This window comes from Berkeleyomyces rouxiae (assembly GCF_048999995.1).
Source record: "Berkeleyomyces rouxiae strain 22BRR77 chromosome Unknown BrBRR77_ptg000009l, whole genome shotgun sequence".
Classification (NCBI taxonomy): domain Eukaryota; kingdom Fungi; phylum Ascomycota; class Sordariomycetes; order Microascales; family Ceratocystidaceae; genus Berkeleyomyces; species Berkeleyomyces rouxiae.
Genome location: NW_027396499.1, coordinates 378,906 through 895,884, shown reverse-complemented (window position 1 = coordinate 895,884; position 516,979 = coordinate 378,906). Strand labels below are relative to the sequence as shown.

The 516,979-nt window shown below is 52.7% G+C and overlaps 144 protein-coding genes across 144 annotated transcripts; 70 read left to right on the top strand and 74 right to left on the bottom strand.

The window, feature by feature from the left end:
- Positions 1-1,505: 1,505 nt before the first annotated feature.
- BROUX77_006832 (uncharacterized protein) lies at positions 1,506-2,552 on the bottom strand (the record flags this gene model as incomplete). Its single annotated transcript, XM_073751860.1, has 1 exon — positions 1,506-2,552. One exon carries the CDS (start codon positions 2,550-2,552, stop codon positions 1,506-1,508), a length of 1,047 nt encoding a protein of 348 aa, XP_073602979.1.
- A 1,191-nt stretch (positions 2,553-3,743) lies between these two features.
- On the bottom strand, positions 3,744-5,654 carry BROUX77_006831 (uncharacterized protein; the record flags this gene model as incomplete). Its single annotated transcript, XM_073751859.1, has 3 exons — positions 3,744-5,219; positions 5,274-5,524; positions 5,588-5,654. 3 exons carry the CDS (start codon positions 5,652-5,654, stop codon positions 3,744-3,746), a joined length of 1,794 nt encoding a protein of 597 aa, XP_073602978.1.
- Positions 5,655-9,879: 4,225 nt separating this feature from the next.
- Positions 9,880-13,301, top strand: BROUX77_006830 (uncharacterized protein; the record flags this gene model as incomplete). Its single annotated transcript, XM_073751858.1, has 3 exons — positions 9,880-10,078; positions 10,173-11,047; positions 11,106-13,301. 3 exons carry the CDS (start codon positions 9,880-9,882, stop codon positions 13,299-13,301), a joined length of 3,270 nt encoding a protein of 1,089 aa, XP_073602977.1.
- Positions 13,302-13,677: 376 nt separating this feature from the next.
- Positions 13,678-14,826, top strand: BROUX77_006829 (uncharacterized protein; the record flags this gene model as incomplete). Its single annotated transcript, XM_073751857.1, has 1 exon — positions 13,678-14,826. One exon carries the CDS (start codon positions 13,678-13,680, stop codon positions 14,824-14,826), a length of 1,149 nt encoding a protein of 382 aa, XP_073602976.1.
- Positions 14,827-20,428: 5,602 nt separating this feature from the next.
- BROUX77_006828 (uncharacterized protein) lies at positions 20,429-23,405 on the top strand (the record flags this gene model as incomplete). Its single annotated transcript, XM_073751856.1, has 2 exons — positions 20,429-21,173; positions 21,238-23,405. 2 exons carry the CDS (start codon positions 20,429-20,431, stop codon positions 23,403-23,405), a joined length of 2,913 nt encoding a protein of 970 aa, XP_073602975.1.
- Positions 23,406-31,949: 8,544 nt separating this feature from the next.
- Positions 31,950-33,818, top strand: BROUX77_006827 (uncharacterized protein; the record flags this gene model as incomplete). The annotated part of the gene is made up of 1 exon (XM_073751855.1): positions 31,950-33,818. One exon carries the CDS (start codon positions 31,950-31,952, stop codon positions 33,816-33,818), a length of 1,869 nt encoding a protein of 622 aa, XP_073602974.1.
- Positions 33,819-35,760: 1,942 nt separating this feature from the next.
- BROUX77_006826 (uncharacterized protein) lies at positions 35,761-37,976 on the bottom strand (the record flags this gene model as incomplete). Its single annotated transcript, XM_073751854.1, has 5 exons — positions 35,761-36,440; positions 36,500-36,951; positions 37,014-37,504; positions 37,568-37,833; positions 37,928-37,976. The coding sequence occupies 5 exons, from the start codon at positions 37,974-37,976 to the stop codon at positions 35,761-35,763; spliced, it is 1,938 nt and encodes a 645-aa protein (XP_073602973.1).
- A 2,538-nt stretch (positions 37,977-40,514) lies between these two features.
- BROUX77_006825 (uncharacterized protein) lies at positions 40,515-40,964 on the top strand (the record flags this gene model as incomplete). The annotated part of the gene is made up of 2 exons (XM_073751852.1): positions 40,515-40,583; positions 40,674-40,964. 2 exons carry the CDS (start codon positions 40,515-40,517, stop codon positions 40,962-40,964), a joined length of 360 nt encoding a protein of 119 aa, XP_073602972.1.
- A 463-nt stretch (positions 40,965-41,427) lies between these two features.
- BROUX77_006824 (uncharacterized protein) lies at positions 41,428-43,830 on the bottom strand (the record flags this gene model as incomplete). Its single annotated transcript, XM_073751851.1, has 1 exon — positions 41,428-43,830. One exon carries the CDS (start codon positions 43,828-43,830, stop codon positions 41,428-41,430), a length of 2,403 nt encoding a protein of 800 aa, XP_073602971.1.
- A 478-nt stretch (positions 43,831-44,308) lies between these two features.
- BROUX77_006823 (uncharacterized protein) lies at positions 44,309-45,643 on the bottom strand (the record flags this gene model as incomplete). The annotated part of the gene is made up of 2 exons (XM_073751850.1): positions 44,309-44,374; positions 44,459-45,643. 2 exons carry the CDS (start codon positions 45,641-45,643, stop codon positions 44,309-44,311), a joined length of 1,251 nt encoding a protein of 416 aa, XP_073602970.1.
- A 1,207-nt stretch (positions 45,644-46,850) lies between these two features.
- BROUX77_006822 (uncharacterized protein) lies at positions 46,851-49,403 on the top strand (the record flags this gene model as incomplete). Its single annotated transcript, XM_073751849.1, has 1 exon — positions 46,851-49,403. One exon carries the CDS (start codon positions 46,851-46,853, stop codon positions 49,401-49,403), a length of 2,553 nt encoding a protein of 850 aa, XP_073602969.1.
- A 220-nt stretch (positions 49,404-49,623) lies between these two features.
- Positions 49,624-53,081, bottom strand: BROUX77_006821 (uncharacterized protein; the record flags this gene model as incomplete). The annotated part of the gene is made up of 4 exons (XM_073751848.1): positions 49,624-51,692; positions 51,766-52,745; positions 52,811-52,949; positions 53,012-53,081. The coding sequence occupies 4 exons, from the start codon at positions 53,079-53,081 to the stop codon at positions 49,624-49,626; spliced, it is 3,258 nt and encodes a 1,085-aa protein (XP_073602968.1).
- A 1,620-nt stretch (positions 53,082-54,701) lies between these two features.
- BROUX77_006820 (uncharacterized protein) lies at positions 54,702-55,273 on the top strand (the record flags this gene model as incomplete). The annotated part of the gene is made up of 3 exons (XM_073751847.1): positions 54,702-54,941; positions 55,002-55,101; positions 55,170-55,273. 3 exons carry the CDS (start codon positions 54,702-54,704, stop codon positions 55,271-55,273), a joined length of 444 nt encoding a protein of 147 aa, XP_073602967.1.
- Positions 55,274-55,555: 282 nt separating this feature from the next.
- BROUX77_006819 (uncharacterized protein) lies at positions 55,556-57,465 on the bottom strand (the record flags this gene model as incomplete). The annotated part of the gene is made up of 2 exons (XM_073751846.1): positions 55,556-56,007; positions 56,073-57,465. 2 exons carry the CDS (start codon positions 57,463-57,465, stop codon positions 55,556-55,558), a joined length of 1,845 nt encoding a protein of 614 aa, XP_073602966.1.
- A 3,764-nt stretch (positions 57,466-61,229) lies between these two features.
- On the top strand, positions 61,230-62,453 carry BROUX77_006818 (uncharacterized protein; the record flags this gene model as incomplete). The annotated part of the gene is made up of 2 exons (XM_073751845.1): positions 61,230-61,739; positions 61,809-62,453. The coding sequence occupies 2 exons, from the start codon at positions 61,230-61,232 to the stop codon at positions 62,451-62,453; spliced, it is 1,155 nt and encodes a 384-aa protein (XP_073602965.1).
- A 3,957-nt stretch (positions 62,454-66,410) lies between these two features.
- Positions 66,411-67,074, bottom strand: BROUX77_006817 (uncharacterized protein; the record flags this gene model as incomplete). The annotated part of the gene is made up of 2 exons (XM_073751844.1): positions 66,411-66,752; positions 67,000-67,074. The coding sequence occupies 2 exons, from the start codon at positions 67,072-67,074 to the stop codon at positions 66,411-66,413; spliced, it is 417 nt and encodes a 138-aa protein (XP_073602964.1).
- Positions 67,075-67,452: 378 nt separating this feature from the next.
- BROUX77_006816 (uncharacterized protein) lies at positions 67,453-68,252 on the top strand (the record flags this gene model as incomplete). Its single annotated transcript, XM_073751843.1, has 3 exons — positions 67,453-67,651; positions 67,705-68,076; positions 68,137-68,252. The coding sequence occupies 3 exons, from the start codon at positions 67,453-67,455 to the stop codon at positions 68,250-68,252; spliced, it is 687 nt and encodes a 228-aa protein (XP_073602963.1).
- An 817-nt stretch (positions 68,253-69,069) lies between these two features.
- BROUX77_006815 (uncharacterized protein) lies at positions 69,070-70,871 on the bottom strand (the record flags this gene model as incomplete). The annotated part of the gene is made up of 2 exons (XM_073751841.1): positions 69,070-70,286; positions 70,799-70,871. 2 exons carry the CDS (start codon positions 70,869-70,871, stop codon positions 69,070-69,072), a joined length of 1,290 nt encoding a protein of 429 aa, XP_073602962.1.
- Positions 70,872-72,199: 1,328 nt separating this feature from the next.
- BROUX77_006814 (uncharacterized protein) lies at positions 72,200-73,412 on the top strand (the record flags this gene model as incomplete). The annotated part of the gene is made up of 3 exons (XM_073751840.1): positions 72,200-72,554; positions 72,825-72,970; positions 73,092-73,412. 3 exons carry the CDS (start codon positions 72,200-72,202, stop codon positions 73,410-73,412), a joined length of 822 nt encoding a protein of 273 aa, XP_073602961.1.
- Positions 73,413-74,411: 999 nt separating this feature from the next.
- BROUX77_006813 (uncharacterized protein) lies at positions 74,412-75,049 on the bottom strand (the record flags this gene model as incomplete). Its single annotated transcript, XM_073751839.1, has 2 exons — positions 74,412-74,877; positions 74,943-75,049. 2 exons carry the CDS (start codon positions 75,047-75,049, stop codon positions 74,412-74,414), a joined length of 573 nt encoding a protein of 190 aa, XP_073602960.1.
- Positions 75,050-76,315: 1,266 nt separating this feature from the next.
- Positions 76,316-78,462, bottom strand: BROUX77_006812 (uncharacterized protein; the record flags this gene model as incomplete). Its single annotated transcript, XM_073751838.1, has 5 exons — positions 76,316-76,568; positions 76,653-77,890; positions 77,954-78,062; positions 78,121-78,173; positions 78,232-78,462. 5 exons carry the CDS (start codon positions 78,460-78,462, stop codon positions 76,316-76,318), a joined length of 1,884 nt encoding a protein of 627 aa, XP_073602959.1.
- A 1,051-nt stretch (positions 78,463-79,513) lies between these two features.
- Positions 79,514-80,998, top strand: BROUX77_006811 (uncharacterized protein; the record flags this gene model as incomplete). The annotated part of the gene is made up of 5 exons (XM_073751837.1): positions 79,514-79,566; positions 79,633-79,711; positions 79,861-79,963; positions 80,029-80,341; positions 80,410-80,998. 5 exons carry the CDS (start codon positions 79,514-79,516, stop codon positions 80,996-80,998), a joined length of 1,137 nt encoding a protein of 378 aa, XP_073602958.1.
- Positions 80,999-81,407: 409 nt separating this feature from the next.
- Positions 81,408-82,575, bottom strand: BROUX77_006810 (uncharacterized protein; the record flags this gene model as incomplete). Its single annotated transcript, XM_073751836.1, has 3 exons — positions 81,408-82,261; positions 82,342-82,467; positions 82,524-82,575. The coding sequence occupies 3 exons, from the start codon at positions 82,573-82,575 to the stop codon at positions 81,408-81,410; spliced, it is 1,032 nt and encodes a 343-aa protein (XP_073602957.1).
- Positions 82,576-83,459: 884 nt separating this feature from the next.
- On the top strand, positions 83,460-84,874 carry BROUX77_006809 (uncharacterized protein; the record flags this gene model as incomplete). Its single annotated transcript, XM_073751835.1, has 3 exons — positions 83,460-83,652; positions 83,717-84,636; positions 84,701-84,874. 3 exons carry the CDS (start codon positions 83,460-83,462, stop codon positions 84,872-84,874), a joined length of 1,287 nt encoding a protein of 428 aa, XP_073602956.1.
- Positions 84,875-90,599: 5,725 nt separating this feature from the next.
- On the top strand, positions 90,600-92,726 carry BROUX77_006808 (uncharacterized protein; the record flags this gene model as incomplete). The annotated part of the gene is made up of 2 exons (XM_073751834.1): positions 90,600-92,418; positions 92,491-92,726. The coding sequence occupies 2 exons, from the start codon at positions 90,600-90,602 to the stop codon at positions 92,724-92,726; spliced, it is 2,055 nt and encodes a 684-aa protein (XP_073602955.1).
- A 1,001-nt stretch (positions 92,727-93,727) lies between these two features.
- Positions 93,728-94,736, bottom strand: BROUX77_006807 (uncharacterized protein; the record flags this gene model as incomplete). The annotated part of the gene is made up of 2 exons (XM_073751833.1): positions 93,728-94,438; positions 94,611-94,736. 2 exons carry the CDS (start codon positions 94,734-94,736, stop codon positions 93,728-93,730), a joined length of 837 nt encoding a protein of 278 aa, XP_073602954.1.
- An 867-nt stretch (positions 94,737-95,603) lies between these two features.
- BROUX77_006806 (uncharacterized protein) lies at positions 95,604-101,019 on the top strand (the record flags this gene model as incomplete). The annotated part of the gene is made up of 3 exons (XM_073751832.1): positions 95,604-95,657; positions 95,727-96,381; positions 96,461-101,019. 3 exons carry the CDS (start codon positions 95,604-95,606, stop codon positions 101,017-101,019), a joined length of 5,268 nt encoding a protein of 1,755 aa, XP_073602953.1.
- A 354-nt stretch (positions 101,020-101,373) lies between these two features.
- BROUX77_006805 (uncharacterized protein) lies at positions 101,374-103,512 on the bottom strand (the record flags this gene model as incomplete). Its single annotated transcript, XM_073751830.1, has 2 exons — positions 101,374-103,267; positions 103,337-103,512. The coding sequence occupies 2 exons, from the start codon at positions 103,510-103,512 to the stop codon at positions 101,374-101,376; spliced, it is 2,070 nt and encodes a 689-aa protein (XP_073602952.1).
- A 787-nt stretch (positions 103,513-104,299) lies between these two features.
- BROUX77_006804 (uncharacterized protein) lies at positions 104,300-105,781 on the bottom strand (the record flags this gene model as incomplete). The annotated part of the gene is made up of 3 exons (XM_073751829.1): positions 104,300-105,119; positions 105,226-105,484; positions 105,601-105,781. 3 exons carry the CDS (start codon positions 105,779-105,781, stop codon positions 104,300-104,302), a joined length of 1,260 nt encoding a protein of 419 aa, XP_073602951.1.
- A 638-nt stretch (positions 105,782-106,419) lies between these two features.
- BROUX77_006803 (uncharacterized protein) lies at positions 106,420-107,497 on the bottom strand (the record flags this gene model as incomplete). Its single annotated transcript, XM_073751828.1, has 4 exons — positions 106,420-106,825; positions 106,984-107,003; positions 107,138-107,210; positions 107,448-107,497. 4 exons carry the CDS (start codon positions 107,495-107,497, stop codon positions 106,420-106,422), a joined length of 549 nt encoding a protein of 182 aa, XP_073602950.1.
- A 1,976-nt stretch (positions 107,498-109,473) lies between these two features.
- Positions 109,474-113,255, top strand: BROUX77_006802 (uncharacterized protein; the record flags this gene model as incomplete). The annotated part of the gene is made up of 2 exons (XM_073751827.1): positions 109,474-109,950; positions 110,034-113,255. 2 exons carry the CDS (start codon positions 109,474-109,476, stop codon positions 113,253-113,255), a joined length of 3,699 nt encoding a protein of 1,232 aa, XP_073602949.1.
- A 2,195-nt stretch (positions 113,256-115,450) lies between these two features.
- Positions 115,451-117,603, top strand: BROUX77_006801 (uncharacterized protein; the record flags this gene model as incomplete). The annotated part of the gene is made up of 4 exons (XM_073751826.1): positions 115,451-115,769; positions 115,832-115,965; positions 116,031-116,297; positions 116,368-117,603. 4 exons carry the CDS (start codon positions 115,451-115,453, stop codon positions 117,601-117,603), a joined length of 1,956 nt encoding a protein of 651 aa, XP_073602948.1.
- Positions 117,604-118,204: 601 nt separating this feature from the next.
- Positions 118,205-118,803, top strand: BROUX77_006800 (uncharacterized protein; the record flags this gene model as incomplete). The annotated part of the gene is made up of 3 exons (XM_073751825.1): positions 118,205-118,218; positions 118,356-118,405; positions 118,496-118,803. The coding sequence occupies 3 exons, from the start codon at positions 118,205-118,207 to the stop codon at positions 118,801-118,803; spliced, it is 372 nt and encodes a 123-aa protein (XP_073602947.1).
- A 647-nt stretch (positions 118,804-119,450) lies between these two features.
- BROUX77_006799 (uncharacterized protein) lies at positions 119,451-120,206 on the bottom strand (the record flags this gene model as incomplete). Its single annotated transcript, XM_073751824.1, has 1 exon — positions 119,451-120,206. The coding sequence occupies one exon, from the start codon at positions 120,204-120,206 to the stop codon at positions 119,451-119,453; it is 756 nt and encodes a 251-aa protein (XP_073602946.1).
- Positions 120,207-121,732: 1,526 nt separating this feature from the next.
- BROUX77_006798 (uncharacterized protein) lies at positions 121,733-123,211 on the top strand (the record flags this gene model as incomplete). Its single annotated transcript, XM_073751823.1, has 4 exons — positions 121,733-121,928; positions 122,052-122,083; positions 122,170-122,448; positions 122,516-123,211. The coding sequence occupies 4 exons, from the start codon at positions 121,733-121,735 to the stop codon at positions 123,209-123,211; spliced, it is 1,203 nt and encodes a 400-aa protein (XP_073602945.1).
- Positions 123,212-123,997: 786 nt separating this feature from the next.
- On the top strand, positions 123,998-125,270 carry BROUX77_006797 (uncharacterized protein; the record flags this gene model as incomplete). Its single annotated transcript, XM_073751822.1, has 2 exons — positions 123,998-124,349; positions 124,426-125,270. 2 exons carry the CDS (start codon positions 123,998-124,000, stop codon positions 125,268-125,270), a joined length of 1,197 nt encoding a protein of 398 aa, XP_073602944.1.
- A 564-nt stretch (positions 125,271-125,834) lies between these two features.
- On the top strand, positions 125,835-127,253 carry BROUX77_006796 (uncharacterized protein; the record flags this gene model as incomplete). Its single annotated transcript, XM_073751821.1, has 2 exons — positions 125,835-126,135; positions 126,220-127,253. 2 exons carry the CDS (start codon positions 125,835-125,837, stop codon positions 127,251-127,253), a joined length of 1,335 nt encoding a protein of 444 aa, XP_073602943.1.
- Positions 127,254-127,709: 456 nt separating this feature from the next.
- On the bottom strand, positions 127,710-130,082 carry BROUX77_006795 (uncharacterized protein; the record flags this gene model as incomplete). The annotated part of the gene is made up of 1 exon (XM_073751818.1): positions 127,710-130,082. One exon carries the CDS (start codon positions 130,080-130,082, stop codon positions 127,710-127,712), a length of 2,373 nt encoding a protein of 790 aa, XP_073602942.1.
- A 5,870-nt stretch (positions 130,083-135,952) lies between these two features.
- Positions 135,953-138,018, top strand: BROUX77_006794 (uncharacterized protein; the record flags this gene model as incomplete). Its single annotated transcript, XM_073751817.1, has 2 exons — positions 135,953-136,489; positions 136,543-138,018. 2 exons carry the CDS (start codon positions 135,953-135,955, stop codon positions 138,016-138,018), a joined length of 2,013 nt encoding a protein of 670 aa, XP_073602941.1.
- Positions 138,019-139,732: 1,714 nt separating this feature from the next.
- BROUX77_006793 (uncharacterized protein) lies at positions 139,733-141,874 on the bottom strand (the record flags this gene model as incomplete). The annotated part of the gene is made up of 2 exons (XM_073751816.1): positions 139,733-140,999; positions 141,075-141,874. The coding sequence occupies 2 exons, from the start codon at positions 141,872-141,874 to the stop codon at positions 139,733-139,735; spliced, it is 2,067 nt and encodes a 688-aa protein (XP_073602940.1).
- Positions 141,875-161,614: 19,740 nt separating this feature from the next.
- Positions 161,615-162,551, bottom strand: BROUX77_006792 (uncharacterized protein; the record flags this gene model as incomplete). Its single annotated transcript, XM_073751815.1, has 2 exons — positions 161,615-161,729; positions 161,785-162,551. The coding sequence occupies 2 exons, from the start codon at positions 162,549-162,551 to the stop codon at positions 161,615-161,617; spliced, it is 882 nt and encodes a 293-aa protein (XP_073602939.1).
- A 1,424-nt stretch (positions 162,552-163,975) lies between these two features.
- On the bottom strand, positions 163,976-164,486 carry BROUX77_006791 (uncharacterized protein; the record flags this gene model as incomplete). The annotated part of the gene is made up of 2 exons (XM_073751814.1): positions 163,976-164,183; positions 164,245-164,486. 2 exons carry the CDS (start codon positions 164,484-164,486, stop codon positions 163,976-163,978), a joined length of 450 nt encoding a protein of 149 aa, XP_073602938.1.
- A 6,947-nt stretch (positions 164,487-171,433) lies between these two features.
- On the bottom strand, positions 171,434-172,662 carry BROUX77_006790 (uncharacterized protein; the record flags this gene model as incomplete). The annotated part of the gene is made up of 4 exons (XM_073751813.1): positions 171,434-171,528; positions 171,593-172,286; positions 172,387-172,436; positions 172,521-172,662. 4 exons carry the CDS (start codon positions 172,660-172,662, stop codon positions 171,434-171,436), a joined length of 981 nt encoding a protein of 326 aa, XP_073602937.1.
- A 414-nt stretch (positions 172,663-173,076) lies between these two features.
- BROUX77_006789 (uncharacterized protein) lies at positions 173,077-173,616 on the bottom strand (the record flags this gene model as incomplete). The annotated part of the gene is made up of 2 exons (XM_073751812.1): positions 173,077-173,193; positions 173,296-173,616. The coding sequence occupies 2 exons, from the start codon at positions 173,614-173,616 to the stop codon at positions 173,077-173,079; spliced, it is 438 nt and encodes a 145-aa protein (XP_073602936.1).
- Positions 173,617-173,655: 39 nt separating this feature from the next.
- BROUX77_006788 (uncharacterized protein) lies at positions 173,656-174,407 on the bottom strand (the record flags this gene model as incomplete). The annotated part of the gene is made up of 2 exons (XM_073751811.1): positions 173,656-174,324; positions 174,390-174,407. 2 exons carry the CDS (start codon positions 174,405-174,407, stop codon positions 173,656-173,658), a joined length of 687 nt encoding a protein of 228 aa, XP_073602935.1.
- A 757-nt stretch (positions 174,408-175,164) lies between these two features.
- Positions 175,165-177,283, top strand: BROUX77_006787 (uncharacterized protein; the record flags this gene model as incomplete). Its single annotated transcript, XM_073751810.1, has 4 exons — positions 175,165-175,202; positions 175,293-175,550; positions 175,615-177,072; positions 177,193-177,283. 4 exons carry the CDS (start codon positions 175,165-175,167, stop codon positions 177,281-177,283), a joined length of 1,845 nt encoding a protein of 614 aa, XP_073602934.1.
- Positions 177,284-177,637: 354 nt separating this feature from the next.
- On the bottom strand, positions 177,638-179,322 carry BROUX77_006786 (uncharacterized protein; the record flags this gene model as incomplete). The annotated part of the gene is made up of 3 exons (XM_073751809.1): positions 177,638-178,732; positions 178,811-179,011; positions 179,101-179,322. The coding sequence occupies 3 exons, from the start codon at positions 179,320-179,322 to the stop codon at positions 177,638-177,640; spliced, it is 1,518 nt and encodes a 505-aa protein (XP_073602933.1).
- A 1,420-nt stretch (positions 179,323-180,742) lies between these two features.
- On the bottom strand, positions 180,743-182,941 carry BROUX77_006785 (uncharacterized protein; the record flags this gene model as incomplete). The annotated part of the gene is made up of 2 exons (XM_073751807.1): positions 180,743-181,540; positions 181,712-182,941. 2 exons carry the CDS (start codon positions 182,939-182,941, stop codon positions 180,743-180,745), a joined length of 2,028 nt encoding a protein of 675 aa, XP_073602932.1.
- Positions 182,942-186,017: 3,076 nt separating this feature from the next.
- Positions 186,018-193,295, bottom strand: BROUX77_006784 (uncharacterized protein; the record flags this gene model as incomplete). The annotated part of the gene is made up of 3 exons (XM_073751806.1): positions 186,018-188,653; positions 188,717-192,662; positions 192,729-193,295. 3 exons carry the CDS (start codon positions 193,293-193,295, stop codon positions 186,018-186,020), a joined length of 7,149 nt encoding a protein of 2,382 aa, XP_073602931.1.
- A 518-nt stretch (positions 193,296-193,813) lies between these two features.
- Positions 193,814-195,784, top strand: BROUX77_006783 (uncharacterized protein; the record flags this gene model as incomplete). The annotated part of the gene is made up of 1 exon (XM_073751805.1): positions 193,814-195,784. One exon carries the CDS (start codon positions 193,814-193,816, stop codon positions 195,782-195,784), a length of 1,971 nt encoding a protein of 656 aa, XP_073602930.1.
- Positions 195,785-197,830: 2,046 nt separating this feature from the next.
- On the top strand, positions 197,831-198,321 carry BROUX77_006782 (uncharacterized protein; the record flags this gene model as incomplete). The annotated part of the gene is made up of 2 exons (XM_073751804.1): positions 197,831-197,951; positions 198,032-198,321. 2 exons carry the CDS (start codon positions 197,831-197,833, stop codon positions 198,319-198,321), a joined length of 411 nt encoding a protein of 136 aa, XP_073602929.1.
- Positions 198,322-198,630: 309 nt separating this feature from the next.
- On the bottom strand, positions 198,631-199,939 carry BROUX77_006781 (uncharacterized protein; the record flags this gene model as incomplete). Its single annotated transcript, XM_073751803.1, has 2 exons — positions 198,631-199,271; positions 199,327-199,939. The coding sequence occupies 2 exons, from the start codon at positions 199,937-199,939 to the stop codon at positions 198,631-198,633; spliced, it is 1,254 nt and encodes a 417-aa protein (XP_073602928.1).
- A 1,865-nt stretch (positions 199,940-201,804) lies between these two features.
- On the bottom strand, positions 201,805-202,386 carry BROUX77_006780 (uncharacterized protein; the record flags this gene model as incomplete). The annotated part of the gene is made up of 1 exon (XM_073751802.1): positions 201,805-202,386. The coding sequence occupies one exon, from the start codon at positions 202,384-202,386 to the stop codon at positions 201,805-201,807; it is 582 nt and encodes a 193-aa protein (XP_073602927.1).
- Positions 202,387-204,643: 2,257 nt separating this feature from the next.
- Positions 204,644-205,354, top strand: BROUX77_006779 (uncharacterized protein; the record flags this gene model as incomplete). Its single annotated transcript, XM_073751801.1, has 2 exons — positions 204,644-204,802; positions 205,043-205,354. The coding sequence occupies 2 exons, from the start codon at positions 204,644-204,646 to the stop codon at positions 205,352-205,354; spliced, it is 471 nt and encodes a 156-aa protein (XP_073602926.1).
- Positions 205,355-206,149: 795 nt separating this feature from the next.
- On the bottom strand, positions 206,150-207,628 carry BROUX77_006778 (uncharacterized protein; the record flags this gene model as incomplete). Its single annotated transcript, XM_073751800.1, has 1 exon — positions 206,150-207,628. The coding sequence occupies one exon, from the start codon at positions 207,626-207,628 to the stop codon at positions 206,150-206,152; it is 1,479 nt and encodes a 492-aa protein (XP_073602925.1).
- A 1,497-nt stretch (positions 207,629-209,125) lies between these two features.
- On the bottom strand, positions 209,126-209,353 carry BROUX77_006777 (uncharacterized protein; the record flags this gene model as incomplete). The annotated part of the gene is made up of 1 exon (XM_073751799.1): positions 209,126-209,353. The coding sequence occupies one exon, from the start codon at positions 209,351-209,353 to the stop codon at positions 209,126-209,128; it is 228 nt and encodes a 75-aa protein (XP_073602924.1).
- A 5,530-nt stretch (positions 209,354-214,883) lies between these two features.
- Positions 214,884-216,011, bottom strand: BROUX77_006776 (uncharacterized protein; the record flags this gene model as incomplete). The annotated part of the gene is made up of 2 exons (XM_073751798.1): positions 214,884-215,771; positions 215,910-216,011. The coding sequence occupies 2 exons, from the start codon at positions 216,009-216,011 to the stop codon at positions 214,884-214,886; spliced, it is 990 nt and encodes a 329-aa protein (XP_073602923.1).
- A 4,777-nt stretch (positions 216,012-220,788) lies between these two features.
- Positions 220,789-222,537, top strand: BROUX77_006775 (uncharacterized protein; the record flags this gene model as incomplete). The annotated part of the gene is made up of 3 exons (XM_073751796.1): positions 220,789-220,807; positions 220,918-222,127; positions 222,189-222,537. The coding sequence occupies 3 exons, from the start codon at positions 220,789-220,791 to the stop codon at positions 222,535-222,537; spliced, it is 1,578 nt and encodes a 525-aa protein (XP_073602922.1).
- A 1,389-nt stretch (positions 222,538-223,926) lies between these two features.
- On the top strand, positions 223,927-225,729 carry BROUX77_006774 (uncharacterized protein; the record flags this gene model as incomplete). The annotated part of the gene is made up of 4 exons (XM_073751795.1): positions 223,927-224,014; positions 224,158-225,000; positions 225,070-225,235; positions 225,297-225,729. The coding sequence occupies 4 exons, from the start codon at positions 223,927-223,929 to the stop codon at positions 225,727-225,729; spliced, it is 1,530 nt and encodes a 509-aa protein (XP_073602921.1).
- A 692-nt stretch (positions 225,730-226,421) lies between these two features.
- BROUX77_006773 (uncharacterized protein) lies at positions 226,422-227,200 on the bottom strand (the record flags this gene model as incomplete). The annotated part of the gene is made up of 2 exons (XM_073751794.1): positions 226,422-226,843; positions 226,975-227,200. The coding sequence occupies 2 exons, from the start codon at positions 227,198-227,200 to the stop codon at positions 226,422-226,424; spliced, it is 648 nt and encodes a 215-aa protein (XP_073602920.1).
- A 583-nt stretch (positions 227,201-227,783) lies between these two features.
- Positions 227,784-228,701, bottom strand: BROUX77_006772 (uncharacterized protein; the record flags this gene model as incomplete). Its single annotated transcript, XM_073751793.1, has 4 exons — positions 227,784-227,802; positions 227,865-228,168; positions 228,257-228,377; positions 228,492-228,701. 4 exons carry the CDS (start codon positions 228,699-228,701, stop codon positions 227,784-227,786), a joined length of 654 nt encoding a protein of 217 aa, XP_073602919.1.
- Positions 228,702-230,455: 1,754 nt separating this feature from the next.
- Positions 230,456-233,053, top strand: BROUX77_006771 (uncharacterized protein; the record flags this gene model as incomplete). The annotated part of the gene is made up of 2 exons (XM_073751792.1): positions 230,456-232,583; positions 232,650-233,053. The coding sequence occupies 2 exons, from the start codon at positions 230,456-230,458 to the stop codon at positions 233,051-233,053; spliced, it is 2,532 nt and encodes an 843-aa protein (XP_073602918.1).
- Positions 233,054-236,064: 3,011 nt separating this feature from the next.
- BROUX77_006770 (uncharacterized protein) lies at positions 236,065-249,240 on the top strand (the record flags this gene model as incomplete). Its single annotated transcript, XM_073751791.1, has 3 exons — positions 236,065-236,353; positions 236,422-248,735; positions 248,812-249,240. The coding sequence occupies 3 exons, from the start codon at positions 236,065-236,067 to the stop codon at positions 249,238-249,240; spliced, it is 13,032 nt and encodes a 4,343-aa protein (XP_073602917.1).
- Positions 249,241-250,024: 784 nt separating this feature from the next.
- Positions 250,025-251,027, top strand: BROUX77_006769 (uncharacterized protein; the record flags this gene model as incomplete). Its single annotated transcript, XM_073751790.1, has 2 exons — positions 250,025-250,263; positions 250,379-251,027. The coding sequence occupies 2 exons, from the start codon at positions 250,025-250,027 to the stop codon at positions 251,025-251,027; spliced, it is 888 nt and encodes a 295-aa protein (XP_073602916.1).
- Positions 251,028-251,648: 621 nt separating this feature from the next.
- On the top strand, positions 251,649-252,408 carry BROUX77_006768 (uncharacterized protein; the record flags this gene model as incomplete). Its single annotated transcript, XM_073751789.1, has 2 exons — positions 251,649-251,974; positions 252,108-252,408. The coding sequence occupies 2 exons, from the start codon at positions 251,649-251,651 to the stop codon at positions 252,406-252,408; spliced, it is 627 nt and encodes a 208-aa protein (XP_073602915.1).
- A 922-nt stretch (positions 252,409-253,330) lies between these two features.
- Positions 253,331-256,496, bottom strand: BROUX77_006767 (uncharacterized protein; the record flags this gene model as incomplete). The annotated part of the gene is made up of 3 exons (XM_073751788.1): positions 253,331-253,568; positions 253,649-256,077; positions 256,377-256,496. The coding sequence occupies 3 exons, from the start codon at positions 256,494-256,496 to the stop codon at positions 253,331-253,333; spliced, it is 2,787 nt and encodes a 928-aa protein (XP_073602914.1).
- Positions 256,497-257,834: 1,338 nt separating this feature from the next.
- BROUX77_006766 (uncharacterized protein) lies at positions 257,835-258,215 on the top strand (the record flags this gene model as incomplete). Its single annotated transcript, XM_073751787.1, has 1 exon — positions 257,835-258,215. One exon carries the CDS (start codon positions 257,835-257,837, stop codon positions 258,213-258,215), a length of 381 nt encoding a protein of 126 aa, XP_073602913.1.
- A 736-nt stretch (positions 258,216-258,951) lies between these two features.
- On the bottom strand, positions 258,952-259,734 carry BROUX77_006765 (uncharacterized protein; the record flags this gene model as incomplete). Its single annotated transcript, XM_073751785.1, has 4 exons — positions 258,952-259,075; positions 259,161-259,385; positions 259,513-259,577; positions 259,693-259,734. 4 exons carry the CDS (start codon positions 259,732-259,734, stop codon positions 258,952-258,954), a joined length of 456 nt encoding a protein of 151 aa, XP_073602912.1.
- A 1,102-nt stretch (positions 259,735-260,836) lies between these two features.
- On the top strand, positions 260,837-262,268 carry BROUX77_006764 (uncharacterized protein; the record flags this gene model as incomplete). The annotated part of the gene is made up of 3 exons (XM_073751784.1): positions 260,837-260,965; positions 261,054-261,998; positions 262,071-262,268. The coding sequence occupies 3 exons, from the start codon at positions 260,837-260,839 to the stop codon at positions 262,266-262,268; spliced, it is 1,272 nt and encodes a 423-aa protein (XP_073602911.1).
- A 1,040-nt stretch (positions 262,269-263,308) lies between these two features.
- On the top strand, positions 263,309-264,829 carry BROUX77_006763 (uncharacterized protein; the record flags this gene model as incomplete). The annotated part of the gene is made up of 1 exon (XM_073751783.1): positions 263,309-264,829. The coding sequence occupies one exon, from the start codon at positions 263,309-263,311 to the stop codon at positions 264,827-264,829; it is 1,521 nt and encodes a 506-aa protein (XP_073602910.1).
- Positions 264,830-265,703: 874 nt separating this feature from the next.
- Positions 265,704-267,064, top strand: BROUX77_006762 (uncharacterized protein; the record flags this gene model as incomplete). The annotated part of the gene is made up of 2 exons (XM_073751782.1): positions 265,704-266,534; positions 266,657-267,064. The coding sequence occupies 2 exons, from the start codon at positions 265,704-265,706 to the stop codon at positions 267,062-267,064; spliced, it is 1,239 nt and encodes a 412-aa protein (XP_073602909.1).
- Positions 267,065-267,994: 930 nt separating this feature from the next.
- BROUX77_006761 (uncharacterized protein) lies at positions 267,995-270,861 on the bottom strand (the record flags this gene model as incomplete). The annotated part of the gene is made up of 2 exons (XM_073751781.1): positions 267,995-270,673; positions 270,745-270,861. 2 exons carry the CDS (start codon positions 270,859-270,861, stop codon positions 267,995-267,997), a joined length of 2,796 nt encoding a protein of 931 aa, XP_073602908.1.
- Positions 270,862-275,174: 4,313 nt separating this feature from the next.
- Positions 275,175-276,363, bottom strand: BROUX77_006760 (uncharacterized protein; the record flags this gene model as incomplete). Its single annotated transcript, XM_073751780.1, has 2 exons — positions 275,175-275,565; positions 275,630-276,363. The coding sequence occupies 2 exons, from the start codon at positions 276,361-276,363 to the stop codon at positions 275,175-275,177; spliced, it is 1,125 nt and encodes a 374-aa protein (XP_073602907.1).
- A 1,102-nt stretch (positions 276,364-277,465) lies between these two features.
- Positions 277,466-279,559, bottom strand: BROUX77_006759 (uncharacterized protein; the record flags this gene model as incomplete). Its single annotated transcript, XM_073751779.1, has 2 exons — positions 277,466-278,403; positions 278,473-279,559. The coding sequence occupies 2 exons, from the start codon at positions 279,557-279,559 to the stop codon at positions 277,466-277,468; spliced, it is 2,025 nt and encodes a 674-aa protein (XP_073602906.1).
- A 4,092-nt stretch (positions 279,560-283,651) lies between these two features.
- BROUX77_006758 (uncharacterized protein) lies at positions 283,652-284,831 on the bottom strand (the record flags this gene model as incomplete). Its single annotated transcript, XM_073751778.1, has 3 exons — positions 283,652-283,800; positions 283,861-284,323; positions 284,400-284,831. 3 exons carry the CDS (start codon positions 284,829-284,831, stop codon positions 283,652-283,654), a joined length of 1,044 nt encoding a protein of 347 aa, XP_073602905.1.
- Positions 284,832-287,838: 3,007 nt separating this feature from the next.
- On the top strand, positions 287,839-289,853 carry BROUX77_006757 (uncharacterized protein; the record flags this gene model as incomplete). Its single annotated transcript, XM_073751777.1, has 4 exons — positions 287,839-288,184; positions 288,250-288,457; positions 288,525-288,734; positions 288,788-289,853. 4 exons carry the CDS (start codon positions 287,839-287,841, stop codon positions 289,851-289,853), a joined length of 1,830 nt encoding a protein of 609 aa, XP_073602904.1.
- A 621-nt stretch (positions 289,854-290,474) lies between these two features.
- On the top strand, positions 290,475-291,329 carry BROUX77_006756 (uncharacterized protein; the record flags this gene model as incomplete). Its single annotated transcript, XM_073751776.1, has 1 exon — positions 290,475-291,329. One exon carries the CDS (start codon positions 290,475-290,477, stop codon positions 291,327-291,329), a length of 855 nt encoding a protein of 284 aa, XP_073602903.1.
- An 897-nt stretch (positions 291,330-292,226) lies between these two features.
- BROUX77_006755 (uncharacterized protein) lies at positions 292,227-292,981 on the top strand (the record flags this gene model as incomplete). The annotated part of the gene is made up of 2 exons (XM_073751774.1): positions 292,227-292,293; positions 292,353-292,981. 2 exons carry the CDS (start codon positions 292,227-292,229, stop codon positions 292,979-292,981), a joined length of 696 nt encoding a protein of 231 aa, XP_073602902.1.
- A 261-nt stretch (positions 292,982-293,242) lies between these two features.
- On the bottom strand, positions 293,243-294,403 carry BROUX77_006754 (uncharacterized protein; the record flags this gene model as incomplete). The annotated part of the gene is made up of 1 exon (XM_073751773.1): positions 293,243-294,403. One exon carries the CDS (start codon positions 294,401-294,403, stop codon positions 293,243-293,245), a length of 1,161 nt encoding a protein of 386 aa, XP_073602901.1.
- Positions 294,404-295,046: 643 nt separating this feature from the next.
- BROUX77_006753 (uncharacterized protein) lies at positions 295,047-295,757 on the top strand (the record flags this gene model as incomplete). The annotated part of the gene is made up of 2 exons (XM_073751772.1): positions 295,047-295,077; positions 295,159-295,757. 2 exons carry the CDS (start codon positions 295,047-295,049, stop codon positions 295,755-295,757), a joined length of 630 nt encoding a protein of 209 aa, XP_073602900.1.
- A 133-nt stretch (positions 295,758-295,890) lies between these two features.
- On the bottom strand, positions 295,891-297,735 carry BROUX77_006752 (uncharacterized protein; the record flags this gene model as incomplete). The annotated part of the gene is made up of 1 exon (XM_073751771.1): positions 295,891-297,735. One exon carries the CDS (start codon positions 297,733-297,735, stop codon positions 295,891-295,893), a length of 1,845 nt encoding a protein of 614 aa, XP_073602899.1.
- Positions 297,736-298,684: 949 nt separating this feature from the next.
- On the top strand, positions 298,685-300,388 carry BROUX77_006751 (uncharacterized protein; the record flags this gene model as incomplete). Its single annotated transcript, XM_073751770.1, has 2 exons — positions 298,685-299,464; positions 299,528-300,388. 2 exons carry the CDS (start codon positions 298,685-298,687, stop codon positions 300,386-300,388), a joined length of 1,641 nt encoding a protein of 546 aa, XP_073602898.1.
- A 646-nt stretch (positions 300,389-301,034) lies between these two features.
- On the bottom strand, positions 301,035-302,365 carry BROUX77_006750 (uncharacterized protein; the record flags this gene model as incomplete). Its single annotated transcript, XM_073751769.1, has 5 exons — positions 301,035-301,513; positions 301,578-301,909; positions 301,991-302,100; positions 302,185-302,218; positions 302,289-302,365. 5 exons carry the CDS (start codon positions 302,363-302,365, stop codon positions 301,035-301,037), a joined length of 1,032 nt encoding a protein of 343 aa, XP_073602897.1.
- Positions 302,366-303,630: 1,265 nt separating this feature from the next.
- BROUX77_006749 (uncharacterized protein) lies at positions 303,631-305,602 on the bottom strand (the record flags this gene model as incomplete). The annotated part of the gene is made up of 2 exons (XM_073751768.1): positions 303,631-305,127; positions 305,189-305,602. The coding sequence occupies 2 exons, from the start codon at positions 305,600-305,602 to the stop codon at positions 303,631-303,633; spliced, it is 1,911 nt and encodes a 636-aa protein (XP_073602896.1).
- A 6,968-nt stretch (positions 305,603-312,570) lies between these two features.
- On the bottom strand, positions 312,571-318,519 carry BROUX77_006748 (uncharacterized protein; the record flags this gene model as incomplete). The annotated part of the gene is made up of 2 exons (XM_073751767.1): positions 312,571-317,868; positions 317,935-318,519. The coding sequence occupies 2 exons, from the start codon at positions 318,517-318,519 to the stop codon at positions 312,571-312,573; spliced, it is 5,883 nt and encodes a 1,960-aa protein (XP_073602895.1).
- A 4,591-nt stretch (positions 318,520-323,110) lies between these two features.
- BROUX77_006747 (uncharacterized protein) lies at positions 323,111-324,137 on the bottom strand (the record flags this gene model as incomplete). Its single annotated transcript, XM_073751766.1, has 3 exons — positions 323,111-323,161; positions 323,235-323,521; positions 323,735-324,137. The coding sequence occupies 3 exons, from the start codon at positions 324,135-324,137 to the stop codon at positions 323,111-323,113; spliced, it is 741 nt and encodes a 246-aa protein (XP_073602894.1).
- Positions 324,138-325,212: 1,075 nt separating this feature from the next.
- BROUX77_006746 (uncharacterized protein) lies at positions 325,213-327,519 on the top strand (the record flags this gene model as incomplete). Its single annotated transcript, XM_073751765.1, has 2 exons — positions 325,213-325,557; positions 325,636-327,519. The coding sequence occupies 2 exons, from the start codon at positions 325,213-325,215 to the stop codon at positions 327,517-327,519; spliced, it is 2,229 nt and encodes a 742-aa protein (XP_073602893.1).
- A 269-nt stretch (positions 327,520-327,788) lies between these two features.
- On the bottom strand, positions 327,789-329,514 carry BROUX77_006745 (uncharacterized protein; the record flags this gene model as incomplete). Its single annotated transcript, XM_073751763.1, has 2 exons — positions 327,789-329,129; positions 329,194-329,514. 2 exons carry the CDS (start codon positions 329,512-329,514, stop codon positions 327,789-327,791), a joined length of 1,662 nt encoding a protein of 553 aa, XP_073602892.1.
- A 1,497-nt stretch (positions 329,515-331,011) lies between these two features.
- BROUX77_006744 (uncharacterized protein) lies at positions 331,012-331,356 on the bottom strand (the record flags this gene model as incomplete). Its single annotated transcript, XM_073751762.1, has 1 exon — positions 331,012-331,356. One exon carries the CDS (start codon positions 331,354-331,356, stop codon positions 331,012-331,014), a length of 345 nt encoding a protein of 114 aa, XP_073602891.1.
- Positions 331,357-331,795: 439 nt separating this feature from the next.
- Positions 331,796-332,397, top strand: BROUX77_006743 (uncharacterized protein; the record flags this gene model as incomplete). The annotated part of the gene is made up of 3 exons (XM_073751761.1): positions 331,796-332,188; positions 332,241-332,300; positions 332,365-332,397. The coding sequence occupies 3 exons, from the start codon at positions 331,796-331,798 to the stop codon at positions 332,395-332,397; spliced, it is 486 nt and encodes a 161-aa protein (XP_073602890.1).
- Positions 332,398-332,500: 103 nt separating this feature from the next.
- On the bottom strand, positions 332,501-334,025 carry BROUX77_006742 (uncharacterized protein; the record flags this gene model as incomplete). The annotated part of the gene is made up of 3 exons (XM_073751760.1): positions 332,501-333,583; positions 333,646-333,777; positions 333,849-334,025. The coding sequence occupies 3 exons, from the start codon at positions 334,023-334,025 to the stop codon at positions 332,501-332,503; spliced, it is 1,392 nt and encodes a 463-aa protein (XP_073602889.1).
- A 2,071-nt stretch (positions 334,026-336,096) lies between these two features.
- On the top strand, positions 336,097-338,245 carry BROUX77_006741 (uncharacterized protein; the record flags this gene model as incomplete). The annotated part of the gene is made up of 4 exons (XM_073751759.1): positions 336,097-336,130; positions 336,280-336,348; positions 336,411-336,648; positions 336,718-338,245. The coding sequence occupies 4 exons, from the start codon at positions 336,097-336,099 to the stop codon at positions 338,243-338,245; spliced, it is 1,869 nt and encodes a 622-aa protein (XP_073602888.1).
- A 2,932-nt stretch (positions 338,246-341,177) lies between these two features.
- BROUX77_006740 (uncharacterized protein) lies at positions 341,178-343,142 on the top strand (the record flags this gene model as incomplete). The annotated part of the gene is made up of 3 exons (XM_073751758.1): positions 341,178-341,293; positions 341,353-341,625; positions 341,699-343,142. The coding sequence occupies 3 exons, from the start codon at positions 341,178-341,180 to the stop codon at positions 343,140-343,142; spliced, it is 1,833 nt and encodes a 610-aa protein (XP_073602887.1).
- A 1,375-nt stretch (positions 343,143-344,517) lies between these two features.
- Positions 344,518-348,488, bottom strand: BROUX77_006739 (uncharacterized protein; the record flags this gene model as incomplete). The annotated part of the gene is made up of 2 exons (XM_073751757.1): positions 344,518-346,827; positions 346,914-348,488. 2 exons carry the CDS (start codon positions 348,486-348,488, stop codon positions 344,518-344,520), a joined length of 3,885 nt encoding a protein of 1,294 aa, XP_073602886.1.
- An 11,217-nt stretch (positions 348,489-359,705) lies between these two features.
- Positions 359,706-362,562, top strand: BROUX77_006738 (uncharacterized protein; the record flags this gene model as incomplete). Its single annotated transcript, XM_073751756.1, has 5 exons — positions 359,706-360,200; positions 360,614-360,728; positions 361,295-361,572; positions 361,649-362,150; positions 362,321-362,562. The coding sequence occupies 5 exons, from the start codon at positions 359,706-359,708 to the stop codon at positions 362,560-362,562; spliced, it is 1,632 nt and encodes a 543-aa protein (XP_073602885.1).
- Positions 362,563-362,868: 306 nt separating this feature from the next.
- Positions 362,869-364,772, bottom strand: BROUX77_006737 (uncharacterized protein; the record flags this gene model as incomplete). The annotated part of the gene is made up of 3 exons (XM_073751755.1): positions 362,869-363,052; positions 363,114-364,592; positions 364,669-364,772. The coding sequence occupies 3 exons, from the start codon at positions 364,770-364,772 to the stop codon at positions 362,869-362,871; spliced, it is 1,767 nt and encodes a 588-aa protein (XP_073602884.1).
- Positions 364,773-369,431: 4,659 nt separating this feature from the next.
- Positions 369,432-371,381, top strand: BROUX77_006736 (uncharacterized protein; the record flags this gene model as incomplete). The annotated part of the gene is made up of 1 exon (XM_073751754.1): positions 369,432-371,381. The coding sequence occupies one exon, from the start codon at positions 369,432-369,434 to the stop codon at positions 371,379-371,381; it is 1,950 nt and encodes a 649-aa protein (XP_073602883.1).
- Positions 371,382-372,932: 1,551 nt separating this feature from the next.
- BROUX77_006735 (uncharacterized protein) lies at positions 372,933-375,948 on the bottom strand (the record flags this gene model as incomplete). The annotated part of the gene is made up of 2 exons (XM_073751752.1): positions 372,933-375,801; positions 375,914-375,948. 2 exons carry the CDS (start codon positions 375,946-375,948, stop codon positions 372,933-372,935), a joined length of 2,904 nt encoding a protein of 967 aa, XP_073602882.1.
- Positions 375,949-380,895: 4,947 nt separating this feature from the next.
- BROUX77_006734 (uncharacterized protein) lies at positions 380,896-382,292 on the top strand (the record flags this gene model as incomplete). The annotated part of the gene is made up of 3 exons (XM_073751751.1): positions 380,896-381,082; positions 381,143-381,586; positions 381,667-382,292. 3 exons carry the CDS (start codon positions 380,896-380,898, stop codon positions 382,290-382,292), a joined length of 1,257 nt encoding a protein of 418 aa, XP_073602881.1.
- Positions 382,293-382,481: 189 nt separating this feature from the next.
- Positions 382,482-382,729, bottom strand: BROUX77_006733 (uncharacterized protein; the record flags this gene model as incomplete). The annotated part of the gene is made up of 2 exons (XM_073751750.1): positions 382,482-382,621; positions 382,699-382,729. The coding sequence occupies 2 exons, from the start codon at positions 382,727-382,729 to the stop codon at positions 382,482-382,484; spliced, it is 171 nt and encodes a 56-aa protein (XP_073602880.1).
- A 431-nt stretch (positions 382,730-383,160) lies between these two features.
- Positions 383,161-384,197, bottom strand: BROUX77_006732 (uncharacterized protein; the record flags this gene model as incomplete). The annotated part of the gene is made up of 3 exons (XM_073751749.1): positions 383,161-383,442; positions 383,539-383,982; positions 384,132-384,197. 3 exons carry the CDS (start codon positions 384,195-384,197, stop codon positions 383,161-383,163), a joined length of 792 nt encoding a protein of 263 aa, XP_073602879.1.
- Positions 384,198-384,872: 675 nt separating this feature from the next.
- Positions 384,873-385,734, top strand: BROUX77_006731 (uncharacterized protein; the record flags this gene model as incomplete). The annotated part of the gene is made up of 4 exons (XM_073751748.1): positions 384,873-384,933; positions 385,026-385,045; positions 385,148-385,235; positions 385,325-385,734. The coding sequence occupies 4 exons, from the start codon at positions 384,873-384,875 to the stop codon at positions 385,732-385,734; spliced, it is 579 nt and encodes a 192-aa protein (XP_073602878.1).
- A 423-nt stretch (positions 385,735-386,157) lies between these two features.
- BROUX77_006730 (uncharacterized protein) lies at positions 386,158-387,366 on the bottom strand (the record flags this gene model as incomplete). The annotated part of the gene is made up of 2 exons (XM_073751747.1): positions 386,158-387,071; positions 387,150-387,366. The coding sequence occupies 2 exons, from the start codon at positions 387,364-387,366 to the stop codon at positions 386,158-386,160; spliced, it is 1,131 nt and encodes a 376-aa protein (XP_073602877.1).
- Positions 387,367-387,980: 614 nt separating this feature from the next.
- BROUX77_006729 (uncharacterized protein) lies at positions 387,981-388,903 on the top strand (the record flags this gene model as incomplete). Its single annotated transcript, XM_073751746.1, has 2 exons — positions 387,981-388,271; positions 388,340-388,903. The coding sequence occupies 2 exons, from the start codon at positions 387,981-387,983 to the stop codon at positions 388,901-388,903; spliced, it is 855 nt and encodes a 284-aa protein (XP_073602876.1).
- Positions 388,904-389,168: 265 nt separating this feature from the next.
- On the bottom strand, positions 389,169-389,934 carry BROUX77_006728 (uncharacterized protein; the record flags this gene model as incomplete). The annotated part of the gene is made up of 3 exons (XM_073751745.1): positions 389,169-389,505; positions 389,573-389,698; positions 389,915-389,934. The coding sequence occupies 3 exons, from the start codon at positions 389,932-389,934 to the stop codon at positions 389,169-389,171; spliced, it is 483 nt and encodes a 160-aa protein (XP_073602875.1).
- Positions 389,935-390,417: 483 nt separating this feature from the next.
- BROUX77_006727 (uncharacterized protein) lies at positions 390,418-391,010 on the top strand (the record flags this gene model as incomplete). Its single annotated transcript, XM_073751744.1, has 3 exons — positions 390,418-390,608; positions 390,682-390,809; positions 390,886-391,010. The coding sequence occupies 3 exons, from the start codon at positions 390,418-390,420 to the stop codon at positions 391,008-391,010; spliced, it is 444 nt and encodes a 147-aa protein (XP_073602874.1).
- Positions 391,011-391,591: 581 nt separating this feature from the next.
- Positions 391,592-393,825, bottom strand: BROUX77_006726 (uncharacterized protein; the record flags this gene model as incomplete). The annotated part of the gene is made up of 2 exons (XM_073751743.1): positions 391,592-393,414; positions 393,516-393,825. The coding sequence occupies 2 exons, from the start codon at positions 393,823-393,825 to the stop codon at positions 391,592-391,594; spliced, it is 2,133 nt and encodes a 710-aa protein (XP_073602873.1).
- Positions 393,826-394,799: 974 nt separating this feature from the next.
- Positions 394,800-395,849, bottom strand: BROUX77_006725 (uncharacterized protein; the record flags this gene model as incomplete). The annotated part of the gene is made up of 1 exon (XM_073751741.1): positions 394,800-395,849. One exon carries the CDS (start codon positions 395,847-395,849, stop codon positions 394,800-394,802), a length of 1,050 nt encoding a protein of 349 aa, XP_073602872.1.
- Positions 395,850-395,923: 74 nt separating this feature from the next.
- BROUX77_006724 (uncharacterized protein) lies at positions 395,924-398,113 on the bottom strand (the record flags this gene model as incomplete). The annotated part of the gene is made up of 5 exons (XM_073751740.1): positions 395,924-396,276; positions 396,618-397,114; positions 397,363-397,858; positions 397,937-398,009; positions 398,063-398,113. 5 exons carry the CDS (start codon positions 398,111-398,113, stop codon positions 395,924-395,926), a joined length of 1,470 nt encoding a protein of 489 aa, XP_073602871.1.
- A 602-nt stretch (positions 398,114-398,715) lies between these two features.
- On the top strand, positions 398,716-399,876 carry BROUX77_006723 (uncharacterized protein; the record flags this gene model as incomplete). Its single annotated transcript, XM_073751739.1, has 4 exons — positions 398,716-398,755; positions 398,861-398,900; positions 399,229-399,587; positions 399,647-399,876. 4 exons carry the CDS (start codon positions 398,716-398,718, stop codon positions 399,874-399,876), a joined length of 669 nt encoding a protein of 222 aa, XP_073602870.1.
- An 8,342-nt stretch (positions 399,877-408,218) lies between these two features.
- On the top strand, positions 408,219-410,130 carry BROUX77_006722 (uncharacterized protein; the record flags this gene model as incomplete). Its single annotated transcript, XM_073751738.1, has 3 exons — positions 408,219-408,300; positions 408,376-408,623; positions 408,685-410,130. The coding sequence occupies 3 exons, from the start codon at positions 408,219-408,221 to the stop codon at positions 410,128-410,130; spliced, it is 1,776 nt and encodes a 591-aa protein (XP_073602869.1).
- Positions 410,131-410,714: 584 nt separating this feature from the next.
- Positions 410,715-412,424, top strand: BROUX77_006721 (uncharacterized protein; the record flags this gene model as incomplete). The annotated part of the gene is made up of 1 exon (XM_073751737.1): positions 410,715-412,424. One exon carries the CDS (start codon positions 410,715-410,717, stop codon positions 412,422-412,424), a length of 1,710 nt encoding a protein of 569 aa, XP_073602868.1.
- A 106-nt stretch (positions 412,425-412,530) lies between these two features.
- BROUX77_006720 (uncharacterized protein) lies at positions 412,531-413,950 on the bottom strand (the record flags this gene model as incomplete). Its single annotated transcript, XM_073751736.1, has 3 exons — positions 412,531-412,697; positions 412,764-413,623; positions 413,718-413,950. The coding sequence occupies 3 exons, from the start codon at positions 413,948-413,950 to the stop codon at positions 412,531-412,533; spliced, it is 1,260 nt and encodes a 419-aa protein (XP_073602867.1).
- A 595-nt stretch (positions 413,951-414,545) lies between these two features.
- Positions 414,546-416,751, bottom strand: BROUX77_006719 (uncharacterized protein; the record flags this gene model as incomplete). Its single annotated transcript, XM_073751735.1, has 2 exons — positions 414,546-414,877; positions 414,933-416,751. 2 exons carry the CDS (start codon positions 416,749-416,751, stop codon positions 414,546-414,548), a joined length of 2,151 nt encoding a protein of 716 aa, XP_073602866.1.
- A 4,768-nt stretch (positions 416,752-421,519) lies between these two features.
- BROUX77_006718 (uncharacterized protein) lies at positions 421,520-424,302 on the top strand (the record flags this gene model as incomplete). The annotated part of the gene is made up of 2 exons (XM_073751734.1): positions 421,520-422,817; positions 422,889-424,302. 2 exons carry the CDS (start codon positions 421,520-421,522, stop codon positions 424,300-424,302), a joined length of 2,712 nt encoding a protein of 903 aa, XP_073602865.1.
- Positions 424,303-425,363: 1,061 nt separating this feature from the next.
- On the bottom strand, positions 425,364-426,377 carry BROUX77_006717 (uncharacterized protein; the record flags this gene model as incomplete). Its single annotated transcript, XM_073751733.1, has 1 exon — positions 425,364-426,377. One exon carries the CDS (start codon positions 426,375-426,377, stop codon positions 425,364-425,366), a length of 1,014 nt encoding a protein of 337 aa, XP_073602864.1.
- A 640-nt stretch (positions 426,378-427,017) lies between these two features.
- On the top strand, positions 427,018-428,915 carry BROUX77_006716 (uncharacterized protein; the record flags this gene model as incomplete). Its single annotated transcript, XM_073751732.1, has 3 exons — positions 427,018-427,680; positions 427,743-428,768; positions 428,844-428,915. The coding sequence occupies 3 exons, from the start codon at positions 427,018-427,020 to the stop codon at positions 428,913-428,915; spliced, it is 1,761 nt and encodes a 586-aa protein (XP_073602863.1).
- A 1,597-nt stretch (positions 428,916-430,512) lies between these two features.
- On the top strand, positions 430,513-431,349 carry BROUX77_006715 (uncharacterized protein; the record flags this gene model as incomplete). Its single annotated transcript, XM_073751730.1, has 3 exons — positions 430,513-430,778; positions 430,853-431,101; positions 431,163-431,349. The coding sequence occupies 3 exons, from the start codon at positions 430,513-430,515 to the stop codon at positions 431,347-431,349; spliced, it is 702 nt and encodes a 233-aa protein (XP_073602862.1).
- A 656-nt stretch (positions 431,350-432,005) lies between these two features.
- BROUX77_006714 (uncharacterized protein) lies at positions 432,006-433,698 on the top strand (the record flags this gene model as incomplete). The annotated part of the gene is made up of 2 exons (XM_073751729.1): positions 432,006-432,929; positions 433,015-433,698. The coding sequence occupies 2 exons, from the start codon at positions 432,006-432,008 to the stop codon at positions 433,696-433,698; spliced, it is 1,608 nt and encodes a 535-aa protein (XP_073602861.1).
- A 350-nt stretch (positions 433,699-434,048) lies between these two features.
- Positions 434,049-435,888, bottom strand: BROUX77_006713 (uncharacterized protein; the record flags this gene model as incomplete). Its single annotated transcript, XM_073751728.1, has 3 exons — positions 434,049-434,192; positions 434,272-435,596; positions 435,717-435,888. 3 exons carry the CDS (start codon positions 435,886-435,888, stop codon positions 434,049-434,051), a joined length of 1,641 nt encoding a protein of 546 aa, XP_073602860.1.
- A 736-nt stretch (positions 435,889-436,624) lies between these two features.
- On the bottom strand, positions 436,625-439,148 carry BROUX77_006712 (uncharacterized protein; the record flags this gene model as incomplete). Its single annotated transcript, XM_073751727.1, has 2 exons — positions 436,625-436,876; positions 436,956-439,148. The coding sequence occupies 2 exons, from the start codon at positions 439,146-439,148 to the stop codon at positions 436,625-436,627; spliced, it is 2,445 nt and encodes an 814-aa protein (XP_073602859.1).
- A 4,010-nt stretch (positions 439,149-443,158) lies between these two features.
- On the top strand, positions 443,159-444,313 carry BROUX77_006711 (uncharacterized protein; the record flags this gene model as incomplete). The annotated part of the gene is made up of 1 exon (XM_073751726.1): positions 443,159-444,313. The coding sequence occupies one exon, from the start codon at positions 443,159-443,161 to the stop codon at positions 444,311-444,313; it is 1,155 nt and encodes a 384-aa protein (XP_073602858.1).
- Positions 444,314-445,827: 1,514 nt separating this feature from the next.
- On the top strand, positions 445,828-446,708 carry BROUX77_006710 (uncharacterized protein; the record flags this gene model as incomplete). The annotated part of the gene is made up of 2 exons (XM_073751725.1): positions 445,828-445,892; positions 445,955-446,708. 2 exons carry the CDS (start codon positions 445,828-445,830, stop codon positions 446,706-446,708), a joined length of 819 nt encoding a protein of 272 aa, XP_073602857.1.
- Positions 446,709-447,347: 639 nt separating this feature from the next.
- BROUX77_006709 (uncharacterized protein) lies at positions 447,348-448,973 on the top strand (the record flags this gene model as incomplete). Its single annotated transcript, XM_073751724.1, has 2 exons — positions 447,348-447,489; positions 447,547-448,973. The coding sequence occupies 2 exons, from the start codon at positions 447,348-447,350 to the stop codon at positions 448,971-448,973; spliced, it is 1,569 nt and encodes a 522-aa protein (XP_073602856.1).
- Positions 448,974-451,908: 2,935 nt separating this feature from the next.
- On the bottom strand, positions 451,909-452,826 carry BROUX77_006708 (uncharacterized protein; the record flags this gene model as incomplete). The annotated part of the gene is made up of 1 exon (XM_073751723.1): positions 451,909-452,826. The coding sequence occupies one exon, from the start codon at positions 452,824-452,826 to the stop codon at positions 451,909-451,911; it is 918 nt and encodes a 305-aa protein (XP_073602855.1).
- Positions 452,827-455,509: 2,683 nt separating this feature from the next.
- Positions 455,510-456,295, bottom strand: BROUX77_006707 (uncharacterized protein; the record flags this gene model as incomplete). Its single annotated transcript, XM_073751722.1, has 1 exon — positions 455,510-456,295. One exon carries the CDS (start codon positions 456,293-456,295, stop codon positions 455,510-455,512), a length of 786 nt encoding a protein of 261 aa, XP_073602854.1.
- A 63-nt stretch (positions 456,296-456,358) lies between these two features.
- BROUX77_006706 (uncharacterized protein) lies at positions 456,359-456,634 on the bottom strand (the record flags this gene model as incomplete). The annotated part of the gene is made up of 1 exon (XM_073751721.1): positions 456,359-456,634. The coding sequence occupies one exon, from the start codon at positions 456,632-456,634 to the stop codon at positions 456,359-456,361; it is 276 nt and encodes a 91-aa protein (XP_073602853.1).
- Positions 456,635-461,443: 4,809 nt separating this feature from the next.
- BROUX77_006705 (uncharacterized protein) lies at positions 461,444-464,611 on the top strand (the record flags this gene model as incomplete). The annotated part of the gene is made up of 1 exon (XM_073751719.1): positions 461,444-464,611. The coding sequence occupies one exon, from the start codon at positions 461,444-461,446 to the stop codon at positions 464,609-464,611; it is 3,168 nt and encodes a 1,055-aa protein (XP_073602852.1).
- Positions 464,612-466,474: 1,863 nt separating this feature from the next.
- Positions 466,475-466,993, top strand: BROUX77_006704 (uncharacterized protein; the record flags this gene model as incomplete). The annotated part of the gene is made up of 1 exon (XM_073751718.1): positions 466,475-466,993. The coding sequence occupies one exon, from the start codon at positions 466,475-466,477 to the stop codon at positions 466,991-466,993; it is 519 nt and encodes a 172-aa protein (XP_073602851.1).
- Positions 466,994-468,827: 1,834 nt separating this feature from the next.
- BROUX77_006703 (uncharacterized protein) lies at positions 468,828-470,335 on the top strand (the record flags this gene model as incomplete). Its single annotated transcript, XM_073751717.1, has 2 exons — positions 468,828-468,910; positions 468,976-470,335. 2 exons carry the CDS (start codon positions 468,828-468,830, stop codon positions 470,333-470,335), a joined length of 1,443 nt encoding a protein of 480 aa, XP_073602850.1.
- Positions 470,336-472,164: 1,829 nt separating this feature from the next.
- On the bottom strand, positions 472,165-475,668 carry BROUX77_006702 (uncharacterized protein; the record flags this gene model as incomplete). Its single annotated transcript, XM_073751716.1, has 1 exon — positions 472,165-475,668. The coding sequence occupies one exon, from the start codon at positions 475,666-475,668 to the stop codon at positions 472,165-472,167; it is 3,504 nt and encodes a 1,167-aa protein (XP_073602849.1).
- Positions 475,669-476,079: 411 nt separating this feature from the next.
- On the bottom strand, positions 476,080-477,762 carry BROUX77_006701 (uncharacterized protein; the record flags this gene model as incomplete). The annotated part of the gene is made up of 1 exon (XM_073751715.1): positions 476,080-477,762. The coding sequence occupies one exon, from the start codon at positions 477,760-477,762 to the stop codon at positions 476,080-476,082; it is 1,683 nt and encodes a 560-aa protein (XP_073602848.1).
- A 3,670-nt stretch (positions 477,763-481,432) lies between these two features.
- On the bottom strand, positions 481,433-484,693 carry BROUX77_006700 (uncharacterized protein; the record flags this gene model as incomplete). Its single annotated transcript, XM_073751714.1, has 2 exons — positions 481,433-484,558; positions 484,613-484,693. 2 exons carry the CDS (start codon positions 484,691-484,693, stop codon positions 481,433-481,435), a joined length of 3,207 nt encoding a protein of 1,068 aa, XP_073602847.1.
- Positions 484,694-485,326: 633 nt separating this feature from the next.
- On the top strand, positions 485,327-486,589 carry BROUX77_006699 (uncharacterized protein; the record flags this gene model as incomplete). Its single annotated transcript, XM_073751713.1, has 1 exon — positions 485,327-486,589. The coding sequence occupies one exon, from the start codon at positions 485,327-485,329 to the stop codon at positions 486,587-486,589; it is 1,263 nt and encodes a 420-aa protein (XP_073602846.1).
- A 560-nt stretch (positions 486,590-487,149) lies between these two features.
- Positions 487,150-490,291, bottom strand: BROUX77_006698 (uncharacterized protein; the record flags this gene model as incomplete). The annotated part of the gene is made up of 2 exons (XM_073751712.1): positions 487,150-489,856; positions 490,002-490,291. 2 exons carry the CDS (start codon positions 490,289-490,291, stop codon positions 487,150-487,152), a joined length of 2,997 nt encoding a protein of 998 aa, XP_073602845.1.
- Positions 490,292-491,826: 1,535 nt separating this feature from the next.
- On the bottom strand, positions 491,827-493,277 carry BROUX77_006697 (uncharacterized protein; the record flags this gene model as incomplete). Its single annotated transcript, XM_073751711.1, has 3 exons — positions 491,827-492,764; positions 492,841-493,000; positions 493,176-493,277. The coding sequence occupies 3 exons, from the start codon at positions 493,275-493,277 to the stop codon at positions 491,827-491,829; spliced, it is 1,200 nt and encodes a 399-aa protein (XP_073602844.1).
- A 2,361-nt stretch (positions 493,278-495,638) lies between these two features.
- BROUX77_006696 (uncharacterized protein) lies at positions 495,639-497,331 on the top strand (the record flags this gene model as incomplete). Its single annotated transcript, XM_073751710.1, has 3 exons — positions 495,639-495,725; positions 495,910-496,274; positions 496,344-497,331. The coding sequence occupies 3 exons, from the start codon at positions 495,639-495,641 to the stop codon at positions 497,329-497,331; spliced, it is 1,440 nt and encodes a 479-aa protein (XP_073602843.1).
- Positions 497,332-498,709: 1,378 nt separating this feature from the next.
- Positions 498,710-502,265, bottom strand: BROUX77_006695 (uncharacterized protein; the record flags this gene model as incomplete). Its single annotated transcript, XM_073751707.1, has 2 exons — positions 498,710-501,003; positions 501,071-502,265. The coding sequence occupies 2 exons, from the start codon at positions 502,263-502,265 to the stop codon at positions 498,710-498,712; spliced, it is 3,489 nt and encodes a 1,162-aa protein (XP_073602842.1).
- Positions 502,266-503,834: 1,569 nt separating this feature from the next.
- BROUX77_006694 (uncharacterized protein) lies at positions 503,835-504,526 on the top strand (the record flags this gene model as incomplete). The annotated part of the gene is made up of 2 exons (XM_073751706.1): positions 503,835-503,859; positions 503,937-504,526. 2 exons carry the CDS (start codon positions 503,835-503,837, stop codon positions 504,524-504,526), a joined length of 615 nt encoding a protein of 204 aa, XP_073602841.1.
- Positions 504,527-504,649: 123 nt separating this feature from the next.
- Positions 504,650-506,845, bottom strand: BROUX77_006693 (uncharacterized protein; the record flags this gene model as incomplete). Its single annotated transcript, XM_073751705.1, has 2 exons — positions 504,650-506,016; positions 506,074-506,845. The coding sequence occupies 2 exons, from the start codon at positions 506,843-506,845 to the stop codon at positions 504,650-504,652; spliced, it is 2,139 nt and encodes a 712-aa protein (XP_073602840.1).
- Positions 506,846-507,475: 630 nt separating this feature from the next.
- Positions 507,476-509,914, top strand: BROUX77_006692 (uncharacterized protein; the record flags this gene model as incomplete). Its single annotated transcript, XM_073751704.1, has 4 exons — positions 507,476-507,690; positions 507,763-508,023; positions 508,703-508,832; positions 508,901-509,914. The coding sequence occupies 4 exons, from the start codon at positions 507,476-507,478 to the stop codon at positions 509,912-509,914; spliced, it is 1,620 nt and encodes a 539-aa protein (XP_073602839.1).
- A 699-nt stretch (positions 509,915-510,613) lies between these two features.
- Positions 510,614-511,479, top strand: BROUX77_006691 (uncharacterized protein; the record flags this gene model as incomplete). The annotated part of the gene is made up of 2 exons (XM_073751703.1): positions 510,614-510,663; positions 510,780-511,479. The coding sequence occupies 2 exons, from the start codon at positions 510,614-510,616 to the stop codon at positions 511,477-511,479; spliced, it is 750 nt and encodes a 249-aa protein (XP_073602838.1).
- Positions 511,480-512,038: 559 nt separating this feature from the next.
- On the top strand, positions 512,039-512,683 carry BROUX77_006690 (uncharacterized protein; the record flags this gene model as incomplete). Its single annotated transcript, XM_073751702.1, has 1 exon — positions 512,039-512,683. The coding sequence occupies one exon, from the start codon at positions 512,039-512,041 to the stop codon at positions 512,681-512,683; it is 645 nt and encodes a 214-aa protein (XP_073602837.1).
- Positions 512,684-513,802: 1,119 nt separating this feature from the next.
- Positions 513,803-515,930, top strand: BROUX77_006689 (uncharacterized protein; the record flags this gene model as incomplete). Its single annotated transcript, XM_073751701.1, has 2 exons — positions 513,803-514,366; positions 514,479-515,930. 2 exons carry the CDS (start codon positions 513,803-513,805, stop codon positions 515,928-515,930), a joined length of 2,016 nt encoding a protein of 671 aa, XP_073602836.1.
- Positions 515,931-516,979: the final 1,049 nt, after the last annotated feature.

Genomic DNA, 516,979 nt, shown 5'->3' with positions numbered 1-516,979 from the left:
TCAACGTTTTATCTAAGTTTTGAGTCATGTGCTCCTGCAGAGTCTTTCCTCGAATACCGGCTCAGCGGTCTTCGATTATCTGACAAAAGGCCAAGAGTTTCGGCCATGCACAGAGCCTGACAACCTCGAACTATTTTGCTCCTCGAGTTCACGAGCACGATAGGGTACCCAGCCATGATACTAGTCCCTTAGTGCATCATGTCAACTCGCACTCTTATATTCACCCTCTCCGTGAAAGCGCCGACTCTGGTTTGGCCGTCCTGAGCGGGGTGAACGTATTGTCTTCCGGGTCGTTCGTGATCCTGGCCCCGAAACTAGGCCTTGCCCCTCAGTTCTAGTCCTTTGCTCGGCTTTACGCCTTCGCCATCCCCTTCTAGAGAGAATGGTATCATTACTCTGTTGGTCTTCCCGCACGTGGTCTAAACACCCACGGCTTGACTGAGTAGTCTTTTCCATTTGGCATGTATTCTCCACTGCTTGTATTCCTTGAGCAATGATGGCGATTCTGCGAGTTTGGCTTCTAGTTTCCAGGTGTTGTAACTACTCAATTGGCCATTCTTACCACTTGATCTTGTACCACAGCTGGTTGCCATCTTTCTTGTGGTGAGTGATCTGTTCGACTTCCCATACTTCGAGGCCATCGGCTATCTCTGGAAGGTTTCCCTTGATTTTCGGATCTCCTTTCCACGGTTCAGGTAGATTCACTCCAACCACATTGTGCATCTTCTTGTACTTTTTAGCTAGGCCAACCTAGTACGCGATGTCACCGATGCGCTTCAAGACTTTCACTGGAATAAATATCGGTGCAGGTTTTGGTTCGCTCTTCTTAAAGTTAGAACTCCGCGTGCTCAGTCCTACCTAATCCATGACGTTGAATTCCCAATCCAATCGGTTCTTGTGGTAGTTTTTCGCCTGGTTTGCCGTTGCGTGTTTCCAAGCTCTCATGATGCTAGCCTTCAGCCCAGCAATCTTACTGATCCTTTCCGCCACATCCCTTGCACGGTGAGCTCCCTGAGGGTTCAGTGTACTCGATGAATTTGGGGCAGTAGCCGTACAACGCTTTGTGTAGGCTGACAGCAATCGCGGCATTGGTGTGCATGTTTCTTGCAAACTCTGCTGCTCTTAAAACATTTGCCCATTGCGCCGGCTCCCCTGAGCAGAAGATCCATAGATACTGCCCGAGCTCCTGGTTCATTCTTTCAGTTTGGTCGTCAGTTTGAAGGTGATAGGCCGTCGACAGTTTCCTTTGTGTCTCTCTGTATTCACAGAATTATTTCTAGAACCTGGAGGCGAACAACATATCTATATCTGATACGATCACTTCTAGGATCCGGATCTGCACTCTACGTAGAATAAAAGCCCCGCAAACTTCGATAGGTTCAGCATCTTCTTGGTGGGGACCAGAATGCACGTCTTGGTCAGACGGTCCACCATCACTAACACTGCATCACAGACTTCGCCCAACTTCTGGCTGAAGCTTCGTGGTAGGCTTATTACAAAGTCGACTAAGATCTCCTGGTATGGGTCCCCTTAGGACTCAGACGCTTCTTCACCACGTCCTGAAAAGGACAGCTGCGCTCCATATGGCCAAACTTGCGGCAGCCGTAGCACTGGGGGGCTACTGCTGACTTTGCTGCCTTTCTCCGTGCCTTCTTAAGCTTGCGTCGCTCTTTTGCTTGTTCTGCTTGTTGCTGCTCTTTGTCCGTCGGCTTGGCATTCTTTGCCTCGGTCACCCTGAAGCTAGCGAGCCACAGTCTGTTGAGCGTATAGCACACCTCTTCAACCGATTCGAACTCTACGACGCTCTGCATCATAAACTCGCGCTGCAGCCAGTCAGGGAAACAACCTACTATGCGGACCGCCTCAAACTTGTCATTGGGCCTAGACCTGGCTTCGAGCAGGAACAGGCGTCTCTGATACTCCGTCAAGAAAACTAGGGGGTCTTCGTTTTTCTTCGCGGTTAGACTGAGCAACAATTTAACCGCGTCCATCCTGCGCTGCAGCGGATTGACGTGCTCCTTAGGCACAAGCGCCGTCTTCCGGATCTTCACATGGAGAGACATCTCGTGGCGCTTAACAACAGCCTTTATCATCTCGTACAGCTTCATTTCCCGCCTTTCGGCCGCAAGACGCTGCTGTTCAATCGCAAGGCACAAAAGTTCAGCCATACGGCACTGCTGTTCAGCCGCACGGCACTGCTGTTTGCTTATCTGGGTGAAAAGTATTTGCAGGAAGGCGTTAACGTCCCCCATAGGGACCATGCTCGGAGCCGCCATGGTCTCCGGCGCCACAGAGTCGCCCTGTCGCAGCGGCGCGCCCTGCTCCGGTTTCTCTGAGCCATGACCAGCGGACTCAGGGGGCGGAGGAAGACTGTCCGACGCTGCGGCGGGATTCTCCGATCTTCCGGTCTTTTGCGGCACAGCACCTAGGACACTAGTGCCAGAGTCCTCCCCAGAGCCAGCAGGCCGAGCCTGTGTGACATCCATCTTGGGAGCGACCGTCTCATAGTTCAACTTGGTGGCGGCGCTGCGAAGAACCCTCGTGGAAGCCATTGTAAAAATAAGAGATATTCAAAAAAAAAAAAAAAAAACAGTTAGTGGAGAGTAAACGATCGTTTCAAAGATAGGTGTCTGTAAAATCGCAAATCTCAACTTGGCTTTGAAAGGAAAGACAAGTGTCAAATGGTTGCTACTCGACGTTTCATATAAAGCTTTGTGCATGGCCTTTCCCTGAATGCTGACTCAGCGGTCATTGGGGGACTGTGACCTCGTCCACTTTCGCTCCGTGAGTTACCGCACACGTTTGTCAGGGGGACACAGCCATGATCCTGGTCCCTGATCACGGAATGCTGCGTACTCTTGCATATTTCGACACAAAAGCCTCTACATTCTATCTGAACAACAGCCCCGACGGTTCTTCTTTTGGAAATGTAGAATATGTGGAATTATCATAGGTTGGTCCGCCGGAAGTCTCTGATGTTACTCAGTGCTAGTAATTACACGAGGCTTTGGTGTTGATGGCTGAAGGACAAGGAAAGACGAACCCTTGCCTACGCCTTCATGACGGCCTTGCTACTTAAATGCTCGGAGCAGTTAATTTAAGTGCGGGGACGTGGCTAGCAGACACTGCGATATGGTCTTATGTTGACGACCCAGGTGCTTGGAATGCAGCTGCCAGAGTACCAGATGGAACGGAAGAATTAGCCCGCAGCATAGAGGCAAGGCGGGACTATATGGCCAACGGCCGCAACAGTATAGGCTTCTGTAGCCTATTCCCAATTACCAGAATAGACATACTTTAGTCTGTTGATTCGATCTGAGTAGGTAATTCATAGGGGCTAGGAAGACTTGTGGAGAGTTATTGTTGGAAACTATCATGGTTGTGGTGGAAGAAATTGAGAAATGTACCCAAGCAAGTGATGAACTACGTTGCGCTTTTTGAGGAAATATCGCTCTTCAGTTACAACAGACAATATATTGTCAGAAAAAGAGTGCCTCCTTACATATATGGGTGTCCCTCACATAGACGAGGGCCTCACATAGATGAGTGCGCCACAGTCTCGTATAGATAAGTGCGCACACGACTGAACATACGAGGAGTATACAAGGGACGCCAGGAGGACGCCCAGAACCTAGAACAGAGAGAGTTAATAGATCATCGATTCACACATATATAGGTATACACATAATGATACTCATGTTACCCTCTCTTCCTTGGTTCTCATCCAGGTTTTTATCGGTGGCTTAGGAGCGGTCGGCAGCATGACGGCTAGGGTGCTCCGTGTGGATAGTTCCATCATCGGTGCGGGCAGCACCAAGAGCCAAGCACTCTGCAATCTTGTAGAAAATCTCAATGTTGTTGTAAACACCGCCAAATTCATTCTGGCATGGACCCAAAGCAAAGAGAGGCACATCTGTCAGAGAATGGACACCACCATACTCAACAGTGGGAATTGTTCCATTGATGATGAAACCGTCGGTGGCATCCATGTCGTTGACAAAGTAATCTTTGCTGCCATCGCACGTCTTAACGGGACGGCGAGGGCCCTCAGAGTGTACACGGTAGTTCTCGCGGCGATCAAGAGCAGCAGCGGCGCCAGCTACGATGGCATACCGGGGCTCCCAGTTCATGGGGAAGTTTGGTCCAGTACCATAGTTGATGCCGGGAATAGACTTGGTGTACTGCGACTCGCCGGACTGGCCGTAGGTACCAATGGCCTTGCGCTTGTCGCGCATGTTTTCAGTCTCAGCAATGTACTTGGTGTCAGCAGAGCCAAAGACATCGAAGCCGTGGCCATGGTCAGCAGTGACAACGATTTGAGTATCTTCAAAAATGCCAAGTTTCTTGAGCTGGTCAATGGTTCTGCTGACGACATCGTCAAGTTCCAAAAGATCGCCTAGAGCACGGTCACAGTCCAGTGTATGTATCTGCTTGTCAATTGAGGCAGCCTCAGCCATTAGAAAGAAGCCTTTGTCCTTGCTCCGAGCGGTCATGATCTCAATAGCCTTGCTAGTTATATCCTTCAAGCCAGGAACATCTAGGGCAAATCCACCCTTGCCAGAGGGGTGATTTTCGACAATTGCAAGGTCGTCGGTGTAGATGTTACGGTCCAGCCAGACGGGCATGGTAGCAGTAGAAAAAACTCCCAAAGCACGAGAATCGGCAGTCAGAGTGCCTAGAGTCATGTTATCGTTAGCGATAGAGTAACCCTTGTCGGAGAAAGCAGCATAGTAGTCTTTGCCCTTGTAGGACTTCTTGTTGGGAAAGAAAAACTCGGCACCACCACCAAAGTAGACCTCAGAGCCATTGTGGTCAATCCAGGTATAGTTAGTCAGACCGTTCAGCGCCCGGTCAAGAAGGGGAGAGTAATGCACACAAGTACGGGTGTGGGCAGTTAGAGCAGTAGGCGTAGCATCAGTGAGAGATGCAGTAGAAACCGCACCCCAGCGCTTACCCAGCAGACGAGTGACAAGCTCGACAATGGTTTCCACCTCGGGGTCATCGTATAGATCGGGAGAGGAGTCGGAATAGACACCCATGGAATCGACGGTCGACTTGTGGCCGCTGAAAAGGGAGGCAGCGGAGTTGGCAGAGTCGGTCATGTATGAGTCGATTGAGTGGGTCATCTGGTGGCCGATCACGGGAAAGGTATCCATGGTCATGTGGGACTGGTATTTTCCATTAACGAACTTGTGTCCCAGCAGGCGAGCAGCAGTGATCTAAGGTATGGTTGGTGAGCCTCTGGATGACAAGCTGGTGTTGGAAAGTCTTACCATATTGGTCGTCATACCATCTCCAATAAGGAGGACGACGTTCTTAGCTTTGCGTTTAGTTGATATCGGGCGGACAAACCAGTTGGCAACGGTAGTTTCGCCGTCGTAGTAGGTCAACTCAGTGATGGACTTGGGCTCACTGCCAACTTTGCCGATGGTGACAGTGAAGCCCTCATCAGGAGCGCCGTTATTGAAGGCCTCGGAGCCGTTCAGAGGGGCATGAACTTCGAGACGGAGATCAAAGTACTTACCTAGTAGAAAGTCGGTCTAGTCAGGAGGGAGAACGCAACCAAGCTTGGGACAAGTTCCCAAACGTTGAAAGGTCTGGGCAGTTGCCAGAGAGGCTGACGTGAGGAGAGCAAGGAAGTTGAGTCTCGCCATGATGGAGGGAAAGGGAAGGTAAGTGTATAGACCTTGGCGACAAGAGCAAGACACTCGCTAAGCAAATAGACCTGAGCAGGTAGGATATAAGAACACTAGGGATCTCAATGAAAGCGAGTGGAATCATGAAAGAAACAACGGCAGACAGGAAGACTAGATTTTAAGTATCGCGGACAACGGACATAAAGACTTCAACCACCATTCTATTCTTTCAAATGTACCACACTTAAAGCTTCTCCGATTGACAACGGGGCCCTATATGAGTCTGTGTCACTTGTCTGAAGAATTCTCTATCATTCACACATCTAGATCTTTTGTTCTGTATCTCATTCAAGTACACACTCACTTCTGCGCCTGTTCACTGGCCCCCAATGCCGCGATTCATTGTTGACTCCAGTTCCCCATGAGCCTATAGCATGTCTGAGTCGCACCAAGCCTCATCTTTTCCGTTTTAGGTAGACGTACATGCGCAAAGCGGCCATCTGCACAACATCTTGAGCCACGAGGCCACTTGGATTGGCACTTGGTTGTTATAAAGAAGACGTGGTATAACGTCGTTCCGGATGTCTATCTCCGTCTTGGCAAAATCCGGCTCCATTGTGTGACGCTATTGGTGCGCGGCTAACTTCTTCCTCACACATGCGCACGCCTCTCAGGTCCGCCAACCCTCCGAACGGCTTCTAGCCTTCAAGCCACCATCACTGCGTCAAGCTCGGACGTCGTCGGCAGCACAGACAAATAAAATGGCCCCCATGCTTAATTCGCGCTATCATGCAATTGCCAGAATATCCGCTGCTAGTAATTCCGAGTCCAGTCGCGTACCGGCCATATGTAGCACTTACACCACCCGGTTCCTTCCTTGTGCTGTTCAACTCCGCGTTAAAGCTAGGAATCTCCCTTAAACGCGACAAATCCGTTGCAAAAAACAAGACACGGTCTTGGTGTCGTGGGTTAGCATCTAGCTGAAGGAAGGAGATTCTAGAGTCTCCTCTGTGTCTTGTAACCGGGCGCGAATAAACAATTCCCAAGGACTCTCGGTTTTCAAGCGATGTCAAGGAACGCCATTGTGGGAAGCCCATCATCAAGAATATCTCAAGCGGCAAATAACCCTGCATTTGGTTGCAAGAAAACAAGACATGAATCCCCAAGAAAATACATCGGGAGATGGAGAAGTCACTTGCTCAATTATTATCTATAACTCTCGTCTATCTAACTACTACTTTGGCATCGCCACGACCAAGCATGTAAAGTCCGATCTTTTCCCATCAAGTACTTGATCATTCAAAGCCTCCGGTACCTTGAGTCCGTTGCTTGGAGAAACTAGACACCCACACAATTAGCTAACTGTAGATATGGCATACTAACCGACCAATTGTGGTTGTATCTGGTAGGGAAATCAGAAAAGGCTTCATGTATGTCTGTGTAGCTGAGGGTAAAACAGTTGAGTTACTATCACAGGTTAGTACATTCGCCTTTATGTTTAGTTGAGTTTTTGTTTTGTAGTTTCACTTTATACGTATCCTGGGACTCGGTATCATTTTCATTAGGAATTCCATGGACTGGTCGTCCTACTCGGTAGCTTCGGCCCCCTGGCGGGGCTAGATAGACATCGAAAGCGAGGGGCCGCCTTATCGTGGCCTATGCAGTGCGGTTAATGTCTTGGCTTAATTCGGTTACTCGAGTCGAATAGTCTGCTTTAATTCGGTGTTCCTGTATGCACGATCATGTATGTTCTAGAACGAGAGCCCTTGTGAAGACGTCATGCATGCAAGTACTGGCCACATCTGAATCTGTTCTCGTGCTTGAAATTGCGTAAGAAAAATGAGCACAATCACAAAGTGGGCGGCAAAGACGGACACGAACAGAAGCAAACGCACAAACGACAAGGAACTCAAGCCCACAAATGTCAGAGTGACACGAAAAAGCAAGGGCCAAGGTTCCTCTGGAACCTTTTTTCTGGTGCCTTTTTTCGTGCTCCATCGCCGGTGTGCCAGCTGAATTAGGGAAAAGAAAAGTCGAGCAGAGCAGATAGCACCTACAATCAGGCCGAACTCCAAGGAGAGGAGAATTTCTGGTTCAGCAAAACGAAGCAGATTGCAGAACATGAAATGGGCAAGACAGCACAAACATCTAGTTGCATTATCTGTGCGCACGGAAGCCAGACCGAGTGTCTCGGGCTTTGGCCGAAGGGCCGCCATCTGGGTATTTGGCGGCCAGCACATGGAAGGAATAATCGGCGTGGGGGAATGAGGCTGGGCTCTGAAGGAGCTCAGCGGGCGGTACAGCGGTACAGAGTGGTAGGGACGATAGACAAAGCCAGTACTACTTGTACAGGTGTACATACAGGTACAAGCAGAAGTTTAGAGGTCACTTACCTAGGTATCCTCACCGAAGGGTAGCCGACAGGGAAGATGCGGAGGGTAAAAAGGGCCGGATATAAATATTTGGATGCATGGCGAGCTTGACTGGCGAGAGTCTGCATTTCACGATGTGGTTGTAGGCACATGCATACAACAAACTCGATACAAGCACACACTGAGGAGTGGAATAGCTGCTGTATGGCTACATCGCATTGTAGCACTACAGGAAGACGCATGGCCGGATGTGATACCGTAGGATTTGTAGACCTGTAGTTATGTGCTTATGATACATGCATTCACATGCATGGTCTTCTGCAGAGGCGGCTTCAGAAGAGAGGGCAGAGTGGTTAATATGTAGACAGTTGCGACACCAGCGCCATATTTGCCATCCAAGGCGGGATATGAGGGCATTACACCGTCAGAAAGGAGAGAAGCAGAAGGAAACACAAGGGTTATCATGGGCTTGCTCATATGGGACGACATTCCACATGTCCACCCCCTTGCACATGGGCCCTGAGCAACGCCATCGTTTGGTGATTCTTCCTCTTCGCTGTCGTCCCTAGCTCCATAGAGATTCCTCTCATGTATGGTATGCCTATTCTAGGCAGTCCCTAGACATTTTTTGTATTTTCCGAGCCACATTCCAGTGCGCAGCGTAGCGGAACTGCAGCAGCTACGTAGACATAACCAACTACAACAATGGCTGGCAAGTTGGCAAAACCCTTCAGCGTGTGGCCAAAGACCCCCAAACACGGTCCATGTCGGCCGCGAGAGGCAACTTGGGAGCAAGCTATCGCGTGGGCGGACTTCAGCGACTAGCGTCTCGCCAGCCAATGAACAGCGGCCAGCACCTTGAGCTAAAGCAGAACCGAGCAGAACCTCGCCGCGGAGCTTAGCTGGCCATGGAGCCCGTGAATCCAAGCTGTCAAGATTTTTCCACTGTTCCTTCATTCTTTGCTTGCCGCCCTTGAAGAGGACCACTGCAAAGCGAGTGAGGGAGGTCCGGGCCACTGTCCTGTTTCTCTCCTTTTGTCCGTAGAACCAGCTCTCCTGGCCGCCCTACCACTAGTATATATAACCTGACGGGCACAGCTGCCAGCCAGAGCTCCTGGAAATCTCATGATCTGGGGTTGTTTGTATCGGAGAAGCTGTCTCTTTCGATTGCGACAATACTGGGATTCGGGCTGTTCGAGGCTTACTTACTGACGCCAACACTAGAAGCAGCTCGCAGGGACTTTTTTCCTCGAGTCTTCTCTTCGCTGGCTATTCGCTCTTTCACTATTGGCTTTCTTTCGCGTTCTCTCTGGCCTGATTTTGCTTTCATTTTCTTTTTTGCCTCTTCCACTCTCTCACCGCACAAATCTGCTTCACTACATCAAAAAAAGAAACGTTAAAACCCGATAAAACGCTAAAGAGGACCTGCCCCACTTCCGCACTCAGAATCGCAACTACCTTGAACCGCGACGGCTCGATTTTTCAATTCTTTTCGTCGCACTTGTATTCTTTTCTTTTTTTTCTATAACTACAGGCGCTATCTCTCATTTTCATCTTCTGCCAACTCTTCATCTACAACTTCAATATTTTCCAGCTTTGCCATTCTCTCGTTTCCATCTCTGTTGCAACCTTGTGCATCTATTTGGCCGCCTATTATTTACCCCAGCAATTTCTCTTATCAAAGTCTTGATAACTATACTTAGCATTGTTTCTTGGTTTTGCGCTCCAAGGGTGTGTCCGCCACTGGCTTCTTCAACTCCTACACACATCGTCGATAATTTCTCCCAGCGGCTCCGCGTCTCCCACTTGTCGCTACAGGCGGCCGTCTCGAGCGCTTTCCGGTCCACCCAAGACCGTTCAACCCGCGCAAAATGGCCTCCTTCTCGTCGTGGCGCCAGCGAGCGTCCTCAGTCAACGCCCAGGACCGATCTGGTGCGCACAATGTCTCAATTCCCGGCTCCGTCAGCGCTCCACGCATCAGGAGACAACGCTCCAACTCTTTTACGGTGGCCACGGCCGGAAACCAGCCCATGCGATCGTTTGTCACTGGCACAGGCCAGGGTAGAGTTGGTATGTGAAGCCACCTGGATGGGAGCCTTGCGGCCCGGGCTTGCCCAGGCTAGATCCCGAATACTGTAGCATTGGTGCTAACTCTTGCTTCTAGGCCAGCAGATAGACAGCTCGGAAAACGCACGCAGTGTGCGGCAAGACACCGCCGACCTAGCCTCGTACTTCCTTGCCAATCGCAAAGAGCCGCTCTCCAGCAGCTTCCTCACTCGCCAACGCTCCGCTCACAACACCCCGAGAACCTCGATGGACGATGACCGCTTTACAACTCATGTGCCTTCGCCGAGATTGCGCCACTCAAATAACCAAAACAGCCAATGGGAAACAGACTCAGAAGCTGACCCCGAGCTCGACGCACTCATTGAAGATGGTGATGAGGGACCGTCTGTCCTAGCAAATATGCTACGTCGATCCCCACCCGATGCGTTTAATGGTGCAGCATCTTCAACTCATGCCATCGACGACAACTTGGTAGAGCATGGCCGCAGAAGGGCGCACTCCGGAGCCCAAAGCGAAGCTGTTGGTGGCGATGTTGAGACGACTCCCCTGTTAGGCGTCATTCGCAGAGGTAGCATGTCGGGGCAGCGTTCACTCTACGGCAGCAGTCTTGAAGACCATATCGACGACATCGAGGCACAAAAGCTTCATCCTGATCCGCAACCGAACTGGTTCACGAGCGAGGGCTCCAGCATGCCCCGAAACATGGTCTGGAATCCTATAAAATGGAACTATTCCTCTATTTACCACGAAGCGGTTGTCCGACCGGCGCATTGTCTTCCAGCTGTCATTGTCGGTCTACTTCTCAACATTCTCGATGCGCTCTCCTATGGCATGATTCTCTTCCCCCTAGCCTCGCCCATCTTTAGCCAACTGGGGTCTGCTGGAATATCCATCTTCTACGTCAGCACCATCATCTCACAGCTTACATTTTCTACGGGAAGTATCTTCCGCGGCGGCGTTGGCTCAGAACTGGTAAGTTGTGATCAAACGTAGTCAGCATGCTGATTGAATACTGACTCACACCACTTAGATCGAGGTTGTTCCATTCTTCCATAACATGGCCGGCAAAATCACTCGCATCATTGGCGAAGACAGGCCCGAAGAGGTCATTGCGACTACCATCGTTGCCTTCTCTGCCAGCTCTATCGTAACTGGTCTGGTTTTCTGGCTCATGGGAAAGTTCAAGTTTGGGTACATGGTGGGTTTCATCCCCCGCCACATCCTCATTGGCTGCATCGGCGGCGTCGGCTTCTTTCTTATTCTCACTGGCTTCGAAGTCTCGGCTCGCTTGGACGGTGGTGTCCAGTATGACTTGGAGACCCTTCGCCAGCTGATGGACCCCGAAACTCTGTGGCAATGGGTCATCCCCTTTGTCCTGGCCATCGCCCTGTTTTGGGGCCACTCCAAAGTTCAGTCCAAGTACTTCCTGCCGCTCTACATTCTCGGTATCCCGTTCATCTTCTACTTCTTTGTCCTCACCATCGACCAGCTGGATGTGGACTCTTTGCGCGACTCTGGTTGGATTTTTGTAGGGCCTCCCTCTGGTGAACCCTGGTGGTACTTCTATACCTTGTATCAGTTCAAACTGGTCCACTGGGATGCTGTCGCCAGTTGCTTCCCCGCCATGTTGGCTTTGACCTTTTTCGGCGTGCTCCATGTCCCCATTAATGTACCGGCCCTGGCCCTCAACATCGGTGAAGATAATGCCGACCTCGATGTCGAACTGAAACTCCATGGATACTCCAATCTCATTTCAGGTATGATGGGTAGTATTCAGAATTACCTGGTGTATGCCAACTCGGTCTTCTTCATGCGCTCTGGTGGTGACAGCAGACTTGCTGGTTTCATGCTTGCTGGCATGACCTTTGGTGTCATGATCATTGGCCCTTCGCTTATTGGCTTCATTCCTGTCATGATGGTCGGCTGCCTGATCTTTGACCTCGGCTTCGAGCTTCTGCTGGACGCTGTCTGGATCCCCCGCAAAAAGCTCAAGGTTGCCGAATATCTTACTGTCATTGCCATCGTGCTGATCATGGGAATTTATGACTTTGTAGTTGGTATCGGTGTTGGCGTGATGCTAGCGTTTGTCTCGCTTATTTTCCAGACTGCCAGCGTTCCGGCCATCCGTGCCACTTATTCAGGCGATATCGTGACGTCAACTGTGCGCCGCAACCCGTCGCAGCACCACTACCTCCAACAAGCTGGCCAGCAAATTTCCATTGTCAATCTTTCCGGGTACCTCTTCTTTGGCACAATTGTTAGCGTTGAGGAGAAGATTCGGGAACTTTTAGACGACAAGGCGTTTTCTGCCCGCCCCATCCGGTATTTGATTGTCGATATGCGCCAGGTCACAGGCCTTGACTACTCTGCTGTTGAGGCCTTCAACACCATTGGCCGCTTGATTAAAACCAAAAACATTGAACTGATTGTCAGTGGAGTTGATCCTGAAAGTCAGCTCGGCCGCAACCTACGCTCAGTCGGCCTTGTGGGCCCAGAGGGCATGGGTGCCGCGCTTCTCCCCGACCTCAACTCTGCTCTCGAAAGCTGCGAAAACGAGCTCCTCAAGATCTTCTACACCAGCCACGAGGCCATGTCCCTCCTCCACGAACAAGAGCGGGAGGCATCACCTCGCTTGGTTCCGCCGCGCTCCGGCCCCTCGAACAACAACCTGCTCGACATGCCGCAAAACTCGCCCAGAAGAACCCTCTTGCAGCAGGCGGCACAGGTGTCTCTAGCGAAAACTCAAGACCATGTGCAGCCCAAGAAATGGACGGCCTTTAAGGAGCCTCTCCGCCTGATGCTACGCATCTTCAACGGAATCAGTGACAAAAACGAAGACTTTTGGTTCAGGGCGCTACCCTACTTTGTGAAGCGCGAGCACAGCAGAGGAACACATCTGTATGAACGCGGCGAGGAGGCCGATGGCTTCTACCTCGTGGAGAATGGCATCATCCGTGTTGAATATGACCTGCCGCAGGGCTTCTTGTCCGAGTGCATCGTCGCTGGCACGACCTGCGGTGAGTTGCCGTTCTTCTCCGAGACCCCGCGCACGGCCACGGCGATAGTCGATCGGGACTGCACGATCTGGGTGCTTGACAAGGCCGGCTGGGACAAGATGCAGAAGAAGGACCCCGAGGTGGCGCGTGAACTTTTGCGTATATCGTTGAAGTTAACGAGTGAGCGCATGAGCTCGATTACGGCCTACATTCTCACGACTGCGAACTAGGGCCTGTTTCTTGGTATTTTCTGTTCTTGGTTCTAAGGTATCGGCTTTTATCTTGTTCTTGTTTTGGCTAGTTACATGCTTGTGTGAAGCGACTTTTTTTGGTTAGTACGATCCATGATGTTTGGCTAATTGAATTCACGTTGTCATTTCATTCTTTCTTTTTTGAGGTCATTTCTTGGTCTTGGTGGAAGCAGATGATAACTAGGGCTGTAAATGTGGAGTTTCAGTGGAAACACGCCTATAATTTTGGCGCAACGCTATGTGGGAGCGGTGGCAAAATAATCAGATTACAAACCGCTTCAGCTGGAGATGGAAACCTTTTTTATTCTGACTTTTATACTTACTGGCGGCCTCTACATCAATCGTTGTGTTCAAAATGGCTCCCAAAACTCTGCATGCCATTATAGGTGGCACACACCGAGTCCAGAAATCCCGCGCAATCTCGTGCCCCTCACCGGCCCCCGGCAGCCCGGCCCCGCCGCCGCGCAAACGCACTCTCTCTTCCTGCACCCCGCCCAGCCGCCTCCCGGACCTCGGGTACGCCTCTGCTCCCCGATCCGCCACCTCCGAGGCACCTCCCACCACCGTCCTTGACGCCATCCAGGCCGTCCGTAGCCAGATGTTCACTGCGCTCGATCTCTCCTCGGCCTGCGCGCACTCCATGTCCAGCACGCAAATTGCGCGCGTGCTCAACTTCCAGCGCTCAGCGCCGCCACTCGTCAGCACCGCACATGTGCGCACCGCACTTGCGGCAGGTTCTGCCCGGGCCACGGCGCGCCAGATTGCCGAGCTCCTAGCCACCCGCACGCTGCGTCGCGTTGTAGTAGACCGCCCGCGCCGCCGCCGCTGGGAGGGCCTGGTGAGCGTCGACGACCTTGAACGCATGGTGCGCGGTGGGCCGCTAGATGTCCCTAGGCCGGCGGCTGCCGCGGCTGGTGAGGCTCGAGCGTTTCTGCCACCGCCTTCGCCTTCTCCGTCAAGAGCGCCCACATCACCGGTCACGCGCGACACGGCGGATGCATTTGTCGGCTGGCTGCGTGGCACGGCGGTTGGAGGTCTGGCAAGTGCGCAGGAGGACGAGCTAGTGCGTGCGGGCTTTTTGACGGCGCCGACGGCGCAGGACTGGGCACGGCGCGGCACCTCTGCTTCTAGGTCTTTGGGAAATGCCATGGTAGAGTCTGAGGCGCTGGCGCTGGCTGTCCCGGGGCAGGGCGCGCTGCTGCGCGTGGTAGATGCAGCGGTCAGGGCACTGGTGGACATGGTGGCACGCAGACCGTGGCGCGAGGTGGTAGTGGCAGATGTACGGAGCTGGTGGGACGGGGCGACGCCGGGAGCAGAGAATAAGCGACGGAGGGGCGAACGTGTGGACAAGGAGGCGGCGGCGAGGAAGTGGAGAGACTTTTATGGGCTGCGCTTTGAGTGGGTTCTGAAGGAGGCAGTGGGCGAGGGCGCGCTAGAAGTGTTTGAGACGGGCAGCGTGGGCAAGGCCATTAGGGCGCTGGAGTGGGATACGGGGAGAGGATAGCATGCAGTGGCGCTGCTCTCTGTTGAGGAGAAGCCAGACTAGTAGAGGCTGAGATGTCACAGGGTCTTAGTGTCTTTACTTTGCGCGCACAGTCTCGCCACTGCTCCAGTCACTGGCACATGCAACATACATAAAGCCACTCGTTCTTTGGTTCGCGGTATGGTATCCAATCCAAGCGAGCGAGCGTAGGCGAGCTGTTTTCCGGACCAGCAGCCCCTTCAAGGCCCCCTTTGCAGATCTTCTTGAGACGCGGTATCCCTCTCACGCAGGCGTGGAAAAGCGAAAGGCGGTTCCACATATGCTGGTGTCGACTCCCTGGCCACAAGAGGGCACAAGTGCGTCCAATATAGGTCCACAAGGCATGCTATGACAATACACTATAGAGTCGCAGCCAGGAGCTCCAGGCTCAAAGCTTCCAGTTTTGCGGACCCAGTGCAGAGGCCACGCGCGATGGGCACGCGACGAGGAAGGGTACCAGGGAAACGCAACCAAAGAAAACATCACTTTGGTGGAGGTTCAATAAAGCCCAAGCTCGCGCCCATGGCCAGGCACATATCAGCACTCGTTCATAACATGACGACACTCCCTCGAGCAGGGTCGCCAGTTGCCCAGGCATCTTCTGATCCACTCTATGGCCTGTGTCTGGGCAAATGACACCAAGTCGCGTGCATGCTCTTGCATATGCTCTAATGACTTTGTATGCAGGAGAATCACAGGAACAGCAAGAAGCATACTCGGCCGGCATCGTCTGATAACTCTGCATTAGGCGATGTTGTCCCCTGGTGCAGGCCAATGCCTGTACAAGGCACCACATCCAGATGACTTACACGCCACAGCCAGACCAGACAGCACTAAATCGGCCAAACAGGCCAAAGCGCAGCGACGGAGGCGACGGGAGGGCTTCTCCTTGTCATAAAAAAAAAATAAAAATAAAAAAAGACAGGAAACCCCCCAAGATCTGTACAAGTTGGCAGACTCACAAGATGATTGCACAAAAAGCCAATAAAGGTCAACGAGGACAAACGAGACAGGACACAGACAATGCTTCATTCTCAAAGGGGTATAGCACCCAATTTCCCGCTTGTTCGGTTAAGGAAGAGATCGTATGCCCAGCGCAGGGGACCAAGGAACTAGGGCCAGGGAAGGAGGAGAGACGAAGGACCGGCCTACGCCCAGAGCGAACATCCGGCTACATCCCCGCTGCTTTCTTTTTTTGTCTTCGTTGTGCTCTTGCTCATTACGCTCGAGCTGTCTGTCTCTTGTTGAAACAGCGGACGGCCGACCAAGACCTGCCTGTGCCGTGATAACAAGCAGCGAGAACCAAGTCGAGTCCAGTCCAGTCCTGTCCTGTCCTGTCTTTCTTGGCCGGTTCTCAGCACAAGCATCAACGCCAGCGCCAGCGCCAGTGCCAGCGCCAGCGCGGCCACGCTGCCTATTCCTCTCGGCAGATGTTTCACTCGCTGCCAAAGGGTCCCTTGGCTGAGACCCCGCCACGGCTAAAGCCTTGGTGGTGCTGCTGTCGGTATAGTGCGCTGTGCTAGCTGATAATGTGCTACCATGGGACTCGACATGGCGCTGTAGGAAGCTAAAGTTTGGCCTTGTAGACATCTATGACGCCATAACTCTCTGGGTATAGTGAATGACAGCCCTGTAACTTAGTTCTTAGAGAAGCATATAAGATTCAATTTGGCTCCTATGCTGTACATAATTGCAACGTTTCTTTTGCTCCAGCTGCTACTTTTTCTACGCCAACATCGCCAAGTTCTCGAATGTGTCTAAGGGTTGCCTCGCATTTGGTCGCATATTAGGGTTCTGCTGATAACACCACAGTCCATCGTCGCCACCACGGGAGTGAAGATGCTACCCCTGTTTGACACATACCCTGCCCTGACACACAATTGGCCTCTACATTTGACACATTGCTACACCATGGGCGAGACACAAACACAGTGATAGCTACCCGAAGAATCAGTCCTGTTTGGGTTGAGTACGTAACCCTTACTCAATCACCTAGATATCTCGTAGACGCAGCACAACGCAAACTTATCAGGACATGGAAGACCTTGCCTGTGATGCTGTCTTTCCCTGTTCCTGTTTGGCTACAGCGCAGATATGACCGATAATATCAGTGCAACGTATATACAGGGATCACTTGGCAGAACCTATAGCTTGGGACACTCGCTGGTTGATCGCAAAGGGAAGAGAACAGGGGGATATTTTACAGGAGTCAAAAGAAAGGGGAAGACCGGGGTCGGGGCATTAGAAGAGGAGAAGAGAGAAAGAAAGCGCGCTGGAGATGGACAGGTAGTACTTGACAACTAACGTATACTTGTGTAATGCAAGCAGGATGGAAACCCCTCTTCATTGTACTCGTCGAGCATGTATCGGGATATTCTGCCCGCAAAGAGTCCTTGGGAGACCAGCCCTTGGGCAATAAAAGGGTCAGCCTAAAAGGTAATACATGGCGAACTACGAGTATGCTGAGAACTTGGTGACAAGGAGGCGTCGCAAAAGAGGCTTCCTGTGGCTTGCAGGAAGGCAGAGATCTACGCTGACAACTCGCACAGAGGCAGTGTCTCTTGGGGGATTGCCCGCGTGAAGGCAAATCTGACAGTGCTGTGCATGATGTGCAAGCACTATGTATGTCTGTACATACAGGCGTAGTCAAATACGTCTGTTTCTACTTTACTTTCACTTGTCACAAGCTAAAGCTATGCAATGCACACCCCTGAATCCATCGGCAGGTACAGTGACGTCCGTGTGCAGTGCTGAGTGCACAGTCAAGGTGAGGGGAGGAGGTCAAGGGCCTCTTTTTGAGAGCGAGAGTTGAGCATATATGTGCAAGCAACTATGTGCAGGTACAGAACAGACAAAGAGACTTTCTTTCTTGTGTAGCATGCACATGTGCATATCGCGTTGATGTACTACATGCGGATATATGTATGTATGTAGGGACATGGATCTCGTCACCTCGTCCCCATTGGCTAGCTGCCGCGGAAAAAGGAAGGCAGCCCTCCATCTGCAGCGTTCTCCCTGTCCCATTCCCGACATCGTATTCACAGGGCTCGCATCAAGACGACGGTTGTGGTCCTGTGATTCGGAGTGGTCTGGTCCAGTGGCTTGACCTATCCAGCAAAGCGGGACGCCGAGACGAGACAGAGAAGAACAAGAAGCCCAAAAGACCTATAGTCGCATTGCTAATCAGCCTGTGAAACACCGGGCCAGGGAGCTTAAGAGCTTGAGAATCAGGGCATGAGGACCAGGAAACAAAGTTGGCGTCGTAGTGAAGGAAGGAAGACTCGGGGGAGTTGTGATGGTATTATTCTTGGTGGTGTTTGAGAAAACAAGGCAGGACAAGCGGCGACCAAGCTTCAAGTTTAAACGGTCTGGGCTGCGGCCACCATCACAAGTTTGCATGTGTTAATGGTGGTTATATCGCGGCCAAAGTAGGAGAGGGTCCTGGAGGCCAGGGCCAAGGTCGGGGCACTAAGACGAAAAGGGAAAGAGCATGGAGAGAAAGACGCCAGCCCCACTTGGGCCTCGAGCTTAAATCAAGGGCGTTTTATAGACGGAAAGCGAGGTTTTTAGTCTCCACTTGTGGCACTCACCACCTTGATCTCTTAGCCGATGGTTATCGAGAGCCTGTGCAAGTGGAAAGAAGCGCAGTTAGCACAAGAACTTGGATTGGTTGTTGCCGCAAGAGGTCTGGTAGTTGCCAAAAACCACGCCTTCCTTTCTTGAGAACAGCATGACTCTTATCTTGCTTCCTGAGATCTGCCGCCAAATATAACAGCGCCAGAGTTTCCTCTCCTCTTCATCCCCTCTTCTTTCTCTATTTTTTCTGTCTAATTTACCAGCTGCGATCCTTCACTGTGCTCCATCAACGCTGCAAGCATCATCATCTCCGAGTCCCAGCACTAATCCCCATGGGCCTTGATGTGTGTATTTTCCGCCGTATTTATCGCTGTTTTTTTTTTTTTTTTTTTTCATTTTTTTTCATTCCTTTTGCGGCCCTTCTCTCGTCTCGACGTCTCCTTTGTCTTTGTTGCTACTGTGGCTACCGGAAAATATACCGTCGCAATCCACGCCCATTGACTATCCATTACAGAGAAGAACAGGAACGTGTTTATCAACGCATCGAAGCCTGTCCCGGACGACTTCTTTGTATTTTCTTCTGATTTGCGTTTCTTTTTTTCTTGCTGCGCCGACCTCCACCGGTTCGACTTGTCTTGCTAGCTCCCTGTATTGCGATTTGTTTCTCTCTTCGTGCCTTGCTGAAAATCATCGATATCTCACCCTCTCTTGGGCTCCGCTGTCGTCCCTTTTTCACTTGCTTCTGCTGCCAGCTGCCCTTTTAGAGCTCCAAAGGGTCCTTTTGACAAACCTTTTGCCAGGGAACTTGTCCGTTCCTCCTTATCGTCAACGTTGAAGAATATCTTATCCCCCACGTGCAAACGCTGCACCCGCCGGTCGTTCGTCTTTCGCGCCTCTGCCTCCTCGTTTGCTCCATGGACCACGATCCGTAACGACAACCACGAATCACCCTTTACAACAAACATCACCACGGTTTTGAATTCAATTTTAAAAGGTAAAGAAATGCTCGTTGCATTCCCGACGTCTGCACTCAGCAAACCTCGCCTCATCCTCGTCAAAGCCACCCTCAATTCTTAAAGCAGTGTCTTGCTTGGCTGTCACTCAGCGCAGTTTGGTGCATTGGCGACATACGCCACCGAATACCAAGCGTTCTGTCACCTGCTCCCGACTTTCCGCCCGGGCCAGTGCAGCCAGATATATCTCGGTCGCTCAAACCGGACGACGACTTCAATAGATGAGTGTACTAACACAACTCTCGAATCTACAGTACGGCGGCTTTTCTCCTGTGTAATTCAGTTTACACCATCAAAGTCTAATGTAAGTCTCTTTCCTCCATCAGCATCAGCACCTTCATTTTGCTACACGCATTTCCCTCACACCACCATGCGCTGCAAAAGGGGCACTCATCAGCCCTGGTCCTATGTTATTTTTGAAGATCTGCTTAAGGATTTGCTATTTTTATTGGCAGTTTGCGATATCGTACAGATGCGACCAGAAAAGCAGATGTGGGCAGACAGACAGTTCCAGTTATGCCTGTGCGCAATACAGCGTTCATTTCCACTGTCGGAATAGACTTTGAAACCCCAAAGCATACCCTCCCATCACAAGCGTTTCATCATTAATCACCTCCTCTCCTTTCACTTGCCATTGCTGCAACTAAGATCTTTTCCTCTGCTCCTGGATTTTGGTCTTTTCTTCCGGCCTCACTCCAGGGCTGTGTTGCTGCTTTGCCTAACGCATGTCGTGAACCTTGGGTCAGTTGTTGGGAATGCCTGTTAACTGACACAAATTTGCATTGACCTATAGTGCCGACGCCTAAAAAGGAATCGATAGCGACGATTAATATTAACGCCAACGCTTGTCTGCGAGGAGAAAAAAAAAGCGAACCTAACCAAGGAATTTGTATATCTCTTGATTGGGCACTGCGAGATTTTTTGCATCTTGTTTGCCATCTCTTTTGCACTTTCTCACGGCTTTCCCCCCATCATTTTTCTACCCACCACACAACATGACGACTCTTCCACGACCAACGCGGCCTACCCTGGGCCCCCCAACAGGAGCCCTCCCAGCAATCCCCATGCCAAAAACGCGCAAAAGCACCATTGGACTGTCCTCTGCCGCTGCCGCAGCAGCATCCGGCCCTACCACACCTCGCAGTGGCCTTCGTGCCCCCTCCAGCTCGATGCAATCGCCTACTCGATCAAGCATAAATGCAAATGCGACCGCGAAGACGCTCAGAAAAACTGTCAGCATAAATTCGTTTCCTCAGCCCCCTCGAGGCGACAACCGCTCCAACAGCCTGCCCCCCAGCCCTCTTTTTGCCAGTGACCTCAGCAAAAGAAACTCGACCCGCAAATCCAAGACCTCCATGGGTTCCCCATTAAGTAGCACTCCTGGTTTCTCGAGCTATGCAAACGACGCAAAGTCTGCCTCTACCACCGGCAATAGAACATCAGACGGATTTATCAGTGTTTCTTCTCCTCCCCATAGCCGCACATCATCAGCACAAGATTCCTATTCAACCTCGGCCACAACCTACGACGATCCTACCGACATTTCACAGAACACACAAGACACGATGGCTTCCGCTTCAACAGGTGGCAAAAAGTCCGACGGCAAAGGAAACGTGATTGTAAGCGTTCGTGTGCGCCCAACCAACACCAGTGCCGACAAAAACGATGGGGAATGGGTTGTAGATGGCCGCAGTTCCACCATTTCCTACAACGGAAAGGAGGCGGGCGATTACACGTATGGTAAGTTAATATTCGCGCTCGATACGTGCAGAATGTCTGCCAGGCTAGGCACTAATTGAACTAGACAACGTTTTCAGCACACATGACAACAACTCCCGCGTTTACGACCACTGCGCAAAGCGCCTCGTCCGTCGTGTGATGGAGGGATACCACGGCACCGTTTTCGCCTACGGTATGACAGGAACCGGAAAGACCTTCTCGATGCAGGGTACCGCGTCTTCTCCCGGTGTCATCCCCCTTGCAATCACCGACATATTCTCGTACATCCGCGAAACACCCTCCCGCGAATTTTTGCTTCGTGTGAGCTACCTCGAAATCTACAACGAGAGAATACAAGACCTTCTCAGTATGTCCACTGCGACAGGACCCGGCGCTGCTGCTCAGCAGGAGGAGATCAAACTTCGTGAGGATGCTAAGAGAGGAGTTTACGCTACGCCCCTGAAGGAAGAGATTGTACAAAGCCCTACTCAACTCCTCCGCGTAATTGCGCGTGGTGATCAGGCCAGACGAACGGCCAGTACACAGTTCAACTCACGCAGTTCAAGAAGTCACGCTGTTGTCCAGATCGTGGTTGAGAGCAGAGAACGTGTTCCAGGCGCGGACTCCGGAAGTAAGAGATCCGGTCTTCTGCCCGGAGGCGTCAGAGTGTCCACCCTTAGCTTGATTGACTTGGCAGGCTCAGAGAAAGCTGCCGAGTCCAAGGAGCGTCGCCAAGAAGGTTCACACATCAACAAGTCTCTGCTTACTTTGGGTACCGTCATTTCCAAGTTGTCTGAGCAAAAGGAAGGAAAGGGTAGCGACAAAGAGGGAAAGCACCTACCATACCGAGACTCCAAGCTTACCCGTCTACTACAGGGTGCACTCTCTGGTAATTCGCTAGTCAGCATATTGTGTACTATCCAGACAGGAGTTGCAAACGCCACTGCACATGCCACCCACATCACCGAAACTCTCAACACACTTAAGTTTGCTTCCCGTGCGCGGAACAGCATTGTGAGTCATGCCAAAAGAGCCGAGGAGGCACTTGGCGCTGGTGGAGAGGGAGGAGCTCGTGTGCTTTTGGAACGCTATCGCATGGAAATTCAAGATTTGCGTTCTCAACTTGACCTCCAGCAGAAGAACGGCGGAAAGAGGGGGTCTAACTCTGCGAAGTCGGAGTCAGATATGCAAAGGGACGCCGAGGAGGAGCGTCTTCGGGAAATTCAGGCCGAAACCAGACACGAGGAACAAATGCTCGAAATGCAACTTGCCCGCACTGCACTCAAGGAGCGTATTGATCATCTCAACAAGCTGATCCTTAGCTCCAAGTCGATTGGTGTTAATACCAGCGGGTCTTATAGCTCACTGGGCATGCGCTTCTCTACCATGTCCCAAGTTTCCATCCGGTCTTCAGTTGCTCCGTCTATTGCCGGTCGGTCTATGAATGACCGTACATCTTCGATGACCTCAACTTCTACTATTGGTCGGAGGTCTAGTGCCGGCAATAACCGACTTTCTGGCGATGTTCCTCCGCCAACAACGGAGGATGACGAGAGCTTTGGCGAGTTGGGTGACGGTAACGCGTCAATGGCGGCTCAGAACAGAGCTCTCCAATCCGATCTTGCCGACAAGAACCGATACATTGCTACTCTAGAAAAGCGCCTAATTCAGGCACGACGGGCTTCATCCTCTAGGACTTCTGTCGGAATATCAACCCCTAACAAAGGCATCATGGTTGGCGAAGATCATAGTGTCGCTGCTATCCTCAAGGAGAAGGATAACGAGATTGCTGAGCTACGTGCTCGCCTTGATGACAAAGACCGGATGCTCAGTGCACTCCGCAGCGCTACTCGCTCTCGCGAAGCCGCCGAGATGAGTTTCGAGTCACGATCTCCACAGTCAGAACGCATGTCTGGCTCGTCCAATTTTTTCTCAACACAGGCTCCGTCGCCAGCCCCTACAATGATGATTGCTGCACCGAAGCGGCCAAGCAAGACTGCCGAAGACATCCGGATTCTTGACGAGATGATCTCAGATAGAATCGACAGCGGCCATCTTGTCCGAAACGCTCGCGGTAGTGTCCGTATCCCCAACGAACGTCCCATGCGGAGCAGAAGCACCCGGAGCCAACGGAGCCGTGAACGTCACAATGTAGTTCCCTCGTCAAAAGAACCTTCTCCCACGCGCATCATTGTTCCCGAAACCCTTGGTGAGCTCCAGGAACCCACCAATCCTGTCGCTATAGAGACCTAAGGCCCACGCCTGCTGCTCTATGTTAGATTATCTTGACACATATTTTTCTTGCTCTGGTTCTGTCTTTAATGGAATCTAAAACTTCTTTCTTGTATATCCCCGTCTCAACTCGCCATCTTCCGCGGAATCACGTCCGTTCCATTCCATGCATTCGTTTCTTTTCTTTTTCTCATGAGCCTCGACTTGATTATCTATACGAGCTTGTTTACGATTCTCTTCTACCTTTGTCCACGCGGATAGAGTTTTTTTTTTAATATGTTACGAACCAGTATGAGGTGATGGCCTTGCTCCGAGGCACTCCCTTTGCTGCAGTGCACTTATCAGGGTGGAAAACATCACTATTTACTCTTGTCATTCTTTACCAAGGACGACTCATTTTCTTGACGACCTCATACTCATAGGTCCTACTTCTTCCTTTATTTTGTTCTCGAGTCTTTTTTTTCTATTCTCGATTCCACAGTTTTTGTTTTGTTTTCTCTGCCGCTTGGTCGACTCTTGTCTTCCATCAAACATCGCTGGGACTCGAGGCATCCCTTCCACTCTCTTAAAAAAAGTTTCCTTATTCGTCTTCTTCGTTTCTTCCCGCGATGCTTGTGGCCTCGTTGACGCATACTGGCGATCAAAGCCAGGAACTCACGAGGCCCTTTACAGAAGCTTCAGTAGAAACACTCTTCGTTCTACTCTAGTCTTCTATATATCTTTGGTTGGTGGTGTATCGAGTGTATGTTGTTGGTATTGGCTTTGCTTTTTCACTTTTCCTGTTTTGATGTGTCTTATACCCGACATGGTCTGTTTGTATTTTTGTGTTATCCTTACTGGTTGTGGTTGTTGGACTATTTGTATTCTCTTTGGCGTTTTATCTGCTTGTTTGTCTAGCGGGGTTCTTTCTTGCTGTCTGCCTCTTGGTTACTGGGACTATGAAAAAGACTTTTTTTAACTCTCTTCAACTACTTTGATATGATTTATACATGTGACTGGATGTTATGTCGGAAGTCTAGGTGGATGAGGAGATGCGATGCGGATGTCGGGCTAGATACGGGAGGGACACTTGGAAACAGACCGATCTGACCGCGGGATTGTGACACGGTAGTAACGAGTAGGTTGGTTATTCGATCGAGGGATATACCTGACTTGACAGTAGAGACGGGCGGCTGTAGACCTGTCGGAGAACGGCGGGGAGAGCCCCTATCCTGTATACGCATCTCAGTCCTCGTCCGGCGATGGGCGAGCGGTTCAGCCGGGGAGAGGGGGGCTATGGCTTTGCGAGCCAACTGGATGAGGCGTTGCGTGGTTCTCCGACGCCTACCAGGCACGGAAGTCGCTGCATCTCCAAGAGAGTGACTTGCTTATCCGCGAGGTGCCCATGTCGGTGCCTTTCTTGGCCTGTGGGTCTGCGAGTTCGTTGCCCACGGCGTGCGAGTGGCCAGCGACCCGGATCGATTCTACCTCGGGTGGGAGCCCATCGAACCAAGGTCTAGGCCAGGCTGCGGTCGGACTGGATTTGGGCGTAGCCAGCCCGCGCAAACGGGTCGGGCCCTCCGGCGGTGGTCCTCGGCGGTTCCGGATTTGACGTCCGAGACATGAGCCGGCTCGCCGCGGCGCCATCGCGTCACGGAAATTAAAGTCTTTGTTTTTGCATGGTATTTTCACTGGCTCGTCTACCTCGCAAAAAGGAATTCCAAAAAAAAAAAAAAAAAAAAAAAAAGAAACTCCCAAAGCCTTATTGCGGGATATGTTGATGGTGAACATATCACCAGATATGAAAAAAGCAGAATCACAACCGGCGATGCAAGCTCCGATACGGGGAATCGAACCCCGGCCTTCTCGGTGAGAGCGAGATATCCTAGCCCCTAGACCATATCGGATATGGAGATGCCGGTTGTTGAAAAGTCCGGCTGCTATCGGGTCTTATAACTCTTTGTGGTTCAGCGGGGGCCGCTTCTTTCCGGCAAGCGCCGGTTTTTCATTATTGTTATACGCGCGATTCGCCGCGAACCAAAACTCTCGGGCAACCACCTTGGAGCCCTCATCTCTACGCTTGAGCAGCGTGGTTTGAAAGCTCTTCTGGTCCCAAAGCAGGAGCCTAGAAGATCGTGAGGGACGTTGAAGCCTTTGCGCATCTGCAATTGCTGAGCGGCAGTGAGATGTTCCCTTCCGGAATATGCCGTCGTCGTATTGCTACATAATAAAAAAAAGTCAGTACTAGATGTTCAATAGCATAAACAAGCTGAAGAAAAAGCGACCTTCTTGTTCTCCTGGGCTTCTTCTTGTGCTGTTGATATTGGAGACTCGCTCCTGGTGAGATTAACTATAGATCTGACTGACACAAGAGCTTGAGACATTCACTTGATAAGTGGTCCGACGTCGTTGTTGATTCGTGTGGACACAAGAAGAGAGGCAAATCAAGATACTAGCTATGTGTGTGTTTTCGGTAGGACACAAGCCCCAGATGACATTCGTGTATGCACGTATATGATAGTGCTTTACTATTGGTGCGTTAACATGAGCGTTCTTTTGGCTTGTTTGTGAGGCTGAGGTCGCGGGGTACGATGTGAATTTACAGTTATAGCTGCATGAGTACAGATGTGTTAGTTTTCTCTGTAGGCGAAGAGCTGAAGGCGGGCGGTGGTTGCGGTATACAGAGAGTTACAAGGGCATGGATGACATGGAGAGTCAGTGGCACCTTGATATTGTTTGCTGTCCAAGTAATGTGCACAACTAGTTCTTCATGGAGGGTAGTACTTGCAAGGAAAGCACAAGCTTGACATGGTTGGGAGCAACTAACATGATGATTAGTCAATCTGAGGAAACGGGCGTTTCTGTCGTGTTGGCCTCAAGGAGCAACACATTTTCTTTTTCGTGTCCGTGGGCGTGTCTCGCGGCACAGCAGATTGATTCATAAAGCTTGCGGTCTGTGTGAGGAGGAAAGGCCACTCTGGGGAAAAAGATGCACGGAGATGAGGGTGTGTGTGTAATCAGGACGGATGCATGTGCCTCCACATTCATGAACACAGGTTTGTATTGCACAGTGGCATTTGTATTGTATTTTTTGGTCTCTTCACGCTAGAGCTGTGTGCTATGTTATTAAAAAAAGAAGAAACAAGCAGGCCAGGTGGAGAGGCCCAAAGGGAAAAGAAAATACATGTAAAAGCGCCGAGTGACTTTATGGTGGCCAAATATCTGCTGACAATTTCCCGGCGATCACAACTTGGCTCCGCCCCATCGTGGGGACAGGTAAATTTGTTCTGGTGAGAATCCTGGGGTTGAATACATTTCTAACTATATAACTAGTTACTCTTCAAGTAGTGTGATGTTTCTTTGTGCTGGAGCTCAACTCGATTAGGCTTCAATATGCCTCACTGCCCCCAAGATCAGATGGAAAAGAAAAGACCTTTGTATTCAGGTTGCAAGATGACAGCCGTTTTGGGGGAAGGGTTCAAGTTGTGGTAAATAGCACCCTTGCTTGTTATGTTTCACGTTAAGAGCAAGTGACCAGGAGTCCTGAGAAGCATCAGTGATCTACAAGTTCTCCTTGTACAAGCCCTGATAGGAATGCTACATCTGCTTGCTCACCGAGAGGAAGAGCCGAGTGGGAGCCTCAGGCTTACTGGGAGAGACAATCCCAAGTGAGCCCTTTGGACCTGCCACCCATCGGCCTTCAAAGTCGAACATGGCGGTTTGATCATGATACCACTCAGCTATCGTTGGTCTCTGAGCACGTTTGGTGTGTTACGTATGGTGCATGCCATTCCCTGAGTGCCAAACAACTAAGGACTCAAGATAAAACAATCAATCACTAGTAGTCCTGTCCCTTGTCTACGGGAGTCTTCATTCCCGGAAGCCAAGAGTAGCTGCATGTGGACGCACAATATAGACAGGCGTCTATATGTGCATATGCATGTTTCTACTTATACATGCTTTTCGGTATGGAATAGCTGCTCAGCCAAAACTTCCACTAGCCTGCTAAATATATATGCTGGTCCTCAATGAAGCAACCCACCACATCTCAGTCTATGCAGACTGTTGTACATTTAGGCATTCTCGCACATAACAGGCAACTCCTGGACAATGGAATGAATGCATAACCTTGGATCCTGCAGGGCTCTTCCCCTCGAGACTAAGAACCATGCGTTTTTTTTCTCGCAAACTGAATTCTTTTGGCGGGTTTGGTTCAAGGATCTTCGCATTGATTGGCTTGGCGACTATGAAACACGCTAACATGGAGCTCCCAGGATATTGAGGGTGAGGGGCCGGGGGGCAAGAGAATAAACGAGACCTTGAGTGCTCATGATCAAAATACCCCTGCTCTGCGAGCTTCTTGTGCACCGAGGTCTATCACGCCTGGACAGAACAGAAGAGGGCACAGTGTGCTTGTGTGCGTGTTCTGCCCATGGGCAACTGCAGCTTGTGCCGATCGTTGTTGCTTGTGGCCACGGCTCAAACTTGCACGTCGGCAACGTGCAAACTCGGATCTTCATCCAGGGCGACAGTCCCACTTCCTGTGGTCCTGGTTTGAGTTCCTGGCAGAGGGAAAGTTCCGGTGCGTGCTTCCATCATCTCGGACACAATGCCATAAGCACACGAGGAAATCAGCCAGTCAGAGTCAGAGCCAGAGTCAGAGTCACGGTCACAGTCGCCTGGCAAAAACACACTTGTCTCATCTCGGGGACTTGGACTCGTTTAGCTGCAAACAAAGAAAGCGGATACTTGCCGCTGGAGAATATCAAACCGGCGGTTGGAAACATGCTGAAGTTTGGCGTTTGATGTTTGGTGTTTTGGCCCTACAAGGCCGGCCGGCGGGCCCAGGTCTCTCGGTCTCGGGTCTGTGGCTGGAGCTGTGGCGTCATCTGTGGCTCAACTTTCAACTCTAACTAACTAGTTACTGTTGCATCAGTCAGTGACTTTGACATGATACGTGTGAAACAAGCTTCTCTTGTAGCTTTGATACAGCTGGCTTCACATGGCCAGGCGCCTTGTTTGCACAGCTTTGATGCTGGGTTTCCCGACTCACATTTGTACTTTCACCCAAAGATTGCCGTGGTTAAGCCAAAGTTGAGGTGCCAAGTTGAAACATCGTTGTTGATGTGTTTTATTAGGGTTTGGGTCTGTGCCATCTAGCCCGTCCTCCTAGGGCTGAGAAACGAGCAAAGCTTGGGCCCAGGGTTGAGCCTGACGTGTCTTAGGGTCTTGAACTTGACTTACAGTGAGCTTTTGGGCTTGGACCTCCAGATTGTCTGGAGCCCTGAACCTAGAACAAGGGGAAAAGGACCATCTTTCTTGTCTCTTTTTCTTTTGCGATTTCATCTAGTCTTTTGGTGTCTGTGTGGCATTTATCTGATCTTGTCTTATTTTCTTCTCGCTTTCACTCGACTTCAAACGTTGCCGAACGGGTTGACCGTGTTCCTCATGACGGCTAAGTAGAAAAGATGCTGTATATAGTATACGGTGGGCGGTCGGACTCAAAATACGGGTATAGTATACCACTGGCGTCTTGTGATCTCTTCCTTTTCCTCCCCCTCCAACCCCCACACGCGCACATAGCCTACAGCCGACATTTTCTTGGTCTTCGTGTGGTTTGCGCTGCCGAAGAGGTGGACTGTTTCATGTTGAGATGAGAATTCCTAGGCTGGACGAAAAAAAAACAGGCAGACTTGTTTGCATTGACCAGAGGAAGGAGAATATCCTCGCTTGAACAAAAAGAACAGCCATAGAAACATAGAAGGCCGCTAACAAGCATAGCATGGCATGGCAGTGTTGTCACATTGTGTGGTCTAAATATGCGTTGCGAGATTCTGTGCCTGGCTCCTGTTTTCTCCTGTTGTCTCTATGGCTATTTTCTAACCATACACAACATGTCTGTTTGTCTGCGCCAGTCTGCTGCGGATTCACTTTTGCCATTTCTTCCCGAAAACCTGGAAATCTGGGTGGGACTTGACGATTGCCCATCGCCTTTGGAGGGTTGCTTCCCGATGTTGTCGTCGTCTCGTTAAAGCTTTGGTCTCGTCTCTAGCTGTGTTCAAATTTCGGCCTTTTTCTTCTGTCAGCTAACTATTTCGAGCTTGCGTGTGGAAGACAACGTCGCAGCTAGTATCTAAAGCATAATCCCTGCTGGAAAGCCCCCATCCCGGTTTCCGATTTAATTAGGAGTGCTTGATCCTGAAGCAGATCCTTGACAAGTTTGTCTATAGCCATCGAAGAAAATAGAAGCTGGTGCCAGAAAAGGACCCTTTTGTGCTGTGGGCTTGTGTCTTTTTTGAAACACCAAAAACGTCACCGACTAGCCCTTTTGTATGGGAACAGTTTGAAGGCTTCCTTCTTCGCTGCATCCGAGGGTCAGCCTGGCGTCCATTGTTGCTTTTTGGCTGTCAGTTGTCTCCACCTAATGTCTCCGTTGTTTGGTGCGTCATGATGGGCTCCGGTGCGGTTGGGATTAAAATAAATGCTTCATCATCAATGTCAATGTCAGTGTGGGTTGGGCTGTAGGGCTGGCAAGGCGGGCAGGTACCAGAAGCCGTGTACAAATACCAAGAGAGTAGTTGCGGCAAGGCGCCAGGCACAAACCACCACACCGCGCCCGAACGAGAAACTGCCACAGCTGCCCGGCTGCCACCCAGTCGAAATAAAGCCCCGAGTCGCTTGGCTTCCTCTTCTCTCCCATCGTTCGCCGCGTAGAAAGGTGCTGTCCCCAGAGAGAAAGTCCCTCTTCCCCTCCTCCTCAGGGTCAACAAGGCCAGAGAGAAGAGGCCAGAGCCAAAACAAGCAGAGTAAGAACTGGGACAAAAAGTTCCCCACAAGAGAGGAGGAACAAAAGGAAGGGGCCCAAACAGCAAGAACATCGTGCGGCTTCCTTTTTTTTCTTTTGTTGCCTGGAGTCCCTTCTCTTTTTGCTCTATGCTCTTTCTTCTTTTCTTTCTGCTTCATCCCAGCTTTTTTGCTGCCTTCCTCGTGAGCTTTCGCCGCTGTTGCGCTCTTTCCTTTTCGACGTCTTCTGACTTACACGTTCATTCTCATTTTTCTTCTCTTCACTGCGTTGATCGTCGCCTCTTTTTTTGGGCTATCCTTCCTTTCATTTTCCCTTATATTTTTCGGACTTCTTTTTTTCCCGGGGAATAAACACCCTCCAGCATTTTCATACATCTTGTGATCAGCATTTGACCAACAGGATTGTTCTCATTACTATTCGGACTCTCTTTCTTTCCATCACACAACCTCGATAGACTTGTCCCTACGGCAGCGCCCACTACCAGCGCCACGCTCGTACCTCATTTTCCTTTCTTGGGCCTCGTCGTATCACACCTACACCGCATCGGCGTGTGTTGGCTGGCTTTGCTTCCTGCACTTCCTTGGTGCCCTGCGCTTTCATTCAAGTCACACTCTCTCTGCCTGCCTTGGAGGTCCTTTTGCTGCTCATTCTTATGCTCAGCCAAACATCTACCCGCCACTGTATAACCTGATTTGGCCCCAGGTCCATTTGATCTGCCCTGTGCTACTCTTCATTCTTGTCCGGCTCTTTGTACCTTGTCTTGCAGCGCTACAGAGTGATCTTCGCCCCTGTTGCTCTTCCTCCTTCTCCTGCATTTCCACCTCTCATCCGCCACATCCCTTTCTCGTCCTTTGCCGGCTCCTCCAGCCCGCCTGATTACCTGGTGCTATTCTGTACTGTACTGTACCGTACCGTACCGTAAGCCGTCTGCACTGTCTCGGCTGTGCCGTTCCGGGTTTTCCCACAATTACCTTGTACCGTATTGTGCCGTGGCTTTGCCAAGCGGTACCCTCTCCTCTCACATCGCCCCTCGACCCTCCATCTTGATTTGTTTGTCTTCTGGCTGGTCGTCTGCTTGCTGATTCGATCCTTGTTGTGTTGTGGTTGTGTTTGATTCAGCTTGTTTGTTACAGACTGAGTACTCTTTTGCATTTTGCTACATCTCGCCCACATACTCCAACAGAATCTTACGCGGTCGGCTCTTCATTGCTGTCACGTTACCATCTATTGGGCCTTCATAAGGAACTGAATTCCTCAGTTCTCTGCCAGGGTGTTTGGTGTGTATCGATGCTATAGTTGACAGCTTCCTGTTCATTCATCATCTCTACTAGTATTTTTTTTCTCTTTTCTCGGACTGAGAGATCCTCTCTCATTGCAAATAAAGACGCCTGCCACGACTCTACAAAGTCCGTATGACGTTGATATCACCTTAGCCACCCAATCCACACAGCGACCGACCTCTTGAGCCGAAAGGTTTGAGCTTAAAGAACTACTGCCAAAAGCAAAACAAGGTATTCTAACCACACCTTTTATTTCTTGCACATCTTTCTACACTATCCCTTAGGCCCACCAATCCTTCCTCAACTCCCTTTGTTGATCTGCTTTGGTTTTAACTCCTTGTGATTTTCTTGTTTTCTTTTTTTTACAGCTCTTTGGCCTGCCACTACCCCCTCGCACACCCTCACTTCCATAGAGAACTTGCTGTTCTCCTCTTCCCCCAATCTCACACCCCTACATTCCACTCCCTCCCGGTCCCGCCAACAAGCAACGAACTCATCAAAATGCCAGTCCATCTTGATATCCCGGCTACCTCGCACCCCAAGATAATGGTGTCGCCTCCAAAAATCAACCTCCGGAGAGCCGCTGCATATAAAGAAAGAGGACCCTTGTCTGCAACCTCTTCTCGTTTCAACTTCAACCATCTTTTGTTTTCTCCTCCACAATCACCCGGACTTCCTGCTCTAGTGCCTCGCCCTCGCAAAGTCTCCAGAACTCCTCGTCCTAGCCAAATACTCAGAATGTTGGGCTGGATATCCTGTGGCATAGCCATGTGCTACCTGACCATCATGTTGATGGCAGAACGGTCAGAGTCATTCCCAGTCCTGACCATGCCGTCATGGGTGCGTCAAGAGTTTGAGATGGTTGGACTGGACGATGTTCCCGACTTCTCTACGCCGATAGTGGTCACCGACCAACACGGACGCACCCGCTGGACTGTTTCCATCCCGCCCACCGCTGAATTCCCCTTGTCTTTTGGCGAGTACAAGTCTATGGCTGAGACCTGCCGGGAAGTCGCCACTCGCGCGCGCGATCTCCACTCCACTGACGAAGCCATCAGTGCTATGGTTCAGAACCAGAACCTCCTGGACTTTGCCAAGAAGGACTCGTACTTTATCGATGTCCAAGATGCCGAGAGCACTGGTCTTCTTCCTACCCCAGAAACCCGCGACCAGAAAATCAGCAGCCAGGCCAAGGGAAACCTCGTGGGCGTCACCGATGATGCCGACACTGCCGAGCTGCCCGTCTGCGAGCGCTCAATGACGATCGCTCTCGAGTCGGCCGATGCCGGTCTTGGCCACTCGCTCATGCTGCTGTGGACATTCTACGGCCTTGCCCAGAAGCAGGGCCGCAGCTTCTTCATTGATGATTCTCGCTGGGCCTATGGTAAGTACACCGAGATGTTCGAAGCTCCGCCTGCGCCAAACTGCCGACCCCCGCCGCGCCACCACATGCTTCCTTGCCCGCTGCAGGCTCGCCACCTCGTCATCTCGCCCGCCACTGCACACGAGAGCCTCATGGGCATGCTGTCCATCAGTTCGTTGTCGTTCAAGTCTAAGGACGGCAGCAAGGTCATCTACTCGCTAGCACGAGCCGGCCACGACGCCCTGTTCAAGCCCATCGCCCAGGACAGAGCGTACATTGCCTCCCGCGCCGAGACTGTGCGCCGCGACGCCAAGAAGCAGACCGGCGCACACACACCCATTGTCGCAATGCACATCCGTCACGGCGACCGCCACCCGCTCGAGTTCCAGTACCACGAGTCGTACATCCCGCTGAACGCCTTCAGCGACCGCGCCTACGACCTGGCCGATAAGCACCACAACGCCACGCAGCACCCCAGCACTGACGGATCCGCCGCACCCGCGCCCGCCCCCCTGATGGTCGTTGCGACCGACGACCCGGTGGTCTTTGACACGGACGAGTTCAAGAGCGCCATGCGCGCGCAGGACCACATCCGCCTCGCCAGCAAGACTGCGCCCCAGCAGGTCAGCCAGAACCGCATGGCGCTGCACCGCTTCGTTGACGAGACGATTGGTTGGGAGGGCGGCTTCTACGCGCCCATGTTCTGGAGCCTGGGCCAGCCGCCCAGCGCGACCGGAAAGGTCAGCAACCTCGTCAACAGAGACCCCACGACGCTCACGCCGTCGGCTGAGACGCTGCGGTTGCGCAACTATCTCGGTCGTGCGTACCTCATGGACCTGTCCGTGCTGGTCGAGACGGGCGATTATGTCATGTGCACTGTCAGCGCCATGGGCTGCCGAATGCTAGCCGTCATGATGGGCTGGGAAAAGGCCTTCGAGCGTGAGCGCTGGGTTAACCTTGACGGCGACTTTACCTGGTCTGGTCTCAACCGCGACTTGGATTTGTAGACATTTCACCGTCTATGCGCGTCTCGCACTATTTCCTTTTGTTGTCCTTGATTCCATGAACTCCTTCATCATTTCCTTTCAGCGTCTAAACCTGTGGTTTTCTGGTTGTTTCTAATCGCGCATCTTACATAACGGCGTCTTTTCTTTTCTGAGGGAAGGCCCTCCTTTTTTCTTTGGATACTATATGCATCGTTGGCCCGCTACATCGGCCTGACCTTTATTTTCTTTACTCTTTTCTTGTCTCATTACCGATTTATCTAGACCATGAACTGTTCTCAACTCCTGGACATTGGTTGATGGCCATACATTGCCTGACTCTTCCAATCCTGGACGCCCACTCGCTCTTTTTCCCTTACCACATCCTCCCTTTGCATAAAATTGTATTGTTTTTTCGTTACGCATCTTACGGTTCGGCATTTATACCACACATACTCTCGCTTTACTTGTACTTTTCTTTCTTAATGGGTTCTATGTCCTTCGTTCACTTCTAGAATCTTTTTCAATCTTCCAATACAAAACACTTGATTGATACACAATTTTCGTGACCGGTATGCTTCGATGTGACCAACCTACCTGTATGTAGTATTCACATGTCAATTCTTGTTGGTATATGGCACTTGGTGCACCGTGCTTGTCCTGATAAAAATAAGGTTAACTAGACGCATCGAAGCAAGGACTCGCCTTGAATAGAAACACCTGACAAGTAAACAGAAAAGACGTGTCTACATACTGGCCCAAGCACGCAAGCCCATCTTGATTTCGCCTTTTCAGCTCAGAAAAATAGACTGTGCAATAACAAGACATGGAGCTCGCTGATGTCTGATATCGACACATGTAGTTACCGACAAGAGTGTTTTTTCGTCATCTCTCTGACTTCACACAAGGAGAAGGGAAACCGTCGTGTGTGACACGAAACGTTACATTCGCATTCACACAAAAAAGACACTGGGAGAACAACGAGGTCAGGTCAAGCGTATTTATTCTATGGATTCAAAAAGTTTGATGACCGGCGAGGTTCGTACGACCCGGAATGGAGAAAGGGGGGGGAGGAATATTGAGTGTAGTTAGATTACGTGGACACAAAAGCCTGCGCGTTCGAGAAACACTTCAACTACTGTGCGGCTGAATGAGTACATAACTGGGAGCGATGTGCACATGTTTACACCAATTTTGGAGTTTTTGTATATGGTTGTACGTTTTGTATATATAACGGAGCAAGCAGGTGAAGATTAAGAATTATCTTCTGATGCCTCAACAAGAATTGGGTGTGGTTTTTACGTATAAAGGCATGAACCGAAGTAAGGAGCAAGACGACAATCAGAAGCTCAAAACCAACGAGAACCAGAAATAGAGAAAGACAGACCGGAAGACAGAGGAGATACAAAGGAAAATAAAGGAAAAAAGAGCAGATGAGAAAAGGCAAGCCCCAAGACGTCCGTTGCTTTGGACAGACTTGGGTACTGGGAAAAGGCGATCTAGCTAAGCTGTTTGTATATGTAAGACAAAGAAAGAGGAACAAAAAGAGTCTGTGAGACCACGTTGACCCGAAGCTCGTTACGTTCTGCGAAACAGCTTCAAATGCCAGCGAGGAATGTGTCATGGAAAAACGTGTTCTTCGTTAAAAAAATATGAGGTGCGTTCAGGAGAAGCTTGACAGGACTGGGAAGGCCGATTGGTGTTGAGCCAAGCTGAAGAAACAAAGAAAAGAAGGGGAAAAGAACAAGCGTCGCAGGGAAACAAGATAAACCATCTGGGAAGCATGACTCTGCTGAAAGTAGTCTGCAATGATATAGACCACTGTAGTCCAGTGGTGAGTTGGGTGATGGGCGTAAAAGCCATCGAAAAGATGTGTAACCAATATAGATGTCAAAAACAATAAGGAAAGACGAGAGAAATGAGCAACGTCGCTGGAGCAAATATAACAAAAGGCAAGAGGCCGAGCCTACATGGGTGAAATCGGCCCAGACGTGGCCGGTGCACTAACTCGGTTGCGAGGACGGAGATTGATCACCATCTCAAGCTCACGCAGCATTCCTTTGTTTGCATCTGAGCGTTCTCGTATGCTTTGGCGTCGTTCTCGCTCCTCCTTCATCTTGGCAATTCGCTCTTCGCGTGTAAACATGCTTCTCGGGCGGGTTGGCGGCATTGCCACAGCCTCGAAGACTTGTTCTAGGTCCACTGATGAGAGAGGAGCCGGACTCTCACCAGTAAGAGCACGCAAAGCATCAAGGCGGCTGCCGCCGCTGGTTGACGAATCGTCATACGCGGTAGGGCCACTGAGAGAGCTCGTCGGTGAAAGCATCATGAGCCCACTGACTGAAGACAATCGTTTCTCATTGCGATCAATGCACTGGGCTAGAGCCGACTTGCCCTCCTCCCAAGTAGAAATCAACTCTTTCAAGTCGTCACCAATGGAATCGTATTGAGACATGAGATGTGGTCCAAGTTCAGAAATATCGCTAGATTCGTTGAGAGAATGGTCCGACTCCTCACGAAGCAGAGCCAACTTGGCTTGAAGACCACGAATGCCCGTTGAGAGGGAATTGAGTTTCCGCAACTGTGAGCGCCAACGCTCGCGCCCCGGTGTCGTTGGGATTTTGGGAGTAACAGGCATAGGTAGAACTGGGCTGAGTTAGTATTTCATGAACTTGATAAAGGTCGGAATTGAGAGTTGTGCTTACATTCATCGTCGCTGAGAATGTTACTCAGGCGATCAAACGCCGTCTGAGTTGACTCGTTCAAGGTACGCAGAGCCTCCACAACAGTTGTCCACCGAAGCAGATCATCGGACTCGCTCTTGGCATCCAAAGCAAGCAACGAGCACAAAAACATCTTGCGAATGGTCTGGAAGCGTGCAGCAAGTATCTTGAGCATTCTAAGAGATTCACCATCTTCCAGTTCGATGCTTGAAAAGCCTTGGAGCGCATCCGACATGTCAAGATCACTGACATCGTAGATATCGTAATACTTTTCTAGGTCGAGCTGTTCACAGAATCCCTTAACAACTGCAGACGCCTGGATGAACTCCTCCATAACTGTCATGAATGAGGCGTTCATCGCCTTCCGAAGGCGGTTGCACTTGCGCGTTTGGGACTTATCCTCAATGCGACTGATGGGGGGTAACGGCGTGCTCCTATCACGTGACTTGTTAGCACTTGGAGTTGAATGGAAATGCGGAGTCACGATAGTACATACAAACGATAACCCCTGGACACCAACTCCACTTCCTGGATGAGTGCTATGGCAGCACCGCTGGCGCTGTCGAAACTCTGAGCATGAGCGACAAAGTTGGTCACTTCAGTAAGAGCCTGATCTCGCCGTAGGCGTAGGTACTGTTGTTTAAAGTATACTGGCGAGACTAAGACTACGGCTGTGACTACCAAGGCAAGTAGGAACATGCGTCTTTTTGAGAGGGCTCCCACACCACCCGACGCAAGCCAAGGTATTAAAAAAGCCACGGCAATCGCGCCGACAACAGGGAGTATAGAGGCATGTAGTAGAGCATCGTCGCCAGCGGGCATAGAGCTAGAGTTGGAGTCATTTGCCGAAGATGATTTGGGAACGTATGGGATACTTTGCCCAAGTATCGAATGACCACTTAGTAGTTGAGAGGCGACAATTGTGTATCGGAATTTCTCGAGGAAGTTTGCGTTATCAACGCGACTGATGTGTGCACTCACAGCCTCCTGAACAAAGGGTTAGCTACAGTATTCGGCTACAGTCGGAGGACGCGAGAGTATGTCACATACAGAGTAAGTAGCTTTGAAGCGGCCCAGCGATGAACGTTTGTCGGTTGGAATTTCAAGTGAAAGCTGCTGGCCAGTATTCTTGCGACGAAATTGCGGTCGTACTTGCGGTCGGCCCGTCGGCGCGAATCGAGGGCTTGATGGTGTTGAAGATGGCGCCGCAGGCTCTTTGGAAAGATCGCTGAACTTGAGGTTGCTGTCATGGCTGCTTTGGGAGCTCTTATCAGAGCTGGAGGAAGCCCATTCAAAATTGTCGGTCTCGCCTTCATCTACGCTCAAGTCAGTACATGAATCTTCCATAGCTTCCTTTACATTGCTCGCGCTTTTCTAACAATCAGGCAAAGGGAGAATCAAAGAGCCTACCTCGTAGGTAATTCGCGAGTGGGGTCTCTTCGTAGACTACTCTCTCCATAATGGCGGTTCGTTGGAATTCAAGTCTCCGGCTATTGTTCCATTGACTTGAGAAATGTGAAAAGCGCAAAGTGTTGCCGATAGCCTTTTTTTCTGCGTATGGGCGGCGGCGCTGGAACGTCAAACCCGCCAATGACTTATCAGTCAAGATTGCGCGAAGCTGTTGGCGCCCTGGTTGTGGATTCGGTGCTGAGTGGGTAATATTGTGGCGGGTTGTCGAATTAAAATCTGGGGGAGACCCTTTCAAAAAGTTCAAGCAGAGGAGCGGATCCTGATCGGGGCTGTTGTATGATTTTATCGTGGGCAGAATTGTGTGCGTCCAGTCAGTCGCCAGAGCGTGGCGTAGCTAGAGGAAGCGCAAAGGAAAAGAAAGAGAAGAAAAGGCACAACAACAAGAGCTGCTAAACTAAAACTGAAGTTTAACGCTTTACGCAATGCCCAAAGCCAGCACAGGGGAACTCGTGCAAGACAAAAAAAAAAAGGAAAAGGCGCAAAAAAAGGACCTGAGGGATTGGACAGATTCTCGGGCTTGCCCAAAGGAATATTTCCCGAGACTGGTTGTGTTGACCTAAGGCGTTGTCCGACCTGCCGCTTAAGAGACGATCTCGCTTGGATGAACAGGGAATGTCAACATGGGTATGTGCAAGCAGGAGCAAGAAGCCAGTCAGGAGCCAAGCAACGAACCGGGCTCGTGGTCTCTCAGAAGTGTGCCGTTCTGTTACAGCGGAAATATTGGTGATGGAGAATGATGATGACCTGGGAGCCTTGTTTGTTGTTGTAATTGCTACTTAGGGTAACAATAAATAATATAGCTGATTAACTAAGCATAGTTGATCAGACTTGATGAATTGAGGCGGAGCAAAGACTGCTTGCGGTTGGACTGAGAGTCGAAGGGGCGATAGAAGATAATATGTCTGCCTGCCGAGCCTGTTTTCGTCGCCAGAAAGAAGGCGGAGTCTGCGGAGAGGATGGAGGTAGATGGTGTGTTGCGCCGGGATGAATGGTATTCGTCGATTTGGGCGTGGCGTTCAGAGGCAAGCAAAATAGCTGGCGAGAGTTGACGTGGAAGATAAGACCGGTTAAATTGCGAGTCAACCGTGCCTGCCGGTCGTGACGATGATGATGACGGCGAGATGTGGTAAAAGCAAGATTTTTGTGGCGGAAGATGAGCCTGTCCGTTGTGTTGGAAATAGATGATGAAATGTGAAGAGGAGAAGATTAGTGCGGTGGTCTTGTGGGCAGAATTTTCACATAATATTAGAGACTAGGTGATTTTTGTGGTTGTGCTATGGAAGAGAGTAGCTGCCTTGACTTGGCTAGCTCTTGCTGTTCAGCTGGTGCCTTCCTTATATGATCTTAAAGATAACGGACCGGGTTTCATGAATTTACCGGCTAACGACGACCTCAAATGTCTTACAGTCCGCCGGCCTTGTTGGCTAGAACATCTCCCGATGCACTATTTCTGGCTCTATAACTTTACGATATTTGCGAATTTCGAGGGGCAAGTCCGATGTTGCACTGGCAATCCCGACATCTTGTCCTTGTTTCCTGCTCATCTGAGTTACCCTGGGCGTCAAAACCCGAGTGCATTTCGCCTTTCCATACTCGTGATGTTTCGTTCTGCGTGTCAGGATCCTCTCTCAGAGGCCACCAGCAACCCTGGTGATGCTGACAGACTGATTGTTTGTCTATTGTGGCGTGGCTATCGGAGAGTATAGGCCTGCGTCCCGTGTTCCATTTCCCATTGTTGGTCCATTTCGCCTTTACATGCGGATAGCCCACGTGTGGGGACGAATGTGTACAAGCACGAGAGGCTCGTTAGCGGTATTCCTTGCTTTGGGTTAGAGAGCTGTTCTGTTCCTGACAGGACTGACTGTTGTCTTGCTTCTCCATGACCATTTCTGTCCTCTCCCTTGCAGCTTCTACAGTCATTCTTGTCGGTTGCGAACACTTCTTCGCGTACATAGATAGCTTTTAAGAGTCTGGTTATGTATGTACATATGATAACTAAGAGTTGCACTAGCTAGTAGTTAGTCCTTCCATACATCGTCTCTGGTATCTAGTACCGTCCCGCCAACATATTCGGTACGTGTACATTTTAATCCGGCATTCTCATGCACTCGATGAGGAACACGCACGACACAGAAACACAATAAACATGAGTGTGAGCAGGGATTATTTTTGGTTCATAGATAGTTACAACATCAAAAGGAGGATTTCTTCTAGACTCTAGGGCCTTCATGTGGACATGTCGGAAGCCGCTGGACTCCGAAATTGATGCGTGACTACCCGATGATTACCCGAAAATACAGCCACACTTTTAGTTAGTCTGCCGCTTCAGCCACATGTCGTTACAACAGCTGGCAGTCCTGACTCGACAACTGGCAGAATTTGTTGCTTGTTGAACAGCTCTGATACTGGCCAGGTTGAAGCTATCGCCATTTACATTTCAATTCCTCAACACGGTTTCTCGGCGGTGCAAGCTACGGTCATCAACCCAATCACCAACGTTTCCATCACTCGAAAAATCTCAGCCGTAATGTCAACTACAGAGAAGGAGCTCCAATTGAGCCCCATTGTGCCTGAGGCTGTCATGCACAACGCCAAGGTCCGTCCTATCCCCCACCACCAGCTCGCCAAAGCTACCATCGTGATGAAATCTATTGCAACACGGCATCGTGCTGACTTCTCGCAATAGGCCCTGTCTAATATGCAGAGCTTGACTGCATCGCTGTTCGGTGTCTCGGCCGGAATCCTCGGCCTTGAGTCCTACCCTGGTTTCCTGTTTTATATCGCGCTGACGATAGCGACGTCGCTGCTGTTCTACTTTTTACGAGTGGCACCGTCATCTGTTGCTGCCGGCCATAAACCATTCGATACGAGCAGATACTTTCGGGGTGCGGCGGACTTCTGGGCAGGTGGTCTAATCAACGGCTTCCCAGGCTTCATCTTGACGTGGACGCTATTCTACGGCATGGTGAGAGCGTAGATCATGTCACATGTTGTGACTGTTTTGCAACATGGCCTGTGAATCTTTCGTCAATCCTGTGGGTACAGCCATAGCATGAGACTTGGGGTTAATTTTTCTTTTGATTTCGCGTTCAGTAGGCGTTGGCTGGCGTTTTGGGTCATATTGTATTGGTATCTGCTTCTTTTGCTCCTGTATGAATGAATAGTTTCGGCTTTACTACAGAACGCACTCTTCCTGAGCTTCAGATTTGCTCGTTCTCATTGCTTCCAGTTGTCTGTCAGCTCATAACGTTTCGGGACGAAACAATGCAAAACAAACATCATCCAAGAAACATGTTCGTAACAAGCGTCTTAGAACCGATCTCAACATAACGGCATACATGGTCCCAACACGTCTGATTATGGTCTTTTTCTGAAGGGTATCACAACTCGGAATCATATCTTTTCTGAACACAAGTAAATGTACATACATGATTCAACGCTCACACGCCATTCTTCCATTCCTCCATGAGCCAGTCTGCGCGCACTGCGCTCACCTTCTTAGCGTAGTTCTTTTGCGTAAAGACATTCTCCAGGAACATGATGGCCTCGACCTTGCGCCCGTGTAGGACACTGGCTGGGTGAATAGCGACATTCTGCTTACCGACTACAGTCTGGTAGCTAGCGTCTGGGTGGAGCATCGCCGTCCGGGATACAAAGCCTTTGAGGAAGCATCTAAGGATGTTGTCTGCGTTCTCGGGGGAGGGCGGAACAAAGGGTTGGGGGTCTGCGGGCGGCGCTTCATTTATCAGCTTCATCTTGAGCGCAAGACCGCGCAATTGCTTGCGGATCTTCATGGCTTGGCGCATGTTACGCATGTTGATACGGCGCTGTTGGCACCACATGGTGCGATCGGCGTTCTCTGAAGCGTACAGCTGCATGGTTGTCAGAATAGTTATGAGGTCGCCTTCTCTGCGGAAGAGCTGCTTGCGCATCTCCTCAATCTCCTCACGCACTTCCTCCGTCTGAATATGTTGGAAAATATCCTCACCCGAGGTGATGCATGATATGATTTCAATGACTTCGAGCAGGCAATCAAACTCTGGCTTGGCAGCATTCAGCAAAACAACACCAAATGTCGGCGTCACAGGGAGTTTGGAGATTTTGCGGCCCTCTTCGGTGATACAGCCAGTCTTATCAAGGGCTCCAATTAGGCAAAGCTGAACGAGGGCGTGTTCAAGTGCCTCAACATCAGGCATGTCAATTAGAGGAAATGCTTGGATATCGTCGATTCCATAAGCCTTCATAGTAAGGATCGCCGTCATCAAATCCGTTCTCAAGATTTCAGGAAGATCGCGCTCTTCAAGAGAGTCAAACGTATCTTGAGTGTACAGTCTGAAGCATTTTCCGGGCCCCTCACGACCAGCACGGCCAGCTCTCTGGATGGCGGAGGACATGGAAATGGGCTTAGAAAGTAGAGACTCCATTCCCAGGCGTGTGCGGAACTGCTTCACCTTGGCTTTTCCGCAATCAATGACATAGCGCACGCCAGGAACAGTAACTGAAGTTTCGGCAATGTTAGTGGCCAACACAACCTTTCTTGTGTACTTTTCCTTCAGGGGCTGGAAAGCAGCATGTTGAGCCTCCATGGACATTTGGCCGAAAAGAGGAAAAGCTCTAATACGGGGCATATTAGACGCCAGCGTTGCGCCATACTCCTCAATCAGCTTGACAGCAGCCTCGATGTCTTCCTGGCCCGTCATGAAAGCCAGGATGTCGCCAGGGAGAGGTTCTTCAGTATGAACCTTGAATACGGTCTTCAGTAACTGGTCTTGTAGGTCGTTCACTGGGCCAGGCGTATGCACCAGATCTACAGGGAATTGGCGACCCTTGACATGCAGAACCTCAACCTTTTTGTGCTCCTGGCTCTCTTCGGTTGTCGTCTTTGTTTCTGCATCTTCCTCCTGCTTTTTGCCTTCGCCTTGCGAATATTTTGCAGAGTCTTCAGAAAAAAAGCCCTTCATTTCCTCAACATCTGCAGTGGCACTCATAATAATGACCTTGAGAGGTACACCACCACGATTCTCCACGCCTTCAGTGCGGATCTTCTTGAGAAAACCCGACAGCAGATCCACATCGACACTCCTCTCGTGAATCTCATCAACAATCACAGCGCTATATTGTCTCAGATACGGATCCTGCAAGAGCTCCTGCAAAAGCATACCCTCTGTCAAGAACTTGATCTTTGTTCCCTTGGGCACATTATGGTCAAAACGGACCGAGTAACCGACCAGCCCCTCTGGGCGTCCAAGAGGCGAACCAGCTTCCTGAGCTACACGATGAGCTAAAGTCGTAGCAGCAACACGTCTGGGCTGCGTCACGGCAATCATACCACCGATGTTAACGGGCTCCGGCAGATTCGGCACCCGTGCTTTGCGCCGCTGGCACCATGACTCTTGGTACAGGAACTGCGGAATTTGTGTGGACTTTCCCGAACCAGTCTCGCCGACAACAACAAGCGTATCGCTGCGCTGTAGGGCTTCGCAGATGGTATTTCTGTACCCCCACATGGGCAGCTTCTGTCGGATCTTGAGTAACACTGGGTTCTCTTTCCACCGGCTGTCGCGCCGCGTACCTTTGTCATGAGTCCCTCGGCTCGATCGTTTCTGGAACGATTCTTTCCCGCTTTTGCAATGTGAAAGTTCGGGGGAGTTCGAGACGGGAATTCCATCGGCAGGGACGGAAGTAGCGGCTGGCTTAGGCTTAGGCTTAGGCTCGGTCTCAGGTATTTTGCGTTTCGGTGGTTCTTCCAGAAGCGCTGCCAGAGAGATAGGCTTCCCTCCCAACATGATCACGTTGGGATCATGGGACTTCTTCTTCCTCTTGCGTGGCGGCTCGGGACTCATGATGGCGTGAAGTGGAGGTCGTGATGGTTGGTCGTTAAGGGCTTGATTAGGATGAAGTTCGATATGGGGTTGTGGATGTATATAACTCTGAGTAGAATGTATGCGTATATATGCTACAAAAGAAGGAGCTTTACGCAGAATAAAGCTGTTAGATTTTGCAACGAAGCGTTCTGCCCACCAGAAAAAAAAAGTTGCCCAGTCAAATTCTGCCGGGCCGCAGCTCTTGTTGCGCCCTACACCGCCTTCTAATGTACATATGTACATAAATAGCAACCCTACCTCTTTATCCGAGTAGGGTTAGACATAACCCCACGACTCCAACCTAGGCATCCCACAAGAACTAACAACATGTACAATGCAAAGAACAATCAATTACTTGTAGTTATGAATAATAAACAACGAAAGAAATATCCAGGATGGTGGACTTGCCAAACCAATGAAAGGAAAACAGGGCGTATTATACCTGTGCCGGCAAGAATCACTGGCCCATCTTCTGCCGTAGACGGTGGTTTGTGTCCTGCAACGTTCCGATGGCGCTGTCGGTCTAGAGGGAGCCCGAAGGCCGTGTTAGCATGGTGATTAATGTGCGGGCAGTAGAAAGGGGAAGCTGTGGGTGAAGGAGACGTACCTTTTCCGTAAGGCCGGGCAAGCGCTGGTTGGACTGTTCAATCTGAAAGCCGATGGCCTTGGCACGCATGTTGATCACGCCAACAGAGCGCTCAACCAGGTCCATCTTGTCGTCAAACTCGTTGTCGAGAGCGTCGTTCTCGGCCTGGAAGCCATCGTCATCAAAGTCAAAGGCAAGCTTGTTCTTGCCGGTGTTGCGCGCAAAGGATGTCGGCTTGTTATTATCCATGGTATTCTGGAAGGCGCGCTGTCTCTCCTGTCTAGCGCCGCGGGTTTCGTCCTCAACCTGTCTCGCGATGAGATCGCGCTCGGTCTTTTCGGCGACCTCACGCTCCCGCTTGCCGCGAGTGCGGAAGTTGAACATGTGATCGGCTGTAGACAGATCCTTGACAGCAGCCTTAGCCTGCCGGGTCTTGGCGTTGGCGATGTCCATGTTTCTCTCGTAGTTGTCCAGTCTAGACTCCTGCTGTTCTATGCGCTGGGAAATGTCGTTGGAGTGCATGTCCATGCCAGCAGTCAGCTGGATGATGCGGTCGAGAGTGTCGTTTGTCTGTGCCTTTTCCTCGAGGAACTTGTTGGCGGCGTCCTTGTACTCGCGGTCGTCAGGATCTTCCTCCTGAGTGAGGTCAAAGTATCTCCCGCGGGGCTGCTGCTGTTGCTGCTGCATGTCGTTGGGGTTGCCAGAGTTGGCGTAGGGGTTCTGGGGGTTGGGGGGCGCGGCATTAGTAGAGTATGGGTTGCTCTGAAAGCCGCCGTAGTTGCTACCAACGGGCTTGGCACCCTCCATCAGACGGGCGTGGTTGACGTCTTGTGTCTGGTCAGAAGTGCGGGAGTTGCCGCCCTGGTTGCGGGAAGCGTTGTTACCGTAGCCGCCGGCGGCAGTTCCGTACTGGTTTGAGCCGTATCCGGAGGAAGCTCCGTACGTGGTGGAAGTGTACTGCTGCTGCGGCTGGCGCTGTTGCTGCGACGGGGCCATGTTGCCATAGCCGTTGTTTCTCGGAGCCGGCTGGCCGCCCATGGGACGAGGCGGGTTCGGGTTCGGGTCCTGGGTTCTGTACGAGGGCGCAGCCGAGGCCGTGCTGGTTACCGAGGGGGCATAGTTGCTCTGCGGCGTGGCGGCATAGGGGTTTTCGGCGGGCGAGGCAGAGCCCTTGTCCTTATCGCCCTTCTTGAACAGCTTGCGCATGGTGGGAGAAGTGTGGTAAGGGAGAGGTTTGTGTGTTGAGATGTAGAACAGGTGATGATGGTCCTGGAGGAGAAGCAAGCGTTAGAATGTACCTGTAAGTCAGAAAAAAAAGGAGGCAGAATACGTTGTAGAAGAAGGAGAGACAAGGAGCAGAAAAGGGAGCAAAATGGTGGGCGGGCAAATGTGTGTGTACCAACCAGAGAGCAGAGAGAAGCGGCTTTAGCCTCTTTGACCTTAGGCGAGAGTTGTTTGAGAGCTGCGGTTCTGAGAGAACCAAGGGGAGTTTATGAAGAAAGAATAACAGGAGAAACAAAATGATCTCCAACAGCGGCTGCTCTCAACTTAAACAACAAATAGCAATGCAGGGTGGATATGGGTACTTGTACTCGGACTCGTTGACTTTTGATACAGTTAATGGCGGGCAAGCCCAAGGAGTTCGCTAGGAGGAAGCCAATGTCAGAAGTTCGTTTCGAGGAGACGTGCCGCCGCCTGGGCGTGGTTTGGGCTGGTGTTAGGGTTAGGGCTGCGGCCGTTGGAGAGGCGACACGAGGGCAAGATCGTGGGCGTCCTTCTTGCAGAGTGATCTTTACATTTTGCCGTCGCCATCTATCCAGCCACATCATCAGAACCCCTCGATAACTACACACTCTTCCATCTCACTTCGTCTGGTGCTCTGCGTGTGTGTATGTGTGTGCTACTGCGCAGGCTCTCTGTTCTCTGATTGGCCAACAAGGGTCACCCCAGCCAGCCCGACAACACAGCGCACCGGTCGAATAAGCCGCTGCTCGACTCACACCGTTGCGTCACTGCTTGAAGTATGACTCGGTCTACCGGCGTGGATTCAGTGTGTGTTGTCTTATTCAATTCAGAGTGTGATTCCGCCAGCGCTCTTTCTCGGTGGTTGTTGAATATATACTCATCGGCTTCGCGAGCCCCATGTTTCCCGGCCTCTTCTCCTTTACGGGTTAACCTTCATACCCACATCACGTCTTATCACAATACACTGTTTCATTGTGTGTAAAGACTCACTGTTCGCCCGCCCTTTGACCCAAAGAAACAATGATAACACACACATCTGTTGATCACTTAAAGTATCTCTTTCACTTTCTATAACTACCTAGTCACCCTTCTTCACTCAACTCCCATCCCTCTGCGCTTTCCTAGGCCGTCTTCACGCCTTTACTCTATCTTTGTTTCGCGTGTCGCTATGGCCTCCGTATTCAATTGCGAGACCGAACAGACTCGTGTATCATCGCCATGGCTGATATCGTCAGGCTCATCGCCTTCTCGAAGCCAGAGCCAAACACCGGCCACTCCTCCTGTGCACTCTGTGGGAGGCTACAGCCCCGATGGCGTACAGCCCGCCCTGTTGTCCGACTACAGCATTACCAAGCTTGAAGCTGAGCCCCAAGTGGGCTCTACTGAGTATAAACTACATTTACTTCTTCGGCCCCGTCGCCAGTTCAGGTCCATGACAACGTCCCAGAACAGATCCAAGTATAGCAGACCGAAGGATGGGACTTGCACTCCAGCTCTGGCGGCTTCTAATCAGAGCCGCCAGGATAGGCTACTGCACTTGACCACGCAGCTGCTTTGGAGAATGCAGCAGTCTTCTCCCCAACATACTGGCACCTCGCTAGATACAGTCGTGCCTCAGCTACCCAGCGATGATACAGATCCTAATGCCGTTGTAGCACCTGCTAAGCTGCCTCCCGGGCTTGAGGAATCACGAGGTGCTCTATATGAGATTGGCGTGTCCGATGATGGGACACTGATTGGCCTAACAAAGGACGAGATGGATGAGAGCATCAAAACTCTACGAGTCATGGCAGCTAGTCTGGGATGCAAAGTTGAAATTTTGCGCATGATCATCGTGGGAGAGGGCGAGTGGGACGACCCTACCCAGCCAAATACGATTGCCAATGGGAGTCTCTGGGTTGCCGAAGCTTTTGTTACGCCAGGGCTGAACAACAGCGCGAAACCCTGCCTATCATGGGGTGTTGACTCTAACGCCGATGAGCTGTCATCTACAGACCAGCTTCGCGTTACTCTTACAGGCCCGACCGGTTCAGGGAAATCAACCTTGCTTGGTACCCTAACTACCGGTACTTTGGATAATGGGCGTGGTATGAGCAGACAAAGCCTCTTGAAACATCGCCATGAGATTGAATCTGGAATGACCAGCTCAGTCGCACAAGAGTTGATTGGGTACAACAAGGGCGAAATCATCAACTATCAAAGCCACTACAACGACATGTCCTGGGGTGAAATTCACGTACTTGCCAAAGGTGAGCGTCTGGTATTTGTGTCTGATTCTGCCGGCCATCCCCGGTACAGACGGACCACCCTCCGCGGCATTGTTGGATGGGCGCCGCATTGGTCTATACTTTGTGTGGCAGCCAATGATGGTGAATCGACAACTTCCTCTTCACCCATGGCCGGTCCAGCAATTCCTGATCTTGCGCTAGCTCATCTTGTTCTTTGCCTTGAGCTTGGAACTCCTCTAGCGGTTGTCGTGACAAAGTTAGACAAGGCCAGCAAGGCCAGTCTTCAACATACGCTGGGGAAGCTCCTCACTGCCATCAAAGCTACGGGGCGAATACCCAAGATTGTCCAGCCTGATCGGTCCTGTCACATAACTCTTACACATATACCAGGCTCGGATGATGCAAAGGTCAAGAACATCACTGATTCAATTACCGCATCCAACGACTTTACCCAGATCATACCCATTTTGTTGACCAGCGCGGTTAAAGGCCAAGGAATCGGCATGATGCATTCACTTTTGCGAAATCTGCCGATCCCCATCCTACCAACAACTACCGACTATATTGGTGAAGCGCTAAACCCCGAGCAGCCTGCTAGTATTTTCCATATTGATGATGTTTTCAACGTTCCTGTCGTCCATGCTACCAGACCGGATGACCTTGCCGATCAGAACGTTGATACTGGCACCGTAGTGTCTGGGTATCTGCGATTTGGCACTTTAAAGGTCAACGACGAGATTGTTATCGGCCCGTTTCCTATCGAGGATGATGCCAAAAAGGCCCAAAGACCCTGTGATCAGCCATCTGGCGGCGACATTGGCCTTTCTATTTCCCACTGGTCGTCATCTGAGCTTGCAAAACTAGCACTAGGGAATACAGTTCTAGCCTCCCAAGTTGAAAGCAAGTGGTACACGGCTCAAATTGTCAGTATCCGTAACCTGCGCCTTTCTGTTTCAAAACTCCAAGCAGGCCAGGTAGGAACAATTGGAGTGAGATTATCCCCGGCGACGGAGCCCCCATCCACAGCCGACGATTTGGATTATCCGAAAAGTAAGGGATCAAATATTCGTCGTGGAATGGTCATTGCTGTATTGTCGCGATATATGGTAGAGTCTGGGTCATCGTTGCAGGCTGCCAGCTCAATCACTGTGCAAGTAGCACACCGCAACATGGAGCGGCTCCAAGCCGGGACGCTAGTCAACATATACGTTGCCTGTGTTCGCTCAGCAGCACGAATCCGGACAGTGTCGATAGTCCACATAGGTCAAGATGGCCTTGCTGATGATTCTCCCAGTGATGATGAAGGGGTGTTTGGAATGGAGGCTGGCAATACAGGATACGATGGCCAAGAGGCGGTTCATGTGACGCTTGACTTGATTTCATCTCGGGAGTGGATTGAGAGGGGTTCACAGGTAGTTATTCTCGAAGGAGGCTCAAAGGATAAGACAGGACTTGAAGGGCATGTTGGAAAGGTTGTACAGATCTCGGAGTGAGGAGATAGTCTATGACGACAAAGACTGGTGTTTTTGTTTTGTTTTTTTTCCTTTACTGGTGCAGCCCATGTTTTACAACACAAATAGTCGAGTGAGTGCTTCGTCTGGAAGCATGTGTTTTAGATGGGATCATAATTACTAACTTATATAGATGCTGATAGCGACCATCTCTATTCACTTCCCCTCGGCTTTATGCGTTCTTGGGATATGCCGATAAGGGTCAGAAATGCTGCTCAACAGCTTCCGCCATATCGAAGTTCTTGATGTCTTTGCTAATTGTTTCTATGGCCTCCTCCACTATACCCATATCAATGATTCTCGAATGATACGATTGCCCAAGAGGAACTGATTTGCCTACTAGTCGAGCATCGAGCTCCGTCCAGCACCGATACTCATGTTCCAATCTCTCTAAGCATGCTCTATTGGACGCCACACCTGCTCGTTCAGCCAGCTGACTCTGGGCAAGGCGTGCATCCTCTATCTCGATGACGAGCTCCCGTATCCTCAGGGTTATCATGACGTCGAGCTCTTCAACGGGGCTTTCTGCCGTGCACGAGTCCCAGAAGCGGCGGAGCAGTTTCAGCTCTCCGGATAAATCTCCGTTCGCATGGTGCGCGTCACAGAGAAGTCGCAGGGCTTTCCGCGCCAAGGGACTGCGAGGCCCAAAGCGGCGCCGACACACTTCATAGGTCGTGGTGAGCTCGACGACTACATCAGAAGCGGTAGTGTCTCGGTGGGCATCATTGCTGTGGTGACTGTCTTTCTCGGACTCAATCTTCAGTAGTGCCAGTTCTGCCAATGTGATCCGCACGCGCAGGACTTCCGCATCACCCTCAGCAGCCACACTCTTGGTGAGGTGCACGGCTCTTTGTAATCTCTCCATGCTCGACGTAAAGCCGGATCCGCTCTGTGCCTCAATGAGCCCGACACAACGGTAAACGGCGAGCGTCAGCCCGCTGAGTGGCACTGTGCAATGCTCGACAGCACAAAGGGCTATGTGACCGACTTCTTCTGCGGCTTCAAAGTTTCGTAACAGTGTGTATGCGTGGGCGATATCAAGAAGCAACGCTACATCGTCTTCGGTGGCGGATGGCCCATTCTCACTATCGAATACCGCAGCTGCGTGAATTCGAGATATCTCTAGGTCGGGATCGGCAGAAATAGAGTTCTTCTCGCCGGCCAATAATCTGGCACATATCTCCTTTGCCCGAAAAGCGAGGACTAGCTTCTGCGCAGGCACCGGGTCGTCGCCAATCACCGCCGCTTGGTGCCTCGCTTCGCGGCATGTACGAGCAGCCTCGACAGGGCGATTTGCCTGTAATAATACATCGACATACAGCAGCGATGCCTTGAGCGCAATATCAAGACACGCCAACTTACCGCTACGCTCAAAGTCCATATTGAGCACATCCAGCGCATTCGGCATATCGGAAGCAGCAAAAGATGCAAACCCGCAAGCCGCAAAGAGACGCGCGCGCACGGTAGCCTGCACGGCCAAATCGGTGTACGAGTCGTCGGTATGTTCGCCGCGCTTGAGAAGCTCAGCCGAGTGGCGCTGGATCGAGTGGCAGTGTGACAGCCAGCGCTGGGCCACGAAAAAGGGGTACTGCGCTGGAGCGGCCAGTGCAAAGTGCAGGATGGTCCTGGCCGCCCAGAGGCTTTCCTGGAATTGTGAGCTGCCCATGTAGAAACGCACATGGCGCTGCATATCAGGAGAAATAAAGAACCAGTTGAGGGACTGTGGCCAGTCTGGAACTGAAGGCTGTTGTGGAGTAACCAACCCGAGGTCTGCGAGGGCGTTGAAGGCTGCGTTGCACGTGTCCAGGGGCGTGCTAGACGCCGCGTCGTTTAAATCGGAGTTATGGTCATGCTGCAGGCCAAATAACGCAAACGGAAACCCCGTATCGGCAAGACTGACCTGGCCTGGCGTTTCGCCGCGGCGCACAGCCTCAGATGAACCGGCCAGCGCAATGACATCGGACGCAATATTATGCGGGTCCAGGAACGCAATGAGATGTAGCAGCCGCAGTGCTGCGTGTGCCTCGCGGCCGGCGGGACTGTTTTCGCGCGCGGCGTTGAGGAGTGAGGAGTGGGCGATTTCCGCGGCGCGGCCGATAGACGACGGTTCGATGCATGAAGAAGCAAAGGTGGACGATGATGGTGCCGATGCTGGGAGCACTGGGTCGGGCAGCGACGACGGTGGCGTGTCTTGATACGACAGGATGGAATCTTTGCGGGACTCGGATGTCGCCAACTTCCGTTTGGGTTGGGCCGGTATGTCGGTGCGTACTGGTAGAAACTCAGGTCAGCAAATTCCGGCCTGGGACTATGGTTGTTTGGGCGTCTGTCAACAAAAGCTTACCGACTTCGACAAGCGCCGGGCCCTCTCCTATAGTCTCTGCGTCTAGAGTCTGTATTATCGCCTGCGCAAGCTCCTCGATTACACTGTGATTGTCCTCGATCCACGCTTCTGCTGTGCCCAAAACCTCCAAGATGGCTGAGTGTGTAATGAGCTCTACTGGGGCTTGCGGTAGCACAAGTCCGCCACTGAGCCGAAAATAGCATCGCCATTGCGGCCGTGACTCCGACTCACTAGCCCCCAAGTCATTTTCTATTCGGCCATGTACAACGCCGGCGTCATCTTCCCACCCCAAATCTGGATTTGGCTCTGCCCCCAACGAGACAAGCACACCAAGACGGTCATCAGGCCCGTATAAGTCTCTAGCCTCTTTCAAGACCAGCTCAGATGGATTGCACCATAACGGGCTGGCATCTATAATTTCAGGTGTGTGCATCGCACGGTTTGGTCGGTGGGGGAACTGGAAGGCAGTATCTACGGCACACTTGGCAGCCTGAGCAAAGTAGTCCTCGGGAAACGATGAGCCGCTGTGTGAAAGGCCGTCCATGTTCAGGTCGTCAAAATCGACCATGTGCGCCACGGTAGTGTGAACAGGCGCCGACAGCGGCGCCTCGTATGAGCGGAAGAGGACGGGCGTTTTGGTATCAATCACACAGCTCTGGGCCACGGCAAAGCAGCGCGCGTCATGGACAAAGCCGCCATCATGCTCGGGTGTCTCCGGCACCGGATCCAAGCCGTGCATTTCATGGTTGTAAGGACTTGAACCTCGCAGCGATGTCCTCAGCACACGTGCGTTGGTGAGCGGTGGGCGGATACGGTGCAGTGCCGAGGGCCGGCGGTCGTTGACCCGGGCCTGGCAGCATCTGAACAGGTGGGTGAAGAACTTGCCCTCGCGATAGATGGGCAGGGACCAGTTGTCATGGCACACGTCTAGCAGGTCCTGGGTGGAGAGCTGCAGATGGCCAAAGATGAGAGCAAGAACTCTACGTCGGGCCAGAGATTAGCATGTGCACAATGCGGCAGTCAAGAACAATTCGCAACAACTCACCCTCCGACCCCCGTCCCACCAATGAGGTGAAAGTATTGACACGGCGACGGTAGCACCTCAAGGCTCTGGATGTCCTGGATCTGGAGCATGAGCTCGTGGAGGAAGACCACAGACGCAAAGCCGGAGAGTCCACCGCCGTCTTGCTCATCGTGTCAGTATGCGGCCGTGCGCGGGATATCTGGATGCGCTAATAGAACTCACCAAGCGATAGCAGGCTCCGAGATACTGCAGCGGCTCTAGCTGCAGTGGGCGCTGGTCTGCTGTCGGTCATGATGTCTCGGTAGATGGAGATGTCACTCGTGGGGCGAATTGTGGTGGTGTGGCCTTCAGGGCCCAATCACGGCAATATCAGAGAGAATAAACGAAGAGAAACGGGGACGGGAACGGCTGTCTCAGCGAGACTCTCTTATGAGACATGCATTGGGCCTTTGCGCTACAGAGAGGACAGAGGCACGGAACGCGGAGGTGGGAGACAAGATCTGCACTGGGTGAGTGTTTGGTTGTGCCGAGAGGAAGCTCCGTGCTCGATCTGAATGCCTGGAACTCGCAGTGATGTGATAAACAGGGAGACGCGAGACAGGAGAAGAGGAGGGGGGGCATTCAAGTATAAAGAAGGGGCAGCTGAGAGACTCCAGGATACAAGTGCGTGCTGACAAAGGTGGTGCATGTGCTTTGCTTGTGTCTGCGTCTACATCGGTGCCAATGCGTAGTGCTTGCTCACCGACAAAAAGAACAAGGAGACAGCCTAAATTTGAATTAAAAAGTCTCTTTATTTTACATCCGAGCCGCCTCCCCCAGCCCGGGTCTCTTTTATTCCCTCCCTCCTCGTTTCTATGGTCTCCACCCCCCCCCCCCCCCCCTTCCCCTTCTCACTACAACTTCTGGCGGTAGAGGGTACCAGAGAGCGGAGAGTAGAGAGAAGGAAAGCCCGCAGACAGAGACAACAGGAAGGGACGCATGTGCACTGCGTAAGGAAAACAAGAAAAGAAAGAAGCAGCAGAGCGCACCAGCCAGGGTTCCCGCTGCCGGTTATGACGTCATGGGCCCAATGCCCAGGCTAAAAGCCGCCGCCCTTGAATGTTGCAACTAACTACACAATGTGTATAAAGATATAAAGACAAAGCAGCCAACTGGGCATCACCACCATCACCAACAGCCACCTCTTGACCTAAACCGGCCAAGGCCATAACCCCAAGCCCAGCCGCACTCGGCCTTGCGGCGCTTTGCGGGAGGCCCTCCACTCCATCTCTTTATAGAGACATGTGTCTCCGTCGCCCTATAGCGCTGCGCCGCCCGCAAGGCCATGTCAAACAATGCCGTAGAACTTTTCTGCAGATAGAACAATACAACGCCAGAACAATCGGACACCTGGTAGGGCTGATACAGGAATACCCGAAACCCTGAAGCATACACTTACAAGCCTGGGTACAAGATACTATCTTGTACACACTTGGACAAGTCCTTGCAACACACGGACGTCCAAGAAAGCCCAAAGGAGCGCAAAGACCGCTTGCTTCAAAGCGCCTCAACGAAGGGAAATGGCTGGGAAAGGGGAGGCCCAATCATGTTTCAGAGACCCTGGGTCTCTGATGCCGGCCGCTAGTAGCCGATACCCTAACCCTATAATGACGCCATCGAGTTCCTAGACCCGCTTTTCCAGCCAATCGGGACATGGGCAAATTACTCGACGATCTCGATCTTTTTCAAAATGTTGGAACCCGCAATGCAAGACTAACACAGCGATATAAAAACAGCGGCGTGTTTCTAGAGCATTGACAGCTCACAACCCTCGGGGTTCTTTCTCAAAGCCAACCGCGAAGAAGCAAACATAAGAAAAGGAGTGAAAAAGCTGCACACAAAGCATCAAGCAACGCACAAAGCCCCGACAACCATGTCTGTCGCTCTCTCCGCGCTGCGCTCCGCCGCGCGCCGATCCTACGCCTCCATCTCGCCGGCCGCTGCCGCCGCCCGGAACGCGGCGCGTGTGCCGCTGCTGCTTCCGCTGCCGCTTTATCGCCGGCTGCTGCGCGCGCACCGGCTGTATCTGCCACCTGAGATGCGGCTGCTCGGCGACGAGTATGTCAAGGCCGAATTTCGGGCGCACCAGAAGCTGGATAACCCGGCCCAGGTGGTGAGTTGGCTGGCTCCCTTTGTTTTAGTTTTGTGTGGGCGTGGGCTAATGCCGGTGTAGATTGGCTTCTTGACCGAGTGGCAGATGTACCTACAGCAGGTTGAAGGCGAGAAGTGGAAGGGCGAGAAAATGGACTTTACCAAGATTGAGCGGTTGAGCGGTACGTCGCACCTCCAATCCCGAGATGGGCCTCGCTATCATACTAACTTCAGCTTTCCTTCCTCACAGAGGACCAGATGGTGCAGCTCTACGAGCTCATGCAGTCCATCAAGAACCCGAGCACAGAGCCTCTATCAGACGAGGCTCCCGGCAAGCAATGGACCAAGAAATAATGTGCATTTACATAATACCCACATAGACAGACACACAAGACACATGCACCCAATAACCTGTTTCAAGAACAAAAACAAGAACGACGGAAACATCAAGGAAAGCCAACCGCTTTGACAACACGCACATAAGTAACCAGCCTTCATAACCATGCATAAAAACAACACCAGCAAAACCTCCCTGCTCCCACCATCCCCATCACGCCAGGTCACGCCACTCGCCGCGTCACAAGACCAGGCGCCATATCCATGTGCCAACACTTGTTCCCCTCTTTGCCTGCCGGCCTATTCTTCGGCCTTGGACTCCTGAGCGGCACTGGCGGCTGCCATGGCCTTCAGGCTCTTGACCTCAGCAATTGTGAAGCCGTTACCCAGATACTCAAAACGGTTGGCCTTTGCCGCCCCTGCAGGCCGGTAATCCATGTCCCAGTCCTCGCCGCGGAAATCTTCCAGCATCTTAATAAAATGCAGCCGGCTTCCCGGATGCAGGCTTATCAGCGAGGACGCTCCCGTACTGCCGTTCTTGTACCAGGAGCGACAACCGCCCGCCCAGGTGGTGCGTGGCATGAATTTTGTCACGTGCTCGTGATAATCCTGTACTGCCTCGGCGGATGGCGCCATGGACCGTATGTTTTGTGTCTGAGCTTTGGCGATTGCACGCGAAATGTATCTCGCAATATGCTCAGTCAAGGCAAACACACTGCCATGGGCGATGGGGGCATTGGGGCCGAGGAACTCTAGAATCGCAAAATGATTAGCAATCAAGCATTCATCTCCTCGCTAACATTTGGATCAAACTCACTAAAGAAGTTTGGCATATCTGCAACGCCCAAAGACATGTACGATTTGGGCTCCTCTTTGGCCCAAATATCTTGCAGATTTCCCTTCCGGCCAACAATAGGGAAGGCCGGTCGAAATGAAGATTCGAATCCAGTCGCGCACACAATCACATCAACCTCGATCAGGTCACCGTTGGCCATTCTCAGACCCTTTTCCTCAAATGCTGTAATCGCATCGGTAACCAACTTGACACTAGGCTTATGGAAGGTCTCGAGATACCCGGGCGCAGGTGTTATTCTCTTGCATCCAAAGGAGAAGTCGGGGATCAGCTTTTTGCACAATGCCTCGTCTCCTCCCAGCATTGCTGTCATGAACTCGCGGCACTTTTGCGACGCCCATTTCTCTTGTGGTGAATCCTCAATCAGCGATATGGCGAACTTGACCTGCATGTCATCTTCTAGGGCCTGTGCTAGACGGTCGTACAAGTCGGGGTCCTCTTTAAAGCGAGCAATCTGGGCTTCACTGAAATTGTCTTCGCTGTCCATCTCAATGCCCCGTATGATTTCCATCATGGAACCCATCTTCATCATAGCCACCCGGGGAGGCAAGATCCATGTTGGGGTCCTAATTACATGATGTAGCAACTCTGCATTTTGGGTAAGCCACGGCATCACTTGTACGCCCGATGCGCCGTTTCCAATGAGAGCCACGCGTTTTCCGGCTACAGAAAAGTCATCAGAGGGCCAATTGGCTGTGTGGATCAGCTGGCCCTTGAAATCATCCAAGCCCGGAACCTTGGGGTACTGCCACTTGTTGAGGATTCCGCTGGCGTCAATCAAAAAGTTGGCTTTGTCGACAAAGCGAGAGCCATCGGGCGTTTCGATAGTGACTTCCCACATGCCTGTGCTCTCGTTCCAGACGGCGTTGATGATGGTGTGGCTCAGCTTGATCGATGGGTGCATATTCTCTTCGTCGCAAATGGCGCAAAGATAGTTTTCGATCTCGACAGCAGAGGCGCACAGGTTCTTCCATTCTTTATTCTTCCTCCACGAAAACTGGTAGTTCAAGCTGGGCACATCGCAACGGCAGCCGGGATACCGGTTCTCATACCACGTACCGCCGACCTGGGGGTTCTTGTCATAAACCACATGCTCAAAGGGACCCTCCAGTTGGTCACGCAACGTGCGGATCAAGTTGATGCCGCTGGCTCCGGCCCCAATGGTGATTATCCGTATAGGACGAGGGAAGCTGATGGGGACATTCTGCACGGCGTACGACACCGAGGCTTCTGAGGAGGAGGCTCGGCTAGGTGCCTCGTCGTGCGGTGAGCGCGAGGGGTTCGAGTGGCGAGACATGATGCGGCTGATGCGAGCCTTTGTTTTTCGGATATGTGAATACGCGATCGACAGGGCCATGGAAGCAACAGGGGCGGTGGTGATGGCGACTATAAAGGATATAAAACGAGGACAAGAAATTGGAGGGCGGGAAAGCAATACAAAAGCCACCGGAAACCAACCCTAATGAATGTGACGTCTGCCTAGCAACCGGGCAGAGCAAGACGGCAACTGGAGAAAGAACCTCCGGTAAAACTGGAACCTCTTCAAACAACCCGCTGGATCTGAAATGGCAAGATCCATCAACAGATCAGGCAAGACCGTTGAGCCGAAATCGCCGTGGCAGGGTTACACGAAACGTAACCAGAATCGCGACCACGACAAGGACAAGAGACAAAGACGGGAACAAAAAAGCCCAGCGGAAAAGAACCCCGATAAACAGAAACCCTGCCAGCAAGCTGAAAAGGGAAAAGAGGGAGGAGGGACAGAGACACTGCCTTATATATTGGACCGCAAAAGACACGTCGAGGCTGGTAGGACTACATTTGGGGACCCGAGCAGGTGGACAAGCACCAACTTTATATGGCATGACATGGCTTCAGGCGGAGCGGAAAGAAAGGAAATCGGAAGGAAACAGTGCCAAGGGGATCTTGCCATGTCTCTACTCCCTTGTGCCTCCCGTTTCTCGAGCCGGCTTGGCCTTGTCTTGTCGTCTCATTTCTTTCCTCGCTCCCCTGTGCAAAAGCTCTTAGCTCCACGTCGCAGGTCGCAAGTTTGCCCAGCCAGCTCGCAACGTACGCAAGCACTTGCTGCAACCAAAATGCGCGTATGAGCACGAATCAGTATATGTAATCGGCGTGCGGCGTGAGTGGTTGAGTAGCACCAGCCAAGCCAGCTCTGCTTTCACAAGTGGAACGGGGGGTTGCGCAAGCAAATATGATCTATATCGAAGGCCAAAAAAACAAGAGTGGCAGAAAAGGAAGACGTCCCCCCGTCCCCCTGTCCTTTTTTATACGTCGGTAACGCCTCTCATTCGTCCGCTATGCGAGCTCTTTCTTTTCTAGCTCTGCTTCTCAGACCTCTCTCAAACAACAATCAACCATCTCTTGCTACAACAAGGTCGTATTCCAAGAACCAAAAAGCCCCAACGTTGCCCGTTCTATCCCCCCCCCCCGCACGATACATGCAGTGTTTGCGTACAAGAAGTCGATGACCTAAAGTGCATGTGGGTTGAGTCTCCCTGTAAGGTCTAGAATTGAGAAATGCGTGCTGTGGTGCTCCCAGCCTTTACCTCACCGCATATGCAGAAGATGATTGTCTGCGAGATGCATATCTTGGCTCTACACTTTCCAAGAAACGACCCCAGGCAGCGATCAATCCAGAAGAACATAAGTGCATGTCATCTAGCAGTCCTCATAATCAAGTCTGCAGCCAGCTTAGGCTTCCGGCCCAGGTCGTTCCCTAATTCGGCAAAAGCTGGATGTCTCGTCCCGTATGTGCAGCCAATCAGCGACAAGGCGGGATAGCATCACTGCTTTGAAGCTGGTGATTCTCTCGCCCAATATCTGCACTCTCTTTCTCTTTTGTTTTCTTCTTTATCTCAGCATTCATATGTAGAGCTTGTCCGTCCAGCCGCCATGTCTGCTTGCAAATACATTATGCCTGCCCCCGACCCCATCAGCGGTTATCTACGTAGATTTGCATGACAACGCACGTCACTTTGATCTGTCCCACTATCTTCCCAAGCCAACAGCAGAAACAGCAGCTTCGTACCCGTAGCCAAGCTGTCCTCGGTACATATTCAAAAGATTGCACATGTGCTTTCAGCACCCGACGGCATATAATAAGCTCTTACTTTTTTGCCTTGGTGTAGCATGTCTTGCTTGGCCTTCTCTCTCTCCAGCTTCTATCTCGGTGTATTTATGTACGTATGTATGTATACACCGACGTCCGCCATCCCGCGGAATGCGCATGTTGAGCACCGAAACCTCGATCATTTGATAATCAAGTAGCACACGCCTACCTACATAAATACATATGTACTTGGTCTGCTCCATGAGTTGCCTCTAATCCAAATGCACTCGGCCGAGCCGCCGTGCTCATGTTTGCCTGGTGCACTATGCCACGTTCGGGTGGTGGTTATCATGCATAGAGACCTGTGTCTAAATATGTAGCCTTGAAAATAAGGTTCTCTTGAGCGAAGATAAACGGCCACTCTGTGTCTTTTGTGGCTTCATTGTGTCTCTTCTGTCTCCGGCTGGCCTTTGATATTATTTGCATCCTCTTGTGTAAGTCATCTTTAGCGCCAATCTGTACTACTACGTGGTGTGAGGAGCACTGGTGGGCTTTGGTCTCTTTTGGGACGCAAAAAAGCTGTAAATGATTCGATGCAATGCTAACCCAGGGGATATTCAAGAATATTTAAGGCTATGGTCCACTAAAGACTGTCCCGAGCCCACTGAAAGTACATAAGCAAGCAGCCTGCACCATCCAATATGCACATCATCAAGTAACATTCTATCATCTCTCAGCCTTTGAAGAACCCGAAACTCGATACGGCGTAGCGTCATGGCTTGTGATGGCGGCAGAACATCACGAAATGTATGTTGATGGCACAAAACAAACATCTACGTCATACACCACACCACACAAGCCCACACACCGAAGTCCACACACATAAGGTGACCACCGCCCACGCTCTCAAGTAACGCACTCTTGTTTCCCGGATTTGCCTTTGCCCTTGGAACCTCTTCGTAAAACCAGCCAACCAGAAAGCACAGAAAGCCTGCCAGTGACATACGTGTGTAAGTGTTTCTTCGGCCCAACACCCCTTTCCCGACCTGGAATGACTGGTTGTTCCTTTCGGAAAACCTCCCATGTTTAGGAGGGGGATCATGATTTTATGTTGATTTTTTTCAGACTTTCCTGATGGTCGAGGTCATGAATCGCGATTGGATGTTTGTCGCTTCATTAGGTTATCCTATGTATGCATCTACACACCTGTCTCTATATCCAGGTCTCGTTGTCTCGCAATACAAGGTGCCGTCATAAATCACAATTTCCGCAGTAATTGGTCATGTTTCCAAGCGTTCTTCAGGCACATACCAGTACAATGCTCCACGTTGTTACTGGTGTGGTCACATTTCCCTGTATCCCGCCCTCCGGAGGTATCGCCTTGCTATCCTTCCCCCACGCATCTTTCTCTCATGTCTTCCATTGCAATCTCCGCCACTGTCCTCTTTTAAGGCTACGGCCGGTTCCCCTCCTCGGTTTGTGAGGAACTTCTTCCCTTTTTTCACCCACCATCGTTGCAACTAATACTAGCAACTACATGCTATACTGTCAGGCCAGCCTACATAAAACAGACCGAACCAAACCGTGATGTGTCTTTGTACACTACATCCCGCATAGACAGATATCAGAACGATGACCCATCTACATTGCCCTTTCCTGTGTAAAAGTAGTTTTCTTCTATCTCGACATCACTTGCGTGGCTGGTGTTGACAAAGATAAAAAAACCTCCAGTTAAAAGGCATTTAGGGTTACCTATGTCGATAATGGCCTTCCTTAGGGTCTTCCCCGCTGGATTTTCACCTTCCCCACTATAACAAACGCTCGTGTCCCGCGATCACAACATCGCGGACGGGCATTAGCAGCTTTTGACGGGCCGTACATGATCCCCACGCGCATGTCTTGTTTTCTGTGATACTTTTATTGTTTGCGTCTTTTGTTCCTCTCATCAGCTGTGACAACCAGACTTCGTCAAACTTCACGGTCTGATTGATCTTCATTGTGTGCTCCCTGAGTCGACCGCAAAGTTACACAACGCATCACCATATCTCATAATGCCATTCTCCTTTTCATTTTCCGGCGATGATATAGAGGAAGATGTGTCGATTGACACGCCCTCTGTCAGCGTTTCTGCTTCGGCGACCACCACCGAAACCCGGGCTGCCGGTGAGAAGAACGACAATGAAAAGCCCCAGGCCGGCGCATTTCCCGTTGAGGGCAAGCCACAACTGCCAGCTATCGGCCACAGCTTGGATGAGATGATAGCTACACTACCGTCAAAAATTGCCTACAACACGCTTCAGATCGCGCTGGACGACAACACCAACATCATCGAGCTGCCGAGACGAGAGCTCTGGGATGTCAGGGTACAGTTGATGGCGGAAGATGATGGGGAGAGCAGCACAAACCCAACAGAGGGCTTGGGCACACATGACGTCAAGACGGGCGTGTATGAGGGCGGTTTCAAAAGCTGGGAGAGCAGTGTCGATCTAATCAAGGTTCTGGCCGGCGACAGGTATGGCATCGTTGGGCCAGGGAAGGGCAAAGCGCACCGTGTGATAGAGGTGGGTATCCCTTCCACATCATTGTGATAACACCGCTTTTATTCGACTTCCACTGACGAAAATTTCCAGCTGGGCTGCGGTACCGCCCTTCCCTCTCTCGCCATATTTCAACAAGCTCTACAGCGCTTCACCGCCGCCACTCCTGATGTGCCACCAAAGCCTCTCACGCTGATCGTGGCCGACTACAACCCGTCAGTCATGCAACTCGTCACACTGCCCAACTTCATTCTCACCTGGGCACTTGCACGGCGCGAGGCCGAGCCGGCGCTTGAAGAAGCCTTTAGCATCGAAGACGAAGTTGAGCTGTTGGATGAGGTCAAGACTGCCTTCAAAAAGACTCTTGCTGATGCCAAAATCTCGTTGGTCTTCCTGTCGGGCGGCTGGTCACCAGCCTTTGTCGATCTTTTGTATAACCAGGCGCCCCTAAACTCAACGGCGCCTGCATGTGGCCTACCTACCCTGCTTTTGGGAGCAGAGACCATCTACTCCCCTTTTGCTCTGCGTGCCTTTGCTGCGACGCAGTTTAGTATCCTGAAGAAGGAAAGCCAGAGCGCGCTGGCACTGGTTGCCGCAAAAAGGCACTACTTTGGCGTCGGCGGCTCCCTGGATGATTTCATTGAGAAAGCTACTGATGATGGTGCTGTGGTCGAGTGGCTCAGAGAAGAGAAAGAAGGTGTGAGACGAGGCGTAGTAGAGTGTAAAATCCTGGCATAGAGAACTTGTTCCTCTTGATAGAATGAGAGACGACGTTGATACCACCAACCCTTGTGATTATACAACCCTAATACACCGACGTGAATGCTGACCTGAAACTCGATTCAAAGTAACAGGAAACAGAGTTTTGATAGTGACGATCGTTGCCTAGGTAGGAATGCGTCTTTTGTACATTTCAACGTCGGGTTGTAACTAGTTGGTCAAAGTAATCATTTTTTCTTCAAACAATGACAGCACCTAAGACATTGACGAAATTTCGACGTTTCATGCGTGCGGCAGTGAGCATTGGCAGAGAAAACAGCCAAGAATCAAACTTGACTTTATTTTACGTGACTAAGCTACATGAAAAGCATTACACGGCCCGCCGTGAGGCGGACACAGATCCTAGCAGATCTGCTAGTCATGAGGAAACCCTAGAAATCGGGGCTTTTCAACCCCCGCGTGAGCGTAAGCCATTTTGATTTGATTTGATTGTCTTTATTTTACCTGTCTACTCGCGAGGTATTCTCGACATACGACAGGGGACTAAAACTAGTACCAAGAAATACATACAGAAGCTAAAGAACCAAAAACCCAGAATCATGCATACAGAAAATCCCCACAGCACGAAGTATAATGACGGAGGGTCCCCCGACCGCCCAGCGCAATGGCTGTCCTTCGCTTGTAAGGCCCCAAACAAGACCCCAAGCCTCGGCCTTTACCCTGTAGAAGACCAAACCCAAAAGAAAGATAGAACATGACAAAAGAAAAGTAACAAAGGAAAGACAGGAAGTAGAGAGAGAAAGGGAGAACGAGCAAACAGACGAGAGTGGCAGCGCGCGCTAAGCCGAGAGGCCCGGGGAAGCCCCCGCACTGGGAGGTGGAGGGGCGGGCGGTGGTAGGCTCGACGGGGAGCGAGCGGGAGGGTCGGCGGCCTGTGGGTGCACCTCAGTCCTCGCACGGCGGTGGGCGAGCAGCACAGTGGGTGCTTTAGCTGCCTTGGCGGCCAGCCAGGTGGCCCCGCGCTTGGTGCCTATCAACTTCTGGAAGAAGCTGCGGGACACCCGCTGTGGGTTCCGGGGGCAGACCCAAACATGTTCTGGGGCGGTCTCCGATCCGCAAAGGGGGCAGGAGAGCACGGCGTCCACATGTTCGAAGCGGCGATGGTAGGCCGCAAAGTCGCCATGGCCGGACAGAGCAGTCAGCACTGCGCGGGCGAGCTTGCGATCGGTCTCGTCAAGGAGACTTGACCAAGCCTTCTTGGGGGGGGGGAGCGTAAGCCAAGAATCAAAAGAAATTACGGCAAAATTTTCTCTGTCTCCTCACAAAAAAAGCAAAAAAAAATAACGTCGAGAAAAGGAAGCCTCATCCAAGATTTTGATGTCGTTTGTAAAGATCATGATAATTTTATTTTTAAGTATGAAAACAAAATCAAAAAGTGATTCCAAGAGTCACAACTCTTGGTGACGTTTGAACGGCATTCGAATCTCCCCATCTGGGAATCGAACCCAGGTCACCTGCGTGACAAGCAGGTATGATCACCACTACACTAATGAGGACTCTGTGATGCTGAATCGTGAGAAAAATAAGGCTATATCGAAAATCTCGTAGCGCGGCGAGAAAAAGGCGTAAAAATAAACAACAATGGGGGGGGGGGGAAAACAGGTCAAGTTAACTGATCGATAGAAGCATAGTTACTACTGGAGATTTTCTGGTTTCCATGATGTATCTATCAATAGACGCCGTGTATGCTTTGGTCCGTATTCAGGCGGTCTTTTTCTTCATGGGCCGAGATCTAACCGGCACACGGAGCGACTGTGCTGCTGCTGACTCTGGAACTCCGAGATAAACGAAGGTGGCGCTACAAACAAAAGAAAAATAGAACGGGATTATAGTTTAGCTAGTCCCAGCTTGCATGATGAACACGGCTAGTGTTTCCTAGGTTATGCCGATACGTTCTTCTTTTGCATAAAGGAAACAAGAATGTCAACCAAGCGAGAAGCCAAAATGGGCAGGACAATGCAACGAGAAAGCAAAAGCGTGGTCGTGCGAGCATTGATCTGTGGTTATGGGCGCGTGTGTAGGTACTGAAGATAGCAAATACCTAAAGGTTTAAGAGATATTACAAGCAGCAAGTCCAAGAGTGAGGTGCACAAGACTCGGGTTGTTCACGGCGCCGACGCTTGGAGACAGAGACAGAATTTCGGCACACGTGTGGTTCCTTGAGCCAAAACAACTACGTGCCAGGGGAGCAGCAAGACCCCGAAGCTCGAGTGCGGCTATCTATTTGTTGCGTACTGCACTCTCATGCGCCTTCAGGTCTCGGGAAGCGGGAGGCCTAGAAGAGCGAACCGAGTCATACCCAGCCAGAATCATCTGAATGTAGAGATTTGCGTGTAGTAAGAGAGAGAGAGACCCACGCGATCCAGAAATAAACACAAGCAGAATCATGTGCGAGAAAATTTCCTTCGTGGTGGATGTGTTTATGTGGAGATTCGGCGGCGAATTGGCCGCAATACCGCCCGTGAGCCACATCGTAGGCTTAACAGTCGACCAAGCCCTGCTTTTCTTTCTTGGCTAGCACATAGCCTCACGCCTCCCTCTGCGGAAGAGAGGGGAATAAAGTCCTCGTGACGTTGTTGATGGCACTGAGTGTAATGATGTTGTCAGTGGCGGTGGTGATGACAGAATACACAACATCGCCACTGATGCCCACAATGACAGCACAGGTGTAGGTAGGGCTTGACGACCCTTGACAACCCTACGAATGTCAGATCATCCTCAACGTGCATGTCTCGCCTTGTACAAGAATGAAGTTTGACAAGCAGAGGGTGACATGATGCCGAAACATGAAATGTAAAGCTCAGTAGGTATGGGAACAATGCGCCTTGTTGAAGATGGAAGGTAATGGGCTTCCCCTGATTTGTCATTGGAGCACTGATCAAGACTTTGCGCAGGCAGAACATGCAAGCATGGCTTCTTTGGCGTGTGGACAAGTGCCAGTGGGCGCTAACAGGAGTTAATCGAGATTAATAATGAGTAGATCAAAGCAGCAGTTCATCGAAAAACAAATTCTGTGGCTGTGTGGCTCGCCCATTTGGCGGAGGGATAGAAGGAGAGACGACATGCCTCTTTTGCTAAAGAGCCGGTTGCCGTCATGGCGACAGAGGCCAAACAGAGCGCCATGCATTCATGGATCAGTGATTTTTGGGCTCATATGTTTCCTTGCACCCAGAACTACTCTTGCTTGCCGAAGTGCGCCTTTTGATGGCGGTGATCACGGCGCTGGAATCAGGTGGTCGAGCGGAATCTGGAGATAGTCACTTAATTTCCCGCCCACAGACCCAGGGTCCAGGTTTTATTGGGGTTGATTGTTGGCGGCGTGAACATGTAAGCTACGAGAAAGGGAGTCCATGACCGGTTAAACAAAGAGGAAATACAGAGACAATATGGAGCACCCCTTGTTCTGGAATGCATGTAGCGGCAAGGTAGCCCACAGACGAAATTATGTACAGCAAGTACATGCAAGTGACATGAAGTTCGCAGCATTGGACATGCGTACACGCTTGGAGGACTGCATGCCTGACTCTCCGGTGTCTCTGGTCCTCATTCTTCGGATGGCCTGAGAATTATTTTTCCCATCTTTCTCTTACATAGCTTCATGGCTAAGCAGCCCGCCGCATCTGCTTGAGACCGATACTGCCTTGGGGCCATTGGGGGCCAGGCAGACTCAGAGTATACGAGCAGCAAGATAGCGGTAGAGACCTTTGAGAAGGGCGATTCTCCATGGGGGCGACGAAGACTACTCGGTGGAAATAGGCGCCAAGCCCAGCATTGAAGTTGGGAATAGGAGAAATCACAGCAGCGCCGGTGTCAATGGGTTCTAGGCGGTAGGGAAATGGAGATATGCATAGAAAAGGAAGGACTTCCAGACCATGACGGCAAATTAGCCCCTGGCTAACATTGACAGTGGCTTTGTTAGTCACTGGCCTGTACGCTTGAGCTAGGCCAGAAGGGGGAGGCGCCCTGGAAAATGTGACTAGGCCAGCGAAGAAGAGTGAGCGCCCAAGGAAGAATCAGGTTGTCCAGGAGAATAAGCTTGTCCTTGTTCTGGTGCTTGTTCCAGTAAACACCAGACCCTGGATTCATGGTGGGAGTTAGAACGGGCGTAGTGAGGCGGTGGGAGCGAGAGAGACGCACCATGGGCAGCAGAACCACAACTTTGCGGGACAACTCGGCATCGACTTCAAGAACACGCGCCACAATAACAACGTCAGAATCGAGGCCAAGATGGCAGTCAACGAGCAGGCGGAGAAGGCCCTATTGCACAATTCTGGGCGGTGTCGTCGGAAGACGAAGGAGGGGGCGACGGAGAGAAAAATGGGGGCAAGGGGGTGCTGAGGCGTGTGCCTTGGCTGCGCAGGTCCAGGACGGAGGGGTCCGGGCTAGGAGAGCGAGGAGAACGAAAAAAAAAAGCGCGCCTGGCTCTTGCTGAGGAGTGGTGGTGCTAAGGGCCCGGTCTTGATGTCAATAGAAGCACGCCCCTGGCGCGCTCACACCCACTCACTTTCCCCATTTCGCGACCCACATTCAGGAACAGAGCGCAGAAGGCAAGTTCCTTCCCCTGGGGTTGCAGTAGCATTGGCCTGGGTCTTAGCACCAGCACTTGCTGTGGCAGTTGCTGTTGCAGTATTGTTGTTAGTCGTCTGCCAGCAACATCAGGAAAGAGCAGCACCAAACGGCAGGAAATCAGCAAATTTGCGGGCCTCCTGTGCTCTAAGTCCGCGCGCTCCTTCCCAGATTCAAAGACTCTTGGCAACTGGATATATGAGCGGCCGCCCTCCTCGTCTTCGGCATCTGTTTCTCGTCTTCTTGATCTCTCCATCAGCTCTCTTCATTCGTTCCATTGTTACGGTTTAATCTTTAATTCTTCTTACTCTTTCTAATCCTCGATCAAGTCTCTCTTGCATCTTTTTCATTCATCTGCAACATCCAAACCTAACATCTACAATCCATCACAATGAAGTCCTCCACTGTTCTGTCCTACATCGCCACTCTGGCCTCCTCTGTTGCTGCCGTGCAGTTCACCAACAGCGCTGTCCAGCCTGCCACCGGCGAGTCCTTCACTCTGACCTGGACTGATGCCTCTGGCCCCGTCGACATCTCCGTCGTCACCGGCCCCAACGAGAACGCCCTTACTGACGTTTACACCGTCGGCAGTATGTTAATCTAGATTCTAACGACACCTGACATGATGACTAACATTTTATAGCCGGTCTGACTGGTGGCAGCACCACCTTCACTCTGCCCGCCTCCAACTTCGCCTCCGGCGTCTACGCCTTCAAGATCGTTGACGGTGATGATGACAACTTCTCTGCCCGCTTCTCCCTGATTGGCACTGGCTCTGCCTCCACTTCTGGTGCTTCCACCACTGCCGCCAGCACCTCTGCTGCTTCGACTACCGGCTCTACCACCACTGAGGCTACCACTGACGCCACCACCACCACCACCACAACTGACGCCGAGACAACCGAGACCTCCACCACTCTGGCCACCTCTACCACTGCCTCTGGAAACAGCACCACCACATCTGCTCGCTCCTCCGCCACCTCGGGCTCCTCGAGATCCTCGGGCTCTGCTTCTGGTGAGTCGCAAATACAAGTATCCTTCGAACCAAGAACATTCACTGACATGCGTTTAATAGGCACCACTACCGGATCGTCTGTCTCCACCAACGTGCCCGGTGCTGCTGCGGGTCTGGCCGCCTCTCCCGTTGGTCTGATCCTCATGTCTGCCGCCGCCATGTTCTTCCTGAACTAAATTCATACTTGACTTGATTTAATGAGGGGAGGACCAGGTACTGGTTGACGAGCGTGATACCAATTAGATCACTCTAGGGTGGTTGTCTTTTTTTTATACTTTCTTTATCCTGCGGGATCTCCATTTTTGATTTTCATGTAAATAGTGGTTTTTACAAGGCGTAATTGATTTCATTATTCGCTCCTAGATTCTCTAGTCTGATCCCTTTTGTGTCTGTAAATTGGTTGATGTTGAAGCAAGTCCGTTGATGTGTTGTAATCAAGGATCTTGTGCCATAATGTCTTTGTCTTACTTTCCCTGCATGCACCTAGAGCTTAAATATACCGTCCCGTTGCTGTAGTCGTGTTTCACAGGAAAAGCAAACAAACATTGAACCGATTAGTGTCACAGTCCCACGGACACTGGCAGGTAGAAAATGCATGGAAAAAGGTGAAGAAGCATTGACGACGGTGACGCTGAGTTGAAACAGACCGATACAAAAAAAGGCACAACGAACATGTCGGGCAAGATTAATAAATCTAACAAGTGTAGAAAGGGACCAAGAAGAGAACCGCCGGAGTTCCGGCACTGCCGTCGTCGCCACAGAAGCAGCCGCCCTAGTAAAAGCAAAAAACACAAGGAAAATTGGGAATACAGAACAAGCTCAATAATACGTTAACATCCTATCGGTTTTGGTCCTGACGGTAGTTTTAAACAAGTTACGCTACACGTATATGTACATACACACGTCGGAAGGACAGACATAGAGGCCTAGTTTCTGCAGCGAGTACACAGCACACATATGTGCGTGGAACACCACCTTGTTCAATACGTCCGTTTACAGCCGGGGCCGGACAGGCACCAACGAGCCGTCCTCGGTAGCAATGAGAGCCACGACCATGATGTCGTCGACCTTGCCGCCCGACCAGCGCTCCCGGCGGTTCACGCGCTTCATGGCCTTGGCAAAAGGCCCATCACGGCGGGTTTCGTGGCTGTTGGCTTTGGCTGTTAACGCGATGCGCGATGCGACCAGGCTTTGCAGCGTAGCCTGTGAGTTGAGCGTCTGTGGGGTTTCGCCCGAGGGCGTGGGCAGCTTGGTCATCTCTCCAATGGTGGGCGAGACCTGCACTGCGCCGTCCTCGGTAACGGTCCAGGCGCCTGACGCCAGCATCATTTTGCTGACAACCTTGAGGATGTCCTCATTAAACATGTTGTCCCATACGCCGTCTGATGCGAGCACAAGGACATCGCCGCTGCGCATGTTGTGCTGGGTGATGTCGGCCTTGTAGGGCATGTCACTCAGATGTGCGCCACCAAATGTTGCTATGCGCGCCGCCATACTTGGTGGGATGACTGACATTTGGTAGGGAGTGTTGAAGGAGTGCTGCTGGGCCTTGGAGTAGGCATGTACTGCGCCGAGACGCAGGTGGATGAAGCCCGAGTCGCCTAAGTTGGCGATTTCGACGGCGCCGTTGGACGCAGCGACGGCAACGACAGCCGTGCTGCTCCCGGCTACAACACTGCGATCGTTGCACACGGCTTCGTACCCCTTTTGCATGATGGACTTGGGGCTGACAGGGTCGCGGCCGGGATACGCAAAGGAAACCATGGCCATGTATTCGCAGAGGCCATGGGAAAAGTCAGCAGGGTCAACGCCCGAGTCTACCCAGCCGCCGACACCATCAGCGACGCCAAACGCCACGGAGTCTGTCTCGCCGAGATGGGATATGAAAAAGGCATCGTGACCGCTTGGGGGCCGCTTTCCCGGTGCCGTTCTTACGGGCTGCACGCGACTCTGTGGGTTGTAGTGGTGGATGTTTCGGGTGGCATGCCATGTCTGGTCTTTTCCAATAAAGGCAGCGGCAACACCGTAGCTAAGCGGAGAGGAGCCGAGCGAGGGATGGGAGGCGTCGGGAGTGGGAGCGGAATATTTCATTGTTGTCGAGAATGAGCGTGATTTAGCGGAGGACAAGGGCGCAGAGACTGTGTTGAGATTCGCGAGGCGCAACGAGTTGCGGGCAGCAGCAAGACGGGATACTTGCATGTGTATTGGGTCTATAGGACGGAGAAAGGGCGCAAAGGACAATAAGCCACTGGCCGATCATATATCATGGGGGTGAGGGAGAGACGTGAAATGGCTAGGAGGGAGGGACAGGCAAAAGGGTCAAAGCAGGAGGAGCGGAAGAAAGAGAAGGGCTCTAGCCAGGGATTCAAGGGCCTGAAGCAGCGACTCAAAACTAGACGGGCAGGGGTAGTTGGGCAGAAGACGAGGGCTTGAGAGCCTTGCGGGCTTGTGTTGGTCTTCAGGCTGCGCTGTGCTGTGCCAGGGGACTGACAGATGTACGATGTACGAGTATGCACACATGTATGTGTATGTATGTACAACGGGTGCGGCTGCGACTGCGGCTACGGCTGCGGGATGAGTTGTGAGCTTGAAGACAGAACAACACAGCGCGCCTGAGTTGCGTGTGGCTGTATGTGTTGTATTCATATGTGTGTGTGTGAATGGAGGTGGTGAATATGTGCGAAAGTGTGTGGATGGGACATGGACGTGGATGGGTGCTCACTGCGGATTGAGTACAGGGCTGAAGCTGTGGATGCGGCCGAAGCGGCGCGGCGTGGGCACAGAAAAGTCGCCATGACGTTGCTTTTACCTACGTACTTGGAGTAGTACTTTGTATGTATGTAATATAGGTCAAGATTGTTGCGAGGTCGCCCTGTTGCTGGCAGTCAGCGGAAGTGTTGTCTGCCCAAAATTTGGTGGCAGATATGAATTTAAACGATATGCAACAATGCGTAAAGGAGACAGTTGAGCGCACGCCTGCGACTGCGGCTGCGACTGCGGCTGCTGGATCAATCATGCAGACCAAGCGAAAGCGCCGGATTTGTATGTGTACCACTTCTACCGGAAGCATGTAGTTAAAGCTCCTGTACTCGTGGATGGCGTGCCCTTCAGGAATTATGTAACTATATAAGGCGGATTCCCCCTCAGGTGGTCAAACCTCAGACGGAAAGAGACTGGCTCGGAAGCCTGGCCGCGATGTACGACGAGGAACAATCATGACTGCGGCGTTTGGCAGTGCAGGGCCGCAAGAAGCAATCTAAATGGCAAGTAAGGACAAGGGGACAATGGTGTCTTTTTTAAGAGCCGCTCTGGTTGAACTTGGACTGGTAGGCTGACGGCTAACATGTGATGAGGTCCTCTAGATGCCGAGTCTTGATGAGTGAGACTGCCTTGCATCCATAACTATCTAAATTGCACTCGACCTGTACTAAATCCCAACTGTCTTGGATCCGAGGCTTGCCAATGCCTCCCCCAACATCGGAAAAGAATGTTTTCGTTGGCATGTTGAGCCGCAGAATAGCCGCAATTCGCCGTCACGTGCAGCATCTTTATTCCCCACTTTTTGCCACCAAGAGAGCCTAAAGCGGAAGCTTCCCAGCAAACTTTCACTGGAGCCCGCGACTTTTCCCTAGCGACCAGGCTTGTGATCGCTGACTGATATTGAAAATGACTGGCTTATGATTGGCCAGAATTACCGTAGCTCAGCTCCACCACGCTGCTCCATAGCCGAGGTGGCTCTTTTTTTCCCTTTTTCTTACTGGCCGTAGCTTCGGCCGTGCTGTTGTGGCTTATTTTTCCCTTTGTCTTTCAGTGAAGAAATCTCAGAAGAGAGAAGAGACGACAAACCGGCTAGTGAAATTGCCAGTGTTTTTTTCTCATCCCCGGGCTCATCCTCATCCTCACCCTCAGAATCATTCTCATTCTCACTGCTTACCCACTGCCTCCACCGACCATCTGCCGTCGCCTTTTGTCTATCCACCCTCGACTCTTGATTCGGCATCTCACACCCGATCACCACCACACAAGCCCAGCTACTTGTTAACTGCAAGTTGCCGCTGCTTTGGATTTGCTCAACTTTGCCCTTTCGTCTATAATTTACACCACCCCACACACAACAGCCACAATGGCAGCTCTCCGCTCTACCTCCCGCGTCATCGCGACCTCCTCGGCCAAGTTCGCCGCCCCCGTCTTCCGGCCCGTGGCTGCTTCGCGCAGCCTTGCCACCGTTGCCGACACTCCTGCCCCCCGCATGAAGAAGTTCACCATCTACCGCTGGAACCCCGACACTCCCACCGAGAAGCCTCACATGCAGACCTACGAGCTCGACCTCAACAAGACTGGCCCCATGATGCTGGATGCTCTGTTGCGCATCAAGAACGAGCAGGATGCCACCCTCACCTTCCGCAGATCTTGCCGTGAGGGTATCTGCGGCTCTTGCGCCATGAACATTAACGGCCAAAACACTCTTGCCTGCCTTTGTACGTCACCTTTTTTTACCTGGCCCCTTTTGCCCTTGATTTGACTGCATCTCAAGATTTCGGTTATTCCCGACTCGGCCCGGCTCGGACCAGCTTGGCAGCATGTGAAGAGATATGCATGTTAAAACCTAGCTTTGAGACTCTGTCTCGGCATCGGGTGGATAGACATACCAGCCACTCGCGTGAAACTCGGGACCCCAACTGCTTGTAGCTATGAAAATCCCGTTGAGCTCTGACCTTACTAACATACCCGCCTTCTCCCGCTCATAGGCCGAATCCCCGACGGCCCCGAGGCCAAGGTCTACCCCCTGCCTCACATGTACGTCGTCAAGGATCTCGTTCCCGACCTGACGCACTTCTACAAACAATACAAGTCTATCAAGCCGTATCTGCAGCGTGATACCCCCGCGCCCGGTGTACGTTTTATCCCCACGGCCAAGACTACCTACCTTGGGCAGCTATTCCACCTCATGGCCGGCCCAGCTCCGCCTGTCTTTGTAGGGTTCATAACACTAACATCTTTTCTTTCGTCAACAGGGTAAGGAATACCTCCAGAGCAAGGAAGACCGCAAGAAGCTTGACGGTCTCTACGAGTGCATCCTGTGCGCCTGCTGCTCAACGTCGTGTCCCTCATACTGGTGGAACCAGCAGGAGTACCTCGGCCCCGCCATTCTGCTGCAGTCTTACCGCTGGCTTGCCGACTCGCGTGACGAGCGCAGTGCCGAGCGCAAGCAGGCTCTTGACAACTCCATGTCTCTGTACCGTTGCCACACTATTCTCAACTGCACCCGGGCGTGTCCTAAGGGTCTGAACCCTGGTCTGGCTGTTGCTTCGCTGAAGAAGGAGCTTGCTGTGTAAAATGCCGGCCTGGCTTGACTTTTCTTTGGTGATAAAAGTAAAGAGGTCCTTGCTCTATTCAGATATATTCTAGTCTGTCCCGCTCGACCGAGCTCACAGGCAAGCATCCATCTTTTTCTCACTTGAGCCACTGAAAACACTGATGTCACAGTGTATTTCTTGTGGTCGTGTCTTGTCACTATAGACTCAACTTTTTCCCTCTTCTTTTTTTTCCCAACAGCCATTTTCCTCCTTTAGACATTTGCGCTTCTTTTCTCTCTATATGTGCCTCCCAAATCTTGCTGCACGGCAAAAGCAAAAGCATTCGGCAGCGATTTTTGTGCCTGTGTAATTCTCCAACGACAGATTATTTGACTAGTGCCTGGAAAAAAAAAACAAAACACGGCAACATGCCGGGCTATTCCCGGACGCCAGTTTTGTCTACCATGGCTAACGGAGCTCTTTGCGGCCTCCCGAAAAGGAGAGCCGTCATCTGGCACGGCTTCCTTTTTGTGTACAACCATTCTTCCTTTGTTCAATTTCCATCTTCTCTTTCTTTTTTTCTTCTTCTTCTTCGCCTTTTGTTGTTGTATCTGTACTCGCGTCCAGTCTCTCTGTCTTTATTCGCCATTGTTTCATCAGTTCATAGGAAGATCCAGGTCTGGGAGACCCACCCTGGCCTGTTGTGGTGGCTATTAGTTGTTGAGCGTGTGCTGTTGGCTACATGCCATATACAAAAAACTTGAAAAAAAATATGATGATAACAAACTTGCAGCAAGATTATTAGAGTGTGATTGATGTCCTTCTACTGCAAAATCAAGTGATTGTGTTTTATTTGGCCCTGTAAGTAGAGTCCTATTCCCGTGAATATATAAGTGAAAAGGTAGAGAAAAAACAACAAAATGAGAAAGACATAGATCCAAACAAGTCCTGCTCTGCCTTGGGCCGCTATAGAAAAATTAAACTCGGGATATACAACACCACATTACGATCGCAAGCTAACCATGCTTCCAGCACAGCTTACGACTGGGTCACAAGCTTGGCGATGATTTCAACCGGCATGTAGATCTGAGCGACAACGCCGTCCGTGTTGGGGCGCATCATAATCTCCCAGCCGCCGGGGGAACCAGACTCGGCGTTCTCGCGGACAGGGCCAGCAAGCCAGCTGCGGGCATCGGCCCAGCTAACGCTGTAGGTCTGGGCGTCGCCCGTCTCGCTCAGCGGAGTCAGCTTGAAGCCGTCGGCAGAGAAGGAGGCGGGCGCGCTGTCCTGGGCGGTAGCGATGAGCGGCTGCAGGTACGTTTTGGAGCCGTCGTTGCGTGTGGTGGCGTTGACGCCCAGCGCGGTCGAGGCGTCGGTGCCTGTCGATAGTGTGGTGGCGGTGGGCCCGCTGTTGGACACGGACAGCGCGTCGGCGCTGCCGGACCAGATGCCGACGCGGCCGGAGACGACCGACAGGGGCTTGTCGTTGACTTCGGCAAAGTTGCTAGGAGTGGAGTTAGTGGGGAGTGCTTATGTGCGGTTGGGGATATCTGTTTGTTTACAACGTACGATTTGGTGTAGAGCTGGTAGACGTTCGGGCTTGCGCCCACCTGGCGAACCGTGATGGGAGAGGCCATAACGGCGGCAGCGAAAGTGAGGACGGCAGAGAATCTCATGGTGTGTTGTGTGAGGGGGTTCGAAGGGGAAAACAATGAGAATCAAAGAAAGAGAACCAGAAAGCTGATAATGGTAATAGTGGCTATTACGTCACTGGGCTAAGCAGAAGGAATAAGAGAAGGAAATGCAGCGGCGGCTGGAGCGTCGGGGTGAATGAATGCAAATGAAAAAAAAGATAAAAGAACGAAAGTAAGAAGTTTCCGAATACTTGGATAAGGGAACAGGGTAAAGGAGAAAAGAAAAGTAGAGAAGGCAAGAAACGCGAGCGACGTCCACGTTTATATCAAAGAACGAGAACAGGGCGTTGATAGGTTGCATCTGCGTATATGCACAAGTGCGCCGAGACAGGGACGTCCAAACAAGAGCAAAATAAAAGGAACATGAGACGAGACGCAAGAGCCCTGTGACCTCCCGGCAATTACAGCCCGAGGAAGTGGAAAAAAATCCATAAAATATACGTGACGGGGGGGGAGGGGGCAGGGAAAAAAGAACCACATAAAGACTTCGGCTGTACGCCAAGAGCGGCGCAGATCTTTTTTGGTCCATAGCTAGGGGACTGCCGATTTTCTTGCAGTCGATCGCTCTCTAAACGGGTGTTCTAAAACATTCAAAGTTACAGAAGCACCCATACCAACATGGGACCATGGTAGAGTGTGGAATGGGGGGGAGGCCTTCTTTCTTGTCGCCTATGTTTCTGGTGGTCTTCAAGAAAGTCTGTTCGGCGACTACGGCAGACAGACAGCAGAAACCGCACAGCCCTGTCTGGCAGACGGTAGGGCGACCAGGGGAGATACAAGCCGTAGTTATCTCTCTCTTTCTCGCTCACGCTGCGCCGGGACTGGCCGGCCAGGCCAAGACGATCAGGACGCAGACCTTCAGTCTGATACAAGGACAGTGCCCAAATGCATCCTCTACCGTGCCAGAAGTGCAAAGCTATGTACATACTCGGTCTACAGTGTGCGTCCTGGGCACGCACTTGCGCTACCTGCAGTGCCCTTTGTGCAACTAGAAATTTCATGGTCAAATATCAAGGATCCCTTTGCGTTGTTAGAGCACTAGATGCCGTGATGGGCCTGTACCGCATCTTGGGGGCGGGCAAGACAATGCGTTGTCCTTAACGGCTTGCATGCCTCCATTCCAGCAGACTTGCATACTTGTATACACAACTACATAATCCCCCACCACCGAGTCACGTACATACACATTGGTCTCCCCGCGCCTCTTTGCATCTAGGCCCCTGCTCCCTCCCTCCCCACCACTAATCGCTACCGCCATGTAGTTGCGACCGAAGCTGTTGTCACACCGCAGGTGGCCGGCACTGTGTAAGATCTGTTTGGATCCGACTCCCACGTCACCGCGCCACTGCTGCTCACCTTGATGAACTTGTAGCTAATAACGCTGCCCGCGGGCAGGCTGATGGTTCCCGTCCAGATAGGGTTGCTGGTCGTGTATGAGGCCGCACTCAAGGTAATCGCTTGGTCTACATTCCAGTTTCCAAGAGCCGAAATGTTGCCGGTTCTACAGACGAAACAAGAACATAACGCAAGATGATCAGCAAGTGATTAAAGGAATGTTGTGTTACACAGACGCGCGGAAACTTACATCTTGATAGTATCACCAAATGCCGTAGTCACCGTCTCTGTAAAACTCACAGCGACAGCAGTTGGGGTTGTACATGCACCGGAAGAGCTAAAGGTGCTGCTTGCTGTAGCGGTAGCTGAAGATTCGTCGCGGCTTATTTCCGGGCACAGGTTAGTCAGTAACAGCTGGCTCTTTGGGTAAAACATCTTTGGCAGTCCGCCCGATAACGCTGTTGTAATCGACGCATCCAACGCCACTGTAATCTCAGTGCACGACACCAACTCCACCAGCGCCTGGTTCGCCGTGTATCCTGTACTGCTTCCGCTCAGCGTGACAGAGTTACTGCTCCCCGAGCCACCGCTCGTAAAGACGCTGATGGCCTGTTTACCGCTCTGGCCCTTACGCAGCGCAATGCTGGTCGTGCTCGGCTGGAACGGTACGGCCTGGTACACGGTGTACTGGTCGTCGTTGGCAATCAGCGCCTGGCGGATCTTGTTGAGCGTGGCGATCCAGGCATACCGCTCGTTGCCCGTGTTGAGACTCGTCCACACGGGCGCGCGGTTAGCAGGGATGCCGGAGCCCGTGAAGCCCTGCTCCTGGCCCTGATAGATTATAGGGATCCCATCCATGAGCATGGTAAAGGCAATTGTAGTCTTGACCAGGCCGATGTCGCTGGACTGAGAAGTCCACGACGGCATGCGGTCAACGTCGTGGTTTTCCGTGAAGGAGCCGAGCTGGTTGGTGTTTCCAGTGCTGCTCTTCATGGTGTTAACGCCTGAAACCAGCTCAGATGTCGTTGCGCCAAGGCTCTGGAATGCGCGCTGAATCCAATAGTACACAGGGTAGTTCAACACGCCCGGCATGTATTTCAGATAGGGTGCAACATATGCCGGGTCTCCGCTGTACACCTCGCCCAGCAGAAACACGCCCGCAGCCTCCTCAAACGCTGCCCAAAATGAGGTTTCTTGATGCTTTGCACTGTCAATCCGCAGGCCATCAATACTGTAGTTGCCCACAATCTCCGATATCCACGTGTTGAAATAAGCACGCACGTCTGCATCCTCCGTTCTCAAGTCCGGCAGCGATACAGTGTTGCTCCCCTGCCAGCACTGTTCGATGGAGGTCTGAGAGTTGTAGTCAATGGTACACGGTGTGTGAAAGTACGAGGACTGGGAGAACGGAGTTAAGCTTGAGTAGTCGACACACGTCTGGCAACCTCTGTAGGCCATGTGGTTTGTAACGACATCAACCATGAGGTACTACAAGAGTCGTGTTAGTCACTAAGGGATATATTTTTTTCAGGGTTGACTCCTGAAACCTACCATGCCTCGAGAGTGCAGGGCATCGGCCAAACTCTTAAGATCGGCTTGGGAACCAAAGTGCGAGTTGACGGTGTTAAAGTCTTGGGCCCAGAAGCCATGATACGAGTCTCTGTTTTCTGTGTTAGTTTTGAGGGTCTGGTCTCATGATAATCAACACATCTACATACCCATCCGAGCTCCCCGATGCTTCAATGTTGGTGACAACGGGAGAGATCCAAACCTAGGCCAAGCATTAGCATAGCTCTATTATGGTGTTGAGAAAATATTGTATCACTTGCAGCAGTGAATCCCATGTTTTGGATGTAATCCAGATTGTTAACCAGGCCTTTCCATGTGCCGCCGCAGTACTCAGACAACGACGAACACGCGGTGGTTGAGCCATCAGTTCGGCCGAAGCGGTCAGTTAAAACCTGGTAAATAGACTGCTTGGCCCATTCGCTTGAGTTAAGGGCAAGTGCATGGCGAGTAAAGATTGAGCATAATGCAAGAAGTGCCAGTAGATGAAACATGGCGGGGAGATGACGATAAACAGGGACAATAAGAATCAGGACGGGTAGAGAGCAGATGTGAGACAGATGCGACAGAGCCAAGAGTAAAAGATCGCCGTGCGGCGATATATATACCAGTGGAATAAGTATTCCACGAGTGATCTGTACGAGCGGGTGCGGCCAAGATCACGCCCAGAACGTCTCTCTCTGTATTTTTGTTATTATCCGTGAAGCTATCCCCAAAATAAAGATCGCCCGGCTCCATTCCCAAGTTGCAGAGTAGCAGTCCAAGGGCGTATGTCGGTGCTTCTTTCTCCAGCTCGACTTTTCGATGGTACTAGAGGGTCGTTTTGGAGAACCGGCTGCCACCCTTGAAAGCAAAGAGGCCGGCTACCGAGTCGCCAAAAGTTAGACTTCGGGGGCTTGATCGACGAGGAAGAACGAGAGAAGAAGCCTCTTTTCAAGAGTGTCACTTGTCAGCAGATGGGCAGCAAGACAGACATCAATAAACGCCATCGGTCCGACTAAGCATGGGTCCGGGAGAATAAAGTCTGTGAAGAATGGAAAAGAGGAAGGCACACGGAATTTAATGTTGCAGCAACTGCAACTGTAGCCTCGAACAACATCAAGTCTCGTCCTAAGCCAAAAACCCAGGCAGTTGCCATGTTGCGGTGCAGCAAGTGCTGTTGCCTCCAAGACAGGGATACTCGAGTTCCTGTTTTGCTGCTATTGCCTTGTGTGTGCTTTTTTGTGGGGTAAAGGTTGCGCGGTTGCCCTCTTTATACAGTTTGGGCAGACGGGAGAGAATTAGAGAATTAGCACAGGTCGGCCTGAAATTGCCACTACGAGACACCAAAGTTTGCACCCACTTGCTCGAAATTTGCGATCTTATCTTGAACTATCCTGGTGTACATGTATAACCAACTGACTGACTACCTGTTGCATAACGTCTTGTTTCATAGTGTGCTGCAACAGCACCCACCCACCTACAACCAGGGCTACTTCTCACACCAAATCCAGAGTAAACAAAGCACATTTGCTTCCCCGCTTGCAAGCACTGCCGGCCCTGGCCATGACCCTGCAATATGAAGACCCTCAGCCGGAATGGCGGCCAGACATTGTCCAGTGAGTCGAATTTGCTACCACTGTCGCAAGACATGACTCCATGTTCTGATACGTTCCCACGACCAGCCCGCTCAAGCTGTTTGACTTGGCCCAGGCCCAAGACCGGTTCTTGACCGTCTGCGCGCCCATGGTGCGCTACAGCAAGGTGCGTACTGTCTCATAGGAATGGCTGTTTATACTACTTGCATGTGTATAGACCACTGCTTATTGTATGCTCCGTGGACAAGGGCTTGTTCTCAAGGTCCCGACTCGGCCGGTACGGGGGCTGATTATGTCATATTTTCGCTGCTCCAGCTTGCGTTCCGGCAAACAGTTCACCACTTTGGGACGGATCTCTGCTATACGCCCATGATTCTGGCCAAAGAATTCAACCGTAATCGGATTGCTCGAGACAGCGGTATGTAGCTGCATCTCCCCGTCGCTCGGTATATTTTCCACTGTCCTATTCTAACGCGTCTGTAGATCTGACTCTTTCCTCCACTGGTACCCAGCCACCCACCATCGTACAGTTCGGCGCCAATGACCCGCAAGAACTAGGCCGCGCCTCGTCACTTGTTGCGCCATTCGTGGGTGGCGTAGACCTGAATTGTGGCTGTCCACAGGGCTGGGCGTGTGCCGAGACACTTGGCGCGGCGCTGATGGAGCGACGTGAGCTGGTCAGAGATATGGTCGTCGAGACGCGGAGGCGGCTCACGGCTGATGGCTGGACGCGAGACCGCGAAAGCGACAAGGGCCGTAGTGTTAGCGTGAAGATCAGAGTGCACAAGGACCTAAGGTGAGCTGGCCTCCGGATGCAGTTGGGTATTTACACCATGACGCGACTAATGCTTCTTTGGGGTGTAGAAAAACGATGGACTTTATCGACACGGTCCTCGGCTCAGACTCGGAGCCGCTGCCAGATTGGATCACGATCCATCCCCGCACACGCTACACACCTTCAAGTACCCCCATTTTCACAGACTCCCTCAACATCCTTCTTGACAGGTATAGCTCCCGCGTGCCAATCTTGCTCTCAGGCGACGTCTTCTCCATGGCCAGCCTCCCTCTCACACCCAACACCTTTACTGCCTCCTCTGACGCAGAAACCGTCGAGTCCTTTGTGCCGCGGCCCAGCAATACAGGGCTGCGCGGCTTCATGTCGGCCCGCGGTCTCCTGGCGAACCCCGCCATATTTGCCGGCTACGAGGCGTGCCCGTGGGAGGCTGTACAGATCTTTCTAAACAACGCCGTCAAGGCTCCGCTGCCGCTAACCGTGACACTGCACCATCTGAGCGAGATGTGCAGCCCCGGCATGGGCCCGGATAAATCTGCGTTGCTGACCAAGGCGGAGAAGACGCGGATGATGCTGATGACAAACTTGCTGGATGTTATTGACTTCCTAGACGATATCATGGAAAAAAAGGGCAGTGAAGGGGGACTGAAAAGATACTAAAATTGGCATTACTGCGAGAGAAAAGACGAGATTAGATTTCCGAGAGAGATGGATACAATGGGCAAGATTAACACTAGAAGAAGACGATGCCATACGCGCACATGTAAAAAGTCACGTCTCGCCATGGAGACTCCAAATCTAGTATAATTCCCCAAAAGCCAAAAGCCCGTTCTCACCTAAACAGCATGCATCGTCTTGTCTACAAGGACCATAAGAGCAAAAGCATTATGCGAAAAGACGCCGAACCAGAAAACTCCAGTAAAACTCCACGAACAAAACGACAAGAGAAGCCCATGCACAAAAAGAACAAGCACCCATAAAAATGAACCACAAAAGCAAATACAGTGAGTGACAGCCTCCTCCCTATTTCCACCACGGCTATCCTTTCTCTTTTGGTGTAGACCGTTGCTCACCGGCTCTGCGCCTGATAGCTAGCTCTTAGCGCTAAAATCTGCATGCGCTCAGTCTCTGGCAGCGCGTCGATCGTCTCCTGCGGCAGATCCATAACTGCGCGCATGAGTGCGTCTGAGTCTTGGCCGTCAGCTGCAGCAGGCGCGGGCGGAGGCGGCGGAGGCACGGCAGCCGAGTACGTTTGCTGCTGCTGTCTGTTGTAAGCAGCGGGGCCCGTAGGGATGGGCATTTGCTGCGGTGCGGGCGGTGCGGGTGCGCCGTATCCGGTATTCGAATAGCCGAGACCCGCGGGCGGGGCAGTCGCCTGCGGCTGTTGGGCCTGCGGGAGCGGGACGCTCATCTGGGCGGGAGAGGTAGTTGCGGCAGCGGCAAGGGAGTTCATATCGACAACGCTGTATATGCTTTCGGGCGAGACCAGGTTCATGAGTAGCAGGGCCTGGAAGATGGAGTAGGCCAGCTGCGGCGCAGCTTCAAATAGCTCGACGGCGCGGTTTGGTTCATTGGTGGCCAGCTGCTTGACCTGCGAGAGAATGTCCAGCAGCTGCGAAGGCGGCAGCGTCGAGAGCGTGCGTGAGATCTGATCGGCGCATGACACGCCGGGCGGCAGTTCTTTTCCGGCGGGCAGCGGGGGCAGTGTGCTGGATGTCGGAGGGGCTGCGGCAGGGCCGGTCGGGGGTCCGTTGGGCGTGCCACCGGTAGTGGTGGCAGGGCCGAGCCCGGAGTTCATACTACCAAAAGCCATTGATTCGCCGTCTTCGTCTTCGGTCCCGCCTTCGTTAGAGAAATCGACGCGTAGACGACGGCCCTTGATCTCGTAGTTGTGGAGGTTGCGCACGGCAGAGGATGCAGAATCTTGAGGGAGAGGGAAAGTCAGCAAGGCGGTCCGGTCCGTACGCAGCGGCACGTCTAATATTTATCACATTGTCACATACCACTGTCGGGATACTCTGCAAAACCAAAGCCCTTGGGTCGGCCCGTCTCGCGATCGTAGACGAGGCGAAAGTTGATGACTTTTCCGGCGCTGTTGAAAATCTCGATGATTTGCTCTTCGGAGAGATCTGTCGGCGCTGAGTTAGCAAACAGGCAGAAGGCCAGGTCCAGAAAAGCCGCATACCGTAGGGGATGTTTCCAACAAAGACAACCCGCGATGGGATTTTGAACGACATGGTGTGAAGAAGTTGCAGCTGAAGCTTGGCTCAAACTGCGCTTTGATCAAGGCAGAATGAGAAAAACGCGGCAGGCTTCACGCGAGCGCGAGACAGAAGTAAACGGCCGAGATCGAGTCGCTGAGAGCAGCTGGGCAATGTAGAGCTGGACACACTCTGGACAAATCGTGGAGCAGCCTCTGCATGAAGCTCTGGGTTGGCCGCTGTCAAGAAATTCCATCGCAGCTCTTGGTGCTGCTGCTCTTCAGCCTTGCCGCCGCGCCAGCCAATCAGACAAAGCGCCAGCAAGGCTGCGCTGGGCCCCTCGCCCTCAACCAATCAGCGTCGCCGAGACCCTTGCCGGGTCTAGCGTGGGTCTAGCGACAGGGGCCAGCAGGGAGGTATCCACAATTCTCCCGGAGCCAGCGCCCTTTGTGATTCTGCATCGCTGGCCAGTTTGAAGATATCCGCGTTGCGCTGATTTGGCTTACTACGCACATCTTGGTCTTGGAGCTGCTGCCGTGTCTGCACCCTGACGATCTTCCCTTTGGCCTTTGCTTTTCTCTCTGTTCTCGGCTCAATCTGTCTGCTAATTGCTTGACATCGAAGTCTCTGCAATACTGGGCTTTTGGTCTGCGGTCTTGCGCCTTTGTGCTTCCTTCTTTGTCTTCCACTCCCATCGTTCATTTCATCTGCATAAGAGAGAAGGTCTGCGGGTTACAGGCTTCCCTTCCCATACCAACTTCGTCCTGAAATAGGCTTCCGAGCACACAACGCCTCCGAAGCACACTCCCTTATTGGCCCGCCCCGGCTCCGAGTCTTGAACATCCCCGGCGCAGATCTCCTACGCATCGGCCAGTCTCCGTTTCTCTTCTGCGCCAATCGCTCCCACTCGCTCCCGCACAATGGCCGGCAAGTCGAGGTTCACGAGGCTTGACGCCTTTGCGAAAACTGTCGATGAGGCCCGCATTCGCACAACTTCGGGAGGCATTGTCACAATCGTTTCTCTGATTGTGGTACTCTACCTCTCACTAGGCGAATGGCTGGACTACCGCCGAGTCATCGTCCACCCTGAACTGATTGTAGACAAGGGCAGAGGTGCGCTCAAATTCCCGTATGCATTCCGACTCACTATACCACCAACTAACACCAACTTCTACAGGCGAGCGCATGGAGATCTTCCTCAACATCACCTTCCCGCATGTTCCCTGCGAGCTGCTGACTCTCGATCTCATGGATGTCTCTGGTGAACAGCAGCACAGTGTCGCCCACGGCATCAACAAAGTCCGCCTCGCCGCCGAGGCCGAAGGTGGCCGCGTGCTTGACGTCAATGTCCTATCTCTCCAAGGCAAGGACCAGGACGCCAAGCACCTGGATCCCAACTACTGCGGTGGATGCTACGGTGCCAACCCCCCGCCCCACGCCATCAAGGCCGGCTGCTGCAACACGTGCGACGAAGTGCGCGAGGCCTACGCCGAAGCCAGCTGGGCCTTTGGCGACGGTGACGGCGTCGAGCAGTGCACTCGTGAACACTACAAAGAGCGCCTGGCCGAGCAGCGGCATGAGGGCTGCCGTGTCGAGGGTGATCTCCATGTCAACAAGGTCATTGGAAACTTCCACCTGGCCCCTGGTCGGTCCTTCAGCAACGGCAACATGCACGTTCACGATCTCAAGCAGTACATGGACTCGGGCGCACAGGGTGTCGAGCACGACTTTACACACACCATCCATGCTCTGCGCTTCGGTCCGCCTCTTCCCAAGTCCATTACCAACGAGAGACTCAACAACGTCAACCCTCTCGACAACTCCAAGCAGCTTGTCAAGGGCCCCAACTGGAACTTTATGTACTTTGTCAAGATAGTGCCGACGTCGTATGTTCCCCTAGGCTGGGAGTCCAAGGGTCAAATGATCAACTCAGACCAGGACGGCTTTGCTTCGGGCAGCCAGGGCGGTGTCATTGAGACCCACCAGTACTCGGTCACCAGCCACAAGCGTAGCTTGGAGGGTGGAAACGATGCTGCTGACGGTCACGAGGAGCGCCAGCACTCGCGCGGCGGTATCCCCGGTGTCTTCTTCTCCTACGTAAGTGCTACATACTTGGAATCACACATCCTGTCATGAAAACCATGCTAACAACAGCCCATAGGACATTTCTCCCATGAAGGTCATCAACCGCGAAGAACGCGCCAAGACCTTTACTGGTTTTCTGGCCGGTCTCTGCTCCATTATCGGCGGTACACTTACGGTGGCCGCTGCCGTTGATCGTGGTCTATTTGAGGGTGTCTCCCGTATCAAGAAGCTGCGGTCAAAGGATCTGTAAAAACACAGAAGGCGTTGTCCTCTTTTTTATTTCTTTCGTTTTTTGGGCGTTGCTTTTCGAGTCTTCCGGCTGTTTCATACAGTGAAAGTGAAGGGAGGAATGGCAAATAACTATACATACTCATTTTGTTGAATTCAGATTACACACATTTGCTTGGGTAATAGCATAGACACCATGACTTGCTTCCTTGTGCTGTGTCATTTATCTCATGGGTAGCAAGTTTATAGTTAGTTCCATCGCCCGTGAGCCTACCAGTACGAGTACGCACGCAATACGATAGATGTCGTTTTAGGCAACTTGAGAGGCAACATTACATACGCCGAATTGCCACGTGAGAAAAACAGTGCAAAAGGAATATGTGTACAGTCAAAGAGAGGAGGAACAAGACGCTGGCTTATTCTGCATAGAAGAGCCAAGGGACGCAAAGTATTCCGATAGATGTGCCGTTTTCTTTTTTCCGCATCAAGCCTCCCCCTCCCCTTTGAAGGGTTTTTTTGGCTTGTCTATAGACGCCCCTTTATCAAACATTCTCCCTTTACTTTTCCAACAAAAAAATGAACAAAATTCTTGCTCCTTACGTACACTCCGGCTGCCTTTGAGGCCGTGGTCGCTCAGCCCTGCTCGGCACTAGCAGCCCAAGAAGCTGCCGCATGGGTCGAGCTTAGCATGGGATGTTGAGACGACAGACACTTGTGCAGATGGATTTATGTCTACGTATGTATGTGTGTACCGACAGTCACCTGGACAAAGCTGCAAGCTGGGATACAAACCCGGATGTGGCAAAGACATGTCTGGGAGGGAATGGGCCTGGATCATCTTTGGGCATCTTCACGGCAACAAGTCTAGAACTATGTGCGTTGGCTTGCCATTGCGTCCAGTAGGACGTTGAAGCTAGACGAAGCACAAGCGCGGTCTTTTTTTTTCTTTTCTTCTCTTCTCTTCTCTTCCAGGCGCAAAAGCGCCCTTTGCTTTTGTATGTGTGGTTGAGTCGATTTCATCCTTTAATTCCGTCTTTCCTTTTAATGTGGTACGTGCCACATCGAGGAGGGGCTTGGGTAGTTACGCCTGCAAGTAGTTGCAAAGCATCTTGCGCCGATTGTAGTCATAGGTGGTTCTTACTTTTTCCGGAATTTTCTTAGTGCCTGTTTTCTAAAAATAGATTGTTTCCTGCTTGGCTCGTGCATGTGAACTTTTCTTTTTCCTGTAGCGTTCTTTTTTACTTCTTTTATTCTTCCCTCTTCTCTGAGCTCGAGATTTTGTGTAGTTTGGAAGAAGAAAAAAATCGAAAGTTTGCTGTGCATTGGCCCCATGCACCATGACATCAAAATGTAGGGTGATGTGTCTGCTGTTGGGTAGCCCGACATATGTACATGCGTACGCACTTTAGTTTTTTTGCCAGCTGCTCCTTACATGCCCTCACAATGTGCGTTTTTTTGGATTCATCCGAGTTTCAGCATATAAGAAAAGAAAAAGAAATTTTGAAAAGTGTTTCAGTCACAAGAAGAGAAATTCCTGTTGATATGACTAGTTACTGCTTTCCTGGTGAAGTTGTTTGACAGATTCTTTGGCTGGAAACAAACAGTGCCGATTCTGATGTTATGTCATGTAGGGATCGACCAAAATATGTAAGGGTTATCTGGAAAAGGGCTCAGTTGTAACCCAGAATACCCAAGAAACTGGGCTGGGGTTATTTGTTTTGAAAGACAAAGTGGCATAAGCACCTGCAGAGACAACATAACATGGCGGATGGGATGACAACAACAGAGATGCGAGATTTTGTCACCTTCACGTGGTTCTTGGCTACCGGCAGGGAGAAAGAGATTGGCCCCTCGGATGGATCTGGCGAGAAGGAGAAAACAGAACAAAGCTTAATGCAGGGTGGCAGCGGTAAACAAAGAGCACAAGCACAGGAAAACAGACTTCTTGTCAAGCGTGGGTGAGTTTTTACATGTACAGGGAGGGCCAGCCACACAAGTTAAGATTGAGATTGGTAAACACAGACAGCACAACACAGACGGCTGTGTTTTATGTCCAGTGTTGGTGTTGGCGTGGGTGTTGGAGACAGGGCAAGGTGATGTGCGGGATTGGTAGAGAAGTAGCTAGCTAGTTCAGTTAGCCGGGCTCGCGAGATAGGTTCTTTGCTTCTTTTCTTTGTGCTCCCTTTTCGGGACTTGACTATAGTATAATAATGCCGAAAACGGCTTGTCCCAGGCGGAGACAGGAGGCCGACATGTTGGGTCGAGAATCTAGATTCTAGGGTAGAACTCGGGTCCAGGCTGTTGCTATGACTACAAGGACAGATACGTATATAGATGCTAAAGTCAGCGTTTGGACGGGGTAGAAGCTTTTGCCAGATGAGAGGGTAGGGTATGAGTGCTGTTTATCAGTGTCTGTTTGTGTGTGCGTGCACTGGCGGTTGGCCGAGGACCAATTCCCACCGTAGGAAAGCTTCTCTCCGGGAACTTCACTTTCTGGATGCTTGGTTACCCCACCTTTTCCCATCGTAACAGGCTACAGGGCCACGATGCGCGCTAAGAAGACAGGCGAGAGGAGAGGCCTGAGCTTTGGCTGAAATTTATGTGAGAGTGGTGTTTGCTGCTGCGCCCGAGATCCATGGGAGTGGTAGTGTCAAATTTTTCTTTTGGTGTGGCCCAGTAGACATTGACATGGCGTGCAATTCCGGATAGTATGGCAGTGTATATGTGTGCATCATCCCAGCTTGAAGCGTGTTTATCTGCCTGCACACAAATCCAAGTATGAACAACTATTTAGCTAGCCTAAGTGCAGTTCTACATATTTGACCTCGTATGTGCCACTCTTCACTGCTTACTCATGTTTTGGAGTCTTGGTCTTACATTGGAGCCGCCTCTCACGCATCTAGTAGACGGTGCCTGTAACTGGTTGTAGAATCCGGCTAGACTTGTTCTCAGCTAACTTCCAACTCCAAAGTTAGAAAACGAAATTCTACAGAAGCCCACGCTAGGTTCGGGCACAAGAGACAAGTTTTCTCTTCTACTGGGTCGGTTCATGGTGTATTTTATTTATCGTATTCTCCCAGCAATTTATACACCCAAAAGGGGCCACTCCACTAGCAAGTAGTATTCTGCTGCCGGATATGCAACTAGACAGCACTAGCCTGTTTCCCCCTTGCACAACGTTGGGAAAAACGGGGCCTAGACCAGAGTTGTGGGGCCTCCTGTGATGCTATTGGACCAAAGCTTTCCTGGCCCCTGGATTGGCATCGTGGACTTGGGCTGGTACCTGACGAAGCCGTCTTTACTATGGGCAATGGGTGTAGGCATAGGTACACATTGATCATGGGACTTCATGTTCTTCTTCCTCCTTTAGTCTAGAGCTGCTATAAACTGATAGACTAGACTGCTTCTTCCAGCCTTAGTAAAATGCGTAGGGCGCTACTTGGTGGTCCTGATCCGGACCCAGAGAGATGGACAATGGGAGAGGGGGGGGGTTGTACAAGCAGAGTAGTCCCTGGGGATTTTTGGCTGCTTTACGAGGGCGTTGTGGATGAGGTCCTCTCTCCTTCTCTACCAAATTTCCATACGAGACACTGTCTTGTTCTTGATCTGAGAAAAGCTGCAGGGCTCCTACATGATGGCTGCATGGGGCCTAGGCCCATGTACCCATCCTGCCAAATCTCCGTGTAAAGGTACATTTGTCGACAGCAGCCATGGAGCAGGACGGCCAATAAGCCGCACAAGGCCCCTGGAAATCACTTCAACCCCTGACAGACAGCGTGACCCGGCCTGATTTTGTGGTGCAGCAAATTGACTGGGCCGCTGCGTCTGGCGTATGACATTTTCCACTTCCACCACGTCCATGACTCTGGCAACCTTGTCTGGAGCAGTGTTCCGAGGGCGAGCGGTCCTGGAGCGGTGATTGGCCCGAGCTCCTCCGCTCACGATGGTACAGGGAAGCCTGCAGCTTAGTTTTCTCTTTTTTGATGTTCTTCTGTGCTTCTTTTGTGGGTGATGCAGGAAGAAGAAGAGCAGTAGAAGGGGACGAGACGAAGACACGGCCAATCTCGCGTCTCCAACTGCAGTCATGGGTTGTGTGGCTGCTGCTGCGACTGTTACTGTTACCTTGATTGCGCCTTTAGGAAGCATCTACACTAGCCCGACTCTGGACTGCGTGTGTAAGAAGTGCAGGCACGGGCACAGAAAAGGCAATTGCACAACTATATGCATGCATGAATTGTACAGGAACACATACATACACACACGCACGCAGCTGCTTTCTCGTGCTTGTGCAGCTACCCTCCCAGATGAAGCGTTGGATTGTATTGTTTGCCTCCTTCCTATTCTTTTCTCCTTCTTTCGCTCCCCCTCCCGTCTCGTATCACTCACTGTCACCAAGATGTCGCTACTACTTTGTTTGCGGCCTAAGTAGCTTCCTTTTTTTTCTTTTCCTTTCCCTGGCCTCTTGCCGTCTTTATGTGTACTAATCAAGCCAATAGCCTACTCCTTCCTTCATTGCTACCACAAACAAAACTTTGAACCGTCATTAACGTGCTTGCCTGCCTTAGCCTACGCTGCAGCCAAATTTGGACTACGCCGCCTGCCCTGCCTTGGGTCTGGGCTTCAGTCCTCGTCTCTTTTCTTTTTTCTCTGTCATTTTATTGCCTGTATTTTATCCTTTTTTATACCCATCACCACACCTTATTTCATTTTCTCTATAGTCTTTGTTTTTTTCTCTCTCCTCTCGTGAAAAAAGCTTTAATTTCTTTCTTGCCTCTCCAAAGACCGTCTTAAGTCGACGACAGCCACACGTCACCACCGAGAGCAGTTGCTCTGTTGCGTCTTGCACTTTTTCTTCTTTTCCTTTTCTTTTTTTGCTCTAGCTCTTGCCGCAGTTGTCACTCGCTCTTTCCACTGTCCCTCCTACCTGCCCATCCCATCAGGTCACCTGATGCAGTCCCTTGGCGCCTGACCTCCCCCCCCTCCCTCTTTCTCTTCTCTTTTGTTCTCTCGCCGCGCTGTCTTTTATGTTCTGTTATACCTGAACACAGCATAGCCCACCCACACACTCTAAATCTCAACACTTTAAGAGTCCCCAGGAACCCATCGAATCGAGCTAGTGTCCACGTTTTGCGCCGCACTTCTCGCTCTGTCTGTCGTCTGCTAGCAAGACAAAAATAATACCACCTCTAAACCACCCATAATCACAGCGGCTGCCACCACTAATATCCAGCCCGTTGCTGCTGCCTGACCAGCCCGAAACCGCTTCTTCTCGCTGTCCTCCCGATATAATATATAGCCACAACAGCCATCACCACTCAACACTCCACTGCCCGCTATCTGCTCCTAAAACAAGCTCAGCTGTTCTTCTTTGTTCCGCCTCTGCCGGGCTCGCCTATCCGTGCCCGCCGATTCAAGTCTTCTCCTGGCTGCTCGACGTCTAACGGCCGCTTTTGCTGTTGGGCTGCATCTCTGCTCTCGACCATCGATTCCTTCCATTCCACCACTCCAGAGTGCACGCACAGTCTCCACTACAGTTTCACCTGTTGATCTTGTGTTTCTGCTTGACTGTCTCTCTCGCGTCCCTTTGTCTCTCTCCCCATTTAATCATACCTCCCTTTACTTGTTTGCTGCTTTCCCTCCCTGCAGCTGCACCTTTGCCTAAATAGAATCAACCACTCCACACCACATCACCCAACTCGTCCCATTCAACCTCATCTCATCTCATAATACTACCCAACCCATACAACATGGATCCGCCACGACCGCCGTTCCTCGAATTGAGGTCCATATCCTCTAGCTCTCAGCGATCTATCAAGCCCTCCATGCGCTCCCCTCGACTTCACGTGGCTGGAGAAGCCCCTCCAGAGCTCTCTCCTCTCGACGCCTTTGCCCTCCAAAGTCGCTTGCTGGCCAAAAAGCTGGAAGCGTCCAACAAAGAGGGCAGACGAATGAGCCGACTACCACCTTTGACAGACGAAAGCCCACTCGTCATCCAGAGCCGCTCAGAGTACTTCCGTGCCATGTCTCAGGACTCTCTTTCCGACGGTGGCGAATCCCCCACTCTCAACGAACCTGCAACAGGCCTGGGCCTGAGAACTGAGATTGAGGAGCCTCTTCCCGAGATGCGCCCTAGATCGATGCACCCACGAATGAGCCATATGCCAACCGCCGACCAAGAATCGCCTATACCTGTTCCGCAGTTCTCTGAAATGATGCGGGGACGGGCATCGGTCCTGAGCAACAACGGCTCCGTCAACTTTGGCGCACGCAGAGAGGCGTCCCCCGAGATGATCGGGCCCAGAGACGACAAGCTTCTCTCCCCTTCAGTCAACCGCTCGTCGTCACATGATGGTGCTAATGGCGCGGCCTCGTCCCAATCCCCTTCACTATCCCATTCCCTTCCTAAAAGTGAGGGCTCCGTTGATGCTGCCAATCTAGCGCCACCAAAGGCTATCTTCCCTCGCAGGTCCTCAAGCATTCTCTCTGGCCCTCCTCCTGATGACGACCAGCCTACGAGTCTCCACAGCCTCTCCCCAGGTCCGCGAAAAATGTCCAGCAGCAGCAGTATTCACGGGGGCTATGGGCCAGCCCTTGCGCCACGCTCCCCTTCAGTAACCCCTTCCACTACCTCCGAACTACGACGCCCTTCCTTCAACTTTTCGCGTCCCATCAGTCGCTCTGGTACGCCCTCCCTGGATCTTCCCTTGCCAACAAGACAGACCTCCTCCGACAGCCAACCCGCATTTATGAACCCCGATGAAATTGCCCACACGCCCGTGAGCATGAACAGTGAGGCATTCGAAAGTTTCGAGGAAAACCGCTCCCCTGGTCCTACCTACATATATTCTACGTATACTCTACCTCGCGGCAAAACTATTCAACGGTCTGTCCCTCTTGATGCCGCATCAGTATCAGAGTTTGGTGGCTCCCCCAAGTCGGTTAAGTCGGCCGTCAGTGGGGCACCTCCCTCACCTCCCACTCGACCTTCTAGCTCGGCTAGCCGGGTGACACAGTCGAATCTTTCGCTTCCTCGCTCTGAAGATGGTAGTGCACGCAAAAACTTGGCTTCACCCATGAATGAGAGCGCAAAGCTTCGGGTTGCCATGTCGGCAGCCACAAGCGATAGCGCCAGCACCGTCCGTCCCCGGAATTCTTCTCTTCCTACTGCATCTGAAATGACAACAGAGGAACATCTTGATAAAGGTATTGAGTGTCATGAGAATGGCTCTCTTAACGAGTCGACTTACCACTTGCGCATCGCAGCGAAGCAGAACAACCCCACTGCCATGCTTCTCTACGCCCTGGCATGCCGTCATGGCTGGGGCATGCGTCCCAACCAGAAGGAGGGCGTTGAATGGCTCCGCCGGGCAGCTGAGTTGGCGCAGGAGGAGATTGCCGAGGATGAAGAGCAAGCAAAGGAAGGTAAGCGCGTCAACACTCTTGAGAGCAAGACACGCAAAGCCCAATTTGCACTTAGTATCTACGAGCTGGGCGTCAGTCACATGAATGGTTGGGGCATCGAACAAGACAAGAAACTTGCTCTCAAGTGTTTCGAGATCGCCGGCAGTAAGTCTAATTTTATATTTCCCCTTCCCCCGACTGCTTGATATTGAAGACGCTAACATGATATTCTCTTAGCTTGGGGTGACGTCGATGCTCTGGCCGAAGCGGGCTTCTGCTACGCGCAAGGTATGGGCTGCAAGAAAGATCTAAAGAAGAGCGCCAAGTACTACCGCATGGCAGAGGCCAAGGGAATGAACATGGTGGGAAACAGTTGGATTCACAAGTCCAAGTACGACTCAGATGATGAGTCGAAAAAGAAGAAGGGCAAGCCGCGTGGTCGCCACCTCTTTGGCCACAAGAGCTCGTCTTAGACATTCAGTCTGGTCTTTTCTGCCCGACGCTTGTCATTTTCATGTATTCTGGGCTCTCTGATATCGCCCCTACTTCTTCCCCTTTGTTTCCTCCTGCCTGCATCTTCTGCTAGATTCTTCTGTTTCGTTGGCCTTGCCTGTTGTTTTGTACGATACCCCCATTCGACATATTTCATTCTTGTATTTTTTTGCCCGTTTGGGTCTTTTCCTGATGCCTCTAGGCTTCTCGTTTCCTTTGTTGTAACGCTGATGAGGCTTTATTTTTACCCTATTTCCAGCAACGGAGATATCGAGGATATCCCATTCAGTTCGGAGGCGTGTGCATTCTTGGGCTGTATTGTTTATATCAATACTCACACTGCTTAACGGGGAACATGAAAAGACTTTTTCCGTGTTACTCTTTTCCCCCAAGCTATCATTGCTAGCTCATGGATTTGTTTTATCGTTCTTTGGCATATCTTGCATTTGCTGCCTCTGTCCTTTTTTATCCAGGTGGTCATATTCTTGCATCGAGCGTAATGACGGGGTCTTTTTTTTTTGCAGCTCCGTTCTGGTTATCTTTTCTTCTATTCTTCATCTTTACTTCATGTTTCTACATCTTCTTTTTTTTCTTGGTTATCACTCCCTCATTGGGGGCATTCACCCAACTTTTGTTAGGTCTTTTACCATTTACACTCCTTTTCACATTCCTGTGTCGTATCTCATTTGTTGTTCTTCTGTAAAAGAAAAGGAATCATGGGATATCCTAGCATCGAAGCAAAGAGTTGTCTTTGGCTTGTGATATCTTTGTCTTTTGTTGTCAAATATTTTCGTTAGATAGATTAAACTAGTCGTGGAGGGCAGATATTGACTGTCCCTTTGAACCCTTCAAGCCTTGATACTCTTGTGAAAGAGGTTATGTGTAACTATGTGAACTGTCCTTGGCTTGCTTTAACTAGTGATGCAGAATTGTATGTTATTTCAATTGAGAATAAAAAAGCGCCAGACTCTAGCTTTGCTGTCTAACCATCAACCTCCATCTTCTCAGTCTCCTCGGGTTTGGACTTTCCAATCTCCGAAACGTCGGTAATGTCAATGAATTTGCTGAGATCTCTCTTTTTGATGATCTTTTCGTTGAGCACAGCAGTGGTGCCACGGGGGAACTTGTAGTTGTTGAGCTTCGCCGTGCGCTCGTTGGGCTTGATGTAGCCGCGCTTAAGGGTTGTCTTGTCCTTTGTGATGATGGCGACGTCGACATTAGAGCCCGAGCCCAGATCGTTGAAGATACCAGCCAGAATGGCTTTTGAGACGAGGTCGACGGCCTCTTCCTGGTTCAAATCGGGCTTCCACTGGCTCTCAAACACGGACATGGCGGCCAACGAACCAGAGCCCATGGTCACGTAGGGCAGCTTGTCGGTGCTGCCGTGGGCGTGGACGGTGAACAGGTGGGTGCCGGTGGGGTCGACGCCGGCAATGACGAGGTATGCACCAATGTGGCCCTGGTAGCGGAACAGATGCTGCTTGAGCATGGTCATGCACGTGACGACGCGCGGCTTGCGGCCGGTCGACTGGGCGTGCAGCTCAAGGTTTGACGAGACAATGGCCGTTGTGAACTCGGTATCAGCGGCGGTTCCGGCGCCGGCACACCAGATCTGCGGCGTGATGTAGTGCAGCTTTTCGCAGTTCTTGTCTGCTACTATGGGGCCGCTAGTGGCTCTGGTATCCGCGGCGATCTACAGGTTGGCGGAGCGGGAGGAGAGGACAGTCTGTTAGCTTGTGGTTCATGAAGGAGGGAGGGAGAGGCGGCTTCTGCTGCGGTAAAGCTGGTCCTGGCCGAGAGACATGGCCGGATGCCAGGCCGGCTCTGCTTGGTCCGCCGTGAGCGTGGGCGTGGGCGGGACTTACAACAACACCGCCATCGTAGATGCAGCCGACAATGGTGGTACCGGTGCTGGTGGCCTTGGGAAGAGGCACGCCACGCGCATGCAAGGCGACGTTGCGGTTGTAGTTAGAGAAATCGAATCCGGGCATTGTGGATGGTGAAGCTCAAGCTGTTTGTTCTCGGGGCGTGGGAGGTGTTATCTGAGAGGAGCGACAGCCGGCAGCATGGAATTAAGACGGGGTCGACAGAGACAAGAAAGCAGCACGCGGGAAAGGGAAGAAAAAAAACAGCGAACAGAGAGCAGTTGTCGTGGTGTCGTCAAGGAAATTGGTTGTGGGTGTGTGAGGCTTCAATGGCGACAGTCTCTGGGCATGATACTCGAGCTTCCTTTGCTGATGACGAGGCTAGACGCTGCCTCCCACCACAGGCAGAAGGTGAGAGCTTCTGTGCTCGCTTACTGGCTAGAGCTTGGGCGACGGGGGAGTAACAACCCTAGTCAGCGGCAACAGTAGGGTTCTTACTTTTTGAGCAAGGCTGAAAACACAAACAAAGGCGACAGCAGCCACATGAAAGTTTTGGGGCGGCCCTAATCAGCTTTTCAACACGCATCGCCGCCATCGCTGCCACAATTCTTGCAGTGTGGTGATTTATATTTTGCTTGATTTTTCTTTCTTTTTTTCTTTTTATTGCTTCCCATTGTCAACTTTGATCTCGCGCATTTTCAGGCCTTGGTTGCCCCCCAAAACGCGTCAACGCGCCCAGAATCCACCGACTTTTTTTTTCAGCTGCATTTTCCACTCTGGGGAGCTTGTTTTCTTGCTACGTCAAGTTCTCAGCCCAAAAAAATAGACTGACGGCGCCTACACCGGGATATTGTCAATTGCGGCGATTCCTTCTTGCTCCTTTATTCCGTCATCTAGATTGACCACCGCCATCAATATTGCGAGCTTGGGAATCGTGGACTGCTGTTCTGTTCCCTCGAGCTACACACCTCTTCACACAATCCGGAGCCGATGATGGCGACAAGTACAGTTGCTATGGGCGATGAGCTCGAAGTTATCCAGACCGAGGTGAGCATCCTGCCGAGGCTCTTATGCGACGCCTACGAACCCATCCGCTAACCCAAATCTCCCCTGCAGCTCCTTGGCTTCAAGTCGCTTGCCGGCGATGCCAAAGTCCAGCTGACCAGCGCCTGGTTCGATCCGCCCTCAACGACAGCATCGCTGCTGACCATCGCTCCCCGGAAGCGCCTGGTGGCCGGTGCTGGCCCCGATGCGATTGCCATCGTCCATACCGACGCCGCCCGCAAGGCCTTTGAGTCTCCCCGCGACGACGACAGCGAGGCGCGCCCGGTTGATCCTCTCGTCAAGCTGACCGTTTCTACGCCGACCTCACACCTCGCATTCACCACCGACGAACAATATCTCCTCGTGGCCTCACAGCTCGGCGGCGGAATTGCCGTGTACGAAACAGCAAGCCTTCTCAGTGGGAGCCAGAGCCCGGCCTTTGGACTGAGCACTGATGGAGTCGTGGTGAGAGCGCTGTGCCCTAATGTCGCGATAGAAAAGGCCGAGCTTTGCGCCGTCGTAACTGAGAACGGCGCTCTTCACATGGTGAATCTCAAATCGCGCACCATGAACAACATCATTGCCTCAGATGTCAGCTGTATGGGCTGGAGCACAAAAGGAAAGCAGCTGGTGGCCGGCAAGGCAAATGGAACCATCCAACAAATGACTCCCGAGGGCGACATCAAGGCCGAGATTCCCTGCCCCGATGGCTTTCACGGCGTACATGGTAAGTCAGAATAAAACGAGCAGAAGCGCAACCTCCCGCGCAACCAAAACTCGCGGCAAACTAACCTTTCTCGTCTCAGTGTCTTCGATCCAATGGCTCGAAAACCATTTATTTGTCGCCATCTACATTACTCCCAACGAAAACCCGCCGAGCTCGTCATATTTTGCCATTACCAGACAACCGCCGTCAAGTTACAACTTTAGAAAGATTCCAGATCCCGTCGACCCCTTTGGCTCCGAAAAGGTGCCCCACCACGGCATTCTCAGACTCAAGGACTTCCCGCCGAATCTTCAAGATGTGCTGGTGGTTTCATCGACCGAGTCCCCGGATATTGGTCTCCTGACGCGTTCCAAAACGCCACTCTCTAGCGACTTCCAAAGCGAGGACATCACTGGTGTTTTCACTATGACAGAAATGCTGGACGACACTCGGCGCGCTGGCCTCCCTATGGATACTAACTGCAACAATAGTGTGCCTGTTGGCATGGCTCTGGATCTTTCGGCTAGAGACACTGTCTACAAACCTATTCCTGCCGAGGAACTCGACGAGTCACCTGGCCCTGTTCCGGCAGTTTGGGTGCTGACGAACGAAGGTGTGTTGGTGGCCTGGTGGCTTATTTACAACGAGTCCATCACCGGCGGCACTACCTATCCTAACATGGCTGCACTTCTTCCCGACCTGGAAGAATCTGTTCCTGTGCAACCAATTACACCTGCTACTCCCGCAAAACCCGTCGCTCCTCCTTCAGCACTAGTACCGTCTACCGCAGCTCCGTCAACACCTGCAGCTCCTGCTCCGTCTGCATTTGGGAATGCTTCCACCGTCTCAGCATTCGGTAGTGCATCGAGACCTGGTCCCAAGTTTGGCGCTAGCGGATTTGGGGCCTCAACTGCAGCTTCTGCATCCCCTGCTTTTGGTCAGCCTAGTGCGATTGGTGCCGGGAAGGCGACTTTTGGTTCCAAGGCGTCGGCGTGGGCACCAAGCGATACCACTGCTTCTTCCGCTCCCGCTTTTGGCCAGTCTGGCTTTGCTTCATACGGCGCGACACAGTCTCCCTTTGGTGCCGCTGCTGGCGAGTCCTCACCTAGCGCATTTGCCGGGCCTGCTAAGACTGGAGGCTTCTCTAGTTTCGCCAGCTCTGGCGGAGGTTTCTCATCCTTTGGCGGCTCTGGTGACTCGTCGGGTGGCAGCATCTTTGGCCAAACTTCTGGAGCAACTGCTTCGCCCTTTGCTTCAGCGTCCACCACTGACACTGCCTTCAAGTCTACTGGCTCTTCTACGTTTGGAAATGGCCAGCCCTTCAAGCTACAGAGCTCCTTCACACCCCAGAAGATTGAGGAGGATGAAGAACTGTCTGATACCAAGCCCTCAACAAATGAGTCTCCCTTTAGTACTGGGTTTGGAGCCGCACTAGACTCTTCAAACACTCATTCAAAGGACGAAGATATGGAACCCGTTAAGGCTACGCCTGCAAAGACGCCGCTAAGAAGCATCTTTGGCGCCGAGACCAAGATCGGTACTCCAGAAACAAAGACCCCCCTCGCAAAATCTAATAACTCGTCTGATGACTCCTCGACACCCCCAAAGCCAGTATTCGAAGAAGGTAACTCTAGTGCTCAACTTACTCCTGAAGTAGCTACGCCTGTAGCTTCTAAGACCCTTTTTGGCAGCTCCTCGACCCCCAGCGCTACTCCCAAAAGCACGTTTGGTCAGCCGTCTACTGGCTTCAACCAGGCCACCACGCCGGCACAGACCAAGCCCATCTTCGCAACCCCCAAACCCGCGGAGGAGTCGACGACGCCAGCCACTGCAAATAAGTCTGTCTTTGGCCAACCGTCGCGTGGCTTCGGCGGCACATCGTCAACGACGCCTAGCCAGGCTAAGAGTTTGTTCGCCACATCCAAGCCTGTGCCAGAAACCACGACTCCTGCTAAACCCGTGCCGATCTTCGATCCACCTTCCAAAATTCCTGTTCCTGGTGCAAGTAGAACTAGCATTTTCGGCACTCCCTCGTCCAGCACACCTCCTTCCAAGCAGCCTGTCTCCAATGTTTTTGCTAAGAGTCTAGGCCAGAGCAAGACGCTGTTTGGCAGTACTACCGCTCTGGATGATGAAGATGACCAGGAAGATAGCCAGCTTGAGCACGATGAGTCCGAGCTGAGCGAACAGGTCGAGGAGGAGCTATCTCAAGGAGAGGACGAAGCCGAGGCGCAGGAGTCTGAAGAAGATGAAAATGAAGCTGAACAGGAAGAGGATGAGTTTGAAGAAGAGGTCCAGCAAGAAGATGAAGTCAAAGAAGAGGAATCGGAAGAGGAGTTCAATGGATTGGACTCTGACAGCGAAGAGTCTACCACGCCTGCTCCGAAGGAAAAGAGCTCCAGATCCTTGATTGAGTCTTTCACATCTTCGGACTCTGTGCAGGAGGGTGCTGATAGCATCTTCGACTCGACAACTCCAGCCAAGACGACCACGCTCTTTGGCAAGGCCTATAATCCGCCCGCAAAGGGCAAGATCTTTGGCTCGACAGAGGAGAGCAGTCCAGCCGACCGACCGACTCCAGAAGCCAAGAATCCCTTTGCTGCTTCAACCACGCCTACGACTACCCCGGCTCCTTCTCGCTTCAGCTTCATATCTTCTACTTCTGTACCTCTGCCGCCCAATAGCACTAGCAAAAGCTCATACACTGCTGGTGATATTTCGTCTAGTTCCACATCTAAGAAGGGTGTTTCTGACGATGACTCGACCTTCCTCAAACCTTCCCTCCCCAAAGCCTCGAACAAATCTGCCTGGACAATGGACGGGGCTTCGCAAATGGAGTCTAGTCTGCTTACCAAGAAGCCTAGCGGTAAGGCTGGTAGTTCAATTGGCCAAAAGTTCAAGACTCGCAAGCCTGTGCTGCCAGAAAGTGAGGAAGAGTTTGGGGAGGAAAGCCAGGACGAAGCTTCTGGTCTTCATGATAGCAACAAACATGAGTCTGATCTTGAGTTTGACGAAGGTGTGGTTCATGTGTCTAAGGAAATTAGTCCATCATCCTCCAGTCGGACACAAAGTTCATTCACTGGCCTTAACGGGCCCTTCACGATAGTGCCGAAGCCGACGGCTTTGGACAAGACATCTCTATTCAGCGAAAGTCTGAGCAAGCCGTCGGCCATCTTTACGCCTCCGACGCAGACTAGTCCTAGATCTCCTAGTCCTATGCGTACTGCTGTCCCTAACCGTGTCATGAGAGCCGAAGGCATTCGGTCAGTCAGTGCTCCTGGTTTGCCTTCAAGTATCCTGGGTCAAGGCCCTGGAAAGCCGTTTGGAATCCCCATCCTTGGTAGTAACGATAGCCAAGTTGAGGAGAACCCATTCATCGCACACCAACGCAAGGCTAAGGCTAAGCAAGAAGCCGAGGAGGCTAAGCCGTTGATTGATGATGAAGACGACGAGGTCCAGAAGCTTCTGTCTTGTGAGCTCCAGCCTACTCTCGAAATTGACCAGTTGATGGCGCACACCGATGTGGCTCCGCCTGCACATGATAGCATTCCTGCACAGGTTGAGGCCGTCTACCGCGATATCAATTCCATGGTCGACACGATTGGTCTTAATGCCCGCTCCGTAATGCAATTTGTGCTGGGCCACAGCAAAACCGACGGCACTGAGCGCCAGAAGGATGACTTGGAGTCTTCTGATGACTGGGTCCTGTGTAACCTAGCCGACCTGACCGACATTATCGAGATCGACTTGGCCAACGATCTTGACAGGGCCCGCGTCTCGCATCCGGAAGAGAAGAAGGCGGATTGCGAGGACATTATGCGCAACATGACCCGCCTGCGCTCAAAGCAACAGGACTTGCAAGTCATTCTGGCTCGCCTTGACCCGAACCAAGCCGAAGTCTTCCAGAACCTACCGCTTAGCCCCGAGCAGGCCGCTCAGCAAAACGAGCTGCGCCGCGAATACGCCCAGTTCACGCAAAAGCTCGTTGAGGTCGAAGAGGCCCTGACCATGCTCAAGACTCGCATCGCCACCGCCAGCCAGGCCGTCGGCAAAGGCAAGGCCGGCGCCGCACAGGTTCCCACCGTCGAAGCCGTCATGCGCACCATCACAAAGATGACCAGCATGGCCGAGAAGCGCAGCGGCGACGTTGACGTGCTCGAGACCCAGATGCGCAAGCTGCGCCTCGCCTCTGCCACGCCCACGCGCGACCTGGTCCTACGCGCCCGCACCAGCACCAGCACCAGCGCCGCCCCAGGCACCCCGCGCACACCCCAGCGCCACCTGAACAAGCGCGCATCGCTCTTCTCGCCCGAGCGCAGCACCGACGGCGCTGCGCTGTTTTCGCCCGCGACACCCCGCGCCAGCAGCAGCCAGGCACTCTCGTCGTCGCTGCTCGGCGACGCCAGCGGGCCGTTCCGCGCGTCGGTCTCCATGACGCCTGTGCGCGACCACCACCTGGCCCCGGCCGGCTCTCTTACTCCAACCGCCGGCGCCGGCGTTGGCGCGTCGCCGGTTCGCAGGAAGATGAGCGGGTTCAGCAGCGAGGAAAAAGCGCAGCTGATGGGCAAGAAGGCGCGTAAGCGTGCGGTGCTGGATAAGTTGAAGGCGCAGGTGGAGCAAAAGCGCGTGACGGTGTGGGAGATGGAGACGATGGAGTGAAGCGAGATGGGCGAAGAAAGGTTGTAGTTGGGTGGAAGCGGGGAGTGAGCGGGTATTTTACTTTTGTTTGTCCTTTTATATTTGTTTTTTTGTTCAGTTACTAGTGTCTTGATATTGTCATTTGTACTTGTTTCTTGGCCTGCCGCACATTCACGAGGGAAGATAACTAGTGAATAACGGAAGAGAGTATATTTGGTCTGTCTACTTGGTGCAAATAGTTACACCCAGTTTTCATCACTGTGCCATGTCTACTATTACATGTCCACCACAGGTCCATCTCTGTCGCCCCATTTCCAGCCAAAGCAACACATTGCCCTGCTAAATCTCGATTTCCCCTGTCACTATTCAAACAGTTTATTTCGAATTGCCTGACCCTCTGAGCTTCGAGAGAGCCCATTTCAACAGAAAGGGTCTACCTTCTTGCCCCGGTGTCTCGTTGGACATGTCCAGCTCGCTGGCGGTGTCCAAGTCGCTGGAGGTATCCGAGTCGCTGGACGAGTCTGACTCACCGCTGACGCACTGGGGGCGAACAAGGTCGCTGGCGAACTCGTGCATGATGCTGATGAACGCGCCGTTGGTCCAGCCGAAGCCCTCGACCACATCGTACTCGCCGCCACCGCCCGCGCTGTTGATGCTTTCCGAAGTGTACTTTTCAAACATGATGCCGTTGGAGCCTTCGGGTAGACCCGAAATCTTAGGCGTCCTTGAGGTGCTTCCGCCGGTTGCATACCAGGTGCAGAACACGCTGTCGACGTAGCGCTGAGCCAAACGCAGAGACAGGTCACCTAGCCCGTTGACGTCTTTCCTGTTACGCAGATTGCGTGGCCAGCTGTCTATACTTGTGGCGAGCATGTGCATGTGCGGAGGCCACACGTTTGGAGAGTCCCACTGTTGGCCTGTACGAACATTGGTGGCCGGAATACCACCCGGAGCAGAGTTGAGCTGAGCAACAATGGGCTCGACTATCCGGCGTCTATTTTTTAAGTTCAAACCAAAATGAACAGGAAGGGCGTCAGTCCACAGAGGGTAGTAAGACGAAACGGACCGAATAACCTTCATGCCCTCAGGGGTGTTTGGGTTGGGATCCGTGTACTCATTGGCAATATCTTGTTCATCGAGAGGGACGTAAATGTTTTGCTGGGCCGATGTCATGTTGTAGTCGAAGTAGGAGTAGAGCTCGTCATTCCACAATACGGCGGCCATGTTCCTACTTCTCTCAACAGCCCGTTTGCACCAGATATTAGCTCCACTGCTGTTTTTATTCTCCACGTGCAAGGTAGCTAAAGATGCCTCGACACTGTACATGATGCTGTTGAGGTCGACAGGAATAGTGTTGACAGTGTTGAGGTTACGGAGGGGAAAATAATCATCTCGGATTGCATCCGATGGGTTTGACATCCACCGTGATGAGTAGTCCCACCCAGACTCTGCACCGGTAGCAAGGTTCGAGTACAGATTGGCCAACTCAGACTCGCTCAACTCAGTTCCAGGGTAAACAGTGCCACTCTTGGAGTAGTACGAGGCGTTGTTGGCCGTGACGTAGTCCTCGTAGTAAGACTCAGGGCGTGGCTGGTTGTTGTCCACATGGTATCTGTTTAGATGGTAGGTTGTTCCATCCCGCTCGATTTTCACAGATCTGTTGTCCATCCAAAAATTGTATTCTTTCTCGAGCAAGGGCAAGGCTCTTTCGGCCAGCTTCTTGTCAGGGTGGTGGCGAAGAAACTTCCTCACCATCAATGCCAGCAAGGGAGGCTGAGATCGGTTCAGATAGTAGGAACGGGCTCCATTTGGGACGAAGCCGTATGTCTCAACCATGTCCAGGAAGTTCTCAATGGCATTGCGGGCCAGTTCAATGTAGCTTCCGCCACTGTAAATCAGTCCCTCAATGATCCAGTACGTATCCCAGTAGTACGGCTCGCGGAAGCGGCCGCCAGCGATTACAAACGGCCGCTTCATTGGCAAGAAACTGCTAGGGCAGTCTTTGCAGGTCGAGGCCGAGACATACTGGCGCGTGAGGTCGGACCACATATTGACGACCTTCAGTGAAAACTCCTTCAGAACAGGGTCATTGATTCTTTCTAAAAAGTGTGGCTTTGAAGGAAATTGTATTACGTTTGCAGGCTGGAGCTCACCGCCAGCGGGGTCAAAGTTATTCTTGAGAAAAGTATGGAGTGCCGAGTTGTTGGCAAGAGGCTTGGCTAGCTTGTCGAAGTCCGCCTGGATATTTGCCAGTGGCTTGCGCGCCGGCCTGAAGTTATAGGTGAACCCGAGTCAGTACGGAGGCTCTTGAGGAGATAACGGCAACGGGCAGACTCACATATCAACAAAGGTCTTGGAGTCGGCAAACGGCCGGGCAAGCTGAATCTGCTTCAGCATGTCGCCATGGCAGTAGATGGGCGAGTCACAGGGGGCAATCACTCCGCCGTCGGTATAAACGGCGTATGCTACGGGGGCCGCAGCCCCGAGGACCAAGCTAGCCTTCAGAAGATGCATGGTGGGAGGGGGCGGAGAGATTCAAGGGCCGGGAATTAAGTCCGTGGGATTAAAGATGCGGGCAGCTTAAGCGTGCAGGAACAAGGTTAACTGATAGAAAAAAAAAGCTGATGCAAAAAGAAGTTTCTGATGAAACCTACACACCAAGAGAAGAATCTAGAGCGAAGCCTCCGGGACAGCTTGTATTTATATTTGGAAGAGCACCGGCAGCCCGAGTCCCAGGCTCACCTAGCCCACCGCTTTCGTGAATGGCAGCTACCCTCCCACGAAGTAGATTCTGCCACCTGCCTTTCTGGTGGTGCGCAGATCATGTCTGGACTGGTCGGAGTACGCAGAAGGGAGAATGGAGTGAGATGAGTTACTTCGAACTGGGGAGAATGTGCAGTTGCCAAGACAAAAAATCAAGCCTGGGTGGTAGTTGCTTCCGGCCCGAGCTCAAACCTACTCCGATATCTGAGCACGGGCCGGTCGGGAGTCCCTACGGTCCTTTTTGCACTGTATATTTAAAGCCTTGGATAGATAGGCCAAGCTGAGAGCTTTGCTTGATAGGTGTTTGGTAGGTTTAGGTTTAGGTTTTCGTGTCCAATGAACCTAGAGTCGGCGTTGCTCGCCCCCATGTTGTCGTTTTCTTGCTGTAATCTCCGGAGTTTCTGTTTATATTTGATCCGTTCGACTGCAGGTCGCCCACCAGAAGTCGGACGCTTTGTAAACCAGACCGCATGTAAGCTACAGAGATATAGACATGGGATGTTAAATATCGAATGGTTAGCTGCGCTTGTCTATTGTCTCAATGCAACCTGTACATGTTCCGTGGGCCCTCTTTTGCAGGCAAGCTACCCTGGTTCTGGCCCATGGCTTTCTGAAAAACTCTCTCAAGTTTTTGTAGGACTTGTTCCGCCTTCTCCACGACCTGATAATGCACGACTAGCCGTGAACCGAAAGTCTTCAACCCCTCTTCTTGCATTAACCCCACAAACTGCGCATCTGAGCAGCCTGCCGCAGCCAAGTCTAGCCAGACCATGTTTGTTTGCACCGGATGTGTGAACTTACCGCCGAGATAAGCCCAGAGTCTTTCTATCTTTTGGGCAAGCTCATGGGTAGCCTTAAGCTTACCTCCGTCTCCGCCCGGTCCTGTGCCAAAAGTAGTGTCTACTGCTACATGGGCTGCAGCAGTAATAAGACCCGGCTGGCGAATGCCACCTCCAATGGCTTTGCGAGTCCAACGGGCATACTTGATTAGCCCGGCGCTACCAACCAGAATGCTGCCAATAGGAGCACCAAGTCCTTTGCTAAAACACATGGTCACTGTATCAAATGGTGCGCATAGCTCATGTAGATTTCCTGTGCCTGCAGCAACAGCTTCCCAGAGGCGCGCACCATCGCAGTGCATCTTTATGGAGTGCTCCGAGGCAAAGGCTGCTATGCGGGAGATCTCAGCTGGAGGAAAGAGAAGCCCATCAAGAGTGTTTTCTAGCGAAATAACACGAGTAGGGCAGGTATGGATATCATCACCCAAGGTGACATGAGGAATAATGTCTTCAAGTGTCAGGTAGACTCCATTAGAAGGCTTAACACGAATCATCATCGCGCCCGAGAAGGAGGAAACGCTACCGAAAGTCGGGTTAGCTGAGGGTAATGCAATTTATTTAAAGCCGAGCCGGAAAACGGGATACGAGGACATGCGAGCTAACCGATGCATAAAATTTGACATACCTGCCAGCTTCATATTGAGCAATATGAGATCGACTATCACACAAGACAGCATACGGAGGCTGAGTAAGTAGAGCACGTGTAGCCAGCTGGTTTCCCATCGTCCCGGATAGGACGAACAGACCAGCTTCTTTGCCCGTAAGTTCAGCCATATGCTGTTCTAAGCTGTTGGTAGTAGCGTCCTCTTGCATGACATCATCTTGAAGCGTACAGGCCTGGATGGCTTCTAGCATGGTCTGGGTTGGTGCAGTCATTGTATCACCTATACACGGGCATCGTCAGTGATGCTTATTGTACGAACACCATGTCGTGTATAGATTATCGTCATGCGGAATTGACACTCTATACACGCATGTTTTGCAAGAGATGAGAACTTACTCCGTAAATCAAAGCATGATGCCCCTCCAGTCTTGGCCCATGCGCTATTACTAGTATATCTAGCATTTCCGTGACTGAAGCGAATGGGAGTAAAAAAGGGCGATAGTAGCTGCGGGTGACGCTGAGATGCCCGATTTGAGCCCAGACACAGCCGGCTAGGTCGAAGGAGGCGGCCGGCCATAGTGTATGGAATTGCAGGTTTTTATATTTCGCAGTTTCTCAAGATGCAGGAGTGGAAATGGGCCTCTGTGGCAGCGGTGATGTCTTGTTTTTGAGGGTTTTATGGTAAAATAAGAATTGAGGCGCATCTGCAGCCTTGGCCAGCCCGCAGACTTCAAAAGCTCCGGTTGAGGTAAAAAGTGGAGACTTACTTGGAAGTGGGTTCCTGCCAGAGAGTACGCGTGCTTTCTTTACTCAACCAACCCTCGATCTCGATGCTGGCTTGTAGCAGTAGTTGCAGCTCAATTTTAAGCAGCTTCCTATCCAGTCGAATAAACTTGGTCTATATAAAGCTGCCCGTCTGGATTGGACATGCGGGGGTTGGGTAGCTGCACCAATCAGAAGAGCGACGGTTGGTAGGATCTAGTTGTCGACGGTGTTTTGTGTGACAGGGAGGAGGCATTGAAGAATGGCGGCTCGTGGACTCCTGAAGGCCTATGAACGGTTGTCTCGTTTCTTGGTAACACGCCGTTTCGGCGTTTCTTTCCCCTCTGCATAAGAATGAGTCTGTTTCTTTGTCTTTGTATATATGTGCAAACAAACCAAAAAAACGATCTATCAATAGCGTGCGTCATTCCCACTCTCCAACCACACTCCAGCTTATCGTGACCACTTCAACAGCCATTCAATTACTGCCTTCAGGTTTGTCTCTTCTTTGACACTAATACCGTAGCAACTGACCTCGCGATTGGTGATGCGGCTCAGTTGCATGTCTTCAATTAACTGGTCCACTGTTATCCGGCCAGCCAGGTCCGACTTGTTCCCCAAAACAAGGAGAGGGATGCCCGTGAGAGTCGGCTGCTCCATTAATGAATGAAGCTCATTTCGCGCCAGCTCCATTTGATCCGTGTCTGCAATGTCCACAATATACACAATGGCGCTGACGTCGCGACAGTATCGCTCCCACATGGCACGGAATCGGGGCTGGCCGCCGATATCCCAACACTTGAGTGTGACGTGACCTCGCTTGAGCTTTTTGAGGTTAAACCCCACTGTTGGGATTGTGCTGTGTAGGAGCATGCGGCAAAAGCCGCTAATGTTAGCCAACAATTAATGTAGATTGGTGTATGTACATACTAGAGGGTTAAAGGAATCATGGGCCTGCATGCATTGATGTCAAGTTATGCATGGTTCGGTTCAGTGTAGAAAAGTTGGCTAGCTTACTCAATAGTGAATTCTCCGCCCTGAAGTTGGGTTTTCACATGTCAGTATTCGCGAACTTGCACGCTTGAAGGGAGGGGAGCCAAGTAGATGAGAAAGCAATGGTATCAAAAGACCAGAGCAAGTTCGTATGCCAGCCATTTTAGGAGAGCCTTACTGCAAGGACACGCAGAAGAGACGTTTTGCCCGCGTTCTGAAGACCGACCAACGTAACGTCCATTTCGGTAGCCCTGTTGGGTTGTAGATTAGGGACGAGATGTTAGTCATCATATTCTCTGGGTTCATTTATAACTGCCACTAGATCTCGGTTTAATGAAGCCCAACCAAGTTGTCGTCATCCTATCAAGCCCCAAGCTAATGCTAGAGCAGAAAGCCGGTAATGTCACGGGATTTGCAACTGGCTCTGGCGACAAAAAAGCCAGCTGAATATGCCTAAACGCCATAGGAAGAGCATATAGCGCACTCACCAAAACGTTCTCATGAGCCATTCATAAACAGTTCGAAAAAGGGTGGCCATTTTGGCGGCGGTGATGCAGATATGGGAAAGTATCCTAGACTGTTGGGCCGGTATAAGAAGAGCTTCAGTTGGTCGTATCGCGGGATGCGAAGTTGAAGATGGCAATTTCGGCGTGTTGCTAGAGTGGCTCGTTGTGCTATGCCCAATATGAGGGAGCCCCCAGACGAAAAAGGACACAGGGTGAGATTACTAGCGGAAAAGAGGAATAGGCGATGACGATATGTCGGAGAGGGAAAGAAAAGAGGGCTGTGGCTTAGAAAAAAACAAAGAGAGAAAAGGAAGAATCAAGCAGGGAAATATAATTTGTATTTCTTCAGAGGTTCTACAGCACGGGTGTGCTGAGAGTCAGTGAGCCTGTCGCCTAGCATAGGGCTAACTCCAGAAGGTCAAGGCCTATAAAAATAGCAAAATTCGTTACCTCAGGGCATCATGGACATGAATTTCTGCCATGAGACTATCCACACATGAAATCTGCAAGCCTACTAGACCTTGACCACAGCTTTCAAACCAACGTCGTTGATCTCTTTTTAGAATTCCCTTGAAAACAAGCAACCAGCCGCTACAGTTCCAACGCTCACGGTGCGCCTGTGACGGTGACGATATATTGGCAATCGCAGTACTTCTGGCGGCTACTTGTGCACTGTATGACACACCCGCCTCTTTCTTTCCACATCCCCTCGCCCATGTGCTTCTCTTCCATCTATGTGGTTTCGGCTGGGTTGTCTTAGACGGACTGGATAATGCAGTTGAAGCGTCGTTTCCCCTGCCTGGATCTTTGTACACAGAGCAGTCTGAGATTCTGAGAGTCAGCGTTAAACAAACTCATGACGCCTCTGTAACAGGGCTTCTCCATGCGCCGTCGGCCAGGTCTTTCCGCCGTTATGTAACTATGAAGATGTGCTGCTGTGTGTGGATGCCGCTACCTGTCTTCAGATCGTTGCCAAACTTGCAGAAACAAGGCTCGCGGGCTCCTGGACCAGGCAGATACACAGCACATGGGTGGCTCGAGCACAACAGTCGCCATGATAGCAGTGTCGCTTGCCTAGCCTTTTTCAATCGGCCGGGGCCCTGGTTTTCCGTCTGCTTAGTTCTCTTGCCGTTTTGCCATAAGCTGACGAGAGAACTGAACTCCAACATCTGCTCTGTAACTCGACGTCATGCATGCAGGCGAGGGACATTGCCGCTACCGAGCTAGCTTGCCGTCCAACTTGCGACTTTCTGCTGTTCGCCTTTGGCGATCCCGGAACCATCCAAGTGTTTGGCAAAAATGACCAGCCAGTACAATTTACGAAACAATCCAGTTCCAGTGTGTACTGTAAAGACGTTGCTCATGCGCCGCCATCCAGGCCCAGAGAGCCTAGTGTCTTACCCGATCTGTAGATAGCTTCTGGTAACTTGTGTTTATGAAACACTCGCTTGGGAATAGGAATCTGGTGTACTTGTTCACGTTCAACAGCATTGTGTTATTATGTAGTTTAATTGTTATATAGTTAGAGGAGACTTTGTTAAGTGCATGCATCTATTCATAGTTGAACAGCATAATTAGGGTCTTGCAGCATTCAGCTAGGGTTTTAGCCTGCAGGTCTGCCCCACTACTGACAGGGGCCTGAAAGTCGGTGAGCGACCCATTGGCCCGATAAGCTCACAATCCTTTATCGATAACTATCACGTGTGGAACAACTCAGAAATTTTTTTCTGCCGAGAATCTTGCGACAAAATTTAGAGAGTCTTTGCGATGCTGCGATAAGCCTGGCAATCTGGTACAGTCGCCAGAGTTTGACGTTGTCGCTTGTTATTCTTTTTCATTTGCTCGGCTGAAGTTGTTGCCGCATACAAGACAGCCTTGGGTGCTCTAGACTCCACACATCTCGTCGCGTGCTCTTCAGTCAGCGCTTCTCCTCGTCCGTCGACCCCTCCATCTTCCTCTGAGAGTCTTGGTATAACAGCCAAGCTCTCTCTTCCCAGACTCCTCGACAATGGCGCCCTCAGCTACCTCCTCAAAGTCTGGCACCAACACAGAATGGGACTACCAGTACAACACTCTCCGCCGTGAGAACCTGTTTAGAAACCCGCCCACAGACCACTCCGCCTACCCCTTGTTACAACAGGCCGTCAACCCGCACATTGAAGCATTCGATGCCATCTTCAAATCTAGCTCCGGCCGCAGTCTGATGGACCACGCCATTGCCGACATTGGCAGAAAGGTCTTTGCCGACAATGCTGAGGGCACGCGCAACCAGCTTTCTGTGCGCATCAAATCGGTGGACATGCAAAAGTGCTTCCTGCCTCCCTCCAACACCTTCGCTAAGAACCGCGAAATCTACCCCTCCGAATGCAGAGAGCGTCATGCTACTTACCGCGGCCGTCTGACTGCCGTGTTCGAGTACCAGATCAACAATGGCGAGCCCCGCGAGTTCCAGAGAGACTTGGGTCTGGTGCCTATTATGGTCAAGGTACGATAAACACCGACTTTGGACTTCTTGCTCCGGGACACTTCTTTTTACTTGGTTACTAACTACCACGTCTCCTTCTATAGTCAAGGAAATGCCACCTGCGCGGCTTTTCTCCCGCCGAGCTTGTCAAGCACAAGGAAGAGTCCGAGGAGATGGGCGGATACTTCATCATCAACGGTAACGAGAAGCTTATCCGTCTGCTCCAGGTCAACCGCAGAAACTTCCCTCTCGCCGTCGTCCGTCCCAGTTTCACGAACAGAGGTGTCGGCTATACCCAGTACGGTATCATCTTCCGCTCGCTGCGCCCCGACGAAACATCGCAAACCAACGTGCTGCACTACCTGAACGATGGAAATGTCACCTTCCGCTTCTCATGGCGCAAGGCCGAGTACCTGTTGCCAGTTGTTATGCTGCTCAAGGCTCTGGTTGACACGAGCGATCGCGAAATCTTCGAGGGGCTGATTGGCCCCGCTGGCTCCAAGGCTGTCGAAAACACCTTCTTGACCGACCGTGTGGAGATTCTGCTCCGTACCTTCAAGACCTACAACTTGCATACAAAGGACTCCGTTCGCGCATACATTGGTGAAAAGTTCCGCCCTGTGCTCGACGTGCCCGAGACCATGTCCGACTACGATGTTGGTACCGAGTTCCTACGCAAGGTCGTTCTCGTGCATCTGGGCAACACCAACGTGACCCAGGAGCAAGACTATGACAAGTTCAAGCTGCTGCTGCTCATGGTCCGTAAGCTGTACGCCATGGCTGCCGACGAGTGCGGTGCCGACAATGTCGATGCCGTCCAGAACCACGAAATCCTGCTCGGCGGCTTCCTGTATGCCCAAATCATCAAGGAACGTTTAGACGAGATTGTTGGCCATAGTCTGCGCCTGGCTCTGAACGAATACATGCGTAGCAATCCGGCCAACAACTTTGCTTCTAGCGGCTTCCAGGCGGATTTCCCTACCAAGGTCTTCCGCAAGGTAAACGACAACATTGGCCGTGCCATGGAATACTTCATGTCAACGGGTAACCTGTCGTCTCCTACCGGTCTGGATTTGCAGCAGGCCAACGGTTTCACTGTTGTTGCTGAGAAGCTGAACTTTATGCGTTTTATTTCTCATTTCCGCATGGTTCACAGAGGTTCCTTCTTCGCTCAGCTCAAGACTACTGCCGTGCGTAAGCTGCTGCCCGAGTCGTGGGGCTTCCTGTGCCCTGTCCACACTCCTGATGGTTCTCCTTGCGGTCTGCTAAGTCACATGGCGCACAAGTGCAAGATCATGACGGAGGCTGTCGATGCTTCAGCCATTCCGGCCCTCGTTCACCAGCTGGGTGCTGTTGAGAGCAGTGCTGCTGCTGGCGATGAGAACGTGCCCATCATGCTTGACGGTAAAATGATTGGCTGGGCGTCTCTGCCCGTCGCCAAGCGCATTGCCGACTCCATCCGCCACTGGAAGGTTGAGGGCTCCCATAGCGTGCCCCTGTTTCTTGAGGTTGGCTACGTGCCCAAGTCCAACGGTGGCTCTTTCCCTGGTGTTTACATGTCGTCTACAGCCTCGCGTATGGTTCGCCCTGTCCGTTACCTTCCCCTGGACAAAGAAGACTGGGTTGGCCCCCAGGAGCAGCCGTACATGTCAATTGCTTGTGTTGATCAGGAGATCAAATCCGGCCAGACTCACGTCGAGTTCCTACCTACCAACATGCTGTCCATCCTGGCCAACATGACACCTTTCTCCGACCACAACCAGTCTCCTCGTAACATGTACCAGTGTCAGATGGCTAAGCAGACCATGGGTACTCCCGCAACCGCGATTGCTCACAGAACTGATCACAAGATGTACCGCATACAGACTGGTCAGACGCCTGTGGTCCGGTCTCCTCTTCACAACGCATATGGTCTAGACAACTTCCCTAACGGTATGAACTCAGTTGTCGCTGTCATTTCTTACACCGGTTATGACATGGACGACGCTATGATTCTGAATAAATCATCCCACGAGCGTGGCTTTGGTCACGGTACTATCTACAAGACCCACGTGTGCAGCCTGAAGCCCGATACTAGATCACGGACAGCCCGTTCCATCACAAAAATGTTTGGTTTCCCCAAAGGCGCCTTCGTCAAGGACAAGCATCTGGATGCTCTTGATGAGGATGGTTTGCCTCATGTTGGCCGCATGGTCCGCGAGGGCGATGTTCTGTGCGCATGGCACACTATCGAAGTTGACTACAATGGCAACTATGTCAATCACGACGGCCAGGTGCACTTTGAGCTGTACAAGGACTCGGAAACTGGTTTCATTGACCAGGTGCGCCTGATTGGTGCCGAGTCTGGAACCGAGCCCCTGCAGCAGGTTTCCATCAAGATCAGAATACCCCGTGCCCCCGTGATTGGTGACAAGTTCTCGTCGCGTCACGGACAAAAGGGTGTTGCTTCCCAAAGATGGCCCTCTGTTGACATGCCCTTCACCGAGTCGGGTATGCAGCCCGACACCATCATCAACCCTCACGCTTTCCCCTCTCGTATGACCATTGGTATGTTTGTCGAGTCCTTGGCCGGCAAGGCCGGTGCTCTACATGGCCTGGCACAAGACTCCACTCCCTTCCAGTTTGACGAGACCCATACTGCTGGCGATTACTTTGGCGAGCAGCTGATCAAGGCTGGATACAACTACCACGGCAATGAGCCCATGTACTCTGGTATTACTGGCGAGGAGCTGCATGTCGACATCTACATTGGTGTAGTTTACTACCAGCGTCTGCGTCACATGGTCAACGACAAGTACCAGGTGCGTTCAACCGGTCCCATCGTCCAGACTACCGGCCAGCCCGTGCAGGGTCGTAAGCGTGCTGGTGGTATCCGTGTCGGTGAAATGGAGCGTGATTCGCTATTGGCTCATGGCACTGCCTTCCTGCTCAAGGACCGTTTGCTCAACTGCTCCGACTACGCCGAGGCCTGGATGTGCCGCAAGTGTGGATCGTTCCTGTCGGTGCAGCCGGTGGTGCCGCGCTTCCTGTCCAAACAGCGCAAGGTGGCGTCTGTCCGCTGCCGCAAATGTGCGGTGCGCGCTGATGAGGCCAAGGCTCACGAGTGGCAGGGCGAGACCTGGGAGGATGGTCAGGGTGTGCAGTATATTGGCGGAGACGACACATCCATGGTGGCTATCCCAGGTGTTCTCCGCTATCTTGATGTGGAACTTGCAGCTATGGGTGTCAAGCTCAAGTACCACGCTAGCCATGACGATGTGGTGCGCAAGGGCGCTAGAAAGCCGCTCAAGTGGGATGGCCAGAACCTCGGCATGGCCTCGGCCTAGTCTCCACTCTGGGATTCTCTCTCTTTTATTGGTGGTTCTGCGCTGTCTGCTGCATAAAAATGTCATTTAGGAGTTATGATGCGTGTTTGGGAAGCTCTTTTTTTGTTCTGTTTGAGCTAGGATTATGTAATTTTTGCGTCTTTGTTATGTATTATTCCAATCGCACATGTTTCATTATTGCCGCTGTGCAACGACTTTGAAGCGGATCCAATGTCAGTACTGAATTTCTGGTGCTTTCAGGCACTCTGAGCCTCTTTGTTGCCGTAGATGTGGTGGACAGTTGTAGTGGCTTCAAAAGCTATTCAGAAGATGATCTGTGTTTTTTGTCCACGCGAACCGGAACAAATAATGGAGCGCTTGCCACGTTGACTCGTCACAAGACACGGGCCAAACATTTGTGAGCTGTATGCTTGCTTTTGTACCCTGGGAAACTAATTTCTTGTGGCCAAAGACAATATAAGGCAACATGTGGCTAAGTATCACGCCAGGGAAAGCCACCATCGTCAAGGTATAAAGTGTGGGCTTTGGTCTCGACCAACGCCCCTCGATTGCGTAGACAGGGATCCCTGCAACTGACATAGCCCATTGCTGACTAACATGCAGCTCTCACTCCCGCCTTGTAGTATGTCATACACCAATAGGATGCCCATCTTGTGTGTCCAATGATCAGCGGGTGTCGCTGAGCCTTTCCCAGACCTTGTTTCCGGGGTTCACGGAATCACGCATGCTACACAAAGGTCGCCTGTCATCTCACAACCGAAGTGAGTTCATGCGGGTAATGAACCAAAATGAAGAATTTCTTATGCTAGATGCCAGCCCGAGAGAATTGTGGTTCCTGAGAAGAGTTGCAGTTTCTTATTTTGAGCTTTGTTTTGGGGCGAATAGTATTTCGGTCTCCGGCCTAAAATAGTGCGCCGTGATTCATTATTCTAGTTCGAACCATGGCCAAGTTTCACATTTTTTCTTCAGGAGTTTGAATGAGATATTATGTTGGGCGTAGATTGGTATTTCGAATCTTCACAACGGCAACTTGGAGCTCAGTACTAGAGGCATATTCATTACGGTTAATGAGATGACAAAATGACCCGGGCAACGGCATCTAAGGGGAAGAAGAAAGAAGTCAGAGTGGAGCTGGCTTGATGGCATCTCTTGTGGTCTACGGAGCCAAGATTGGGATAAAAAAGCTCAGAAAGCACCTTCAAGGGCCGAGGTCGACACATTTTGAATTATGGCTCACAAGTGAGCATTAATGCCCGGATAAATAGCACATTTGATGGAAATCTACATCTGTATCGAAGCGCTTCTAGACTTGGAACCATAGAATGCACGGTCCTCACCGCCGTGCATCCAATATGTTTACGTTACACAAGCTGCTCTAGCTCCAGGTACTCTGGGTCGTACAGGCTACTTGTCAAACCAAGTTCCAGCCAGAACGGGTGGCACGAGTACCATGCAATACGAGGCTAATCAGGCAAATATGCAGAGTGAAATGACTGTTTTGAAAGAATGGCCTTTGTCTGAGTTCTATCCAAAGCCGCTGTTCTTGGGTAATCTCGCTGGGCCCAGCAAACATGGACGGCTGGCTTCGGGCACGAGGATCGCCGAGCCTGCGTCGTGTTTCTCACGTCGCACACGAGAACACTCGACATCCAACCGTATCAGGCGCCGGAATAGCGCGCACGTGTTGGTTACCGCATTTTACCCGACGCGCTCTTGTGGCTGCCAAAACGGTCGCTCCGCCGGCCTTGGATTCGAAACTGCCCGCCCTGAGTTGCGTGTGGCTTTCGAGCCCTGGCCGGCGGCCCTGGTAGCTGCCCGCTGCTTCGTTTGTTGCACTCGCCATGGTCGCCTATTTGCGCGTCTTGGGCCTTCCGCTTTTTGTGGCAGACAAACGGCCTCTCCTGCCACACCGTTCAGTGCTCCTTCTCTGCCAGCGCGGCCTCTCACACAACGCCCAGCTGGCCAGTCTTTATTGCTTTATTGCGGGCCGATGTTTACTTACTACGCCCTTAGCCTCGGCTCTTCGCCTTTCTTAATTCTTACTTCCCGCCACTCTCGCCCATCTCTGCCAGCCAGTTTTGGGTTGTCTATATATTCCCCTCGGCTGCCACTCCAGGCCTCAAGAAAGACCCAGACACGTTTGTGCGCCATAATTTATCGTTACTCTTCATCCATACACGCTTTACACAGAATCCATGACTCGTCTTCCTATAGCCGCGGCTTATGTGGCTCTTCTCGTCCCGCTGGCAGCATCTCAGCCTGCAAATACCAGCCCATCCCATACTGGCCCATACGACTACGGCTTTGATCCCTACCACCTCATCCCGAAGCGTGATATTAATACGCCCGTTCTGGTACAGGGCATCCCGACTCCCGACGGTGTCGAGCCTCCCGTTCGGCTTGAGATCCGCCAGCTCCGCGACGACAAATATGGCTGGAACCTGTATCTCCTGGCTCTAAGCATGCTCCAGTACACAGACCAGGACGATCCGTTGTCCTACTACCAACTTGCCGGCAGGCCTCACCTTTGTTTCAAGTCGTCACCGGTTACCGAGAGCTAACCTATTCTTCCATAGGTATCCATGGCATCCCCTTTCAATCTTGGAACGGCGTTGAGCCCAAAAGCTCGCAAACCAAGAATACTGGCTATTGCACACATGCTTCAGTTCTATTTCCTACTTGGCACCGCCCTTATCTTGCCCTTTTCGAGGTTAGACAATCTGACACGCTTGCCTAGAGGCCTTCTCCTAATCATTGTCTGATCCGTCGCTCTAGAAAACCCTTTATTCGCATGTACAAAGGATTGCTACATGGTTCCCTAACACGACAGAGCGCGAGCTCTACATGAAGGCTGCCGAAACCTGGCGTATGCCATACTGGGATTGGGCTCTGGACCCCCCGGATGATGAAAGCATCTTTGTCCCTGAGTTTATGACTCCTGGCATTAAGGTCAATGGTCCAGCTGGCACTCAGTACATTGCTAATCCGCTATATAGCTACCGCTTCAACCCACTGGATACTGCTTCTTTTCACTATGTCGGGGTAAGTGCACACATCGCACATGCATACAGCCATCATCTGCGTGTCTAGACAAGCACTAAAGGTTAAACAGTTTCAAGCGTGGAAATCAACACAACGTTATCCCACTTCAAATACAGCCGACGCATCGTCCCAAAATGCACTTGCCGCCAAGGAGTTAGATGCCCAAACAAATTCTCTTCAGCAGCGCATTTTTACTCTTCTTTCGCGAAATGAAGGATACCATGCCTTTAGCAGCAAGGTTTTTAACACCACCGAAGGCCGCCCGCATGAGTCTATTGAGGCGATTCATGATGTCATTCACGTTTCAACAGGTGGTAGAGGTCACTTGTACTATATTCCATTCTCGGCATTCGATCCCATTTTCTTTCTCCATCACACCAATGTCGATCGGCTCACAGCCATCTGGCAAACCATGTACCCAGATGAGTGGATCACGGAGTATCCTGCTGGAGAAAACAGCTACACCACCGAAGTGGGCGATATAGTAGATGCAGATACACCACTGACGCCCTTTTACTCGGATGCTGAAGGCAAATTTTGGACGTCCAACATGGCTAGAGATACCCGAACCTTTGGCTATGTCTACGATGACACTGAAGGACATCCTCTCAACAACAGCAGCGCCTCAATGTCTCGCAAAACTCTGGTCTCTGCTATAGTAACCAAGTATGGCCATGCTGGTGTTGGTGGTATTATACATGCCATGAAACGCAGAGATACAGGCGCTGACCCCCGTCGCTGGCGCACCAAGTTCCGAGTGCAAGAGGGCAAAACGCTTGACGCTGCGCCTGATTTGTCAAGACACTCCATGATCCCAGATCCTCCTGCCGAGGCGATAATGAATGGCGATCAGTATTCCGAATGGCTCGTTAATGTCAACGTACCCAATAGAGCGCTCGAATCAACATTTGCTATCCACTTCTTCCTCGGCCCTCCTCCCGAGACGCCTAGACAGTGGGGGTCTGCTCAAAATCTAGTCGGAAGTGTCAGTGTTTTCGCCATGTTGGGTATGGGCAATCCAATGAACCAAATCGTCGGCACGGTTCCTTTGACATCTGCCCTATTAAAGATAGTTTCCATGGGCTGGATTCTGAGCTTGGACGAGCAAAATGTGCTTCCATTCCTACAAAAGAACCTCCACGTTCGTGTGGCCAAGGACAGCACAGACGCCGTTGAGCCAGACAAGGTTCTGGGACTCGTCATCAAAATTGCAAAGGCTGAGGTCAAGATTTCTGCCTCGGAAGAAGAGCTTCCAAGTTGGGGACCAGTGCAAGACCTGTTTACAATGCCTCCAAGTCTCAACTAATACGATATGGCATAGAGATTTGCTTGGGATACCAGGCATACATGATCATTTTTAGCATTACAGGTATCGATACGTGAAGTCTTAGCAGTCAATAAATAGCCATGTTGAAAATATCACACGATATCCCTTATTTAGACAAGTCGTAGGTATATTGGCAACGAGATGAGGTGAGGTTGGTGGTTGATTTGGTTGTTGAACATTATCACGTGATGGACTAATTGTGGGGCAGCAAGGCCAAGCTGCAAGAAATGGCGGGCATCTCAAATTTCTTCAGCCTTGGGGACCTTTCCAACGCCAGCCAAGCTATATTCCACTTGGGGACAAGTCTTTCTTTACCTTGTGTTCTTGAGTTCTTCTCCTGCTTCACCAATCGCTAATTCGCATTTTCTCGGCGCCCAAACCGGCTTTCTAAAATTCCCACCGAACAACCTAGGGACCCTCTCTTGGTTTTCCCCAGCAAACCGACTTAAAGCAAAGGGACAACTTCACGCATTGGCACCAACAGTGGCTCTTTGCTGGTGGAATCTGTCGCAGCGCATATCTCCCATTATCTTATTTTCTCTAACCCTCTTGGTACCGTTTGGGACGCACAGTATCCAACATGAAGCTAGTCAGGTATGTCGCTGAGCACGTGCTTTGGAGATGGGGGACGGGCCTGGGCCTGAGTCTGGGACAAGACCAGAGGACAATGAGCCTATGCCCAAGGCTTGCTGTCGCTTGTGGAGGAAGTGAAGTGCTAACTGCGCCTTTAGATTTTTGATGAAGTGCCAGAATGAGACGGTGACAGTCGAGCTCAAGAATGGTACGTCATGTGCTCCCTGTGACGGGAAATACTCCGCCATAGCAAGCCGAGAACCATCTCCCTACTAACACACACGTCCTCCATGACCAGGTACCATTGTGCACGGGACCATCACGTCCGTGTCGCCGCAGATGAACACAGCGATGCGCAACGTCCGCATGACGATTAGCGGCCAGGACCCCCTCTCTCTGGACTCGATGAACATCCGCGGCTCGACCATCCGTTACTTCCTGCTGCCCGACTCTTTGCCGCTGGATACGCTACTGATTGATGATGCACCCAAGCCCAAGAACAAGGCGCGCAAGGAGGCCGATCGGGGAGGCCGCGGTGCTCCCCGCGGTGGCCGCGGCGGTAGAGGGCGGGGAGGCCGTGGTAGAGGAGGCCGCGGTCGCATGTAAGGAGCGCCGCTGCCTCTGGGAAAACAGGGAACACAAGAGGGGAAAAGGGCCATTGGTCCCCGTTAGCCGTTGGACTCTTGCAGTGCCTCTTCCGAGAATTGCACCCAAGGGAGTGAGCCAATGTGTGGGCCTTGTCCGTTCTCTTATTTCCGGGACTAGGGTCTTGATACTTGGCCGTCTTTGAGGGAGTTCAGCACAGGGCTCACAGGAAACAGTCGTCCCCTCATCTCACTTCCATGAAAGAAGGTGCTCCTGTGTACAACCAAAGGGGCAGATAGAGGTGCGGTGGTGAAGGTTCATCGCCGGTTGCTTTCTTTATTTCGTTTTTGTTACATCTTCTGACCATATCTTTCATTCTTCGGCTCTGGTTGTTGTTGGTTTTGTTTTTCTCTCTAGCTACTCTATGTTTTTTTTCTTGTTCTTGCTTGCTTTTACTTTATTTTTTCAGAGGGCTTCAATAGGATCTCCTGGCGTTGGGGCTTTGACCAAGACGAGAAAAAGAAAATCTAAACAAAGATGCAGAGAGTCAGTGGTGAAGAGACACGGCCCTCTCATGATTCTGATACTGCTGTTCTCTGTGCTTGTCCATCCATGGCTCCCCTGTGTATGTACTTGGCCGATCGTATATCCTCTTCGACAAGCTTCCCTTAATCTCTCCAGATCCTCACTATTTGCAGCTTCTCCCAACCCGCCGTCTTACCGCTCGTTCCAACAGTCTCAGCCCTCCATGTCGGCCCCAAAGCCCGTATTTTCTCCTTGACCTGTTCTGGCTGGTTTTGCCTACACAGCAATATATACGCGACGCCGCGATCTGAAAGGACATCCGGCAACGAATCCAGCACTTTATCCGTCGTCTCCATGCCTTCCTTGCCGCCCGCATAGGCCAGGGCAAGAAAGTACTCATCCTCCTCGAACTGCGCATGCGAGTCCTTGGTCCCCGCCTGACCCTCTGCCGATGCCGGCGGCTCGCTCGGCATTTCCGGCGTCGGCACATACGGCGGGTTAAACACCAACACGTCGACGACGCCACGGCGCCACGGCCCGAAAAGATCTGCATTGGTCGCACAGGCAAACGCCGCGGCGCTGTCGGCGTGCGCCACGCGCGCCTTGCTCACCGTCGCCACCGTCGCTCGGCACGCGTGCGGGTTGATGTCCGTCGACGCCGTGAGCACGTTGGCGTGCCCGAATATCAGCTGCGCGTGCGCCGTCACAAAAGCCAGCACAACACCCGAGCCCGAGCCGAGCTCCAGCACGAGCGGCGCCGCCGCTGACGCGGGAAAGTGCTTTGATAGCCAGGACGTCTCGCTCGCCGCCGATAGCGTGTCAAGCAGCAGGAACGAGTCCTCGGCGGGCTCGTAAACCCGCTCAATCGGCACGTGGGAAGTGTCCGGTGTGGGCAGCATTGTGGCAAGAAACGAGTAGCAAGGCACCCTTGAGATGTTGGATGTTAGGAGTAGGATGGCGGGGAGAGAGAAAAGCTCGACGTTGAATGTGGGGTTTACCCAAGTTCGGGGCCACCAAAAAAATGAGACCTGGAAATGCAAATTTCAAGCAAACGACTAGCTTTTCCCGCGCAAAAAATTGAAGCGCAAAGACGGCCGACTGAGGCGCAAGTGAAGATGAAAATAAATTTTTTAAAAAAAAAAAAAAAAAAAAAAAAAAAACAAAACAAAAAGACTAAACGAACATCAAAAGCGATGACCTTAGAGGTTGTGATGGGGTGAACCGGGATCGAACCGGTGACCTTTAGATAACGTCTCTTGCGAGATTGGCTGAAGTTTGTGGCTTCAGTCTAACGCGCTCCCAACTGCGCCACCGCCCCATTAGTCGTTGATAGTTGTAGCGTTAAGATCATCTAAAGGTGAAGAAAATCTAGATTTTTTGCGTGTATTTTGGGTCAGCATCGCCATATCCTACATTTTGAGACTTCTACGGGTATGATCGGGATGCTGGGCCGTTGGTTGTCTCAATCTTGAATTGTCCCATGGTTAAATGTGAATGCATGTCATGTCACCAGCCACGACATTGTGTACTTGGCAGGGGTAGCCTGAACCATTTTTATTTTACGTTGCTGGCAGGTGACGCCAGCTGTCACACTAAATCGCAATGCCCCGCGATGACTCTCGGTCAGGATGTCCCTGTCAGTCAACGCCGTGGCCGACGACATGGATTCCGGACCGGCTAGTGTGCCTCTGCTGTCTCCTAGGAGACAGGAAACGTGGGCGTGGGGCTGGGACTGGGACTGGACACAGCGCCAGTCTGGGTTGGAGCTAGTCAGGCCAGAGTCGAGTCACGGCAAAGCACGACTCACGGCTCATGAGTCACTTGGCATGCTGATGGAGGTGTAAGAAGTGCGCCGAGGGGGCACCGCTCAGGCCCGGCCCAAGACAACACGACGAGAAGGTTACGGCAGGGCGCAGCTGATCGCGGCGGCGCTGACGGCGCTCTCGCCAGAAGCCTCACAGGGCGCAGCGTCAAAGAGTGTAAGACTAGGACGATGATGCAGATCAAGAAGGGCTAGGCGCCACGGCAAGAGCCTGCGCTGTTGCTGCGGTGGAAAAGGCCGAAGAGAATCAGGCCAGTAAGCTGGCTTCATCAACGCGCTGGTCCACAAAAAAAAGCTACGGCTGCCCCGATGTCGGTGCCTGCAGAAAAGAGAGTTTGTAGACCAGACGGCAGAAAAAAAACACAGCACCAGGGCGGTCGAGGGCAGTAAGAGCAATTGCTGCGTGCTGAATGGAGCGAGCGGCGCAAGGCCTGGCCTGGCCTGGCATCCTTCCGCTCCCTTGCCTTTTTCGTGAAGCGAATTCTTTTTATTTTCGCCGCTCCTCCTTCGATTTTTCTCTTCTTTTTTTTGTTCTCCCCCAGACTTCCTGTTCATCTCCAAGTCACACCTCTGAGTCTTCTCGCCTGCCTTCACACATTCACAATGGCCTCCCGCACTTTCTCCAGATCTCTGCGCGCCGCCCGCCAGGCCGTCGCTGTGCCCGCCGTGCAGCAGCGCACCTTCATTGCTGCCCGCTCCATTGCCCGCACTGCCGTCAAGGCTGCTGTCTCCGGCCCCTCGCAGCAGGTCCGTGGTGTCAAGACCATTGACTTCGCTGGTGTCTCTGAGGAGGTTCACGGTATGCTTGACCTCTTGTTCTGGCTGCTGCTGCTATGTGCCTCTGGCCAGTGGCTTATGCACGCCTGAAAATTTGATGCCCATTGCTGTCAGACTGCTAACCGCCTGTACCTGCTACCTGTAGAGCGTGCCGACTGGCCCCAGGCTAAGCTTCTGGTGAGTCAACCCCCAAGCATCCCCGCCGGCTTCTCTCTTGTCCAGTCACAGTTCAACTAACCAATGCCGTCTTTCCCCCACTACAGGAGTACTTCAAGAACGACACCTTCGCTCTGATTGGCTACGGCTCCCAGGGTCACGGCCAGGGCCTGAACCTCCGTGACAACGGCCTGAACGTCATTGTCGGTGTCCGCAAGAACGGCAAGTCGTGGACTGACGCCATCCAGGATGGCTGGGTCCCCGGCAAGAACCTGTTCGAGGTTGATGAGGCCATCACCCGCGGTACCATCGTCATGAACCTGCTGTCCGATGCTGCCCAGTCCGAGACCTGGCCCGCCATCAAGCCTCAGCTGGTTGAGGGCAAGGTAAGACAAGACCCCATTAGCTCTTTTTTGCTTCTTTAGCTGACAACATGTCTCTCTTTCTGTTCAGACTCTGTACTTCTCTCACGGTTTCTCCCCCGTCTTCAAGGACCTGACCAAGGTCGATGTCCCCAAGAACATTGACGTCATCCTTGTCGCTCCCAAGGGTTCCGGCCGTACCGTCCGCTCTCTGTTCCGTGAGGGCCGTGGTATCAACTCTTCCTTCGCCGTCTTCCAGGATGTGACCGGCAAGGCCGAGGAGAAGGCTGTCGCCATGGGTGTCGCCGTCGGCTCCGGCTACCTGTACAAGACCACCTTCGAGAAGGAGGTCTGCTCTGACCTGTACGGTGAGCGTGGCTGTCTAATGGGTGGTATCCACGGTATGTTCCTCGCCCAGTACGAGGTTCTGCGTGAGCGTGGCCACTCTCCCAGCGAGGCCTTCAACGAGACCGTTGAGGAGGCTACCCAGTCCCTGTACCCCCTGATCGGTAACTACGGTATGGACTGGATGTTCGAGGCCTGCTCGACCACCGCCCGCCGTGGTGCCATTGACTGGACCCCTCGCTTCAAGGATGCCCTGAAGCCCGTCTTCAACTCCCTGTACGACGCTGTCAAGGACGGTTCCGAGACCAAGCGCTCTCTGGAGTACAACGGTGCCCCCGACTACCGTGAGAAGTACGAGGCTGAGCTGGAGGAGATCCGCAACCTGGAGATCTGGCGCGCCGGCAAGGCTGTCCGTGCTCTGCGTCCCGAGAACCAGAAGTAAGTGCGAGTAAAACAACAAAAAGTTGATTTTGCTTTCTTTTACGGACTTCATTCATTCTTGGACTCATGAGTAGCAACAGCATCGCGGAGACTACATAGAAGAGAAAAAAAAGGGTTTTTGCAGACGCAATGCGCAATGTATGTATATGTATGTATAGGATTGAGCTGGGCTGTGCTGATGACAGGCGTGTGTCCCTTTATACTAAATTGGTATTTGATCCAACCTTGGGTTTTCAACAATTGCAGTCCAATTATGTGAAAGATAATTAGCCGGTCTGGGACTCCATTGTCTCCATTGTCCCTGACATGAAGTGGTAGCGTATGTTCCTGTATAACTACTTGTAGTACTTGCAACATACATTGTGTACCAATTCACGACATGTCAGTCAAATCTTTTTTTTTGTGGGTTTTCATTGTTACACACACAAAAGTTGACGTTGCAGTGATCTGCTTGTGGAAAATCTGCAACAACCGGATTCGAAGGAATTGGTCTTTTTGTGGGGGTATTTTGTGGAGATGGCCCTGTTATCGGGGGTTAGAGAACAGTGCTGTTCGTTACGTATGCATCTTAGGGTTGAGGAATGATTGCGGGGCCAAGTTACAGCGTGATGTTACTAACACGATGTCGCCATGAGATATCCAAAGCACACCAAACGGCTCTTCTTGAAGGCGTATATTGCCTCGAAACTTTGGGCAGTGACTGATTGGCACAGAATCTTTCGTGTCGACTGTATTTTCATTTACATTATCTACTTCAACACAAAACACAACCGCCATCTCCAAGCCAATGGCCGAACTCAGCACCTGTGCCCCACTCACGCGGGCCTCTGTCATTGCAGCCGCCGAGCTGATTGAGGCGCACGTGCACCGCACGCCAGTTGTGACCAACAGCACCATCGACCTGCTAGCCTCGACAGCGCGCAGGCCCGACGAGCTAGCCGGGACAGAATGGGCGGAGCGCGGCGGCGGCGCGGCGGCGGCACAACCAGTCATGCGATTCTGGTTCAAGTGCGAAAACTTACAGCGCGTCGGCGCGTTCAAGGCGCGCGGCGCATTCCATGCGATCGAGAAGCTGAAGCGCGAGCCCGGCTGGGTGCAGGGCGGGGGTGCGGGACGGGGCGTCGCGACGCATAGCTCGGGTAGGTGCCGGGGCCGGAGCCGGAGCCGGTTTCCAATGGTCTTGTGTGGATGCAGGCTAACGCTGTTGGTGTGCAGGTAACCATGCGCAGGCGCTAGCGCTGGCAGCGCGGGAGAGCGGGATCCCCGCCCATGTGGTCATGCCGTCCATCTCGCCGGCGTCCAAGATTGCAGCAACAAAGGGATACGGCGCCCACGTGTATTTCAGCGGGTCAACGGCTCCCGAGCGGGAAAGCCTCGCTGCCGAGGTCATTGCTAAGACGGGCGCTCGGCTGGTCCCGCCGTACGACCACCCGGACATCATTCTGGGCCAGGGGTCTGTCGGGCTGGAACTGCAGGACCAGGCGGGAAAGATGATTGCCGAGGCAGCGGCGCAAGGTGCAGCGACGCAAGGGAGCCGCGATTCGCGCAGAGGTAAGTTCCCGCCGGCCGGCAAGGCGCGGCTAGACGCCATCATGGCGCCGGTAAGCGGCGGCGGGCTGTTAAGCGGGATTGCGCTGAGCGCCGAGGGCACGGGGACGGTGGTGTTTGGGGCCGAGCCGTCGTTTGAGGGGGCGGACGAGGCGCGGCGCGGCTACATTACGGGCGAGCGCATCACGCGCGTCTCGAGCTTGACGATTGCCGATGGGCTGCGGGCGCCGGTGGGCGCGCTGCCGTGGGGCATCATGTACGAGCGCGGGCTGGTCAGGCAGATCTATGCGGTCACGGAAGACGAGATAAAGATGACGCTAAGGCTGGTGCTGGAGCGCATGAAGATGGTGGTTGAGCCAAGTGGCGTGGTGCCGCTGGCGGTGGCGCTGTGGAACGAGGATTTCAGGGCCATGGTTGAGAGAGAGGGCGGTGAGGATGGGTGGGATATAGGGTTGGTTTTCAGCGGGGGGAACATTGCAGTGGATGCGCTGGTGAAGCTGTATGAATCCTGAAGAAGACGGTGCAAGATAGTCCTCTCTGCATAACGGGATGACCACAGACTACGATTATGCCTTGATGCAGGATTGAAGAGACATGCCTGACAGCGATATGCTATAATCGACAGATACAATACTAGAACGATGTAGACTTGTGTACTTGGTTGCATGTACTTGTACCTGAGTTTCTGTTATGATAGCACATGCGCCATCGTCGCACAAATGTGGCGCCACCTCGCAAAAATGGCACCAGATGACTAAGCGCCATCGAGTCATCCTGCAGTCTGTGGCACGCACGGAGACGCCTCACCGACAACTTGACAAAGGCCCGGTCCGTTCCACACAGGCCCATTGGTTCTTGGACAGGACGTCAAGACCGAAAGAATAACGCGCGAATTTCGCTTTATCGCAAGGTAGACTTTCCTTTTGTTTTCTTCGCCTGCGTTGATCGCTTTCCCGTCGCTTTCCCGTCTTTTCCTTCAACACTGTTTTTTTTTACGTCTTCAAATAGAGCTTCAACCCTAACGTTGCTCATCCCCCATCACATAACCCCCTCTCCGTCATCACTATCGCTACACAATGTCTCTCACCAACGCTGAGCCTCTGCACGCCGTCCAGGCCGCCCGAACTGCGTCGCTAACCCTCGCAACGCTGCCTGTCTCCGCGCGCAACGATGCCCTAACCCTGATCCACAACCACCTCCTCGCCGCTAAGGACGAGATCCTCAGCGCCAACGCCCGCGACCTGGAGAATGCGCGCGCCGCAGCACAGGAGGGCAAGCTGAGCGCCAGTCTGGTATCGCGCCTGGACCTGGGTAAGACGGGCAAGTTCGAGGACATGCTCAAGGGCATTCTGGACGTGCGCAACCTCGAAGATCCGAGTGAGTTCCCCTGTTCTGCTGACTGACACATAAATGTTACGCCTGCTGACTCCATGACGTTCTCTCGTCGCCGCGCCCGCACAGTCGGCAAGATCTCTATGCGCACCAAGCTTGACGACGGCCTGGTTCTGGACCGCGTGTCGTGCCCTATTGGCGTGCTGCTTATCATCTTCGAAGCGCGGCCTGAGGTGATTGCCAACATCACGTCGCTGGCCGTCAAATCCGGCAACGCGGCGATTCTCAAGGGCGGCAAGGAGTCGACCGAGTCGTTTGTGGCCATCTCGCGCGTCATCTCAGACGCGCTGAGTGCGTCGGCGGTGCCCAACGACGCAGTGCAGCTCGTGACTACGCGCGACATTATCCCGCAGCTGCTTGCTTTTGACCGCTACATTGATCTGGTGATTCCCCGCGGCTCCAACGAGCTTGTGCGCTTCATCAAGGACAACACCAAGATCCCCGTGCTCGGCCACGCCGACGGCATCTGCGCGCTCTTCCTCGCGGCTGATGCGGACCCGGCCATTGCCGTCCCCGTTGTCACCGACTCCAAGACTAACTACCCCGCGGCATGCAACGCGCTCGAGACTCTGCTTGTACAGGAGGGCGCGCTGGCGACTGTCTTCCCTGCTGTGGCCCGCGACCTGGTCGCCAACGGCGTCACGCTCAAGTGCGACGCCGCCGCCAGGGCGGCCCTGGCAGCCGCCGCACCCGAAATTGCAGTCGAGGGCGCTGTGGAGGCTGACTTCCGCACCGAGTTCCTCGCCCTGACTCTGGCGGTCAAGGTGGTTCCGGATGTCGATGCGGCAGTGCAGCACATCAACGAGCACGGGTCGCATCACACTGAGGTCATCATCACACAGGATGAGGCTGCAGCGGAACGTTTCATGGCTGGCGTGGATTCGGCTGGCGCGTACTGGAATGCCTCGTCGCGCATGGCTGACGGTATGAGATATGGTTTCGGCACCGAGGTGGGCATCAGCACCAACAAGATCCATAGCAGAGGCCCTGTTGGCCTGGAAGGCTTGACTATCTACAAGTACAAGATTCGCGGAGGTGGTCACATCGCCGGCATGTACGGCGAGGGCAAGAAGCAGTTCTTGCACCAAAGTCTGCCGTTTTAAGACTAGAGCACTATTGATTGCACATACACGGGGCGGAGCGTGATCACAATACGAATATTATGTTTGAACAGATGGACGTAAAGAGCGAAAAAAGATATAAAAGATGGGAACCAAAAAGTTTGAACTAGAGGGAGAATAGATGTAGGTAGAGAAAAATACACAAGGAAAAATGACATAATAGAGACATAGGAAACATCATGGAATAAGACGAAAAAAAAAGACAAGTACAAAACTCCATTTCCAACCACCCTTCAAACGAAATCCCACCTACCCAGTAAAGACATTAGGGAGAACAACAACGCTTCTCGCTGGATGACCGAGGGAAAAGAAAAGCACACAGCCTAGTACAAAGCAAGAGATTCCGTACGACATGCGCACCATATAGTCCGAGTGTCTGAAAAGACAAAGGGCTCAGCACACATCGACAGCCATTTCAGCCAGGTGGGAGTTGGGGCCTTAGCCAACACGGCGCTGGCTGTTCATTGACGGCATCATGCTCGATCTTGAGGCACCCGGCCGGGGCATGATGGCACCGCCTGGCTTGCCGCGCTCTGCCCCAGAAATACCTCTGCCTGCAGTGCCCGGGGCGCGCAGACCGCTGGCCCGGGACATGCTGCTAGTCGCAATCATGCTCATGGGTCGGGGCTTCGCGGGTGTACGGAGACTGGAGGATGGGCCATTGGACCCAGTGGAGGAACCGGATGCTGCAGAAGGAGGCCTGGAAGCCATCATATTTCCCGTGGAAGCGCGTGCGGGAGAACGGGTAGTGGGTTTAGCAGGAGTGCGTGAGACTTGGTCATAGCGATCGTGGTGTCCATACTGCTGCTGGTGTTGTTGTTGAGGTGGCGGTTGTTGCGGCGTGGGCATTGAGGCTTGCATGGCCATCATTTCTTCGGCCAGTTGAACCAGCTCACCCTTCTCAACACGTTCTTGTTCGAGCATCTGTCGCAGGTCGCCGTTGTCGCGGGAAACCTCACGCAGAACAGCTTCTAGCTTGTCGACCTCTGCTTCGAGCTGGCGGAGAGTAGCCTGGTCATGAGCAGCCTGGATTCTACGTTGTTCCTCAGCCTGTGCCTGTGCAGGGTCAACTTTGGGTGTTTGATCCTGCTTGCTGCCGCGGAGACGGTCATTCTCCTGCTCAAGGCCAATGATCTTGGTCTCTAATTCGGCCACCCGCTTTTCCCAGCGGACTTCGTAGCTTTTCTTGAGCGCAGCAACCTTGGTTTCATGTTTGCCTTTGTATAGGGTGTGGAGCTCACGTGCCACTCTCTCGACGGCAACTTCGACATCACGAGCAGTGGCGGCGGCAGGTGACCGGGAAGCCACGCCCTTGGCGCCTCCAGGGGCAGAAGCTTGTGCGGCGGCAGCCTGCAGTTGTTGCTGGCCAGCACGCATGCCCGCCATCTTGCTTTCGGCCTCCTGGGCCATCATTTCGGCCATTTCACGACGGCCTTCGCTTTCATTGAGCTTGGATTCAAATTCGTCGCGCTCGCGGTGGGTAGTGGCGTAATCCTCACGTACTTTGCGCAAAACAGTCTCCAGCTCGCGGCCGCGGCGTTCCCAGCCCTCCTTTTCAACGGCATAGGTTTCACGCATGGTACGCTCCTCGCGCATCTGCTCCATGCTTTCGCCAACGCGCTTTTCAGCATCGCCGACAGCGGCCTTGAGAGATTGGACTTCAGCCTCTTTACCCAGTAGTGATGCCTTGAGACTGCTAATCTCGGATAAAAACTGAGACTTGAGTGATTCGAGCTCTCGCGGGGTTACGCTGGGGATGCTGCGAGGAGTAGGCATGGGGGGGATATCAAAATCAAGCAAGTTGCCCTGGCGGGCAGGCGTGGCAGCGGAGTAGGCATCGTAAGGCTGAGTTTGGTCGGAAGATACAGACGGCATCATGGAAACTGGGCGGCGGGATGGGGTCTTGTTGAGACTACCGTTGGGGTGACGGAGATTATCGGTAAAATCCATAAGTAGATTCGTAGTGTTGTTGTTGGATGAAAGATCTGTAGATGAAGGGCCGCGGGATCTGGAGACTGACTGGCCGTGGATGTCCGGGCTCTGGCCTAGGCGGATAGCAGAGAAGTTGCTGTAGTTGCTCACATCGTTATCATTGGCAACTGTCGACTCGTCGTCCTCCATTATCACGTCGTGATCATTTTGCATGGTCATGGGAACACTGGCGCTGTTGGGATGCGCAGGGGGGGTCATGGCCTTGTCTTCGTCCTCAAAGATCTGAATGGCTTTGGCCAAGTTTCCATTGTCGAGAAGGGCCTCGCCAATGCTCAGAGTCGGCCTGTCGGGCGATGCAGAATGGGCGGTGGTAGCCTCGCTGCCAGCTCTGGTGCGGGTTTGGGAGGCCGGACTGGTCACACGTACAGGGAAGCGCTTTTCAGGGAACTTGCGCGGGCTGCGGACAGTTTTTTCCGAAGGCGAAATGGGGTGGTTGGAGCTGATGCTGGTGCGGAAGTTGTTGTCGCCAGATCCCGAGCCAGAGCCAGCAGAGCCAGTGGAACAGGCCGAGGGGCTTCGGACATCGGCTCCGCCAAGCAGCTTGAGTGGAGACAGCTCAGTTCCGGACATGACGCGGGACATGCGGTGGTCGGGACGCGACTGAGAGGTCTGGGAGTAGTTTTCACCGCCAACAGAGCCCGGGGCGGTGGTTTGCGCCTCGGCTAAACCGTCGGCCATGACCATGTTGGACTGGGCAGCAAAGGGGCGCTTGCAAGGGAGAATAGTGGCGGAAGAGATCGAAGGCGTGTTATCAGACGCAGAAGCAGAAGAAGCAATATTTAGACTAGACTCGGAAGCAAGCGTAAGGGGTGTGGCCATTATGGGCGTAGCAAAGGCGAAAACACAAGGCAAAGCAGTAAATGCTGTCGCGTAGGAGGCGTGAAAACAAAGAATGCGAAAGGCGAGCAAACCAGGGAGGCGACGATGCAGTCTGCCGAGGCGAAAGGAAGTCTCTGTGGTGCGCTGGCGAGAATGCGAGGCTCTGGATAGCGAGGCTCAAGATGGCAAATGCTGATATCAAATATGGAATGGATTATCGTTGCGCGTCGAATCGTTCGTGATTGCAGGCTCTCGTACAAGGTTCGTATCGTGATCGTTAGAATAACGTGGGATAAGTGGTGATTGTAGGATGTCGGTACAGCAGGCTTTTGGGCGAAGCAAAAAAAACCGAAGAAAGGGGAATCGCAGTCAGACAGGCGTATATTGAATCACAATCAGACCAGACCAGCACGTCCAGGTGAGGAGGGGAAGGGGGGAAGAGAGAAGGGAGAAGGGGGAGGGGAGAGGGGCACAAAGATGATGATGGAGGGCGTAAGAAAAGCAGGGAAAATCAAGCAAGCGTAGCAAAGCCTGTTGCTCAGAAAAAAAAAGAAAGAGAGAGGAGCCGAGAAAGCAGAGAGCGCAAATCAATGTTGATGATGCAGGACGGGCGCCGAGGGCGAGTCTGCAGAGATGTTTTTTGTAAAAAAAACAAAAGAAGAAGAGAAAAAAAAGATTATCGCCGAAGCTTGAAAGAAGCCAGCTTGAAAGAGGAGCAACAAAAATTCAGAAGGAGCAATGTCAGAGCAGAGAGCAAGAGCCGAAAAGGGCAGGCGGCACCAAAACAAAAACAATGGGCAAGTGCTACTTTTGCAGCAGCAACAGCAACAGCGACAGCAACGCAATGCAGCAGTTGCAGCAACAACATCAAATTATCAGCCAATGATCAGTGCCAGATGAGATGGACTTGCCGTTTTTGACCATAGCAGTTGCTGTATAAGCCAGACCGGGACGCCGAAGCTGAGCAGTAACCTGTGGGCGAGTATCTGTACCACTGCTAATCATCACTGGCCAATAACTACTAGCCACTAACTACCAACTGCCAACTGCTACTGATTACCGACCACAAACTACCCCCATACACTCACTCACTCACATAGACTCCTGCCTCTGCCTCTCTTTGCTTTTTCCTACGCATCTCCTCTGCGTACCTGCATAACCCACCCACCGCACCGGCTAGTCCGCTGTATGTATCTCTGTACAAGCCCACAGCCGCAAGTATAAAAGGCTGACGTCCCCCCTCCCCCTATTTCCCAAAAAAAACAAGCCGGAGTACAGGGTCACTCCAGCCCAAAGGCTGGTACGAGGAACAAGTCAAAGTTTCATGTTGGCAGGCTTCTTGTTCCTTGCCTAGCCTTAGCCTTGTCTTGTTGTTCTCCTGCTTGCTGTTCCCTCTGTGATTGCCAGTCCATCACCCGCCGATCAGAGGCCGTGCCAGCCGAAAAAGGCGCAAGACAAACAGCATCTGGTTCGCTGGCTTATCGCTTATCAGAAAAAGAGGGGATGAGGGGAAGAAAGAGAGAGCCAGAGGGAAATAAAAGGAAGTCTGCAGGTGACCGGGGAGGAAAACACGGACAGAGGGGGGACGGCTCCTTGGCTTGAGGGACTCCATATATCACATCTGGGCCCGATACACTTTATGTGATCTCAAGCTGCTCTCACGGCAACGCCCCTTCACCTTATGTTCATGTCTATTCGCATCGCTGTCAACAAACAACTCCTGTCATGGCAACTGTCCTACCTTATGCAATCCGTTCCGCGTAGGAAAATTCCCGCTCGGCCTCTGCGCAACCCCGACGGCTTGGCTCTATCATGCGACTATGCGATGCTTATTACAAGTACAAGGAGCATTTCTCGGAGGAAAAAAAGCAAGGGAAAAAAACACCCTCCAACAAAACCTTTTCAAGTCGTGATAGTTCCTCGCGCAAAAGGAACAAGCAAAAAAGAAGATTCACGCTAATGGTCCGCCCCTGACGAGGGGTAGGCAACAGGTATATCGCTGATGGGGTGAACCGGGATTGAACCGGTGACCTTTAGATAACTTCTCTTGCGAGACGGGCTGAAGTTTGTTCTTGTGGCTTCAGTCTAACGCGCTCCCAACTGCGCCACCACCCCCGTGGTTGTTGGGTTCCGTGCTTCGGAACTCGGCTCAAGAGGCGTTCCGCCGGAGTCTGTTTTTAGAAACTGGAGAGCGAGCCGAGCAGACAGCTTGAATATTCGGTCGATAGCCGACTTGGTACCGATCAACCTTGCTCTAACCCCATTCGAGCCTTTGCTGAGGGTCTCAGGAGGCCAGCAACATGATCCCGATGCTGGTGCCATTCTCATCCTTTTCAACCCGCTAATGAGCTGTGAAGCCAAAGGCCACGTTCTCCCAACCCCGAGGCATTTCCTCGTCGTCGACTCGCCCGCTTTCCACCACACCCTCTCCGCGATTGCTACCCCCTCATCGATGCCGCACACATCCGCGTGGAGCCATTTTCGCAAATCAAAACAGTCCCTTTGAGAGCTCGAAGAGTCCGTCTTTTGTTTATATTTGAAAATCTTGTTCTGCGATGGCCCCGCGAACGGGTGGACACAACCAGACTCGGCCAGGTCAAACTCACGATGCCAATAGCCGATAGCATCTCAGGCCTCGGCCACATGACACTCGCCGCGAAACATGAACACCAAGCAATCAACCTTAGAACCTGCCAAGGCGATGTGAATTTTCTTCTAGTCCCAAAGCTAGATCCTATAAAGTCGTAGCAGACCGCGCCCGCGACTGCCGGCCCCCAGAAGAATCGGGGGATGTTCCCTTCCTTAGCATGTCATTGTATTGCTGCGAAACAATAGCTGATACCAGCTATATGTTCACTAGCGCCGACAAAGAAATACTCGGCATCGGCTGAGTGCATATACTGTTTGCATAAGTCGGCCCATGGCGAAAAGTCTTCATGTAGTATCATCACAAGATCCTGATAGGTCACGGGAACTCTGAAAGTATACGTGGGAGTGTCGGGTTTCTTCCGCTGGCGCTTAGAAGATTACATGGTCCTTTTCTAGAATAAGCCACCCGTGGTATTGTTCCAGACAAACAGAGAGTTCTGGGCGATCATTAGTAAATATTGAACAAACGCGCAAATAAGCTGGCTTGGTTCTATGCCACAAACACAAGGTGGCAATGGCACAAGATAGCCGAACCGGCTTTCTCTCTTCTTATCTTGTTCATGGGCATAAAGGCCAAGAAATCTCTGGTGCTGCCCCATCCAACATGGCGGATCGCTCCCGGGCCGAATAGTAAGTAGCTATACAACCATGATTATTCTACGGACGTATGAGTTAACTATTGTAAGTAACTATAACCAGTACTAACATGCTTCCACGGTGGCCCCCAATGACGAGATTTTTCAACTAGCCATGATCACTTAGGCTAGCCGCTCTACCGCGACTAATCCATGCCCAAATTATACATTGGATTTTTTTACATGCATGAAATCCAAAAAAAAAAAAAACTGCTGTTTGGCATTTGTCATCCGTCCCCCGGCCGGCCGGCTGGCCATTGAAGCTTTTCATATCGCAAAGAGCCAATAAAATGTGTAACGGGGTAATAGTTGCACAAGTACCGGTACAAGTACTTGGTGCCGCAGGGCGGAAGGCACGCGACCTGACTCCAAAGTGTGTGTAAGCTTTTTTTGGCAACTGCTCAGTCGCGTGATTTGTCCGGGTGCGAAATTGTGGGGTCGAGGCCTGGATCACGGCCTGCTTGCCTCGCCTGCGCGGTCAACCGCAACGTCCAAGCTTAACGCCATGATGTTGACTTTTTTGCGTTGTGAACCGTGCTGTGCTGCTGTGGGTCCAATATTTGTGCGTAGTTACGTGCCAACGATATGGTACTTTCGCGCCGGATGCTTCCAGGATTCCTAAAAGTGCAGTCTGACTGCCATCTTGAAGCTATACTGGGTCATCTCTATACCGTACATGTGGCGATCTTGGTGGACCGGTGTCACCAGTGGCATGGAGATGGCCGTGTTCTGCGTATGCGTTGACCAAAAGCGGAGGATAAACGTCTCGAGGTGGCCCAGGCAACCTTGTATGTGGAAGTAAAGGAGTTAGGCACAGACATTAGTGCTAGCACTAAAAAATGACATCTGGGTAGTTATTGTTGCATGAGACCTGGGTAGCCAAGTACATCAATGTATAGAATACCCTACCTGGATATATTATCTGGCTGTAGAATGAATAAGAAACGAAGAACGAGCTACCCGAGCTCTCGAGGAGCCATTGTTTTCAGCCAGGGGAAAAGTGTGGTTTGCATCCAAGGCTCTCATTGCCACGAGAACCTCGACGACCTGTGGCAACTTCGGAATATAAAGTAGAGATCTGGTACTAGCTGGGCCAGACGGCATCTAATTTCAAGCAAAATCGGCAAGGCAGCCCATAGAAGTGGGTTGGAGCAGTAGGGTTGGCAGACGTGCACGTTGGGTAATAACGTCGTATGGATGCACGTAGTTGCTTGTTTGTGCTAGTACCAGTGGACAGGCAAAACTGGGACCCTGGTTACACACAGCGGGGAAAGACATGCCCTGAGTCCTGGTAAGTACAGGTACAAGCTCGAGTACAAGTTCCTCGGGATAACTAGTCAACCAACCAACCAACTCGTTAGCAGCTATACTTAGTATACTTGTCATTTCACTTGTCATTACCGGCTATCCGATCGTATGAGACCCTGCGTGTTGGTGCCATTATTTTGTCCTTTTTTCATCCGCTCCTTTGACCGGTCTTTTTTCTTTTTTTTCTGTCACAAAGCTTCCTTAATCCCCGTCTGCGATTGCTTTTCGTCGGGCCGGAGAATATACTTTATTACTTTGATTCCTGCCCTGCATGGAGCCCTAGACAGCAACTCGCAACCACACTGTGGGCTCGCTGCGCTAGAGAAGGCCTTGAACGGAAACCATCATCACGATCGGGTCAGTTTCCGCTGGCTCCTCTTCGTCCTCACTTCCTTCATCCTCTTGCTCTTCGCGTCTACTTGTCCCTATTCTACATGCTGGCCTCAACAACCACTGACCGGCAACTCCATACATTGTACATCTTCGCCCGTTTCGCTTCTTTCGTCCATCTCGTACCCCTGGCATTGGGTTACACTCCCACTTGTGGAAGGTCTTGGCTGCCGCAGACCTTGATGCGTCTGCCAGATCAACTCTGTCTCGCAGACGATCAACTGCGCTACGTCTGCCCTGGTATCTTATCAACCACCAGCTTGGCTATCATGGTCTAAAATTATATGACTTGGTCCAATTGACACATACCATAACTTCCCTGTCGAAAACAGTTTGTCGTCCGAGATACGCCCTCCGGTTTTTTAAAAGAAAACCGGCTTGTGATCTGATGAAACCACCGGCTAATCATGGACCAACGCATGGGACACAAGGAATCATGGACAAAGTGGGATGGCAAGGAACCGAAAGATGAACAGGAAACATGCCATATAGGGTAAAATGGCGGCAAAAGTTGGCGTGGGCAAGACAAGTCTAAACTGACAATGGCACCCCCCCTCTCTCTCCCTCTCCCCTCCCCTCTCTCTCCCCCCTCTCCCCTCTCCCAACCCGGCACTCGCATAGCTTGTGCTTTGCCTTCTGGCGAACATAAGCATCTTCATGTGAATCTTGGTCCATATAGTACTTAAGCCGCACCCTTCCCGCGTATCGGTGCTCTCTCTTTTCTTCCTCCCCTCACGCTCACATCCCAACTCATCGGTCTCTATCCCGCCCTGTTCCTTTTCTTTTTCTCGAACAGCGACGACTCTTTTGGCCAGTGTCTTATTCCCTTCTGCCAAAGGCCTTGTATTTCTCTTGTTCCCCCCATCCCCACCCTTCCAACCCTCCATCATGGCGAGGTTTACTTCCCTTGCTCTCCTCGCCTCGGCCTCCCTGGCGACTGCCCAGACGTTCCAGCGTCTAGGGACTTGTCCCAAGCTTGGCTGTGTTCTCCCTCCCGACCAAGCCGACTTCCTCCCCGGCCAGTACTTTGATCTTCGTGTGGAAGTTCACGCCCCTCTGAACGGCTCTGAGGCCTTCAACAACGGCGTTCCTGATGAGGACTTTACTGTCACCATCGGGAAGGACGGCATGGAGCCTGTGCCTATCAACGACTTCTTCAAGATCCAGGAGCCGGACATGGAGAAGTGGCAGTTTGGCTGGTACGAGGACATGTTTGCCAAGGATGCAGGCTCGAAGAGCATGGTCAACGTTGCCTCTCGGATCTACCGCCGCATTACTCTCACTGAGCCCGGAAGCTATGAGGTCACGCTGACCTACTACAACGGCGAAACCACGGTCGCCAACTGGATCGTGCGCCCCATTACTGCCAAACGCAAGGCCAAGAACGTTGTCTTGTTCATTGGCGACGGTATGACCACTAACATGGTAAGTTTTCTGTTATATTCTACCCCATCTCACATGTGGCTAACCACTCTTAGATCACGGCTGCTCGCATGCTGAGCCACAAAGCCATCAACGGGAAATACCAATCCCGCATGGCCATGGACACCTTCCCCGTGCTCGGCCACCAGATGACCCACTCGGTCGACTCCTACATGACAGACTCCGCCAACTCTGCTTCCGCGCTGTACAGCGGCCACAAGGCCACCGTCGACTCTATGGGCATCTACTCTGACTCCTCTCCCGACTCGTTTGACGACCCCAAAGTCGAAACGATTGTCGAGCTTGTCACCCGTCTCCTCGGCATGCGCTGGGGCGCCGTGACTACAGCCCATCTCCCGGATGCCACTCCCGCTGCATTGACGGGTCACAGCCGGGCCCGTCTGCACTACGGGCCGCTCCTCGACCAGGCGCTGAACGGCGTGACCAACTACACATGGACTGATCACGGTGGCCCCGAAGTCTTCTTTGGCACGGGTGCCGACTTCTTTTTGCCCTGTAAACACTCTTACCAGGGCAAGGATTACTATGCTGCTTTCGCCGACAGGGGCTACACCATTGCCAACGACAAGACTGCCCTGGGCGCTTTGGACACCGACTCCCGTGCTCTAGGTGTCTTCGCAAAGGGCATCCTACCGGTCTGGCTAGACCGCAACATCTATCCCGAGAACCTCTCCAAGTTAAAGAACCACCCGCTGGGCAAGGACGGCCCTGCTCTGGATCTCCCTGGCCTGAAGGATATGACCGACAAGGCCATTGAAATTATGAATGCCCGCAGCGGAGACAATGGTTTCTTCTTGATGGTTGAGGCTTCCTCCATCGACAAGCAGATGCACGGCCTAGACTACGACCGTGCGCTAGGCGAACTCATGGAACTCGACGACACCGTCCGCAACACCATCAACCAGCTCAAGAGCCTAGGCATCTTCGAAGAGACGCAGATCGTCGTGACTGCCGACCACGGCCACGGCTTCGACGTCTTTGGCTCCGCCGACACCAAGTACATTGCCGAAACGGAGAACATGCGCGACAAGCGCAAGGCCATTGGCGTGTACGGCCAGTCGGGCGAGTCGCAGTACACCAAGCCCGTGGCCGGCGTCAACTACGGCACGGGGCCCAACTTCCCGCTGAACTGGGAGCCGCGCTACGCCATGGCCGCCGGTGCAGCCGCCGTGCCCGACCGCCGCGAAGACTACCGCGTGCACACGGACGGTCAGCGTCGCGTCGTCGCAAAAGACCCCGCTACCGGCGAGTACTTTGTCAACCCCCGCGACAGCCCCAACGGCTTCGTGCTCAACGGCACGCTGGCAGCCACTGAGCGCGGCGGCGTCCACTCCATGACCGACGTGCCCGTCTTTGCCATGGGCCCCTGCCAGGCTGACTTTGGCGGCGTGTACAACAACGTCGACGTCTTTTACAAGATTGCAGAGTGCCTGGGCCTCGGTGTCGCCCGGACTGACGACGGGGAGACGTACAAGGAGCGGCCTAGCCGGCGGGCGGCCGACCGCTTCTAAGCTGCTCATGAGAGGGGCCGGTGAACTTATAGAATTAGCGATTTGCTTTGTTTTTTTGTAGATCATAGAGAGAGAGGATCCGTCGCAAAGACGCCTTGACATTAACATCGATGCATTTTAATATGAACAGGAGTGTGAGTCCAGTTTTGTGAATGTCACCCATACCAAAGAACCCTCCAAGACAGCGATCTCCAACAAATCAGTCCCAACATATCACGATGTCTCTATCTAGAAACCTTTGTAGACATCTCAAAGTCAGCAAGTCAACGTTTTATATTCTCTGTACTCCCCAAAAAAACACAAGAAGATAACTACCAAGATGAAGAAGAAAAAAACCTGTGTCATAAAAGTCGTGAGAACGATCTGGATTCAAGCAATCCGGCAACGCAAATGCAACGCAATAAAAAAGCAAAGTACACAAAAAAAAAGAACAACTCCCTCATCACTCAACTTCCTCCATCGTCATCTGCATCGTAGCCCTTCTTGCCCCCCTTCAAAAAAACAAAAGCAATAATAGGAATAATAATAGTAAAAGCTTACAAGATGACTTCATCCAATCCTTTTTTGTATCAAGCCACAGAAGAACAAAAAAAAGATGAGAAATGTGTGTGGAAAGAAAAACAAGATACGTGACAACGTAATCATGAAAAAAAAAATTTGTGATCAAAACCACAAGAAAAGAAATCGGTCGTTAAATCATAAGAAGAAAAAAAAAGAAAAAGGAAAGAAAACAACTGTTTTTTTGTATCTCAGCGCCATCCCTCATCATCCAAACACCCATCCCAGCCCTTTTTTTTTTCTTTCCTTGTCTTCCTCTCTGCCTTGTCCAAAGAGAGATCCAAGAGAAAAAAAAGAATTGCACCCGCGTTTCGTTTTCTTGTTTGAAGAGGAGGGGGGAAGGTGAAGGACATTGGATATTTGTCGGCCAGTTGCAACCGGCGCTCCTTTGTTTTGTTTTGGTGGGATTGAAAACGCCGACAACCATCGAAGAGTGGGTGTTCTCATCAACGCAAAAAAAAAAAAAAAAAAAAAAAAAAAAAAAAAAAGGGGGGGGGGGGGGGGGGGAAAGGAGGAAAAAGAAGACGAAAAAAGCCCCGAGATGGGAAATCGGAGTCGTATGATTGAATCGAGAAGCAAATCGCCAGAAATAAAAATGTGAGAGCAAGCAGTCGCAGTCGACAGGACAAAGATCAGTCCCCCAGGCCCAGAAACAGATAGATTGTCCAATAATTCGGCATTCAAATGGTCAGAGTCCCGGGCAGTCAGTCACCAAAGACCCCAGGGGTTCGAGATACTAGGAGGCCGGAAGGCGGAAAAGAAAAGAAAAGTAAATCGGACAATGCGGTAGAACAGATAATAATAGCAAAGGTCATAATTCGTCATCGTATCGTCGTTTGCTCACTTTGCGTGGTGAGGCCCAAGAAAAAAAAAGAAAGGACCGTTCCACAAAGTAAACGCAACATACATAGAGACATCTCGCGGGTAGAAAAAAAGAAATAAAAAACAAAGCGCTCTTGCAACCGACCAACGAGGTTCGAATCGTCAAGGAAGCAAGAAAAAAAAACTAGAGGTTGGAAGCAAAATCGCGCATCTCAAGAAGGAAATCGTGTATCAGGCCATGAGGCTGGAAGGCAAAGAAGAAAGGACAGAGTGTCAGAACCACAAGTTTTCTCTTTTTTTTCTGCTGTTGAACGGGCCAAGGGGGGATCTTGGTTTACCTTCTACGGGCAGAAACTCCGTTGGGCCGGCTGACAGCATCATAGCCAGACGCCGACACGTTGCCCTCGGACGCCGCATCGGTCTTGCGGCGCTTGATTTCTACCACGTTGTCTTCGTCGTCGTCCAGCGAGCGCTTCAAGCTGCTGCCACCGCTAGTGGCGCTGCTGATGGGAGGCTGGACGTAAGCCTTGGACATTTCGATCTTGGGGAAGGCCTCGGTGTCAGGGGTGGCGGCACCAGAGCCGTTGCGGTCGTTGTTCATGACGTGGAACACATTGTTGGACGACATGTTGTTACGCGGAGACGCAGGGAAGGACACGGTAGATGCTGAGGGGTAGAAGTTGTGCGAGTTAGCGGTGCGGGGCGTGGCACGGCCTGAGTTAGCGTGGGTGGGAGAACCAACGGCTTCCGTGGTGATTTGAGTCTCAGGCATGGTCGCGACGGGGGTAGGTGCAGGGTAGTTGTACTGAGGGGCATTTCTGTTGTCGTAGGCAGTGTTGTCATGTGTGTACTCATTTTCATGATCAGCCTCCTGTTCCTGCTCACTGTGAGGAACAATCTGACTGTTGTGGTCATTAGGCATCATGTTGGCACCAGTCTTATCCTGGTTGTCAACCTCGACAATTGACCCGGTGCGGCTGGCAGGAGGGGCCATCTCAGCCTTGACATATGAACTCTGGTAGACGCGGTCTTGAGGCATAGGTGCAGAGTTTTGGTAAGGCGAGGGCTGGCTCGAGGTTGTGTTGTACATGGACGGGCGCGATTCGTAGTGTGCGACAGACGAAGCTTGCGAATAGGCCTGCATGGGGCCCATGGCACCGCCGGGAGGCGTCGTCGCTGGAGTAGGAATTGAGCGATTGTGAACATTTGGGTCCATGAGCATTGAGTGTGTACCTTGCGGTTGTTGGCTCCACTGGAAGCCGTCTGATGAGCCAATGCTTCCAATAACGCCACCAGCTGTCGCGGGGGGCGTGGGAAAGGTATGGCCCCGATCCAAACCAGGACGCGCCATGGCAGTGTGGGAGGCCAGAGGTTGGGGAGGGGCGGGAAGAGCAAGTTGAGGCTGGTGGTGGATGGCCGGGAGTCCTTGGCTCAAGCTGTGCTCCTGCTTGCGACGTTCATGAGCAGCCAGGACCTGGTTGGTGCGGGTGTTGTTTGTGGGGTGGCACAGGAGGGTGTTGATCTGGTGCACAAACAGAGGGTACAGCAGCTCTGTAATCTTTTCCTTGTTGGCAAAGTCAAGGGCACGCTCGTAAGGAATCCTAGAAGAGCGTAGAGAATTGGTGTTAGTTTTTTTTTTCAATCACAGTCACAAACAGAAAATTTCCAAGTCTTACCAGACACCCTTCAGGTGCATGGGGCCGATCTTGACGACGCGGCGCTGCTTCTCGCTCTTCAGAATGCCGTCACGGCGACCACGGGTCATGCCAGCGACGTTCAAGAGCTTGGTGCCGTTAATCATGTTGTCGTCCTCACGGCGGGCCACGCAGATGCCCTTGGCCTCGACCTGAAAGCACACACTTCCCTCATCTTCCCACAGCGTGGCAGTGACACGGGGCTTCATGCCGGGAGGCGCAATCTGGCCGGTAGTGTCCATGGTTGTCGTGGGGTAGTGGCCGTGGACAGTCTGGGTGTGGCCGTGGAGAGGGCCGTGGCTGGGGACGCCAGAGACGGGCGGAGGAAGAACAGTGCCCATTCCACCGTGCATAGGCCCGTGGCCCTGGGAAGTCATGGCCGAAGCGTAGTACGGGTGGTTGTATGCGGGAGGGGGGTAGTGTGGTGCGGCCGAGTGTATCAAGGAAGACTGGGTAGTCTGGTAATGGGCCATGCTCGCGGGGCCCTGAGGAGCCTGTTGGCTGCCGGGAATCTGCTGATAATACATATCGCCTTGACTCATGATTTGGTATGAGCACAGGTTATAGGAGCCGTTGAGATCGGAGGAGGGCGAGGACTGGAGGGTGGGCGAAGGGGTTTTGGGGCCGTTGGACGAGGCGGCAGAACTTGAGGAAGACTGAGATCTGGAGTGAGTGGCAGAGTAAGGAGTAGAAGAAGTCGTGGCCGAGCCAGAAGAGGTGGGCTGGTGGGCGGAGAATGAGGGTTGTGGAGGGGTGAAGGAGAGCAGTCTGTCGTTATTCATAAACGGCGGCTGGTGGGAGAGTAAGAGAGTGAAGAAGAAGATGGAAGGCGAGCTTCAAGAGTGGCCAACGAAGAGGAAGTGAACTGCCTGAGGCCGAAGAGGGCAGAGGGAAGAGAGCTCGGGATAGCAAAGGCTACGCAGGATAGAGTTAGTTAGCAAGGCCGATTAGCAGTAACTAAAAACCAGCAAGAGACAAAAGAAGAAAAAAAAGTGAATGGGAGAGCGTCGTGCATATAAGGCGGTGAGGAGCGCCAGGGTCTGGGGCCTGGAGTTTGAGGGAGGGGTGTGGGAGGACGGAGACGAGAGGCGTGTGCTTTGAGGGAATCCAACCAGCCAAGCCCGCCAGCCAGCCTGAAGTCAAGAAGCAGCGCAGAAGAGAAGACAAGACGTATAGAGAGGGGCCCTGGCCATCCTTGTCCAACAACATGGCCTCTGCGCTGGGCTGGGCGGAGGATAGAGGACAGGGCCAGCGGCGCCGGTGTCTCTGGGCCTCTACCAGTCAGGTGTAGGCGCCCCGTCTCGAGCACAGCACTCGCCATACGGCAAATGTTGCATTTTGGTCTTGCAACTGGGACTGCAGACTTTCATCTCGGTCGTGGTGGCGGTCTTCGAGACCATGCATCATACACGTAGGGACGGGCAGACATGGGATGGCTGGGGGGAGCAGAGACTTTTTTCCCCAGTCGTTTTTTTCTCTGCTTGTATCCCATGCAAACACGGCGGCTGCACAGGGACAGGGGAAGCTGGCGGTGGTGCTAATGCTGATGCTGATGCTGGTGAGATCTGTATGGCTCTTTGGTGCAGGTATTTTCAAGTGGCGAGAGACACCCACGAGCTTCTACGGGCGTCTTCTTCCTTCTGTGTGGGAGGGGGCATCGGGGTCGGCTCGCATGCAGCTTCGGAGCTTGAGTGCAGGGAATTTGCAGCTGGTGGTGGCTCTCTGGAGCGCCGGTGTGCCGTGTGGGGTATCAAAGCGTGGAGGAATGCGGTGATCGGAGACCACGGAGGCAGGGCTCGGGACGGAGACGGAAGCGGAAGCGGGGAGCAGGCGATGTCGAGAAAAACAGCCGGCGGGTGGATTGGTAGAAACTCACATATTGGTGGATGGCGGAAGAGCAGATTTGCTGGTGCGCAAAAAAAGAATCAAGAGATGTGGAAATAATGGAGAAAAAAAAAGAAAAAAAAAATGTCAACGTTGAGGGGGGATAACGGCAATAATGAAGGCGGCCCAGTGGGTGTGGATCAAAGCAATGGGCAGGTGCAATGCAGGATGATGATGATGAGATGAGGGCAAAGTACAAAGTAGAAGTAGAGACCAGAACAGAAGCAGAAGAGGTGCGTGTGTATGAGGGGAGAAGAGAAAAAAAAAAAGACAGAGTCGGGTGGGTGAGAGAGTGGGTGATGTGCAGAAGGTATACAACAAGAAAAAAGAAGAGAGACAATGGGTGTAGAGGAAGAAGTGGCGAGGAAGAGGCCTGAAAAAGGAAAAAGAAAAAGAATAAAAAAAAAAAGACAGCGACCAGGTTGTGAGGTTCAGGCGTGAGGAGGACAAGGGAGAGGAAAACAAAAGGGAGAGCAAAAAAGAAAGGAAAAAAAAGAAAAAGAAGAAAAAAAAAACCAGAGAAAAAAACACTCACATAACCCTGCTCAGAGCAACAAGACGCCGGGCGGCAAGCCAAGCCTAGCACTACTGAACAAGATCCAGAAAAAAGAAAACCACAACGGAAGAACCCTGAAGCGTAACGCACAGAACAAAACCTGTGGAAATAATAAAAATACAATAAAAAAACTCGACACCTGGAGACAACGCCCTACACTGCTGGAAAGAAAAAAAAGAAAAAAAAGTGAGGTGGTCGGGGGGCCGGTTGCAGACTTTGGGGGGGGGGGGGGGGGGGCGTAGATATCCCCAAGCACACACAACTTCAAGCAGAACACACTCATTCACTTGATTTCTCTCGTCTCCTTCAGCTTCCAGTCTACTCGAGCAAAACCCTCAACTCGTGGTAAAAAGAAGCCGGCGCTCCCAAACACCGGCCACGAGTCTTGGGGACGCCCTTCTGCCCCGTCCTTTTCCCCTCTTGCGTCTGCACTTTCGGCACGGAACGACGGAGCGGGGCTGTATTTTCTCATGAGCCATGCAAAAGAAGACAAAACACAGCTTCCTGATGGCCGAGAAATCTGAAAGAGAAAATAAAGAAAAACACGCAGAGCCAGGGTTCGGTGATGGTGGAGGAGAGGGCGTGTTCCAACACCGATGAGGGGGGCGTATGTGAATGGAGTGACTGGGAAGAAGGGAAGCGAGCCGAAGAGAACAGGACCGGGGGGACTCTGCGTGAGAGAGAGACAGAAGAAAGATAGCGGTCGTGGGGCAGATGGCAGAGCTGTAGTGTGTCGTATGTAGATGTGTACATACATATGTACACATGTATGCATGTATGTACGTCCACTGCCCGTCAAGAGTCTGTCTTGTCTGCCCCAGTCCAAGTCAAGCACTGCAGCAAACAAAGTCAGTGCCTCTGGTCTCTCTGGCCTGATGTCAGCCTGCAGCGATACAAGCATCCATCACCACCACTACTCCCCAGATGTACTGTCCCGTACTGTAGTGTACTGGATGTACTTGGATACTTCTACTACGACACGCCGCTCCGCCAGGGTCCTCCATGCTTTAGCTCCTCTAGCTCCTCTAGCAAACTCCACTCTCCACTGCCTACATCCTCCCAGCAAAATCGGCCGTCACCTCGTCCTCTTCGTATCAGTATAGCTTTGAGTCCGGCCCAGCGCTACGAAGCCACCAAGTGCCACGCCAGAACACACACAAAGGCCGGCACCAAGTCTTCTAGCCACACTGTGGGTGGAACTGGATAGCTGATGACTTTGTTTCCTCAAAGCCAGACCATCAACTATCTATGTGCCAAAGCTCTGATAAACTGCGCAGTAAATTTGCCCGCCTGAACGGAAGAAAATGACTAATTATCTGGGTATCACAATGCATACATCCGCGAACCCTAACACATTCTCACCGACCACACGAGAGCAGCCCCCCTCCCTTTTCTTTTTTTCCTTACTTTGGGCCTTTATCGCCAACCGCCTGTGCCTTATCGGCCCCAATCGGGTACCCGCCTCCACGCATACCTCCCTGTACCCAGCCAATCAAGCCTCGTAACTTTTTTTTGACACTCGCTCCAATATTTCCTCTGGTGGCTCACTTTTTTTTTCTTTCTCATGCAGTTTTGCTTTTCCCTTTGGCTTTTACTTTTGCCTTTTGCTGTCGGCGCTAAACCCTTGCGCTGAGATTTTCGGAGCTTGGACACCTGGACAACAAAACCCGATCTCTTGCCAAGGGGGGGCCCTTGTCAAATCAACATGCCCACTACCCGATGTATCGCCTTGATGGAAGCCTGCAGAGAAACCGCCAGGAAGACACACTTACGTGCACCCTCTGCAAATCGGTCTGGTCTATCCAGACAAGTGCTGACTGAGGAGCAAAGAAGTCTATTTTTGGCCAGAAATATGCACATGTCACTACACTTCTAGTTACACATCTCTTGTCGAATCCCCAACCAACAAGCCCCATTTCAACTGCAAGCTGGTCTGCGCCTGTTGGTCCATGACGCCTGTATTAGATTTGTAAATTGTTAGATGTTGCGTACCATCTGGCGCTTAGTTGCTCTACCGGAGTCAGAATAGAACCCGCCGTGGTGCACGTAAACGTAGCCGCCCAGAAGATGAGTGGTGAAATTTTTTGAGTCGAGTTGATGTTGGCCGTTGTCTTAGGGTTATCCAGCCACCCCGCCCACTCCAGCCACACAATCCCTGCAAAAACAGCAAAAAAACTCATTGTCAACCTGAAACCTTGACACAAACCCTTTTTGTTTTCTCGCTCTTCACCAACCCTAAAGTGGAAGCGCTGGGACATGCAGCCGGGTTAATCCCTGGCCCGGAAGATGCCACCCGTTCGCAAAAAGCGTAGACTTTACTGGATGGTCAGAGTAGCTGAGAGCAAGAGAAAGTCTGAGCCAACGTCACAAAAAGGAGGGGCGGAAAATAGGGAAAAAAGAGCATTAAAAAAGCCTTGACAAAAAAAAAAACGAAGGCTGGTGATGCTCCAGGCTTTTTTTTCTTATTTCTTTTCGAAATACAGAAATTTCTCATGACATAGGAGCCATCCTTGTTTCATGGCTCTATTTGTTTTTCCTTTTCAGATTCAGCTTCCTCCCCGCCAGGAATAGAGGGCTCCGTCTGTTCCAGGTCAATATCGCCCATGGCTTGGTTAAACCCACTCTTCGCCAGGACTGCCTGTAGGGCTTCAGCCAGACGGACCGACGTCGTCTGCAGAAACATGGCCCTTCTTGGCTTGTCTCGTGGCTATTCTCGTGGGCTGCATTCCTGGGCGTGAACAAGGGAAACAATAGAAGTGTTTGTTCGCCTCAGAATGTCTGGAATGTGTCATTGCGGACGGTATCGAGTGGCTCTTGTAACTAGTTACATACGAAAGTACCTGAGAGTACTTGAAAGCGCGTGCAACCACAAAGTGCTCCCTGCTCGCCTCCATATGCCTCCCTGTAAGGCCTCCTTCTCAGACTGACTGGCTGCTGTTGTTGGTCTGGATCTGGATAGGATAGCATGGCGCGAGCTTCAACTAACCAATCAACCAGCCAACGCGCCAGTACGCCAGAGCCAGCGCCAGAGCCAGGACTCGGAGCCGGGGCCGCCAATGCGAACAGCCACACCACGATAAACCACTGCGCAGAATCCAGGAACCGAGCTGTATGCAGGCGCTGCCTACATCAACACGCCCGTTCATACATCCATCCATACATCCGAGCTAGCTGTATGCCTGCACTTGTTGTTTCGTCTCCTCCTCGCACACTGCCCGTCCTTGCTGCTCGCAGGCGGGCCTGGTACCTTGCATATGTGCTGCGATGCGATGCGATGTGATGCGAGGCGCCTTGTCGTGTCATGTCATATCATGCAAGACAAAGAGAACGCAAAAAAGACCCGAAGCACCAGAGCTTCTGAACTGACGACCGACACCGTCCGTCCTTCTCTGCTTACATGTGCCTGCAGCTCTGGAAAAACGAGTCCAAGAGCCTTATGGGCGGTGCTGGAAAACTCTCGAGTGACATGGCAAAGTCCCTTGGAAGTCTGGGCCTCCGGGGGAAGAAGCTTTTTTTTTCCGTCTTTTTCCTATCTTTTGTTTTCCGGTGGGGTTTTTTTTTCTTTTTTTCTTTTTGGCTCAATATGCCCTTCATGCACTGGACTTCTCCCCCTTTCATTTTCTCGACTTCCCCCCCCCCTCTTCCTATCGCCCTCACCGTTCCCGTGTCCGCTTTGCCCTCCTCGTTCGTCTATGTATTAGTCCATCTCCCGAATAGTTTGTCCTATTATGTGCCCTTTCCCAGCCTCCCAGCCTCCGTACTCCTCCTCCTCTACCCCGTGCCCATATTGGCTCGTGATATGCGAGAGGCTGGAGACAACTCCCATTATGCAATAGTAGGAAACTAACAGCCAGGAAGTGCTAGTCTGTCCGGTATTTTCTTTCTTTTTCTTTTCCTCTTTTGTTCTTCTTTCATCATGTGCCCCAAAACTCAAAGGGAACGCCAGAATGAAATAAAAGCTTACCTCACGCTCATTCACACGGAACCTCGGATACAACTAGAACATGTTCAAGTATGTGCGGAGCGTCAAAGGAGAGAAAAAAAAAAGAAATCTTTCAATGCCCTCAGACAAATGGCCGAGGCGGTGAAGCCTAACCTGGTCTTGTTGTCCCATTCCTCCAAACACTAACGTCTGTTTTTTTCTTGTTCTTCTTGTAGTTACTCTTCTCTCAACCCCCCCTCCATATCTCTCTTCATTCCCTGCGTTATTAGCCTGCGATACCAGGCCACCCTCTTCTACCACCCCAGATGAAGGGGCTTACCTGCAGGTAAGCTGGGATGGCCTGTTCTCTTGTACTCGGCTTCCCGAGTTTCAGCACGCCGTTGGGTCATGGTTTATGGTAGTCTGGTGTGAGTGTATGTAAGTGACTTGACTGGCTGGAGTTGCTATTACACATATCACACCCCCTACTTGAGTTGGCTTTGCAGTGACTACAAACACGAATACCTGCACAATTGTACCCCAAGAGGGCTGGAGGCCACCATGCAGTCTGCCATGTTCCGCCGGTAGTCCCATTAGCGAGGTCCGTATCATCTCGCTCTTGTCACCCATCAGTCACATCGACCCTCTGCTTCTGCATCTGCATCTGCCTCTGCCCTGCCGTGCTGCCGCCGCCTAGAAGCACACTGTGCATGTTCTAGCCTGTCTGCTGTTCCAGCGTGGGCGCTATGAGATTCCAGATGCATACGCAGGTCCAGAGCTACTGCACTCTTATAGTGTGTACAGTAGCGTCAAGCCGGCTCCGTCGTTCTGCAGCCGGCGTGCATTGCATTAGGATGTAACTGCACGCGTGCGCGGACATACACATCACAGAGTACCTACATACATACACGCACATATATGCGCATAGGCGAACATGCAGTTGTGTAGACTCCAGCCATGCAAGCTCTTTGCCATTGTCCTGTATATCTATACGCATGGCCATCGGCACGTACATACATACATAGTACCTACATACACATACATACATCGTCTGGAGTGAAGATAGGACGAGGGACCGATCTCACGCCGTAGCGCTATCGGCACTTCAGTTGAAGATCCATCAAAGCTGCATAGCAAGCCATAATACATTGCATCTTGTGCTTGGCTAGCCATGCAATCAACGTGCTCTTCTTTAGTGATCTCTGCGCCAGGGAAACCTTTCTTCTCACCTAGCCGCTGTCTTATATTCCATACATACATGCTTTTCTCTTTGCTGTCCAAAAACACACCGGCCTTTTTTGCCAGCAAGTAAACACATACACACAGACAGGAAACATTCTCCTCCCCCCTCCAAAACAAAAAAGAAAACAAGAAAAAAACCTAGTCTATAACACCACTGCTCATATTACTATTGATTTACGTTGCAACTACTGCAGCTGTGAGCTGAAGGCTCAACTAAACCAAGGCAAGCCGTGATTTACTCTTCAGCGCACTCCTTTGTTTTCCTCCCGCTTCAGAGCCTCCACGCCTTTGATTATGACCTGTTCCAAAGCTCAGTCTGTTATCATATCAGGGATGGAAAAATCAACACACATACCAAAAGAAACTCGAGATACTAAAAAAAAAAGTACAACTATCCGGCTTCCTGTATGTACCACATGATTAATCTGCAGAGCCTTGCCTTTTTTTGCTATGCGGGCACACATGTACACTTGTCCAAGTCCGTCGTTTTACCTGTTGCTTTGCTTTTTGTTTTAAATTTTTTTTGGGCTGCTCTCCCTCTCGTGCTCCCTTTCCCCCTTCGTAGAACTAGGATGCTCTGGGCGTTGTCTCGGCTGACCACATCAATCTTAGTCGGCCATTGTCTGGCCGCGATGAACAAAGTCATTGATGGCTTGGAAAAGGGATGTTCAAAAAAGACGACATGGTGAGATCTTGGCATTCCTTGAAGCCATTGTCATGGCTATTTCAACCACCAAGAAATAAAAAAAAAGGGAAGGCCGTACGACCTGTCTCCAAAGAAGCATTCACTCTGACTGGTGTCTTGGCTAGGACTGGGCTGATGCGGCCATGAAACAAACTAGTCGTACGCATCATAAATGAAGCCTGTCAAAGTGGCGTCTCATTGATCGTCATGCAGTCCTGCAGTGGGTAGTTGTCCAAGTCTCAACATTAGCCATAGGGCAAATATCCCCGTCATTCGAGTATAAGCTTGAACGTTGGGTCAACTTCCCAGGTTCTCCCCAAAGAAAGGAAAAAAAAAAGAATTGCTCGTCTTCTTGGCTTTTGACTGGCATCGAGGTAGTTGAAAGAGCATGTGGTAGTTGCCTTCAGTTTTCTCGGCTAAGCCTCTAGATCCCAGGTCAATTTAATAGCCGGATTGGGTAACTGCAAAGTTTGGGTGAGTTCGAGAACTCGACCTCGTCTTTCTGTGTCACACCAGGAAAAAAAAGGACATATTTTGGAGTTTGTTCTTTTTTTTTTCTTTTTTCTCGCTCACGAGCTATTGTGGCTTAAAGCCCCCCTTCCTAGTCACAATTGCCTCCTGGCGGGAGGTCTGAGAGGCTACAGGCTCGCATGAAGAGTCAAAGCAAAGACGGTCATCTTCTCTTCCCCGGTGTGCGTTGGTCTCTGGGTTGTCGTGTATACGAGATCATCCTGTTCGTGTCAAATGGTACTGTGAAATGTTGGGGCTTGTGCCAAATTCTAGCTGTTCATCTGTATGATTGCGTGCCATGGCAAAATGTAAACGCAGGCGGCGCTATGAAACTCACGGGACAGCCAACCACGCTGATCTGCCAAACCCTGTGCTCAAACTATAGAAATATGCCTGAAGCATTTGCTGTATACATGGAGTTTGGTGCAATAATCAACTACGCATGTGCAGACACTCCAATACATATTTTTCCTGCATGCGTGTTCTGCAGCGGCTGAGAAGAGAGGGAGGGGGGCTCCCCTCCAAGTACCATGTCATGCTATGCCATGCACTGCACGATCTCCAGCTCTGGAATATGGAATTACTGCACACAAGGACGATTTGATCGCCCTCCCGCGCGTTCGCCAGCCAATCAGCAGGGCGTCCTGAAGATTCAAGTCAAAGTCAATGAACGCAATGCGGCCTATCAAACCATTTGTTCCTACAGCACACAAAAAAAGCTATTTGTGGAGACGAGATCTTGATATCGAGATTCCAACTCACAAGCACTTACACAACCGTCGTCAGATTCACTTAGCCCGAGCATTGATACGAACTATTTATTACATGTGTCTATTTTAGACTTGCCGAGTTCTTGACTTGCCACTAGCTTGGACTTGTTTCGTTTGACAGGCTCTAATTCTACTCTCTAGACAACACAAACAATGGCCGGCCTAACCCTTAACGTGCTAGATCCGTACTACTTGAAGTAGGACGCGGGCTCGAACTATTGAACTTCGCGATGCGTGCTAGTTAGCGGGCTTCACTAGTTCTTTGTAATTTTGGCGGCGGAACGCAATATTGATCAGCTCATAGGAAAGACATATTGTCATTACCACCACAAAACCGAAGTTGATTTCGTTTAACTGTCCACCGGGGTAATTCCTTTTTCTCTGTCTTTTTTTCTTTTCTTGGCGTTGATATTTGGTTGCTTTCTGTGGAAATAATAGTGCGGCTGCAAAAGCCCGCTTGTCTCCTTCGGAAAGGACCAAGGAAGAAAAAGAAAAGAAATCGGCACGAAAGAAAAGAACCCCCCTTTGTGATACAGAGAGGAGGGCGTGAATTTCTCCATTGATGTGTTGTCAAACTGGCTGAAACTAGCCCGTTTTTGTCCACGCACTACTGCATGTTGGTCTGACAGGCTGACCAAGGCCCTTGTCATCCATCACGTGAAATCAATTTCACTGTCCTTTTCTTTGCCTCTTTGTTGTCAGAGTCTGAGAGAAAATGCAGCAATCAAGACGACAAGATCCCTTTCTCGTCACAGCCTATAGTTCCTTTCGGCATCTTGACTGATGCCGCTATGCCGGTCCCTTTGATTTGAAAAGACTAGATATTGAGAGGCGAGAAAAAATAAAACGGCATCTACGCCCCAATCATCACATGGTGCATTTCCAGCTCTACCACGGGGCTCAAGTGATTACAGGAACCCAGATCCCAGCGTCCATGGCTCTGCTGGCAATACTTGGCTCGCTTACAGAGGGTTTGGGGGAACCTAGGCGCTCTGTATGCACGGTTGGACGTGTGTTGAGTTGCACTGTGACCATCACATCACAGTCTTTCTTTTTTCGTTCTTTTTTTCTCACCAACCGCATATGTATTTACTTTACACAACACTTGTTTGCACGCCATGGCACAGAAACTATGCATAGATCTGTGCTTTAGCGGTGAGAGCCCTTGTAGACAGCTGATGTTCCTAGCCGCATCTTCTTATCTTCCCGATTTCCTTTTTACCGTTGCTTGAAATGGGCTTTAGTAATCCACACCGTGTGTTGTCTGTTGTGTTCTGTCCAATGGCAGCCCCCAACCAAGCCAGCCTCAAGCCCCTCCTCCTTGTGTTGCCCTCGCCCAGCCCACTGGCCCACGTAGACCGATGGAAGGCTACGTAGACTCTCCATCTTACGATGTGCTGTAGTTGCCGTCAGTGGCGTATGCATATTCCTCTGCATGTGCAACTTTCCATGCTTCCTGCTCTGCTTTCAGCCCCGACTCTAGACCCAGGCCATCTGCCTCATGCCGCAGAGTATGTCTTATTTGGCTCTGTTTGCTTTGTTCAACGTCAGATAGAACGAGAGGATAGAACAGAGAGGTGGTTGTAGCCAGAGAGTAGTGACTCGTTTGTCTGGCGCTTCCCTTTCTCCTCTGGCCCAAATGGAGAATCAATCACCTCACATGGTGTACGCGGTTACATGATCCAACACACACCATAGATATCATCGCTTTGCTCGCAACACATTCTAACTTTACTTCAGAGAGTGATGACTTTGCATGATCATATGTTGGGGGCGTTGGTTATTGGTGGGTCTCATTTACAGTGTGATACATATGTATGCATGTACATAGTTACATATTTGTAACTTGCGTAATTACACGCTACGCAAAACGCAACTACCTTCAACTGCAAATGCAAATGCAACTACTACAGCTGCACCCACTTTCCTTCCTGCAGTCACGATGCTTCTGCCACTTACAAGGTAGCTACCCTTTCTCAAGAACTCTATGTGAGAAGGTACGGCGTATCCATTCGAGACGACATCTCATCAAGAGGCCGGAGTGGAACAGCCGCCTGGCCGCACTTATGCGGCCTGTTTAAACAACCAGGCAGATCTATTATTACCTGTAGTCGAAAGCGATGTCGAGTGGGCGGCGCGAGCGGAAGGTGTACAAATCGCTCACCGTGGGCTCAAGATGTCCGTTAGCCAGTCGGGTCGGGACCTCTCTAACTCCAATCCGTCAACTAGTTACTTGTAAAAGGCATACATCAGCCCTGTCAAATACACACGCTTAATGCTGCAGGTAGGGAAAAAAAACATCCTACATGTCGTGATAAGGAAGCAAAGAAAGAGTAGGACCAAGCCTTGCCGCCGTCGAACAAGCTAACGTTGTTTCTCACCGCTGCAACAATGCGAACAATACCAACTCAGTGGAGACTACACTGTTTTTAGCATTCGGGCTGCAGTTCATAAGCGGAGGAGATCCTCCAGTGCGATGATATGAGGACACATGCAGAACCTTTGAACACAAGCCAGGCGGATATGCGGCCGCAACAGCAGGTGGGTTGGCAGCTGCTCGGACTTGGCTTTCTTCTTTTTTTTTTTTTAACCTTGTTTGAAGCCCCTCATAATTCCTTCATTCCCTCTCCCCACTAATACCGAAACCTAAAAGAGGGGCGTTGGTAGGAAGCAAGGACTTTATTATCGAGAGGTTTGGGCCGCAATGGCAGCTGACCTGTAATGGAGAGAGCCTAAATACGAGCGAGCCCAATGCTTGATCAAAGTTGTTGTTGAATACACCGAGGCCGCGACATGGGCGGCCAACTGGCACAATCTTGAGCCCCATCGGGCACGGCGCTGAGATGGCTACAACGTCCAAATGCGGGGATCATGGACAACGGAGATCTTGGCGCCAACAAAAAAACAGGTAGTTTTACTTGTTATGACTACAACGTATCTGCCTTTGCTTGTTTTGCAAGTGATCACCCCTCTCCGCTTTTGATACAGCAATGTATTAACTGGCGGTAAAAACTTGGTACCGATGGTAGCAATAACTAGGCTTAGAAAACAGAATTAGTGTCACCATCGCCCTCTAGCTCGTTGGCGTTGACGTTGAATAGGTGTGGCTGCCATGACGTTCAGCTCTCGAGTTCTGGAGGTCGTAGTTATGTATCCTGTAAACTGGTTTACCAAGACATGCAAGTAGGGCACAAATTCAAGACATATCCAGGGCTTGGCTTGACGTAAGCCCTAGCCATGAGCATATCCAGGACACAAAATCAAGCTCTAAAGCGGTCCCCCAAGGCATGGCAGTGTGGTGTTGGTTGGCATGGAAGTATTTATAAATATGCCCCAGGAAGCCTACATACAAGCACGCACCCATACATATGTACATACATCGAGGTGCACATCCATCCATACGTGCAATATGCATCCTCACGCGTATATGCATTTCGACTAGCAGATCTAAAGGTAAATCAGGGTGGCATTGTGACTTGTTAGGTGCTGACCTGTCTTGTTGGGTTTGAAGCTCTATTACGTGCATATGTGCACACCATGAAAGTGTAGTTGATTATTTGCATCACACTGCCCACAACGCATTAGACATTTTGTTCTTCCGCCTGTCTATCACGATGGTGAAATTCGAAATTGAAAAAAAAAGTAATAGCGACAGGCCAGTTATTCAGTCTTGAGACCAGATAGAAGCTTGACACAACGAAGCCTACAGTCTCAAGTGACTCGTGTTGTATAGTGAGCATGAACCGGTGTGCTAACCCGCACTACACCGCCGATGCAGTGTCGCTCCCCATCACCATGGCTACTTCGGCACAGCATGATTCACGATTGTTCCTTGTGATTTCTGCCGCTACACATGTTCCGCGCCAACGTTCCGGGGCCGTGGCACTGGACAGACAGCAAAAGGACTACTATGTATTATACGTAGGCACGCACAAACATTTGCAGGGACACATTGCACATGCATCAACGGTGTGCAGCTCTGTGTCCTGCTGCAGTCCTTGTATACGCCACAGGCGGCTCCTCTGAGTCGTTGTTTCTACAACATCGTGACGTTGTGCTCGCTCGGCCAGAGGAGTTGATGGCGACGGATATATGCGTGAGTACCTGTATTTATACACAATCGTATGTATGTGCTATGTATATATGTACATACATACACATCTGCCTGCATACATATTCAGCATGGTATCTGTATGCACGCTGCTATAATTAAATGTGGTGCATTCTGGCGTCTCGCTGTCACGATAACTCAAACCTCACTTCATATCAATCAACCTCTGGGCCAGGCTCAATAGCTAGCTCTCTGATGTGGCCGGCCCTTCAGTTGCGGTCGGCGGCAAGATAGCCAGGGATAAGACCAAAGAGCAGTGTCCGCCAACCAGAAAAGGATCGACCTTCACCGTCAGGTTGCCTTGGAGGTAGGGCAAGCCTCATGCTAACTCATTGGGCGGTTGGCTGTTGATTCGGGTAGGTACATGGGCGTATACATACATGAAACCGCCTTTGTCCACTTTGGAGTAGCAAGGATACAGTGAACAGCTCAGCAGCAGAGAGGAGAACAAGACCAAGACCAAAAGGGAAAACTGCTCACTCATCCCAAAGTCCTCCGGGAAGGCCGCCAAACCCCGATACTCTCGGGCGAGAACTCGTGGAAAGCAGAAGGGAAGAGTGGTCATCTGAATCTTTAGGCTCGTCTTTCATGGGGCATCGGTTGGTTTACAAGACAAAGTCGGACTAAACCATGTAAGGAATCGGAACGATGCTCTCTCTCTCATTGTGCAGGTCCGAGACAAGACGAATGGGGCAACAGGTGTATAGGAGTTGGATGGCCGTGGAGTAAATGTCTATCTATGTACATACATGCAGTTGTAGATAGCTCTTGGCCGATATCCTCACCAAGGACGTTCCCAGGGGCTACCTCCTCGGTATGTTCATGCGGGACGAAACAGAACCTGAAGTTTTTGGGCCCGAAGCACCAAGTCTATTAGATCAAGGTCCCCGCTTCCTCTGCTCTTCTTTCACATTACATTTGTCGGACAGTACCACGCATCTTCTCGATACAGTGCTGAATGCAATGCCTTGCTTATAATACCACATTGTCTATGCAGACCAAGCGGGAAGGGAAGAGGCAGCGGGCACCAAAGAACATATGCAGGCGAGGACAGCCGCAACAGGGCCGGGCTGTTGGCAAAGAAGAGAGCAAGAGAGATAACCAGAGCAAGGGTAGCAACTCGCCAGCAGCTTACATCACAAGACCGTCAGGGCCAGACCCTTTCTCTACCTTGGCCAACAGAGTAGCCGTGAGTGGTTCTCTGGTCTGGTCTGTCCTCCAGCACATGAAGCCACCGTGTCTCGAAGACCCTGCTTCTGTCTACCGGCCGATAGAAAATTAAAGCTTAATCAAAAACCAAGAAAAAAAAACAGACCGCAAGATTCTATGGTCTTCTTTGGAGAAAGAGGGGAGGCTGGGAATCAGCAAAAAAAAAAACTTTGGCGCATTGTTGTGTGATGTGATATTTCTTTTGTTGTCTCCCTCCTTTTCTGTCTTACAAAACAAATAGCAAGGGTTCTGATACCACGTGAGAAATGTTGCCTAGACCCTAGTAGCCCATAACCCTAAGACCGGCCACCTCAAACTGTAATACATGAGCTTGTCTGTCATACGTTGTTTCACAGTGCAGTCCCAACGATAGCTAGACACCCTAATTCCATAGCCAGATCTTGTCAACCATTGATCTCGACCTTCAACGTTGTACAGCCACAGAGAAGCGAAGATGCCCCGTAAGTTGGGCTGTAGTCATGACCAGCAAACCATGCAGCATGGCACACTCCAAGAAACAAGCCGGACGGATTGCATCAGACTGCACTGCACATATGCACAATCCGGAAGAAATGCGGGGGGGGGAGAGGGGAGAGAGAGCAGAAAGGCAAAACAAGAAGAAAGGGGCAGAATTGAGAGTGGGAATGGGCAAGCTAGAGAGACTCGAGGAAGTAGAATGAGCAGGAGAGCAAGAAGGTACCTTCGAGGATACAGATGGCCGGCATAAACGGCGAAGGAAGGTTGTGGTAGGAAGGAATAAGGTCATTCTCGAGTCTCGAGGAGGAGACTCTGTGGACTTGGGCTGCAAGCCTCGAGACTTGCCCTTTCGTAGACTTTGCAGGTTTCTTGCTTCCTCGGCTAATCTGTCTTGAGCTTAGAACAGAAGCGCGACAAGTTAAATGACAACAGCTCGGCCCATTGATGTCGTTCTGAACAAGGCCATGAGCAGCAAGGCCTATGATGAACATTGACGAGTGTCACCATTTCCCCCCACCCACTCTATAGAAACCGCATTAACATCACTAAGCTTGTCCGACCATCTGCGGCCTGTAGCCACCACCGAATGTCCACGCCCAAGCCTTAGCATAGCTACTAGTAACCCAAGCTAAAGAGGAGGATCAGCGGTGGTATCGGCAAGATCGGGGTTGTCTCAAAGCCTAATGATGGACGAGTCTAGACAACTGATATGCACAGAAACTATACTGGCTCCAGAGCCTGTTGGCTAGTACTATCTCACTGTGACTGTGGTTGCCCACCAGGTGGAGACTGCACGGGGCGAGCAGCTGTCGACACGGCCATCTCAAGATAACCTAATCACTAAACGATAAGTCGACAGCAAGCCACGCATGCAGAATAGCTGTGAAAGCGTATTCCAAATGAGCGAGTGTGCATTGCATCGGCAGCGGCAACACACTTCAGACGCACATATGCATGCGGGGCACATGCATGAGCATGAGCACAAGAAAGTGAAGAGCAGGAGAGCGGGAATAACAATTCAGGGAGCCAACGCAACGCGGCACGGCAAAGTTCGCCATAATGTCTTGTTGATCATCGACTGCGTGGCAACCTTGAGCGCCCTTCTGACGGAGGGCCACAGGACCCAAACAACAAAAGTATAGTCCACGCTGCTATGACGGTTATTGGCCACTCTTGTAATGGTAGAGCAAATGGTGATGGAGCCGTCTGTGACTTGCTTCTTCCATTTGCGCAGGCTCACGACAGAATGGTCCATGTACATACATCTACACATAGTTGTTATATTAGTTGTTATATGTATGTTATGTGGATGTACTAATACAGCACACAATAGATACCATGCAGCATGGGTTAGTAAAGGTCCATCTGGAAGCAGAAACTTGACATGTAGAGAAGACACCACTGCTAGAAGCTGCCTCGGACGTATGATGTGGGGCTCAACGCCCATCACAACCAGCAAAACATACATGTCGTCGTATCGGACGGGCGTACTGATATAGGTTGCCGCATGATAGCAGACGGGGAGATGCGATCCACTGGCGTCGGGAGTAGAGACATCAGGCTAGCTTCAACGGAGAGGCGGAGATTGAGAAGAGTCTCCGCAAAAGCCATCTTGACCATGAATGCATGTTATGTGTATGTAATGGCCCACTGATATGTTCACCTAATGGCTTCATGCACCTCACCTAGTGGAATGGTGCGTGCATACAGACAACAAGGTAGTAGAATCGTGTCTAGCTTCTCTTGCATCAAGCACAAGCAAGCAATCAATGCACGCAGTAGAAGCAGCAGCAGCAGCGATAATAGAAGCAGAACCACAAGAGCAAGTTTCGCTTGTTCTTGATGCCGCTGGTCGTCGGCTACGACTTGGCTTTGCGCCTGGAGCTGCGTCAGCACAGTCTGGGTACCTATGTACAAGTACATAGTTATACAGTTGAAGCTTCTCTGCATCTGCAAAGCGCAGGTCGAGGAAGACACACGGGCCAGAGCATAACATCGAACCTTGTTCGCCTTTTCGCCTTCTGTCCTCATCGCCATGTAGCATTCTGCCTCCACACCATATTACCAAAAACCACCACCAAGTGCCAGGCGGGGTTCTCGGCAGGACAGAGACTGTAGATGCAACAATAAGCAATATGGAACAGCTTCTTTTCTTTTCTGGCCCCAAGCCCCGGCACAGCTATCTCCCAGGCTATACAGCTGTGTCTTTTGCCGGGTCCCTAGGGCGACTCCAACGAATTGCTCATTTCCCACACGGCGTCTTGGCTCACCGCCACTTCTTTGCCGGCTGTGCTGGCACGGGGATGAGGATTGTTTTCCTTTCTATTGTTGAAGTAGTCCTTCTACTTTTTTTTACTAAAAAAAAAGTTCTTTTCTCGAGTGATTAACCTCATCTGGTCAGCCAGGCAAAAAGAAAACGACCAAGAAGACTAGGCTCTTTGGCTACGGTGTTGGGTTCATGACTGGATCCGCCTCACCGCGGAAAATGCAGAGGCTGGGAAAGGAAGCAAGGCCAGTTCGACTTCGGTTCCTTTTCCTGTTTTCTCGGTCTCCATTTTGTCCTCTCTTCCTCTGCATCTGGCCCAAGTTTCTGCATGGTGGTTGTCCCTTTCTCTTTGTGCCCACTTAAATAAGTGTCTACACACGCAGTATGGTGTCATGCTCCCTAGCAGAATAGTAAAGGCGTAGGGCGAACCAAGGTAGAGAAGAAGAGCAGAGAACGGACCAGCACAGCACAGCGTATGCTGCCCCATCGTTGCCTTGTGGGAAATTGTCAAGGGAATGCTGGTAGAAAGGCGCCTCTCTGGCCTGCGGCTGTATCACCAGTGCTGCTAGACACACAAACATGTCGAGTCGAGTACTGCATTGCGTATCTGCAAATATGTTGCTTTTTCCCGACCAGCACAGCTGCAGTGCTTGCTAGAGCCATCACCACAAAGCCTATGAATGTCTGCTTCATATTCCACAAGTACATCGAGTGCGGGCATATGTATGCGGGTTTGTTGGGGAGTATAGGAACGGCGTTGTGGAACTCGTCGCCGTAGACATGCTATGGAAACACCTCGACCCATTCTTGGCGTACGAGATATCCTCGGGAGGCTAGTGACCACGGTATCTCGGATCTTTGACGATTAAAGGCCACTTCATTTCATATAGACGTGATGTGATGTGATGTGATATGATGTTTCGTACGCTTTGTGTGACCCCAGTCTAAGCGTTTCCCATGCTCCTCAAGACTTTTCTCTGATGATCTGTGAGCAGCTTCTCTCGTTTTGATCTGGGACCTTCGCTCTTTTTTCTTCTGCTGAAAACGCAGCATTATTGTTTTCCTCAACCTCAAACACGGGAGCCAGCATGAACGAGATCTAGCCAGCGTGACACAGCTACATAGCATCGCGGAGATAGCAGAACAGGCTCTGCAGAAGAATATGCCACAAGGAGAAAAGACAGCCGGCACATAGCTTGTGTCGGCGAGAATAGAAAAAAAAAAGACAAAATCAACGCCACGGCATCCTTCTTGTCGGAGGGTGTAGGAAGACTGAGTAGAAGTCGGAGCAGACATACTTTCCTCTCTGGCTTTCCACAGCCCACTTAGTGTGTCGTACCGGCTTTTTCAGACCCAGACTCTCTCCAAGTGAATATTTGTGATATGCTACCGAAAAGTCCACCAATAGTGGCAACAGCAATGATCATGATAACTCTTCTGTTGGCCATACCATCTGCCCCGCCGCAGGCCTCAGGTGGTGCCAGAACTTTTGGCAAAAGACTGTCTCGGGGCAAGAAGCCGGGTTCTCGTCTCGCGGTCTTCCTTCTGGTGGCAAGGGAAAAAAGCAAGACTGGAGAGAGGCCAGAACGTTTGCTTACCGTCAATTTGTCTGGCAGCAAAACAACCCCCCGCGAACTCTGGCTCGATCAAATACGAGGCTTGTCCTCCCCCCACCCACAAGAAGAGGTTCGACGAAGCATCACATGAAGAGGAGAGGGGGGGGGGTGTTGTCACTCGCATACCCGTCTTGTCCCTGAACATTCCGGCGTCTGTGTTTAGCATTTGCCTATGCATTCGTTTCGATGAAAGAGAGTGTGTGTAATGCTTTTCCTTCTCTCGCTCCCTTCCCCTCTCACCATGTTGGCATGTCGCCATGTCTCTATATTGTGTTGTCGGTGGCTAAGGCGGTGGCTGCGACCCTTTTTGACGTTTGTTTCTAGAATTCCACGTCCGTAGTGCCAAATCCCTTGAGCTCCATTGTTCTCTGCATGACGGTCAAAACACATGGCGAGAAACTTCCAGCATCAACCATACAGGGCATCCGTAGAATGAACACTTGCGTCCGTGGCTGCTTTGTGGAACTGTGTCCTTCATACACCGCATGCTTGCACAGGTCCATCCCCTCTGCCCTTCCAGGTCGATGGTCACGTCTCCAGTCAAGTTAGCTTGTCTTTGTTCCGTACAGTGGAGGTAATATGGTGCTCCACACGCAGAATGAGAGAAGAGGGCTGCATGTTTGTTTCGTTGGGCCTGGCCACTGGGGACAGAAGGAGGGGTACCTCAACACAGTTTCTTAATGATACTTTATCTACGCTATGCTAACCAAGAGCATATAGAGCCTGTCTTAGCACCAAGGCCCATCTAGCTGGCCAGTTGTTGGACAAGAATGCCTTTGACTCTGCGGCTCCGCTCAAGTTGCATTCATCACCAAGTAGATACAAGGACAAGCAAAAAAAGCAGTAGGCTTATGAACAGAGAACGTGTAGACGAGCATGGAAGAAAAGGCTACCAGTTTCCTCTGCTTCTAGTCTATGATATCAGTGTAGCGCTACCATTCTGCGCTATGTATCATGTGCTGATGGACAACAACCCCACCAAGTGGGCTTGTGTGCGCATGCGTAATCTCAACTGTCTGATCAGTAGCCCCTCATGTTGTCTTGAGCGTCTGCTGGTAGTGACTTTGTAGTCCATATTCCAAATGTGAGACTCGTCTGATAGTGGGTCAAGACCTGATTACTTGATGGCTTTTGTATCAGTCCACCAAGACTCATGTGGCTCGGTTACCAATGCAAGTGCACATGATGCCTGTCTGGAGCTGTATTCCCTGGCTGGCTGTATGGCACAATTTCATCGTCGGCAGAAGCCTCCAGAAATAACAAATAGCCACGGTTTATGATGACTTTGTAAACATCGAATACACGCTCTTTTGAGCTTGATGGGCTACTTTCACAGCGGAAAAACGAGTCTCTGGTAGTCTTTTGCCAGCTTTCAGACTTTCCAGGACCCTAGACAATGTGAGTTAGAACCCACAAGACACGGAGATTGTGATCACAGACTTACCATTCAACGTTGACATATTTGACACTGCTTCCGGCAGTCTTTTGGATCTCTTTGTTGATTTTGGTGCTCGCAAGTCCGCCTCCAGCTCCATGACCGACCACTCCAGAGCGACCAAGGATAACATGGGTGACCCGCCGCCGCGCAAGATTCAGCGAGACTGTAGCGCCTTGCTGGGCAAAGAGCGTCTTCAACTTGAGGTCTGATATCAAAGGTTGGGTACTTCCGTTGATGTAAACAATCAACCCATGGAATATCCCTTTCCTTGGCTCGCTCGAAGTGGTAGCATGACGTTGTGTCAACCCTTGTGTGGAAGAAGCGTCAAGTTCAGTCTTAACTGCCTCGGACTTGACACCCCGAGTTTCATACGGACGCCCCAGCGCGAGATTATCGACCCCGCCAGTACTTTTTCCACTCTCTTCAACAGGGCCGCAAGTCTTTCGCATGGCCCCGGGCCTTGCCAGCATATCAGCGACAGTTGTCTGCGCTCGAATGCGGACCTCCTTGGGCACAATCATGTTCAACTTTTCGTCATAGTTGGCGGCTCCTTGACCATAAAGGTCCTGCATCCGCACACCACTGCCGTTCCCGCTCTTTAGCTGGCTTTGTAGTTTTGTCGCACGCGACTCACGCCATCCAGTGCCCGGTCGCGTCTCGGCGACCTGGTGACCGGTGGATGAGCTGTTCCATGCATCAAGTCGCGATTTCCTGGTCCCTCCGATGCGCGCTATCGCGTTGATAGTCAGCTGTTGTTTTTCGGGCGGCGGCATTTCGCTTGATATAAGAATTTTAACTTAAGAAAATAGAACTTATGGATGAGGTTTGAATGATGAGATGATGCGGTGGTGGTTAAAAAAACGTATTCCGGGCATGAAAATTCCGCGAATGGGGTTGTGTTGCTAGGCACTGAGGTCAAAGGAGACGCGTAGCTGACGCGAGATCACGTGTTGCATGGCTATGTTTACAGCTGGTAAACACTTCTTGACAGCTGCCAGCTATGGTACAGATGCTCGAATGAAAATCAGCAAAGACTATGAATCACAAATATTTTGAAGTGTGAATATGGAGAGTGAGACGATTGACATGTAATCACGTAGCTCAGGTAATGTCTTTTTTGGCCTCCATGATCACTGGATATTTTCATGACACCAGGTGTCTCGCAAAAAGCATGTGATTCTGCCGTAAGCCGCGACTATGTTTAAGCATACCGAGCTCACATGGCTGAAATATCTGGTGAAGAATGTGGCAAAGTGGCAAAAACTATGAGACTCTCAGGTGCTAAAAGTGAGAAAGAATGGGATTTTCCAGACGTCGGAACTGAAAATAGGGAGTTGGCTAGATCTTTCAACCAAAGGATGTTGAAAAGAGACTGAGACCCATGGACATACACAACCATAAGCAGTAAATAATCAGTTGGGATCTAGAACGTCAAAGAAACATATGAGTGAGTACATGCGCTCAGGTGCATGCTCACCAAGGTATCAGGAAATGAAAAGTTTTCATTATAAATGACGGAGGGACTTGGCTCAGACATTAGAATAAAGTTGCGCGTCATGGTGACACGGCGCAACAGCGGTTACACCAAGGGGACTCGGAGTTCCGGGCATGATTTAGAGTAGTCAGCCTGCCATCCGAACAGATCACGCATTGAGGATCTTGCAGAATGCACGTTCAGGCCACAAGTCGGGAAGCCAAATATAGAGTCACCTGCATAACGCTCCGTGCGCTGGATACCTAACATGCAAATTAATGGAGGACGTAATGGATACTTTAAGGGGCGACAGAATTCATTTACCAGATCTCTACCTGAGAAATAGTTTAACAAATATTAGATTATTCCAACTCATGAATTCCTCCGTAGAAAAAAGAAGCAACACATAAAAGAGCTAATCGTGATTCTCTTTTGGTCTTGTTGTACCCAAGTGCGAAGAAGGCCGTCATGTCAAGTCTGGCAAGCAGAACAGAACAGACAGCACGCTCTTCATGAACCAGCTCCATAAAGGAGTTCCACTAAATCCCGTCCACACAAATTGTTCCCGGCGACATGATTGCTTTTGCTTTGGCGAATAGAGAATAACATTGACAAATCCAGAAACAGTACAAGTGGTAACCCTCTCTAGAAGTCCTTCAAACTCCTGTCCTGTCGCCATAGCGGTAGCGCTCAAAACTCCGGAACTTGCAGGATTTAAGCGATTTACAGAGCGAGGGCAACGGCCAGGACACCAGCCAGACCAGCACCAGAGACAGCCATGGCCTTGCCGGCACCAGCGGTGACAGCAGACTGGGTGGGGACGTACGAGCCGGTAGGGACGTACGAGCCAGTGGGGGCAACGTAGGCACCGGTAGCACCGGGGACGGTGACGTTGGCAGGGATGGGGGCGGGAGCGGGGCTGCCCTCCTTGCTGTAGAAGCAGTTAGTATGCGATCGTTGAAAGAATGGTGATTGTCGAGAGCAAAACGTACCAGCTAGTGCAGTCGACGTGGGCGGTGACGTAGACGGGCTTGACAATGGTGCAGTCAGGGATGGTGATGGTGGTAGCCTCGGTGATGGTAACCTTCTTGTTGGCGAAGGTCAGGACGGTGGCCTCAGGGCAGTAGGTGACGAACTGCTCAACGACCTCGGTGACGTAGGTGACGTTGGGAGCAGCGGTCTGGGCCGAGACAACGGCGGCGGTGGCAGCGACGATGGCAGTAGAGAACTTCATTTTGACTGATTAGGGGGGTTTGGAATAAAAAAATATTAAGTTGAACAGGAAAAAATAATAAGGCGAGAAGAAATTAAAAGTTGCTGGTAACGAATGTCTGGACTGTAAAAGTCACGAGTGGGAAAGAAGCGAGTGTGTGTGGGTGAGGAGGAAAGGAAGAAAGAGAACGAGATGAGATGGAAGGTCTCCAAGATCTTTATAGAAAAAAGCGTCTCAGCGTCTAACATAGCCGCAGCCGAAACAGCAGCACCTATCCGTTGCTGTGATGGGAGGGTCCTAGTATCCTCCGGCTCTGGCTGTCTAACTGGTGTCGTTTTAAGCCTGATCCTAGTCCTGGGTTGAGTCCTAGCGCCTGGGCCCTGTTCTCCCACCCAGATCCCTTTTACCCCTGGCCGTTCCTGTATACCAGCAGCCTCCGCCCTCTGGCGAGGTTGGCTCATGCCCTGGGCCTCTTCTGGTGCCCTGCCCCTTTTTCCTTTCTGTTTTCGGCCCCCGTCCCCTAATTGAATCTGGTCAGTTGTTAGTTTGCTCGTGTATGCGCCTGGTGTGCATGTATCACACAAGCGGCCCAGTTGCAGCCATCTTGCACCTGCTTCAAGGTGTAAGGAAAAGAGGTGAAGACTCATGGCGGTGTGAAAATAGCAGTCTCTGCGAGACATAAGCGAGATAGGCCTTTCATTGTGCATGTCTATTACCTACCACATACAACCAAGCTCCGGCCTATTTCCTTGTTGTCAGGACCATGGCCGGCGAGCCAGCAGATGCAACGGTCACCGCTTCCTATGCCTTCCACAGGCCCGGTGCGCCATGCCAGCGCGTCGCCAAAAGGCCCCCCTCTCTCTGCTTCCGCCGACCTTTGGGCATTGTCTGGAACGCGGGAGGCTTGCAGGGACGCCTCTCTCTCTCCGCTCGCAAAAGCCATTCTGGCCCTGTCCGCGATGCTCTGGCTGTTCGATCGGCTGTTGGCCCTCCCTTGTGACAGAACACCCACAGAACAGCTGAAGCCGACGAGGCTAAATGCAGCCTTACTCTGAGAACAGCAGCCAGTTTGCCTGCCTCCCTCTTCCCGCGCTGATCCAATCAAAAGGGACAGACACCACACCCACCGGACAAGATTCGACGATACCGCGGCAAGCAAGATTGGACCCGGGCCATGTACCTGGACAAGAATTCGCCCACATTCTCTATGGCCAAACAAGTACAGGTACTTGGGCCACACCGCCGTCGCTCTGCCAGCACACACACACAACTCTCTCAGACGGAAAGGGAAAACCCGCACAGCAATCTTGATTCTCGTATTCCTGCCCTTTTTCTCCCAAAAGTTCTTTTATTTAGTCGCATTCCCCATTGGCTAGTTAATTCCGACACAAACCCTGCCTCTGGCCTTTGGTAGGGTTACGGATGGTTTACGGTTTACGATAGAATTTTCATGGCAGGCCGACCTTGTCCTCGTCACTAGCAATTACGATGAGATGAGGCTTTAGCGAGCTTCTGCAACTTCGCCTGTCCCCCGCTTCCATCCGCCCCAGGCAATTTCTCCCCAATGCAACTGACTCCGCTCCCATGTAGAATTCTAGACCTCTGATTGCGCAAATCGTGAAATTTCGCTTTTAGCTCTCCACGCTTTAGGGCTCGGCGGATGTTGCGTTGTCGCCAGTTGGTAACCACAACAAATCTTGATCGAAAAGGAAGAAAAAAAACAAGATGCCTTTCTGAGAAATGAGTCGCGGGGTCTGCGGAAAGCAACAAACAGGAAATAGAACCATCAAGAGCACGAGCATAAGCACGAGGCAGGAGCTGAGATGGTCAGAGAGCTAGAGAGGAATGTGCCTGGTTGGGTACTTTCCTTGATTAGTTATCCTTTGCCCTATGGTGGCAACTGCCTTTTTTCTTTGCTGCAGACTCGAAGTCACCGTTTACCTAACTAGTTGATGGCAGCTGCATTTTGTTTGACAGCAAGCAGGCCAAGCCGTTTGGTCGACCACAAACATCTGCAACGGGAGTTTGAAAATTGCCATGTGTCTCCAGAAGCAATGTTTTCTTTGTTGATTGCTTTTTTTTTCTGTAGTCTGAAAAAAAACAAACACACACACACACACACCCGCTAACCCGTACCAAGTCTTCACTATCCTTGACACTAATGCAGGGACTGGGATAAGCATACAAAGGAGCATCGTAGGAAGAAAAAAGATATCCGTGCCCTGTTCCCTCTTTCCATCCCGTCTTATGGTAACAGGCCCACCATGCCCGCCCTGGCTGGCTATTACCTTGACTTTTTTTTTTTTTATCTTTTTGCCTTGACCTTCCTGTTGCAGTTTCCCGCTTCTACAACTTGCCAACACCACATGAATCTGCAGACGAAATGAAAATGGCTGGTAACTACTAGTTGCGTTGCTGTAGTGAATCCTGCTCCTTGTTTTGCTCTTGCACTTTTGTATCTTGCTACATGACAACCACGCGCTCTAAAGCACAACTCGTGGTACACACATGATAGTGAGATCCCACCGGCTTTATGTGCGTTTCACGGGCCTCTGTCAGTTCACTTGTCAATGCAGGGCCTTCAACACATCGCAAAGCCGCCAGTAACTATAACTGACACTCTGCCAGTCGGCAGGTAAGCCAGAGAGTGACCCGTAAGCCTGACAGCCAAAAGAAAACCTCCCGCCGCTGGCCGTAGCTTGTGAATGTGTTCGTCGGCAGGATCTCTTGAGCGCCTGTTGGCTGGTGTCGATGCTGCTATAAACAGATAAACAGGCTGCCATGCTGGCACGGCCAATACTGTTGGGTGTGCTCTGACCTTTCCACGCGACGCACAGAACATGACTACATCCATACGGGTACTAACTAGTAGTCAGTATATCGATCGTGCTTTCCGTCAAGCTACACAGGCGAAGCACTCCTCCCAGTCACTTTTGTACGGCAATGGAGTTTGAATAGAGAGCTCATATTTTAGTGTTTCCCAAGCGGTGAAGCCCGAGGCTCTGTAGGTAATTTGCTCCTCGTATTTTGTTTTGGAGGTGGAAGGTCCATCCCATAACCTGTCATGTTCTCGCAACCTACACCGACGGCACTCGTATACAAGCATACCGTGTACATACATCATCGCAGCTATGATCGTGCGTGTGTAATTGTTGTACTCACTAGTGACCATGTACAGCGCTGGCTGGCTAGCTGAACACATCCAGAACGCCCCATTCCAGCGGCCCATGACACTGTATATGCATGTCCCCTGATCACCAGCATTTCGTATCCATTCACTTGACCCTGTAATTCATGCTTCCAGAACTGCACATTCCCGCAACACCAGGCCAGTGCCTGACACGATAATTCGTGCAAGCCAGTCGAAACGCTCTCTAGAGCTTCTTCATTTCCTTGCAGCTTGCCCGTCTGAACTTCCCTTCTTCGTGTTGGCATGACACGTCTAGTCCCCTAACCACCCGGCTTCATCTCCAGAAGCAGATCGATTAGCCCGACAGGCCTGCCTCTAGGAATACGAATATGCCTCATGTTCTGCCCCCTCAACTTTCTGCCCTTAGCCCCCCTCCCCCTCTATCCTATCATAAACGACATGGGCATACGCACAAGGTTCTGCTTCCGGTCAAAGGATGGAAAAGAAAAATACAACCATGGCACACAAAGCCTTCGGCTCACAGATAAGCAACACAAGCTTATGTTGCCCGCAAGTGGCTTGTAAATATAAAGCCGAACCACTGCGGGACAGTACGATTAAATTATTAGGCTCAGCACTGCCTCGCTGAGTTCCTGGTTAATGTCGTCCAATCTCATACGTACCGCCTTATTTTCCGGGCCTTCTTCTTTTCTTTTGGGACACCATCAGTTGATGTCGTGCCAGAAATGCCGGTAAGTCTCCGACGCTTGCATCTTGGACCTCTTCGCTTTGTTTTCCTGCCATATTACTGTCGTCTTCCTGATGTCTGAGCCTTCTATTGTGCGTCTACGGGACAAGGGCCTTTCCTCCCCCTTTCAGACAGTACCTCGTGAGCCCAAAGCGCGGTGCCAATACGAAAAAAAAAAAAAAAAAAAAAAAAACAAGCAATGAGATAAGGAACGTTACCAGTGACCTAAAGTGCCCTTTCATGTGATCGTCGTCTTCAGCAAAGCTATGTGGTGCGCAGAATATACAAATACAGCCATAGCCCATCCCTTCGTCGCCTCGTTTCCCCATGGCTAGATTTTTGACCCGAGAAATGCCTGCAGACTTCGGGCCTATATTCAGGGAACTCTGCTATTCCCGTCGCCAGTTCCCTTCTGGCGATCACTGAAATCCCAGAACACCATACAAGCCACGCCTGTCATGTGTTCAGGTTCCTTGCCTGTCGTTCGCTCCCAGCGTTCGCGGCAAAGAGCTCTGAAATGCCGACTGTTTGGTCTTGTCTATCGCCCCTAGATTTTCTCTTACCAACCCTCCCTGTGTCTTTGCTGCTCCTCGTTCCCGTAAACCCCTTGGGCCAATTGTCTTATTTCTAAAAAAAAAAATAAAAGAAAAAGGGAAATGACCCCCGATATGCAATGAGCTCATCTCATATGTCATGAGTCTTGCTGTTTACGTCTTTGGGCGTTTTTCGCCATCGACAAAGGAACACTCCAAAGCTCATGCCAGACTATTGGCATCACGTAAATACCAACAGTTATCTGTCTTCTTCCAACTAACCCAATGCCGTTCTTGTTTTCACGAACGAGCCCCAGACCGACCTGGAATAAGGTTTAGTTTAGTGAGTTCACTCTCAACAAAAACCAAAGCACGCGTAATTGGTGTAGTGGTAACATTAATCGTTGCCATCAAAGCAATGATTTCGATTAGCCCTGGGTTCGATTCCCAGATTACGCAATGCATTTAGTCTGGTGTGCTTCTCGGAAGCACCAGTTAGCTTTTTATCATCTGAAATGATTCTTGAGATTTGGTGTGCCACATATCCAGAGAAATGTGCCCCTTTGCGTCATGCATTTCATTTTGAGTCGTTTAGCTGGTTTTTTTTTTTTCTTTTTTCGGGCGTAAGATTTGGGGTGAAACCCCTAAAAAAAGGTAAAATTGAGACACAGCTTAAGGGGTTCACTTTGTTTTTTCCACTTCACTTCTTTGTGGTCTACGAATAGGGTTAGGGCTGTAAGCATGTTAGTATATTGGAAAAGGGACCAGTTTGTTCCAAATGTTGGTCTATGCTAAGATGAGTCTAACTATATGCAAAGATTGGTCTATATACAGAGAATGCGGCCTTGGTGATTGTGAGGCACGCGGAAGTGTCGGCTGAAGTGACAAATTCCGCTACTCTTCTGCTTACAGAGGAGAGGGGTTGTCGGCTTGACTTCCAACATTGACGCTCTGAAGTGGGTGCGGTCTTCGATGTTGGGAGGAAGCCCAGCATGGGTCGGAAGGCGCAACGATGTTGCTGGGACGGACGTAGGTGGGGCTGGTGGTGATGCGGATGAAGCAGGCCTGTTGTGTGTGAGAGGCAAGCTGGCATTGTGTGTGTGCGATCCCGTAGAGTTGGATTGTCTGGGAAAGCAACTTGGAGCAGGCATTGTGGATTATGGTCCGGGTTTTGCCGCCGATCGTGCACACCTTCCGCTCGGCGGTGTCGTTTATTGCGGTGCGTGCGCATCGATCATTCGACAATGGGGTGTCCGCACATCTCGTGGAGTTGTATGGATGGGGACGTTGTTGCGAAGCTGAGTTGTCGTGTGCAGTCAGTGCAGAATCACTTGTAGTTGTGTAGTGTAAATCCGAGGACTGTTGTTTGTGACCCGTGTTGTGGATGATTGTGACAACGGGTATTTCGTTTCGTGTGATGGATCAATATTAGCCTCTGCTGCGGGCGTTGTGGGCAGACTTCTGAGCACTCTTTCATCATGGACGTGGAGATAATTTTCCAAAGGGTGGGGTTTACTATCTAGCCAGACGGGCTCTCCCCTTCTTATTCCCAGGGACCACACGACTCCTCCACAAAAGGTGCCAACCATGGTTCTCTGTTCGCGGGAGGTGGTGAACATGTTGATTTGAGAACAGGTGGACACGGCAGCGCTGTAGTAAAGACACAGCGTGGGAGGGGTCGAACCATGACTCTGGTCAGGCGGTGGTTTGGGGATGTAGGCAGAAGGTTTGGTTGATGACTACCTGGTGAACTTGGTGTGTTGGTAACAGCGGTCCGGTCGATCCTATGGCAGGGCAGATTGGCTGGTCAATTATTGATGGGTGGAAGCGTTTGGCACGCGCACGCGATCAATGCGGATTCGGGGAGCAAGAAGCTTATGGGGCTTTTCAGCCCACGGTCGGCGATAGATTTTTGTCTGTTCAAGGGCTGGTGTGGTATTGCCAAGAATCAGATAGGCAGTCCAAAGACTCTGTGATTGTGGTCTTGAACGCGAGGCAGACACCGTTTGACGAGTGGTGGTGTCTGGAGTTACTTGGAACCGCGGGAGGTCGAGGAGGGATGAGTCGGGAGTATTGGACTCATTGTTGAAGACCGTGGAAGGTTGGCCGAGGTTGGTGGCCTCTTCTTTGAATTTATCCCCGGGTTCCAAGCATTACGGCTTGTTGATGATGTTGATCATTTGGCGGAGTGGAAGCAAACGATGAGCTCACAATCTGTAAAGAGGACTGGTTTGTAAAAAAAAAATGAAAGTGTCGGTCTGCGCAGGAGGGCTTATATAAGGGGGTGCGCCTCAAGTGAAATAAGGGGCTGCATAGGGGATGTGTGTTGTGGCGCTGGAAGTGTGGAACTGTGTTAGGGTATGGTAACATGTACGAATGATGGCCATTCTTGATAATTGGACATAGACCACTACTGGTTCTAGAAATTAAATCCTCATAACTAATTGTTATTGAACATTCATTAGTTTAGATGATTTAATATCCCAGACATATGCTAAAGCGTCTCAAGAAGTGTTTGTATGAACAAAAACCCATATTCTCTAAACAATTTCAATATCTAATGAGTGTGAAGCCACTCTAGCATTTGGTCATAGGCCACTTCTTGGGCCTCTTTGATCTCAGGTTGGGAATAGTCGCCAACGACAGCAAAGCCTAGTTAGTTGTATGTTAGCCACACATGTTTGTTTGTCTTTGATTTGTGTGCTCGGTAACATACCATGAGGGACGCCAGGATACACTTTGACTTCGTGTTCCAAGGATGTCTTCTCCATCGTTTCCTCGCCATGAGCGCGGATTTCATCGGGGAAGAGGGGGTCGTTTTCCACGCATACCAAGCTCAGTGGAGCCTTGAGACCGTCAAAGTCTCCGTGCGATACTGAAGTGGGATGGGCCAAAACTCCAGCCTTGATTAACGGGCCCTTCCGAACCTCGCCAGCTCCCTCAGTCGGCGCCGCATCGCCATAGACGGGCTGGTTTTCCTTGGATAGAAGCAGGACATAGCGACCACCAAAGCAATAGCCAGCAGCATAGATGCCCTGGCCCTCTGTGACCACGGTAGAATACGTTTCCTTGCACCCATCAATGACCCGGTACAGCAGCGGCATGACCTTGTCCTGCGTGTGGCGTGCTAGCCACATGTCGATCATGAAGCTTTTTGCCGTCTCGGCTGCGCGCACCTTGAAGATGTCCAAGAAGGACGTGGAGCCGAGGTCCAGCTCGTTTTCGAGACCGGCCGCGTTGGGCGCCGGGTCGCCGCCAAAGAGATCTGGCATGACGACCAGGAAGCCCTCGGACGCAAATCTGTCTGATTGGATCTGGTTGTTGACCGAGTGCAGCCCCGTACCACCGGTCAGGAGCAACAGAAGACGTGCCGGCGCATGTGGGTAATCAGGAGGCTTGGAAATGTAGCACTGTTACGCCAGTCAGCAAAATACAAAAGCCACACATGTATTAGTTAGAGATGGATATTTAGTGCCAACGGCCAAACTGTGCAGCACAGACTTGCATTACCTCGACATCGTTTATTTTGACTATTTCACCGGTTGACGCCTTTCCAGAAGCTAGTGAATGTAGTCCATGTTAGCGGCTCCATCACCTCATCAGGTAACATGAGGCACCGTCGCTTCGAGGTGGCAAAAACATACGAGTTGGTCTGTCGCTTGTGCAACAGTCGCCCATCGCCGGCGTGGAGACAGGTACCTCCTCCGCGGAGCTGCCGACAGGAGTCGCTTGATTCTCCTGGGCATCGCTCTCAGGAGCTCTGGTTGCATCTTCGTGGCTCGCCATCGTATCGTGGGATGATTGGGAAGCTCTAGTGGGGCTGGTAGCTGAATCCGGAGAAAGGTGCGTGAATATTGGGACGGACCAGTTGGTTAGTAGCCAAGATTCAGGGTGAAATGCAGAAAATGGAAGCACGTGATATGCTGGTGGGACGAATCTCGATGGTATGTTGCAGATGAGGTTGTGACATGAATGTGGTTCGATCTAAATCGTGGCTCGTACTGATGGCGTCTTGCTGCTTTCTCACAGGTGGATGGTGGGGCCGGGAGTATATTAGGGTTAAGGACCCTGCTAACTATCGGAAAATGGACGAACTAACTAGTTCGTTAGTTCCCCTCGAACAAAATGAAATGACGAGAACCTCATTATTGGTTAGCTATTGACTCTAAACTAGACAAAATTACACCCCCAAAGCCTGCTTCATGGGAACTGCTCTTCATCCACGTCATAGGTAAGGTCTCGCTGGCCCAAGCCTAGTCTCTCCAAGCCTGCTGTCTTGTACACCCAAAGACCGCTGGTGACGGCCATTTCCATGGCCTAAAGTTGCCAGGGCGTCTTCTTCTGCCGAACAGTGCCGTTTTGTTCTGCGGTCTTCAGCATCTTTTCGGTCCGGGCTTTTCGCTTCTGCTCAAACGCGACAAGTCCATCCTTGATCTTTCCGTAGTTGCTTTGCAGGAGTTTCGAGAACAAGAAGACATCCTCGAGCGCCATGGAGAAACCCTGACTGCTGTGAGGCGGCATTGCATGGGCGGCATCTCCAATGACGAGGCAGCGGCCGCGAGACCAAGCCCGGCCGGGAGGCACCTTGTAGATGGGATAGAACTTGATGACGTCTGCCTTGTTCACAGTGGCACGAAGCGTAGTCATCCACTCGCTATCATCGTCGCCAAGAAGACCGTGAAGGGTGGATTTCCAGTTCTCAACCTCCTGTTTGCCGCGCTCCTCCCAACCATCACGCATCTCTGCGTTTGCGGGGAGAGAGACCTCGCGAGAGAAAAATCAGTAAAGCAGATCTTTGTTCGGTGTAGTTGGCGACAGTCCGAGCAAGCCATCGGAGGTGAGCGTTGCATTGAGACTGTATAGAGAGGAGGCGATAGGAGGGAGGCCCGAGGTGGGTATCAGAGAGAACATGTTGGCAATCCCCGAGTACTCGGGGACACATCCTGGGTCAACGTATAGCCGACGAACGGCAGAGTGGATACCGTCGCAGCCAAAAAGGAAGTCAGCAGTATCCTTGGTACCATCGGAAAACGATATAGTGACCTTGCCACCCTTCTCCTCAATCTCGGTCAGCTTCTTGTCGTAGTGGATCAGGATATCTGCCTTTTCAACTGCCTCAATCATGACATCCATGACATCGGCTCGTCTGATGCGCACGTATCCAAAGCCTGTCTGTCCTTTGCTCCAGGAGACAGCTGACATGGTTCCCATGACCTTGCCCTTGAGGGAGTGCATGACGATATTGGGAGTTTCGGCACCCTTGCCCAGAATGTTGCGGTAGACTCCAAGCCGATCCAGCAGCCGGAGGCCGTTGGATGGAATCCCGATTGCTCCTCCAAGCGTGGTTGGTTCACGGCGAATCTCATAGACAACGGGCGAAATGTTGTGGGCTTGCTTTAGGCGCAGTGCTGCTGCCAAGCCGGCAGGTCCAGCGCCGATGATAATGATCTGTGAGGAGGGGTGTTAGCACTAATCGAGGAGACGATGTCGGGTTGTAGGCCAGCAGAACATACCTTTTGCAAGTCGTTCATTGTGATAGTTGGTAAATGGTGTGGGGAAAAATAAAGAAAGTGAATTACTGTCAATTCGTAGAGGCCACCGTGATTTGGGCAATGGACGAGAGCGCCATTATCATTTATATTCGGAGGGGAGGTCTATGGGCGGAAATGCCGCCGAAATCCGCCTCGGGGCAATCAGCCCTCAGCGATGAAGCATAGTGATGCACCGACACGGGGAAACATTGAATGTTTCGGAGGCTTATCTTGCGTTTATCGGGGAAGTCTGCTGTTGAAACGAGTGAAGCATGCTGGGAGCGGTGGTGGGATAGCAAATCTTGCCGTTATTCAGAGTGGTGCCCAAGCGGAGTTTGCTGCCTTCTCCGTCGCTGCCGCCGCCGATGGTGCTGCGCATGGGCAGAGAGTTCCTGGTCGGCACTTTTTGGCGACAAACCCGCCGCCGCTGGCGCTAATGTGGCGCTAACGCGCGCTTTGACTAGCACGTGACCCCACCAAGTAAGGGTTGACACGAGGGTTGAGATGACCAACCAAGCAGCCTACCCCACCAATTAACGCCAGACGCGAACTCGACGCGTGGACTGACTTTTTGTGGCCCGCCTGTATCCTTGTGTATTTGGGTCTTGTATTTTGTATCCGCCAGCTAGCCATCTTCATCCTTTGTTAGGCTTCCAGCAACCTCTTTCTTTCTCTGCCGGATCAACACAAACGAAGTCCGCTTGCTGCACACGGAATTGCCACTGCCATCACCATCACAAATTCATCCACATTGAAAATGGATGCCCAAAGTGCGCTGTCGGCCGGCGCGATTAGGTGCGTGTTCTTCTGGCTGTAGCCCCGCGGGGCCGAGCAACGGCGTTGATATACCGCATGGCCGGATACTAACGAGTCTCAACCCCGCAGCCTGATATTTACGGACAGGGATCGCGTGGTTGAAACCTTTGGCGAGCCCGTTGTCCAGTGTCTCCAGGTGAGACCCATGAATAAGGATGGCGGTGCTGGCGGCAACGATAGATACCGCCTCGTGCTGAGTGACTCGATCAACTATGTCCAATGCGTCATGGGCGTTCAGATGAGCCACATTGTGCGCGAGGGAAAGCTGCAGCCCAACTCTCTGCTTCGCCTCAAGACATACAACCCTAGCGGCGTTGGCAACAAGAGGTAGGTACACCAAGATGAAATTCACCAATCGTCTGACTAACAGTCTATGCGTCTCCACCTGTAGAATCCTGATCCTCGTTGATCTCGTCGTTCTCGAGGAGTACGCCGTCAATGAAAAGATCGGAAAGCCCGTCCTCTTGGAGGCTGATGCCTCTGCTCCTCCCCCACCACAGGCCGCCCCTGCCCCGATCGCCCCGACCAACTTCTACGGTGCCAAGACAGAAGAACAAAAGCCCCGCATCGCTGCGCCCCGCCAGCAGACATACGGCGGAAATGCCAGCCGCGGCAGCAACAGCAGAAATGGCGCTGCCATCTCCAAGATCGAGAGCTTGTCTCCCTACAACCATAAATGGACCATTAGGGCCCGTGTGTCGTTCAAGTCAGATGTCAAGACGTGGCACAAGGCCTCTGGCGAGGGCAAGCTTTTCAGCATCAACTTGCTAGACGAAACCGGCGAAATCAAGGCCACATGCTTCAACGAGCTGGTCGACCAATACTACGACGTGCTTGAGCAGGGTAGCGTATACTACATCTCAACTCCGTGCAGAGTCAACATGGCCAAGAAGCAGTTTAGCAACTTGCCACATGAGTATGAACTAGCGTTTGAGCGTGATACGCTGATTGAAAAGGCCGAGGACCAGACCAGCGTGCCCCAAGTCATGTTCAACTTCCACACTATCCAGGAGCTACAGAATATTGAAAAGGATACCAACATTGATGTCATCGGCGTCATTAAGGAAATTGGCGACGTAGCTTCCTTGACTTCCAAATCAACGGGTAAGCCGTATGAAAAACGTGATGTCACCATTGTCGATGACACGAATTACTCTGTTCGTGTGACGGTTTGGGGCAAGACGGCTGCCGCCTTTGACGGCCAGCCCGAGCAGGTTGTTGCTTTCAAGGGTGTCAAAGTGTCCGATTTTGGTGGCAAGTCTCTATCTCTGCTGAACAGCGGATCGATATCTCTGGACCCTGACCACGAAACCGCCCACCGCCTCAAGGGCTGGTACGACTCCCAGGGCCGCACCGACACCTTCAACACCCACAGCAACATGGCCAGCATGGGAGCCGCCACCGGCCGGCCGCAAGTGTTCAAGCTGATTGGCGACGTCAAGTTGGAGAACACGGGCATGGAGCAGGAGGAGTACTTCAACATCAAGGGCACCGTCGTCTTTATCCGCCAGGAGAACTTTGCCTATCCGGCCTGCCCGACTGAGCGCTGCAACAAAAAGGTCATCATGGACGGCGACGGCTGGCGCTGCGAAAAGTGCAATCTGACGCACGAGCGCCCGTCGTACCGCTACATCATGAGCGTCAACGTCTGCGACCACACCGGCCAGCTCTGGCTCAGCTGCTTCGACGAGGTCGGCCGCGCCATCATGGGCATGCCCGGCGACGAGCTCATGGCCCTGCGCGAGGAGCACGGCGATGCCGGCTCGGCTCCGGCTTTCGAGAACGCCGTTTGCCGCACATACAACTTCCGTATCCGCGCAAAGATGGATACCTACCAGGACCAACAGAGGTATGTTGTCCGCGTCCCCATCCCCTGTCTGAATGCACATTCCCCCATCATACACGATGTATATGAAACGACCGAGTAAAAAGAGAACACTAATGCTAACACTTGCTTTTTTTTCCACAGAATGAGATACCAGGCCATGTCCGCGGTGCCCCTGGATTTCAAGACCGAGGGCCAAAAGCTGGCGGATATGATCAAGCAGATGAGCATGTAATTAACTTTTTTTCGAGAACCAGCTGCACGTATCCTCACAGTCTGCTCCTACTTATGTATTCTTTCATGTGGCAAAAGGGGTTTTTTTTTGTTCTTGGTTTCTACACCCACCTCCCCCCTTCCCTACCACCGTTTATGATGAATCTTCAAAGAAACTGCATATGATTGTTTGGCGTAACCACGAATTGTATATCCATCGTTATTTTTATGATTACATTTCTTTTTTTTGGCTTCTCTTTTTTGCCCCATTTTCTAGGGGTAGCTGTCTCAATTGACCGTGACTTTGATTGCTCATTTTCCATTATTTCTTTCTTTTGTTTTAGTCTATCCGACTCTAGCCAAGTAGATCAAGTTATCATGCTGCGGTTGATATCCCGGCCATTAGATCCTCATCGTCCATACTAATGTCAAAGTCGGCTGGTGGTAGCTTATCGCCCTCGGGCACTGGCTTCTTGCGCTTGGCATCATGGTTCATGGCTAGGACGTAGTCTGGAAGCGTCTTGACCAGCCGCGTCATGTCCTGCCCGACACTCTCCAGCCTGGCCATGCTGTCCCGCAGCGCGTTGAACCGAGCCTTGAGCTCGGCGGGAGTCCTGAACTCGGACGGTTTGAGGAAGACGACGTGGGCCGGGACGTTGTCCTGGGCTGGCACCAGCCTTGCCATCACCATCGACTCCGATATCATGGCCTGTACCATGGCAGCTGTGTTTTCCAGATTGGGCGTGGAGCCTGCCATGGTGGTGGAGAGATGTTGTTGGATTTCAGAAACCGTGCATCTCCTGTAGATATTTTGTAGGCGGCTAATTTGCCATTTGGGGTAGTAGCCGCAGACCATTTCTATCAGCCCGGCGTTGTTGTCCCGCACCCACGTCACCGAATGGGAATCTATTTGTGCCTGGAGGTCTGCGTAGCTCTTGCCGAAGGCCTGTGCTACTTCCATGTAGGGCTTGGACAGTGACGAGAAAACCTTGTGCATGATCTGGGTTGAAGGACTGGGAAACGTGGCTGGACCAACGGACCCGAGGACTATTAATGTTGTGAGGATCCAGCGCTTGTAGGCGTCAACCGACACATTTACGAGACCACCGTTCCTGAGCCTATGGACAGCACAACGACCAAAAGAGTTCCGCGCGGCTTTCCACTGCCCCTTCGTGCACAAGGCAAGGCCGCACGTCATCTCATACATTAGCACGTCTCGGGATGTAATGGTTGCGCTCATGTTGGCCATGTATTCTGGCGGAGGAAGCATTCGAGAGCAGAGGTGGGGAGCAGGCGGATAAGGCCCGCCTGGGAAGTGAAGTGGTACAGTGGAAACCAACGGCATAACGAGGTCCAGTAGGGATGCTTTATAGGCAATTGTGACGACGCGACTCCTTATTGAGCTCAGGAAAGAGATGCTGGGGTCGATTCGGAGCAATGCTGTGGTGACAGCATCAACGGCTATCGTGGCCTGGGGATAGGGTGATATCACATGTTAATCCCAGTCCCGTAATGCAGCCAACCAACTCACCAACCGACAGCGACTTACGTTGAGGATCTTGAGGTCTAGGATTGTGTCAAGGAGATACACCGCTGAAGGGCCGATATAGCGGATTTGGATTCGATCCAGTAATGCAGTGAACTTGAGCAACTCGCTGGCAAAGAGGGGCGTAACATCGGAGCTATGTTTGCGTAGTGTGGCCTCGAGAACAAGGCCGAATGATATGGTATGAACGGCGGGATCAAGAGCCTTTGCAAGATATTCTTAGGTTAGAAAGAGCAATGGGCGAAAAAACAAAGGTGTAATAGCCATAGCCATCCACAGCGTCGGGAGACGACTGCACAGGCCCGATGACGTCGTTGGGTGGGAGGGGAATTGGCGGGGGCGCAACTTGCTTGGAGGAACTGAGTGGCGTTGGTGATATCGCCCGATGCCTGCTCAACGGGGCCTTGCATAATGAGCTGGACATGTTCTTTGATCAGTCTGTCGTAGTCCGCATCACTGAGATCTGTGATGTTTGGCGGAGGGAAGCTTTGAAGCTGGCGGATTGGGTCTTCCATGGCGACGGGAAGCTGGGCGTTGGGTCAAGAAGATGCGAGGTTGAGAGCGGAAGCGGTCAGTAGAAAAAGAAAGATGGAGAAGATCTTGCACACAATTATGGATAGATTGAAATGTATGCCGGGGAAAAGAAACATGTGCAATGTGATAGCAGTCAAGCTTTGTATAAAGGTTGTTGAAGATTCACAAGGCAACTAGCTTGAGGTTGCTGGCAGCATGGCTCCGAGGTTTAGCCGTGACTGGGGTTGAAGGAGTGATGCACCGAGATCCGCTATTATTCGGTCAGAGCCAACAGGTCGGTGAGTAGCTACACCGACAGTAACATCGTCGTTGTTGCAGGGGTAGAAGAGCAACCGGTTGAAGTGTCGCTGTGTATGAGGATGTCAGACGAGGCTAACGCGTCGGTTTCAAATGTACATGTATACATGCCAGATAGACGCACATGCACTGTCATAATTCAATATTGCTGTATATGAACTGACATATCTAGGTACCGGCAATGTTTCTAAAAGTTCGTATTGGCCTACTCGAAAAGATTCAGGACGAAATTATGAGCAACGTAGAAAGTAACTAGACAAAGGTATGTGGTATTTCGTGGAGGATTGCGAATAGAAATCTAAGACGACAAAGGCCTTCCACTCTAAAAAAGACCCCCCATCGCGGCAATCAAGGAAACTGAAAAAAAAACTAGCGAAAAGAGAAATAGACAACCAAGATGGAACAGCACAGCACGACTAACAAAGATTGAAGCAACTAGTGCTTCAAGTATCAGGCGACATGGACTATGAATTTAGAAAGATAACTAATGAGGAATGGTACAAGGAAACTAACTGGCCGGCCGAATTCCGTGGTTCGTAGCATCATTAATAGTACATGGAAAGATGACAACGGCAAAGCAGAGGAAAGAAGTAGGCGGAATATGGTAGTATCATCATAGTAAAACAGCAGAAAACTAGACCCCCAATTTCAGAGAAGGTGGCCATGGCAAAAACTTGAAAAGACAAAGCAAAAAAAAAAAAAACACAGAGAAATAAAACAAGGCGACGCTCTTCCTCCACCGTCTCACCTCAGGGTAGCAAATCTCGAACTAAAGCCAAAAGGTTCTCGCTGAAGGCCACGGCACGGCACAGCACGTGTATTGCAAGCTGTGGCGTCTTGGTATCTGCATTTTGCGGGTTTCAGGAGTCGATGGCCGTTGGCTAGGCTTCGGCGACTGTGTTACACTGACGCAAGCAACCATGTGCATGGGTATTGAAAGACGGACAATTCGATCAACAAGGTGAGCATGAACAAGGGCATGTACTGCGGGTGGTGGTAGTCGATCACGAAAACAAAGCCCCCATCAGGAAACGGAATGGTCAAGCATCGAACGGTCCCATGAGTAGCTCCATGCAGCCAGTGATGATGGATGGAGCGCTGCTTTTAGCTTTCGTTTTGAGGCTTTGCTGGTGGAGCAATGGGACCCCAAACGCAGCTACCCCCGGTAGAGGCCGATGCTCCCTGTGGCTGATAGAACGAAGAGCTGGTATGGGATCGGCCACGAGTCTTGGCTTGGCCAGTCGTGGCGGCATGTGTGACACCTTGGCTAGAACCTTGACCAACTGTCGAGAGAAAGCCGGGAGGGGCACAGAGCCCTTGGCAGTCTTCAGAAGAAAAGGCATTGGCATTGCGACTGTTGGGAACTGTGTCTGGGACTGAGTTGTGCGATTGCTCTGCTGACATGGGGGCATTGCGAAGCGGGAGGGTGGTGCGATAGGCTGTGGAGGAGGAAGGCGAAGTCGAGATCGAGGTCGAGGTATTACCAGAAGCCTCTGAGCGCCAGAGTGTCCTGGTGTAGGCAGGTGAGGTTTGGGGCTGACTCTGACCTTGGCTTTGGGTCTGGGCTTGGGTTTGACGGCTTTCAGAGGGCTGGGTAGAACGTGCAGGGGCAGTAGACGTGCTTGGCGATTCTGAGGAGTTGGGAGAAGCCTCAGCGGCGTGGCCGGCAGAGGCTGTCTGGCGGAACTGTTGTAGACTCGACTGCTGGCGCTTCCACCAAAGCGGAAGACCATGGAAGAGACCTAATGAGTGCTGAGTCTCTTTGTCAATGGGCATTTCATGCTTGAACTTGCACCCCTGTTGAGTGAAGGCGCAAACACCTTCATGAACCCACTTATCGCAGAAGATCTTGGGCTTTTTCAGAGATGTTGACGATGACTTGGTGGCGCTTTCTACATGAGCCTATGGGATAAAGAAAACTAGGTTAGCAAGGTGCTGATATTTGGACGGTATCTACTTCAAAGAAGCTAGATGTGCTCGAGTGTGGCTGCCGACAGATGAGAAAGTAGCCTCGCGAATAGGGGCAGTTTCTCCTTGCATGCAGGACTGGGTCTATAGAGGATAGTGTCATACCATAGTGACGGGTTGGTTCATGGCCGGAACTCCCGTCGGTGGGGGGGAACGAGGAGTGGGAAGAACAACCAGACCAGAGCAGCCGTCCTGGAGAGCGGGGATGTCCTTCATGGCAGGAAGCATATCTGCAGGAACCAGCCGAGTGAACTTGCCATTGCCACGGTCAAGGCAATAACCATAGTTTGAGTCGATATCAGACTGCGTCAAGGCGACTGAGAGCTGTGGCTGAGAGGGAAAGGCGGCTATAGGCTGTTGTAGCTGAAGCTGACGTTGTTGATACTGCAACTGCTGTTGAAGCTGGTGGAACTGGTGAGGTACCAGGGAACCTGCTTGAGCTCCAGAATAGGGGGCGGAGGTCGCGTAGGCCTGGGAAGGTGCGTTGGTAGAAGTGGGAGGCGCAAATGGTGGAACAGATGAGTATTGGGCCATCTGCCAAACGTCTGTTGTTGAGGCGACTGAAGGCGGCGATTTAGACGTGTCCTGGTGAGAAGACAGACCCTGACCAGCGAAACCAAACTGCGACTGCGCCTGCAAGTGAGACTGCAATTGGGATTGGGAGTGAGGCTGCTTCATTGGGCTTTGGCCTGGCTGGTGGTGGTGAAGATGGGCATGCATGTTTACGCTTCTGCGTGCTTGTGGGTTCGTGGATATTGGTTGAGAGTGAACTGGCTGGCAAGGCTCATTCTTGATGCCCTGGTTTGAGAAAGAAGTCTGTGCAACATTGCCAGAGACAAATAGAGCATCGCGGTCGCCCATTGTGCGGGTACGAGTACCAATATGACCGTAGCTCCCGAGAGGGCCCTGTCCAGATGTAGATACCCTAGGAAAGCCAGAAGATCCAAAGGTCGGCAGAGGCGCAAGAGTAGGCAGTGGAGACTCATCCATGGAGTTATTCGCAGAAGTAATAGGGACGGTAGATCTAGTAGCGGCAAAATGGCGAGGAGTTGTCAGTGGGTCAGCTAAAGTGCTCAAGTGGCCGTAGTTGTTGAAGAGTTGCTGGCCGGCCTGTTTCTGCGAAATTCGAGGCTGGAGATATATGGAGACTTGATGGTCATGGTTATGGCCCATGCCGTCGCTGTTGTTCAAAGATACACTGTCCATGTCGAAAGAAGTATCACTTTGTAGATCGTTGGACAGACGGGTAACTATGCCTTCATTACGAAGGGAATCTGGAGTTATGGTCCCAGTGGGTGAGCCCATGAAAGTTAAGCCGGGGGGTGAAGTTGACATGTCCAACACCGACAGCTCAGTTGACAGCAGAAGACAATTGATGAGTAGTGCAAGTAGAAGACGCAAGACTCGGCGCAGGTGCAAACTGAGGAAGATGGTAGCACTTGTGGGTGGGGTTGAGAGACTAGCAAAGGGCTGGCAATAAGAAGACAGCAGCTGAAGAACAGCAGTACTGGCAGAAGATATAGAAGATATAAGAGAGCGGGTGGAACCAAGAGCAGAACAAAGAAAAAAAGAGATAAACTTGTTGATGGGTGAGCCAGAAGAATTCAGAAGAGGCTTCAAGATTCTAGGCTGCAGGTAGAACACAGAAAGAGAGAATCTTGCGGAGAGTGAGTCGTGATGAAGTGAACAGGCAGTTCTGCACAATGATTAAAAAGAATAAAAGGAAAGAAAAGATGCGAGATGTTGAGACAAGAAAGCAGGATATATGAAGGCGCTGGCCGAGAAGAGGGGTAAGGGTTCTGCTGTGTTTAGGAAGGCACAGAAGAGGGAAGAGATATCGGGCTAGGTAGTTGTATATTTACAAACAGGCTCGCGCCCTCTCCCAGCAACGAATTGGGGAATAAGATTAGGACGAATTGGAAGGTGGTGTCGAGTGTTTAGCCAATAGACGGCAGCACGGCGCTGTAGTTGCCGTTGTGGATGGGCGTTGTGGGCGTGATTGCCGTTGCTATTGCCATTGCCATTGCAGTTGCCATTTCAGTTGCTGGTTGCTGCTTGGGGAGCCATACATACATGGAAGGCCTGTGACCGACGACCAAAGAGACATCGGGCCGGCCGAAAGTCTAGTCTACTGTACTTTCCAAGCAAAAGGGCGCGCTGTCTGGACATGGTTATTGCTCGATATTTGCACCAGTCGCCTTGGCAGACACAATTATGCTGTAGAAGGTTTCTGGAAAGGGGACGGCGTACTTCTAGATGCCGCCGGGGCCTGGGACTAGCGCTTGGGGAGTGATATGACGACAACGACCAAAAGAGCAAGGGAAATGATGGGATGGAACACAGAACAGCCCCCGGTTTCTATTGGCTACTGCACGGTTCTGTGATGGGCAGAGAAACTTGCTGCAGAGACACAAGACCAAACAACGACGGCTCAATTACAGTGCCAGTGCATCACAACTACCAACACACTGATTGATACACATGTCCGTAAACATCAGTTGGGGGTTGTTGGGCAGATACTAATGGCTATTTTCCCTTTCATGGGGCTTGCTTTTGCGTCTTCCCCAGGCAACGAGCCACGGTCTATCAAGGAGTGAACTAGCCCAATCAACACTGCGAAATAGACCATCGGTGAAGAACAACTCTGGGCGAAACGACATCCAATATAGATTGACGGGTAGCCACCCGGACAAACAGGCACGCATATGCCCTCTCTCGCTGGTTGTCTGTCTGCATGCATATTGACGGGGTTCCCTGATCTTCTTTCCCGCCACCTTGTGTAGTGGCTCTTGCAGCGCTATTATTGTCTCTGTTTGGCTTCATTATTGTGGCTAATTTGACAAAAGGCACGGCAGTTGTTTGAGGCTCTTGTTCTCCTTCTCCGTGTCTTTGAGTCTATGATCCAGGCGTACACCCACACGTGCACACATGTAGCAGCAAGCTTGTTATGTTGTTGGAAATATGGGATTGTGTTTGTGCAATGCACGTGACAATCAGACGTTTCTCCCTCATTATTTTAGGTTCTGTGCGACCTGAGGAAGACGGGGCTAAAGGCAGGAGGAGCCTGAGCCCAGCGTGTAAGCTAAGCCCATCCTTCATCTGGCTTGAAGGCAGTTACCAGACCGATTTCAGCTGGTGTCGGTGTGGTAACTGCAAACGAAGATGCTACGCACAAGTACATGTGGATGTACATATGCGCAGGAGCCTCTTTCTTCTTTCTTCCTTCTTCCTTCTTGTCCAGCTTCTTCCATAATAGGAGCAATCAAAGGCCATGCAATTGAGAACCCCCTCCCCCCGAGTTGCCGAGCGGAAAGAACGCACACATACATATGTTCTGTTTCAGACTGGCTGTCTGCATGTTGCACAGGCTGGTGAAATCACAGCCCTCACAACCAGTTCCCAAACCCTCTCAAGTATACTTGCAGTTGAGTCGCGCGTGATTCGATCAAGAAATACACCGAAAATGGCCAAATACAACTGAGTACTTGCTGTTACATCTTGCCGTTCTCCGTGTATTAAACTTCACACTGGTAGCAGTTACTTGCAAAAACTGCTTGGAGGTACAAACGAAGCCCGGCTGATGAAAAGTGGATCAACCGGTGCATATCCACAGCAACGGCAAACAGCAACACACGCAACTGCTATTTCCAGTCATCGCCAAAGGGACCCCGCGCGACAACCGTGGCCCCGTATCGTGATACGCACGTATATATGAAAGTATTTTTATTTTCCCGTGCCAGCAGCGGAAGGCGTGCCAACAGGCAAACGAAATAGCTTCGGTCTTTCCTCGCCTGCCCAAAAGTACGAGTGAATATCTGTTTTTTATCTAACTACACCGGGAAACATGCCTTGGTCAAGACGTGGGAGAATGCATACAACAGATAAGGGTTGACTAGGGTTACATGGGAGTTGTGTGTATTTTCATAGTTAACGAGCTAGTCGGAGGGCGAGAACGAAATAGTAGATAACGCGGGCTCTGCAGGCGCTAAGGCACAACAAGTGGTTCGCCTACAACACTGGAGACTAGTTATAGGCAAAAACGCAACATGGATGTGCTGAGACCTGATTGAATAACCCTACATCCATCTATGACGTAGTTGGACAAGTCGAAGTACGCTCCGTCCGAAGAGAAAGCCCCACTCTACGGTAAGTGTATCAGTTTCGTGGATAGATGAACGCGTAGAGTAGTTAGGAAGAACCCAATCGTTAATAATTAACCGATTGGTTGTCACTAGTTGATTATCTCCCTAGGCCACAGCCTAGGGAGAACATGCTTGTGGAACACGAGTCATATTTCATCGTGCCCACCTGCCACGGTTTGTTATGATATCATCACTATATATTTTAATAGATATAAAAAGATGCATGAATTAGACAAGATCAAAAGCAAACCCCGCAAGAGCTATACCGGCTAATCCTTTCGTCGCAGAATGATGACTTTTCCCTCCTTCTCCGCCCTCTTGACCTGTTGAAGTGTATTATCTAAGACGGTTATGCTAGGCCGAAGGACTTTATCTGGTAGATCGAGCCGCTTCAGTGCTTCTATGGCTGTGCGGATCGACGAAGAAGATGGCTGGAGCAACTCAGGAACCTCAGAGTCCACCGGAGGTAGATTGGCGATGGCGGGAATTTCCTCGAGCTGGAAGATTTTGGGTAGCATAAACCGCAGCTCTTTCATTCCGAGGGACTGGGGAGGGATAGTGGCAGGCGTGGTAGAAGCAGGAGTAGCATTGGTAAACGCAGGAGTGGCAGACATAGCAGGATTAGGTGCAGGAGTGGCAGGCATGGCAGGATTAGGTGCAGGAGTGGTATGCGTAGCAGCAGGAGGCGCAGGAGTGGTATGCGTAGCAGTAATAGGCGCAGGAGTGGTATGCGTAGCAGTAATAGACGCAGTGGTGGGAAACATAGTGGTGGTAGGTGTAGTGGCCATAGGCGTGCCAGCTTTAGGCGTGGTGGTGGGAAACACAGTGGTGGTAGGTGTAGTGACCATAGGCGTTCCAGCGTTAGGCGTGGTGGTGATGGGGTTGTGTGGCATTTGAGTTGGAGGTTGCATCTGGTGGGAGAGATAACTCGAAATGGGTGGCTGATAAGGAGACCCTGGTGCTGACTGAGGTTGGGGACTCTGGGTTTGCCTCAGCGACTGTTGGGCTCGGTGTTGCAGGAGGGCCTGGCCCTGAGGCACAGGACCTGAATTTGCGGTAGGATGAGATGAGACGAACTGCTGGGCTCTTGGTACAGCAGCTCCGTTGTTCTGGACAGGCACTTGGTTGTACATGGCCCTAGGAGGCTGCGCTCGCTGAGACTGCTGGAGCATTTGTCGACGCTGCTGGGCCATCTGCTGAAACTGCTGGGCCATCTGCTGAGACTGCTGAGCCATATGTTGAGCCTGTTGAAGCATACTCTGGGGGTCCTGATACATATTTTGAGGTCGCTGGTGCAGGTTTTGAGGGCGTTGAGACGTATCTCGTGGCCGCTGATGCATGCCTTGAGGCCGTTGAACCGTATTTTGAGGCCGCTGGACCATATTCTGAGACTGCTGGGCATTCAACATGCGGTTTCCTGACGGATGACGCTGATGGGTCATGTTCAATGTCGACTGCGAGTGCGAGTGCATGTTGCGAGCCTGTTCTATCGGTATCGGAGGTCCAACAGTAACAACAGGTATGATCATGTTATTAGAATTGACGTAATAAACCTGCTGGCCACTAGGATATTGCATATTGTGGGGAGTAGGCGACGGCATTTGCCTTGGCTGAGCGGAATTTGATAGCGAGTTTGATGACAATTGGCGACGAAGAGAATCTGGCTGAACAGACTGATGGCGACTTGGTGGGACAGTATTTGATAATACTTGGGGTTGCGGAGAGGCATTGTGCTGAGTTTGCATCGGGAGATTCAAAGCTTCTTGGCCGACTTGGGGATACATGGATCTGTTAGGTATCGGCTGTGGTGCCCAATCGCCTTGATTCACTATTCCCAGAGAATTACGCTGATGCGGTGCGGGTGGTAGTGGCTGCATAGACTGTGAGCGTGCAAGTGGCGTGGGGTTCATGGCGACCTGAGGGGGGATGTGGTTCGGTTCCGCAGATTGCATGATCGGAGGAGATGTGGATCTCTTCATTGGGAATGGCATTGATGAAGGGGTTACAACGGGCTGTGCTTGTACTGCATTTGGCATGCCCGCAGAGTGCTTAGGAACCTGCTCTAGGTTTATCAGATGCGGCGATGAGGTGGAGGGCTTGTTAGTGTTAAGCGCAGGCCTAGAAGATACCGAGGTCTGCATTGCATGTGAGATAGTGGGGGGTTGCACAACAGCCTGCCCCGGGGTTGGCATAGACGAAGAGGATACAGAGGGCTGCACTGTAGTTGCAGGAACCGGGCCAGGTACATTTGTCTCAGGTCGAGTTGGCGCAACCGGAGGGGCAACCGGGCCCTGGAATCGGGTTGGCATGAAAGAAGAAGGACCGTAGGTCTGCATTGTTATGGGAGCAGGAGGGGCGTTTACAGGCATCGTTCTTTGACTCGGCGCATTCGGAGGAGCTACGCCCATTTGCCTATTATTTCCTGCAACAGAAGAAGATGCGGAAGGCTGTACCGTGTTTGGGAGGTTGAGGCAGGACGCAGGAGTCTGATTCTGATTTGATACAGCTGGGCTTGCCATCGGGTTCTGCGCCGGAGTTGTGGCAGTCGGACGAGATACAAAATCCCGCATTTGGTTTGTGACAGCCGTACTAAGCACCTGTGCCGGGATCTGCGGGTAGGGCCCATCTCCCCGCGGACGATTAGGTATAACGGGAAGGGCCAACGAGGTCTGCATCTCAGTGGACAAGGCTTGGGGATTTGTAGCTGTCTGCACATTGCCTGAGAGTCGCGGAGGACGCAACGAAGTCTGCAAGAAACCGTTCAAGGTATTATGTGACTTTGATGTGGGATTCATGCTGGGTGCCTTGTTATTATTGGGCAGAGGGGTTCGGGCAACCGCTACAACTGGTGCAATCGCTCCAGGGCCGATGACCGTGTTGTTGGCAGTGGCAACACTGCTGATGTCTGTTGAAGGTTAGTATAGCAATCCCAAGTCATGCCGACAAGAGGCGCATAATGTGAACTTACTATTAACTTCATCCGTGAGATCTATCACAGCCTGAGTGTCTTTGGATTGATAATCTTGGAACTCATCATCATCGTTAGCCTCCCCATCATCGTGATACAGGTCAAGGTCCGGTCCGGCTTCAGAAGTGGTAATGTCCGAGTCTTCCTTTTCAAACTTTGCGGCCTGGTTCATCCTGTAGTTGACAGCTCGGCGAACACGGCCACCACGGCCGAGAATCTCCTGCTTGGAGGCAATCTCTTGTAACATCTCAGCCTCACGTTGAGCTAGAATCTTCTGCCATGCCAGCGATGTGACGGCACCGCTCGTGTTATCCGTCTCACATCCAAGAGAATTTGTAACAGTCCCGCCACCCTCATTCGACCACACCTTGCCGTAACTAAACTGTGTATCGGGGCCTGCCTCCTGATCCTCCTTGGTGAAGGAACGATCGAGCAGCTTTTCGATGGCGGCCGCATCGTAGCGGATAATATCGCGCTGATAATCGTCTTTGAAGAGTGCTTCGGCGCCGTGTCTTAGCACACCCTCAAAGTCATCACCGTCCTTGGCAGTGGCACCCATCCGTTCAATCAGTGCGTGATCTAGGGCCATCTTCTTCTTGCTCATCTGCATAATTTTCTCCTCAACAGAGTCCTTGACCATGAATTGCAAGCAAAGAACCTTGTTCTTCTGGCCAATACGATGGGCACGTGAAAGAGCCTGAATATCTCGCTTGGGGTTGAAATCGGGGTCAAGGATGATGACAGTATCGGCTGTGGCCAAGTTGATACCAACTCCACCAGCTCCAGTTGTCAGGAGAAAGGCAAACAGCGGCGAGTTGGGCTGATTGAAGCGATCAATTCGCTTCTGTCGCTCCAAGCTGGACACCGATCCATCCAGCCGCGTCGCCTGTAAGCCCATACCAGCAAGGAAAACCTCCATGATATCCAGCTGGCCGAGGAACTGGCTAAAGATGAGCACGCGATGGCCCTGCTCTTTGAGTTTTGTCAACAGACCCTCCAAGAGAATCAGCTTGCCAGATGCTTCTACAAGATTGCGACGGGCAAGTTCCGGATCATCGGTTCGTTCCTCGATAGCACTCGAGTATAAAAAGGGGTGGCACAGACACATGCGCAATTGCATCAAAATGTTGTTGAGACTACCACGTTCGTTCTTTGCGATGGCGGTTTTGCGAAAGACGGCTTGAATAAGCTGCGGGTTCTTTGCCATGATAGACTTGCAAAGCTTTTCTTGTACCACGGTCATTGATACAGGCACTATGATTTGTGACATGGCGGGAAGGAACTTGAGCACGCCAGCCTTGGTTCTGCGCAAGAAGTATGGGTTGATCATCTGGTGCAGTTCACGAATCTTTTCAGAGTTGAGTTCACTGAACTGCAAGTCCAGCTTTTCTGCGTCAAAGGTGGGATCGATGAACTGCATGAGATTGAACAGCTCTCGGGTGTTGTTTTGCAGCGGCGTACCAGTAAGGAGTAGACGGAACGGGAATTTCATAGAGTTCAACGCCGAGTATAGTATACTCTTATCATTCTTCAAGCGCTGACCTTCGTCGACAACTAGGCCTGCCCAACGAATGCCGCGGAACCTTCTGCGTGTTTCTTCATCCTGTGCTGAATCAAACGACATGACAACGATGTGTGCCCTCATGTCGGAAGAGCCACCTGGGAACAATTCGTACTTGTGGGCCATGTTTTGCGCGTCTTTACCTCCGTAGTATGTCACTACACGGAGGTCGGGTGACCATTGTTTAATCTCACGACGCCAGTTGGGGCATGTCGAGTTGGGGACAACCACAAGAAATGGCCATACGCGAGGCTCCTCTGTGATGAGTGTAGTCAACAATGTGATTACCTGCACCGTCTTGCCAAGACCCATTTCATCAGCAAGAATGGCATTGTGGCCGCTGTGATATCGACGAAGCAACCAGTTGACACCCTTGAGTTGGTACTCCATCAGCTTGCCCTTCATGACTTCGGGCTGGTCAGACAGTACAATGTCGTCAATTGGGGCTCTCTTGAACTTGGCAACACGGTCCCACATTCGTGTGGACGACTCTTGATAGAAATACTTGCCGCAGAGGAATTGCTGGTAGGCCATGACGAATGAATGATACATGTCCAAGTTAGTCTCGTCTGGAGGGGCATCCCAAACAGTTTCGGTGTAAGGCAGGCCTTGGGGCTTGAAGTAAATCTCGGAGATTGCATCTATACGGTCAAAGTCTTGGTCGAAGTTTCTGGCATTGGGAGCTCCAGACTCGTACTTGACATCGAAGATGATGTCGACCATGAGAAATTCATCCGGGACTGCTTCCTCTATAGTTTTTTTGTATAACTCGTGTTCATCGCTCTTCCTGGCAAATGCTCGGCGTGAAGCACTTGCGGCCATAGAAAACACCCAAGGTCCCGGCATCCACGTAACATGGGCATAGGACTTGTTTTCCCATTTGACCAAGTACTCCTTATCGTCGTCTGAATATTCACCGTAAATCGGTATGACCTCGGGCTGAGTCTGAGTCGCCTCTTTGTCCGGTAATTCCGCTTCATTGTTGTTGGGTTCAGCATCCGAGACAAAGCGCCAGGCAACGAGAGCATTGACTTGGTCCACTTGGGACGCGCACAAGGAGCACTTCCAATCGAATGCATATTCTTCCCATCTTTTTTCTAGTGTTGATTCCTCTCCATTTTCCTCTTCATCGTCATGAGGAGGCAGATGATCACCATGCCATGCCCTCCGGCACTGTGAGCATCTAAACAGGGGATTCTCGGGGTTGTTGATAAGAGCCCGGTCAACAGGCGTGATGGGATCTACACCACCGTTTTGCTCACGGAGCTTTTCTTCTTGTTTTGGCGTTTTGCGCTTGGAGAAGGCAACACACGATTTCCCGACGACATGGCATGCCTGACACTTGCCGAACTCCGGTGCTAAATTGCTCTTCTGATGATGACGTCCGATACAAAAACGACATTGGAGAACAAAGTCGCCTTCTCCGACTTTCGTGACCATGTGTTCTCTGGCTTGCCGATTGCCAATACACGTGCGATGATAGGCCAAAGAGCACCCTTGACAGTACACCAGGCGTCCCCGGTCCTTTCCAGCAGATAGATTGCAGGAGTCGCATATTTGCATGTGCTTTTGCACAAATGGGATATCTTCTGAAACAGCATCTTTGAAACTTTCCTTGATGCTAATGGCTTTTGGTGTCTGTGACCTTTCCTCCGCTACCTGGAAGGATGTATAGTCCATCCCATCGGCTTCACGCATACTCTGCACGTTTCTTGTGGCCCTAGTAGATCGTCGCAAGTCTTCTTCGGACTCTGTCGATGGTTCAAAGGAGTCTGTTCTCTGTCGACCAGATCGGCGGGATTGTTTGGACACAGATGAGACACCTCTGCGCCCATGGTGACGTTTCGCAGAAGTAGCTGGAGTAACACTAGAACGCGTAAGGAAAAAGTCGTCATCTTCTTCATCGTCACTCGTCATGAAGGCATCGACATAAGAAACAACAGGCTGGGCAGGCATAGTCGTCCTACGACGTAGGTTTCTTGGTGGTGATATTTGAGATAGCTCATCCTCCGTATCGGCCATGAAATTCACACCAAGCGACCGGCGCATGGTTGTCTTTGTGCGAGTGTTCCGTCTCCTGGGCCTCACGTCGGAATCTTGACTGATGACTGATTCCTGTCGAGATCTTTCGGACATGGGCCGCAAGAAGCGCCGGATGGTCTGCTGGTGGGAAGCTGTAGCGATAGGGTTGTCGTCGAGATCGTCGCCATTGAGATCATCGTCATCTGAATCTATGCGAACTTTGTTGGGGCGGTGAGTCGAGATGCTCGAGTCGGAGTTGGATACATTGTGACGCCGCTTTAGCGGGTTGGTTGGGCGGCTCTTCGGGAACTTGTCGAGGGCATGTTTGCCATTTTCAATTTCCAAAAGAACGTCAAGTTCAACCTAGACTCTTTGTATTAGATATCCCAATTCTAGTCACAAGAACAAGCAAGACTAGCTAGCACATACCGTTTCATGGCGCCCATCATTATATACGACGTCGTAGAACTTATTGCCGTCGCCATCGTTTGATACGGCGAGGATCCGGTTCACCACATCGGGGAAGATTTCCTGGTATGAATCTTTGTCCAGCGGAGGCCCTGGAAGCACAATCTCGAACTTGACAGCCGCTGGCGCATTTTGTGATACCAAAACCGAGCCGTCCTCCAGAACAGACTCTACTGGCGCAGGTTTTGGTGGTGGTTCATTGACTTCTGGTTCCCGAGATACTGTCTGTGGAGGAGTCGGGGGTTTCTTTTCTGTCAGTCTCTGGGCGGCCGCGGAGAGAAGTCTAGCGGTGGGATCATTCACGGCCGTGAAGCCTCGTATCTTTGTGGCAGAGCCATCGGGTGGTTTTTGGCTCGATGAGATTCTGCTTAATCGGTGGTCGTTCAAAAGGGGCCCATTGGTGGTCTTTTCGGTACGGGGAGAATCTATAGCCATGCGATCGGTTGATGGAGTTTTGGGGCCGGCGGGAGGTGGTACCGGAGAGCCCCCAGTAGACCTGGAGTCTACGTCCATGACATCTGGATCCATTGTGTGTGGCGGTGGTGTTGCGAGCGAGTGGAAGTAGTGAGCTTGAAGATCGCGGCAGCTGAAGTGAATGTGGAGGTTTGTCGGGAGTTGTCGCAAAAAGGGACAAAATGATGGCAATCCAGCATGTACATGAAATCAACCAGACGCTGTTGGGCTGTGTGGACTCCAATAAATGCAGGCAAAAGCTTGCTGGGAGGGCGAGCTTCAGAAAGCTAAAGTGGTTCTACCTTGAAGCAGGAAATAGTGACCTATTATTTTTTATTGAGAAAATTCATCCTGCCAGTCGCGCAATTGCCCACAACCGATAACTTAGTCCTAACCAGATCGCGAGGTCACGCGGCGCGCTTTTCTCTAAAGTGTTTTTAGTGGGTCTTGGGTTACCAGGTGGTAGCCCCCGTTTTCCAGGCCTTTTTTTTTTTCAGGTTTGGCCGACATGTGAAATCTGGAATGCGACAAAAAATGGCATCAACCTCTGGAAACTCTTACTAAGGGTTTGTGAGTCCTGAGCCTGCAACATTATGTCTTCTACAGCGCTTCTGCGACTCGCCCAGGCGCCTTTATGCAGTCGTCTTGCGGCTCCCTCGCTGGCAGACTTTGTGCAAGCGCGTGCAGCATCGTCCTTTTCTGCTATTCATCGCGGGGTCAGGGCCTCGTCCAGGGCCACAGGCGGCCGCAGCTTTGGCAGACATGACCGCAACGACAAAACAAGAGCCGGAGGCTGGGACAAGAGGCCCGGATCCAGAGACAAGGGCATGAGCCGCATGTCAGACAGTGATATCCGCAAGGCTATTGCTGGAGAAGCAGGGGAAGAAGAATCTGATCGCAGGACCCGCCGAAGTCGCTTCCACGATGCCAGCGAGTCGCATGGAAAAAACAGTCTCGTTTATATGATGAAGTACGGTCCTTTGAAAGAAAAGGCCGACATGATTCTGTCGCAAAAGGCTACTGAAGCCTCTGCTGCCTCGAGAAAGGCCCGTGGCTTGCCTGAAGAAGAGCCCGAAACAGATAGCTTTCACCGTGATAGTGGTTCCTCATACACACCACGAAAAAGAGACTCGGACTTCCAATTCTCAAGAGAACGATTTAATGACCGGAAATCTCCAGGCTCCTTTGAAAATACAGGCCGCTTTTCAGAGCGGTCTCCGAGATCATCCGGCAGACGCTCCTCTGCGCCTTCATTGAGGGACCGGGACTCCAGCCGGTCCTCATTTGGCGGCAACAGAGATTATGACCGCAATATGACACCCAGCTTTTCAGATAAGCCTCGCCGCGAAAGAACCCAGCATGACATGGACCGGAAGGACTTTGGAGACCGTAGAAGTTCTAGTTCTAGACAAGACCATGGTTTCCAGCGCTCTAGACGGCCCGACCACGCCCAAAATCTGAGCAAGGACTTAACATTCAAAGAGGACCGCAAGCCGGCCATTATTGGCAGCCCTGTTGTCCCCTACACTACAGCTGCCTCACAATTCATCTTTGGAAAGTCTGCCGTCAAGGCTGCCCTGCACGCCAATCGCCGTAAACTCTACAAACTGTATATTTACAACGGAGACAACCGCAAGGGCGCGCGCGACGATGCCTTGTTTATTTCTCTCGCCAAGAAGAACGGAATCGCCTGGGAGCTTGTTCCCACCAACGGCCAGCCCATGATGGATCGCATGAGCCAGGGTCGCCCCCACAATGGATACATCTTGGAGGCATCGCCTCTGCCCCAGCCGCCAGTCGTATCTCTTGGAAGCTGCTCGTCTAGTGGAAAGTACAAGAGCTTTGAGGTTAAGTTGGGGTTTCAAACACGCGAAGAGCATGCCATTAATGGCGCTGACGATCAAGTGGTCTATGACGGCCTGTCAAAGCCAAACCCGCTGGTGCTACTACTCCATGAAGTAGTTGACCCTGGTAATCTGGGCGGCATCATACGCACAGCGCACTTCATGGGCGTATCTGCAGTTGTCATCACGAAGCACAACTCGGCGACACTCACGCCAATCGTGATGAAGGCGGCAGCCGGAGCTGCTGAACAGATGCCGGTGCTCGTGGTCGAAAACCCAACCGACTTTGTCGAGAAGAGCAGAGATGCCGGTTGGCGTATATTTGCTGCGGTGGCTCCAGACCTGCGCAATGCTGAGCGCCACGCAGCAATCGATGTGATTGCCGAGTTGAACCCGCTCGCTACTTACCCTTCCATCTTGGTTCTTGGAAGCGAAGGCCAAGGTATCCCGAGACATCTACGCAAGCGGATCGATATGGACGTGAGCATCCCCCGCCTGGCTCCGGCCAGCGAGGTCGACAGTCTCAATGTCAGTGTTGCTGCAGGCCTGTTGTGCCATGCGTTTTTGAAGAGACATCCTGATGAGGCGGTCAAGAGCGATCCCGTGGCGGCGGCAATGGGCATGGGCGAGGCGACCTTGTCTGTTGAGGCGGTGACTTCTGCGCTGGCTTCTGTGCCCGAGGCCGCGACCGAGGAAGACGACGGTGAGAGTCTCTTTTAGGCACTGCCACAGATTATTTGCTATAGCCAGCCATGCATCCCGATTGCGGGGGATCTCCGTTCATCTGTATTACTACCCACTCTGTACACTAGAATAGCATGATATCTACAAGTCTAGACTAGACGCATTTAGCCACGGTAATGGCGTTCCCATAACTAGTATTGCAAGCTTTAATGTTGAATGTTTGCCGCGAGCACTTTGTAACTGTGTATCAAGTAGTTCTGCATGTGCAACTATGAGAACCCTGAGGGCCAACTCAACCTCTTGGTCCCCGCATTGACACAACATCCGTCTCTTTGTTTTTTTTTCTTCTTCATTATTCTTTCTCATGCTTCATTTGCAGTTGTCATTCGTTTCTGCTTCTCTGGCTCTGTCCATCCGATGTGCATTCTACATCGTCCTTTCTCTCGCCAATCCCGGCTTGCTTTACAATATGGGCCAACTCCAACTTAGCATCGTCTTCGACGGCACAGTCCTCAAGTCACCGTCAATTTATAGCAGCTTTCAAAGTCCATTTCAAGTGGCTTCTGCGGGTTCTAAGACCCGTTCTCATCAACATTCGAGCTGTTGGAGTAGAGCTGATGTGACAAGCCAGCCCCAGAACGTCCCCGATTGCCTTTGCATTCGCTGGCCCATGCATACGCCGAAATAACGATAGCGCCTTCGATGTGAGCGGCTGGCCAAGCTTTAGTTTTCCTGGTGCAGCGAGGCGGTTTATATATTCTGTGAAAACCGGACTCTCCTCTGCCCGAATGGACTTACCACGCTCCGAACCGCCGTTTTCTTTCGCCGACCTCCAGTTGGGCGCAAAATATGCATTGCAATTCCAAATATCACCGGCGTGAACCGCAGCCGACAGGATAGCCATTGATCACTATTCTCGTCCCTGCGCACACACCCCCATCCATGCCCATTGTCCATCTTCATGCGGCCGTAGCGGCCAGAGAAACAGGTCTCTCCTCATCACTGCTTCCGCATGAGAAGTTAGACTACTACTACAGGGATGATTTCTGTACATATCTTGTTTCAGCAGTCGAACAGATCATGACAAATAACACATGCAGAGTGCAGTGGGACGAGTCTGAAAACCAAGTACTTGAAGCTGAGGCTCAACGTGAGGTCGGGTTGCGCGCGATTGCTGTCAACGAAACGTTGAATTGTTTTGGCCGTTTCCAGGATCAAAGCGTGGAACACCAGCCAGCGAAGAAAGTCACTGAGACTCGTAAGTTCTACGACTGCTATTTCGTCCGGGCCGCTGTTTGACGAGCAGATTCTGACCATGTCTGTTTAGGCTTAAGAACGGACCGACGACATATCAAGACGACCAACTATGAATCACCCATGCGAAAAGTTTCAAGTCTACTCGCAAATGTTACCAAGGCTCTGACTCTGGCCCAATGGGAGTAATCAGCAGAGTCGTTATCGCGGTTGCAGATTGTCCGCAAGTCGCTGTTTTTTGTCGAGCTCGCCGCCCTTGCCATGGAGCGCCCATAATGCAAGGCGCCTTGGAAACTGGCCATGTTTCTGAGCCTGCTTCCTTCTCGGCTCCTTCAACGAAGCTCCAGTGTGCTTGGAGGTCTTCGCTAGCTTCAAATCAAGCCCAGTCATTGACCTCTATGCAGGCGAATCAGCAAGGAAAAAAAACACACGCACGCCCCGAGGAGCTTACGAGCTTCGTCAGACCGTACCGTTTGATGATTTATCTCTGTGTTTCCGTCATATATCTGGGATGTGGCAACTAAGCAGTAGCGAAGCTCTCTCATACCAATCGAGACCCGTGGAGAAGGGAATACATAATACTGTGAAATAAAGCAGTTTTCGCCGGGTCAAAGTGGGCAGCTGGAAATTGGAGCTTCGCTATAAAACCCCGCCACAGCTCCCCTCGGCGAAAAAGTCTGTCGATATTTTCTTCTCCATCAGCCAACGCTCGGTTTTTCCTATCCATCTCTTTCTTCGCCCACCAAGATTCAAACTCTCGGCCTTCTGAGTAGTCCCGGAGCTCAACCAATATCAAGACTCTTTCCAACAAATACCACACCCACCAAAATGACTCTCACCGGACACTGCCTCTGCAAGGCCGTCACTTACACAGTCGACATGGAGAAGCCTCTTCTCGTTGGCTACGACCACTGTGATGATTGCCAACGCCAGAGCGGCTCTACCTACTGTATGCTTATCTCCCCCGTACCCTCCGTGAGATGTACAACAAGCAACAGTCTTGCTAACAAACCACCCGTCTCTCTGCAGCTCTCGTCTTCGTGTGCAAGAAGGACAAGGTCACGTTCAAGGGCCCCGTCAAGTCCTACGCCGGCAAGGCCGACTCGGGCAACACCGTGCACCGCATTTTCTGCTCCGAGTGCGGCTCTCCGCTGGCCCACGATCCCGAGGCCGCGCCCGAGATCATTGCCATGAAGGGCGGCTCGCTCGACGTTGAGCTCAAGAAGACGTTGCAGCCCGATACGGAAATCTGGACCGCTAGCAAGCTGCCTTTCTGCCAGGAGCACCTGGCCAAGCCCTTCACCAACATGCCTCAGTAAATAGGCTAGTTGATCGTTTTACATATATGCGCTGGTAGTTTACAGAAACAAATGAAATGTAAATGATAATTGAGAGCCAAACATGACCCTAAAAAACGCGCCAAGTTTCACATTGTGTTGTGCCAGTATCAAGAGAAAGTAAAATCAGTGCTGCATTATCTACGTCATAGTTACCAACAAGCCATGCATCCTTTCCGTAGATTTGGCCACTGGCCCAGTGCCATTAACAAGTCAAAATCTTCAATATATACATACAAGAACAAAAAGCGACAGCCAGAAGCATCCCTGATAGACATAAATGACTGCTTCTCACGTCATAAAGAGCAACACTGTGCCGACCGTAGCTACGGCCAGCTCAGCCCACGACCCCACGACCCAACCGGCCAGCCCGGCCGCCCGCGACGCGCCCGACGTAGCCAGCTGTTTACTCACAGCGGCCGTCTCCTCGGCGTCGGCCAGCGTACAACTAACGACGCCGCACTCGTAGTTGTCGGGACAACAACCGGCGGCGGCGACGCCGTCGATTGCATCGCACAGGAACCAGCCCTGGGCGCAGGTAACCGCGGCAGACGCTGCCGCGCTGGCTGCTGGCGCGTCGCTGGCGGGCACGGCAATGACCAGGTCGGAGCGGGTGACGATGGCGGTCATGCTGGTCGGCGCGCAGGATGTCTCGCGGCAGTCGCGGCCGGTCTGGCAGCAGCCGCCGCCGTGGCGGGCGAGACATGGGTAGTACCCGGTGGGACAGGTGTCGAGGGATTCAGTGGTGGTTGGTGTGGGTGTGGTGGAGGAAGAGGACGACGAGGTGGTGGTGGTGGTGGTTGTGGTAGTGGAGACGGGCCGGAATGGGGCGGCGGCGGTGGTTTCGGTGGAGGTTTCGGAAGCGTCTTGGGTGGTTGAGGCGGTGCTAGCGCTGGTGCTGGATGATTCGGTTGTTTCGGAGTTCTTGATGCCTAGTTCAGTGCGTTAGTCAAGATCTTTATCGGCTTGGACTTATCACCAACTTACAGACTGAGCCTGCACAGGTATACCCAGCTAGACAGCATCCGCCGCCCAGGCTCAAAGGACAAGTTACGGCATCTGCGGGACAACTCGCCACGGCACCGGAGCAGGACGACCCGGCAGGGCAGCAAGCCACATTACCCGTGCTCTCATCGTCGACCTCGACGCACGTCTCAGAAGATGCACAGCACTTATCCGACTGGCCGATGCCAGCGCAGCTCTCAAACCCGGCCGGACATGAATTGCGGCCCTGGAGCACCTTGAGCGCCTCCGCTGCGCGCCGGAGCTTGTCCCACGGCAGCGGGCCGTCTGCACGTGTCTGGTGGCGGCGAAACACGGGCTGCTTGACCTGCGCGTCCTCGCCGCGCGGCCGCGGCCGCTCGGGGCTCGCAGGCAGGTACAGCCGGTCAAGGAGCACGGCAGCCGCCGCAGCCTCGCGCGGGGCCAGCGGCATGGCGGATTCGCCGTCGGGCGCAAAGGCCTGGTAGGCCGGGTAGAACTTCTCGGCGGGGTCGGCGGGCATACGGCGCACGGCGAGCGGCAGCGCGGACGCATCGAAGCATTCGACGGGGCAGGCGAGCAGCGCGGCCACGAGCGGGCCGAGTGTGCGGATGTGCATTGTAGGGAGGCGGCGAAGGGCGAGCGTGGATGGAATGGAATGGCGGTGACGCAGGCGAGGATCGGGGGGGGGGGTGTGGTTGGGCTGGATTGTTGGCGAGGGAAGCAAGTGTGTGCGGGTTCGCTGGAGCCGTTGCTTCGGCTGGCAGAGGGACGGCCAGCGTGTGTCGGAAATAGAACGTTTGGGCCGGTGGAAATTCTCTGCCGGCAACGTGTGCAAGTTCATTCGAGTCTGGTGAGCGAATGGTGAAGCTGTGCCCAGCGGAGACTGTGATTGGCCAGAGCAGGCAGTCGATTTGATGGGTGGATTTTCTTTGTTGACTTTTCAATGTGGGGCGCTGCTGTTTGCCAGGGCAACGAGACTGAGTCAGCCAGAAATCAGAGACAGAAATCGGTACCTGTTCGACAACTCGGTGAGCAGCCAGTGCCGGTGCTAAAATTGGGGGAGCACGGGTGCGAAAGGCGAAAGTTGGAGGTACATGTGTACATACACACAGCTACAGCTACATATTTGCGTGTACCCAGTACATTAGCATGTACCACGAGGACACCAGTACGCCGTGATTCGTTCCGGCAAGCCCCCAAGTCCGACGGCGACGATCAGGAAAGCGAAGCCGTACACAGGGCGTCATGCGTGGTGGTCCAGGGCGGCATGGGAAGAGAAATACGCGACGCCCAGGGCTTGAACTACTTTGAGTTGGCGCTTCACCACTTGTGCAACATGGACACCACCACCACCACCCACCAGGTCTCGTGTGCCAGCAGGCCAAGACAAAAGCGAAGACACATAACCATGGCCACCAATCGCCTGGCAGCACATGGGGACAAAGGAAAGCGTGCCTCGGGGGCTCGACAAGGCTGCATGCTTGCCACCGTGATTGGGACGCATGGACGTCTCGGCCGTGGAGGCAGCAGCAGGCGCTCTCAGTGCGCCGTCGGTACATGGCCACACAGCCATAGCAGAGGTGAACAGTTGTTGTTGTGTGGCCACAGGGGCATTCAAGCATGTCAGAGCAAATACACACAGAGAGAACCGAGACAGGAGAGGAGACAAACAGGGAGAAAAAAGAAACAAGACTGAAGAATTCCTTTGTAACAAGCAAACCAAGCGGACATTAAACAGCAACGCCACGCATCCATTACGCAGTAGTATCTAGAGAACACGAAGAAAAAAAAGTAATAAAAAAAAAGAAACACCCAATGCCAGCCCGTTTGGTTTCGGTTTCTTCTTCTCCGCCTGGTCTCTCGGGCTGGCGTGGAATTAAGATAGCACAAGGTAAACATCACACGTCTCGCCAAGAAACAACAACGCAGTGCAAGTAGTTAGTAGTCAACAGAAAGAAGCATACAAAGAAAAAAAGAACAAATGTCAAGGACAAGAGAGAGATCTAACATGAAGGATCCGGACACGAGGCAAACAGGAGGGAGACCCAGAGGAAAGGCCTCCAGCACAAAGATAGAGAGGGCCGCCCATTGCTAGTCTGGTTGAGCCTGGTCTCGGACCCGGACGCCCTGATCAAGGCGTGCGTGTGGCGTACGTGCGAATTGTTTGTGTGGTGTGGGAGGAGGGAGTGCGTATGCTTAGTTTTCTTTTTTTTTTGTTGCCGCAAATAGAGTGACGTCAGGGCCTGCGCTGCCACGCAGTTCGAAGAAAACTGCCAACTAGACTCGCTCCAGTGACAGGCCCTAAGCGAGGCGAGCCAGGCTAGGGGGCTGACTTTGACTTGGGGTGTCGTGTCTGTCTCTAGGGGCCTCGCAACCGCTAAGAATCCGGCACTACCAGGGCTGGTAGAATGGTAGAAAGAGAGAAGGAGCGAAAGACCCTGAGCAAAGCCAGCCGTCTGGGCGAGTGCATGGCTGGACCATCTACACAGCGGGCGTCTTGTCGTACTGGACAAAGGCTTTGCTGGTCTGCTCGAGCAAGCGCTTTTGCATGGGCAGCGGCTGGTTGGCGCTGGCCTTGCGCAATGCCTCGGCGTCGATTTTGTCGGCGGTCATATTCAGGTCAATGTAGCCCTCGTTCTCGAGCTCGGCGAGCACCTGCTGGCACCAGACGCGCGAGCTGAACTCGTCGCCGTGGCTGTTGGTTTTGGTGATGAGCACGCGGCCGACGCGCGAGCACAGCGCGGGCCGCAGCATCTCCTCGACCTCGGCCAGGCGCAGCACCAGCAGCAGCGCGCCGCTGGCGGCTCGCGCCTCGATCTGCGCGGCCGTCTGCGGCGTCGACGAAAAGGCCCAGCGCTGGTGGCTGGCCTCGGTCGGCTCGAGAAGGTCGCCCTCGGACGTGCTTCGTGAGATGATGAGCGCCCAGCGGTGCGGCGGTGCGGGCGAGGCCGAGGACGGCGGTGGACTGGCGGCTGATACCAGCAAGTAGAGTGTCTGCGGATCAAAGTTGAAGGCGGGTTCTGAAAGTGATGGAGTGGGTGACGGTGACATTGTGTGTGGCATGGCTCGGGTGCAAAGGTCCAGACTGGCTACGCAGAGGTCTTGGTGCAGGCAAGTAGAAGCAGTGAATTAGAAGCTGGAGTACAGGAGCTGAGTAATGGAGTCCGGGTGGGAAGAGTCTGCAAAGGGCGCTTTTATGTGACAATGATCAGCAGGAGAGGGGAGGGGGTGGGCGGTCACTATGCGTAGGATTAGGAGCAAATGTGGGTGCCGGAAGAACAAACAGAGGCTTCGAGACCAAAACAATGGTAACGTGGAGGCAGAGGAATATGTCGAGATATGAACAAATCAGTAAAAAGAAGGGTGCCAGTATGAGCAGGAAGATCACTGCCGCGGCTTAAGCGGTGTCAAGGGGGGCGGCAGAGCAACATATTATATAGTTTGGCTGGGTACCAAGGACTAATACGGCTGCAGAGACACCAACACACGTCTAAAACACAAGGGCAGCCAGAGAGAGAGAGACTCGGGCGGGCAATCAAGAGGAGCCTTGGCAGCGCACACAGAGCCAGTCGGAGAAGCAAATGGGCTGGCCTGCTCACTTTGTGAGTGTGTGTGTGTGGCCGGCGCCCAGCTCGACGTCCAGGGCCAACCAACATGCAAGCTGGTCCCAGACGCGAGAGCGTGGATGCTGGAGACGCGGAGCAGAGGAGAGGGGGGGACGCCCTGTGGGTTTGTCCTGCAGCCCACCGCCCGCCAGAGCAGCCGAGACGTAGTTGGTGCTGGTGGCATCAAGGCGTGGCAGGACGGGGGCACGGGGGATGTGTACAGGTGTCGGTAGGCCTGCTTATAGTCTACAGCTCTGGATTGCAGCAGTCTGGCCATGTGTCTGTCTGTCTGTCTGTCCATGTACTCTGTCTAAATGTACATACATACAGACGTGGCGGTGGGGAGACCTCTGTGGAAAACGGCAGCATTTGGGCGAGCCTGTGGTGATCTGACAACAAGAAGAGCTTGTATTTTTCTTGTTCTGGCATCAGGCACCAGGCACCAGGCCATCCATGCCTGCGAACAATGTCGTCATGGCGCCCTGTTCGATTTCAAATCCATCGCCTTCACTGCCATTCTGCTGCGCCCTATGCCCGGCCGGCTGCAAGGACAAGTACCAAGGGAAGTATAGAAACCCATGTCCCACTTATGCCGTCCGCTAACCCTCAATGACGTCGTCTCACAGGTACAAGTACCACTCGTATAGAGTCGTGGAAACAGAGAGACACCACAAACAGACGCAACCATGTATTTAACCTTCTACACATGTCCCGGCCAACGCGCCATCGCCGCTTCGGGACACCTGCCAACCTGGCTTCATATTAAAAGCACGTTTTGTAATGAGGCCAGCCCACGCGCTCTCGCAAGCCGCTGCAGGGACTTGTCGCCGTGCCGTGGACATCCAATATAGCCAAGTGTAGCTATGTATGTCGCCAACTACACAGTTGACTATGTCCCTGTTCGAGTTACTCCTGCCCACACGCCCATGCAAATGCAAACTCCACGTATAAAGCACACAAGTAACAAGTACAAGCCTGCACTCTTCCTCCCACGTCGTGCAAATCGACACTCGGTGAAACCGTCCTCTCGCCTCTGTTCTCCCTCCTCCCTCTCTCCCCGCTCTAGGCGCTGTGCTTCCTCTGTTTCTCTGCTCTGCTGCCCTTTTCTTTTTTATTCATTACTCGCATGGTTGCTGCCCTTTGGTAGGCTGCAGTCATCTATGCGCCAGCCGCCAACACGAGGCGCAAAAGAACTATTTAACCAAGTAGTCTATAACTATCCACATACATACTTGCGTAGTCACAGCGCCCGCTTGTCTAACAACATCATCTCGAGTCTAGCCATTCTCGCGGGTCCTGCGCCAAACCCTAGCCGTCCGTCTCCAAACCCTGTGGCGGGGTATTTCGCCCTTGCGCCTCTGCAGGTCACCCCAAAAGTGGAGCCTCCTTCGTACAAAGCGTCCAAGTCCAACGTCTCCCCGCCCCACTTTGACCTCCCCGGTTGACTCAGTCCATCATAGTCCATGGCATTCCATCGCCCTCCGTTCATATGGCCCCAGTTTGCTGTGTCCAGCCCTTAGCAGCACGATCCATAACATAAGCAAATTAAAACGCTCTCTGGCGGAAGAATTTGTTCTGCTTCTTGCATCGACTTGATCCAATTCATCACCACGACGCCATTTTTCTTTTTTCGCTCCTCGTCACAATCTCGTCACCACCAAACCCCTCTCCTCCTCTCTATACTTCTCTACACCCACACACACCCCGCCTTCACAATGAGCGACTGGGACCAGGTCACCAAGATCGGCAGCCGTGTCAACACCGGCGGCGGCGGCCCTCGCGAGTCCGTCGTCCGCGGCAAGAGTGCTCTCAACGCCGCCCAGCGCAGCGGTGCTGTCATCGGCACTGAAAAGAAGTACGCCATTGGCAATGCTGTATGTGCCCCTCTCCCTGCTCCCCTCACGCCGTCCACCTGCGCCACGCGAGCTTCGTAGAAGCCTTGATTTGCCGTGGTCTTGCTCACCTCCGGATGCGGCTGCAATTGCGGCCAGGCCAAGCTTGCCCGTCACATGCTTGCACCACCAGCTGCCACTCCAAGCTTCCTGCGTAGATGCCCTTTCTTCTCTGCCTTGTCCTGCCGTCAGCTAACCATCGTCTTCCTTTGCTTCAATTAGGCCAAGTCTGGTGGCGGCGAGGGCCAGCGCCTGACCAAGGTCGACCGCTCCGACGACATCATCAAGCCCAACACTGTCGGCAAGGCGGTTGGCGATGCCATTGCCAAGGCACGCCAGGCCATGGAGCCCAAGATGACCCAGAAGGACCTTGCCACCCGCTGTAACACCACCCCCAACATTGTTGGTGAATTCGAGCGCGGCGTTGCCACCCCCGACCAAAAGGTGCTGGGCAACATGGAGCGTGTGCTCAACGTCAAGCTCAGAGGCGCCGACATTGGCAAGCCCAAGTTTGTCAAGAAGGACAAGAAATAAGCAACTTCGTTTTGTTTGATTTAGATTGATGGATCGTTGCAGCATCCTCGGCCAGTAAGCGGTCATCTCTAAACTACAGTGTCGGTGTTATGCTCGTGTCCAAGAGTCAAGAGATGCTATTGAAAGGATATGTGTTCTAGTAGCACATGGATAAGCCATTGGTTGCATTTCAATGCACAAGAATGGTGTCTTTTCCATCGATCTTGGCGAGAGGTATAGGAGCTTTCTGGTCTCTCTATTTTTTTTTTTTGCGTTCAAGGCTACTGGTCTCGGAGTTGTTTGGGAGGGTCTTTCAGTTGTGAACGAGACAACAAGAGGCTTGCTCAAAACTCAGGCCGCTCACTACCACGCAAGGCTGATGTGCCGACGATGGACGGACGGGTTTTTTGTTTTCATTTCGCGGGGTTTCTGTATAGACGCAAGTCCAGCAATATATATGCTACATCCTTCTCGTTGACTTAAAGCGATGACGTGAGTGAGATTCAACGGTCGGGTAACTTGTAGTCTGGGACAATCAGGTTCATGGTAAAAAAATATATTATTCAAGACAACAGCCGTGTTGTGTTGCCTTTCATGGAGGTGAACTTTAAAAAAAACCCAATAATAATGCCTTCTACAACCAACCAAACGCCAATACAAAGGAAACAGACTCAAACAATAGAAAAAAAAACAAATACTACCGAGAAACAAACGCCAGCCGAAGGGTATCTCAAGACAAGAGAAAAGCGACGCACAAACCGTGAATATTTTAAACCAGTGATCAGAGGAAAAGGCACCATAAGCCATCACATCCCCCTACGCAGGAATAAGCTTGGCAACTCGGTTGTGAATCGCATTTGAGCCCGGAAACATGTCGCGTTCCATAACGACAAACTCACGACCGCGCACATTGAGCACCTTGACAAACTCGGGCGCCACGTCCTTGGCAATGATATCCAAGCAGGCGCGGGCCTCATCCGCGCCCAACGGCGACGGGAACGAGTCGAGCACGCGCGTCATGACCGTGCCGAGCGGGAACGACTGGCGACTGAGCCCATTGGGCAGCAGCATCAGCTCGAGCGTGCCGGCAATGTGCTCAGCGCGCAGCAGCGTGTCCTTGCGCTGCATGTCGGCCGTGGCATTCAGGTTCTCGCGCGCCGCCGCCTCCTTGAGCCGGATGCGCTGCAGCATGGTCAGCGGCTTGCCCGTCTTGGGATCGGTGGTCGGCAGCGCGCTGTGCGCGGGCCGCGCGACGGCCGCGCGCAGCTGCTCGAGCACATTGGGTCGCGGCGCGGCAGCGGCGCCACTGCCGGCCGCGCGCGCGGCTACTTGCCGCTTGATGGGGGCCTGCGGCAGGTCGTCGAGCGACAGGCTGTCGAGCGAGAGCTCGAGGTCCGCCGGACACGTGGGCGCGGGCACGCGCTCGGCAACGCACTGGGTGCACAGGGCGCGCAGGTTCTGGGCAAAGGCGGCGCACAGGGCGGCGGAGTCGATGGCGCGGTCGGTGGTCAGGCGCAGGCACATGAGGGCGCCAAATTCGACAAGCTCAAAGGGGGATGCGCAACCGTTGTACGTCTGGATGGCAATGATGCGGCGCATGTCGTCGACGGTGACGAGGCGCTTACCCCAGTGGCGCGAGACGTGGGGCAGCAGCTCGCGCAGCTTGAGAATGTCGGACGAGCCGTTGTGGGCAATCTGCAGGACGACGGTGCGCATAAAGGCAGTGTGCAAGCCGAGAAAATCGTCAAACTCGACGGGCAGCCCGCTCTTGGTCTGCCGCCGCACGGTCTTGAAGAAGTCTTCGATGCGGCTGTTGTTGGGCGGCGCAATGGTCTTCTTGATGGTGCGGCGCGAGGCGCGCGCAGAGTCGAGCCGGCCGCTGCGCGGCGTGCGCGTGCCGCGCTTCTCCGTGGATGTGGGTGTTTGCGAGCCGTTGATGGGCAGCGCAAAAGACGATTTCAACGGCGTCGTGAAGACGGGCGCGGCGATCTTGACTTCGGTGTTGTCGGTGTGCTCTTGGATGCGCACACGCTTGACAACCTTGACCGGAGTCACAGGCTCGGGGGTAGCATCCGACGAAGACTCGTCGGAGCTGGCCTTGCGCTTTCTGGTGTTGGTGTTGGGGATGACGCGGACATTGGCAGCCGGTGCCTGGACAAGCGCGGCCTTCTTCACGCCCAGCGGAGAAGCAGCAATCGAAGCCTTGGTGGCGCGGCCAAATGAGGCAATGTCCCTCTGGGCAGCAGGCGAAGCAGTTGCCATTGCTGCCCGCGTTCTAACAGCAACACGAGCCATGATGAAGATTTTTCTGATAGTAGAGCAGAAAAAGAAAAGAAGGAAGCGAGCGAACTGTGAAGCAAGCGATGGAAAGTTGAGATGAAGTCGCTTCAGCAAAAGAGGCAGCAGAAAGGAGTGGAAGCTGTCGTGAGGCGAGCTGGCAACTACGAAACAACGTTTGGATGATGCAGAGAAACTCAGAGAAAACACGCATCAAGAACTTGAGATGAATGAACAAGCTTGGGTACTGCAGACAGTCTTATGAAGGGCTATTGCACACAAGTAAACAAAAGAGCGGATGAGAAGAGCAAGAATGTCCGTTGGAATGGAGACGGGAAGAAAGCAAGAGGCTGGTTGTCGTGGAAGCAGAGACCACGCTGTAAACAAACGGGCCCCTCCCCCCTCCCCCCTCGCCCAGCTTTTTCATACCCTGGCCCCGTTACCACGGAAGTGCGCACAAGGCGATGCCAGCTCGACGCGCTCGAGCGCGCTACGCGTGGCCAGACACGTGCTCTGGTTGGTCCACCACGCGTGGTGAGTGGGGCCCAGGCTCCACCTTCCTCTTTGCTCTAAAGTGAATTGGATGCTTCGTGTCAGGGCAAGTACGACGCGTTGAATTTTGTACAACACACACTACTATGTGATCAGCTCATGCTTTGTGTCAGCACAGCTATTTGTGCATGGCTGGTAGACAGCCATAAGTTGGATTTTGGAATGGGTAGATAGCTGCAAAGAGAACCACTTCGAAAAAGAACCGTGCTACAAAGGGAGATTACGAAAGACTCCCTCAACATGACGATCTCCTTTTCTTCTGGCCCTTAGGGTTTGGGTTCACGACATTTTACAGCTCTGGCGGTAGCAGCCATCCGTCGCTTGGTCGCATTTGCACATGTGCGTTGGCATGTCATTGTGCATCCATATCACATCACTTTACGCGCCGATTACCGTCACAGGAGCTAGATAAATGGTATGTTTTGAAAGCCATCAACTAAAGGCAGAAGAAAAAGAATCTACAAGTGCAAAGAATCCCACAAAACTCCAAAGAACCACTTGAGCCCGACCGGTACTTGAGGTCGTTGCGCTCCCCATAGATACCCAAGAGACCACGATAAGGCTGCCCAACGGCTAACCCAAAACAATCTAGCTCGGCAGTTGGCTGTTCCTAAACGGGCAAACAAAGCTTGATCGTCAGTCTTGAAAAGAGAAGAGGACTAACAACACATTTGCTCGTGAGTACAGGTACCAACCAAGTATGTATGTAAATATGCAATAGTAGACAGGAAAGCAACAACCAATAACCATCAATCTTTGCACATGCCGAGCAGCCCTGAAATCCCGCCAACACATGAGCCACACACAAAACGCCGTATTTATCCCACCCAGAACAGAACCACTGGAACAAAAAAAAAGAAGAAATCGCAAAGGAAACAAAAGCACTGCCGGAGTGTCAGGAGAGAAGCATAATGCGAGACTGGACCTTGCGCCAAGCATCTCGGATTCTGTTTGGAGCAGACGCTAATGGCGGATGGCGGTCGGCATACAGTCGTGGGCAAACGAGACCGGCGAGGGCGGAGGGGCAGCGGGAACGCTGTAGTCTTTGCCGTAAAACTCCCTGATGGGCATGGTGGACGGGATTTCGGTGCGGAGAGAGGCATCGACGCCCGAAAAGAGCTGCTCTGAGCTGATGACGTGGAGCGTGCGGCGGGGCATGGGCGCCTGGATATCGATTTGGCTCGAAGACATGGTGAGGCAAGTGTGTGCTGAGGTAAATGTGAAGATGAGGTGGAGATGTGGTAGAGTAGACTTCGAATATATGGAGATGGAAATCTGGGAACGACGAAGAAAATGAGTAGGCAACGAGAGGGCCAGTGGCGCAGAGTAGAGTCCTGGAATGGAGCGAAGCGAATGAGATAAGAAAGAGAGAAGAGGTGTAGAACAAAGTTGGTGGTGAGCTCTCAAGAACAAGAAAGCTGGAGGTGGAGGAGAGGGGGGTGGCGGGCTTATTTATCTTGTTGGTGAGTTGAACAACCAGATAAAAGTGCAAGACCGAGCTGTACAAGAGATAAAAAGGCGATATAAAAGGTTCCCCTTGTTTCTTGTCAGAGGTTAGGCAAGCAAGCGGATTGATTGGGAAACTAGCACAATACAAGTGGTAACTTATACAATGAATGCAATAACCAAGTAGCTAGCATGTAATGGGTTTAGTTACCCCAATTTAGACACGGCAATAGCCAAACAAGGCTACAGGCCAGTGACAAAAGGTGCGCGGGAAGGGGAAGGGGAAGGGGAAGGCAAGGGAAGAGAAGGGAAGGGAAGGAAGGAGACCAAAAGCAACCCGGCAACAGGGGATTGGTCAATGGTGGATTATGGGCGGAACCGTTGCTATTGTGGGGCAGAGACGGAAGAGGGCGAACAAAGACAATGCAGGGAAGGTAGGTGCTTTGGTTCAGAGTGGTTGCTGATTGGGGGGGGGGGGGGGGATATCTGTGTGTTCCCCCATGGAGCAGGTACATGTATAAAATAAAAGAAAAATGTATTTTTTTTGGAGGCGATCACAGACATGGAGGGCTATCGATACAATGGGCCAAGGACAAGCCAAAAAAAAAAGAGCGCAGCGGGCGGTGGAGGAAATGGAATCTCTGGGCAAAGTAGAAACTTGGGTGTGGGACAGTGTGCGACAAGACCGGGCGGGCGTGGGTGTTGAGATTGAGCATGAGCATGAGCATGAGCTGAGCATGAGCGTGGGCGTGAGTGTGGGTGTGAATGTAGGCGTCGGAGCGGACGTGGGCGTGGGTGTGGGTGTTTGCGGGTACGGGTGCGGGTGCTTTTTGTTTGCGTGAGCGTATCGCGGAGTCTGGGAGAATGAAAAGCTTATCTTGGGCAGAAAGCACGACATTGACGACGGTGGAAGCTGGGCGGTGAGAGTGTCTAGAAGCATACACGCACAGATACATACAGATAGTGGCAGATACATACAGAAACAGGTACAGATAGATACAGATAGTTGCAGAGACAGATGCAGATACAGGTGGAGGTAGTTGCAGGCAGAGGCACCTGTATACAGCCATCCGAGGCGCAGACGAGGTTCCTCGACTTGGAAAACAGGGCAGAAGGCAGAAGGCAGACGACAAAAGACAAAACACAAGAGGCAGGAAAACAAAAGGAAATGATCTGGCAGTAACGTCGGGGCACCAGCAAACGGTGCCGGCGGTGTGAAAGCGTCAGATGGGATGCGAGGATGTGCATCGCATGTGCGGTCGATATAATGGCCATTTTTTTCTGTATGTAGTTACAGGGGGCAAATCCTCCTCAGAGGTTATGCTATGCTGCTTGCTCCCTGGCAGCAAGTGCGCTGCTCCTTCCCCGTGGGGTGATGGAAGGTGGGGGGAATTGGGGAAGAACAGGACAGGACAGGCGAGGGGTGGAAGCAGGAAGATCTGGTATTATACACACAGCTAACTATGTATCTACATACGTGTACAGGCACATACGGAGGTACCTCTGGAAGAGTTTCTTGTCTCCTTCTCCAACGCGCACAATAACATATGCCGATTACAAACGCCTACGCGAAAAAAAAAGGGAAAGAGCAAGGTGCAATATTTGCGGCTAATCAAGTGCACACGACCACAGGTCCACACGTGCCTACGCAGAATTAGGGCTGGCAACGGAAAATGGCAAGAGCAAAGGGCCTGGACTGGGCGGACAAAAAGGGCCTTTTCTAGGCTTCGGCGTGGGATTGGTTGCAGGCAGTTAGAGTAGTTGACTAGTTGGTTGATGGGCAGATCTGGGCAAGTACCCGTTTGGGCTTCTGTATATTTGGCATACAAGTACATATGTACTTGCGTACCTGGTTGCTTATTCCAGCTCTGCATGGCATAGCCTGTGAAGCTTGCTGTGCCTGTTTTGCCTGTGTAGAAACATGTCTCAATGTCATGTAACTAGCCAACTAACTAGTCATCCCATTTAGCAATTTGTGTGGCCGCAAGTATAAAAAAAAGGAGCATGCAAACATGCTGTGGCACTGCATCACAGCACGAATTCCACCGGCTCCAAGGGGAGTCTGAAGAATCATTGGTTCCACGTGCCAGTACAGCCCGCAGGCAGGGCCGTGATGATCGTGCAGGCGAGAGGGCAAAGCCTTATGCAGGCAGTAGCAAAGGCGATAGCCAGCAGGAAAAAGAAAACAGGGCAGGGTGCCAGAGACATTCTGCAACCACTTGGAACCACCGGGCCTTGGATTGTTGACGCTGGTTACACTTACTTGGTCTTGGAGGCGCGGCGGCTCGCGACAAGACACGGTCGTGTCAGTTGGTCATTTCGTGTGTTGCGCTTACTGGTGGGAGGTGGCCGTCAGGTATTTCGCAGCAGGCCTCGGGCGAGCAGAGAAGCCGAGAGCCGGGGTCTCAGGAGCCGAGCGACAAGGAAGCAGGTCTGAGCAAATGAATGAATGAGCTCAGCGCAAGAAGGCAGGCGGGCCTAACTGGGAAAACCCAACTGTGGAAGCCTAAGAAGGCAAGAGATCGGCGCTTCTACGGTATTCCATGGGCTTCTCGGGACGTGTTGAGCAGTTGGCTACAGAGTTGGATTTAGCGGTCTTTACTGGTGTAAAAAAAAAAAAAAAAAACAGGGCGTCCCTCGCGGGCTATGCATACATGCATCCACCAAAGGTTCTGGAATGGCGACGCGAACAGGCCGTGTGGGGTAGAGAGGAAAAGAAGAATCGAGGCGAAAGAATGCCTGTCGCGAGCATTATTTGGTGATTATGGCTGTGCTCTGGGGCAAGACACATAATATCACCAATAGCTGTAGTTACTCCTGGCCCTCCGCAGCCATGTGTGTCCCCTTGAGTTGTGCATGCATCTTCGGTTCGCTTCGGTGTGCCCCCTAAGCAGACCGACCTCCCGCAGCCGCAGCACACTCCAAATGCTCTACACACAGTTAATATGCAGCAAAAATCTCGCTTCATGCATGTGTATGTAGACACTTTGACATTGATATGTGTGGCGATACACAGTTAACCGTCAGACCTGGACTTGTATAGTTGACTATCTAATGCACTCTCTCCTCTCCTCTCGCCATGCATGTCATGATGATATCACCCACAGCCAGAACGTCGAAATAAGACACTGGCCTGCCCTGGCCTGGCCAATCATCCCCGCCCCTGCGGCCATGTCCATACAGTAAACGTGCGCTGATAATTCTGCATGTTATCTTCACACGCATTTGCCCACGACGCCCAGTGCGCCCTTGCCTTGGAGAGTCGCCGGGAGACATCGTTCACGCCACAGCCCAAGCCAGCCAGCCGTTTTGTTGATCAGCCCACGGCATCACATCACATCACATCACATCTTGTTCCACGCTCCGACGCACACTCGTCGCGCCTCTTTGGTCCTGGCGGCGCGTCCCAAGAGCGTATCAATCGCACTCGGTACATACAAATGTAGCCAACTGGTGTCTGCCAACTAACATCGGCCGCTAAGCACTAGTTGACTAACCATAGCCAACTAAAGCCTCAGTGTTGGCTGACACTCACGTCAGCAAACAAACAATGGCCGCTGGCACAGCACACACGGCTTCATTCTTCATTGTTCTTCGTATTCTATTCTCAGCAAGATCGCCCCCCGCCTCCTCCCTCGTTTCTCCTGCCTCCTGGCAGCGCTGGGCCCCCGGGCATTTACATGTAGCAGAGGCTCGCCGTCCCACCGTCCCACCGTCTCGCCTGTTTCTTTCTGCCCCAGATTTCGAGGTTTTGGGGGAGGGGGACTATCTGTGAGCCAGGGGGGCACATCTTTGCTGCTGGTGATACATGCCACTGTATTCTTGTGTCTCTACGGTGTTGGAGATGTGAATATATGCCCTAACCGTACTCTCCTGGTCTCCTGTCTCTCCAGCACCTCCTTGCTCAGATAAATATACATCACTAAATATATACACCTCTCTCTCGTTGAGCAGCGTCCCCGTGGTGGAATGCTGTCTCGCATTTAGCTACACTTCTATATTAATACACGTCAGTTTCCCGCCGCCTCCCCTCCCCTGTAACTGTTTCTACCACACCACATTGTCACAGTGCTTGCGGCAGACATGCTCAGCTTTTGCTCGCATCCGCAGCGTTGTTCCAGGTGCATCCCGTGCTTCCGGAGCGGAGGCTTGTATCCAGTTGGCGGCTTGATGCCTTTTTTTTCTCTGTCCCTCTCATGCTGCCCTTTGGAGCTGGAGATATCCCACTGACACATGCTTACATGCACATCTACATACATGTACATTAACACCGGTGAATATCGCTCATCTACCTAGTTATGCCGTGTCTTCCCAACTGTCCCATCTGTGGGTGAGCTCCCGCCTCCTCATGTTCGCTTGGTGACGTTGGATGGACGACTGCAAAGCCGCCTTTCCCGCTCCCGAAGCTCACCGCCGGCTAGCCACAGCACACTCTGACTCCTGGTCGCATTCGATGCTTATCCCTTCGGCTGTGTCTGTTGGTGCATGTAGAGAGCAAAAGGCCAATGGAACTCCCGTGTCCAAAGCTACCCTATAAGGACACTTGATATTGCATGCTGTCTGGGTTCTAGTGCTGGTGTGGTGTATCCCGCTCCCCCTCATCGGCCTTCGCGTCTTCTCTCCTGGTAGTCTTGGCCGACTTTCTTGTATCCGCATGGCCGTCTTCGTCCATTTCTGCTTTGCTTCTGCCAGTTGTGCCAACATCAAATCACGTCACATTCTGCCCCAACCTGCCTGTCCCAACACTTTAGTGAAACATCAAGAGCCTCTCACTGTGAAGGAATCGGCCCTGATAATGAATGTGTCACTTGCTGATAAAGACTCTTCAATGCCCACTAGCTACTTAAACGTTGTCCAGGTGTGCGTCACGTCTCGGATAGATAGCAGCCAACACGCCTGACGTGGTCAAGGTCTGGAAAAGAAGCCGATGGATCGCGAAGCAGATAGGGCCCAGGGCCAGCATAGTCGGATTGTGTGTCACTAGATTAAGAAAACTATTGCTTGTTTATTATCTAGACATCTGCGAATGGGGAAACAGGAGACGCCTCCGTTGTCGGCCCCTCTCGTATCTCAACTATCTGCCCAGGATAAAGTAAGTGATGATATGTTTGTGTTAGGCCTCACATACATTGGTTTCCTACCAGATACACACACAGGCCACCGTTATCGCAGCTAGGTATGACGAGCCAAAAGAACTTGATATGGTTGAACACATGTACTCTTGCAAAGTGGCCATGTGCATGCGTCTCTGGTGGGTAATGATATCCCTCCTAATCTAGAGCTTCGAACTTCTTGCCTTGTATACTACAAATCCGTGTCGCGGCGCATGAAAACGAATAGCCGTGTCACCAGTGCCTATCTCGATAGCCACTTCCTTGCGGCTCAGCGAGACGAGCTTACCGGAATCCACATGCCGCATGCCATAGTCTGACGGCCGGAAGCTCACCACATCGCCAATCTTTAGGTCTGATAGCTCATCGTCAACCGAGTTGGCCTGGTCGTGGAAGGACTCCTTGGTGATGATATCAAATGCCTGGTCTCCGGACACTGTCTCGGGCTTCTTTCCTTGCTTCTTTTCGGCGGAGATGAGCTTTTGAAACCGCGCCGTCCACGCATACACCCGAGGGAACTTGGACGCCGAGAAGGATGTTTTGGGGAGGGCGTCGGGAACTCCCATGATCCAGTAAAACGGCCAGATCGCATCGATATCAGCCACGGTCGGTCTGTCGGTTCCAAGCACCCAGTCGCGCTCGTCACTCAGAATAGTCGTTTCCAAGAGCATCATCGACTCATGCATCTCCGACAGTGCTGCCGGCCGAGCCTGCCGGATCGTCTCGGGCGAATACTTCCCGGTAAAGAGCGACGCTCGGTCCTTCCACCATTGGTCTGACTTCATAACAGGCAGATCCAGAGGCAGCAAAGCCGCGGCCTGGTTAAACACGCCAGAGTCGATGGTGAAGCGCTGCAGAAGCGCCTGTAGCGCTTTGTGCTCGGGGGTGGACGGATTGCCCAGGCGAGGCTTTTCGGGGAACATTTCCTCGAGCTTCTCAATTATAAGCCGCGTGTCGACATACACGTCACGGCCGATAGATAGAATGGGAATTCGGCGGTGCTGGATCCCGAGTCTGTTCAAATCCGGGCGGGGGAGCATCGGAGGTTGCAACTAGAGGCACGTAGCGTTGCCAGTTCTCCGAGTCAGTCAGATTCGGCGCCAGCCAGGAATGATGTATGTAGATGTCTCGAACATTTCTGCTCAGCATATAACGTGTGGTTTCCGTGTCCCATAGCTATTTCTACTTACACATTGTGAGTACGGAATGCTGCGAAGTGTGAGATACCAAACCACCCTCTGCGCGTAGGGCGAGAAGCTGTAGTGGAACAAGACTATTCTTGGGGAGCTCATGATTTCTGGACGTATGCACTACCACAAACACCGTGTGTAGTACTTTTGGCGTATACAAGTATGTAGTTGGTGAAGATGTTCCGCTTGGTATTCCAACGGCAGCAGTTGTCCAGTATAAGTACGGATGGTATTCTACACGCTACAAGGATAGCACAAGCTTCTCCAAGCCCATCGCCATGTTTCATTCCGTCAGAGCCGAAATGCGGGGGGCTAGCCGGACCAAACACTCTGTCAGCAGTAGTCAAAACGACCTAGCCTCGGTTTAGAAGCTGTGCTTCGTTCCATGTCCAACTCCTATTCCGTGCCCACATGTCCCCTTTGACCTCTGTCGTCCGTTCTCTTGCTTTAGTTTATCTCTGCATTCCCGCCAAGGGAAACAAGAAACCTAGGGCCGCGGGTCTTGCCACAGATTCGCATCTAGCCTCTGCTTTGCTTGTATGAGCTTATCTCCCACAGCATGGCAGCCCGAGATCCTTGTTTTCGGGACGGAAAACTAGAAGGAGGATCATCCCTTTGCTATCATGTTGAGTCTTTTATTCTCTGCTTGCATATGTCTTTGTCTAGCCCCAACTAGGACCGCAAGATTCACAACGCGGGTTAGGGTTTCACCAACCCACTCCCCCCCTCCATTCCTCCATCCCTCCATCCAGGTCTCATTGGTTTCTCGTCATCACGGATTTGTAAACCGACACTTACGTCACCCTTCTACATGTCACCATCGCCCATCGTACGCTACTTGCTGCAGCTCCCCGCCTTGCCAGTTTGGAATTGAAATCTCTCAACTCCTGGCCCAGTGGAAGCACACCGTGTGCTTCTCTCATCCACACTGCCCCCCGCTCCCTGCAGCACTGTGTCAGGGCTACTCAAGCTTAAATAGCCAATCAAACGTCATCGTCGCCCATGTCGCTGGTCAAGTCGATTAATAAGTCGTAATGAATGCCAGTAGGCAAATCCCCTCCGAATCTGGTCCTTGGGACAATGTGTCGCTGCAAAAGCTATTCCATAGCACTCTTCGTGCAAACATGGCCACTGCCATTCGTGCTGTCATTGGTTAAACCTCGCTGGACAAGCTGCTCGCCACACTCACAACAGCCCTGCACCCCGAAGCTTGTGTCTTCGTCACTCTCCCGCTATCGTCGCCTCTCCCCTCGGTATCCGAGACGCGCATGGGTTTCCAGGAATCCGGGGGCACCACGCTCATCATGACGCAAGCCATCGCAACGGTCCATAACCTGGATTACACATTTCGCCCTCTAGGGCGATCGCTTTGGATGTGCACTCTAGGCCTCATGTCGTCTGCTTCATAGCAGACCTGGAGTTTTCTTGCACAGTCGTGTATACATCGCTTCGTGTAAAGTGCCATGTCGACTTTCAAAATCTCGCTTCAATGTTTCCCAAATTTGTGTAACACCTGTTCATTAGTGGCCTGGGTGGCACTTGCTCCAGTTCTCATGGTTAGTGAAATATCTTTGTGTATACATGGTATTTCTGGTACCAATGGTGCTAGATATACTTTGCAGATTCAGCGTCTCCCTCGTTGTAATATGAGAGGTTTGTGACATCTGCATGAGAAACAAGTTGCCAGTCTTGTTTTTGGAAAGCTAACCCCAAGCAACCCTACCCTCTCCGTCAGGAATCGGAAGACACTCTGCGTCAAAACAACCCCAAATAGCAGGAATAGCAGGTTCCATGCGAGTAATGAATTTTTATAAAAAAAAAAAACCCCCCAAATAGCAATACAAATCAGTGATGTGAGTAGTGTAGCATGAGGAGGGCTGTCAGGCAATCAATTTTTGAATACTTGGGTGTTTATCCGACTCGTAGTTGGCTGCAATTTCAGGGGCTGAGATGGCCCCAACAATCAAATATCATTTTACTAAGCGATCGGACATTGGACAATAGCGCACGAGCCCCATGCCAGCCATGCTTTCATGGATTTTTTTTTCTCTTTTTTTTTTTCGCCAGGAAATACGATACAAGCATAGCTGACAGCGTGACTATCCATAGTGGCTGCGTGTTCACTTTGTTCGGCTTTTATTGACCGCTGGACTCTTTTCTTGGTTTCCAACTTTTATAATCGCGTGCCGTCAACTATGTCCACTGCTCCCCTTGCATGGGAGAGGTATGGAATAGCCCAGTCTGGAACAACAACCCTGGACAGAGATTTAAGAGTATTGGGCGTACGAATGAACATCTAAGGATACGAGCCAAAAAAAAAAAAAAGAATCCAAGACCTGTCAGGCCCATCAGACTAGGCCGGGTCGGATCGATTCAGAGCGGCGGACAAGTGCCAGCTCTGGCATTATCTCCGGGAGGCCCTTGGGCCAAAACGAAGAGGTTGTAGGACCGGCCATGGCTCATGCATTCTATGCATTTTAAATCAACCACGCGACAGTTTGGAGGGAGAGGCTCCTTAAATGGACACAGTATGTGCATGGAATAAGCTGTGATACAACATTGTTTGTTGCGTGGGATATTTACGTATAGAACACGCTGTGGCACCCGTCAAATCTGGCTATAGCCGAGTTCTTGCAAGCGCAGCAAGCGGGCAGTATATACCATGTCCATGTGCGATCAAGATCAAGGCTATGCGAAGACACAGGCATACATGTCACCGTAGGTAGCTTTGCCTAGCTCAGCCTGCTGGGCTCTCGGACAGTCAGGCTTAGGTTTAGGCTTAATGGTCACATCCACACACCAAACACCCAACTGTTGGTAGTGGGCTTGATAATCCCTGATCCTGGCGGGCCTGGGTAGCTATCGGTAGCCTTAGTATGTCATTGAGTGGGGGTATATTTTATTGAGACTTGCCATTCATCTCGGTCGACTCCTTTTTGATTGTCTAGGGCTGAGCTCTTTGGTATAATTGGTACAAGTATTTACCAAAACAAAGAGTAAAAGAAAGGGAGAGAACGAGCGAGAGACAGACAGAGAGAGAAAGCTTGGCTTGGCTGGGCTACTGCTCATTCCGGAACAGGGAAACAAAAGGAAGACGATCCCAAGGGAAAAGAAAGGCGGCCAAGTTTGTTTCAATGAAGGCCAAGCTAGCGAGGAAACGTTATGTATGGATGAATGAATGTGCCGTGTCAACAGCACCTGTCCTGTCTACTTGCACCAAAATCTGCCGGAACATACACGTCATTGATCTTTAGGCTGTGACAACATGTGCTACACATCTACCGACGTAGTTTTGGCGCCTACCTACAACAGGCAGAGGGCGGGCGATCTGGCCGTACTTGTACCTGTGTGTGTTGATGTATATCTTGGTGCTATGGTGTCCTCGCATTGGTGTCAACGTCATTTGTTTCTCCTCTTGACTTGATGTTCCCCGCAACACAAGCTACAAGTACCCAAGCACGACCAGCGTTGGCGTAGGACAGCCAGCGGCGGTGGCCCGTTTATTTGAGCTGGATGTTTCTGGCGAGGCCCTGTGTGATGGGATAGCACCTGCTGGGAGGGAGGGATGACAAGTGCAAAGATGCAGGTGTTGGCGCGGGCGCTGGCGTGTCTTTGCTCTGTTTTCTTCTGGCGCGTCCGTCCATCACAAGGACATGTCCGCAACTGTGCCGTAACCCTAACGGGACTAGGAACAGGACAGCACAGACAGACACATTGTAACACAGTGCGCTGCCTGCACCGTGCGGCCACCCACACGCCGTACTGTTGTGGGGCGTTGTGCTCTTTTGGGCCATGAATTTTTTTTCCTTTTCTCTGGGCCGCCCCCTTCTCCCTCGATTATTTTTTCTCAACGTCATACATCAGACCGGTGACGTCGTGTCTTCTTTTGCTTCTCTTTCTGAATCTCCTACAACCCGCAACCCAAAGCGCCCAAACCCGCCCACCACCACCCAAAAAGCGCTGCCCAACACCGTCGTCACCATCGCCGCGCCGTTATTCTCGTGATACCCGCATCCACCCACCAGCGCCGCCGTCTCGTCGCTCGCCCAGAGTCTCACCCAAGCTGCAGTTGCTGGCTGCTGTTGCCCTGTATTTGTGACCAAGGCGTGACTTGTGCTGTTCAATTGCTGCTTGCTTCTGCTTTGCTCGTTCTGTCGTCATCGGCTGGTTGCGCGTCGCTCCGTCTTTTCGTTAGCCTTGCGCCCTTTGGCTTGCCGCTTCTTTGCGCGTTGTATTTTCTCCTCATAATAAATATTGCCTGCAGCCCTTGCGTGCTGGCTGGCTGCTTTGTGCACTGTAATCTATCTCGACGGTCTTCGTCTCGCACCCGCATCCGCGCCTGTACTCGATCACACTCCCTCCTACGTCAGACGAACGCCCTTTTTTTTTTTCAGGCCCCGTGAGCACTTCCGCCCGTTGTTGCTGTCCAGCCAAAGCAGGCGCCTGTCACACTCTCTCCATCCCTTTCGCTGCATGCCCCCAAAGCATACGTCCTCGCTTGCACCATTGGTTGCTGTGTTGCTTTTGGGCTGTCCTGATTGGATTTTTTACTGGTCTCTATTCGCTACATTGCTGTAGTTTTTTTTTTTCTTGCTGGCTGCATTCTCGATCTCCCCTCTCCTGTTTCCCTTTCTTCCGTTTGGGTGCCGACAACCAGAGTTTTAATCCCCTGGTCGCAGAAACCAGCCCAGTCCAGTCCATCTACAGTCAAGCTAGCTACATTGGCACCGTCGAGTTACCGAGTGTGTATATTCTGTCGCAGTATTTTTCAGCATTGTTCTAGACCTTTCGTGTCCAGCTTTTCGACCGACATTCTTTTGCGCCCCTCTCCCCAACTCCAAAAAAAAACAGCCACCCACCCTTGGATGGTATCAGCACGATGACGTCGACTATTGATTGTAAGGGTTCGTACATCACCATCTACATCCTGTTCGCATCTTTTTTTTTTTTCCACTGCTCGAACGTGTATCTCGCGTCTTCCTACGCGCTGACTAACAGATGCCTGTAGCTTCCTCCGACTCTTTGAGTCGTCGTACCTCTGACCCCATTTCCATCAAGCAAGAACCTGGCAGACCAATCAACGAGGCGCTCAAGAATGAGCTCAACCCCTTTGAAAAGTCTTTTAGCGGTAATGGGAGCGCACCCACAAATGGAACCCAGACTCCTAGTTCTACCACCAAGCTGCCCTCGGTGAGCGCGCTCGCCTCTCCTTCGGCCGGCATAGGCAGTGGCAGTCCTTTTGGCTGGGGCAACTCGCTCAAGAGCGGCCCGCTTAGCCCTGCACTCCTCCCGGGTCCTCTGGCCAGCTCTGGTGCTACCGACTACTTTGTTGAACGCGGGTTTAACGAGTCTTCTCTGCGGACCGGCCTAACACCCGGTGCCGGGGGCACTGGCTCCGCCATGTTTGCTCCCAGTCCAAACTCGGCCCTGTTCTCTTTTGCTGGCGGGGCTTCAACGCCCACTACTGCCGATTTCCATAGAACTGCATTGAGCGCCGCCACAAAACAACGCGAGCAACAACAGAAAATGCACATGGCCGTCACCTCGGAGCCGAGAGAAGCACCCAATACTTCGGCTGCTCCAGCTCCTGCGGAAAAGGGCGAGATGAAGCCTCCATCCAATCTGAACAACGACCCCCATGCCAACGATGCTGTAAATGGTCTCTTCATGCTTGCCCAAGGTCGCAACGCCCCTCCGCCCGGGCAGTTCAACATGACTTCTCAGTCCCAGCCTCCAGCCAGCTCAAATTTGCCCATGAGTCATCCTCCCATGACCGTCTCTGGCGCGCGGCCTTCTACTACTGCTCCCGCTCCCGTTTCTGCTCCCGCTCCCACTGTCGCTTCCACGTCACCCTCAGTTCCTCATCCGGCCCCTGCTTCAGGCGTCGGGAATGCTTCACGGCTAGCTACCCTTCCCAGCATCGCTCCTCCCTCCAACCCTGCCCCTGTAGCATCCAAACCACTACCAGACACACCCCAACAGCCTTCACATGACTCTAGAAATGCTCTGGTCTCGGCCAAAGGCAAGCGTGGCCCTGCTACTACAAAGGTCGGTGCCATCAACGGCAAGCGTAAAAACGATTCCCCGCCTGCCACCAACAATAAGAAATCAAAGAGTGCCAATTCACAGGCTTCTGATGAAGAGGACGAAGAGCTTGGAGAGGACGGAAGAAAAATGACGGAAGATGAGAAGCGTAAAAACTTTCTCGAGCGCAACCGGTATGTTGGCTATACAAGAATAATATTTTTTGTTACGTCATGCACTAACACAAAACTCTAGTATTGCTGCCCTCAAATGCCGTCAACGCAAAAAGCAATGGCTTACTGAGCTACAGAGTCGAGTTGACAGCCTAACCAACGAAAACGAGGATCTGAACCTGCAAATCGGGCGCCTACGTACAGAAATGGTGAATCTCAAGACTCTTTTGTTGGCTCACAAAGATTGCCCTGTGACAATGGAGCAGGTTGTTCGGGGCCAGTATCCCACTGATACCAGCGACAACTTTAATGCTCAGATGAACCCATACCCTGCTGGCAGCGTTCCGAATGGCGTGCAAAGCCAGCCCCGTCGCATGACGACCGGCCAACCGATCCTGAACGGGCAAACATCGGGCCGGAGTTTTCAGTGAGCTCTTGTTCAACAGGTTGTTACAGCCACTCAGGGGGCTGGTGTACAATAAATCGGGTCAGCACGATATCTTGCCAAGAATAAACAAAAAAGGCTGATGCTCTCATCTGTGTGTTCTTACAAGCAAAAAAAGAGTTACCCGTGCCTGGCGTTTTCCACAACACTTCTTACGGGAGCCCATGATGACGGTCAGCCAACAAGATATCATAAAATAAATGGACGGAGGGGTCATCTAAAACTAGGAAGCTCTGGCACTTTATCAAGTCCAGGCTTTATGAATCGGTCTGTAGCGTTTGTTTTGCTTGGTGTATTTGTGTTATTAATTTTTCTTCCTTGTTTCTATCTCTTGTAACATGCACTCTGTGTGGCCATTTGTATGCTTGTATCTATTGGTATTTTTGTTCTTGTTTTCTTTGGATTTTCTTTCATCTGCTTGCCTTCTGGGATTAGTTGTGCAGTGAAGGAGACCAAGTACGTCACCCTCTTGAGGTTTTGGTGATGGGAGATTTTGTCAAAGCGTATCAAGCCGACTGCGACATGTTGGTAACGCGAGTCTGCTGTGTGGATGTATATATATTTCTACCATTTATTCGCGTAGTCATAGAAAGATAAAAAGTTAACTAACAAATTCGTCGCATCTTTGAATATTGAACTGAATGCCCAGACGTTGGTTGTTCGTCCTTAGGGTTTGCCTTATCTTGAGGTGGGACGAAGGAATGATGACTAAGGAACAATGTGGATCCACTCAAATCGAAAAAAAACACACCCCTGCCTAGGGCCTTCTTTGGGGTTAGTGCTTGCTTTCTTGTTTACAAGGCTCAACTGAGCTTCAATGTATGCCTTTTTGGCGGGAAAAAACAGTAGCCGCCCCCCTCCCCAAACTTCCCCCAAACATCATCGCCACCGCGCCCACGATCTCGACCGTTTTCCGACGCGCCACCATCGCGAGCATCACGACGCGCACATTTTTTTGTCCCGCCCAATTATCCACATTACTTGACATTGAATTATTTTCGCGATTTACGCGCGCCAGACAGCCGTGAGGGTTTTGTTCTTTTCTTTGGTTGTCCTCGCTGGTGGCCCTTTTTCTTTGATTCACGTTTGTTATCGATTTTTCTTTGCTGCCTGCGACGAAACTGTACTCGCTCTTGCACGGCTTCAGTATTTTAATTTTTTTCCCACCCCACGGACCTCTAATTTTGCCGAGTGTGTCTCCTGGCTTCAAGGGCAAAAAAAAAGGCTGCGTGTGTTCTGGCCGTGAGAACCTGGTCGCAGTCGGTCGCATAAGTGGGAGGGTCAAACACCGAAGCCGGCACATCGACAGCCTTCGCGTCGGACTCCTTCTTCCTTCCGCCCTCTTTTCGTCCATGTCGCTGGAAGCTCGCCATCCATGACGACTGTCATACAACATCGCCAAACTCTGGAAGTCCTGAGCATGAGCAGTCAGCCGGAGCGCCGGTACAGCAAGCGCCTCGCTGGTGAGTTCTTTTTTTTCGTCTTGGGCACTCTGGCAATTCGTCGTTGATCCTCAAAGGAAAAGCGCGTTTTCCCCCGCCACAGCCAACGGAGCGAATCGTGATGGAAGACCGCCCAGTAGCTAACCGCCGAATCGCCATTATAGCCACGTCGTACGATGAACAGGATGGTGACTTTGTCTTTACTCGCGCTTCAAAACGAACCAAAACCAACGGCAGCGAAACTCCAGTTGCCCCACCGAAAAAAGCATCACGCGGGCGCCCGGCCAAAGAAAGGCCGGCGCCTATTCCAGAGTACGATCATGAATTCGCTCAGCCTGCTGTGACCAAAGCGGCGTCAACCCGCCGGACGTCCCGACGAAAAGTCGCAAATGGCGATGGCCAAGAACAGGACGAGTTTGCCCAGCTTATTCTGCCAAAACGAACGCGACGAACAACACGCGCCTCCACTGCCGTCTCCGATGAACAATCAGTCATCATACAACCCGAGGAAAGCCAAAGGCATCAAGAACCTTCACAGCCGTCCCTGCCGCGACAACGCGCATCCAAAAAGCAACAAACACGCCAACCGCCACCCGAGCAAGACGACAGAGGGGAAGAACCGATGACCCTAGTTTCAACGACTCCAAGGCAGAACACCGATAATTCAATACACGATATCTCACCAGTCGTACCAGTTGGCGCCAAGATTGCGCTTCCCATCAGCGATACGCCAATCATCAACCGAAATAAAGAAATGCGCAAAAAGGGCGGTGGTCGAAGACGAAGTAGTCTCGGAATGAGAGGACGAAGAGCAAGTTCTTTGACATCCATGGGCCATAGTGCATTGCCCCACAAAGAAGTCAAAGAGGCAGAATTTTACAAGCACATTGAAGCAGAAGGTCTTCCTGAACCGCGGAGAATGAAGCAGCTTCTCACATGGTGCGGCGAACGCGCCCTATCGGCGAAGCCTCCGCTGGGCTCATTGCATTCTAATGCCATTCTTGGAGGTAGGAAGCATCCCAATGACAACCCGGATATCCGTATTCGTGTATATACTAACAGTCTTTTCGTTGTAGCCCGCGCCATCCAAGACCAACTTCTCAAAGACTTTCAGAATAAATCAGAATTCTCTGATTGGTTCAGCAGAGAAGAAGTACCAGCACCACCTGTTGTACTCAAACCCAACCCGCGCAATGTAGAACACCAGGAAAAGATTACCATTTTAGAAGCCAAAGTCGCAAGGTAAACTTCTACAACAAGCACATTGTATATTGTATCGAGCAAGTACTAACAAGAAGACCAGGTTACGAGAACTCAAAAAAACGTGGCAAACCTTGCGAAAGTCTCCTCAAGAAATCGTCCCATCAATAAATGAAACGTTTACCCAAGATGGGGAAAGTGATGGTCAGTTTCTAGAAGATTCCGACAAGCGCATCCTCGAAGCCGTCCAGGGCGAGAGTGCCATGTCAGCGCTTGTGCTCCGCCAACGAACCCTCGATCGCCTGCGCAAAGTTCAGTCAACACTCGAGTTCAAGGTGGACATATTAGCCGAAGCAGCACACAAGCTTGAGCAGCGCGTCGCTACTGCTGGCCATGAGGCCGACCGTGTCCTGAGCCTTAGCTCCGGCCGTCTCAAGGACCGAGAGCAGCGCGAGCGAACTCAGACGGGCACGCGAGATATGCCGGTCATGGAGGTGCTTCGCAGTCTGGGCCAGCTCTTGCCACAGGGCCGATGACAGTGATGCGTGTATCCCAGGCTCGGTTGTGCTCTTGCTCGAGGGCTCTTTACGACTTCTACTGATTATTCCTTTCTTTTTTTCTTCTCCATCTTGTTGACATGTTGTCTGTCTTCTTTTTCTTGGCTCTATCAATTTCGGAATACCCCTTTTTTTCTTCTTCTCTTCTGCTTGTCATTTCTTGAAACGTCTTTCTTCACTTGTGATATCCTCTTTCTTATTTTCTTCTTCTTTTTTCTTCCAGGGGCTGTATATACACATAGTCGAGGTGGTCAAGTCACAAAGTGTCCTTCTTCTCTTTGCTATCACGTAATGGGGATGATACGATGCTTTGTCGGGGGGGGCGGGGGAGTTGTGACTTGACGTTGGAATTTTCGGCATTCCCATGGCATTTTTACCAATGGTTGATAATTTTTCCATCTTTGCTTTGGTGCGAGCTGAGTGTGCTCCCAAGGGTGTCTTTATGTAGACACGAGTGTGATGTGTAGTGCGTGGGGGATGCTTGATGGCTCTACAACATCAACGGATCAATAAAGCCTCGGGAACAAAGCCTTCCCTTTTTTTCTGTATAATTTTCACATCAATCTATCTCGTGACTTGCTCATTATACCGGGCATGACAGCCGCCGTAAGTATTGGTTATTTTCTCTAGTAAAAAAAAAAAACAAAAATACATGCATACCCCGTCCATCTCTAGTTCTTCTTCTTGCCCGTCTTGGTCTCCTCCAGCGTCGGCATAAACGCCATACCCTCGCCAGCCCGTCCATCCGCAGCCGACCGGCTGCGCACATGCTCGCGCAGCAGGGCCAGTACCTCGCTCTCGCGCCAGCGCACTGGCACGGGCCGATACGCCGGGCGGAACGTGCCGACGGTCTGGGCCCACTCGCCGGTGCCGGGCTCGCGCGTCCACTCGTCTTTGAGCGACGCGGCGGTCTGGGCGTCTGCCGCCGGGGGCGCGTCGGGCTGCGTTGCCCAGTAGTATATGTCCCAGTCGTTCTCGTCCATGAACTTGTCGTAGGCCTCGAGCTGCGGGCGCGTCATGTGCGGGAGGTAGGCGGCGGCAAAGGTCGAGAGCAGCAGGTCGGATTCGAGGATGCCGCGCTTGCGCGATTGGTCTGGTTCCCCGAGGCGTTTGGTTAGTTGCTGATACATGCAGAAGACAGAGGAGAGGGGGGAGGGGTGCGTGTTGTGGCAGTGCTCCTCGGCGGCGTGATGCATGCAAATATGCGAGAGGCACGGGACTTACAGCGGAGCCGCGCGCGCATCGTCTCGTCGCTCTCGCCCGACCGATGCAGCGGCTCAATCTTAAGCGCGATGCCCTCGAGCTCGCCGACGTCCAGCTCGCGGTTGTTGCCCGACGACGAGTCGTGGGAGCGGGCGACGGCGGAGGAGGCGAGACCCCGCGCTGGGACGCCGCCGGGGATACGGCGCACGAGGAGGCGGCAGGACGTGGCGCGGAATAAGGCAGCCATTGTATGGATTGGTTGTACTTTGTCTTGGGGTTTTTTTTTTGCTAGATCGGAAGAGGGTTGAGAACGGCGGCGGTTGGGCTTGTTGTCGTTCTGGGCGTGTCACTTTTTTACGGGTCCTAGCTTCCGAGGTGACGTTGGGGCGAAGAAAAAAAATTGGACTTGTATAAGCAAGGCTACGCTACGTCTTGGGGATTTGAAGGTCAAGTTGAAGCGAGCCTTATCATAACGACACGCCCCTCGAAGTAACAAGACGAAGAATGGACGACAGTGTGTTTGTTTGTCATTGTGGCCTACGAGTACGGGTACAAGTTCAAGTGTTTTGTTCTATAATCTCGAGCGTCTGGTGTACGCAACGCAACCCGCGATGGTCAAGTTTCGCATGCTCTGGAATGCAGATATGTTCGTGCAATAAACTGAATTTCTTGATTCTGCATTCATAATCCGCACATTGCCACCACGCTGCCGATCCCCGGACCATGGATGCAGCCATGAAGATGGAAAGTGCCGGCCATATATCCGATTCGGTATGCACAAGAGGGCCTTCCCTGCCCGGGCGACAGTTGTTTGAACGGCAAGAGTGTCTCTAGATGAGATGCTTGGACCTGTACTCTTGTTAGTAAATCCGCGGGCCATGTACAGAGCGAGGGCAGCGCTGCAAACTAACCGGAAGTAGGCCCGTAGGTACAAGATCTGCCACGCCCAGAGACCAACCAGCAGCCAGGTAGTGCTCACGCCGAACCACTTGACGCGGTTATTCGTGCTCTCGTTCGTGTCGCGGAGCTTCTGTTCGCGGCTGCGCAGGTAGTCCATTTCCGAGACGATTTCAGCAATCATTTCCTCCATGCGGCGCAGGTCGGCTTCGACGGGCTTGAGCTTCTCGGTGGCCTGGATGGCAGCCCAGTCCTTGGCGTCGGCACCAATATCAATGTCCAGTTCAACAGACCGGGTGGGGTTGTTGATCGAATTGCCTGGGTGGAGGGCGTGTGGTTAGTATGAGCTCGGGGGGCTGGATCGACGGTCACCACATGGTGTGTGGGTGTTTTTTCGGCGACATACCGGTGAGCGTGTTCAGGAAGCAGATATCAAGGGCAGCATCAACGTGGGAGGTGAACACCACACGCTGCTCGCCAACAATGTCCTTTGGACGGCCAAACTCGTTGCCGACTTCATCGCGGATCTAGATTGCTTGTCAGTACCTGAATCTCGGCCAATTCATTGTCCCGTGCACGCGAGCCAAGTGGCCGGCTCAGCGACACTTCCACCACCCCAAGGGACGCCAGATGCTACGTACGTGCATGTTGACCGACATGCCATCGCCTTTTCTACCACCCACAATGGCCGTGACTACAACCAATTGCTCCTTGCCAACAAAGTTGCGGATGCAGCGCTCCTTGGCGTGGTGCGACTGGGCAGCTACAAGGTCGAACTTCAGGGCTGACGCTGAAGAAGACAGCGCAAGCAGGCTGCAGGCGTAGTAGAGAAGGCTTGATAATCTGGCCATTGTGATATGGGACTCGGCGAGTTTGCGAACTGTGCTATCGAGGGGAGGAGGGGGGGAACGTTTGTTCCGAGGGCGGCGGAAGGCTGTAATTTGTTGTCGAGGAGCAGAAGAGCACCGGTGCTTTGGGATCGGCAGTGGAAACCTCGGAGGCGCTGGGTTCTGGAGAATGGGCCGTGGCGTTAGAAGCTGGCAAGCTGGGACATGGAAATGCTAAAGAACACTTTGTACAAGTATGTAGCACGCCTCCTTGTTAGCGCTTCATCTTTTGGGAATGGGTTGCGCCCTGGCTACAGCTCCAAAAGGCCAAGTTCGTCGTTAAGCTGCACCAGCGCCACCCATGATGAAACGCGCCACAGACCCATGTGGCGCAATGCCGTGGTCTTGGCTATCGGCTAAAGCTCGGTAATACATACTGCGATAGGACATGGCCTGTGCCAGAGTAGTGCCATGGCGCCATGTTGCTTGTAGCCTAGTGCAATCCTCCATAGACTACAGGCATAAGCTCTTAGTTCAGGCGATAAAGCCTGCACAAGGGAAGCTGTATCCTCGCTTACAAACGCGCAGTACCCACGCCTACCCACGGGTACAAGGCAGCGTGGTGGGCCGGGCGGCTGTGCATGAAAAAGTTGGCGTAGTCGCGGTGCTGCGACCCCGTTTTGCATGTACAAGTATGTACCCGCATGTACTAGTGCGGAGACGTGTTGAGCCACTCCCCCCTTGCTGTTGTCAGACTGCGTGGAACCAAGGGAGGGAGAGAAGAGGGACTTTTTCAGCGTTGGCAGCAGCACGCACAGTTGGGGCAGAGGGACCTGTGGCTAGGGGTCTGCAGCCTAAACGCAGTGGCCTACAGCCTATAGCCGCCAGCCCGGGGCATATAGTTGCTGGCCTGTAGCCTGACGCCAGCCTGTAGCAAAAAAAAAGAGGGGAGAACCACTGGCCCCAAAATCTTTTAACTCGCGCTCACGCTTGTCTCGTCAATCCACCCTCCCTCCCTCCTCCACCCACACTCCCATTCCCAGTCTCACCCTCACCGCTGCAGACACCCTCCAGGTCCCCGTCGCAGAGGTCGATTTGACACGCCCCAAATTCATCTCCATCTTCATCAGTTCAAGTTTACCTGCACTATCGTCATTGCCGCGATCGTCCTGCCGCCGTGCCGCCGTCTCTCTCCGCCTTTGACTTCACTCACCCGATCTTCCCAGCGCCAGCCTTTAGGCGTCGGTGTCGCCTCGTACCGGTTCTACTGCTGAGCCACCGCGACTGGTCGACGCCCTGCCCAGCCTAACCCAGTCCTCGTCCTCGTCTTCGTCCTCACGCAATCTTAACCTCTATCCTCCAGCCCGGCGCCGACTGCGTTGCCTGCACTACGCGTCGACTTTTGATTCCGCCGTCGTTGCCCCTCCACACAGCCTGGACTCGCCTGTTCGGCCATCGCTACGCGCATCTTGGCTTGCTGGCTGACTGCCTGCCTGCCACTCATCCTCGCTTGCGTCGCGAAGCACTTTATTCCCGCCATTATTGTGCTGCTTCTCCACCTTGCTATACCACACCGCCGCCACCGCAGTTAATCGCTCGCGACAAAGTCTCGTTTTTTTTTTTTAAAAAAAAAACCTTCCGGCCGGGTCCGTCAGTTACACCACCCGCACCGCTTTCGTGATTTAGAACCCATTTCGCCCTTTTTGGTGACCCCAAATTCGCACTAGTTTGATTGCGCGTATATCTCATATCCACCACCACCATCATACCATACCATCATGTCCTACCCTAGTTTTTCCGGCTCCAACGGAGCTCGACGGAGCTACCAGGCGCATGGCAGCCCGGCCAACAAACAATCACCCGCTCCGCAGCATGTATCCTCTTCATATCAGCCCTACCAATCGCAGCAGCCCCAGCAGGGTGGCTACCAGCACCAAATGTTCAATCCGCTTGCCGCCGGCGTCCCGGCTACTAGCCACAGACCAACTGCAACCCACGCGCCCAATGTCGGCGGAGTCGGTGGTGTTGGAGGAGTTGGCCAGCGAACAAGGCCGACTGGCCGTCCCCAGATCACAAACTCGCCTTTGGTCCACCCGACCCAGACCATGGGAGGCCAGGGCCTGGGCGGGGCCTACATGACTGGTCAGTCTCTACATCAGCAACATCTCGGCCAGCAGGGCCTCGGACAGCAGAGTATGAGCCAACAGAGCCTATCGCAAACACTGGGTCAGCAAAGTCTCGGACAGCAAGGTCTAGGACAACAAGCTCTGGGTCAACCGTCCCTCAGTCACCACTCCCTCTCGCAGCAGTCCTTGGCCCATCAGCCCATGAGCCAGTCTGTCCAGCATGACTCTCTGCTTTCCCACCAGACCCATAGCGGACACCAATCGCACCAGAGCCACCAGTCTCTTGCCTCGCAACATCAGCCTACCCACCAGTCACAGCAGTTGCACTCCCAGCAGCTGCACTCACAGCACCAGATGCACCAAATGCCCGGCGTCCGTCAAATGTCCCATGCCGGACATGCAACCCACCAACAGGCTCACCCAAGCCCTCTTTCTCACAGCACACACCAAACCCAGCAATCTCAGCAGCCGTTGACGAGCCAGCATACCACTCCCAGCCATCAAACCCATACGGCTCAATCGCTTCAACCTTCGCAATCTCAATCCCAGTCACACCACCCGCAAATTCAACAAGCGCAAGCCCATGCCAAAGCCCAGGCCCAAGTTCAAGCTCAGGTGCAAGCTCAGCAACAGCAAGCTCAGGCGCAAGCCCAGGCCCATGCCAAAGCCCAAGCCCAAGCCCAAGCCCAAGCAGCAGCCCAGGCTCAGGTAGCAGCCGCTCAGGCACAGGTGCAAGCAGCAGCTGTCCAGGCACAGCAGCAGGCTCAAGCGGCAGCTCAAGCGCAGCAGCAAGCGCAGCAGCAGGCACAACAGCAGGCCCAGCAGCAGGCTCAGCAACAGGCTCAGCAGCAGGCCCAGCAGCAAGCCCAACAACAGCAAGCTCAACAGCAGGCCCAGCAGCAGGCACAACAGCAGGCTCAGCAGCAGGCCCAGCAACAGGCTCAGCAGCAGGCTCAGCAGCAGCAAGCACAGCAAAAAGCCCAACAGGCCCAGCAGCAGGCTCAGCAGCAGCAGCAGCAAGCTCAAGCGCATCACCAACACCACCACCAACAACAACAACAGCAGCAGCAACAACATCAACAACAACAACAGCAGCAGCAGCAGCAGCAGCAGCAACAACAACAACAACAACAGCAGGCTCAGCAGCAACAACAGCAACCTCAATCTTCCCATCACCACACCCCAGTCATCACACCTGCCCAAACACAGGCAAAGGCCAAGAGGGAATCCATCTCCAATACGCTGAATTCCACTGATGAGGTTGAAGCGCAGCTAATCTCTGAAACTGCTGATTCAATTACTCCTACAGCCCCGACAGAAGGGGGAGACAAGACCAGTGATGTTGTTCCTTATGTTCCGCCAGAGCCTATGGGTCCCCTGATGTCCCCACCTCCAGAAGGCGGTAGCTATCCCACACTTGAAGCCGTCCACAAGAGCGTTCTCGCCTACTGTACGTCCGTTGGGTATGCAATTGTGATTGGGCGGTCTAAGAAGACGGTTCCTGGTCTGAAAAAGGTTCTGTTTGTTTGCGACAGAGCTGGTAAGCCGCCGACGCGAGTTGCTGCCGAGCAGCGCAAGCGCAAAACCACATCGCGCAAATGTGACTGTCCATTCGGCTTCTTTGCTATTGAGCAGCGTACTCAGTGGACCATCCGTTATCGACCTGATCGACAGCATCTGCAACACAATCATGCGCCTAGCGAAAGCCCATCACATCACCCTGCTGCTCGCAAGCTTGATAGCAAGATGGTGGCAGCCGTCAAAGCCCTCAAAGAAAATGGTTAGTCTCTCATATCTCATAGTCTTGTAAAACGGCAAACAGGCCAACTAATCAATCCCTTTACAGGTGTCGGTGTTACCCAAACTCTAGAGATTCTTCATTCTGATAATCCGAATGTCCCGTTGTTACCACGTGATATATACAATGCACGTGCTGCAATCGCTCGGAACCCGGAAGCCATAGCCACGGGGCTAGCAGAAAATCGAGCCGCCATATATAGCAAGCCAAGTTTGTCGACTGAAGACCGCATAAAGGCAGACCTAAGGGTGCAGTTGGCAGAAGCCCGAGATGAACTGCAAACACTCAAAGTTCAAAGTCAAAAGGAAATCGAGGCGCTCAAGGCTACGCTGAAAGAAAAAGAGAAGATGATTGCCAAGTTTGAGATGTTTATCGATCTTTGCAATCATCGGGTGACAGTTCGTCTTGACAGTGAACCCCCGGGCCAGGCGGGCAGGAGCTCGGACAAGTAAGCAAGGAGCCGGATACCTTGGACTAGGGGGGGGGGGTGTTTGGCAGTACATGCTTTTGCTTGTAGCCCACCCCTGGTGTTCTTTTTCATAGCCAGGCCCCTCCGGCCACACCTTTTCTCAGATGCTCTCGGCAGTTGGTGTGAGATGTCCTTGTTGGGATATCTCTCGGTCGTGTTTTGACTGGGAAGCCTCTTTTCTTTTTGTGGACGGTGGAAAAACTCGGTGCAGTTTGGTTTTGTTTGGGCTTGGTTACTATGGGGGAGGGGGGAGGACTTGGCCTTTTACATGCATTTCTTGCTATGGAGAGGAGGTCTTACGGGGAAGCTAGCCTGTTTTTGTCGGTCTGGAGTGTGCTTCGTCTCTTTCTTTTTTCTGCTCTCTTTCTTTTCTTCCTAGCACCGAATGCGCGTTGGGCTTTATGTTTGGTTGACTTTGTTATTATTCCCGGGCCTGATTTCTTCTTTCTCTGTCTTTTTTTTTCGCTGTTGTCTTCTGCTTGTGATGTTTGTTTCATGTTCTTTGGGCCTGCGCTTCTCTTTTTCTGTGTGTCTTTTTTTTTCAGTCGGACTAACGATGTTATTGCTTGATTAAACTGCATATTTATTACACACAATAAGTACCTGACGACTCATAAGCTACAGACGCCCGGCACATGGCTCCGGCTTCATGATATCAAGCCGCAGGACTGGACGGGCATAGCTTGCTGCTTATTCCATGCCACACGCCCACACTGACTGACAGTGCACGCCATGGGGGGCGTGTGGGACTTGTCTGTCGGGTTTAACTGCTTTAGAAAGGGGACCCCCTCCTCTTCTCTTTTTGGGAGAGGGATGCTTGTTTTCTCTTGTGTGTGTGCGAGAAAAAAAAAAGGACACGCCCGCGACACCAAGGTTCACATGTCTTGTGTGATTATGCCGTACCATGGGAGCATAGCTGGACTGTGTGCTCGTATATCCGAGGGTCCTTCTTTGTGTTCTGGGTTTCTTCTGTCGCATTGGGACCTGCGTCTGTTGGACTGCGGGATATTGTGTCTGAGTGAGCAGATCGACGGGCCCTCGGCCAAGGGCAGGGCAGTCTTGGGTTGAGTGTTGCGTTTGGTATTTTGGAGTGTGTCTTTGAATGTGCCACGTACGCATGGCATGTCACATGGCGGCGTTGATATAGCACATGGAGACAGACGGAGTTTGTAGTTGGTTGACAAGTCATAACTAGAGCTAGTTGACTAATGGGAGGACGTCAAACTGTATCTAGGGGCGTGAGACCACAGGTCAATTTAGTTGGGTCAGATAGGCGGAGTGATGATTAAGCACGCTAGGCTAGTCCAGGGGTCGCTCAGAAGCTCAACTCCCCAAGACAAATCACCAGAAACTGGCTCGCAGGTGGGGCGGGAATTGTGTTTGGCCACACGGCGAATCCCAGGAACGTGAGGGCGTGTCGACAACGAGCGTTCCGGGCCAAGTGAAAGTACGTACAGACGCGCTGGTGAAGCTGAGAAGCGTAGAGGAAGGGGGGTGGAGGGTAAAAGCACGATGAGAATTGGTAGTTATGGATGGATGTAGTTAGTACAAGTTGTGTGTATGTATTGATGTATTTGATGCCGGGCAGTTGGTTGACAGACATCGGCTGCCAGTCCAAATCGGGCAGATAAGGCATTGATTGATTGATTGAGTGCCGTTGTGCCGTGGCAGGCCAGAACGTGCGCTCAGCAGCACATGTCTCCGTGTCCATAGCTTGCGAGCTTGTTGGCAGGTAATCAAGGGGGTATACTGGGGTATATGGATACATGAATAACTAGTTATATGTATGTACATACATATGTACATGTGCAGAAGAGGCCGGGGCCTGGGGCAGCAGGGAAGAGAAGGGAGGCGGGCGCAGAGGGGAGGGGAGTGAAGTGAAAGAAGAGACAAGAGGAGAGGAGAGAAGGAGAGATTGTGTTTGGATGCTATAGCAAACTGACTATGCAGAGCCTGGGGTTAGTTTGAAGGTGTTGATATTGGGCACACGCCAGAACCTGGATGTTTGGCGCTTGTGCAAGCACTCACGCCTTTAGCTGGTGGTGTTTGCTATGGGCATGAAGAGTTTACAGCTGGTCGAGGCTGAACAGGCCTCGGAGGTTAGAGCCGACTAAGCAAACCATCGCCAGCGGAGGCTGCGTGTGCCCTTGATGTAGGTATGTGCATACGTACAATACATACATACACATGTAGTTATCGTGGGGTGTTGTATGTAGCTCTGACCATGTGTGATCGCGTACCTGTGGCATCTCGTCGTTCTCATCTCACCGACACACCACAAAATTACAGCACAGAATTGGCCCACATGTGCTGGCACATGAAGAGCCCCGCTTTTCCTCTTTGAGCCACTCATAGATAGTAACTAAGCTTGCTTCGAGCTTTCCTCGTGGTAGTTGCTGGTTACAGAACACCAGTTGCTGGCTACTGGCCCCAGTTCACCTGAGGCCCCTAGCAACTGCAAATCTGAGTCCGCTACTTCCCTGCCTGTGACCACCAAACCAACATCGTGCTCCTGCCAGCCCAGAATCCAGAGCACACCAGCCCAGATCTTGTGGCACTTCTCTTCTTCCTTTTTTCTCCCCCTCCCCTGCGAAAACCAGAACCTCCGCAAACTCGACAGGCTACAGGATAGAGCCGCCTGGTTTTCTACATTGCGTTTCTTTCCGTCTCGTGTCGTGCTGGCCTGCGCTTCTACCGATTGCAAGTCTTCCCTTTTCCTACGTCACCGCCCCTTTTTTTCGCTGACGCTCCCATCGATATTGGACTATCACAAGCTTTTGCTGCTGTTTACCACCGCGGCGTTTTTCTCTCGGATCAGCCTTGGACAGCACAGAACCTCTGCTCGACTACTGCTCCCGTAGCCTCCATTCGAGTTGCTCACTTTCCACTCCTTTTCTTATAATGAGCCTGCGGCCTGAATAATCGTCACCACCAATTCTGCACGCTTCACGTCGTCCGCCCACCCACGCATCTTCGTCTGCAGAATCGCCCACAATGGAGATCTCCGTCTCCCCCCAAAGCCCCAACATCAATGGGCCCCCAAGCTCCGCCTTCGGTGCCATTGACCCTGCCCGCCTGGCCGATCACCTGGCGGCTGTCGCCGAAGCCAACCTTGGCGCGTCGAAAGAAGAACTGGGTACTGTCGGCAGCTTGTTGCACCCCGCCAGACTTTCCGAGACGCACGCCCGAGTTGCGCGTTTTGCTGCCGACGGACAGCAAATCCTCTACATTCAAAAGGATCTGGTGACTTCATCTGGACTGGAGGATGTCACTGATGACTCTGGTAAGCTTGCTACAGCTACCACATACCCCCGAAATCAAGTACTAACACCGCCTTCTTCCACGCCCTAGTCCTCCCACAGTTCAACTATTCTCTTGTGAGCGACATCTCGTCGCTGCCCACGACCGTGTCTATTCTCGCCATCATGAAGAAACCAATGGCCATCGACCCTAGCATTCCTCTGACTTCGCAAATATACTTCCTTAATATCCCCGGAGCCGCCACTCTCAACGCCACCGGCAGCGAGCAGGGCCCCTCCACCTCGCCCTACGAAATCCTCCATACCATTATTCACAACGCCCTGGTGCCCTATTTTGATGCGAATACTAAGGCTACTACTAGCTCTGGGATGCGCGGTCGCACTGATGTAGACTCCAAGACCGGAATCCCCGTGACCAAGAAGCGCTGGAACGATCTCGAGCTTAGTCTGTTGCATCTCCAGCAAAATGTTGAGATTCCCGAGGTCTCGCTTCCCTTCCACCCCGTCGTACAAAGCGCTCTAGAACAGGCGGAAAAGCAGCATGGGAAACCTGGAATTGACCTGATTCCGGCTCACAACATCCAGGACAGTACATTCCTAAACAATCTACAAGCAAATGTGAACAGCTGGATCAAAGCCATCCAGGTCGTGACCAAAATGACCAAAGACCCATCTTCGACCTCTGGTCAAGAGTTCAAGTTCACTGCCAGTCAGGAAGTCAATTTTTGGCTGTCCATGGAGTCAGCCCTTGAGGGCATTGAAGCTCAATTGCGCAGTGAGGGTGTCATTTTGACCTTGGAGATTTTGAAGCACGCGAAGCGTTTCCAGGCTACTGTTAGTTTTACGGCTGATACCGGCTTGAAGGAGGCCATGGACAAAGTCCAAAAGTACAACCAACTTATGCGCGACTTCCCCCTTGATGAGCTCCTCTCTGCAACATCTCTTGCCAAGACCCAAGATGCCATTGTTCAGATCTTCAACCACCTTAACAAAAAGCTTAGAATATGTCCATACCCTATTAGACGGTCTCTCCCTTTGGTGGAGGCCATCTCAGCCGATCTCGACGAAGTTCTGCATCGCTTGCTGCCAGGAACTGAACTTGTTGACCTTCAGCATGCCGAGTTCAAGAAGGTTATGAAGTCTTGCGATGACATTTTCCGAACGTGGGAGGAGAATATCAAGGAGTTTACCAATGTCGCCCGTGAGGTGACTCGTCGTCGTAACGAAAAGTTTATCCCCATCAAGGTCACCAAGAAGCACTCACAATTGGAGGATCGTTTAAAGTACGTCAGCAACTTCCGTGACAACCACGAACAGCTTCAGCGTACTATTGTCAACGTTCTGGGTCCCAAGGCTACTATCAACGGCATGTCTGACTCTGGCCCCAATGGCGCTATTGTCATGGAGGAGATGGGCGATGTTGATGCTGTTGAAGAAGTCAAACAGGCCTGGGAGGCTCTGCGAAATGTCGATCTACTAGATGTGACCCCCCAGGGTACTGAACGCTGGACCAAGGCCGAGGAAATCTACAGCGGCCGCACTGCTCGTGTTGAAAACTCCATCATCTCGCGCCTCCGTGATCGCCTTGGCACTGCTAAGAACGCGAATGAAATGTTTCGTGTGTTCTCCAAGTTCAACGCTCTCTTTGTTCGACCCAAAATTCGGGGTGCTATTGCCGAGTACCAGAACCAGTTGATGGAGCATGTCAAAATGGCCATTGGCGGCCTACGCGAACGCTTCAAACAGCAATACGGCCATTCAGAAGCCCATGCTATGGCCCAGCTGCGCGACCTTCCTCCTGTATCTGGTGCCATAATTTGGGCCCGCCAAATTGAGTACCAGCTGGACGGCTACATGAAAAAGGTTGAGGATGTCCTTGGTGCCGAATGGGCCATTCATGCCGAAGGTCAAAAACTGCTCGCTGAAAGCAACCTTTTCCGCAAGAAGCTGGATACTGCTCCCATCTACCAGGCCTGGCTCAGTGAGGTTCAGCGTCGTAAAATCTCCATTTCTGGTCTTCTTTTTGAAATTTCCCGCGTCAGAGCTTCTAATACGCTGGAGCTGACGGTCAACTTTGATCGCCAAATCATTACCCTCTTCAAAGAAACCCGCAATTTGACATGGCAAAACTACACAATTCCTCACGCCGTCGGAAACGTGTCCAAAGATGCTAAGCGGGTGTACCCCTATGCTGTTAGCCTCATGGAATCTGTGCGTACTTTTACTCAAACAGCCAATCAGATCCAGCAGATGGGTGAGGAATCGGTGCTGCTTCATGGTTATCGTAATGATGCCTTTGCCTTGATCAAGAAGGGCGTTCATCTCAGATGGGAGTCATTTGTTAGTTCTCACGAGATCTTCCTTCAAAACCGTACTGCAGCCCAATCTTTGACTGAGTTTGGCTTCCCCAAGGGTTCAGAGAGTCGCCACGGCCTGTTCATTCGCGAGTTTGCTGCCTCTATCTCGCTGCTTCAAACCAAGACCGTGGCTCTTATTGCCATCAACTCTAATATTGAAAAGGCCCTCGTTGAGTTGGGCACATGCCCTTACAACGGCCCTGCACTTGCGTCTAAGCTGGAAGTTATCCAGGCTGCTGTTGATCAGCTAAACTTGGAGCAATATGTTAATCTGAATTTTTGGGTTGAAGGCCTGAACCAGCGAATCAAAGGAGTTCTGTTGGGTCGCCTGCAACAGGCTATTATTGCTTGGATCCAGGCCTTTGAAGACGAGTATCATGATGATGGTCGCCGCAAGCAAAGCCACGAAGTTGATGAAGCTGCAAAGAACGACAGTCCAGTTATGAAGCACCTAATCTACGAGCTTGTTATGAGAAACCAAGTCATCTACTTGGATCCTCCGCTGGAGCATGCCCGTGCCAGCTGGTACCTCCACCTCCAAGAATGGCTGGGCGTGGTATGCAACTTGCCCAAGATCCAGGCTACCCGCTACCAGATGAGCCTTAGCACCGTTCACCAGGAAGAAGCTCGCTTTGAGGATCTGCCGCAGGACTGCACTGATCTTCTCATTCGCGTCTACCTGTCCATCGAGAAGAAACTCAAGGAGATTAGCGCCTACGTGGACAAATGGCTTCAGTTCCAGCCTCTTTGGGATCTCCAGGCCGAAAAGGTGTACGAGGCCATTGGCGAGAAGTTGTCTAGCTGGTTGCAGACTCTTCAAGATATCCGTAAGAACCGTCAAACCTTTGACACCCTTGAGGTTAGCCGCTCATTTGGCCACGTGACAATCGACTACGACCAAGTTCAACGCCGCGTCAACACCAAGTATGATCAATGGCAGGAGGACATTCTCATCAAGTTTGGTCTCCGCCTGGGCAACCGCATGCGCGAGGTATATGCTGAAATGGAGAAGATTCGCAAGGGACTTGAGTCTCAGGGCATGAATTTCTCCTCAACTTCCGAAGCAGTCAAATTTATTACTGCTGTGCAAAGTTGCAAGAAGAGCGTGCAGCTCTGGGCGCCAGATATTGATTTGTTCCGTCAAGGCCAGTCTACACTTGTGCGCCAACGTTATCAGTTCTCAAACGACTGGCTTGACATTGCACAGATCGACAGCGAGTGGGCATCTCTGAACGAGATCCTAGAGAAAAAGGCTAAAACCGTCCAGGACCAGACTGATGCTTTGAGGTCCAAAATCATCACTGAGGACAAGTTGACCAATGAGCGCATCATGGAAATTGCTCAGCAGTGGAACGACGAGAAGCCTGTTTCTGGTACTATTCATCCCGAAAAGGCTTCTGCTACCCTAATCTCATTCCAAACTCGCATCACCCAGCTTCAGGAAAAGTATGACATGGTTGCTCGCGCCAAAGAGGCCTTGGACCTCCCCGCTAGCTCTGACACTGCCTTGGTTGCTATTCTTGAGGAAGTGCAAGATTTCCAGTCCGTCTGGGCCAATTTGTCTACTATCTGGACTTCGCTCAATGAAACCCGTGAAACTCTGTGGACGGCTGTCCAGCCTCGCAAGATTCGTTCCAAGATTGATGAATTGATCAAGAGCACCAAGGACATGCCCGCTCGTATGCGCCAGTATGCAGCCTTCGAGCACATTCAAACTATCCTCAAGGGGCTGCTCAAGGTCAACTCGCTGTTGGGTGATCTCAAGTCTGATGCTATTCGTGACCGCCACTGGAGCAAGATTTACAAGCAGATCAAGCCCGGCAAGCGCTACTCTCCCGTGTCCATGACCCTAGGCGATGTTTGGGATCTAAACCTGGTTGCCACTGAAATCATTGTCAAGGATATAATTGCTCAGGCCCAAGGCGAAATGGCACTGGAAGAGTTCTTAAAACAGGTTCGCGAGACATGGTCCAACTACGCACTTGATCTAGTCAACTATTCAAACAAGTGCCGCCTTATTCGTGGATGGGACGATTTGTTTGCCAAGTGCAGTGAGAACCTCAATTCTCTGCAAGCCATGAAGCACTCGCCATACTACAAGGAATTCGAAGAGGAGGCCTCTGGCTGGGAAGACAAGTTAAACCGCGTACACGTTCTTTTTGACGTTTGGATTGATGTGCAACGCCAATGGGTCTACCTGGAGGGTGTCTTCACGGGCAACGCCGATATCAAGCATCTTCTGCCTATTGAATCTGGCCGTTTCCAGAATATCAACAGCGAGTTCTTGTCAGTTATGAAGCGGGTTTACAAACAGCCCTATGTACTCGAGGTCCTGGTGATCCCTAACGTACAAAAGTCACTGGAGCGCCTGGCAGAGCTGCTGAACAAAATTCAGAAGGCTCTTGGAGAGTATCTGGAGAAGGAGCGTGTGTCTTTTCCCCGTTTCTACTTTGTTGGTGATGAAGATTTGCTTGAAATGATTGGAAACAGCAACGATACATTGCGCATTGCTAAGCACTTCAAGAAGATGTTTGCTGGAATCTCAGGTCTCGTGCTTGATGACGACTCCATCATCTCAGGTTTCACGTCGAATGAGGGCGAGGTTGTCAAGTTGAAGCGGGAGATTTCTCTCGCCAAGACCCCCAAGATCAATGACTGGCTGCAGCTTCTTGAAAATGGCATGAAGGCAACTCTTGCAGAGCTTCTTGCCGAGGCGTTTGACATCTATATGCCGCTGTTCGAAGCCGACGAGCTCGACACTGATGCTCTTAGCAACTACATCGCTCAGTACCCGTCGCAGATCGGCGTTCTTGGTACACAGGCTGTGTGGACTACAGTGGTTGAAAAGGCTCTTGCTGCCGGCGGTGCTGATCTTCCTAAGCTGTTTGAGCGTGAGGTCGAGATTCTTGGACACCTGGCCAACACTGTCCTGGGCGATTTGGAACCCATTGAGCGGAAGAAGTGCGAGCAGTTGATCACTGAATGTGTACACCAGCGTGATGCTATTGAGAAAATGATCAAGGAGAATGCCAACTCCGAGAAGCACCACTTGTGGCTAATGCAAATGCGTTATGTGTACACGGCTCAGGGCGAGTTCCCGCAGCGTCTTGTGGTGAAGATGGCAAATGCAACTCTTAGCTACGGCTTCGAGTATCTTGGTGTCCCTGACCGTCTGGTCCGAACCCCCCTCACAGACCGCTGCTTTGGTACTCTTACACAGGCCCTGTGTCAGCAGCTTGGTGGTTCGCCATATGGGCCTGCAGGTACAGGAAAGACCGAGTCCGTCAAGGCCCTGGGTTTGCAGCTTGGTCGTTTCACGCTCGTCTTCTGCTGTGACGATACATTTGATTTCCAAGCTATGGGTCGCATTTTCCTTGGTATTTGCCAGGTTGGTGCTTGGGGCTGCTTTGACGAGTTCAACCGTTTGGAAGAGCGCATTCTATCAGCTGTTTCGCAGCAGATTCAAAACATCCAGCTCGGTCTCAAGCAAGGTGTCAAGGATGACAAGGCTCAGATTGAGCTTGTTGGTCGCCAGCTACATGTCAATGCCAACACTGGTATCTTTATCACCATGAACCCTGGCTATGCTGGCCGTTCCAACTTGCCCGACAACTTGAAGAAACTATTCCGCAGCGTCGCCATGTCCAAGCCAGACAAGGAGCTTATTGCTGAAGTCATGCTTTACTCACAGGGCTTCAACCAGGCCAAGCAACTGTCCAAAAAGACGGTCCCCTTCTTCGATCAATGTTCGGAGAGACTGTCGAAGCAAGCTCACTACGACTTTGGACTGCGTGCGCTCAAGAGTGTCCTCGTGAGCTCGGGTGGTCTCAAGCGTGCCCGCATCAGTGCCAATGACACCCCACAGGAGATGGGTGAAGTTTTTGAGACGGAGATTATTGTGCAGAGTGTCCGCGAAACTATCGCACCTAAGCTGATTAAGGACGATGTCGATATCATGATGGAAATAGAGGCAGTCTGCTTCCCTGGCATCAGCTACGTCCCAGCCAACCTGGACGAGCTTGAAAAGGCTATTCGCACCCTTGCCAAGGAGCGCAATCTGGTGGTCACAGACTCCTGGATGATCAAGATCCTTCAGTTATACCAGATCCAAAACATCCATCACGGTGTCATGATGGTTGGTAACTCGGGCAGCGGAAAGTCTGCGGCCTGGAAGCTTCTTCTCGATGCCCTTCAAAAGGTTGAGGGCGTTGAGGGCATTTCTCACATTATTGATCCCAAGGTCATGTCCAAAGAGGCGCTGTACGGAAATCTCGATTCCACTACTCGTGAATGGACGGACGGTCTGTTCACCAGCATTCTACGCAAGATTGTCGACAATCTCAGAGGTGAAGACTCCAAACGTCACTGGATCGTATTTGACGGTGATGTCGACCCTGAGTGGGTTGAGAACTTGAACAGTGTCCTTGACGACAACAAGCTGCTCACTCTGCCCAATGGTGAGCGTCTGAGTCTCCCTTCCAACGTGCGCATCATGTTTGAGGTTGAGACCCTCAAGTATGCTACCCTCGCCACTGTCTCTCGTTGCGGTATGGTGTGGTTCAGTGAGGACATCGTTTCTCCGTCCATGATGGTCAATCAGTACCTTGACGGTATCCGCTCCGTTGCCTTTGAGGATCTCGATGAGGACGTTGTTGGCACTGGCCAATCTGCCGCTAAGACTCTGGCCACACAGGGCCAGGTTGCTGATCTGCTACAGAGATACCTGACGTCTGGTGACTTTATACACCATGCTCTTAACGAGGCCATTACGGGAGGTTACCGCCACATTATGGAAATCACCGTGGCACGTGTCCTCACTACCATGTTTTCTCTACTCAACAAGACGGTCCGTGATATCATTGAGTACAATGGCCAGCACAGCGACTTCCCTTTGGAAGAGGAGCAGATGGAGGGCTTCGTGTCCAAGAAACTGCTACTGGCACTAGTATGGTCGTTTACCGGTGACTGCCCGCTGCTTGACCGCAAGGCTTTTGGTGACAAGCTTGGCAGCTTTGCTGACTTTGGCGAGGCGCCTTTGGATGGAAACAGCTCGCTCATTGACTTTGATGTGACGCTTCCCAAAGCCGAGTGGACGCCGTGGCAGCAACAGGTCCCTACTATCGAGGTTAACACCCATTCGATCACGCAGACTGATGTCGTTATTCCTACTCTGGACACTATTCGTCACGAGGATGTGCTCTACTCGTGGTTGGCTGACCACAAGCCTCTGCTACTGTGTGGCCCTCCGGGTTCGGGTAAGACGATGACTCTGTTCAGCGCTCTGCGCAAACTTCCCAACATGGAGGTTGTCGGCCTCAACTTCTCCAGTGCTACCACGCCCGATCTTCTGATCAAAACATTCGAGCAGCACTGTGAGTACAAGAAGACTCTTAACGGTGTCCTGCTATCTCCCCGCCAAATCGGGCGCTGGCTGGTGGTCTTCTGCGATGAAATCAACTTGCCTGCCCCTGACAAGTACAACACGCAGCGTGCTATCACATTCCTGCGCCAAATGGTTGAACAAAACGGTTTCTGGAGAACATCGGACAAGTCATGGGTTACCCTGGATCGTATTCAATTTGTAGGTGCTTGCAACCCTCCCACTGATAGCGGTCGTACACCTCTAGGCGACCGTTTCCTGCGCCATGCGCCTCTGATCATGGTTGACTACCCTGGCGAGCTTTCTCTTCTACAGATTTACGGCACCTTCAGCTCAGCTGTCTTGAAGATGATTCCTACTTTGCGCGGTTACGCCGAGCCTCTCACACAGGCTATGGTTAGCTTCTACTTGCAATCCCAGCAACGCTTCACGCCGCAAATGCAGCCGCACTACGTGTACTCGCCACGTGAGCTGACTCGCTGGGTTCGTGGTATCTATGAGGCCATTCGGCCGCTGGAAACTCTTTCACTTGAGGGTCTAGTACGCATCTGGGCTCACGAAGCACTGCGTCTTTTCCAGGACCGTCTGGTTGGCGAGGACGAGAGACAGTGGACGGACGAGGCCGTCCGGCGTATTGCCACCGAACACTTCACCAATATGGACGAAGAAAAGGCGCTGGGTGGCCCGATTTTGTTCTCCAACTGGCTGTCCAAGAATTACGTGCCGGTCGATCGCGAGCAGTTGCGTGATTTTGTCAAGGCTCGACTGAAGACTTTCTGTGAGGAAGAGGTTGATGTTCCTCTGATTTTGTTCAACGATGTCCTCGAGCATGTGCTGAGAATTGACCGTGTGTTCCGCCAGCCCCAAGGTCATTTGATTCTCATTGGTGTTAGCGGAAGTGGAAAGACCACGCTGTCTCGGTTCGTGGCGTGGATGAACGGTCTAAAGATCTTCCAGATCAAGGTGCATGGCAAGTACACAGCTGAGGACTTTGATGATGACCTTCGTGATGTTCTGCGCCGCTGTGGTTGCAAGGGAGAAAAGATGTGTTTCATCATGGACGAGTCCAATGTGCTCGACTCGGGCTTCCTCGAACGCATGAACACACTACTCGCCAATGCTGAGGTTCCCGGCCTCTTTGAAGGCGATGACTATGCTGCATTGATGACGGCTTGCAAAGAAGGTGCACTGAAGCAGAACCTCCACCTTGACTCCCCTGAAGAGCTTCACAAGTGGTTCACGCAGCAGATTGTCAAGAACCTGCACGTTGTCTTCACGATGAACCCCCCTGGCGAGGACGGCTTGTCATCCAAGGCTGCCACGTCGCCTGCGTTGTTCAACCGTTGTGTGCTCAACTGGTTTGGTGACTGGTCTGACCAAGCTCTCTTCCAGGTTGGCCATGAACTGACAACCTCAATTGATTTGGACCTGGCCAACTTTGCTGCGCCAGATACAATCCCAGTGGCATACAGGGGTCTCCAACTGCCGCCTTCACATCGCGAGACTGTTATCAACTCCATGGTGTACATTCACTACTCTCTGCAACGCTTCAACCAGCGACTTTTCAAGCAGCAGGGCATCACCACCTTCCTTACGCCCCGCCACTTTTTAGATTTCGTCGCTCAATATGTTAAGCTATACCGCGAAAAGCGTGAGGATCTAGAAGAGCAGCAACGCCATCTGAACGCGGGTCTAGAGAAACTTAAGGACACTGTCGAGAAGGTGCGCGACTTGCGTGTGAGCTTGGCTGACAAGAAGGCCCAACTGGATCGCAAGGGTGCCGAGGCCGACGAGAAACTGAAGCGCATGCTGGCTGACCAACAAGAAGCCGAGACACGAAAGACAGCGTCACTTGAGATTCAGGCAGCACTTGAAATCCAGGAAGCCGAGGTTGCCACGCGCCGCAAGGTCGTGTTGGACGACTTGGCGAAGGCTGAACCAGCAGTTGAGGAGGCCAAGGCCAGCGTTAGCAACATCAAGCGCCAGCACCTCACTGAAGTGCGGTCCATGGGTAACCCTCCTCAGGGTGTGCGTCTCGCCCTGGACTCTGTATGCACGCTGCTTGGCCACCGTGTCAACGACTGGAAGACTGTGCAGTCTATTGTACGTCGCGATGACTTTATTGCCAGCATTGTCAACTTCAACAATGAGAAGCAGATGACCAAGGCACTCCGTACGCGCATGCGCAACGACTTCCTCAGCATTCCCGAGTTTACTTTTGAAAAGGTCAACCGTGCTTCCAAGGCCTGCGGTCCATTGGTGCAGTGGGTTACGGCCCAAGTCAACTACTCGGAGATCCTCGATCGGGTTGGCCCTCTTCGTGAGGAGGTGCAGCAGCTAGAGGAGCAGGCTTTGCAAACACGCGCTGAAGCCCAGGCTGTTATGAACACCATATCGGCTCTCGAGACGCGCATTGCCACCTACAAGACTGAATACGCCGCATTGATTGCTGAGACTGAGGCCATCAAGGCTGAAATGGGTCGCGTCGAGTTCAAAGTTAACCGCAGCGTCAAGCTGCTCGACAGTCTGGCTTCGGAAAGAGAGCGCTGGGACGAGGGAAGCAAGTCGTTCGAGACGCAGATCAGCACCCTGGTCGGCGACGTTCTCGTAGCCGCAGCCTTCCTTGCCTACGGCGGTCTGTACGACCAGACCTTCCGTCGTGCCATGCTGGACGACTGGTTGGGCCAGCTTCACCTCTCGGGCGTCAAAGCTAAGCCGCACAACCCCGTCACTGAGTACCTTTCGACTGCTGATGAGCGCCTAGGCTGGCAGCATAATACTTTACCTGTTGACGATCTGTGCACTGAGAACGCCATCATCCTCAAGCGCTTTAACCGCTATCCGCTTATCGTTGACCCTTCGGGCCGCGCTACCGAGTTCTTGCAGCGCGAGTGCAAGGAGCGCCGCCTCACTGTTACCTCGTTCTTGGATGACTCTTTCCCCAAGCAACTCGAAAGCTCGCTGCGTTTCGGCAATCCCATTCTCATTCAGGACGCCGAGCATCTAGACCCTATGCTAAACCACGTGCTCAACAAGGAGTATCAAAAGACAGGTGGTAGAGTGCTTATCCAGCTAGGTCGCCAGCAGATCGATTTCTCGCCAGCCTTCAAGCTTTACCTATCGACACGCGATCCCTCGGCGTCGTTTGCGCCCGACATTTGCTCGCGCACGACGTTTGTCAACTTTACTGTCACGCAGAGCTCACTGCAGACACAATCACTCAACGAGGCGCTCAAGTGTGAGCGGCCTGATGTCGACGAGCGCCGCAGCAACCTGATCAAGCTGCAGGGCGAGTTCAAGGTGCATCTGCGCCAACTGGAAAAGCGTCTGCTCCAAGCCCTCAACGAGTCGCGTGGTAATATTCTGGATGATGACAATGTCATTGAGACACTCGAGACGCTCAAGACCGAGGCTGCCGATATTTCCGACAAGATGAAGTCAACCGAGGGCGTCATGGCCGATGTCGACCAGATCACACGCCAGTACAGTATTATCGCCCGCTCATGCTCGGCTGTCTTTGCTGTCCTGGAGCAACTACACTATCTCAACCACTTCTACCAGTTCTCGCTGCAGTACTTCCTCGATATTTTCCACGGTGTGCTTCACAACAATCCAAACCTCAAGGGCATCACCGACCACGATGCGCGCCGAGACACCATTGTCAAGGATCTCTTTGTCAACACTTTCCGCCGTACAGCTTTAGGTCTGCTACAAAAGGACCGCATCACGCTGGCTATGCTACTTGCCCAGGCCTCGCCATATGCGCTAAACAAGCCGGTGCTCGATGAGGTGCTCAACACAAAGGAGGCTGGCCAAGACTTGTCTGCTGCGTCTGAAGAAAGCCGCACCGAGGCCAAGGAGAAAGCGCTACGCTTGGCTTCCCTCAAGGAGCGCATCCCGCTCATCACGTCGGACGAATGGACTGCCTTCTTCATCGAAGAAGAGGCCGAGAACTTTGTCCCCCAGTCCATGTTTACTGACAAGGACAGCGAAGCCGATAAGAGCCTCCTGGCCCTGCTAATTGTCAAGCTGTTCCGCCTGGACCGTCTTGTACCTGCTGCCCAAAGATTCACCACGACTGTCTTTGGTGCCGGCCTATTTGACATTGTCGATGACCTTTCTGACACGGTGGCGCATATTCCCGCTACGCGTCCGATTTCGCTCGTGTCTTCTCCTGGCTTTGACGCCTCATTCAAGGTGGACTCATTGGTCGCACGCTCCAGCGTCAAGTGCACCAACATTGCTATGGGTTCCAATGAGGGTTTGGCATCGGCTGACAAGGCCATTGCTAGCGCTGCCCAAACTGGCTCATGGGTGCTGGTGAAGAACGTGCATCTAGCCCCAACGTGGCTGCAGAGCCTTGAGAAACGCCTGGATAGTCTGAACCCACACGCCAGTTTCCGATTGTTCCTCAGCATGGAAAGCTCGCTCAAAATCCCCGTCAACCTACTGCGGGCGTCGCGCGTGCTGATGTACGAGCAGCCGGCTGGTGTGCGCGCCAACATGAAGGACTCGATGGCCTCGCTGTCCACACGCGCTGGTCGAAGCCCAGTTGAGCGTGGCCGGTTGTACCTGCTTATTTCCTTCCTCCACGCCGTGGTGCAAGAAAGACTGCGCTATGCTCCGGCCCTCGGCTGGAAAGCAATGTGGGAATTTAACGATAGTGATGTAAGTGCCATGCGGTTCATACATTGTGCCCCTTGTATTATTATGTGCTAACCCTTGTTTCCTTTGTTTTCAATAGTACGAATGCTCTGCCTTCATCATCGACACCTGGATCGACACTGTTGCCCAATCGCGTACCAATATCGCACCACAGAACATTCCATGGCCCATGCTACACCACCTGGTTGTGCAAACATATGGCGGCAAGATTGACAACGACGACGACTACGCTATTCTCGGTGACCTGGTGCAGCGCTTCCTGACACCTGCCGCCTACGAATTGAACCACTGTTTGATTGACACGCTCGCTGTACCCGAGGGCAATGCTGTCAAGGACTTTAACGAGTGGATCAATGCCCTACCCGAGAGAGAGCCGCCGATGTATCTGGGTCTGCCGGCAAACGCCGAGAAGCTGCTGTTGACTGGACTGGGTCGAGACTTGATTGAGAAGCTACGCAAGGTCACGGATAGACTGGATGAGAGTGAGCAGCTCATGGCGGAGGAGTAAGGGACATGAGCATGTTGGGCAAGCTTGAGGTCATTCTTGTGTGCGGAGGAATTTGTGGGGGTATGTGTTATTTGTCCTGTTTTTCTATTTTCATGTTGTTTTCTGTTTATGGTGGTCAATACCAAGGCTTTGTGTGTTCATTTTGCATTCTTGTTGACAATTGGCATTCCAGATTGTCAATGATCAACAGTCTGAGGGATGATGGGTGACTCACTGATACTACTAACCCTTGCCCTAACCCTACCGCTAAAAACGTCAACTGACTTCGTCTTACACCAACACTTTGCCTCAAATAATCAAGACAAGCTGTTGGAGAGCTCGGATGCCTGGCCAAGCTTTGGTAGCTAGCTGCATTGGGGGAGGCGGGGCTCAATGACGTGGTCTCCTCTCTCGGCCTCAACGCTTTGTCTATTCCGGCGGGCTCTGGGCTCTCATAGGCTGCAAGTGGACGATGATGCTGACATAACGGCAAAAGCAAGCGAGCGGGCGAGAGCGTGCTGTTTCTCCAAGGGCATATAGCTAGCTAGAGAAAAGGGATAAAAAGGGACGGGAGCTCTCGCTCATTCTTGGAGGTAGCTGGGCCAGGGAGCTAGCTTTTTTCCTCTTCTTTCTTCTCCTTTGGATTGTGTGCGCAAGCAGCTATCCATACCCGCCCTTGCATTTACATATATCTCCCGTCCTCCCGCTCCCCTCGTCCACTGCCCTGGACCAAAACAGTTGTTGTGCTTCTTACAAACTCCCTTACATCACACCGGTGGCATATCATCTGACAACAGCAGCAAGCATGAGTTCTACCGCCAATGACTGGAACCCGTTTGTGCGCCGCGAGCGCTACAGCGACAGCGCCATCGTCAAGTACCGCACCTGGACGAGTGTGACGTTCTTGCTCTCGGCCGTCGGCACGTGTCTCTATGTGCTGCATCCGCCGTTCAACGGCTCGGGCAATGCCCACCGCATCTGGTGGTGGAACCACCACTACCGCACTGCGTTCAGCCTGAACCCTGTGATTGTTAACATATACTGGTAAGTCGACGAGTGCAAGTGAACCATAGAGCAGTGGCGTATGCTGCTGGAGGAAGAGGGAGAGAGAGGGGCTCCGCCCACGCCTGACGGAATAAGCTTGCTAACACATGCGCAGGATTGTCATGCTGATCAACCAGGCCAGCTACATGTCTGGCCTGTGGATGAACCGCGACAGCCCGACCAACACCAACGCGGCAGCGCTCGGCTCGCACTTCATCACCAACAACATCCTCAACTTCCTGTTTGTTGTTTTGTTTGCCTACGGCCACTTCCTGACGGCGCTGATCGTGCTGATCATCAACCTGTTCAACCTGTCGGCGCTGTACCACCGGCACAACAGCTACGCGCGCTGGATGCACTGGCCCGTGGTCGCCGGCCCGCTGGCATGGACGATCGTCGCCATCCTGTGGACGGGCGCGATTGTTGCGCCGTGGGGCAACTCGACGGTGCTGCGCATCATGGGCAACATTGCCATCTGGGCGCTGGTGCCGATCGGCATGTACTTCCTCGTGGCCTTTGGCGACTACACCATGGGCTTCTCGCTGGGCGTGCTGACGTGGGCGCTGGCCATGGGTCAGATCATGGAGAAGCTCGTCTCGCTGCAGTGGGTCTTTGCCTTTGTCATCATGGGCATGCTGTTTGTCGCCAGCTTCATGGTGGCTGTGCCGGCCTGGACGGGCCGCCGCATGGCCTGGTTGGGCTCCAACGAGAGCGCTGATGCTGAGGGCGAGAGACGGCCGCTGATCCCCGACCAGCAGGTCTAAGCCGGTCTTTCTGCCAATCAGGCACCCCAGAGCCGCGCTGTGGTAGTATGACGTGTTGTTTTTTGCTTCTTCTGGCCCTCCTGCTTGGCCGTTTCGGTCAGATCAGACTGAGGTGGCAACTCTCTGAAGGCATACAAGACAACCCCCCACCACCCCTCCGGCTAAATTGAACTAACACACGGGAAAAAGAATTCCAAGATGAAGGAAGTGGACAGTGTCGGTGGATGAGGAGTATAATTGTGGCGCGTTATTATTGTCTGCCGAGTATATGATATCAGTTTACCTCCATCTAATAAATGTACGTTGAACGGACTCGAGATCCTTGTGCTCCCATGGCCTTACAGCAATTGCCGTGCAGAAATAAAGTGGGGGTGTCTCCACTATTAACCTCTTCTAACCTTGGGAGTCCCGTGGGCGAAGTTATTTGTCGAAGCCTCGCCACCATCTTATTAAACAGTTTGCAAGCAAAAAGAAACAAAGGTCACCGGCTACGTTCAGGAGAGACCCAAGCCTAGATAGAGCAGCGGCGGGCCCATTATACCCCCCCCGTCCCCCATGTTTTTATTTAAGCCGTGAGCATAAGCACACATACACACATACGCATTGTTCAGATCTCCAAGGATGCTCCGGCCCTTCCCGTCCGCCATCCACATCGGCACCGACATTTGCCAAGTCTCGCGCATCCGCTCGCTGATCGCATCCCGCCACGGCCTGCGCTTCATCGACCGCGTGTTTAGCCCTGCGGAGCGCGAGGCGTATGCCGTGCGTCTGGCACCTGCGTACCGGCTGGCGCGGGCAGCGGCGGCGGCGACAGTAGACGTGACGGAGGATGCAGACATGCGTGTGGCTGCGGCAACGCAGGCGCCAATCAGTCACCCAGAGCTGTCAGAGCCGACAGTGGGCAACAACGCGCAGCTTGAAAGTGCTGTTAGACTTGTCGCCGGCAGGTAAGAGAGTAACAGGAGGGGGGAGGTTCTTTTTCTATCCTACAGCCACAGCACACGTGATGCCAAAGCCAATGCTCTGCGTCTTCTTGCTACCCCACCTGCCCTTTTCTTTCCTTCTCTAACATCGTCCCAGGTTCGCCGCCAAGGAAGCAGCTTTCAAGGCCCATCCCTTGCACCACCTGGGCTTCCACGACGTGCACATTTTGCCGCGCCATGCGGCGCATGGTCCTGCGCCTGAATCTGCATCTACATCGACGCCCACATCCAAGGCTGCAGCCGCAGCTGCGCTCGCGCGCGCGACTGCGTCCCCGGCGCCCTGCGCAGTCGTCCAGCCCGTCCCGCCCTATACGACATGCGCGCAAGAAGCGCGGATCTCCATCAGCCACGACGGCGACTATGCCACGGCGGTGTGTCTCGGCTTTGTCCCGGAGTAGACGGCGCGCGCCAATCAGCGCGTGCCGTGACCTACGAAAAAATAGTCACCTCCCTCCCTCCCTCCCATCCTGGGATTGGGCCGACTGGTATGTAGACACTTGGACTTACTTGTAAGGATATAGACATGATGATAAATAACAGACAACGTGTATATTCAGCGTGCCTTGGTGTACGGGACACCAAGGCAGGGCACCAAATAAAAGACACAAAGAGGGCTACAGTCAGACGTAGCAGAAGTGCGGGAAGGGCGAAGAGACAAAGCGTGAGCCGGGAACGAAACATACACAGAGAGACAGTGCGAAGAATAGAAAAATATAATAAATGTCGAGTTGAGCACGAAGAAACAGAAAATAAGATAAAATCAAGTCAACATACAGAAAAAAAAAAGATAATAAAAAAAAGAGAGAAGAAACAAGGAGGCCCTCGGCACACATGGCTAAACAAGAGGGAGGCCAGGCCAGGCCAGACCAGGCCAGGTATTTCGGTGGTTCTGGTCATACACAGAGAAGAAGAAGGAGAAAGAAAAGGGTCATCTTATGTAGGACATCAAAAAAAAAAGACAAAAAAAACACCCAAGAGTGGGAAAATATACGGGCAGCCAACAGCGTTTCCCCGCAGTCAGCCCGTCCAACAATGCTACCCTACACCCATAAAGAAAAGAAGAAAACGACAAAGAAAGAGGCCGGAGCACGGAGAGGAGGGAAAGAATAAATAGGAAGAAAAAAAAGAAAACAAGAAAAGGAAGCGTAGGGGAGAAGGGAGGGCCGGAGCGAGTTTTTGCAAAGACCTCCCACCCAACCCACGCCCCTCGGACATGACATAATCAGTTCTTTCGGCATCAACATGGCAAAACAACTACGTACTATTCGACGACCGCAGCCGGGACTTTTCCCGCGCTGCCTTCAGCGCCAGACGACGAGACTACGACTTCTGGAAGAACCAGCTGCTGCGCTTGTTTTCCGTCTGCTGCAGGTTAGCAATAGTCGGGACCGAGGCTTCGCTGCCACTGCCGCCGCCACCACGGAGGGGCTTGGCAATGCGACTCCCCGCACCGCCAAAGCTGAAGCCGCCGAAGCCGCTAGTCGTCGGCAGACCGCGCGTGCTGCCAGACTTGGCGGCCTCGAGACGCTCCTTGACAGCCGCGAGCTGCACCTCAAACCTAGACGAGTGTAGATTGGTTAGCAATGTTGTTCAGATAGTTAGGGGGGATAAAATGGAATGCAAAACAGGCGGTCGTACTTCTGGTTGGCTACTGCCATCTTTTCCTGGCTGTCTTGTAGCAGGCTTTCCAGGCTCTGGATGCGCTCGTTGCGCGCAATCAGCTTGCGCTCGGCAATGGCCACCTCCTTCTTGAGTGTAGAGTTTTGTTCAACCAGCTGGCGCTGGACTTGGGTCAGCTGCTCGAGGTTGCGCTCGAGGAAGGCCATCTTCTTCTGCTGGGCGCGGTTGTTGGATGAGCGAAGCACGTTGTTGTACTGCTCGCGTGTCTCGTCCAGAGAAATCTCCAGCTCGACCACCCGCTCGCAACGGTTCTGGAGATCGCGCATGAGGCTCTTCTTCATCACGTCAAACTCGGCAATCTGCTGCTGGATAGTCTTTCCGTTGGCCATGGGCGCCGCCGTGCCCGCCTTGACTCTCCGCTGGAGATCCTCAATCAGCGTCTTCATGCGGCTATTCTCGGCCGCCTTTTGCTCGGCCTCGAGTCTCAGGCTGGCAATCAGCTCGGCCTCGGCATCCTTCTTGTTGCTCAGGGCATCGCCCAGGCGCGCCTTGATCTCTTCGACATCAGCTTCGTCCAGGTTCCTTGAAAGCAGCTCCTCGTACTCGGCCTGCAGAGCCACAAGACGCGCTTCAAGCTCCTGTCTCCGGCGAGCATCGGCCTCTCCGGAAACCGAACTGTACATTGATAGTTCGGCCTGGCGCACAATACCCTGTGTTCCAACAAGCTTTGTCTTGACCTCCTTCAGGTCATCCGGGGCCACGTGATCGCCAACGGAGCTCTGCTCAACGAGGGCGTCAACCTTTTGAATGGCCTCGGCAATGAAGCGCTCGTTTTCACTGAACACATCTCCGCCAAGATCAAAGCCGGCCATCATCTGGGCCATTTTCTCCTGCTTCTTCTTCTCCTTTTCGCCAAACTGGGCGCTTGTTTCCTTGGCGCTCATCTTGACATCCATGAGCTGCTGCTTGACTTCATCAAGCTCTGAAGTGAGTTCCGAATTGGCCTCTTTCAGGGCGTCCATGGTGATCTGGGCCTCCTTGCTCTCAAAAGTTAACCGCTCAAGTTGCATCTTGGCTTCGTTGACCTCGACAGTCAATTTCTCGTTGTCCTTGCCTGTCTTTGTGTCGTGGTCCTTTAGAAAGTTGAGCTCGTCCTTAACCTCAATCAGCTGCTGCGTTGCCGAAGAGAACAAGCTCTCCTTCTCAGTCAGCTGGTCCTGAAGCTCATTCTCGCGCCTCAAAAACTCTTCACGCTCGTCCTTATCCAGGGGAAGACTGGGAGTGCCGGCGCGTTCCATGAGCCCAGGAGTATCGGCTCGAGATTCGGCATGGTGAAGTCGGGAGGGCGTCGATGGTCTGGGGTCACGGGCGGGTGTGCGGGGAGCCGAGGGTGCGTTTTCGGAGCCGAGAGGGGCAGTCCACTTGTCGCGAGGGACGGTTTCACCAGCACGCCAGAGCTGGATCTCGCCCTCCAAATTGGAGATGTAGTTGGTGAAGGAAGTGGTCTGGGCCTGGGCCTTTCGCAACAAGGCTTTGAGTTCTGCGGGGCTGAGCTCGGCGTTGACTTTCGCCTTGTTTTTGATGGCCTTGGCTCGCATACCAAAGCGCAGTGTGCTGAGGGTTTCGGCATCGTTGTAACTACTGGGTGAGCAGTTGATGATGAGGGTAGTGCGACTGTTTCCTCCCAGCGACTCTTGTAATATTCTGGTAAGCTTGGAATCACGGTAGGGCACGTGCGAAGACTTTCCATCAGTCAGGGCGTTGATGACCATGCCCAAAGCACTGAGAGACTTGTTGATCTTCTTGGCCTCTTCCAAAGTCTGGCCGCTGGCTCCCGTCTTTCCAACCTTTTCAGAACCGGCCAGATCGACCAGAAACAGCTGGCCACTCTTGGCTGAGCCTGTCTCGACGTTCTTCTGGGTAATGGTGATGACAAAGATGGAGTGGGAACGTGAAGACTCCTGGTTCATGTTCGTAGCAGAGACAGCACGGGCATTGCCTCCGCGACGCATGACTTCGTAGACTTCCTGGACACTGGACACGTAAACTTCGAGCAAGCCCTTGACGTAGACACCACGGTTCTTTTCCTCGTGCACGGGCAGGTTGTCGTTTTGGGGGGCCAGCAGATCGCGGATGCGCTCCATGTAGATTTCCATGTAGCTCACACGGACGGTGTATTCAATGGATGAGGGGCTGGACATGATGCTGAAGAAGATTTGCTCAACGATTCGCGGGATGACACCTCTGTTTTCCTCGTCATCGAGATTACCGCCCATCATGGTGTATGATTTACCGGCTCCGGTCTGGCCGTAAGCGAAGACGGTGCCGTTGTATCCATTAAGAATGTCGTCGACGGTGGGCTTGATGGAGAAGTTGAAGATGTCGTCTTGCCTGCAGGACATGTCAAACACCCTGTCAAAGGTGAATGAGCCCTGGGCTTCTTTTGACTAAGAAGAGCAGCAGATGTGGATGTTAGCAGCAGCCATGGAAAGACGGGGGTGGGGAGGCGGGCAAGAGCCGAGGAGACCGGCCAGCCGGAGGCCACTTCGGAGCCGGAGGGTCGCAGCAGAAGCGGGCAAGACAGCGACGAGCCGGGACGATGGAATGGAAAGGCGGTCAGGGCCGCGGCCACCAGCGGGCTTTGCTTCTGGCTGTGGCCGCTCCTAGCAGCCGGCAGAAACCCCCTCGCAGCGGCAGATTCGGTGCTGACAATACACGCAACGGCCAGTCAGAAGTTCAAACTTACGTCAATGGTGCAGGTATCTGGGCCATCGAAGCTGACGATGGGCTGGCCGCCCGAAGCTAATTCGATCTTGTTCTGGGGCCGGAATCGGGCCACGACCTTGATGCTGTTTGCGCCCGACATGATGCTGTGGCGGGGGCGGTGAGGGCGCTTCTCGGGGACGGTGTCGGCGTCGGCGTCGGAGTCGGTGTCGGAGGCAGATATCACGACTCAGCAAAGGACGGGCAGAAGAAGGCTCTCGGGTTGAGGGCGATTGCGGGTGGATGAGACGTAAGAGAAAACAGCACAGAAGGGGAGACAAGTCAAGGGGACGAGCGAGCGAGGGGAAGAAGAAGAGAGGGGAGGGGGGCCTTTCTTTGTTTGCGCTGAAGGTGGTGGCTGCTATGCTGCTAGTATCAAGAATGGCAGCAAACAGCGAGAGCAGCAAGACAAGTCGAAGCCAGCGAGGGAAGAATCGACAACGACGCCGAAATAAAAGAATAAAAACAAAAGTATTTTTGGGGTTTATTTCCGGCCGTTCAGTGGTCGTCGACTTATCGCGGAGTCAAAGGCCAGCACACCACACCAAGACCCAAAAGTCAAGCAGCTTCAACTGGCGGAGAAGGACAGAACCCCTGCGCTGCGATATGCGATAAGGCGATAAAAGACGCTGCCAGGATCAGCCAAAATAAATAACCCAAAGGAGCAAAGCCGCTGTAAATAAAGCACCAGGCGGCTTCTGGGGAGCGCCCAAAGCGCTGGAGGCCCTGTAGCAAAAACAGTGCAATGCGCTGTAATGAGCCCTCATGCACTGTAATGCACCCCCGTGCACTGGCCAGACTCCGCGACGCAGCGTCTTCGGCCTGGCCTTGCCTTGCTGCTCCTCAACAGTCGAGAAGCACGGCCGTGGTGATTTATTTACATCTGAATTTGCTGGGGAATCTAAAACAGGTGAGGACAGCCCGAAGACAAAGACCAAGCAAGACACGCGCCTCCAGGCCGCTGTATTTCCAGATGGCTACAGCGGGGCTCTGCTGAGGTGCCCCTGTGAGCCAGTGAGAACGTGAGAACCCTAAAAAACAACAGAGCGTGGGAGCCCCCATTGGGACTAGCCAAGTCTTAGGCCAGGGTTAGTTTAGGGGTCCGCCCAACAATGCAGGGTTGAACGTAGCACAATTTAGGGTCTGAGGGTCTAGTTTACCACCAGCTTCTTCCATATTCCTTCCTTTGTTGCGCCATCGGCTGACAAAATCCACTTACAGTTCTTACTAAGCAAGATCGTGGGGTTCTGAAGCTGGGATTGCTTGCTATCGTCATATATCAAGCATCTTCTCTGCCTCAATCTTTTTTTCGTGATACCTTGTTCTTTGATACACACAGAGAAACAAACACAATCTCACATCATACCAACACGCACCACTTGAACAGTGCCCGCTCCACACACACACACACACACACACACACCCGCCTCAGCCGCCCACCATGTCGACCCCCGCCTCAGTCGTTGAAATCAGCAACATGGAGGCTCTTAAGGAGCTCTTCGCCAAGAACACCTATGTGGCCATTGACTTTTACGCCACCTGGTGCCCGCCGTGCAAGATGATCTCGCCCGTATTCGAGAAGCTTGCCGGCGCCCACGGCGTGCCGGCCGTCTTTGCGCTGGCCAAGATCAACGTCGACGAGCTGCGCGAGGCCGCTGCCGCCTACAACATCACCGCCATGCCGACCTTTATGTTTTTCAAGGACGGCCAGCAGGTTGCCGTCAACGGAAACAACATGATCCGTGGTGCCGATGTCCACTCGCTGACTTCGGCGCTGGAAAAGATGGGCGGCCTGGCCAAGAAGCGCGCCGAGGAGCTGTAGAGCTTGTTTGCATCTCATCATCTTGATGCGTTATGCTCTAAGGAACTAGTTTTTTATATGTAGTTACTTGTGCATATGCACATACACAGTCTATGTGACGTAGCCAGGGAAAAACAAGAAAAGAACAAGAAAATATGGTTAACTAATATATAACCAATAGTTACAGAAAGACAGGGTCGAAAGCATTCATTACATTACTGCTGCAAGAGTGTATACAAGTGCCATAAACCATGCATGACACCTACTCACTCACTCCATCCAACAAAGCGGCCCAAAAGAAAAAAGAAGGGCCGAGGGCTCTTTGTATAATTAGCTAAAGCTCCCTCGCAGCTGGGTGGGTAGTCACTGTTACAGACAAGACCCCCGAGTCTGTTTCAAGGACCCCCTCCCCTCTCCCAAAGTGAGCCATTGCTGTTGCTGCCCAACAAGTAGTCAAGTCAAACGTGAGAAAGGCGAATAACTGGAGAGTCGGTACGATTGGTTACACACACAAGATACTACGCATATAGCATGTTGTATAGTTAGTGATTAGCCAGAAAGTGGAAGATATAAAAAATATGAAAAAAGACACCCAATGCAAACGCCGTGAAGCCGGTGAAAACAAGACCACAAAAGGACGAGTAAAGCAGAAGAAAAACAAAAGGACCAGAGAGAAGAGATAGATTGACGCTCAATCTCGTGAGACGAGCTTCCCAAGAAATGGGCCTCCCGAGGACAGCCGATACTGGGCGACTGTCTACTCGTCCCAGCTTTTCTCGACGGTCTCGCGGACTCGCTTTGTATACTCCTTGCGATTGTCCTTGTATAGATTTGACGCTTCGACATTTGCCGGGGAGCCAGTGTTCGGGTCGTTAAGCAGACTGGGGGAAAGGGGAGCAACGGTTAGCATGTGAAACAGAGAGAGAGAGGGCTTTGTGATTATGGCTCGCTCGCTGGCTGGCTCACCTCTGAATGCTCGTCAACACAGCTGCGACATCGTACGTGGGACTCCAGCGGTTCTGCAGGATATCGAGGCACAGCTCGCCGGTGGCGTAGACATTGGGGTGGAACATTTCGCTGATGAACTTGACGGCTGGCGGCTTGTTGGGATATTGTTCTTCAAACTGCATGACCAGGCGGAAGGTGCCGTCCTCGAACGGAGTGTCGGCGGGGCCTATAATAACGGCATTCCTAGCGGAGGGCAAGGAGAGGAGCGTTAGCTTTGGTTGGACGAGGGACGTGGGACGAGGGGCCGTGGCTCTATATAGAACGGCCATCGGAGGTTCGGCATCGGTGAGGGAAAGCGGATGTGGCGTACCAAGTCATAACATTGTCGGGAACGGGCGAAGCGGAAACTCCAGCGGGAGGATCGGTCTGCATGCGCTACGGGAAGAAACAGAAGACATTAGCAACGGCCGACCGAGACGAGATGAGACGAGGCTGGGGAGCAGGGCCGGCCCAGAACCGCAAAAAGGGCAGTGGACGGGGTGAGATGTACCTTGAAGTCTCTCATGAGACGTCTACGGGCGGTGGTGGACATGGCGGATGGTGGATGGGGGGAGGGCGGTCGTGAAGAGATGGAGAGATGGAGAGATGGAGAGATGGCGATGAATGGGCAGGCGCTGTGTGGCTGGAATATAGGAGCGCTCTCGGAAGCCAATAAAGTCAAAATGAAGAAGAGAATGGGGCGACGGCTGAAGAAACGGCTGTAGGGTCAGCGCGAGGCTGGAGAGGATGGAATTGAGGAGGAAAAGAATAAATACAGACAAAGACAAGACATAGAGGCCAAAGTAGCAAGAGAAAAAGAGGGCCGGCGTCCAAATGGGCCAAGAGTGGATGTGGATCTTGAAGTAGCCTCCATGACGTTTTGTCTGGTCCGGTCTGTCTCTTTCCATGATTACATACATTAACTAACTACATACATGCATAGTGGAGAGGGAGTGGAGACTGAAAGCCACGCGGGAGCAGCGAGGCCCTGCAAGTATCTCAATCTCTAGTTCTCTCGTCTAGTTCTCTAGTCTTCTTGTTGTACTATGCACCTCACAATGGGGCAGGTACTGGTACATGTACTCACATACACAAAAAAGTGTAAACCCATGTACCGGTACGCATGCACCCGACTCCACCCATAATACATAATACTGCATTGGCATTGGCATTGGCATTGTCCAATCCAAGATGCTGGTATTCTTTGTCCTCCATGAGACGCTCGCTTGCTGCTCTGCGTCGTGCTTGTTGTTTTCTTTTCTCTTTTCTTTTTTTTTTCTTCCAGACACTGCCAGCATGCAAGCTTCCATCGGTCGCAGCCGCCATCGGCTATCCTGTCGGCTATCGGACAAACCGTTCACCAAGAACAAGAGGCCGCAGCCCCATACCCTTACACGCACTGACCCTAGAAGTACAGGGTTAGGCGTTGTTGGAGTTGGGGAATTGGCCTATCAGCTGTAAACGGCTCAGGCCAGCGTCATATGTTTAAGCCGAGGTGGCATGCCGGCTAAGCTCTGCGAATAGCTACATACTTGTACATGAAACATACCCCGAGACCAGAGAAAACCTACAAATACAGTACACAAGCTTTGCTTTCGTTTCTGCAACATCACCAGCGGTCGCTTAGTTTACTGCCTCATTCTTCTTCATCCACCATGTCTTTCCTCTTACTTGGGCGATCCCCGTCGCGGCTGGTCCGCCGGTCATTCTCATCATATGCTCCTCTACGCCAGGAGGTCCAAGATGTCTACATTCTAGGCGCAGCTCGTACGCCTACGGCAAAGGTAACGAACTCCGCGGTGCCGTGCATACTTTCTGCCCAGACTGCCCGTCTACTGCGTGCTTTGATACATGATGCTTACAGTCTCTCAGTTCAACGGATCTTTCAAAACAGTGTCGGCCCCCGAGCTTGGTGCCGTGGCTATCAAGTCGGCCCTTGAAAAGTCCAAGGTCCCGATATCCAAGATCACAGATGTATACATGGGCAATGTTCTCCAGGCCGCCGTCGGCCAATCGCCGGCTCGCCAGGCGTCCATCTTTGCCGGCCTCCCGTCGACAGTCGAGGCCATTACAATCAACAAGGTCTGTGCATCTGGGCTCAAGGCCGTGGTATTTGCCGCCCAGAATATCCAGCTCGGACTAGCCGAAGCACAGGTAGCCGGCGGCATGGAAAACATGTCACGCGTTCCCTACTACCAGCCGCGATCAAGTCTTCAGCCGGCCTTTGGAAACGTGACTCTCGAAGATGGCCTGATCAAAGACGGGCTCTGGGACGTCTACAACCAGTTCCACATGGGCGTGTGTGCGGAAAAAACGGCTGCCAAACACGGCATCACGCGGGAGATGCAGGATGAATATGCCCTGCAGTCATACGCCCGCGCCCAAGCAGCCTGGAAAGCCGACGCCTTTGCCGACGAAATCGCCCCAGTCACAGTCAAGGGCCGCAAGGGCGATGTGGTCGTTAGCCAGGACGAAGGCTTTGCCGACGTCAAGCCCGATAAGGTGCCGACGCTGAAGCCGGCTTTTGTGCGTGACGGCACCGGCACCGTGACGGCAGCCAACTCGTCAACCTTTAACGACGGCGCCAGCGCGCTGGTTCTTGCGAATGCGGCGCTTGCGCGCGAGTACGGACACGGCTCCCGCGTGCTGGCGCGCGTGCTGGCCCATGCCGATGCGGCCATCGACCCGGTAGACTTCCCCACGGCACCGGCCAAGGCGGTCCCGCTGGCGCTCAAGCGCGCGGGTATCTCGGCCGACCAGGTAGCAGTATGGGAGTTCAACGAGGCCTTTGCGGCAGTAATCAAGGCAAATGAAAAGGTAAAGAGGCCACCCCACTTTGCCGCATGGTCTTCAGGTCATCAACTAACACGCCGGCTTTCCTATCTGCAGATCCTCGGTCTCCAGGGCGCCAATGTCAACCCTCTTGGTGGCGCCATCGCGCTTGGCCACGCGCTGGGAAGCTCTGGCTCGCGCATCTTGACGACACTTTTGCACCAGCTCAAGCCCGGCGAGTATGGAGTGGCAGCGATCTGCAACGGCGGCGGAGCGGCCACGGCGGTGGTGGTGCAGCGGGTTGATGGTGTGTGAGGCCAGCCATATCTGCCATGTCTCCAGAGTGCAGGGGGCGGCCGTGATGGTGATAGCCGTGGTAAAGCAGGACCCGGCCACACATACATGCATGAATGATAGCGTTAAAGTATATTTGCTTCTATGTGGAACTCGTTATAGCTGCTTGTACGTTGTGATGTCCTGGCATGATTTGCAGACAGGGAGCCACGCGGTGAGAGCCCGCTTGTACCCAGTATTGCACACAGTGGCGCACTGTTGCGTGTTTGGTTTGTCCAGATGCCAAATGCCAGACAGGCGAATCAATCAAAATGTGGATCTCTCCCGCTCCGCTGACATGTGAAAATGGGGCCCCGCCCCTTTTCTCAGTTGAGGCGGTCCAGCGGGTGTCTAGGCCCGGGCTTCAGGGCTTCTTCACTGTAAAGATCCGCTGGAGGGCCTGCGCACAGGCTCTGTCACGCTGCTGGCATGCCCTGTCCCCCCTTGTGACCGCCGTAGCTGATTGGTGGGCCCGTCGCTCCAAAAGTCTGCTGTTTTGTGGTGCCATTTGCATGCTGTTGTGGTTCGTTGCCAATTTGTTAGACACATTTGATTTTTATTACTTTTTATGCTGGCTTCTTCATCTTGACTTTGTGGTTCGTGTCTCTCTGTCTGCACGGCTTCTTTTTGGGGGTATTTTTTCTTTTTATTTCTTCTTTTCTTTAGCTCTTCATCACTCTCACTCATTTGTGTCTGGCCTGCCATACCAGCAACCAAAGCTTCTTGACTGTCTTTAAAACCCGACGCTACTCCCACGTGTATCGCGGCTCTTCTTTTTTCGTCTTCTCTCTCTTTGTGCGATTGTCTGACTCTTTTGCTTCGCGCGCTTCATTCATTCTTTACCCCCAGCCGCACCGAATTCTCTGCGTCCGCCTTGCAATCCGCGGCTCTCTTCGCTTCTCCTTGATTCCGCGCCCGCGCTCGCGCCCGAGGCTCTTCTCTCTCGACCCGTGCCGTCTCCGTAGTCTCTTCGCGACTCCCCCATATCATCTCTCCCCCGCCCTTGATACCACGCTTCCGCGATGGCTCCAGAACTCGATTCTGCCACAAAGCAGCTGAAAGACGGGCGCGTCGATCGGAGGACCAAGTATCACGAGGCCGATGTCGTTGTCGTTGGTGCCGGCGTCTTTGGCACGGCCATTGCCTTTGCCATGGCGAACCAGGGCCGGAGTGTCCTCCTTCTGGAGCGCTGGATGAAGCAGCCCGATCGCATTGTCGGCGAGCTTCTGCAGCCGGGCGGTTGCGCTGCCTTGAGGAAGCTTGGCCTCGGTCATTGCCTCGAGGGCATTGATGCCATTCCGTGCTACGGCTTCGACGTCATCTACTACGGCGATGAATGCCGTCTGCAGTATCCGAAAATCAGCAAGGCCAACAGCCAGGTTGTGTACAAAAAGGAAGCACACAAGTTTGATGATCAAGAGCTCGTCAAGCCAGAGGGCCGCAGCTTCCATCATGGCCGCTTTATCAACGAGCTGCGCAAGTCGTGTCTTGCCCACCCAAACATCACCGTTGTCGAGACCGAAGTAACCAAGCCCGTTCATAGTGACCGGAGCGACGTGATTCTCGGCGTTGAGGCCCGCACAGTGAACCCAGCCACGGGCCAGAAAGAGCCCGACTACTTCTTTGGCGGCTTGACCATTGTCGCCGATGGCTACGACTCCAAGTTCCGCAAAAACCACCTCGGCAGCAAGCCTCTAGTACGCTCCAAGTTCTATGCCCTGGAGCTGATCGACTGCCCGCTTCCGGCTCCCAATTGCGGTCACGTCATCATTGGAGAGGCAGCGCCGGTCTTGCTATACCAGATTGGAACCCACGAGACCCGCGCCCTGATTGACGTTCCGATAAATCTGCCCGAGGCCTCGGCCGCCCAGGGCGGCGTCCGCAGCTACATCAAGAACCACGTGATTCCCACCCTGCCAGCCCAGGTGCAACCCAGCATGCTCAAAGCCCTGTCGGACGGCAAGATTCCGCGCAGCATGCCCAACAGCTGGCTGCCGGCGCAGAAGCAGCGCGCCAACGGCATGATCATTGCCGGCGACGCCCTCAACATGCGCCACCCGCTGACGGGCGGCGGCATGACAGTGGCCCTCAACGACGCCGTTATCATCTCGCAGCTGCTCTCGCCAGACAAGATCGCCGACCTGTCTGACACCGCGGCCGTCAACCAGGCCATGTCCGAGTTCTACTGGTCGCGCAAGAGCCTGACGGGCATCATCAACGTGCTGGCCCAGGCGCTGTACAGCCTCTTCTCGGCCAACAGCCGGCTGCTCAGAGCGCTGCAGCAGGGCTGCTTTGCCTACTTCAAGATGGGCATGACTGAGGGCCCGATGGGCCTGCTGGGCGGCCTGATCCACAGCCCCATGACCCTCTTCAATCACTTCTTCACTGTCGCGTTCCTGTCCATCTGGCTCAATGGCTGGAACATGGTTGTCAACAACGTCGCGGGCTTTGTGCTGGTGCCTCTGGCCGTCATGGATTTGGTGTTTATCCTGTGGAAGGCGTCTGTGGTGATTCTGCCCGTCTTTTATCACGAGTTAACATAGAGAGGCGTTCCCCTCGAGAACCATGACGTGATGCTGTCCTTTCTTTTTCTTGTTATACCTGTTCTGCATATCCCCTCTTCTTGTACAAACTCGACCCTGCCGCTACTCCATTACTACTATATTAATTCCCTTGTTTCAACCTGTTTGTTTGCCCTCTCTTCATGTTTCCAGCACTCTTGGAGCCGTAGAATAGAGCCGCATGGACCGTGGATTCTCGTCCTGTTTCTTTTTTCTCTGTGGGTTTGCCGTGGAAATCTAGCTACTACGCAATCTTGGCGTCCTCTTTTTGGCGCTTGTGTGTTATCCAAATCTTGGTAGCTTTGAGTTATAGTTGTAATTGATCAATGCCCGGTACGCATAATCTCGCCTCCGAATTCTGTGTAACAAGAATTGCCGTACACAAAGTCCCCCACTAGCGAAAAAGCTCCCAAAACCCGCCTCCGGTGCGACGTTGCTATAGGGCCAATCGCGCCCTACTATTGGCCAGCCTTGTGGATATGGCCCATGCTTCTTGAAGCCACGCATCCTCTCGAAACCCGCCAGCCTTGCGTTTGATATCATCGTCGCTCCTTCCCTTCTGGTCGACGAGCCAGCTGTCCTTGGCTTGCCCTTCTTGCTCGCGCGTTTCTTTTTTTATTCTTTTTTTTTTTCGCCTGTGTAGTTGACCTGTTCTTTCTCTCATTCTTTTTGCCATTGGTCCACGCAGATTAAGTCCGTTCACTTGTGCCCACCACCTCTCGTCCGTTCTGCGTGTCGGCCCCGACGCCCCGTGCGACAACCCTCCAGCCGGCCGGCCGGGCACACCACCCCTCCCGCTCGCTTCCCGCTCTCCATTCCCGGTCTACACAGCTCTGCCTCTCCCCCACCCCCTGCCATGAGCACCCCCGCGCCCCTCCCGCGCCCGCTGCTCGCCGTCCTGATCGGCGTGCTCTCGGCCCTCCTCTCTACCCGGCTCTCGGGCATCTCGCTCGCTTTTCTGCTCTGCGTCTCCTCCGCCGCCATCGGCCTGACTTGCGCGCCCCTTGCCCTGCGCATTCTCCACCCGAAGCCCCGCCTGCCCGTCATCTCCGAGAAGAAGTTTGTTTGCGCTGCGCCCGCCAAAGCGCAGAGCCCCTCCTCGTCAATCAGCGCCCAGGACCTCGCCCCCTTGCCCTGCTGGTTCGACGCCTGGCTCGCCGACGACCGCCACCTGCAGAGCCAGAACTTCCACATTGGCGAATTCTACGTGCCCGAGTCCGAGCCGATCGAGCCAGCCGAGCTGCAGCTCAGCGTCGTCTTCCCCGCCTACAACGAAGAAGAGCGCATCCTGCCGACGCTGACCGAGGCCGTGGCCTATCTCGACCGCGTGTACGGCCGCCGCCGTGGCACTTCTTCTACCCCCACCGGCTATGAAATCATCGTCGTCGACGACGCCAGCCGCGACGCCACCGTCGCCACTGCCCTGCAGTTCGCGGCCACCCACCGGCTCGGCGACACGCTGCGCGTCGTCCGCCTCGCGCATAACCGCGGCAAGGGGGGCGCCGTCACACACGGCCTGCGCCATGTGCGCGGCGCCCATGTGCTGTTTGCCGACGCCGATGGGGCGACGCGGTTCAGCGACCTGGAGAAACTGGTGCAGGCCGTGGAAAAGGTTGTGGACGGCGCGAATCGCGGGATTGCAATTGGGAGTCGGGCGAGACTGGTCAAGAATCCCGAGATCCTCAAGGTATGTGTACCCTCCCTCCTCCGTGTTCCACCGGGATCCCCCCCCCCCCCCCCGGCCCCGGCCTCTACAAGAACAAAAAGAAGAAGAAAACACAAGAACACTAACACGAGAGAACCCCGCAGCGCTCGGCCCTCCGCAACTTTCTCATGCGCGGCTTCCACTTTGTCCTGACCATCCTCACGCCCGCGGCCACCTCGCGCATCAAAGACACGCAATGCGGGTTCAAGCTCTTTACGCGCGCGGCGCTGCCGCACATTGTCCCGTACATGCGCACCGAGGGCTGGATCTTTGACATTGAGATGCTCATGCTGGCCGAGTCGTCGCCGCCCGCGCCCATCACGGCTCCCGACGGCAGCGTCATTGGCTCGACGCAGGGCATCCGCGTCGCCGAGGTGCCTGTCAACTGGCACGAGGTTGGCGGGAGCAAGGTCAGTGTTGTCAAGGATAGCATCAAGATGGGCTGGGGCCTCGCTGTGCTCCGGCTTAGTTGGACGCTGGGCGTGTACAGCCGGCGCGAGCTGCGGTTATAGCGGGAATTAGAAGCATGGGAAAGCGGACTTTCTTCATGTCTCTTTGTGTTTTGCGCCGGAGGGTTCTTTTTTTTTCTTTTCTTCTTTGCAGTAGTATTATGTGTCTCATACCTATCGCCAGTTCTTCATCAATACCCTCAAACTCTTGTCTTGTTCGCGACATCACAGTCATGGCTTTTTTATACATCTCTTCATGTTTACTTTTTTATCAATAACTACCATGCCCATGTAAATACCAACACTCAATTGCCTTCTTCCGCCGCGGCCCTCTGTTCACACGTCGGATACATCCATCATCACAGCGACAACCGAGAAACAACAAGCACACACGCACCTCTCACCAAGAGAAGAGAAAGAAAAAAAGAATCACGCGGTCACAATGTGAGCAAAAGATATAACATTGCCTCCTTCTAGATTTCCCAGTGGTGTTCTTGCCAGCAAAAAAAAAGAAGAAAAAAAGTAAAAGACAAGAGAGAAGAAGATGAAAAAAAAAGAGAACACCGCCACGGCCCGCCCGACCCCTCCCCCATTCCCATAAAGGTATAAAAAGCTTTGATAAAGAAGAAGTAACATACAAAAAAAATGTGAACAGAAAGGAAAAGAGAATTGAAAAGAAAAAGAAAGAAACATGGGTCAGGTGGCGCGTAGTCGAGGCCCATGTCTCGCAACGAGAACAAGACAGCAGAAGTGATGAAGAAGAAGAGAGCAAAAGAACAGGGCATTGAGTAGGTATGTAACGACCCCCAGAAAAGGTTTTCATAGCAAATATCAAACAAATAATAAACATGGGCTGAAGAAGAAGAAGAAGAAAAGAAAAAAAAGATTAGTCGTTCATTCGTCAGTTCTCGGGCGCGCTCAACTCGACCCCGATACACAGCTCCCCCTTGACGGATATACTTCATGGCACACCAAGGACAACGAGCCGGGGCCTCACTCGGTATCAGAGCCGCCGGATCCCGTAGTCACGGGAGACTGCGCGACATTCATGGCAATCTTGGACGCGCCAGTGCTCGGGCTCCCGGCAAAGGACGTCTTGCGACGAAGCATATTGACGCTGCCCGCCACTGAGATTGACGACGCGGATGACGACGCGCTCAGCCTCCGTTTACTAACTGTTGGCGGGAGCTCGCCGTCTTCTTCCTCGTCGCGGCGTCGCTTTTCGGAAGATCGCTCGGGAGGCGTCGTGCATGTTTGCGCGGGCGGGGTGTTGGGCGATGCGCTGGATGCTGATGTGGGTGTAGTTGGCTCTCCGACTGGAGCGCGTGGGGGCGTGGATACCTCGGGCATCAAGCTTCTCCCCTGGCATTCATCGGCTGGTGGTGTGGTTTCCTTTGTCGACATGGTCATTGTGCGGTCCAAGGTGTCGTCCACGCCGTCGGTGGAATCTTCTGCAGCATCTTCACCGCCATCTGAGAACACGTTCCCGGCATCACCCGGTCCACTGGCAAGCTCCACCATCCCTTTGCTCGGCTCAGTATTTTCGCAATCGGGGTTCTCGTCTGAATCCTCATCTGAATGATAATCCACAAGCGGCTTGCTGGAGATGATTGGGTTGCTTCCGGACCGGACTAGCTCCGCAAGTTCGTCTTCGGGGTCAGTTTCAGGGCCATTCCAGTACTCGCTGTCCGCTGGCATGTCTTCTGTTGCCTCCGAGGTTGCGGCCACCAATTCGGGCGATTGGCGAGGACGGAATAACGTTGACATTAGCTTATCAAGATCTGTGGACGGAAGAGGGCAAAGGAAAGCTTTGCTGGAATCGTAGTTGGAACACATGATCTGGAAAGCATGGTACTTTTTTAGTTCATCAGATTCCATAACTTCGCGATGGTTTTCAACCAGAAACTTGGCGACACTGTAGATCTTTTCGCGATTGATGTAGTCAAAGACATCGAAGCAAGCCGAGCTGACCAGGTTGTCGCGAGGAAGTGTGTTCCGTAGCAGATTAAATATGGGGATAAACGAGTCGCGCGACATGAGATGCGCAAGACAAACATCTTGTCGCATACCAAGCATGTGGCGCACCAGTCGCACGGGGATCAACTTGAGATGCTTCTCCTTTGCGTCAAACAGGCGTGTCAGGCGAATCGTGAAGTCATGCTTGAAGACAAACATCTTGCTTAGGCTATGCTGGCGCAAGAAGAAGATGAGAATTTCAATCAAGTAGCCAAAAAGCGCAGCTTCATTGAGGCTAAATGACATGTTCTTTCTCTTCTCCACGTCGATCAGGGGCTTGAACAGGCGCTCTGCTGAGCCAAGGTAGAACCGTTTGATGAACTCTTCCTGCTGGGGAAGAGGCTCCGAGTTTTGGCGTTGGCGCAGCTGATTGGCAACTTCCGGGTTCAGGCGCATCATTTGGGGTGTGCAGGCCGGCGCGGGGTTGGTATGAACAGTGTCAAGGAGGACTTTGATAGCATCTGATATTTGGCTCTTGACACTCAGGTCGGTCTCAACAAGCAGAATATCAATGAGGCTATCAGTGAGTGGCGGCTGTCCCTCGGCGACCTGCCGGTACATGGTGTTGCGAACCAACTGTGGATCATGGTCAATCATGGACACCATAATATCAGTAGCGCCAACACGAATAGCTACATCCTGATGCTTTAGGCCGTAATTAATGACCCTGAGCAAGCCATTTGCGATGAAGTTGTTGTATAGTGAAGCCCGCGCAGTCAGTTCAATGTTTTTCGCAATTGTACAACATTGTTGAATGAAAATGACAGCATCGCGACGGCGATTCGCCAATGAGCTAGAGGGGTTGAATACACTGAAAAGGTCGCTCAAAATTTCGGGCTCACTCTGAATGTGCTGCACAATTGCGACCTGGTTGTAGAATATGAGGGAGTTGAGAATGGAGAAAGTGGCGTCATCAAGAATTCGGGCGAGAACGACATCTTTGAGGTATTGAAGTCGGTAGGTTTGGTGGATCTTACATTCTATGCGACTGTCGGCGATTTTGACAACTTCTCGAAAGCGCTTTTGATTATTGAGCCATTGGCGGTGGTTGGCTTTTTGGTTGGAGAAGTCCGGGTCGTACTCGAGCGCGCCAATCACACCCATAATGTATTCGTCATGCACAATTTGTTCAATGATGAAGGTGTCATTGAGCAGAATGATTTGCTTCAGTATGCTGCAGAGAAGATGCAGGTCGGAAAGAGATTCGAGGTCTTCGGCTTCTTGGAAAAGGATAATGAGCTTCGGTATGTAGTCTTCAGTCATGATGAATTTACATAGCCCCTCTCGACTAGCTTGTTGGCTGCTGAGAAAACGGATGGTCTGCTCAATTTCTTGTAGCTCGCCGAGGTTGGCGGTTGGTAATGAGACAGAAGAAGGCACAAGTTCCATGGGAGCGTCGGCATCGAAGTTCTTATCATCGTGCGGAAAGGTCATTTTGACGCTGTTGATGAACTTCCAAATCATAGAACAGCCCTCTGCTTCTTGAAAACTCAAAGCCATGTCGATTCCGGTGGGCGGATCGGTCCACACAATAAGGGTGTCTTGTTGTTTTTGAAAGCCATCATCCTTTGTTATTATGGTAGACAAAAGGCATGTGTCGGGTGTGTCTTCGCTTTTGACGTAAACCTGTGGTTGGGGCTCTGGACTATCTTCAGTCTGCAGCGTGTGGCAATCGGTTAGTTTCCAATACAACATGAATATGCATGGCTCGAAGAGTCTCTAAATACCTGAATGTAGCTTGCAGTGCAGAAGCCAGTTCCCTTGTCGTACCAGTCATTATTTTGCAGCACGTAGACCTTGACTCTTTTTTTCTCGGGAGCGATCTGAGGCATGAGCTGTGCCATCATGGACGAGTTGGGGTCAGACCCAGGAGAGGGAGACTCTTCCTGAATCGAATAGGTGTCAGATGGAGTATGGAGAGGAGGGTTGTCGGAATGAGACGTGGAAATAACGGGAACGGCGCTGAGATCAAAGTCCGGTTCGTGTTTTAAAAGTTCGTGGTAGGCGGGAGAGGGAGAAAAATACGAGGGTTCGCACAGGCGATCGTCGAAGACGACGTCGGCGTGTGTAATCGCTACAGCCGCCACCTTGAGAATCTGAGATTGAGGCTGTACAGAGTACTTCTGCAATTAGGCCGCGCTGTCGGGGGAGAGCTGACAAACGAGCAGGCGGGCCAAACGAGAGCGCTAGGGAGAGAAAAAAACCCGCAAAATCTTGACGGTACAGGTGCGACAAGCGAAGTATGCGGACAGCGCAGAAGGAGAAATCTGCGGACGACGATGAAGAGGGCTCGGGAGGCTACTTGGAGGCAAACACGGGCTGGAAGAGAAATTGTTGATGGACGATGACTGGCGATTTTGCGAGGTCTGAAAATATGATGCAGTCACAGACGAAAACTGGCAAAGCGGCGATGATTTTGGACGCAGCGAGGCGAGGCGAAGCTGGCTGCAGTGGCGACGGCGCGCGCACAATGGCAGCAGGCTTTTTGGTCCGGGAACGCCGTCCAAGCGGGAAATCTGGGACGAATGACGGGCAGCGATCGCGGAAGGCGGAGGGCTGTCCCTTGATCGGATGAGGCGATGATGCAGGTGGTGGAATGAAGCGGGCGATGGTTGGTGGAGGGTTCGTTGTTCTTTTCAATTCCAAATGACGCTGTCAAGGAGGTGCCAGCTCAGCAAAGCGAGGGAGATACACGTCGAGCGGAGAAAAGAGCAGGAAGGCGAAGAAGAATGGCCAGGCCAGGGGAAACCCGAACACCAAGACCAAGGGAGACTAGCAGGAGGCGCGAAGAAGAAAAAAAAAAGAAGACCAAAAACGCAATGCAGAACCGAGCAAGAAGAAAATAACGATAAACTGATTGATGGCAGCCGCAATGGAAAGACGCGAATGTACAGGCCCGACGGGTATTTTCGAGAGAGCGCCGACGGCTTTTTTTTGGCGTGGCGGTCGCGGTTGGGGCAGGGGAAGGCAAAAAAAAGAAAGAGGCGAAAAAATGGTGGTGGTGAAGGAGGAAAAGAGAGAAAAGCTAGAAGAAGCCCGCGGGACAAAGAAAGGACGGTAGCCCAAAAAAGCGGAAAACGGGGAAACGACGGGAGAATGAAAGCGAGGAAAGAGCGCGCGTTTTCACAAGGTAGCCGTGAGTAATTGCCAGCCAGAGCCAGGCCTGAGGATTCAAACTTGGGGCCAAGAACACAGCAACTACTACATCCTAAAGAAAAAAAATATAGTATTTAGTCAGCGGCCGTCCCTTCCGCGCCGTGCCTCTTCATATAATCCAAAGCGATTCGCACACTTGCATCCCATCGCATCGCATCCCATCGCTCTTTCTACTATCCACCCACCAGCAAGTCCTTGACTTTGTCTCCTGCGGGCTTTTTTTTTGCGGAAGCGGAACGTCAGATTTAGGTCGACAAGGCCAGCCTCAGCACGACATCAAGTCTCAGACGCGACAAAGCTCTCGGGGGCAAGGAAGGAGCAAGGGGGGCCTACAAGCACTCCAGCCAATCATGTACACATACATATTGATACCACTGCATATGTATGCGCAATAATGTACAGGTACATGCATACCTGCACCTGCCCTCGCAATCAAAGCGGGGCTCCCCAGGCCCTGCGGCCTGTGGTTGGGTCGCAACAGCAACTCTGCCGAAACCAGCGCTGGCCTGAAAACCTGGCAGCTGACTTCAGGGGGTTCTCTGGCTTCTAGCGCTGACTCAATCCAGGGTTACAGAGGGTGCACAAGACCAGACTGGCTCCAACAGGCCAGTGCAGGCCGCTAAATGAGCCTAAGCCCTGGGCCCAAACACCCAGCCAAGCTAGACTCTAAGAATGCCCCTGGGGACTAACTTGAAGAATTAATTCAGAGCGCCAAACCAACACCCAAGCGGCAGTAGTGTATTGCACTTTACTGCATCTTTTCATGGTTTGCTTTGAATCATCCCATGCCATAGCCGAGCTAGGATACATCCGGAAATGCTTTGTCCACGAAATGCCCCCCATGAGCCGTGAGCCGTGAGCCGTGAGCCGCGATCCGAGATATCAGCTCCAGGTCCGAGACCGTATGACGCAGCCAGCAACGAGCGCGTTCTGTGCTCTGGCCGGCAGCCCCCAGCAAAGCCATTGTCTGCAAGAGAGGGAGTATCGGCCTTTTAAGGATGTTGCTGCTTCCAGCAGAGGGAACACCTCAAGCTTCCAAGGATGTCGCTGCCAGGGAGAGCCTCCTCCCAATGCCGTCACCTTCGGCTCACAAGCCGGTTTGGGGCCCCAGAACCCATGCCTTGACAACGTCATAGTTACCATGCCATAGACACATGCCACGTTTTCCCGACTTAGCTGCCATGATTCACTCTGTCTTGTCTTGGTTCTGGTCCCAAACTACCAGCAAAGCTGGCATGCTTGGGCGAGGGGATCGTCAATAGGCACAGGGGCACGTTTCTGTCACAGACAAGCACAAGCGCCTGTGCATGCACTGCATATGACTGTACATACACTCTGCTCCTCTCTATCGCTGTACATTTTCTCCCTGTGGCCATCCACACACGCGTGTTGACGACATGCGTCGTGAAAGCACTCACTTCTCTTATTCTGCTGCACCTATTTAATTGATGCACTACTTCATGCATCCCGTCCCCATCTCAACAAAAATTTCCTAATGACTCTCCCCTCCGTCTGTTACTGTCCCCCTGCCCATTCACCAACCAGGGACCTCCTTCCTTGACACAAAAACAACCTCTGGCTGAAAAAAAAAAAAAAAGAAGAAACGCCGTGCTCATGTTAAAATCGACTAACGTGAGATTATGGCTCACACGATAAGGCTGCCCCCTCCCCTCCTCATTTAGGCTAAGCCGGCATCTTTGACGCACCCACAAGGCAAAAATAACTACCGAGGGAAATAAAGCCTACGATTAACAAAGGAAGGAACGGACATGTGGAGTGGAGACAGCCAGCGGTAAAACGTAGAACGGAATGAGGGACCAATCCCTGTAGCCAATCAAATCATGCAGGCACCCTTGAGTGACAGGTTCAAGGGTTAGGACGCTGTATTTGGTAGGGTTGGATGTTGCGCTTTAGAAACAAGAAATGCAGCCAAGCCGGGGTTTGGTGGTGATGAAGACGTCTGCGAAACTAGAAACACCCAATAAATAATATCAACCTGTTCATTATATCTCCCTGCACTAGACTAATGCAACTTGTACATTTTGTTCCAAAGTCTCGTGTAACACCAACTCGATCCCATCTCCTCTCATCTCATCAGCACCAATGGACCGCCCACCTATACAGACACGAACTCGACCTACTGAACTTCTCTACGCCAGTATTCTCAGTACGGACATTCCCCCCCAAAAATCCAGGAACACTGTTCTTTATGGACCCAAATTTCAAGAGTCGCAGCCGACCAAACTACAGCAAATTGATATCTGGCAGGTGGCAGGAGACATCAGACCACCTCGACCACGCCACCACGTCGCCACACCCACCAACATCCGATGTCTGGGTAGTTAACGAACTACAGCCCTGGGATCATAAACTAAGGGGGAGAGGAGAGAACCGGGTGGTTTTATTGTAGCAATATTCAGAGTGAAGTATGTATTAGTATTCAAGACAAACCATAAATGGGTCATGGAAATCATCACAGCCCATCCATGTACCAAAGAACGTTGTAGAGCCTAAGAACCAGCCATGTACATACAAGAAGAGCCAAAAGAAAATGAAGAAAAACAAACAAACACACACAACCTCATTACTTCGTAGCCCAATAAACAAACTTAGGAACAAACAAAAAGGTCAGAGAGAAGGACATAAACCAGCTGAAGAGCCCACCGCCAGCCTCGACAGATGGTCGGTTGATCACACTAACATGTACATGCAAGTAGACGCCAGAAAAGCAGCAAAGCCCGACGAGTAGAGTGCAACTAGGCCTCCAAGTGTTCGAGAACAAGAAAATAGAAGCTCAGATTATATAAAAGAAGTAGTGGAAGAGGTCATCATAGAGGCTACCTATGCCCTAAACAAGATCAAAAAGAGCATGGGAGGAGGGAAAGTTGTGGCTCCATTGGAAAAGGAAAAAAAAAAAGACAGATGTCGGTGGCTTGCACGAAGCCTAGTTGCTGGTGCTCATTCTCTCGCCGATCTCTCTCTTTCTTTCATTATTATTATTTTATTTCTTCTTGACAGGCTCAACTAGCTCAGTGCCAAAGACACGGTCCCAGAAGCGCGTCGTGACCCCGAAGCCGTTTTCGTAGTCGAGGAAATGGTGCTCGAGGTGGTGCTTCTTGAGCCCCTTGTACCACAGAGGTAGGTTCTGGTGGTGCAAGAAGTAGTGCGTGAGATCGTAGCAGACATAGCCAAAGACGCCACCGCAAAAGACAGCCACGGCAGAGTACCACGAGTATGTGAAGACGGCGACAGACAGGCGGTAGAAGGGAGTGGCGAGAATGACAAACAGCGTAGGCGGCATAACGAGGCGGTACTTGTCCATGGGGAGGTAGTGGTGGACACCGTGTAGCAGGAAGTGCAGTGTAAGTGCGACTCGGTTATCGGGAAGCCATCTACACGAGAAATAGTTAGCAAGGAACAACAGAGCCTGGTGTAATGAAACAAGGACAAACGTACTCATCAAGATGGAACAGGAAGCGGTGGAGAACATATTCAATCAGCGACCACAGACTGAAGCCAAACAGCCAATGCTTGAAGACAGTAGAAGGCAACTCGCCCTGCAGCGCCACGTTCAGGCCATACGCGATAGAGGGCAGCCAGATGATCGGCACGACGTACCACGGCGTCATTGACAGCGGCTCGAGGAAGTTTCCAAACAACGGCGCCGACGCACCGCCCTTGTAGTGTCTGGGTCTGTGGACCTGTTCGAGATAGAAGCGCTTGGAGAAGCCGCCGAACCAGACCTGCATCAGCAGCGGCTTTGAGAGGTCGAGAAACTTGTGCTTTTTGTAGTCGTCGGAGATGTCCGTGTCCTTGCTGAGGTCGTCCTCGGTCGCCATGCCGGTCCGCGAATGCACCCAACGGCCGTCTTCAAACACCATTTCGTCGTTGGAGGCAGCAGCCGGCTGGCCCTTTTCCGAGACCGGGGCCTTGTCGCCGACAAAGCCGACGAGGCAGTCGTCGAGAATCTCGTATGCGGTCTCGGAGTGGGTGTGCGAGTCGGCGTCTTTGAGAATGGCGGCCACGTCCTTGCCGGCGTAGTCAAGCACCAGCTCGGCACCGCCGGGATGGTCGTCGACAAAATCAGTCACATCGTAGACCTTGTTTCCAATGGTCATGAAGCAGGACTTGGACGAATTGTGCGACTCGATTTCGGCGCGTGTGAAAAACGGGAGAGTGCGGCCGGACATGGTGGGCGATTGATTGAGAGGGGCTGCAATCGACAGATATTACCAAGTTTGAAAAGGGCGGTTTCAAGACAAGCGAGAGAAGAATAGAAGAATAAAAACAAATTATTAGGTATAGTTAAAAAGAAGAAAAAAAAAAAGACCAAGCGAAACAACAGCAGCTGGATGAAGAAGAAAAAAAAAAGGAACGACTTTCTGGTAGGTTTCGGGGGGAGAAAAAGAAAGAGAAAGAAAACGAATAAGAGACGTGATTAGAGGAAAGAGCAATTCGTCAACGGGATATCGCTACAATTGCCAAGTAGTTACACCCCAAGAGAAACAAGGAAAGTGGCGAGATGGAGCCCAAAAGTCACCAGCTTCTCAGGGGTCCAAAAAAAAATAACAGGCGGCAGAATCTCGGTTAAAAGAACCAAGGCCTGCAGATCGCGGCAACAACGGCATCCGGGACGAAATGCAAACCCGGGTGGATGACCAAGTCACTTCAGCATGGCTTTACGCAAGGAGGAAAAAAACAATACAAAGTAGACATCTCGTCACGAGGAGTCCTTTCTATAAAAATGTATTTCCTGTTCCGTTTCTCTTTTTTACACTTGCTGGGCACTATTACGCCTCGGCTGACTTTTTTCGCCCGTGTATTTACTGAATATCGTATGTTTTCGTTGGGTTTTGTCATCGAGGAAGACGAGAGAGTGTGCATGTACCTGTGTATTTTCCTGTAGTTTGTATACATTCAGATACGGCCCCTGGGCATGGAACCCGCCATTCCGTCTCCGTATAGTTAACTAAGGTTTTTCTATAACTAACTGTTTTGTTATGTTCATGCGTGACGTATCCACCTTCACTCAGCACTCCGTCCGACCCCAAGTCTTGTCCGCCCACTCTGCATGAATACACAGCGACAATAGGCAAGCCGGATATTAGCAACCCAGGTACTAACTACATCAACCATGATTGAAAAGACCGCGGCACGACATGCATCTGTGCACACAAACATGTTATCCCGCCCTTTTTAAACAAGAGTTTCACCGATCTCGGCAGTGTATGTATTTACGAAAAAAAAAAGTGAAGAAAACCAGAGGGTATGCCGTCTAAATTCTATCCCACCTTAGCTCTGGTGGCTGCCCTGTCCAAAATCGCTGGCATAATTCAAATCGCCATAGCCCTGCGGCATGCTGCCGTCACCAAAACCCGTCCCAGGGCCACTAACATACCCGCCTTCGTCCGCCTCCTCATAGTCGCTAGCTTCAAAGGACGAGCGGCCTGAAAGATCGTCTTCTATGTTGGGTCCGGTCTGTGACCAGTTCATCTGCGCGAGCGCGGGGTATTGCGCCAGGAGAGCCTGTGGCAACGCGTATCCGCCAGAATCGTCTATGGGATAGCCGTCGGGTCCAATCATTTGCGGCGGCATTGTCTGTGGCATGTTCTGAGCCATCTGCTGTTCTTGCCACGCGCGCTGCCGCTCCAAGGCTTCTTCATCGAGTAATGGCTTGATACAAACTCGTCCTGCTTCAGAGCGAAAGTGTCTACCAAGAGCATCGGCACGAGCGAAACGCCTACTGCAGCCCCACGAGCCACCAGCTTTCAAGTCACCTTTGCACACAAACTTCTTTTCGCCAGAGTGTAAGCTTTCGTGGCGCTTGCGATCGTGCTGTCGCGCAAAGGCTTTGCTACACACGGTGCAAACAAAGGGCCGTTCGTCGGTGTGAGTCCGTAGATGGGACCTGAGGTTGTAGGCGCGAGTGAAGCGCTTGGGACAAAGCGTGCACTGGAAAGTTGCTGGATGCTTTTGTACGCGACGAGAGTTTCCGTTTTCTGACGAATTTTGGTACTCTGGGTCGGCAAGGCGGAGTGCGATGACGTTATTTGGCACGGCCGAAGTAGATTGGCGGCGGCGAGAGGGTGACATGGACGAGTTGCGGCTACCGGGGGACATGGATCTAGAAGTATCGCGTGATATGGAGACAGCGAGGTTTGGAGAAAGGGTGTTTCCCGCTCGAAGAGATGCATTGTATGGATCGGTCACTGATCTAGGACGAGTGCGGCCTGTGGTTAGAATTGGCAAGTTAGCTATTGACGTTCTAGGTGTTGTGTTCCAATTGGCAAGTTGTGTACCTCGATCGGGCGGTGTAAGAGAAGACGAATTCAAGGTCTGGCTTTGGCCTTCGAATGGTTTTGGCGCGGGAGCAAGCTGGATGTTGATGGCTGGCGGCGCCATCTGCGACATGTCTACCGAGGCGTTTCGCATGTGTGGAAAAGATTCCGGAGTCGGCGACATCTGGCTGAAGGTAGGAGTATAAGGGCCGGCGCTGTTGAGCATGCCAAAACTCGACGGAGAGTTCAAGTCGGCAGACATGGGCACGGGAACGATGCGCGGGGAAATGGCGGGGCTATGCGACGGGCTTGGGCCGGTAATGAGACTTGGCGTCTGTTGTTGCGGGTCGGAGAAGTTAAGGTTGCCGATACGCACATCGACATCCTGGTAGAGTCCGGTGGCATCAATGGGGCGCTGCATGGGGGAATGGCGCGGGTCCATAGGATTTTCAAAGGTGTCGACGGCAGTCATGAGAGGTGACGGAGCGCCAACACTGGAAACATCTGAATACTCGGACGGCGAGCGGCGGTGGCCCTGGAACGACATTCCAGACCAATCTTGGCCGATGAACAGGGCATCTTGGGGTCCGAGCGAAGCGTTGCGAGAGTGGCCGCCGGGCGGAGAGGAAAAGTGGTTATGCATCATGGCGGGAGAGTGCAGCTCGGGCTTGAGGAGGTGGACGGCGGTGGGCGACGAAGGGTTCATTTGCGGCGACGTCATGCCAGAGACAATGGACTGCTCAAAGAGGGGCTGATCAAAGGCGGGGTCGCTTGCGGAAAGGCCGGTTGTAGGAAACAGGGAGAAGTCGGCATCAGTGCAGTCGACGGCAGAAAAAGCGTGGGATTGCGCAGCTTGACTAAGCGCCATGGACGGATCGATAGAGCCGTGGTCGCCGATGAATGTCGGTGGCGGCGTGAGAATAAAGTTGGCAGATGGCGGTTCGAACGACCGGGTTACTTGAGAGTCTATAGAAAGACCAAGGCCAATAGAGGAGGAGACCGAGGAGTCAAGAGTGGTCGGAGAGGTAACAGCTGGGTCTTGCTTCATGAAATGGTCGTGGTGGCCGGCAGATGACATGGGCCGGCTGTTATGTTGCTGAGGATCCATGGTTACTTTCGGACCCTTTCTCGCAGATTATCACGCCAACAGGCAGGAAACGGGAGGCAAATAATTAGGGTGCAATATAGGTGGGTAGGTGATGACGACGCGGCCGGGGAGAGATGCAGGAAGAGCGGCTAGGCTGCCAAATTTCACACAATGCCGGCGAAGCGGGTGTTCTCAAAATAGAAGGGCAGAATCGGCGGAGGAGGCAGTGCAGTTTCGGCAAGTCGAGATGCAGATGCAGGTCGTATCGTATATCCACGCCAAGTGTGTTTGGGTCTGTACTTGTGTGCTTATATGGGAGCGTGGTGGCAGCGGACTTGGAGCGGAATATTATCTGATTGTGTTTTAGTTGGGACGAGGACGTGAGAGTCGGGACGGATACTTGTACGAGCAGCAAGGCAAGACCGGACCAGGAGGAAAAAGGAAAAAGGGAAAAGGCGGACGATAGCGGCCGCGGGCTTTTCAATAGGCAAAGGCTGGGGTGGGATGTGGTCGCAGGCCGGGAAACAGAAGCGAGCGGTGACGCAGGAAGAGAGAAAGTCAAAAGGAAATAAAGAGGGGAAGAAATGGCGGGCAGCAGCACAATGTATGAAAGGAAAGGAAACGAAAGAAAACGAGAGCCCCGAGGGTTAGGCGTTGGGCGGGCTAAGGGTCGGAGGCATGGGCAAAAAACCAACGAGGAAATTACCGGTTTAATAAACAGCAATAAAAAAAAGAAGAAGGACGGGAAAAAGAGACGGAACAAAGAGACGGATAAGAGGTGGAAGAAGAGGAAAAGTTGTGGAGGATAGTGGAAACAGAACTGGAACTGGGTCACGACCAACTCTCACCGTGCGCCGCTTGCTCCAGAACTACAAGCAGCTAGTAGAACAGGCCCGCCCAGCATGAAATGAAGGGCGCATAGCAATAGAGATGCGCATATTGGTGTTATAAGCATAAGTACAAGTACAAATAACTCCACGCAACCAACCCACTACAAGCAAGTATAGTTACAAGCAACCAACTGCCAGTAGTTGCAAGTAAGTGCAAGTACAAGCGTGCTGATGTCCAAAACCACACACATACAGTTGCCAGGAACACACAGCAACAGAAGTAAGGAACTTTGCATCTGTGTTTGGCAATTGTTTGTTCCTTGCTCCTGTTCCTGCCCCAGAGGGACAAAAAAAAGGCACAGGTTCGCAGTCGCCAGCATTGGCAACAGCCAAAACGGGTCATAAGGCCGCTCCTAACTCTGTCTTTTTTGGGACGCACGTTGACTGCATCTTTCTTTCGTCCGGGTGTTTTTTTCTTCTGCTTTTTTTGCTGCACGGAGTACTTAGGATCACATCGTATACTGCCGCAAATACCAAGTACCCCACCCCTGCCCCGTCTGGGCTGTGCTGGCCTGACCTGGCCTGGCAGCAAAGACTGCGAGCGACGTACGGTACGGGCTTACCAGAGCTAGCAAAAGAGCATCAAGCCATCTCAAACTTGGGCTGTGTTTCATGTCGGAGAGACGCCGTATTGTTGTTGACGAAACGTCACACGGTGCTGCTTGTTGCGCATCGTGTAGCCTTATCGAGTCGCACGGTTGTGAAACAGCACGGGTTATATATGTCTGTAGTTGGCTACAGCTATAACTACAGGAGACAGGATACTACAGTACAGAGCATAGTGCGATATCTGGAAGCGCACGGCTTTGAGACTCGAGGCCTCGTTCTTACCCAGACTGTAGTTGATAATTCTTCGACGGGCCTTTATCAGGACGGTATCTCCAGAGTTGGCTGGATATATCGACGTGTGTGTGGTGGTAGTGTGAAGTATGTAGTGTAGCCAGCCTGCCCATTGTGCCTTGTGCATTAGAATCACAGGCTAGCCAGTAAACAGGTCCTCTTCCTTGCCCTGCGCTTACACCACAATCTCGGGTCTTTTTCCCGGTGCCCAAATCTTGGGTCCTCTGTATGATGTCAGTGAAAAGACAAGCAGCCACGTCGAAAGAAAATGAGTTAAAGAAAACAGCCTGCTTGGTTTAGACTAGCCCAAGCCTAGCATTCCTTGGCCTGTTTTGTGCCCCATCATCAATCCACCAAAAGGACGACACCAAGAGATTCTGATCGATGCACGCTAACAAACAGGAATTGCATTGGCCCGAGCATAGCAGCGAACAGGGCCCACGGAGATTCCAGAGCCCGCCATTTTCTTTTTCCTTTCCACAATCGGCCGGATATCACTAAGCGTCCTGCTCCATGTTTTCCCGCAAGACTCAGGAGTCCAACACAATCCCAGGGGCGCATTGAGAGCTGCTCTGAGGGCTGCCTTGGCTATACTTGTATGTATAACCACTATAAGATAATCAATGCATCTCACTGCTTGGCGGGTGATGGAGGCCAAGCTGATGTGCTTTGTCAGGCTCCGTTCATCGGGATCGCCATCAACACGTAGCTACCATATCGTGACATGCTGTGCCGTGCCCAGCTTTGCGTGTGCTTCGTCCTGGCCGCTCTCGTCTTGCGCTGTTGTCCTTTGTTGCGTTACTGGGCAATGGGCCTGGTCCCGAGCCATCATGAGCCGTATTTCGTTTTAACAGGCCGTCACTTGGCTTGGGTCAGACCGGTATATAGCCCAACCTTGGTTTAATATCCTCGCTAGACCTTCTCTGGCCATTATCTTTTCTCTATTATGTCTCTGATCCCCAAGCCCCCTGTCGCTTATGGGGCTTCTAGAAAGCATAGAAGCAGTGTCGGTGGTGACCATCTCCTTGCACATGTAGTTGGCTAACTAGTTAGTTATAGAAGTATAACCACAAGACCCGTAGCACGCACGCATGCAAAAGCTCAAGCAAAAGCCAAGCTGACCAGCCAGTTCCATCAGCATCGTGCAAGTGCAAAACCGCCCATGGCATGTAAAACAAAAAGTGTGCGTCCTGAATAATTTGCCCTCTCGTCGAAGCCCCCGTCTCCGTGCCCATGTCCAGTCTTTGTGGCAGTGCAGCCATGGATCCTCGAACCAATGTTTTTCCCCTCCTTTTTCCTTTCTTTTCTCTCAAGCTAGCTCCCCACAACGACCAGGTCCAGCTAGGAATGACAAACCCGCAGTGGCAGTGGCAGTGGTGACAATGGCCCAAATCATCAAGAGACCCAGACATCGCACGTTCAACATATATATGCACATAGATGTATAACAATCCACTCTTGCTAACAACATAGCCTCGTGATTCCAGGAGTAAAGGCTGCTGAGCTGAGCGTGTGTCCCTTCATCGTGTTTTGTAACTCCTGATATCAAGTCAAAATTGGGGGCTTTCAACCTGATGATAGTCAGTGAATTGAATCACCCACAGAAGATGGATATCTTGGGCCACGCCCCCACCTTAGGCCCATACGAAACATCCGTCATACGTACGTAAGTTTGCAAATACAATGGAATGAAATGAACGACCTGGCTATCTACAATATAGTCGCTTGTATGAGATTTCCTGCTGGTGCAAGTGTTGTGTTGTACGTAGACTCATGTAACTACGAACAAATTGAACACAGTTATCACATGGACCAATGATGAATAACTAGGGGTTTTGTCTATATCCATACACACGAACTTGTTGTCATGATTGGCTGGCTAAGCGCTTCCAAATATAGAGAACTTGAGACGAAGTAGCTTGCCTTTGCCGAGCACCACAAGGCAGATTTCCTTGACTAGAACTAACTAGTTAACTACTTGAAAGGCATCGTCACATGAAAGCGCCGGCTAGCCCCTGGGGAGGCCTCCGTTAGTACAGGTACAAGTTCGGGTGATTGATCACAGTGCCAATGTACATATGTATGTACATAGCTACGTAGTTGCATAGCTACATACATGTCAAACATGGTGGCAGCATAAAAAGCCCAAGTCAAGTAGTTATCCATACTTGTGTAGTTATGCAAGTTTTCCATCCCGGAACTAATAGTACAAGCCTGCAATGCAACTGAATGCAAGGTGACACAAAAAAGACGAACAATAAAAAGCAACAGAGTGGTGAGGTTCCTAACATGCTCTAGACATTGAAGTCTACACTACGACTTGGTAGTGCCCTTTTGTTTTTTTTCTTCTTTCTTTGGAAATACAAAAAACACAACCTTGACATTAGATAATGTCACTGCGCTCATAGCCCGTGGGCTTTAGAGTTGGGTTGGGCTTTTCGTGGCCTGGTTTGTAAATGCTGGCGAACGGGTTAGGGTCAATCTTCTGCTCGAGGTTGCCGAGAGTGTGGTTGACGCCACGATGAGTTGCCTCTGCAAGAGCGAATGGTCAGCAAGTTATTCCTGTAGACGACTTTATAGAAACAAACATACCATCAGCACGGATGTAGTAGATTAGGTCCTTCATGGTTCGGTGACCCTCCGGGATATTCCAGTACGTCACTGCAATGTCTGGAATGCGGAACCTCTCATCTGTCCACTTGGGGAGGTGTCCGGCTTCAATTTCTTGAATGCACCAGGTATAAGTGTGAACGGCCTCTTCCTCTAGATATCCCACAAAGCGGTGGCAAATGCGTGGCGACAGAAGATACAGCATAAACATGCCATTGAAGAAAACTCCCTGAGCCCCCATAATCATGAACTTCATGAAGGGGCCAGGCTCGCACATCTTGAGAAAGGTAAGGAGATGCATGCGCTCATTATAGCTTTCTTCGAGAAGGGTCTCGATCCAGCCATTGTCGCGGCGTAGGCGGCGGATAGAGCCGAGGTGACGGAGCATACCGGCAACCATACCTGGAACTCCAGCAATGCTTTCAAGGAAGATGAAGCGGATAAGCTAAGGTGAGGCGGGAGAAGAGGGGAAGTTGTTAGCAAATTTTAAGTATTAATATCAGAGAGAGAGAAATGCTTACCCATTGTGCCTCTGTCAGTGGCTTCACGGTCGTTACTTGCCCAGTTGGCACATTAGCCTGGGCCTTTTGGGCTTTGCTCATACCTGTAACAAAATCCATTCCCCAACGGCACAAGCGCACAAACTTCCAGGCTGCCCAATCTCCTACATTGCGAGGTTTGCGATGGCCTGGAGCTACTTTAAGCATATCTTCGTAGGCGTAGCCATGATGTGGCCAAGCCGGGGGCGTCGTTCGAATAGCTTCTGTTTCTTGCACAGGAAAGATGTCACGCATCCGGTTCTGTGCTGTGCAGGAGAATGCTCTCCGGAGAGTGTTCTGACAGATGTAGGGACTGGTGAGCTTCGTGTAGCAGCTGTTAGTTGCTACGCGGTGGGGGAGGTTGTGGATGGTTTGGACGGAGCAAATGCGTCCACTCAGTTTGGTGTAAGACATGATGGATAAATGTAGCTTGAAGGGTTGGTTGACTTGAAGCTTGGGGTAGTATGGCGAAAGAAGCAAGGTGAGATTCGTGTGGTTATGATATAAGATATGTATGGATGGCTAGACAGGGTCGAGTCCCAACAACCAAGCGGGAAGCAAGCACACTATATACTCCGTAAACATAGAGTCAAGGTACAATCTACGCGTTCGGGACTGGAGTGAAATTTCTTCCCTGTCGAAAAGGGGACGGCGAACAACCATTTTGTTCTAAACGCCTCAGGCAGATGTGTAAGTCATCGACTACCTTGATGGTAGGAGTAGCTAATTAGTACATGCGCATGTACTCCCAGGTACCAGAGTACCAGGGAGCATATATGATCCATTTTTGGCCTCAGGACAACTGCATGGTTAGTCACGGGGCCTGAAAGTTTTCTGTTCTGTTGCTTAGCGGAACAAGAATCTAAGCTACGGGAAAGGCAGGGCCAAAGATGAAACTGGGAACTCAAAGGATAGCTCCCCGTGACTCGTCTGGATCTGTTCTGTTTTCGCTTACACGGAGAGACTCCGAGAGGACATTCCGGCTCTTGGGTCTATCGCCATAGGAAGAATCTCTGCTTTTGGAGATTTTGTGTTATCCAAGCCAAGTGGCTTAACGTCGCGTTTTGGCTTTTATACAATAATAAAAAAAGAACAGCTAACCAGCGTGTAGTTATTTGCTATTTGTTTTGTTCTCAAATGTGCTCCCAATACAAAACTCTGAGCGTCATGGAATTCCACTGAGCCTCAGTATCTGATTTTCAAGTTTCCCTTTTGGGCCAAGGCGTTGCATGTGGGTGAACATACAGCTGTATGTAAATTGCATCGGGTGCAGCCGGAGCCGGAGAGAATAAGATAAAGTAGTCATCAGAGCCTCAACACCTTGTAACGAAGACTTGCCAGGGTCATAATAGGGTATCTAACTCACCGCAGGCGGCGGGCGTCATGAAAGTTCTCATTCACTACAATAAATTCAGAGTGAATGTGTGACAAAAAGTAGGGCGAAACTTGGGTTCCCGGCGCTTTTTCGTTGAGCGCATAGCGCGGATAATAAGGATAATAAGTCTCCTTTGATCGGCGACATTCAGCACCCGCATATATAAATCCCTAATCCCATTCGGACACGGGTTATATCCGGAAGTTGAGTCGGGTCAGGTGGCGAAAACAGGGCGCTAGAGAATAAGAATACGATTGACTTGGATTGGTTGGCGATGTAGACAAGGGTCCCAAAAGCTTTGTGATCCTTCCAACGGTAAAGAGGCAGATGGATTACACCCAACGAGACAAGATGGGGGGCTTGTTTCGCTTTTCGAGAGATGAGGAACAAAGCCATGTGTGTGGAAAGCATTGTATCGCATGTGGTTTATCCAGAACATCAGGAAGATCGATCCGGAAAGCTCGCCGAACTTGGGCCAGGTAAGCTTTGGAGAGCCGATGCTATGACATCAGAGAAAGGCCTGGGGGACATGGTGTCGAAAGGAATCATCTTCATATAAAGTCTAGCGGTCAACACAAATCAGTTGAGAAAGCAGTATGAAGATTGGGGGTCTTGAGAAGTACAACTGGAATTATATGTAGATGACTAGACTTCTGCTCGGCAAAGCTAAGGTCTCGATTGGCGCGTATTGGACATGGCGGGAAGACAAAAAAAGACGAAAGGCGACTGCAAGGATTAGCCGGGCTGCGAACCCTTGTCGTTCGCTACGACAATGACGATGATGGCGACGATAGGAGTTGGATGAAGGCAGGTTCAAGCGGGCAGAGATTCACGTGAAGCGTGGGAACAAAGAAATGGCAAAGGAAGAGAAAATCTTTCACGATAGTGACTCAGAATCGATGTTAGTTAACGGGGAAAGATCAAATGAGGGAGACGCTAGAATGAGAGGGCAAGTGCCCTTTGGACGGGTCCCTCCGTTTGCCATCTGTTTGCCATCGGTCTCTCGCCTTCCTTTCTCATAGTTCCTGCTCTGATGAGTCTGGTTCTTTCTGTTCTCCTGATCGCGATATCCTCCTCATATATTCCGCTCACATCTGCTGTCGAAAATTCCTTGCTCTCTTTCTTTCTTACCTTTTTCCCTAACTGACAAGCACCTCTGCCGCGTTGTCTTTATTTAGCGTAGCTCTTTTTTTGTCTGCCCTCCATGGCAGCTCGAGCCACTTGTTTGCCTTTGCTTTTCCATTGAAACTGGAGGCCGCTATTTGGGGCAACTAGTTATAACTAGACTAGCACTAAGAGCCAGAAATGGGCTAAATGGCTCGCTGTCCCCAGTGAGCCCTCGGGCTTCAGCACCATCTTCTCGCGTTCTTTTTTCCTCGCCCGCGAAATTATTTCATGAGGCTACGTCCGATTTTATCAAGCCTTCTTTCGCTCTTTTTGTTGAAGACTCGATTTTGCGACCCCCTATCTCGCCTATTCACCGGAAACCCGAATCTCAAGATCTTGTATTCGGCAATTTTGTGGACAGCGACCGACGACTGCTGCAGTCTGACTGTATTGTTTTCGCTTCGCCTTTTCTGTTGGGCGATGGATGGATGGATCGAGTTTGATAGGAATCACGGTCGCGTCCTTCGTGAAACCCACCGGTATTGAGCTCTAGAAGGGCCGCATCGCTGGATTTTCATATTCGCTCCTCCACAATAGAGAGGCCAACTCCGCCTCTGCAGTGTACTTGCATACGTCGATTCGGGAAACCAAGCAGCATCGCACACCCTCGTTTGACATCAGGATCCTCCCGATAGGCTTTGCGCCAGTTACTCGCGCATCATCATATGTTCCAAGAACGTTCCACCACGCCGGTTTTCATCCAATACCTCATCCATCTTCCACTTGGATCTGCCCCTTGCACAATCCGTTTCTCCATTCTGTTTTCTTCTCATTTCACCACGGCTACTTGCATTACAGGGTTGAAATACTAGAATTAAACGGCTACGAACGTCCGTCTTTGGAACTCGCAACCTCTTTCCAACTTTGCCGTGCGACATAATGAAATACTCACGTCGCTCAAAACGAGACACTCAGCTCAATGAGCTGAAGTTTGGTAACGAGCTATGGGCCTCCGATATCAACTTCACGCTACGTGAGCCCATGTACGATGTCAAGCCAAAAGAGCCCTTCCTATCAAGCTTCATCGACAGCTTCAAGCGCGATCCTACCCTACGAATAACACCTAGAGATCCCAGAGAAGAAGCTCAAATTCGTGCTGCGACCCTGGCCAATGGCGGTCACTACTACGACATAGAAATGAGTATTCTGCAGACATCCCACTCTGCCTTGGCTCGTAAATTGAAGGGGCGCCATCTCCAGATGATTGCTATTGGTGGTTCTATCGGTATGCTGACCTAAAGACCGAGTCTAAATCGTTGTTGTTTTATTCTAACGTTAATCTAACTACAGGTACCGGTCTTTTTGTTGCGTCTGGAAAGGCATTGCAAGCCGGGGGTCCTGCCTCAGTGCTGATCGCCTTTACTGTCATTGGCTTCATGCTGTACTGCACCTGCCAGGCTCTAGGAGAACTCGCTGTGGCTTTTCCTGTTGCCGGTTCCTTTGCGTCTTACTCGACTCGTTTTCTTGACCCTTCTTGGGGGTTTGCCATGGGTTGGAAGTATGTCAGAGTTTCTCGCGAGCTCCATCTCTGAAAAGAAAAGAACCTTGCTAACAGACATCCATAGTTATGCCTTTCAATGGGTCATTGTCCTGCCGCTTGAAGTTATTGCAGCGTCGATTGTTTTGAACTATTGGGATCAAGACATGCCGCGAGCGCCATTCGTCACTCTATTTCTAATCTTTATCATGACTACGAATCTCTTTGGCGTCAAGGGCTACGGTGAAGCAGAGTTCACGTTCGCAATCGTCAAGATTATAGCTGTCATTGGATTCATGTGAGTTTTAGCCCCCAAAGTTTAGGCTTGAATTTCACTCTAACTTTACGCAGTCTACTTGGCATTGTTCTCAATTGCGGTGGCTATCCCGGGACCGGGTATATTGGCGGTAGATACTGGGTTGACCCGGGGGCCTTTAATAACGGCTTCAAAGGTCTTTGCAGTGTCTTTGTCATCGCCGCCTTTTCTTTTGCTGGCACAGAGCTTGTTGGGTTGGCGGCCGCCGAGACAGCCAACCCGAGAAAGTCTCTACCTACAGCCATCAAGCAAGTCTTTTGGCGCATCTGCATCTTTTACATTACAGCCCTGTTGCTTATTGGCCTCCTGGTGCCATACACAGAAGAGCGTCTTACCGATTCCACTGGTACAGGTGTTAGCGCCCACGCGTCGCCTTTTGTCATCGCCATTGAGCATGCTAGAATCGCAGTGCTGCCATCGATAATGAATGCTGTCATTCTTATTTCTGTATTGTCTGTGGGAAACTCGGCTGTCTTTGGATCGTCCCGCACTCTTGCAGCACTGGCTGATCAGAACCAAGCACCCAAGATCCTGTCATACATAGATCGCAAGGGTCGGCCCCTTGTTGCTATTCTTGTGGCTGGTGCCATTGGTATGGTGGCTTATTTGGCTGACATTGTACAACAAGCCGTGGTCTTGGACTGGCTACTGGCAGCATCGGGTTTGTCATCTGTCTTCACTTGGGGCTCCATCTGCCTTGCACATATTCGTTTCCGCCGTGCATGGGCGGCCAATGGTCGCGCAGTTTCAGAACTTGCCTTCCAGTCACAGGTCGGCGTTGCCGGATCGTACATTGGCTTTGGGCTAAACTGTTTCGTCCTTGTTGCGCAGTTCTGGGTCGGCGCATGGCCGATCGGAAACGACGCCATGACAGCGCCTCAGCTTGCGCGCAACTTTTTCCTGGCGTACCTCGCTGTGCCTATTGTGTTGGTCTTTTATGTCGGGCACAAACTGTGGTATCGGACATCGTTTATCTCGGAGTCGGATATCAATGTCGATACTGGGCGCCGTGACTTCAACCTGCCTTTGCTCATAGCACAGGAACGAACGCAGCAGCGGTCATGGCCAAAGTGGAAGCGGATCTACAAGTTCCTTTGCTGATGGCGGTGTTTCGGGCTGCTGGGTATATTTATTTTTCATAATGTTTTACTGTTACGATGGGGATACACAAACATAGGGGGGAGGGCAATCGGGTTCATTCTGTTCGGCGTTCTGGGTGTTGTATGTTTTGGGTTGACTCAGTTTTATGTGAGTGTTTCTTGGCTGAAAAAAGGGAAGATAGTTGGTGATTTCAAGTAACTAGCTTACATCGCTATTGAGTGCTGAGATGAATATCAAGAGCCACATGAGTAGTTGTCTCTGTGCCACAAATGCTGGGCTAGTTATTTTTATTTTTTGGTGCAGCCACAGCCGCCTATTTTCCAACTCCTCCACACCAGGCTCAGCATGTGAATGGACTATAATTGGTTACGCAAAATTTGGACTCACGTAAATTTGCAGCGTCTAGCTTGAGCTGTAAAGCCTGCTAATCTGCTTCATTCGCAATTCCAGCAATTGCATATTCATTCGCTATTCAGTGCTCTGCTCGGCATCTTCAGCCCCTGCTGCTGCATCGCCAGCTTCGTCGAACCAACCTCGCCGTATCCAGCCACCCACTTAGCACTCTACCGCAGGCGTCTCTCTGGCCTCCCCTTTGCAGCCGCCCCGTTATCCGCCCGCAGCATGTCCTCGACCCGCCCGCCCACGGCGCCGAGCACGGCCGGTATCGTCAGCGACGACAGCGGCAACCGCGTGATCCCCGAGTCGACGCGCGCCGACGGCAGCACGCGCAAAGCGATCCGCATCCGGCCCGGCTTCCGCCCCGCCGAGGACATTGAGCGCTTCCGCCCGCGCGCGGCGCAGGGGCGCGCACAGCACCACGCCCGCGGGCCGCCGCCGGGAGCCGAGTATGCCGAGAGGCAGGCGCCGGGACGCACGGCGTCGTCGTCTCCTGCGACACCGACTGCGGGATACGCGGCGCCTGCGAGGACGCCTCTGTCTTTGGGAGGGTCTGCTGCTGCGGATACTTTGCCGGCAGCCGCCCGGACACCGCTTGCCAGAACGCCGACCTCGTCTACCCCGTCCACGCCGGGTCGGTCGTACAATGGTTCCTCTTCCACAGCAAAGTCTCCTGCCTACTTGAAGATGTCGTGGAGACGGGACGATTTCGCGGCCAGTGCTGCTGGCCCAAGCCAGAGTCCTCGAAACTCTGGCCCGCCCACGCCCATTAAGCGCGAGCCCGAAGTAGCAAAGTCCGCCACACCTCCGCCGAGTGACCCTGTGGCTGCTCAAGCCGAAGCCGAAGCCGAAGCTGAGACCGAAGTCGACCGCGAGAAAAGGGCTCGTGGGCTCAAGAAGAAGCTCAAGCAGGCCCGCGAACTGCAGGACAAGGAAGCCAATGGCAAGCCGCTGCTGCCGGAGCAGCTTGCCAAGGTTGAGAAAATCGATCAGCTGGTGCTTGAGCTGGAAGCGTTAGGCCTGGGTGGCGATGACAGCAAGGAGGACGCCGTCGCCCAGGACGGAGACAGCCATGTCTGAAGCGGCGCCGGTGTTGGTGTTGATTCAACCATTTTATGAAGCCGGGATTTGGGGTCTCCCGGATGCGTGTGTCGGGTTGGACCTTGGAGCCCATGTCCCAGGCATGTGAAATCTCAGCTCTCGAGGAGGGTGCATGTGCTTGAATATGGAACAGTATTCGAAGGATATAACGGGTCTACATCCACGGCTGGAGATTCTGGTCTGCCTGCTGTGGCTCCGGCCGAAGAACTGTGTTCCACACTGGTCAACTCGAGTAACAATGGACCAAAGGCTGTCTTGTATGGCTTGGGTGGGCTGCCCTGAGCACAAGGAACAAGACAGCGCCAATGAAGCCAGTGAGTTTAATTGGCCCAGAGCAACATGAGAGCTGGACGGCGCTCTCCAGCATAGAATAGAGCATTTAGGCCATGGGCCAGAGCCTTCCTCGGCATGAATATATATCGAATCTTTTGCCATAATAGACATGACCATGCAGTAACTATAACTACTTTGAGAGGCCCGTTGCATGTGATTGAATCCACAGCCCAGACAGGCGTCTGTGTAGGCCTGTTGTGGCGAAACCCCACAATCTTACAGGGGGTCTCCCGGCGTGTTTCGCCCTAAAGCAGCCCAGTCCCCCCGGCCATGGGGGCCCTATAACGCAAAGCGTCAGGGCTGCCACAGTGCCGTCACACGGGGAGAAAAGGCTTTTTTTTTTCCGGGCGTCATAATCCATGGCGGGGCAGGAAAGCCCAGCTCAACGCCACTACGCAGCCTTGCGATATCTCGTGAGAAGTCGACCGTGAGAAATCGCTTTGCGCAACCGGATATTCTGTGAGAAGCTAATTGGCGCCTTGGCACCGCACACATTGATTCTTTGATCCGACCCAGCCGCTCACATACACAGCCGCCGCCATCATGGGCATCGAGGAACAGGACGAGGAGCGCGAGGTGCTCAACTCCATCTTTCCCGAGGAGATCACAGGTAGGCTGCTGGCCGCACTGATTTGCTGGACAAGCGGTGTCTGATGCTGACGTTTCTAGTTGTCTCGGAAACCGAGTACCGGGTCCTGGTGTCACTAGACATGCCCATCGAAGACTCCGAAGACAGCGAGCCCACCACATCTTTGTTCCTCAACGTGCGCTACCCCGAGGAATACCCCGACGTCGAGCCCATCCTAGACATCCTCACGGTGCCCGGCGTGTCGGCGCACAAGTTCTTTTCCGTGACCGATGACCGCGACGTTCTCATGGACGGGCTGAAGGAGGTGGTGCAGGAGAACCTGGGCATGCCCATGGTTTTCACGCTGATATCATGGGTCAAGGAGGAGGCCGAGCAGCTGGCAACTGGGCGCAAAGAGGCGGTCGACAAGGCACAGGAGGAGCTGGCGCTGGCGGCCGAGCGCGAGGAGAACAAAAAGTTCCAGGGCGAGGCGGTGACGCCAGCGTCGTTTACAAAGTGGCGCGAGGCCTTCCGCTGCGAAATGGCCGAGGCCAAGGAGCGCGCCGAGGAGGAGCGGCTGGCGGAAATGAAGAAGCTCAAGGTCAAGGAGGAGAAGAAGCTGACGGGCAAGCAGCTCTGGGAAAGCGGCCTGGCGGGCAAGGGCGACGAGGAGGGAGAGGACGACGATGCGCCCGCCGACAAGATGGCGAAGCTGCAGGTGGCGGCGTAAGAAGCGGGAGAGGGGAGGAGGGAGATGTCAAAACAGCCGCAGAGAGGCAGTGGGGGAGTTGTATATATGGGCGAGTTTGCCGTCAATATCAAACTTTTATGGCCGACAAACAGGGGAGAACAGCGAGTTGATCAGCCAGCTACAAATATACATGCACCATGTTTTGCAGATAACGAGGGTAGAGACCGCCCAAGTCACATCATGTACCCAGGAAATCGCTTTTTATCTATGCCTTTTAGAACCCGCTTCACTATCTCAAACCTACTCCTGCATCTCCTCGTCCTCGTCCTCATCCTCGTCGTCATCCTCCCCAACTTCCATATCCGTCTCGTCATCATCCGTCGTAGGCTCGCCCAGTTTCTCCTGGATCTGGCCGAGCAGCTCAGCCGCATGGTCATGCAACCGCTCATCCTCATAGCCCAACATCTGGTACAAGTGCAAGCACTGGCTCAGCCGCCGCCTCGCCGCCTGCCACAGCGGCGCCTGCTCGTCAGCAGCGCCAGCCGCCGCTGCCGCCTCGCCCGCCAGGAAGCGGTGCCAGCCACCGAGATACCAGGCCTCGACGCTGTGGTCGTCGTCCTTGACCAGGCGGTCGAGCACAAAGCGCGCCTCGTCCATCATCGCCACCTCGAGCAGCAGCTTGGCCAGGCTGATGCGCTCGGCAAACTCGGGCACTGCCGGGTCGTTGGACGGCAGGTCGGCCCAGAGCTCCAGGCTGCGGCGCAGCGCCGTGCGCGCGTCGGCGTCGCGCGCCTGCGATATCCGCACGTTTGCCACCGTCTGCCACGTCTCGGACGAGTTGGGGCACGTCATGGACGCCTCGGTGATCAGCGCCTCGCACTGCTTCTCGGCGTCCGCCTCCCACGACAGGTCCGTCATGTACACCTCGACGACGGAGCACAGCACTGACGCCAGCGCGCGCTGCTTCTCAAGGACAGCGACCTCCGCCGCCGTCGCACTGTTGTCCACGTCGGTCGCCGATGAGGCGCTGGCGGCCGCCTGATCGCCGAGCGCCTGGATTTGGCTGCGCAGCGCCCGCGCTGCCCTTTCGTACCACTGCACAGAGTCCTGGCCGCCGAGCTCGCTCAGCTGGGCCATCCACGAGAACTTTTCCGGGCCGCCGCCAACAGCCTCGGGCTTTGCGCCGTCCGGGTCCAGGGCAACGGCCTGTGTGAAGTAGCTGCGTGCCTTGTCAGGCTCGCCGGCCTCGATGCAGACCTGGCCCATCAGGTTGAGGCAGAGCAGTTCCGAGTCGGGGTTGCCCTTAGCCAGCTGCAGAGCGGAAGCGACGGCCTGCTCGGCCTCTTCAATATCGCCGAGCTTCAGCTTGGCATAGGCCGTTTCAACAAGCGACTGGATCGGCATGGCGGGCTTCTTGGACTTCTTCTTCGCTTTCTTTAACCGAGAGGCTGTGGGAGCCATGTGGACGCCGAGGAGGGGCTTGCTCTGCAGAAAAGGACGGCACGGAAAAGGGCGATGGTAATTGCGTTGGGAGTTCGAGAAGACGCGGAGATTGGCGTCAGTGGTCTCTCTGAGAATTTGTCGTCGGCGTGTATATTGTATGTAGTTTCGGTGGAGTGCCAGGCCTGCTTGATGCCCTCCAGCACGGCCTTCAAGATTCTCTCTCCCGCATTTTTCAATATTTTTTTTCGTCCCACTTGAGATCCCATCAAGATCCCTGCTTATCGATAGCACCGCATGAAGGTGGGGGAACCGCTAGAGAGCAATCCCCTGATGATGCTGGACTTGGAACTATGTGCCTATAGGTTTGACTTGGCGCTGAGCTTTGTGCTGTAGACAACAATAAAAAAGACTGCTCAGATAACTCGCAACTATCGGCGTAGACTACCTTACTGAAAGTACCTCTACTCCCAAAACAGATCACCAGAAAATCGAGGGTCCGCTGCAGATAACTGTCATGCTTACATAATCACTACCTGACAACTACAACGGCCCCACACTCACTGAACATGAATTGGTCAGCACTAACCACGATATATAGACCAGTAAAGTGTCTTTTGATTGTGAGAATCCAAACCTCCTGCTTCCTCATATTACCTTCAAGATGTTCACGGGAATCGTCGAGACTGTTGGCTGTAAGCTTTGCCGCCAATCGCCGCCTCACCACACGCACTAACACAAGCTTCTCTCCGCCCCCGCGCGCTTTCCGCCCACAGCGATCGCCAAGGCCAACCGCCACGACGAGACGGGCGGCACCTCGTACACAATTGCCGTGCCGTCCGACTCTGACCTGCTCTCCGACTGCCACTTGGGCGACAGCATTGCCGTCAATGGCGTGTGCCTGACGGTGACGGCCTTTACGCTGACGCCGGCGCCCGAGTTCGTCGTGGGCGTGGCGCCCGAGACGCTGCGCGTGACAGACCTCGGCGCGCTGGTCGAGGGCTCGTTTGTCAACCTGGAGCGCGCCGTGCGCGCCGACACGCGCATGGGCGGCCACTTTGTCCAGGGCCATGTAGACTGCACGGCCGAGATTGTCGACAAGCGGCCCGACGGCAATGCCATTACGTTCCGCTTCCGCCCGGCCAAGAGAGACTTGCTGCGGTACATTGTGTACAAGGGCTACATCACCATTGACGGAACCAGCTTGACGGTCACGACGGTCAACGACGACGAGTGCTACTGGGAGGTTATGCTCATTGCCTACACGCAGGAGCGGGTTGTAGTGGCCAAGAAGAATGTTGGCGACCTTGTCAATATCGAGGTGGATATTCTAGCCAAGTACGCTGAGAGATCCATGGCTGCTTACCGCAAGTAACACGAGCATTTGGGCGAATAGATGAGATGGCTAGGTTTATCAGCAGTTGAATTTACGGGATACTTGTAATGCATGAAATGTTACTCAGCAGCTTACAACAGCAACCAGTCCAACTAACCCCCATTTCCTCAATTCACATGCCCCAAATCTCAGCCAGCCGCTCGCTAGCTGCTTTGCCAACCTTTTTGCGTCCAATCAGGTGACTGAGTTCTTGGAATACCATGTCTTTTTTGGCCGTGTCGGTCGTACAGTTGGCATAAGCTTTTGTAAAGTCATATGGCGTCCGCCACTTCTTCTGGATTTCAATGGCCTTTTCTGCCGTCACACCTCTAGTGTTCATGAGCATTTTGAGGAACACGTCTCGTAGGGTCAGCAAGTCCGACTTGGACGACATGCCAGCAAACACCTCGTAGCTGACATAGAAGCCCTGTGCTGGGTCGGCGGAACGTATTCTCTCGAGCTCTGGCAGGAATGTCTCGGCCGTCAGATTGGCAGATGGCACTACATTGACGCGCTTTTGGCTGTATACCTTGCGCAGTAGCTTCGTCATGCGGGCCAAATAACGCACTGTTTCATCCATGGACCGCGTGCGTTTGAGAAAGTACCCGTTGACGACCTGGAGCGACGCCATGGCCGAGGTGACCGCCTCGCCGTACTTTTGGAAGTATGTCGAGTCGAGCGAGATTTCCTCGACAATGTACACGACGTTCTGCACACCTGAGCGCTGGAGCCGGAACTTTTGTTCCTGGAACCGGCCGTGGCGGATGCTTGTGATGAGATCATCCAGGCGCTTGCGCTCCACTATCCAGTCGAGAATCAGCTCGTCGCCCTCGGCTCCAAGACGCCTCAGGAGCTGCGGGTCCTTGCACTTGGCAATCCACTGCGCATCGCCGAGTTCCAAGCTCCGCACGATGGGCGTGACACCGAGATTGGCAAGCTCATGCTGCATATATGTTCTATCGACAGTGGTTCGGATTTCTCGCACATCCAACACAAGCTCAACTGTGAAAGCATCCGGTGGTATTCTTGCAGGTCGCGTGGGACCAAGAGGCACTACACTAGGTATAGCTGCTGTCTGCGGAATGACCACACTGTCAAGGTCTTCATCTGAGTCGTCTAGAGCAATGACGTCATTTTTCAAGTTCCACGAAGTCAGTTGAGGGACGGTAGTGGCAGATTCCCCAACAATATCCTCGTTAGGCGGGTGTGCCGCGTGTTTGGGTGCAATATCATTATTAGAGTTTTGTACTTCTTCTTCAAAAGCGCTAGCTGCCCTTTGCTTCGCACTCTTGCCCCGCCGACTGGGGCCCTGGGCCTCTTCTGCCGCAGCGGTGGCTGATCTGAGCTTGCGAGCTGTCTCCCAGCCAAGGTCGGTCAGGGCGTACTTGCGCAGTGGACGGCCCCTGTCAGTCACCAGGTCCTTTTCAATGAGCGTCTTGACAGAATTCCAGGCTGTGTAGAACTTTTTGGGGTCGGGCGGGGCTTTGAAAGAGGTGTCGCAGTGAGGCTGGGCCAGTTCAATGACTGTCTGCTTGACCAGTCCCTGTGCTGCACCGGAGTCCTCGCCCATGCTTGAAAGAGCCATGATGATGGCATAGGCGCCCGATCTGTACGCCGGGACGTACGGGCGTTTGGTGGTTTGTCTCTTGGTCTTTGGGGCTTCCACATCCGGCTCATCTTCGCCGGCTGTGTCGGCTCCCAACACCCTCTTGCGGAAAGCTCTTGGCATAGGGAGTCCATTTGCCTGGCAATGCTCCTTGAGCTTTTCCACCAGCCGGCTACACAGCTTGGGGCCAAAGCCGCGCAGCTGCTCGAGCTGGTTGGGATGCTGGAAGGTGATGGGGCAGGCCTTTAATGAGTTGTAGGCATTTCGATAGACGGTGACGCCCTTTGAGTTATGTTCCTGGGCGGTTTCCATCCACTCTTTCACCCAGCCCAGGAGAAGCGGATTCGCGCAGTTAGAATCAGTATTACTCATCGTGGGCAGTCTGGAACACGCGATGGGAAAGAAAGTGCATGGATGGGTGGTGTGAGCTCGGCTGTGGACGATGTTGCCGACGCGCCGGAGTCGCGAAGAACCCAAGGGACGAATTGATCCTAGTCACGAAGTCACGTGAGAGAGCGAGCTGCTTTTCAGACCCTAAGATTGAAGGCCCTGCTATGTAAGGGTCTACACTAGTGGTCTAGGGTCCGCCAACGTCGGTCCGCGTCACACCACCCATTCTGTCTCCCTTTCGACGTTGCCAAGAAAGGGACCCGGCATAATATCAAAGACCCGCTGCGGTAGTACCTAGAACAGCAGGTTTCGGCCTGGCCTGCGTGTCTGGACCGGGGCCGCGGGGTTGAGGTTGGATGTTGACGCAGATGTTTCCGTTTTGGAACCGCTGTGGGAGCACGGCATGAGGGCGAATGGAGTGTACATGCAATGTGTGGATGGGGTTGGCTGTGGTTGTATTTCGTTAGGTGTCTCCCTTCTGGGGGCACGTCGCCCTTTATTGGTGGCTGTATACATACATCTGGGGTTTTGTGTAGCTAGTTACCAAGTAGTTGTGTTGTTTGTCACACCAGCCCTGTCTCGTCTCGTTGACCCCTCTCGCCCTGCCCCACTTTGCCTCGCCCCAGCTTCAGCTCCAGGGCCTGATCCACTGTAATGGGCCCGGCTTCAGAGGCTCCCTTGGCCCTGCCACCGCTGGAAAGCTTGTTGTGTCCGGTGGTGCCCAGTGCTCCAACCACCATAAAGCCGGGCCATTGTTTCTCTTGTTTGGCCAGCTATTAAAGCTAGCTACTGCCAGCTGCCTTTTGCGTTGAGGCTTTCCTCCTCATCCTCCCCGCCTCGCCCTCCCCTCCGCTCCGCTCGTCTCTGTTGTTTATGCCCCCATCGCCGTTTATTCTCGCCCGCCTTTTTCTCTTGTCTATAATCTCCCATCATGTGTCTCTCCGAGAACGACCAGAAGCTCCTTGAAGCTTCCCAGAAGCACCCCGTGGTCTCGCTGGGCGAGGGCCGCCTGTACAAGTACGGCACTGCTGGCTTCCGCATGAAGGCCGATCTCCTGGATGGCGTGTGCTTCAGAGTTGGGCTGCTGGCGTCTCTGCGCAGTCGCAAGCTGGGCAGCCAGGCCATTGGCGTCATGGTCACAGCCAGCCACAACCCCCCGGCCGACAACGGCGTCAAGATTGTTGATCCTTTGGGCGACATGCTGGAGCAGGACTGGGAGGCCTATGCTACCAAGCTGGTCAATGCCCCGTCTGACGAGGCCCTGGTCACGGCCTACAACTCGCTGGCTACCCAGCTCAAGATCAACCTGGACGCGCCCGCCCGCTGCATTGTCGGCCGGGATACTAGACCGTCGGGCTTCAACCTGGTTGTCGCACTCAAGGACGCCTGGGAAGCCACCAACACTGACTCTGCCGACTACAAACAGCTATCTACGCCCCAGTTGCACTACCTGACCCGCTGCATCAACACCGAGGGAACCGCCCGCGCCTACGGCGAAACCTCCGAGGTTGGCTACTACCAGAAGACTGCCGATGCCTTTGTCAAGGCTCTACATGGCAAAAAGGTATCGGGCCAGGTTATTGTCGACTGCGCCAATGGCATTGGCGGCCCCAAGCTGCACGAATTCCTCAAGTATGTGCCGGCCGAGACTGGCCTGGATGTCAAGGTTGTCAACGACGATGTGTTGCGCCCCGAGGTGCTAAATCTCGACGTAAGTAGCGCCTAAAACCCGCGTTCTAATTAGTATCATGCCAGCTAATCCCTTTCTACGCAGTGCGGTGCCGATTTCGTCAAGACCAGACAGCGCGCCCCCCTCTCTCCCCGCCCCGTTCCCGGCGTCCGCGCCTGCTCATTCGATGGAGATGCCGACCGTCTCATGTACTACTACACCTCTCCTACCCAGGGTTTCATCATGCTGGATGGCGACCGCATTGCTACTCTTGCTGCCGCATTCATCGGTGACCTGCTGCGCTCTGCCGGTCTGGAAGGCGACCTGACCATTGGTGTTGTCCAGACCGCCTATGCCAACGGCGCCAGCACCCAGTACATTACCCGCAACCTGAACTTGCCCGTCCTGTGCACCGCCACCGGCGTCAAGCACCTGCACCACGCCGCCCAAAAGTTTGATGTTGGCATCTACTTTGAGGCCAACGGCCACGGCACCGTTCTCTTTAGCAACACCGCCATCGCCGCCTTCACCGAAACCCAGCCGCAGTCGCCGGCGCAAAAGGAAGCGCTGGACATTCTCGCCGCCTGCGCCGAGATGATTAACCAGACGGTTGGCGACGCGCTCTCCGACATGCTCATGGTCGAGGTTGTCCTGGCCCACAAGAACTGGAGCATGGAGGACTGGGCCGTCGTCTACACCGACCTGCCCAACCGCCTGCAGCGCGTCGAGGTGCCCGACAAGGACGCCTTCAAGACCACCGACGCCGAGCGCCGCCTCGTCTCGCCGCCCGGCGCCCAGCCCGGAATCGACGAGGCCGTCAGCAAGTACACCAATGCCCGCTCGTTTGCCCGCGCCAGCGGCACCGAGAATGCCTGCCGCGTGTACGCCGAGGCGGCAACCAACGCCGAGGTCGACGAGCTGGTTAAACGTGTTGTTGCACACATTATTTCCGTGGCCAACCAATAAGTGTAGCTTGGTCAGGAGGAGCAGTGGAAATGACAGAATGACAAGTACGATGCCATGTTTACGTTTATTATAAGCCTCCCCCCCCCCCCCCCCCCCCAAAAAAAAAAAAAAAGATTTAATGCGCCCATGAACTCTTACATTCGACAAAGGACCATGTTTTCGTGTATGTGTGGGTTTTATACGTAGAGTTTTGATTTTACTATTTTACCTTGTTGACATGCGGCCTAGGCACAAGGACAAGACCAATACAGACAAACACCTTTTTTTATGGCAGACATCTTTAGGAACAAACAAGTGAGGAGGAGGAGAAGAAGACATTCGAGAGATGCAAATGAAGTGTAAAGGCAAAGTAGCAGTAGAAGAAGAAACAATTCATAACATAGTCGTCAGATGCGGTCTAGGTCTAAGCTTGAGGACATGCTACGATAGGCACGTGAGCTCGCACATGTGAAATGAGGAAGAGAGATAGAGATGGAGAAGGGGAAAGGGAGGGGTAATCGCAGGGAAAGAAAAAAAGAGGGGATGGGGAAAAGGGTGGTGGGAGTGGTACACAAGATGTAGTAGACAGAACAAATACGTGGCACGGCAGAAATCAAGGAGACCAAAGAAAGAGAAAAGCCTCCTTTGAGGGAGACAGCCGTGCGCTTTAGCACATCTGGTACTCCAGAGTGCCCTGGGCCTTGCGGGTCTCGTCGTCGGTCACCAGCTTGTACTCAATCTTGATGTCGAGATCGCGGTGCTTGCGCTCGTTGGGCTTGACTGAGATGGAGCCCTCGACCTCCTCGCCCTCCTGGACAGTGAGCACGTCGGTCAGGTAGAAGACAGTCTGCTTCCAGTGGGTGTACTTGGTGTGGGGGCCGGTGGAGAAGCGGATGGTCTTGTGGCAGGCGGTGAAGTCAATGTCGAACCAGGCGACCAGGGCGTGGATAAAGTCGTCGCGGCGCGCCGACAGCTTGAAGGGCACGCTGAAGGCGAGGTCGTCGGTCGTGCACTTGTACAGGTCCAGAGTGAGGACGGGCGTGGGGTCGGTGACGACGGCCTTGACCTCGACGGTGTCGACGAGGGGCTCGGACAGGGCAGTGGCCTTGAGGGGGCTGTAGTCGAAGCCGTAGACGTTGTCCCAGACTAAGTGAGGGGGCAGAGGTTAGTTGGGCTGGAGCCATGGAGGGGGGGAGGGGGCAGAACTCACATCCAATCTTCTCGTCCTTGTAATCGCCGTCCTCAATGCCGCCGATGAAGATGGTGGCCTTGTCGGGGAAGATCAGGCCATCGGGCTGCAGGTAGCGGTCGCGGGCGTACAGCACAGTATCCAGCATGGACTCGTACAGCAGGAAGTAGCCCATCCACTCGGAGATGATGATGTCGACCTTGGGGAAGGGCAGCTCAACCTCCTCCATCTTGCCTTGGATCAGGGTGATCTTGTCCGACAGGCCGTTGACCTTGACGATCTCACGGGCCTTGAAGATGATGGAGGACATGTCGACACCAATGACATGCTTGGCGCCAGCCTTAGCGGCGAACCTGGACGAGGGGTTAGTATCGGAGATTCCGGTGCACGCGGCGGCGGGGGAGGGGGATTGCTCGGGGAGCGGCGGGGCCTACATGGACAGAATGGCGGTACCACAGCCAACATCCAGAACGACCTTGTCCTTGAAAATGTGGCGGTTCTGGACGATGGCGTTCATGTAGGAGCGGGTGCGGACATCGTCTTTCTGCGCGGGCCAGAGGCGTCAGTGGTCTGGATCTTGGAATCTTAGGATCTCCAGTCAAAGTCTTGAGCACGTGGGGAGGCTTACCAGCATCTCCTCGTGGATTCCATGATGATCGTAGCTAAGCGCAGGCAGAGAGTCACAAGGTCAGTATATATTTTGTCTGGACTGCTGGGAACAGAGTCTCTCACCTCTTGAAGTAGTGCTGCTCGGAGTGAGCCATGGTCTCCAGGCTCTCCTTCTGCTTGTCGATATCCATTTGGGACATGTTGGGCGATTTTATTTGGCGGGGGAGGGAGGGGTGAGGGGGGGATTAGGCGTCGTAGAGGGAAAAGACAAGGTTTTTATTCAATGTCAGGGAGAGGGACAAAAAAATATCCAAGACAAGACTGTCGAAGGGAGAAAAACAGAAGGGCAGAAGACAGAGTGTGAGAAGAAAGGTAAAGAGAAAAAAGAAAAAAAAAAAGGGAAAAAGGAGTGAGAAAAGAGACGAATGAAGAAAAGAAAAAAAAAAAAAAACTCCACGCGCAAGGCTGAGGAAAAAAAAAGTGCACCCAAGAGGAAGGCGGCAGTTTGATTTCTGGTTGGTAGCCTTGCGTACACACTTAGAGGCAACTACCTGGACTCGCCGTTCGTCACATGCGGGCTAAAAAATCTGCACTTTCCTTGCTCTTGGCGGGCTACTTCGTTACTGCAGCTACGGCGGCCTCTCCAGCGTCTACGGACCGGCCGCCTCGCCTTTATTTTTGGGGCCTGGGCCTGTGCAACGTCAAATTTGGGCTTACCAGATCACATGTGAGTTGAGTGCTCTCTGGGCTGCCACGCATTTGTTTTTTCTTTTAACTTTTTCTCACGGTGTCAGAAAAGTAAACAAAGTCTTAGTATCAACTAACTAGTTAGTAGTCATCTAACTACACTATATAGAAGGGGTTTTGTTCGCGGGGGGGGGGGGGGGGGGGGCGCGTCAGAACTAAACCACATCTTCCGCCAATCAACGGCCCTCGTCTCGTCCCTTTTTTAGATAGTTCATGGAGGCCCCGGACCCACTTGGCGCCGAGTGTTCACCGGGACTTCACCGAGGAAACAAGGGTTATTCGTGACAGGGTTAGTTATCTGTGGCCTGAGCGCCCCCAAAGAATCTTCAAAGCGGAATCACAATCTTCATCACGACTCTTTAATGTGACAATTATGCAATAACTAGTAAACATCAAATTTGGGAGGTATCTAAGTAATTGTTCTTGTCTAATGCCAATCAATGCTCCACGATCGCAGCGTCCCCCCGATCAAACTCTAGCTTGCAGTACCAAGCAATGAATGACTCGACTCTCTAATACGAAATATCAAAGCCTATAACAAAAAAAGAAGGAAGAAAAAAAAAACAATTATGGGAAAAAAATAATTTTGAACACCGGATATGCCAACAACCATGCAGATCATCGCCCGTGACAGGAGATCATACAGAAACAGAAAAGAAAACGGGGAATAGGAAAAGGAAACGAAACAAAAGAGACAGAGTCAAGCACCAAGAGCTGCTTACAGGGCAACCTTCTTCTCGTCAATGGGCGAGACGCTGTGGTTGCGCTGCATGTAGTCGTTGATCTCGGGGCTGAAGCACTTGTCATTGGAGCAGCTGCCGTCCTCCGAGGTGGCGCGCTCCTGCTCAGCCTCAATCCACTCGGCCTTGAGCTCGCTGATCTTCTCCTCGTGGTCGAGCTCGGGGTTGTACGAGTTGCCAACGCCCCGGAAGCGCTCCCACATGGACAGATGCTGCTTGTGGACGGCGATACCGTGGTAGTCGTTCTCACGGCCCTTGAGAATATGAGCCCAGCGGCGCTCCTGCTCCTGCAGATCCAGACCGGTGGTGTCGGGGAGGTACAGCCAAGTCAGGACCATGCCGGCCAGACCGAACCAGGGAACAAAGTAGAACTTGGTCTGGTCATCAATGTAGTTGTACAGGACCGAGGCCAGCAGAGCACCAGCCTTGCCCAAGCAGGCAGAGAAACCGTGAGCCGAGGCGCGGATCTGGGTGGGGAAAACCTCACCAGCCACAAGGAAGGTGACCGAGTTGGGGCCAAACTGGTTGAAGAAGGACGACAGGAAGTACATGACCTGGAACCAGTGAATGTTCTCGGGGCGCTTGTAGTACTCAAAGTTGTAGGCGGGGATGACGAACATGAGGAAGCACATGAAAAAGCCAACCTGCTGCATGTTCTTGCGGCCGTACAGCTTGTTGTCGATCAAGAAGGTAGCCAGGTAGTAACCAACCATGGAGACGGCGACGTTGATGAGCGACCACCACCACTGAGTCAGCAGAGAATCGGGGTTGGAGGAGATGACCTTGATGAAGGCACCCTGGAACAGCTTGTTGCCGTAGAAGAAGACATCGTTGGCGAACCAGGTACCAGCAGTGGCAATGATACGGCCGCCAAAGTGGTTAAAGGTGAAGCGAAGAGCGTTAAGATCGTAGCCAGTGACCTTGGCCTTCTTCTTGGCAAGCTCCAGCTGCTTGGAGGCGTCGGGCATCTTCCAGATACGGTAGTACACGAGCCACAGGGTGCCAATAGCGGGCAGGGCAAAGGACAGACGGAAGGTGACCTGAGCAGCCATCTCGGAGTAGGGGGGGTTGCCGGGGTTGCCAGCGTGGCGGTTAAAGATCAGCAGGAAGACGATCAGTGTCAGCTGGTTGAAGAACTGACCCCAACCCTGCATCAGGAAGGCCATGGTGACACGGCGACCACGGTGCAGGCGGTCCTCGCGAGTCGACATGGTGCCGGCAGCAAGCGCGTTCTCCATGGCAGCGGTGGCAGTGACGGGGTATTCACCACCGACACCAATGCCGTAGAACATCAGGCACAGAGCGTAGCAGATAACCCAGCCCTGGAGGGTGACACCCCACGAGGCAGTAAGCATAACCAAACCGATGAACATGACGACAGCATCCTGGATAAGACCATAGCGGCGACCAATCCAGTCACCCATGACACCGACCAGCATCTGGCCAACCATGATACCGACAATCTCGAGGTAGGTCTATGGAGTATGTTAGCATGGGGATCTGGGTACGGGTTGTGCTGTATTAGCGTAGACTTACCACAGCGGCGATCCAGTTCTGGCTGCAGACACCGGGCTGGCCGTGGCCCCAGCAGTTGGGCCAGACGGCCTTGAAGAGAGGCGACAGGTTACCAATGGAGAACAGAACGTAGCCCTCAAGACCCAGACCAGCACCGGGAAGGATGGCATTGTCAAAGTACCACGAGAAGGGCGACAGGGGATCCTTCTTGATCATCTGGCCCAGCGAGCGCAGCTCACTGGCGGCCTCGGCAGCATCAACCGAAGTGACAAACTTGACGCGCTGGCCAAGGGGCAGGTCGGCCCAGTAGATGCCGTCGGTGGTGTACGAGTCATCGGGGTGGGTGATGGAGGCAAAGACGCGCTTGTCCTCGGCTGTGACGCCGGAAGCGGTGACCGGGGCAATGGCCGAGTTGATTCCCTTCATGTCAGACATGTTGGATATGTGGGGAAGGAGAATTAAGATATATCAGGGGAGGTAAAAGAGAGTATAAATGCTACTACCGGACAGAGGACTATCTCGTAGTAATATAATCGCACACAGCAAGGAGGCGCCGAGTCTGATGAGACAAAGGACCTTTTGGGTGCAGATCTTTTGATTATCCACGCTTCCCTCTCCAAAAGACCTGGATGAGACAAGAGCAGGGTAAACAAAAAGAAGAGGCAGAGAGAAGGGTTGGCAGTGGAACCTGTGAAGAGGATGAGGAGAAGAGCCTGGAATGTGGGAAAACAAGGAGGAGCTCTCGAGGCTTTATAAGAGGGAAGGAGGGTACTCGCCGGACGTAGCAACTACCTGCCCACAAAAAGAGCAGGAGCCGACAAAACAGGCAAGGGAGATGGATGGTGCTCCGACTAAAGTCGAAAAGAAGCAGGAACTTCTTTGAGCGTCCGCAGCTCCCCAGTAGAGCCACGCCCCCCGCTCCCACCCCACCAATCTTCGTCCGGGGTTTTTTTTTTTTGCATGTAACTACGTCTTTCTCTCTCCAGACTTGTCGGAGGCACCTGCGTCCACAATAGGCTACTTCCCTTGTTGCTTCTTCGGATATATCGAGACAGTTAGAGGGGGCAATTGCCACCCAACTCTGAACCATGGGCAACAACTAGCCAGATAGATCGATTAGATTGCAATTTATCAATGTCTCTGTATTGCAGCTTTGGGCCAAGCAAAAGAGCAAAGGTACTCGCAAAGAACAAAGACACCAGTCCGGGACCGACGAGTTGATGGGTCTACCGTCGATACATTTTGTTTTTCTTCTTCTAAGCTTCTTGGCTTTGGTCCGTGAGGCGTGAACTGAAGCGAACAAGACGCACCTACCACGAGCACGTTTTTTTTTTCTCTTCTTTTTTTTGAATTTTTCTTGACTGTAAATCGATCTCCGCTTTACCGTCCTTGTCCTTGTTCTTGTATTCCGGCGGAAAACGAACGGCTAGGTTGTTTTAGTGCTGACGCGGTTCTAGGTGTGGAACGTACCAACCTGTGTCCAGAGTCCAAGCTGTAGACAAGTCACCGAGTTAACAATGCACAAGCGCTATAAGAGTGAAACAGAGGCCGGCCGGGGTCTCTCTCTGTCCCTTTTTTTTCCTACTGCCGTGGGGCAAGAGGGAGAAGACGTAAGACGCGTGAATCTGTAGCTGGCTGTGTTTAAAAATAAAAATTAAAAATTAAAAAAAGACCGAAAGTAGGTTCGACGAATGATAGCTTGCAGACGCACCTCGTTTCCCCAGCCCGAATGGCTTGCCGGGCATGCAATAGTGAGATCATGCTCAGCGATGCTTTGTCTTATTACGCAGAACAGCGCCGGTGGCCGTCCCTGTAGGTGCGTTCACTCACTGTACGACAAGTAGAAAAAGGACATCAGGAAATTCCACAGCTGCAGCTTGCCAACTGCTTATCTCAATCCCCGTCCGACACTCCAGACCCTGCCTCACTCCTTTCAGCGCCGTCCCGGCTGGCAGTTCACTCGTCCTCACACCCGCCGGTGCTTCTTTTTTTTTCCATCATCACAGAGCTCTTGTGCACGTCAAGAGATGTCGTTGAATGCCGCGACTGCCAAGTTCTTGGCATCGTTTGTTGTGGTAGGTGCTCGTGTGCTTTGATTCTTTGTTTTCCCGATTTTCTCTTGTCGGCTGCTGCATCTTTTAATCCTGCTTTTATCGAAGCGAATACATCTTCCCCTGTTGATTGAGGATCGCATCGCTCGAGTTATTGGCGGTTGACATTTCCCGGCTACGTTGGCGCTTTCACCTCCGCTCCAAACCCTCGCACCTTGATCCAATACTCCATTCTCCCCAATGAATTCACCGGCCTGTCTCTGCTCTATTCCAGCTACATCCACGCCCTCCAGCTGGCCGTAGTGCCCTCCGCTTCTGGCTTCTGGATGACCTCGGAGCATGCCCCACCTTTTCCAATCCCAAGCCAGGATGCAGACAATTCTCCCAAACGTGCAACGAGCAAGAAGAAAAAAAAAGTTTAGTTCTCGGGCCAATCAGAGACCTCCATTTCACACGTGTGCCGGCTGCAGGCTGTTTATTTGCTTGCCTGTATGCCTCGATGTTGGAATCCTCCGCTGGACTCGAGCTAGCCCCAAGCTAAACTTGACTGGCCCAAAACGGGAAGGAAGGATTTATGTAAGCAAGCTATTCAGGCTGCAGGTGCACCAGAAGCTTTTTTAATGGGCCTGGCGCAGCCATAAGAGGCAAGAGCCCGACGACTCGAGTCCTGGCCTAACCCTACGATGATTCGCGTCGGGGTTATTCGTTGCCAATTGTCTTCACAAAATGCTGAGATGGACAAAGTGAAGCCATGTCTCGCTATATCTTCAACCCCATCGACTTAGGGACCGGGTCTGGGCCCAATGTAGACCCTCGCAGTGTCCAATCCCCCAATCCCCCCCATTGTATGCTTCTACATTACGTCGTATATCTCAAATGGAGAGACAAAGACGTACGCAACGCAAGGAAGCGTCCAAGGACCCTTTGCCTCATCCCGCATGCAAAGCTCCCAGGGCTTCCGCCGTCCCCAAGAACAAGACGCAGAGAGGGAGAAAACACCTCAAAAATCCCACATGGGACTACGATCCTGCATCCATTGGCCAGCCCACCTTTCGATTTGTCGACTTGAATGCAGAGCTCGGTCCACTCGCCCTGATCGGAACAGAAGAGCAAGCCGCCGCCCAGACACTTCTGATGTGGACGACCAGAAAAAAAGTGGTTGTGCGCTGTTTCTTTTTATCATGGCTTTTTTAGAGTTGCCAAACACTGGCCTCGTGGTAGTAATGCTGCGCTCTCAGTGGCCAGTTTCTCTGGGCTTGAGACTGTCTATTGGCCGTGGCCGACCATGCACGCAACAATAAGCCCGATATGATAGCCCACGAGTACCATTAACTCTCTGTAACTAATGCTTTTGTTTGCTGCCAAGCTCTGCCTGCTATTTGCCACATGAGATAGTCGTCCGTCCAGCTCCACGATGCCACAGGCACTTGTGCTAATAATGCATCAAGAACCAGGGCACACATCGCCTAGATATACAGATATGCAGCCTCCTCGGCTTGGCTTCGTGCCAAGCCCATGACAGGCCAAGCCCATCGTGTAAGCAGCCAAAGATGCATACCAAGTAAGAAAAACAAGCAGGAAAAAGCTTGGCCAGAAGAAGCTTTTTGTTTCCCTGTTCTTGGCCATCTTGGCAGCTCGCTTCTTCGCCTTCGGCACATGCCAAAAAAAAAAAAACATCAACCCCTTGTTACGTCAGCCAATGCAATCTGCCAACGCTATTATCCATGCAGCCAGCACTCATGTTCTTGGCTAGGGTTGCTGGCACGTCAGCGCCGCTGCTTGTTCACTTGTTTGCAAGATCTGCCCTCCTTGATCGAGTCCTTGTAGTTCAAGATCCTCAGATGTCAGCGGATGTGCAGCCGGCACTTGTTGACATATGCACAATGAATAACTCGTGAGCACAAAAGCCGCTGTGCTTTTTTGGCGCCACCACAGAGCGGCCAAAGCTGCAAGAGAGCATCAATCTATGTGCTTATACTTGTAGTTGTGTACGACTATAACCAACCAACTAGCACAAGCATAAAGCCCTCCCGCTATGCTTCTCCGTCTCTCTTCAGCTTCGCAGCAGACCTATTGTGCACGCTTCCGGGGCCCACGTGCCTTTCTGTGCTTTTTAAGTAGTGCGCGTGATCGCAATGTGACAATGCTCGAGCGGCCCAGGATCGCCGACATCTTCATGATGGCAACGGCCGTCAAAGATGTGCATCCGTGATGCATCATTTTGCGTCTCTCCATCCCTTTCCATTACCGGGCTGCCAGTCTCGGGCGAGCCATGGCGTCGATGTGTTTTGCTTTTACATTAGCTCAGGATTTCTTCAGCGTATTTGTGCATGATTATTCCGGTATTTATTCTCTTGCGCTGAATCACCGATACCGAACCGGCTGCCAGTCGCCTTCTTACGGCTCGTCCGGCCGTGAGCTTCACACTTGCACCAGTCATTCAACTCCAACAGTACACATGTTGTCTTTTTGGTCCCTATGCCCGTGCTGATACTCCCTTTAAGAGCTCCAGCCGTGCAGAGAACAGACCGAACTTTAATACAGCAGTCCATACATGGCGGTGCTTGATCTCTATGACATCAAATATGGAACTTGTCATTTGCTGTTCGGATTTAAGGCCTAAAGACTTGCATTTTTGCCCGATACCATGGTCTCCCACCCTATTTCGTGTGACATCACAGGACTAGGTATTTTGGACCAGCGCCTTGGGGGATGACCTGTCGCCATATGCGGGAGCTAGGAATCTGGCTCGCCTCACACTCTCCAAGATACTCCTACTCCTCCTTGTTGACCTCTACATCTTGAATCTCTCGGCTCACTATTTCTAGAGTCTTTTTCGACCAAGCAAACAAAGAATAAAGGCATTGCCAAGCCACTAGAAACAGAGAAGGATGTCCACGAGAATTTCTAGAGAGCCTGGTTTCATTGTCTACATACATAGACATCTCATCCTCTGCCATGATATGAACAAATCAGATGCACACGCCCTCGCCGACAACCCACTCCCTCCACCTCTTCTTCTATACCCATCCATCCATATATCCATCCTCTCTCTTCGTCAGTCTCTCCCACGTTTTCACTTGTACTGCTGATCCTTGTCTGCCAAGCCGCAGCAGCCCTTGACCTTCTCGCCTTCTAGAAAGGCATAGTACAATAGAACCAGTCTTCCATTGTGACACAGGCCAGCTACGGTGCTATACCTGCAGCTTCAACCGGGAGGACTCATGTGTGCGCGTGGTACAAATATTGCATGCAGGAGGAGTTAGCGCCAGCTGCAGGACCGGCACCCGTGATATCTGCCGCGGTATAGCACAGCCTACTCTGCCATGGCTTTGCCATGTAAACAAAGACTGAAAAAATACCGCTTCCGCAGCTCGCGACATTGGTAATCTTGAGGCGCAGAGTACAGGCAGATCCTGAGATGATCTGACAGCATACACTTGCCGTGGTAGCACTGGCGGCGTATTAACTGCCGAATGAAAGTGTACGCCAAGACAGCCGATTACTACATTTTCAGGTGTACCTCTGCATACCTGCACATGTGTCCAGATATCTCTTTTAATAACAGACGTATAGTCACACCCTTTTGTCTATTCGCCCCCATCAACTCATCTGCACCGCACCAGCCCAAAGTAACAAACCTACCACCTACCTACCTGTACACATGTGTAATAGCCAACGCAGGTACCATAATCTGCTCACTCTGAACTAATAAAAGTACCAGTGCGTCTTCCAGAAGAAGAAGAAGAAAAACTTCGACATAAATACACAGACTTGGTCCCTGCGGGCTTTCTTACAATATCCCAAAGTCGAGGACCACGTTCTTCGCTGATTGGCTGAGAGGGGACGTTCTGGGGACCCACTTCTAACGACCTGCTCCCATATCTATTCTTTAATTTATCTTCCAAAATAGGCTATGAGTTTTTCTAAAAGGGTCAGGGGGCATTGTAGGGTTAGATGTACAGTGCGAGAGAAAACAACCCATAAATGTACTGTGTATTCTCAGCACCTAGGGTTAGCTAGGGTACGCCTACCAACGACCACAGCTCCTGTGAACAGAGATGGGACGGCCAACATCAACGCTTACAAAGAGAGAGATTGTGAGCTTCATGATTACAAGAACTGGAAAAAGTAGGTTAAGCATAGACTTTAAAGCTTAGTAGGGGTCGTGTGAGCCGAGATCCAGCTTGGTCTTTCTGGCCTACTCCCTTACAGATCCAGATGGTGATTGCTGATTTCACCAGAATCATGCACGTCTTCGCAGAGCTGAGAGGTGAGGTTACCAAAAAAAGCCACTGAAGCTAGGTACCTTAGTAGAATAGAAGGACATGCCAGAAAAGGACTACACCCCACCTCACCCTCCTTCTTCATGACGCCGATTTCCCATTTTGAGCATCGATCTTCCTAGACTGAGCACTAGGGCAGATTGGGCGTCAGGAACAAACAACATATGCACGGGTCTAACGCCTGCGAAGGACACAAGAAAAGGATACTTGGGCAGCTTGTAAGATCATGTTGAAAAGAGAGAAAAGAAGACGACTGTCTCGTAATCATAAATGCGATAAACAAGCATACAACCCGTCGAAGCGAAGAGACCAAGATCAGGACGAAGCGGGATGATGAGAGGACATAAATCCAAAAAAAAAAAAGAAATGCCTTGTACAAAGAAACAGAGAAGAAAAACAAAATACCATAAAAGTGGCTACACGGGAAAAAAAAGGACATGGAAAGAAAGTGAGAGAGCAAAGGGGCATGGACATCATCATCAGTAGAGGAGACGCGGAGTGAAAGAAACAGGAAAATGAAGATGAAACAACCAAAAAAAAGATATCAAAAGCACGCGCAGACAGTGTCCAGAAAACAAAGAAGAAAAAAAGAGAGAGAAACAACAAACAAGAACCTTTAAATAACATCATTTCCATCCACATTGAGCTCCCCCTACCAAGCATCGTCCATGAAACAACGGCTCTGACGAAAATGAAGCGTGATATTTGAAAGCAAGAAGATACAACAGCCAGGAAAACAAGGGAATAAGAAGAAGAAGAAAAAAAGGAACAAGAACAAAAAGAAATGCGTGAGTGCTGCATGCATATACAATGGTGCAAATCAGCGCACAAGATAAGAAACAACCGAGGTGCCTTTTTAAATACAAAGTTACCCAGACAGACCACAACAAGAGAAGAGGGAGACGGGGAGGAAGAAGAAGAAGAATGAAAATGAACAGGGACATGGTGCTGGCCAAATAGCCAGCCAGAAGCGCATTGCAGGGCAATCAAATCAAGAGGAGCGGGAAGAAGACGGGGGACATGAGTCTAGGTGTAGAAACACCACCCAAGCCATAGATATGTCTGTCTACGGCTTGTGTATAGGCCGAGGAGTCGGGTTTTCCGACGGCGCATCCAGGTACTTGCCCGCGCGCGGCGTCTTATCCAGCGGCGACTCCTCGACGCGCCTGAGTGGCGAGACGGAGCCCGACGACGGCTGTGACGTAGCGGCCAACGGCGAAATCAGCGCGTCAATCGAAGCAGGCGGGGTCTGCCTGGCCAGCGGCCCAGAGACGACGCGGGAGAGCCCGCTGGCGACGGCGGTGGCAGTGCTGGTGCTGGCAGGCCCGGGCGCGGCAGACGAAGAAGACACGGCAAACTCGGGGGGCAGCGTGATGCTGTCGTGGCTGCTGGCGCGCATCATCTCGATGCCGAGCTTGGAGCTGGGGAGGGCCGGACGCGGCCGGAGGTGTTTTTCGCGCAGGGCGCCGAGTTCTTCGTCTTCGTCGTCGGCGGAGTCGGTGCCCGAGGAGCTGCGCTTGTCGATGACAAAGTCGCGGCGGGGATGGGGTTTGATGATGGACTTCTTGGTGAAGAGAGAGCTGCCGTCAGCGCGGGACAAGGAGTTAGAGGTGTCGCTGCCAGCGCTGGATCCAAGGTGGGACTGGTTCACGGCAGCATCCACAGGCTCATCGTCGCGAATACCGAGGGCACCATCTTCCCAGTCACCTGTGTTGGCCTTTTTGTGAGTGGTGGTAACGAAGGAAAGGTCATCGGTAGTCACCGATTCTGAGTCGCCATACACGGAGCTCACCGAGTCCTCTCTGCTAGACGGCACTAGACTGCTAGTGGTGCGTCCGGATAGTCCATGAATACCGCTGGGACCTGCGCTACCTTCAGATCTAAGACTGGCAAGCCGGATCATAGATGGTGTTGGATGAGGCATTGAAACTGGCACGCTTTGGTGAGGGTTGGCCGGTTTCCAGTGGCAGAGATTGCGCATGACTTCCGTCAACTTGGACGAACTGATGGGTTTTTCAATGAGTGAGTCAAAGTAGTGCGGCGCCTGGAGTTCCTTTAAATAAGCAGTAATGGCGACAATGGGAGTATGGGCATTGGCATTCTTAGTCTCACGAATCATTCGAGCCACGTCGGTGCCGTTGATTTGAGGCAGCTTGAACTCCAAGAATATAATGTCAAACTTGATCTCACTTGTTGCATATCGCACAGCTTCGGCACCGGTAGAAACAAGAATAGTCCGACAACGCAGCTTTTCAAGGAGCTTTTCCATGACCATGCGTGACACTGGGTGGTCCTCGCCGATCAAAACATCCAACGGCCGGAACAAGGGGCCGCCGCCATCCAGCGCAATCTGAGAGAAGCGACGGGAGTTTTGGCGACGGCGTTGAACATTGAGAAAGGCAGTGTGTTTGTCGCCCTCAGTGTCAGACGAGGATGGCGACATGTCAAAGACCTGACTGCGTCGGTTGCGATGGTGCACGAGGACGTCTGTCATGATGGGGCTGCCATCATTTGACTGAGAGCCAACAGTAAGAGACCGGGAGCGAGTTGTAGTCGCACTTCCAGGACGCGGTGTCGTCAAACCTTTTTGCGGCGACACTGACAACGGCGGGAGGGCGGCACTCCGAGGCTTAACCGGTGTGGCCACCAGAGCAGACGTGGGCTTTGGCATCAAAGGAGCTGACTTTGGGATATCGCATGGCTGAGAAGTTTGGGAGACTGAAGATTGTTGCGACAAACTTGATGAAGTTCCAGATACCTTGCGTCTACCTTCAGTGTTTTGAGAAGCAACGAATGAGAGGAGGAGGGGAGATGAGGGCTGTGAGACCCTACCAGGAGAGTTACTATGGCTGAAAGCGGATGGTGACCGGGGCCTGCTTCCAGCCTTGGCATTGGATAGACTTCGGGCGAAACTCGTCGGCACAATTGGGCTATTTTCGACTGAAGGTCCAGGTGAGGGCACCGAGCTCATGCCGGTGCTCAATGAAGGCTTATTCTGTGCCGTCTCAGCCCGGAGCTTTTGGATCATGGCCTTGTTAGCCTTGTCTAACGCCGGAAGATTCTTGAAAGAGAAATTGCCAAAATCATCTGTGTTGACGGGTTCACTGAGGCGACGGCTTTTGGAGTCTCGAATGTGAGGTGGGATAGAGAGAGGAATCATGGCACGTTTGACGGGGGGATTGGAGCCGCTCTTGACACGAGAGAGCGCGTCATGGGGTCGTTCGTGGTAGTCGGAGCCCGGCGTTGAAGAAGGACCAGGGTGGCTATCTTCGAGCTCTTCCTGGAAGGATTGAAGCGTAGCACCGCGAGCATCAAAGTACTCGGTATCCTCGGGGTCCTCAATATGGGGGACAAACTGGGCCTCATCTTCAAGCAAGGTGTCAAAATTGATATCCATAAACCATGGGTGATTACGAATTTCATGGCCACCAGACTCAAACTTGTCGTCTTTGTTGGCGCCCAAACGGTCATCGGGATTCATGCAAAGAAGCTTGTTGATAAGGTCCTTGGCTTCAGGTGATGTAATCTCTTCTTCAGACTCATCAGGCCACTCGATGCGGCGGGCTAGAATGTTTTCAAAGACAATCTCGGGCTCAGAGCCATGGAAGGGTGGGTAGCCGTAGAGAAATTCAAACATTATGCATCCAACAGACCACCAATCACTAGTTTCGTTTTGTTTCTCGCCACGGACGGTTTCAGGCGCGAGGTAATCAGGTGTACCAACAAAGCGGCGGTTAGAGTTGTCATCAGGATCAAACAAAGCCATGGCCGGTGGTAGCATAGCTGTAGATTGTGTTGTTGAAGACGAGGATAGTTTAACAGGCTCCGAGTCAACGTGCGAAGTTGAGTGGTGAAGAGAGAAGTTGGGAGACATGGGAACGTCGGTAAAGCTCGTATCAGATGAGTCTTCAATTGACTTGGAGCCCAGTGACATTGTGGAAGTGTCACCTTCACTGAGAGACAGGTGATGCAGCATTTGCGAGAGGGATTCACTGTTGCCGCTTTCAGAACGATGTGCCGATATCTTTCGTGGGTCAGGATGCGAAGTCGATGAGGGGCCAAGACTCAAGGCAGAGGGCTGCCCAAGTACGCTCCCGGTATCAGGCGTGGTCAAGGGTGTTACGCTAGGAGATGGACCATTGTTGTGGCCTTGCATATCAAGAGATGTAGATCGTGATGAGGCCATGGACGAAGAGCGGGCAAACGGGCCGTGTTTGAGCAAGTCTGGGGCGGGATCGGTCCCATCACTGTTGATAGCACGCTTTTGGCGACCAACCAAGCCCATACGTGAGAGACCAAAGTCAGTGAGTTTCAGATGACCCTTTTGGTCGATCAAAAGATTGTCAGGCTTGAGATCACGATGAATGACATCGCGACTGTGTAGATGATCAACTCCAAGGACAACCTCGGCAAGATACTTCTTTCCCCAGTCTTCAGGCAAGCCGCCCAGGATTTTGATGAGAGAGGCACAATCGCCACCATTGAGATACTCCATGACTAGATAAAGATAGTCTTTGCTAGAAAAAGTCCAGTACAGCTTTGCAACAAAATCGCTTTGGCCTTGCCACATCATGATGGCTCTCTCAGCCTTGACATTCCCGACCTGATTCTTGGCAACCATGTCGGCCTTTTTCAAGACCTTGATGGCGAAATATTCACCCGTTGTTCTCTTCTTGGCGAGATAGACACTACCGAAAGCGCCCTTGCTGATGGGCTTGATGATTTCGAAGTCCTTGATGGATGGTTGAGATGGCCGGGCTTGGGGTGGTGGATTGTGGGCACCAAGGCGAGGCGAAGGCGGTGGCTTCATGACGAACTCGGACATGGCGGCTGAAGACTGTCGTCGATGGTGACTGTTACTATGTATGCTCATGGGAGCAGGAGAGCTGAAGTCGCTCCCAGGAAGCATGGGCGAGGCCTCTGGAGAGCCGATACCCTCGTGGGTGTAGGGGTAAGATCTAGGTTTGATGCGCAATGGAGATGCAGGCTGGTGCATGGGAAATCGAGAAGGTGACTCTTGGCGATTTGGGGATGTAGAGCCGGGCAGTACCAGACTTCGGCGCTGGTGATGGTTTACGTTGGCAGCTCTTCTAAGGTCGCCAAACTCGGAGATGGGAGAGTCAGTACGCAGTGGCATTCGGGAAGCGATAGACGATGAGCGCACGCTAACATCACTATCGCCAGCCTCGCTCCCAAAGATCATGCTCTCACGGCGGGACGCGCGGCGAGACTCCCGGAGAATAGCACCACTTGTAGACATGCCACCCATGTTGGAAACCGGCGTCGGACATTCCCGCGGACTGTCAAATAACAAGACGGATTCGACAAAGGACATTGGGCGAGAGTTGACGTCATTGTCTTCAGAGGCTTTTTGCAGAGCAGCTACCAGGGCTGACGGAGGGTCAAAGGACGACTCTTGAGTGAAATACTCGCTGTGCACGGTAGAAATATCTACGGGGTCAGTTTCGTCGCCCGAGTCGGACAAACAGCCAGCACCCAGACGCGCAGCTTTCTGGATAGCATCGTCAATACAGTCCTGAACAAGCACGGCAAACTCGATGCGAATGCGCTCGGCATATTCAATGATTTTACGGTGGCGTAGGACGGCATCGACCTTTTCTTTGGCTGATCGCTCGGTATCAGCACACAAGAGCGCCAAGCCCTGTTCTTGTTCCAAAGTGTTTGTGCTGGGCGATTGCCAGTGCAGAACTTGTGAGATGCGAGATTCAGATTGTGGAGACTGTGTACGGAACTCAAGAGGGTCTTGGTTTTGGCTGGGTTCCTTGACTGCGGGCGTGCTGATTTCGAGAGATGTATCGCACAGATCGACCAGGAGTTCAACGATCCGTGCTTGGGGCCTTCGTATGGCAAACGAGCGTCCTCGGGTGTGACCAAAGGCGGAACGCTCGCGAGAAGTTGTTGAGGTACCACCGGGGGAGGAGTGAGTTGACGGCGGCGGGCCAATCGGGAGGCCCTTGTATTCAGCCATGGGCGTGGGTTGCTCGATCGACATGGTGCGGCTTTTGCGAGCCTCGAGCGCATCGAGGACTTTGACAATGGCATGGCGGTGTTCGGACAGGGCTTCTTGGGCCATTTGCACTTCTAGCTCTGCTCGGTGCTCCTGCAAGCACAAATCGGTGTGCTTTTCAAACCACCAGGCAGGGATGCTGCGCTCGCAGATTCGGCAAAGCAACGGGGGCGGTGGCGGCGGGTGTGATTCGGGATCTGGCGAGCCAGACTCGGCGAGTTGAGTCAAGTAGGTGGCAAGGACTTCGGCTCCTGACCCAAGCGATTGCACAATGACGGGCGGAATATCGATCTTAATCTCCCGGGGAGCCTTCCACGGGCGAATCATCCACATGGTCTAGAGAAGCGGGCGGTGTTAGCGGGCTGCCCGGACAAGGCCGTTGCAGTCTGAGAATTTACTTACGTGACTTTCACCTCCCGAGGCGGCATCGTAGACAATAATGCCCTGGGCCTCCAGGTCGATGATGGGTGTTGACTCTTCCTGCTCCAGAACAGTCTTGTTTGCTTGTGATTGCTTTACATCGCTGGGCTTCCCGTTGTCGTCATTGTCGCCCTCTTCGGATGCAAATGTCGTCTGGATTGTCGGGGTGGGAGGCGTGCGAATGAGCCGTGATTGGGAGCCGAGATCCATGGCGAAGTGCACGCCAAAACTGCGGGAGTCATCCTTTTTCATCATCTCAACGGCCTCCAGAAAGACGTTTTTGTTCTCGCTAACAATCAGGTCGGAGAAGGGCAGGCCAATGACCTGTGAGCTGTCAGTGCCGATCAGCTCGGCCCACGAAGGGCCGGCCCAGCGAATAGTGCCGTCGAGGTTGACATCGACGATGACATTGAGCGATTGCTCGGCAGCTTCGCGGAGCTCTTCTCGTTCTTCGCGAATGTCCTGGCTAAAGGACCGCTGCATGCTAGCAGCCTCGGCCCTCAGAGTCGACAAGGGCGATACCAGGGGCGAGAGGCCCAGCGGCGTGGACTTGGGATTGAGTGCCATGGGTGGAAGGATAGTTGGTGACGTAGTCGGCTCTTGTTACGATTTGGCCAACATTGAGAGTGGCGTGGAGGCGGCGCTATCGGCAAAGAGACGAAAGCACGGGTCGGGGAGGTGAATTGTAGGGCGGGATCGGAAACGAGAGAGGAGCTTGACAGGGTCTAGATTGTGTCGCTTCGGTAGGTAGCGGGGAGCGAGGTCGGGGATGAGGTCACGGACGGAGGCGAGCGGAGCTGGTCGGGTATCGCAACTCATGTGCCTCTAGAGATCACGGCCAAGGTTCTGGCCGGCCGAAGCAGGCGTTGCTAGTCCACGGAGCGAGGACGAAAAGAATAGACAAAAGAAAAAAACAGCAGACAAAGAGATAAATCAAAAGCTGAGGCAAGGCAGACAGACAATGCAAGACTTTGGTTGGGTTGAGCCAGAATGCCGGCAAATGGCCAGAACTAATAAGTGGCAGAGACAAAAGGCATGACTGGAAGAAGCAGAGGAGTAAAGGCAGCGTACCAAACCAATAAGCATAAGCTGGGTGACAACAAAGACGAGAGAAGCTGTTTGTGCGGACCAACAGATTGAATCGTGGAGGAGGAAGAGGGAAGAGGAAAAAAAGAAGTGTATAGTTAGCGGGTTGCTGGTCTGGAAACGCAGTAGCAGGCCCCCTCCCCCCAAGGGGCGGCGCCACAGGCCTAGGGCGAGGCTGCAGGGCACTAAAAGCTGCGGATTTTAGGCCTGATGGAAAGTTGCAAGGCACTAAACGCTGTAGGCTCTAGGCCTCGGGCAAAGTTACAGGGCTACAAAAGTTGCAGACAGACCCCAAGCAGAATTGCACAAACCCAATACACAGGCTGTTTCCCCTACTATTCACCACTATTCACTGTTCTACTATTCCACTGTTCCTACATCTGTACTTGCATAAGTCACCAACTATATAACAGATCTAACTATATGGAGTCGTGGACTAAGGCATGGTTGGATGGAGAAAACAATGCAGGCGACTCCACTGATAACGATAACAAACATGTACCGCTCTACAGGAACGGGTATCGGTACAATCTCAGTGCCCAAACTTGCCCTTGTTCCTAGTACCTGTACCTGTCCCTGGGCGCTATATACACTGCGTGCGTGCCTGTACCTGTGCAGAAAGATTCTCTCAGTCCCAAATGCCCATCCATCCCTAAGCCGGTTGAAGGGCAAACCTCCAAGCTCATAATCTAGAATGTCGACGCTTTGGGCCGGGTGCGGCCTTGCCTTGGACATTCACCCAGTGGAAGAACCGCCGCCAGAGAAGACACGAGTGTCTGCTTTAGTAAAGACGGCCACGTCCAGACCGAGCCAGAAGCTTCACACATACAAGTATAGAAGTGCCTGAATATTATATTATACGCATATCCCATATCCCATACACACACCACTTGGTCGCATGATTTACCGCCTAGGTCGGCCTCCATTTGTCACCCACACACTCTGCCCAGGTCCATCTCCATCTCCAGCTTCAGCACACACTCAGAAACTAGAGCTCGCTTCCCCCTGGAGCTGCAGCCCCAGGGGGTCCAGCCCCAACCCCGAAATCAGGGAGGCTACTTGTGCTCTTGTGGGAAGCGGCCTTGAACAGGGGCCCGTTTCGGAGGTCAACTCATTCAAAGACAACTAGAACTCAAGACAATAATGCCGAGCCCAGTGCAACTGGAACAAGGGACAAAAGATTCACATCAATCAATACCAGAAGAGATTGAGGCCTGCAAGCACCAAGATGGACAACAGGCCAGGACCATTCATACCCTGTCTGTCTGTGTAGAAGTAAACAATTCCAGGAATGATGTTTTCATCCATTGGTTCACGATACCGGTAAAGAAACCACAAATGCCATATTGTGGTTTACATAGGTAATTATGCATGTACGCCATATAGTATATATGCACTCTATTCCCCCAATTAGAGTCCCGTTGCCGCCTCCACCTCATCCTACATTCAGATGACTTGATTTCTAACTGGACAACAGACCGACCCAGCAACGCCATCTGACGACAATGTAACAGTGTTGCTGGCAAACCCCCAGGCCGGAAATCTGCATATCAGCGCCAAGAACACAGTCACGTGACCCAGAAATGATGGTATCGATGATCGTGAAGTCCGGCCGACCTTGGCCAGTCAGCCTCAGCCTCTTGCTGAAAGCTATCTCTGTGCCTTTAGGCGGCGACGAGCCCATCCACCTACTGTCCCAGTTCAGAGCACGTGCCACAACAAAAAAGCTCAAGCAACAGAGCAATAGACCAGCCGGACATCCAAGAGAGGCCCTCGCTCTCTTTTCTTTCCAGCGAGCTGCATGTAGGCGGTAGGGGCTGTAACAGTGGGCCTGAAGCCGTGAGAGCGTGAGAACGTGAGCGTGAGAACATGGCCCATGTCTCAGTCTCGGTGCGGTGGCAGTCTCAGCCCGCTCGGGACAATGGCTGCTTTCATGCTACAGGTACTTTTACACATTGCCCAGTGCTTTCTTTTGCCTGAGAGGAAAAGCCACTCCGTGATTTCCTCTATAATACTTACAGCAGGAGGACACGGCTGGTGGTGGATGGAGACTGGCCTAGGCCTTGTTCGAATAGAGGCTGCCATTAATGTTGAGACGGAGCGTCTTGGCTGGCGATGGGTGTAACGGGCTGCTATGCTGAAGGTATAATCACACATGCTAACCGTTCCTTTTATGCACGAACAGACTTATACATGTGCTTATTTCCTATGCAGCTACTGGAATGCGCATATTGCATAAATTCATTTCTATGTATGTATACCGTACAGATGACTCGTCAAATGCATGCATATGCATGGATCCGACTGCATAAATCAGACGCACTCACTCAACAAAGAGACACTTGAAACAAACAACAACCACGACCACGACCAGAGTCCCCAGGTCAGATTGTTACAGGGAACTGGCACCTGTGACGGAACAAAGATTACAAAAAGAAAGGAAAAACGCACCCTGGCGCAGTCATGCCACATCCGTCTGACGGAGCCATGATGCCATGCGACTTTGCAAGTACATACATACATATGTACACAGTTAGCTACATATGTATGTATGTAACTACACAAAGTGCTGGTTACAGAACTGCCTACTGTCCAAGTCGTCTTGCATATGCTACTAGCTATAACTAATTCCGTGTATTCGACGCAGTTGGCTTGCTCGTCCGCTGGCCTTCTCCAATGCTCGAATCTTGCTTGCGGCAGCCTGCCGACACCTCCAGCCAGACTTCGGGACAGTCGGATGTCTCTTCTCTGTCACTCTACTCCCTATCTTGTCGCCTCTCTTCCTTGTGCTCCCTTGTTTTCTCCAAGGCAAAGCAGCGAGAGCGAGCACGCACATGCAGATAATCTTGACCGTTACTTGCACGTATACCTGCATACTCGCATCCATATTGCACCATGAACTCGCGCTCAAACCAGAACAGGACCGAACTTTTATGTAGCACACAACCCGCAGAGACATCATGTCTGCATATGCTATCAGTACCCATAACTAAGCCTGGCCACTCGGCCACAGTGCCATCCTCATCATGTGCACACACAAATGTACATACATAACCCGATTTGCCCACCAAGTGGCTTTATTTGCTACGAGTATCAGCGGTGATCATGCTCATGCATGTTAATGTGGGGATTTTTCGTCAGGATTTCGTCCAGCATTACTTGCTTGTTCCAAGAAGCACCCCAAATAGTTACCGCATGCGCGCTATGGCGAGCCGAAGTACATACATACATATGTACATGCACACATATAACTAGACAGGTAACTAGCTGGCTATGACTAGTTACGTCTATACGTAACTGTTGGTACCGCCATGCACAGTTCAAGTCTTGTTCCGATACAAGCCCGGCCAGGTATGCGTGCTACCAGACCGCTCTTTCACTCACGAAACTCTCTGTACCTACAACCAGTTGCAACTATGTCATCAAGCAGAAGCCCCCAAGCTAGGTCCCCGAGGAGACCAATTGCATAGTGAAAGACATCTACGAGTAACCATCTAAGAATAAGCCGTTGTTCTAGTTGGACAAAACTATGACTATGCTTGCTCAAGCCGTCCTTGGCTTTGGAACACGGGCAGAGCGAATGAATGAATGCCACCGTTCAGGTGACCGTCAAAAAGGGACGGAATCTTTTGTCCAACCAGCGTAGCACAGACAGAAACACAAGAAGAGGGGCCGAGCCGGGAGCTAGACTCGCCACGAAACGAGGCGCGGAATCTTGAACCGTTGGAGTCCCGGTATGTATCTTTCTACACATGTACGTAGCTAATACTGTTGGGGTCTACTTTTGCGAGTACTTGGGCCAGAAAAAGAGCTTCGCTTTTCCGGATCAGGGAAAGTCGAGTCTTTGAACCTGGCTCATTTATTCACCCAGCTGTTCATGTGACTGACCTGCAGATAAGATGATATTTAAAGACAGACAGTGCTCGCTAATTCAAAGGGGGTGACGGGAAACAGAATGAAGAAAAGGAATGCGGAGAAACAGCGCAGCGTTGGACCAAAGTATCGTTGAGCCACCAAGACCGACATATGCATGTCCATACATACATACATACATACTATGTACATACACATGTCAGGCGACAAAATCAAGGGCTATCGTTATACCAGCCAGACAAGCCAGCAACTAGACATCAACTCGTTAGTCAGTAGTTGTCGCCACATGCAGAGTCAACGCCATGGTTCTTTTCTTAACTTACACATGCAGTCACCACAAAAATCGTCATGGGCTCGGCGCCTCTTGCAAGGGTCTTACCCTCCAAAATGGCGTGTTGCAGACGCCAGACTCTGTATGTGCCAATGGTAATGGTCAAGATGGCAAAAACATAGCACACCGTTGCTAGCGGTTTGCCGACTGCGCTATATGTGAAGCCAGAGCCACTGTCTTGGGCGTCTGAGCTCAACATGAAAAGCTGTGAGATGGTGGTGCCAGTTACAGCACCAACAGCCGACGTGCGCAAATACGCAAGAAACGTTCTTTCCAGTGCTGTTTGACGCAAGACGGTTAGCCAAGGTTAGTGTTGTGGAACTTTGCAACAAAAGACCTCTAGGTAAAGAACATCCTGTTTGGGTGGCAATGTATTCGAAGCACCTGACAATGTCCAGGCAAGGGTTCATGAATGTGAGAGGGAGTGTGGGCTATGTCCTTCCGGCATTGACATGTCCGTGTGTGTGTCTGTATCTGCCAAATACCACTTACCTAGATGATCGCGCGAGTCACGCATATCCACCGAGACGCCAATGTTTGCTTTCCAGAATTTCACAATCCGGTCCCAAAGCGGCGTTCCCTGCGGCAGCGCCCGGGTCGTGCTCCCAACGTCATCCGCGATTGTCGAATTTCCACTGTGAGCAATCGAGTCAATTGCAGTAGACACTCGTTCGAGTGGTATATCCTCAAGCTCGACCCATTCTTCGGCCGAGACTCTACCGGCCCCTCTGGCTGCGGGTTGGGGATGGGTGCTTGTACTCCCGGTGCGGTGCCGCGATGAAAGGCTCCTGATACCGTTGGATTCATGTCCAGTGCTGCTGGACAGACGACGGGCTGTAATGCTTGTGCTGGAGCTAGCAGCAGTGGTGGCGGCGGTGGCTGTGAGGGTAGCCATGGTAATTGGCAGTAGTGATATTCTTGGGGAGACAGCCGCAAGAGTCTCTCACATAGCGCAAGCCTTAGGTAAAGCAACAAAATGCCGGTTTCTCAGTGTAAACAATGAAACAAGATGAAAAGTCAGAAGTGCGCTTCAAGTGCCAAAGCCAGCGACCGAGGAAAAAAATGATGCGTCAATGCTTAACCGCGGCTTGTTATCAGAGTAGGCGAGGCGGCAAAGCCCTGCTTTTATCGCGGGCGCTAGGATACACGATAATAGATGCCGGTTTCTAAGTTTGGGCGGTGGAAATGGGTTCTGGGTAGAGATAACGAAGCCTTGTTGTCAGGGCCTGGCAGCGGGCTGGAAGGTCACTCATGGCAGACATGGAGCCTGGCTGACGCAGATTAGCCCACGTGTTTCAAGCAGAGCTAGATGTGGATGTTTGTTGTATATTGTACATCGGAGGAGGTTAGAGATACCGGGGAAGTCACCGGCGGGAAGGTAAGACAGACAGGTTAGCTGACGTGACCCTAGCACGACCCTATCCCTATCACAGTGAAAACCCTAATCACAATCATCCCCCAACCCTCAGCCATTGTCTGTCGCAACTGCCCTGGAACCTGCATAGCTACTCCTTCCCGTTATGGCTGATCCGTCATCCCCGGATTTTAACCACAAGGCTTAGACCCTGAATCTGGCCTCTCTCTTTTATTCTCCTTTGTTGACCAACATCAGCCTCGGCGCACCAATTTGAGACGCGTCGTTGTTTTTTTGTGTTGTGCCACTTGATTTTCCGTTGGTCTCGTCCTGCTGAGAGGCGTTTATCGGTGCCCAGCTATCCTCGCATAATCCGACCAACCTGCCGCTCCTTTATCCTCCGCCCCCCTAACCCGGACCGCTCCCGGTCGAGACGCCGTCTTCTAGCAGCGTCCGCTCCGGGCCGCTTCCACCGTCACGCGAGTTGAGCTAGCCGAAACGAGTGTCCGATTGGCATATATCTCAGCCCTACCACAAAGCCAAAGCTTCTGGTCGACCTGGAAGCTCAGGCGCAGGCAGAAACCCACATCCACATACACACACGACCAAGGTCACCATGGGAAGATCACCACGCAGCCCCGCCAATCGCCACATTAATGGCGGCTTGGACAAGAGGAATCCGTTCGCAAGCCAGAACCTCTCGCCGTTTGAAAAGACGGTCGAGCGGGCAAGGGATCTTGGCGACTATGCTCGCCAGTTCATTGGCCGGTGCGGCATTCCCGCGCTGGCAGCGTCGCTTCGGAAGTTGTGGCGTCATACAGCTCGAAGCCTGAGCCCGCGACGGGTATTTAGCTTTCCGCATATTATGGTGCTCATGTGGATTGTGGTGCTATTGCGCGGTGAGCGGTGGATCTTCTACTATAAAGTAAACCACTGTCTGTGGGATAACTGGGAAGAATGGGTGAGTAGTCCTTCTAGGCTTGAGGTTTCCTAGCCTTGACCTAAGGACGGGAATTTTGCTGACGCTCCACCTTCATAGCCTGCAGGCGCAACCCCGCATCACCTGGTGCTCATTGCCGATCCGCAACTAGTCGATCCGCATACCTATCCGGGACGTCCTTGGCCTTTAAGCGCCATAACCTACAAGCTCACCGACAACTATCTACGGCGCGGATATAACCAGCTTCAGTCGCAGCTGCAGCCCGACTCCCTCTTCTTTCTAGGTGATCTCTTTGACGGTGGTCGGGAATGGAAGCCGGACCAGGGCGACTTCAATGATGCGCCTTGGGCAATGCCTCGCCCCCAGCGAGAGGTAAAGCATGCAGAGTCGTGGCTGAAGAACTACGGCCAAGATTTCTGGCTCAGAGAGTACGAGCGCTTCAGCGACATTTACCTCAAGCCGTATGGACTCGACAACTTTGCGAAAGCAGCTGAGACTAGCCACAGGATCGTTGCTAGTCTTCCAGGAAACCACGATCTAGGGTTTGGCGCTGGCGTCAAGGTCCCGGTACGTGACCGATTCACGAAATACTTTGGCGAATCGAATCGAATCGACATTGTCGGCAACCACACCATCGTCAGTGTTGACACGGTATCCCTTAGTGCCGGCACGTCGGACCGTTCATCACTGGACAATATGCGCCACCTCTTTGAGCCGTCTCGCAAGTTTCTCGATGGCGTCAAGGATGCAAAGTTGCGCGCAGTCTCGGAGGAACTCCAGTTTCTGAATAGCATGGGCGAGAAAAAGGTTGAAAGCCGTGACGTCAAAGATGACACGGAGCGCGCAGCTGAAGCTGCCAACGGGGCTGCTAACCCCAGCGAGATCAATGATTTTCCAACCATTCTGCTCACCCACGTCCCGCTCTACCGTCTTCCCGGCACGCCGTGTGGCCCTATGAGAGAGCACTGGCCGCCAGCAAAACATCCTAAAGAGGAAATGGGCCGTATCATTGACCCTGGGAATGCAATTCATGTGTCTGGAGGGTACCAGTATCAAAACGTGCTCAGCGAAGAAGACTCGGTACGCCTGATTGACAGCATCGACAACGTTGTCCATGTGTTCTCGGGCGATGACCACGACTACTGCGAGGTAGTGCACTCGGACTCCAAGAAGAACGTGCGCGAAATCACAGTTAAGTCTATTAATATGGCCATGGGCGTGCCAAACCCTGGTTTTTTGATGGTCAGTCTGTGGAACCCGGTTGATTCTACAGGCGCGTCACAGGTGGCGGCCACTGAAACCAACCGCCTGGCCACGATACAGACTCACCTGTGTCTTTTGCCTAATCAAATCCGCACATACTTTGCTTACATCTACTTGGCTATTTTAACAGTTGTAGCCCTAGCCGTCCGGGCCTTCCTCGTGCCAGTGCTTCACTTGACGCCGTTTGCGGGGGGCTCCGACTGCAAAGGCGAGAATAACACTGGTGGCACCTATCTCCCCGTATACAAAGATAAGACCGAGGACGCCGAGCACCGCTACAGCGCCAGCGGCGGGACCGGCGGATTTCCCTCTACTGGGCCTGCGTCGTACTCGTTCCGCTCGCACGGCGGGCGCGCCGAGGCTGGCAGCTCGCGCCGCGCGCGTGGCATGTCGATTACTAGCGGTAGCAACGTCAACAGCGGCAACGGCGGCAGCGGCACGGGCCCGACATCGCGCGAGTCGTCCAACAGCGGCGACCGCAACAAGCAGCAGCGCTGGGGCGGCGGCGCCCCCGCCGCCAAGGAGCCCCCGCGCATCGAAATCAACCGCGATAAGCTCTATGGCGGCCCGCAGCTGAGCAGCCATGGATCCATGTGGCGTGCGGCGTCGGCCCGGCCGCGCATCACTGCGCGCTTCATCGGCAAGGAACTGTGGGCGTCGCTGTGGCGCGTGGCCTGGATGGTGGCGCTGGTGTTTGCGTATTTTACATATAGAGGATAGAGAGTGCGCTAACAAACGCAGGTGAAGGGGATGCTTTGGTCCTCTGTTGCATACAAGTATGAAAGGAGGGGGGCTATCAGTAGGTATATTCACTCTTTATTTTGGTTCTTTTAGTTGGCTTCATCTTTATTGCATATATTACTTGGGCTTGGTGTTGATATCACCTACAAACCAGCCTCTTATTATTATTACATCCCACCCAGGAGACCACACGATACACAGACATCAGTCAATACCTAGAATAAAACACCAACATTGCTTGGGGCTATTCAAGCCTTTTCCGAGTCGGGCACCGGCTTCTTCTCGACGAGCTTTTGATTGGTGGAATGCTCCTGTTGCAGACTGTAGCCCTTGATGGATATCGACAGCACAAGGCACACGGCCGAAAAGGCAATAAGCTCATAGTAAATGGCGTGCATAGCATCAGAGTATGCCTGGACCAGCTGCGTTTTCGGCTCGCCGTCTTCCATGGCTTTGATAATCTCGACAACCATGGTAGCCTCGCTAGCCAGCTCCGACGCCTGGGCGGCAAAGGCCGGCAGATCCAGCAGCTTGCTCTTGAAGGCATTTTGGAAGATGACGCCGCCAGTCGCCACGCCAATGGACTGGCCAAAGGTGCGCAGGAAGGAGAAGAAGGCGGCGGCCTGGTCGTTGAGTGCCGGCTCACAGGCGGCCTGGATGGCCAGGGCCATGGCGGGGAACAGCACGCCAGTGCCCAGGCCGACGGGCAGGTTGATGAAGATCCATTCGACCACGGTCGTGTTGGGTCCGAGCAGCAGCAGTAGGCCGCAGCCAAAGGTGGTGCAGGCCCAGCCGAACCAGATGGCCCAGCGGTAGCGGCCGGTGCGCGAGGCGACAAAGCCGGCGATGGCGGCGGCCGGGGCCACGGTCAGCGTCTCGGGCAGGGCGGCCAGCGAGGACGTGATGGGCGAGTAGAACTGCACGCCCTGGTAGTACAGCAGGACAAAGTACAGGATGCTCCACAAGATGGCGCCGTGCATGATGGAGTGGATAAAGGCGACGATGATGCTCCAGTTGTTGAACAGGCCGCGGTTCACGAGCGGCTCGGCGGCGTAGTTGAACTCCCAGTAGAGGAAGATGACGAGCAGCAGGAAGCCGAGGACCAGCGGCAGCAGGCACCGCCACGAGGACCAGTCGTACATGACGCCGCCGGTCGACAGGCCGAAGAGAAAGGCGGTGCTGCCGGTGGTGAAGATGGCGCTACCGACCCAGTCAACACGGCGCAGCTTGGCTACGAACTTTCCGGGGACGGGCGCCTGGTTGAGGAAGAGCCAGACCATGACGGTGCTGACGGCAATCAGCGGCAGATTGATGTAAAAGATCCAGCGCCACGATACGTTTTGAGCAAAGCCGGCACCCACCATGGGCCCGGCGACGGTACCCAAAGCCCAGATGCCCGAGAGGATAGAAAAGTACTGGCCACGCACAGCCAGCGGCACCAGGTCGGTGACTACGACTTCGGTCAGCGAGAGCAAGCCGCCGCCGCCCATGCCCTGGATGGTGCGGCCGGCGATGACGACGTTGAAGTTACCGGCGACAGCAGCAATCAGCGAGCCAGCGAAGAAGAACACGATGGCGATGTAGATGAGCTGTGGGAGAGACGCGTTAGTGGGGGGCGCAAAGGCGACGACAGGGGGGAGGCACGATACTTACGTTCTTGCGCCCAAACGCCGAGCTGAGGGCGGCCACGGTCGGCTGCACGACGGTGCTGGCAAGCAGGAAGCTGGTGCCGGACCAGAAGGCCTGGAGCGCGGTGCCGCCGATCTGGCGGCTCATGGTGGGCAGGGCCACGGAGAGCGTGGTGGCGTCGAGGGCGACGGCCATGGCGAGCGACATGAGCGCGGCAAAGGCAAGGACAAAGTCGCGCGAGGGCTTGAAGTCGGCGCCATTGGCGGTGCCGGGGGCCGCGTCGGCGCTGGGCGGCGGCACTTTCAGAGTGGCTGAGCGGCCGTCGGATTCGGAGACGGTACCCATGGCTGGAGGGTGAAGGAGAGAGCGGAAGTGCTGTTCTGGACGGGGTGTGGAGGAGGTAGATGAAGAGTGTAAACAAAGGCAGAGGAGGGCTGCGTAAGAGACGGCACGACTATAGTATCGTAACACTCAGACAGACGGCAGGAAAGTCAGATGTAGAGGCGTCCGTGTTTTATATTCAAAAAAAAATTACAAGCACACCAAGGTCCTCCTTCTCAAGGACGTCGCCGGATAGCCTCTGAACAATTAGATATGCCGCGATTCTTTTCTACATAATCTGGAGTAAAGTCCGACTGGGGCCTGGCAGGCGATCCAGAACCTGACAGAGCCAAGAAGGAGCAGGAGCTAGAAGAAAGCAAAAACAAAACAAGCGCCACTTCAAACCACCAAGAGCAAGCCACGCGACGAAACGGGAGCGGAGCACAGGCCGGGAAGCGGCCACTCCGGTTGGGACGTTGTGGATAGTGACACCAGAGACAGAGAGCCAGGAGGAGAATGGTATTAGCACTAGCCTAGCCGTTACTTGGCTTGATTACATTTAACGTCTAAGCCCGGCAGTTGGGTTACGGGCACTTGGTGTTGATGATTACTCAGAGGGTGCCGCTGCTCCGAGAGACTACGAGATGGACGTGTTGTCTTCTTGTGGACCGGATATCTGGTGTTCCGTTTCTGGGGCCCTAGTCCTGGCAGACAAAGCGCAGAAATGCTTGGCTTGTTAATCTGATGGCGTGTCTCGGCACGGGCTGGGCTGAATGTCTATTTTTTTTTTCTTTTTTTTCTAGTGTCTCATGTCGTACATCTCAAGCATGTAAGTGGCTTTAGGGTCCAAGTCTTGGCCGTAGCCGCTGTAACTCAAATTTTCAGGGCCTATCAGCACTATATCCACTGAAACTCGCTTCCCACAGTCCCTATAACAAGCGCTATAGCCACTAATTATTGCCATCTTGCCCGTCGCCCGCTCCGTCTCCGTCTCGATCATGACCACACCACAGACTGGCCTCGTCAGCTTGACAAACCCCTGCCATTGCCAGTCTTTCTAATCACCCCGGCCCTCTCCCTTTCTTAGCTGTCTTTCTTCTTTAGACGCAGCCGACACGCCAAAAACCCACGCTTTCTGTCTAAGGCGCGCTTAAATCCTTCAAGTGTGAATAGGGCAAGGTGGAACGGACACGGGGAGCCTCTGGCTGCTGCGAGAGTCCGGCTCCGGGTTGAAGCGGTAGAGCTTTTCGAAGAGGCAGGGGCTCACGAGTGATTTTATTGTCTGCTTATGAGTGCCAAACTCTAATACCGCCTCGTCTGAATCTCGCTTAGCGTTTGCCCAGTCACCAGTGTCTCTCTCTCTGCACGCTGCCCAGGCTTTATATCTCTAACGCGTAAGCGCTGCCACCTTGCATATTATGCCCAGCGCGGGCCTGGGACAAATGCCATGATTCAATGGCCGGTAGCTAGCCGCAGCAGCAGCAACACCGTCCATCAACCCAGTGTCTGCACGAGCCCGTCTCAGAAACCGCGTCGCGACACGCCAATGCGTGCCTCGCGGGTACGCGTCGACCGTGTATTATGCTGCTGCTGTTGCTGTTGAATCTGATGCAGCTGCATGACCTGCTCCTCCGTCATTTCCAGGTCCTCTTGATCGCCGGCCTCGTCGCCGTCATGGCCCATCATCATCGCCCCGCCAGAGTTGCCCTGCTGCTGCTGTTGCTGGGCTCGTGCGCGGGCATAGGCGTGAGCTCGGGCTACGCGCGCGTTGTGCTCAGCATTGACGCGTTCTTGGGCGCGGCGGTCTTCGAAGGCAGCGATGTCTTCGGCTGTGACGGTGAGCGTGGTGGCTGGCCGGCGGAGCATTGTGGCGTGTAGGTAGGTGTCGAGAAATGTGTGGCGCTGCAGTGAATGGATATGGGAGAAGGCAGACGATGCGACGCTGTCAATTCGGCCTTCAAAGCCGGTGCAAAGAATCGTTGCTGTTTTGTCCGTGGCGACACATTGTTTGTTTGGCTTTCAGAATTTGATCGTGACTGTGCACTGTGTTTGTCAGCCAAGATAGCACTGTCACACACTGTGCTTATCATTTCCCTACTTGGACATCCTTGAGGCTCATGGCCTGACGTCATTGGGCCATGCTGGCTTGGGCTGATGGCCTGATCTGCGTTGTTGCACAGGACGAATGAGAATTCAAGGAGAAAACAACCGCATTGTCTAAGATCTCTGGCTCTTTCCATCATCAACTGCGTCACCAACCAACATCCACGTACTCACTCAACCCCCAGCTTCTATCAAACCCATCATGGCCTCGTCACCACCCCCAGCCTCCGGGGCCGTGATCCTCTCGGATGTCCTGGGCAGCAACCGTAGCATCACTCTCTTCACAAGCTCAGCACGGGAATCTAAGCCAATCTCTTGTCGGCTTGATGACCCCAACACCAAGACTACCGTCCTTGCACCACTAAACAGCATCGTGGGCGACCTGCCACACAAACCGTGGGAGAACCCCAGTGACTATGCCAGCTTTGGAGCCAGTGTATACGAAGGTCCGGACGGCCAGGTCAAGGCAAAGCAGAACCTGCGCAGGTTCATTGAGGAGCATCTGGTTCCCGTTGCGCCGTGGGCCCAGGGCAATAGAGTCAAGACGCTGGGCGGCACGGAGATTTGGTGGGAGGAGAAGAACGGGAAAAGAGTGGTGAGCTCCGGTTCTATGGACAGGCTTTTAGCTATAGCTAACGTGACTACAGATTCAACCCGACGGCATTGAGGTCTCAGATATCGCTAACAAGGTCGGCAATGGCGAAGTGGTAGGCTTCCTTCCTGTGATGTGATGCCATGGATATGCATGCTAACTTTCTCTTTGCCTATTAGTGGGTAGTCCAAGGAGTGCGCAAGTATTTTTAAGAGCCATTTTTACTCTTGGGAATGAGAGGATGTCCCGCAGTACCAACATGTTGCATTTCACCTATATACTTGTTTTTAATACCATCTGCCTTTGCTCCGCACACTACCATCCTGCCACGCGCGACCACACATCCACCACAATGTCTTCAGACTTGCGGCTATCCACCACCATGTAGTGACTGAACCCCGCGCCTGCAATACACGCATGATTGGGCCAGAGTCTTATTCTCTGGCCAATCTTCAATGGAGTCTCTTCGTCCTTGGGACCCTTCCACATCAAAATTCCATGCTCCTGGCTAATCTTGCCCACCTGCCAACCCCCATGTACAGCAGGGAACTCTGGCCCAGGCGTGTCGTTTTGGAATCCAGCTGGCCATGACATGGGAATTCCCCATCCGTTGTAGTGCACACCGCTCTCGGCGCCTAGGTCTTTGCACGGCTCACGGCCCAAGGCTAAACAGCCCGTGTTAATGAGGTACTCGGTCGTCCCACCGGCTCCGCGGCCAGGGTACTCGGATACAACATCAGCCAGCACCGTGAACGCCAAGTCACTTGCAGCCAGCAAGTCGGCGCTGCGGGCGTGGGTAGATAGCTGCTGAAGATCTAAAACCGGGTATACACCAGCGTGCACTTCTAACGCAAATCCCTGTGATTTCAGCGCTGCCATCTTGTCACTAACGCGCCGCGCTGTCCCACTTGCACTGCTATCTGTCCTAGTAGTTATATCCGGATGTTGTAGGCTGGTTGCCGTTGGCGTAGCACCAACAGACAGCACAAGCGGCGTATCGGGCTTCTGGGCAACGATGAGTCCAGCACCCATAGCCAGTGCTTCAAACTCGCCCATCAGGTATTCGAGCGCGTCCCAGTCGCTCCGCGTATCGTATGAGTGGCCTGCGTGGACGTACAAGCCATAGAAGACAGCTTCACCGCTGTTGTTGAGATTGAGCAGCGCAGCGATCATGTCGTTGGCTTGGGCTGACGGTAAAGGGACGCCAGCACGGTGGTACGCACCATCAATCTTGAGAAATACCAGCGGTGGATAGCCAGATTGCTGAAAGACCTGATGGACATATTCCAGTTGCGAGATGTGATCGACCATCAGACTCAGCGAGCCGCGACCGACGGTCTTGCTAAAGGCTGCGAGACGCGGCACGGCACTTGCATAGAGTGGGAATGAATAAAGCACCTATCTTGTCTTTGAGCATAAAGTACAAAGCTTCTGTTGTTTTTGAGGCTAGTTCCGCTTACATTGACACTGCGGCCCTTGGCTTGAAACTCCTGTAAAAGCGGTATCAGAGCCTCCGCCTCCAGAACCGTCGACACTACCAGATTGACCTCTGTGCTGGTCTCCCCAACTTGCAGTCGTGTGAGTTCCAGGGTCTAAGCCCCCCACAATGTTAGCTTTGTCAAGCATAAAGCTCGGATGAGGTATCAGCCCTGAGAACCCGTACCTTGTGTGTCTTGACGTGGGGCCGCCAGCAAAGCCCGAGACGCTCGACAGTGTCAAGCATCCGCTGGCAGTTGATTTCGATCTTGGCCAAGTCTAAAATGGCGGCTGGGCTTTCAATTTCCAGCGGCTTGGCTATGGATTTGCCGATATAGGCGGCCTTGAGATCTTCAGATATCATGATGGCAATCGTGGTTGAGTGGACAAAGGTCTGATGAGTTTACCAGATGAGGTTGCTGTATCAGTCAGAGACAGCACAGCAGTAATTACATCTCTAGTTCACCTGAATTTCGACGGTAATTTTACTTGTTCACATCAAGAACACTTCTCCGCGGACTATCATAAGCCCCATTGTACAAGTGCTGAGGGATTAGACGGATAATGTAGGGTTGCACACCCTAGGTTTAGAATTAATCGCATGCTGTGCAGGGTTAACGATATATCATGTGTCTAGGGTTATGTCTTTCCTCGGAGCTACGTATCCCATTTTCCTCAGGCCAAATGCGGTGAGACCTGTATCACATGCCAAGCTCACAACTATGTACATTTGCTTGTATAGTTACTTGTTTGCTGTGCCGGATGCACTTGGCCAATAAGCTTGGACTGAATCCGTGGTCATCTGACTCTTCATTACGCTCAAAACTCGCCCTGAGTGCTTTTGTGGCAGTTTGTCCCTGTCCCGCGGATTCTCTAAGCCTGGTTCCTTTCCTGGCTGGCTCTTGTTTTGCGAAGGGAGAGAACCCGATAGGGGAGAGTCGGTGGTTCATGTGATCCCTTGTAGGCATAATGACCTCATCTGGATCCAGGAGAACGAGCCCACAGACGCCATGGAAATCTGGGGAACTAGCGAGGAGGAGGAAGACCATGTTGGATATGCAGAGGTGGATGAACAGATTAGCATGTGAAAGGCCAAGCCTTGTACTCGTCGAGGGAGCACTTGGTGCCAGGAGAAGGCCATGCCGAGCCAGAAAGCCCACAGAGCCGCGAGAGAGCCCTGGGCCGTGTCCGAGATGGGCCTGTAGTGGATTGGAGTTTGGGGACTTTCCACTGCGTCCTACGCTGCAAAGGTCTGGGGGTGAGTTGGAGGTTCTGTCCCTGTTCAGGCATTCCTTGTCCCGCTCAATAGTGTTTCCCCAGAATTCACCACGGCGTCTCAGGATTTAAATGGTTGCTGTGTTCAGCCAGGGGGCCTCGGGCCAGTAGCCTTTCCACAGCATTTGAATCGCTAATGGCAATAAGCTACGGGGCGCAGATTACGAACCAACTTGTTATTTGAATCTGTCCAAGTTCCAAATATCTCGTACTTGGAAGTTGATTTAAATGGTCGTCTTCATTTTGCATGTGCCTTGCCTCCTCCGCCAGAATCCACATAAAACGTGCGAGGCTAGGCTCGGCTTCTCCAAAAATTCGTGTCTCCAACCCCATTACTAGCTGTTTCCCTTTTTGAGCCTCCCCACTTATTCTTCTGAGTGAATTGGGCCAACCAGAGCGCAGATGTCATTGTTGACCAACCTCGGCTCGTTTTTTTTTGTTTGGGAAGGTGCAAAACATCTATCATCACAAGTGCTTCACGCACATGTAAACCGAATCGCGACACAGAGAGAAACCCAGATATGCCCATAGTATAGTAATTGTAAATATTCAAATCAAGCCAGTCATAGGCACTTTGTTCGCCGTAATGGACGAAGCTTGGGCTTTTCAGCTGTAGGCAACTACTGCCAAGATCCTCGGCCTAGCGTATCACCTGCTGTCCTCGATTATCAGGCAAAACGAAGCGCACCTGCCGCCGCCACCGCGGTGGCAGGCGCAAACAACGCGCTGCGGGTAGCTAATGCCAGAACAGCCGGTCGGCTTGTGCAATTGCCTCTTTGTCCCTGGATTCACACTCAGACTTGCACTTTTGTATCCTTTTCGGCTGTCTTTTTTGGTTCTGGCAAGTGCCAATGTATGCGCCCTCCTATTTATCGTTTTTTTTCTCATGCTCTGGGGTGACTTCCCGAAGTGGGCTCTGTGACTTAAAACCCATAGCTTCCCTTCCCAATTTCGTCAGCGCCGGCCTTCTTTCTCTCTCTTCTTCTCATCTTCTGTTTCTATTGACTTCTTGTCTGTATTCATTAATCCAATTTGCCGTCTTGCAGTAATCAACATCCTCGCTTCCTGACCACCCGCGCCCTCCCTATTTACTTTCTGTGGAGACCCCCATCCTCGACCTCCAGCATACCGCTTGATTTATTCGCCTTGCAACCCTCACAATGGCTCCTCGCGTCATCGTCGTTGGTGGTGGCTGTAAGTCTCCCCTCCACTGCTCTTGGGGATCCAGTCATGCGGGTATTTGGTTTCGTCATGTGGTCCGCAATTGGCGACAGCTATGCCAACATCACCGCAAAACCGACTGTAGCGAGACCCAGACAGCTACTAACACGAGCTTCTCTTAGTGTCTGGCCTGAGCGCCGCGCACACCATCTACCTGAACGGTGGCAATGTTGTTGTTCTGGATAAGCAAGGTGCGTCTTCCTCGTAATCCGTCTACCTGCATAATCAATCCTCTAACTATAGCTGCTTACAGGCTTTTTCGGTGGAAACTCTACCAAGGCCACTTCTGGAATCAACGGCGCTCTCACCCGCACCCAAGTTGACCTCAAGATTCAAGACAGCGTCAAGCAATTTTACGCAGACACCCTCAAATCTGCTCGCGAACAAGCCCGCCCTGACCTAATCCGCGTTCTCACCTACAACTCTGCTTCTGCCGTCGAATGGCTACAAGACATTTTCGGCCTCGATTTGACCCTTGTGTCCCGACTAGGGTAAGCCTCACTTGCGTTGGGCTTGGTTTATAAAAGATACACCTACTGACAATACATTCTTTCTCATAGTGGCCACACCCATCCCAGAACCCACCGTGGACATGATGCCAAATTCCCCGGCATGGCCATCACCTACGCTCTTATGCAGCGTCTAGAGGAGCTAGCAGAGACTGAGCCTGGCCGTGTGGAGATTGTCAAGAAGGCTCGCGTGACCGGGCTGAACAAGGATGGCAACAAGATTACCGGTGTCAAGTACGAGCACGAGGGCAAGGCTCTGTCTCTCGATGGCCCCGTTGTTCTGGCCACTGGTGGTTATGCTGCCGACTTCACCGAAAACTCTCTGCTAAAGAAATACCGCCCCGACACATGGGACCTGTCTACCACCAACGGCAACCACGCTACTGGTGACGGCCAGAAGATGATTATGGAGATTGGTGGCAATGGCATTGACATGGACAAAGTCCAGGTTCACCCCACTGGTCTCATCGACCCCAAGGACCCCACTGCCAAGACCAAGTTCCTGGCAGCCGAGGCCCTGCGTGGTGAGGGTGGTCTGCTTCTCAACGCCGACGGTGACCGCTTCTGTGATGAGCTAGGCCACCGTGATTACGTCTCTGGCATGATGTGGAAGGAAAAGGACAAGGGCAAGTTCCCCATCCGGCTCGTGCTCAACTCCAAGGCTTCCAACGTTTTAGACTTCCACACCCGTCATTACTCTGGCCGTGGACTCATGCGCAAGATGACCGGCAAAGAGTTGGCAAAGGAGATTGGCTGCACCCCCGATCACCTGCAGAAGACATTCAAGACATACAACACATATGCCTCTGGCAAGGAAAAGGACCCCTGGAACAAGAAGTTCTTCCACAATGGACCCCTGGACATTGACGACGACTTCCACGTTGCTCTCATGGAGCCTGTTCTTCACTTCACCATGGGTGGTGTTGAGATCAATGACAAGTCTCAGGTTCTGAACCACGAGAAGACGCCCTTCGAGGGACTCTACGCCTGCGGTGAACTGGCCGGTGGTGTCCATGGTGCCAACCGTCTGGGTGGTTCTTCTCTGCTGGGCTGTGTAGTCTACGGTCGCGTTGCTGGCGACTCAGCATCCAACTACTTGTTCCAAAACGCGCTCAACGGTGCCGGTAGTGCTTCATCACGACTGGGCCAGATTTCTCTGCACATTGACCCCTCTCTGCCTGGTCGGGTACAAGTTGAATGGGGTTCCGGCTCTGGCTCCGGCTCCGCTGGTCCCTCAGCTAGCCTATCAGCTCCCGCTGGCAGCGATGCCGCTCCGAGTGCATCTGCGACCAAGGAGGCTGCCAAGCCATTTTCCATTCCCGACAAGGAATACACGATGGAAGAGATTGCCAAGCACAACACCAAGGACGACCTGTGGGTCGTGGTGAAGGGTGTTGTCATGGACCTTTCCGACTGGCTAGAGGAGCACCCCGGTGGTCCTCAGGCCATCATGAACTTTATGGGCCGTGATGCCACGGAGGAGTTTGAGATGCTTCACGATGACGAGGTCATTCCCAAGTATGCGCCCCACCAGGTGATTGGCCGTGTTGCGGGTGTCAAGCCTACCTTGGAGCTGTAAAATAACCAGCATGCTCTGACAGGAGTGGGAAAGTGGCCTGAGTGGGCTGGAGAATTATTTCTTGGAGACCCTGGCGCAACGCGCAATTGCTATTTTGTTTCTGCGTTGGTTTTCATGGGGGTGTGTTGGTCATGCTACGTTTTGGGATGTGTATTTGTGTACTTTTTAGCCCATGGTTCTGCTGTTCGATGGCTCTGTTGATAATAGCGAGGGTTTTATTTTTAATTCGCGTCTCAGGACAAAAGGGCTACGCACGAGGGTGACGGGACATGGCGGTTGTTTATTCCGCGGTGAAAGTGTGTGTGACATGTGGCGAGGCTATTTCATGGCAGGCCAAAGGATGAATGTGAACGGCCTGGATTTCACGTCCTATGCACAAAAGTTGCTCGGACTCGAGGACGGAAACAGAAATCAAAAGTGACAAGCGACACGAGGGAAAAAACAAAAAGGACATGCCCCCCACCTTGGCAGTCGTTATTTCATGGGGGGGGGGGAAGAGAAGGATGTTGTCAGAAATATGGGGTTGGACAAGGAAAAGGAAGGCGTTTCTTGACTTTCGTCGCACTTTCCCCGCATCCCATCCTAGCTGCCTCGCTTGTGAAGTTTGGGGAAAAAAGGCAGAGTGACACACACGGTTGACAATGTAAAAGAAAGAAGGAAAAAAAAGCGACGGGATGTATTATTATGTCCGCAGTCAATATTATCAAGCTGTGGGAGGAAGATGGCGCGGGGAGGGCGAGGGACATAAGAGACAGTAGGAGGCGGAGAGAGGAGATAAGAGGGAGAGAGAGTCCGGCCAGAGGGGGAGAAGATAGTACAAGTCCTTGTCCTCGACGACGGGTTGCTGCCTTCTTTCTCGTTCTTTCCCATCGAGAACCTCCAACTTGTAGTGCAGTAGAAGGGAATTCAAGAAGATGAAAAGAAAGAAAAAAAAAAAAGGAGGAAAATTAGGGGGGACGTATTGCAGTGCATGTCCAGGTAGTTTTTGTCTTTGGCGTCCTAAATTTCTTTTCTTGCCGTGACTTGTTGGTCTCATCCTTGGTGTCTTGACGAAGAGACTAGAGACGACAAGAAGCTTAGAGAAGGAAGCTGGAGACGAGACTATTTCGACAGAGGGTTGGGCCGAAGGTCCAGGGGTCGAGCGAGCTTGAGGTTTGTTGGGGGGGGGGGGGGGGGCGTTGGCTCTTGATCTTGCTGATGGATGGCCAAGGCGATTCTGAAGAAGGGCGTTTTCTACTGCGTGGATGATGTGATGCGAGTCATCGAGTGGCTTCGAGTGTCTTTTTCTCCTAGGCTGGCGAGTAGGCAGAAGCCTCTGAAGCACATGGACGGCGGTATAAGTATGAAGGTACAGACTGGCATGGGGCACGGGCTCGCCAGCCAGAAGCATCTTGCTTATTTTTAGGTGTGTTGACCTGGATGAACATGCATGCATGCACACATCGCATCCCTTTGGCTGCATATTCTATTTTACGTGCACCATTTGTGTGTGTACTAGCACCACCAGCCAGCTCTTTGCCAGTAAAACAGGTCTGCCGATTCTCTATCAAAGCGGCAAGATCATCACGATTTCCACAGGCCCTTGGATATGACGCAGCCACACACAAAAGGGAAGCGTTCCACGGCAGAAATCGAAACGGAAGGCACAGAAGAACAAGAAGGAGCCAGGTCGCGTCCTTGCTCCATCAACATATTAGCGTGGGAGCGTGGCTTCCCTATTTAGCGCCATGTGCAGGGCAGGCAGGTGCGGACTTGGCATGGCACAGAACGGTCACGCCCGCTTACTGCGAGGGCAGGACTGGGCGAGATGGCAAGATGAAGGCGCAAAAGTGGCAGCAGCGTGTGTGTACGGGGAAGGACAGACGGTAGTAGCAGAGTAACTGCCATTCTGGCTTGGATGTATGTGGCTGTATTATTCGAAGCGCTTTCTAGCGCCCACCTTCCTGTATTTGTACAAGTACATACTTGCTGGCAACTACTTATCCGCCTGTCTACGGGTTCCTTCCTTGGTCTTCCCCACCGCCCAGGTTCCCCATTTTTCTGCCATTTTGCCCGTCTTGCTTGGTCTCCTTCGTTCTTGTTCGTTTTCTTCTTCTTTTCATCTTTTTTTCCGTCATCTTTTATTTTTTCATGTCGAGTCGTTCACTCTCTTGCGATCGCTTTTTTGCTCTCTTTCCTCTTCCCTGGTCTTGACATTTTATCGCTCTGCTGAGCTTGCCTGCCGCTGCTTTATTTCGCTCACCCATTTTCTCCACCAAAAAACTGATCGACCTTTGGAAAATCTCGAAGCATTTTTTCTTCCTTTTTCTTCTCTTTTTTTCCGCTTTGAGACGAACAACCCGTCGCCCCTCCATCCGGCGTCCCTCGCTCCTCTCTCCGCTGCTCTAAATCTCCTCCGACCCTGCGATCCATAGCCCAAAGCTTTTCTGCTCCTCGCCGTGCTCAAATCAGACCCTCTGCTCCGCTCCTCGTCACGCTTCTTCGCACACACGCCTGCAAGATAGCTCAAGCATTCCGCCACCTCCAAGTCCGCTTGTGTTATCCCCTGGCTAGACTCTGCTTGTGCTTGCACGCTTGCTCCTCTTGGCGATTTCGTGATTAGGCCTCTGGTCCAAAACGAGCCAATACGCACAATAATTGGCTACCTCCACAATCGCTAGCCGTTCGCACTCGCCTCGCTGAGCCAAACTCCAACCTGCTTTGTAAACCCTCATCGTCGACGCCTCACTCTGAATCTCTCTGCGCCGTACCAGCGTCCAATGTATACACGCCTCACACCATAACTCGACTCATTCCGAGGTCGACGGATCTCATATTTAACCCGCGTGCCCTTTAAACCCGACTCGCCTCTCTACCTTTTGCTTTTCTCGCCGATTCGCAGGGCATACCCGCAACCCCGAACGTGTGCTGAAGTCCAATTCAATTCTTCATCATGGCCATCGCCATGGGCTGGCAGAAGCCCGACAACGTCGCCGGCTCTTCTATGCCGGCGATCGTCATCGGGCTGTTTGTCGCTTCTGGTGGCGTGCTGTTTGGCTATGACACCGGGTATGTCTTTAGCCGCTCCAAGCCGTCCGCTTCTTTGTCTCTTGCTAACCAATACTCAGAACCATCAACGGCGTCATGGTCATGACGGCCTTTTTGGAGCGATTTTCCACCGGCGCCACCGACGAAAACGGCAATCCAGACCTCACAACACATCAATCATCATTACTTGTAGCTATTCTCAGCGCCGGAACGTTTGCCGGCGCCCTCCTTGGTGCCCCTATGGCTGATAAATGGGGCCGCCGCCTGTCCATGCTCATTGGGTCTGGAGTTTTCTGCATAGGCGGCATCATGCAGGTGTGTGCATCCGCAATTCCGCTGTTACTGGCGGGCAGGTAAGTTATCGCCTCCCCCAAGGGAAAATAAACCCTGCCGTGGAACGTCATGTCTGACACAAAAACTACGCAGATTTATCGCTGGCGCAGGTGTCGGCACTATATCATTACTGGTCCCATTGTATCAATCAGAAATGGCACCCAAATGGATTCGCGGTACTCTTGTATTCACCTACCAGCTTGCTATTACCATAGGTCTCCTAATCGCCTCTATTGTCAATATTCTGACCGAGTCCATGGATGGCCCCGCGGCCTACCGAATCCCTTTTGGCCTGCAACTATTGTGGGCAGCAATATTATCTGCCGGTCTCAGTGTATTACCAGAAACTCCACGCTATCTCATTAAACGTGGAGATATATCAACAGCCTTGATATCGCTCAGTCGCCTCCGCCGTCTCGATGCAACACATCCTACCATCATTGACGAGCTACAGGAAATTGTCGCCAATCACGAATACGAACTGACGCTCGGTGACGACTCTTATTGGGAGCTTCTACGGGGCTCACCACATCTAGGCCGCCGTACACTAACAGGTTGCTTCCTGCAGGCTCTGCAGCAACTGACTGGAGTCAACTTCATTATGTACTACAGTATATCATTCTTCGACGGCGCCGGAATCACGAACCCATATCTTAAATCACTCATCATCAACATTGTAAACACCGTTTCAACGATCCCTGGTCTATTCGTCATCGAAGCTTGGGGTCGCCGCAAACTACTCATTGTTGGTGCTTTTGGTATGGCAGCCTGCCAGCTTCTCATTGCCTCGTTTACTACTGCTGCTGGAGACGATCTCAAGTCGGCTGCGCAAACCATCCTCATCGTTTTTTGCGCCTTATACATTTTCTTCTTTGCGGCCTCCTGGGGCCCTGTCACATGGGTCGTCACATCTGAAATCTACCCTCTCAAAGTCCGAGCCAAGGCTATGTCTCTGTCAACCGCATCAAACTGGCTGCTCAATTTCATCATCGCCTACTGTATTCCGTTCATGGTTGGCGAGGGCCCCGACTCGGCACAAATCGGACCCAAAGTGTTCTTTCTGTGGGGCGCGTTCTGTATTGTCGCCATTGTGTTTGTCTGGTGCATGGTCTACGAGACCAGCAAGATCAGTCTCGAGCAGATTGACGAAATGTACGAGCGCGTCGACTTTGCGTGGAACAGCATGAACTTTGAGCCCAGTTGGAGTTTCCAGCGCATCCTCGACGAGGGCTGGGGCCAGGGCGGTCCGCCGGGTGCTGCCGCCGGCGCCCAGCAGTCTCCCCCCTACAACGGAGGTCCTGGGCCTGGTGGCCCCGGTGGCGGTGGAGCTGCAGCCAGCAACGGAAGCACGCCTGCAAATAGCCACCACGCCACCGCGACATCCAACGACGTCGAGATGCAGTCGCCGCCGCCACCAGACACTTCTGGCTCCACACACTCCATGTCGCAGCCGTCAACGACCGACACGAATTCTACGTCCTTTTCCTCGCAAGCGCCCAAATCATCCGTCATGGCGCAAATTGACTTTAGCTATTGACGAGTTACTTTTTCTTCTTTCTGATCATCTATCCGCCACTGCCCCCTCTTCACTTTCTCTCTTTCTGTCTCTCTTTCTTCTATTTATACTCATCGGGGGGTGTGTTTCGATACACCTGTCCCATTTGTTTCTTCTTCTCGCCGCTGCTATACATCTTATAGCCCATCTACACTCTAGCATCATCTCAGGACCTCTCCCTTTTATCTCTCTTGGATCATTTAGCTTTTTCTTCTCCTGGTGGATATTTGCATCTTTTTTTGCTTTTCTTTTTTTCTTTTTTCTTTTCTCATTTGTTGAAATTCGCTCGTCATCATACCCTGGAACATTCTCAAGCGTTGGAGTTTTTTGTTTTCCTTGTTTTTTCTTCTTCTTCTTGTTTTTCGTCTGTATTAAATCGCCATATCTCTCTGTATGGACCTATCTTATGTTTCTGTCTTCCTTTTCTCTCTTCTTCTTCTTCATATATACATCACTATATTGAACCATGTGTACAACAGCTTCTCTCATACTTGCTCATGAACTCTTGTTTTCGAGCGTTGAAACATGCATGTATCTCACTCGGCCTTTAGGAAAAATAAAAAAAAAGAGACTTACTTGTTCAACTCTATGATAACTAGTCAAGTTGTATCCGTAGACAAGCAAGAAAGAAAAAAAAAAAAAAAGGGAGCAACTCAAACACAATCTGCACGTATATTATCTCCTCCCCGAGGAACTGCTAGATCGACAAAAAAAAAGGACAAATACGAGGAATTCAGACGACAATAAAAGAACACGAGAGAAACAACCAGCAAAGCTTGTAGGTAATGTAGCTAGTAACTACCTATTTAACAGCATGACACACGACACATGGATAGCAAGACTGCGTTTATAAGAAAGCGGGGGAAAAAAGAGACTGAAGATTAAACTGAAAAAAAAGAAACTTCTAACGGCCATCGCGTCAAAAACAATCAGATAACGAAAATAAAGGGGATTTTTTAATTGTCGCAAGTTATGTATCAGTGTAGAGAACCAAGATGGGGACGATGGAGGAAGGAGGAGGGGGGAGGAAATAAAAACAACAAGGAAAAAAAGAAAGAAAAAAAAAGAGATAGAGAAAGCAAACCAAAAAAAAAAGCCCAATGAGACAGACAGACAGGACAAGATCTTCCATGAAAAAAATAAATAAAGAGAAAAAATAAAAAGAAACAATGTGAAAAGAAAAGAAAAAAAAACCAGCACGCGGTGTATGTAAAGTTTAGTTAGTGCGTGTTGTTTTGCTTTCGTAGCGTCATTAAGTTCTGTGTGCTCTCTCTCTCTCTCTCCAATCTCTAAACAAAATGCCAAAAGGAGACACAAGAAGACACCAGACGACTCGGAGCGGACGGGCGCCTGTACTCTAAAAGAAGAAGCTTCTCTTCTTCTTGACCGACTTGGCCTTGGGCTTTTCCTTTTCCTTGTCCTTGGGCTTGTCCTTTGGCTTACTGCTATCCTTGCCGCTGCCACTGCCCAGGATTGCATCAAAGGTGGCCGTCTGGTCAGTCTGCGCCAGCGGCGACGAATGCATCGAAAAGTCGCTGTTGACGTAGCCGCCAACCTGCGGATCGTACACGGACTCGCGCGGGCCGCTCAGCGGGCTGGAGCCGCGCAGGATCGGGCCCGAAGCGTTGGAGTGCTGCATCAGCGCGGGCATGTTGGTCGTGGACATGCTGCGTGGGTCGGCCATCTGCTGTTGCAGCGGGCTGGGGCCGACCGAGTGCGAGCGCATGTGCATGCTTTCGCGGTACGACATGTTGTGCACCATTGACAGGCGGCTCGGCCGCGCCATGTGCTCGGGCAGGTCGTCGAGAGAGATTGGTTCCAGGCCAATGGCAATGCTGCTGCGATGCGACGACGGCACGCGCGGAGAGCCCAGCATGGACCGCGGGCGCAAGACCGGAGAAGGCGCGGCGCTCTCGGTGTGGATGGAACCAGGGGGTGTAATGCTGGAGCCGGGACCATCGCCCCCACCAACAGCAGCGTTCTGCTCCTCAAGCCCCTCGCGCTCCCATTGCTCTGCCATCTTCCAGCAGTGACTGCGAAGATAGACTGCCTCGGTGCTGAACATAACGGCATCGGCAGACAACTCAACAGTATGACCCTCGCCGGTAATGTACCACTGCTTGCGCACCTTGGGGTGATCGACTACCCAGGGTGCATTTCCAGTGGCTGGCTGGCATAGGAAGTACTCGACGTTCTCACTCTGGCTGACAGCCAAAGAATCAATAACCACCCAAGGAAGGCTCTGGATGATACAGTACATGAAGATCCAGTGGCCAATACGCTGGTGCTGAATCTCAGCCTCGGTCTTGCCCCGAGCCTCTCTGAGTTCCATGGTTTTGAATTCACTGAGCAAACCACAGTCGGGGTAGCTGCTAGGGGTGATGTAATCATAAGACTTCTCCATGACCAGGATGAGCTCATTTTCCTTCATGTTTTTGCGGAATCGAATCTTTTCTTTTTCAGACTTGGACTCGTATGACTCGCTCACCGAGATGAAGCTAGGCAGCTTGGGAGTATCGTAAGGGATAGGAGGAACAACGGGCAGACTAGAGTTGTCGTACTCCGAAAGAAGACGACGCAAGGCCTTGATGGTAGGGGTATCTTCAGAGTTCATGTCATTGAGGGCAGTATCCATGACACGAGTCGTCAAAGACTTGTGGTCGACAATAAGATCGTAAATAGCACACATATCGCGGTACAGGGTACTCAATACCATGCGGTTGAGACCACTCTCCGTGAACTGGTTCTTCTTGCTGCTTGCCTTGGGAGGCCAGTTCCCGAATTTGTTCTTGTAGTAGTTGGTGACTAGATTACGCATGCGCGCAAACGACATGCGCCATGTCCGGTAGTCAACAGTCTGGAACTCCTCCAAGGAAGTGGAGTTGGCAACGCCGGCAAAGACTGACGGGAAGTTGAAGGTCTCGAGCTTCTCGTTGAGGGTATCAAGTCGCTTCATCAAGTCAAGGTGGGCACGATCAAGAGCTTCCCGAGTGGCTGGGTACAGGCTGTCGTACAGGGGCGACTTGATTTCCTGGATAGCAGAATAGTTGCCAACAAAATGGGTAAAAGCGTCGTCGTAGAGCTCACGCGAGCGCATCTTTTCGCCCAGAAGAAGTGCCTCAATAATACCGGTACGGCTAGAGCCTAGATTGGCAAGATCCAGAGATCGGATGTAGAAGCCGAAAGCGACATCCACCTCCTCGCCAAAAGACTCGCCACTGAGACTCCGGTATCCAAACTCCTCTAGCATCGTAGCAACCTGGAAAAGAGCAGAAGTTGGAGTGGAGTGCGCTTTGGTGCCGACAAGAGGCTGGCCAGTCAACATGGCAAACAGATTCCGGATGGCGACCAAGCGCTCGGTAGAGTTGGGAGCAACATCAGACTGGGTCGAAGGCGGACCGGGAATGTACAGGGTGTACTCTGTATGGTTATCCAGCATGGGAGAAGGACCAAGCATGGCATCGTTGACAGCAAGACTATTGCGGCCATAGAAACTACGGCCACGAAGATGCATGTTTTGGCCCAGAGTTTGTTCACTTATAGATTCGCGAAGGATTCGTGAAGAAGCTATGACAGTAGCGGGAACCTTGAAGGAAGGCCCACGACCATCGGATTTAGGAAACAAATGAACAAGGACATTGCCATTCTCGTTCCACAATTCCGGAACCTAGACAGTGTTAGCTCTATACGACAATGTACAATTTTTTTTCTTCGTATAGAAAGCCTCTAGCCGTCTAAGGTAATTAAACTTACAGTTTCGCCGTTCGTGAGGTAGTTGAGGTTATATTCTTGCGAGGCATCCTTGGTCATGATCCATGCAGCCATATCAGGTCGCTGAGACTCGGTAGGCTCAGGATTGTGGACCGTTACCGTGGAGTTGTTGCGACCCCGGATGTTGCCCAGGAACGAAAGTCTGCGAGATTGCCGGTGGGTGATGGTCGGCTTGAGGGCTTCGGGATCCAAAAGACCGCCCGGGGATGGGCCAGATCCCAGACGCTTAGACAAGGGAGAATGCCCTGAAGGACTCCGGCCGCGTGAGCTAGAGGGACGAGTCTCATCATCACTATTTGAAGCCGGCACAATCTTGAGCGAAGAAGCACCCAAAGCGGGGAAAGACGAGGTGTGTTGCACAGGGCGGGCATTTCCAGATGACTCTGAGGAAATTGTGCTCTGTGTCTGGCTCCGCACAGGCGAGATGCGGCGAGGAGATGGCTCTTCTGTAAAAAGATTGGTCGAAGATGGTGTTCTCGTGGGAGAAACAGGCTCTTTACCAGGAGGCGGCGGGGGTCTTGATGATGGCTCAGAGGGGATTGTGAGAGGTAGCGGAGGGGCGGCAGACTTGGGGCGCGGAGGAGGAGTGGCAGTTGCAATGGGACCAGTAGCGTTCATTGCAAGTGAGTACCCCAGATCAAATTTGAAGTTGGAATCCATAATAGAAGAAACAGGTGACAATGGTGACACTGGAGAAACTGAAGAGACGGGAGACGTTGTGCATGCAACTCCAATGACGGGGGAGACAACCTCTCCGCGGGGCGAAGCCGGCATATTATCAGCGGTACAAAAAGAGGTTTCGGCAGATGAATCTAGAAAAGTACTAGACTCGGGAGTTTCTGGTGATTCAGGCCACGATCGCTGCTGAAATTGTCGCACAGAAGCTTTTTTAAGGTCGCTGGTAGACATGGACGAGACCAGCTGTGGTATGGGAGAAGTCGAGGGAGAGGTCGAGGATGAAGGCGAGGCCGAAGAAACCGACGAAGACAGACAGGGCGACGAAGGTGATGACAGAGAAGTGGCCGAAGCGGAGGGGTTCGACTTGCGAAGGAAAGATGGACGCAGGTGTAGAGCGTCAAGGTGGAGCAGCTGGCGAAGGTTCGCAACTGAAAGGCGAGAAGCAGGACGGTTAGAAATAGGATGGGAGGGAGCCCGAGTTTGGGGAAGTCGAGGTATAGGTTCTTCGGGGTGGCGAATAAAGGTCTGTTTTTGAGGTTGACTACGGCTGCGAGCACGGTTCTGGGGGGGAGGTTGAGGTTGGCTCGGTTTTTGCTTTTGAAACTTTTGCTTGGGTGCCAGGTGGGCGGGCTTCTTAAGTATTGTTCGGGGTTTAGAGGAGGAAGAAGTAGACAATGAGGAGCAGGGTGCAGCAGGCGAAGAGGCATCACAGTAAGCAGCCTGCATGACGCCAGTAGCAGAAATAGAACTCGCCCCAGGCACAAGCCTAGGCGACTCAGCAGGAGACATGGGCGCAGCAGGCGAGGGCAGAGGAGCCGATGCCTCTACAACACCCTTTTGCTGACCGGGGTGCTGCTGGTTGGCTGGCTGAGACTGCATTGGGAAAGAAAGACCAGAAGAGCAGGGAGCAAAAAATAATTAAAAAAAAAGAGTAAAAAAAATCAAAAAAGAAATCCCACAACAGGAATAGGTAACGAGAAAAAAAAAAGTAGAAAAAAAAGAGTGCACCGATATGTCAATAGCGAGCTTGACGAAGGCTTGGATAGACAAGCACAAGTACGAAAACAGCGGCCACGGTACACGACGGGAAACGCACTAAGTCCGGCTTGGGTAACGGCATATAGTAGTAGATATATGTAGCGTAGCAACAGCAAGCTGCAATGCAGAGGGAAAACAAGGCAAATAAACAACGGATGAGGCAGTAAACCAGGCACAACAACGATAGCCGAGATGCGGATGTGGATGGGCTGAAATATCGTCACGAAGACACAAAAGAGCAAGATGACAAAGACGCCCTCTGCAGTGGTAGCGAAGACAGGTGATAGAGAAATGGACAAGACAAGTCTGTGGGGGTAAGAAGAGAGCAGCCAAGGCGGTTCAAGACGCAGTGGAATCGTCTGGATTAAGAACAAATCCAACAACGACCATAACGAAACAGACCAAGACAAAAAGCCCAGACCAAGGAGCACGAGAATGAAATAAGAATTAAATAGAGACTCACAGGGATTAGGATTAGTTCAGGTCGGCTCTTTTCTGCAGAATAGACTCAGTGAACAGTCCATAGATGCGGTTCGTTGTAAAAGATTCCTGTGCCATGGCACTGTTTGGCTGGTGGATATGTCTGAAGCTGGAGGGCGGACTTGGAAGGGGTTGAGGGTGGAGGGAGCATTGACTATTGCCCAAGCAAGGAGCACAACATGGTACAGTATACCACTAGGGTTGGCCACAGCTTTGTGGTGAATAAAAGGGCAGCTTAAAGAGAGACTTGAGGGCTGGCGTCAGGCGTTTGCGCAACCATGCCCTCATTAGAGTCTTGCGGATCAATGAAAGAGCGAGATCCACGAGAAGGCGGGTGTAGAGTCGTCGGGTTAGCAGTGTAGCGGCCGTAGCTATGGGAGTATTGTCAAGCCGGAGTACACCTCACATCGCCCTGGTTACTGGCAGCCCTAACATGTCGATTTTGAGAGCACATATGTTGAGATTTGATGTCGATGTATCCATGTGGGTAGCATGCAGTAGGTTGCTTTTTGCAGTGGCGCAGTTGTCAAGTCAGCAGTCAGACTTGCATCTTAAAAAGATTAACCTCTTTTTATTGGGCCAGGCGCAAACTACAACAACACACAGCTGGGCCAAACATCCAAACAAAACATGCAGCCCATCCACCAAGGGTAAAGACAGGCAGACGCCGCTTTTCCACGTCGGGAAGTGAGTCGTAGTAGCCTACAGCTTGCAGATCTCCTGTGGCTTGTATAGACTTTGCTGGAAAGGCCAGTCATCAAGAGGACCACGCAGTGGCAACAGCTTATGCGGGAGACAGATGCAAGGCGTTACAAGCCAGGTCCTCACTCCAACGACTATGCAGGCAACATAGAAAAAGGGGATGGGGCACCACAGGGCCAAAACCACCCATGAATGCAGGTCCCGAAAGGCTCATCAGAGACGAGATCCCTGGACTCTCGGGCAACGGACGGCCACGCAAGAGAAAAGAAGGAAAATTGAAACATGGAGAGGTGAGCCTCATCGACAACAAGCCTAGGCAAGAATGAGGCTCTATAGAGGGTTCTGTGTGCAAGTACAGACAGGCGCAAGGACTATGCTCTGTGTACTTTAGGAGTCTGTGTCTGCATAAAACCACACAGGTGCACATGCATTGTCTAGAACATGTCCCCTAGAACAAATTGATGTGGACCAAGACCCAGACCGTACCTGTATCACAGAAACCTCGTACAATATCTGTGCTGCCTCAAGCTGTACACGTATCCTGGTGATGGCTCGACTTGACTGAGCTCAACAGACGAGGGTGGATTAAAATAAAAACACACTGAGGCAACTCAGATGAGAGTTTGTGACAGGCCTTGTCCAACCGGGACCAACAGCACCGGCAAAGGCAAAGGCGAAAAAAGTACCGACGGCACTTGTCTACAAGCACAGAGAGCTCAAGCAAGCCATGTGTATGCACAAATGTAGCACGACAGCTCGTATAGCTAGATTTTGATCTAAAACAGCGTGCAGGTTACCATAGAAGGCGGAGACGGCAAGCACCGGAAGCACAGTAGGGCCGCAAATACAGGCGAGGAATCCGTATTGGATTGCGTTGCGGTCCGCAGCGCGTGCATTGATTCGTAGCGGTTCGTCGACAACACGATCGAGCTATGAACTCTGCAATACAGCATGAGCAGAGGGTCCCTTTCCAAGTCTGGTTTCCGCGTGGTCGTCGTCATGGCTATACAGGGATGAAAGATGTTGGGAGGGGGAGCCTGATGGCCGGGGTGGGAGGAGTCCCAGTATACTTTCCAGTAGGGTGCGCTTTGGTGCAGAACCGAGGTACCGCCTGTCAAGCCCAGGGATATGCGGCGATCAATTTTCAAAATAAATTGAATGGATGGCCGATGGAAGAGCCGTCCACTAGCACGCAATAGACCGATGAAGAGGCACAAGGCGTCGGCGATGGCGATCAGAAAGGAGAAAGGAGAGCGAGGGGGTTTGTCGTGAAGATTCTTCACAGATCTTTTGAACAAGGAAAGAACGCGCTCATTACTGTGGAGAGAACGGCCAGTATGTTGGGGGAAGGTGCGTGAGGTGAAGCCTTTCGGACAGGCAGGCAGTCGCTGCAGGACAAAGTGTACAACTAACCGCAGGAAGCTCCCCAATCCAGAGGCAACGAAACGAACCTTCCTTGCCGACACGGCACTAGAAGATACCGTCTACGTCCAAGGGCAGCAGCATACGTAATGCCGTGTGGGTATTGGATACTGGATACTGCTACAAGCTACAAGCTCTCAACCTGCTCTCCTGCAGGTTTGGACGTCATCGCAATCGATAAGCGTATATAGAAGGCCTTGGTGCGAATGCTCCATGCTAGCAAACGGGCCGCCGATCGACAAGCTGACAAGTCCTGAAGAACGCTATCCACCGCTTGACTTACAAGTATTTACAGATACACTTCATTCATGTGGACAAAAAGGCAACGAAAAGTGGAGATGGTGATGAAATCAAAGCTCTGGCGCTGCAGCCAAACTGGGTCATTTGTTGGTTTTCCTTGACAGGGCCCACTTGATGGGATAAAAATAGATTTCTCGGCTGCGCGGTCTGCAATTCTTGCTGCTCAAAAGAAAAGAGAGCCAGCCCACATGGATACTTCGGTACATATGTACATGCATATGTATGTAAGTACACAGGTACAAGCCTGCCTACACACATCCAGGGCTCGCTGTCTCTTGGTCATCTAGCTTGGAGAAATGTTTCTTTTTTTCTGTGGCTCAAGGATTCTGAGAAACAGAAAATAAGAGCGCTGTGCCAGATCGGCCAAGTCCTTGAGTCAATAGGGATTTTCTGACAGCGCCAACCAAGAAAGCTTTCTCTCCGTCGCTATTTCTGTTGGCCGCCATACTTGAACTACTCCATAGTTAGTTACCATAATAGATGGTTGGATATAGGCGATCCAGATGCGCCGATACTCGTGGTCTATTACCTGGAATCGATGCTGGCCCGTGCTTGCGGCATCATCCAACATCCAACATCACTCGTGAGATATTTCCTACCTGTTGCCGCTCTGCCCCAGCCAATGCTCTCGCTCCGTGGTCTTCGGGTTACTCGTCCATCCTAGCCCATGCCATGCCATACCGCCTCAACCCCAGCCTTCCGCTCTGCTTGTATCCGCCAAGAAACCCTGACAGACAGCACAACAGCCTTTTTCCTGTCCTGTCTGGTCCCTCTTGCCCTTTGCCCCTCTCCCCGCTCCTCTTTCGGGCCACTGTCTGCTCCCGCAGACTTCACTCCAGGGAACAGGAGAGCAAGAAATCCCAGCCCAGCCCTTGTCAGGCAAAAGAAAGCAAAAGAAAAAGCCTTGAAAACCCCGAAACTCCGCCCCTGGCTAGGCGGTCTTCCTTTGACCTGCCAGCCAAGTGGCGGGCTCCAGAGCCAAGCTTTACAAGTACCCTCTCAGTTTTTCCACACAGCATGGTTGCCGGGACGGAAGAGTGCAAGGGGAACCACCGTCTCCTAGACCACCCTGAATCACCGCAGGGGGAGGTCAGCCATGCAAATATTCATACATAGCCAACTACAACTAAAGTACAAGCGCAAGTAAATGTACCTGGAGCTCCTGCGGTAGGGGCACGGTGATCTTGGGCCACGACCATGAGGTGAGTGCCATTCCCATGCAATGGAACATGAAAATGAGCTGGAGCAGCAAGTCCAAGCTTCTAGTGAGTCTTTTTTTCCGAGCCCTTGGGGTAAGGTAAGCGTCTGCGGATCTGGACGAACTTGAACCTGTCTGTCTGTACTTTACTTCACTGGTGCATAGCTGGCGACTCCGAGTCCAAGACACTGTTGCCGAAGGGGCATAACTATGCCAAGGCCAAAAGTATAAGTACGGCAAGCTGAAAAATCAACGACAGCGTGATGTCCCAATGGCCCCTCCTGGGCGTACAATAAAGGCAAATCGTGATCTTATTATGGGCGCATATTGCAGCGGAGATGTCGATGAAGGGGATTGAGGTCCACAGCTCGACATTGTACAAAGTTGCCTCACAATCAAGACCCGCCAACTATAAGCTCCGTCAACTTGAGCTTCTGGGCGTAACTGGAGTGAAAGTGTTTTGTTTGGGCGTAACTGGAGTCAAAATGTTTTGTTTACGGGCAACGATTCACATGCAATGTTTAAATTGGCCTGGTGGGTGGGCAGTCTAAGCCACGCTTCATTCTAGAGACCGGATGGCGGGGTGAGTCAGTAGGGTTAACAGCAACCTAAGGGTCTGTGGTTGCATGTTCGCCTCAGAAAGCGTCGTCCGTTTCTGCGCGCACGTTGCAGCCCAACCTCGCTGCGTGGCAAGCCGATCGGAGAGGCATCGGCCTCCGGCACCCGCACATTAACCTGCATCTCTCTAGATGCACACACCAGGCTATCCGAGGCAGCCAACCAGTCGCCGCTGTCACGTGTTATCGCCATCGTCTTGTTACCAGTTATCGTCACCGCATTCACAGCCACAAGCATGTATACGAATCCAATGCGTAAACACCAAAACAGGCGCCTACGCAGCGAGTCATGCAATGCAGTTATGCGAACCTGCAAAGTGGTCACTTCTGCTCATGTTTGCTAGTTCCATTCCTCGCTAGCTGGTTGAGCCTCATTTGCTCCCTATTCTCTTCTAAGGCGTGCCATGCTGCAAGTGACTGTGCGTCTGTTGAACCCATCCACATGTGTCTTATGAGGGAGAAACAGTGGCTGACTTCATTCCAGCCGTGGCTCTTGTGCCTCGAATGTGAAGAAAAGGAACAAAAAAGACGGTACTCCTGCATTATGCTGGACCCTCTCTCCCTACCGACTCAATAGTAGCGCCTGTGATGAGCCCTAGGCCAGCTCTGGGGGAAAATAGTGGCCGATCAATTTACTTGTAGTGAAGAACAGGACCAATTGTTCTGTGTCGGCGTGGGCGAATTGATTGGCCCTGGCGTAGGCGCTGAGAGTGGCCAAGGCCCTGTGCGAATAATGTTTTTTTTTGTTATGGCCTAGGGTCCTCGAGGCTGGGAGGAATCCGAGGCCTGTTGCCTGTGGTGTGTGCAACTCGAGACCCGATCACACTCATAATGATTGTACTCATCGTGACATCTAGCGGGCACCTATGCAGGAACAAAACACCGAACCTTGGTGTGGTGAGGCTGCCGTGTTCGTTGTGGCCAGTCTGTGAACAGGGTTGCATACCCCAGGTGGAAGCTTGGTGTCTCCAACCCGCGAACAGACCATCACATGTGTGATTTTGCGTGTATTGATTTGTACGTGTGCGTGGTCTACCTTGGCATCTTTTTTACAAAGGCCTAGGCGCTGTATTTGTCTCACATCGCTACCGTGGATCATGTTCATGTATGTACACACAGCAGACGCGTTCCAAACGGCGATGAAGTACGAAGCCTCCGGGCGAGAGGCACAGGAGAAAAATGAATGAGTCTTTGAAACACGCATATATATCCGACACAAAATTGCTAGGCGCCGCGTGCCATTGTGGACTGTTCTTCACCACGTAAAAAAGATTGCTGTGGCTGCAAATCCAGCCTCGACCGACGCCTTGACTCCCTGAATAGATTGGTTCTGCCCCGCCAAAGCCATCTTTGTGTATATTGGCGCCCTAAAAGTAGCTTCCCCACGTAAGCTCTCTTGCGCACATCAGACAAAAAGAGTGTCACCTAAGAAGAAAAGTGAATCATTAGACTGACCTAAAGCTTCTTTAGATGGAGAATCATACACAGCACAGAGAAGCTCCCGAAGGCGCCTCTAGTACATTAAACGTCTGGAATAAGCTAGCTCCAGAATGAAGCACACATCTCCATATATCACGATATATTTGCAACAGATGGAGTAACTGTTTTTCTTGCATCTAATGCCCCGAGTCTACCAGGCAGTTCCGGTTATAACACCGCGATTGTCGGGGCGGTTAGACCTTGAATGAAAACATCTCTGAGAGCCTTGTCAATGTCGTGTTACGGGGGAGGCAAGGCGGTCAACCACAAACGTGTGCACCCGGACTCTGAGTGAAGCCTTGCTTGCTATACTTGACATTGGAGTGTCTCACACTAGGTCTGGAATACTACATGTTGTTTCGGTGGGTGTAGAGCCGAGGCATGGGGGACGATGACGTCTTGTTTTCAAGTATATTCAAAGTTGGGAGAGGGGGTTCTACTGTTACAGTAAGACCCTATGGAAGATGCCTAGTGGTTGGAAGATTGTAAATAACGTCTTGGTAACTTGAAAGCGTTTTTGTCGTATTCACTTTCGCACATGAACATTGACTTCTAGACAAGTCATTGTAGACATGTCCATGTTGCGTCACTCAGTAGTTGCATGATACCCCGAGTGTCTTGACTACCCAAGACTGTGTAGGCTGTGTATGACTTTGAGTGAATATTCAGGTAGTTGTGTAGATTATTAAGTTGAGGAAATCAAGTTACACAATCACAAGACTAATGTACTGAAAACTCTACTACAGTCAGGCTGGTACGATGTTGACTTTTGTGTGGTTGTGTTTTTCTTTCACTTCCTTCCAAGGCCAAGCTCCCTCGAAATTGCCCCTTATGCCATTATTAATTAAGCTTTTAATCTGGCAGTTCGTACCCATTCGTTTAATAGGCATTGGCATGTTCCTATTGTGGAAATATGGATATGGTGCCTTGCAGCTTAGATCAACTATGACCGTTTCAGCCCCCAATGTAGTGGAAGAACTCACCAATCTGCGTCTTTGCTTTTTATCGGAATATAAATGTTCTCAAAGCTTAATTCTCGCTGATCACACTAGCGCCGGGGCTTGGAAGATGCCAACTGCAACCTCTGCATTGTGTTTCCTTGTCGTGCCATCATATCATTACATCTGTAGCAAAAACAGCGCCGTCTTTATGAAAGCCACCAGTGCGACATACACGGACAGCCGGAAACCTCCAAAGAACCTTCTCTTGGGCCAATCACTCTTTGCATTTTTGCAAAGCAAGGGGAGAGGGACGAGAGGCCTGGCTGGACGTCAGAACATGGCTGTAGACGCCCGAAATAGGAGGCGCATTGTCTAAGCTCCGGACTAATGATACGGAGTGAGACCCCCAACCTGAAAGTAATTCCTGGCAAGCTCCAGTGGCGCTGAATCACTCTTGACCAAGTCTATTAGCTGATGATGGCGTTATAGGAGGCTTGTCTGGAGCACAGGTTGTGGTCGTGTTCGTGTTACACAGACGTTGACACAGCCACCGAGAGACAGGTAGCCTCCTATTTTCCATAACACATTGATATTGCATAGTATTCATGCTAGGAATAAACATCTTGATGTATATGTGGCATATTCTGTGAGTACATCGTAGTTTATACCCTTCACCATGGGTGGCCATGACTGCTGAATATGTCTTGTTGAGTCAGCATTGGGCGTACAAGTGCCGACGAACATTCTTTGAGGAACTCTGTGGTTACTCAATCATTTGAATGTATTGGTGTAGAGAAGCCCCAAGAGCTACATCTATTGCATGTGTGCAGCTATTAATTTACCACCTGTGGCATATGGCGGTAAGTGGATATGCAGCTTTCTTAACTAGGAGTCTATGATGTAAGTCCTGATTTCTACGACGAGTTGCTTGGATGCAAACAGACTAACAACGATTCTACTTCAGGCCATGAATCAGCCCGTGGGACTATGAGTACGAGTGAGAATGATAGACCGTATAGATATCGACCCGCACCAGACATGTGAGGAGAATAGTCCGAGAATCTTTCCGCCAGACGCATGAACATGAAGTAGAAGGCTGGGTCTATCAGACCCACTAGTGATAGTCAGCCCTTTCATTGAACTCGATGTGCAGAACCAAGAGAAATAAACCTTCAAGGACTAGCTCGCTGCTTGCATGATGCAACGAAGAAAGTCGGATCCTTCCTCATGCCAGCATGCAAACCTGCAATTTGTCACTTCACCGAATACTAATAGTTATTCTGTCCCGTTTTATAGCACTGAAAAAGTCGGAACTGTCTCGAGATGAACAGAGTCCTCTGTGAAGTGTAACTGGCTTGGTGCAGATTGTTGCTGTATATATTCCAGAATCCCATCAGCCAAATCCACGCATCCGCGGGTGTTTTACGCCAGATATATCTTAAAAATCGGTAATGACGTAATCTCCCGACCAAGCTTCTGACCGCCACACATTTTGGCATTTTCCGAGCCCTTCATCGGCGTCCAGCATCCAGGATCCAACGCACTCACGGTCTAATAGTAGGGGTGGCTCGCAGTCAGCTTCTGTCATCTGACTACCTTACAACTAGCAAAACTCGGCCGTGACAGTAGCTTGTAAGCCAGCGGAGCGGCTTTATTTTGGCCAAATTAATACTTCGATCCGGGTAGAAATGCTGATATTATGCACACTAGAGAGGGGCATTGCTTGTGGCGGTGAGGCCACGAAATTTCTTTGGTTGATGGTCAATAGGACTTGGTGACTTTACGAAAGCTTCCCAAGGATGCACAGAATCCTATATATGTAGATGAAAAAATCTTCATGTGGTATTTGGCTCCCCCCTCGCAGATTACCTATTGGAAGGAGGTCTGTGAATATGATTCAATTCCAATCGGTGTATCAGCACTGCGGTCGTAGGCAAGAGCGAGCTGGCAGACTACGGCCATTCTCCGTTTGACATCCGAGCAGGACCAGGACCCTGCTAGGCCTCCTCGTCATGTAGAGTCCAGGGGCAAAGAGAGTTGCATTGCGACAAGGAGTCGGATCCGACACACTGGCACAAGCGAATAAGCGGGTCAGTAGATCACGTGATTGGGACCAGGACATCGCTGGACGGGACGTGCACAACGGACCAGATTCTCGGTGAGCAGCGGGGATTTCACTGGGCGTTACTAGAAGCACGCCTTTGCCTGTGTTGTTTGGAGACTGAGAAGAATACGACAGCGTGGATGTAGAGACGAGCTGGCGTTGCAGAAAAGGGTGCTGGACTGGCTGTGCATTTTGGTTTTTGTTTTTCTTTTCGTGAGGCAGATGCCCCCCCCCCCCCCCCCCCGCGGGACGACGAAGAGAGCCAAGGTGGTGGTGGACAGAGACAAAAGAGAAAAGAAGCTTTGCGATCGAGGCCTGGCCAGAATATCCTTGCCGACGAGGGAGTCCAGAGGGGCAGAGAACATGCAGGGCTTTTATCTAGAACGGCCGAGAGACCATAGGGCGCATAACTGCCGGCGGAGCGATGGTGGCTTGGTGGCCATGTGGTGAAGGCGGCATGAAGGCGAGCGTAATCGACACGCCCAAGGACACATATGCTTACAGACCAAGCCACCCGGCTGCGGGAGAAGAGGAGAGAAGGGACAGGGGCGGAGAGGGGCGTGAGGTGTTTTGGGGGCCTAAAGATCTGGGGCGGGCGGTGGTTTTGTACTTGCTTACAGGGGCGGCGGCCCTGAACAGGCCAGAGCCGTGTGTTTTGGCGGATCAAGAAGAAGCAGAGCACGAGGTCGGCGAGGACTGGCATAGAGGTAGGCCCAGAAGCAGAAAACGGCTCGACAGGCAGCAGTGGCCCAGTCCCGCCTGGCTCACCGCCCACGCCCCTCCCCGCGGCAGCCGACCAGCCATTGCCCGGCCCATCCTCGTGAACGGAGTGACGTTGAAATTGAGCTCCACACGTGATTCTCGAGGTGCGTTTCCAGTGACCTTGACAGGCACAAATCCAGATTCTCGGCGAGCTGCCGGGCTGTGATTGGCCAGAAAAGCCCACTGGGCCCACCCTGGCGGGCAGGTCTGGCCAATCAGATTACATGATTTCACCGAGTATACAGGGGTTGTTGGCAGGAAGGGGCGCCATCAAAGTGCAAAATCCAATATGGATGGCCGTGGAACTCGCTGTTGTTGACGGCCAGCGAATAACAGGCACAAAAGAAGGTGAAGCCAAAGGAGTTGGGCGGTGGGAGAGGGCCGGCAGAGGAGGAGCTGGCCGGCTGGCCACGGGCGAGGATAAAAGGAGGAAGAACACTGAGGGACTCTTGGGCTTGATCTCTTTTCCTTACTGTTCAGCATCAACAACCACACTGCACACCCCTCTCGCCAGCTCCCACTGCCCCATCGTCACTGAGAAAAGAAGCCCGTGCCACTCTACACTCGTGCAATATCAACAAGTCAGCTGTGTCTAGCTTCCCGCTGCTATTGCCCGCCGCTCCTTCTCTGCCGAGAACCTTGTCTTGTCTCCTCTCCCTCGAGTCACGCCCTCCCCCCGGAAACACAGCTTGTGACCTGGTCCGCCCACGGCTCCCCATCACTGTACATCATACGCCTCGCTGAGTTGTCTGTCTACGGATTCACGCCCCTCTGGGAACGTATCCCTCACCACACACATCTCGCCTAGTACAGCAGCAAGCAGTCTCCGCGCTGTACACGCCCCCTCCTCCTGCACTCACCCGGCCCCTCGTCTCCTCCCGTGTCTGGCTCTCCCAGATACGCACCCCCCGTTCCACCATTCTGGGCAGCAGGGACTCAATCAAGACCCCCTTGCCTCTTAATCAGATAGAATCAAGCCCGCCAAAAAGAGAAAGTCGTAGGCCAAGCACACGCCCCCCTCACCCCCCTCCTCCTCAAAAGTATAAGATAAAGATGTCCTACAACGCTGGTTATCACACCAGAGACGCTTCGTTCTCCAGCTCTGGAGACGAGTACTTTGACTACTCGCAGTGGGAATTCGACCAGAACCACCTCGTGTCCTCCTCCCCCGGTTTCCCCGTTGACGCCATGAGCAGCGGCCACAGCAGCAGCGGGCCCTCCTCGCCGCCGTCGCCGCGCACGCCCTCGCTCCGGAGCAGCAGCGGCAGCAGCAGCGGCTCGTCCTCGCCCAGATACAGCTACGGCTCCGACTACGACTACGCCCGCTCGGCCAGCGATGTGGCCGGGTCGCCCGAGTCGTGGGACCTGAGCAGCGGCGCATCCCCTGGTTTCTTGTCGCCTGCGTCCGGGTCGTCGCCTGCGTCGTCCGCGCCCTCATCCGCTGGCGGCACCAAGAAGCCCCGGGCCCGCCGTGTCGAGGACCGCGTCAAGACGGCCAAGGTCCGTGACGACAAGGCTTGTCTGCGCTGCCACATGCGCAAGGTTCCTGTAAGTTTCCTTTTTCGACCAGATACATTGCCACTTACAACCACCAACCACCACGCCCCTCCATTCGTCCCCCCTCCCATCTGTCACTTTTAATTACTTTTTTTTTTCCCCTGCCCTTTCCTCGTCGGCTGCACGGGGGTGGCTCTTGTCTCTCCGGGAAAGCCCCACTTTTGTGTACTCGATGGTTCCAAACAATGGACCCACTTTTCTCTGTAACAAAGAAAAGAGTGGGGGCTCTTGTTTCCTTTGTCTGGGGGTGTAAGAAAGCTTCGGCCAACCAGCGCGCCGTTGATCGGAAAAAAGCAGTCAGAAAGGGAGCGAGAGAGAGGGGAAAAAGACGAGACCATCTCCTCCTATAAAAGCCCGTAAAAAGACCAGCCAGGAACTAACCTCTACCCCCCTCCCTTCTATAGTGCGAGGTTGGCACATGCACTCAGTGCGCCAAGTTCGCCCCTACCATGGCCCAGGAGGCGTGCATTCACGAAGGCCGTCTGCATGCGATTGGTCTTGTGTTTCCGTACTTTGCAGGTGAGTTGTCTCTGCCTTATGCGTGTGTGTTTCTTGCCGTGTACCTGTTGTTGGTTGTGGTCTGTGTGGCTTGCGGCCTAGGATTTACATGCTCCCCCACCTCCTCCTCCTCCTCCTCGATCTTCTCTTGTTTCCTCGCTGCAAGTGCGGTATTGTGCTTATGTCATGCTGCTATCCGCCCGTTCAGGGCCCTATCTCACACTCAAGGCTTCCATCTGTTTCTCCACACCTCCTTGTCCTCCTCCTCCGTTCACTCCCTCCCCCTTCTTGTACTAGTACATGCCGGCTGCAAGCCTGGTATTCAAGTGTAAAGTGTAGACTTCCACACAGCACAGCACTTTTTGATCTTCGCCCGCCACCCATAGCTCTTTTGTTCTCTCTCTCTCGCTGCTGACTTGGCGGCTTGCCGTTTAAATCGATCAATTCTTGCTTCTCCTCTTTCCCCTCCTCGCTTTCGTCCTCTTAGTCTTCTCTCTCTTCCCTTTCCTTTCTTGTCTCAGACTCGCGACTAACCATGGCTGGGAGGGGGCGTGAGCCTATTTCTCCCTTGTTTGGCCCCCGTCTAGACGTCCCTTCTACCCGCGAGAACCGCCAAGCCCAGCAGCACGCTGTGGTGGCTCAAATCGGCCTCGAGACCGGCTCCACTCTCAACATCAACGCTATCCAGTACTACCACCCCGATGGCACAGTGACTCTTGGCCTGAACCCGTCTGCGTCTCCTTCCTGGGACCAGCTGGCTCTATGGGCCGGCGATTCGCTGGTTCGTGAGGCCCCGGGCACCTTCAAGGCTTCTCTGTACCGCTTTCTGATGGAGTATGTCATGAGCGGCCCGCAGGCGCCCAAGGTAAGCCCTTCCCTCCTTGCAAAGATCTGCCTTGTGTCCCCATGCTAACAAGGCCCGTACCTTGCCCGCGCAACAGCACGAGTTTGCCACCAAGGTCTTCCAGATGCTCTGCATGTTCCGCATCTGGAGCACGCCTCGCTTCCTCCACGGCGATGGCCTCGGCCACCCGGAACTCGACAGCCAGATCCGCCGCATTGCGCGCAAGGCGCTGCCGATTCTAGAGCGCGATGTCATTGCTGTACTGGATGAATCGCTCGGTTGGGTCAAAGCTAAGAGCTTCAAGGCCACTGACGAGAAGCCCATCCTGTTTGTCTGCATGTGGTTGCTGATCCTGGCATACCGCCAGATCAACCAGGCCATGATGTCGGGCGCGGCCGCGGCAGCCAAGGATTACGAGCAGATGCGCTATGTAGCATACCGCTTGTATCTGGCACTGATTGTCTTTTACACTGGCCACTTTTACCAGCCTGCATCGCTGAGTCCGAGTCTGGCCGAGTGCCGCTTAAACGTTGGCCGCTCGCATATGGATGCCCTCACCCATCTGTTTGCTGATGTGATGGAGCAACGCCTCGCTTTTGGTACGTCCCTTTTCCTCTATGTACTCAGTGTACTTTTCTCGTCCATTTTGAGACCAACACCAGGCTATCTTGCCTGTCGCCGGCCTCAAAAGCTAGACACACATGTATACACACAGCCAGACAGACAGAAAACATGCATGCTGACGTCATTTCTCGCTTTGCCTGTGCAGTCTCTTCTCCCGAGCTCGAAGTGTCTGACGACGCCTTTGACAAATACCTCTTCCACATGCTGGTTGATCACGAGCAAGCCAAGCTCTGTGTTTCTCGCAAGCGCCGCTCGCGCAAGAAGCACGCCATGCCCGTCGTGCCTTTACATGTTCCCACCGCTTATGACATGGACGTCGATCCAACAGCCCTACATCAATACGCAGACATGGGTGTCGATGGCACTCAGCTCTACTATGTCCAATGAGCAAAGTCCTGTTGAGAAAGCGTATGTGATATAAAATGGGGGCACAGTCTGACCCCCGCTGAGCTTTTGCTCTGTTGTTCTCTTGTCTTTTTCTTTTCTTTTCTCGCCTTCTCTTTTCTTTTCCTTTGTCAGTCCCTTGTTGCTTTGCTGGACGGGTTTATGATCTTGATGACGTTTTGACGAATACCTACTATGCGCATGTTTGCTGTTGTTATAGCTGTTACCAAAAACCTGGCGTGGCCTTTTTGCTTTTATCTTATTTGATGTTAATATATCCTTTACTTCAAACATCCACCAGAGTATCTCTCAGAGAACCGTAAACTGTGTCTCGATTTCCTGAAATCCCTGAGCATGTGCCTCCTGGCGCGTATTGTCAATCATTTCACGGATTTCGTCATAGTCCAGGCCGTGCGATTCCGCGTTTTCTACCGTGATTTCCACTTTGAACCCATCGCTAGGTGAAGATTCGTTTTTGAGCTTGGCTTGGAACCTGCGAATGAAAGCATGTTAGGAAGTAAAATAAAAGGAGAGAATGGGTCTTTGGCACTCACGATACTGAAGCAGAGAGTCTGGATATCTCCTCGGCTGTCTCTGGACGCTTAGGCACAATATTTACCATGATTCTAGCCATGGTGCCAATGTAGACATGCCAAAACGCGGCGTTGGGATCAGCACGGTTCAGGATTTTCTTCAGGCTGACTAAAATTTCCTCATCGGCCGGGCTCAGTTGGCCGTCCCAGCGAGCTACCAGAGTTACAGCCAAGGCAGCCCGCCCGACATGAGAAAGACCCGGTAGGTCAATGGACTCGGAGGTTGCGTGGTGCAAAGCCAAGGTAGAGTTTCCCTCCTCTTCACCGCCAAGATTGTCCCAGAGGTGACTAATCATGTTGTTATGAAGGCCCAATCCAAAAACAGTGTTAGAGAGGTCAATGCTAGGGTTGGACGGAAGGGCTGACCGCAGGATCTTGGATATGGCATTGGCAAAGTCTGAGTACTCTTGGTCCGTCTGATTCTCATAAAAACGCGAGTTCAGGTACATGAGCGATTTGGCCGGGTCTGATTCCCGGATATCCTGGGGCAACTTCATCATCAGTGAGCCCTCGCGGTTCGAACCCGCACAAAAGGTCACCGTACGAATGTTTCCAACTGCGGCGATAACAGCTTCAACCACCGTGACAATGGCAGGGAACTGCTTCCGGCGGCGCTTGGAGACATTGAAGATCTTGCCCTTGTAGCTAGTATTGAGATCCAGCATACGCTGCGTCTGTTTGAATACATCACCACTAACAGTATAGTTACCGATGCTGGGTACCGGGTAAGGCGAGATTTCATCGGTGTGCATCAACATGCTTCCATATCCCCGGAAGCCTCCGCCACACATGTAAAGGTCAATACCCTTCCCATCGCGTGTTTCCTGTAGAACAGAAAACTGGCGGCATAACTCGCTGAAAGCAAGCGCCATGCCACTCTGGAGAGTTTGAATTTCAGTAGTGCGCATCTCGGCGTCGTTGCTCTCAAGAATATTGCGTAGTCTAGCCGCTCCGAACGGAAGGCTCTTGCCTGTCTGAGCTGCCGTGATTTCGTATCCCGGCTTGCTAGTATCGATCCAGCTCATCTGAACAGAGCCGCCGCCTAGGTCAAAGAATAGACCGCCATTGTCAATCTTGTGGAAAGCACTGCGCGAGCCCATTGCCGCGCCAAACAGCGTCTCGACTTGGGGTTCCAGTACATAGACGGTCGTCCCGATGGCGCCGATCATTGAAGCAGCATTTCCGGCCTTGCGCATTGCCTCAGTAGCCATGATGGTAAAGTTGGCTGCCGGGACATTGTAAAGCTCTTGGGCAATTTTCTGGAGTCTGTGAACAACCTCGGACACTGCCGTGATTGTCTCTTGAGAAAAGGTGGGCGGGTTTGTCTTGGAGGAGTTCAAATCATCATAGAGCGAGATGGAGGCTCGTTCTTTGTAGACAGTCTTGAGCAGCCTTGTTGTCGGAAGCGACAGATCCGAGATGGAGAAACGTATACCGTTGCTGCAGGTGGGGTTGTACATGTCAATGGTTATGACAGAACTCATGTATTGTTACTCTACGGCAGTGGTTTATTTACCTTCCCATGTCCACTATCGCAAAAACCTGGCCATCGCGGCCAGATGGATTCCATGACGGCAACTTTTCCTTGAAGTTTTCAAGCGTGACGAGCTCGAGTGACATTTTACTGGACAGAATCTGGCGATTGATTGATTAAATTCTCTAACAGGCAGAATCTAGCGTGACGTGATGGTGGTGATGACGTTGGAGTTTCAAGAAAAAAAGTATTTGGTGATATCTTGCGGCACCTGGACGTTCCCAAGCTAAAAGAAGCAGCTTCCAGATCAAGTCTCACAACTACCGCGCAAAAGAGGCACCTGTCTCGAGTGGTGCGGTGGCATGATCGTGCTAGCTGTGCCTTCCTCATTGGATCTTGCTTCTCCTCATTTGAATGCTTTGGACCAATGGAAACCCGGCATTTGGGCCCTAGTCCAGCCGAGCCCGGGCCACCGAAGTGGAGCCCTCGCTCCAGATGGTCATAGAGAAGTTGCTCGAGGTCAGGGCAAGCACAGCATTTCAGAAACAGCAGGCGCCCCGGGCAACTGCAGTCAGTTCGAGAATTGAGCCCACGGTCTGCAAGCAGGAACGGAAGTGCCTGTGGCGGCATTGAGGCTGAAGGCTGATTCCCCATATTGGCTGAGGGGAAGTCAACCCTCATTTTGAGCCTAACCCGAACAGAGCCTGCTGCCAAACGACAAGGCCGCTGATTGGCTAATGCCGAGTTTTCCCCTCCAGACAGGTGACACCAGGAGGACCCGAAGAAAAAAGAAGAGAAAAAAAGGAAATACAGGCCGACAGGGATGTTGCCCCTCTTTTTCCTCCGACGCGTGTAAGTGGTCGTGCAGCTGCCCAAACAAAACAAATAAACATCCGCTTTCATCTGATAGTAAACAAAGATGAAACATGGCATCCGTTCCTTGAGCTCCTGCTCCTGGGGCTCTTGCTCCTTGTGGCGTCCTAATCGGGAAAGTCAACAACAACAAATAAACCCCAAATAAAAACTAACAACAACAGCCCGCCGTGCCGAGATCCACTTTGCGGCGTATCAATCACTTCTTATTCCAACAGCCCGCGCCTTGGCCATAGGCTGGCCGGTGCTCTTGTGTGGAAAAACTCGCTGATGGAGGGCATCGCCAGCATCTCGCTCTCGCGCCGGCTTCAGGCTTCATCCCCCGGATATGGAGGTAATGCAAAGATGCTGCAGCAGTCTGTGTTCCCCCTGGTCCCTTGTTCTCGCAAGCCTGTGGGCTGTTCAGGTTGGACAGGTAGGCAAGTAGCTGCGAATACGCCCTTGATTCGGGTGGCTGTCGTCCTAATGCCTCGCCACCGCGCTATTGGCAAGGGCTTGTCGGTCGATTTGCACCAGTTTCACGTCTCGGGCTAGTGCTAGGCTCAGGCCAGCATCTGCCTCTAGAGACTGTCGATGAATGTGCTGTTTGTATGTGGCAGAAGGCCTCCCGTACAAAGACGCAGGCTAACGAGAGGAAGAGTCCTCCTTTCCGTGACCCCTGCGTCACACCATCTGTGGCTTGCTTCTGGGCTGCTGTGCAGTCTTTTTCTCCGTGTGTCTAGAAATCCGCGCAGAGAAGCTAAAACAAGAATGAGCTGTAAAGACAAATGAACCCCTACACGGCCGTAGTCCTGGCGAGAGAGAGTAGATCCAACCAGAGACTTTCTGTTCTTTCCTTTGCCTCCCACTTCGCGACAGACCACCGCCTCTTAGGGTTGCTGCGTCCATGTTGCAAAAAATCTCATCATCACCATCTCGAGTGATTGGATAGCAGGACGGTAGTTGACGCGGGTCGGACCCTCGCCCTGGTCAGCTTTCTCAATCTCCATCGTGCGTATGTGCGTGTGTTCAAGTGCAGCCGATTGTAACCCAGCATAGACTGATTGGTGGGACAAGAACCACGGCAGTTCCAAGACACTTGCGGCTAGGACTCCGCCGTCGGTTCGATACGCACTTGTGCTAGTAGTGGTAGCCAGGATTGTGATGTCAGGCCAGAGACAAGGAACCATCTGGCCCGAAACTTGGGTCTGGGAGTTTTTTCCTTTTTTTCTGGGAAAGCCCATGGTGATGGCCTTGCCTTTTTCACCGTCTTTTGTGCTGGGAACTTTAGATGGCCTGTATCCAGGCTCAGGCTAGTTAAGCATAGAGCTGGCTGGTTGACTTGGCGGGGAAGGTAGCCTGGTACTACACACTTGTATAGTCTAGACCGCCCCGTTGATAACTTCTTTTTAAGATAGCCACAGCCGCATATACATGGGCGGGTACTTGGGATGCAGTGTGTCGCTGGGGAAGCTGCATATGGTGCGTATGGCCTTGGGCTGATGGGAACTCTGCAGCCAGAGAAACACAGGCTTTAGTTAAGCTGCCCCCAGTTTGTTGTGCTGGCATGCTTGCATGGCAACACTTGGTATATACTACGTGTGTGTTTCGGATTATACTCGCCATGTCTAGTCTAGCCACGATAAACTGGGAATGAAATACGCACTGCAGTCATAGTGTAGAGCGTGGCGGGTAAGACGTGAGGTGAGATTGTGGTCGGCTTGGTGAAACAACCGACATGGTGGGCCAGCGGGAAGAGAGGCGGTTAGCCCAGCGGCCACAAGTAGCGGCAAGAATGCGGCCACAATCAACGCATCGAGTGTAAGACTGAGCGGGCATGTTTTGCTGGGCATGTGTACATGGGTACAAGCAAGTGCACATGCACCATTTTTGCCTTGGGATCGGGCAGACGTGTAGCACGGCCAAATCGCGAGGAGGGAGCTATGTGTGCGATGCTAGTGTGTGTACAGTGTGCACACGGTGGACCGAGGACGGTAGCTCGGATGTAGAAGCGGTCGTTTTTTCAGTAGTTGCCGGCTTCCTGGAGCTTTGATCTGGGCAGTTGCCTCGTCGTGCTATGCGGGCGATTAGACTTCTCTGGAAATTGCAAAGACAAGAAAAAGAGAGGCCAAAACCGGTTCGTTGTAAGATTACTACGGGTTTGTTGTATGCATGTAAAGACAAATGTAACATGGCCAAAGTACAGCAACCAACGAGACGTATTGCATGCAGGCGAGGCTATATCCAAGGCCTTTATGGCGGGTATTCCCCCGGCACAAATGGAGAACTGGGCCCGGGACGACCCACCAGCCCCGATCGATCGAGGAAGGGGCCACAAGTGAGGGCAAAGCAAGAGAAAGAACCTCCGTTTGCGCTTTCCAGTTGCCAGGCCAAGCAGCGCGGCCGCCAGATTTGCATCTGCTGGTCTCTGCACTGTCCCTTCCTAATTACACGCAGCTGATTAAGTGAGTCTGTGAGTCGGCGCTGCAAAATCAAAGGCAGGCGCGGCCCACCTTTTCCCATGGAACCCTTGTCGCCTGCCCTTGTACCCTTGTACCCTGTGGCCTTTAGCGCACCTGCCCATCCTGTGCTCCTTCCCTCGACCACACCGTCCCGCGGATCGCCTTTTTTCTTTTTCGTTCCCCCTCTTTGACGGCCTGCATTTTTCTTCCTTTCTTTGTTCCTCGTCCCTCCACGACCGCATCGCTGCTCCGTTTTCTTCGTGCATCGCCGCCCTTTGCATTATCGCTGTTTGTCGTTTTTTCTCCTGTTTCCTTTCGTCTGACGATTGGATTAGTCGCTCCTTTTTATCGGCCTCTTTTTCTTTTTTGTCGCCAGCGCGCCTTGTTTTGCTTCCGCTTCCCTTTCACGCGTCAGCAAAAAAAGAAAAAGCCCGCTGGATTTGTTTATTCTTTGTTGACTTGCCGCCCTTCATTCACGCGCTGCTGCATTTCGTTCTGCTGTGGCGAAAGCTCGCAAGAAACCGCCCAAAAGCGCCCAATCCAAAGTCCTGTCGTTTCCACGCGCCCAGAAACATACATACTTACGCTTCTATGCTTTCTGCTGCTCTTCTATTAATCCCTTTCTCATGACTGTCTCGCATCCTTAATACTATACAATCCGGTCCTTGCATCTCTTAATTCTCCCATTTTTCCGCCCTCTCTCAGAAACTTGGTCCACCGTCGAAGCACGCTTCCACAATTCCGAACCCACAATCCCCGCTGCATTGGCTCGCTTCGCCGACCCTCGCTCCATCTCTCCTCTTTATATTGTCGGCTTTTTTCTTCTTTTTCTCTCCATACCAACGGCCGCCAGCCTCTTTAATTCTCGTACTGTCAACAATCTGCCATTGCCTGGCCTCAGTCACCCCAGCCAACGGCCCTGGAAGCCCACCTGCTATCGCACACAGCCCGTCTGTTTTCTTGGATGCGTCAAGGCGTGATCGCATAAACAAACTTGTCCACTCGTTTTCTCGCGCCTCAGCAATCCGTTTTCTTTGGGGTTTTTTTTGTAAGGCTCTCTCTCCCTCATTCCAATACAAGACTTGCGCATGAAGCAAGACTTCTAACCTCGATTTGTTGTCGACCACTAGGAATTCTGGCAATCTGCCTGTGGCGTTCTGGCGAACATCCAGCCTTCTTCACATTTTCCCCCTTCTTTTTTTCAAGTTCCTTTTTGTACCGTTGCGTTCGGCTCTCTTCTCGTCGGCGCAAGGGTTACGGCATTCCAAAACTTGCCCCTTTCATTCCCATTGTTTACATCAACAACAGGCTGTGGGAACCCTCAAAAACAACATCAGCCTCCGGACTACATCTAGAGCGCTCTTGGTTCTCTGTTTCCTCAGCGCAAGCCTTGCTTACCATTGCAAACTTGACTCTGACATCTTACGCAAAAACATACACCACTACCATCTCCATCCACATCACCCACCATAGACACACCTCTCATTCGCCATGATGCAAAACTTCCCCGGCGCGGCTACTCTTCCCAGAGGCTTCCGCTTCCACGACCCGGATTGCGCGACCATGAACCCTTCTACCCCGGAACCCGATACCAAACACGAAGACGAAGAATATGCGGCGCCTCGTGCGCCTTCTCCCCAGCGCCAGCGGTTTAGACTCAGAAAGCGCAACCTGACGCTTCTTTCAGCTCCCACTAAACAGTTCCTAGCCTCTGTTGAAGCGGCAGACGTTCCCATCCCCAGTATCGAAGAACCAGAGCCGTACGACATGTTGTCTTCTACTCAGACTCAATACCCAATCATCAACAGCCTGGCTAATCTCCACGATAACTCTCACTCTCTGTCCGTCCCCCAGACTCGCGGCCGCTTGTACACCCCCCACACACCGATGCCGGGACACGCGCCGTCGCTCTCTCCGCGTCGCTACCCAGATTGGTCGTTCGACTCCGCCGCTGAACGTGATTCGTCGCCGGAATGCGAGTCAAGCCGCCCTTCTACGGCGGAATCAACATTGTCGAGTTCTTCCCCGATGAGTAGTGCCTCGGTTGTTTCCGACGATATTACTTTTACTGAGTTCGATGCCAAATCGCCGAGAAATATCCTGGATGAAGCAATTGGGTTTCCCAGCGCACCTTCTGCCGTGCAATATGAGTCTGATACCTACATGGATGATACAAATGTAAAGTCCAAGACGCGTAAAGCCCCCTGGACAAAGGCCATGAACGATCATCTCTGGTCTACTTACATGACCTATCTGCAGGACCCTAAGGTCACCCCCTTTGACACTGGCAAAAATGGTATCCCTCCTCAGGGAGTGTGTATGCGTGTCTCGCGTGCTGCGAAGAGAAGTTGGAAAGGTGTTCGCGCATCTAGTGTGTGCAACAAGGGACGCGCTACTACCCCGACTGCCTTTGTACAATGGCCTCATACTTGCGCCGCAACCCGCCAACAGCTGCGCGATCTTTGCCGCGCGAGAAGTGGATCTTCCTTGCTACGCTCGCATCCGACTTTGCTTTCTGACACTCGCAGTGGCAGATTGTCAAGACAATACCGGAGAACAACGCCTGCCGGCTCCGTATTCTCGGCTCGTGACATGCAGGTGTCCCTTACAGTAAGCACCTCGGAATCCATGCAACCACATGGTCCTCTGGCTCAATTGGCCATGTCTGGAACTGGCTCTGCTGAGTTGGAGGGGTTTCCCCCTATGTCAACTGAGGAACCTTCTCCCATCCTCAACTTCTTTGGAACTGCTCCTCGCCGCTTGATGGATGCCGCTCCTATTTCTCGAGTCAGTTCTGCATCTGCACAATCCATTTTTGGTGAGCCCATCTCGATTAGTGCTCCCATTTCCCGCCAAAACAGCAGCGGTCGCAAAACCCTACAGTCACCAGCCCGTTTGACCAGGAGTCGATCCAACACACAACACCAAAGACGCCGTAGTCGACAGATTTCTCAGGCGCCTCGTCGGATTAAAAGACCTAGCTTGGGTGGGGATCTTTGGAATGAGCCTGCCAAGGCTGGCACTGACACGGGTAGAAGACGTGCGCGCTCGACTTCGGAGTATCTTGCGAGGGATCTGGCTGTCCACCGGCCTTCTATCGAGGAGCTGCTCAAAGACGCTCCTCCTATGCCTGCCTTGCCCGCCGTTCATCGTCATGCGACCAAAGAAGTTGGTCTTCAGGCTCCTCCCATGCTAGGCTCTAGCGCTCGGCTTGGGTCACCATTCGCCGGTGATTTTAATCCCAACTTCACTTTCCCTGCACGGTTGTCACAGCCTGATTTCGGCATCAACGCCGAAGAGGTCCGCCGCCCATTCGCTACTGTTCAGGAAGCGTCCGGACGAACCTATGATGGGTCTCGCGTTGAAAAAGTAGACCTAGGATTCAAGTTGGCGTACATTGACCATCGACTACGCGAAATCCACCAACACCGCAACATCTAGACGCGCCGCTTGATTTCGAGAATGACCTCACGACTTTGAACTATCTCTCCCTCCTTTTACATTACGTTCTCTTTGTCTTGAAGCGCTTATGAACATTGCTTTTCTGCTCCACGGCCTTGAAATCCTCCAACCTCTATCCCCCACCACTTGGGTGCATTCTCACCCTTTACGCTCTTTTATTCCTCTGCAAGTTCCTTTGCTCGCCCAAAAAAATTCCTGGGTATTACACTCGTTTGACATTTCAACCTATTTTTCTTCACGATACTACGCTCGCTCGCTATACTATTTCTACATTCTTTTCTTCTTTCACCAATTTCTCTGCGGTTATCATTTTGGCCCTGGATTCACGTCATTGGGTCTTAACACAAAGGCTTTAGACTGCTATTGCTTTCTCTTTTTTCCTTTTTCTTCTTCTTTTCCACTATATTTTCGGGTCTTGGATTTTAACCTTGTTACCCTTTTACCAACACTTTCGTTCACTTTTCCTTTTCTTTTACGACGATTATGACGGGCTTAGAGGTCAGGAAACTACTACGAAAAGATACGCCCAGACATGATGTTCTTTGGCACAACCTTTTTTCTTGTTAATATCACAAACCCACCCACGTTTGAATTCACTCCCTCGCAATCTTTCTTTTCTTTGTGTTTTCTTTTCCTTACTTTTTCGTCATTTGCACTGGCTGTACATGACGGTCAGTGTTTTGATTTTCAGACTGGAATTACTCCATTTCACCATCAATGATGTTTTTTTTTTTTCTTGAATGTTGACAACTTTGAATGAAGCTTGCGATTGTCAAATGACCACGGCACGCGATAAGATTTATACATGCAAATTACGCATCCATATTTGTAGCAAAGCTTAGAGTCAAATGAATGTGCATGTACTGTACTTGGGATATCAGACACGATCCTGGGGGAAAAAATTATAGGCTTCATTGAGGGGACTTGCATAATCCTACAACTGCTCCGTGTTACACAAGGTGAACATGTTCGTCACACAGACTGAACGACTAAGAATCAGCCAACACAGATGAAAGAGACAACACGTCGCTACAAGCACAGTCAAGGCCACGATAACAAGAGAATGGAAACAGACGGAACATGAAAAATAATCTGAAATCAAGTCATAACGAGTTTGAGATATTAACAATAGATGTAGATAATCTTGCGTCGCGTCGGATCTTTAACGACGAAAACGGCAGCCAGCCAGAGGAGTATGTTGGAGCGGGGGATATAAAAATGGGCACTGGGCTGAGGATGTGAGAGCGGTTTGGAAGGGGGTGTGATGTAATGTTGTACAGATAGATAAGCCTAGAGACGATGAGACAGAGAGATAGTAGAGAAGCAGAAAAGAAAGACCTAGAAGCGAGTGAAAGTGTAGATGAAAAAAAAAAAAAGTAGTTGAGTAAAAATATAGACAGAGAAGCGAAGACGTGGATTAAACGAGTGTGGCGTAAAGAGTGATGTGGCAGAAAGAAAGGAAGTATATTGCGAGAAGCAGAGACAGACACACAGAAGAGACTGCAGCGAGTAGAGCCAACCCGTCGGTTCTTACGCCGCGGCAACGCGCAGCCCGTGCCCGTGTCCATGATGCGCCGCAGCGCCAGACGCCACCGGCCCCGAAGAAGACGTGGCAGCGTACTGCGCAATGTGCAGAGAGATGGCGACCTCATCCAGCAGCGCGTCGACGGCGCTGACATCCAACGTGCTGCTGTTCGCCGAGTCAGACGGCTCGGGCGACGACAAGCCGTGGCCAAGTTGGTGGTGGTGCGGGTGGTGGTGCAGCTTCGCCGCGGCCGATGCAAAGGCCGTCGCCGTGACGCTGGCCGTCGCGTGGCTGAAGCTCTTGCTGTGGCTCAGCAGCTTGGCATTGCTGGGGATTGTGCGCACGGGTGCGGGCGCAGGGCCGGGGGCGCCGGCAGCCGACTGCTTGCGCGCCGGCGGCAGCGGCTTGCTGGTGTAGGCGGCGGAGCGCGCGTGGGCAGGCGCGTGGGCGCTGGTCGGCGTGCGCGCCTTGATGCTTGTGGGCGTCTGGCTGGGCGGCGGGAGCAGCGCGGACAGCGAGCGGATCTCGGCGTCGATGTCGACGTGCGGCATGGCCAGGTGGTACGCGGACACGGGCGCGGGGGCGGGCGACGTCGGCGGGTCGGGCAGCTTGCGGTCGAGGTAGTCCTCAATGCGCGCGGGGGTGGTTGCTGCGCGGCGCGGCTGCTGGGGGAGCTTGTGTGGTGGGATGGGCTGCGGGTGCTGTTTCTGTTTCTGCTTCTGGGGTGAGGCCTGTTGCGGCGGCGGCGGCGGCGGCTGCGCGGGCATGGGCTTCTTGCCCTGTGCTTTGCGCATGGCGGGCGCCGGGCTGTCGGGCGACGGGAACGCAGCGAACATGGCTGACGCGGCGTAGCCGAGCGTGGGCGACGCGTAGGTGGGCGACTCGGGGAGCGCGCGCTGCAGGCGCGTCGAAGCCTGGAAGGACGCGTTGTGGCGCGCGAGCTTGGCGGTCTGGTCGCGGATCTGCTGCTTCAGCGAGCCGGACACGGTGGAGGGCGGCGATGCGGTCAGGGCGCCGCCGGCGATGGAGGTGTTGAGGGTGAGTTTGCCCGGGCTGGTAGTTAGGCCCGAGGCCGTGGCGATGGACTCGGCGATGGGCGCGGCGGGCCGGAGGTACGGCGTCGGCGAGGTCGACGGGGTTTCAACCTCGGGCACAGGCGCGGAGAAGTCGGTCATGTGGCGCTTGGGCATGCGCGCAGCGGGCAATGCCGCGCGGCTAGAGGATGCGGACGACGCGGGGACGGCCGCGGAGGCGGAGTATGATTTGGAGTGTGTGCCGCGCGACGCGAGGCGTGAGCGCGGAACGCTGGGTGAGGTGGTAGAGGGCAGAGGAGAGTAGGACTTGGTGGGGAGCGGCGGCAGCGGACCCAGTTTGTCGGGCGAGCTGCGGGATTCGGGGATGTCGGCGAGACTCAGCTTCGATATGTGCGGCTGTGTGCGGCTGCGCGAGCGCGAGTGTGAGCGGTCACGGATGCTTGACGGCGGGGCCACGGTGTAGTCGCCGTCCTGGTCGTCGTCGGCGACGCGGTGGTTGTGGCGGGTCTGGCCGGCCTGTTGCTGTTGCACCTGGTGAATCGCGGCCAGCGCCTGGTGTTCCCGCTGGCGGTCCAGCTGGACTTGCAGCTGGACTTGCAGCTCGGCCTGGCGACGCTGCTGGCGCATGGCGCGGCTCTTCTTGCGGATCAGGCCGACGCGGCTCTCCACATCGTCGTCGCCGCCGTACGGGCAGCTGCCCTGGCCGGCCGTGGAGCGGTGGGTGTGAAAGGCGCACTGGCGGAAGGCGAAGCGGCGCTGGTCGTTGCGCAGCGTGTTGCTCGGGATGCGCAGCTGGGGGTTCTTCATGGCCAGGTCCAGGCCAGACTCGTCCATCTTGCGCATGTGCATCTCGTAGTCGGCTAGAAACTCGGGGTGCCGCGCTAGAAGTTCCTGGAGCTCGTCGGCGTCCTTGGCCGCAGTCGATGTCTGTCGGGCCCGGGAGGCCGGGTCTGTCGATGCTGCAGTGTCGCGCTCGGCGATTGCGGCACGGTCTTCGGCCGACGCCAGGGCAAAGGCCACCATGGCCACGGCCCAGCGGCGCACGCGGAGAGAAGCAAACGGGTCGCATTGTGTGTAGAGGAAGCTGATGAAGCGCGGCGTGACGTCCCAGTCTCGGCAGAGGTACAAGTCCTGGATGGCGTCGAGGGCCAGGTCCTGCAGCGGCAGCAGCTCCAAGACAGCGGCAAACAGATGAAGCCGCACAAGCGTCCAGTGCAGCCGCGTCGAGGCGGCGGCGCTGTCGACGGTGCGGCCTGGCTCGGGCTCGACGTGCTCGAGCGCGCGGTGCAGGTGCTTGGGGAAGCCGACGGGGTTGTGCAACCACACGGCAAACAGCTCAAACATGGAGCTGGACTCGGTCGGCAGCGAGAGCTGGTTGGTGCCGCGGGCGAGGTGGTCGCCAAAAAAGGGCGAGCAGGCGCAGAGAAGCGCGCGGCTGACAATAAACTCTTGTTTCTCGGGGCCGACAAAGACGCGGACGTTCTCGCTAATGCGCTTCGCCGCGGCGGTGGGCGTCGTGGCCGCTGCCGAGGATGATCCGCCGGCCGACGCATCTGAAGACTTTTTGCGGTGGTGGCTGTGGCTGCCCACTTTCTGGGGCGGCGTCATGGTCGGCATCGCGGGCCGGCGCAGGGTTTTCGGCACCGAGGCCGATGTGGAGGCGGTGTGGATGTGCGATACATTGGGGCCGGATTTGCTGCCGAGCGACTTGCTCCGGCGGCGGTGGGTCGTCACAAGTACTGGAGTGTTGGGGTTGCGGGCCAAAGGCGACCTTATGGACGGCGATTTCGCAGGGAAGATGTCGTAGAGGTGAGTAGTAGGCGTTTGGCTAGACTGGGTTCTAGACGGTGTTAGTGGCTGTATGCAAGTAAAGGGGTGTTTCCGATCAACGTATGCTCATATCGAGTCATGGTCTCTACATCCTCGACATCGTCTCCTCGGGCATGACCTACCCAATCGAAGCCTTGCGGCCCATATCTCTAGACATTATGAATGCTGTTCCCGCTGCATGAGCAGGGGAATATCGAGGCGAAAAGCAGCGGACCGATGTGCAGGCAGTATTCGATACTGGCTGGCTCTATATATATCAATGCAGTATACCAGCCGACTCAGAAGCAAAACTCTGTTCGGAATTTGCAGCAGCTGGGCGCAACAAGAGAAAAGTCGCAGACAGAAAAAAGCGACTGAATGCCAAAAAGAACTCGGAGCCGGTCCTGGTGGTGAAGGTTGTGGCAAAAGGTCACGTGCTCGATGGTATATTCGCAGTAGAAGACAGCACTGAAGCAACTCTCGATATTGGTGATATGCAGTCGAAGACACACAAGAAATGAAAAATGAAGCAAAAAAAATGAAAAGAAAAGAAGAAAAAAAAAGCTTGCTATGGGAGAGCCGGACTCGCGCGACAAGAAAAAGGAAAGAAGAAGAAGAGAAAAAGCAGAGTCCCTCCGTTCCGGCGAGGGTGGCGTTGGGCGAGGAGGCGGAGGCAAGACTGCAAGAGGGCGCAAGCAAGCAGCAGGAAAGGAAGAGAAGAAGAGAAAAAGAGCAGACGGAAGAAAAAATAAAGCGGCCAGGCAGAGATTCAGTGATATTAAGTACAGCCTACCATGCCATGAAACAAGAGCACACAACTCGGGAAGAACGAGGACTAACTAGAGCTTGAAGCAAGCACAGCAGCAGAATTTTGCTTGGCCTTTGGAGACCGCGCGAGAGCGAGCAAGCGCAGGACAAGTGACGGCCGGGGTTGCAAGTCCATGGCAGCAGCAGAGGTGGAAGGGTCCAGAGCCCCGGATTGGGGGGGAGGGAAGAGGAGAGGGGATGGTGCGAGGAAAAGCAAGGGTGTCATGACAAGGATGACAAGGAAGGACAGGGACCGGGGGAACCACTCTCGTGCTGGTGCAGCGAGGACGTACTTGATTGGACTTGGTTGCACTCTGTAGGCTTATACAGATGCAACGCTGGCCATGAACAGCCCGCTGGGACTGGCCACAGCCAGAGGCAGCGCGGCTTGCTGGGCCCCAGAGGCAAAGCCCAAGAGCGAATTGGAGCCCGCAGGCTGGCCAGCGCCGGCGGCATAAGAAACACGGTGACGCGAGAGGCTGCGCAGTCTGGAGACGCCAGCGAGCGGGCTGTATGCCAGACAAAGACGGACATACTACATACATGCATCTATGGGTTGTGTCTATACTTGGGGATGCCTGTACTCTGCTTTGCTTCTCAGGCTGTACACGCCATTGTCGTTGTTCAGGGGCTGTCCCCGCTATTGGGTTTGAGGACAGGGTTGGGCACAGGGTGATAAGTAGCTCGCAGATGAAACGGGGGGCCGGACAAGATAGTGGTGGTGGTGGTGGTGTGTGGGAGTTCTTGGATACAATACCAAGCACATAGTTACATACATACTACAAGCTAGATATCTTGTATTGCTCTGGCTAGCACTGGCGTGGATTGCAATTCTCCAGGCGCTCAAATGCCGTCTCCCCTCTGATCCTCGCTTGTCCCCTTTTAGTCTCTGTGCTTATTTCCTTCGCCCACGTGTGTCACCAGATGGTGGCTTTAAGTTAAGATTCAGGACCGCCTAGGATTTGCGCTCACAATGATTTTTTTTTTCTTGACTTTGCCCGCTTCCAATAAGCAGCTGGCCAGCTCAAGTCTTTATTTCTATACGCACACATACACTCCCATGCAACCGAGATCCACGCCACAGGCTTGTCTTGTCGTCTGAGAGCAGAGCCCTAACCCTACCGTCAATATCACATCCAGATATCAACCACTGCCCCCCCAAATTACATAAAACATTAACCAAACCTCCGTCTAAGAACAGGAGAGACTCAGAAAGCAGGCCGGTAGTAATTATCCGTTTCTGCTATTCCCAATATCATATTTCGTTTATCGGGGATTTTTTCTGCCCCATCTCCGGCCAGTAGGGCCCCCGGCCTGGGTTACCATGACAGTGCTACTACGCGGACGATATCCTTGCAGCTAGAGTATTTGTATGTAGTTAATTATGTATGTACATAACTATTGCCTGTACCCTTCTAGTCGAAGTCCTCTCACCTCGTCTCACATCCCCTCTCTAACTGGTCATACCATTTCTGGACTTCTGACTAGTTAGTCCGTATTAGTCAAACCCTAGCACCAACCCTATGCGATCTTGGACCTCCTTCTACTTGTCCTATTCTTAGGCCTCTCGCTGGGTCCCCTCCACTGTTAATTTCGATGCTGGCTAATAGGTGTTCCAAGATCTCCGATAAATGCCTCTGTGCTGGTACGGAATCCGTGCTCGTTGTACTAGATCTGGCCAAAATCGGTGGTTCCGCTGTGCCTCTTAAACCCCGTATGGAGAGAGGGAAACAGACGCATCCAAATCAAGAACACAATGAGTGAGAGAGAGAGAGAGAGCCGGGTGGCTTCGACTACTTCTAGATGTTGTACCGATGGTCGGGCCCGTTGCCCGTCGCTCATGGTACTATCGTGGCCGGTAACTACAGGAAAAGAAACATCGAGTTCCATAGGCTCGCGAACACCCCTGTTTCAATCACATACTTGAAACGACCAGCGAGAAAGGAAAAGAAGTGACGAGGTTGGCCTGGCCTTGTGTGTGACAATGGACAATGGGCGAACCCACTGCTTTGTGTTATGCACATCATGAACGACATAATGTCAATATCAGGCTGCATAATTTAAGCACGCCACTTGTTGGCTGCTCTGCTGGACTTGGGCTATGCATGCACATCTGCACACAAATGCCCCCCTCCCTCTCTCCCTCTCTCCCCGCTAGAAAGTTCCTGCATATGCATGAAACGTCAAACGCACAGTCAAGGATGACTAGCTGCGTATGCATGTTTTGAAGGCCTGTCGGTTTTCGCTTTTTTGCGCCGGCGTGACTTGCAGATCGATGTTCGATTTGGACCTTGAGCTCGGCCGCTGTGTATACAAGCACGCACAACTGCATAGCTACAGATGTGTGTATGCGTCGAGGCTTCATCGCTTCTGTCTTGTGGTTTTATTTTTGGACAACACCTTCACCCAGAGCGTAGCATCGGAAGATTGCAAGTTCGTCCTCAGACCTTTAGACCTGCCGCCGCGCCAGAACAACAAAAAAAGAAGCGCTGTGAGAAGGCAGTGTCCGTCTGTGGTCTGTGGTCTTCTTTCTTTGGTCTTTGGTCTTTTGGTGGTGCGTTGGTTTTCCGCCGCGGGTGTTGCCTTTTTCCTGCACAGCCATAGGGTTCGTCTGGTATTTTTCTTTTTTAAGGAGAGGTCCTTTTTTTTTCTTTGTCTCCTTATTCTCCTTGGTCTTTTTTGGCATAGTTGGTTATAGCATGTGCTTGCATGCCTTTGTTGCCGCCGGGCTGTGCTCCCATTGTGGTCTGTAGACCAGAGGAATGCATACACCCGCCGGGACAACTACACTTGTACTTGGTGTCCTCTGGCTTGCCTTGCCGGTGCTTTGATAGACCCTCAGATCATGATCATGGCATGTATTTGCAAGGGGAATGACCTCATACCCGAGAGTATATTGTCAACATTGGCGGGCTATCGGGCTAGTTAGACGGAGATATCGCCTTGGTCTAGATAGTCAAGAAGGGACTTTGACATGGACTGGGAAAAGCGGGAGTATTAGCACTCAATTTTCCGCCAATACGTACAGGTAACTATGTACTTTGCTTTTTTTCTAACAAGGTTTTCTTTTTCTCTTACAGGTTTTCACGGTGTGTTGCTTGGTCTGGTTCTCCGAGTTGAGTTGCTTTTTTTTCTCCTTTTTTTCCTTTTTTTTTTCTTCAAGCTCGCCACCCAGTATCTACACTTCAACCAGTCTCCAAAATGTCCATGTGGTACTTGTCTGTACATACACATCAATCTTCTGAACCTGTCTTTCTCCAACTCCCGCAAACAACACAGACTCATGGTGATATCGCTTACATCCTTAGCTTGTCCTGTCAACATAACCCTTCTGCAAATGGGTCTAAGCGCAGGCTCAACAAAGCCAAGCCCATGCGAGCTTTTTCTTTGCCTGCTCTAGAACAATCATGGCAAAGTAGACGAGGCTAGAAGGATGTGATTGTGGTCGTGGTAGTAAGGAATTATCGCTACCGGCCTGTTGTAGAAGTATGCATTTATCCGAGCTAGCCAGACTCTCGAGGTCATGTCATCAGACCCTGGGCTGTCGAAGCCACAACCCTAAGGAGCACAAACCCTAATATTCGCTTGGCTTGGTAATCCAAATGTCCCTCCCTCACCCAGCTTGCTACTGTGCTAGATCATCCGATATTGAACCTAGACTGGCTTTTCCTTTCGGTCGATTTGTCCGCCGGGCCCCACTCCTGACTCTGCTTTTCTGCGGGCTGTCTACAAGATGAGCTGCGTGCATTTTGTTGTTGTGTATTTTGGATTTGTAAGGTGTGCTTCATAGCCGGCGGATTTGCCGGTGTCACGGCGGCTCTACTAAAACCCATGAGCTGCTTAGAGCCAATGACAAGCGGCGGTTTTCCCTTGCGGCATCCTTCTTGACGTGGAGACTTCATTTTGGTGCTCTTCTTGGTGTGGTTCTTGATCTTGCTGCAGTTACAAGTACGGTTACACTCTGATTTTCTGTATTTGTACGTACGTACCCACCCTACTACTTGACGTTTGTCCCGATCTAGCCCTGGATCCAGCCTCGTTTGCACATCTCTGTATAGATGCTGATAAATCCGAGTGATTTCGTCATTTCTAGCGTCACCCAAAGGGCGCAACCACAACGCTTTGCAAAATTGCAAAATTCCAAGATTCTGGCACATAATCACACAGGTATAAGAACCACTGGTTGGCCTGCGTCGGTAATCCACTTGTCAAAGCGCTTTGATACCACATGAATACGTATCTACTGACGTCCCCCGCACTCGTATTTGCCTTCATAACCATTCTCTACCCATAATCGTTCTCACATCCACACCTCGCCATGTCGTTTCCTGCTCATACCGCCAACATCCCCGCCAAGGGGGTGCCGTACTACACCCCCGCCCAGACGCCCCAGGCCGGCTCGGCCCTGGAGGGGCAGGACAAAGTGCCGACTCTGTTCAAGCCGCTCAAGATTCGGGATGTCGTTCTGCACAACCGCATTGCTGTCAGCCCCATGTGCACATACAGTAAGCACTATTCAAGTTTCCCTAAAGACAAGGTTCTCACTCTGACAAACTCATCAACAGGCGGCTGTGACGGCTTTGCCACCGACTTCCATTTGGTCCACGACGGCCAGTTTGCTCTCCACGGAGCAGGTCTTGTATTGGTAGAAGCCACCGGCGTGCAGCCACGTGGGCGCATTTCTCCCGAGTGCCTTGGGCTGTGGAAGGACGAGCAGATTGCGCCACTCAAAAAGATCACCGACTTTATTCGCAGCCAGAGCTCTGTCTCAGCCATCCAGTTAGCCCACGCTGGCCGCAAGGGAAGCACTTTGGCTACCTGGGTCGCGACCAAGAAGAAGGAGGTAGCTCTGGAAGCTGAAGGCGGCTGGCCGGACGACCTTGTCTCGGCTTCAGCCATTGCCTGGGATGAAGGCTTCCCGACTCCCCGCGCAGCCACTGAGGAGGATCTGAAACAGCTTCTTGAAGACTACAAGTCGGCTGCTATCCGGTCCGTCAAGGCTGGATTCGGTAAGTCTTACCACATAACCTCCGTGATCTCTTGCCATAACTTGCCATAGTCGACAAGAAAACTAACCCTTGCCCCTAAGACGTCATCGAGATCCACTCAGCCCACGGCTATCTTCTGTCGCAGTTTCTGTCGCCTGTAACGAACCACCGCACCGACCAATACGGCGGTAGCTTTGAGAACCGCACGCGCCTTCTCAAGGAGGTTATTGCCACCGTCCGGGCTGTGATCCCTGCAACCATGCCGCTCTTTGTGCGCATCTCTGCCACCGAGTGGCTCGAGCACACGGGCCAGCCCACGTGGGACGTGGCGTCCAGCATTCGCCTGGCCAAGGAGCTGCCTGCACTCGGCGTCGACCTGCTCGACGTGTCGTCGGGCGGAAACTCACCAGCACAGCAGATTCCGCGCAACCAGAAGCTGTATCAGCTTGATATTGCTGGCCAGATCCGCGCGGCGCTGCACGAGGACGGCCTGCAGATGCTGGTGGGCGGTGTCGGCATGATTCGCGACGGCCAGATGGCCAAGGCCATGGTGCAGGACGGCTCAGAGGAGGTGGTGCCTGAGTATGGCCCGACTACGCGGGCTGACCTGGCGTTTGTGGCTCGACAGTTCCTCAGGGACCCTACATTTGTGCTGAATGTGGCCAAGGAACTGGGTGTCAACGTCAAGTTCCCTAACCAGTATTGGCTAGTTGGTCCCAAGATATAAGGCAAGTGAAAAAGGGAGTGCTTGATACATACAGCTTCAAGGGGAAAAGCAGAAGAGATCAATAAGATGAACATGGACGAGTCATAGTTAAGAAAATACTCATCAAGTGTCTATCACACTATTGTGGTTAAAAGGCCTGCTATTAGCCGAGCCCACCGTATCATGCCATATACCCACAAGCTCGCCCACCTAGAACGGCGACTTGGCCTTGGGCGGATACTCCTTGCCGTTCTGCGACACGGTCGGAGTGCACTGGCACCGTTCTGCCTCCGGAATGGAGTCCATGACCATGGCGATATGGGCACCACAGCCCCACCAGGTCTTCTGGTCTAATGCATAGTTATTTGTTAGTCTGCAGCTGTTCCTGTACGAGTGTCTGGGCGAGAGAAGAAAGAAGTGGTCTTACGGCAGGTCGCACAGGAAGCAGGCTTGCACATTGTGATATGGGGGGAGGGGGGAATTCTTCTTTGGCGTGTTGAAACGTTGAAGAAACAGGAGAAGCTGCGGCTGCGACAAAAACGGAAGAAGAGAAAAAGAAAGGTGGGACGTTCTGGTGTGAACAGAATCAAGAGAAGAAGAGTAAAATGAAAAATTGTCAGCAAACGAAAGCCTACGTTTTAAACACCGGGGTTTACCAGTCGCCGAGATAACAGTCGTGATACGCCGATAAGAAACGGGATTGTAACATGTCCCCACCTTTTTTTTATTGGGCATCAACCTCGGGATCTTCGTGTAACCATGAAATTTGGCGACCCATGAACGGCGAATAAATGCACGCAAACAAACGCCGACCGCTGGACCTGGACAAGCCAGAGGCGTCTCTTCTAGAATCGAATGTAATAAGCACTACAACAACCAGAACACCGGGCTATGACGCAACTGTGGCCTCGGCCTCTGCAGCGGGCTGTGGATCTTCCACCGCAGCCTGTATCTTCTCCTTGGCTAGTTTGCTCTCGACCAGCGACCGGATCAGTGCAAGACACACCTCTGTCCCGTAGGCAACAGCCTTCTCGTTGAAGTTGTCCGGCACATGCATGAATACCACCCTCTTCTCTTCGTTGCGGTTGGCCAGCTCGGCGAGACTGGAGTAGTAGATGTAGTCGCAGATAAAGCGGCCGGGGTCATGCGAGATGATGGTCTTGGTATGCATCTGGACGACAGCACCATGGAAACACGCATTAGCACTCGGTTGTGCTTCACACAAGGAAAGCAAAAAGAAAAGCAAAGAGGACCGGCTTCTACTTACCGGGCAATGCGCCTTCCACCGCTCCGCCACATCCGCCACATCGACATCCGTGTCCAACACAGCGGGCAGCCCGCTCCAGTCCTCGCGCGGCTTCTCAGGCAGCAGCTGACCGTCGGCGTCCTTATAGATGTATCCGTCGCGGTGCGCGCACGCCTCGAGCTTGTACAGGATTTCGGCGCCGGCCATGCCAATGTGCACGGCCAGGTCGTAGTGCTCGCGGCGCGCCTGCGCGTCCCAGAGCGTCGGCACCACGGCGTTCACGTCAGCGTAGGTCACGGGAATCGGCTTGTGGTAGACTACGATGCGCACGAGGGGGAAGGAAGTGTCGAGGGTGGCGCTGCTGGCTTCGCCCGGGCTTGGGGGGCTGGGGTCGGCGGGCGGGAGGTACTCGGGCAGCGAGTCTGCGATTTCCCAGGCTGGGTTCTTGGGAAAGCCGCGGAAGGGCTGTGCGCATGTGAGGAAGAATTCGAGAGTCAGAAACAGCACAGTGAACAGGGGAAGGAAGCCGATACGGGGATATGCGAATGCGGCACTGTGGTGGGGGAGGGGCAGCACGAGGGTGGTCTATCACGGGCAGCCAGAACTCAACTTACAGCAAATCCAGTGACCAGCACCGTGAGCTCTCGTCGCTGCTGTCTCGGGCCTAGGGTTGAGCCCATCTTGAGCAGGCTGACAGTCTAGATTGATAGTGGGGAGGGGAGGGGCGGGAGCGCTTGTGCCGATGTACTGTCAGATGCAGACGATGCCGAGACTGGCACGCAAACTCGGTCACAACAGACACAGAGCTCGTGTAGAAGGAGAAGCCCAGAAATGCCACAGAGAGAATTGCCGACCCAGTGACTTCAAGCTCAGCTCAAGCACATTAAGTCCGAGAGATGCGGTCCTTTTCTGTCCGTTTCTGCTACTCCAGAGCAGACCACCATTGAAGTGTGGGGTCTGACGTGGGCTGTTGAAGCAGCAGAGGCCCTTGTCCTAGAACTGTTGCAGCGCTGTAATTTACAGCACACCCACGCTGTAGAGCCCCCAAACGCCGCTGCCCTATAGGCGGGTAGCCGCCTATCGCCTAGCCCCGCTTGTAGAACCACCGCTAGCCTTATCCCGCCTTGCGTTTTCCATCCCATCCCCAAAGTGCCCCTCCATCGTGAATCTTTTTTTCCTGTCTCGCACCACTTCCAACACCGCCAACGCCCCACGATTGAATTGCTCGGTCCTTCAGTCTTAGACTAAGCCCCCCCCGCGCCAATTTTCGCGTTTTCTCCTCTCCTAGCGTCTTCTTTTTTTCCTGCCCGGACCACCCACAACCCTCGATTCGCTCCCCATACAACGTCATCGCCATGGCCGAAGTTGACGAGGTCCCCGTTGAGCTACGCGGTCTGACCGTAACGTACTGCGGCGGTAAGAGAACGCACCTGGTGCAGTTGTTCTGCGCGTTTTGAGAGCTACAGACAAAAACTGACAGCCCCCTGCGTTTCCCTTTTTTTTTCTAGTGTGCACTCTTCCCCCAGAGGTTCGTTCGTTGTCCTCTGAAGCTAGCTAGATCACCTCCCCCGACTTGCCCGACCAATCGCCGGCCCAATCGACTCTCCGCCTAACTTTGCTGTCCCTCTAGTACTGCGAGAATGGCGGCCGTGTTAAGAAGTGCCAGGAATGGCTAGAGGCCAACGACCCTGAGCTGTACAACAAGCTCTGGTCTCCCGGTACGGCCCCCTTGCTAGATAGCCACCCACTACGCTTACATTGCTAACCGTAACCGACTCGGCGCCGTCCGCCTCTCTCCATCGTATAGAAGCCCTTGAAGCTGCCACAGCCTCGCTCTCCGTCGATGCGCAGAAGCGCGCGGCCAAGGACGCGCAGAAGAAGGCGGCCAAGGCCGAGGCCCAGGAGGCCAAGCAGGCTGAAAAGGTCGCGCACTCGACCGTGACCATCAAGCGCATCATGCGCAACAAGAACAAGTTCGTCACGTCTGTGACTGGACTCGAGGCCTTCGGACTCGACTTGAAAAAGGTCGCTAAGGAGTTTGGCAAGAAGTTTGCCACGGGCTCGTCGGTCACGCGCGCTGCCGGCGGCATCGAAGAAATTGTCGTCCAGGGCGATGTGAGTCCTGAGATTGAGGAGCTGCTGATTGCACACTACAAGAACATCCCGCAAGACCACATAGAACTGGTCGAGGACAAGAAAAAGAAGAAGAGCGGCTAGCACCTGCACTGAACTTCTTTACCAACGGTCATAGTAAATCAAAGTGATACCAAGTAAAATAAACTATACATTTGATACAATACTAGGCCTCAGACTAAGAAATAGCCCGTGATTCTTAGATGATGAGTAGACAAAAACACACATGTAAAACCAAGTCAAACTCCGGAAACGCCAACGTCACTAAAAGCTTCCTCATGAACCCTTCAAGCAATACCGAAAGCAGATAGAACAAACCCCACGGTAGCGCACTCACTTGCCAAGTGCCAGGTCTCTGTGAGTGTGTGCAATGCCTGATAAAGACAACACAAAGAACCGCAAGCAGGCATGAGCAGGACAAAGCCCGCCCAGCATATCCTTCAAGACCAGCTTGAAACATTTCTCGACTGCAATCCCGACCTAAAAGACTACAGACCCTATGGGTTCTTAGGCCGCGCGACTTCGAAGCACACGCTTAGGGGCTTCCTTGGCTGCCGTCGCCTTTGATGCCGTCGTCTTCTTCGTGGTGGTCGAGGCAGCCTTTCCGCGTGACGTGGTTGACGATTTGGACATGGCCGTGCCCGGTCTGCTTGTAGTTTTCTTGACCACCGTCGATGAGCTGCTGTTGCTGTCTCCGCTGGTTCGGCGAGTGACGCGAGTCACAGTTGCCGGGGCAGCAGCTGCCTTGGAAGCCGCCATGCGCTTTGTTCGCGTTGACGCAGTGTTGGTCGAGCCTGCAGAACTGGTGCTTTGTACCGAGGCCGTGGTGGCCTTGCGCGTCATAGCAGCACGGGTCGTCTTGGCCTTTTCAACCATGTTGCTTAGGATATTGGGGCGGGATGTCTTGACTGGGGAGACGGCGCGTGAGACCGAGACCTTAATGGGCGAAGCCTTTATGGGTGAAAGATGGCGAGAACGCGGGACTAGGCGGGAGTTGGATGAGGTTGGCGAGAGAACAGGCCCGGTTTCGGATGATGTTGTCGTGGCGCCGCGGACGCGCTTCTTGGGATATTCAATGGGCACAGTATTGGCACTGTCATTTTCCTTGTCGCCGCCTCCCAGCATAGCGTTGCTAGTGCGCTTGAAGCGGCGTGTCGCTTGCGCCGAGGCGCCTAATGAGGGGACTGCTTTCATGCCAGGGCGGAGGACAGGCTCAGTCGATGACTTGGTGAGGCCAGCGGCAATCTTGGCTGCGATCTGAGCAGAGCGTTCTTGTTGCTGGACGTGTCGCTGGGCGAGTTCGGCCATGGTGAGTTTTCGTAGAGACATGGGGATACGGTTGAGGCGTATTTCCACGCGTGTGCGCAAGCTTTGCGCCTGGAGATTGTATTGGGCGCGTAATCTTCTTGCACGCTCCGTGACTATACGACAAGGGCAGAAGTTAGCATGGCTGCGCCGCTCAGGCTACGGGAGACAAAGAAAGGACTATGGAGACTTGCTCTCGAGATGAAGGTTGTCAATGAGGGCTTGTTTCTGGGCCTGCGAGATGCCTGCCGGTCGCTTGCGGATTGGGCTCATGTTGTAGCGAGGGGTAGTGGGCTGGATATGGGAAACGCCGTGCTTTCGGGGCGACGGCGTCATCGAGTAGTGTCTGGCGTTTGTCGGCGTCGGAGAGCGCGTCGGCTCGTCGGCCTTGTCGGCGTACGCGACAGCCATTTCGAGGCGATGGGGCTGAGCCTGGAGAGTGTAGCAGTCTCGATGCAGAAAAAGGCCACTGGCTGCACGTTGTTCAGAGATCGCGGGAATACATCAACGGCCACAAAAGAATTGGACGCGGTAGTGGTTAGCGGCATGAAAGAAAATCGCAGGCGCCCTGGTCCACGTGAAGCACTCAAAGCGGTGCTTTGGGAGCTCTGATTGGCTCGCCGCCAAAAGTAAACAGCGACCCTTTTCTGCTGACTAAGATCCGCGCTAATCTGCTTTTAGCCACCAGGAGCGCAGAGAGGTCTGCTTGTAACGGTACGTAACTTTTGCCCATTTGCCACATAAAACTCCATGTACCGGTACTTATACATCCCAGCCAGGCTGAACTCGCCTTACGACTTCTGAAGCTTAGAGCTCCCAGCTTAAGCCTCAAGCCAACCCTTTGTGGTGACATCAACACACATCTCGAGCAGCCACACCTCCATCCACAGCCTTGCCGTCTTTGTTTTTGCGGCCCTCAGTGCTCATCGTGCTCGCATCAATCTTCAACTACCGATCCCGCCTTAATCGGACTTTATCCTTCTCCTCTCTTGCTCTCCAATCACCACACCACATCTTCCACAATCATGGGTCTCGAGGCTGTCATGATCGTTGTCGACAACAGCGAGAGTAGCCGTAATGGCGACTTTGCGCCCACCAGATTCGACGCCCAGGTTGACGCTGTTAACCAGCTCTTCCGCAACATCACGTCGTCCAACCCCGAGTCCTCTGTTGGTCTTATGAGCATGGGTGGCAACGGTCCCGAGGTTCTGTCAACGCTGACCACCGAGGCCGGCCGCATCTACTCCGGCATGCATCGGATCAAAAAACAAATCAAGGGCCAATCGCACCTGGCCACCGGTATCCAAATAGCAGGCGTAAGTTTCCTGCCCACCCCATCCGTGCTCCTCGCCCCATTGCCTTCTCCTAACCGTCGCCCCTGTAGCTCGCCCTCAAGTACCGCCAAAACAAGCTCCAACGCCAACGGATAATAGTTTTCCTGTGCTCGCCCCTCGAGGAAGATGACAAGAAGCTCCAGCAGCTTGCCTCCCGCATGAAGAAGAACAACGTGGCGATCGATATTGTCCTGTTTGGCCAGCCCGACGAAGAGGCCGAAGCCCGCCTACGCAAATTCAACGAAGAAGTCAAGGGCAGCGAGGGCTCACATCTGGTCATCATCCGCCCTAGCGGCAGACTCCTTAGTGACGAGCTGCTGACGACCCCGATTGTTCTCGGCGACCACGCCTCGGGCGACCGTGCTGGTGCTTCTGCGAGCGACGAGTTCCCCGAGTTTGGCTTTGACCCCGATACCGACCCTGAGCTGGCTCTGGCCCTGCGCATGAGCATGGAAGAGGAAAAGGCGAGAGTCGCTCGCGAGTCAGCCAAGGAGGGGAATGCAGCCAAGGAATCGCTCGAGGCGGTCAAAGAAGAGGGCGAGTCGGAGCCTTTGCTGGGGGAATCGAGTAAGAAGAACGATAAGGATGATGGCGACAAGATGGACACTTCATAAATTGCTGGTCGGTAGAATGAAGAAGGCATGTCCCAGCGGTCTTAGCTAGGCCATTTGGGGTACATGTTGTATTGTTTGCTTTACTTTGCTTCACTTTGCAATCGAGTTTATGGCGTCATGGCTTACTTCATACGGAACAATTCTCAGAAAACAATGCCATAGCCACACGCTGTGGAAAGCTTCAAGTGACATGATCATGATTGATGTATATTCAATACCGGCCGGGTCCACGTGGCTGTCCTTGGATTTCCCGGATCCCACCCGCCTATCGACTGTTTATCTCTTTGATATATGACTGTAACTTGCGCTCAAACAATTCACACCGCACTGGCATTTCCAGCTGGTAAAACGGATTCTTCATGACAAAGTCAGTGTACAGATCGTATATCCGCCGTATAGACACATCGACATTGGTCTGGTTAATGTCAGTGAACAGCAGGAACTTGACGCCCGTAAGCGTAGTGAAGCACTGCATGCGGAAGTTTTCTGTCTCCAGCACCTCCAAGCCCGACGGCGGCTCGGGTCTGCTGGAAATTCCACCCGGTGGTGTTGGCGGCCGTGCCTGGGGCACAGGGTTAAGCCGCGCTGTGATGGCGTGGATGCTTCAAGGGAGTTAGCTTCGGCGGCGGTGGCTGCATAGGGACTGCGACGATAGAGAGACAGGCCTACCCGTGGAATGTACCCGCCAGAACCAGGTAATCATTGGTGGAGAGCTTGTTTAGGCCACCGTCGTCAAACTGGCGATGGTATATTAAGCCACCGGCCTTGTTGATGACGATGAGTGCGTAGACAGTCCTAACAGGGTTAGCAAGGCTGGGTCAAAACCAGTGGCGCATTAGGACAAGGCTCACATAATAAAGAGAGAGGAGACTAGCTAGCAAAAAAACAGACTGAATAAGTCAAGCTTGTATTCTGTTTGTGGTGAAACTGGTCTACTATGAAGAGGAAGTCAAGTCGTGACCTCGCCGTGTGCGACAATAGGTTAAGGTAGGAAGGTCGGCGGGCGCTAACCCTAGCGAGATGCCACCCATGAGAAAAGGGTTAGCTTGGAAGTACGTCGCAAGCGTAGAGGATGGGACTACAAAGAACAGAAACCCAAGTGCCGCTGCGCAAGACAAAAAGTTGTTTTTAAATTGACGTCGATATGAAGCTTGCGTAAAGTATTGATGCTTGGCGTCTCCCAAAGTTTGTACGTATGTATGTACATGCATAGATTAAATAGCGCCGGTAGTGTCTTGATACCGGACTCCGGCTTATAGATTTGTACGACTCGGCCTGTATTAGCCGGAGTTCAACCGGCGCCAAACTTTGTGCCATTTCGTCGCAATTCCACAGGCTGTCAGCCTTGACCTCAAACCATACATGATTGTTTCTATTGCGAACCCGGTGACTTCCTACATCCAAGCCGCCAATTTTCCTTTGGTAGCTCTAGAATTCCGCCCCCCCACATTTATCTCTTTGCCTTCTTTCTAGCGATACCGAGATCCTCGAAACGCCCGATATCCTCCTTCACAATGGCCCCTAACAAGCACCCCATGACGTCCCGGCCGCGGCCGCCCGTTCCCGGCACCGAGGACGCCGGCTCACAGCTGAACTTGGGCGAGTTCCAGAACGTCGACACACTGACACTCTCCGAAGCTGCGCTGGTCATTAAAGCGCTGGTGGAGAAGCGGCGTGCCGAGCACCGCAACGTGCACGACAACGAGTGCGTAGTCTGAATAGCTGCCAAACAAGTCATGAGATGGGAAGGGATGTGATGTGGCTAACACGCAGAACAGAATGTTGAATCAAACCATGGACTATCTCGACCACTTTGCGCGTTTCAAGCAGAAGGAGAACGTCGAGGCTGTCGAGCGCCTGTTAAGCTCATGTACACAGCTGCACAAGTTTGAGCGTGCCCAGCTCGGTATGTTTCGATTGCCCGGAAAGTACACGCACGCACATGGAGTGGTTCTCAGCTGCTAACGCACCCTGCCGCACAGGCTCGCTGGTCTGCTTCAACGCCGAGGAAGCCAAGACTCTGATTCCCTCGCTGCAGGACAAGATCAGCGACGAGGAGCTACAGACGATTCTCGACCAGCTGGACAAACTGCAGAGCACCAAGTAGAAAAGAAAAACGTACTGCTTTTGTAGTCTTTCTGCATCCCTTTTTTGAAGTCTGGGTTCTTCATTGCTTCGTTTTCACTAGTTTGATATTTCATGATCTTTGGCGTTGTTGTTCCAGGAACTCACAATAGACTGGTTTTGTTTGTTGCGCGTGTTATTCTTTTTTTTTTTCCATCAGAAAAGCCTACCCTCATATATTCTTCTCTTAGTATCACTCTTCCACTTCATGACCGTTCCAATTTAATAGGTGCCTTGGGTTTGGAGGCAGAGCACCCTGTTGTAGACAACGTGATAGCTATCTATCTTCAGCTCCATTCTCCTTATAATTAATCTCTGAAACAAGACACTACACTTCTTTGGCCAACTGGAATAGAACCAATGGGGATGAATAGAAACCACATATTTAACAGTCAAATAACAATAAGAAAACAGAGCGATATGCGCCGGCCAAAGATATAACTAACACGTTCCCCGTCCTTTTTTTGCTGCGTACATGAGACATGAGACAAACTCGTCATCTAAAGAGAAAAAAGAACAAACATCAAGAAGAAAGATAGTATCAATGAAAATACCAGACGCCCTCTAGCCCAGACGCTCCAGAATAATCTGCGCGCCCTTGTTGCCCGGGTCGGCGCGTGGCGGTCTCTTGCTAGCGCTCTTCTTCTTCTTCTTCGCCGCCAGCTCCTCGCTCTGCTCCTTGGTGTATTTTTGTGCGCCGCCCTCGCGGGCCGCCTTATCCAGCTGCGCGCGGCCCTTGCTCAGAATCTTGCGCAGCTCCGCCACGTCGGCAAAGTCGGGCGCGTCAAGCATGTTGACCACGACAAACGACGACGGGCCCGTCGCCCACTCCAGCACGTGCGGCTTAATCACGGGGAACAGCACGTTGGCAAAGTTGAGCGCCGGCTCGACGCGCGTCGTCTGTCCCGTCGCCTTGTTGAACTTGCCACCGGAAATCAGGCCCTTGATCAGCCGGCCTCCGTGCGGCGTCATGGCGGGGTGCGGCCGCGACACCAGTGCTTGCGCATTGTCACTGTCCAGCATCTCGCTGGGGTTCCCGGCCACGGCCTTGGCAATCGTCGCGAGCGCGGCAGTCTTGTCGCCCTCGGTCGCGAAGATGGTCTCAGAAATGAGCTGGCAGCCGTATGCGTCGTGGACCATCTGGCCTCCGCAGTCAGCAATCGCCTGCAGGAGCTGGGGCGACATGGCAACCACCAACTCCTTGCGACGCACCTCAGGGTCCTTCTTACTGGTGTTCTTACGAAGCTCAAAGATCTCAGCCATCAGGTCGCGGACCTCATCCTTGGGGCCGGTGAAACCGGTGGACAGACCAGTGCCTTCTAGAAGATACATAATAGTTAGGCGGGCGTGGATGTTTTGCGACGCCGCAAGGAGCGATTCGCCGGCCTTGTCAAAGGTCTCGCCAAAGATCTCGGGGAAGATGGCCTTTGCAGTCATCTTAGTATCGTCAATAACTTCAAAGGCTGTGAGCAAAATGCGGTGGGCGTTGACATCGCCCGACATCATGATGAAGGTATCCTTGAAGGTCTTCAGCATGGCTCTGCGGTCCTTGGCAGTGCCCTGGGTTAGTAGCAAGCACACCAGGTGCGAGCCAGATTTGGTGAAGGCCATGTTCTTTAGCAAGTCACCGCTCTCGTTGCCACGAATCAGCTCGTAGAACTCGGCAAACTCAGGGCTATCGCGCTGGACATTGAGGAAGTACTGGAGCATGGCGTCGTGCAACATAGAGAACCCGACCATGTTCTTCTGAATCAAGCTGTTGATGAGATCAAGCAGGCTCTTCATGGCAGGGCCACGCTTCATGGGCTCCTTGGCGAGGATATCAGCCAGAACGGCTGTAGGCTCCTCAGTGTTGGTGTCCAGCAGGGTGAACTCGACACCATACCATTCTCTCAAAATAATGGCGCGCTGCTTCTTGGTAGCAGCAACACGGTAGATATCCTCAAGCGTCCACGACGCTTCGGGGTGATGAATCATTTTGCGAATTTTGCCGTAGAACTCGGGCACAATTACGTCGCGGATTGTGTCGTCGGAGTAGGAAATCAGCTTGCACACGAGGAACTTGGCATAGCGGCCCGATGCCAGCGTAGCGTACGAGCCCTTGAGCTCTTTAGCGATCTGCTGGCGCTGCTCGGGCGTCGCGTATTTGATGGCCGTCTGCACGGCACGCGTGGCGTCGTGCTTGAGCACCAGCGTCTTCATGCGACCCGTGATGATCTGGAAGAGTTCGTCAACCAACTTCTTGCGCTCCTCGGCCGGAACATGCGACTTGCGCCGCAAGCGCTCCCAGAGTTTCTTTGTGCGCGCAATCTCATCGGCGAGGGGCTTAGCCGCCCGGCGCTCCTTGGCGATCTGCTTTTGTTTCATGTGGCTTTCGCGGGAAGTCTCTGCACCAGGCAAGTTGCAATGAGTTAGCAAGCGTACGTAAAATAGAACAGTGAGAAAGTAGGAGAGATAGCGGTGGTTCCTCCGCTCGGCCAAGACATACCCTTTTCGCGGGGAGGCTGAGATCTAGCCTCCACAACCTTTGCCCGGTCGGGGTGTAGACTAACACCGCCCTCCTCAGAATCGGAAAAGTCGACCATCTCAGTGTCCTTGGCCTCAAAGTTTTCAGCCTCATCCGAGTCCGAGTCGTTGTCGTTGGTCGCAGGCGCCAAAGCCGGGGCCTTCTTCATGCGGGAGCCACTGGAGCCTTCCTTGGGCCGGATCTGCAGCTTCGCCTTCTTAGGAGACGAGTTGGAGTTGGGCTTGCCATGACCGCTGGCCTTGCGCTTGTTACCGGCAGCTTGGACGGCCATGGTTGTCGAGGCAAAGTATGGTAGGGGAGGGCGAGAAGGGAAGAGAAGTCGATGGCAAAAGAGAAACGATTCTTGAGCCACGCGAGGAAAAGAAGGGGGATAGAGCGCACTGGCTGAGAATCTCAGAAACAGGCAATAACCGTCAAGCTTGTGAAAAGGTACAAGCCGAAAGAAAAAAGGACAGAGCAGCAAGACTCCGAAAACTTTTGAGAGCGTCGCTGCACTAGAACAAGATCAAGATAGAAATTCCAATTTTTTTTTTCTGCCACTTACTTTGGGCGGTGAAGAGCAAGTGGGGCGCTTGAACTTTTGGTCGGTCTGGTGAGTAGATAAACCGTCCCACTTTTACCCGGCCACTATTCCGCATCGGGGCCCCACTTCTTCTGAAGGAAAGCCGACCAACCCGGAAGAGAGAGTAGCACTGGGTCATTGGGTAGCTTTAAGGCGGCGGTGGTGACATTTTCGACATTTTCTTCAGTATTCCCAGCCGTCTCGTGTTCCTTAGCTATTCATAAGCTCCACACAACTACACATGCCGAATCAATTTTGGGCCGATGATACTCCTCTCGCATTTATCGGCTACATGCGCATCACGTAGCTCACACGATGAAATTTTCTACAGTTCTATGTAAATAGTCCATTCAATACGGCACTGTTACTTAGAACCGTCATCTCGTTTCTTCAAACCCAAACCCCTGCTCTCACCGACAACACCGCCGCCCTTTCAAACATGCAGTGCGATATCATGGATTCCGAAATGTGGCTGGAAACATGAAATGAGAAACTGGAAACACTTTACACACGACAACCCAGAGGCCTACTATAACATAAAGAGCTAAACCCAGGGTACACTTTCCTTTAAGACCAAATGTCAAGTACACTCCCACTTACTCACGTCATCTGACATCTGCCATCCATAAAGCCAGATCTATCTTCGCTATGCATCCACACATCCACGCACTTCTCTCGTCCATTCAGTCAGAGTCGGAATCGCTTGCAGCGTCCTTCGTAGACCTTTTGAACTTTTCCTTCCCTGTAGCAAGTCCAGCTTCGACCACTTGGCCTCCAAAGCTGCGGCCATGCATCATGCGTACACAGGCTTGAGCAGCCTCAACTTCCTTGTATTTAACCGACACAATGCCCTCAGGCTCCATGTCAAAGAGCACCACGTTGGTGACAGTCCCCAGCTTGGAGCATTCGTCACGAATGTCCTCTTTGATATCTAGCAACGCTGAGGGGTCTTCTTCTAGCTCTTGGAGGGTAAACATGTGCGACAAGATGACTGTTTTTTCCCAACGAGCTTTGACGGGTGGTCGGTCTCGAAGATACTGACCATCATCCCAGTCCGCCAGTTTCATCTCTAGCTTTTGCGTTTTTTTGATAATCTTTTGGCGGTCTTGGTTGTTCTTGCGGGCCTTGGGTGCCTGTGACTCTTTGCTGCTGCCCTGCTGGCCGTCTGCTCCTTCGTACTTGGTCTTCTTGTAGCTTGAATCGGCCTCCTGTACCCTAATGCGCCCCTCCGGTTTACCAGCGCTGGTGAAACGGAAGTCGGTGTCGTCTAGAAGCATGATAGCCATTTCGACTGACTGCGGCTTGAAGAACACAATCAGAGCGTCGCCTTTGAAGTTGTCCTCGGCATCCGTGTACATCTTTATCCGGGGCCGTCCACTGTCAATCTCTTCCGCGATAACGCCACCCTTGCGCGAAAAAAGGTCGTGGATCTCGTCCAGCGTCGCATCAGATGGGATTCCCGTTACGTAGACAGCCGTATTTTGTCGAGGAGGGGGCGGGCCCTTGGCCTTTTTCTGCGCCCGTGGCTTTGTTTGTTGTTTGTTGGCATCCTGCTGTTGGTCCGGAAGAGAGCACGCAGTGGTACTGTCAGTACTATTCCCGAAGCCACAGGTGGCAGATGGTCTGTTGCATGTCCGCATCAGGCCATGTTGCTTGTCGGCCAAGCTATCTCTCTTGCGCCGCGCGTGGACATACGCGCCACTAGCGTCGAAGGTGTTTCTTAAGATTGACATTTCTTTTGTAGGCCGGTTTGGTAAAGACATATTAATTGTCAAACGCGCCTCCATTGGGAGGCTAATCCCTCTCTTTACCCTGATGATTCATTCCATGCGATGCTTACCTCGTAGTCGGTCGCAGTTGGAGCTTCCTTTCTCTTGCGCGCATCACTTGTAGCGGTGGTACCAGCGGGCAAGGAGTCATTCACGCTCGCGTCGAGGCTATCGAGAAGCGGAGGCTCGTTGCCATCATCTTCTTCATCACAAAGCAGCCATTTCTTGGCGGTCTCATCGAACTCGTACTCGTCGCCATCGTCGTGGACAGCAATGTATTTACTATCGAGTTTGGAAAACGAAATTCGGTCGTCGCTATCGAACTGCGACTTGTCCGTAGGAAAGCTGAGCTCGGTGTGAGGCGCCATTGTCGTGTGAGCTGTTGTGGTGACTTTGAAGGAGAGAAGGTTTAACATGTTGCTGGACAGGAATGGGGAATTTTCAAGGGTTTGAGCCTGACGGTGCGAAATAGTTCCGCACTGTATAGAGGGGTACACGCCTTTTGTTTTGTTACATGGAAGCGCAGGATCACCACATGACGGATCGTCAGGACCACAAACAGTGTTTCTCAGAAGTTGTAGTTAACTAGTTATAGGTCGTAAACTCGGGATAATTACAATCACAAGGACTCTGTTCCGAACCTCCACAACGCCCCCTTCAAGTACATCCTCATCTATTCCTTCTTGGTCACAGTCCTCTTCACACCTTCAACGAAGGCCTCAACTGCCTTGCCTCCTCCAAGAGGCATTGCCCCGCCTCTCATGTAGCCATTGCCCTCAACCTGAACATTCAAAACGTCGGCGATCGCTGGCAGACCTCCATCGCGGATCGCCATGGTCAAGCTTCCAAGAGATTGCGCGAACTGAGGACTCCGAAGAACCTTCTTGACCAAGTCACGCTTGTCGGAGAAGCTCAGAGATGCTTTGGCAGCATCTAGCATATCTGCAGAGGGGGCTTCGGAAGTTATGCCACCAGATACACCACTGTTAGCGGTGGCCACGACTATGGCTGGAGGAAGATAGGAGATCAGATCATCGAGCTTCTGCTCGGAAATATCGCCATCAATAATTGGCACGGTAACAGATGTCACCAGGAGGTTGCTAAGAGACGGGTATGGTTTGTCGGCAGCCTCTGAGCGGGGCGGAACACCCGAAAGCTGCTGGTTACCCTCTAATGAGGCTAGGAGGTCGCGAACTACAGAATCGACATTTGCTGTGGTCTCAGTGGCACTACAACAAAGAAGAAAAGGGTCAGCTACTGGTCTGTTTGTCTCGCCAAGGTAAGGTAATGTATGGTCTCTTGATTTTATTGGCGCATAATTTAGCGTAGCAGTAAAGAAAGCAAGCAGCTAGAGTGCCAGGGAGCATCCTGAACCCATAGTAACCATCACCGCAACCGAGCTCAACAGTATCGTGGCATCTCTAGCACCAGGCATCATGAATCGCATCGTCGGGAGAAAAAAAAGAAGGAAACCTACGCTCTACCACCATCAGCTCCGCCTTCTCTGGCATCTTCGCCCTCATCCCGGACATCGCCTCCTGTGGCATCTGCGCCAGCGCCACCCGTAGTGCCACGGGCTGCTGTAGATTGGTCTGCCATTTCCTCATCCTCATCCTCTTCATCTTCATACTCTTCTTCATCCTCCTCGTCATCGTCGTCATCCAGAGTAGCTAGCTCAGCATCCACGTCCACTTCTTCACCCTGAAGCAAGTTGTAGACAATGTCGGTAATCTTACGGTCGCGTTCGCTCAACCGGCTATGGATTGTATGGTGTTCGGGGGCTGATTGCAACCAAAAGAGGTAGCGCTGGGACGATGACTGGAACTTGAGAACGTAAATGCGGCCGTTGGTTTTCGCAGAGGGCGCTTCGGAATCGTAGTGGAGAAAGTTTCCGTCGCCGGGAATCATGACAAGCTCGAGATCGGGTTCGTTAGATGATGACGACCGCTTGCGCCAGCAAAGGTGAATTAATTCTGATAAATGGTCAGTCATCTCACCTCAGCGCCATCAAACAATTGCATCGGGGGCGGCGCGTTGCCAATGGACCATACCATCTTCGCCGTTGTATAGATACAGGTAACCAGGATCGGGCTTGGGCGTCACTTTGGGCGGCGTCACTGAGGTCTACCACAAAGTTAGAAAATGATTCGTGATGGGTTGAAGCTTGCGTCACCTACGTCGATATCACAGCGGCCAGCTCTAAACACGATAAGCGGTTCAGCAGACATTATGAAGGATGTGGTGTATGAAGCCAAGAAAATAATGTGATACAAGTCAGGCAACAGGACGATAATGAGAATAAAGAAAACTGGAAGCGTTCAATGGGCAGCGGTGATATGATGAATGTGTTGCTTGATGATGCAACTCTAGTGTCCTAGCTTGAAGCTCTCGGGGCCGCAGTTCGATGATGCCAATGCTCAGCCAAAGGGTCAGGCAGCAAGAGGTACATGGTGTCACATAGTAACTTACGCGTAATCCAAGGTACCTGAACCTCGTCAGCAAGGCGCTGCTCTGTTCTCCAGGTGGTGACAGCTGTCGACTGTGCAGCCTGACGGTCCGCCGCTTATCCAGAGCCCCCATTGGCTTCGTAGGCCAGACATAGTGGGGCCTTATCCACAAAGGCCCACAGTGTCCACTGGTTGCCCAGCCCACGCCCAAAAAATTTCCCACGACCCCGCTATCCTGCAAGTTCTCGTTTCCTCAGATTCATCTTCTCAACCCCTTCATATTTGAGTGCTTTCCTCACCTCGCTTTTCTTTTCTTTTCTTCTTCTTCTTCTTTTTCTCGAGCAGAACATCATATTCTCACTCCTCACAAATCAACCATCAAAATGGGTTTCACTGATCTCTCATCCGACGCTGGTGTGGCCAGTATGTGCCCCAAGAGCCCCAAGAACCGCGTCATTTGAATTTTTCTTTTCGTCCCTACTTTGCTCTGTTTGATTTTGTCAAATGCCCAGTTCTAACTTTAACCAGGCCTTGACAGCTGGACCAAGACCCGGTCCTACATCGATGGGTAAGTCATTTGATCTTCCGATTGTCAATCGCCCTTTACACGAGAATCAGTACGCTGCGGGCACTTCAGCAGCCTTATCCAAGGGCAAGCCATCCCCAGTGACTACTTCTTGCACCCAATTGCCCCCCTCCTGGTATAATGATGAGAAAAATTGGTCCGTGTTTCTGAGCAGACTCAAGACCTGCCAATGACGACGACACAATGCACTTTGTGCACCTCTGAACATACACCCTCATCCATGGTTTTGCTCTTATCTCCAAGCAAAATTTCTGCGGAGAATAACGTATTTGGCCAAGAACCCAATGAGCTAACATTCCTCGGATTTCAGCCAGGCCCCTTCTCAGGCCGATGTCGTTGTCTTCAAGGCTCTGAGCTCCGCTCCTGATGCCAAGTACGTCAACGCCACCCGCTGGTACAAGCACATCGCCTCGTACGAGTCCGAGTTCTCCACCCTGCCCGGTGACACCGCCAAGGAGGTCAGCGCCTACGGCCCCTCTGAGGAGGCCAAGGCTGCCCCCGCCGCTGAGGACGACGACGATGTCGATCTGTTCGGCTCCGACGACGAGGAGGAGGATGCCGAGGCCGTTCGCATCCGTGAGGAGCGTCTGGCTGCTTACCGCGAGAAGAAGGCTGCTAAGCCCAAGACCATCGCTAAGTCTGTTGTCACCATGGACATCAAGCCCTGGGGTATGTTTCTTTCCCACTTCCATGCTATTCTTCTCCCAAACAATGCTAACAAGTTGCAGATGATGAGACTGATATGGCTGCCCTTGAGTCCTCCGTCCGTGGTATCGAGAAGGACGGTCTGGTTTGGGGTGCCTCCAAGCTGGTCGCTGTTGGCTTCGGTATCAAGAAGCTCCAGATCAACCTGGTTGTTGAGGACGAGAAGGTCTCTCTGGATGAGCTCCAGGAGGAGATTGCTGAGTTCGAGGACTACGTCCAGTCCTCCGATATCGCTGCCATGCAGAAGCTGTAAGCGGCATATCGCAATGAAATGAAATAAAAAAAAATCATAAAGACCAAAAAAGAACGCATGGCTTTACGAGTTTTCACTGGATGGGACCTTAGTATGATGACGGGGTAGATGGACAGGACCGGCACAGGGTACACTTTTGACGACTTGAGAGAAGCCGGTGACGATCATGACTCAGCTATGAACAATGAGTAACATACCTGGCTTTCTGTGGACACTCTTTATCGTCTCTCAACTTTCAATGCATGTCAATAGGGGTAGAGCTTGGTCTGTAACTTGTATGTGTAAAGTGGCTCGATTCTTGGACGCTCGGTAGAAGAGAAGTGTTACATCTGTATTTGAAAAGAGGTTACACTCTGAAAAGGGCGAAAGTATACGTCTAGTCACCAGAGTTATCCATCGCTCTTCTACCGCTCATCAAGATGACAGGGCGCAGTATACTGATTGGCCTTGATGAAGATTACATGCTGCCAAGTTTGTGTAGTGTGAGCCTTCAAGCCTTCACAGATTTCGCGGGTGGCATTAACACTACACGATGATGGCTGTAGGTAATGAGTACATGCAGACGCCCACGCCAGATGCGAAAACGAAGCTCAGTCTTAACTTCCCGGTATTAAGCTTGGCTTCGTTTGAGCTCTAAGCAATTTGTCCTGCGTGGGGGAACACACGCACGAGGCAGACCGACCAAGGCAATCACTGTCACACATGACTACACCAATAGTGTATTAGCATCTTCCATACAGGCACACATGTGTAGACAAGTGCCTTCAAGATTGGCTGTATTTGTGCCACCGGGCATCTGATCGATGATAGGGCTCGGTACTTGGCTCAATTCCATGCGGATGTGAGGGGAACCGGTCTCGTGTTATCGAAGCTATGTTGCACAGACGTGTTCTTGTGCTACATGGCTTGGGTGGAGTTTCACGAAAACCAATAAGCAAAGACGGTGCATAGAGGCGGTGCCTAGTGCAGATGCTTGTGTAATAAAAATGTTGGAATATACGCATTAAACGCAGATTATGAATGGATAGTTAGGGAGAAGACTCTGTGTTCCTCATCCATGATATCAAGAAGATGAGTCGGTGAAAATAAAATGAGCATTAGGGTTTTGACCCTAGTTAAAATCCAAAAAAAAACCTGCTATGATTCCGAGTTAGGTGATTCACATTCATCAAATACCAGGCAAGATGGCCGAGCGGTCTAAGGCGCTGTGTTCAGGTTTCTCGCTTCTGAAGACCTTCGCAGTGGAGCAATCCGCGCGAGTTCGAATCTCGTTCTTGTCAACATTTCTTTTTGCCCTGTCAAATTGTGATTTATGGAAAGATGACTGACATCGTGAAGTTTTTTTTTGTGTGTTTTTGAGGACCCCTTGTCGGGCCAAAACCTCTCACTTTGAGCTTCTGTATGCATGGTTTTAGGTTTTGGTTTTTGCTTCTGTATGTATTTCCTGGTACTAGAAATAGTCCCCTGTCGTATGTCGAGAATCCCTCGCGAGTAGACAGGTTAATAAAGACTTTCAATTTCAATTTCTCACTTTGAGCGCACATTTTCTTTTTTTCCAGGGCAGGAAAAAAAAAAAAAAAAAAGGTGAAACTGACAGAAAAGCAGACAATCGGAGGTCCTGGCTTCCGGGGAGGTGGGAAAGGAATGGGTTGATGGCCCACATATTCATTCTAGCTCTTCCCCCTTAACGGATGTATGGAGCCATTTACCGCAAAGAAATATGCACTAAGAAAAAGAAAAAAGCAAGAAGGAAAAGCAAGAAAGCATTCGCGTCTCGTTTAATATTCTCGTTACCAGTCAAAAGAAGAAAAGTTGTTGGGAAGGAAGGCCCCCAAGATACAAGGCTTAAGAGAGTTGAACAAAAAATAAACAAGGTTACATCAAGGCTACCGGGGGTCTGGGGAAGGGGGGGCCCCATTAATTTTTTTTTCTCTCTTTCTAGGCCGTATTGGATGAAGGGTTGGATTTGTGCTTCGGAGATGTAGCTTATTTAGGAAATCGGGGTCTTGACAGGCGCAGGCGAAACGGGAGAGGGAGGCAGCACACTGGAACAAGGTGGGAGCAAGAGGTAGAAAAGAGACTTGGCCAGATGCTTTTTTTGTTGTAGTTGGGCAGTTGATGCCATGTAGTTACACAGAAAGGAGTGAAGTTGGGAGGGCTAGGGATAGGGTTATACCAGCCGGAGATGAATAACACGCCGTACTAGATTCTTCATGGTTTGTGGTGTTGCACTGGACACATGCATGGGCAAATGATACGACCATGACAGCCGCGCAGACCGCGCCGCTTCTGACCAATCCGGGAGCAAGTCTGACACTTTGACAATGACAAAGTGACTGTGCCTGCATGTACGCTACATGCGGTTATATGTGCATTGCGCTCCAAGCTGCAAAGGCGTGAGCCGTGCGTCTGATTAGGCACATGGCGGACGAATAGTCTGGAAGAAGAAGGAGGCCGAAGGAAAAGAGAAGTAACATCGCGTGCCATGGTGCTATGGGAGGTGGAGCCATGCGGAGATGGAGGTTATATATGTGTACAGATAGCTATATAAACAGGCAGGCTACAAGGAGGCTTCGATGGGTACGATTCCGGGGATGTGATGTCTTTGTTTGGTTATTGGCCGACTCGCATATGCGCATTAGGACACCTGCAAAGCATGAAAGGAGGTGTCACACCACTAAGCCATCCGGAGCAGAAGCCCGACAGCCTTCGAAGATCTCCAAGACGTCTGTCGTGTCACTTGAAGTTCCAGGCCCGGGAGTGGTGTTTAAAAGAGAAGAGGAAAAAAAGAAGTAGAGCCCAAATACATCACTGGTGCAAAGCCTCACTCGTTCTTGATACGGCCTTCAGGCTAGTCTTATTTTTTTTTTCGGCTCAACTTGTTTGAGTGACAGATGAGACAAACGAGAACAATGCTTGGCACCGGGCTGTGCAGTTCTTTTGTTTCTTGTCGTGTTCTTTTCTCGCGTTCTCTCTGTGTCATTGGGCCAGGAGACGACAGAATGTGACGAGGCGCCGTTTTAACTGGATGTTGAGCTTTGGTAGAAAGGGCGAGTAAGCTTAAAGTTCGGGGAGGGGGGGAAGGGGAGCTCGGACAGCCATCTATCAAATGTCATGCGAGGCCCAAGTCCGTATAATCGTCGTCGGGCGACGTTGGAATCCAGCGTCCCAAAAAAACAAAAAGGATTTCCAGGAACGTCCCCGAGTAAACGGACAAGAAAATCTACGGGAATTTGTCTGGCTACAGTTTTTGTTCATCGTAGATTTTTGTCTTTTTTGTTTTTTTTTTCCTCTTGCCTTTTGTTTCAATCTTCCTTGACTTTCTTCACCATTCCCCTTCCAGCCATATCTTTACTCGAATATTGGTGGCTTGACTGCACGTGTGCTGGGGGGAAGGGGGCCGACGCTGCGCTACATATTGCTCCGAACCTTGGCTTGGCGAACAGACGAATGTATGAATGTGTGGTATCGAAGAGGACAGGCGAGCATCAGGAACAGAAGCAGGAGCAGGAAAATGGGACTGGGTCAGCAAGTATTTGTAGTGAACATGATGCATACGTCGGCGAAGTGGTGGTAGGAGCGAGAGTGGATTAGCCTTCTGCAGCTGTGTTTTGGAAAAAAGCGTTTTTTTTTTCCAAGACAAACAACCCGAGTCCGAGTCTTTCTTTGGCCAAAGTCAAAGGCTCAACAGGGTGGTGCATTCGGAGCTTTATTGGGGACTGAGGAAAAATAAAAAAGAATAAGACGGTAGCAAGGGGGGCAAGCGACGGCAAATAGACGCAAAGAAGACGAAGAAAAGAAAGCATGTAATTTCGGATATCGGGCGGCTGTATTTCTTTTTTCTTTTATTCTTTCTTGTTTACTTTCTCTCACTAGCTAGCGAGAAGAAAAAAAACCCTCATGCATGCAAACCAGGAACCCTCGTAAGCTTTTCTTTACCTTGTCGTTCCATTGGTGTTATCACGAAGAAATTCAAAATGCATCCTAGCCTCGACTGAAACGGTCACTCCAAGCCATCCCAGAGCTTAACCTCACGCGTCCAAGTAGGGTCACGGCTAGTTAGAGAGAAGAGACGAGGGATAACTTCATCATCGGCCCCAAACATCGGTAGACGCAGTCGTCATGGTGTCTACAGGCAATCCATAACAGGCAACGTGTCAGGGCAGCCACAGGTACCGATTTTCCCTGTGATGACCCCTTGGTAGTTATGGAGCAAAAGAACGAGAAGAATGGCACACTAAACGAACAAAAGAAGAACTAAAAAGTACTCAGGCTGTTTTTGGAGGACAAGAGAGCCAGCGAGAAAAGTGGGCAACACAGGTAGAGAGGAAGAATACCGTTACAAGTGCAGACTCAAGTAATATCTTAGCACCTAAGGCTAGACCATAAACATATTGATGCGTCCTCAACCTGTTGGATGTCCAGACGTTGAGCAATGGCGTGTGGCGTTGGCGTGCTGTCACTTGACAGGCGAGAAGCTTGGCTTGTCTTCTGCCCGCGATACACATGACAAGGAGGAGGAGGAGCTGTGCACAGAGTATGAGTGTGCGCGTCAAGAAAAGAGTGGCAAAGACCTCTTTGCGGGAGATGGTCATGCAAATCACAACAAGTCCTGGCCTGACCTGGGGGGGCATACCTTTTTTCCCCCAGTGCGACTGCAAATCTTTTGCCTGACCGAGCAGTCCGTCCCGCATGTTGAGCACAAAAGAAGCAGTGAAAAAAAGAGAGGGAAAGAGGAGAGAAAAAAAAGGGTTCAAGGATGGCCCCTTCTCTCAGGCTGGGAAGACTTGGTGCTGATGCCAGTGACGATGATGTTTTCTCGTTGGAGCTAGTGGCAGGTTACGTATGATGGTCTTTGGCACACTGGAGATGGAGAAAAGAGGGTTGAGCCGAAAGGCCGGGCAGTCGTGGTTTTTGAGTGATTGGGACCAAGTATATTGATATACAAGTGAATATGTGCCTGTATGTACTTGTATTGTAGTCGACACACAAGGAAGATCATCATGTTTCTTGGTGTTGAAAGTCCGCCCCCAGAGACAGCACTCCCTTTCTCCAAAAGTCTGTGCTTTTCTTTACTATGCGTGGTCTTTGCTTTTCTGCTTGTCTCTGGCTGAGAGCATCGGGAGTTTTTTTTTTTCTTCCCTTCTTAAGAATTCATAACTACATGGGTCTCGAACAAGCTCTCTTGGGCTGGGGATAATTTCGCTACGGAATTCGTTCCCCCAAGTTCCAGAGAAAGTAAAACAAGCCAAGGCGCGATGTGGCTAGGAGAGACCTGACTAAGTGTCTAGGGCTTTGGTATATCGGCATGGCGGAAACTTGGTGTAAGTTGCTATCGGCAAGTGGTGGGTGTCCAAGAGGAATCTCGTCGTTGTCAGTTGAAGCCAAGAAAGCCATGTCTTGGTTCGCAGCAAATTTCTAAATCTCTGCTACCTCACTAGCCACCTATATTACGTCGCCTATTTAGGCCTGTAAAGACTTTTTCTCTGAGCAGGGCTTGGTATCAGTTATCCCACTATCTTGCAGTGGAAATGGACTGAGTGCTGGGTTGGTGTTCCGGCCTCTTATACCGGGTTTGTCGGCCCTGGGCTAGAGTGGGTAGAAGCCCGGGCCAGGCAATCTCGTCCAAGGGCGATTCTGAGTTGCGTATGAGACGGGGAACATGAGACATGGGACATGGTGGCCACGAAGCCGATGAAGGGGTCAGTAAGTAGCGACAAAGACAAAGGAGTGATGAGTGGCCTTTTGAGCGAGAGAGCCTGGGGGCCATGTGAGACAAGCGGGGTGCCCTGTATTGGCAGTTCTTTTTTTTTTTAAGGTGCAAACAGACGGACGAAATGCACATCTACAGTTATTGTTTGCGTGAAAGAGGGGTTAGGGAGAAGATCTATCAGATACACGATTGGAAAAAGGAAAAAAAAACACTGGGGAAAACAGGAATAAGTACCCAATATCAAAAGATATACAGCAAGAAAATATATTGAACGAGTAGTTAGTGCCACGGAAAAAGAAAAAAAAAGTGCCAACTCAGACGAGAGTGGGCTACAGAGAAGAGAAAAAAGGGAGAGATTAGGACTAAAGTCTGGTAACGAAAGAAAACTCTGACTGTGACGAGATTTGCCGTGAGGAGAGAACACGCGAGGGGGAGAGATGGTTAGGTCAGATCTATCAACCTGGCATGTTATACAGATGATCTCAGGGCTGTTATGTCCGGCGGTACAAGCAACTATAGCATGGGTAGTCAAAGTTGCACACACACTGGATAGAGATGGATCATGGCTTGTGGCTTGTTCTCTGCCAGCTCTTGTGTCGTCGTGTATAGGCGTAGGGCTAGGTGCATACCAGCTGAGATGCACCCGTTGTCTGCTTGTAGGCGCAGTGTATGGTATGCATATGGATCACTAGCTATGCTTATCGAAGCTCCGAGTATACTACGAGGGTGTATGCATGTATCTAGACGTGCTAAATATAGCTCTCCGTGTATAACACCAACAAAAGGCTGGGCAGAGCTTCTTCTTCTTCCTTTTCAACTCCCCTCAAATGGCTGGGCGTGACAAGTCCACCTCACCTCATCTGTCCAAGCCAACAAAGCACAGACGCTGCAAACGAGCGAAAACAATTCAGCCCTCTGTTCATGCTAATGACAAACAACAGCCAAAGCGAGCGAGCGCCCAGACGCCGCCTGTTCTAAGAAGAGCCTAGTGCACGGCCTAAACAACGGAACAACCAGCCTGTCGCTCCAGCGCCTTCTTTAGCTTCGACGTATGCACATACAGGGCGTCTATTAGCCCGACTAACATAGTGCGAAACAGGGACCACAATGTGTGCAAGTCGACTAGTTATTGTGCGCGAGACACTTGCAATACCTGTATTCTTTGTGCTGAGAGTCTTGTCTCGACTGGACCCCAAGGACTGCGACCAGGGGGGCGCCGTTTAGCGCGGCTGGGTAATTGGTGGTTAGCTGTGGGATATTATGAGGTCTGTCTAGACTAACTTGGAGTGCAGGACAAGAGAAGAAAAACATAAAACGGGCGAAATGTGCACGTAGCTCGCCAGCTCAGACGCCAGGCCAGCTAGCAGAGGGAGCCGGGCAGAGAGGTCGATCTGTACAGACACCCCGCGTTTGACATGAGGGCCAAGCCACCGCGCTGTGGGAGGGGAGGGCCACGCTTAGCATCTATGCGCCTGTATGGACATGTACAAGTCGCAGTACGACTTGATGTGCATTGAAGCCCTCAGAGCCCTCCGAGTGCAAAGAAGGCACCAGATTCCAATATATGTAACGCGGGGTTAGCTGTGAGGCGTACAAATTGCCAGCCAGGCCAATCACGCCTGCGAAGCGCTATCAAAGAGGGGCAGCGAGAGCCCAGCGCAAGACGCAGGAAGGCGAAGAGGTCAAGCGGACCGAGCAAGGAACACACGCCTCACGGACTCGACGATAAAAGCAGTAAAATCGCGACGGGGAAACAAAGACAAAAAGGGGAGCAGAAAAAAAGAAACTTCCTACAGCGGATAAGGTCGAGTCCAGTCAAACGACAGGGGTCAGGGGCGGAAGGCGCAAGGTACAAGGTACAAGGGCCAGGATATACCAGGGGAGACTCGAGAAGAGGAAAAAGAAGACTCGAGAGAACGACCAACCAGCTAACCAGGCTCAATTCATTGTGTTTACTTTTTGCTACTGGCCTGCTGCTTAGTATGACTACTGCTATATATCTTCACAGTCCCGCCGCGCGCCCTGCGGAGTGGTGCCCACTGGTGCCGGCCTAGCTTTCTCTCTCTTTTTTCTTTCTTTTTTGCCTCTATGCTCCCCCCCCCATCGCCGGGCTGCCCTGTTCTTCTTCTCTCCTTGCCATCTGGTTTTCTGCTCTTGCGACCTTCTTTCTTGGTTCTGTTTCATCTCTTTAGTCTTATGTTTCGGTCTGATATCTTGCCTGTGTAGATCGACGACATCGACGACCGCCCGGTGGCCTATACTTTGCTTATATACGTGCCCTGCGCTCCCAACCGGGAAAAACGCCACCTCCTACGCCGCTTTAAAGCCCAAGCTCTCGTCCGGCACTCTGGATCAGCAAACATCCCGTCTACTCAGCCACATATACACCCGGTCCTATTCTTTCTGTCTTTTTTTTGCCAACCGCAGACTCGCCAGCCAGCTTGCCTCGTGGCCTCTGACTTATACCACGCCAGAGCCACTCAACTCATGCATTAGGACGCCAATATATATAGTTATATGGCACTACGCTCCTTGGAAGAGAACGCAGCGAGACTCGTTTTCTAGGACGATTCCGTCCGGCACCGCTCTTTCTGGTTGATATTCGCATTCCCTGCCTTCGCGCAGCACCATGTCTTCCGACCTCGACCTATTACGAGCCGGCTGCCCAACGCCCTTCTTCAACCAAGCCTCATTCTCCGATGACGATGGCTGTAAGTGAACAAAGCTCCGCATCAGACTTGTGCGCTTGTCCTCCCGCCATAGACCTTCTGTTCTAACTGTTCTAGTCGTCTCTGGTAGACTTTGCATCCCCCCAAGCACAGAGAACAACATAACATGTTGTTTGCCGTGTCCTCAGGTGGACTGGGTGTATCCCGACAGCTTCCACACCATGGCCTCGGTAGCAGACTGGATCAGTGTGGTCGGCGTGATGTGCTGTGTGTTTCTTCTAGTGTCATGGGCTGTCTTGCCGGTGGAAAAGACCCATCGCCACTACCTAAGCATCTGTTTAACGATAGCAGTAGCTATCATGAGTGTAAGTCGCCCACTTCTCCAAGCGCTCGGGCATTTTTAACACTGGCTCTTGTCTCATACAGCTCGGCTTCGTCGTCCCCCTCGCCGCGGACCCTGAACAGTGCATTAATGAAATCACGCCCCACGACATGTCCACTAGCTCCGTGTGTGCTGTATCAGGAACCATGATAATGCTCGGCGGGTTTGCTGGTGCCACCTGGGTCTTTTTGCGTGCGCTATCCCTGCACCTGCAGATTTGCTGGCAGGTCGTTGTTGGCCGGAGCTTCATGTGGACCGCTCAGGCCATCGGCTGGTTGATCCCGACGATCATCATCGCCGTGGCGCTCAAGTACAGCGGCGTGTCGTTCCGCTTCGGCCAGACGTGCCATGTCAACCACGACAACAGCATGGCCGACTTCTGGATCCCCATGCTGGTGTTCTCGGGCTTCACGCTGGTACTCCAGGGCGCCACCTTCATCTACTGCATTAAGGTGTATCTCGCCTCGCTCAACGACAGCAGCAGCACCACCGAAAACTCGTCCAACCTACCCACCCACTCTCTCGGCGGCAGCGCCACCATCTCGCCTCGCCAGGCGTACCGGCGTGTAAAACGCGTCATCCAGCTGCAATGGCGCGGCATCACGATTGTGCTGATTATCCTGATGGACGTCATCTTCTTCTCCGTCATCTTTGTCTACCAGGACCGCACCACCGAAGACGTCCGCAACAATCCGCAAAGAGCCCGCGACTGGATCATGTGTTTGTTTGAGAACAACGGCGACAAGGCTTCATGTACCGATAAGGCCAGAGATTTAGCCGTGGCACTGCCTACACTCGTCGCTGTGCTGATCTTGCTCGCCATCAACGGCATCTGGCTGCTGCTCTTTCTTGGCAACTGGGGCATGTTTACCGGCTGGGCTGACCTGGCCAACGAGGTGCTGGGACGCAAAACCGAGCCTGTCGAGTTTGTCAGCAAGGATGCGACGCTGCACAGCAAGTCGTACGAGCTGCTTTCGCGCGAAACCACGTCGCTCAACACCCAGAGCATCATCGGCCCGGGCAACCCCGTGCGCCCCGCGCCGACCATGGCGCACCCCATCAACTTCTCGCGCGGGCCGTACGCCGGCCTCGACACCAAGAGCCCCATCAGCCCGCAGTCGGACACCACGGCGTCCGACTTCACCACGCGCAGCCCGACCATTCCCGGCACCGTAGGCTTTGCCGACTACCCGTCCATTGACCAAACCAACTTTGGCCATGGCCACGCGCCTGGCCACAATGCGCCGCTGCCTGTTGCCGTGACGACCTCGGCTACTAACTCACCAGTCGAAGACGGCCGCCGCACGCCCGACTACTTTGGCTCAACCGCGCGGTACTACGCGCCGAACCACTCGTTCAGCAGCCCGAATATGCCCCAGCCAGGGCCTGTTTCTCTGTCGCCGCCGCCGGCAATGAGGAGTACGGCGGTCCGGCCCGGCCAGAATGACAGCGACGAGACCATCAACCCGCTGGCAATGAACCGGATATGAAGTCCTGTTCGCCATTCGTATATAACTGGCTCGGCACCTGTCCCTTCTCCTTTGTACCTATACTTGCTTTGTTTGTGTCTTTGTTTTTTTTCTCATGATGATAATTGCTCGGTGTTGGGACGCGGCGTTTCTCCTTGGGCTCTTTGTTTCTTTTTAATCCCTCCCGCTAAAGAAAAGCTGGTTGTATTTTAGCTGGTCTTGTGCTGCAGAGTAGCAAGAACTGGCATACGGTTTAATAACTACAGGTTACATTTCAATATGAAACTATTCATGAATGTCTGGAAACTACGTGTTATACTGTAGTACTAAGTAGTTGTCTTTTAGTAAAGTGATATTCTATACCTTCCGTCGTTGTGTTACCAGGTCCATCACGCATAAACAACACCTTGGGCCAACTCTGAGGAAGCATCTGGCTGTTTTGGGTTGCTTGGGAATATCAGAGGTTACGTCATGGTACTTCCAAATATTTGTTGTTAACTACCCAAAAGCCACCAGTATTGCCTGTCTTGCTTATGATACTCAGTCAAGTCCACCCAATATATTAGTCTTCGGGTCCTCTAGTTTTCATAATAGCCATACACGCCATGGCCTTTCGGTACATCAGTGACTGGTTGTTTGGTGAACCCCGGCCGCAAGACCGAACTCCCGGTGCTGAATCGCCCGCAACCCTGTGTCCAGCCATAGCGCCGGCTCCCAGTAGCCACGCCGTCACCCCCCACATGCATCCATTTATTGAGCCACCACCTCATTTCAACTGCACTCAACCCCCTAACGCACATCCCGAGCTCACCTCAGGCTTGCCCCAGTGCCCTGGCGGGTTAGCTGCCCCGGCCGGTCGGACGTTTACCGAACAGTCTCCGCTTCTTAGCTGCAGCCCTGACCCATGTCGGGGTATCGCTGAACGGGGCCACGATGACGGGTCGAGAACAGCTGCCAAGGAACATGTTTTTCACTTTCCAAGTATTCGCCAAACACTCGCTGATATTGGCGGCAAGATCTGGGTGCGGTCAAGAGTGATCACCCAGCCCATTACACGCCATCCAATCATTTCATTCTTATTTTTCGTTGCCATATTGTCCACTACGCTCGTCTTGCGCGTTGTTTTCCCGCCGGAGCCCAACATCCCAGCGCCGTGGATGCCTGAATACATTGGTCGTCGCAACTTCACTCTGCCTTTGTATCGCCCCGAGTCGCTCGCTACGGCCTATTCTTTGCCTCTACGCACATCTGGTCGCCATATACTCGACCAAAAGGGCCGGCGTTTTAGGCTTGCCGCCGTCAACTGGGACGGCGCCAGCGATGAGCTGTTTGTGCCCGGCGGCCTAGATACGCGCCAACGTTCAGAAATTGCGACGCTGATTCGCGACCTCGGCTTCAACACCGTACGGCTGCCCTACAGTGATGAGCTCGTGATCGCCAACCCTGTCGTGCCCGCGCGCCACGTCGCCGCCAATCCAGATCTCATCGGCCTACGTGCCCTGGACATTCTACACGCAACCGTTCAGGCCCTCACCCGCGCCGGCATCGCCGTCATTATAAACAACCGCATCACCCAAGCGCGCTGGTGCTGCGACGCCGATCCATGCGATGCCGGCTGGGCCAACAGTCACCTGGGCCCTGCGTGTCCAGTGCGTCAGACCACGGACGATTGGATCACTCACTGGACGGCAGTCATGCGCCCGCTAGCTGGCGAGCCGCTAGTCGTGGGCGCCGATCTGCGCAACGAGGTGCGCGGGCTGTGGGCCACCATGCCATGGTCGTCGTGGGCGGCGGCAGCCGAAGAGGCGGCCGAGAGCCTGTTGGCGATCAACCCGGACTGGCTGGTGGTCGTTGAGGGCACGTCGTCGGCAAACGATCTGACGGGCGTTGCCGCGCGCCCGCTGGCACTGTCGGTGTCCAACAGGCTAGTTTACAGCACACACGTGTATAGCTGGTCGGGCTGGGGCTCGTTGCAAGGGCGCTACTCGCAGCGCAAGTTCAAAGACTTTGCGCATGACATGCAGGCGAGTTGGGGTTATCTTTTGACGCAGGACTTGGCGCCAGTGTGGGTCGGCGAGATAGGTGCGCCGCTAGGACCGGATAAAGGCGATGCGAATTACTGGCGGAATTTGATGCAGTATCTACGCGAGACGGATGCTGATTTCGGGTACTGGGCTTTGAATCCGAGAAAACCGCATGGAAACGCCTACGAGTCTTATGGACTGCTGGAGGATGACTGGCAGACAGTGGTCAAGGATTATCGGTTGCGGGACATGCTGCAATTGATGAACGTGACAATCGGTGACTGGGAGTAGGCCGTGGCAGACCTTGTTCATTTGGGAATCTACAGTTACAGTGCCCATGCTGTTTATTCCACTAGTGCTATACTGCATACAATATTTGTCTTGTAGACAGTCTACCTCACGCGTTTGTTTTCTGCTTGAACATGTTGGGTACTTTGGGTGGAAGAACTAGCAGAGAGCGGTCGTTTCGTTTGTAAAAGTCGACGAGGACCATGGCCGTTTTCTCTGGCACGTCCTCCTGGATAAAATGGCCAGCATCAGGGAACACCTGCAGTGCATATTTCCCTATCACATCAGAGTTAGAATGTCAAGTCTTTAGACCAACCCCGCCCCTCTCGCTCCGATACTCACCTTGCATCTGGCCAATCGTCAGCTCCGTATCCAACCGGTCCGTACCTGCCAGCAGCAGCAGTTTCCCGCCCTTGGCCGCCAAAAACTTGGCACTCAAGCCCCTGTACCAGCCCTCCCAGAATGGCTGCGTCGCCTGCAAATCCGTGCGCCAGCGCCATGGCCGCGCGGTATCCTCGGTCTCGTCTCTGCGCAGCAGGCCGGGTACGCTGGACCGCGCGGCCACCGAGTTGCGCAGCGTGCGGCTGCGCATGTGCCAGTCAATCGCCTGCGCGACCGTCGCGAAGCCGGCCGGCCGCGTGCTCAGAAACGCCGTCATGCTGTGCAGCGCGTCCAACGCCGAGCCTTCGACGACGTCCAGCACGGCAGTGGCGAGGAGCGCGTCGGCGCCCAGCGGCTGCTGCAGCGGCGTGCCGGGCTCGAGACCGTCGGCCTGGGCGCCCGTGGCAACGTGCGTCACGACGGCACCGCCGAGCGAGTGGCCCACGAGGACGATGGGCGGCAGGCTGGGCCACTGCATCGTGGCTTTGGTTGCGTGGATGGCATCGAGGAGGTCCTGGGCAAGGCGGGGGAGAGAGAGGTCTGGCAAGCTGGTGGACGGGACTTTGTCGCCGGTGGAGCCGTGGCCGCGTGCGTCGGGGCAGAGAGTTCCGGCGTGCGGCAGAAGCTTGCGGATTTCAGCGGAGAGCACGGCGAACGAGAGCCCCGACGATCCAGCGCCGTGGTGCATGACAAAGAGCGGGCCCTTGTTGCTGGGCGGATTAAGATACACGTGCATGTTGATGGTGGAAAGATCAAGCGTTAGCTCGTGCTCGAAGTAGGTGGTCCATGGGATTGGGTCTAGAGAGCGACCACGCGGCGGACTTGCACAAACTGTTAGCATGTGGCAACTCTGGTATTTCCATGCCTCATGGTGTGTGAGTTCCATGAGGCTGTCTTGGCGAACAGCCAACTCACCCGGTGGTACGGGCAAATAACCCTCGGCCAGGAGACGGAATCACGGTTCCCGTCGATGAGGCCGACGAGGCTGACGACGAGTCGTCGTCGCCCCCTCGTTCTGTTTCTGTCATGTCTCCATCAGCCAACTCAGGCACGTCGTCCTCGACTTCTTCAAAGGACGGCAGATTCGGTTCCAGGCCAGCCTGCTGGGCCAGCTTGGCCTTTGCCCAATGCTTTTGCAGCTCGCTCATGGTCTCAGGCTCGGGGCAAGACAGACAGTACAGTGAAAGGCGTGAAGGGAATGCACTGTGTAGATCTTTTTCGGCGGCAGGAATTCAGTTGGTCGCGATGAGACGTGCTGACGCGTGAAGCTCCTGAGTGCTATGAGGTCCAGAGTGGGGTGAGGGGCCGTGCGGGGGCTAGTGTTTGCACGTGGTAGAAACAAACAGCAAGGCGGGGCAACAGCGGGCGACTGGTGTACCAGCACAGTAGCGTTTCAGAGCGCGCACTCTAGCAATAGTCACGATAAAGGCAGAATCGGGAAACATCGTCAAGTCGTCATTGATGAATAAGAAAATAAAACTAAATTACAGGTGCGCGAAGAGCAGTCACAAAGGGAAATAAAAGAATAAAGAAAAAGAGGAAGAAGAAAAGGAAAAGAAGAAAAAGAAAACCTGGTATCTACCCCGATTACGACACCTTGACCCAAACGCAACAAAAGAAAATAGAACAAAAGAAATCACTTTGCCGAAACCATCACGCTACAGGCGGCCCAAACCACCGCTGTTTTTGCCGGCTTGGCCGACAGGACGCGGCCATTTTATATCTCAAGGCCGTTAGGCCGAATCATGCCCTGCCGCGCCACCGGCCGTCGAGATCGTCATCCCGCGAGAAGCCGTTGCCGCCTATAGGCGCGGCATGGATCATGAGCCCGTCCCGGTCGCCGTTGAGTGGCGTCATGGGACTGATGGGCCGCTGGTTATCGGCTGGCGCCTGGAGGTAGCCCTCGCGGCCAGTGTACGAGTTGCTCTTGGAGAGAGAGGTCTTTTCATCCGACATTTTGATGGACGACATGGCAAAGGTTGTCGACTGGCTGTTGGTCTTGGTGTCGGAGTACTGGTTCATGTACATCTCCTGGGGGCCTAGAGGCGTGAGGGTATCGCGGACCATGAGTTTTTCTGCCATTTCTATTAGTACGGGTTCCATGGAATCACGAGAAGAAGAATTGCTTACCGGCGTCTTTTCTACGCTTGCGGTGGGGGTTCACCTTGACACACTGGTTGATGCCGTTCCACAAAATCAGAATGGCCAGGATGCCCGTCAGAACCGACTGCACAATGACGAGGGCCAGGCCAGTCACAGTCTGGGTCGTCTGCGAGATGCCAAACTCCTGCACAAACACGAGAATGCAGGCGACGGAGAGCACACGCACGACTTGGATGATGATGTTGATCACGTTGCCCGACCGGCGCTCGTACGGGCGACTCCACAGCAGCAGCACCAGCATCACCGCCTCGACAATCAGCTGCATGGCCGTCTGCGACCGGCCCTTGCCGTCCATGCCGGCCAGCGTGAGGCCCTTGACAAATGCGTAGACGATGGTGGGCACAAAAACCCACCAGTAGGCCTTGCGGTATGACTCGTAGAAGATGCTGTACTTGACCCAGAGGTCCTTCTTGTCGTAGAGATCGTCAACATCACCGTCGTTTTTCTTCAGGTCGCGCGCTACACGCCAAATCTTCCAAGTGAAGTAGCCAAGCAGTGCAGTGAACAGGGCCAGTGTCACGCCGGCAAGCGCCTTGGCCGCCCACGAGTCACCGCGGGTGAACTGAAAGACGCAATACAGGACCCAGACTCCGTAGAGGAGCAGGACCAGTGACGTCACTGCACGGGCAATCGAGCCCCAATAGTGCTGGCGGAAGCCAGAAAGCGACTTGGGAAAGTTGCCGTACAAGGCCCAGACTTCCAGAATGACCTTGACCAGGAGAATACCGACGACTATGGACAAGATGACAATGGCCATGACCAACAAAATGGTCATGAAGGTGTTGGACTGGGGCACACTGAACTTTTCCACAAACGCGCGGATGCCGCTGACGGCTTCGTCAAACGCGCCGGACTCTTCACTATCGCGAGCGGCAATGGTGCGCGAGACCAACTCAATAGACCGGCGCGTGCTGCTGCTGGCCTCCTGGCGGCTGCCGTCGGCGAAGACGAGCGTCGTGTTCCGCAGTGCCTCAACGCCGTCGGCAGTCAAATTTCCGCCCGTGCGTTCGCGGAAGTTGTCGATGGCGATCTGCACCTTGTCCCAGCCGACCAGGCCGGTGGTGAAGGCAAAGTTCTGCGTGAAGCTGCGGTAGACGGGCGGGTAGTTGACAGACAGCATGCCGTTCATGGCTATTCCCTGCATCCAGCCGACGACCTGCACAAAGGACGGCGACGGCGAGGCGGTGCCGACGGCTGTGCCGCCAGCAGCAACGCTAGCACTGATGGCCGAGATGCCGGACACAATGAGCGCAGCGCCGGCAATGCCTGTGGCAGCCCATGAAACAGCGGCTACGTTGATGGTTTTGCCGTTGGTCACCTGGGACTGGATGCAGGCGGCCACGGCGTTGGAGTCGGACGTCAGCTCGAGGCGAGCTACGGCGGCAATGTCGGGTATCTGGAAGGCAATGTCCGGAATCAAATCGATGAAGCTCTGGGGCACATTCTGCGAGCCCTTGGCTGTGAAAACGCCCTCGGGCACGGGGCACAGCTCCTTGACATAGCTGCCCTCCTCGCACGGGTTAAAGCTGTTGGAATAAACGTCTTTGCCGTAGACGGTGACGGACAGCTTGGCGGTGACGTTCTGCTGCTTGCTGCTCGTGGCGCTGACGTCGTACACGAGCGTGCCCTGGTCCCTGTTGAAGCTGATATCGACGTTGTTGACAGTGACGGCGGCGTCGGCGCTGCTGCAGGTGGAAAAGCCAACGGTGTGAAGTTCGCTAATGGCGTGGACGGGTCTGAAAAGGGCTGCCGCGGCGGCAGTAAGGACGGTTCTGGCAAGGCGCATATTGCGGATGCAGTGTGTACAAGTGGTGTTTATGCGTTTATCGTCGTCGATGCTTGGTGTATCGGAGGGAGACGGATGCTGGTGATATGGGCGTGAAACAAGGAGGAATGTAAAAGATCAAAGAAAAGAAAAGAAGAAAAACGGCCAGCCGATAAGATCCTGCTCATAAAGAAGAAAAAAGGAAGCAAAAACACAAATCTTGAATCACCCAGGCGCAACTTGATGTTCGGCGGACGTCGTCAAATTGGCATAACACAAAGCGACATCTCGAGGTTGTTGCACAGGACGAAAGTGACGATAATGAAGCGGCGAGCGGTGCTTCTGTGAACTCGGGACGCTGGAAAGGAGCAAAGGCGATGCTGGCAGAGAAGAGGCAGCAATAAAGAAGTGAAACAAGAAAGAAGAGGAGGAAACACAAACAAGAGACAAGTGTTATGAAGAGGAGCCAACAGCGGCGGGATGCAGAACAACGCACAAGAAGGCCGAGGATCAACCAAGGAAAGAAGAGAAGAGACAAAAGGCCGTGGTTCAGTGAGAGCAGAGGAAGAAGACGAGCAGAAGGAGGAAAAGAAAAAAAAAGAGTTTTAAAACAGAATCCAACAGGAAACTTGGCCGCGCCGTCACAAGGGAGCGCCAGAACGAGAGCGCGGCCAAGACCCACGGCGACGGGGGTTTGGGCGGAGGGGAGGGCTTACATCCCATGTTCTGCCATACATTGATTCTTCTCACAGCTGCTCTTCTCTTATCGCCTGGCCGCCCTTGTTGTCTCACAGTAGCTAAAAAAAGAACTTCACATGCCCCCTTGGTCTCCTAGTGCCGCCGCTCTGCAAGAATGAAGGCTTCTTGATATCGGCATTCTGCGTCTGCTTTCTGGCTTTTCGTCGCCTGAACAGCTCACCGCAACATCCGCCATCTCTTGCTCGTGGCCTCTGTGTCTCTGGCGCCTTTTTTGCACCCCGTGCTGCCCCCCTCTCTGCTGGTGAAAAGCCCCCATGGAATCTGAGACGAGGTGTATCACCATGGCCCCCCCTCCTCGCCTCCCGATCCTTTTGCCTCCCCCTGTTCCTTTGTGATTCCTCCAAGGCGTTCTCCGCTGAACGCTTTGGAACCAGGCCAGTCGTTCGCCGGCTGTCAGACGGGCCCTTGTCAGCAGCAGCAACAACCGCTACCAAAGTGTAAGAGAAAAAAAAAACTTCATCCATCACCACAAACGACAACGACGACAACAACAACAACGGCTCGTACCATTATAATGCTTCCCGAGAGGCATCCCATTCTTTCCTGGCGAGCCGTGGAATTGCCTGCTGCAGAAAATAGAACACGAAAGAAAAAAAAAGACCTTTCTCTAAAGGGAGACCTGGATGGAATGGACCGACAATCCAGATGCCCTGGCCCACCACATCACACACTTCTTTGTCGCCATGGCCTCACGCGCGGCGGGGAAAGCGATGGAAGACACAGGCTATGAATAGAAGAAGCCCGCATTTCAGTGGTAGCACATATACATACACACATGCATTTGCGTGTATGCTCCCAGCACACATCCGGCTGCTTCACCAGCTCCCAATCACATACTGCCGCCCGGCCCGACAAGAGACACACAACACTCCACGCCAGCTCTGCGAGTGTCCAGGCCCCCACTGCCGAGCCCTGGGCCCACTGCCACTCTGTCACCCTGGCTTCTGTGTCTTTTTTTTCTCAGTCTAGCGAGAGACACAATACCGAACTTCCAAGCGAGCGGAAGCACCTGCAAAAGCAAAAGCCGAGAGACTCCGCTTCCGCTGCCACTCGCTGTGCTCAATATGCTTGCACAAAGGAAGCAAGGGGGCCGTTCTGTCAGAGCAACCAGCAAATATATTGTCAAGCTGGTGCCAGCAACAAGATTCCGAGGGTGCGTTGAAGGCCGGCACTAGCGAGTATTAGTCGGTGCCATTCGTTCTTGTGTTAACCCTATTTCCGAACAGCCGTCCAACCCTAGCCATGCGCTGGTCTCTGAAACCCAGCCAAGCCCACCCATCAGCAACCGCGAAACACGGCCTGGTTTCGTGACAGCCAAACAACTTAATACCTTAATACTCTCAGTGCGAGAGTAGCGCATGAAATGATTGGCCCACGAAATACGGGCTCGAGTATCACAAAGGATATGCGTCAAGAGTGAATGGGGATGAGTCTGCTGGCTGGCTGTCCAATAGGAGACCCAAGCCGGAGAACGCAAGCATGTGGGAACAAGGAGTCGGACGCTAAGAAACGTATGTACGTGAACGACTTGTCAATACGGCCCTGGCTACATTCTTACATAACTACAGCCGCCATAGAGCAAAGGCTTTTCGAGTAGCTTCAAAAGAGCAGTCCAATTAGGACCCAAACCGACTTGCAGGTTTGTCACTGTAACCCTAACCGATACCATGACCAGACTAGACCCTGGCGCCCAATTTGGTGTCTTGCTCCATCCATGTTTCAACTACTTGTCATGATGGGTCGTTCAAAGGCTGAGAGATTGACGAACAGCACCGGACGAACATGAGAACAGCGCCAACTTCTACGCCCCCAAGCACAGCATAAAGAAGCTCCTGCAGCCATGCAGGGCGCTCAAAGCGAGGCGCTACCCGCTCAGGGCCAGGGCAGCTAGCACACCAAGCCCAAGGCTAGAGTGGTGTAGCGCCCGTGGGAGCGGGGGAGGGGGACTGCCTGTAGCCTGTATGCAGTGTTGACACTTGCTCGCCTAGACTCTAGTGTATCTGTGCATCCGTGTGCCCTGAACTCAGCTCAGCTGGGCCATCATCCATCTAACGCCGGTGCTGATGGTCCAGGCACGGTCGCGACGAGGCGACCGAGTGTGATATGTGATGGCTCACATTGCTTCTGTCTGCGTGCGCTCTTGCTGCCACGCGACAGCCTAAGTGACATTGTGAACACCCACATATATACACTCGATTACACTCATACATAGAGAGGAATACTAGAGTTGCAGCATTTCCAAGAGCGTAGTATTATTGCTTACCAAATCACGACGGCTATCGCGGCCCCACTTGCTCACACTGTGTACAAGCACAGGCACAAGTACAAGTACATACATGCATACAAGCAGCGATAGGCGGGCGGACGGGCGTGGCCTCGGTCTTTGGCCCGCGATGCTGTAGTAGGAGTGGGAATGGGCGAGGGGCTTCCATCGTCTTCCTCCGTTATTTCCACTTCCCTTGATAGACTGCATTGATGTGCAATCACGGAAAATCGCATCGAAGAAAAGGGAAGCCCAGAGGCAGCAAAGGACAAAAAAGGGCCGCTGAAGGCTGGACCGGCAAAATCAGGACGAAGAGCAGCCCAGTCACGTCCAAGTTACTCTGGCTGGTTCTGACACGGCGAACCTGATTTGAATGTCTGTCTTACCATGAGAAATAAACTGTGCGGCTTCTGTAAAAAGCCAGACACCGGTACGCAAGTCCGCCCACACGCAAGCGTGTACAGTCCAAGACACGCAAGTCGTGTTAAAAGATGTTGCTGTCACTGTACAAGTATGGATCTAGAGATGTAGTCATAGTAGCCGCCTCAATCTGCCGTTTCACCGTCAGTTAACTCACTAGTGATTGCATCTTCTCGAGGTTGTCATCTGGCCTGCCACTTGTATACATTTGTACTGGATACATACATACATACATAATTACAAGCAAGGCCTTGGGAAGGAAGCCCTTGGTTCTCCGTTTGTTCCTGCCCTAGAACCAGAACTTGCCGTTTATGTAAATGTGCATTCTGTTGGGTGTTCCTGCCCCCGCTGGCCCCTTCCTAGAGATCGCCGTTCTTCCTTTTGCTGGTTGTTGCCTTGCGCTCCATGTGTATGTACATATGTATGTAACTACGTATACATGCGCTTAATGCCTTCCTTATCTACGCCTTGGCACCAAGTAGTTGCAATTCCCAGCAGCAGCAGTGGCGGAAACAGGCACAAGTATGTATCACTACCTGCACAGGTAGCGTAGCATCCACGAGTTGCGGTGGCAGCAACTCGCCCAATACATCGTAACTACTTACTCTAACTAGCTGCTCTTCCCTTTTTTGCTCTTTCTGAACACATCCAAACCCACACGGCCATCCCCAGCAACTTCTTATTCTTCAGCCCCTGGCAGCTAAGTCTTATGGATATCCTTCTCTTTCCTTCCTGTTTCCCTCGCTCTTTCCCTTTTGCTGCTTGCTCTTTCCTTTTCTTCTTCCTCTCTCCTTCCCTTCCACTCTCGCCTTCCCTTTTCTCCCCCCACCTCCACCTCCACCTCCACCTCCTGCCTGCCTATCTGGATACTTGTATTGTCGTCAAACGTAGTTGCCAAGACCCTATTTCCTGTCATTCTCCCCCATAGCACACGGTGCCTAAAACAGTGCCCGGCACTGTACCAACGCAGCCTGTGCTTTACCGATTTCGTATAACTCAGCTTCTTCTCTTTCTTCCTCATCACTTGCCCTTCTCCTGAATCTATCTTTTCCTGGACTTATTTTTTTCATTTATTCTTTTTTTTTGTGTTTTTTCTCTGCATCGGCACGCCTTCTGAATCTTCGACTCACTCGCTTTATTTTACTTCTTCATCACTTCATGTCCCCGTGAGACTTTGTGCAATTTATCCTCCTTTTTTCTTTTTTTCTTCAAGCCCCTCAATCACGACCAGCTCAGCGCTCGAGCCGACTTGCGCCGCTGCTGATCTCCTCTGATTTTTAAGCTTCAAGTAATCCCCATAGCTGACCTTGGCTCGCCTCACTCGCTACTTACACCTTTCGACCCACTATGCCTGGCATTCCTCAGGCCAAAACGCTGCCATTGCCGTACCCGATAAACGCCGCCACCATGAACAGTCTTCACATGAACGACCAGCAATATAACCCCTCGGCTATGCGCTACGGAACAGATCGCCAGGATGGTTCCGACTTGACTCTCCAGGCCTTCGATTCCGAATCGTGGGATGCCACCGACTATGGCGTAACTACTGCCTCTGCCCACGGCGCCATCATGACCAGCGTCATGCCCTCCGATCGCACCATCCCCATCACTCTTCCTATTCTTTCCAACATGGTCGATCCCATGGCCTTTGCGCAGCAGTCTCCGGACCAAGTCTCACCAAACACCCATTACCAAACTGCTGGGACTATTGTCTTACCCGATCCATACTCGTTACAACCACAGTCCCACTCGCAACCACAACTTCAACAAACACACCAGCAACAACCTGCCCACCAGGATTCATTGCCGCAGACTCAGCCTCTATACAATATCCCTCTGCCAACGATCCCCCCGCCACAGCAGGATCTCCCGCTCGCGGTAGAAACACAGCTTCCCTTGCCCTCGTACTCTAATCAACAACAACCGACGCCGACTTCTGACCTTCCTGAGGGCCCTCGCATGTGGTCGAGCATCTCAGAGATCAGTGACGTTCCTGCTGCCTTGTCTGCATCGATGGAAATGAACAGTGCGACAAAGACTTGGTTGGACGTTTCTGATATTAACACCACTTCCAAGGTGTGGCCAAATGATGCGGGTATGATGCAACAGACGCAGCAGCAGCCCACTCACATGCCTGTCTGGGTTCCTATTCACCCTGCTACGGGAACAATCTCACCCTTTGTGAGAATTTCAGAGGTTCTTGATGACGAGGTTCCTGTCACTGGTAACACTGGCGGTAGTGGTTTGTCCCACAGCCCCCTTTCGGCACCATCGTCTTCCATCCAGGGGTCGCCTCACCAGTACCAGTCACATTCGCAACACCAGTTTCCGTCGCAGTCACCTCCACTGTGGTCGCAGGCCCGTCTTCCTGCCGTGTCACTCTCTTCATATTCCAAGGCACCTCCTGTGCCCGGCCTGAAAGACCAACCATTATCTCAACAGTACGATGAACGACCTTCATCCGGAGTATCTAGCAACCACCAGTCCGCTCTGTCGCCTGTCTCTGGCGGAGGTACAAAATCATGGGCGACCCCTGCTGATTGGGTTCATTACCGGGACCACATCACACAACTTTATATCGAAGAGGATAAACCGCTCAAGGAAGTCATGGACATCATGGCAAGAGACTACAACTTTTGTGCCACGTAAGTTGAACAACTGCTCGTGCGGAGAGTACCTTTTCTTGTGTCGGGTTACTTGCTAACTTTTTATCTAGTGAGAAAATGTACAAGATAAAAATCAAAAAGTGGAATCTCAAGAAGAACTTGCGCGAAAACGAAGTCCAGGCCATTATTCAACAAGTCACCCGACGTGATGCAGAAGGAAAGCCCTCCGCTGTCATGATTCACGGTAAACAGTTCGAGCTCACGCAAATATTCCGTCACGCCAAGAAAAAGGGCATTCTCAAGTCTCAGCGTCGATCACGCAAAAGAAGAGCACAAGAAAAGGAACCGGTTGCTGAACAGGATGTTCCACAATATGTACGCATTTACACGCCCACTCCTGTGCGCGAATCGCCACAATTCACGCTACGGGCGCCCGATTCGCTACATGTGCCCGAACAAATCCTATGCAATCTCGGTGTTTGGATGAACGGCAAAGTACAGTCTGGTGCGTGGAACTATTGGATGAAGTCTTACACTCCATTCAATGAGACCACTGAAACCAAGGGCGATCCCACTGGCGCTTCAGTCACACTGATAAGTGACTTTTACAACCACTTTCTACAAGGTCTTCAGACACTGCGTACAAGCCGAGACACAACTAAGGCCACGCGGTCGTTCAACATTGCATTTGCTACCCTCAAAAATGTCATGGTTATGGACGATCCTCGGTTAATGGCCATGCTTCTGTTGACTGGTCTGCGCACTGAAAAAGAGGGCCACGGTCGTGATCTAGGCGAGATGCTGTGGCGCTATGTCCGCGAGTTGTCTCCTTATTGCGTGGGTGCTCATAGCCCACTGAATCGTGTTTGGGGTACCATCGCAACGGCCTTTATCTACAACGATGTTGGACAAAGCATGGTGCTCATGCGGTTCCTCTCAGACCAGATCAAGTCATGGGCAAACAATTGCACCGCCATGTACGTCGACTTTTTCATGTTCCAGAGTGAGATTGAGCGACTATCATTTGGCTCATCACCAGCCACCCGCGCCACACTACGCCAGATGCTTCAGGATTCACGGGCATCTCCATTCCAGGATTACAACAACATCATTCTGCAGAAGAACGTATGCCATCAAATTGCGCGGTCATTGATCAAGGACAACCACCCAGAGGAGGCGCGGACGGTTCTTCTTCAAACGCCGGCCGCCCCTCTTAACAACAGCCGATCAGCACGTGTAGTGTACCTGGACCTCTTGGCGAATATTGAACTAGAGTGTGGCATGGTCGATATTGCGGCCGAGACTATGGAAAAGGCTGTGGCATTGTCGACAACACTGTGGGGTGAGCTGAGCAGTTCCACCATGTACATGGTAGACACATTGATCAAAATCTACTCGCAGATGGGTGCACTGGACCGAGCAGACGCATTGCAGGTCGACTTTTCACGCAGGGAGCGCTTCTTGGAAAGCTACCACGGCGAGCAGATGCCGCAGCACATACCACCAGTGCTGATTGGTTGTTGATTATGTTGACCCCTGGTGTGTCCTTTTTCTGCTGTCCCTTTGGTGCGCGGTGTTTTGCTCCTGTCTTTCTTTTCGTGTGGGCCGTGTCTTGTTGCTTGTTCCTTGGTGTTTTCTTGGCTAGGCGTTTGCTGTATTCTGGTACTGGCCTGGCGGTGATGTTATTGCGCGCGCATATATCCAGTTGATATGTTACCATGCGTTGTTTCTATACGCAGCAGTAGAAGCTTGGTAGTACTAGTTATCTTGCCATCTACGATAATGTCATTGTGGTTATAATAATGCAGATATTCGTTGTATAGCAGCCATGACATGATGCCATATATTCAAGACTTGAGGTACAGAGTGATAATAAGACATGTCACACGATACGGTAGACATGATAGTAACAAAGAGCAAAGCTGAGGAAAGCATATAAAAGCCCAAACCTGTGACTTGTTTTTTTATAGAGGGTGAGCGAGGTGGGGTGGTATAAGTTGAACGGAAAAACGACAAGGAAGAAAATGCAAGACAAGCAGAGTGAATGAAAAAAAAGAAAAAAAAGAAAAAAAAGCAAGGAGTCGGGCGGGCGGGACGGCAAGACTTAGTGTAGACAGTTAAGGAAGAGCCTGGACAAGCAAACAAGTCTTGGACTTACCGAGCAGGTGAAGGATGGAAGAAGAAGAAAAGAAGATAAAAGAAAAAGACCAAGGGGGAGAAGGGATATAATAGCCATTCTGAGCGTGAATATATATGGCTTGAACTGACGGGTCCGCCGTGTCTCTCTGGAGACCATTGTTTCAGGGGAGGAAGCGAGAAAGGAAGAACAAGAAGACAAAAGAAAGAAGAGATGGTGCGAGACTGTGTCTGTAGAGGATGGAATAGGTGTAGGCCGCCGGTGAAGGGGGGACGATGTGGTAAACAACGAGGCATTTCAGCCCGAGTTGTGGGTGAGCGACTGCTACAATCCTGCAGTAGTCTTCCGTCTCAAGCCAACCTCCAGACTCCTAGAGCCAGCCACCCGGGTCTGATTGCCCATTCCAGTGCTCTGTGCCGGAGCGGCGCATACTCGGTGGGGGAATGGCCTAGGACACAGTTGGCAGATTCTCCATCTTGCCTCCAGCCTTGAACCACTCGGGATCGATGATTTCTTTGCGGGCAGCGTACAGGAAGCGGTAGGCAGTCTTGACGGTTCCGTCGCTGACGCCGGCGACCTCTGCGACGGCGCGCGACGTTCGCGGCTCGCCCATGAAGTGGGCGGCCATGTAGATGCACGAGGCGGCAATGGACAGCGGCGAACGGCCGGCCAAGTCGGATACGCTACTGGTGCGGGCGGCGAGGGTGCGCGAGATGTTTTCAATCTTCATGCTGTTGCGGAAGGCCAGCGGCGTGCAGTAGCGCGCACACAGGGACTCGGCGGCCGTCGACGTGTTGCCGTTGTCAAAGGTCGGCTTCTGGAAGCTGTTGCCCGGCTCGTCCTGGACCTTGGCGAGAAAGGCCTCGAGCTGCTTGTACGTGCGGCCGATTTCCTTCTTGGACACGTTGGTCAGGTTGAAGACCTCGCGAAAGGTCCGCGGCACGCTGGCCTGCCGGCAGGCAATAAAGATGCAGCCGGCAATCACCACCTCCTGCGGCTTGCCCTTCATGAACTTGCGGTCGTCGGCCAGCTTGTAGATGTGCTTGGCGGCGTCGGAGACGTTTTTGCCCGTGTTGATGGCGTCGCACAGGTTGCCGATTTCCTTGTACGCGGCCAGCAGGTTCTTGGTGGCCTTGTCCTGGGCCGTGGTGTTGTTCTGCATGCGAGCCAGCTGGCGGTGGCCGCGCGTCTCGCCCATGGCGATGCTTGTTTCGAGCTGCGAGCCGTTGAGCAGCGGGTTGGCGGCGTCTCCGACACGCGACGGGTCATCGCTGCCCTGGTCGTCGTTGGCAAAGGTTCGCCACTCGGAACGCGTGTCGACAATCTTCTCGCCGACGACGAGGCCGCACGTGGCGCACACCATGTCGCCCGACGAGAACTCTTCCACCAGGTTCGGCGGGTTCTCCTGGCACTCGGGGCACATGACCTGGTTGGACAGGTCTTGCTGGTAGCCGGTCGCCATGGCGGTGGCGGTGGCGGAGAGAAGCGGAGGCGGGTAAAGGTGGCGGAGCTGCGAGAAGGCTTTTGTACGAGCCGTCAACCACGGGCGCAGAAATACAAGACCCTGGACTTTTGACAATGTCGGTCTGCTAGGATTGTGGAGAGTAGGAAGGCTCTCTTGACGTCACCGGGGCCAATGGATAGAGCCCGGGCTTGGAGCACGGCACGGCGCGGCGCGAATGCGGGCGGATGTGGAGCGAGAAACTACGACCGGCGTCTGTGTCTATAGGGCTGGGCGTGGTCTACGGCAAAAGTCGCCGCTGGTGCAATTAGATGCTGGCTGAGGATGGAAGTTGGTGATGGTTGGAAACCGGCGTGCTCCAAGTCTGCAAATGCCACCACATCTCAGCCTCGCAGCCACACGCCCTTGGCCGAGACTCGGATTGGCCGAGCAGTCTTGCGGGTCCCGAAACAGGGGGTGTGCGCGCAGTAAGCACTAGGGTCTTCTAGAACCAGCTAGAGTCACGTGGTAGGGTTCAGGAGTAAAAACCCCAGGGTCTGTCTCCTGTCTCTGGATCTTCGAGTGTTGACTTCTCACGATGCCAGCACGACGACAATGACTCTAAGTGTGCTGCCATTTCCGACATCTGCTGCCTGACACTATGTGCGGCATATTTCTCTCTATTGGCCGAGCCTTCTATCCGCGCTCCGGGAATCTGGAGCGCCGGCTTAGGGCTAGAGGACCCGATCTGCTAGCCACCGAGAAATTCACCGTCGACTATGCTTCCAGCCCGTCGGGCACAGCCGCATCCGAGCCTGCGTGTCTTGAGCTCACAGCGACTGTGCTGTCCGTAAGAGGCGACCACATTGCCCGCCAGCCCATTTGCACGTCTTCCGCGGCGTCTCACCACGACCGCGACGTGCTCTGCTGGAACGGAGAGGCCTGGCGCATCGATGGCCGTCCAGTTGAGGGCAGCGATACGGAGGCTGTGTTTTCCCTGCTTTCTGCGAGCACCAGCCACGCCGACTTTATCGAGCGTCTACGCCTGGTTTCTGGCCCGTTCGCTTTTGCCTACCTGCGCGTGCGCGACGGCGGTTACAGGGTGTATTTTGCCCGAGATCGGCTGGGCAGGCGGTCGCTGATGCGCTGGCGGGACCCCGAGGCAGGGAAGCTCGTGCTGTGCAGTGTTTCTGATGGCGAGCTAGGCGCAGAAGAGGTGCCGGCTGATGGCATCTACTGGGCGGATGTCACCAGCAACGATGGCGCGAGCCTTTGCTTTCAGCGTGAGGAGTGGCTGGCAGATGCACCACAGAGCGAGGACCTGGTAAGTGAGCGACTGCTAGACGGCGGCTGACAGGCATTGACTCAGGTGTTTTCATGCCATAGATTGGTGGTTTAGGTCTATTCAACATGTCTGTTCCCACACCAGACGAGGTCGAGGCCCATGCACAAAGCGATGCCATCTTTAAAGCCGCGCGTAGCCTGAACGCAGCACTTCAGGAGTCTGTACGGCTACGCGCATGGGACATACCCAAGCTCCCCCCGCGCGCCATGGAAATCCAGCACGGGAACACGGCTACAAGCAAGGCCAAGGCCGCAGTCTTCTTCTCGGGCGGGCTGGATTGCACTATAGCAGCGCGACTTATGTGTAACGGCCTAACGCCAGACGATGAAATTGACCTGATCAATGTAGCGTTTGAAAACCCACGTGTCGCGGCACAGCTGCGCAAAGAAAAGGGGGACATTGCCGACGTCTATGAAATGTGCCCCGATCGGATTACAGGGCGTGTTGGCTTCAGGGATCTGTGCAAAGCCTGCCCCAACACCAAGTGGCGCTTCATTGCTGTCAATGTGCCGTATGAAGAATCTCTGGCACACCGCAGCGAAGTTGCTGCACTGATGTCGCCTCACAAGACAGAGATGGACATTTCTATTTCTTTAGCATTCTACTTTGCAGCCCGGGGCTCAGGAACCTTTTACAACTCGTGGGAGCCCCCCACCGTCACCGACGCTACCGGCAGTGCCAATCATGGATATGGAACGACATCGGCACGTGTCGTTTTCTCTGGCCTAGGCGCCGACGAGTTATTTGGCGGATACAACCGGTGTGCGCTAATTTACTCGCGCCAAGGCTACGCCGGCGTCGTAGACCAGCTGAAGCTGGACGTGGGCCGGCTGAACACGCGGAACCTGGGCCGCGATGACCGCGTTATTAGCCACTGGGGCCGCGAGGTGCGGCTGCCATTTTTGGACGAGGACGTGATTCTATGGGCGATCCGGCGGTCAGTTTTGGATAAGTGTGATTTCTCAGTGGCCAACGACCGCTATGCTGGTGTACCACCAGACAAGCGGGTGTTGAGGCTGGTGGCGAGGGAGTTTGGTCTAGGCTGTATGCATGAGAAGAAGCGAGCGGTAAGTGGTGGCGGGAGCGAAAGCAAATGGGAAAATGAATCACAAAACTGCAGTTTACTAACAGCTGAGAAACAGATTCAATTCGGGGCCCGGTCAGCCAAGATGGAGACGGGCAAGGTTACGGGGACTCAAGACATTGAGTTTTAGACATAGATGGCTTACGATAGAAAGCTTCAGGACGCACACTCCTCTTGATGCTGGCGGTGATGACCTAAACAGATACTTGGGAACCATGCAAGGACCGACGATGAGCATGGAGCAACACCCGCCTTATCCAGGAAAGAGTGCTACGGGCGAGAAGAGACTGCGATAGTTGGTGGCTCTCTGGGCACACCAACCCTTGTCTTCTTTCTTGTTGTTTCTTCCGAGGCTGGGTCTGTTGTCGGTTGTTTTGTTTTCCCGTCCGCTGGTTATGACCTCGATTAAAGGCAAGTCTGAGCCGGCATGGGGATTTGTGTGTGGCATATGACACTGATGACATATTCATGACATTCTTCATACATGACTAGTTATAGCTATACAAACATGCGTGCTATCTTTACCGCGTATCAAAGGAGTGTTTGATCTGCCTGCACATAAAGAGCCAGCATAAGACGGAGCGGCGGAAAATACACACTCGCAGCAAGCCAGAAACAAACATAAAGCGTCTCAAGAGCCAGCGCGCGCCGCCTTAACTCCGTGTTCCTGGAGCTGGAGCATTGGCACAAGTTCTCTGGAAACTCTTGCAGCGAGTAGAGCAGAGTGCCCTGGTGCAGAAGCAATAACCATCTGATCGCTGTTTCAAACGTTGTCTGTTCTTATTTGGGACTGCACAGAGTCGGACGAAAGACTGGATGGGGGAAGGTCGAACGGATTGGTGAGGGAGGGGGTGCCCTGTACATCCATAACTTACAGACGAAGGACGGTGAAAACAGTGGACCAGACATGGACAGGGCCCTGGAAGCTGGCTGGACGTTGAGGCCGGGGCCCTGAAGCTTTCTTTCTGCCAGGCCCATCTACCCTGTATCACATACGAGGGCATCTATCTAGAGCACCACACCACACAGACCGCCTGCCCCCCCCTGCTCGGCTACTGCCCCTTCGTCTGATAAGTCCAACAGCTTTCAGACAACATCGTCTTCCTCTTTTGCCGTTTTGGGACGCGCATGTGGAAATTCCCGAAATGTGAGGAAAAGCTAAGAGCAGAAAAGCTCCGGCCCAGACGCCATCCGATGTTCATGCGGTGGTTTGAGGGGGATTCGAGGTTTGACACGAGTGGTGGAGGGCGCCCCTCGGGCCTTGTCCTTTTTTTTTTCTTTTGGCTTATATTCGTTTTTAACTACAAGTATAGCATGCTGTGCGGCTTCTCTCTCGCTTGTTGTTCCTGGTTGCTGTAACTAACTATTCGTCCATGTCTTTGGTGTTCTTGGCCGTTGGCGCTTGACACAAACGCAAACCTGGCGTGTGTTCTTCCGCCTGTCTCTATAGATATCTCTATATCCGTCCTCGCTCGGACTTGACTTGTTCTCCCGCGCCTAGTACTGAACTGACTGACTGAGCTGCTCGCCTCTTCTTCTTCTTCTTCTCCTCCTCTTTCTCTACTCCGCCGAAACGCCTCCCCCATGCTTCTGGCAAGCCGTCTTCTTCGCCCAACCTGCCTCGACGGCCTGAGCCGGACTCAGAACACTTGACCGTCACCGCGCGCGCATAAACTCACCTTCCCGCCGCCAAAAGGCTCTGCCACCTTTCTCTCTCTCCGTCGACCATGAAACCCGGCCACCGCCCGCCGCCGCTAGCCCTCACCGCCCACCCCGTCACTCTTACGGCGCCCACGCCCGCTGGAGACGTCGAGGCCGCACGCGCCCCGGGGACAGCGAGGGACGGCTCGCGGGCCGCGGCGAGACGCACCGGCTGTGATCGCGTGCTGCGCATCGTGACTGAGACTGCACACACCATCGTGTGCATGTTAATGATGCTCATGCTGGCCTTTTACCTCAACTACGATGAGGCGGCCGTGAACCGATCTTCAGGGTGAGTTCCGCCCTTCTCTTTCAAAGTGTCTGTGGTTTACATCTGCTAACCCTCGCCCTCTCTAAACAAACCAGCCCACCTGCTATTGCACTTATTCTCGGTCTGAGCATCGATATGATTCTCAACTTCTACGCCATTGCCCACTTTGACAAACCGCTCTCTGGTGCTGCTGCTCTAGTCAAGTGTGTGTTAATCTTTACGTACATTGTGATATTCCTCGTGTACCTAGCGTCTGACGGGCCATTTCCGTCTGACTATTCGTTCTGGGGAATCAAGGCAGACTACACAAGCGTGATTGTGTACAGTCTGATTTGGACCATCAGGTAGGTCTCGCTGCTTCTCTTTGCTCTCATGTGCCTTGTCTAACCACTGCCACCGCCACAGTGTCTGGGACCTTGCCGTCGTCGTCGTCAACCGCAAGATTTTGCTGTACTGGTTCATCCACATGGTTGACCAAGTCAGCCAGTCCCGAAAAGACTTTGAAGCTGCTTCTGTCCATGACAAGCAGTTTGAGGCGGCCAGTCCAGCCCGGGTAGCGTATGCCACGCCGTTCGTTGGTCAAGCCCTATAGGCTGGCTCTGGCTTTGCTCGTGTACTTTTTTGTGCTTTTGCGCCTTTGCTTTTTTTGTTTCTATGATACCCACTCTTTAGCGTAATACTTTACCGTTCTATGTCATACTAAGCCTCGTTCTGGCCTTATATTTATGTTAGTTTATCTGTATCTGTCGTGATGTTACACACTAGACGTATTAAGAGGGTGATGTGATCGTAGTGAATTGCATCGCCTGATAGACACCCAGGACAACTTATATGAAGTTGCCTGCGCTCTTGTAGATTCGAGAGACTGTAGTCAAAGACAACAATTCTTTATTTTTGTGGTGCTGGCCTAGCGAAGCAGTCTGCACCAACTCCAAATTTCCGACCATGTTCTCATGGTAAATTATTACCCAGTTATCACTAGGGTTACCAGGGTTACCCAACGCGTTGCTTGAAGCTCTAGCAGTATCATCGTCAACAACATCGACATCCAATCAACCAATGTCAGGCCATCTTACTAAATACAAGCACCCAAGATTGCATAAATGTTCCAGCTCTAACAGCCCAGCTTCTGCCTCAGTTGCTTACTCACCATCTTTGTGAATCAATAAATTGCCTCCTGAACATTCTCAGATCTTGACCCCTACTAGGCCATCTCCAACTAACCTTGAGAGAAAAAAAAAAAGAGACATGCCGACGACAACCAAGCGGAAGCGCGCCGAGCCCGTCTTTTCGACCAGCGAGCCCGAAGGGCCCAGCAAGCAGCAGTCGGATAGCTGCTCGCCGGGCCAGTCGACGCCAGCTCTCAAACAGACGCAACAGGACCAACAACCTGCTACAGACGCCTCCCAGCCAGCCAGCGCCACGAGCCAGATTGCACCTGACGCCGGCGGCAGCGGCGGAGCGGACACAGCAGGAAAAGAAGAGGGGCATGCAGGCGACGTCGAGATGGACATGGACAACGCGCCGCCGCAAAAGGAACAAGACCCAGCCGAGCCGCCTGCTCTGCCGTCGCGGAAACGCCGCCGGCCACGCAAAGCTGCCGCGGCCACGGAGAAAGCCAAGCAGATGCCGACGGAGCAGCAGCGGGAACTGGCCGGCGAAAAAGCGGCGCTACCGCAGCCGACTAGACGGCGTGCAGGGCGCGCACAAAAGCAAAAGAACTCCGGCTCTGCGCCTGCCGCCCCCGAAGCTACGGCCACGCTCACAGCCGCGGCCACGCCACAATCCGCAGCTCCCAGCACCGCTCGCGGCCTCCACGCCGACCGCAACATCGACACCGTCGTGCTGGGCGACCTGTGTTTCCGCACATGGTACGCGGCGCCGTACAGCAAAGAGCTGCTCGGCGCTGGCAGCGGTAGCGGCGGCGGCGGCGGCAGCGGCGGCACGGGCGGCGGACTGGGCGGGCGGCGTCGCCAGAAGCCGTTGCTGGAGAGGCTGTACGTGTGTCCGTACTGCTTCAAGTATGCGCGCGAGGTGCTTCCGTGGGCGCGCCATGTGGAAGTGTGCGGCGGCGCGGCGGCGGTGCCGGGGCGCAAGGTGTATGTGCATCCGCGGCGAGAGGGCGAGGCGGGCGAGTGGAGCGTGTGGGAGGTGGACGGGGAAAAGGACTCTGTAAGTACCTCTGGTGGCATGGCACGGATTCTCTCTTTTCTTTATATTGAAAGGCCATGTGTCTGATGCTAACACCATCCCGCAGCTCTTCTGCCAGAACCTCTCGCTGTTCGGCAAGCTCTTTCTCGAAACCAAGTCCGTCTTCTTTGACGTGCACAACTTCAACTTCTTCCTGCTCGTCTTCACGCCGCCCGCAAGCCGAGGCTCCGCGCCGCGCATCACCGGCTTCTTCTCCAAGGAGAAAATGTCCTGGGACAACAACAACCTAGCCTGCATCCTCGTCTTCCCGCCATGGCAGCGCAAGGGCCTCGGCGCGCTGCTCATTGGCGTGTCATACGAAATCGCCCGCCGCGAACGCGTCCTCGGCGGGCCCGAGAAGCCCATCTCCGACCTCGGGCTCAAGGGCTACCGCCGCTTCTGGGCCGGCGAAATCGCCCGCTGGCTGCTAACTATCAACGCGGCCCATGGAGCGGGGCCCCCGCTTGTCGACGTCGACCGCTGTAGCCGCGATACCTGGATCACCCCCGACGACTGTCTTGCGACTCTGCGCGACATGGGCGTCGTCGAGCCAGACGAGCCTGCGGCCCCGATGCCCGGTTTTGCGGCTGCTGCCGATGGCTCGCCAAAAGCTGAGCGTCGTGTGCGCATCTCGCGAGACGCAGTGCGTGAATGGGCTGCCAAGCAAAAAATCAGCCTGGAGCGCGCGTGTGACCCGGCAGGCTTCGTGGAGGGCTATGCGGTAAAGAATGCCAATGACGAGACTACGTGAGTGATGGTCTGGGGGTTTGGGAGAGCCGGTTGGCGCTGTGAGTCTGATGCCCTGATTGCTAGACCGTATTTGTCGACTGCCTTGCCTTTTGCCTATTTACCTGATTCTTCTCTTCTAGATACCCAGTTTACTATTTTTTTTTCTTTCTTTTTTGCTTGAATCGATCTTCACTTTTGGCTTGTCTGTCTGTTTGTGGAAACACGTCGCTTCTATTATGATAATCACCATGCGCAAAAAAAGAAAAAGACGCACTACTGTGACCATGTGTAGCTTCTTTGACAAGGACCTCTGCCCCATCGCTGACTCGACTACTTCTCCCCGGCAACACCAGCCTTGACATCTCGCGCGGATTAAATTCCATCAAAGTCGCCGCCAATGTCTTCATCGTCTAGGTCACCGTTCTGAATGTCATCGGCCATCTCCCGCTCTCTCTCGCGTGCTTCCTGAGCGTTCTTGAGTTCAAGACGGTGTTGGTTCATGGGGAAGCGCATAGCCTAAAGGAGAAAACGGACGTAGTTAGTACTTGAGGTCGCAGAACATGGACAGTGTACGGAAAAATAAAAATCAACATACCTTGACGCTTTCATCATGAAGGGCCAGGCAAGCGCGTATGCGGTCGTGGAAAGCATCAGCCGGCTCACGCGTCGCATACACGTCGCCAATGTCCTTGCTCTTCATAAATCCGTGTTCGCGGTCCAGGGTAGCCTCAATGACGCCATCGCGGATAGCTTTGGCAACAATATACTCGGCTGACTCTTCGCTGCCAAGCTGGAGACGAATGCAAATGTCACGCAGGGGAATCCGCGAGTATGACAGCGACATCATGCGAATGCCCGTTTTGATGACGTTCTGGCGCAGGCGTAGCACCAGCGAGTACGTGTTATCTTTCCGGAAGGCGTTGGACTCGGACACAATGACCTTTTCAAACAGGTCCAGATTGCCTACCCGCACGGCCTGCACAAGCTGGAAGTATGGCTGCAGCGACGATTCTAGCATGGACTGGCGGAAGGTGGCACGCTCAGGAATGTCACCCATCAACAGCTCTACTACTATCAGCATCTTGGTAGCACTCTGGGTGAAGCCTACGGCACAGGCACTGGAAGGGGCCTTGCGCGAGGCGGCAGTGAGATGTTCGTGTGCCTCAGTGTAGCGCAGCTGGGTAGCGCGGATGCGGCCAAGATAGTATAGGAAACGGGCCACCTGGTTGTTGGAGGCGTTTTCGGGGAATTGGGTGTGGGAGACGAGCAAGTCGGCCTGTTCAATGCTAGAGGTGAGCAAGTAGCTTCGGAGCAGCAGCACAATGACGGCAGCCTGGGTGTCCGTATCGCTGCGCAGGACAGCAGTCCGCAGACCCTTTAGTAGAATAGGGCGAATGGAAACAATGGGGGATTGGGGCGAGGGGGCCTTGGGCGATAGCTGCTCAAAGAACAGCGACAGGTAGAAGTAGACCTTTGCGGCCAATGAGTCTAGAGTGCGGCGGTTGAGAGAGTGGATGTGTTCGGCCAGATCAGTCGAGAACTTGGCGCCCTTGTCAAACTCCTTGTTGTCCAGCAAGAAAACCTGCACCAGAATGCTCAGGTAGACGCCAACCTCGGGGAAGACGTCCTTGACGTCCTTGTCCTTCTTGGCAGCCGGCAGCTTCTTGGGCTCACTGTCAATCTCCATGTCGGCAGGCGTTGAGGCAAAGGCGGTACCCTCGCGGCCAACGGCGGCCAGGAGGCCCTTGGCGACGGAGATGGAGGCTGACGAGGCCGGGTAGATCTCGACGACGGCGGCGGCGATGACTTCGGGCGTAAGACGCTTACGGAGGAGCGAGATAGAGCGGAGGGCACGCAGCGAGAAGCGGGCATCGAAGAGCGTGACGCCGCGGTCTAGGAGGGCACAGCTGGTCTTGATATCTGCAGGATGGCGGAAGTGTCAGCGAGGCGAGGGCCGAGATGGCGGATACGGCGCTCGATGGAGCTTGGGGGAGCTCTAGACGCGGGCGGGCGGGGGGACTGGAGACGGGGGATTCTTACCCGAGACTGCCTGAGCAAGAGGATCAACCACGGGCTCAGCTCCGTCGGCAGCATCAGCCATGTCGACGTCCACGTCGGGCTTCTTGGCCGGTTTCTTGGACGGGGGCACAATCACAGTCATTTTGTCGTCGGCGTCGGTGTCCTTTTTGGGGTTTCTGGGGTCGGCGGGCATTTCCGTGCGGCACGGGCTGGCAAAGAAAATCGGGCGGGGGATCGGGCGGGCCAATGGCGGATGGGAGGGTGTGTTGAGGTGTTTGTTGCGAGGGCGTGGAATGGGGAGCAAAAATCAGAGGGCAAGTGTTTATGGCTGGCTGAGGGCCGGTTTTTTTTGGGCGGTGGCAGCAGGCGGCGAAGTGGTGACGACGGGGATTGTGAGGGCTGCTGAAGATGGCAAATCAGGGAGAGCTTGGGCGGTCCAGGCCTGGAATTACAGCGCCGGACTGGGGGGGATTTGGCTACAGGAAAGCGCTCTTCAGCTGGTTATTAGGCCTCTGTTTCTCTATTTCTTTTTTCTCTTTCATTTGCAGCGTCCACAGCATCTCAGAGCTTCTCGTCCTCCAGCTAAACGGCAGGCGCAGCCTTGGATGCGCAAGGCTGGCAGCTACTACCACCGACTGCTGACTAATTAGTACTCGGTACACCTGCCACGCCTACACCTGCCCCGGGATACAGGTAGCGGGTACTTGCGTCCCGCCAGCCAAAGCTTCAAGTTGAAGGTATAGCTAGGTACATAGCTCGCCAAGCTCCACCCCACCAGCTACCAATGAAGCAATTGCCTGCACGCCTACAATCAACGACGACATGCATCATAGTTGTTTCTGCCCATTCAATAATCACGATACCCAAAAAAAAACATACTCTGCTGCGTTCTGACTGGCCGGTCTTCCTCTTTTGTTCTGTGCCCTTCCTTATTCGCCCTTGCCTGTGACCTTGGCTGCCTGCACTGCACTTAGCTTTGTAATCCAGCTCGCCGACGGCTGGATCTTGCGCACAATGCGCAGTTCGTCTGATGAGTATCCAGGGATACGGATGTTGTATACACGCTCGAGGACCAGCTGAATGTCCCGCGTCTCGAGACTCTTAGAACCTCGCTCCTTGGCATTTCTACACGCCGTGAGGAGGACATTGTCGATAAATGAGTCTGCGAGGGTCATGATGCTCTACAAGGCAGAAAAGTAGACACGTTAGTATCACCGCCAAGCTCCAGCAAGTACATGGAATAGAAAACGCAAAACTTACCTCTTCAACGTCGGGTGCCAAAATGTTGCCCTCCTGGCCTTCAGGTTGCCCGCCGCACACCTGGCGAACAAGCTCATCAAGCCTCTTCTTGCTGAGTACATGATCCCCCTCCGCCTCATTGATATACTGTGGAACTTGAACTTTTGCAATAGCTGGCTGTGCAAGGACACCACCGGGCGTTCCAGTACCAGCGTTGTATGTCGGGCGTCCCGGGCCAGCGCCACCCGCCACGGCAACTGGCTGCGGGATTTGGGTAGCCCGCTCTGGAAGCTGCTTCGGGATAACCATTTTGTTCGCAGTGTTGGTGGTGGTTTGCGTCGACGTAGGTGTGGGCGTCACGGATTGTTGTCTTTGGTTCTGATTCGCAAGACTAACAGCAGCCGACATGCTGAGAGGACGAATCGCACCACCTGCTGTCGCAGACTGCGGCGTGCCGACTCTGGGAGTAATGGCACTCGGTGCTCCAGTCAAAACCTGTCCCCCCATGGCGGCAGTTGCGATGGCTGTGTTGACAGGAGGAGGATGCGCCTTCGCATTCTGTAGTTGCTGCTGTTGAGCCTGTGGTTGTTGTTGCTGCTGCTGGGCCTGTAACTGAGCTTGCAACTGAGCCTGTAGCTGCTGCTGCGTATGTAGACCTGGCATGCCAGCTTGTTGCTGTTGCTGCTGCGGTTGTTGTTGTTGCTGCTGCTGCTGCTGAGCGGCGGCGGCGGCTTGCTGCTGTTGCTGCTGCTGTAGGCGTGCGTGATGTTGCACCTGGGCTTGCGCTTGCGCTTGCGCGTGAGCTTGTGCCTGTGCCTGCGCTTGTTGTTGCGCTTGCACTTGGGCTTGTTGTTGCGCTTGTAACTGTGCTTGCTGCTGGGCTTGAAGCGCCAACTGGGGCTGAATGGGATGGTGGGCCTGAGCGGCAGGCATATTCGGAGGACGTGCGGAGACCGGCGTCGGAGGCTTCGGCGGTTGTGGCTGGATCTGCTGCTGCTTTTGGGTGCGGTTACCAGCCGCTCCTGTCGTCACTTGTTGCTGGATCTTAGATGAGTCGAGTTGTGCATTGGCGTGGACCGGAGTCCCGACCGGCTGGGGTGTCCCCTGCTGCTGTGGGGTTGCAGCAGGTGCAATTATCGGTGTTCCAGACGGAGTAGTGCCCTGATTTCCTTGCGCCAAGCGATTGTTCCCGGCCATCGCAGCAGCAACCTTGCTTGTTACAGCTGTGCGCCAAGCCTCTTGCTGTCTGCGAAACTGATCAACATAACGATTGGCCTCTGTAAAAGATTTAGAGATTTGCTCGCGCTGTTGCTGAAACTTGACCGAGTCTTCTGCCGTACTAAGTCCCTTGTCAGTCCTTTCTTTCTGGGCCGCCGTAATAGCATTCATACGTGTACGGCTGTGCTCAATCGTCATCAAGGCCTTGACATAGCTCTTCTTTGCTTCTGCCGTCCATTTTTGAACAGCCTCCACGCCCTTTGTATCCAGGAGTGTTGGTGGAGGAGTCCAAGACAAAGCGTTGATGTGCTTCAGGATGCTGTCGGGAACCTTGCCTGTCACAAGCGGCGTGGCACCCATGCTTGGTGATCGAGTAGCCATATTCGCAGCAGTGGTTTGCGCGGCAGAAACAGCAGGTGCTATCGGGTGAGGGTTTTGTGCGGCTTGCTGGGCTTTGTTTTGAGCGAGCGCTTGCGCCTGGGCTTGTGCCTGGGCTTGTGCTTGAGCTTGAGCCTGTGCTTGTGCTTGAGCTTGCGCTTGAGATTGTTGAGCTTGAGCTTGCGCCTGAGCCTGCGCCTGAGCCTGAACCTGCGCCTGCGCCTGAGCCTGAGCCTGAGCCTGTTGCGCTTGAGCTTGTGTCTGGGCAACGGCTTGGGCTTGCGCCTGTTGCTGGGGGTTCTGACCCTGCGGGTTTGCTGTTGCGGCAGCGGCCTGTTGTTGTTGGTGTTGTTGCTGAAGAATCTGTCGGCGCTTGTTATTCAGCGACATGGAAAATTCAAGAATTCTCTTCTTGGCGGCCTGCTGCTCATCCGAGTCCTTGGGGCTGTTTTCAAAGGTTGCGTACAAAGATCGCAAGCCAGCTTGATAGCGCTGACGTTCGTTTTCGGGCAGCCACGTCATCTGCATAATGTGCTCCGGCCGGAAGATGTTGAATTGGCGGCCGTTCACTGTAGCCTGCGCCTGCATAACAGGCGTTCCAGGGGCGCTATTGTTCATTGTGTATTGAGCGATGAGGTGGCACTGTTGTCGCGTATTAAAAAAAGTATTGCAGATGCGCCCTGAGTCGCACACTCGCCGGGAAACTCTGGCGATAAAAGTAGAATAGGGGCACGAGTGTGCGAGGGGGCACTACTTGCTAGCGATCGATGGTGATAAATAGAAGCGACCTGAAGAGATTCGAGCGACGTTGAATTGATGAATAGCGTAATTATGAGGTTGTTGATTCACGGAGGGCCAAAAAGGAAGTGTAAAAAAGTTGGAGGGATCTATACTGCCTAGTACAGCTTCACAGCCTCGTCAGATTTCAATGCTTGTAGACCCACCACAGCCTTGAGCAGCCCCAGTCACGTGTCTACGGAATCACATGTCTAATAACCCTAAATAGTTGTCGTTCGTCCCGTTTTCTGAAATTTCGCAAAGCGGTCTCGAAAATTTCATCATTATGTGAATCGACACGGACCCACAATTCTAATTTTTACTGGACATGTTGCGACCGAAAATGTGCCTTTTTTACGCCCTCAATGATGGTTATACATATGCGCAACACTCACTCTAATGATAGCTTGAGCCCTACATTGTATTTTTTGAATTGAATTGAGTTGGCTTTGATTTGCAGTTTTTTTTTTTTTTTTTTGGAATTGAATCGATTTTGACTTGGTCGTTTTTCGCGATGTTCAGGCCCCTCGCCTCACCCCCCTGTCAGCCAAACTCCCATAAAAATCCCCATACAGACCCATGTAAAAGGATCACGTGACAATGGAAATTTTGAGACCGCTTTAGGGGCGTTCATTCTCTGCGCCAATTGTTTGGAAACAAGCAACCGTCAAACTAGTCCACGTTGTTCCGGAAGTACCCCCATGCCTTTGTCCACTGTAGCAATATATTTAAGCCTCTGTCGGTATCCCCTTGTTACCACAGTATCTGCAAGTGATACTGTGTGGCTTATTGGAGATCGAAACGCTCTGACGACATGGGCACTGCATAATTATGTGTAGTTATGTGCGAGTACACTTGTATGGCATGATGCATTCTGCATGCTTCGGAGAAGTGCAGCATAACCACCTGGCGGTCACCAAGCAAAGCCCCGACAGGCACAGATGTTGATGAGAGAGGCGTCAAGCCCGGGACTATGCGAGAATGGCGCAAGACGTTGGAGATTTCTGGGTAGAAAGCATGTGCTGCCACTGCGGTGCATAATACTGCTACACGTGCGCTGCTGACACGGCGCTCGTATGTCTGTGATTGATTGCTTGTGGCACTTTTCTTACAGTCTCATCCACACCTCCCTAATAAGCCCGTATAGCTAGTTGTGTGGGTTTGGCTAATGTGATTGCGGTGTGAGTGATGCAGCAAGAAAGTTGCTAAGGACCGACAGGTGTTTCTCCGGCTGTTCAACGCCCTCTTCTTCGCAGACTAAGAAAAGAAGAACGGGAGAAGCACAGGCCATGGCCGTCGTGATGTAAATACTATGTCTATTCCGTATACATACATGACTGGGATGATAACCGTAGCAAGAAGGCCGCACTCTGCGGATCGCATGTGTCTCTATCTAAAGTCCACCTATTGGCCATGAGCTGTATGTACAATGTAGGGGAAAAGGAGCCACGCTAAGCCTTAGGCCGTATTCTCGATGACCTGCTCGGCTCGGGGTTGCTTGTGCTGTATCACATCACAGGTTAGTATGTATTAGTACTACAGTTCCGTGTAGCTACTGGTAATTGTGTGGATACTTGACTTGAGAGTTTTCGGTTCTTTTACGAGCCTCAAAGGATATGAGGATGTACGTGATGTACAAGCCCGCATTGGAAATCGAGCTGTCGGAAGCTTGGACATAGGAGACACAGTGTCCATTGGCACAGCGAGTGCCCCCAGATGAAGCGAAGCACTCAAAGCGAACGAGCTTCGAGGTACGTGGAAGAACCAAGAATGACACAAATCACGTGAAGCAGCCTATTGACGATTCCCCAAGCTTGAGCCTCACTCTGGCCGGCATAAGGAAGGGAATCACGGCGATTGTGTTTGTATAGAATGGCGGGGTATAAGATACAGTTGGCCAATCATTACAAGATGACATTGTCCCTAGAGACACTTCATTTGTACTTGTAAACTTGCATAGTTATACGTGGACTGGAAAGGCGGTGTTCATTGCTGCTGAGATAATCTCACTCAAGAAATTCATGCGTCGTAGTTGTCATACGCCCCCTCATCTACAGTCAGGAAGACCAAAAGCGCACAGTACCATTAGCACACGACCATTTCCCAACTTCCAAGATCACAAATTCATGTTCGCCATTCACTGGGAAGGCATGGTCGTTTGATGCAAGTGAAGAATTTTCACTTCCTTCCCTTTGTGTTAAATTCAAAGGTGGCTTCAATTCAAGCCTGCCCGCCCATCTCACAATTATTCTCTGGGCTTGTTTTCTTAGGCCAGCCTGGTAATGTCCATCCTGCAGCTCATTCTGCAGGCGTCACGCTTCGCTTGACGAGAGCCTACAAAGCTGGCACTGCATCAAGGACCTCACTGCTACTGGCCTCATCTTCTTCTGTGGGCGGCTTACAGCAGTGGGATCGGGACTCTGTCTTGCTCCTGGTTTGTGGTGGACTCGCCAAACCAACTGTCTTGGAATGCCTTGGAGGTACTTTTTGGAATCATGCGGATTGCTAACAAACTGCGCTAGTTATGAATTTCGAGATTGCCGCTTCATGCTGCCCTGCTGGCCGTTGACTTACAGGGCCTGCAGCTCGAATCAAGGCTCGCGGCAAAACAAGATGCACCTCGCCGAGTTACACCGTCAACGGTAACGGTGTCAAAGTCACGGGCTGGACCTCGATCCAACCCGGGACGCTGCAAATTCTGGTTAATATTTGAGGTGATATGTGACCAGTGGGAGAGCTGACGGACGGTATTGCCTGGTCTGCATATCGATGGATCCCTGGATTCAAGTCCCGCCCGCCACTGGTAGTGTTGCTGTCCTTGTAACGCTGCTTTGTTCTGTCATGTAGCAGTCACCAACACCGCTTTTTGTGTCTGGGATAAGACTGCTGGCCAGCGGTGGTCGTGGGAAGGGCAGGATCGATATTGGCCCATACACCAGCAGAAAGACTTTCCCAGGCACTGACAGTTATCCCTGTCAAGGCCTACTCGCAGGTCCTCACATGTATATATGTATGCATCTACACCCATCCTGCGTCTCTTTTCCCTTCCTTTGCGGGTCTCTGCACAATTCTGCTTCGCTGAGCTTGCTTTGTTTGCTGGCCACTGCAGAGGAACTTCATTCCAATCAGCTCTTCCGGCCTCGTTTCCGCCCGGTATAACCCTTTGTGCGTCCTCCATGTCCACCACGGAAACCCTTTATTACGTGAATCTTTGACAAACTCCTCCTTCCCATGCAAGGTTGCTTCTACTGTTATTACAAAAAAGAGACCTTGAGAAAAGAGCCACTGTTTCTTGTCGGCGCTCGCTCACGATCGGCAACAGAAACACGCAGCCTGTTCTTGTTATTGTTTCACTCTGTGTGAAGTATATAGCTTCGCAACCTGCAATCTGTCGTCTCTGTCGTGCATCATTACCTCTATATTTGTAGCTCCAACTGCATGAGCCTCTTCTCTCGTCTTCTCCTCCGTTCTATGCTTCTCTTCCTACCCCTCCATTTTCGGTCTTTGGCTCTACTTGATCTGTTTTACCCCACGTCGCATAGCAGTGATCACAGCCCAAGCACTTTCTGTGCTGTGTGAAAAAAAAAGCCAAAAAAAAGATAAAGACCAAACTTGACAAGGGAGATTCAAGTCAGGGCAGATTTATTTTTATCTTTGTTCAGAAACCTCGCCCTGGCTCACCCCCTTTCGAGGGACTGGGAATCTTGGGATCTTGGGCTCCGTTCTCTTGACGTCCAGACACCATTTATTTTTCGAGCTCCGTCTTCATCTCCATCTCTATCACTTCCCAGCCGCCCAATCGCCACCTATCCTATTGTGCCACAGCTATCCTCTATCTAGCCTAGCCAACAATGCCCTGGCCATCCCGAAAACCCGCCAACATGACCAACGGTGTCCCTCCACCTGTTGCCTCTCCCCCACAAACACCTAATATGTATTCACCGAGGGACATGCCTGGATTCACTGAGCAGGCGTCTTCTGCTCGACCTATTTTCACGCACCACGCCTCGCATATTGGCCAGTCTCACAAGACCGCCTTTCAAAGACCTCGAATGTCAGGAGACTCTGAATTCGCCTCGGCATTCAGTAGCAGTTTGCCCGAGCACAACACCATTTTTCCTTCAAGGTTAACGCCGGGGGATTATGATAGTGCCTTTCCACGATCTTTTCACCGTCCCGCTGAATTTCCTTTTGAATTTGATGGTTCCCGCAGCTTCAATTCCACCAACGATGGAGATACCTACCCCAACAACCGATCCCGATTTTCTTCCAGAAACCGCAACCTGTCACAACCTCGTTTTACTCCCAGTACCGGAACTTCATACCCAGGTACCCGTCAGCAGGTCAAAGTGCCCCCACCTCCTGTTACTGTTATGGAATCGCACTGCAGTATAGAGCTCGTGGAGCTAGGAAGTGATTACGATGCAACTCTGGAAAATTGCGAGATCACCATCATAAGACCGACAAGCATTGAAGAGTTTGTAGAGAAAAATTCCAGCCGGCCAGAGTCGCGCACTACATTCGTCGAGCGAGAGTTTGTCGCTGGGATGAGCCACCTCAGTATGGGTGGTGGTTATGACTCCGATTCCGACTTGGAAGAACCCCAGATCCGTGAGTTTAGGAGGCGTCAGCGTGAAATAAGGCGCCAAACTCGCATGAGCCATGGCAGCAGCATAGGAAAGCGCCCATTTAGCGATCGTGACGACCCTGATATCGAAGACTTGCGGAATCAGTATCGCGAGGGATCTGTTTTCAACGAGAGTGGATTCCTGGGTGATCGCCGCATCCGCCGGCGGGTCGGGGACCGCGGGTCTGGCTCCACAGTGGACCCACAGCCCGAGCGTATTCCTGAGTTGGAGGAACCTGATACTGAAGACGAGATTCACAACGAGAACTATGCACTGGACTGCGAACTCCCATACCATGGTTTCGAAATCATGGAGGTGGAGTCTGAGGATGAAGACGTCGAAAACGAAAATGACAACGGCGTTCTCCTGTATCCCTAACTCTATTAACGACGTTGACGACCGACTACACGAACAAATGCAACCATCTCATATATATATAAAACAAACAATATGACCGCAAAATCATGCGAATACGAACAAACCATCAGCTTCCCACTGTCATTCATTTCTTGTCTTATGCTGTTTTCTTTCAGCCTGAACATAGTCGATGGGCTCAACGAGCCCGGGTCTTTGCTCATACATATTTTTACTCATTTTGGTTATTCTTGGTGTTTCTGGCGCTAGACCTTGGTCTTCCAGGCTCCATGTTACTAGTATCAACAACACTTCTTTCCCCTCAGTACACTCTCTGCATGCTTGCACCCCACATCACGTTGCTTTCTCGCACTTGCTTTCGCTATGCTTTTGTTAGTTTAGGTATCCCATGAATATATAGTCTCGGCCAACCGAAAATGAATGTTTGATGAGTAGCCATGTATTTATGTGCATACATACATATTTTGCTGTGCTAGGCATCGTAGTTGTGTGGCCGGCATCTTCTGCTTAGACTGGCCGGCAGTGGCTTGAGGCTGGCCCTAACTATCAAACCTACAATGCCGAAAAATAATGGTTCAGTACATGAAGTCACAATCACCGAGACATCGTCAATATGGCCAAATTAGGAGCTACAAGCATGTGACGCCTTCCATTGTTCATGTGCTAGTTGCTGAGCTTAACCTTGGTGAGCAAGGAAGGTAATGAGGGAATTGTGCCCTTGTGCCGGCACTAGTGCTAGATATGTCTCTGATAACAATAGGAAGCGGTAATTAGTTAGTTGTCAGTGATAGTCGTAGCGGAGTGTGTGTACACATACTTAACATCATTTATCGGTAGAAGACAACTCTCATCAGGCCAATAATGAGGAACGTCAAGTGGTCACGGCTGAGGCCCCGTGAGTTTGTACTACCTAATATCACAGGAGCCCTCTAATAATCAGTTAGCTACCAGTTATCAGCCTCTAAGGGGGGTGCGGAATGAGTGAGTGGCACAGAACGACGGGCTTATATGAGTAAGCCCTGAAAATCTATAGCAATCGTATGATTTGGTGTGGACCTCTCCAACAGACTGCACGTCTATAACGGCCCTTGAAAGCGTTCATGTCAGACGGGCTATCTTGATCTTTGGCATTGGATTAGAATAAGAGACTTCTTAGCTTAAACAGATTATCGATGTGCCATGAACTGCTTGAGATCTTTTAGACTACGTTATATTCTCAGAAAAAAGTCTCTCGTTTCTTGTACTTTGTATTGATAGATGAAACATTTTCAAATTTCCACGAGATGTTGTTCTGGGCTACTTCCTATGGAATGTATACTAACCCTATGTATTGTCACATCAAGGGTTAGGTTACGGTCTGATTTGACTTGACATCTTGGATGGAATTCTCAGAAATTATGGCAATCTCACTTCGCGCCAGAATAACCGAAAACCAGACACTACGACATAGTTTCCAACGCATCATTTGATCATGCTTTTGCAACCCATCTTAGGCCTATAGATGATACTAGCCCGCTATGTCTCTTCTTTCCGTCCATCTGGAGCAGATCCAGCTGTGCTGTGAAGGCATAAATTCACTTCCGTAGGGGGTGCCTCTTTCACATGCCATCTATGAAGCTATACTAACTGCTCTATACGAGACAGCTTCCCGCCGCCCCGCATCTTTACCAACGCTCTCCTTGCAAACCACGACATCACTTCTCTCATCCGCGACACCGAGCCCCATGAGCGCGCACTCTTCAGCGTACCCCCCACCAAGCCAGTGGCCGACCCCAACCCCTCTATCGCCAGCACGACCGCGGCCAGTGGGGCCATAGAAGCCGATTCATCGGGGCGGTCCAAGGGGCGGCGCCAGACGGTGTTCAACGTTGCTTCGGGGGAGGTCACAACCGGTCCGCCGACGTCGCGTGCCGCGCCGCGGCGCAACACGGCAGTCGCAGCCGTGCTGGGCGGTGAACTGCATGATCAGCTGAGGCGTGGCGCGCGCGGCACAGCGAGTGCACGGTCCGGCGCGGGCGGGGGTGATGTCGATGTGGAGGTGTTGCTACGCGGTGCAGAGAAGCTGTGTACGGTATATGCCCCGCCGGGGGTGGGGGGTCGCATTGCGCAGATCAGAAATAAGCATGCAAGTTTGGTAAATACGATGGCATACTACGAGAACAAAGTGGCGGAACAGTCTTTGCAGCTTGAGGCTATGAACAAGGACTGGATGGACGAGGAGGTGAAGCAGGAGGACGAAGAGGAGAATGCGAGTGTGGTCATCACGGAGGAAGATTTGAAAGCTGAGGAAGAGGAGGTTAAGGAACTTGATCGCAAGAAGAAAGAGTTGCAAGACAGGCTGCGGGCGATGGACAAGGACTTGGGTGGATTGAACGCCATGACTGAGAGTAGGTGGTAAGGGACCTAGGAGAGAGTTGTAAGGGAAAATACACAGCTATTAGTAGGGTCTATACTAATCAGTGGAAAGACTACAGGAATCATGATGAAAAAAGCACTGGGAGCAAGTTCTGCGCATAGTACCAAGTAAACAAATGTGTAGACTACCTTGAATACTGACTACTGCTGGCAACAATATCACCACGGCAGACGTTCTTCTCGCCAGAGAGCCTGGCCTCAAGTGCGTCATGAAAAGTGGGTTCTCAGATAAGAAGATAAAGAGATAAAGAGAGTAGAGTATCGGCCAGATACGCGAATATGTGGGGCGATGTCTAGTCAACGCGTCCGAAACGCGAACGCGTGTGGACTTTTCAATTAAACTCGAAAGAAGGTGAGGCTTGTGAAACCCGCCGCGAGGGTTGTCAATAGTGACTGCGAGTTTAGCTCTGAACGGCGCTTTGCTGGCCTGTCAGAATTTGAGTAGTAAACCTCGCGCTTACACGTGACAGTACCTTTCGACATCTACATTCACACACCACTGTTCTATCCTGTCGTGGTAGGCCTGGAAGCTCTGTCTGCTTCTACAGTCTTTCTTCTCTCCTCTTTGGACTTGAATCTGCCTGCTGTTTCCCTGTCTGTCGAACTAGTTGCACAGCCAGTCATGGATCCCGCCGAGCAGGAAGATCTCGAAAAGCAATGTACTGCTGTTAGGGCTGAGCTTAAGTCCTGGGAACTCAAGTACTCGGCGAGCCATAACGGCCAGAAGCCCTCGCGGGAGGCCATCAAGAATAACCCCGAGATCGGTACGTCATACCACATGCTTGGCTATCTACGTCATCTAACATAGAGTCTGCCTGCAGCCGCCAAGTATAAGCAATACAACAGTCTTCGAGATGTGCTCAGCGGCAAGAAGCCCAAACACAAGTCGCCCAAGACGGTGAAACCCCGACCCGCCGAGCCCCAGTCGGCATCACCCCGGAAGCGCAAGCAGCAGTCACAGCCCCTTCTTGTCACGCCGTCTAAAAGTCGCGTGCAGCACTTCCAGACACCAACCAGAAACCGCATTGCACAGCCAGACTTTCTCACACCAACAATGAACCGAGTGGCCAGCCCACAGGTGCCCTCGACAATTGGCCCGACACCCCAGCGGGATGGGCGTGTGCTGGGACTCTTTGACCTCATGAGTGATACGGAACACAAGTCCCCTTCCAAAGTCGGCTTTGCAGATGTCTCGACACCACAAAAACGCAAGCTCGACGATACAGACGACGACAGCATCTTCTCACGTGGCCGCACGCCCATGTCTGCGTCGAAGCGTCAGATGCTGGATTCGTTCTTGACGCCGACGAAACGGTCGGGAGCTGGCCCCGGAGATGCTATCAGGGCAACACCAAAGTCCATCTCTAAAGACTTTAGTACACCGTCTTTTCTCAAGCGTCGCACCGCGCCTGTTATATTTGACGAAGAGGTCGGCCTTACCTCCCCGAGTCGCCCCACTCGACTAGGGAGACCACAGTTTACCAAGGGCCTGAGTTCTCTAGTGGCTAGTTTGAGAAGGGTTGAAGAAGAGGCCTTTGAAGATGACGAGGAAGCAATGCGGGAGATGGAGGCGGGCGAGTTCGAAGACTTGCCAAGTAGGCCCGTTCACCCATCGCCGCCTAAATTCCAGCGGAAGCCGCTGCAAACACTCACTACCAGCATTCCGGGCAGCGAAGAACCCGACCAGGATGGCTCCGCTGACTACGAACCCAGCGTCAGCACAGTTATTTCCGAAAGCGTGCCGGGACTGCGCTTGCTCAGCGGCTTTGACGATGCCGGAATGTACGACACGGACGAAGATGAATCACAAGCCATGGATCGCGGCCGGCCCATGCGCCAGTTCAAGAAGCGACAGCCCAAGCGTACCACGCGCCGCGTCAAGATCAGACCGACATTGTACCAGCGGCCTTCCAACGCTGCCGGGGAACCCGGCGACGCAGAGGCCATACCCGAAACTCAGCCGCGCGATGCTGCTCTGGATGCGCCTGGCTCTGACGGCGAGTTTGTCGATGTCAATGATGAAAATGTTCCACCACCGCGGCCGCAGGCACGAACGCAGGCAGCCCAGAGTCGCAAGAAGAAGTCGAAGAGCACTGCGGCTGGTGCCGATGGAGAGGATGCACCGACTGCGAAGAAGCCTCGTAAGGTCAATGAGTTGGCGCATGCAAACTTCAAGAGACTCAAGCTTCGTAACCACGGGTCAAAGGGCGGGCCAGGCTTCAATAGCAAGTTCCGGCGGAGGCGGTGACTGTGCAGGTATAATATTCTTGGTTTTCTTTTGTTCGGTGGTTTCTTTTTTGCTCTATTTTTCCTTGGGTTGTTTCTTGCTTGTTTGCTAAGTGGAGTGTACTGTATGCCATTTGTGATTATGATATCAGTTAGAACAATGAGGTCATGACGAAGTTCATTTGTAGCATAATTTGGAGGTTGGACAGTGGTTCGATCGAGACTTGCCTTCTCGTCCTTTTTTTTTTTCAAGCCAAGTAAAGTGTCAACGTGAATGTAAATCTCTCTCACGTGTCTGATATGGAGGCTAAGGAGGGGGCGGCCTTTTCCTCTGACAAGCATGATATACTGCTAGTATCTTGTGGGAAAGGAGATGACAAATAGCTCGGATAGATGATTGATAGCTGATAGAAGTTTAAACATGAGTTTGTGCAAGTCTGCATGAGCATAGCTGAAATGATACCCATGCAGGAAATACTAATGTCAAGGAACTGTCTCCATAGGATAGTTTGAACTCTTGTGACTTTTTTGATGCCCCATGAAGTATTCTGGGAGCCAGGATATACAGGGAGAAACCTCACAACTGTCAACACTCCTATAGACACAGTAGAATGGCTTTTACTTGTTTGCACCAAACGTTATTACTGAGATTGAACGATGAGTAGTTTCTAAAATGTTGACGGTTCACCTCATGCTAGGGAGAAAGATGAGCGTGATGGTAGAACGTCCACATGTTTGGTTTAGAAATGTTTGTGCCTATTTATGTGCTGCAGCAAACAACTCGCGAGGGGAAGAACCAGGCCGAGAGAGATGCAGCCATGGCAAGGGGACCACTGTTATGGATCACTGGAGATATGAAAAAGTGTCACTGTTACATTTGGGGGGGGGGGGGGGGGGGGGGGGGGGGTTGGCTTCATCACCTGGCTCACGTCCAGTTACACAAATGTAGCCGGTCCCTGAACGTCTACTGACTAGCCAGGCAAGGACATCTAAATCTACGCAAGAGTACTCGCTTGTAAGTGAGCAGTGTCTCCAAAGCGAGTGATGTGCTCAACATTTTGCGATGTATCTAGCGCTATCTTGCCGGAACACTACGGAATGTCGAACCAGCTTTCATTTCGTGACCTATCCTATTACATCAAATAGAGTGCTCTTCAAACAATCACTGGATGACCACACAGGCTCTAGAAATCTGGTGGGGGTAGAGCTGACTGCCGAAACCCTTCATACCAAACTGCTTTGATGATGATAGTCTACCAGCTCGGAAGAGGATGTCGAAACGGACTTGGAAGAGCGCCAAGCCCGCTTACTACATACGTCTTTTGAGATCTGATAAGAAGCCTGCTTCCAACAAATCACAACGTCAAGCGTAATTGGTGTAGTGGTAACATTAATCGTTGCCATCCGGTAATGATTTCGATTAGCCCTGGGTTCGATTCCCAGATTACGCAGATGATCTTTTTGATTCCGACGCATTAACTTTTTGGGTGGCCGCCGAGTATCGGGAGGTGGGTCGGGCCGGGCCTTTGTGTAACACGAGAGGCGGATGGCGAGTCTGGGATATCCGGGATGTGTGGGACCGTAAAAAAAAAAGACAAGTCAAGTCAAGTTGAGATGTGTGGGTAAAAATTTCTCATAGTAATTTAGTTATGTAGGACTGCTTTTATTAGAGTAGTTGGATAACAAGAGACTTTCACACTCTCACTGATTTCGCTCGACGGGTGTATATGTCCATGAAACTGGTCACAAGGTGGGAATGACCAAGGTTGACTACGGTTCTTCCACTACATTGAGACCGCCAAGACAGCTGTCATAAGCCCCCGTAGACGACGACATCACCACATACGACCATAGCTTGTAGAAAGCACGGGATCCCGTCCGCTCTCCCTTAGTTAACCTACAAAGCGCCGGATCAGTAGTATGGTGGGTGACCACATGCGAATCCCCGGTGTTGTATGTGTAGTCTTTTGCAATGGCTTTCTTTTTGCCATTCCAGCAAACAGGTTCATCAGTATCTGCCGAGGGAAACACTGACATCGGATTCGGTACTGGAACTGGCAAGCTTACGGAGCGTCTGGATTACTGTAACTGGTCTGTGACTTGAGTCAAATGGCCTTTTAGAAGCGATATACTTGGCCATGGACTAGGCGCAGCTTTGTCTTGTATCTTTCTACAGCACCAAATTTATATTTTGCCGGACATATCCGCAGGTTTCCGACATTCTGTGGCGCTTGTTGGCTGTTTGAGATTGTCTCTCATTATTATTTCACAGCTTGAGGAAGTTGCATGATTTCACGGGTTGACACTGAGTAAGAAGCAATGATGAAAAATCTAACTAGTTAAATTATCAAACGTCTTGTTTGTTTCTGTTCGTATTCTTCAATGTTTACAGTGTCTGATTTGATTTTGATTTTTTTTTGATTTTATTCTTTTACGTCTACCTACTGTTATTTCGCAGCAATACGACGGCATATTCCGGACGGAAGCAGTCGGATGATGTCATCTTCCAAACTACTCCCGGGCGGTCAGCGATTGCAGGTGCGCATAGACTTCAAGCATCTCCTGTGACTTTTTAGGGTCCGGCATTGAAGCCAGGAGGACTCTCTGTCCAGCGCAGCCCGGGGGCGAACCTGCGGGGTTCCAGGGTTGGTTACCTGGTGTTTTTGGTTTGCAACAAACCGCGTGTAGTCTAGTCTAAAAGGCCACCGGCTCTCGGCACGGGGGTTTGTCCCCGGCGGATTACGCGTGGTTTTGTCCTCTTGCGGGCATGGCCGTTGCTGCATTTTTTTGAGAGTTTTCCCTCCTCTGTAGTTGGTGGACGGGAAAAGGACCCCCCAAAACCTCCTCATGGAATCCTTCTCGACATCTCCTTCCGATCCTACTACCTCGTCTCCTCCCAATCTAACCTTCCTCTCCCATCTCTCTTCCACTCTCATCTCTCCTTCAAAATCCCACCTTCATGTCTCGGTGCTGGCAGTGGGTAGTGGCTGGGTAGTCTCGGGGCGCTCGGGCTGTTGTCTTTCTTCAAGGAACTTGAGATTGCGGCGTAAAACGCTGGCAACGTGACTTGTTGCTTTTGTTGTTTTCAGAAGCTTGTCAGCAAATCTCTGGCTCCACGGCCTCGGCAGTGCCCTGCATGTCCACCAGTGTCCTCGTTCCTTTGGCTGGTTGCAAGCTCGGCACCCGCGTGGACAGTTGTGTTCCCATCGGTCATGGTACTCGTCAAAGTCACCATCTCCGGTTCTGGCGGCCAGGATGTGGCCTAGCTCAATCCTGGTGAGGCCGTCGTAGCGGGAGACACGGAAGGGGGGTTCGGCGGGGACACCAGTTCCCAGTGGGCGGTATCCTTTTTGCTTCTGCCACCATTCCCCGTATTCGAGACTTAGACGGTCTCGCCTCCATCTCCGTGCTCCGGCCAGGCTGACGCGGGGTTCCGTTGTCGTCTGTTGGCACCCCAGTTTTGCTTGCGCGTCTGCCAGTTCGTTGCCTTCCAAGCCCATGTGGCCTGGGACCCACAGCACATGGACTCTCCTCCCAGGACTCTCGCTCGCCCAGCGGCGAAGGGTTGTCTTTGTCTCATCAATAACGTCCTGAGATGTGCTGTTTCTGGTGGATGGGTTGCGGAGGCGGTTCACTATTCCTTGGTTGTCCAGACAAAGCCAGATTTCCTCGGTACCTTCGCGCGCCGTGGCCCGCCTCGCTGCTTCGAGAGCGCCAATCGCCTCAGCGTCGGCCACTTCCATCCATTTTCCCAGAGCTACGTGCCCTTCCTCTAGCGTAGCCCCATCTTCCGTAATCACCCAACCCGCGCCCGCGTTTCCATTCTCGTGCTTCGATCCGTCGGAGTAGGCAATGATCGTTCCCGGGGTGGCCATCTCAACTTCCGCTCTGTGTGCCTCTGCCTCTTTTTCCTTGTCTAGCCACGTTCGAGACGGCATGTCTGGCCCAGCTGCGTTTGGCCTGAGCCTGGTGTGCTTCTCCATTTCGGCAGGTAGCAGTTTTCGCAGCCTCACCACCACTGGATTGTACTGCGGCCCTCGAAGTAGATGCTTGTCGTCGAGTCTGTGCCATCGTACCGCCTCTCGTCTCTTTTCATCTTCCAGGAGGAGCTCGAAAGGTGGAAAGCTTGCCGCATGGTGTATGCATTCTCTTGGCGTGGTGCGATACATAGGGAGAGCCGCCCGTAAGCATTTTCTAAGGGCAACATTTATCTTGTCTGAGGCCGTTTTTGTCGTTTCCGTCCCAGTCCAAGAGCTGGCCGCAAAGAGTGCTTTGCTCAGAGCGCACGCGCGTACCGCATGGAGCATGCTTTCCGTATCTGCTCCCTTATAGCAACCGGCCAGATACCTCAGGCCGTTCGCCACTCGGTTGATACCCGCGGTCACGTGCGCGATGTGCTTGTCGAAGAGAAGTTTGGCGTCTAGATGCAGCCCCAGCCATCGCATCGAGGCATTAGCCGGGGTGGGTTCAATCGTGCCTAGACCCTCCACTGTGACGGACGGATTTCCTGCGACCTTTCTTCTGCCCTTGACGTGCAGCAGTGTTGACTTTCCGGGGTCGATCTCCAGTCCATTGTTGGCCGTCCACCTCAACACTTCCCTCATGAGAATTTGGATGACTTCGCAGTTCTTGCTAAAAGCAGGACCACTAACCACCAGAGACCCATCGTCTGCGTATCCGAGAAGTGCGGGGTTTCTCTTGTACAATGGGGCCATGAAGAGCATGTACAGCACTGGCGAGACCGGCGAGCCTTGCGGGAGGGAACCTCCTACAAGGGTTTACAGTGTCTGATGGCCGATATCACGTTAACCCTAATCCTTGAGGCCTGATAGTGCCATTTATCACCGCCCCTCATCAAGGACCGATGGTGTAGTTGGTTATCACGTTTGTCTAACACTCATTCACGAATGGATGGACACAAAAGGTCGGCGGTTCAAGTCCGCCTCGGTTCAATTTTTACGATCGTAGTTGGTTCGGGCTGCGTGCGTCAAGGGGTTTTTTTTTTTTTTTTTTGTTTCTTTTTCTTGTGTAACCCGGGCCGACAGACCGACCGAGACAAAAAGAAAATGGAGAACACGAAAAGGGCACAAAAAGAAAAATCAAATCAGACTTCTTCGAATGAAGGCACTCTATTGATTGACAAGACTGGGACTCGAACCCAGGCGGATTTCTCCATCAGGAAACTTGCGTTAAGGAACGACCTTAACCTGACGCCATAACCAACTCGGCCATCTTGCCATGATCTTGTTGTGGTTTGAGCGGCCTAGTCCGCACTAATGTGGCGGCCGGAACACACCGGCCCCACTGTTGGTAGACGATAAATATAGTCAAGTCAAGCCGGCCCCACTGTTTTCCGGTGTGCCGAGCGAATGGCGTCAAATGTCTGCTTGATATCCATTTTGGCGTCCTTATTCTTGGAGGTATTTGTAGATGCTCAGCATGGTCAAGCCAAGTTGAATATCTGCCACTGGTACACAAATACGTGGAGCTATCTTTCGACATGCATTATGCTACGTGAACTGAATTGTATTGCATACGCTTCTACGCGGCTAAATCACCCGTGGATTGTATCACCACAGAATACACAACCCAGTGTCAAATGAAGAGACAAGTTTGTTTATCTAATGTCTACCCACTCTACGGAACAGGCGATATTGAGTTGTCTATCTCTGCGCTGTGTGTTGAAGAGACATTCGGCTTCACTTGACGTGACTACACCTGACGTCCATCAAAGACTCTGAGATCAAATGACGCCGGATCATTTCATTAGTCGTTTTGTTCGTTCGGACCATTCCAAACCCGGGCCGGCCCGGGCCGGCACGCCTTCTCAGGGCCGATACGGAGTCCTGTTCCAACAAGTTCTAACAACTAGCGTAATTGGTGTAGTGGTAACATTAATCGTTGCCATCTGGTAATGATTTCGATTAGCCCTGGGTTCGATTCCCAGATTACGCAGTGCATCTATCCCCCATAGATACCATCTTCTTTTGCCGACTGGAATTTGGGGACACGGGGCCGTGCTTCCGGCTGTGTAACATGCACCAAACCTGCCGCCCACAACGCCCGTGATGGTGTCGCGTGTGTCTTTTTTTTCATTTTTTTTTTTTTTTTTTTTTCAAAAATGCCCGGCGCCGTGTAATGCCTTTCATGTAGCTTAGTCACGTAAAATAAAGTCAAGTCAAGTCAAAACATGCCTGGGAGATCCCTAGAGGTGTACTGTAGACAGGTAAAATACAGACAATCAAATCAAAAGATCTCTGGAGGCCTATGTCTGTCTCGCGGCGGACTGTGTCATGCTTTTCATGTAGCTTGGTCACGTTGAACATAGTCAAGTCATCTCGAATGAGGTTATTAGATTACCTACGTTACACTTAAGAATACATCGTGTATCGCAGTTTTGATAACCGAAGACATTTATTGGCTTGCAAGAGGAACGTTTGCCGAAGACATGATTTTTGGCAGTCCAGTTTGAGCACCATCTAGATCATGGCGCAGTTAGATCTCATCTCAATTTGCTGCCGCCTTGGAAGATGAAGCCTTGGGGACAAGTGCCTTATACTACCCTTGCTCATCATCAAATTGGATCTTTGGTGTTGAGCCTTGACTATTGTTAAGGCGTCCAACGTTTTCAATCTGAGGTTCATATCTGTACCCCATCATGACGAGTTGAATGAGGGATAGAGTAGCTTCTTGTTGTGGTACATGAAGCACGTTTTCAACCTTGGTTATAACACCTTGATCGTCGGGAAACTCAACACTACCTTTTCCTAGAACCTGTACGGATTGACCATTGATTTCAATAACCTGACCTACGGTCGGGACATAAGAAGAAAACCGGTCCTTGTCAGGGATCATAGGGTGAAGAATATGGGCATTCGTGAAAAAGACCTCCGCAGTGTGGTCGGAACTTATGGTTCCTTTGGCCTTTGCTTTAGATTTCGCCTTGGTCTTTTTCTTCTCTTTCCGCAAGCGTTTTCTGCACTCGTCAACCGAGTGTCCACCCCTGTCGCAATAACTACATTCGACCCCATCCTTGAGTGGATCGGCCAGTTTGTTGGCGCGGGTCTTCAGGCAGTCCATCAACTCGTCTATTGTGTGGCAGGCGTTGACGGCTTCGGCTAGCTTAAGGTCAAGAGGTGACAGTACCGGGTAGAGAACCAGAGCCATAAGCTCTCTCAAGTTCGTCACATAAACCTCGCACATGGGGATGCGTTCTTCCATAAATTCGATGGCCCTGGGAAGGTCATGGATGATCGTTATCGACACCGCGACGAGTTCTCTGATTGAAGTACTAGCCGAGACGTAGTCGATCTTTGATGCATGAGCCGAGATTTTCTCCAGCATCTGTTTCGGTGTTGTAGTGATAGCAAAGGTCATTCTCCGCATAGACTTCCTGAGAACTTCGGCCTAGTAGAGTTCTGCAACTATCATGTGGGCCGTCTGGACCACCAAGTCTTCACCAACGAAGAGGGCGGAAGTGTTAGAGGCGATCAGCATTTCCTCAACGGTCGCCAGCCATTTCGGGTACGGAATTTTCCCAACAGCGGGAATATTAGGTCCTGTGATTGATTTCTCGACCTCATGGATCGGGAAATCTACATCTAAATTTGATAGCCAGTCGCGAGGAAGTTCGACAATCTTGGCGTCAATGTTGAGGCTGTGTATGGTTTTTCTTCTGACCATCGTAGGCGATAAGCCGAGTGGGATAGGTAGAATAAAAACGTATATATATGATTTCACTTGTGCACTTTAGCGGACGCTGTATCGTATCGAAGGAGGGCGCCTGGATTCGTGATGATGAGGACTGATAACCTGCTGTGACTTTGTACGGAAATTCGATAGGGGAAAAAGTGTACGGATCAGCGGCATGGGACTCTGTTCCGCCTCATTCTTTATGTATTGTTTTTTAAAGTCTAGTGGGGGACATGCAGCAAAAACTCTGTCGTATTGTTGCGAGATGGCAGTGGGTAGATGTTGAATTCAATCAATTAAAAATGGAGCAGGAACTGCCATTCTGGTTGTGTGGGGTGAGGCAAGGGTTAGGATGGTGGAGCCTGGGTAGGGTTTGGCGGGCATCGTGCAATGGCTAACCAACTGATGGAGCACGCCTTGCAGCTCAACAGGGTGTCGTGGCTAAAACGGGAGTGGTACCGGTCTGGGTCTCCGTGGGCTGAAATTGCCGTGAGAACCCTGCTCGCGCTGGCCCGGTGGCGCTCCCCGGCCGTAGCCTTCTGCGCCATTGGTGCTCCCAGCTTTCGCCCAGTGCTTTTCCACCAAAATCTAGACGATGGGTGTAGAAATACCAGACAACCCCCGAGTCTCTCCAACGGACATCACACAGGGAGTCCATACTCAACATCCACTCCCCAAATCGACCGAGCCCATCAAGAATACGGAAACACCCCCCGCCGAGACCGAATCGCCGCGAGTGACCACCAGGACACAAACGGAAAACCAAACCAAAAATACAGCGGAACCGGTGAAACACGAGAGAAACTAGGACGCTTTTCCTGGGCACTGGAGAAGACAACGACTACAGTGTTGGCCAACTAAAAATACGCATGGAAGCGATTCAGGACCTGGCGAGAGAGTGCCGCAGAACCTCCTCGGCGATGGAACAAAGGTTCCAGACGGAAGACCTCATGACAGTCCAGGCTCTGGACGAGACGGCAGAACATATGCTTGGGGGGATACAAGAAGCTTTCGAAGAGGCTACACCTATATAACATATTTCAAAGTCGGGGTATAAATGGTGGAACTCAGAGTGCCGCGAGAAACACAGGGAAGCATGCGCAGCCAAAAATAGCCTCCTTTCACTGCTGTACATGAAGAAACTGGGAGCGTCAAACCTCGGACCTGAAATTACGGAGGCGAAGAGAGTAAATTAGGAGGTCAAACAGGAACTGCAGGTATCCATCAAGAAGGCGAGCGGTGATTTTCTACAAGAGACTCACTGCGACTGTCGAAGGACTGCCGGAGGTGCACAGAGCCGCCAAGTGGCTAATAAGCCCACAAAGAGCACTCACCAGCCCCGAGAGCTGAGGATGGCACCCTAAAGAGCATCTCAGAGGAAAAAGTGAAAGTGATTAGAGCACAGCACGTGTCAGGCAATGGTATGACGGACCTCCCAAGGCCTCACATTAACCAAGGACAAGGCAGGAAATGGCAACCCATCACGGAAGGAGAAGCAGAGCAGGTAATCCGAAACCCTCAGAACACTGCGCCAGGCAAAGATGGAATCCAAAACAAATTGCTGGAAATGTACCGGTCGGTTCTGAACACCCACACCCCCCGCCTGTTTAGTGAATGTCTGAAGGCGGGACACCACCCAAAGCCCTTCAAGGCAGCGAAGCTCATAGCCCTCCCGAAATTAGGAAAGAGAGACTGGACAAGGGACAAATCGTATAGACTCATATCCCTCCTGCCGACCCTAGCCAAAACTTTGGAGAGGATCATCGCCAAAAAGCTGACGGAGGAGGCTATGAATCAAAGGTTCTTCACAGACAACTACGCATCTGCTCTCCCCAAACGGCCAGCCTCGGACCTCGCACTCGCCCTTGCCAACGAAATCCTGGAAAGCCTACAAAAGGGACTCATGACGTCAATCCTCACTTTCGATATACAGGGTGCATTCGATGGAATTCTCCCCAACAGGATGATCGAAAGGCTATTGAGTCAAGCTTGGCCAAAACACGTCTGCAAGTGGGTTCAATATTTTTTGGAAGGGAGAACCGCACAAATACATCTGGACGGAAACTCGGAACCCCCTGGACCAACAAGCAGAAGCCTGCCGCAAGGCTCGCCTATCTCGCCCATCCTGTATATGCTATTCATGTCGCCGCTATACAGCACTTGGAAAACACAGCTGAAAGGCTACATGGATGACGGACTTTGGAAGGTGGAATGCAAGACGGCAAAGGCGTGTGTCAAGGATCTGAAGACGGCAATGGAATTTACCATGCGATGGTGTGCAGCAAACGGCCTACAACTGGACCACAACAAAACCGGCCTTTTAAACATCACCAGAAAACGCAATGAAGAGAACCCGGACCTTCACATTGATGGAATTCCTACAATCAGAGTCACTCCCAAGACAGGCAGCCTGAAATGGCTCGGAGTACACTTTGACAGGACACTATCCTTCAAGACACATGTGGAAGAAGTCGCCAGGAAGATCACGCGACTCACGCGCAGTATGCGAATACTGAGCAGATGCAAACATGGTGCTCCGGTCAAGGAACTGACACTGGTAGTCAAAACGGCCATCGTCCCGGAAATGACGTACGCAAGCACAACCTGGTGGAAACCCGGCGGACACGGAAACAAAGGCAAAACGGAAACTCTCGGAAACCCCATACGCAACGCCCTCCTAGCAGCGCTCCCCGTGTGCAGGACAACACCCACCGCGCTGCTCCACATGACTGCAGGTTTTCCCCCGGTTGAGATAATTTTGGACGCATCAGTGAGAAAGGAGGCTATCCGCTGGTATACGCTAGACCCAGGACACCCTTCAACGGCTACAAGGAACATGCCTAGGACGAAAGACATGCTAAGGCTCCTGCCGAAACCTCTGCCCAGATACGGCCCAGTTGTGGACAAGACCACCCCAGCCGACCAGCCACCCCAGAGCGCCCCTCCTTGGGGGGTTAGCAAACAGGAAGCAGCGGAGTGGCACCAAGCATTCAAGGAAGCCCAGCATACTTGAGACATCTGGCTATACACAGACGGCTCCAAGCTCACGGACGGATGGTCAGGCGCAGGATGGTATGCAGAAAAGGACAACACATGCCTAACAAGAGGTAACTTCTCATGCGGTAAATGGGCGGAGGTCGCAGACGCAGAAATAAAGGCTATAAGTCTGGGTCTTCAACATCTCCCCACCCAGAAAATCGAGAGAAACCAAACAATCTGGATTTGCTTAGACAATCAAGCAGCAGTTCGGCGTCTGAACAACAAGGCAACCAAGACGGGCACGTCACAATACGAACTAGACCTGGCAAAGAATTGGATCCAAACGGTCAAAGGAACGCATCCAGGCCAACAAGTGTGCTGCATCTAGGTCCCGGGCCACATGGACATACACGGCAACGACCAAGCAAACAGGCTAGCAAAAGAGGCAGCAGTGGAGACCTAGGAAAGGCATATGTCCCTGGCCAGAGCCAAAAGATGGATCAGAGAGGACACTCACGCCAGGCATGAGAAATGGTTCAAGGAGCAGACAGCCATCAAGGACAATGCCTTCCGTGCCAAGCTCACTTTCCCGAAACCAAGGCAAAGCGCACTCCCAGAAGGACCAAGGCACATACAGGGCGCAGTGCTGGCAGCCATGTCTGGATACGGAGACTTCAGGGACTACCACGAACGCCTCCAGCACGAAGACGCCGTCATCACATGCGACGCCTATAGAAATGATAAGGATAGCCCACCAGACTTGACTTGACTTGACTATATTTAACGTCTACACAAATCACTAAGACCAAACGACGCCGGATTGGTTACCGGACAGATGTTTAACGTCCTCCGTTCGACACGCCCATAGTTTCTGTGTGTTCAGGATAGCGCTTCATTCCCATGCCCTGAAGAACCGGTGGGCCGCTATGAGCAACAAGAAACACAACTACAATTAAAAGTAGAAAACAATATAAAAAGAAAGAAGACATCAACAATCAGAACATAAAAACATGCAGAAACGCAAGAAACAACCACACTCCTCTCCTCACTTCCACTCGTCTCTTCATCCATTGTATTTTTGTGCCAGCCGATGGGATCGCCTCTTTGGGTGCATGCGCTCTGTAGTGACGCCATTTGACCTCCGGTCTCTTAGCAAGATACTTGCACGACTTATTTTTGCGGAGTAGCGTTTTGACCAAGTTTTTCCGCAGTCGTCGCTTGTTTGCTCGCGCAGGACCAAGGATTGAAGGGATCCTTCGGCTGCTGCCAGAGCCGGCAGTTCTCCTCCGGTATCCGTGTAGTCAAACCGGAGAAGCGTCGTCATGCCCAGTTTGGGCTGTAAAACAAATCCTTGCCCCACGTTTCGAAAATTGTATAAGTACGCTGACAACAAGCTCTTCAACAACGAACACCAGCCTTCATAGCTCAGTTGGCAGAGCGCGACACTAGTAATGTCGAGGTCAGCGGTTCAAATCCGCTTGAAGGCATTTCCTTTTGCTAGCTCTTCGTACTCGAGGCTGTCGATTCCATTTTCTCGACTTCTTTTTTTTTTTTCTTTTTTCTTCGTCCTTTGTGGACTGTTTCTGTGTCCGCCTCACGGCGGACCGTAGAAGGCTGCAGCCAACCTTCCCTCAGGGTGAGCAAACCCACGAGTCCGGAAGCGTCATCGACCTCGCATTGCTGTCTTCGGCACTTTTTGTCACGGGCGCGAGCGTCGACCTCCGAGAGGAACTCACCTGCGGCAGCGACCATTTCCCGCTCCTGGTGACCCTTCCTCTGCACGGCCACGCGCCGGCCCCGGCTCCACCCGGCAGGTTCCTTATGGACAAGCTAGACAAGGAGAGGTTCGATACCGCGTGCAAGGCCGGCGCGACCCGCCTAGACTCCCTTGTCGCGGATTACCGCAGGGCAGGAAGCCAAGTCCCACAGGACAGGCACATAGACGAGTTTGCGCGACTCCTGCAAAACGTCATTCTGGACGCGCTAATTGCCTCGACCCCAAGGTCCGAAGGAAAAGCCAAAAGCTTTCCCTGGTGGAACGACGAATGTCGGGAAGCCAGCGCCGACCAGAGGGCAGCTCGGGCCCGCGTGAAGCACGCCGGCTCGCCCACGGAGGAACAGGAGGCTAGGGCCGTCCGCCGCGAAGCCAAAAAACGCCTGAGGTCTGCTCTCAGGAGTGCAGCCCGGGCCTTCTACGACGACCTCCTCGCCAACGTCGCGCGGTCCCGAGACATCTTCCGGACGGTCAAATGGAGGACGAAAGCGCCGAACCGGCACTCCCCTGCCCTGGCCCCGTCCGATGGCGCGGAAGCCACAGTGCAGGACACCACGGAGAAGATCGCCCTCCTTCGCAGGGTGCACATGCCTTCCGACCGCCCAGGCGACGTCGACCCGCCACACATCGCTCTAGATGAGCAAAGACGGACCCGCATCACCAACGGGGAGTTGGAGGCTGCGCTCCGAAGCCCGCGCAACACCGCACCGGGCCCAGACGGCCTGACCAACAACGTCTTGAAACTCGCGTGGCCTGTTTTACAGAGGCAGATCATGCATCTGTTCAACGCGAGCCTTTCCTGGGGCCACCACGCCGCCTCTTTCAAAGAAGCCAAGGTGATCGCCCTCGCCAAACCGAATAAGAAGGACCGTTCTTCGCCGCGGGCCTACCGACTGATCTCCCTCCTCCCGACTCTGGCCAAGTGCCTAGAGAGGATCATCGCCCGCCGGCTCTCTCACTGGGCGCTGGAAGCTGGTCACATCGGGGAGAACTACGCTGGCGCGGTCCCCGGACGCAGCGCGGAAGACATGTGCCTGCGTCTGGCACACTCTCTAGAGTTCTACGCCGACGGCAAGTCAGAATCCTCAGTGCTCACCTTTGACATAAAGGGGGCGTTCGATGCGGTTCAGCCCAACCGGATGGTGAAGAGATTGGTGGAGCTTGGTTGTCCCGCCGAGACTTGCCGCTGGGTGGCATCCTTCTTGTCCGGGCGCACGGCGTCGCTATCTCTCGACGGCGTGGCCGACCCTCTCCAGCCTACAGGCGGCAGCCTGCCCCAGGGCTCGCCCATATCCCCCATCCTGTTCATGCTGTATATGGCTCCGCTGTTCAGGATGAATCTCCCCAGCTCTCTCCGCGGATACGCCGACGATGGCTGCTTGGTCCACTCTAGCTTGTCCTTGGAGGAGAATTGCACCGCCCTTTCTCGCTCGTTGGAACTGGTGAACAGTTGGTGCACAGAGAACGGCATGGCGCTAGACCTCGCCAAGTCTGACCTCCTGCACGTGACGCGCAAGCGCCACGGCCTAAACCCGAGCGCGCGTCTCCCGGACGGTTCCACACTCCAACCGGTGGACCCTCGCGGGACTCTGCGCTGGCTGGGCGTGTTGTGGTCCCGCAACCTGTCGTTCCTGCCGCACATCCGCGACGTAGCCCAGAGGACGGCGCCCGTGATCCGAGGCATCCAGATCCTGTCCGGTTGTTGGAAGGGCGCGCCGATTAGGGGGGCTCTCACGGCCGTCCGCGCCTGCGTGGTCATGAAACTGACATACGCGGCGGCCACGTGGTGGCGCCCTGGCCCCTCGCCAACCAAGCCTTCCCGGGGCCTTCTCGGGGCTGCCCACATCCTGGACCGCACGGTCAGGAGGGGACTACGTGCAGCGCTGCCCTTATATTGCACGACGCCATGTGCGATCTTCAACCTGGCATCGGGGTTCCCCCCCATGAGCTGCGTCCTCGACCACCTCCTGGCCTCGGCCGGCATCAGGGCATCTCTAGCCCCGGCAAACCACCCCTTAGGGTTCGGAGACACCGATGGTGGCAAGCTGGGTACGCTCAAGAGGCTACTCCCGCACAGGATCGCCACGAGCCTCCCTGCTAGGTGCAAGGGAGTGCTCCCGACAACCCGCCCCCCGCTGCAAGGCGACAAGGAGGCCGCAGCCGCGGCCCACCAGCTACTAGTCCGCTCCTCGGACCCCTCAGATCTCTGGATCTATACGGATGGATCCAAGCTGAGGGATGACAAGGTCGGCGCCGGCTGGGTGGTCATTCAGGACGGCAGGACCCTGTCCACGGGCAACTGCCCTGCCCCGTTCCGCGCCGAAGTCCATGACGCCGAGGTGCTGGCCATCGCCAAGGCCCTGGCAGAGGTCGACTCATGGGAGAAGCCACAGTGCCGCAAGGTCTGGATCTGCTCCGACAATCTCGCCGCAGTGAACCGGCTCACGTCTCGCTACGCCAAGCCGGGCACCTCCGAGCAGTATCTGAGGCGCGCCCAGATGATCTGCGCAAGCTGGATCAGACCGCACCCAGAGCGGCCACGACCAAGGCCCTGGCCCGACGGCCCACCCGAGGTAGAGGCTATTTGGGTCCCGGGCCACTCCGACATCGCGGGCAATGAGCTCGCAGATGGGCAAGCAAAGCTAGGGGCCAGGACAAACACCTGGCTGGACGGCATGTCGCTCTCCTGGGCCCGCCACTATTTCCGCTCCCGTCTCGACTCTGCTTTCCGCGCCTGGTGGGCAGAGGAGGGACGCGCCATCAGACCCCATCTGCACCGCCCAGTTGAACCCCCCAAGAAGGCTTGGTCAAGTCTCCTTGACGAGACCGATCGCAAGCTCGCCCGCGCAGTGCTGACTGCTCTGTCCGGCCATGGCGACTTTGCGGCCTACCATCGCCGCTTCGAACATGTGGACGCCGTGCTCTCCTGCCCCCTTTGCGGATCGGAGACCGCCCCAGAACATGTTTGGGTCTGCCCCCGGAACCCACAGCGGGTGTCCCGCAGCTTCTTCCAGAAGTTGATAGGCACCAAGCGCGGGGCCACCTGGCTGGCCGCCAAGGCAGCTAAAGCACCCACTGTGCTGCTCGCCCACCGCCGTGCGAGGACTGAGGTGCACCCACAGGCCGCCGACCCTCCCGCTCGCTTCCCGTCGAGCCTACCACCGCCCGCCCCTCCACCTCCCAGTGCGGGGGCTCCCCCGGGCCTCTCGGCTTAGCGCGCGCGCTGCCACTCTCGTCTGTTTGCTCGTTCTCCCTTTCTCTCTCTACTTCTTGTCTTTCCTTTGTTACTTTTCTTTTGTCATGTTCTATCTTTCTTTTGGGTTTGGTCTTCTACAGGGTAAAGGCCGAGGCTTGGGGTCTTGTTTGGGGCCTTACAAGCGAAGGACAGCCATTGCGCTGGGCGGTCGGGGGACCCTCCGTCATTATACTTCGTGCTGTGGGGATTTTCTGTATGCATGATTCTGGGTTTTTGGTTCTTTAGCTTCTGTATGTATTTCTTGGTACTAGTTTTAGTCCCCTGTCGTATGTCGAGAATACCTCGCGAGTAGACAGGTAAAATAAAGACAATCAAATCAACCAACCTTCCCTCCTACAACCCTCGAGGTGGCACCTTTGAGTTCAAGATGTCGCCCCCTGGCCAAAAAACGAACATTCCCCCCTCGTTGTGGGCTTGAACGAGCGCGCACATATCCCCAAAGCTGCGTCTATTCTTTTTTCGAGTTGTGAGGCCTTGAGCCCGTCTTTTTCCCCTCTCGTGGGTTGATCTCGTCGACGTTCGCCCCTTTTCTCACCACCGCTACGACCGTCGGCCCCTCGAGCACTCTGCACTGCACCTCAGGGAGACACACTCACTCTCGATGGACCGCCTTTCTGGAAGGTTCAGGTAGTCCGCCCCGTGGCGCGGGAACCGTATCGCTGTGCCTCATCCATTGCGCACGCTACGGTTACGCCAACTTTTCTTTCTTCAGGTCCCACGATCACCAGACTTCTGGAGGCTCATCTGGCCGTGGTTTTTTCGCTCTTTCGAGAGCCCCCAGGCCACGTCCGCTGATTGGTTCGTCTGCGAGAATTTTTCTCGTTTTCCCACCCTTTAGCCGACGAATGAATGTTGGTGGGGATGGTAGCTCCACAGCAGGGCTGCGCTGGTTTTGGTTCCACTTTTTCTTTGGGGGATGGTTTGGGGTTGTTGCGCTTTTTGCGCGGTACTACAGCAGTTAGCCAGGATTCCGGGTTTTGTTTGGAGGTTGCACGAGAGAGGGACAGTCCTAGCAGCTGGGCGGTGGGAAACTGCACGTCATTACACTTCGCCAGTGCAACTATCTATAGGCGGATTCGGGTGCTGGTTTTTAAACAGCTGTATGTATTTCTGGTACCAGCAATGGTCCCCTGTCGTATGCCGAGAATCCCTCGCGAGTAGACAGGTTAAATAAAGACTTTCAATTCAATTCAAGTAGAAGGCTGCAGCTGCGGCGCACCTAGCCTTGGTACGCTCATACACTTTAGTCATTACACTTTGTGCGGGGGGTTTCTGTATGCATGGTTTGGATTTTAGGTTTCTGTTTCTGTATGTAATTTCTGGTACTACTTGTAGTCCCCTGTCGTGTACCTCTGGATATACACAAACGGATCCAAGCTGGGAGAGGGCCGGGTCGGCGCTGGGCGGGCGATCATTCGAGACGGGACAGTCCTGGACACGGGCAACTGCCCGATCCCTTTCCACGCCGAGGTTCATGACGCCGAGGTGATGGCCATTGCCAGAGCCCTGGAAGAAGTAGACTCGTGGGTGAAACCACAGTGCCGCAAGGTCTGGGTCTGCTCCGACAACCTCGCCGCGGTGTACCGCCTCACGACATAGGGCGCGAAGCCCGGCACCTCCGAAGAGCTTCTCCGGAGGGCCCAAACGATTTGCGCCGACTGGATTGGCCAAAGCCCTGACCACCCAGGTCCTATACCGTGGCCAGATGGTGCCCCCGCTGTGGAAGTGATTTGGGTCCCGGGGCAACTCCGACGTCTGGGGCAACGAGCTCGCGGACCGACAAGCCAAGATGGGCGCCGAGAGGGCCTACACGCCCGTAGGGATGTCCCTTTCCTGGGCCCGCAGCCATTTCCGCGCCCGCATCATCACCGAGTTTCGCACCTGGTGGTCGAATGAAGGTTGTGCCAACAGACCGCACCTGAGCCGACCTCTCGAGGCTCCTAAGAAGGCCTGGAAAAGCCTTCTTGACGACACTGAGCGCAAGCTCGCCCGCGCTGTCCTGACAGCACTTTCTGGTCACGGAGATTACGCAGACTACCACCGCCGCTTCAATCACTTGAACGCTGTGCTAACCTGCCCCCTCTGCGACGCTGAGACCACCCCGGAGCACATCTGGACCTGCCCCCGCAACCCTCAACGGATGGCTAAGGGCTTCTTCCAGAAGCTCATAGCCACCAAGAGTGGAGCCATCTGGCTGGCATTTAAAGCAGCCAAGAGTCCTCCGGTGCTTCTAGCACACCGCCGTGCGGTAACGGGAACGGACCCGCAGGAAGGGGACTCCCCAGTTCGCCCTCCGCCCGACCCTCCACCGCCTGGTCCGACCCTGCCCGGGGCAGCTTAGCCTCTGGGGCCCAATCTTTTTTCGCGCAACCGCGCTGCCAACCCTCTGGCGTGAATACGCCGCCAACCCCCCTTTTCTTTTTTCTTATTTTGCACAAATATTTCTATCACTACATCGGCGGTGAGGCCAGGACTCTGGGTCTTGTTTGGGGCCACGCGGACGAAGGACAGCCTCTGCGCTGGGCAGGTGGGAGACCTCCTGTCATTATACTTTGTATTGTGGGGTTTCTGTATGCATGGTTTTAGATTTTGGTTTTTGCTTCTGTTATGTAATTTTTCTGGTACTAGAAATAGTCCCCTGTCGTATGTCAAGAATCCCTCGCGAGTAGACAGGTAAATAAAGACTTTCATCATCACGGCGGACCGTGTAATGCTTTTCATGTAGCTTAGTCACGTTAAATAAAGTCAAGTCAAGTCAAGTTGTGGACTGTTTGCTGAAATTTGCGTCCGTTGGCGCCACCAGGCTAACGATTGCCGGTTTTGTGACCTGAAAGCAAGCCATGAAGCACACAGCGCTAGACGTTTTCTATTTTTACCCGCTGCAATGTCTCGATTCTAAGCGCCGGGAATGCTGCGAGTCCCCATGGACTATATATATCCATGTTATGGGTGTATGCACTGCGATTGGGGGCAAAAGCCAAGTTCATGGCAAGACAAACGGCAGCTGTCTTGCTGCGAAGGTCATGACTTTTTCCTAATGTATGTATGGCGATCAAGGCAAACCCCCTGGGGCTTATATAGTTTCTACTCAAGTGTAGAACGAAAGTAAAGAAAACGCAACAACATCATATCTCAAAGCGGCTTTGTGTGACAATGTGAATTGTCGTGGAACTATCCAAAATAGAAGGCCAAGGCATGGTCTTGCGCACATCGGCCTGCTGCATTTCTCTTAGCGCTCAGCAAGTCATTGGCTCAGAACCACCCGTCGTCAAAAGTGGGTCTCCCTGGCTGAACATAAGCGAGAGGACAATACTAGGGTTATTGACGACATGGGCTCAGAAGCGCTATACTCTGGGTGATTGTCTTTGGAGTCCAACTGTTAAATGGGGTATGTATCGTCAGGGGTGCGCCTGAACAAAGAAAGCCGAGCCTCTTTGTTTGGCTGAGAATGACTTATACGAAATGTGTAACGAGAGGATTCACAAATACTAGCCTTTCACTTCGTGTGTGTCCATTGAGGTGGGCTGGAGATGGTCCCACAGCCGTGTTCTAGGACCTGCAAAAAGGCCTGTCCATGATTTATGGGCTATTCTTTTCTGTGCAACTTTGCAGCATGAGAATGGGGTTATAAGCAGTGATGACCACTTCTCATCGTGAAGGACGTTTCCCTTCATGTTATAGTTCGTGTCGTGGTTGAGTTTTCTAATTTGGTTCAGTCTGTACTTGTTTTTTGCATCTATTTTATTAGTATCTAGCCCATCTATTTGCATTTACTTTCTCTTTGTCGGCTTCGTTTTTCCGTTGAAAGCTCCTTTTCAGATCCTCTGGTTACCTTCTCTCTGCAACACCCTCTACTCGTGGCTCCGCCTCGTTGCGTTCTTTCTTTGGGCCCTTTGAAGCTGGTCTTCCCCCTCGTTTGCGTCATCGGAGCTTATTTTTTTTCTTTGTTGCGCCTGACCCTCCTTTGGCCTACTGAATACCGGTGTATATAGACTGGACTTGGCCTTTGTTTTCTGCCTACCAGCCGATATACGCGTGCCATATACCCACACCAATAATTTCCCAGTTCTGGGCTCTTCTCTCATATATAAGTCTGACAGGCTCTTCTTCTCCCTCTTTAAAGTCCACCGACAATCATCACATCTTTTTTTCTTTTTGAATCCACACATACAACAATGTTCTCTCTTCTTCCGCATACATTATTAGCCATATTGATGGCCCTGGACGTAGAGGCTGGTCCTTTACGACACAAACCACGGTAAGTCTATTGGTGTTCACGAAGTATTTGTTCATTGTTTAAAGTGTTTCTCACACATTCTTTAGACAAAAATTGAACTCTACATCCCCATTTTCATACCAAGCGACGGCGTCAGCTTCTTTCACAGTCAGCTCTTCATCCGTTGTTGCTACTACCACTGAAGTCGGTCTCAAAGACTACAGCGAGAACTTTTCCGAGTTCTTTAATTCTGGCACTCCAAGTCCGATATTCAGCCCGGTCGACCCAACCACTACCAAGTCCTCGATTCTGAAATCCAAATCCACGGCCTCCTCATCTCCCACCCGGTCAGTAGAGGCTCCAAGTCGTTTGAGTCCGGATTATATTGAAGTCACAGTATTGCCCGATATTCCCACCACTGTGACGATAACGCCGACGTCAACTTCGTCTCGAAAGACAAGCCCTCTTCCCACTACTAGCACATCGTCAGTGCTGGCATCATCTCCCCCGGTAGCCGAAACGCCATCTTCTGCGACAACCACCTTGGCTACGACAAGTACCCAGTCGTCCTCTTCTTCTAGGGCATCTAGTTTGCGTACCTCTTCTTCTACTGTTGCTTCTCCCACGACACCTTATGAAAGTGCCGCGCCGAAATCAACTAGTCGACCTGGAGTGACTAGCTTTACAAGAAATGACCCAGACTCCCCGTCAACTTCATCAACTTCATCTGCCACTTTGTCTACTTCTAAGCCCATTGTTTCAGGGTCATCTGTAGCACCTCTACCACCTGTCTTTTCGTCCACTGCCACTAAGATTATAGTTACATTGACCGGCTCCCCTGGTGCCGTCGTAACTATTCCTGGATTGTCATCCAAGTCTGTTGTGCCATCTTCGGTTTCTGGAACTGGAACTGATTATATTTTGCCTACTGGTATTAACTCAGCTCCGCCTTCTACTGGGACTGTTTCCCCCGAAGTTTACGCTGTCAACTTGGATCGTGCCCGAGAATTCAACAACATGTTTATAGGGCTGAATTCATCCTCGACTTGCACTGGAAGCTCGGTGGCTTGCATTGAAGGCTCTGTTGCTAAATGCGACATAGAGACTACAAAGTATGTGATGACCCAGTGTCAAGCTGAGACTAGCTGCTACGTACTACCATTGAACACCACCGACGGCGTAATCATGAGCTGCTACAAGCAAGAAGAGGCAAAGTCAATTTTAGGCTCACTACCCGGAAGCCCTTCCACAGTCCCGTCTACAGTTAGGGGCACTGGAGCTAGTACCGAGTCAGGAGCAGAGGTCACTGGTGAGGAAACCATAATTGTGACCCCTACTTTTACCTCTGTAGTGACTGTACCAGCAGCTACAGTGTCTGGAGAAGACTACGAGACAGTCACTTACACACCTACCAGCACCAAGTTCGTAACGGCTGTCGGTTCTGGCTCAACATTAGGTAAAAAGTAGAGGTAACTACAAACAGTTTAACTGATCGATTGGAATTATTTTGATTGTTTTATGCTTTTCTATACTTCAGCTTCATGTTTTATTGGGCTCGTCCGAATTGATTATATCTCTATAGAGACCTATTGTTACTATCATCCACTGCTTCTGCCAGTGATCTAATAACCTCATTCGAGATGACTTGACTATGTTCAACGTGACCAAGCTACATGAAAAGCATGACACAGTCCGCCGCGAGACAGACATAGGCCTCCAGAGATCTTTTGATTTGATTGTCTGTATTTTACCTGTCTACAGTACACCTCTAGGGATCTCCCAGGCATGTTTTGACTTGACTTGACTTTATTTTACGTGACTAAGCTACATGAAAGGCATTACACGGCGCCGGGCATTTTTGAAAAAAAAAAAAAAAAAAAAAATGAAAAAAAAGACACACGCGACACCATCACGGGCGTTGTGGGCGGCAGGTTTGGTGCATGTTACACAGCCGGAAGCACGGCCCCGTGTCCCCAAATTCCAGTCGGCAAAAGAAGATGGTATCTATGGGGGATAGATGCACTGCGTAATCTGGGAATCGAACCCAGGGCTAATCGAAATCATTACCAGATGGCAACGATTAATGTTACCACTACACCAATTACGCTAGTTGTTAGAACTTGTTGGAACAGGACTCCGTATCGGCCCTGAGAAGGCGTGCCGGCCCGGGCCGGCCCGGGTTTGGAATGGTCCGAACGAACAAAACGACTAATGAAATGATCCGGCGTCATTTGATCTCAGAGTCTTTGATGGACGTCAGGTGTAGTCACGTCAAGTGAAGCCGAATGTCTCTTCAACACACAGCGCAGAGATAGACAACTCAATATCGCCTGTTCCGTAGAGTGGGTAGACATTAGATAAACAAACTTGTCTCTTCATTTGACACTGGGTTGTGTATTCTGTGGTGATACAATCCACGGGTGATTTAGCCGCGTAGAAGCGTATGCAATACAATTCAGTTCACGTAGCATAATGCATGTCGAAAGATAGCTCCACGTATTTGTGTACCAGTGGCAGATATTCAACTTGGCTTGACCATGCTGAGCATCTACAAATACCTCCAAGAATAAGGACGCCAAAATGGATATCAAGCAGACATTTGACGCCATTCGCTCGGCACACCGGAAAACAGTGGGGCCGGCTTGACTTGACTATATTTATCGTCTACCAACAGTGGGGCCGGTGTGTTCCGGCCGCCACATTAGTGCGGACTAGGCCGCTCAAACCACAACAAGATCATGGCAAGATGGCCGAGTTGGTTATGGCGTCAGGTTAAGGTCGTTCCTTAACGCAAGTTTCCTGATGGAGAAATCCGCCTGGGTTCGAGTCCCAGTCTTGTCAATCAATAGAGTGCCTTCATTCGAAGAAGTCTGATTTGATTTTTCTTTTTGTGCCCTTTTCGTGTTCTCCATTTTCTTTTTGTCTCGGTCGGTCTGTCGGCCCGGGTTACACATGATTGATTGATTGATTCTTTATTTACCTGTCTACTCGCGAGGTATTCTCGGCATACGACAGGGGACTACAAGTAGTACCAGAAATTACATACAGAAACAGAAACCTAAAATCCAAACCATGCATACAGAAACCCCCCGCACAAAGTGTAATGACTAAAGTGTGTCCACCCGCCCAGCCCAGAGGCTGTCCTTTGCTTGTGTGGCCCCAAACCTGGCCCAGAGTCCTGGCCTCGCCGCTGATGCAGACCAAACATAAAAACAAAAACAAAGGAAACAACAAAGGGAAGTACAAATAAAGAGAGAAACAAGTAGGAAAAAGGAGGTGATGGCAGCGCAAACGCGCTAAGGGGGAGACCCCGAGGGTACGCCGTCTCCAGGTGGCAGAGGGAGTGCGGGAGGGGCCGCGTCTTGCGCCCGCGTGTCCGGCCTCATGCGGCGGTGAGCCAACAGGGCTGTGGGGGCTTTGGCTGCTTTGGCGGCCAGCCAGCAGGCTCCGCGCTTGGTACCGATCAACTTCTGAAAGAAGCTGCTGGACACCCGCTGTGGGTTGTGGTGGCAAACCCAGATGTGCTCCGGGCTCGTGTCGGCTCCGCAGAGGGGACAGGAGGGCACGGCGTCCTCGTGCTCGAAACGGCGGTGATAGGCCGCAAAGTCGCCGTGTCCTGACAAAGCTGTCAGCACCGCGCGGGCGAGGTTGCGATCGGTCTCGTCAAGGAGACTTGTCCAAGCCTTCTTCGGGGCCTGCACCGGGCGGCGCAGGTGAGGTCTGGAGTTGCGACCCTCTGCCTCCCACCAGGCGCGAAATGCGGTAGTGACCCGGGCGCGGAATTCACTGCGTGCCCAGGAGAGTGACATGCCAGTCCTTGTGGTGATTATGTCTGCACCCCACCTGGCTTGTCTGTCGGCGAGCTCGTTGCCCACGACATCGGAGTGGCCTGGAACCCAGATCGCTTCCACCTTAATGGCTCCATCTGGCCACGGTCTTGGCCGCGGATGGTTGGCGTCGGGACGTAACCAGTCCGCGCAAATTGTTTGGGCTCTCCGAAGGTGTTCCTCGGAGGTTCCGGGCTTGACGTCCCGGGACGTGAGTCTACTCACCGCTGCCATGTTGTCTGAACAGATCCAGACTTTGCGGCACCGCGGTTTGTCCCGCAGGTCGACGGCGGTTATGGCCTCGGCAATGGCCAGCACTTCGGCGTCGTGCACCTCGGCGCGGAAAGGGACCGGGCGGTTTCCCGAGAGCAGGACCTGTCCCCCCTGGATAATTACCCAGCCGGCGCCAACCCTGTTCGGACTCAGCTTCGAGCCGTCTGTGTATAGCCACAGGTCTGAGGGGGGGGAGGAGCGGACCAGAGCGAGGTGTGCTGCAGCGGCAGCCTCTTTGTCACCCCGGATCGGGGCCCGGGTCGAAGGTAGCTTGCCCTTGCATGGCGGCGGGAAGCTCGTGGACAGCTCGTATGGGAGCATACTCCTGAGCTCGCCCAGTATGCCCCACATTGGCCTTATGGAGCCGAGGGGGTGGTTTGGCGGGGCCAGCGCGACTCTGAGAGCAGCCGACCCAAGGAGGTTGTCCAGCGCATAGCGCATGGGAGGGAAGCCCGATGCGAGGTTGTATATTGCACAGGGTGTGGTGCAATATAGCGGCAGGGCGGCGCGGAGGCCTCTGCGGACGGTGCGGTCGAGGAGGCTTGAGGCCCCCAGTAACCCGCGGCTCAGCGGGGCGTCGGGCGGGGTTGGGCGCCACCATGTGGCCGCAGCGTAAGACAGCTTGGCAACCACGCATGCGCGGACCGCCGTGAGGGCACCCTTGATCGGGGCGCCTTTCCAGCACCCGGACAGAATCTGGATGCCGCGAATGGCCGGTGCCGTCCTCTGTGCCACGTCTCGGATGTGTGGCACGAAGGAGAGGTTACGTGACCAGCGCACGCCGAGCCAGCGCAGGGTCTCGCGAGGGCTGACCGCCTCCAGCGTAGAGCCGTCGGGGAGTCGCAGGCTTGGGTTTTGTCCATGACGCTTGCGCGTCACGTGCAGAAGTTCGGACTTCGTCAGGTCGAGCGCCATGCCGTTGTCCGTGCACCAGCTGTCAACGAGCTCCAGAGAGCGAGAGAGAACCGAGCAGTTGCCTTCGAGGGACGAGTCTGAGTTGACTAGGCAACCATCGTCAGCGTACCCACGGAGAGTGCAGGGGAGTGGCATCTTGAACAGCGGCGACATGAACAGCATGAACAAGATTGGGGAGATGGGCGAGCCCTGTGGGAGGCTGCCACCTGTTGGCTGGAGAGCGTCGGAGACGCCGTCTAAGGTTAGGGAAGCCCGCCTGCCCGCCAGGAACGAGGACACCCATCGACATGTTCCAGCCGGGCACCCCAGGTCCGCCAGTCGTTTGACCATGCGGTTCGGATGCACGGCGTCGAAGGCCCCCTTGATATCAAAGGTGAGGACCGAAGACTCACCCCTGAGGTCGGCTGTGCGCTCGAGAGAGTGCGCCAGGCGTAGGCACATGTCCTCGGCGCTGCGCCCCGGAACCGCACCGGCGTAGTTGTCTTGGATGTGACCTGCCTCCAGCGCCCAGCACGAGAGACGGCGGGCGACTATCCTTTCCAGGCACTTGGCCAGGGTCGGGAGCAGCGAGATGAGCCGGTAGGCCCGTGGCGACGAGCGATCCTTCTTGTTGGGCTTTGGCAGGGCGATCACCTTAGCCTCTTTGAAGGAGGCAGGGTGGTGGCCCCAGAAGAAGCTTGCGTTGAACAAATGGGTGACCTGCCGCTTGAGGGAGGGCCAGGCCAGTTTCAGGACGTTGTTCGAGAGGCCGTCCGGGCCGGGGGCAGTGTTGCGCGGCCTCCAAAGAGCAGCTTCCACCTCGTCTCTGGTGATTCGGGCGCGTGTCGGCGGGGCTTCCGTCCTGGAGCCCCGGGTCCTCGGTTCCACCTGCAGGGCGGGGGATTCGATGTCCCCTGGCCGGGCGGAAGGCATGTGCACGCTGCGAAGGAGAGCGATCTTTTCCGTGGTGTCTTGTACCGTGGCCTCCGCTCCGTCCGCCGGCGATAGTGCTGGGGAGTGGCGGTGCGGAGCTTTCGTCCTCCATTTCACGATACGGAAGAGGTCTCGGGTATCAGTGACCTTCGCCAGCAAGTCGGCGTAGAAAGCCCGAGCCGCGCTCCTGAGTGCGCGCCTGAGGCGCTTCTTGGCTTCGCGGCGTTCGGTCCTGGCCTCTTGTGCTGCGGCCTGTGTCGTTGCCTTTTCCACCCTGTTCCGCGCTGCGCTTTGCTCCGCACGCGCGACGCTGCACTCCTTGTTCCACCATGGGAAGCTCTTGGCCTTGCCCAGAGACTTGGGCGTTGATGCGACCAGGGCGTCCAGGATCACATCCTGTAGAAGTCTCGCGAAGTCGTCAATGTGCTTTTTCTCCGGGATCTGGCCGTCTGACCTCCGGTACTCTCTCACAAGGTCGTCCAGGCGAGCCGCGCCGGCCTTGCATGCCGCGTCGAACTTCTTTTTGTCAAGCTTATCCATGAGGAAGCGCCCCGAGGGGCTCGGGACCACTGTGTGCCCTGGCAGCGGGATGGACACCAAGAGCGGGAAGTGGTCACTTCCGCATGTCAGATCGTCCCGTAGCTCCACGCTCGCCCCGGTGACAAAAAGAGGCGACGACATTATGGTAAGGTCTATGACACTCCCTGACTCGTGGGTTGGCTCCCCATCCGCGTTGCCCAGCAGAAGGGCACGCTCTTCCATCCAGGCCAGTAGGAGCTCGGCGTCGTTGTCGTCCGTGGCGCATCGGGGGTCCCAGGCACTGTGGTGGAGGTTGAAGTCGCCCACTACCACAGACCGCGGCCCTGGCTGCATGCTGGTCAGAAGACGAAGCGCCTCCCCTGTCCTAGCCGAACCTGTCCCGGCATTGTAAAGGTTTACGATGCTGTACGTGTGCCCCCCGATTAGGACCTCCACAATGATGACATCCTGGTGTTCTTCCCTCATGTAGGCCTTTTGGAAGCGAAGCCCGTGTCTTTTTGTCGAAATGTATGTGGCGACTCGGGGATTCGAGCGCCAGTTACCCTCCGGGACTATTACCTGATAGGAGGGGTGCCTAGGGAACGTTCTGTTCCCCGGGTCTGCGCTAGACGGGGCCTCTTGGAGGCAGACCACATCCACCTGGTCTTCATGCGCCTTGTGTAGCAACGACTGTGCACAGGTCCAGGACCTTTGCACATTCGCAGAAATCATTTGCAATACTGTGTCGTTAGGGTGTCCTAACATTTACAGAAGTTCCTCGTCATTGTCGTCTACCTGCATTGAATCCCGTGTTTCAGGGGACTCGCTGGAGGTGGGCAGGGGGGAGGGTTGCAGCTGGGCGGCCTGTGATGGGGCGGTCGATGGCTGGCTGGGCGCCGAGGAGGCAGGGGAGGGGGAAGCCTGGGAGCTTGAAGGGCTCTTCGTCTGTGACGACGGCCGGGCCGGGGGGGCCGAGGTGACGGCCGTGGAAGGCGCCTGGGAGGACGCTGGGGACGGGGCCTTGTCTCCCTGGGCGGCGGCAGCCGGGGTGGACGACTGCGTCTCGGTATCGGCCGGGCATTTGCGGTCAAAGTGGCGGACCCGGCAGCGTGTGCAGAACGGGAAGCGCTCCAGGGTGTTGTCTGCGGAGACCATGTGCAGCTCTCCAAGTGTCGCTACGCGGCGGGGAACCGCGGACGGGGACACCAGGCCTTCGTGGAAGGCGATGTGGGCGCGGAAGGTGGGCACGCCTGCCTTGCCAACGTACTTTGACAGCGTGGCGCTGGCGGAGACGACACCAAAGGCCTGTTCGATATCCTGACGGACATCGTCTAGGGTGACCCGGTGGAGCATCACGGCGCCGGGGGTCTTGGGGTCCTCGACCGTGATCGAGGTGGGCAGTCCGTGTACGATGTACTTGGACCAAGCATCCCTCTTGTGAACCTTCTCCGCAGTCAGGTTGGCGCGGATGCGCTCAGCGTGGCTGAGGAATTTGCCGACGTCACGGACGGCTGTCAGGGCAAAGCCCGTCTTGGTGGCGGTGGCGGTGCCTGCGCCCTCGCCGCGGGGGATGCCCGCGTTGGCCTTCGTTACGATGTAGGCCGGCGAAAGCTTCCGGAGGGGGGAGTCGGTTGGCACAACCACGAAAAGGCGGTTGTCGGTGGGGGCGGTCTTGGGGGCTGAGCTGGGGTTGCCCTGTTTGGCCTTTGGGGCTCCGGTCGAGGGGGCGGCGGGTTGGGTGGCCTTGGATGCTTTTTTGCCCTTGCGGGCGACTGTGCTCCAGGATTCCTTGTCCGAGGACTCGGTGGGCGCTGCAGGAGCAGCAGCAGAGGGGTGGTGTGCAGGCTGGGCCTTTGATGGAGCCGGGGCCGGGGCCGGGGCCGTGTTAGGGGCGGGTGGCACTGGCTGTGCGGCCGGGGGGAGAGAGGTGTTTGTGGCAGCGCCCGTGGGGGGCGCGAGGGGTGAACCTGTCATCACGGCCACCAGGCCGTTCTCCAGGATTGAGGCCAGGTCGTTAACGATCTGGCGGGTAGACGCGAAGGCCTCCGCGTGGGGGGCCATGGAGGCCAGGCAGTTGTCGGCCATTGTCAAGAAAATGCTGGCCAAGCGATCTCTCGCGGCCGCTTCCGCATCCTGCTTGGTGCGGATCTTGTCGGCCAGGGCCTGGAAGCGACCGACCGGGAGCGAGATGGGAGCGTAGTGAGCCTCTTGGGGGAGGGGCGCGTCTTCGCTCCTGACGCGTTTTGCGCCTGTCGCGACGCGCGCGACGGAAGAGGGGAGCCCCTGAGGGGCCTGGCCGGCGAGGTTCGGCGAGAACGACGCGGAGGAGGGGACAGTGGTGGGCACGGGGGAGGGGTCGCTGGCGGGCGAGGTGGCCTGCGCGTACGTCAATGACGGAGGCGCGGACGCGGGCGCGGCGGGCGCGGGCGCTTGGACGGACGCGATCATCTTAGGGATGACAGGACCTGTCGGGGGCGAAAATAAAGTAAAGTAGTTTGCAATAATGGTAGCTGTTAGCTTGGTCAAAATGTCGAAGGTGCCCTCTGAAAATCGAGGAAAATGTTGTTGCCCGGGTTACACAAGAAAAAGAATCAAAAAAAAAAAAAAAAAACCCCTTGACGCACGCAGCCCGAACCAACTACGATCGTAAAAATTGAACCGAGGCGGACTTGAACCGCCGACCTTTTGTGTCCATCCATTCGTGAATGAGTGTTAGACAAACGTGATAACCAACTACACCATCGGTCCTTGATGAGGGGCGGTGATAAATGGCACTATCAGGCCTCAAGGATTAGGGTTAACGTGATATCCAACCTTCCCTTCTACAACCCTCGGGGGGGTACCTTTGAGGTCGGCCTCCCCCCCCCCCCTCGAGCCTATACTGAGGGTCTCATGAGGACAGCAACACGATCCCAATGCTGCTGCCATTCTCGTCTCTTCAACATGACAACGAGCTGCGAAGCCAGAGTCCGCTTTCTCCCAACTTTGAGGGATTTCCTCGCCGTCGACTCGCCCCCTTTTCACGACACCCTCCTCGCGATCGCCGGCCCTTCATCGCCGCCACACCCAACAACTCGTGGATCCATCTTCGCAACTCGGGACTGTCCCTTTGAAGGTTCAGACAGTCCACCTTTGTCTTTTCCTTTTCCTTTGTCTTTCCTTTGTCCTGCTGTGGCACTCGGGGACTGTATCGGGCCTCAGCCATGGTTCGGTGCGGCGGCCACTTCGAAAAGCGGAAGGATACGCTCCTAGCCTCCGGAGGCTCACCTGGTATGGTTTTTCACCCGCTCAACGACTCGGGTTTTTCCATGCCACGCTTGTTGTGATGGTCGACCTTGTGTCTGGCCACGTTTCTCAGTCGAACGAATGTCGGTGGGGATGGTTAACTCTTTGTGGGGGTTAGGGTTTATCTGGGGAAAATGTTTTTTTTTTCTTTTCTTTTTTTCTTTTGTACTTGTGTTTCTTGCTGCTCATTGCGAAGTGTGGACCACTGGTTCTTCGGGGCTTGGGGATGGTGCGCCATCCCGAACACACAGAAACTATGCGGCGTGTCGAGCGGAGGACTTTAAACTTCCGTCCGGTAACCAATCCGGCGTCGTTTGATCTTAGTGATTTTGGTAGACGTTAAATATAGTCAAGTCAAGTCAGGTTAACGTGATATCGGCCATCAGACACTGTAAACATTGAAGAATACGAACAGAAACAAACAAGACGTTTGATAATTTAACTAGTTAGATTTTTCATCATTGCTTCTTACTCAGTGTCAACCCGTGAAATCATGCAACTTCCTCAAGCTGTGAAATAATAATGAGAGACAATCTCAAACAGCCAACAAGCGCCACAGAATGTCGGAAACCTGCGGATATGTCCGGCAAAATATAAATTTGGTGCTGTAGAAAGATACAAGACAAAGCTGCGCCTAGTCCATGGCCAAGTATATCGCTTCTAAAAGGCCATTTGACTCAAGTCACAGACCAGTTACAGTAATCCAGACGCTCCGTAAGCTTGCCAGTTCCAGTACCGAATCCGATGTCAGTGTTTCCCTCGGCAGATACTGATGAACCTGTTTGCTGGAATGGCAAAAAGAAAGCCATTGCAAAAGACTACACATACAACACCGGGGATTCGCATGTGGTCACCCACCATACTACTGATCCGGCGCTTTGTAGGTTAACTAAGGGAGAGCGGACGGGATCCCGTGCTTTCTACAAGCTATGGTCGTATGTGGTGATGTCGTCGTCTACGGGGGCTTATGACAGCTGTCTTGGCGGTCTCAATGTAGTGGAAGAACCGTAGTCAACCTTGGTCATTCCCACCTTGTGACCAGTTTCATGGACATATACACCCGTCGAGCGAAATCAGTGAGAGTGTGAAAGTCTCTTGTTATCCAACTACTCTAATAAAAGCAGTCCTACATAACTAAATTACTATGAGAAATTTTTACCCACACATCTCAACTTGACTTGACTTGTCTTTTTTTTTTACGGTCCCACACATCCCGGATATCCCAGACTCGCCATCCGCCTCTCGTGTTACACAAAGGCCCGGCCCGACCCACCTCCCGATACTCGGCGGCCACCCAAAAAGTTAATGCGTCGGAATCAAAAAGATCATCTGCGTAATCTGGGAATCGAACCCAGGGCTAATCGAAATCATTACCGGATGGCAACGATTAATGTTACCACTACACCAATTACGCTTGACGTTGTGATTTGTTGGAAGCAGGCTTCTTATCAGATCTCAAAAGACGTATGTAGTAAGCGGGCTTGGCGCTCTTCCAAGTCCGTTTCGACATCCTCTTCCGAGCTGGTAGACTATCATCATCAAAGCAGTTTGGTATGAAGGGTTTCGGCAGTCAGCTCTACCCCCACCAGATTTCTAGAGCCTGTGTGGTCATCCAGTGATTGTTTGAAGAGCACTCTATTTGATGTAATAGGATAGGTCACGAAATGAAAGCTGGTTCGACATTCCGTAGTGTTCCGGCAAGATAGCGCTAGATACATCGCAAAATGTTGAGCACATCACTCGCTTTGGAGACACTGCTCACTTACAAGCGAGTACTCTTGCGTAGATTTAGATGTCCTTGCCTGGCTAGTCAGTAGACGTTCAGGGACCGGCTACATTTGTGTAACTGGACGTGAGCCAGGTGATGGAGTCAAACTCCTGTGTAACAGCAACCAATCAACCGCTATTCCCGTTCTCAAGCCTGATCAATTTCATACAGCAACCCAGACTGCCACCAGTATCAGATGCCACCATCAGACCAAGATCGGTTAGAGGATGCAAAAGTCTTTAAGCCAGCCATTCTCTAGTCGACCTCTGACTTGACAAGCAACTCATTATCAATTTTGCCACCGTGGCTTGCCATTGTCGCCATTTCTCTCCCACCCCTTTTCCTCCTCCCACATAATTTCACCCACACAAGGATTAAGAACTTATCTGCCATCACAAACGTTGTCCATATGATCGCTTCCGCCTTGTTCATTCTACTACCGGTCTATAGCGGAAGTGAAACGAAAGGCTCCTTTGCCGTACCTCTCCTTTGACACAAGTCCAGATAATGTCTAATTGATAAGAAGAACTAGACTCCCCTTGGACTTTCTGGTGAATCCGTACTACTCCTTCTCGTGTTCCTGTCTGGAAATAGCTTTGATACAATCAGAAAGTCCCTTTTGCGAAACATTGTGTCTAAATCAGTCCCGAGTGGCACGATATTGAATGACAACCACGAAATGAGAGCTCCAGGGATTGTGTGCATCCTCTCAAAAAGCTTTTTCAACCCTGCGATCGCCCACATTCAGTGTTCATTACCTTCGTCAGATCGTTTAGTCTACGTTGCCCATCAGGAATCACTTTTGTAGAGGAACTGTCGGTGACTCATACCAGGTTCCACCAGATATCAAAAGCCATAGACAAAATGAAGTAGCCCGTTTCTCGTATGAGTAGTCACTGCAAGAATATGCGTTCCATCACACCCCATAAGAGCAACAACGAGACTATATGCCATCTACATACACAGACACGATAGTCCTTTTTGTCTCGTCACTTGCAAGATCAAGTTCAACGAAGTTCCATACACTAAGTTCATAATCTACGCGCTGTCGTACAAAACACCGACTTACCAGTACTCCCCCTTTTCCCACCACTCCTCCATTTCCTGTTCCCAATCATGCACATCATTTACGCTCCTCACGATCCCACGCTGTCTCAAGACTCTATCCAAAAAGCCCTTGAGCAGTTGCGCATGACCTAGCAAATCGCCCTGGCCGTACAAGTCGCGCTCCATCTCGCTAGGCCAGCAGAAGCCACAGTCCTCCTTCTCAGCACGCGCATCGACCACATCACGAAGCGCACGCACCTCCTTCACCGAGCGGAACGGCTCAGCAAATAGACGAAAGGCACACAGTGCGCTATGTATGCTGTTGCGCTCGCGCGTACTCGCGCGCTCGTGGCCAACCAGATCGCCTTCAGTCCACTCGGTAGCGATCCAGCGCACGAGCCGCGCCATGCCGTCAAAGTTACCGGTAAAGGCCCACGCACGCATCAGCCGGTGGACCGCGTCGCTGGGCACCGTGTAGATGCTGGGCAGAATCTCGCTGTCGGCTGTACTGTCGTCGGCTGTTGGCTGGCTGGAGGCGACCTTGTCGTGCGACGAGGGGCTAAGTGGACCGGGGTCGCGGACGCGGTTGAAAAAGCAGCCTGAGAAGCGCCGTAGCAACCATGCCATGTCGGCAGGGCTAGAGTCCTGGCGTTGCTGAAGCAAGGTGAATTTGAGGCGGCTATATTCGCGCGCCGATGGAATGTTGGTTTGTGCTAGAGGCTGTTGCTCCATGGCAAACACAGACATGATACCGGTAAGTGGCTTTTCTAAAGCAAAGTCCTTATTGTTGTTGATGTGTGGCACCATGAAAGCCTCAACAATTGAAAATAAATTAGCCGCACTGTCCAAGTCACGGCCGTAGCTGTCCACCAAATGAAAGAACCCGCGTAGGAACAATGGCAACAGCTTCGCCATGTTCACTTCTTCCGAAATATTCGGGTGCAGTCGCGGTGTGGGAGACCGGGACATGACTGTGCAAATATCGCGCCATACTGAAACACCCCCCGGATGTCTACCAGGGAAGCGTGCCCAGGCAAGCCATACAGCCTTTTGAATGCGATAAAAAGTTGCCCGGTGATATAGCTCAATGTTTACCTGGTTCCGAACATGTTTTCTGCACAGAACCCGAATGAACCCTGCCACAACTAGGCGAGGAATGGTCTGGAGAGTTTCAATGTTTTCAGGAAGCATGGGCCCTGCAATTGACTCATACTGCGCATCTGTCAGACTACTTTCTTCAAGATATCTACAGGCATCGGCAACACTAGGAGCTTCCTGAACAAGCAAACTTAGGCATGCTACGTCCAGTTTGATTCCTTCACGTTTCATCTGCTCGTAGAGTTGCTCAACTGACGGTGGCGTCCGACGCGCACGCTCAAATGCCGTCAGATTCGGAATCATTATGGGCGTCAGCTCGCGACCATCACCAGGTAGATACCCAGTGGTCGTGCTCTCGCGGGCAACGAGTTTGCGGAACATGGCGTAGTATATGCGCGCCGTTGGTTGTGTCGGCCCGCGAATCGGGGGGTCGTTGAAAATGGCCCATGCCTCTGTGGAGTTGCGTGTAGAGCGGATCTTGGCAGCCCAAATGTTCTCTTCCCTCGCGGCCCGACTTATGCCAACATCTAGGCCATTTTTATCAAAGACCGCGCGCTGTCGAGCTGTCGGTGTCATATCGGGGCCAAGACCACCCAGCGTGTCGATGGTGCGATCCAGCTCTGTTTTGTCAAACCCAGCTTCTGTAGCCATCATCCCCAGCTTTACCACACGACTGTAGTTCTCTTCAGAGTCTATCTGTTCATCGATTCCATCTCGTGGCATCGGGTAGGGTGGCCACTGATTTTGCAAGCGCCCAGCAATGTCGCGCTCACGAGGCGTATGTTCTGAGGCCAGCAGGACAACTCTGACGGCAACGTAGCTTTTTCGGTCAAGCATGAAAGCCCTGGGCTGGCGATCGGAGTAAGATAAGAGAATACGCAAACTTTGCCAGTTGAAGACAGAGTTTTTGTAGGCTCTCATATCCGAAAGCTTTGCGAAGTATTGCAACGAAGTATTCAATAGAGCACTTTGGGCCATGTACAGCTTGTCCGGGTCTCGAACAATGGTAGGAAGCGTTTTTTCCATCATTTCGACAAACATGGTAGCACAAGTGGGTAGCAGAGACGGCCACACCCTGCGACAGTGCGCGCAAATAGTCTTTATCAAAATGGCAGCGTTTTCAATATAGCGCTCAGCATTGCGGGTGTTGGCAGGTGGTGGGTTTCTAATGAAAGAGAGTTCAATGGCCTTCATCAAGCCAGTCAACGATTGCCGCTGCACGAAGCTTTCGATCTTTGTTTGAAGCAGAGAGTTCAGCACGAAGAATGGCTGCCCTCGCCCAGTATCAGTCAAGCGCGTGATGCACTCATCTTCCGTGTCTCCGCTGAGGATCCATGCCCACTCCTTGATATTTTCTAGAGTGTAGCCGTGGCGTATGAGTGACTTTTGGAGAGTCCTGTACTCGTGTGGCCCTGGTAGTTTAGGCTCTAGGAACAGGTTTCGGAGTAGTTCAACTGCAGTGGCCTGTTCGTAATGAAGTACGGGAGAGGTAGCTATAAGCTGAGTGACTCTGTTTGACTCGGGAGACTTGTAACTGCGCCGAAATATTTTCATGTATTCCAGCGCATCCTGTGGTGTTAGTGTCTTTTTGGAGTTCAAGATGGCTTCTGGATCGTCAGCATTAAAGATGGGAAAGCTGGACTGGCTAGGTTTCGTGGTAGTCTGCTTTGCCTCGTCAATGCGCTGTTCCTCTATTGCGAGAGGGGCTTTGGAGATCTCTGGTTTAAAAGTGCGATCCAAAAGCTTCATCCCGTCTTCCAGCGACCACGACTTTTCGTAGTCAAATTCGGACTTCTGAGAAACTCCATTGCGATCTACGTGGGAGGCTTGTGAACTTTTCCAAGACCCCACCACAGGAGAAGGTGGTTTTGGAGTGCGCAATGCGCCTTGGATGACCTCCCATATATCGGTGTCTTCGAGTAACAAAGGATCGCCAGAGCTCGCAGTGCCGGGGCCAGTCGAGGGTTCGTTGATGTGATCGTGCTCGCCGGAGACAGCAGGTGAAGGCGAGGCGGCTAAGCGCGTTTGGAGTGTACTAAAAAGCAACTATCGCAGGGTGTGAGTAAGACATCAACAAGCCAAAGTAGCCACGAAGCTTACCCTCGAAGATAAGCGGCTTCCAGCAGGCCCAGACAAGCTTCGGAAGCCGGAGCTACCAGCTCTAAGCAGTGGCTGCAGCATTCGCGTGCATTTTCCAGCCGACGCTGCAGAATTCGGCCGGGCAGAGAGACAAGACGGTGGGGAAGGGCGGTAGAAGCAGAGTCGCAGTGCTAGAGCATGTATTTATACTTGTACTCGTTATAGAGACCACCCCGCCTTATTAATGCTAGCGCACCAAGAGGTGTCGTTGAAGCTCGCGCGTTAGTGCCGCTTAAAAGTGGTGCACCCCGTATGCCCCCGCATCACGTGCCGATAAGATAGCGACCAATCCACTGTAGCCCCAGCTTTTCGCAGTGGCTGGCCATTGTCTCTCTGGCTGACTGCAAAGTGCAAATAATCATTGGCCGAAGGCTCTCCCGGGCAATGCGTCCATGCTCCGTGATCTACTCGCGCGCCAGCCAATCACAGACCCTCGCCTACAAGCCAATGCCTCACCACCTCAAGTGATGGACGTTGATGCTTCATTCTATCACTCCTGGCGTGATTCAGCTCCCTGAAACTAGCTCTACCTGAACAAGCACAGGCGCTCGCTCTCTGCTTTGTCCTCGTTCCTCTGATCCCCCCTCGTCCCCGCCCTGCGTGACTCAAGCTTATCCTTGCTCTCTGGGCCCTCGCTTAAGCAGTCTTTTTTTGGCTTACACGACCGACCCGACCATGTTTTCCACGCTAAGAGCTTGCCCGCGCCGGCTCCCGATACCCCGTCACTGCCCGGCGCCTGCACTACCTCGACAGGTCCGGTTCTTGACCACCACTACGTCGCCGCAAAAGGATGCTCCGAAGGCTTCGTCCGCCCCCACCGCTGCAAAGCCGTCAAAACACTCCGGCGCCGCGGTCAAGCGCAATGCCCTGCCTTCTGTCGGGCCGAAACTCGCTGCCTTGCGCCGTGCTGGCGCGCCCACTGCGAAGGATGTCAACAAAGACAGCCAGTCGGCCGCAAAACTGATTACGGCCATATGCGTCAGCGAGAGCTTTACCATGCCGGCAGCGCTGCGTATTCTCAAGACTAAACCAGGCTATTCCATCGACCCCCATGCCACCGGCCTTTCGCCCAGCGAGGTCATCCACGCGCAAACAGCAGAAGGTGGCGATGTATTTGTCTTTCGTTCCGGCACCATCGTCACATGGGGCGTCGACTTGAAGTCTCTTACCACAGATCTGCTCAGGGCTGCCGTCGGCACACACCCAGCCTCAGAACGGGAGGTTGAAGACCTAGATTTCATCGAGGACAGCGTGCGCGAAAACAGCTGGCTCAAAGGCGATCTGATTACGCTCGGGACAAGGGCCCCTTCGGCGCCTGAGTCCGGACCCGAGCTCTCGCCCGCACACAACATCACACTAGCCAAGGTCGCCTTCTCCTCCGCCCTTGCGCGGAGCACACGCCTGGCTGTTCTCGAGAACAAAATGGGCAAGTACGGCGAAAGCACCAATGACTTTACGAACCTGCCGCTCGACAGCCCAAGCCGCCTACGCTCCAGCCAGCGCATGATTCTCCAGCTGTCCAAGGACCTGCTGATTCTCCGCGCACGCCTCAACCACCACTCGGAACTGACGGACCCGATCCCCGATCTCTTTTGGGACAGCCGCGCCGAGCTGGGCCTAGAGCGCTACTTTGAACAGGTCAGCGAGGCGCTGGATATTAGCGTGCGCATTGAGATTCTGAACCAGCGGCTCGACTACGCGCAGGAGATTGTCGGCACCATCCGCACCATGGGCACAGAGCAGGAGAGCACGCGGCTCGAGTGGATCATCATCCTGCTCATCACCGTCGAAGTCATCTTCGAGACGCGCCGCATTGTTTCCGAGATTCGCGAGGAGAGCAGGCAGAAGATTGAACGGCTAGCCGTAGCGCAGGGCATCCCAATCGACCCTGTGACGCGGATGCCAGTCCGGCAAGTGGACGAGGAAAAAACGGCGTAGAGGGGTAGATTGTGTCTGTGGCACACGACAAGGAAAGAATACTAGGTGTTAACAATGAGGACATCTCACGGGGCAATTAATTCATTGTACGAATACAGAGACAGAAAGGTAGAGCACAATCACTCAAATGTACGAATAAGAAGTAACAAGGAGCAAAAATAAAAACAACTCAATACCACACAACATGTACCAAACGCGCCGCAGCCAATGGCGCCGAACCAGTGAGAGAAAAAAGAAAGGGAGAAAAAAGGGCAGAGAGAAACGAGTGGCAGAAGGATAAAGAGAAGGAAATCAGAAGAGACAATCCAAGAGATTCTCAGAAAAAAAGATGATAAATGAAAAAAAAAACAAGATGAATCCAAAGGAGAAATGTCATCCAGCAGTGCAACAACAAGCAATGATTGTGCCTCTAGAAAAATACAACCACCACGAAGAAAACAAGGTGCCATCATATCATGGCGTCTGCTAGATTCATCGCACAGGCCCCCTTTGTATTACTCCTAACAAGCCATCCCTCCCCCCGCCCAATCCTCCTACTGTTCTCCTAGGACTTCGTTACTTTACGACTTGGGTCCCTGCCCTGGGATCATCGGCACTGGTACCGGCGTCACCTTGTGCGGAATCGTCGGCGCCGACCCGTTGGCCATGCCACGCGGCAGCGCATCCTGCCCCTGCGCACCAGCCAACGGCATCTGGCCATGCGGCTGGCCCGGGGACATCTTGCCGGCTGCGCCCATGTGGCCCTGCTGCTGCATATGCATGTGCTGCATGTGCTGGGGCGGCGGCGGCGTACTAGTAACGCCCATGCGCGCCTTGGTCTGCTCGTACATGCGCTGTTGGGCGGTTGCCGCGTCGGGCGGCATCCCGTGGTATGCGCCGTTTGGCGGCTGCGCGCTGCCGACACTGCTAGGCGTGCTGGGTGCGGGGCCGGGCGACGGCGAGGGCACGGCGCTGGGGCGCTGGTGGTGCGGGTGCGGGTGTGCGTGCGGGTGGCTGTGCGAAAGAGGCGGCTGCTGGGCCTGCGGCGGCGGTTGCTGCATCATGTATTGCCGCGTGGCCTGGGGCGAGGCAGGCGTCATGTTGGGTGTGCTAGGGCTGGGAGCGTAGCGCGGTTGCGGCGGTTGCGACTGTGCGGCGTACTGACTCGGTGCGTACGGGGGCGGTTGGTGTGGGTGGCCAGGGGGGATCTGCGGCGATGTTGCATGCGGGGGGGCTACACCATTGGGGTAGTATGGTGGTTGTTGCTGCTGTAGGGGAGGCACCTGCGGAGAATGGAAGCCTGGCTGGTTGAAAGACGGCTGGCGGAAGCGGGTGTTGGGGCTGTCAGCCGGGTAGCCAGCAGGGGGTTGTTGTCCTCTCGGACCAGCATTCGCAAACTGGGGCATTGCCTGGTGACCGTACGGGGTCTGTGTCTTGGCAAGCTGGTTGGCATAGGGTGGGAAGGCGGCAGGTTGCGGCTGTTGTCTGTATCCTTGGGGCGGAATCTGTTGCTGTTGTGCTGGAGCGGGAGACAAGGTGGCAGAGCGATGCTGAGGAACAGGCGACGGCATGTGCTGCACAGAACCCTGCCTAGGAACAGGGACCGGGGTCTGCTGGGTGGTCGGTGGTCGACCGCCATAATACTGCATCGGTTGGCCAGATACAGAGCCGCCTCGCGGTGTTGCGTACTGGGGCTGTTGGACGGTATATTGGCTGGGGAAGGTAACGCTTCCCCGTGGTCCAGACGGCCTGGAGGGCGTCGCCACATTTTGAATAGGTATAGGTGGTGCCTGTGCTTGTGCTTGCGCTTGCGCTTGCGCCTGAAGCTGTCTTTGGCGAATTCCAGCCTCATCTTCCTCCATAGTGCCCCGAACAGTCTCGCTGGGGACAACAATCTTGGTGCTGATCATCAAATCCTCAAGCTGGTCACCCTTTAGTTTGGCAACGGCGTAAGGAGGAAGCATGCTGATGATGAGGGAAAGCTGAGCTTTGAGGGCTTCGTAGGTGTGAGTCTCTGCCTCAGTAGGCGTAGCGACTTCAGCAATAGTAAGTGCGTCGGGAGCCTGGGCCTCAGTAGGGTTGGTCGGCACAGTAGAGTTGCGGAGTCTTTGGTACGACGCAAGGGTAACGATGAGCTCAGATACCTCCTCAAGTAGCTCCTCGACTTCTTGTTCCTTGGGATCCTTGTTGCTGGGCTTCATGATGTCTTCGAGGGATGGGTCGAGTAGGTTCTCATCCCAGTTCTCGAGAGCCTTGTCAATGACAGACAAGTCGATATCGTCGGCCATTTTCTTGTCCTCGGATTCATCCTTCTTATCCTCTTCCAGATATGAGTCGACCATGCTGTTAAACTCGTCACAACCAACACGGTTCCACCACATGCGACCAACAAATGAGGAGGGGACGAGGGCAGTAGAGTCATCTCTGGATGGGGCAAAACTAGAAAAGGCACTTCGGAACAGGGTTTCCATCTCAGCAACTGACGGATCTTCAGGTTGAGACCGCTTCTGAAGCTCGGGTGTAACAGCGAGAGAAGGACCAGTCCGGGAGTAATCCAGGAAGTGGCCGGTGGGGAGGTTCTGTACAAAGTAGTAGTTCGGCACGTAGGGCACACCCTCAAAAGGATCGGGGATCTGGGGCACCAGCACATTGCCACGGGTGGGTGTAATCTTTTGTGGCATCGGAAGCGGAACGAACTTTTTTGGTCGCGGGAAAACATCAGCCATGGTCCCAGGTCTCCGGTCCTCCATCACTCTACTAGCATAGTGAATTTTCGAAGCGGTCAACCCTTCAGGCAAGCCCAGGCTGCGGAAGTTGTGGGGAAGCAGCTGGTCGTCAAACTCAAAGTCGGGGTCTTTTGGCAAGCTGGAGAAGAGCTGGCGGTTGGGGGTGTTGGTAGCGACCGAGAGGACGGTGCGGGTTTTGGAAGATGCGATGATGGTTGGGGCGTCGAGGCGGGGGACCTGAGGATACGCATACTCACGATGCAGGATGGCGACGGCCTCTTCCCTCAAGCAGCCAGCTTCGTAGATGGCCTTGCGCTTTTCCGAAGTGGCTTCGTGGGCCATAGAAGCTTCGAGATAGTGGACCCGGGCGTCGACAACGGCACAGACGTCTTCGGTCAGCTCTTCCAGAGACTTGTACTCGGAACGGGCCATCTTATCGGCAACTGAGGCCCCGGGCGTCGAGGGGGCCTCTGACTTTTGGCGTTTGAGAGCGGGTTCATCGGATGGTTCATGTTCTGAGGGGGCGTGAATGGGGCGCTGGAGCAGATTCAAGGCATCACGTCTAGAGGAGGGCGCGGGTGTGTTAGCGGTGGAAATGGCATAACGGAAGGCAAGATGTCGACGAAAAGCACCAACACCCAGCACAGTTGAGCGAGGCGCGCATCAAGCTAAAAGAAAAAAAAAGGGCAGAAACACATTGGGCATACTTTTTGATGAGCTGGAAGCAGGCGTCAATTAATGCAGCCTGGTCGGTGAGGGTGCGCGCGGCAGGTGCGACAGCAACGGCGGAGCTGGCAGCGGAAGCAGTTTCGGGGTCGGCGTGGGCGGAGGGCGGCGCGGTGGATTCGTGGTCATCGCGTTTCCGCTTGCCGGGGACAACGATCGAAGCAGCCAGGGCCGAGTCGATTGGGATGTGCATGCTGGCATTGTCGGCGGGAATCTGGGGCGGCTGCACGGGAGTCATCCCATTGGGATAGGGCATTGCCGGCTGCGCCATGGCGAGCGACGGGCGCGGCGGCGGGCGGGAAACGCGGGCGGCGCGGTGGCTTTTGCTGCCGTGTGCCTTTTTAGCGGGCGGAGATGGGGTCGCGGCGGGATCGAGCCTGGGCGAGGAGGCGGTTTGCAGCGGGCTAGGCGGTGGGTAGCAACTAGTGGCTAGCTGTTGATGGCTGGGACGGGCTCTCGATGCTATCCTCGCAGACGCAAGATCAATGCGAGCGTGGGTGGTGCAGTGGTAGCCGGCCAAAGCAGCCGGGGCAAAAAAAATAAATGAGGGCAGGGCGAGGATGATCTCACACAGCGCGCCGAGCCTTGTCGGGGCCTGAAGCTGGGCAGCTGGATGCGAGCAGACGGGCCGATCGAGGGGAGGCTGGACGCGAAGTTATTTTCGGGCAATTAATCGGAAGCCGGATGATCAGCTGCGAGAATGATGCAGAACCGGAATAGCGGCGAGTGCTGGTTCAGCAAAAAAAAAACCAAGGGCTTGTCGCGACGCGAAGACGAAAAGAGAGGAAGGGGAAAAAAATGAGGAACAGGCGTGGCTTGGCTTGGCCTTGTTTGGTGTTGGCTGGCCTTGTAGGTCGGTAGTGGGCCCAGCACTTGACAGGCGCTGGAGACCACAGAAAGCGATGTGGAAAAATACTGAAAAACGCTGGTTTTTTGCACTAAATTGGGCTCAGCTGGCTGAATTATGTCGTGTTTTTCTCTGTAAAACTTGGATTTTTCAAGTCTAGAATTGCGTTGCTATTCTGCATCTTCTTCTTGGCCCTCCCCTGAACAACCACCTGCCGCCCCACATACAACCAACCATGTAAAGTCTGCCTCCACCTCGCATCCCATCCAGCCTCGACGCCAGGACGCTCGCTGAGAGCACATTTACAGGACAAAAACAAACGTCCACGTCCTCCACCACGCTGGTGTTCGCTCGCCTGCAGCGCGCCGCTGCCATTGGCTTCTTATAAACGGCTCAGCACAACCGCCCAGCCCACGCAATTCAACTCAAAGTTATATCACGTGACTCTGTGATTAGTCATCCCCCCAACCCTATCGTTGGATAGGGTCTTTGATGCCTCCAGACTTAATTACCGGTACATACATCTAACGACTTACACGACCTGCCCCGGCTTAACTCCTCCTGATAGTATTCCGCTGTACGCCGCAACTTATCCTGCAAGGGTCCCTTATTCGTCTTCCCCTACCAACTACGGCAACGAGCTAAGCAACACACGCTAGAGCAGGGTGTCTCTCTAGCTCCGCCCGTCAATCGTCACGCTCAAAGAAAACAGACTTGCTAAATATGTCTCTTGGTACTGAGTCCCAACTATCGGACTGGAAACTAAAGGCCTGCAATAGAGAAAAAACACCAGGGGACGAGGTGCTGCTTATTAATAATCCAAACCCATGCATCGGTTCTCATGTCACCCTGCATACTACCAGCCAAACAGAAACCCAATAAACTGAACCCCCCCGTCACTGTTGACGAGCCCGTGTTGACCACGCCGCCACGCCAAGCCTGAAAATGCTGCTGCTGGTTTACTTGGCTCTGGCCAGACCGACAGCGTTTTTGCCCAGGTCATACACGCTGTAGTAGCGGCGGAGGAAGGCATCACCCAGAATAGCCAAAGGGCCAGTAGGGGCAGGGAAGTCCATGCCCTGGAAGGTCGAGATGCAGCTGCCCGAAACATCCAGAATGTAATCCTCGGCGGGCAGGCTGTAGTTGTGGCCGGCCAGGTTGAAGGTAATGTCGGGAAGCTCTGATTTCTTGGCGCAGTCGACGCTCCACTGACCACCGTAACCCTTCTTGGCGCCAATCTCCTTGTTCAGCAGCTCAGCAAGGGACGAAGGCAGAATGTTGAGCGAAGTGCCAGTGTCCAGAATCACACCAGTGTTCTCCAGCTCGGCAACCTCATCGCCAAAGGCAATCGAGTCCAGGTCGACCTCCCAGTATGCCTTGCGGCGCAGGGGAATGTAGGTAATGTCGCCGGTGTAGTGGTTCTTGTTGACTCCACCAAAGATGGCCTCGCTCTCTCCCTGGTCCTCCTTGCTGAGGTAAAAGGCAAAGACAGGCTCATCAATAAGACCCTGGTTGACCATGCTGTAAAAGGGAGGCGGGATGCCATTCACCGAGATGGTATCGTAGCCCAGACCCAGGATGCCGTCAAAGCGGCCAAAGGCAAAAGCCAGGCCAGGCTCGCTGGTGGCTTCGGCAAAGAGCTGGTTCTTGATCTTGATGTCGCCCATAGCAACAGTGTCCTGGGACACAAAGCCCTTCATGCTGCCGGAACCGTAGTGAATCTCGAACTCGGTTCCGTTCTTCTTGTATGAGCTGGACGCGCTTGACTCGTACTTCTGGTGAAGGTAGCAGGCAATGCTGCCACATTGACTAGATGGAACCCAGAGGTTTGAAGAACCGGTGTCAAGAACAACCTTGAAAGTCTGGGGAGGAGTACCGATGGTGATCTCGGAAAAGTCTGGGCGGGGACCACAAGCGTTAGCAGGGCATTGTTGTGCTTGGACATGGCCATGACGCAATGACATTGAACTTACACTGAGCGTTCATAAAGTTGCTCACGGGGACGGGGTGGCCAGAGTTCATGGCAAAGTTGCTGGTCTTGGTGTTGAACATGGCGTCGACAAGGTTGAACTGGTGCTCGCCCATGTACTTCTGGCCGACTGCCTCGGTCTTCTCTTGGATGGTGGCAGTAGCCTGTGATGAAAAGTTGCTGTTAGCTGAGCTGTTTTTGGTCGCGAAGTGTTGGCAGAGCCATCACACAGGTGGAAGCAATGGTGCTGATGTAGAGAAGAGCAGAGCAGAGCTCGCGGGCTCTTTGAAATAGCTGCGCCTACACGCCAAGTATCACGGGCTTCACATCACGACTTACCAGCTGCTCTGACAGAGGGACCTTCTTGAGCTTCATGGTGTGAACCGAGGCGCTGGCCGAGCCAAGCAGCATAGCAGCCGTCAGAGCGTTTGTTCCCTTCATTATGGCGATGTGAATGTAGAGAGCGGTGAAATAAAGAATAGTGAGCAAGGATAGAAAGCAGAAATCAATTCGCTGAACTCTGCGAGATGGATGAAGAGAAAGAGATGGTGTAATGGGGAAGAAGAAGAGGGAGATTAAAAGCGAGGCGGACGACAACAAGAGGCAGAATGACGCGGATTGATAAGAGCAGGAATGACGGGGGTCAAAGCAGACCAGACAGGGCCTGGCTGGGGCAAAATAGCCAAATAGACGCGAAAGTTACAGCGGGTGAGGGCCTGACGTAGGGGTGGGGGGCCTCTGGGAGCTATGTTGTACTTGGGGCCTTTTGGGGCTTTTGGCTGGCTGGTTGTCTGCCTGGAGCGCCAGGGAAGGTGCTCTGCGCTGTCCTTGTCCTTGCTCTTGGCCGTTGGAGCGCCTTCCAATTCCGGCAAGTTGCACTCCACCCACATTCCCTCTGTATAGTTGCTGCAAGTAGTTGCTACAAACTACAAATCTGCTCTTCCGCCTTCCCCAGGGAAAGAAGGGGTTCGTTGATATGACCCGACCCGTGTAGCACTCGTATAACTCCAGACGGACAAAAAACGCCTGTTTACGCCTGTTTACCGCGCACTCGGCCTTACAAAGCAGCCGGGACACTGTACATGCTTTCACTCCACGTGATCCCGCCTGCTGCACAATGGGCAAGCTAGCTTCTGTGTTGTTGCTTTCGTCGCGCTAGCCTCTTGGCGGCGCGTGACGGCCAGGGTAAAACATCGTGCTGAGGGGAGGGAAGCTTGCCACAGAAAAACTTCACACCCACACGCTAGTCCGTTAATACCAGTGCTGCTATGGCGAGGCGGAGTCTCGGCACAGGTACAGCACACACAATAATGACCACAGCTATAAGCCCACTGCACATCCTGCCACACTTGGCCCTGCCTGCACTGTTTCTCTAGGTCGGTGTTTTACTTGCTTCTGATCGCCAGCCTCATTAAAACACTTGACTGACTGACGTATGAGTTCGAGTCGCATGGATGCATACAAATGTACATACCAGGGTTGGGAAAAAGTGCTCATTCAAGCCACAGCTAACCCTGGCTGGTCCCCCTGTCAATACATGACGTTTCGGCGTCCCTCATCCCACATCTGTATTCATGTGCTCCTCCATCCTCCGTGGCATGCGGTTGTAACCGTCCGCAGGCTACTTGTGCACGCCTGGGACCAAAACAACCGAACTCGCAGGACTGCCATGTGTATCGAAACCTGCATGAGCAAAACGGCGCGAGGCGAGCTTCCTGGCACCGCAAGTGTAGTACTTGTACCCGTCCACGCTGGGAGTCTGAGCTCCACGCAGAACCTTATTATTCTGAGGAACGTGCCTCTTATCCAGACGACAACCTTGTTTGACTGCGGATTTGGTAGTTGGTGCTGCAAGTGTAAGTGTACTATTTTTCAACTTAAAACTATCATTTGCTGAACCACAGTAAGTGAAGCTTGAGACGCCATTTCAGTGGATTCATGCAGTTGGGTTTGGAGAACGTCTTAGGGTCACACAGTGAGACATCGAAGTAATATTCTAAGCCCTGCTCTTCCTAGTGCCGGGTAAACACTTGGTAAACATGTCAGTCGCCTCAATATCACGTGAACTTGCACATGACTAAAATAGTCCTCTAACCCCGCCCTGTATATCGCTGTTGTGGACCGCAAGACAACAAGACGCGCACCTGGATAGCCAGTGAGTCAATGCCATCATCACGACATATGCCTTGCATGATGTGGAACTGCAGTATACACCGTAGCCTTCGGATGGTACTCCTGTGAAATTGTAGAGAGGATGCTTGACTCATAGTTGTGACATGAACCATTTTCTGCTTCTCCACGCGACAAGCTCCGGACCGGACCGGCAGAGATCTGCGAACTACAGACTACCTCTGACGATAAAAAACCTGCGCGATTGAGGCTTCACCAGCTGAAGTCCAGGCGTGGCAGGATCTATGAAGCTGAAGCCACCAGCAGAACAACAGCGCATGAGCAGCATTTACCTTTGCCCGTTCAAAATTCATTATAGAGGGCCAAGCTTCATCGACCTGGCTAGCCTCCGATGACCCCGCCGAGGTGCCTTGCAAAAAAAAAAGGAGCAGGGAGGGAAGGAATGAAAAAAAAAGTTCGACCCCGCCAATGAAAGGCCAGCCCTTCATTGTATGACTGCTGCTTAGAGCTGGCACTGTTTCTGGCCAGCCCGAGTCGTAATATAAACCTGGTAGTGCCTCCTCGGCCGTACTCCCGATTTTCTTCTCTTCTTCTTCTTCTTTTGCTCTGTAAATCTATCTCACTTTTCATTCTCCCGTTTCTTCCCAAAGAAATAACCCTCACACATTCACAATGGCTGCCTACGCTCTGTCAAATAACCACAAGGAGATGCTCGAGAAGTCTCTTCTCGAGACTGATCCTGAGGTCGCCGTCATCATGGTCAGTCAATTTTTCCTTACGCAGCATTCTTATTAAGACGTCTGGCGCGACTCTGGCAGTCAGCGAGACGCCAATGGCATTCTTTTGACTGATTATCAGTCATGCTACCCCTCCCCAAGCCAGCCGATCACTTTTATTTGCAGGCTAGCAATCTTACTAACCATTGTACCTTTCCTCTTAACAGAAGGACGAGATCCAGCGTCAGCGCGAGTCCATCATCCTGATTGCTTCTGAGAACGTCACCTCCCGTGCCGTCTTCGATGCTCTTGGCTCGCCCATGTCCAACAAGTACTCGGAGGGCTACCCCGGTGCCCGCTACTACGGTGGTAACCAGCACATCGACCAGATCGAGCTTCTGTGCCAGAAGCGTGCTCTGGCTGCCTTTGGCGTCGATGACCAGAAGTGGGGTGTCAACGTCCAGTGCCTGTCTGGCTCTCCTGCCAACCTGCAGGTTTACCAGGCCATCATGCCCGTCCACGGCCGTCTGATGGGTCTGGACCTGCCCCACGGTGGCCATCTGTCCCACGGTTACCAGACTCCCCAGCGCAAGTGAGTTAGAACTCAGATGCAAACGCAGCACATGTCTAAAAGGCCCCCTTTGCTAATTTGTCCTTTCAGGATCTCTGCTGTTTCCACCTACTTCGAGACCATGCCCTACCGTGTTGACCTTGAGACTGGCATCATTGACTACGACACCCTGGCCAAGGATGCTATCCTGTTCCGTCCCAAGGTTCTGGTTGCTGGTACCTCTGCCTACTGCCGTCTGATTGACTACAAGCGCATGCGCGAGATTGCTGACTCTGTTGGCGCCTACCTGATGGTCGACATGGCCCACATCTCGGGTCTGATCGCTGCTGGCGTCATCCCCTCTCCCTTCGAGTACGCTGACATTGTCACCACCACCACCCACAAGTCTCTGCGTGGTCCTCGTGGTGCCATGATCTTCTTCCGCAAGGGTGTCCGCTCCGTCAACGCCAAGGGCCAGGAGACCCTGTACGACCTGGAAAACCCTATCAACTTCTCCGTCTTCCCCGGTCACCAGGGTGGTCCCCACAACCACACCATCACTGCTCTGACTGTTGCCCTGAAGCAGGCCTCCAGCCCTGAGTTCAAGGAGTATCAGAAGCAGGTTGTTGACAACGCCAAGGCCCTGGAGAACAAGTTCAAGTCTCTTGGCCACAAGCTGGTGTCTGACGGCACTGACTCTCACATGGTCCTGGTTGACCTTCGCCAGCACTCGCTGGATGGTGCCCGTGTCGAGGCTGTTTTGGAGCAGATCAACATTGCTTGCAACAAGAACTCCATCCCTGGCGACAAGTCGGCCCTGACTCCCTGCGGTATCCGTATCGGTACCCCCGCCATGACCTCTCGTGGCTTCGGCACCGCTGACTTTGAGCGTGTCGGCCAGTACATTGACGATGCTATCAAGATTTGCAAGGATACTCAGGCTGCCCTGCCCAAGGAGGCTAACAAGCTGAAGGACTTCAAGGCCAAGGTTGCCTCTGGCGAGGTTGCTCGCATCAACGAGCTCAAGGCTGAGATTGCCGCCTGGACCAGCACCTTCCCTCTTCCCGTCGAGGGCTGGCGCATGGACGCTGGTATCTAAGTTTCTATTTAGATGCTAGTGGCAAGACTCTCACCCGAAAAAAAATTCTGCTCATCTTGGAGCTTTGTGGTGTTAAAATATTCTTCATGTCTTTCTTTTTCTTTTCTCTTTCCTTTTTCTATTTGCGCGGCGTGGTTTCAACATACAACAGACTCGGTTTTTAGGGTTAACTTTCAACACAACATTGGGATGGAAAAATGGGTCTTTTTTCTTCTGTGTGGCTCACCTGATTTTGGGTGTTCTGTCCTTTTTTTTCTCTTGCGGTTCATATTCACTTCACTTGCTACTTATACAACAAAACAATCCGGTACACCTGGATCAGAAAGGGCTACGCTTTAACACAGCCTGAACAATGTCAATATAAAAACAACCATTCAACTGATAATATCGAGCCTGAGCATGCAGAGGGTGATAATTTTTTGTATTTGTTCTTAGTCTCGTAAACAAGAAGTGAGGAGAAGAAGAAGAAGAAAAAAGACAAATCCAGCCAGCACGACATGCCACGAAAACGAAACAAGACAAGGAAACTGAGGCGAGCAAAGTTGAAAAAAAAAACACGACTAACGACATAAAGAATAGAGGCATCGGAGCATAGAAAGACATAGAGAGTTGGGAAAAAAAAAAACGCAAAGCAAGGCACGAGAGATATAACGAGGTGGAAAAGTAGAGCAAACACGAGTTTATAGAAAGGATAGAGAAGGGAAAGGAGGAAACGGGGGAGGGGGAGGGGATTGGAGATACTAGAGAGCGTATATATGTGTCTGTGTGTGTAGGGGGGATATCAAGGTGCATCATTCTTTATCCTCGACGGGAGGACGAAGGATAAAAAAAAAGAGAGAGAGAGAAGGTGGATAGGTGGAATGTATACATGAACAAAGAAAAAAAAAGTTCAGGGTGAAGAAGAGGGAAATCATCACATGTGCACAAGAAGCAACGGGAAGAAAAAGTAAGGAAATAGAAAGAAGAAATGACAAGAGAGCCAAGGGGGAAAACCCAGCCATCACCGCGCTTTGCCCGTATCCAGACTCTCGCTCTTTTTCACCAGCCCCTTTGCCAGGGCCGGCGCACGCATCCTCCTTGCAACGCCGGGCTTCGGCAGCGGCGCTGTGCCAGACGAGACAACCCGGCTACTAGCACCAGAGGCGGTAGCGGCAGCAGAGAGAGACGCCCCCGTGCTGCCGGCCAGCGGCACGGGAAGCGTGAGCGGCGTCGATGGCGCAGCAGGCACCCAGAGCCGCGCGGGGGGTCCGCTGCGTGATTGAGCGCTGATAGTGCTGGTGGTGATGGTGGTAGAATTAGGGCCGGCGGCGCGGGCTTTGGCGGAGCTAGGAGGCGTGGTCGCAGATGGTAGCTTGGTCAGTGGGGGCGGTCGGGGACGCTATTCCATATCGCCACCCACTGCGATGCTCATCTGCGACGACTTGAGGCCCTGGTCGGGCGAGCCGGCTGGGAGCCCGGCTCGCATGTTGATGCTGACGGACTGGCGCGAGGGCGCTTTTGCAGCAGCGTCGCCGGCGTCCGAGGCCTTGGTGGTAGCGGCGGAGTCCTGGGAGTTTGCGGCAGCGGCAGCAGCAGCAGCGGCTTCCATCTTCTTCTTTTTCTTGGCGAGAGCAATTTGCTCGCGCAGGGGCTTCTTTTGTGGCGCCGAGATCTTGCCGGTTGCGGGCAGGCGGGGGCGTGGACGGCGCTGCTTGATGGGCAGGTCTTCGTCTTCGATGAGCGGCTCGCCGTTGCTGGCGTGCAGCTTGGCGAGGAAGAAGTTGCGGACGAGGCCGACTTCGTCATTGAGAGTCTCGCGCGTGACGGGCGTGTGGGGCGGGAAGGGGGGAAGGATGTCCATCTCGGTGGTGCCGGTGGTTTGTGTTTGTTGGTATTGGCTGCGCATGCGCGACTGGAGAAGGTGCAGAGGTACTGAGAGCATATCAAGCCCCAAGTCCTTGTCAAGGCCGAGCTCGCGGAAGCCAAAGAAATCTTCGCCGAGGTCTTCAGCAAAATCACCACTCACGAATTGCTCGGAGCCATCGTTGAAGGCTCCCACACCGTCGACGCCGGCTTCGGCTGTAAGCGCAGGTCGGAGAATGTCGGTTAGGTGCTGCTTCATGCGCTCGTGAATTTGAGATAGTTTACTACTAAGACGAAATGTGTCGTCGGTCACGTAGGCCTCGAGTGTAGCGATGTCGTAGCCATTCTCGTCCAAGGTATGCAGGACTACTTCCTCAGGAGTATAACGTGGCTTGTATGTGGTTGGTCCGTCGGGAAGAGTAACCTGTACCTTGTCGGCTTCATTATACACAGTAAATGTGCGACAGAGCTTCTGGAAGTAATCTGCGGCAATGCCGGTGATTGCATCAATGGCTGATGGTTGCAGCTCTTCAAAGCCCGCGTGGTAGAATATTTTGCCAATAGAGCGTCGCAGGGCCTTTTCGCAGACATCGCCGGCCATTAGAGGCCCATCATCCGTGACAAACTGAGGGGGCACATCGGCCTCAACAAATTGATCTGCAGTTTTGGGAAATTGGTTCGAGTAGACCTGTGTCTGGACTTGCATTTGCTTGACCACTGAAATCTTTGTAGACAGCTTGCGCGTTTCCTGGATTTGGTGAATGTTGGCATCGATTTGCTGGGCAAACTTGCTGTTGGCAGGTGACTTCCATACTGACGAATCAATGACCTTGACAGCCCACTGATTTTGGTTGATGACCTGGCCTTCGCCGTCCTCGATCCATTGAAGATGTGGTGGAATATCGGGAATTAGGCTTTGGGGCTGGTAATATGCTGGAACTACCCTTTCTTCCTCGGTCATGTCGATATTATCTACTAAGGCCTCGGTGTTGGCAGGTTCTTCCTTTGGTGCACCAGCCTCAATGGCACGTACAGCAGCAGAAGCGTTGCCGTCAATCATTTTTTGATTTCGAAGGAAGCGCCGCATGTCGGCTTTCCGTCGCAACAAGGCTGGCGCATCTGGATTCAAGCCAGACTCTTTGAAAAGATGGAAGCGCTCGCGGGTGATGAGGGCACGGCCTTTTTTGGTGACTTGTTTCCAAATCTTGTACTCTTCATCTTCATACACAGCCTGTGCCGTCTCACCGATAGCATGGGTCAAGGCTAGGCCGCTGAGAGACGGACCATCGACATCCATGGCATCACCTTGTGGCCCAACAACGGGAGTCTGCGAGCCAGCGATGGGCGGCGTGCCGCGGACGGAGCTATCCACTTCTGAACCTTCGCGGGCTTTTGCCAGCACACCATTGACCTGGATGAACGGCTTCTGCTCAGCCGGTGTGTTCTCCTTTTCTACGTCTCCCGATCTTCGTACTTTGCTAGCACCCTTTGTAGAAGTAGTACCACCGGCGCGACCCCGAGATGACATGATAGGCTCATCCTCAGAGTCTTCGCCATTGTCGTCGTCACCGCCATTTTGTTTCCGGCGTTCTTCGGCTTCCACTTCGGCGCGAGAACGCACGGCAAGATCGGGGATGAGGGGAATTAGCTTCTCCGCTTCCTTGCGCATGCCATTAGCCATGCGACGGAGAGGGTGGCTCATGTCACGGTTGTATTTCAAACAATTGTCCCAGATAAGGTTCAGGTCGGCAACAAAGTCTGCCTTGGACTTGAAAACCAGACCCTTGAGCTTCTTGGTCATGGTTCCTAGATCCATGGGCTGTTTGATGACTGGGTAGAGAAGTGGTTGTTAATGGGTTGGGGTCAATGTATGGCAGCAGATAATGACCGGACTTACTGTTGTAATAGTCTGGCGCCTCGCGTTTGTTTACTCGTGTTAAAAAGGGAGTCGAATATTCAGTATGCGCCTTGAGCTCGGTCAAAACCTTTTCCAATGCCTCGTAAAGCTCTTCTTGATTTATGTTTTCCTCACTGGCCCATTTGCTTCTGTTTTTGCGCACTTCGTTCATAAGCAAGCGCAGCTCCGAGTCGGTGGCATTGACAACGTCACGCTTCATGTCGATACGGGCAATAAGGTGTTTTAGGGTTAAACTTGATGCGCCCAGATTTGTGCTAGATAGGGTGCCCATATTTTGTGTTTGTGGATTGTTTGTGGTCGCGCCAGACTGGTGACTATCCATTTCGGCCTGCAGCTGCTTTTCAGACTCTTCGAGCTGCTGCTGCTCGAGCATGGCGGTGCGATCATTTTCGAGAGTATAGAACAAAGTGTGGAAGCTGCGACGAGCAGCTTCCTCGGTCGCAGTGCGAACAGCCTCGAGTTGTTTCCGGGCGTCTTCAGAGGATGAAGGCTTTTGTTGTGATGTGGATGTAGATGTCATTGACGATGTCGGTGCCGTTGTGGAGATCGTAGCTATTGATGATGACGATTGCGACGGGTCGGAGGAAGGGGCGAGAAGAACAACGAGGTCCCGGTGTTTTTCGACATGGCGACTGGGCGAAGTTACGGATTGTACAGGCGAGCTACCCGACTTGGAAGGGGACGGAAGGGCACCAGGGCCGGAGGCGTGGGTGGTGGGCTTTTGAGGAGAGCCAGAAGGCGGGTGGCTAGGAGGGCCATTGTCATCGTCGTCGTCATCATCGTCATCGTAGTCATCCTCATTGATGGCTCGTTTGGCCCGTTTCCGCGGCGGTTCTGTTATGGGGGCGTGGTCGGTGGCAGGCGGCGGCAATTGGGAGTGGGAGGCTGCGGGTGGCGGTGACGGGGCACGTTGTGGTAAGGATGCGATAACGTCGAGATCGTAGTGGCCATCGGGGCCGAATATTTGGGAGATTTTGGATTCGGCAGATTGGAAAAGACTGGCGAAATGGGCGCGTCGTTGTTCTTCCTCGGGGTCGACGACCTCGGGCATTAGAGGCGCAGCAGCCGCTGGGGCTGGTGTTCCTAAGCCGTCGACGGGAGTCATCATGCGCGATGGCCCATCCTCAACGGCCAGATAGGATGAGCGGCCTGGGTTTGGGGTGGTGAAGGGCATGGCTCTGGCTGATGGCAATGGCAAGGTCACACCGGCAGGCAGATATATCGGAAAGGAGCGTCTGAATATATGGGTGCGTAGTATGGGGTTAGAGGCTGAGGAGGCTGGCAGCGGCGATGGCGATGGCTGCGGCTGAAAAAAAGATGATAATAAAGATGGAAAAAAAATAGAGTGCACCAAGTACCAGGTCAGTGTATCACACTGCAAGCAAAAAAAATAAGGGCGCGATGTGATGGACAGGCCCAGTAAGCGATATACAGATTGCGCTGTGGAGGGGCGACTTGGCAATCGCGTTTGCGCCGCGGATTGGCAGAAAGACAGGCTCAACAGAACATCAGAATGAAGCGCAGAATTGGGAGAAGCGAACGGTGTATTTTTGGCGACGGATTTGTGGGGTTAAGGACGGTTGGCGATGGCTGATGGATGCGGCGTTGATGCGGAAAAGGAAGACGGGAGGTTGAAGGTTGAAGTGGAACTTGGCACGCTTGTCTGCCATCACGCCGAAAGTGACTTTTCTGGTCCGCTATGGCAAGTCAAGCCAGGAGGTACCAGGGTACATGGACGAGCCGTGGCCAGGTGGGCGGAAACGCGGGCGTGGTGTGTCGATATGGGCGTGCCGGGTCGCGGAGGGGGACCTATGCGGGGCGGGGCGTTCGGGACAGATCAAAAAGCCGGTGCGCAAGGACTGTCGGGGGGGAATACGGGCGGGTGGTGTGCTGAGAGCCCGGTATCCTGTACATGCTGGCGGAGTAGGCGCAAGCCCAGATGGGGGTAGTGGGTTTACGCGCAAATAGCGGTCACGTGCGGAGTCACGCGGGGTCTCGGAACCCTGCTAAAATGCAACGGGAAATGCCTAAATGCACCACTCCCCTGCCCGCGGCGCTGGGCCCGTGGGAAAACCGCCGTAGAGCCCTCGGGCCGGCGACTGCGTTTCCGGTTGGCTTGAGACTTGAATTTAGCCAAAGTAGCCAGAGCACAGAGCAGCCAAAGATGCAGCCCCGCCCTAGGTCACCGCAGGTCTCTCAGCATCTGTCTCATGTGCCTGTAGTTATACAGCGGGCCCCTTCTACTCTATCTAACTACTCCATCCCACTCTGTTCTCGGCCCTGCAGAACTACAAGGCTACACTGCAGTCAACCTATCTAATCGGCCTGAGCTCCTGACTGCACAGCTATATTTCTACCTTAAAAGCCGTGTCACACGCCCATCCCACCGCTTCTCACCCACTGACTCTGACTGCCGCGCAAAACGTCATTCTGCTTGATCCCTCTGCCGTCTTTCCCCTCTGGCACCTGGCTCGACAAGCTCCAGATCTCGGCCTCTTTTCAATACTTAGCTATTCTTGGCACAAATGCCCATGTGCGCCTGTGCCTGTGCACCAGCAAAAAGCAAGCTCCAGCTCCAGTTCCAGGACCAGCTCCAGCTCTTCCTCCCAGGCCCAGTCTCTGCATCCACCGCCTGCAACATCTCCAGCCCCTCTTTATAGAGTCTCACGCGCTGGACCTGCCTCGGCCCTTTACACCACGCAACCAATCACCCAAACCACCCATTGATCTCAGTTTCATCGCCATGAGGATACGACCGCAGTTCGCAGGCAAGTTGCACCCGCTCGAGATGGTCGAGCGAGAGCATTCTTGACCGCGTCTTTTGCTAACAAGCTCTTTTCTACAGCCGGCTTCTTTGTGCTGGGCCTCATCGCAACCTACGCCAGTCTCACACCGCTCGGTTTCGACTCTTACGTCAACCCCAAGATCCTCCATCTGACCACCTTCTTTGTCCTAACTCTCGTGTTCTACTGGATCCTCGACACCCATCGCCGCCGCGCTCTCCACTTTACAGTCGCCGTCTGCACTGGCGGTCTTGGCGTTGGCGCCGAGTTTGTGCAGGCCGTGTTCTCCAACACTCGCCCCTTTGACGCCAACTTCATCGTGGGCAACGTCATTGGCAGCGGCGCGGCTGTTGCACTATGCTCATGGTACCATGGCCGCATGCTCGACCGCCGCCGCCAACGCCGCAACTACGAGGCCGTCCCCGGCGAGGATACTACAGATGTGGAGCTGGGCGAAGGTCATGAAACAGGCATCATCGACGACACCGGCGCCTCTCTCCCTGCGCCATCTACGCTGGAGCAAGAGGTCGACAACTGGGATGAAAACGCCGAAGATAACTGGGATGATGACGATGAAGAGGACGATGTCGGCTTGGGGACCGTTAGTGGTGCGAAAAAGGACGAGCCTGTAGTCAAGAAGCGCACTGATTAAACACACACATGAAAGGAGAAGGCGGTTTCAGTAGACAAAAGAGGCGTCGTGAAAGAGAAAGATTGGTTTATATGTACACACAAATACCCAATGACATTATGAGTTTCTAAACCTTACTTCTATCTACCAACCAAAACCTTCGTTATGCCACTCGACGCGTCGTCCATCCATAACCCATGGCGTAACGCATGTTCTCAAGTCCTTGGCCATTTCTTCCGGACCACAAACCCAAATGGCCACTTTACCATGACCTCCTGATTTGAAAAAAGCGTCTACTATTTTGACCAAGTTGGGTCTTGCTCGGGTATGAATCGGCACACGATGGCTCACCAAGCCGTCGCCATTACGTTGTAAGACATTTCCCGGCAAGGAATCGAAGGACGCATTCACCAGAGGTGCTCTTTCATCCGCTGGTAAGGCACCCAAGGAATTGTCACCAGTAACAAAGATACTCACCTTTGTATCGTCGATTAGTGGTTGCGATCCTCTCACAGCCCACGCCGTCTCGCAGACGTCCCGCACAACCCACACAAAATTGATCTTGGCATCTGGCTTGCTTGCCAGGATTGCACGGTACACGGGCACCGTAAAAGATGCGCCGACGCCTCCAGCCACAAGCAACACGCGGTCAATGTCTGGCTCAACCAGACGTTTTAGATGTTTTGGCGCGGCGCCGTGGGGGCCGTCAAAGCACAGCGGTACTTGTACTTGTGGGGTGCTGGCGAGCTCGGCGAGGCGTTGGGTCATGGGACCGTTCATGATGCGGGTAATCAGCGTTATTTCACTGCTGCCCGTGTCGGCAGCGGTAACAGTGAAGGGACTGAAGATGCTCTCGTATTGTAGGTGGGTAGCAGAAATGATGGAGGCCTCGCTGCTTCGAGCAGCTGTAGGTATGCTGAGGTATACATGTGACGCCGGTGCCTGTGAGAAATGGCGGACTCTAGTTGGCGTTTTCGCTACAATCTTGGCCAGAGAGTTTCCTGAGACGGAAGTGATGGTACACTGGGCCTTGATTGTATAGATACGGCGGACCACAATATCAAGCACGAGCACCGAAATAGACACCACGCAGTACGCACGCACAGGGCTCGTATGTTCGGCATGCAGAAATATCAAGGGCGGAACGACCATGGATCCTATCACATGCAATAGGAAAAACAACCTGTAACTGCGGCGGCGGATCTTCAAGATGGAGGAGCTAGCGAGGGCACACATGGCAAGAAAGGCGACTTCACCCATGAGCACGACAAACACAAAGGGCTTAGTCGTCAGGGTTCCAGCCCAGTAGAAGAAGTTGGTGTAGAATATGGCATGGAGAGCCATCCAGCTGTATACGATGCGGCCCAGAAGGCGATGCCAGCGGTTAAGCTCTTCGTGGGAAGTGCCCAGAACAAAGCTAACCGGGTTTAGATACTTTAGCGTGAGGATGTATTGGAGCGGCATCTGGCCCACAGCAACGACGCCCAGGCGTTTCGTGAAATGGAGATAGTCTAAGAAATGATGTTAACGGCGGAACTTGTTCAATACGGGCTTGTTGGTACACTCACCACCCTGGGTTTCATAGACACTTAGGAACGCAAGTAGGATAGTCCATAGTGTTCCCGTAACCCATAGGTCCCTCTGGCCCCAGTTACAGTCATAGACAACAGCGTCACCCCCCAACCACCACTGGGCCTTGCTGAGCATGAGTCTCCAGCCTGTAAGTTTGCCTCGTCTAGTCTTTGTCGTTGATGACCCGTCTAGGAGATGGTAGCCCTCGCCATGGCCTGAAGCAACTGGGAATTTGCCATCCAGCCTATCTTGCGCCCGCCACGCGATGGAGAGAACAAGTCTAAACAGCCCAAAACCAACAACAACAAGCACAGTTGCCAGCACCGTGTAGTGTGCGTATCTATCGAGGATCACGCGCCGCAGCTTTTTGTCTGTCTCGGTCAAGGCGACGAAACTGAGCGGCCAATCCGCCTCACTATCGCTCATTTTCTTTGCATGTGCCAAGAGATACATGGCAACAGAGACTGGGGAAACCACAGAGGAAACCAGCACCAGGGCCGAAGTCCTAGTTGCAATGTGGCTGGCCGCAGGAGTACGTGGCGGGGACGAACTCGACAAACAGGTGGAAGCCCAGGGCAGCACAGTCTGCAGGTTCAAAAGGTCGGACTGCAGAGAGAAGCCGGGATTGTGTGTTCCAGGCGGAAACGAAGACTGCTGGCTGATATCATCGGCGGCAGAGGAGTCGTCTGGCAGCTGCTTGAGATTCCGGTGCCTCACAGATGAGTGCAGAGCCTCAGGCTCAGGGGCATCGCTAGAGGAGTGCGTCATTTTGAAGGGTGGCGTCACTAAATCAGGGCTTGACTCCTCGTTTAGGGGAAATACGGGGATCTGTCACCCACTAATTCGGGCTGGGTCGAGCGTGGTGGGCTGTGGGAGCTCGCTCTGTGAGGTTGTCAATGTTGCTTTGGCAGTGCTGGAGATGGGGCATAGTCTTGATCTGATAGGCACACGTGCAGGGATCAGGGGGCCGGACCGGGGTTACAGGGGGTGGCAGCCTAAAGTTGGCGCTGCTTAGGCTGCCTACAGTGGTGTTTGATTCCTGCCTCTCGATCTGATAAGCAGGGGACTCATAGGTCCGAGGTCCGGAGCAGTAGCGGAAAACAAGGGTTCTTCGTCAGGAGTTGAAACTTGGGGATGCATTGAAGTAGTTATCGAACATTTCTACAGCTTCTTTATTTTACGGGAACCTGCTCAGGTTGTGGAGGGGCATTGAACCAAGGAAGTCGTGATCTTTGTCTCGCAGTCAAGCCTGAGTCAGCATGTCGGTGTCGGCCTTGAATATCAGCCGCAGATCAGCCGATCAACCTCCCTTGCTCTATCTATTAAGGCATCCCCTGCGGAAGTCTCACGCACTCCAAATGCTTGGTGACATGGCGAGAGACCCTTTTGCTTCCAGCTATGGCTAACTTGGCCCGGATAGCCGGTAGACTTCACCGGCCAATTGGCTTTCTGCAAATCCGCTTTACGCGGTACAAGGCCTTTGGCGACGGCTTTGACGCCGCTGATTTGCAAGAGGCACGAGAATGGGCTAAAAAGATGACACTCGAGATGCTCCCCAAGGGCAACACTGTGTTTGCGCGGTCCAGCGGTCCGGGCGGCCAGCATGTCAACAAGTAAGTAGTTTTGCACCCATCAAACGAAGCTGGTGAATCTTGTTGCTAAAGCCGCATCCGCTCTGCGTGCAGGACCGAGAGCAAGGCCATCACGTCGTGGCCGGTGCACGAGATCGCTGGCGTAGTTCCGCGGCTCCTACGTGCCAGCCTCCGCGCATCAAAATATTACACGGAACGGAGCGACTCCCTGTCGTTTGCGGCACAGACATCGCGGCAGCGGGCGTCCAATGCGGATGAAAACCGGGCGAAGCTTTTCGGCGAGCTCATGCGCATGTACGAGGCCGTGGTTCCTGGCGAGTCGGATCCCAGCAAGGAGCAGAAGTACGAGAAAATGTAAGGGCCTTTTTTTTCCTTTTGTGTTGAAGTTAGGCATGAAATCTAAAGTACAGCTTGCAGAGAAAAATCGTTCCATGAGAAACGCATCAAAAGCAAAAAGCTGCAGTCCTCAAAGAAGCAGAGCCGCCGGGCGTCCTTCAACTGCTGAGGAGTGTTTTGCAGGGCGATTTTAGGGCTGCTAGTTCTAAATACCATAACTACAATAGTTGCAGTTAAAATAACTAATGATGTGCCCCATAACCCAAGCCCATGGCCATGGCCCAAGCCCGCATCTCATTGGCTGGCCGTGACGTCTGGCCCAAAGCCGGCCCCACCGTCTTCCTGGCTTCATTTGATTGATACTCTATGCGCCCTCAGCTTCTTTGCATCTGCACCACACCATAACCATAGACGTTCCGCTACTAGTCGTACCACCGGGGTCTGCTTCTTCTTTTCTTCTGAACCACCCAAACCTGTCCGGCAGTCTACCCTTGGATCGACGCCTGCCCAGCAGATCTTGCCCGACTCGCAGCTCTCGACTTCCCCACGCTCTCTGCCAGGGGCTGTTTTTACTTTGCTTCACCAGTTCTTGATACTGCGGGGTTTCAGCGGGCTGTCTTGGGCCCGATTTGTCTGCCAAAATGACGACAGAAACAGACAAAAAGCAGTCACAACAGCCGTACATACAACCATGCAGATACCAAGTTGGCAAGACTCTTGGTGCCGGGTCCTACTCGGTGGTCAAAGAGTGTTTCCACATTGATACTGGCCGCAACTATGCGGTCAAGGTCATTAACAAGCGCTTGATGGCCGGCCGCGAGCACATGGTAAGAGTCAGCTGCGTAGGGCACTTTGGCGCGCTGCAAGGCTAACCAGGCATCGTTTTCTCTTCTAGGTCCGCAACGAAATTGAAATCCTATCGCGCGTGTCCATGGGCCACCAAAACATCCTCACACTAGTCGACTACTTTGAGAGCGTGAACAACCTCTACCTTGTTACCGACTTGGCGCTCGGCGGTGAGCTCTTCGACCGTATCTGCCGCAAGGGAAACTACGATGAAAGCGATGCCTCTGAGCTTATCCGATCAACGCTCTCTGCCGTCTCCTATCTGCACGACCACGGCATTGTCCACCGCGACCTCAAGCCCGAGAACCTCTTGTTCCGTACGCCCGAAGACAACTCAGACCTGCTGATTGCCGATTTTGGCCTCTCGCGCGTCATGGACGAACACAAGTTTCATGTGCTCACGACCACTTGCGGCACGCCCGGATATATGGCGCCCGAGATTTTTCGCAAGTCCGGCCACGGCAAGCCCGTCGATATCTGGGCCATCGGCGTGATAACATACTTTTTGCTGTGCGGCTACACACCGTTTGACCGCGACACGGACTTTGAAGAGATGCAGGCCATCCTCAACGCCGAGTATCGGTTTGAGCCGGCCGAGTACTGGCACGGAGTATCCGAAGGCGCCAAGGAATTTATCCAGCGGTGTTTGACCATTGACCCCAGCAAGCGCCCTACGGCCCACGAGGCCCTGCAGCACCCGTTCGTCACGGGCGAGTCGCAGCGGGGCATGCAGATTGATGACCGGCTGCACATTGTTAAGAGCAACTTCAACGCACGGCGCAAATTGCACACTGCCATCGACACTATCCGCGCCATCAACAAGCTGCGCGAGGGCCAGAACCTGGTCATGGACGGCCGCAAGGGTACGGCCAAGGCCCGCCAGATCTCCGACTCACAGCCGGTGCCCGAGGATGTCGAGATGGGCGGCAATCTCGACACAGTGCTGACCATGGGCAATGCCCAGGTGCCCGAGGTGCTAAAGCCGGGCGCAGAGGCAAATCGCGTGGTCGAGACGTCCAAGGGTCTCTGGGGCGGGGCGCCGATCAATTCTGAGCGCCGGTGAGATGCCGCATGGTTTATAGAGTGTAGAGTGGTAGTCATGATTTGCGTGTATTTGTTTGTTCTCTCTTGGGCGCGTTTGTATCTTAGTATAGCCGGTTGAAAACCGGTAGCATGCTGTTCTTGGTTCTTTGCTGTCCGTATGAACATGAGGCTTCTGTATCGGGGTGATCTTGCAGATGTCTAAACCTCTGAAATCACATGCCACAAGAATATGGTGCCTTATTTGAATAAACGCTGTCTTAGAACACTAGGGCTTCTAGATCAAGTTTTCAAGGGGCTTTTTTTCTGTCATATAGGGCAGATGCACGCTGTAAAGGGGCGTGGGAAGCCCTGGAACTCTGCTAGCCACAGCACTAGTAGCCCTAAAAGGCCAGTGCCCCGTTGCTATTAATTACCGCTCCAGCAGCCCTGAAGGCCCTGCAGCCTCGGCACCTCCAACTCCAGCTTCTCCGCACAATTTCCCCTCTTGATTGTAGTTGATGAAACAGCAGCGTCAAAACTCTGTATTCACGCATCTTTATCTCTGGGTTGTCGACTCTCATAACTCTATTCTCGCCAACTCTTGCCGCCTGCAGGCTCCTCACCGCCGTCATTGCCACTCTTCGCTTATCGTGATCGTCTTCCTCGTGGTAACACTAAAAAGTCCCGGAAAAAAAAGCGGCCAGGGTCCTTGAGCCTCTCTCGACTACGCCTAGCCACGATGCTCCACGCTCCACCGCCCAAGATGCCGGCGCGGCAGGCCCCCACAATGTGAGTCAGGCTCTTCAGGGTTCTCCTTGTCCTCTGCTTCTTCGGCTGGCCTAAGCTTTTTGCCTCCCGTATCGTTCTCCTCGCCGCCATGGCCTCGCAGCTGACGCCTCTACTAGTCTCACGCCCTCCGTCCGTCTACGGCGCGCCATCCACCTCAATGACGCCCGTCTCGTCGGCCGCATTCTCCGCTCGCATCCTCACCTGCTGCACAACCCAGACCCCAGCATCCTCGGCCGCTCCAACTCCAACCTGCACCTGGCGGCCAGTCTGGGCCACCTGGCCATCTGCGAGGTGCTGCTTGCTGCCGGCCACGAGGCGCCGAGCCCCGCGCTCAACGAGGACCACCAGACGGCACTGATGGTGGCTGCCTCCAAGGGCCACACTGAAGTCGTGCACCTGCTAGCCGAGTATGCGCCGTCCAGCATTGTGCACCGCGATAAGCGCGGCCGCGACGCTGTCATGGAGGCAAGCATGGCTGGCTTCGACACCGATCTGCAGATCCTGCTGACCTATGCGCCTGGTGGCCCGACCAGCGCCGTGCAGAACGAAGACGCTGATGGAAATACTGCCCTGCACTTTGCCAGTAGCAGCGGCAATCTCCTGGTGCTTCGCACGTTGCTGGCGGCTGGCGCCGATGCGAGCAAGCAGAATCTTGAGTGCTGGACTGCGCTGTCATATAGTGCCACAGTGCAGACCGAGGTGTATCTGAAGACGCTGCTCGCGGACGCCGAGAAGAAAAAGAAGCAGCAGGCTGGCCAAGAGGGAGAGGTCTCAAAGAAGGGCATTGCCATGCGGTTTATTGGAGGGGGCAGCTAACAGCATGCCTGTGTTCACGGAATCTTGGAGCGGGCGTTGTTTGCTTTGGAGCGGGTTTGAATTTGGGTTAGAGACGCTAGCTTTTGCTCTCTTGAGCCCCGAAACAGAGGGCGTGGCGTTTGGGTGCTTAGATGGGTTCCTTTGCTCTGTTTGGTAGTTGTACTTGTGTTGATAATTAATATGAAAGATAGCTATGATGGTGTTTGCCAGACTCTTCACTTTTACATGTTTGTGGGCGGTACACCAGATACCATAGCTTGCGGAAGTTTGCGCGGCTTATGATGTTCAAGCCATGTTGAGATCAAAAGTAGAATTTCATCTGATGTTCGCGATCCTGATCACCACGCCTGGGCTGAGTCTTTCAGGTTCAACCATCTCGTGGCTTTAAATTCCGGCCGGGGCCACCTCTCGGAACTCTCACCTGCTTCCCCCTTCTTGCTGAACAATAGCAACTCTTGGATCGTCTTCAACTCGCCAACTCCAGTCTTTAACGGTAGGCTCCCTCGCTTTTGTCTTGCCGTTACTTTCACCTAACTACTCTCACACAACAGCCTTCATCATGTTCAATCCGTACTATTTCCCTGCCCAGTCGTTCTCAGGCGGTATGCCATACTACGGCAACCCTTTCTATATGCCCTCCATGGGTAATAGCTTTTTGCCCTTCTACTGCTCACGCCCACATACTTCACTTCCGCAAATTACCTGTCCGTGCCAGTCCTGTTTCCAGTCTGAGAGTGGCGAGGGTGACACTGAGTCTACGGACTCTAGTTCGCCACCGTGCCAGTACCGGTGTCGGCAGCATGAGCAAAGGACGTTCAACTGGCCACAGGAACAAGACTTTGCCCAGTCCTCGGTTTCACACATACCCTCGGGCTATGTCCACATTCGTGTCTGGCACAGCACCAGAGAGCCGTGGCTGCTACCACCAAACACCACCATCAGCTATTCGTCACACACCATCAGGTGCTCCACGTCTTTGAGGGAGCTGCTGGAGCTGCTGGGTGCTAACAATTCCAGTGCGTCGCGGAACGTGTGCGCCGAGATGTCATTGTCGAACATTGGCCGGTGGCACAAGAACTGGGAGTTTTCGGGCAACGAAAACGACATGATGCAAAAGACACTGACCGATATTGGCTGGGACCGGGCTCACACAGGCGCAGTGGGCAATTCACTCATCGTCAACGTGTGGGTAAAAAAGGACTGAAGGGAGAATAGTCATCATATGTCATAGCAACGTCAATTTAGCCATATTCGTTTCCAGGGTTAGCCTAGTTAAGGGTTCATGACAGACGGCACTTGTCATCGCACCCACTGATGCGGCTCAAGGAGCTGCTAGTAATGTCTAGGACGGGGGCGGTACCTATAGCTGCTAGCTAAACTGTATGGGAAGGACATGTACCTCTGCTAAGCCGTCTTGCCTGTAACTAACTATACATCATTACTTGTAACTATGTAACTAGTCGATCTAGGCAGTATCCGCTCTTTTTTTCTGCCAGTCTGCCATGGCAGTTGCTGCAACAAGCGGCCTGCCCATTCTGGGGCTATTTTTTTCATCCACTTCGTCTAACTGCATATATAGATACCTTTCTTCTTGTTCCTCCTCTTTTTTTTCCTCTTCTTTTCTTTGTCACCTCCCGCCCGCCAACGCCAACGCCACAGCACCGGCCCTCTGCCAATATTCGCCCAATCCCGCCTTTCGGGTTTCGCTGACCTTCTCTTCTCTGCTCACGCATTTTTTCTCTTTTTTCTTTGCCTCGCTGTCATCGTCGTTGCTCTTCAGTCTCTGAGGAAAAACCCCGTCGACTTCGAATTCTTTTTCTGCAGGGCTTCTTATTGTTTGCTTAGCATCATCGATTGTTTATCCCTGAGTCCATTTTGCTCTTGCTTGCTTTGCTTGTCTCCGCTCCAATCCTCGATCTCGATTTCCATCGTCTCCCGCCAATCCCATCCAATTCCTCTGTGACCGCTGCTCCGCGAGCCTCCTCACAAAGCCTTTGGCCCAATTGCTCTTCCCTTGAGACCGACACTCGCCAAGACGAAGACACTCTGTATATTCGCTTGCCGGCATTTGAATACCCTACATTTTTTCCATCCAGTTCTTAACAGCCTAGCCCAGCCTTCTTCACAGACTGCCTTGGCCCGCCTGTTGTCCTGCTCGTTAATCTCCTAAAGAAAAAACATCAGAGAGAAAGAGACCACGAAACTCCGACTCACCGACCCCGATTACAGCTCTTCTGCTTCCAATCGGCCGGCTACATCTCCGCTTCGCAATCTGTAACCCTTGTTGTCCCCTTTACATCGTGTTCTGTGTCTTTCACTAGTCATGGTTCTTCAGTTTGCTTACCGGACCCAAAAGGTGGTCAACGCCTTCGACGCTGCCCCCAGCTACAAGAACGGTGGCTTTGCCAAGTATGAGGGCGCCTCCCGGTGCTGTGCTTATTCACCCTGCGGCCGCTTTTTTGCCTGGTCTTCCAACGAGAGTGTCAGTGTCCACGACTCCTCGTCCGGCAATATTGTCTTTGTGCTGCCCATTCCCACTGTGATCGAACTTGGATTTTCGCCGAAAGGCACTTTCCTGATTACTCTGGAGCGTCCTGGAAAGGATGAGGCTGGCGATGCCGCCAAGAACCTCAAGATCTGGCGTACGGCGGACGAAGAAGACAAGCAGCCTATTGGCCGCTTTGTGCAAAAGTCGCATTCCGAGTTCAATCTCCAGTACACCAACGACGAGAAGTACTGTGCTCGCCTTGTGACCAATGAGGTCCAGTTCTACCTCTGCAATGACCTGACGACTGCTTCACAAAAGCTGCGTGTTGAGGGCGTGTCCCAGTTTTCTCTTTCTCCCGGAGCTTCGCATTCTATCGCTGTGTTTGTTCCCGAGCGCAAGGTAAGTCCAACTTCACTTCGCCTTATCTTTTCACGTTTCATCCCTATTTCTCTACAGCGCCCGTTTTCCTCATCCAAGCAAAAAACTAACCCACCCCCTCTGTCAATTATAGGGTCAACCCGCCGCCGTCAAGGTCTACAATATCCCCATGTTCAATTCTCCCGTCTCGCAAAAGACCTTCTTCAAGGGTGATAAGGTCAAGCTGTCGTGGAACAAGAACGGCAGTGGCATTCTTGTTCTTGCTCAGACCGAGGTTGACAAGACCAACAAGAGTTACTATGGCGAGTCAACTCTTTACCTCCTCAGCAGCACCGGTGGCTACGAGGGCCGTGTGGCTCTCGACAAGGAGGGCCCCATTCATCACTTTGATTGGTCGCCCAATTCCAAGGAATTTGGCGTCGTGTATGGTTTCATGCCCGCCAAGGCCAAGATCTTCAACAGCCGTGCTGTCGCTACCCATGAGTTCCCTACCTGCCCGCGTAACGAGATTTTCTTCTCGCCTAACGGCCGCTTTGCCATTGTTGCTGGCCTGGGTAACCTGGCTGGTCAGGTTGACGTCTATGATCTGGAGAAGGACTACCGCAAGCTGTGCACCATTGAGAGTGGCAACCCCAGTGTTCTCGAGTGGAGTCCTGACAGTCGCTTCATCATGACTGCCACTCTGTCTCCCCGCCTGCGGGTCGACAATGGCGTCAAGCTGTGGCACGTGACTGGCCCTCTGATGTACAATGAGGATATGACAGAGCTGCTCCAGATTGCCTGGAAGCCTGTTGCTCCTCAGGACCTCCCCACTGGTGACCCCACCAGCCCTGTTCCTGCGCCCCATGCCTCGGCCGCCTCGTTCCTTAGCACCCGCAAGACCCCTAGCAAGCCTGCTGGTGCCTATCGCCCCCCTGGCGCCCGCGGTATGGCTGCGCCGCTACACTTCAAGCGTGAAGATGAGGGTGGCTCCTCGCACGTCATCAACGGTGGCATCAGCCAGACCTCTGGCGCCAACATGCTGAACGGCTTTGGTCGTGCCCGTCGGGCTGTCCCGGGCGCTGACTTTGCTGAGTCCGCTCCTCGTACTATTCCTGGTGCTGAGCCCGCCGATGAGAACCTGTCCAAGGCTGCCCTCAAGAACAAGAAGAAGCGCAGCAAGAAGGCCAAGGAGAGCGAGAACAAGTTCCCCGAGCCCAACGGCGGCGTCAGCCTGGCGCCCCCCAGTGCCAACGGCGGGGGCTACAGCGGAAGCCGCAGCCCCGAGCGCCGCAACGGCCAAGGCCAGAACGGTGCGGCGAGAAGCCGTTCGCGCAACCCTAATGTGGGTCGCGCCCGCAGCAACACCGCCAACGGCGGCAACAAGGCCGCACCTGATGCCCCTGCCGCCACAAACGGAACAACGCCCGAGGGTGACACGCAGAATCCTGCTACCAAGAACATTAGAAGTCTCCGGAAGAAGCTGCGTGCCATTGAAGAGCTGGAAATGCGCCTTGCACGCGGCGAGAAGCTGGAGGACACTCAGATGAAGAAGATTGGCACCAAGGACGCTGTCATGTCTGAGTTGAGCGCACTGGGCGAGTAAAATCGGTGCGCAAGGATGAGAGCGGGGACGAGTTGGATGTTAAATAGAAGGAAGAGATGAGTCTTGGGTAGAGTTATGTGAAGTACGTGGGTTGGGAATTAGGAGGACGTTTGTTTCTCAAATTTTACAGTTGTGGAAATGTGTGCCTTTTACAAAAGTTTGTTCAAATACTGTGGTGTGATTTTATGCTGTCGTCAACGTTAATTATGGAAAAAGAGATTGGTGATACGAGGGCTGTGTTCACTAACTAACCCTAGAATATGATTGAACCTCTAACTACATGTCAGTACGTAACACATTAGGAAACATTTCTTCGACATAACAACTACAAGATCAAGATCCAACTAGCAAATAAACAATGACAACAATAACCAAGTATGAACTTCTCTATCGACTATCTTGTAAAAACTAGATTGAGCAGCGGACAAGGGGGATGAATAACAACAGACGGTGAAAAAAACAGCAAGGGGCGAGATGAGGGAGGGAAAAAAAGAGTACAGATGTTAGAGGTAGAAGGAGAGATATGTGCTGGAGGACAGGAGATGAGGAGAAGACACAGAGAGTTTGAAGCAGAACCAAAGACAAAAGCAAGCTGAGCAATTAAAAAAGAAAGCAAAGGAAAAAACGGAGTGCGGTTGAAGAGAGAAGAACAGCAAAGCGAAGAACGAAGAAAATAAAAAAAAAGAGACCCATGGAAGAGCAAGAGCAACACAAGACAAATCGAAAACAAGACCAGAAAAAAAGAAGAAAAAAACGACACATAACACCCGGGGAGACACTCTCCACGTACCCGAACCGACCAGAAGAGTAGGAAAAAAAAAGTGATGAAAAAAGAATACGCAGAGAAGAGGTAGAGAGAGAAGGAAGAACCGGGCGACACGGCGTGGGAGGAGTGCCTAATGAGGCGCGGCGGAAGATGCGAAGGAAGACAGCGAGTCGAAGAGTAATAAAAAAAGCAACACAAAAAGCAGTAAAAAAACGAGCGGACCAAACGACAGAGATGGAGGGAGGAGAAGGATATTAGGAACACAAGAGAAAGAGAGGATAGG